The sequence below is a fragment of the Pelobates fuscus genome, chromosome 2, assembly GCF_036172605.1.
Source record: "Pelobates fuscus isolate aPelFus1 chromosome 2, aPelFus1.pri, whole genome shotgun sequence".
NCBI lineage: Eukaryota > Metazoa > Chordata > Amphibia > Anura > Pelobatidae > Pelobates > Pelobates fuscus.
In genome coordinates this window covers 113,835,868-114,412,583 of record NC_086318.1, presented here as the reverse complement: position 1 = coordinate 114,412,583, position 576,716 = coordinate 113,835,868, and the positions used below count along the sequence as shown (strand labels likewise).

At 41.6% G+C, this 576,716-nt stretch overlaps 1 protein-coding gene and 1 pseudogene across 7 annotated transcripts; both read right to left on the bottom strand.

Annotated features, from left to right (window-relative positions):
• Positions 1–140,380: 140,380 nt before the first annotated feature.
• On the bottom strand, positions 140,381–571,956 carry SCHIP1 (schwannomin interacting protein 1). 7 transcript variants are annotated; one of them, XM_063442583.1, is made up of 11 exons: positions 571,814–571,956; positions 481,236–481,300; positions 459,311–459,391; positions 444,520–444,670; positions 210,761–211,342; positions 154,219–154,337; positions 149,320–149,437; positions 146,813–147,010; positions 145,594–145,717; positions 144,077–144,170; positions 140,381–141,130 (listed from the first exon to the last, which is right to left on the bottom strand). In XM_063442583.1, the coding sequence occupies exons 1-11, from the start codon at positions 571,820–571,822 to the stop codon at positions 141,079–141,081; spliced, it is 1,593 nt and encodes a 530-aa protein (XP_063298653.1). In that variant the 5' UTR covers positions 571,823–571,956; the 3' UTR covers positions 140,381–141,078. The 7 variants fall into 7 exon arrangements, with proteins under 7 accessions (XP_063298653.1, XP_063298654.1, XP_063298656.1 ...); XM_063442584.1 differs by lacking the exons at positions 444,520–444,670; positions 459,311–459,391; positions 481,236–481,300; positions 571,814–571,956 and adding an exon at positions 251,390–251,754; XM_063442586.1 differs by lacking the exons at positions 444,520–444,670; positions 459,311–459,391; positions 481,236–481,300; positions 571,814–571,956 and adding an exon at positions 213,321–213,392.
• LOC134585590 (elongation factor 1-alpha, somatic form-like) lies at positions 465,791–467,481 on the bottom strand (annotated as a pseudogene).
• Positions 571,957–576,716: the final 4,760 nt, after the last annotated feature.

Sequence of the window (576,716 nt, the reverse complement as noted above, 5' to 3'; positions counted from 1 at the left end):
AACACTAAGTAGAGCTTTACCAGCAGAGGCAACCCTACCGGGTTGATCAAACATACGTTTGAATGCTGTCAAAAAATCTGTAAAGGACATAGGAGACATATTCTCCCACATGGGGTTTGCCCATGCTAAAGCTCTCCCGGACAGGTGGTTTATCAAAAAGGCCATTTTGGATCTGTCCGTGCATAGGAACGTGGATTCATCACCAAATGGATATCAATTTGGTTGAGGAAACCACGACACAAAGCTGGGTCACCACTGTAGCGCTGTGGCGGCGTCATATGAACTACGTGAGCAGGGACAGGTACTGGAGTGGGAATGGGTTCGGACACAGCAGCAGCAGCCTCCTGAACGGCAGGTTGCAAGTGTGCAGTACGAGCCAGTATGGTTTGCAAAGCTTGAGCAAACTGATCCATACGGTGGTCTAAACCATCCATTCTAGCCTCCTGATTAACTAGGAGCTGTGGAATGTCAGCAGGTTCCATTATGGCCCTGTTGTAATGTCATGATTCTGGGAACCAAACACGCTAACACACACACACAGAAAAGGTGCTGTACCGGACCTTAGAGTGGCCGGGCTAAGCACACAAAGAATAGTCAGGAGACAAGCCGAGTAAGGGGAACCAGAAGACAGAATAACGAGAAACAAGCCGAGGTCACAGGGTAGGAGAAAGTCACAAAGTCAGATTAACAAGCCAGAGAGTACGTAACCAGAAACACAAGTCAAGTAGCAATACTAGCAAGCAAAGACCACAACAGGGAAGGGAGGAACAGGAAAGGTAAGTATTTAAACCATAAGGTTAATTCTGATTGGATAATTTCCAATCAGAATTAACAATCACACGTGGGAGATATCTAGACCTCTCACTGTGATTGAGGCACTGTGTCTTTAACGCCGGGTCAGGTGGCTGACCCCGGCGTGTAATAAATTGGGCGGTCTCACAGCGTGCAGCGTCATGCATGCTGCCGCTGGAGGACGTGGAGGAAGACGCGGGCGGCATCCGTGGCTGGGAGGATGCCGCCCGCCGAGCGCATGGCAGGAAGGGGACCGTGGACGGCAGGAGGGTGAGTGCCGCGAGCGGACTGCAGCCTCCCCTCGCAGCCGCCCGCGGGATCCTGACAGGTGGGACTTAGACTTCTTACAATGGAAGGGTGCCCGGGTATGCTGTATTGTTTTTTGGTGCTTTGGATGTTTTTTTTTTTATGTAGTTCACTTATATATAGCACCAAAAGAACCAATTGTGACTTTATTCTACAGCAGTGATCAGTCATGCGTTAGCTTGTAATAGTGAGGAAAATTGGCATACTGCATAAATAGTCCATGTTTATACCTTAAATTTGTAATGAATTTAAATCACATTTGCCAAGTCAAGTGCAAACACTATGCACAAGTGGCTCAGATATTTACTCCTGAAGTGCGCATGTTCTGAGAGAACCAATTACAGTGTCCTGTGAAGTTGCTATGGCAACTTTTACTTGATGTATGTCCAAGTCACAAGAAACACAAATCCGTGTGCTGAAATCCTAATGGGGGGAATATGCAGGAGCTCCAGTATTCCAAATTAGTACCTCTACCCAGACCGCTCCAAGGTCGCTAACAGGGAACCTGGAATTGCATCATCCCCAGTCGCCGAATCTTGACTAGGGTCTCTCAGGGACTCGTAAGCCCAACCAGGTTGCAGCTCCCTTTTTCCAGGCAATTATCGTCCCCTCTGCATGTTCCTCTTTATGTCCTTTCCCAGGTGGGTAACCACACTCCTGCCTGTAATTTGATTAAATACTGCCTTTACAAAGGCACTTGTGGCTCTCAGGCCTAGCTCTCTTATTTGTCCCGGGCTACAAGGATCGTGCAGCCAACCAACAATTACAACATCTCTGTTATAGGTATCCCTGAACAAATCCAAACATGACACACAATTCCAAAAGGAACTAACATACACAGCTTTAGTTTTTCTCAGGACTAGCCCATATGCTTATTACATTTAGATTGCTGTGACAACTTCAATAAAATATAAATATTCAAATCATATCAGAAAACACACAGAAACTTCTAACAACATATTTATAAAGGGGTATAGAAGACAAAACAGCTCTCCTGCCTGCAGAATTCACAATATGTAAATCTACCTGAATATGGAAATTAACAAGTCTTGCTATTCAGGTAGTGCAGCTGTTTCAGGATCCTCATAACCAATAGGTGGTGTTGTACCGGCTCCACTAGTTAGTTTAGAGAATCAGCAGCACAGGAAAGCACAAAAAACATTTAACAATAAACAGCCTCATTTACACACCCTGCACCTACTACAGGCACAGGATTACCAAAACATGAGAACATATTTAAAATGCTGCTGCTCCCAGTGATGGTGACTACTGTCACAATGAGTATAGAAACAAATTCATTGTTGGCTCAAGAATAACTAAATATTAGTGGTTTTATTTTGCAATATTTTCACTTTGCATCAGTAACCGCAGAGCTATATATCTCTCGTGCTTAACAGACAAACAAAACCACAAACTTCTGCCCACATAAAAGTTTCTCCTGGCAACTGACATGTTAAAAGAAGGTTGTAGTAATGTAGGCATGGTTATCACTGGAAGATACCTCCAGTACAATTAACATGTTGCCCACAAAGAGAAGCTAAAATATTCCAGACATAACATGTATCTATTTCCTTATTACGTTTTTTATTGCTAGTTGTAAGTACCATTTTCTTCCACTTATAGTGGTGTTATGCTTTATGATATAATTATATCTGAAATAAGAATATTGTTTTGAAAAGTACCAGGAACAAATGGTAATCTGGCACACAAGAGGTATAGTGTCATTCAGAGGATATGTGTGCAGTCTCAAAATGCAGTGTTTTAGCATGTTAAAAAGACAGTAACAATGATTATACTTGGAATTAACAATGAGTAGCTAGAGAGCCTTGAAATAAAAAGTACAAATTAGGTTTGTAAAAACTATTTAAACCATTTTCTTTTTCTCGGAGTCTCGCTTCTCTATTTTGGTCACTTGGAGGGTGATTAATGACTTGCAAATATTCACCTGTGATCCCACGCTGAGGCCAAGTTCTTCCTCCAGCCCAATCCTTTTTTAATGATGTAATTCCCTCTCACTACAGGGGAAGGATTGAGGGAGGACGTGTGCAGCATGGAAGGGGCCTGCATTTGGTTGCCCATGTCCAGCATGCTATCCAAGCTTATGATGGACACCTTTCATGCACAGAATTGTAGCCCCATGGATCAAGCGCAACCAAAGTAAAATGTGGCCTTGACAGGACTTGGAGGCAGGCTTAGATGGATATGGGGGGGATTGGTAGGTTAGGGGCTGGCCAAGTATAAAAAGGTTGTCCTTTTTATTTCCGATATTTATGTTTATTTGTGTATATTTATGTGTCGATATATTGTTATAATAATGTTTACAATATGGGTCATTGCCTTTACTTATGACATATGGAATATGTATTGTTAATTTTTGGTTGGGGAGGCAATAACTTTACATGTTTCAGTTTATGTTTTGAAGTTGTTATTATTATTGTTATTAATAAAGCTGTGGACATATTCTGTCTGCGTTTGATTGGTAAAGGGGGTGGTTCTGGGGTTTTTGGGTACATCTCCACCTGCCCACATGGAAACAGTGCACCTGTCATGACCATGGGCGTTTTTGACAGTGTCATGAAAGGGAAGGAGCATAGTCATTTTCACATAAAGCCAGGGTGAATAGCTTTCTTACAACTATGATGTCAGGAATATATGATTGTATTCCTGACACTATAGTGTTCCTTTAATCAAATTAAAGGAACATTCTGGTCACCATAACAACTAAATGAAAATGCTATGATGCAAGGGGGGCCCTGGGTGCTCTATTTCCTTTAACCCCTTAAGGACACATGACATGTGTGACATGTCATTATTCCCTTTTATTCCAGAAGTTTGGTCCTTAAGGGGTTAAGGGGTGAAACCACTCTCAAATGGTTTACCCCCAAAGGCTTCCTCCAGCTCCAGATCTCCAGGTCGCTCTGTGGTATTCAGCTTCTTAAACGGAGTGTCAGGAAGTGCAGATTGACATCAGGCATGGGTGCAGCTGATTGGCTAGAATGGTCAGCTGGCGCTCTAAGCCAATCGCTAGTTCCCGATTCATAAACATTTTTAAGTTTTCATGAATGGGGAGCTACTGATTGGCTTAGAGTGCCAGCTGACCATCTAGCCAATCAGTGGCACCCCTACCCAGTGGCCCTCTGTGTTTCCTGACACTCAGTAAATTAAAGTGAACACATTAACACTGATTTTTTTTTTTACCTGGGGAGATGAGAAGGTCCAAAGTTTCCCTGCCAGGCCCAGGTACCAAAGCCTTATGATGTGCTGTCCAGAATGAAGTGCTCCAATCTCATTTTCTTCTCCTTCATTTGACACAGTCTTTTTCTTCTGATGCTCCTTCTGCAGAGGTGGCTCTAGACTTTATGAGGCCTTAGGCGAAACTCAAACATGAGGCCCAACTAACAAAAAAGTGAAAAAAATAGAGTTGCAATACATGCACACTGTCACATAAACACATTGATGCACAGTTTACCTGTGTATGTGCCTGAGAGTGTGTCTGACAGAGAGTATCCTTGTGTGTGTGTGTGTGTGTGTGTGTGTGAATGTATGTCTCTGTGAGCATGTTTGCGTTTTTGTCTGGTACCCTATGTGTATGGGGTAGCTGCTTGAAGTGTGTTGTGTGATGGTGAGAGGGAGAGGCGGGTGATGGTGGGGGAGGTGATGCTGAGGGGGGGAGTGAAGGTGAGGGGATGTAATGCTGAGGGAGGGGGTGATGTGACGGAGGGGTTAATGCTGCTGAGGGTGGGGGATGATGGGGGTAATGCTGAGGGTGGTGAGGGGGGTAATAGTGAGGGGGTAATGCTGAGGGTGGTGAGGGGGTGATAGTCAAGGGGGGGTAATGCGGAGGGTGGTGAGGGGGTGATAGTGAGAGGGTAATAGTGAGGGGGGTGATGCTGAGGGTGTGAGGGGGGTAATAGTGAGGGGGTGATGCTGAGTGAGGGGGTAATGCTGAGGGTGGTGAAGGGGTGATAGTGAAGGGGGTAATGCTGAGGGTCTGAGAGGGGGTGATAGTGAAGGGGGTAATGCTGAGGGTGTGAGGGGGTGATCCTGAGTGAGGGGGTAATGCTGAGGGTGTGAGGGGTGATAGTGAAGGGGGGGTAATAGTGAAGGGGGTGATGGTGAGGGGGGTAATAGTGCCCCCCATCCCTCACTTACCTGCTATGTAAGCTGCCTCTGTGCTGCTCCCCTGCGGTTTCAGTCATGAGCGAGAGGCCGGGATAAGCTGTAGCTTCCTGCCTTTCAACATTCACAGCGCCACCTACTGGCCGGCGCCAGTATTGCAGTGTATTCTCACACAAACCAATAATAGCAGCACAAGCTGAAAAATCCAGAGGGGGCAAGTGCCCCCTCTTGCCCCCCCCTGCGGACGCCCATGGTCATGACATTAGCAGCCCTGAACTCTCGTTCTGACAAGCTAACGATGCTGCAGGAACTGGCAGCAAAGTTCTATATCTCTTACTGAAACACTGCACATACAAACTCCAAGCTTCATGGCCACTTCAAATCAGCAATTTAGTTGTGGTGTTTGGGGTAAATCTTTACCAGCTATAAGCTCTCTTTTACTCTTATCACATATTCACATGGGTGTATTCATTTTGATCAGGTTCATTATGCTTTATCTTTGAATTTAATTATTTGCACTATTTAATATCTGTTTCTGTAATATAAGTTTATTTAGTTTTCTGGTGCAGGTTTTTATGTACACTAGAGTGGGAATTTTTATTGGTTTCAATTCCCTCCCTGCCTCCCTCCCATGAGGGTTACTACAAGGGTTACCTAAATGAAAACACTGTTCTTGGTTGAAGCATTCATTTAATGCAGGGGTTCTTAACCCGTTAGGTGCAAAGGTGTTAGTGGGGAGGTGTGACGTTCCTCATTAACATTTTTGTAATTGCTTTTTTTAGAATTTAGTTTAGATATAGTCGAGTCGGGATATCATGATTCAAAAAATGTCGAAGGCATCCAGATAATAAAAAAAATCGTATAATCGAAGTGTTCGGTAAAATGAAGACTGCTGGTATTGTGTGTGGTTGTGTTTAGAAAATGAAGACTAACTACCAAACCCTATGCCAGAAATGACTCACACAACACTTTCTTACAACAATAGCAAGAAGAGAAGAAGAGCAGTCTCACGATAACTCCGCACTCTGCTACCGTTATTGTTAGATTGCAATGCGCAGTCTGAATGACTGCAACAATGGATTTTTCCAAGACTTTTTCATTTGAATTATTGCTAGCTTAGTTAAAATAGGCCTCGACAAATTTGCTAAAAAAAAAAAAGTTAGGAGCCAGTTTTTTTCTAAACTATCAAAGCTTTATTTTCAACTAAAAAAATAATTTTTTTACACGATTGTCACCAAAACCACTACAGCAAAATGTTCTTTACTATTTCTGTGTATCTGAGGATGTTAAAATAAAACTTCCATGTCAATTACGCAATTTATACATTATTAATTGCTTTTTATAAAGGAGGGGAGGTGTAAATTTTAAATTTGCTTTCAGGGCAGGCGTGAGACTAAAAAGGTTAAGAACCCCTGATTTAATGAGATAATTTTAGTCCTACCAGAAGAGCTGCTACATTGCGCACAACTCTACATATGAAATATTTTAGAAATAAGCTTGCAACAGTATAATTTGCTAAGGTAGTTATGTATGTAACGCTCACTGCAGCATACAGGCCTTAGTGCCATAGCTCAATTATAGAAAATAATCAAAGGGGGTTGGAGATAATAAACATTCCCTTCATTCTGTCATATAGAATAGAAAGATACATTTTTGCTTGTATCCAGGTTTAGTTTTTGCATTTTGTTAGTTTGGGGGTTCAGTGTCATACTGGAGAGGGTAGTAAGATCTGTAATCATATTTTTTGCACGTTTGATAGAAATGTATAACGACAGTAAAACGTGTTCTAAATCGGGAATATCCAGGTTCTGGAGCCAGAACATTACATTCTGCAGTGTTAGTCAACACACGCAGAAAGCTTCCAAGAGAAGTTTTTAAAAAATGCAGATTTAGAGTAATAGGTCTCATCCAACTTCTTTTGGAGTACCAAATCCGTCCATTATTCTATTATTACTACATAATCAACTACAGTTGCTTAGATGATCTTTCGTAAGACTGTGAGGATTATAGCCTTTGTCATCTGCAATTTGTGTATTAAATCAACAACACTCCATGTAATTTAATTCAAGACTTGAAGACAATATTCTAAACTGGTTAATGTTTTACTTTAACCACTTGACTGTATTTCATAATGTGATCTACCTGAATAATAATACAACTTCTAAGCAAATACACTGCTGAGCATGCACTTTTGCTTATTAACAATTCTATTACCAGATGGCAAGCTTTTCCAGTATACCGGTTAAATTATACTGATTTGCATTTTAGCATTACAGAATTATATGGATATAGAAGATATATACAGTGGAACCTCGGAACTAGAATGGTCCCCTTTCCGAACAATTCGGTAGTTAAACAAAAATTTTGAGAAAAAAATGTCTCGGCACACGAACTATCCTCGGTACCCGAACAAATCATGCATCAAACATGTTCAGTAATAATAATTTGTGTCATTTTAGGGACATTTTAAACGCCAGAAGAATAGCTACCTATACCCATCCAAACAATATTATCTCTTCTCCTTTTTACTTTCACCATCAACTCTGATCATTACAAGTAAAGGGAATTTAAATTTTTATTTCATTTATTGTAGATTGTGTTTATTATTTTCCTTTTCTATATGATTTTGAAGGTATATGATATAAAGGTATTATTAAACTGTAAAATCTGTGTTAAAATGCTGTAATTTAGGGGGTCTGGAATGGATTAATCAAATTTACATTAATTCTTATGGGAAATGTTGATTGGGTTTTCTAGCAAATCTGAACTCAAACAGCCTTCTGGAACAGATTAAGTTCAAGTTCCGAGGTTCCACTGTATATATATATTTATCATTACGGTTCTTAACATAATATATTTACCAAAGATTTACAACCGGGACTGTCCCAAAGGCATCCAGACATTTCCACCTCTTCAGTTGGGACACAGTACTGTCACCATGTTACCGAGCTATGCTTATGAGTAACGCTGTTGTTCTTTTTATTTTTGAAAATTATTTTCATACAATTGTCCGGCATCAACTATTCGCCAAATTCGCTTTATTATGGACAGCTATTCAAAAAGTCAACTATTTCGATTTTGGAGGAACAGTTCCACTGATGAGTCTTAGCAGAAAATGAACTACTTTCTTAAAATAGCTCCCACTGACACCATGCTAATTATTGTTTGACGTGATAAAAGAAAAGAAAAAAAACACCTGTAAAATCTCAAAATACTTTTGTAAATATTAAAAGTATAACTTCTCATGAGTTTCCTCTTTTAAGTAAAAACACAATTTCTGAGGATATTTAGAAAGGTGAAATACATAACAGCGGGAACTGAATCATAGACTAAAAGGGTGCAAAAATTGTGTATATACATAATGTTATGCATACACTTTGCCATACACTGGTAGGAGCATATATAATGCCATTTCCTTCACAGGTCAAGTGTGAAAAAGTAACCAATAGATGTGAAAACAGAAGTTGCAGTAAAAAGAAAATCTATATTTATAGGCAGGTACTCCTCACTTACCGACTGGGTTCCGTTGTTACGACCTGGTCATAGATCAAATTGGTCGGTAAGTGAGGAGTTGAGGGATTCCCTGCTCTGGTGTGCTTGTCTATGTTTGGGGAAATTTCCTTGAACATAGACGAACGCGCCAGAGCAGGGAATCCCTTAAATCAGGGGTTCTCAACCCACTCCTCAGGAACACCTACCAGTCCAGGATTTGGGGATTACCTGGGTGTGTCTAAGGTGTTTAGAAAAAGGGGGGAAAAAACACCTTAGGTGTTTCTTTTTTCTTTTTCTAAACACCTTAGACACACCCAGGTAATCCCTAAACCCTGGACTGGTAGGGGGTCCTTGAGGACAAGGTTGAGAACCCCTGCCTTAAATCTCCATTCGGGGAAGAAGCAGGGAGGGGGAAATAAAATAAAGTGTGTTCAAAAGATGTAAATACCACCAAAACTGCTTCCTCCCCCCAAATGCAGCCTCTATTTTACACAATTATACACACTAAAACCACAACAGAAACACACACTGCACTCACCATACACACACTAAAACCACAACACAAACACATACTGGATTCACCATACACACACTAAAACCACAACACAAACACACACTGCATTCACCATACACACACTAAAACCACAACACAAACACACACTGCATTCACCATACACACACTAAAACCACAACACAAACACACACTGCATTCACCATAAACACACTAAAACCACAACACAAACACACACTGCATTCACCATACACACACTAAAACCACAACAAAAAAAACCACTGCATTCACCATACACACACTACATCCACAACACAAACACACACTGCATTCACCATACACACACTACATCCACAACACAAACACACACTGCATTCACCATACACACACTACATCCACAACACAAACACACACTACATTCACTATACACACACTAGATCGACTATACAAACACACACTGCATTCACCATACACACACTACATCCACAACACAAACACACACAGCATTCACCATACACACACTACATCCACAACACAAACACACAACACATTCACTATACACACACTAGATCCACTATACAAACACACACTGCATTCACCATACACACACTAAAACCACAACACAAACACCCTGCATTCACCATAAACACAATACATCCACCACACAAACACACACTGCATTCACTATACACACACTAGATCCACCACACAAACACACACTGCATTCACTATACACACACTCTATCCACCACATAAACATACACTGCATTTACCATAAATACAGTAAAACCACAACACAAACACACACTGCATTCACCATAAACACAATACATCCACTACACAAACACACACTGCATTCACCATAAACACAATACATCCATAACACAAACACACACGGCATTCACTATACACACACTAAAACCACAACACAAACACACACTGCATTCACTATACACACACTAAAACCACAACACAAACACACACTGCATTCACCATGCACACAATACATCCACAACACAAACGCACACTGCATTCACCATGCACACAATACATCCACTACACAAACGCACACTGCATTCACCATGCACACAATACATCCACTACACAAACACACACTCTGCATTCACTACACAAACACACACTGTATCTAAAACACACAAACACTATATCCATTATGCAAATTTGTAATCTGTATCCGCTATACACACCACATCCACTACACACACACAGGGCATCCTTGTGGGCAGACTCAGAATGGGCGCTGTGGGTGGACTCGGTAGCAGGCCCTGCTATTTCTGATAGCAGCCCTCATCACTTCATCACTTCATCAGTCCAAATTCGGATGAATTGCAGTTCGGACCAAAACATCTTCAAGTCTAGTCAAAAACAGGTTCTAGCTCAACGCACCGGTGAGCTCAGCAACACCAAAAGACCCGGAAGACCATGGAAAACAACTGTGGTGGATGACCGAATAATTATTTCCCTGGTGAAGAAAACACCCTTCACAACAGTTGGCCAGATCAAGAACACTCTCCAGGAGGTAGGTGTATGTGTGTCAAAGTCAACAATCAAGAGAAGACTTCACCAGAGTGAATACAGAGGGTTTACCACAAGATGTAAACCATTGTTGAGCCTCAAAAACAGGAAGGCCAGATTAGAGTTTGCCAAACAACATCTAAAAAAGCCTTCACAGTTCTGGAACAACATCCTATGGACAGACAAGACCAAGATCAACTTGTACCAGAGTGATGGGAAGAGAAGAGTATGGAGAAGGAAAGGAACTGCTCATGATCCAAAGCATACCACCTCATCAGTGAAGCATGGTGGTGGTAGTGTCATGGCGTGGGCATGTATGGCTGCCAATGGAACTGGTTCTCTTGTATTTATTGATGATGTGACTGCTGACAAAAGCAGCAGGATGAATTCTGAAGTGTTTCGGGCAATATTATCTGCTCATATTCAGCCAAATGCTTCAGAACTCATTGGACGGTGCTTCACAGTGCAGATGAACAATGACCCGTAGCATACTGCAAAAGCAACCAAAGAGTTTTTTAAGGGAAAGAAGTGGAATGTTATGCAATGGCCAAGTCAATCACCTGACCTGAATCTGATTGAGCATGCATTTCACTTTATGAAGACAAAACTGAAGGGAGAATGCCCCAAGAACAAGCAGAAACTGAAGACAGTTGCAGTAGAGGCCTGGCAGAGCATCACCAGGGATGAAACCCAGTGTCTGGTGATATCTATGCGTTCCAGATTTCAGGCTGTAATTGACTGCAAAGGATTTGCAACCAAGTATTAAAAGGTGAAAGTTTGATTTATGACTGTTAATATGTCCCATTACTTTTGGTCCCTTGAAATGTGGGGCACATATACAAACTGTTGTAATTCCTACACCGTTCACCTGATTTGGATGTAAATACCCTCAAATTAAAGCTGAAAGTCTGCAGTTAAAGCACATCTTTTGATTTCAAATCCATTGTGGTGGTACTTATGGACCTGACTGTATATCAATTCAAGATAAATCAGAAAAAATCTTAATTTTTATCACGCAAAATTGCACTCTCCCACACTAGACCCAGGCAACTGTTTCGCACAGTAGAAAGGCTCTGCAAACCAGCATGCATGCATATCCCCACCAACTTTTCTCAGGATAAATGTGAAGCATTTGCAATCTTCTTCAGAGACTAGACAAGCTGATTGGGTACAGCTCCCTAAGTATACTACAGGGAAAGGGGGTAACCCTTGGTAGAAATAGAAGAACCAGAAGGATGGGTAGTATACCAATGTAGGGGTACAGGGAGCGTATAGAAGGTATTATGGATTTAAATACCAATTTAAATCCATAATACCTTCTATACGCTCCCTGTACCCCTACATTGGTATACTACCCATCCTTCTGGTTCTTCTTCTTCAGAGACTAGATTTCCACAATCCGAGCCTATATCACAGCAGGCCAAACAGTTACATATCAGAACCACTACAATGGAATGCCAGATTACCCCAGTTTATGGTCCACTTTTACAAATGTGGATATAAAGGGAGTTAAAACCATGCAAAAGTTACACTCTACTACGTGTGACTTAGACTCTGTTCCAACTCAGCTCATATGGATGGAATGGAACACTCGCCCCAGCACTCACAAAAATAGTGCAGTGTTCACTAAAAACTTGAGACTTCCCAGATCCTCTAAAAGAGGCTGTGGTAAAACCACTCCTAAAGAACCCTTTATTAGACCCAGGCTGCATGACTAATTATAGACCATTATCCAACCTTACATTTCTGGGGAAAATAATTGAAAAATTAGTGGCAACTCAACTGGAGGCCCATCTATCATGCTTTAACATATTTGATCCTTTCCAGTCAGGTTTCAGATGCTGCCACAGCACTGAAACTGTTCTAGTCCGCGTGTTAAATGATCTCCTTATGGCGAAAGACAAAGGTGATTACTCCATCCTAATCCTCTTGGATCTCTCAGCTGCATGTTACACCATTGACCAAAGGATTTTAATAGAGCGTTTGCAGCATATCTGTGGTCTAGGAGGCACAGTCCTTAACTAGTTTAAATCTTTCCTTGCTGGTAGATCACAGAGTGTAACATCAGGATCAAGCTCATCAACACCAACAGAACTGACCTGCAGAGTTCCACAAGGATCCATCTTGTCTCCCATGCTATTCGCAATTTACTTGCTACCACTGGGGGACATCATTAGGCGACATGGCCTAAGGTATCATTGTTACGCTGATGACACACAACTCTCCTTCTCCTTTGCTCCAGATACCATAGACCCAACATGCCGCACCAACAGTTGCTTAGCAGACCTCATAGAATGGATGAATGCTAGTTGGCTTAAAGTAAACTCTTGGTGTGGGAACCCCGGGCAACAAAAATATATAATGATCACCCAACTGGCCTGTAGCTTGGATGGTCTGAAATCTTTAGTTCATCAAAGGTACAAAACCTCGGAGTGCTGATTGACTCTGGACTATGATTTAAAGAGCAGATTTCCTCCGTAATAAAATCTGCCTACTTTCATCTGAAAAACATAGCCAGGATGCAACACTTAATTCCACGGGATGATATGCCAATATTAATCCATGCATTTGTATCCTCTCGGCTAGATTACTGCAATGTACTTTACTTGGGCCTCCCAGATAAAGAACTCCATTGCCAAACTGCAGCAGCCACACTACTGACAATCAAACTTGCATTGGCTTCCAATTAAATGGGGAATATATTTCAAAATTGGCTTGATTACCCTCAAAGCCTTAAACAATAAAGGCCCACAGTAGCTGAAAGCGCTCCTGACACCCTACATTCCCTCCCGTTCACTTCGGTCAGCCAGCAAATCCCTCCTGTTAGTGCCAAGAATCAAGACAGACTCAGGTTCCAGGGCATTCAGCCACGCTGCCCTTACCTTCTGTAACTCTTTACTGTGCGCAATCAGAGAGGCTACGTCCTTACAGTCTTTTTTAAAAGAGCTAAAGACCCACCTCTTCCATCAGGCATTCAGTTCGCTCATCTGACCTTCAGAAACTCCTAACTTTTATGTCTTTATGTTTGTTTAATTGTAAAGTGCTTTTAGTCTCACAGGGAGAAAAGCGCATTCAAACAGCCCATATGAAAGCATTACTCAATGCTTTCCTATGGACGTCCAGAGTCTTCTCACTGTGATTTTCACAGTGAGAATCGCGGAAGCGCCTCTAGCGGCTGTCAGTGAGACAGTCACTAGAGGCTGGATTAACCCTCAATTTAAACATAGACGTTCCTGTAAAACTGCTATGTTTTCAGCTGCAGGGTTAAAACTAGAGAGGCCTGGCACGCAGACCACTTCATTGAGCTGAAATGGTCTGGGTGCCTATAGTGGTCCTTTAAGAAACTAAACATTGACACAAACCCAAAGAAGTTGCCATGATCATTTAAAAAAATATATTATTATTATTATTATTAACATACATTTTTTTATTCTATATACTGCCAGGAAGAACAGAAAACATATATATATATATGCAATAAGAGTTGGGGAAATTTGCCAGAATATGTTTTGAAATTCCTCTGTTAATCCTTCACAGGTAATCCTTCACACTGATATCTATATTTATTTCTGTACACAGTAGTGTCAGTGCAGTGTTCAACCTTTATATCTGTTGTTGCTGGTTGATAAGTATACTGTATTTTATTTTTTTTTAATTTGTTTTACTGTGTAAAGAGCTATTGCTTGAACCATGTCCTAATTTTCAAAAAAGTTCTGTTAAGTATGTAGCTGAATAATTACCTTCATAAATAAAGATTAAAATGGCATTGCTAGTGATGCAGGGGGTAAAATATTGTAAAATAATTGATTTACTAGAACACTAAAATTGCCTATTTTCTAGTATGCGCAATAAATCACAATCATTGAATGTTTTCGCTAAAAGCCTTTTTTATTGATGCCAAAAATACTCCTGAGATTTTGAATTATTAAAAAAAAAAAAAGCCATTTAAGGCAATTAATTTCTCCAATTAATCTAAAATTCATAGCAATTACTATCACGCCCATGGAATCCAACTTAAACCGAATTGCACGGAATTTCAATCAAACCAAAATTATCCTTACTGTGATTCAATTATTCATTGATTGTTTCTGCATAGTTTTGGAATCATTCAGGAATTAACTCTCCAATAATGCTTAAAAAAATAATTAGGCAGGCATTCATACCACAAGTCTCTCCATCTCACATCACCTACTGTGAAATGGAGGAATAAAACTGTAAATATAGAGATCCCTGCCTGGATCCCAAATATCAAGAAGGATTATATATTCCCTTAATGTATAGGGAGTGATAGGTTACTTATAAAGACTAGGGGCCTCCAACACTCACTAATGAAGAAGAAGGAGGTCCTGATTGTATATTATCCTCTCACCAAAAGAATAGGAGGGGAAGTAGAAATTTAACTGTCTCCCATATTGCTTTAAATCACACTATATCAGTGCATGTGAGAATTGCCCTGGACTGGCACGTATTGGGCTGGAGATACATAAATAGTTTTTATTTTTTCATCACTGCTTCAGGGATTTCTATTTATTGAGGCCAGTTTCCAAAGACAAAAGATGGGCAACAAGGGCTCCAGTGCCAATTACACATATGGAAAACATGATTATTTTTTTTTTATCAAAAGTTATAGAACCCTCTATACATTGGCGGATCCAGGGGGGGGGCAACGGGGCAATTGCCCCCCCCGAGATTCTCCCCTGCCGGCTAGTGCAGGGCTGACATTGCCCAAGTGCCAGCCCTGCATTGTGCCTGCAGACCGGGAGGGAGATCAGTGATCTCCCTCCCCGGTCCGCAGGCACATTACTGACAGCCGACCGGCAGGGGAGGGAGAGAGGACCCGGGAGCTGTTACCTGCAGCTCTTCCGGGTCCTCCTCTCGCGAGATTTGGAGCGTTGCCGCGGTTACCACGGCAACGCTCCAAATCTCGCGAGAGTGAACTCTAGCCCTGGAGCGCGGGCTAGAGTTCACTGGAACCACTGGACCACCAGGGATTCCCCACTGGGACCACCAGGGATCCAGAAATGTCCCCCCTCCTCCTCAATAAAGGTAAGAAGGGAGGGGGGACATAATATATTTTATTAAATACTTTTTTTTTTTTTTTTTTATTAAAAAGCCTCCCTTCCCTCCTCCCCTCCCCCATACACACTGCCCCCATACACACTGCCCAACATACACTGCCCCCATACACACACTGACCCCATACACACTGCCCCCATACACACACTACACACACTGACCCCATACACACACTGACCCCATACACACACTGACACCATACACACACTGACCCCATGCACACACTGACCCCATGCACACACTGACCCCATGCACACACTGACCCCATACACACACTGACCCCATACACACACTACACACACTGTCCCCATACACACACTGTCCCCATACACACACTGTCCCCATACACACACTGTCCCCATATACACACTGTCCCCATACACACACTGTCCCCATATAAACACTGACCCCATACACACACTACACACACTGACCCCATACACACACTACACACACTGACCCCATACACACACTGACCCCATACACACACCATACACACACACTACACACACTGACCCCATACACACACTGACCCCATACACACACTGACCCCATACACACACACACTGCCCCCATACACACAAACACTGCCCCCATACACACAAACACTGCCCCATACACACAAACACTGCCCCCATACACACACTGTCCCCATACACACAGTCCCCATACACACACTGTCCCTATATACACAATGTCCCCATATACACACTGTCCCCATACACACTACACACACTGACCCCATACACACACTGACCCCATACACACAAACACTGCCCCCATACACACAAACACTGCCCCCATACACACAAACACTGCCCCATACACACAAACACTGCCCCCATACACACACTGTCCCCATACACACAGTCCCCATACACACACTGTCCCTATATACACACTGTCCCCATATACACACTGTCCCCATACACACTACACACACTGACCCCATACACACACTGACCCCATACACACACTACACACATTGACCCCATACACACACTGACCCCATACACACACTGACCCCATACACACACTGACGCCATACACACACTGACCCCATACACACACTGACCCCATACACACACTACACACACTGACCCCACACACACTGCCCCCATACACACACACACACTGCCCCCATACACACAAACACTGCCCCCATACACACAAACACTGCCCCCATACACACAAACACTGCCCCACAAACACTGCCCCATACACACACTTCCCCCTTACACACACTGACCCCATACACACACTGACCCACAAACACTGCCCCACATACAAACACTACACACACTGACCCCATACACACACTGCCCCCACAAACACTGCCTCCATACACACACTGCCCCACAAACACTGCCTCCATACACACACTGCCCCACAAACACTGTCCCCATACAACACTGTCCCACAAACACTGTCCCCATACACACTGCCCCGCACACACTGCACACCTATACACACACAGTGCCCTACACACCCTGCTGCCCCCCCATACACACATTGCCCCAAACACACACACACGACCCCCCCATACACACAGTGCCCCCCATACACACACTGCCCCACACAGACATACAGTGCCCCCCCATACACACACTGCCCCACACAGACATACAGTGCCCCCATACACACACTGCCCCCTAACACACACACTGCCACCCTTACGCACTCACACTCACTTCACCGCTCACACACACACTGCACCTTTCACACACACTTCACCCCTAACACACACCACTTCTCCTATGCCCTATATCCCAGCAGACCCCAGGTAAGTTGTCAAACTGTTCTTAAACGGTATGACTACTTACTCCGGGGTGGGATCCTGGCACTACTGGCACCATAACTACTACACTGAGCTGTAGTGGTTATTGTGCTAGGATTATTTTTTTTAAATAATCTACAAGTGCCCCTCCCGAGATCAGGCTCTGGATCCGCCACTGCCTCTATATATAATGAGACAAGTGATTAGTACTGATCATTTATGTGTTCTTCATTGGAGTGGGTGGTCTGCACTACCTTAGCTGGTCACTTGGGTGAGGGGTAGATGTTTCTCTTAGGACCAGGTTAAAAGAGCACTAGGGAGAGGAGGAGAGCTCATTTTCCTAAATAGCCTCTTTGGGGGCCTACATTCACCTTTTTAGGGTGGGCCATTTCATTGTGCCTTCACAGTTACTACATCTTAGTGTCTTCTTTTCTGTTAGAACCTCTTCACCACATTCTGTCTCAGCTGGTGTCTCCCAAGGATCTTTCAGAAGGTTTCTCCCAAGGATCCCCCTTCTGTTTTATCTCTATATTGACTCTTTTGGCAAGCTAATTTTGCAGCAAAAATAGAGAATATGAGAACTCTGAGAATGGACAAAAGCTTAGAGGAACTCAATAGCATGCCCTTTGGTAAATCCCTGCTCAGGTCTCAAAATAGTTTTCGCTCACTTGTGCCATTACAGAGAGAACCAGTTATTATTATTGTTATTATTGCCATTTATATAGTGCCAACAGATTCCGTAGCGCTTTACAATATAGTTCCAAGGCATATCAGTGATCCCACCCATAAGGTCAGTCCAGAACCGAAATGCCATCAAGTTCTCTCTGCATGAGAAATACCGTAACCCCAGACGATCGTTTCGCCCTTCTTTGGGCCTTAGTTTGGATTCCTCTACCTGCTGCATCCTGACAACACTCAAATATCTCTCCTCCCCTGCTGATGATACCCTGATATAACTCTCCATACTGATGACACCCTGATATAACTCTCTCTCTTGTTGTTCTCTCTAGTGCAATCTCAGATTGGATTTCATTTATAAAACAATCTGTCTAAAATGGAGCATTTTATCTTTTCTCCTAATGCTCATCCTCTGCTTTCACTCCATGCTAGTTGTTGGTATGTTGATGTTATATTTGATTTTGGCCTTACCTTTGGACCTCATATCCAGTCTGTTGCCAAATTCCCTGTCAATTCCACTTTAAAAACATTGCCCCTTTCTTAGGTAGTATGCTAAGGAGATGGTTCATGCTTTTGAAATGTTTTGCATTGCCTACTGTAATTCATTCCTTATTGGAGAAATCACACTCCTGTAGCTCCTCTCTTACATCATGTATATGCCAATTGGTACATTGTGCTCATAGGATTCAATAAAAAATATGAACTCTTAAGTAAAAACTCTTAACAACTCTATCCATCGCTACATGTCCTCACTAATTCATAGGTACACTTCTTCTTGGTCACTCCACTCTGACCATCTCCTTTCCACTGTTCATAACCATACAACTAACTCAGCAGTACTCAACATCCTTCCTCTCCCAAAAGACTCTCCAATCCTTTAAGTAGTTCCTAAAAAAAATACCTCTTCAGAAAAGCCCAAGGACTCCCAGGATAACTATCGTTCTCAAACTTAATTAGTGAGTCCATTCTCTACTTCACTCCGATCTTCCAATTTTAATACATTCCCACCCTCTCACCTGGTTGATTTTCCCTATGTTGTCCTTCTTACTGTGTTTTTGTATCCCACCTACTCTAGATTGTAAGCTTGTTTGAGCAGGGTCCTCATCAGCCTCATCAGGGTCCATTTTTCCTCTCAAAATTTGTAATAGTATGTCCCATTTGCTGTTGAGTCCCCATTAATAATAATATTGCAAAGGACTGCAGAATACGTTGGTGCTATGTAAATGCCAATAATGATGCTATGTTGTATGTATTGGGCCTCTCACATATGTTTAATACAGCCATGAGTGACATCTTATTCAATTAAAAAAAATAAACATAGCCACTCATAGAAATGAGTAACAGTCATTCATTACAATTAAAGATGAGTAATATATGAGTGTGGTTTGGGGAATTTGCAAATATGCCATGTAGGGCTATACGTGGTTTAGTTGGCATCTGAAAAGAGTGGGCTTTATTTATCATACTACATTTTAGTTAATTTGCTTTGCTCTGGTACGGGAAGCACCTTAAATTAAGTGGAAGCGTTTTGCGTGGTCTCATTTATGAGCTTCTGCTCATCAAAATTCATAATTCTCAAAATCAGTTAACATTTTCCTTTCCCTACACATACCCTTGAGTCTGGTCTGGCCAAATAGACGGTTTAAAGATACAATACTTTTAGTACACTGTTATAGTCCTATAAAGCAGTAATTGTACTTGATGACATGAAAATGTCTATTTTTGATTTCTTTTGATGGAATTAAGTAAGCAGTAAGCATAAATATACAAGCTAAACATTTATTGCAGTGAGTTCTTCCGAGTGGGTCTACTTCTCCTTTTGTGGTTCACTACTCGTCTGTAAAGGAAAAAAATGATCAAACTAGTAAGCAGGAAACTACAAAAGTGAAACTAGTTTAGAGAACTGGACGGCTCATTCATAGACTGATGGCCAGCAGACTAGCACTAACTAGTGGGTTTGCTCATAATTGTTTATTACTGGATGGGTTAATGGACATACACCAGTGGGATTATCCTAATGGTTAGGTCACTGTGTAAGAAATGTGGACTTATTGTCTACATACTGGTCTGGTCCACGACTCATTCTAGCCCAGATTGCATAAAGAATTTGAGGGCAGTATGACACATCCTTCACTAACTGAACAGGATAACACCAAGCCAAGATGTTTGGAGGGATGGCCTGTTTGGCATACAATCAGGGAAAGAGACGGTGAAAGATTATTTTTACAAGTGGAGAAAATAAGAAGCTCAACTTTAGAAAGTCTGAGCTTTAAAAAAGCAAGAATATATCTATTGGAGAGGGCAGAGATACAGCTGGTGACTTGATCAAGAAAAGCAATGTTGAGATCAGTGGAGGAGAAGTGTATGTAGGTGTAACTGGCATGTAGGTGGTACCAGAATTCAAAGAAAAAGTTAACGTTTTGCCAAAGAAAGGTAGTACATAAATAAAACAGAAGTATGGAGCCTTGAAGGACTCCAACAGGTGAAGGGGAAGACATTTTACCAGAAAAGGATATGCTGAGAAGCACTGGGTGAAATAGAACAAGAACCAGGAAAGCACAATGATATGCCAAGGGTATGAGAAGGAGAGTGTGATCAATAATATCAACAGAAGAGAGGTTTATAGGAATTAATGTATTAGTGGCCTTTCGTCACTTTAGTTAGTGCCGTTTCTGTCTAATCCAGGGTATGAAGGTCAGTTAGGAGGAAATTTAGAGAGAGTTGTAGTTGAGAAAAAGAGTCAGCTGGATACAGACAAGTTATTCTAGAAGCGTCGAGGTAAGAACTTGACATTTAAAGTCCTGACAGTAGCATTTCTAAAGTGAAACTGTCACTTCTCTGGAATTCACTCCAAAGATAAAAAAAAAAAAGAATGAAAATCAACATTTATTTTTCCATGAGCTACTCTATTTTCTTTTAATCTTATGTTAAAGTTTTAGCAAATTACATCACAATCCATGTCAGGGCAGACATTGCAAACAAGGAAAAGTAACAGAAATGTATACAGTATCTCACAAAAGTGAGTACAACCCTCACATTTTTGTAAATATTGTATTATATCTTATCATGTGACAACACTGAAGATGACAATCTGCTACAATATAAAGTAGTAAGTGTACAGCCTGTACAACAGTGTAAATTTGTCCGGGGTGAGGTAGTATAGAATTGAGGGTGTAAGTGATTTATGAAACCAACATTTATTTATAGGATAGGCTTACACCAGAAGAGTGTTTTAGAAGCGTATTTGAAAACTGGAAGTATGATACATAATCGTGGGGTCACCCGTGAACCCTATTCCTAATATAATCCCGTCCAAGTGTAAGAGAAAAATTGCCCTGCAAACTGGTGTCTAATCCAAGAGTTTCCTATAGATGCAGATAAATAACCCGTGATCCATGAAAATGACTTGACTAACGCTGGTGAGAGCATAGAATATGCTATAAAATGTTAGTGAAGTAGTGTAGAAATTAGATTAACCCCTTAACCCCTTAAGGACCAAATTTCTCGAATAAAAGCTAATCATGACATGTCACACATGTCATGTGTCCTTAAGGGGTTAAGGACTGAGCCAAATGTACACGTTGTAATCAAAACAAAACGTAAACAAAAACTTGAATTATGTCTGTTATATATGTCTGTTCAGGTGTAATTCGCCTCTTACATATTATGTGCACCCACACTTATTATACATTATTTTATTTATGGGAAACAGGGCTTTCATTTAACATCAAATATTTATGTATGAAACATAATTTATTATGAATAAAATATAAAAAATGGGAGAAAATATGTGACACTAACTGTGAATGTCATAATACTGTTTGCTTTCACTGCAATAAAATACACATATTTGTATTCAGCGATGTCTCACGTGTAAAACAGTACCCACTATGTACAGGTTTTGTGGTGTTTTGGGAAGTTACAGGGTCAAATATAGCATGTTACATTTTTCAGTTTTTTCACATTGAAATTCACCAGATTTGTTACGTTGCCTTTGAGACCATATGGTCAGGGCCAGCGCGTCCATAAGGCGGCACAGGCGGCCGCCTTAGGGCGCACGGGCTCTGGGGGCGCAATATCAGATTTCGATGTTTAGAAATCTTAGTTAACTAAGAAATATGTATTAAACTTTCTATTCTGCAGTTAGAAAAGATTAATCATATATTTATGTGATTAATATCACATGTTAGCATATTGTGACATTTATCCAGCTGTATTGATTTGCTATAAAATAAGATTAAATATCTGTTTAGGCAAATTAAATTATCAGCTTGTAGAATTTGGTAGATTTTTTCTCATTGGATGGATCCAGGAAATGACTAATGACTGGTTTTAATGTTATTTTATTTAAAATTACATAAGAATAGATCTTTAATGCCTAGAAGAGGTCTAGCCAGCATTGAAAGGGTTATTCTAACTGTCAGCTAAAGTTTTTACGACCTCACGCTGCACTCTGTTCTCTGTGTGAAACTTTCACATTCTTTCTCTGTGAAGACAGTCGTAAATCTTGTCTTAGTCATTAGGGGATGTTTTTATATTACCATTTGTATTGCATACTCATGTTATACTGAATTTCCATTGATTATTATCACGCATGTTACTTATTATTATTATTTTAAAATGTCACAATAAATTGTCTATTTTTATAACAAATTGTGATTTTCTTTATATGGAATACATTCCACTTACATGATAACGATCTTTGGGATCTGAGAGTTGAATTAGTGGGCAATTCTCAACTGTTTACTATTATTATCCCATAAATATCCCCACAGCGTGTGTGTCTGTGAGTGACAGCATCTGTCTGTGAGTGACAGCGTCTGTCTGTGAGTGACTGAGTGTGTGTGTGAGTGAGTGATTGTATGAGTGTGTGTGTCTGTGAGTGATTGTATGAGTGTATGAGTGTGTCTGTCAGTGTATGATGAGTGTGTGTCTGTTAAATCAGTGAGAGTATGTTTGTCATTGAGTCTGTGTGTGACTATTAGTGTGTCTGTCAATGAGTGTCAATGAGTGTGGGTCTGTCAGTGTCAATGAATGAGTGTGTGTCAGATCAATGAGTCTGTGTCTGTCAGTGACGTCTGTGTGTTTGTCATTGAGTGTGTGACTGTCAGTGTGTACAGAGTGTAGCGGAGCGGAGCGCGGTACATGAGCTTCTGTTTCCTGTACCTAGCCAGACTGACTGAGGGAATGGGAGAGAAACACCAAGAGACAGGGAAAAGAGGGGGGAGGGGAGAAGAACACTAAGGGACAGGGAAGGGACCACTAATGGTCGGGGAGGGGAGAGGGTTAAGAGGCACATAGGTGAAGATTTTTTTTTGGGGGGGGGGGGCGGAAAAATGCATCTTGCCTATGTACCTAAAAATCCAAGCACCGGCCCTGCGTATGGTAGCCCAGGAATGAGAATTACCTCCATGATGACATACCATTTGCAATAGTAGACAACCCAAGGTATTGAAAATGGGGTATGTCCAGTCTTTTTAAGTAGCCACTTGGTCAAAGTTAACGTTAATATTTGTTTGTTTGTGAAAAATACAAACAAACTAATTTGAACACCAATTTTGGCCAGTGTTTGTGACTAAGTGGCTACTAAAAAAGACTGGACATACTCCATTTGCAATACTTGGGTTGTCTAGTATTGCAAATGGTATGCCATCATAGGGGGTAATTTTCATTCCTGGGCTACCATACTGTCTCAAAGGCAACAAATCCAACCTGGCAAATTTCATTGTGAAAAAACTGAAACGCAAGCCTTATATGTGACTCTGTAACTTTTGAAAACACCATAAAAACTGTACATACGGGGTACTGTTATACTCGAGAGACTTCGCTGGACACAAATATTAGAGTTTCAAAACAGTAAAACATATCACAACAATTATATCGTCCGTGTAAGTGCCATTTATGTGTGAAAAATTTAACTTTCACTGACGATATCATCATTGTAATGCATTTTACTGTTTTGAAACACTAATATTTGTGTTCAGCGAAGTCTACCGAGTAAAATAGTATGCCCCATGTACAGGTTGTATGGTGTCTTGGAAAGTTACAGGGTTAAATATAGTGCTAGAAAATTAAATTCCCTAGACTTTTGGCCTGAGTTGTCAGGCAGGTCCTGCAAATTGTAATTAATAAAATGACCTAATTATGTAAAATGATTACATAAATATATATGTAGAATTATTATATATATATATATATATATATATGTGTGTGTATAGATACGTGTGTATATTTGTATATAATTTTTTTTAATTATTTTTTTATATATATAGGTATATATATAGTGATATATTCGTATATACTTAGGTATATTGTGGGGATATTTATGGGATAATAATTGTTAACAGATGAGAAATTGCCCACTATTTCAATTCTCAGATCCCTAATCGTTATCGTGTTAAATGAAATTTATATCACATAATTAATATCACAAATTGTTATAAAAATATAATTTTTATTTTTAACAATTTAAATTAATACTGATGAGTAACATGCATGATAATAATCAATGGAATTTCAGCATAACATAATATGCAATACAATATGGTAATTTAATGAATATTCAGTATAAAACAATATATGCAATACAATAGGCCATTTACTTCCTGGTTAATATAAACGCCTCTACAGCACTTAGCTGTCAGGACAATTTATGATAGGCTTCACAGAGACAAAGAATGTGAAGTTTCAGCGTGCAGCATGAGATCGTAAAGAAACTTTCAGCTGGCAGTTTAGAAATAACCCTTTCAATGCTGGCTAGACCTCTTCTAGGGATTTAAGATCTACTCCTATGTGATTTTAAATAAAAATAATATTTAAATAGTCAGTAACCACTCCTTGATCCATCCAATGAGAAATCTATATGTTTAATAAGCTGATATTTAATTAATTTGTCTAACAGATATTTTATCTTATTTTAGAGCAAATCATACAGCTGGATAAATGGTCATGATATGCTAACGTGATATTAATCACACAAATACATTAATGGCTATATTAATCCCAGCTGCAGATGGGATGCTATAACCATATATATTCTTTAATAATTAAGATTTCTAAATATGAAATCTAATCATGATTTATCCAGTCATATATCATGCTATTAATTTTAATTAATTTAAATTAATTAATTAAATGCCTGTATATTTACCAGTTAAGTAGATATTTTCTCATCAGATGTTCTCAGGTAGCTAAATGTCATGGGTCTCTTTCTCTGCATGGAGTGTAAGAGTTTCTTGGTTACTCTGATCGCCCGATTCTGCCTGGATCTCTCTGAATCTCCCGAGAGTGTTGTAATGTCTCTCTCTTCAATCTTTGAATGTCCGACTCTTCCCTTGTCTTAACTTTTTAAAGGGGAAATTCCTCTAAGTGATAGCCAATCACAAATGTGGGGTGTGGTTGCCTTCTAGGTAACCATTCTCGTATTTGGACTCTAGATGGCAGTATTGTTCCACTACACATACCTATCCAGGAAAGAGTTAACTTTTCCTGGTGGCTATTTTTGACGTCATTTACGTTATCTATATGTGGCCTATAACTTATTTTATCTGTCAGATCAAGAGGATTTCTTCAGACTATGCGTCTCCATTTTCTGCTATAATTCCTAAAATTGATAGTTTGTGAACTAAGTTTCACCTTAAACTATAATGGGACGTTGTACAATATCGAAAGTAACATTTAATTATTTAATCCTCTGTCACCCAGGTCTGGGTTTTTAGAATTTATTCTTATTCCATTCGCAATTAGACAGTCTGTCCACCCCCATTCTCAATGTCTTATCTATTTGGTTTGTTTATATACACATTCCATTCAGCTTGGGCAAAGCAGTCAGTTTTAGAGAAAGGATATACATTTTGTGTCTCTTTGTTAACTTGAGAATAACAAAATGGAGTCTGGTCTGTTCAACAATGACTTCAGAATATACACTTTGTATTTCTATCATAGCACAAAATGTCTGCCGATATAAATACCCTGACAATATAGATATATATATTAATTCGTTTTACATGTATTTTGATATCTATATATATATATTAATTTTAAAATACAGTTAGAATGAATTTACACACATATATATATTTTATTTATTTATTTTTTATTTTATTTTTATTTTTTTAACATATTTACATATTTATTTATTTTATGATATATAAATATATATAATGAAAATCATATATATATATTTAAGCGATATCATTGTACGTATATTTTTGTACGTGTATTTGGATATTAATATATATATATATATATAATTATATATATGTGTATGTATGTATGGGTGTAGAAACAATCGCACTCCTGGGACTTGGTTGAAGTAGTAAAATTTAGCTTTTATTTATTCCATATAAAATATCAACGTTTCAGCTCCAACATGGAGCTTTCATCAGGACAGGTAACATGATGTTACCTGTCCTGATGAAAGCTCCATGTTGGAGCTGAAACGTTGATATTTTATATGGAATAAATAAAAGCTAAATTTTACTACTTCAACCAAGTCCCAGGAGTGCGATTGTTTCTACACCCATATCTACCTTTGCCACAACCAGCACCGGGCACTACAAAAGTCTTCTTGGAGTGCAAGCTACTACAATGTGTGTATGTATGTATATGTGTATATATATACTTAGATCATATATGTAATAAATATATACCGTATTTATCGGCGTATAACACGCACTTTTTTCCCCTGAAAATAGGGGGAAAATCGTGGGTGCGTGTTATACGCCGATATCCCATAATTACTTACCTGTCCTGAAGCGTGGGCCGGCTTCACAGCTTGCACCGCGGTACAGGAACTTTAATTTCATGTTCCGGTTTCCGGCGGGACTGAAAGGAAGTGTGCACAATAGTGTACACCCTTCCTTTCAGTCCCGCCGGAAACCGGAACATGAAATTAAAGTTCCTGTACCGCGGTGCAAGCTGTGAAGCCGGCCCACGCTTCAGGACAGGTAAGTAATTATGGGAGGGGAAGTACACTATGGGAGGGGAGGGGGGGGGAAGTACACTATGGGAGGGGAGGGGGGGGAGAATACTATGGGAGGGGAGAATGGGAGGGGAGGGGGAGAATACTATGGGAGGGGAGGGGAGAATGGGAGGGGAGGGGGAGAATACTATGGGAGGGGAGGGGGAGAATACTATGGGAGGGAAGGGGGAAAATACTATGGGAGGGGGAGAATACTATGGGAGGGGAGGGGGGAGAATACTATGGGAGGGGAGGGGGGGAGAATACTATGGGAGGGGAGGGGGGGGAGAATACTATGGGAGGGGAGGGGGGGGTGGAGAATACTATGGGAGGGGGGGGAGAATACTATGGGAGGGGAGGGGGGGGAGAATACTATGGGAGGGGAGGGGGGGAGAATACTATGGGAGGGGAAGGGGGGAATACTATGTCAGGGGAGGGGGGAGAATACTATGGGAGGGGAGGGAGGAGAATACTATGGGAGGGGAGGGGGGAGAATACTATGGGAGGGGAGGGGGGGGAGAATACTATGGGAGGGGAGGGGGGGGAGAATACTATGGGAGGGGAGGGGGGGGAGAATACTATGGGAGGGGAGGGGGGGAGAATACTATGGGAGGGCAGGGGGGGAGAATACTATGGGAGGGGAGGGGGGGGAGAATACTATGGGAGGGGAGGGGGAGAATACTATGGGAGGGGAGGGGGAGAATACTATGGGAGGGGAGGGGGAGAATACTATGGGAGGGGAGGGGGAGAATACTATGGGAGGGGAGGGGGGGAGAATACTATGGGAGGGGAGGGGGGGAGAATACTATGGGAGGGGAGGGGGAGAATACTATGGGAGGGGAGGGGGGGAGAATACTATGGGAGGGGGGGAATACTATGGAAAGGGGGGGACACTATGGGATGAGGGGGGGACACTATGGGATGAGGGGGGAATACTATGGGATGAGGGGGGGGGAATACTATGGGAGGGGGGGAAATTTCCTGGAATTTCTTTCTAAAAATGAGGTGCGTGTTATACGCCGGTGCGTGTTATACGCCAATAAATACGGTATATAATCTAAGTATATATTTTATTTTCAACTGTATCTTTAACATTTATTTTATCTTTTTCAGGCAGCAGGGGGAGTACCTGTCATTACAGGCACTCCCCCTGCTAGCACTGCCTTGGACGGCTATGCCGTCCGTGTGATCGTGAGGTCCTTGCAAGGACCTCACGTTCACATGGCCCAGGGGGGCTGAAGAGGAAGGAAGGGGACTCCCTGTGTTCCCAGGTAAGTCCCCATACCGTGATCACCGGTGTGGGATCGCCGGCAACCGGGTAAGTACATAGGACGGATTGGGCGTTCTATGCCGCCCACCGGCGTTTAGAGCCGGTCCCTAAGGACGGCATAGAATGCCCACCATCCTTACGGAGTTAAGGTGTTTCAAGAAACCAATATATGTATAGGAGAGATAAATGCTAGGCGTATTTTATTATAACCTTAATGCATATTACAATATTAACTTAAAGTACCCAAGAGGTATGATCAATATCTTAATCTACACCTAAATTGTTATATCGAGGACATGTGGGATTTAATTAATCAATTTAACCTAAATTCTAATAATGCATGGTTCAGATCTAACGATTGAGATGAATTTTACCTGTACGGTTGAATTATACGAATTATCGCACGAAAGGCTCCATTTGGCCATAGGGCTATTTGTGCTGATTGTTATACGAAAGGTGAAGCTTTCGTATGAATTTAAACAAACGTTTTGCCGAACCATATAATTTAGAAGAACACATGCGAACAGTCATTCGTAGGAATGGCTGCAACAAAGAAAATTGTAAAGTTTATGCGAACAGATAAGAAAACGGAATAGTTTGGTTGTTGAACCGACCCCAACAGGGACATGCAGTAATAAAGATGTATGATATAGATTTAACCAACATCGTTCAGGAGTTTAACCGAACAGCTAGAAACATGAAATGTTAAACGAAAGCAGTACACGAACTGTTAAGCACTTGAGATAGACCAAAACCGTGATGACGCTGTGGGAACGCTACTATGGCGCGGTTAGTATATTAAGGTTTTGGCGAGTGTCCGATTCACTTCCCCTGGAGCTGCAGGCCTGGAAGGCTGAAGGGTGGATAATCCTGTAAGCGGGGAGCCGTGGACCGGGAGCAAACAGCAAGTACAGGTGAACTACGTAGAGAAACAGGTAAGTTGCAAAATGGCAACCTGCATGTGACGTGAAGTAGTCACATGAAAATCGCTAGACCACGAACGGTATGGAGTAAGGTAAGGGTTCCCTTTAAGTAGGGAAAACACATGCCCCTCCCACAATTACAGGCCAAACGGCCTTAATATATATACAGTTGCAAGAAAAAGTATGTGAACCCTTTGGAATTATATGGATTTCTGCACAAATTGGTCATAAAATGTGATCTGATCATCATCTAAGTCACAACAATAGACAATCACAGTCTGCTTAAACTAATAACGTAAAAAGTATGTGAACCATTAATAACTGGTTGAACCTCCTTTGGGAGCAATAACTTTAACCAAACGTTTCCTGTAGTTGCAGATCAGAGGTGCACAACGGTCAGGAGTAATTCTTGACCATTCCTCTATACAGAACTGTTTCAGTTCAGCAATATTCTTGGGATGTCTGGTGTGAATCGCTTTCTTGAGGTCATGCCACAGCATCTCACACAGCATCGGTTTCAGGTCAGGACTCTGACTGGGCCACTTCAGAAGGCTTATTTTCTTCTGTTTAAGCCATTCTGTTGTTGATTTACTTCTATGCTTTGGGTCATTGTCCTGCGTCAACACCCATCTTCTGTTGAGCTTCAGCTGGTAGACAGATGGCCCTAAGTTCTCCTGCAAAATGTCTTGATAAACTTGGGAATTCATTTTTCGATGATAGCAATCCGTCCAGGCCCTGACGCAGCAAAGCAGCCCCAAACCATGATGCCCCCACCACCATACTTCACAGCTGGGATGAGGTTTTGATGTTGGTGTGCTGTGCCTCTTTTTCGCCACACATAGTGTTGTGTGTTTCTTCCAAACAACTCAACTTTGGTTTCATCTGTCCACAGAATATTTTGCCAGTACTGCTGTAAAACATCCAGGTGCTCTTGTGGAAACTGTAAAGGTGCAGCAATGTTTTGTTTGGACAGCAGTCGCTTCCTCTGTGGAATCCTCCCATGAAATCCATTCTTGTTTAGTGTTTTACGTATTGTAGATTCACTAACAGGGATGTTAGCATTTGCCAGTGACTTTTGTAAGTCTATAGCTGACACTCTAGGATTCTTCTTCACCTCATTGAGCAGTCTGCGCCGTGCTCTTGCAGTCATCTTTACAGGACGGCCACTCCTAGGGAGAGTAGCAGCAGTGCTGAACTTTCTCCATTTATAGACAATTTGTCTTACCATGGACTGATGAACAGCAAGGGTTTTGGAGATACTTTTATAACCCTTTCCGGCTTTATGCAAGTCAACAATTCTTAATTGTAGGTCTTCTGAGAGCTCTTTTGTGCGAGTCATCATTCACATCAGGCAATGCTTCTTGTGAAAAGCAAACCCAGAACTGGTGTGTGTTTTTTATAGGGCAGGGCAGCTCATCTCATCTCATTGATTGGACTCCAGTTGGCTGACATCTCACTCCAATTAGCTCTTGGAGATGTCATTAGTCTAGGAGTTCACATACTTTTTCCACCTGCACTGTGAATGTTTACATGGTGTGTTCAATAAAAACATGGCAACATTTCATTCTTTGTGTGTTATTAGTTTAAGCAGACTGTGATTGTCTATTGTTGTGACTTAGATGATGATCAGATCACATTTTATGACCAATTTGTGCAGAAATCCATATCATTCCAAAGGGTTCACATACTTTTTCTTGCAACTGTTTATACATAAAATAATAAATTAATTAATTGGGCGGAGCCAACACTCGAGCAGAGCGGACGCCAACTCACCGAGCTCCGCAAGAAACGCTCCAAAATCGCCCTAAAAACGAGCAATTTTAAACGAGCAAACGAAGGTACACGGTGCCAACAACACAGGGTTACTCACTACAGTGCCCAATGCCCTTTTTCCACACCCCACGGACAAAGGGACCGAAGCGCAGGTCTGCGGCCTACCACGCGCCCTCCATCCCCAGACTCGAGTACATCCTCGGCGGATATCAGGAACGCGACCTCCTCTGGCCGACCACACCACCACCACCCACCTCACAGGCGGAGAACACAACAATGGGACGCCGATCCCAGAGACCAGCACCGGCCACAGTGTCCGACACGAGAGATATCAGCACTCTCCTACAGCAACAACCGCCACACAAGATGGCGGCCGCAAAGAGCCAGGTCCCCTCTCCTGCACCCAGCCCTGCACCCAGCCCTGCAGAACCAGCAACATCAACACTGATACCCACAATGGGGGCAGAGCTCACAGAAAATGCAGCACCAGCACCTCTGCCCACGACTGGAGCAGAGCTTACAACACCTGCAGCATCCCTGACAGCCCAGGGGGGGCCTGAGCTAGCTACCAAGCAAGACATACAAGCCTTCATGCTGGAGATCCGAAAGTGGCATGAAACAGACAACGCAATCATAAAGGAGGAGGTACGGGCGGTGACAGACAGGGTCCGGGCCTCCGAGGAGGACATTCTGGATATACACAAGGGCATGTCAGCAATGCACGACACCATAAGGCAAGTCCAGACCTCCCAACAGGCCCTCAGCACACAATTAACAACCATGGAAGAGCGTTATAGACGACAACACATTAAGATCCGGGGAATACCTGACAGCATCCCCCTGGAAGAGCTACCACACTACCTAAGGCGGCTGCTGGCGACCATACTATCTCAGCAGCAGGCAAGGAAGATAACCCTTGATGGGGCATATCGCCTCCCGAAATCTCCCAATGCACCCCCCAATGTGACAAGGGACGTAGTGGTGCGCTGCTCCTCCCTACAAGACAAGGGACACATTATGTCGGCAATTCGTGACAAGACCCCCTACTCCTTCGAGAACTCACCGCTTACGTTTTACCACGACCTCACTAGATCCACGCTCCAGTGGCGCAGATCCCTCAAGCCAGTGACCAGCCACTTGAAAGACTCTGGTGTGACATACAACTGGGGCCCCCCAAGGTCCCTCATAGTGACTCACCAAGGAACTGTTCACCGGATCTCCAATATCACAGAGGCTCCCGCTTTCTTACAAGCCTTGGGGCTGCCGGCACTACCCACAGAGGCAACTCACACGACCCCAGCCTGGGACCCAAGCCATGTGGTTCCCTTTGTCCCACGAGACCGAAGGGAGGTTCACCCAGATACCTGACGCCAAGCAAGACCGAAAACGCCGTCGACATCCCAACTGTTAAACTGTTATAATGCGTACACATGAGTACAATAGCGTTCACCATGTATATTCTAAGTTACTAAGTTAATACTTCTATCTTTTACGATCAACACACACCACACTGTAGAATTTCCTCAGCCCACCAAGGGCACGCCATAAGTTGAGTTCCCTCTCATCGCCCCCCCTCCCCTGCGGGGGTAAATTAAACAAAAACAACAACACTGTACCCACATTGCCTATAACTCCCACTACCCAAAATCCAGGCCCACTAAGGCTCAGCATTCAGGCACTACCCACCCACGCAGGGTCAAGTCGCCTAAGCCTGTCACGCTACCTTAAAATACCCGGCACGACAATGTGAAGGAATGCCCGACCTGGCCAATACTATTAACGCATACACGACAATTGAACACTCACCAGTGAGGAGACACTAGGGTACAAATTAATTAATCGTGTACTTTACATCCTATAATGCCTGTAGATGATGTGATAATCTAACCTGTTACAGAACAAGACGTGTGACAATTGTGTTGCTCATACATAAATATAGTTAATCTCGCTTGACATACCTAACAACTCGACCGAACTCTATTTCTAAGCTACAAGTGAAATACAGATTTGCCTGTTCTATCCCTTTTTTTTTGTTTTTTGTTGTTTTTTTTTGTTTTTTAAACGTGCACAATAATTTTTATAAATACTATTAATCCCATTACTAATATACAAGCATGCATATGTAGACTAAATACGCTATCATAGTCCTATCCATGTAGTCCTAGTCTGTTAAATCTCATTAATATAAAAAATGTGCTGTATTACTCTGCTATGACAATGATTGCGATTGAAATGCCTGTACTAGCTGTCGTGGCGCTACAGGACCGTCTGTGATGTTTTCTTATGCACAAGAAAAATAAAGAATTAAAAAAAAAAAAAAAAAAATTAATTAATTCAATTTAAAAAAATTGAAATACAAACAATATCAAAACGGCAGTTTATTTGTGAAAAATGCAAAACAAGCACATGAACGCTAGTTTTGGCCAATGTTTGTGACTACTAAGTGGCTACTAAGAAAGACTCGAAAAAAAACATTTTACATACCCTGGGTTGTCTACTTTTCTAAATGGTATGCCAGGATGGGGGTAATTTTCATTCCTGTGCTGCCATACGATCTCAAAGGCAACATAATCAATCTGGCAAAATTCAATGTGTAAATACTGGAAAGCCCTATATTTGACCCTGTAACTTTCCAAAACCCCATAAAACCTGTACATGGGGGGTACTGTTGTATTTGTGAGACAATCGCTGATACAAACATGTGTATTTTATTGCTGTTTAAAACAGTATTACGACATTCACAGTTAAAATGTCAGACAGGACTAAGAAAATAACAACATATCTCAGACTTCTTTTTTTTTATTACTATAAAATTATGTTTCATATATAAATATTTGATGGGAAATGAAAGCCCTGTTTCTCCTAAACAAAATGGTATATAATAAGTGTGGGTGCACATAATATAAAGGGGTAAATTATGGTTGAACAGTAGTGATGTCGCGAACATAAAATTTTCGGTTCGCGAACGGCGAACGCGAACTTCCGCAAATGTTCGCGAATCGGGCTAACCGCCATAGACTTCAATGGGCAGGTGAATTTTAAAACCCACAGGGACTCTTTCTGGCCACAATAGTGATGGAAAAGTTGTTTCAAGGGGACTAACACCTGGACTGTGGCATGCCGGAAGGGGATCCATGGCAAAACTCCCATGGAAAATTACACAGTTGATGCAGAGTCTGGTTTTAATCCATAAAGGGCATAAATCACCTAACATTCCTAAATCACAATGGATATGGATTGACACCTGACATATGACATATTGACACCTTGACATATGGATTGACACCTGTCCTCAGAGACCCTGATACACACTGACACAGAGCAGAATAGGGACTGTTCCCCCTACATAGGGTCACTTGGCAGATATGTATTGACACCTGTCCTCAGAGACCCTGATACACACTGACACAGAGCAGAATAGGGACTGTTCCCCCTACATAGGGTCACTTGGCAGATATGGATTGACACCTGTCCTCAGGGACCCTGATACACACTGACACAGAGCAGAATAGGGAATATTCACTAAATGCCAAACATTGTTATACAGGGGAATATTCAGTAAATAAGGATAAGGGGGGGGACACCTACTGTCCTCCCCCCCTGGCCCCCACCCCTGCGCGGTGGGTGGGGGCCATAAATCACAATGGGGGGGACCTACTGTCCTCCCGCCCGCCCCTACCCTTGAGCGGTGGGTGGGGGCCATAAAAATAATGAGAGGGGACCTACTGTATGATGTTGTATCGATCAGGTAGTGTAAGTGTTACGCCCGCTTCACAGTGACAGACCAAACTCCCCGTTTAACGCACCGCAAACAACCGCAAACAGTCCATTTGCAGAACCGCAAACTCCCCATTTGCACAAGGTTGGATACCAAGCTTGCCATGTCCCGTTCCTTGTCCTCACTGATGTAATTGAAGGTCTCTTCCTCCACCCAGCCACGTACAACACCAAGGGTCCCCGAAAGGTGACAACAAGCCCCCTGAGACGCCTGCTGTGTTTGGTCTTCCACCTCCTCAAAGCCACCTTCCTCCTCTGACTCCTCTTCTTCAGACTCCTCTCTCTGCGTTGCCTCTCTCTGCGTTATTATAAGGTGTGTTAAGTAGTACTATTCTTATCAGTTTAATCCCTGTTACGAGTAGAGGACTATTTTCTTGTTTCGCCAAACCCCTTCAAAGATGGAAAAAGCGGGGGGAGGGGAGGGGGGGGGAGCTAATGGGCCATGGGCACACACCAGTCTGAAAATACGAGCACAACATCACCCATGCAATGGCGATTCCAGGCATACCTGATGGGACCCCCAAAGGCACCAAAGTCACCCGATCAAGGCCTGAGGCCTATGGGCATGAGTTCGGGTGAGGCGGCCGCTCACCCAGTTCTCTGGCCGGCGGTCTGCCACCCCCCCCTTCTGGGCCGGGGGGGTCATCCCGGTCCCCATGGACGACCACCACCGCACACGGCTACATCTCCACTCTGGCCGAGCGCTGTGGAACGGACAGCGCGTACCAAGATGGCCGACCAACAACTATACGGCATAACCACGAGCAGCGCACAAACAAGTATGGCTGTTACCTCGTGGCGGAGAACTGCCGCGGCTCCCTATCCAAGCCCACCTGGTGACATCTGTGCTAACGACGGAGGGGAATGCGGGGATAGAGGGAGAGCGGGGGAAGGACAGGACCTCTCTGGGCACTCCCTATCAGACAACGAGGCTGGCACACATAATGGGCCCACCTGGGCTGAAGACCGCCGGGGATGGAACCCCAGAGCACCGACCGCTTATGCTGACTAAGACACACAGCAGCCCCCCCATAGGGGAAGAACTCTGCCTCCCACGTGAGTTACCCGGTTCGCAGACCTGAGGTGCAGGCCTTCACGCAAGCCCGGAGCTATAGGGTGGACTTGGCCAGACCCTACCCCGCATACTCGCATTTTCCCACACACCCAAATCAGAGATGTGACATGGGCTGGGCTGGGACTTAACACCCCAAGAAGTATCTACACGAGGCACTGTAACCCGCCAAGACAGCAGTACCACACCAGACTGCACATATCACCTGAGGTACCAAGGAGACCCCCACCAGCGAAAGCCACCACCTGCCGACCCCTAGCAAGCTGGGGCAGCCTGCAGCACTCACCCTGGCAACGGGACTTTGTATATAGGATCCATGCAAGGGCGGTATGACTCTGAACCGAGGCATTGGCTGACCATGCCAAGAGCCTTCGAGTGAGGTACCCATGCCCCCATCGGGACTCACAGCCATACTCGGCTTGTCAGCGCCACAAGAGGCAAACATAAAAATCATATGAAGTTCCCTCTTGCATAAGCTATAACCTTAGCATGTAAATCTATATTGTGGCTCCCAACATTTAACCGTTATGCTAGTTAGTATGCCGGTAATCTATGATTTAAGTAGCCAGCTTACTGTCATAATCAACGTTTTACCAAGAGTCCAACGCTAATCCTCACAGCCTATAATCTAAGTATGTAAATGTATACTGTGGTTCCCAACTCTTACCCTTTGTGCCAGTTTGTATGCCGGGTATCTATGTTCTATGTAGCCAGCTTACTGTCATGATCAACGTTTAACCAAGAGTCAAACGCTAATCCTCACAGCCTATAATCTAAGCATGTAGCTGTGTGCTGTGGTTCCCAACTCTTACCCTGTGTGCCAGTTTGTGTGCCGGGCATTTATGTTTTATGTAGCCAGCTTGCTGTCATAATCCACATTTAACCAAGAGTCAACCGCCAATCAGCCTAGCCCATAATCTAAGCATGTAAATATATACTGTGGCCCACACTACTTACCCTTAAGGCCAGTGATACGCCAGTTATCTAGAATTTATGTTGCCAGCTTACTGACATACTCGATGTCTAGCCACAGGTCACGCATGAATAACCATAGCCTATGTTAATATACTCATAAAAATGTGCGTTTGTCTTGATTGCCATAATAATATGTATACACATCTTGAAACACCCACCGTGGCTAATCAGTCGCAAGCTATTAGCTAGCCCAGACCGCTGTCTCTTCATTCACTGACAAAAGTTTACTGTGTCTAGCCTAGATGTTTTGTGTCCTCTGTTTATTTCCTCTTTTTTAATGTAACCCACATTGTTAAACTTTGATAAATAACAAAAATGTGCCAGACTAACTAATGCCACACATTGTAAAGCAATTGTCTGCAAATTCACCCAGGTGTCGCTATTGTGGCGCGCCAAGGCTACCTGTTCACTTTGTGCACATCAAAAATAAAGTATTTAAAAAAAAAAAAGATGGAAAAAGCGGTATGAGTGGAAGAAACGAGGAAATGTGGTCAGGTGGTGGTGCCAGCCCCACCGAGGGCTTGTACCCAGGTATGCTAATAAACTGAAAAAAGAAAAACTCTCCCAAGAAGGAGATCTAAAACTGGCATAGGAAAAGGTTAGACAACTATAATAAAGTGATACCTACAAATCCTAGTGAGTATAGGGGTATAATAGAGGGAGAAAGGGAAAGCAGAGTAATGCTTCCTAATACCGTGGTTAGTACCCTTTGTTAAAGTAAATTGAGTAATGGACAAAAGTCTTTATTGTATCATTTATAAATAACAAAGGGATACTATACTCATTCCCCTATAGTGGCTAATTGTGTAATAATGGTAATACTATTACCTATTATATAATATTGCAAGGGGCAAGGAAATTCCCTCTAAATAGATGGGTATAGGCAGAGAGTATGGAGACCGGAGTGATGCTGTCATAAAAAGTGTCAATAAGGTGATTTAAAGTTAAATGTATCACAGACACACAGCCACCCTTTCTCTTAGCTAGTTTCCAGAAATGCTGGATAGGTCGAAGGGCTATAAAGACTCAGAGAGGTCTAAGAAGAATCCTCTAAACTAGCCCTACTCTCCTTAAACACCTTCAAGGGTGTTCTAAGCTAAAGCTCAATCTAAATGTTTAGATGACTGCCTGAATTCCCATCACAGATGCTGGCTAGGAATAACACTGTGCAAGACAAAGAGTGGGTCTAAGTGCCCATAGTCCCTAGTGAAGTGAAAAAGAGAATAACGGTGCTAAAAAAGACTATTTAACCCGCAAAGCCTCGTATATAGCAACCCAAATAGTCTCATCTGACTACTGAACGGAGACTACATCGACCTGGCAGTTTTTGAAGCACTCTGATGCCGTCTGGCAGACTGACTTGCGCCATGAGGCTTGACGACCGTAGAGCGGGAGAGGCGGCCGATCCCCCTGTCCGGTGTCATGAGAAGCTGACACAACGCAAGCAGGAACCCTGCTATCCCCCCCCCTGGACCGTCGGGGGTTATCGCGGTCCGCATCTGAGCAACAAAACGAGACCAGAACCGGAGAAGCGGGGGAATACACTGAAACATATACAACACGAAGCTGCACCTAACATGGCGGACGCCACGTGTTCCCCCGAGCCTACAGACCCACAACATGGGACCCGGCAAACTATAACGGCAATCTTTGAAAATTTCTGGCGCAAGCTGGAGGCTAAGCTAATCCAGACAGCCCCACCACAGAAGAGCAAGAGCCATACAAGCAATAAACATGGCGATGTTGCGAGAGCCGTCGAGCCTCGTCCAACACAGAGCGCCAAACCAGCATTTGAGGCCTCAGGCCGAGGACATGCGGCACACAGACTGCGCAAGCCAGTACTAAGCTGGACACAACAATCGACAAGAACGCCCAAACGACCACCTAAACCGGAGAGACAAGCAGGAGAAGCACATGAGACTCCCACTTACAAAAGGGGCAGAAAAAATCGTACCTCACGACCCGTACCACAAGCCCCTCACGCACGCAACAGCAGAGGGGTTCCATCCAAGCAACCAAGGACGGCACAACGCTCCCCAGTAAATGGGGCCCAAACTCCTCCACAGAAACACCACCGGGCATCCCCCAGAGTGACACTGACCTGCACACCACTCACTGAACATCGCTGTCATGGAACTATGGGCCCAATATCGGGAACCTCGGACTGGTGGATCCCCCACACGAAGCCAGCGGCCTACACGCACTCCCAAAAGACCCACAGAGCAGGTGTTGGATGACTGCGGACCGAGAACGGAGATCTGAGAGCCGCACCCGAGTATGGGGGAAAGTTTCCAGAGCTGTAACAAGAACTCTCAGTCTGTAACTAAATACTGTTTTGCTGTCTCCTTTTAACTATTCTCACATCCTCTCCATGTTTAAGACCAAATTGTTAGCAACTTTACTAATGTTAATGCTACTCCTAGCTTACCTTACCTAATAACAGCACAGCCTTAAGATGTCCCTCATAGTTCATAGTTTATTTTGTCATACAAATGGGGTACTAGGACCAGTTTTAGGGCACAGCGCTCCAGATAAACATCAAATCTGGCAGTTTTTTTTTTGTTTGTTTTTTATATCATGTACTTTGAGAAGCTGAATTTCTCTGCAAGGTTTAAACTATACCCTGCAATGTATATCCTGCGCATAATACCCACGAAGGGTACCTCTTACTATTACCTTAATTGCCAAACAACGCTAAACATCATAGGCACAGCATAGCCTTCGGCGGGCTTACAGAAGCACATAATGTACCCTTTGCAAGCGAGTGCCTAGACCACTACCCTACGTTTACCTATGCTTTCTTATTGTTTATGTTTTATGTTTCTTTTTTCCCCTACTGCACATATGAACTTTGGACACGTTCACTAAGTTGTAATAACCCACTCGCCTCATAAACGACTCTGTTATCTGGACAGTTAGTCCCCCATTCTCTAAGAGCAGGACACAACAGAATGATCTGCAACACTATTATAGTTAACATCTACTAAACTGTACAGTACTCAGATGGGTGCCTGGCTTGCTGACTCTCCCATAGTGCCAGACTGCGCTAAGTTAGCAAAACATCGTCTCATTCTTGAATGCACGCTATACCTTCTTAATAACGATGGTCCCCTAGACTGTTATTATTCATAGGTTACACTACTATCTATGCTGAAGCCTGTCTCTTAAACTTAAAAAAGTGCAATTGTCTATCTTGCCATGACACTGTATACAAATGTTTGACCACATTGAGCCTGTAGCTGCTGTTGTGGCGCTACTAGCCTGTATGTTATTTCTTTGTTGCACACCAAAATAAAGAATTTAAAAAAAAAGAAAAAGAGAATAACGAGCTGGCGCCCAAGAGAATATTGAGCTGGCGCCCTATCAGGGGACGTGTATATGGCATCGATTTTAGGAACCGGGAGATGGAAAAAGATGCTTGGTCGGTCCTCCTACTTCAAATTTGGGGCACTGCGCGTGCAATCTAATGTGCCACCAGATAGGAGTGGTGTGTTAAGTAGTACTATTCCTATCAGTTTAATCCCTGTTATGTGCCTTTTTTTGGTTTGGTTTTTGAAGCCATAGTGCAGCACCAGAGGGCCGAAAAATTAGGCATGTACACATGCCTGAAAAATTAGGTATTGTTGCAGCCGCTAAAAATTGATGTTTGTTTCCCAGGCAGAAAGTGCCCTAAAACATTGCGGCTTGAACCCTAGTTGGTGGCGGATAAGTCACGCAAGTCAACCGGCATTCAGAGCTAAAATACAGCAGCGTGTGGACCATTTTTAGCCCAAGGCAGCTCATCTCATCAGGCCTTTTTTAGTCGAATGTATCGCCCTCTGTCAGTCCCTTCGGGATCCATCCCTCATTGATCTTAATAAAGGTAATCTAGACTTTTTTGACCTAGGCGACTTCTCTTCTCAGTGACAATACCTCCTGCTGCACTGAAGGTCCTTTCTGACAGGACACTTGAAGCGGGGCAGACCAGAAGTTCTATCGCAAATTGGGATAGCTCAGGCCACAGGTCAAGCCTGCACACCCAGTAGTCAAGGGGTTCATCGCTCCTCAGAGTGTCGATATCTGCAGTTAAGGCGAGGTAGTCTGCTACCTGTCGGTCGAGTCGTTCTTTAAGGGTGGATCCCGAAGGGCTGTGGCGATGCGTAGGACTTAAAAAGCTCTGCATGTCTTCCATCAACAACACATCTGTAAAGCGTCCTGTCCTTGCCGGCGTGGTCGTGGGAGGAGGAGGATTACTTTCACCTCTTTCCCTGTTAGATTCCCATTGTGCTGTGACATCACCCTTATACGCTGTGTAAATCATACTTTTTAATTTATTTTGCAAATGCAATCCTTTCCGACTTGTTGTAATTTGGTAACATTTCAGACACTTTCTGCTTATACCGGGGGTCTAGTAGCCTTGACACCCAGTGCAGGTCGTTCTCCTTCAGCCTTTTTATACGAGGGTCCCTCAACAGGCACGACAGCATGAAAGACATTTGCACAAGGTTTGATGCTGAGCTACTCATTTTCCGTTCCTCCTCCTCAGTGATCTCAATGAAGGTATGTTCTTCCCCCCAGCCACGTACAACACCACGGGTACCAGATAGGTGACAACGAGCACCCTGGGATGCCTGTTGTGGTTGGTCTTCCTCCTCCTCCTCAAGCCACATTCCTCCTTTGACTCCTCTTCCTCACAATCCTCTTCCAGCATTGCCGCAGGTCCAGCAAGCGATGCTGATAAGGCTGTTTCTGGGGGTGATGGTGACCACAACTCTTCCTCTTCACGCTCATCTACAGCCTGATCCAGCACTCTTCGCAGGGCACGCTCCAGGAAGAAAACAAATGGTATGATGTCGCTGATGGTGCCTTCGGTGTGACTGACTAGGTTTGTCACCTCCTCAAAAGGACGCATGAGCCTACAGGCATTGCGCATGAGCGTCCAGTAACGTGGCAAAAAAATCCCAGCTCCCCAGAGGCTGTCCTAGCACCCCGGTCATACAAATATTCATTAACGGCTTTTTCTTGTTGGAGCAGGCAGTCGAATATTAGGAGTGTTGAATTCCAACGTGTCGGGCTGTCGCAAATCCAGCGCCTCACTGGCATGTTGTTTCGCTGCTGGATATCTGCAAAGTGCGCCATGGCCGTGTAGGAACGCCTGAAATGGCCACACACCTTCCTGGCCTGCTTCAGGACGTCCTGTAAGCCTGTGTACTTATGCACAAAGCGTTGTACAATCAGATTACACACATGTGCCATGCACGGCACATGTGTCAACTTGCCCAACTTCAATGCCGCCAACAAATTTGTTCCATTGTCACAAACCACTTTGCCGATCTCCAGTTGCTGCAGAGTCAGCCACTTTTCCACCTGTGCGTTCAGGGCGGACAGGAGTGCTTGTCCGGTGTGACTCTCTGCTTTCAAGCAAGTCAAACCCAAGACGGCGTGACACTGCCGTATCCGGGATGTGGAATAGTACCTGGGGAGCTGGGGGGGTGCCGTTGATGTGGAGCAAGATGCAGCAGCAGAAGAGGACTCAGCCGAGGAGGTTATGAAGAGGACGGAGTAGGAGGAGTAGAGGAGGTGGCATCAGGCCTGCCTGCAAGTTGTGGCGGTGTCACCAACTCCTCTGCAGAGCCACGCATTCCATGCTTGGCAGCCGTCAGCAGGTTTACCCAATGCGCAGTGTAGGTGATATACCTGCCCTGACCATGCTTTGCATACCAGGTATCAGTTGTCAGATGGACTCTTGCCCCAACACTGTGTGCCAGACATGCCATTACTTCTTTTTGCACAATCGAGTACAGGTTGGGGATTGCCTTTTGTGAAAAGAAATTTCTTCCGGGTACCTCCACTGCGGTGTCCCAATAGCTACAATTTTTTTGAACGCCTCAGACTCCACCAGCTTGTATGGTAAAAGCTGGCGGGCTAATAGTTCAGACAAGCCAGCTGTCAGACGCCGGGCAAGGGGGTGACTTTCTGACATTGGCTTCTTACGCTCAAACATGTCCTTGACAGACACCTGACTGTGGGCAGATGTGCGGGAACTGCTCAAGGCGAGAGACGGAGTGGCGGATGGTTGAGAGGGGGCAAGGAGGACAGCAGTGGTTGATGTGGCTGAAAATGCTGGACCAGGAGGAGGATGGCGGCTTTGAGTTTGTGTTCTGCTTGTACTCATGTGTTGATCCCATAGGCGTTTGTGATGTGCGATCATGTGCCTACGCAAAGCAGTTGTACCTAGGTGGGTGTTGGACTTCCCACGACTCAGTTTCTTTTGGCACAGGTTGCAAATGGCATCGCTGTTGTCAGAGGGAGACACACAAAAAAAATTCCACACTGCTGAGCTCTGCAATGACGGCATTCTGGTGGTGGACACAGCATGTGTTGATTGGCGTGCTGTCGGGCTGACCCCGGGTGCCGATGCATGCTGTCTGACTGTGCCACTAGCTCCTTGCAACGACCTCCCCCTGCTTCCAACTCGTCTCCTCCTCCTCTCGGTCTCCCCATCTGAACTTTCGCCCTGTTCTTCTTCTTGCCGAGCGGGCACCCACGTGACATCCATGGACGCATCGTCATCATCAACCGCTTCACTTTTATCTGACAACTCAGCAAAGGAAGCAGCAGCGGGTACATCATCATCATCATCACACCGTACGTCCATGTGTGTAATGCTGCCTCTAGCAATAATGGTTGCGCATCACTCATTTCTTCAAACGGATGTGTAAATAACTCCTCTGACAGATAAAGTGAAGCGGCTGTGGTGCTAGTGTTGGTGGTGGCGGCAGGCGGGTGAGTGGTATCTTGAGAGGTGCCCGAAGCTAAGCTGGAGGAGGATGGTGCATCAAGGTTCCGAGCGGAAGCTGTAGAAGATTGGGTGTCCTGTGTTAGCCAGTCAACTATGTCCTCAGAACTTTTCAAGTTCAGGGTACGTGGCCTCTGAAAACTGGGCATTATTCTAGGGCAAAAGGGAATCAAAGCACCACGACCACGATTCCCCTGCGGGGTGGCCTGGCTCTGCCTGTCATTATTTTTGGATTAGTGGTACTATGCGTGCAAGCTACTGTGAGACCAGATATGAGTGGCACTGTGCAGTGGCAGAGGTTGGCAGAGTACACGCTGTAGGCCTGACACACCCGCTTGAAGACAACTAACTGCTATTCAATCTATAACAGTGAAAACATTTTTTTTGTTTTTAAATGCACGGTATTGTGACACCAGATATGAGTAGCAACGTGCACTTTCAGAGGTTGGCAGAGTACACGCTGTAGGCCTGACACACCCGCTTAAAGACAACTAACTGCTATTCAATCTATAACAGTGAAAAAAATAATTGTTTTTAAATGGACGCTATTGTGACACCAGATATGAGTGGCAATGTGCTCTGGCAGAGGTTGGCAGAGTACACGCTGTAGTCCTGACACACCTGCTTGAAGACAACTAACTGCTATTCAATCTTTAACAGTGAAAAAAGTTTTTGGTTTTTAAATGCACGCTATTGTGACACCAGATATGAGTGGCACTGTGCACTGGCAGAGGTTGGCAGAGTACACGCTGTAGGCCTGACACACACTTATGAAGGACACTGACTGCTATTATATTACAGTCACAAACTTTTTTTGTTTTTAAATGCACGCTATTGTGACACCAGATATGAGTGGCACTGTGCACTGGCAGAGGTTGGCAGAGTACACGCTGTAGGCCTAACACACACTTTGAAGGACACTGACTGCTATTATATTACAGTCAAAAAACTGTTTTTTTTTAAATGCAAGCTATTGTGACACCAGATATGAGTGGCACTGTGCACTGGCAGAGGTTGGCAGAGTAGACGCTGTAGGCCTGACACACCCGCTTGAAGACAACTAACTGCTATTCAATCTTTTACAGTTAAAAAAAATGTTTGTTTTTAAATGCACGCTATTGTGACACCAGATATGAGTGGCACTGTGCACTGACAGAGGTTGGCAGAGTAGACGCTGTAGGCCTGACACACACGCTTGAAGACAACTAGCTGCTATTCAATCTATAACAGTGAAAAAACTTTTTTTGTTTTTAAATGCAAGCTATTGTGACACCAGATATGAGTGGCACTGTGCACTGGCAGAGGTTGGCAGAGTACACGCTGTAGGCCTGACACACAGACGCTTGCAGACAACTAACTGCTATTCAATCTATTACAGTGAAAAAATGTTTTTTGTTTTTAAATGCAAGCTTTTGTGACATCAGATATGAGTGGTGGCACTGGGCAAGTGGGCACAGTATCCACTGTGAGCCTGACACAGAAGCTGGCAGGCAGGCAACAGCAATTAGATTACACAGGAAAAAAAAGCAGACTGATGTTCTAGCCCTAAAAAGGGCTTTTTGGGGTGCTGTCCTTACAGCAGAGATCAGATGAGTCCTTCAGGACTGTAGTGGACACTGAATACACTAGCCTAGCTATCCATTTCCCTATCAAATCAGCAGCAGCTACACTTTCCCTCCTCTCACTAAGAATGAATCTAAAATGGATGCTGTACAGGAGGTGGGAGGGTCTGCTGACTGTGAGGCACAGGGTCAAAGTTTACTCAATGATGACGAATAGGGGCGGATCGAACCGCGCATATGTTCGCCCGCCGTGGCGAATGCGGACACGCTATGTTCGCCAGGAACTATTCGCCAGCGAAACGTTCGGTACGTCACTATTGTGTAAATTCTAGGGTTTGTTTTGATGAGAACATATACAATTGCCTCTGTCTTTAAGGGGTTAAGAAAAGCTCCCTTAGATAAATATAGCACGACATATGCTAAGTATGACTTAGTTGTAAAAGAGCTATGCAACTACCTCATTTCTGTTTACATAGTATTGAGAGAACAAACACAATGTATAATAGCTAGATCAGACGAAAGTAAATAATTCAAATGAACAACACTATGTGTTAGAACTGGATCAAGTAATATAAACCACTGGAGCAGTCTATTATATCAATAATATGAGAATATAACAAAATAGTATAAAATGACTTAATAGAACACAATAAAATAAAGATTCCCTTGCTAGTAGGACACAGCCCATAAACCACTGGGCGTTGATCTGATTCCCGATTAAGGAGCCTACCATGGGCTTTTTGTGGGCCAGTAGAATTGCCAGGGGTTGTCAGGGACACACTCCACAGGCATAGAAAGCCCCTGCTGCAGAGGGGGCTGTTGGTTTTGGCCCAATAGTGTCCTTGTACTGTACTCCTCCAGGCCCACATTCTTACAGGAACCGGCACATAACTTCCACTGACCTCTCTATGCCAGATGACCGAGTCAAAGTCCTCAGAGAATCCATAATGTGAACTGGATGGAACCCCATCTGGGTTCCTGGCCCAGATAGAGAGCATTGGGCCAAGACACTGCATGGATCCAACTCACTGGCACGCGTTGCCAAAACCACTCACATACAGCCTAAAAATGCTGATTAGAAGGCCCTGCCCCCATTTAATGTTATTTTTCACTCTTATACATACTCATTTGTTAAAGCATCATTGTGGTTTTTGTTCTCTCAGTTTTCCTTTATTTCTTTCTTTCATCATAATAATTATGCCCCCACATTGCCACATTATTTATATTTATCTTATTTTCCTTTTGCCAGATCTCTATAGATGGGCACCTCTATATTGTTCTCCTCTGTCTATGATGTCTGCAGTTTGCCCTTCTTTTGACTGGTGAATTGTGGGTAAATTAGCTTAGCAACTGATATGGAACTTTGCCTAAATCTGCACTTTCACCAAAAATAAACTTTAATCTACTTGTAATCTGTATGGCTCCCTGTGTCAGAAGTTATTTTTTTTTTCTGAAAATTCAAATTTTTATAAATTACATACACATGTATGGCAGTCAGGTTGACTAAAAAGGCCATCACTAACCCTCCCCTCCCCACCTCTAACCACAACATACAGCCACAAATTGTAGGCTCAGCACCTCCTGAAAACATAGAAGTGTAAAACTTTTAGATAGCAGTCCCACACACCTAAGGCTAGTCGGCGGTCACACCAGCGCCATAGGGGACATCCCAGACCAAGCCTGCACCCACAAGTCCATGACTACCCTCCCACTAACATAAGAGTCAGCCAGGCCCAGAGGAGGCGGGCTGAAAGCTAGCCGGATAGGAGGCATGTGTGGGTGTGGGTGTAAAATGGGTGTGGCATTTAGGTTAGGGGTTTGGGTGGGGTTGTATAAATAACGGACATTTTGTCCCCTTCACCTCAGCCATCTTAAAAATAACGGCAAGGTGACAATTTCTCCCCTGTTTCCTATCATTTATTGTTGCTTTTGCTTACCCCACGGCCAGGAGCATGGATATCGATGGAATCCTTGCTGCTCTTCGGGCTGAGGCCCTCCAGGACGGTGGCCGGCACCTGCAGGCCCAGCTGGTAAGGCTGCAGGGTGCCTCCTTGGTAGCTGCTCCCTCTGTCGGCAGCCAGGGTACTCCGCGCCGCCGGGCGCGTCCCCCTACCCGTTACAGCCCCTCGCGGGAGGGTCGGGTGAGGGGTAGGAGCAGGAGCCCCGTTGCCGGCCCGCGCGCCAGGTCCCCCGCGGCCGCGGGCGGCAGCGAGTCAGTGCAGTCTGTCGCCTCCTCCCCGAGGCGGTCTAGAGCTACCCGTGCGGCTGCCGCTTCTCGGGGAGGTGATGGCCGTCCCGCGCCGGTTCCTGCTCCTGTGATCTCGCGGGCCTCCAGGAGGTCGGCCGCGAGATCACTTTCCAGCACAACGTTGGCGGCGACCCGGGCACCTGACAGGCGCTCGGCTCATGGCGGATCTCAGGCGGAGCGCGAGCAAGTTAGGTCGGCGGCCGGCCCTTCTTCAGGAGTGGTGAGTAGGCCGCGAGGCGGCAGTGCAACCAGTAGGGGGTTGGGGGGTTCGGGGGGTCGGGGTATAGAGCCAGGTCCGGCTACTCGTGGGCACAGCCCCCCCCCTTCTCATCCTCCCCGCTCTGTCTCCCCTGGCCCGGCCACTACCACACTCCCATCAGCCTCATCCGTTCAGCAGGCACTCCCATCAGCCTCATCCGGCCAGCATGCACTCCCATCAACCTCATCCGGCCAGCATGCACTTCCATCAACATCATCCGTCCATCCTGCACTCTCATCAACCTCAGCCGCCCATCAAGCTCTCCCAACACTCTCTCCTGCCCATCCTACCCCCCTTGGACCCCTCCCTATGGGTCTGATGCCCTCTGCATCTGCCCCACCGTTAACTACGGCCCATGCTGCCCCCTCTGGGGCTCTTTCTGCCATGCCAGATTCACACACAGTTTTTACCACTTCTGCGGGTCCCCAATTACCTGGGATGGGTGGGCAGAGTTCTTTTTCACCTGTCCTGTCTTCACAGGTCACCCCTGGTCGGCTGACAAGTCGGTTCCCTGATGCTGTGACTGGTGCAGTGCTTCCTGCGGTCGCAGTTCCCTTGGGGCCGTTGCAGCCTGGTGGGCATGTTGAAGTCCCGCTGCTACCTTCCAATTCAGCTCCTGCAGGTGAGTACTCTGGTATAACGGGGTCGGGTTTGGGGGGCGCGGGCACAGGGGAAGTGCAAGAATGGGGTTCTGTACTCCAGGCTATGAAGCAGGTTTTGCTAACCCTTGAGCGGGGATATCGCCCCGGGGCCTCCCCCCCGGTGGCTTTAGATAACCAACTTCGGGCGGGTTGGGCAGGTTCCGCAGGGTCTGATCCTTCAGCAGTCGCGGCGTCAATGCCCGCTAATATGACACAGGCCCCCAGCCCCTCAACCTCGGCGTTACTGACGGTGACGCCGGAAACTGCAGGGGGCACGGCCGGGGACGCCGCTGCTCTCTCGGGTTTGGGGGTTGCTCCGGCCGCGCACGGTTCGGCGTACATGTGCTGGTCAGGTCCTCTGGGCCTCCATCTAACGCCGGAATTGCGCGCAAAAATAGACAAGGGGGAATTTGTTGAAATTTTTTCTCTCCTCCCTTCTTCCCCGGGTGGACGCTGACGCTAAAGAATCCGAAAAGGACAAAGAAAAGTTTCGGTATCGGAAGATTCCGAAAACTTTCGGAAACTGGATCCGAGCTTTTTCGATCTTAGCCAGCGTGATAGGTGAGAAGACTCCCGCCAAATGTTCTTCCCTATTCTGCTACCAGGACGTGATATGGAACGCTTGTCGGGTGTACGGCGGGTGGTGGCGGTATGATGAGCAGTTCCGCCAACGTTTAGCGGTTCGGCCTTCCATGGGCTGGGATCAAATGGACATTGGCTTGTGGTTAGCTATCATGACCCGCCCAGCCTCACATCAAGGGGGCCTGTCGTCCTTTCTTGGGGGGGCCGGCGCGGGTTCTTCAACCGCAGCGTCGGCCGGTCAACGTAAAACAGGCTGCTGTTGGCAATATAACGATGGCCAATGCAAATTCGGGTCTAGTTGTCGCTTCAAGCATGAATGTTCGGGGTGCGGCGGGTCCCACCCCGCTTCAAAATGCTTCAAACGAGCCAAAACTGGCGACAAAGGGGACTCCGTGGGCGCTAAGGGCGAAGACGCCGGTGGACGTCGACGCGATGCGCCCATGGCTAAATCGTTATAAGAATAAGAAGGCGGCTGCCTTATTACTGGAGGGATTTGGGCAGGGGTTTTGGATCCCTCACCGGCCTCGGCAGGTCTCCGGTTTTTGCAGAAACCTGAGATCTGTTTCTGAATATCCGGGGGTGGTCAGGGAAAAACTGGCGAAGGAAGTAGCGCTGGGCCGCATGGCGGGCCCATTTCGGGAATCGCCACTCCCCGATCTAAGGGTTTCACCGTTGGGCGTGGAGCTATCATGGGAAAACAATGGTGCGCAGAACCTTGGCCAAGATCGTGGTTCGACTCGGGCCTGACCAAGAACATGGCGTTCTTGGAGCTTTTTCCCATTGTGGTGGCTCTCCATCTTTGGGGGCCGGAGATCAAGGACAGGCGTGTCGTGTTCCACTGTGACAATTTGGGCGTTGTCCAGGCCATTAATCGGTTGACAGCCTCCTCTCCTCCGGTGGTCAGGCTCCTGCGGAGCTTGGTACTGCGTTGCCTGTCTTTGAACGTTACATGTCGCGCTGTGCATATTCCCGGTGTAGAGAATACCACGGCTGACGCCCTTTCTCATTTCCAATGGCAGGTGTTTCGTCTGATCGCGCCCGAAGCAGATACGAAGGGCCTTCCCTGTCCCAGAGAGCTATGGTCCCTTGGCCTGAGCGAATAAGGGAATGGATTCGGTCTTCAGTGTCGGATGCTACTTGGGCCCGGTACGGTAAGGCATGGGGGGACTGGGTCACTCTGGAGCAGGACCAAGGTGGGTTTTCTTCATCTGCGGAGAGGGTTCAAGGGGTTTTACGGTTGCTCTGGTTTTGGGAGGCTAGTGGTTGTTCCCCAGCCACGGTATCGGGGAAGCTGTCAGGTCTGAGCTTCTGGTTCAACCTGACTCGAGTGCCGGATGTGACCAAAGACTGCATGGTCCGGCTTGCAATGCGTGGCTGGCGTAGAGGTCCGCAGCCTCGGGATTCCAGGAGACCGGTTTCTGGCGCACTGCTACTTGGTATCGCGTCGGTCTTATCCAGGGTCTGTTTGTCCGATTTTGAAGCGCGTTTGTTTCGGGTGGCTTTCTCTTTCGCCTTCTTTGGTGCTCTGCGGATTGGGGAGCTTGTGAGCCCTAGCAAACGGATTCCAGGCGGCTTGTTGTTCAATGATGTGTCTGTCATGGAGGATACGGTGCGTTTTTTGGTGCGAAAGTCGAAAACTGACATTTTTGGTAGGGGGACATGGGTTTCCCTCCGCGCCATTCCCGGCTCGGCCGTCTGTCTCGTCGCAGCTTTTCAATCTTACCTTCCGTGTCGCCCGGGTGTTGTAGGCCCATTGTTAATTCATGGGGATGGGTCTTTTCTTTCTCGCTTCCAATTTCTCCGGGTTTTCCGTTTGGCACTCGAACAACTGGGTATTTCGAGCACAGACTTTGGGGGTCACTCTTTTCGGATTGGGGCTGCTACGGAAGCCTCTCGTTTAGGTTTCTCGGACCAGGCCATTCAAAGGATTGGTAGATGGGAATCGGGGAGGTTTCGGTCATATGTGCGGCCCACACGTCTGATCGGTATCCCCCTTGTGTTTTCTCCACAGGGCCCGGCCGACGGATCTGGATAATCGGTCATTCCTACATCTACTGGGCCCACCTGCGGGCTGGGGTTCGCCCGGGTGGGACAAGACTTGGAATACCTCGGGAACTGGCGGAGGTCCGGTGGTTCCGGTTCCGGGGCATGAAATGGGGTCAGCTGTTGCCTGAGGTCGTGCAGTTATACACTTTATTAGGAATCCCGGATGTTTTGGTGGTGCATCTGGGAGGGAACGATTTAGGTTCGCTGCCTGCGTGGGGCTTAGGGGAGCTGATCAGGCGAGACTTGGCGCGCTTGCGAGTACTTTTTCCGAAAATTTGCCTAATATGGTCAGGAAAGTTTCCAGGAACTATTGGAAGTGCGCACGCGATCAGGGAGCTATGGAGCGCTGTTGAGTAAAGATTAATAAGCGGGTTTCCAAATTTGTGCTAGGTGTCGGGGGCTTGGCAGTGCGACACCGTATTTTCGAGCGGGAGGCAGCAATCTTTTTTCGCCCGGATGGGGTCCATCTCACTGATGTCGGTTTGGACTTGTTTAACCTAGAGCTGCAGGATGCGTTGGAGCAGGCCATGGCGTTGCTTGGGGGTCGCGCCCGCTGATTTAGGCGTAAATGCAGCGGGGCTAGTGGCGGGTATGGTCCTTGCCGAACCAATTGGGAAGAGGAGTACAGGAAAAGAAGGATGCTGGGTCGGGCCCCCTCCCCTAACCTCGGGAAAGGTTTGGGTATTTGCGCGTGCCCTCTGTGCCAGGAATGGTGGCCAGGGGTTGGCATGTGGTATTGGAAGGCCAAGGTGAAGGCCAGGTATCCTGGACGAGGGGGGAGGGCTGATGCCTTGGTAGGGCGTGTACCCTAGAGGGTTGGTGGTACGGTTGGCAAGGACTAGTTCAAGTTAAATAATGCTTATACCTTGTTTTTATTTATGGTTGGTTTTATAAATATGTTTGTTAAATTATAAATAAAAGCTGTGGCCTTTTTATACCACACATATATGTTTCCTAGTTTTGATTGGGTTAAGGGTTTGAATGGGGGGGATGTATTGTGTCGCACCACACGATAACCGCTACCTACACACAAGGCCCAGAGGAGGCGGGCTGAAAGCTAGCCGGATAGGAGGCATGTGTGGGTGTGGTGGGTGTGGGTGTAAAATGGGTGTGGCATTTAGGTTAGGGGTTTGGGTGGGGTTGTATAAATAACGGACATTTTGTCCCCTTCACCTCAGCCATCTTAAAAATAACGGCAAGGTGACAATTTCCCTCCCTCCCCTTTTTTGCTGTTTTGTTTCCTTTCTCTGTAGGTGTTCAATATCTTGTCACAGCCGGCGGGTATGGTCCTTGCCGAACCAATTGGGAAGAGGAGTACAGGAAAAGAAGGATGCTGGGTCGGGCCCCCTCCCCTAACCTCGGGAAAGGTTTGGGTATTTGCGCGTGCCCTCTGTGCCAGGAATGGTGGCCAGGGGTTGGCATGTGGTATTGGAAGGCCAAGGTGAAGGCCAGGTATCCTGGACGAGGGGGGAGGGCTGATGCCTCGGTAGGGCGTGTACCCTAGAGGGTTGGTGGTACGGTTGGCAAGGACTAGTTCAAGTTAAATAATGCTTATACCTTGTTTTTATTTATGGTTGGTTTTATAAATATGTTTGTTAAATTATAAATAAAAGCTGTGGCCTTTTTATACCACACATATATGTTTCCTAGTTTTGATTGGGTTAAGGGTTTGAATGGGGGGGATGTATTGTGTCGCACCACACGATAACCGCTACCTACACACATGCAGCTGGTGAAGCTGCAAGCTAAAGTGAACATGCCACCACTGGATCACCAGGGCTTGCAGCATTAGGTCGCCCCTCCCTGGTTAAAGGTAAGAAGAAGGGAGAGGGAGACATTAAGATACATTTTCACATCTCACCCACCTAGACACAGCATAAACCCTGTGCACGCTTCATACACAAACAAACACCGCGCCCCTCACACACACAGACTGCCCCCTCACACACACTACAACGCCTAACACACACACACTACCGCCCTCACATACACTGCACCCCTCACACACTGTACACCTCACACACATACTACCCTACACTGCACCCATCACACACACTGCCCCCCCACACACTGCCCCCCCGCACACACACTCCCCCTTTCACACACACACAGCACCTTTCACACACACACAACACCTCTAACACACACACTGCACTCCTCACAAACACACACTGCACTCCTCACAAACACACATTGCCCCCTCACACACACACTGCCACCCTCACACATGCATTGCACCTCAGATACACACACTGCACCTCATACACACACACTGCCCCCTCACACACACACACACATACTGCCACCCCTTACACACACAGCACACTTCACACCTCACAAATGCACACACTTCCCCCCCACACACACACAGCATCTTACACACACACACACACACACACACAGCGCCCATCACATACATACAGCACCACTCACACACACTGCCCCCTCACACACACTACACCCTTCACACACAAACACACACAGCACCCTTCACACACTGCACCCCTCACACACACACTCCACCCCTCACACACACATACTACACCCTTCACACACAAACACACACACACACAGCACCCACACACAGCACCCTTCACACACACAGCACCTCACAGGCACACATAGGAAAAAAAGTAGAATAGAAAATTGAAAAAAAGGAAAAAAATAGATAAATGTAAGAACATATTTAAAAAAAAAACCCTTTCTAAAAAATTTTTTTTTTTTTTTAAACGCACTTACGCTATGAGATTAGTTACTGCGGCACTGGTGGGCAGTAAGGAAATTTTACCATCAACAAAGATACAAAAGTGGGCAGTAGGTATTAAAGGTTGACTAGGTTCAATTCAACTTTCACTGGGCACATTACACTTAGTTGACAATGGTTATTTAAACCAAGCTACTTTTAGTATGGTATATATTATTTAACACTTCAATTTCTATTTCTTCCATCTGTCTGTCCAGCAAGATTTAAAGGGAGAGAGGCTCTACGTTACTTTAACTTTTCTATCTCTGTTTACTCTAAAGCTCTCAAAATGTAAGTTGTAGATTCTGATACTTAAACTGGAGTATTTTAATACTTTCATCTGTGAGTAATTGTCTAAATCCACACTTAGTCTCCAATTTTAGAGATATCTTCATTTAGAGGTCAGGTTGCAAAAGAGAAGAATGACACGGAAAATTATTTCCTTAACCCCTTACCTACTAATAAGTTTTGCAAAAAAAAATCCCCTCCCAGAGCACAACATAATATTAAAAATACTTGAAAGTGACAGTTCCTCTTAAAGAGCAGTGTGGACAACACCAGAAAAAAAAGAAAGCAAAGGGAGAAACAGAGGTCAGGTTGAGAAAGAGAAGAATGAAGTGGGAAAAATGATTTACTTAACCCTTTAACTACAAATTGGTTTGTAAAAATAAAAATACCAGACGCCCGATTCTGAGTACTTTGGGTGTTCCGTACTTGTATTTTTGGTAGTATCTATAGATCCATAGTGCATTATTTGATGGAAAAAGGAACTGTTTGGGTGGATAGAAAATGAAGTTACAAATAAGAAAAATTTATTGTAAATAAATTATATTTCTGTACATACCATAGACTTTTTTTCCTCTCATAGTCTCTAACGGTGTTTACCTAAACAACAAAAGTCTTCTCCTGAATAGAAAAGTCAACAGTCTAATCTTAAGCTTCTGTTGCTGGTACTTGTCACCCTAAACAGCAGATGCCTTCTCAGGAACAGGAAGGTCAGCAGTGTTAACTTAGGAGACTCTTAACAGTGTGGTTACTACTTCAAACATTATATGTTCTATCATGTATATGAAGGATCTAGGCCAGCTCCACTTTCATTTCTTATCTTATCATCACTGCAACAGCACACATATCCATTGATATTAAGGGGTGCCACATATGATACACCCTGAGATGTCTGACATTGTCTATTGTGCCATATCCATACACCTTTCCCTGTCACTCTGCTTTGTCATCAACCTTCTCCTGTCCTCTTATTGCACCCACACTGCTAACTCTTGCCTGTAGGAAACCTCAAGGCAGAATCATTTCTACGGAGCAGCCTGCTTTCTTCATCAGACTTTACCCTGGTCTTCAATTTTTTAAGATGTCCCGTAAAAACAATCAGTTTAGGCAAAGCCATAGCCTCCCTATTCTTTAAAGGGTCTGCCCCTATCTCAATTGGCTACCTTTATCTTTCTAACTGATTTACCTGCTGATGTTATCCACACATTGCTCTTTTTCATGTGTTTTGATACCTCAACTCCATTATCAGCAAGTTTGAGCAGGTTCCTCAACGACTTTTTTGATCTTGTTTACCATTTTAATTACAGAAAACAAGTAAGAAAGAAACTATTGGAAGTGTGAAGAGTTTAGGAATATATTGGCATTATATAAAAAAGATAATAATAATAATAATAATATAGTCAGCAGAGTATAGCTTGGAAACGTAAAGAATGTATCCTACTATGTGTATTTTTTGTGTTTGTGTGTGAAATTGCTTCTGCTTTAACCTTTGATTGCCAGGCTTCTCTGACTGCTACCAGACTCATCAAGTCACAAAATGTTATTGTACTATACACAGGTTTCACGTAGTCCTGCTGATAACTTTACATAGCAGGTTATTTGTCCCATGGTAGTGGGAGAACTTGGACAGAAAATCTATTTAAAATATTATCCCTCATTACATAGACCTGCATGCTGACAAATAAGAGGTAGACAGAGCAGGAGTATCCTGCTATAGGTAGTTCTCCTGCTTTCTGGCTGTCAGGATCGGGACAGGGATCCAACACGCAGAGTACAAAGAGTGGAAAGGTACGTATACCGGGCCTTAGAATGGCCGGACTAACGTACCGAGAGTAAAGAATAGTCAGAGGCAAGCCGAGGTCGAGGGAACGAGAAGACAGATAAGCGAGAGACAAGCCGGGTCAAGGGATAACAGAGAAACAGGGTAGTACAACGAGCCGAGTCAAAACCAATAGAGCAAACTAGAATACCAGAGCACTGAGTGACTAGACAAGCTAGAACCACGACAGGGCAATGAGCTGAAGTAAGGAGTAACCTTAAATACCCTGGCTCTGAATGGAAATCACGCCTCTGACAAGTACCGATTGGATATCGGACACTTGAGTGACAGATTGCTCGTGCTAGCGTCATGACGTCACGTATTGAGCGTCCTGCTAGAAAAGGACGTGGATTCCTCGCGGCCGGTGTTTAAGTGACTGGATGAACCGCGAGGAACGGAGGAAACAGCTCGCCTGGACGGATACACCACCAAGTCTCCACCTCCCTTAGAGGTAGAGGCCTCAGGTACCCTGACAGTACCCCCCCTCTCAGATACGCCCACCGGGCGGAATGAACCGGGGCGAGATGGGAAGCGAAGGTGAAATGCTCTGCGAAGGCGAGAAGCATGGACGTCCTCCTGAGGTACCCAACTCCTCTCCTCAGGACCATAACCCTTCCAGTTGACCAGATATTGCAACTTTCCCCTTGAAATTCTGGAGTCAATGATGGAGTTGACCTCGTACTCCTCCCGACCCTCCACCTGAACAGGACGAGGCGAGGAGACTTTAGAGGAGAATTTGTTGCAAATGAGGGGTTTCAACAAGGAGACATGAAAAGAGTTAGGAATGCGTAAGGCAGGTGGCAGAGCAAGGCGATACGCAACCGGATTGATACGAGTGAGAACCCTGTAAGGACCTATGTAACGAGGAGCAAATTTCATGGACGGAACTTTTAGGCGAATATTCTTAGTACTCAACCATACCCTATCCCCAGGAACAAAAACAGGAGCCGCTCTTCTATGTTTGTCAGCGTGTTTCTTGAACAGCGAGGAACTATGTAATAGAATTTGTCGAGTCTGGTCCCATAATTTCTTCAGGTTGGCGACATGATCATCAACCGACGGTATCCCCTGAGAAGAGGAAACCGAAGGAAAAATCGAAGGATGAAAGCCATAGTTCATGAAGAAAGGGCTAGAGCGAGTTGAATCGCAAACAAGGTTATTGTGTGCGAACTCCGCCCAAGGAATCAGACCGACCCAATCGTCCTGGTGTTCGGAAACAAAGCAACGCAGATACTGTTCGATCTTTTGATTAGTACGTTCAGCAGCTCCGTTAGACTGAGGGTGATAGGCAGAGGAAAAGTTCAATTTGATGCCCATTTGAGAACAAAAGGATCTCCAGAAACGTGAGACAAATTGAGAACCTCTATCAGAAACAATCTCTGAAGGAATCCCATGTAGACGAAAAACTTCTCTCGCAAAAATCTCCGCCAATTCAGGAGAAGTCGGAAGTTTGGGTAGTGGCACGAAATGGGCCATCTTGGTAAATCTATCCACCACCGTGAGGATAACAGTCTGTCTTTTGGAAGCAGGCAAATCAACGATAAAGTCAATGGACAAACAGGACCAAGGTTTCTCAGGAATGTCCAAGGGGTGTAACAGGCCACATGGGGATGCATGAGATAGTTTAGTCTTGGCACAAGTCTCACAAGCTGCAACGAACTCCTCAATATCCTTACGAAGTGAAGGCCACCAGAAATCCTTGGATATCAGAGAGTACGTTTTGCGAATACCAGGATGACCAGCTATTTTACTCTCATGAAAACATTGTAAGAGCTCCAGTTGAAGTTCAGGGGGAACAAAGTTTCTTCCCTCAGGAGTGTTTCCGGGAGCTAGATGTTGTGATTTCAAGATCTGGTCAAGTAGCGGGGAATGAATTTTGAGACTGGTATTAGCAATAATATTGCATTTGGGTACAATGGAAGACAAAAGTGGTTCAACTGAAGCAGAGGGTTCATATTGGCGAGATAGCGCATCGGCTTTAGAATTCTTAGACCCAGGTCTGTAAGTCAGAACGTAATTGAAATGGGTAAGAAACAACGACCAACGAGCCTGCCTGGAGGACAGATGCTTGGCCTCTCCGATATAGGACAAGTTTTTGTGGTCTGTCAGGATGGTAACAGGATGTAATGTACCTTCCAATAAATGTCTCCATTCTTTCAAAGCCTTGATAACCGCTAGTAATTCTCTGTCACCAATGTCATACCTGCTTTCAGTACCGGTCAATTTTTTAGAGAAAAATCCACATGGATGTAATGGTTTATCAACACCCAACCTTTGAGATAGGACAGCACCTAAACCAGTCTCTGATGCGTCTACCTCGAGCAAAAATGGCAGAGAAGTATCAGGGTGAACTAAAATTGGAGCGGAAGCGAAAAGCTCCTTGAGAGTCTTGAACGCAAGAAGAGCTTCAGTAGTCCAATTCTTAGTGTCAGCCCCCTGTTTGGTCATGTTAGTGATGGGTGCAATAATGGAAGAATAGCCCTTAATAAAGCGCCTATAATAATTGGAAAAACCAATAAATCTCTGTATGGCTTTAAGACCTGTGGGTAAAGGCCACTCTAGAATGGATTGGAGCTTATCCGGATCCATCTTAAATCCCTCCCCAGAGATCACATAGCCGAGAAAGGTTACCTGGGTTTGATCAAAGCTACATTTCTCCAACTTGCAGTACAAGCCATGCTGGAGAAGCTTGTGCAAAACCCTCCTGACTTGTTTGTGATGAATCTCAATGTCACTAGAATGAATGAGTATATCATCTAGGTATACAATGACGCACTCTTGCTGAAATTCCCTAAGAACCTCATTAATCAGATCTTGGAATACTGCTGGCGCATTGCATAACCCAAAAGGCATGACAGTATATTCATAGTGGCCATATCGAGTATTGAATGCCGTCATCCACTCATGTCCCTGCTGGATTCTCACCAAGTTATATGCCCCTCTGAGGTCCAACTTGGTGAAAATTGTAGAGCCCTTCAAACGATCGAAGAGTTCGGTGATCAAGGGAATCGGGTAGGCATTTTTAATGGTTATCTTATTCAAGCCTCGATAATCAATACAAGGTCTCAAAGAACCATCTTTCTTTTTAACAAAAAAAAATCCAGCCCCGGCAGGAGAGGAGGACCTCCTGATGAATCCCTTGTCTAAATTTTCGTGAATATATTCCTCTAGGACTGAGTTCTCCTTTATAGATAATGGGTATACATGACCTCTGGGAGGCATGGTACCAGGAAGTAGGTTAATTTTGCAATCAAAGGACCTGTGTGGGGGTAAGGTATCGGCTTTCTTTTTGTCAAATACTGCCTTTAAATCTAAATACTGAGACGGAATTTGTGTCTCTGTAGGATTGTCAGAGGTATTCGATGTATTAGTTAATCCAAGAGGTAAGACCTTCCGCAAGCATTTTTCTTGACAATTCTCTCCCCACGAAACTATCTCCCCTGATTCCCAATTAATAATAGGGTTGTGTCTCCTCAGCCAGGAGTACCCCAGAACTATGGGAATAGACGGAGAAGAAATGAGCATCAAGGATATATCCTCTTTATGCAGGATGCCAACAGTCAAGTTAATCGGTATGGTTTCATGAAAAATAACAGGCTCAAGTAACGGTCTACCATCGATGGCCTCAACAGCCAGAGGTGTCTCTTTTAACTGGGAAGGAATAGCATGCTTGGCAGCAAAACCCTGATCTATAAAGCTCTCAGCAGCTCCAGAATCGATTAGTGCCATAGTCTTAACTACTCCCTTCTCCCACTTTAAAGAAACGGGTAACACAAGCCTGAGCTCCTTGTAGTTGTGAATAGAGGACAAAGTAGAAACACCCAAGGCCTGTCCTCTAGAGGAACTTAGGTGCGAGCGTTTCCCGAACGATTAGGACAATTTAGGCGTAAATGACCCCTGACTCCACAATACATACATAAACCCTCCCTTCTCCTGTACTGTCTCTCCCTTTCAGTGAGATGAGTACTGCCTATCTGCATAGGTTCAGGAATACGTAAGTCTTCGAACTCAGAGATTTGAAAGGTAGGCGCTAGTTTAAAGGAGGGTCTACGGGTCCTATCTCGAGTGTTCTGCCTCTCTCTTAAGCGTTCATCAATACGAGATATAAAAGAAATTAAATCCTCCAAATTTTCAGGGAGTTCTCTAGTAGCGACCTCGTCAAGAATTACATCTGATAACCCATTCAGAAACACATCTATATAAGCCTGTTCGTTCCACTTAACTTCTGCCGCCAAGGATCTGAACTCTAGTGCATAATCCACAAGTGTTCGATTGTCCTGTTTAAGGCGCAACATTAATCTAGCTGCATTGACCTTTCTGCCAGGAGGGTCAAAAGTTCTTCTAAACGCAGCTACAAAGGCATTATAATTATAGACGAGTGGATTATCATTCTCCCATAAAGGATTGGCCCATCTCAAAGCTTTTTCAATGAGCAGAGTAATAATAAATCCAACCTTTGCTCTATCTGTAGGATAAGAGCGGGGTTGTAATTCGAAATGGATGCTAATCTGGTTTAGAAAGCCACGACACTTCTCCGGTGACCCGCCATAACGTACTGGTGGGGTAATACGGGAAGAAGCACCTACAGTGGCTACCTCTAGACCTGAGACTGCAGGAGAGATAGAAGGAGTACGTGTCTCCTCAGGTGGATTACTAGCACGAGACAAAAGTGCCTGTAGTGCCAAAGCCATCTGATCCATCCTATGTTCCATGGCGTCAAACCTGGGATCCGAAGAACCAAGCTGACTGTTTGTACCTGCAGGATCCATTGGCCCTGTCGTAATGTCAGGATCGGGACAGGGATCCAACACGCAGAGTACAAAGAGTGGAAAGGTACGTATACCGGGCCTTAGAATGGCCGGACTAACGTACCGAGAGTAAAGAATAGTCAGAGGCAAGCCGAGGTCGAGGGAACGAGAAGACAGATAAGCGAGAGACAAGCCGGGTCAAGGGATAACAGAGAAACAGGGTAGTACAACGAGCCGAGTCAAAACCAATAGAGCAAACTAGAATACCAGAGCACTGAGTGACTAGACAAGCTAGAACCACGACAGGGCAATGAGCTGAAGTAAGGAGTAACCTTAAATACCCTGGCTCTGAATGGAAATCACGCCTCTGACAAGTACCGATTGGATATCGGACACTTGAGTGACAGATTGCTCGTGCTAGCGTCATGACGTCACGTATTGAGCGTCCTGCTAGAAAAGGACGTGGATTCCTCGCGGCCGGTGTTTAAGTGACTGGATGAACCGCGAGGAACGGAGGAAACAGCTCGCCTGGACGGATACACCACCAAGTCTCCACCTCCCTTAGAGGTAGAGGCCTCAGGTACCCTGACACTGGCACAGCAAATATGGTACATGTGCTGTAGCAGCTTGCAGTGAGTTGCTTTAGATGTATAGTAACAGATTAACAAATGTAATTATGTAGGAACAGTATGACTAATGTCAATCTGTTCTCATGCCGGTGAGCTGCCAGTAAAACCAGAAGAACTTGGGCACTAAGGAGGTATTCCAAACAGGGCCAGTCATGTGGTTGGGTGGAAGATGAATGACAACTAGAGTAGGTGTTACATTAGCGAAACAATCATGGACCCTGAATAAGGATGGTGCTGAACGAAAGGCATATTGTTGCTTTATAGCAAAATTATCAATTAAATACATCATTTATTTGTATGGTAAATTATATGTTCAAAGAAAAAAGGGCAGACGGTTGGCAGGAAGCTCTTTCTGAATGCTTTGTACCCCAGCACAAAGAAGAAGAAGGTAATGGTTCCTATGAAGAAATCCTGAATTCAATGCTTCTCGATGAGTAGCATTGCTGTGCATGCACCCTGTCTCCAAAGACAATGCAGCAATTTGTATGTAATGTGAAATACCTGTATTTATAATGTGAACCCATAGCTTGCAATGATTGGAGTGATATTCCAAGTAGTTCTTCAGTAACAGCCAGGTATTAGAATATGAGATCCACTAAGCAGCTCCCATAGTTGGATGTTTCTCAGTACGAATAATGGAATGGAGGTTTGCAGTAACAATAATTAGCAGACATCATCGACAATTTCATTAGTATTACTCAAAACTGTGGGAGAGACTTATCAAAGAGTTCTATTCCAAAAATTGATCTGAAGTACTATCAGTTGGGCAATCACCATGGGGAACCACTGGAACTATCCGGCACATTCCATTGGTGACACATCCCTTTTTACATTTTTCGCACTACCCAATATGGCATCTTTCACTCACAGGAACATACCTTCTCAGTAATACTCTTCACAAGTGAAATGTTTACTGGTTCTCTCTTCTAACTCTTCTTCTCTTACTCTTTCTTATAGGAATTCTCGAGTAGTGTATTTATTTTAATTGACCTAGCTTGTCCTATCAAACGTTCATGTAGCCTCTACAAAATTGAAAAAAAAAATCTTTTCATCACTCTCTGATTCACTGGATTCACTGTATTTAACCATTTGACTTCTTACAATTCCTGTGTTCCTGTATTCCTGTGCAATAAGCTATTAATTATTGAATGTAGACTTGGCAAACCCTCTTCCATTTGGGCGGCATTGTTTGTTACCTCTGCTACTTCCTTTACTTTTTAAGCTAATTTAAGCACAGACATTCTACTGTCTTGTTTCTGTTCATCTTACATTGTTTGACATAATTTGTTTATATGGTTTGTGTGCATGTAGAATCATGCACAAAGTTACAGGAAGCAAATACGTTTACTATTTGGTTTAACTTTTATTTCTGTCCTCTTGAGGTTCCTTTCAATTCTGCACAGAGCAAATATATATAAAACGGAAAGTGAGAAAAACTTATTTTATATGTGTGTGTGCGTGTGTGTATTTGAACACCTGTATGTTAATCAAAAGAGTTATAATAAAAATGGGTTAACAGTCTGCCATTCAACGAAAAATAATATGTATTGCTCACCCTTCAATATAATTAGAACCAATGAGCAGGAGATGGAAGCTGAATGGATTCATTGAAAGAAAGATTACACAATACCCTATCAAGTTGACCTTGTGAACTCCCAATAATATCTTTATTAACATACCTGGAGCAAACAATACAAGGAGGGGAAATGGTATAACAAGCTATCTTATGTGCTTCACACCCAAAGACATTTTATTTATATGTATTTATAGACATACAGGTATTTATACAAGCTCCATTGGAAAGTCTGTTTTGTGGCATATAATTTAAGGAATCTGGCTGTCAAGTAATTTACTAATATCCCTAAGGTAAATAGCCAATTGAGTCATGTGGATGAAACACAAGATGATTGGTAATGCGAATTGCAAACACTCTCAGGGTTATTCACTAAACACCAGATTTTGTTTGAATAGACAAAATCCTGTAAATATGGCCAACTTCCCACCGGAATGGAAGGCCAATTTTCATATACATTAAAGCTAACTTCCAGTCTCAATTTCAGCCATCCGGAAGCATTCAGTACAAGTGAAATCTGGACCATTTTCATGCTGACTAGGAGCCTTCTCTGCAAAATCTTGATGTTTTGCATCCCAAATGGCCCTTTACAGCAATGGTTGACTTTTACCCTATTTTGGAGAGGGCCATTTGAAGTTTAGTGAGTAACCTGGCCTGTCTGGATTGATTTATCTCAGAAAAAAATAAATGCTTCATCGAATAGACAAATAGAGGGGTGCAGTAGATCAGTTATTTGGCTGCAAATAGCTTGTCAACGAAGAGGAGCCAGATTCTCGAATAACAACTCTTGTGGCCTGCCCTGTCTCTGGATTTTCAGTGCAGCAACTTTGAGATTAGGTGAAATGGAAGACTTGCAACTTAAATGTGTGTTCAAAAACAGTTATTCTCTAAATACCGGATATTATCCTGATGGACAAAATATGGTGAAATGACTGAATTCAGACCGGAATGGCAATTCTCATATTTACTAAAGCTAATTCTGGACATAATTCAGTTGTTCCGACCGGATTTGCATCAATCACCCATAGTTTGGATATTTAAAAAAAAAAATAAAAATCCTGGATTTGGAGCATTTGGGTCCGGATTTCAGCTGTCTGGCAGTGTATGGTCAGGGTGAAATCCTGACTTTATTCAGGCCCATTCAAACTGTGATGTGATGCTACTTGGTCAGGAAAGACCAAAATCTATGAACAATGTTCTAGACATCTTTTAACTCAGAGAAGAATATATCTAGAAAATTATTGAATTGGAACAGATTTAAAGGAAAAATGACATCATTTTTATTATTACTGAAAATAAAAGATTGCAATTAATATAGACTAACTGGGCTAATGAGTATTTTTAGTACATCCTGTATCATGATGTCAGGATTCTTAAATACACACTAGTTCTTGATATCCTCAATGGTTTTTGGTCAGATAAGCTATGGTTTAGATCCAAGAGGACTTATAGATGAACCACCCCCATGGAGCAAGAATAAGCCAGGTCAGAAAAATTGTTATATATATATATATATATATATATATATACCCTGGCTAATCATGGCAGCATATACAAATGGGTTAGCTCCTCCCCTTACAGCTGATAGGACAGGAAAAAAACAAATTCCTTTAATTAGAGTTTTCCCAGCATAGGTCCCTCAGTCTTTTTCCTGTCCTACAGCCCTTAGGATGTAAGCATTTTTGCTCCTTTTACTTCTGGACATGTATGTTTTTTTGTCTTCATTACTTTATTTGTTTTTGCCATTTAGGGCCTTTATGCTGTAGTGCCTTTATTTTATGGTGCCTTTATACTGTGGTGTGTTTATACTATGGTACTTTTACCAAGTGTTTCTTTAAACTATGATGTCTTTACACTATGGTGCATTATGCAGCTGATGCCTTTTACACTGTGAGTCCTTTTTGTACTGAGGACTTTTTGTGAGTCCTTTAACTTTGCTGAGTTTTTGCACCTTGTTGCCTTTTAATCACCTTGCAGACACTTTTACTTTATTTCATATGCTTCCCCTCAGTCCCAGAAATTTATTCCCCGTTCTCTGGGTATTCAGGGACCATGTATGCTGCACACCGAGTTCTCTCCCCTGTCTCTAAACAGCTATTGCACTTGGAAGACGCCCGCGCATGTGCAGTTTGTACCTTAAGGGCCCAATACCGGTGACTTGCATTATGGGAATACTAGTTGCGGGAACTATCTTGGATATGGGCAATTGCCAGAAAGTACCTAAAATGGAGGGTAATTACTATGAACATCCCAAACTTATTTGGAAAGTATTTGCAGGTTCTCCAGACATGGGTAAGTGCTGTTTTCAGCCACTTTTAAATCTGTTTGACTATGTTCTTGGTAATAGAATTTGCTAGTTGATGTCTTCTACACCATGTTCTGATTGTGAAAGGAATGCACTGGTAGGAAAACCGTTGTGCATTGACTGTCTTCAGAAGGTAACCTCTAAAGCATCACCTATACCTGCGCAACCACAGTACATGTTGTCTTAGCTTACAAAGGAAGTTGCAAGGTATTTTCTGAATGTGCACCATGTTTTGGTTCTGATGGGAAAGCAGTGGAAGGAAAATAGTTATGTTCCATAAGGTAGCTGCTTCCGCTTCACATGTACCGGCGCAGCCGCATGACATGCGGGCATGACTTACAAGGAAGTTCCAAGGTACTTCAAAAGCCTTAGAGATAAGAAGAAGAGGTCAAACTTTACCCTGTGGAGGAAGTTACTTCCACACCCTGGATTCACCAATTTCCTGGGTAGCCTGTGGGACAATGCTTTGTTACGCAAGCCTATAGATCAAATGTGGACACAGATCTGTCCAAATTTATACGTCATCCAGCTATAGTTTTCACTGCTGTTTCTAGAACCATGTCAAGTGTGATTAAGGATTTAAATGCTACTGTGGATAGAGATATTAAGAACCAAGATTGAAGATTCAGTCTGGAGTCTACAGGTTACAAGTGACTTCTTCACAGAAGCTTCCCTAGATGTAACTAGGATATTCTCTCAAACAAATGGCTTTTTCTATAGCAGTTAGGAAATATTATGGTCTGCTTTTGGGAGGATGACTCATCCACCAAGTCTGCCCTCTACACCTTTCTATTTGAAGGGGAGCTGCTGTTTGGGAAAGCTTTCGATGAATCAACTAAAGAGACAGCTGAGGGTTGCAAGGTATTTGTATATCAGGACTGAAGATCCAAGAATCCTGACTCCTCATGGTCAGACAGGAGAACTCCCAGTGACCAGCATTTCTGAGATACATCCAATTATTGACCCTGCAGGGATTACTTCAGAGGTAACACGAAGCAGATGGTAAACCTGCCTTTCATGATTCTAATAGAGCTATGGATGAGTATGTGATTTCATAGGTCCCTTACCAAGTGCAGTTCCTGGGACAATATTTGCCTCTCTTCTGGTGCTAAGAGTAAAGGCACATGGAAGCCTATACTGGACCTAAGAAGGGCCAACAATAGGCTGAATGTCAGAGCCTTCGGGATAGAATCAATCAGATCCATATCCCCAGCAATTTGGTAGGACGATTTCCTTGTCTCTATATATCTCAAGGATGCTTACTGTCATAAGAAGAGAACTTCAAATTTAGTGCCCTACTATTTGGCCTCACTGCAACCCCATGAACCTTATATGCGCTTGTAGAGACTCTAAATCCCTAGGTTGAGTGAGATGAATCTGGAACCTCCAAAGGAAAGTCCAGTACATCCAGATCTATTATTACAAGGTCCATTGACACACCAAGATCCTTAAGCTCTGGTGTTGATGCAGGAGTCTCTAGAAGTATAGGCATTGAGACGTTAAAGCAATCAATGAGGTGCAATTTGGAAGTCAAGTCCTTAACTCAATTCAATCTTCTATCTACGTTGAATTGTTCTGATTATTTGATTGGCAGTAATTTATGTTTCTATCCCTCCCTGGTAAGCTTGGGTATTCCCGTTTGTATATGGTGCCATGATTAGCCAGGAAAGAGGAAAATGTATTCATACTTACCATCTTTTTCTTTTTCTGGCTATTATTATGGCAGCATATACTACCCATCCAGTGTTGGTTTTACTTCTTCTGTAGGAGCTTGTTACTGACTGAGGGACCTATGCAGGGATACGCCTTTTAAAGGAATTTGTTTTATTCCTGTCCTATCAGCTATAAGGACAAGGATGAATAATAGCCAGTAAAAGAAAATTACGGTAAGTATAAATACATATCCCTCTATATATTACAAAATAATATAAATTTGGGCTATAAATATATGAAATCTTTCTATTTAAATAAAAAAAAAATGTAAACAGATTTAACATATTTCAAAATTCTGGGGAACACACAATTTAAAATGTTTTGGAACATACCATATTAAAAGATATTGCAACCTGCATGTTATTTACTTGGGGTTCCCATAAAAAGTCAACAGTGATGCAAACCTTTTTTTTTTTTTTTGTAAATCTGTTTATTGAGAGATTCATAAGGGCAATAAATTCAAACGGTTAGGACGCGCAGGTCCAGCATTGCTGAGCATACTATATATGAGAGCGGTTTAACATTATTAACTGCTGGTTAACAGAGGATCAGCGGCGTTCAATACAGTAGTATACATACAGTGATAAGGAGAGGAAAAATACAAAGGGAGAAAGAAAAACAAACGTGGGCAGCCCCACGTAATAAACTCTTTATACATTGAATCCCGGTGCGTTATGCGGTCTTCAGGGATGGATGGTGTCCGGGAGGACCTACCCTTGTGTGCACTACTCAGTGTAGAATTCTACCCTACAGTGCGCTCGACTTTAGTATCCATTTGGAGAGTAAGGTATCCAAGATTTGCGAGCTAGCAGTGTTAATGCCAGAGCGAAACCCTGGTTATGGTAAGGATAGCTGCGGGTACTGAGGTGAAGACCCCAGATCTCAAGTTAACCTGGGAGTCGGGTCCTATGTCTAACAGTAGCTTCGTATTTGTCACCTCGACAAGCCCCATCATCCCAGCGTTGGGTTAGGCCTATAGGTCATCACTCGTCATTGTATCTGAGATATGGGGGGGGAACGTAAGGGATTTCCCTTTCTCGAGCTTCGTCAGAGGTGTGCTTTGTGGTGTGTGTTGTGGGTGCTATTGTTATATGAGGAGAGGTTGTATCGTGAGTGCATCACATCTGGGACCTATGTCTCGGTGGGTGTTATCTCGTCATAAGGCAGTTGGTTATCACATCTATTAACTAGATGTGTCAGCACCCCCCATAAGTGTTCGCTAACTTCTGGTAATTTCGTGTGTGTGTCTCAAGGCACCTCTTCGTGTTCAAGGAAATAAGTGTGTAGTCGTTATCTTACAGTAGGTGTCTAAGAGACTCCTCCGGGCCGACTCCGGAACCCCGGTCACCGACAAGAGGGGTAGAGGAGGGGAGTGATAGAGGATAGAGTGGATGAGATAGTTAGGGTATTGTCTCTTCTGCCTAGCTCGGGACGACGCGCGCCCCCGTCGGGCCCCCCGATATGCCCCCAGCGTCACAGTCTCGTGAGATATACATATACCACGGCGACCAAGCCTCCGCATGTTTTGTCTCCCTGCCGGTTAGGGCCGAGTAGGCTGCTTCGGCACCCTGTATCTCCTCTACTCTGCGAATCCATTCTGATTTGGAGGGTACATCAGATGTTTTCCAATGGGCTGGAATGTTGGCTTTAGCGGCATTGAGCAGGTGCCGCAACATCGACTTCTTGTACGAGGCGACTGAGGACGTTGTGATGTGTAGTAAGGCGAATTCTGCAGTCCAGTCTGGGATATCCCCCAGGATCAGTATGATTGTTTCCCTGATCATCTCCCAGTATGGGGTTATAGCCTTGCAGTCCCACCATATGTGCAGAACTGTTCCTCGCGTCTCTTGGCACCTCCAGCATACAGAGGGTATGGAGGGGAATATGCGATGCAATAAAGCCGGCGTCCTATACCAATGGGAAATGAGTTTATAATTCACCTCTTGGTAATAAGAACTCATGGAGCTCTTATGTTGCCATAATAATGCTGTATCCCACTGTTGTACCGTAAGAGCTTTTCCAAGTTGTTCCTCCCATTGTCTTTTGAATGTCTGAGGTGTTTCCGCGTGATTGGTCAGGACAGTGATGCAAACCTAACCCACTAACACATCCACAGCTCTAAACATCTCTTTGGCTTGCGAAATGTCTAGAAGAAGAAACAACACACACCCCTATAGCACAATATGTTGGAGCTAGTCCAACAGGCTTAGTCAGAGCAATATCAAGCTTTTGTCCTTGTCCATTATTCTTGACAGGAAGTCAGTAGTGTATAGAGATAAAGCCTTTATTATAGAAGGTTCCAAGCTCATCAGTTGAGCAATGACATTAACAAATTCCCCTCGTCAATGGAAAGTGTTTGTTCTAAAACCTACAGGAAGGGATTTCCCAAAAGTATTTTACAGGCAATATAATATGAATTCGGTGATAAATAGCCACCAGCATATTCATCAGGATACTGAAAGCAGAAAGGATGGAAAGTTGAATAGCTATAAAAAAAAAAACATAATTTAGAGAGACAGATTATTGCTCAGCAACAATCCACTCCAGAGACAATGTTCTTCTTTTTCAAAACGAAACAAAACCTCAAACCACCTTCATACAGTGACAGTGATGTCACGAGGGAAGTGAGAAGCTTCAGTGGAAATCCTTTGTTTATCGTGATATGTGATACTTTCATGGCAATGCCTGAAAACTCTAATTTCCCTGAAAGGCTACTAGAAGTGAAAATTTGACCTGTAGTTTCATAAGTTCAAATGTATTTTTTGCTGAACTTTCTTCAGTTTTAAGTACAATAGGATCTTGTCACCCCTAGCTGTTCATAGAAACCATTTCACTAGGTTTCGATGGTTTTGCTTGAGAGCAAATGATATAGCTTCAAGGTATGTGTTTCTGTATGTGTGCGAAACATTTTATGAGGCTGGGCAAAAAGCAATGTGTGATTGTGGTATCCCCTCAAAGCTGATATTTTAACCAGCTAAAATTATATTTAGACAGGTATAATGGATGTTACTAATCCTAACAACTGACTTTTAGGCTATCCTTTATTTTTTATTGTGAATTTAGTCGTGGTTACCTGATGGTTACCTTGTTTTTATGGGAAACTCTGCCTACACAACTTCTGTCAGGGTATTTTAGGAGGGAATGTTCTTCGCCCAGGGACATAATCCTCAGTCAAATTTACAGTAAAATGTACCTTTTTTGCTTGAATTTATTGCCGTGTTTTCTCAAAATTTATATTTTTCAATGAGTGGTGGGTTGAATTTGTCTAATCTGATTAAACTAACAGAACCTCCTTAAACTAAATCTAACAGTTTAATTGAGTTTTTCATGTTATTCTGTTCGCAAATACAGTTTACTTATTCATTTAACTAAAGCGTAAGTGTTATCATATCTAACTAGATTATGTTATGTTTTATTTCCAGGGCCTGAGTCCTGCAGAAACATGTAGGAGCAGCTTTCCTGTATTTCCTGAGAATGAGTTATGGCATGAGTCACCAGGGTTATAATACTGATAGCCAGGGGAGGGCAGGTTATTGTAAGGAGTCTGGATACTCTAGTACAAGCATGTCAAACGTGCCGCCCATGGGCCACATGAGTCCCACAATGAATATATTTGCAGCCCACCTGCCCTGCGGCCACTTTGTGCTGTGTGCAGAGGAGCATCTAGCCTACTTGAGCAGAGAAGAGAGGACGCATGTCTTATCTTAAGTTTGGGGAAGAGGGCCTTGGGGGACCTTCCTGTGTACTGTGTTGAATAGGGGATGGACGTGCAGTATATTAAATTGGGGGAGGGAGGGGGCAGTATATTAATTTGAAGGAGGGAGGGGGCAGTATATTAATTTGGAGAAGCGAGGGCAGTGTATTAATTTGGAGAAGCGAGGGCAGTGTATTGAATTAGAGTCAGGGGTGTATTTGCCGCGAGGCAAACAAGGCATTTGCCTTGGGCGGCATTTTCCAGGGGGCGGCAAAAAAAGCCGCCCCCAAACGCCCAGGGCAAATGCCTTGTTAGCCTTGCGGCTAACAGACATCCTGGGCTGGTGGCTGCTGGGCGGGCGGCTGGCGAGGGAGCACTTCCTCTGAGCTGTCTGCTCAGCTCCCTCGCGCGCCGCAGAGTGAGGCTGGGAGCCGGAATATGACGTCATATTCCGGCTCCGCCTCCCAGCCTCACTCTGCGGCGCGCGAGGGAGCTGAGCAGACAGCTCAGAGGAAGTGCTCCCTCGCCAGCCGCCCGCCCAGCACGCAGCCCAGCAGCCCGACCGGCAGCCCCACTAGACCCCAGGGAGAGGGAGAACCCCCCCAGCATTCCCAAAGGTAAGGAGGCTGGGGGGGGTAAATAAAAAAAAATGAGTTAATGTGAGTGAGTGTGTCTGTTAGTGTGTGTGTGTGTGTGTCTGTTAGTGTGTGTGAGTGTGTCTGACTGTGTGTGTCTGTTAGTGTGCGTGAGTGTGTCTGTTAGTGTGTGTGAGTGTGTCTGTTAGTGTGTGTGAGTGTGTCTGTTAGTGTGTGTGTGTGTGTCTGTTAGTGAGTGTGTGTGAGTGTGTCTGACTGTGTGTGTCTGTTAGTGTGTGTGAGTGTGTCTGTTAGTGTGTGTGAGTGTGTCTGTTAGTGTGTGTCTGTTAGTGAGTGTGAGTGTGTCTGTTTGTCTGTTAGAGTGTGTGTGTGTGAGAGTGTGTCTGTTAGAGTGTGTGTGTGTCTGACTGTGTGTGTCTGTTAGTGTGTGTATGTCAGTGTGTGTGAGTGTGTCTGTTAGTGAGTGTGTGAGTGTGTCTGTTAGCAGCTAACAGACACACTCACACACTCACTAACAGACACACTCACTAACAGACACACTCACACTCACTAACAGACACACTCACACACAGACACACTCATACACTCACACACACACACTGACAGATACGCATCCATTAGCTAACAGTTAGCTAATGGATGCGTATCTGTCAGTGTGTGTGTATTTAGAAGGCGGGGGAAGGGTTGGGTGGGGGTGGCGGGGGGGGAGGGGTGAGGGGGCGCCTGAGTTTTGTCCTGCCTAGGGCAGCACAAAACCAGGATACACCCCTGATTAGAGTCGTGGGGGAGGGGGCAGTGTATTAGATGGGGTAGGGGGCAGTGTATTAGAGTGGAGGGAGTGGGGGTAGTGTAATAGAGTGGGGGGAGGACAGTGTATTAAATTGGGGGAGGGAAGGCATTGTATTAAATTAGAGTGGTGGGAGTGGAGACAGTGTATTAGATTAAGTGGCTGTGTATTAGATTAAGCGAGGGGGCAGTGTATTAGAGTGGAGGGAGGGATGGGGGCAGTATAATAGAGTGTGGGGGGCCATGGGAGACTGTGTATTGTGGGGTAGTGTATTAGATTGGGGGAGGCTGTGTATACGTTGGGCGTCAGTGTATAAGTTATGGGGGGCAGTGTATAAGTTATGGGGGGCAGTGTATTAGATGGGAGGGCAGTGTATTAAAGTGGGGGACAGTTTATTAGAATGGGGGGTGGGAGGAGTGTATTAGATTAGGTCTGCATGGAGGCGCTTAACACTCCCCATGGAGATGCTGATTGGCTGCGCAGCATTTTGCCACACATGCACAATAGCCTCCCAATGCTTTCCAAGTTTGATGATATCAGCCAAAGTGAAGAACACAGTCATAGGACTTTAAAAAAACCAAATGACGTTATCTTGTTGATTTTGCAGCTGTGCGAAAGCATACATTCAGCAGTTCAGTCCCATTAAGTTTTCTGAATATGTAAAGGTAATTGAACTAAAACATTGGTTATATGCAAATGCATAAAATACATTGTCTCTTTTGTTTACTTCGAACCCCTATGTAAGGACATCCAATGTCAGTGGCGACTTTTTTATACTGTACTTTTCAAAATAAACCTAAGTTTCTATGAAAATGGAAGTTGTTTTTTTTTTTGCGTCCCACGTAAATTTAAACCTTGTTTATTTAGACTGTCTTAGGCTTTGAGTTTGACATGCTTGCTCTAATAGTATGTTAGAGCTGGCAATAACATTTCGACTATTTGAGTGTATCTGTGTTTGTGTCTGCATGTGTGCATGTGTCTGTGTATAACTATAAGTGTGTGTTTGTGTGTGTATCTGTGTGTCATTGTATTTGTGTGTGTGTGTGTGTATCTGTGACCATGTGTGTATATCTGTCTGTATATATATATATATATATATATATAAATGTATGTATGTGTATCTGTAAGTGTGTCTGTGTGTCATTGCATATGTGTGTGTGTATCTGTGAGGACTCTGTGTGTATCTGTGTGTATATGTCTGTATGTGTATTTGCATGTGTGCGTTTGTGTTATTGTATCTTTATGTCATTATGTCTGTATCTCTTTGATGGTTTCTGCATTTGTGTCAGAGCATGTACAGTATGTATTGATATGTGAGTGAATATACCCCTGCATTCATATGCCAAAACTACACAAATTATAGTAGTAACATCTAAGTAATATCATAACGATCACGGTTCATGCAATTCATGAACAATTCACTCTGTCTGTCTGCCTATCTATTACATCTGTCTGTCCTCTGTGAATTTGTACAGAACAGACAGAAAGCAAGCCATGTTTCTATGCATTGTATTTGATTCTTGAATCAAAAATACACTCCTATTTATTTAATGTATTTCTATGTAAGAAACATATTGCACTTCATTGCAGATTGCAAAATTTCAGTTTAAATAATCATTTTGTGGAAGCTTACTCAATTTAAACATGTGGAAAAAATCTTAATATATTTTAACATTAAACACAATCTATTGAGACAGGTTGGCAGTCATAGCCTCTCATAAGAAGTTCAACAGGAAGTCAGACCTTCTGCTAGGAAGTTTAACAGGAAGTCATACCCTCTCCTAGGAAGTGGAATAGGATGTCATATCCTAAAATAGGAAGTCATATCCTAGGAAGCCCAACTGGCGTCGCTAATTTGACATGTTCATCGTGTCACTTCCTCTCCTCATTTGGAAATGTTGTTTCCAATCCTTTCCGAGAATGGTATAATGCTGTCTCTTATGCGCATGATCGACATTCGTCTGCGGCTAAAATATACGTAATGAGTCCATGGGGAAACATAAGTACAAAATAAGTCGAAACATAGAAACATAGAATATTCCATGCATCCACTACTACCTTCTCAGTACAGTAATACTTCCTGATATTATTTTTAAACCTTTGTCCCTCTAATTTAAGACTATGTCCTCTTGTTGTGGTAGTTTTCTTCTTTTAAATATAGTCTCCCCCTTTACTGTGTTGATTCCCTTTATATATTTAAATGTTTATCATATCTAGTTTACCTAAATCATTTGCCATTTGGCTTATCCCTCCTGGAACATCAACCCTGTTACATATCTTAGTATCATCAGCAAAAAGACATACTTACCATCAAGACCTTCTGCAATATCACTAATAAAAATCTTAAAGAGAATGGGTCCAAGTACAGATCCCTGAGGTACCCCACTGGTGACAAGCCCAAGCTTCGAATATACTCCATTGACTACAACCATCTGTTGCCTGTCAATCAGCCACTGCCTGACCCATCCAACAATATTGGAATCCAAACTCAAAGATTGCAGTTTATTGATAAGCCTTCTATGTGCAACAGTGTTGAAAGCCTTACTGAAATCTAGGTAAGAAATGTCTACTGCACCACCCTGAGCTATTATTTTAGTTACCCAATCAAAAAAAATCAGAAAGATAAGTTTGGCATGATCTCCCTGAAGTAAACCCATGTTGTCTCTGATCTTGAAATCCATGTGATTTTAGATGTTCAACAATCCTATCCTTTAACATGGTCTCCATTACTTTCCCCACTACTGAAGTAAAGCTTACTGGACTATAGTTGCCCGACTCCTCCCTATTACCTTTCTTGTGAATGAGCACAACATTTGCTAACTTCCAACATTCTGGGACTACTCCTGTTAACAATGATTGGTTGAATAAATATGTTAATGGTTTTGCTAGTACACTACTAAGGTCTTTTAATAACTTTGGGTGTATTCCATCAGGTCCCATTGACTTATTTACAAAACACAAAACACAGCGAGGGAACCGGCTGGTAGTCTAAATAAAGAGAAATAAAGAGAAATATAGTATAATACAGTTTTTAAATATTAACACTGCGCAATATGAAATGCACTCACAGAGAGACCTACTGGATCCACAAGCTACAGACACTGGAGCCTGGTGGATTAAATGTGGATGTGGATCTAGTATGTTTCCTATAAATGTATGTCACTATCCGTAACAGTTAGTACAATTATTTGGAATTTATTAGAAAGTTATTAACAATTAAGCACTGAATTTCACAGGGTAAACTAGGTTAAATAATAATATAATATATAATGAAAAATACACTTTTGATTAGATTATAAGAAGGATAACTCATACAATGTAATTAACATGTTTATTACAAATTAGAGTTAACATGAGATATTTAAACAATATATCACAAAATTAGGAGATGAAAGATTAGTTAATATAAAATCCATATTACTGGATTATGAATATATATAATATGGAGGAAATCTTATGATTTGTTAAATATTGTGTAGATGGTGTAAAGTAAATATATGTATACACACTATGAATGGATTTGTGGTAAAGTTGTAAGACCATTTATATGTATTCTTGTGGCTAGATATTGCAGAATACAGGTGGAACGCCAAAAAACGAAGGTGGAACGCATGCCATTTCTGGATATACAAAACGTCTGGGTTTGCGAGTACAGATGGAATGCATAGCACTTCCGGTTTCCGGAACGCACGGATGTGCCGAAAATAACCGGAGAATCACAGAAATAATGGAGATCAACTGTGAACACTTGGGAATGTGATCTTCAACAGATGATATTCATCTACACAGGACCAATGAGGAAGGACAGAGAGGCACATGTGATCAATTACATTTAGGGATTAGCCCTATTTAAAGGACTTGGGGGTGGAGGGATGTTAGGCTGCTTTTTTGATTGTATTGCATTGATTGTTATTTTAATATTGTGGTCCCTGAGGAAGTCCCATACTGTACAGAAGGGACGAAACGCGTAGGACCTCTATTTGTATTTATTTTATACATATTTATCCAATTAAAGCCGCTTTTTTCATACCTTCACCCGGAGTCCTGCATTTTGAGTGGAAGTGTCCAGGGGATTTCCCCAGCCCCCCATACCATCAGGGGTGGCACCATATATGCCTGAACTGTCCAAGATCCTGTGAGTGCATTTCATATTGCGCAGTGTTAATATTTAAAAACTGTATTACACTATATTTCTCTTTATTTATCTTTATTTAGACTACCAGCCGGTTCCCTCGTTGTGTTTTGTATATTCTTGTGTTCAAATTGATTGCTAGCTGGGAGCGATCTGAAGGAAGCTGTATTCACCAACCACTGATAAGTATCCTTGTATATAAGTGTGTGTATAAGGTGCATTTCTTGGTTTTTTTTGGCCCATTGACTTATTTGTCTTTACTTTTGACAGTTGAAATGGAACCTCTTTCTCTGTAAACTCACATGTAACAAATGGCTCATTTGTCCTTTTTCCTAACTGAGGTCCCTTTCCTTTATTTTCATCTGCAAATACTGAACAAAAATATTAATTGAGGCAGTCAGCTAGACCTTTATCCTCTTCTACATACCTTCCTTCTTTTGTTTTTAATCTAACTAATCCTTGTTTTACTTTTCTTTTCTCATTTATGTATCTAAAAAAATGTGTTTTCCCCTTTTTTTTACTCACTGTGCTATTTTCTCTTTTGTGTGTAATTTGGAAGCTCTTACAACTTGCTTAGCCTCTTTCTGCCTAATCTTATAGATCATTCTGTCTTCCTCACTCTGTTTTTTTTTTTACAATTACTAAATCCTAACTTTTAGTTTTTTACTATTTTGGCCACATCTGCGGAGTACCACAGTGGATTCTTGAGTTTTTTTTATTTTACTGACAAGCCTAATGCAATTTTCTGTTGCAATCAGCAAGGCAATTTTTAAATAATCCCATTTCTCTTGGACTCCATTTAAATTGCTCCAGTCTGGTAATAACTCCTTTGCACATATTCTAAGTTTAGAAAAATCTGTTTTTCTAAAGTCTTAAACTTATATTGTTGTAGTCAAAAGATAGGTATTGGATCAGCGCTGAGTGATCTAATAGGACTGTGAACAAATCGAAAGCTGCAACCTATGGGTATGAGGTTCCCTCTAATAGCCTCAAAGGAAAAATGGCAAAAACACAATAATAGGTCGCGCTAGATACAAATGGATGTGTAATAACAATGTAAAATAAATAAATAAAAATATAAAATATAACCAGATCAGAAAGACAAAATGAGTAGGAATAAAATTATTAATATTAATATCACTTGCATACACTCTTACAGTAAGGAACGGAACAGTTATAATGAATAGTCCCAATACTTAATAGTCTGCTTGTATATTCCAATAAATAAGTGGAAGGCTTAGTATGTAGGAATTTCCAATGAAGAGAATGAGTCTTCTAATTCATGGGGTGTCTTGACTCCGTGGTATACATGGAAAGACAAAATAAAGAAAATCCAATAGTGCAAACTGAGGACCAATAAGAGCAGGATGAATATAGGGGAGGTATATTACTCACCTATTATTGAGCATAAACTAGCTCAAGTATAATAAGCATTCAGTGGCGTCTGCCCCCCACTGGTGGGATAAGGTGAAGGTAATTCCTCGGTATAAAAAAAGGGGAAAAAAAAAACAACCAAATATAGTGCTCACTGTAGATATGATAAAAATGAGTATAAATAGTAGAAATGCAGGTACTCACATTTGGATGAGCAGGATATACTGCTCAATCTATTCGTTTGGGTGGTATAGTCCCCACCTAGGATTCTTTAGCAGGTATCAGCTTCACAGTAGTATATGACCAGGTAAAATAAATAAATAAATAAAGGATATATGGCAAAGTAATTCTAGGTAAAACCAATATTCCTTTAATAAGATAATAAATATATAAAAACAGCCAAAACGCGTTTCGCCACACAGGGCTTTATCAACTGGCAATAGTAAAAATCAGCCTGGTACATAGATGCTTAAATAAGCTAAGAAAACAAATGCTTATTCAAATTTTAGCGCCAAAATGACGTCATCAATACACAGTATAAAATACAAAAACATATTAAAACAGAAAAAATACAAGTCTTTAATGTTGATAAAGCCCTGTGTGGCGAAACGCGTTTTGGCTGTTTTTATATATTTATTATCTTATTAAAGGAATATTGGTTTTACCTAGAATTACTTTGCCATATATCCTTTATTTATTTATTTATTTTACCTGGTCATATACTACTGTGAAGCTGATACCTGCTAAAGAATCCTAGGTGGGGACTATACCACCCAAACGAATAGATTGAGCAGTATATCCTGCTCATCCAAATGTGAGTACCTGCATTTCTACTATTTATACTCATTTTTATCATATCTACAGTGAGCACTATATTTGGTTGTTTTTTTTTTCCCCTTTTTTTATACCGAGGAATTACCTTCACCTTATCCCACCAGTGGGGGGCAGACGCCACTGAATGCTTATTATACTTGAGCTAGTTTATGCTCAATAATAGGTGAGTAATATACCTCCCCTATATTCATCCTGCTCTTATTGGTCCTCAGTTTGCACTATTGGATTTTCTTTATTTTGTCTTTCCATGTATACCACGGAGTCAAGACACCCCATAAATTAGAAGACTCATTCTCTTCATTGGAAATTCCTACATACTAAGCCTTCCACTTATTTATTGGAATATACAAGCAGACTATTAAGTATTGGGACTATTCATTATAACTGTTCCGTTCCTTACTGTAAGAGTGTATGCAAGTGATATTAATATTAATAATTTTATTCCTACTCATTTTGTCTTTCTGATCTGGTTATATTTTATATTTTTATTTATTTATTTTACATTGTTATTACACATCCATTTGTATCTAGCGCAACCTATTATTGTGTTTTTTTATATTGTTGTAGTGAATCTTTTTTTTTTTTTTTAATTCTTTATTTTTAATATGCAGGTAGTTACAACAGTGCCTGTATCGCCACAACGTCAGCAGGCTCGAGTTTTTTAGTCCTAGCGTAACATGGTGACATGTTAGGTTTGCATATATTTAGTTAGGAAGACATAACGATTCAAGATATAAACGTTTCATTAAATGTATGATTTGATAAACAGTTTGATACATATTAGGTTCCACTATTGCTTGAAAGTAGTTAGTATTTAGGCAATCTGTGTTTTTCATGAGAAAATATAAGAATCAAGTATATTTGCTATTCAACATGTAGGTTGATTGCAGGCTGGGCTAGTGTGTCTAAAGTGGTGGGTCCTGTTGAGGTCTGCTAGCTGTCAACCTTGCGCCTAAGTGACTGCTCAGGTGTGTAAATGTCAGCTTGTCTAAAAATGTAATGTGATAATGGCATGGTTGTTAGGTACTCTCGCATAGCCAATATGTTGTAGTGAATCCATTCAGGGAAAGTGGAAGTCTGAGTTAATTTGATTTTTTTTAATAGTGGAAAATATATATATTCATTAAAGGGACACTGTAGGCACCCAGACCACTTCAGCCCATTGAAGTGGTCTGGATGCCAACTCCCATCACCCCTAACCCTGCAAGTGTAATTATTACAGTTTTTATAAACTGCAATAATTACCTTGCAAGGTTAATTCCTCATCTAGTGGCTGCCTACTAGACAGTCACTAGAGAGACTTCCGGGTTCTTAGACAACTTTTGGTCTTCTAAACGATGCTGGATGTCCACATGCTATGCATGAGGACCTCCAGCATCGCCGGAATCCCCATAGGAAAGAATTTAATATTAGGTCTGAATATTAGGCGCATGTGCATTAGGTCTCCCCTCCAGCGCAACCTGACGCAGCGCCGAGGAACATCAGCGCTGGATTCAGGTAAACAGAGACGCGGGATGGGGGTCAGGAGGGAGGGGGCACGCCAGGATTCTATAATGCCAGGAAAACAGGTTTATTTACAAAAAAAAAACAAAAATATCTATATATTTATAAAAACTAAAAACACAAATAGCTTAAAATAAACATAACAAGATAAAAACTGATGTAATCATTTTTTTTAAATGTTACTCAGTCTACCTGCCTTCTCTGTATAACAATCTAAACATACCCCATTTCAATATAAATCAGGAAATATTCATTCAAATGAAGAAGTAAAAACCTTCCTGCAGTATTATAGAAAAGGGCAGTGGAATGTGGGGGTAATTGTGTGTATGGGTGGGCAGTGTGTGTGTGTATGGGGGTAGTGTGTGTATGTGGGGACAATTGTGTGTATGGGGGGACAGTGTGTGTATGGGGAGCAGTGTTTGTATGGGGGGCAGTGTGTGTGTATGTGGGTGCTGTGTGTGTGTGTGTGTGGTAGTGTGTGTGTATGGGGGTAGTGTGTGTATGGGGGTAATTGTGTGTATGGGGTCATTGTGTGTATGTGGGGGCAGTGTGGGAGTAGTGTGTGTATGGGGGTTGTGTGTGTATGGGGGCAGTGTATGTATGGGGGGCATACACAGTGTGTATATATGAGGGGCAATGTGTGTGTATGGGGGCAGTGTGTGTGTATAGGGGTAGTGTGTGTGTATGGGGGGCAAGTGTGTGTGTATGAGGGGTAGTGTGTGTGTATGGGGGGCAGTGTGTGTGTAAAGAGGTAGTGTGTGTGTATGGGGGGCAGTGTGTGTGTAAAGAGGTAGTGTGTGTGTATGGGGGATAGTGTGTGTATGGGTGGCAGTGTGTGTGTGTATGGGGGGGCAGTGCACTATTGGTGTGAGGTCTGTGGGGGTAGGAGGGCAAATTAATAAATATATATATATTTTTAATTAAAAATTGAAATGATGTTCACCCTCCCTGCTTATGTTTGCCTGGGAGGGGGGACATTTCCTGCAATCCCTGGTGGTCCTGGTGGGGAAGCCCTGGTGGTGACAGTGAACTCTAGCAGCCTCTCAGTTTGGGAACCGCTGGAAAAGGGTATACAGAGCTGAACACATAAAATCAATAAATTCAATAAAATATAAGATAAATACCTAAAACTTATCAAAAATAATATAACTCGAAATCACTATTAAGACCATAAGGTAAAAGATAATTTAAATTAAAAATCCATCTTATTTCTGATTTACCCATTGCACTGATTAAGTCCTCTCCTCTCCAATTAGTCTCAATTTTCTGTATGCCAATGAATTGACTTGGGTATTTGGCTTGGGTATTTATGTTTCGTTTTAAAAATGTTGTGCATACATTGTTCTTCAAATCCATTTTTAATATTACGTATGGGTTCCTGGTTCCACATAAATACACTGTTCAAAAAATTAAAGGGAACACTTTGTAAACAACACAATGTAACTCCAAGTCAATCACACTTCTGTGAAATCAAACTGTCCACTTAGCAAGCAACACTGAGTGACAATCAATTTCACATGCTGTTGTGCTAATGGGATAGACAACAGGTGGAAATTATAGGCAATTAGCAAGACACCCCCAATAAAGGAGTGGTTCTGCATGTGGTGACCACAGACCACTTCTCAGTTCCTATGCTTCCTGGCTGATGTTTTGGTCACTTTTGAATGCTAGCGGTGCTTTCACTCGAGTGGTAGCATGAGACGGAGTCTACAACCCACACCAGGTATGCAGCTCATCCAGGATGGCACATCAATGCGAGCTGTGGCAAGAAGGTTTGCTGTGTCTGTCAGCGTAGTGTCCAGAGCATGAAGGCGCTACCAGGAGACAGGCCAGTATATCAGGAGATGTGGAGGAGGCCATAGGAGGGCAACAACCAAGCAGCAGGACCGCTACCTCCGCCTTTGTGCAAGGAGGAACAGGAGGAGCACTGCCAGAGCCCTGCAAAATGACCTCCAGCAGGCCACAAATGTGCATGTGTCTGCTCAAACGGTCAGAAACAGACTCCATGAGGGTGGTATGAGGGCCCAACGTCCACAGGTGGGGGTTGTGCTTACAGCCCAACACTGTGCAGGACGTTTGGCATTTGCCAGAGAACACCAAGATTGGCAAACTCGCCACTGGCGCCCTGTGCTCTTCACCGATGAAATTAGGTTCACACTGAGCACATGTGACAGACGTGACAGAGTCTGGAGACACCGTGCAGAACGTTCTGCTGCCTGCAACATCCTCCAGCATGACCGGTTTGGCAGTGGGTCAGTAATGGTGTGGGGTGGCATTTCTTTGGGGGGCTGCACAGCCCTCCATGTGCTCTCCAGAGGTAGCCTGACTGCCATTAGGCACCGAGATGAGATCCTCAGACCCCTTGTAAGACCATATGCTGGTGCGGTTGGCCCTGGGTTCCTCCTAATACAAGACAATGCTAGACCTTATGTGGCTGGAGTGTGACGAAGGCATTGATGCTATGGACTGGCCCGCCCGCTCCCCAGACCTGAATCCAATTGAGCACATCTGGGACATCATGTCTCACTCCATCCACCAACGTCACGTTGCACCACAGACTGTCCAGGAGTTGGCAGATGCTTTAGTCCAGGTCTGGGAGGAGATCCCTCAGGAGACCATCAGCCACCTCATCAGGAGATTGCACATGCGTTGTAGGGAGGTCATACAGGCACGGGGAGGCCACACACACTACTGAGCCTCTTTTTAACTTGTTTTAAGGACATTACATCAAAGTTTGATCAGCCTGTAGTGTCTTTTTCCACTTTAATTTTGAGTGTGACTCCAAATCCAGACCTCCATGGGTTGAAAAATTTGATTTCCATTTTTACATTTTTGTGTGATTTTGTTGTCAGCACATTCAACTATGTAAAGAACAAAGTATTTCAGAAGAATATTTCATTCATTCAGATCTAAGATGTGTTATGTTTGTGTTCCCTTTATTTTTTTGAGCAGTGTAGTAGTCCGCAAGTTCATGTGATGATACTGATACCGGAGAAACTGACGGAAGCCAAGCACAGAGAGATGGACACAGGTTTCTTCAGGAAGGAAGAGATTCTTTATTGGATCACCGATCGGGACTCAGAGGGACTAATGTCACCAAAATACAGCAAGTTCTGAGCCCCGGACAATAGTGCAGGCTCCTTATATAGGCACATAACTCCTCCCATATTAAGCTCCACCCGCACATTCTCTTGACCAATCAATACAAATAAGAATTAACTTTCTGCTTGACCGCATGGCTTGTCCAGCACAATGGAGGAGGGGAATACTACATCCTGTATTCTTGCACATGCTCAGTACACTACTGATCGTATCTTGCCTCGTGCAACCAACTGATCGATACGTCAGCATATGCACGTACACATGCCACGTGGTAATCTCGGCCTACTAAATTTACTTTTACCGAGATTCCACCACATTCCCCCCTTTGATGCCTCTTGATATTTCACAATTACTTGAGGCATCACTTAACCTTAGTTTGCATACACCGCAAGTTAACTTGAACCAGACCAGACTTATCTATGATGTGAATCTTCAACACTCATCTTCCTGCATTGGTTCTCCCTGATCTAGAGCCTTATATTTATAAATTGCCATTATCTGTGCAGCAGCCTTCCTCTCTGCTATATTTTCTATCAGGCTTTGCACAGACCTAACTACTAAGGGTATAAGACACGGCAGGGGTAGACACAACATTAAAATCAGTAGGACTCCACCTACCATTGCCTTAAGTCCTCCAAACCACTCATACCAACTACCAAACCACTTACTTGGATTATACCCTTTCCATACCTGAGTAGGCACATGCACTAGTTTAACCATATGGCTAGTAAGCTCAGCTATTGCTTGCCCTTCGTCATCTATTTGAAGACAGCAATTGCTCAGGTTAAACTTCCCACATACACCTCCCTCTACTGCCCAAAGGTAATCCAAGGCTAATCTATTTTGGTATACTGCTGTCCTCATCCTGGTATTGTGCTTCGCTAGAAGATTGAGCGCTTGTGATGTCTCGTTAGTAATGATCTCAACCACTGCCTGTAATCTTATAATACGGTTGAGCATATAAATTGGGGTTCTATAACCAAAGGTACCATCCTCTGCCCACGTGGCTGGCCCATAGTAATCTATAATACGCTGGGGAGGCCATTCATTATCTTCCCAGGTGCCTATCTCTATGGGTCCTCTTTTCTTCCTATGATTCACATCATACACTTTAACACCTAAAGTCTCACCTGTTTCAATAGGTAACAAGAAGAAGGATGGTTTGAGCATACCCAACACACATGCCCCTTCCCAGTCCTGTGGCAACTCCGAATAGGCTTTCTTACCACAGATCCAGTACAAATTTGCTGGGGCTCTCCAGTTAGATGTGATGGATAGATCAAACCACACATCCTTTAAATTGGCGTATCTTGCAAACGGGTTAGATGGTTCTGAGACATTTGAAGCCGACCACCAAGTTGTATTCTTTGTATCATCATCATAAGCTTTTTGCCCTAGACAAGTTAATTCTCCTACAGAAGTATTATACATCATTCCTTTCCTTGCTATGCAAACATAACCTATGATGGAGGTCTTTAATCTCCACTCGGATTTACCTCTAACACTCATATGATAATCGGCTTGTGTAGATATTAATTGGTCAACTGTCTCAGAACCGGACATTACCTCCTTTGTTTCCCAAGGCCATTGGTCTCCCATGTTAGTACCTCCACACACATAGCAGTTGGTAACATTAAGACTACCGGCAATACTTTCGGCTAAATCAATGAACAGGTTTTTAGCATTATGGGGGATCTTATTATCTATGCTCATCTCTTCATAAAAGGAATGGTATACTTGATGAGTTTGGGAGGTTACCGTATCAGTCTCTATCCCTATAAACAATACTGTCCCAGGATCTAAACCCGTCCCATATATTTGAAACCCAAATAAATTACCATATTTATCTAAGAACTTGTCGGGGTTATTTATAAGTATATGGACTGGATTGCATTCCATAGACTTACAATATGGACTGGTAGGCAACTTAGTCACAATCATGTCCTTGTCTACTGTCTGTCCCCAAGTTGCCCACCCCACACAAGACCAATATGGGCAAAAGTTATAATCTCTATTTGGGCATCTAGGGCTCACATACTTATTTTTACTACTGGGACAAATATATTTATCGTTAGACCCATACGTTCTCTCCCATCTAAGATCCCCACATACATTCCACGGCTTTCTACCACTTGATATCGCTTTACACGCATCAAATAGCAGAACACCTGAAGAATATACGGATTCTAATACCGTTTTGTTAATTAGGGTCCCCTGAGGATCTCCATTCCTGAGAGTCAACCAAATTGTACGGGGTTGATACTCTGGACTGAAGCACTTAGGTTCTCCTACTCCTAAATGGCACACACTATATTCTATATTTAAGTATCTACATCTTGATACATCTCCTTTACACTCGTATTGCGAATGCCAAATTAGGGTCTGGGAAATATGGTTACCTGTTCTTGTAGTCTTAATGCATACCTCACAGCTAGGAGTGTCGGTACCTCTACCTTCCTGAATATAAAAATACACATATAAAAACATTATTAGAAACACATCTTTCGTCGTCATCCTCAGTCTTCGTCCGTGCGATGGCACCTCAGCTTCCAGGATGTAAGGGCTGCAGGGAATGGAGTTCTGCTCGTCTTCACAGGGGTCCCTTCGAGACTTTTCCTGACGTATACACTCGTTGGTGAGCGGACAGGCTTTATTATGGCCTTCTCACTCACTTACCAAATCTCTGAAACAATAAAATTTGTAATCCACAAGGTTCCTCGTCACTCCGACTGAGTCGTGCGCTTTAACCGGATCTTGCAGGGATTCTCTAGATCTGCTGTAGCTTGCCAAGAATCGACTGCTGCTGGTTTAACCCTGGAGTGATGTATCCACGGAGTCACTTCGGCTACTTTTATCGCTGTAGGGGTAGACAAAAGAACAACATAAGGACCTCTCCACTTGGGCCCTAACGGTACATTATTCCACTCTTTAATCCACACTTGGTCTCCTGGGTGGTAACTATGAACTGGGGGATAAATATTCACAGGTAATCTATCTTGTACCCATTTCTGTACCTCCTCCATAGTCTTACCCAACTCTACAACCTGCTGCCGGGTAATTCCTTCTCCCAACTGACTCAAATCCCCCCTTAAGTTACCAAGTGCGGGAGGTGGTCGCCCATACATGATTTCAAAAGGAGAGAGGCCCATCCTTCTGGTAGGTGTACTGCGGATTCGCAATAGAGCTATGGGCAAGAGAACGTTCCACTTAAGTTGGGTTTCCTGACACATTTTAGCCAACTGATTCTTAATAGTTCTATTCATTCTCTCTACCTTACCAGAACTCTGGGGTCTATATGCCGTATGAAGCCTCCACTTACTACCAAGCATATGAGTCAGTTGTTGTAGGCACTGATGAACAAAAGCTGGACCATTGTCCGATCCTATAGAGCAGGGTAGTCCATATCGGGGTATTATTTCTCGTAGCAGGAATCTCACAACTTCCCCTGCTTTCTCTGTACGAGTAGGACATGCTTCTACCCAGCCTGAATAGGTGCACACAACTACCAGTAGGTAGCGATGTCCACCAGATTTAGGCATCACTGTATAGTCAATTTGTAAATTGGACATGGGGAGTCCCCCCATAAACTGGACTCCTGGTGGCTTTACTGGTCCTTGCCTTGCATTATTTTTAGCACACGTTACACATCTTCGTACAATGGCCTGAGTCAAGTTGGACAATCTTGGTATATAGAAATATTTTCTGAGAGATTCTTCTGTGCTGTCTCTCCCAGAATGTGTCCCGTTGTGATAGTTTTGGACAATTTCTACCGCTAGTGATGCTGGAATGACTATTCTTCCATCTTCTAACTGATACCATTTGTTCTCCAAATACTTTCCAGGTTCAGTCTTTAACCACTCCTCTTCTTGAGCTGTATAAACTGGAGTCCATTGAGACAGTGGAGTTGGTATAAGAGCAGCTATATGCTCCACATATTCCTGTCTTCCTGATTCAGCGGCACGCTTAGCTGCACTATCTGCCATCCCATTTCCTTTGGTTACATCACCATCTCCTCTCAGATGCACTCGACAATGTATAATACCGACTTCTTTCGGCTCCCACACTGCTTCCAATAGTTGTAGGATTTCAGCTGCGTACTTGATTTCTTTGCCTTCTGAATTCAATAGTCCTCTTTCTTTATACAAAGCTCCGTGGGCATGAGTGGTTAAAAACGCATACTTGGAGTCCGTGTAGATGTTCACTCTTAAACCTTCAGCCAATTGTAACGCTTGTGTCAGTGCTATCAATTCTGCCTTTTGTGCTGATGTTCCTTTTGCCAGTGGTCGAGCTTCTATCACCTTGTCTATCGTTGTTACTGCATATCCTGCATAGCGGATCCCTTCTTTCACATAACTACTGCCGTTGGTGTAATATTGCACATCGGGGTTCTGGATGGGAAAATCACGAAGATCTGGTCTACTTGAAAATACTTCATCCATTACTTCCAAACAATCATGTTGACTCTCAGTAGGTTGTGGCAAAAGGGTAGCTGGATTTAAGGTATTTACAGTCTCTAAATGCACTCTTGGGTTTTCACACAACATTGCTTGATACTTGGTCATACGGCTGTTACTAAACCAATGATTTCCTTTGTAATCCAGCAACGTCTGTACTGCATGTGGGACACGTACATAAAGTTCTTGACCCAGAGTGAGTTTATCGGCTTCAGCTACTAGCAGGGCGGATGCAGCTACGGCTCTTAGACAAGGTGGAAGTCCGCTGGCCACTGCATCCAGTTGCTTAGACATGTAGGCAACAGGTCTTTGCCATGATCCCAAGTACTGTGTCAATACTCCCACAGCCATTCTTCTTTGCTCATGTACATACAGGTAGAATGGTCGTGTGTGATCAGGTAGACCTAATGCTGGGGCACTCATCAAAGCCTTCTTCACATCTTCAAATGCCGTTTGCTGTTCTTGAGTCCATAAGAAGGGGTCGTGCTCTGTACCTTTGATAGCTGCATACAGAGGTTTTGCCAGTATCGCGTAGCTGGGAATCCATATCCTACAGAAACCTGCTGCCCCCAAGAATTCTCGCACTTGTCTTCTATTCTTGGGTATCGGTATTTGGCACACAGCTTCTTTTCTCTCTGGCCCCATAATTCTTTGACCTTCAGAGATATGGAATCCCAGATATTTGACAGTTGGCAAACACAACTGAGCCTTCTTTCTAGACACCTTGTATCCTGCCTTCCAGAGAATGTGTAGTAGATCGTGCGTTGCTTGCTGACATATTTCCTTTGTAACTGCTGCTATCAACAAGTCATCTACATATTGTAACAATACACACTCTCCTGGGATGGACTCGAAATCCAATAAATCTTGACTTAGAGCTGAACCAAATAGGGTAGGTGAATTTTTAAACCCTTGGGGCAGTCTTGTCCAGGTCATTTGGCGTTTTGAGCCCGTTACAGCGTTTTCCCATTGGAAAGCGAAGATACATTGACTTTCTGCGGCAATTCGGAGGCAAAAGAAGGCATCTTTGAGGTCTAAGACTGTAAAATCAGTAGCCCCGCCCGGAATTAAAGCAAGCAGGTTATATGGATTGGGCACAACTGGATGTATACTAACAACCGCATCATTGACTGCTCTCAAGTCCTGCACAGGTCGATACTCATCTGTACCGGGCTTTTGAACAGGCAGCAATGGGGTGTTCCAGGGGGAAGTACAGAATTTTAGGATACCATACCGTATGAACTTATCCAGATAAGATTGGATGTTCTTCTTAGCCTTCTGCGGGATGTGATATTGTCTTAGGCTCACTGGATAAACCCCAAGTTTTAGTTCGATTTTAATAGGTGGAATATTGCGGGCCAGTCCTGGTGGGTTGTTCTCTGCCCAAACTCCTGGTATGTTGAATAAGGGTTCATCACTCCTAGGGTTTTGGCTAGTCAACGCTGTATAAAGTCGCCACTCTTCTTCCTTTGGTACAGATAATGTCATAATACCTGAAGGTCCATTAAACTTTAAGGATGTTGTTCCATTTGGTAGGAACGTAATCTGCGCTTGTAACTTGGATAGCATATCACGTCCCAGCAATTGGACTGGACATTCAGGCATGTAAAGGAATTGATGTTTTACTACGTGACCTCCCAATGTACAGAGTCGACTTTTAAGAACCGGTTTTGCAGCACTTCTTCCAGTTGCTCCTATTACAGTAATAGTTCTTCCAGATGGAGGAGCAACTAGGTTAGTCACCACCGAATGTTCAGCACCAGTGTCGATCATGAACGCACTCCTTTTCCCCCCTATTGATACATCGACCATAGGCTCCGCTCGACCAAGGGGGATGGAGCCCGGTCGGTATCAATAGTCCTCCATGACCGTGTCAGCCAATCCTACGAAGTCCCTACCTTCTCTATCGCGGGACCTTTGCGCTGCTGGATAGTACCTATCTTCCCTTACACTTCCTCTGTTCCCATTACTACCTCTATTACCATTGCTCCCTCCGGGGCCTCCTTTACCTCTCGCTCTGCCTCTAAAGTTTCCATAACCTGCCCTATGTCTGTCTCTCTCATACTGTTCCCTTCGAGGACACTCACTTCTCCAATGCCCTTCTTCCCTACAGTATGCGCACTGATTTCTACTCAGGGGTTCCTCATTCCACTTACTATCGCCTCTATCTGTTCCCCGTCTATCTACGCCTGCGATTGCTACCGCTAGCATATCTGCCTTTCTACGCATCTTGCGCTCTTCCTCTTTCTTTGTCTCTGTTTCCCTGTTCATGTACACCTTATTTGCTACCTCCATTAGTTGAGTGATAGACATTCCTGCAAACCCTTCTAACTTCTGTAGCTTGCGCTTAATATCTCCGTAAGCTTGGCTGACAAAGGCGGAGTTTACCATTCGGGAATTATCAGCGTCTTCCGGATTAAAGGGGGTATACAAGCGGTATGCCTCCAATAATCGGTCATAAAATACACTGGGCGCTTCATCACTTTTCTGAATCACCTCAACTGTCTTCGACATATTAATAGCTTTCTTCCCTCCGGCTTTCATGACAGCAATTATAGCGTCTCTATAGGCTTTTAGTTGAACCATATCTGCGCCATTAACATTCCAATCGGGATCGGTATTAGGGTAATGTGTTGCGGCCCATGCTGCCGGATTGGCTTGATTTAAAGCACGGGCTCTATCCTCTAGCGCTTTAATGGCCGCTTGGTTAATCCTTGTCCTTTCCTCATTATTAAACAATGTCATTAATAACTGCTGGCAATCAGCCCATGTCGGATTATGTGTCTGAACTATCGAGGTGAACAGATCGGTCATAGCTTGTGGTTTCTCAGTGTACGAGGAGTTGTGGGTCTTCCAATTCAAGAGATCGGTAGTCGTGAACGGGACATATACGAAGACTGGGTCAGCATATGCCATTTGACCTGCGGCATCGAGATAGGCTGACCCAGGATTCAGACGAAGGGGCATCTGGTAATGTTTGAGTTGTTGGGTACCGGTCAGTTGTATGGTTAGTATAGGGCTACGTGGAGGGGCGTCGGTTAGAGGTTCCAGTCGGGGGGTGGTAAGGCATGAGGATGTGGGAGCTTGATTTTGGGAAAAGTTGGTAAATAGAATACTCCCAGCCGAGCTAGAAGAAGCTTGACTGGAAGTTTGAAGTGGCGCCAAATCAGGATATTCAGATCTAACGGGGGCTGGTTCCGGAAGGGAAGGTTTAATACGAGGGGGGTGGATTCTGCACTGGAGGAGGAAGCGGAAGTGGATGAGGGCAATGAGGGAAGGGGTATAGAACTTCCTGCACTCGCGTCACCTCTTCTTGTAGGGAAGTAAGGGGGCGGCAAAGGGATCTCGGACTCAGGGGGCGTATCCAAAATGGGCCTAACCATAGTCCTAGTGGACAAACAAGTCCTGGCCACCATGAGGCGACATTGCTCCTCGTGGCATATCTGAATCCATTTTGGCGAATCGTTTACGGCCTGTCTCCAACAATCAATATATGGAAACTGTCCGTAAAGTTCAGGCCTACCTGATACAGCCACGTGTACACGCTGTACCAGAGTTGGATCCAAACTGCCACGTGGCGGCCATGCCGCAACCAAAGTAGGCCACTCCCTAGTGCACAAAGTGACCAAACGTACAGGAGACATTTTAACCCCAAAATCACATGTTTTAAATCCCTTTTTAAAATGCTTTACCATACAACCTAAGGGATCCAAAATCGTTGACTCCGACGCGCCCATACTTATCAATGAAACGTCGTTGACAACGAATACTATGCACACGTTCTATTCAACAGTCACACCCGTTTCCTTCGGCAACAGCACCACGTGGTACGGTTACCAAGTGAAACGTACACAATAACACAATAAACACTCAGGGAATTCCCGTACACACACAGCTGTTACACCAGTCACTAAATAATCAATATTATGCCCTTTGGCGAAACTATACAGTCACCCACGCTATAATTCTCTATATACGAATTACCCGTCTATAACACACCCCAGTAACATCGTCTTTTACAAATAGCGGTTACAGTACGGTTAGCATAGGTCAAAGCACAATTTAAGGTCACAATACAATTATTAGTGGTTATGGTGTTAAACATGCAATAGACGACAATGATTAGTACTTATATACAGTGTCAGTAAATATACAGGGTTATGGTACCGTGCACTATGATACAGCAACACACTATTAACACTCTCGCTAGACGGCTGAGCTCGCGCTATCTAACAAGATATACACTTTACTAACAATCTTTAACACATATACAATCCCAACTAAACTATTGGCCAGTACCTTGAATGGACTACCTAAAACTATGTACACCCGTTTTGGTTAGCCACACTGCCCAAGCACCACATATAGCGAACTAGAGGGCGGAATTTACAACAGAACCCTCTTAGTCTATTTACTCTATCAAAAATCTAGTGGGTTCCAAATTTACACGCCTTCCCACTTAGCCAAGATAGGTTGAGATCTAGCGGACCGAATTTACACAGACGCCGCTTAGTCTCCCGGTCCCTCCGACCTAACAAACAAAATATACACCCTAGAACGCTAGTCTAGACAAGACACCGGTGTCCGGCTAGGGCTATTTACACAGAACCCCGCCTGACTCAAAACCAAATCAAACGGTCTTACTAAAGAGCGTTCGATTGAGCGGTGCGCCTTCGCTCCTTCCCTCCGACAGAGGGGGCAGATTCCATACACAGATTTAAACCCCTTTTGGGCCTACCGCACAATCGGTATACCCCTAGTGGGTCCGCCGTCTAAAACAGCGGTCGTCTTACCTCCTCGTTCCTGAACCTGAGTTCACACTCATCGACGGGGACACCCCAGCACTTCTTACGTAGAGGCCGATGATCTCCTGGACAACAGACCAGTGGCGCCGAGACGAAGGGAGGTCCACGCAGAAGTTCAGGGGTGCAGCCGTAGAGAACGTGGGCAAAGATAGACCGTCTCATGCCTCTGCCTCTCAGCTACCGTTGAACGATGAGCTTCCCGGCCAATAGAAACATAGAAACATAGAATGCACCAAATGATACCGGAGAAACTGACGGAAGCCAAGCACAGAGAGATGGACACAGGTTTCTTCAGGAAGGAAGAGATTCTTTATTGGATCACCGATCGGGACTCAGAGGGACTAATGTCACCAAAATACAGCAAGTTCTGAGCCCCGGACAATAGTGCAGGCTCCTTATATAGGCACATAACTCCTCCCATATTAAGCTCCACCCGCACATTCTCTTGACCAATCAATACAAATAAGAATTAACTTCCTGCTTGACCGCATGGCTTGTCCAGCACAATGGAGGAGGGGAATACTACATCCTGTATTCTTGCACATGCTCAGTACACTACTGATCGTATCTTGCCTCGTGCAACCAACTGATCGATACGTCAGCATATGCACGTACACATGCCACGTGGTAATCTCGGCCTACTAAATTTACTTTTACCGAGATTTCACCACAATACAAATCCTTTTTTTTTGTGTAGCACGTGATTAGTTGTTTTATAGGGAAGGTCTCTTTTTCCTTCTGATGGTGCATGAATTCTTTCATATATATATTATTTATTTATATTTAGTGTCAGTACATGTACCGCATGTGCCACATCCGTAAAAGCCTGATTCCTCCCCAAAGAAACTCCTTTTCGTCTTAAGTGGCTGTACACTAACTTGTTCTTTAAATTAGGGGCACCTCTATAAATTATGCATGGTCTATCTGGGAGTATAGAATTTAAAATTTTATCCCTCTTTAAAACAGGCCAATATTTGTTAAAAATCTTCCTGATATTGAGACCTCAAACCACAAATAAAAGAAAACAATTGCTTTCTATCTTTTTAAATAGCTTCATAATATGCCTTCTGGAGTAGTGTGAAATCCTCAACTTTGTTGCATCAGATTCATTCATATTGAAATGTTGTATTGTCATCTTTACACATACCCAGGTATACATCTTAGGTGCGTGTAAGTGCAATATGCGTGTAAGTGCCCCTGCTCCCTGCTCCCTGCCCCCTGCCCCCTGCCCAATTAAAAAATATTTTACATTAATTTTCTGACACTTCTTTTATAATTTGGAGGATGTACAACAGAGCAAAAAATACATATCGCACATTCATCCTTAGCAAAACTAATAATATAATAAATAAATGCAATTAGAATAAAATATATTTCAAAATATACCTAAAAAGGAAAAAGTGCACATTTGCGCTTATGGTTGGCGCCCCTAGTAAGAAGGCACCTGTAGTCAGCTGCCTGTTGTAAACCTGTTTGATTTATACTAATACACTTGATAATATATACTAATAAAATTATATTCCAGTTAATTTGGAAGCCACATGATAGATAATAAATAATAGAAACTAAATAGCTGGAATTTCATTTCTGGCATATCATCTAAAATGATCCAATATTCAATTAAATGTCAGAAATGTCCTAGAATCAATTGTGGCACGGACAAAAGAAATTGAAAATGTATTTGTTAAATATTGTATACTATGACATGCTAGAAAAATCCCACTTCCCATTTTTCAATATTTAATATTTTTAAGATGTGTCACTTATATAAGAAAGGAATTTCTCTCTTTTTTTTCAATTTATCTACCCACAGACATAATAAGTAATTCCTAAACAAACATGCTTTTTAGTGAAAACTCATAGTTATCACACTCTGTAAGACTATCACTAGGGCCTTCCTGTTTCATTTCCTGTGAGTCAAAGCTTGCTAGTGCTTTGAATTATCTTACAAGTGTAATTATGAAGGTGACAATTCAATTGCCTTTTCCATCTTGTAACAAAACAGAAAGTTGCATTAGCTCTTTAGAGACAGTTTTTGAGATGAAAATTTCATTGTTGCAAATTTTTAGATTTCTGTCACTAGAATTTCCAGACGATAAATTTGAGGAAGTGTCAATCAGAACAGTAGGATAATGTGTTGTGACATCCAACAATTTGGGTCACAACAAAATGTGCTAATGAACTTACAGAAAATCCTTAGGGGAAATGAAATAAAACATTTGAATCTACTTGAGGCAAATGCAAGAGAATGCGATAAAGTGTGGATATAACTGCAGAAGGCAATGTGAGAGAGGTAGCAGGGGATCAGCTATATAAGTTTTCTATTTACACATTGACATGCTGATATGATATTGACTTCCGTATAATGGTCCTGCAAGATATTACCCTGTGTGAATACCTTGAGTTCTTGCCAATTCTGTAGAAAACAGGACAAAGTTAAAAAGATACTAATAAGATGCCCTCCTGTTTCCACTGATTTCCTCAGCGGGATTGGGCACCAGAGCTCATCACTGGCTGCCCTTTTTGAGTAACAGAACATACTGTACTTGTAAATGGCGTTCAGGGAGAGGGTGAGAGCATTGCCAATCTCCTAATGTTTTCCTTGTCTGCTCAGTGTGGAAGCCAAGTTTTGGATGAAGAAAGTGGATAGGCACGAACAGAGCACTATAGTCACCAGAAACACCACAATTTAATGTAGTGGTGCTGATGTCAATCCCTGCAGTCTTTTCAAAGTAAACACTGCCTTTTCAGATAAAAGACAGTGTTTGTATTGTTTCCTAGGGCACCTCTAGATCCCATCCCTCAGACAGCCACCAGAGCTCCCTCTGTATCTGAGTCCAGCAATCTTTGCAGGACATATGTTCAGTGTTTCCACAGTATGCATGGAGTCGTTGAACACTCCCCACATAGATGCATCGAATCAAGTCATCCCTATAAAGAGATGCCGATTGGCACAGCACAGTGTTGTGCGCACTAGCCTCTCAATGCTTCAACCCCCATTAAAATCAGGTTTATTGTCAAAATTCAAAGACTTTCAGCAAAACATGCACTCTGCATGGAAGTCATTCATAGTGGTGGACCGGTGCTTTCTGGGGACATACAAAGAGGTAAACAGCCATCAGCTCACTCAAAATCTTGGATGCCCAATGACTTAAAATATCAATTTTGTGCTCTTGCATCTCAACTTCCTTCCCAAGAACTTAAGAGCTGTCAGCTATGAGAAAGAGGAAAGATTTCAACGGCACAGGCCCGGATTGGCCATCGGGAAAACCGGGCAAATGCCTGGTGGGCCGCGATGGCCACGGGCCGAGGCCGGTCCATGCAGAGCTGGCCCCGCTGTGTTCCATGAAGTCAAACGCGGCCGTCCGGCGGGGAGAGACGGAAGGAGACAGCCATCAGAGAAGGGCCCGGCAGAGCTCTAACTTGCAGCTCCGCCGGGTTGCCATGGCAACGGTCCTGATCTCACGAGAGTGAACTCTAGCTCCACAGGCTAGAGTTCACTCACCACTGGACCACCAGGGATGGATGGCAGTAGCCCCCCCCCCCCCTTGAACAGGCTGGAGGTAAGAAGGGGGGGAGGGAGGGGATATAATGTCAGGGTTTTTTTGTTTGTTTTTTTTATAAAAAAAATAAATACATCAATATTGGCCTCCCCCAACACACAAACCTTACAAACACACACATCACCCTCACACAGCACCCTAACAGACATCACCCTAACATACAGCACCCTAACACACACACACAGCACCATAACACACACACACAGCACTCTAACATACAGCACCCTAACACACACACACAGCACCTTAACATACAGCACCCTAACACACACACACAGCACCCTAACACACACAGCACCCTAACATACAGCACCCTAACACACACACACACAGCACCCTAACACACACAGCACCCAAACACACACAGCACCCTAACATACAGCACCCTAACACACACACACAGCACCCTAACACACACAGCACCCTAACACACACACACACAGCACCCTAACATACAGCACCCTAACACACACACACAGCACCCTAACACACACACAGAGCACCCTAACATACAGCACCCTAACACACACACAGCACCCTAATACACACAGCACCCTAACATACAGCACCCTAACACACACACAGCACCCTAACACACACAGCACCCTAACCCACACACACAGCACCCTAACACACAGCACCCTAACACACACACACAGCACCCTAACACACACAGCACCCTAACACACAGCACCCTAACACACACAGCACCCTAACATACAGCACCCTAACACACACACAGCACTCTAACACACACACAGCACCCTAACAGACAGCACCCTAACACACGCACACAACACCCTAACACAAACAGCATCCTAACATACAGCACCCTAACACACAGCACCCTAACACACACATCACCTTAACACACACACACAGCACCCTAACACACACACACACACACAGCACCCTAACAAACAGCACCCTAACACACACAAACATCACCCTCACACAGAACCCTAACACACACATCACCCTCACACAGCACCCTAACACACACACACACACTATACTCACAAAAGCACACTACACCCCTTACAGATGCACACTACACCCTTCACACACACACTGCAGACCTCACACATCCACACAGCAGCCCCCAAACACGCTGCACCGCTCACACACACACAATACTTTCAAACATATATGTATATATACTACAAAACCCCTCACACACATACTGCACTCCTAAAAACATTAAATTCCAGACAAACACTAGATTCTTTACCCAACTCTGGATTATTAACCCGTTAGGACCGGACTGTTTTTGCGATGTTGTACATTTGCGACCAGGCCTCTTTTTACACTTTTGTGGTGTTTGTGTTTAGCTGTAATTTTCCGCTCTCTCGTTTACTGTTCCTATACAAATTATATATTGTTTTTTTCAGGACAAAAAAGGCTTTCTTTACATACCATTATTTATATAATCTCATGTAATTTTAATTTAAAAAAAAAAAAAAAATGATGATGAAAATGTTTACAAAAATACATGTTTTTTTTACTTTTACTTGAAAAATCTTTTACTCATCTACAAAAGTGAATAAAAAAAACTGCTAAATAGATTCAAAATTTTGTCCTGAGTTTTAAAATATCCAGTGTTTACATGCTTTTTTTTTGCAAGTTATAGGGTTATAGGTACAAGTAGGATATTGCGGTTTCAAAACATACATTTTTTCTAATTTATCAATAGTGACATTGTAACACTATTATTTGTCAAAAGTCTGTGAATAACACCCCACATGCACATTTTTTTTTATGTAGACAACCCAGGGTATTCAATATAGGGTATGTCCAGTCTTTTTTAGTAGCCACCTAGTCGCAAACACTGGCCAAAGTTAGCGTTCAGATTTGTTTTCTGTGTGAAAAAAGTAAAAAACTAAATTGAACGCTAATTTTGGCCAGTGTTTGTGACTAAGTGGCTACTAAAAAAGACTGGACATACCCCATTTGCAATACCTTGGGTTGTCTTCTTTTGCAAATGGTATGCCATCATGGGGGTAATTCTCATTCCTGGGCTACCATACGCTCTCAAAGGCAACGTACCTGGCCATTTTCAATGTAAAAATATTTGACTCATATATTTGACCCAGTAACTTTCAAAAACGCTATAAAATCTGTACATGGGGGGTACTGTTATACTTGGGAGACTTTTCTGAACACAAATATTAGTGTTTCAAAACAGGAAAACATATCACAACAATTATATCATCAGTAAAAGTGCTGTTTGTGTGTGTGAAAAATGCGAAAAAAGTCACTTTCACTGACAATATCATCGCTGTGATAGGTTTTACTGTTTTGAATCACTAATATTTGTGTTCAGCGAAGTCTCCAGAGTAAAATGGTACCCCCCATGTACAGGGTTTAGGGTGTCATAGAAAGTTGTAGGGTAAAATATAGTGCTAGCAAATTTAATTCTCTGGAATTTCGGCCTGGGTTGGCAGGCAGGTCCCTCAAATTGCAATTAATAAAATTACTTAATTATGTAAAAATATCACATAAATATGCACTTAGAATTTAAACATATATGCATATTTATATATTTGAAGTCTACGTGTATATTTATATAATTATTTATGTAATTTTGTATATGGACATATGTAGATTTCGTATTATTTTTATTTATTTATATATACATAGATAGATATACAATTTCATTCTAAGTGTATATATTTTAATATCAAAATACAGTTAGAATAAAATGTCATATAGATATGTAATTTAAAAAAAAATTATTATTATTTTTAATTTTTTTAATTTAATTTAATTTACTTGACTTATTATTCGTATTTTATAATAATATATATATACAATATATATAGTTATTATATATATTATATATATATACGTGTGTAATTTAATTATACGTGTATTTTATATTAATATATGTACATATTATTATAAAAATACACTTAGTATGACATTATATATGATATATAGACATATATTATATAATATAATATATGTCTATATATCATATATATATATATACACATATATAATAATTTTTATTTTTATTAACATGTACCTTTATTTATTTTTTCTGATTTTACACTAGCAGGGAGACTGCCTGTCAGCACAGACAGTCTCCCTGCAGGCAGACACATGGACACCTATTGTGGCCATGTGATCGCCCTGTTGAGCGATCACATGGCCCCAGGGGTCATAATCCGCCATGGGGAGACTGTCTGGGCTGCAGGCAGTCTCCCCACACCGGGAGCACCGCCGATCGCCACCGGGGGAACGACGGCGATCGGGTAAGTACATTGCACCGTTAGGACGGTTCAGGACCGTCATCGGTCGGCAATGCAAAAATGCCGATGACGGTCCTGAACCGTCCTAACGGTGCAATGTACTTACCCGATCGCCGTTGTTCCTCCGGTGGCGATCGGCGGTGCTCCCGGTGTGGGGAGACTGCCTGCAGCCCAAGGGGTTACATTTGCTTGCACTGTGCAGAACAAATACAGGGCCTTTTTCTCATGCCCTGGAAGAGCATTGAACCATCATGCTCACTTTGAGATGGGGCGTGTCTGTCATTGGGGGTGACAAAACACACCCTATCTGGCCCCGCCCCCTTTTCAGTAGGCCACTGCGAATAAAAAATGCCTGGCCCAAATTTTTTCCCCAGTCCGGCCCTGCACCGGCATATCAGGACCATGTAGAAGATATACATAAAATAAATGTGTTTTCAGTCAGTGTGGTATAATATAAGAACAGTGACTGAGTCACACCACACAAAAACAAAAGTTTTAGACTTTAAAAAAAACAGACTTTTCTAAAATTAGAATATGTGAAAAGGAGTCATTATCAGACTGGAGCAACTTAAATGGAGTCCAAGAGAGATAGAATTATTTAAAAGTTGCACTGCTGAAGGCAACAGAAAATTGCATTAGGCTTGTCAGTAAAAGCAAACCATTCAAGAAACTACTGGGGTACTCCACAGATGTGGCCAAAATAGTAAAAAACTAAAAGTTAGCATTTATTAATTGTAAAAAAAAAACAAGTGAGGAAGATAGACAGATAAGACTATAAGATTAGGCAGAAAGAGGCTAAGCAAGTTATAAGAGCTTCCCAATCACACACAGAAGAGAAAATAGCACAGTCAGTAAAAAAAGGGGGAAAACATTTTTTAAATACATAAATGAGAAAAGGAAAGTAAAACAAGGATTAGTTAGATTAAAAACAAAAGAAGGAAGGTATGTAGAAGAGGATAAAGGTCTAGCTGACTGCCTCAATTAATATTTTTGTTCAGTATTTACAGAGTAAAATGAAGGAAAGGGACCTCAGTTACGAAAAATGACAAATGAGTCATTTGTTACATGTGAGTAAAGACAAATAAGTCAATGGGACCTGATGGAATACACCCAGAGTTATTAAAAGAGCTTAGTGGTCCGAGCTGGCAAATCATAGAACAAATCAGCACAACAGCCAAACCAGCCAACAAACTCATATCCATAATTTACATATCAGACCACTTTAAACCCCAATGACACCCCCCTCCTTCATATCTGCATGGTAAAAAGACATCGGACACCAGATATCGGAAGCTCAATGGCAAACCATCTTCAAGGCACACAAACTAACCCTCTGCACAATTCACTTGGAGCAAACCCGTTAAATATTATACAGATGGTACCTGGTCCCCACACGCCTCAAACATAGCTTCCCCGCCACATCTGATCTCTGCTGGAGATATCAAAAAGACAGGGGCACCATGATGCATATATGGGAGTAGTCGGACAACTATGGGCCTAAAAGCCTTATTTCAGTAGTGGGGAAAGTAATGGAAACCATGTTAAAGGATAGGATTGTTGAACATCTAAAATCACATGGATTTCAAGATCAGAGACAACATGGGTTTACTTCAGGGAGATCATGCCAAACTAATCTTATTGATTTTTTTGATTGGGTTACTAAAATTATAGATCAGGGTGGTGCAGTAGACATTTCTTACCTATATTTCAGTAAGGCTTTTGACACTGTTACACATAGACGGCTTATCAATAAACTGCAATCTTTAGGTTTGGATTCCAATATTGTTGAATGGGTAAGGCAGTGGCTGAGTAACAGGGAACGTAGGGTTGTAGTCAATGGAGTATATTCGAAGCTTGGACTTGTCACCAGTGAGGTACCTCAGGGATCTGTACTTAGACCCATTCTCTTTAATATTTTTATTAGTGATATTGCAGAAGGTCTTGATGGTAAGGTGTGTCTTTTTGCGGATGATACTAAGATATGTAACAGGGATGATGTTCCAGGAGGGATAAGCCAAATGGCAAATGATTTAGGTAAACTAGAAAAATGGTCAGAGTTGTGGCAACTGACATTTAATGTGGATAAGTGCAAGATAATGCATCTTGGACGTAAAAACCCAAGGGCAAAGTACAGAATATTTGATAGAGTCCTAACCTCAACATCTGAGGAAAGGGATTTAGGGGTGATTATTTCTGATGACTTAAAGGTAGGAAGACAATGTAATAGAGCAGCAGGAAATGCTAGCAGAATGCTTGGTTGTATAGGGAGAGGTATTAGCAGTAGAAAGAGGGAAGTGCTCATGCCATTGTACAGAACACTGGTGGCATAAGGCTAATGAAAGTATTTAGAAAACTGGGCAGACTAGATGGGCTGAATGGTTCTTATCTGCCGTCACATTCTATGTTTCTATGTTTCTATGTTTCTAAGGTGGCTTTGAGGAGGTGGAAGACCAAACACAGCAGACGTCCCAGGGGGCTTGTTGTCACCTTTCGGGGACCCTTGGTGTTGTACGTGGTTGGGTGGAGGAAGCGTGACATCAATGACATCAGTGAGGACAAGGAACGGGACATGGCTAGCTTGGTATCCAACCTTGTGCAAATGGGGAGTTTGCGGTTGTGCAAATGGACTGTTTGCGGTGGTTTGCGGTGCGTTAAACGGGGAGTTTGGTCTGTCACTGTGAAGCGGGTGTAACCCTTACACTACCTGATCGATACAACATCATACCTGATGTTTTAAAGCACGTTATTCCAAACAATTTAGGAATGTTAGGTGATTTATGCCCTTTATGGATTAAAAACAGACTATGCATCAACTATGTAATTTTCCATGGAAGTTTTGCCATGGATTCCCCTCCGGCATGCCACAGTCAAGGTGTTAGTACCCTTGAAACAACTTTTCCATCACTATTGTGGCCAGAAAGAGTCCCTGTGGGTTTTAAAATTCGCCTGCCTATGAAGTCTATTTTATGTTCGCGACATCACTATGTGTCAGTATGGATCAATGTGTGTGTATGTCAGGGAGTAAGTATGCATTAGTGATTGTGTGCCAGTGTTTGTATGGGATGCAGCATTAGTTTGTTTGTGTGCCAGTGTCTGTTGATAAGTGACTACACACCAATGTGTGTGCCAGTGAGTATCCATTAGCTAAAAATTAATGTGTCTGTCTATATCTGTTTGTTTGTTTGTTTTTAAAATACAAAATAACAGATTGTACTAAAAAAATATATATATTGTTTTACTTTATCTATGTGATTTGTGGGAGTATTATGCATCTATATATTTGCACAAATATATATCAATTTATGTGTATTATATATATATATATACACACACACAAATATTACACAAACATAATCTTATAAATTATTATGTTTATAATATATATACACAAACATCAGTATGACACACATATGCTAATAGACATATATGCATACATAATGCACATTTGGAAATTACACACACCTATATAAATGTAACAAGGGTTTTACATTTGTCAAAGGGTTATTCACTAAATCTAAATTGCGTAATTTAGACCAAAATAGACGATTTGAAAAATCCAGCTTAGCTATAGTGATAGCATGACTATTGTAGCCCAATTTTTGGAATTTAGATTTTCAGTCACAAAAATTCTTAGTTTAGAGCAGCGTTTCCCAATTGGTGTTCCACGGAACCCGAGGGTTCACAAATGGGGTTCTGCCAAAAATTCGGGAAACAAGATGGCCGCAGCGATAACTGAGGCGGGCGGCGAGGGAGCTGAGCAGGGGAGAGTGTTCCCTCGCCGCTCGCCTCAATTATCGCGGTGGCCATTATCGCGGCATGCAGAGCAATGATGCCGGAGCCTGAACATGACTTTACTAAGAGGCGTGCGAGGGAGCTGAGTGGGAAACCACTCAGCCCGGCAGCGCCACTGGACCCCAGGGACTGCACGCCAGGCACTCAGCCCAGCAACTCCACTGGACCCCAGGGAAATAGAGACTCCATGCCAGCACTCCCAAAGGTAGGGAGGCTGAGTGGAGCGAAATGTAAAAAAAAAAAAATGTGTGTATGTGTCTAAGGAGTTTGTATGTGTGTTTGTTAGTGAGTCAGTGTGTGAGTGTGTGTGTTTGTCACTGAGAGTGTATGTGTGTTTGTCAGTGAATGTGTGTGTATGTGTGTTTGTCAGTGAGAGTGTATGTGTGCTTGTCAGTGAGTGTGTATGTGTTTGTCAGTAAGAATGTATGTGTGCTTGTCAGGGAGAGTGTATATGTGTTTGTATGTGTGTCTGTCATGTGTGTATGTGTCAATGTGTGTATCTGAGTGTGTGTATCTGTGGGTGAAAGTGTGTGTATATGTAATTGTGTGTATCTGAGTGTGTGTATATTTGTGAGTCAGATACATACACACACAGATACACACTGACACACAGATACACAAACACACAGATACACACACTGGCACATACAAACACAGATACACATACCTTGACACACACCGGCACATATAATCACAGATACACACACTTCGACACATAGATACACCCACCTTGACACACTAATACATGCACACACACAAGTTTTGTTAAACTTTTTTTTACCGGTGGGGGCCACGATGTTGCTACACTATGTCATAGGGTCCCACTGGGTTCCACAAAAAATAATTGGGAACCCCAGGTTTAGAGGATAAACCTGCCTTTCTCCAAGTCTTTCATACCCTGGTATCAAACTATATCCAACGCAAAGTACACTCATAGGATTGAGGACTAAACAAAATAAGATTAATTTAAATAAGACATGCAGCAGCAGCAATCAGTCAATGTTTCATTCCCATTACTGGACTATTTCAGTTATGGGGATGAAATGTTGGGTAAATCATTTTCAATATTTTGGGTTTTTCCAACTGTATATCTGTCACAGTTGGCACAATTAATGTTAGGGCTGGTGTAGAAAATTTCCAGGGCTGCTTTTTATTCCCAGTCCAGCCCTGGCTGAGCTGTACTGGTTGATTTGAGAAACACAGTAGGGCTTAAGTGGGCTCTTGGTGTTTGTAAGAGTCTAGGTTTTGCTATAGAGGTTAAAGGTGCCTGTTAGAGCCTAGGTGGTTCCATATAGGTTGAAGATACATGTTAAGGCCCAAGTGGTGCTGTGATGGTTGGAGATGCATTTTTAGGGGAGCATGTTAGAGTCTAGGTGGAACTACAGAGGTTGAATATGCATGTTAAAGCTGTCTTAGGGCTGTAAGGGTTTAAAGTATTCTAGGGCTTTGTAGGAGCTGTGATGATTAAAGGCACATCATAAAGGAACACTCTGGGCACCATAACAACCTCATCAGAATTAAGTTGCTATGGTGTCAGCTTACCTTTAGAAGTTAAACAGTTAAACGGTTAATAATTGGTTAAACTCCAGAGTGTTGAATCCAGTATCCAGGATGTTGCTGGTTGGCTAAAAGTGTCAGCTGATGATCTAAGTCAAATCAGTAGCTCTCTGTTCACAAAATTGCCTGAGAAACATATGGATTTTTCTTAAGCCTTTTTCAAATCAGTGGACTATAGTGGTTATAGTTCTTGGAAGGTTCCTATAAAAGTTAAATTTATCTCCTTTATGTGGTCACATTCCAGCTCTCCCACTAAAATCAGAGGGAGAATGAGACATTTCTAGATGGTAACAGACACTTCCTAATGTATGCATATATCACTGTATAACTATGGTAGTAAAATCCATCCCTAGTTCCTTCTGCTCCTCCCCCAAGATACAATTTTGTCCTGTTGAAAACACTTCTTCAGGCAAGTCGCACCATTCCTATTATGGCAATGACAATAGGTTGGATTTATTGCCTGGATTCAATGGCAGCAAACTGACTTCAGAATGGTGTGATATCTACCATTCCATTCCTATACTCCTTCATTGGATTGTCTCATGTAGAAATTTAGGAGGACCACCTGTATGGCTATGATGATTTAACACTAAAAATTGATTGACATTTAAATATGTTGGCAGTTTTGCTAGCACAATGTATAGATGATTTTAAAGCTATTTTTCTTGGAACATAACTTAGTGTACCCATGACAGGTACAATTTAATTACAATGCAAATTATAGGCTTTTACAAGTGACAGTTTCTTTTTGAGAAGAGTTTTTGTCTTGGGTTAGTAAATGACTTCTAACCTTCTTGTGTCAATGTACAGTTGATTTCTATTCTATTTCCAAGGGGGAAAAAAGATCAAAACACATGAATGTTACAATTAGATCAGTCACTATATTGGATATATTTAGGTGTCGATTGCACTTATACATGTGACGTTTGAGTGACACCAAGTGGTAAAAAAAATATTGTAGGAAATAAGGAAAGATATAAGTTAAAGGGTGAATAAAAGTGCAATAATAATTAATAAAATCAAATTGCTATTTATATATAATTGTTTAGGTATTTTGTAGTCTTAAGAGTTAATAAGTTATCCTCATTTTATCTTATAAAAGCATGTTGGGAAGTGGGTGTCCATTTGCAGGCCCGGACTGGTCTTCGGGCATACCGGGCAAATGCCCGGTGGGCTGCGATGGCCATGGGCCGAGGCCAGCAGGGGAGATCACAGGATCTCCCCAGCTGGTCCATGCAGGGCCAACACTATGCGAGTGGGGAGATCAAAGATGTGATGCGGCCACCGGCGGGGGAGATAGACTGGAGAGGACCCGGAGGAGCTCTATCTTGCAGCTCCGCCAGGTTCCTCTCGCGAGATCTAGAGCGTTTTGCCTGGCTACGGTTCACTCACCACTAGGACCACCAGGGATTGCAGCGTGGTGCCATCTCCCAGGCTAAAAATAGCAAACCCATTTTATACTATAAATATTTGAATATGGGACTCCGGATTACCTGACGTATTCTTTACTGGATGGAAGAGTAGCTTGCAATTTTTCAGTATTTTGTCCCCTATTTTGTTTTTATGCCGAGTTCATAGTCATTGCTCATTTTAAGAAGAACATGTTTATTACAATGCAGATGCAATACGAATGATGACAAATATGAATATACCTTTCTCTTAAGAGATTATTTTTTTAAATATCCTTGTTCTGTTGCAAATTAATCCTATGGTATTTACTCCTACAAGTGATATGTAAAATCGCATACATCTGCAAGACAGTTACAAAGCAGTCCATAAGTATTTGAACTTTGAACATGGGTGATGTTGTGGCTCTTTATAACATTAGAATTGAAATGAATTCATGGCTGAACTAGTAAAGTACAATCGGTCACTTCTAACCCCCTTACATACAATGGCATTGCCTGGGATAATTTATGTATTCAGTCATAAACTGTGTACTGTAATTAGAAATTAACTAAAAGCTTTAAGAAGAATCATGTAGTCAAAGACATATACACACACACTAAATCCATATATACACTCTGAATCCTCTACACACACACTCACTAGATCTCCTATACACATTCTGGGTCCTTCAAACACACACTAGATTCCCTACACACACACATACTGCACCACCTGCTGTCAGAACCATCGATCCTTCAGAGTCGTTTCAGGGCTTCGGTGTTCGAAACTCCTCCCACTTGTTGACGCAAGCTTTACCTCCTCTTATAGGGAAGCCGCTCCAAAAACAAAATGCTTAGTGATTTTGCCTCGTTAGAGAACCTTCAAACTAAGCTCCTACTTCACTGTGAATTTGTGTGCCGAACCGGACCTCCGACATCGACTCTGCTGATCTCTCCTCTCCTCGACCACTGCTTGGACTTATTACTTTGCTGCCTTCTCCTTCCCAATGACCTGGACTGTTTAACGGATTTCCCTGCTTCTCTGAAGACGCCAGGAGTAAAATAAGTATTCTGCCTCTGCTAATTGAACCCCTGCCTTGTTCCTACTTGCTACTAAATTGCTACAAGCTTTTGCTGCAATAACATTGTATCTATTGCCTTCTACTGCTGTTGCAAAATATACTACCAACAATCTAACCACGTTACATTCTGCTGCTCTACTTCTGCAAGACTTTATAATCTGTTTTCCAATTTACGTTATACTATTTTGGAATTTGGAAAGGCTATTAAAAGTCTCCAAATGTCTTCGTACTTCTCCCTCAGATTCCTTAAAGGTACAGTTCAACTTTTATTTCTGCAGTTGTGTTCCTCAAATTGTGTTCTTTATTTCTGAAACATTACACCTACACACACACACACACACACTACATTTCTGACATACACACTCTGGATTCCATATGCACACACTAGATTAGTTGTAAGCAAACACATACTGTATTCCCTAAACACACACTACAGCCCGTATGCACACACTCGCTACATCCTCTATACACACTATGCCCCTATACACACACTCTCTACAGCACCTAGACACACATACATTACATTACACCACAAACACAACATGACTGAAAACAACCTATTACTATAACATTGCTGTGTGGAGAGATCAATTACTCAATAACTAGGTGCCAATACTCCACAGCACTCCTTCAAATGCCCAGTAAATTCAAATATAATACAAACAGAGATTGCACACTAGATTACTCCTAAGTGACACACATACATGCTTTATTAATCCAAAATAGGTCATAACAAACACAAAGCAAATAATCAAATGGAACACCAAATCAAATTTGAAGTAACAATAATAAGGCAAATAAATTAAACAGTGGTACTGACCACAGCTTACTCAAGCCTATCCTGGCAAAAACACGAGCCCCTAATACCGTGTTATTTGCTTGCGCTGTCCAGAACAAATACAGGGCCTTTTTCTCATGCTAGAGCTCTTCAGTAGAGCTCTGTGCATGGTCTGCCCTGGAAAAGCATTGAACCAACATGTTCACTTTGAGATGGGGCGTGCTTGTCATTGGGGATGACAATATACACACCCCCTTTTCAGTGCCCGGGCTGAATTCTTTCCCCAGTCCGGCCCTTTCCATTTGGTAGTCTATTCATAATAAAATAAAATATTTTTAGCAGCCAATTTCAAATAGATTTAAAAAAAAAAAAAAAATTACCTCATTGAAAAAAAATGGATAATTCATACCGGTGCTGTAAGACTGACTGTGAAATTACAGTTTTAGCATCCAACAGAGAATAGTTCATTAAAAATCAAAGCATTCTCGTTGTTTTAGAGTCAACTAAACATTTAAATCTGTTTTACTGCTGCTTAATTGGGAATTTGGTGTGTGAATTCAAAGTATTGGTTTATGTTATTGCATGTTCAGGTTTTAATTAAACCTTAATTTATAAAAACGTAAAGGTAAATAACACACAAATGTTTGGAGAAGCTACATGCCAATCTGACAAATATTCCCAGACTGGCACAAACTGGTGTTATACACGTATTTCTTCTGAAAAAAAACAGAACAGTCAAGTTGAGCGCCAAAGTAAGAATTTAGTGAACTTTTTTTATAAGGCAAATAAAAGGGGGAGAAAAAAAATCAGGGGGTAAGTTTACGAAATTCTTACCTAGCCTCTCCACTTGACTGTTCTAGGGTTATTCTCTAGTCTAGGCGATAATTTCTTTTTAACTGTTTTAAGTTTGGTGTTGTGTTATTAGTTCTTCCACTAACTGAAACACCTGTTTCCACTTCTGGTCTCTATGACCTTTATTTCTTCTGATCTTAATTGATTATTTTGTGTTTTTAAACTATCTTGACACAATTGTTCACACATAACAGATGTCTAGGAAAGGCAAAACTGATGGGTTTTGAAATACTAGCAACCTTTTTCTGGAAAAAAAAACCTAAAAGTGAGGGTTATTTATCAAACTATTATGTTTTAAAAAGGGCTATGAAGTACAAAAAGTGGGGCAATCACCATGGAAACAAGTGCGGATCAGCAGGTACATTCCACCACCGACTCTTCTACTTTATATTTTTGTACCACTTTTTAAAACAGAACATTTTGATAAATCTATTAAAACAAAAGGGGGAGATTTATCAATGTGCAGGGGCGGACTGAGCACTCGGGCAAATCGGTCATGGACCGAGGGCCCGAGGCTCTAGGGGGCCCGCCCGCCTGCCTGCCATGCAGTAAAGTAATAGCTGGGCTAAAACAATCTCCCCAGCCAACCAGCATGCAGTCAGTCAGTCAGGGGCCCGCACGGCCCTCCGCGGGCCCCTGTTACAAAATACATTTCCCCCATGTTCGGGCAGGCACAGTGAGAGACAGCTAAAGGGCCCTCCTAAAGACCCACTATGCTGTCTCTCACTGTGCCTGACTGGTGAGCAGAGCAGGAGAGCTGTCTGTAGTGCTGATCAGGCAGCTCCGTGCGGCTCCTGATAGAGGAAATGACATCATGTGTCAAAAAGTCAGGGAGCCATGCGGAGCTGCCTGATCTGTGTTAGAGGCAGTACTTCAGGGAGAGGCAGCACTTCAGGGAGAGACAGCACGCTCCAGTGCTGCTGGGAGAAGGATTAACCCCTCTGGCCAAAGGTAAGGCTCCTCTTCATCCAGCAGCTCCTCTTCCTTCTACCACTACTGCCCCTACATCCACCACAGCCCCTACCCCTACAGCCCCTCTACCCTTTGCTGCCCCCTACTCCCTGCTGCCTCTCTACCCCCAGTAGACCCTCTGCTGTCCCCCTGCTGCTCCTCACCCCATACTGCCCCTCTACCCCCTGCTGCCCCCCACCCCTCTACCTCCTGCTGCCTCCCTCCTGCCCCTCTGCCCCCAGTAGACCCTCTGCTGTCCCCCTGCTGCCCTACTGCCCCCACCCCTCTACCTCCTGCTGCCCCCACCCCTCTACCTCCTGCTGCCTCCCTACTGCCCCTCTACCCCCAGTAGACCCTCTGCTGTCCCCCTGCTGCTCCTCACCCCATACTGCCCCTCTACCCTCTGCTGCCCCCACCCCTCTACCTCCTGCTGCCCCTCTACCCCCTGCTTCTCCTCTACCCCCAGCAGCCCTTCTATACCTACCACAGCCCCTACCCTTACAGCCCCTATACCCTCTACTGCCCATTTGCCCCATACTCCCTGCTGCCCCTCTAGCTCCTGCTGGCCCTCCTATCCCCTGCTGCCCCTCTACCCCCTGCTACTCATCTACCCAAGCAGCCCCTCTACCCTCTGCTGCCTCCTGCTGCCCCTCCACCTCATGCTGGCCCCCCTACTCCCTGTTGCCCCCTGCTGCCCCTCTACCTCATGCTGGCCCCCCTATTCCCTGCTACCCCTCGTCCCCCTGCTGCCCTGATGGCCCCCTACTCCCTGCAGGCCCCCTTACCCCCTGCTGGCTGCCCCCTACTCCCTGCTGCCCCTTACTCCCTGCTGCCCCCCTACTCCCTGCTGCCCCCCTACCCCCTGCTGGCACCCCCTACCCCCTGCTGGCACCCCCTTACAGATTTCCCATCAGCATCAAATTATTTCAATCACTATCAGTCCTAATAGATGCCTGTCCTTACGAACCAGGCATCAACTTTCGATGTAGGGTAATATCTGCTTGATCCAAGGATAAATCCAACTGCCATTCTGGGGTCAAGAAGGATTTTTTCCCCTAGCTTGTTGCAAAATTGGAAGTGCTTCAAAAACAGGGTTTTTTGCCTTCTTTTGGATCAACCGTAAAAACAAATGTGAGGAAGGCTGAACGCGTTGGTCGCAAGCCTCTTTTCAACTATGTAACTACATAACCTAGCAGTTAAGCCGCTATGCCTGCTTCCATGGTGTCCCATATATTTACCACAACCAACACATCCATCTTGCAGCATTGTCTCAGGTAGTCTCAACTATTCATGCACAGTATTGTTTACTTTCTCTACCCCACACTTAATCTACCCTAGATGGCCAACACGTTTAATAAACCTTACTTCCCCTCGCACAATTAAGAGTGCCGGTTAAAAATCCAGGCACCTATTTACTCTCTCTTTTCTAATCAAACCCCATAATCACAGATATCACTACTTGGGCCAGTCCTCACACTACGACATACTTACTATTCTTTGGTTCGTTGATCTTGAAATTAGATTTAATCAGTCCTACTATTCTGGTCACCTCTCTAGGATAGGGTGGCATCCATGACTTCAAACTAGTTCCCTTTGGTCCGTATATATTTACTCTCTAGGTCAATGGAAGTTCTCAGCATATTCCCCCATATGTACCACGTACCGCCAAGATTTTCGACAGGCATTTACCATATAGCTAGGCAATTAAGGTTTTCTTATCAGTTGCTGATTGTTCTACGTTTCTGGCATGTATCATTTTTGCCCTCTATTATTACAGGCCTACCGCGACGTCGGTTCCGGCACACCTCAACCGACTTTTTCCCCCTTTAATATGCTACTCTTTGTACGCTTCCTATACGGCCTTATTTGCCCCTCGCCATAGGCGTGCGCAGCCTATTGCATTAGGGTGTGCACCCTAAAGCACAAGCACACACGGCGTATATATATATATATATATATATATATATATATGTATGTATATATGTATATATACACATACAGGGAGTGCAGAATTATTAGGCAAGTTGTATTTTTGAGGATTAATTTTATTATTGAACAACAACCATGTTCTCAATGAACCCAAAAAAACTCATTAATATCAAAGCTGAATATTTTTGGAAGTAGTTTTTAGTTTGTTTTTAGTTATAGCTATTTTAGGGGGATATCTGTGTGTGCAGGTGACTATTACTGTGCATAATTATTAGGCAACTTAACAAAAAACAAATATATACCCATTTCAATTATTTATTTTTACCAGTGAAACCAATATAACATCTCAACATTCACAAATATACATTTCTGACTTTCAAAAACATAACAAAAACAAATCAGTAACCAATATAGCCACCTTTCTTTGCAAGGACACTCAAAAGCCTGCCATCCATGGATTCTGTCAGTGTTTTGATCTGTTCACCATCAACATTGCGTGCAGCAGCAACCACAGCCACCCAGACACTGTTCAGAGAGGTGTACTGTTTTCCCTCCTTGTAAATCTCACATTTGATGATGGACCACAGGTTCTCAATGGGGTTCAGATCAGGTGAACAAGGAGGCCATGTCATTAGATTTTCTTCTTTTATACCCTTTCTTGCCAGCCACGCTGTGGAGTACTTGGACGCCTGTGATGGAGCATTGTCCTGCATGAAAATCATGTTTTTCTTGAAGGATGCAGACTTCTTCCTGTACCACTGCTTGAAGAAGGTGTCTTCCAGAAACTGGGAGTTGAGCTTGACTCCATCCTCAACCCGAAAAGGCCCCACAAGCTCATCTTTGATGATACCAGCCCAAACCAGTACTCCACCTCCACCTTGCTGGCGTCTGAGTCGGACTGGAGCTCTCTGCCCTTTACCAATCCATCCATCTGGCCCATCAAGACTCACTCTCATTTCATCAGTCCATAAAACCTTAGAAAAATCAGCCTTGAGATATTTCTTGGCCCAGTCTTGACGTTTCAGCTTGTGTGTCTTGTTCAGTGGTGGTCGTCTTTCAGCCTTTCTTACCTTGGCCATGTCTCTGAGTATTGCACACCTTGTGCTTTCGGGCACTCAGTGATGTTGCAGCTCTGAAATATGGCCAAACTGGTGGCAAGTGGCATCTTGGCAGCTGCACGCTTGACTTTTCTCAGTATTTACCTATATTATCTTACTACCATCAAGTTTGGGGATTGATTCCACTTGATCTTTGATCAAGCACTTTTCCATGGAGGATTTTTTACTTAGGGCTGGGGCCCTAGTGGACACTGCCGAGATACTACAAATCTCAGAAGCGGAGGCAGAGAATATTTTGTGGCCGAAGGGCACTGATGAATTACAGCATGTGGATTCCATCAGGGATGTATATAATGAACTGATCAAGTTAAAAAGGCGAGAAGTAGATTTGGATCTGCACGGGATATTTATCTCTGATTACTATAGATCCAAAAGGATCCCTAGAGGATTTAGGGTACGTAATGCACCTACCATCGGCAGACAGAACCCTGAATTTTGTCGCAAATGGGCTGGTATAGCCAATAAGTGTGCTTTAGATTGGATGATTATCACTGTGGAGGAGGTGAAGAATGAATTGGTGGTAGTCAAAGAGTCGATTAACAAGGTGGAAACATCCAATACATCACTAATAACGGCTTCAGCTTCTGCACAACAGATGATTAAACTACAAGATGAGATTATGCGATATAGAAACGATTTGATTAAATTTAAGAAGCAAAAACTGGCAAAGGTTGATCACGACTACACGCATCATCAGGTATATCACTGGTTATGTGGGGGAGAGAGACGGAGACCGCAATTTCCACGGCAGAAAATGAGGATTAGGAAACCACAATTCATGTCCATTGATACTAGCTCTGCAGAATCAATGTCTGAAACTGAGGGCGCAGACTCAAGGCAACGAATGGGAACCCAAATGAGATATGATTCCTCCCAACATTTTTTAGGTGGGGGACAACACCCCAACGACCCACCATCATCAATATTGGCAGCAAGAGCAAACACAAACATAGACCTATCAGGAGGGGACAGAGGGGCAGGATCTATAAAACTCAGGTCCAAACCACCAATGAAGAAGAAATAAACCCCGTATTCAACCTATCAACTAAACAGTTAACAAGGGATCACATTAGCATACTGTCTAAGGGACTGACATTTGTACCATTTTCCAAATCAGATAAGTTCGCATTGGATGTTGAATTATTTAAGATGAACCGTACTCTCAATTTGAACATTACACGGGACCAATGGGGCAATAAAGAAAAACATCCATTTAAATTGAAGAACATATGGGAACCGAAAACCTCTCAGGCCTCAATTAAGACGTTTGGACAACTAATCCGACAAGATATAAACCAGACTCTTCTCCAGCATAAACCTATGGGAGAAAACATGACTGCTGGGGAGAAAGTGGCATTGCAGGATCTGAAGAAAGACCATACTATAACGATTCGACCAGCGGATAAAGGAGGTGCCATAGTCATCCAAAACTACTCGGATTATAGAGCTGAAATTCTCAACCAATTGAGTGACAATGTTACATACCAGATGATCACCTTTGATCCTACCACCTCTTTTTTGAAAAAACTTCGAACATTAGTGGACCAAGGTATGGCTTCAGGATGGATTGATGAATACACGGCGGCATACCTGATAAATGAACATCCGAAAATCCCGGTATTGTACACATTACCGAAGGTACACAAGAACCCCAATACACCTCCGGGCAGACCGATCGTTTCGGCAAGAGGGGGTCTATTAGAACCCTTGGCTAAATTTGTGGATTACCATTGTAAAACTAGCATTGAGACCATACCTACATCCCTGAAGGACACTCAGGATTTCCTGGGGAAGATCAAAGAGCTCACTTTACCCGATTCACCAGTAATATTTGCTACTATTGATGTGAAAAGTCTGTTTACGATTATCCCGCATGATGCAGGGATGGCAGCACTTCGTACTTGGTTATGCGAGAGCAACTGTTACCATGGCCCCCCCATAGAATTCTTGTTAGAATGTTTGGAGTTTCTATTGTTTCATAATTACTTCAGATTTGAAAAGAATTTCTATATACAACTTCGGGGAACTGCGATGGGATCGGCCATAGCTCCATCCTACGCCAACTGCTACATGTACATTTTTGAGCGTAACAAGATTATGGATATGTTTAGTGCCCACATTATTTCATACCACAGGTTTGTGGACGATATTTTTATCATTTGGTCTGGAGCAGTGGAAGAACTACAGTCCATGATTAATGTGATCAATAATGATGAATCCCCTGTGGAACTCACACTTCATTGGAGCACTGACAAGATACAATTCTTGGATGTAGAAGTATACAAATGTCACAACAAAATTGGCTACAGCCTATATAAGAAACCATCTGACCGGAATACGTTATTGCACTCCACGAGCTTTCACCCTCAGGCATTAAAAAAGTCTTTACCCATCTCCCAATTCCTCAGGGTACTGAGGAACAATTCCGACAGCACAAATTGTGAAACACAACTTGGGATGATGCAAAGAGCATTCTTGGAAAGGGGATACTATAAGGATACGCTTGAACAAGCCCTTAAACGGGCACGAGAGATCTATGTCAAAGGCACCACCCGATACAATGTCCCACAAATTACGATCCCGATGACATTTAATTCAGCCAGTGGGAACATCTCACGGAGTATTAAAAAACGTTGGGATATTCTATCTGCTGACAACTCTCTGAGTACCATTTTCTCCAATCCCCCTAGAATTGCCTATAGTAGGAATAAAAGTCTCAAGGATCTACTGATGAAAACAGATTTACCAAGAGAAAAGCTGACTTCTACTAAACCCACTAAGATGGGGTGCTTCAGGTGTACGGGATGTGTCACGTGTGGACATATGCTACCTGGTTCTACATTTGCACATCCACACTCGGGCACTAGATACAAGATTAATCATTATATCTCTTGCCTGACAGACCACGTGATATATCTCATCTCATGCCCATGTGGATTATGCTACGTGGGGAAGACGGATCTCACACTCCGAGACAGAATCAGGGGGCACCGATCATCAATTATGACAGCCTATAGAGATGGGAAAACAGACAAGCCGGTGGCCAAGCACTTCTTGGAATTTAACCATAGACTACCCACCTTGAAATTTATCGCCATCGATGTGATACCAACCCTCATGAGAGGTGGGGATCGATCCAAACTACTACTCCAGAAAGAGACCTTTTGGATCAAACGATTGGACACCCTACAACCCAGGGGACTTAATGAGTATATCTCATTTTCTTCATTTTTAGATACTCGTTAGATTATCTAGATTGGTTTTGTTCTCTTTTCCTTTGATTTGGATCTTCCGTTTTTCAAAAGCTGATCGCTATCATGTATTGGTTTGTAGTTTTTGTTTAGAGAAGTTTATCATCAGGGCCAGGCTGGCTCGAGACGGGCCATACGTCTATAATTAAGACGTTTGCTTTGGTATATATTCTTTTGTACTATTCTTCATCGGCTATGTCCTGTTATGTAGGGTTTTTATATTGTTTTCCTTCTTTCCTTAGATCTTGAGGTTAGGAGGGCAGTGAGGGTCTATTATGGAGATATTTGACAAGCTGTTCTAACCTTATGGGCTTTCTCCTATTCAAGAGATAGGGGGCCAGTATTATTCACATTTTTGTATATATGGACAGGCTTATAGTGAGGTCTACCAATTGGTTACAGCTATAGATTATTTAACCTGGGGATGCAGACTTGTTTATGTTGTTATGTGTTTTCATTGGGGTTCTTGTATTTGCTATGGGGACGGAGGTATCTTCATTGGCTCATTTCTTCACTTTTCTTCACTTCTTTTTGGTCTTTTTCTTTCTTTCTTTTTTCTTTGCTCTCACACATATTGGCTCACCTGCAGGGTAGGACTTATCCCTCCTTCTTATGGTTCACACATTCCAGATCTCACTTTCAGATTTATACACACACTGTTGTCAGATTTCTTACATTTCTTCCACACTTATACATGCACAGATATTCCATGTTGTCTCATGGGCACTTGCGTTATTGCATTTTCCTGGTTTAGATCCTATTATTTTAGGACTTACTTTCCCATATATTGGGTTTGATTCAGTACACATACTCACCTTATGTCCACACTTCCTTTGGGTTTGCTTACTTAGTGACCATTGTGGGTCTTAATTTATGGTATGGCTACACATGTCTATATATCTTCTTCCCTCTCTAGCTGTATATAGAATTCTTTTAATTCTTTTAATTTGTTCCTCCTTGGTATGGGTAGCTACACTGGGATTGTGTTGTTACCATGGTTATGAGGTATTTCTCTCGTGATGATGTCATCACGCGGGGGGGCACGTTTCCACGCACGCACGTCATCACGCACGCACGCACGTCATCGCGCACGCACGCATGAACGTCATGATGCGGACTTTCTCATTTTTCCACACACACTCCGCCCGGCTAATTGCACTTCCGGAATCACTTCACACAGGTGGGGTAAGTTAATCACTCACTTTTGTGTATATATTTGTATGCTATGTGCATTATCACTATCTTGATAAAGACCCTGAAGGGTCGAAACGTTGATGTTAAAGTTGTGATTAAACACTTGATCCACTGTTGAAAAATCCAAGCGAGTGCTCCTGATTCTTACTTTCTATATATATATATATATATATATATATATATGTATGTATATATGTATATATACACATACAGGGAGTGCAGAATTATTAGGCAAGTTGTATTTTTGAGGATTAATTTTATTATTGAACAACAACCATGTTCTCAATGAACCCAAAAAAACTCATTAATATCAAAGCTGAATATTTTTGGAAGTAGTTTTTAGTTTGTTTTTAGTTATAGCTATTTTAGGGGGATATCTGTGTGTGCAGGTGACTATTACTGTGCATAATTATTAGGCAACTTAACAAAAAACAAATATATACCCATTTCAATTATTTATTTTTACCAGTGAAACCAATATAACATCTCAACATTCACAAATATACATTTCTGACTTTCAAAAACATAACAAAAACAAATCAGTAACCAATATAGCCACCTTTCTTTGCAAGGACACTCAAAAGCCTGCCATCCATGGATTCTGTCAGTGTTTTGATCTGTTCACCATCAACATTGCGTGCAGCAGCAACCACAGCCACCCAGACACTGTTCAGAGAGGTGTACTGTTTTCCCTCCTTGTAAATCTCACATTTGATGATGGACCACAGGTTCTCAATGGGGTTCAGATCAGGTGAACAAGGAGGCCATGTCATTAGATTTTCTTCTTTTATACCCTTTCTTGCCAGCCACGCTGTGGAGTACTTGGACGCCTGTGATGGAGCATTGTCCTGCATGAAAATCATGTTTTTCTTGAAGGATGCAGACTTCTTCCTGTACCACTGCTTGAAGAAGGTGTCTTCCAGAAACTGGGAGTTGAGCTTGACTCCATCCTCAACCCGAAAAGGCCCCACAAGCTCATCTTTGATGATACCAGCCCAAACCAGTACTCCACCTCCACCTTGCTGGCGTCTGAGTCGGACTGGAGCTCTCTGCCCTTTACCAATCCATCCATCTGGCCCATCAAGACTCACTCTCATTTCATCAGTCCATAAAACCTTAGAAAAATCAGCCTTGAGATATTTCTTGGCCCAGTCTTGACGTTTCAGCTTGTGTGTCTTGTTCAGTGGTGGTCGTCTTTCAGCCTTTCTTACCTTGGCCATGTCTCTGAGTATTGCACACCTTGTGCTTTCGGGCACTCAGTGATGTTGCAGCTCTGAAATATGGCCAAACTGGTGGCAAGTGGCATCTTGGCAGCTGCACGCTTGACTTTTCTCAGTTCATGGGCAGTTATTTTGCGCCTTGGTTTCTCCACACGCTTCTTGCGACCCTGTTGACTATTTTGAATGAAACGCTTGATTGTTCGATGATCACGCTTCAGAAGCTTTGCAATTTTAAAGCGGCACTGTCATGCCGAATTCCGTTTTTTTTTTAACCCCCCTCCCGCCTCAACTACATCCAATCGACCCCCTAGTCATCCCCAAATGCCTCTATGCCCCCCACATTACCTATTTTTTATTCTTTATTTTCTGCCCCGATCTATATTCAGGGCGCCGCCATCTTTGTGTGGGTAGGTGAAGTCCCTGTGGGACACGTCATCTACCCACACTACACAGACTGTGAGATTCCCGCACATGCCCAGTGAAACATCTGGACATGCGAACGGGAATTTCACCTATTCATTCATTCATCAGACAGACGAATGAATGAATAGAAAAAATCAGACGAACAAACTAACACTGAGTATCAGTGTTCGTTTGTTTGTTCGGTTTATTACAAGGAGGGAGCTACCGGCGTGCAGCTCCCTCCTTGCAATATGTAAAGACAGAAGCGGCAGGGAGCAGTGGTGCTCCCCACCACTTCATTAGCCCCCCAGGTCCTCCCCTCACTCTATGGGGGTCAATATGACCCCCATAATAGCACAAGGGAGATTCAAATCTCCCCAATGCCCCTACTCGCTATATCGCGAGTAGGGGCATGTCCACTAAACAGTGAGCAGCCTGTGGCTGCTCACTGTAAAAAAAAAAAAAAGGGGTAATAAGGGGGGGACGGGGGACCTACTGTCCTCCCCCGCCGGCCCCCACCCCTGGACGGCGGGTGGGGGCCATAATGGGAATGAGGGGGGACCTACTGTCCTCCCCTCAGGCCCCCACCCCTGGGCGGCGGGTGGGGGCCATAATAGTAATAAGGGGGGGGGGGACCTACTGTCCTCCCCTCAGGCCCCCACCCCTGGGCGGCGGGTGGGGGCCATAATAGTAATAAGGGGGGGGGGACCTACTGTCCCCCCCCCCGGCCCCCACCCCTGGGCGGCGGGTGGGGGCCATAACAGTAATAAGGGGGGGGACCTACTGTCCTCCCCCCCCGGCCCCCACCCCTGGGTGGCGGGTGGGGGCCATAATAGTAATAAGGGGGGGGGGATCTACTGTCCTCCCCCCCCGGCCCCCACCCCTGGGCGGCGGGTGGGGGCCATAACGATAATGGGGGGGGACCTACTGTCCTCCCCCCGCCCCCACCCCTGGGCGGCGGGTGGGGGCACTAAGTAAATCCCCCCCCCCCATCAAGGTGACTAGGGGTGCCCAAGCCCCTAGTCACCCACCCCCCACCCAAATAAAAAATGCCCCTACCTACCCCCCTCACCCTAAAAAATAGTGAGGGGGGAATAAAATTGCTAACCTGTAAAGTAAAATTAAACTTACCATTCGACGTCTTCTTTTTTCTAAAATCTTCATTTTTCAGCCCCAAAAAAGGCCAAATAAAAAACCATCATAGCCGTCGAACTAAAAATAAAATAAAAAACCCGAGCGCAAAAAAAAAAACCCGACGAAAAAGAAAAAACCCGAGCGCACAAAAAAAATAATCCATCTTCACCCATGGAGGGCTCCGCGTAGACTGAGCTCCGCAGGGCGGGGCAAGGCTTATAAAGCCTTGCCCCGCCCTGCAATTAGCCTAAGAACACTCTGATTGGTGGGTTTAAGCCAATCAGAGTGCTCGTTGTCATTTTACAAGCGTGGGAAAGTTCTTTGGAATTTTCCCACGCTTGTAAAATGACACAGAGCACTGTGATTGGATGGCTTGAAATCCATCCAATCACAGTGCTCTGTGTCATTTTACAAGCGTGGGAAAGTTCTTTGGAACTTTCCCACGCTTGTAAAATGACACAGAGCACTGTGATTGGATGGATTTCAAGCCATCCAATCACAGTGCTCTGTGTCATTTTACAAGCGTGGGAAAGTTCCAAAGAATTTTCCCACGCTTGTAAAATGACACAGAGCACTGTGATTGGATGGATTTCAAGCCATCCAATCACAGTGCTCTGTGTCATTTTACAAGCGTGGGAAAATTCCAAAGAACTTTCCCACGCTTGTAAAATGACACAGAGCACTGTGATTGGATGGATTTCAAGCCATCCAATCACAGTGCTCTGTGTCATTTTACAAGCGTGGGAAAGTTCCAAAGAATTTTCCCACGCTTGTAAAATGACACAGAGCACTGTGATTGGATGGATTTCAAGCCATCCAATCACAGTGCTCTGTGTCATTTTACAAGCGTGGGAAAATTCTTTGGAACTTTCCCACGCTTGTAAAATGACACAGAGCACTGTGATTGGATGGATTTCAAGCCATCCAATCACAGTGCTCTGTGTCATTTTACAAGCGTGGGAAAGTTCCAAAGAATTTTCCCACGCTTGTAAAATGACACAGAGCACTGTGATTGGATGGATTTCAAGCCATCCAATCACAGTGCTCTGTGTCATTTTACAAGCGTGGGAAAATTCCAAAGAACTTTCCCACGCTTGTAAAATGACAAAGAGCACTCTGATTGGCTTAAACCCACCAATCAGAGTGTTCTTAGGCTAATTGCAGGGCGGGGCAAGGCTTTATAAGCCTTGCCCCGCCCTGCGGAGCTCAGTCTGCGCGGAGCCCTCCATGGGTGAAGATGGATTATTTTTTTGTGCGCTCGGGTTTTTTCTTTTTCGTCGGGTTTTTTTTTTTTGCGCTCGGGTTTTTTATTTTATTTTTAGTTCGACGGCTATGATGGTTTTTTATTTGGCCTTTTTTGGGGCTGAAAAATGAAGATTTTAGAAAAAAGAAGACGTCGAATGGTAAGTTTAATTTTACTTTACAGGTTAGCAATTTTATTCCCCCCTCACTATTTTTTAGGGTGAGGGGGGTAGGTAGGGGCATTTTTTATTTGGGTGGGGGGTGGGTGACTAGGGGCTTGGGCACCCCTAGTCACCTTGATGGGGGGGGGGGGATTTACTTAGTGCCCCCACCCGCCGCCCAGGGGTGGGGGCCGGGGGGGGGCAGTAGGTCCCCCCCCCCTTATTATATGATGGCCCCCACCCGCCGCCCAGGGGTGGGGGCCGGGGGGGGGAGGACAGTAGGTCCCCCCCCCTACTACTATTATGGCCCCCACCCGCCGCCCAGGGGTGGGGGCCTGGGGGGGGGGGAGGACAGTAGGTCCCCCCCCCCCTATTACTATTATGGCCCCCACCCGCCGGCCAGGGGTGGGGGCCGGGGGGGAGGACAGTAGGTCCCCCCCCCCTACTACTATTATGGCCCCCACCCGCCGCCCAGGGGTGGGGGCCGGGGGGGGGGGGAGGACAGTAGGTCCCCCCCCCTCTTATTACCATTATGGCCCCCACCCGCCGGCCAGGGGTGGGGGCCGGGGGGGAGGACAGTAGGTCCCCCCCCTACTACTATTATGGCCCCCACCCGCCGCCCAGGGGTGGGGGCCGGGGGGGAGGACAGTAGGTCCCCCCCCCTTTATTAACATTATGGCCCCCACCCGCCGCCCAGGGGTGGGGGCCGGGGGGGAGGACAGTAGGTCCCCCCCCCCTCATTATCTTTATGGCCCCCACCCACCGCTCAGGGGTGGGGGCCGGGGGGGGGGACAATAGGTCTCCCTCCCTTATTTTACTTAACGGCCCCCACCCGTCATTTAGGGGTGGGGGGCAATATTTTTTATTTTTTTTTCTACAGTGAGCAGCCACAGGCTGCTCACTGCTTACTAGACATGCCCCTACTCGCGGTATAGCGAGTAGGGGCATATTATTTACTAATACTAAGTCATTTTTACTTGGTGTTAGTAAATTTGGCTGAAAGACCAATTTAGGTCTTTCAGCCTTTTAGTAGATAGCTCCCTGATACCGTGGGAATTAGGGAGTTATCTACTAAGCGGCTGCAAGATGCAGCCACAGCAATGAATAGGATCGGAGTTTCATTCATTTGAATGAAATTCCGATCCGAACAAAGTACCGAATTGCATTCTAACACCAATGGAGAAACAGTGCTCATTCTGTTAGGATGCAATTCGGCAGTTTTGCCGGCGTTCTGTCTAAGTGACAGGACGTTCGGCAATACTGACAGGAAGCATTGTGGGAACAGGGAGGAAAGCTAGGGATCATGGGAAAATTGCTCTGACCAGCGGAAATGAAGCACACTTTGCTCCTCCGCTGGTCAGAGCTGGTCAAGCGGAGGAATCCTCCATAAGACAGAGTCCCTACTTTGTCTTATGATTTTAAAGAAAACTAAAGAAGAATGGAAGAAATGAATAACAGATCCCGAGAGAGGGTGAGAAGAGGAAGAGATTGAGGAAAGGTAAGTTCGGCATGACAGTGCCGCTTTAAGAGTGCTGCATCCCTCTGCAAGATATCTCACTATTTTTGACTTTTCTGAGCCTGTCAAGTCCTTCTTTTGACCCATTTTGCCAAAGGAAAGGAAGTTGCCTAATAATTATGCACACCTGATATAGGGTGTTGATGTCATTAGACCACACCCCTTCTCATTACAGAGATGCACATCACCTAATATGCTTAATTGGTAGTAGGCTTTCAAGCCTATACAGCTTGGAGTAAGACAACATGCATAAAGAGGATGATGTGGTCAAAATACTCATTTGCCTAATAATTCTGCACACAGTGTATATACACACACAGACACAAAGCTGTGTGTGTGCTGTGTGAGGGTGCTATTAGTGTGATGTGTGTGTGAGGGTGCTGGTAGTGTACTATGTGGGTGAGGGTGTTTGTGTGTGCGTGCTTGTGAGGGTGCTGTGAATGTACTGTGTGTCAGGGTGCTGTTTGTGTGTGTGTGTGTGCACTTGTTAGGGTGCTGTAAATGTACTGTGTGTGAGGGTGATGTTTGTGTGTGAGGGTACTGGTAGTGTGCTGTGTGTGTTTGTTAGGGTCCTGTTTGTGTTTGTGAGGGTACTGTTAGTGTGCTGTGAGAGTGCTGTTTGTGTAATGTGTGTGAGAGTGCTGTGTGTTTGTGAGGGTGCTGTGTGTGTGGGTGCTGTATGTGTGTGGGTGCTGTGAATGTGTGTGGGTGCTGTGCAGGTGGGTGGGTGCTGTGCATGTGGGTGGGTGCTGTGTATGTGTGTGGGTGCTGTGTATGTCTGTGGGGGCTGTGTATGTCTGTGGGGGCTGTGTATGTCTGTGGGGGCTGTGTATGTCTGTGGGTGCTGTGTATGTGTGTGGGTGCTGTGTATGTCTGTGGGTGCTGTGTATGTCTGTGGGTGCTGTGTATGTCTGTGGGTGCTGTGTATGTCTGTGGGTGCTGTGTATGTGTGTGGGTGCTGTGTATGTGTGTGGGTGCTGTGTATGTCTATGGGTGCTGTGTATGTCTATGGGTGCTGTGTATGTCTGTGGGTGCTGTGTATGTCTATGGGTGCTGTGTATGTCTGTGGGTGCTGTGTATGTCTGTGGGTGCTGTGTATGTCTGTGGGTGCTGTGTATGTGTGTGGGTGCTGTGTATGTGTGTGGGTGCTGTGTATGTGTGTGGGTGCTGTGTATGTCTGTGGGTGCTGTGTATGTCTGTGGGTGCTGTGTATGTGTGTGGGTGCTGTGTATGTCTGTGGGTGCTGTGTATGTCTGTGGGTGCTGTGTATGTGTGTGGGTGCTGTGTATGTGTGTGGGTGCTGTGTATGTCTGTGGGTGCTGTGTATGTCTGTGGGTGCTGTGTATGTCTATGGGTGCTGTGTATGTCTGTGGGTGCTGTGTATGTCTGTGGGTGCTGTGTATGTCTGTGGGTGCTGTGTATGTCTATGGGTGCTGTGTATGTCTATGGGTGCTGTATGTTTGTGGGTGCTGTATGTCTGTGGGTGCTGTGTATGTCTGTGGGTGCTGTGTATGTCTGTGGGTGCTGTGTATGTCTATGGGTGCTGTATGTCTGTGGGTGCTGTGTATGTCTATGGGTGCTGTGTATGTCTGTGGGTGCTGTGTATGTCTGTGGGTGCTGTGTATGTCTATGGGTGCTGTGTATGTCTATGGGTGCTGTGTATGTCTGTGGGTGCTGTGTATGTCTGTGGGTGCTGTGTATGTCTATGGGTGCTGTGCATGTCTATGGGTGCTGTGTATGTGTGTTGGTGCTGTGTATGTCTATGGGTGCTGTGTATGTGTGTGGGTGCTGTATGTGTGTTGGTGCTGTGTATATGTGTGTGTGGGTGATTGTGGGGGGTGGAGGTGGGGGTACATTACTCAATATCCCCCCTCCCTTCTTACTTTATGTAGGGAGGGGGGATCCTTCCCTGCTGCTTTCCCTGGTGGTCCAGTGGAGGTGGGGGCAGATCAGTTATCCCCCCTCCCTTCTTACCTTATGCCTGGGAGGGGGGATCCTGCTGCTGCTGCCATCCCTGGTGGTCCAGTGGAGAGTGAACTCTAGCCCCGCAGGGCTAGAGTTCACTCACGCGAGATCTGAGCGTTGCCGCGGCAACGATCAGATCTCGCGAGAGGAACCCGGCGGAGCTGCTGGCAATAGCTCCGCCGGTCCTCTCCTGCCTCCCTCACTGCCTGTGAGCAGGTGAGGGGAGGCTGAGAGCAGAGCCGGCGCTTGGATAGCGCCGGCTCTGCATGAGCCGGCAGGGGAGATCCTGAGATCTCCCCTGCCGGTCTCAATACATAGGCGTGCCGCAGGGATTAGGGTGTGCCCAGGCACACCCGGCACACCCCGTGCGCACGCCTATGCCCCTCACACAAATGCAAAGGCTTGGCCTGCAGTTGTGGGAGGGGCATGTTACCCTATTTAAACCCCCCTACTCACCTTCCTCAGTCCCGTACGTGTTTTTAGCGTTCTGCATGTCCCCACCCTCCACTCCCTCTATCTATACTTTCATTACACCTCATGGGTGGGCCCTCTTTTATTACAGGCCTACCGCGACGTCGGTTCCGGCACACCTCAACCAAATTTTTCCCCTTTTAATATGCTACTCTTCCTATACGGCCTTATTTGCCCCTCACACAAACACTGTTTTTCCAGCGATGTAACAGATTTATCAATCTTTCTAATATTTTTTTTTCAGACAGAAAGGTGTTACACTGTTACACTGTTAAACTTTTCATTTTTTTGCCACCCTAAATTTGACTATTGAAGTGGAAATTTCTACAAATACCACCAGAATGTACTAAGAACCATCACTTTTTAGAACACTTTGATAAATATCCCCTAGTTTATCTACATTAGATAATGTGCTCACCAATGTTTCAGGAAATGTATTACAAGACTCAACCTCTCCTTCTTTAACTGAGATGCAACTATATCCACCATTGGTAACACCACACAATACTTGTCTTGGCCACACATAACCATTTTTGGGCAGAACCAGTGACACAATTGCAGTCCCCCAACAGGCGTCCAGATTCACCAAGTGCCAATGTTGGTAGGTATGCTTTCTCTTCACCCCAGGCGGCACAGAGTGGATGGGCTCTTGGTGGCTCATTAAGCCTATAAAATGTTTTAACATTTAAAGGAACACTATAGTCACCCAGATTTCTTCATGTCAGTAAGTGGTCTGGGTGCACTATCCCTGGCCTTGTAACCCTGCAATGTAAAACACTGCCATTTTTGAGAAGCTGCAATGTTTAAATTACAGGGTTAAGTCCACTTCTTGTGGCTGTCAGTATGACCAAGGGCACCTGAATACAGCTAGGTAGAGGGACACTACAGAGTTAAGAATACAGATAATAATGTGTATTATGTTATGTGTGTGAATGAAGGCTGTGTATAGGGGCTGCTTGTGGCATTGTGCACTATATGTTGTATGGGTTGAGTACATATGTGGGGTTCTGCTTGGAGTATTGTTTATGTGGAGGATTGGGGTACAGTGTGTTAAGGGACTGCTCTTGGAGTTGTATGTGTGTATATATGGGTAGCCAGTGATGTGTTTGTAGGGCTGCTTTTGAAGAGTGTTTGAGGTTTGTAGTATTTTATGTATGTTTGTAGGTTTCTTTCTGTGCTCGTGTGTATATGACCTTGCACACTCTCAGACAAAAACATTTACAGACATTCATACACAAATACTAGGGATGTGCATGGGCAAAAAATTTGGTTTGGTACGGCATTCGGAAATTCGGCACTTCGGTTCGGTTTGGCACTTCTGAAATTCTGGACTTTGGGAATTCGGCACTTCGGGTAAGTGTAGGGTTAGGGTTAGGAATAGGGTTAGGGCTGGGTTAGGTGTAGGGTTATGGTTATAGTTGGGTTAGGAGTAGGGTTAGTGTTAGTGTTGGGTTAGGAGTAGGGCTGGGTTAGGAGTAGGGTTAGCGTTAGGATAGAGTTATCGTTAGGGGTAGGGTTATGGTAGGGTTAGGAGTAGGGTTAGGGGTAGGTTAAGGGCAGAGGTACCCTACTCCTAACCCTAACCCTACCCTAATCCTACTCCTAACCTAACCCTAACCCTACTCTTTACCCATCCATAATCCAAACCCAACCCCTAACCCTACTCTTAGCCCAACCCTAACCCTACTCCTAACCCAACCCTAACCCTACTCATAAACTAACCCTACCCTAACCGTAACCCTACTCCTAACACTACTCCTTTCCCTAACCATACACCAACCCCTATCCCTACCCCTACCTGTTTTGCCTCTTTTCAGAAGTCCAAAGCACTTTGGCAATTCGGCACTTTGGTTTGGTTCAGCACTTCGGAAATCCATCACTTCCAAAATTCGGCAATTCGGACATTCGGAAGCATCCAAATGTCCGAAATTCATCTGAATTTCCATTCGGACTGAACTGAATTGCACGTCTAACAAATACATTCCAGCAACACTCATGGGATATCCACAGGCACCAATATGCACAACCATACACATGTACATCTGAAAACACACAGCCAGGCACATGCATGCCCCAATACACACTGCCAAATACATTACCCCAATGCACATCACTATTGCCACACACAATGCTACACATGCACAATAACACTGCCAGGCACAAACCGCAAAACACACAATCACACTCCTAGCAGGAGGGTGGTTTCTCTGGGGTCCAGTGAAAATTGCCGCTGCTCCCCACTGTTCTCACAAGACTGAAACAGCAAAGATTGCTAGACCGTGATCTTATCATTTCAGCCTCGCTCAGTTGGTTGTGAGCATTGATACAGGAGGAAACCACTCATTCTTTCAGCCATTTGTATTACGTCAATCAGTATTGTACCCAATCTGGCTTCACACAGGAGAGAGATTATTTATTTTATTGTGCTACCCAAGATTAGTATCCAATGTGGCATCTGAGGAGAGTTTTTTAAATTTATTTTTATAGTCAGACTGTGCAAGTTTGTATAATATTTGTATATCATGCTTTTGCCCTAATTTACTTGTTTTTTTTTGTAAAGTGAATTAAAAATGATTAAGAAAAAACAATAAATAAATACATTCTTCTTCTCCTAAGTACTACAATGTGTTTAATATCTGTAGAAGTCAGTGTATATATCCCAAAAACAAAACAAACGGAAAAAGTAGCTTCTCCTCCAAAAGTCTGTTTACTTTGAAGTTATACGACATTTTGCATTTTGCTCAAATACTGACCCCAAAAACATGGGCACTTTACTTGCTTACTAAGAGCTGAGAACAAAACAGCATTGTTTCTATCCATGTACTATTTTTCAAAATCTTATCGATATTTCTTCCGACAATCGACTTGAACAGAAATGTAAAGACTTTTCTTTTATTGCTTTTTTGGGTAATTTACTCAAAGAATACCCAAGGTCCAGGCATAAGCAACCTTCGGCACTCCAGATGTTGTGGACTACTTCCCCCACTATGCTCTTACACCCATAATGCTGGCAAAGCATCATGGGAGGTGTAGTCCAAAACATCTGGAGTGCCAAAGGTTGCCTATGCCTGCGCCTAAGTTGTTGCAGCAGACAACCCAAGTACTGTTGCCTTTCGCCAGCACTTACTCAGTACTAAAATCTATTTATTTCAAGGTTAAAGAGAAGTGTTCTTTTTACTCCAAGACTGAAACAACCACCATGAATTTGGACATCTGGTTAAAGGAAAGGAACTTTCAAGATAAACATTATTACTACTTCTAATTGTTCGTTATTTATAGAAACTGAGAAAAAAGATACAAAAGAAAACAAGTCTGAAGTTGTTGAATCTACTGTTCTTCAAATAGCAGAGACAAGTGACAAGTTGAAAAAAAAAATAAAAGCACACGATGCTACCCAATCTTCTTCTCAAAAAAAGTTAAGAAAATATGATGACAGCTGCTGTCATTTGGATTCACAAGTACCAGAAATGAACATTGTCCTGAAGCACAATGCTTACATTGCAAGAAAATATTGCCAAACAGTTCATTAGCACCTGGTAAATAACGTCGTCATGTTGAACAAAACCACGCAGAGTACAAAGCTAAAGACTAATCCGTTTATGAACAAAAAATTTTTTTAAATGAAATAGCTACAGAGGCTTCTTACAGAGTGAGTTATCGCATAGCACTTGCTGGAGACTCAAACATAGTTGGGGATTCACTTATATAAACCATGTGCAAATGAAATAATGTTATGTATATATACTGGATTGTCGCTTTACTCTGCAACCAAAACAGAGTATTGAAACAGACTTGATGCAACTGTAGACATGCAAATACAATTGTTAACAATTAAAACAGATATAAGATGAATTTGCTAAAAGAAAGAAAACATAGCACTCTGCTCATTAAAAGGTGTGTTCTAAGGCTCAATATTATTTTGGGGAATCCACGATGTTGGTACACTACGTAAAACGTATCATGGGAAAAACTAATTTGGAACCACTGGCCTAATGCAAAGTGATAGGTGGATAGCACTAGGGCAGTGATGGCTAACCTTGACACCATAAATTGTTTCTGGACTATATTTTCCATGATGATCAGCTAGCTTTTAGACTCTAAAAGCTAGCTGAGCATCATGGAAAATGTGTTCCAGAAACAATTTATGGTGTCAAGGTTAGCTATCACTGCCCTAGGGCTATCCAGGGCCTAACCCAAAAATAGTTTACAAAACCAAAAAGTAATAGAATAGTTCGCAAAAGAAAATAATATCCTTAAATATTTTAATTGTGTTGATACAATTTGGCCAATTGTGCCGGACTCTAATTGATTTCAGTAGGCAACAATAGTTTTTTCGTTTGGAAATTCTCTTATTATGTATTGTACCTTAGAGTAAAACAAATTGTCACTATAAAATATGGAACTTTAGTAAAATAGCAGATGCTCCTTCTTTCATTCAGTGGAACCTTTGGAGATACTTCATTGTAGTGTATCTTCTTTTTCAAAACATGAAGTTCTGCCACATTTTCCTCTGTATGTTCTTAGTGACTCAGACATCTGTTGATGTTTAGAGTTACAGGAGCAGGTGCTTCACTCTCAGACAACACATCCGTTGTGTTTATGTTGCCGTCATGCTGGGTTAGAGTTATTTTCTATGGTTTTCTTTGTACACTTTTGAAGGTTGTTTCAAAATTCTGTATTCAAACTTTCACTTTGCTTACAGATATGTCGTTTTTGTTGAGTATTGAGTCTGTAATCAAATATATTAATTTGTCATCTTTAAAGTGAACCCTGTCATGACTTCATATAATGAGGCTAATCCCCCAATATTAAAGATACATGACATATTCATTGTAAAATGTTGAGCTATCGCACCATATCTCAGACCCAGTGCTGCCATTTTCTCGTCTTCATGGGTGTTATTCTATAGGTAACACCCATCTCCAGTTCACCCTCTTTCCTTTGATTTGCAGTTTTGCAACTGTTCCCCAAGCAGAGAAGACATCCTGTATATTGCCATCATATGAACAGAGTGACTTTAGTTATTCCATTACTATACAAAATATAGTGCTAGCAGTGTTCATTATAGAGTTTCCATAGGAACCGCTGTACTTCCTGCCTTGTAATTTGAATCGTTGTTAGAGTCTGTGCCATAGATTTTACTGAGAAGTGGGAGAAAGACCTATCTTTAAAAATGTTACTCTGACAAACCATATATTTGCTAGCACAATGTATAGGCAGATTTTCATGCTAAAAAAAAAAAAGAAAAAAAAAAAGGTAAATAATTTTATCTGTCGTGATAGGTACCCGTTATCTGATCTTATTAGACAACAAGAGGCTTAATTGTTTTTACATCCCAGTCATTTCGGTGCTGCACCCTAGATAATTTGTTTTGAACATGCAGTCTTAAGTTTGTCTATTTCCTTGGCAATGAGACTTACCGAGTTCTAGATTGAGAACCTCCAAATGGGCCACACGAAATAATGGTTTGCATGGCCCGAATGCCAGCATTAAGAATGCTGCTTGCATTCTGAGCACGTTCTTAAAGACATACAGGGTGACACGTAACTTCATTTCCGGCTCAGAATGGTCCATGTCTCTCCGTTATCCCTGTTCATGCACGTTCTGGAGTCGCAAGTATGACGTGGACCAAACAAATCTCAGATAACAGTATATAAACTCCTCTAGCCCCATTTACTGTGTCCTACCATAGTTTCTGCTCTCAGTACCCTTTAGTGCTTTTCTTGTTCCATTGTGATATTTCTGGTATTGATCTTGACATTGTTCCTGGCCCTGAGTTTCTCTGTTGACTTATTTATCTGTTCTAATATATATATATATATATATATATATATATATGGCTTACCTGACTTCAGTCCAATATATTATGGTTATCCTAGTCTGCATTTTGGGGTTATTCCTTGTGACAAGTTGTTTGTTTCATGGTTCCTTTCTTAATTCGAGCACAGCAATCTCCTCAGTCACTGGTTCTAAAACTGAATAGTAGGAGCAAAGGTACATGACTGTGTTATCTTCACCATATTTGTTTCCCCATTTACTAACTCCATCAAATATTTTCTCTTTATTTACTTATCTTTTTTTCCATTTTTGCCCACATCTTTTTTCACCCATATTTCTTTAGAGCAGGAATCTCAAACTGCGTCCGCGCAGACATTGCTTAACTACACCTTCCATATTTCTATGGCCAACAATTGCAAACAATTCATGATTGATTTAAATAGATTTGCCTAAATATTGGGAACTTGTGTTAATTTTGTATAGAATTTTTTTTTTCTTTATTTTAGTTGTGCATACGATTGTAACAGTCGCTTGTGAGGTACCCCAAAGGCAGTCCTCTAGCGCGTGGTAAACTGTTTAAACATAGGGGTAGACGGTGGATCTAGCACATTTTTTAAGTAAATAAGGTTATGAACAGTATAGATTTTCGTTGCTTAAGCATTTCAATATTTAACACGAAACAACATCGCTTGTAACTTTCTAGATAGTAGGTTTTCACGCTATGTCATAAGCTAGTCAAACATAAAATAATTACACTAAACATACATGAGTAGGGTAAAGTAACACTTTGCTTCTTTGGAGTTTGCACAATATATAATCCCTCTAGTACAGTGATGGCGAACCTTTTTGAGCCCGAGTGCCCAAACCGCAATATATGCCAACTTTTTTTTCCTCAAAGTGCCAACACTGCAATTAAACCTGAATACTGAGGTTTAAGTTTAGAAAAAACAACTTGTACAGTTGTCCGAACTAATTAACAACTTTTGTTTTAAAAGAAGAACACAACAGAGAGTTCAATGATACAGATTTTAAATAATGATATACATAGATACAATTTATATTTATTAGTATCTCCAACAAATGCAATACATACACACAGACTGCAGAACACATTCTCACACAGTCCGCTAAATACATACACACACCGTCCGCTAAATACATACACTGTGGGGGTAAGGGGTGGTATGGGTGCTGTGGTGGTAAGGGGTGGTATGGGTGCTGTGGGGGTAAGGGGTGCTGTGGGGGTAAGGGTGCTGTGGGGGTAAGGGGTGGTAGGGGTGCTGTGGGGGTAAGGGGTGCTGTGGGGGTAAGGGGTGGTAGAGGTGCTGTGGGGGTAAGGGGTGCTGTGGGGGTGAGGGGTGGTAGGGGTGCTGTGGGGGTAAGGGGTTGTAGGGGTGCTGTGGGGGTAAGGGGTTGTAGGGGTGCTGTGGGGGTAAGGGGTTGTAGGGGTGCTGTGGGGGTAAGGGGTGGTAGGGGTGCTGTGGGGGTAAGGGTGGTAGGGGTGCTGTGGGGGTAAGGGTGGTAGGGGTGCTGTGGGGGTAAGGGGTGGTAGGGGTGCTGTGGGGGTAAGGGGTGGTAGGGGTGCTGTGGGGGTAAGGGGTTGTAGGGGTGCTGTGGGGGTAAGGGGTTGTAGGGGTGCTGTGGGGGTAAGGGGTGCTGTGGGGGTAAGGGGTGCTGTGGGGGTAAGGGGTGCTGTGGGGGTAAGGGGTGGGGGGGGTGCTGTGGGGGTAAGGGGTGGTAGGGGTGCTGTGGGGGTAAGGGGTGCTGTGGGGGTAAGGGGTGGTAGGGGTGCTGTGGGGGTAAGGGGTTGTAGGGGTGCTGTGGGGGTAAGGGGTGCTGTGGGGGTAAGGGGTGGTAGGGGTGCTGTGGGGGTAAGGGGTGGTAGGGGTGATGTGGGGGTAAGGGGTGCTGTGGGGGTAAGGGGTTGTAGGGGTGCTGTGGGGGTAAGGGTGGTAGGGGTGGTAGGGGTAAAATACATAAACAAAAAAAAAAAAATATATATATATATATTAATGCTGTATTCCCCCGCCCCCCCCTCTTCCTTCCTCTTGCCTTTGGTGAAGGGGGGGACGGACGGACACACAGCTATCCCTGGTGGTCCGGTGGTAAGTTTATTTCTGGCCGCTAGCAAGCAGCTCTCCTGTCCTCCTGTGCGATGCTGTGTGGAGCGTTGCCATGGTAACGCGCGGCAACGCTCCACACAGCATCGCGCGGGAGGACAGGGGAGCTGCTTGCTAGAGCCCTCCCCCTGCCTCCCGACCCGGAAGCAGTGTAGGCGCCTGCCGTTTCGGGCAGGCAGGCGCCTACTCTGCAGACAGCCAGCGGCCCCCTCTCTCCTGGCGAACTATGGCCGCGTGCCAACAGAGTGGGCCCGGCGTGCCACCTGTGGCACGCGTGCCATAGGTTCGCCATCACTGCTCTAGTATATCCTGCCAGGCTAAGTGTGCGCTCAACACAACTAGTCATGTATAAGATTATGGGTGTATTGCAATTTTTTATAGTGTAGCACAGTAATTAATGATTAGGTGAACTGTGTTTGTCGTGAGAAAATATAGTAGAGGTATATCAAGGTGTGGGCTGATTGCAGGCTGAGCTAGTGTGTCTAAAGTGCTGGGTCCTGTTAGGGTCTATTAGCTAGCTACATTGCACATATGTGTCTGCTTAAGTGTGTAAATGTAGGTTTTGCTAGAGTGTCATATGGTAGAAATGTAGTTATAGGGTACTCTCACATAACCCCTAATAACTGAGCGTTGGACTTTGTGGTTATTAAGGCAATACGTATACCATAAGACTGCAACATTGAGGCAGAAAATAGGAAAAAAGCAGATCTAGAAATGGAGGAGGTGTGACGAGACCAACCTCGCCACATTGCATTGGAGGAGCCTGGTTGCCCGCCTGCTGCCTTTGGCTTATGGACCGGCAGCTAAAGGGTTAATTTTACTGTGCAGAAGGATTTATTTCTCCCTTTCTGCACAGCCGTTCGGTAGATTCTATCTACCAAACAAACAGCCTGTTTGCAACCTCCCCAGAGCCGTGGGAAGCCGGCCGGCGCTGTTAATTGGCCACCCAGAAACTGGAGTGTGCTGCCAATTTACCTCCCTGAAGCTGCGGTTAACCGCAGCTTAATTGCTTGTTACTGGGTGGCCGCTGTTACACTTAGCGGCCGCTAGGTGGCGGTGTTCTGGAGCTCCCCGGGCAGCCAGCGCTTTTCTGCCCGGCTTTCATGCACCAAAATCGGACACTTTTACGTGCAGGCAACGCTGAAACTCCAGCCCCTGGTTCTAATTCATATGGATTTGGTGAATGCATGGAAATTCGGTATTTTATGTTGGAAGAATGTTTTAACCCAGATAGCCATGCCATGGAGCATATTAGTGTAATTAAAGACTTTGGCTCCATGGCAATTAAACTGTATTCGTGTGGTCTGAGTGCCATTCACCTAATAATGGGGATATGTTACATGTCTGTGTTTTACGTATAAAATGTGTCTTTATGTATTTTAAAGTGATAGTCTGTCTTTGTGTCCCCACGTGTGTAATGGAGTTTTGCCTTTGTCCTGGGAGATAATTGAATTACTTCTCCAGGGCAGAGGGGAGGAAACCAGGATGCATTGTGGGGATGTTTTACTGCTGTATGTCCTGAAATGCTAAAGGTCTGTCCATTGTTACAGTCTTCCATCTGGTCCCCTAGGGGAGTGTCCACCAGGTGGGAGACCTGCATAAATACAGGGGCAGGTAGCCTTCAATAAACAGACCACTGCTTGACCCTCAACACGGAGCCTCGTCTCGTTCTTGGGGGGATTCACTGTATGCTGATAGGGACTGACTGCCAGGAGTGTAAGCCGCTTGGGAGCTTTTCCTGTTCGTCTGCTAGCAGCTATTCGTGAGGTTCCAGTTCGGGAGTTTGGAGTGCTACCTTATTCCCTTGTATGCAGTTCGGGAGTTTGGTGCATTCACTTATATCCAATTCGTGAGTTTTGGTGATTTTACAGTAGCTGTGCCTGTCTGTGAAAAGGGGATTATCGCCTAAATGGATTTTAACCCCTTGTCTGCTGAAACGGTCCGTTACAATTGGTGGCAGCGGTGGGATCGTTCCTACAGCCAGAAGGACAGCTACAGAACACCATTTCTTTGGATTTACAATTTGAGGGCAACGCATGTCTGAGTACAGCGACCCTGACAGCACCAGGATGGAACCAGCAGTGGAGTACGATGAGGGTGACATGGATGACCGGGATGCATTAAAAAAAGGCATCTGGTACCAGGCCCTGGATAATGTACAATACCAGCGGGGTGAGAGTCTCCCCAATGAAGAGCAGCGGTTGCAGAAGCAAGTGGCCCTACGGATGCCCTTCCTGGGAGAGCAGCCCCTGGAGGAATGGGTGAAGGAACTAGAGCACCGGGTATGGCAGGAGCTATGGCTGGAGGATGCCTACCAGGCGCTCTGGTGGTATATGGCACAGTATATACCCTGGACAGCCGAACATGACAAGCCAGAGGGAGAGGAGTTTGATAGTCCTGGCTTGTTATGGGAGTCCTTTGCAGAGCCTGGCTTCGGGAGCCCTGCGCAAACCAGACTTCAGGACATTTTCTATGAGAGGGAGGCTAGGCATGAGTGGGATGGCCCCCATGAGGTAGAGCAAGACCTGGCTCACCTAGCAAACCTGGAGTGGGAACTGGAGCAGGACTACCTAGATCTCTTCCACTCCATTGGGAAGGCTCAGCAGGACAGTAAGGTGACAGACCCAGTCTCCATTCCTCAGCGGCCGTGTGAATTATTAGGAATTGGAAGGTCAGTCTCCATTCCCCAGCGGCCGTGTGATTTATTGGGAATTGGGAGCCCAGTCTCCATTCCCCAGCGGCAGTGTGAATTGCAGGGAATTGGGAGCCCAGTCTCCATTCCCCAGCGGCAGGCTGAGTTACAGGGGGCAGAGGTAGTTGTTCCTGCCCCCCAGCAGCAGAGTGATATGCCGGGAAGGCAGTGTGAAATGCAGGGAGAGGAGAGCAGCGTCCTCCCTCCCAAGCGGCAGGCTGAGTTACAGGGGGCAGAGGTAGTTGTTCCTGCCCCCCCAGCAGCAGAGAGAGATGCCGGGAAGGCAGTGTGAAGTCCAGGAAGAGGAGAGCAGTGTCCTCCCTCCCCAGCAGCAGCGTGATTTTTCGGGAATTGGGAGCCCAGTCTCCATTCCCCAGCGGCAGTGTGATGTGCCGGGAATTGGGAGCCCAGTCTCCATTCCCCAGCGGCAGTGTGATGTGCCGGGAATTGGGAGCCCAGTCTCCATTCCCCAGCGGCAGTGTGATGTGCCGGGAATTGGGAGCCCAGTCTCCATTCCCCAGCGGCAGTGTGATGTGCCGGGAATTGGGAGCCCAGTCTCCATTCTCCAGCGGCAGTGTGATGTGCCGGGAATTGGGAGCCCTCCATTCTCCAGCGGCAGAATGATGTGCCGAGAATTGGGAGCCCAGTCTCCAGTCCCCAGTCCCCAGCGGCAGAGTATCCAGAAGGGAATAGAGAGCCCAGTCTCCTTTCCCCAACAGCAGGACTCTGTGTTGGGAGGAGAGACAGTCGGTCTCCCTCCGCAGAGACTGGAAGTATGTATGGGAGAGGAGCTTGTTACCACCTCTCCCCAGCGGCAGCTTAATGTACCCGGGGGAGACTGTAAGCCCCACAGCTGTGCATATGGGACCGTGGCCTCTGCACTTACCACACAGGGGGTAGGGACGGTCGGTCCTACCCCCCCACGACAGGGCTGTTTAGCCAAAGGGGAGACAGCCGGTCTCCCCCTCCGTCAGCAGAGCTGTGCACCTAAAGGGGAGACAGTCAGTCTCCAGCAACCAGGCTCCAACCAGACTACATTGCTCTAGTGGTAGTACTGGCACCAGGGCAGAGTACCGCTGGTCTCTGCCCACTCAGAAACCCACCAAGGCAGCCTACCAGTCCCCCACACAGCCGTGGTGAGGCACCTGGACATGGACAAAGTTCTCCTCTACCCAGGTGTAGTAACCATTTATTGTGGGTGGGCTGTACTGTTTTTTCTGCTTTGTGGGTGGGCTGCTGGACTAACAAGGGCACTGACCGGCAGGAGGTCAGGTACCCTGTTAGTCTGTTTGGAAAGGGGGAGAGATGTGACGAGACCAACCTCGCCACATTGCAGTGGAGGAGCCTGGTTGCCCGCCTGCTGCCTTTGGATTATGGACCGGCAGCTAAAGGGTTAATTTTACTGTGCAGAAGGATTTATTTCTCCCTTTCTGCACAGCCGTTCGGTAGATTCTATCTACCGAACAAACAGCCTGTTTGCAACCTCCCCAGAGCCGTGGGAAGCCGGCCGGCGCTGTTAATTGGCCACCCAGAAGCTGGAGTGTGCTGCCAATTTACCTCCCTGAAGCTGCGGTTAACCGCAGCTTAATTGCTTGTTACTGGGTGGCCGCTGTTACACTTAGCGGCCGCTAGGTGGCGGTGCTCTGGAGCTCTCCAGGCAGCCAGCGCTTTTCTGCCCGGCTTTCATGCACCAAAATCGGACACTTTTACGTGCAGGCACCGCTGAACCTCCAGCCCCTGGTTCTAATTCGTATGGATTTGGTGAATGCATGGAAATTCGGTATTTTATGTTGGAAGAATGTTTTAACCCAGATAGCCATGGCATGGAGCATATTAGTGTAATTAAAGACTTTGGCTCCATGGCAATTGAACTGTATTCGTGTGGTCTGAGTGCCATTCACCTAATAATGTGCACTCAGACCTGAGCTATCTGGGGATATGTTACATGTCTGTGTTTTACATATAAAATGTGTCTTTATGTATTTTAAAGTGATAGTCTGTCTTTGTGTCCCCACGTGTGTAATGGAGTTTTGCCTTTGGAGATAATTGAATTACTTCTTCAGGGCAGAGGGGAGGAAACCAGGATGCATTGTGGGGATGTTTTACTGCTCCGTTACAGGAGGAATGTAGTGAATGAGAACTGTGTTCATCAACAGTAAAGCAAGTCATCTTTACAACAGCTCCTCACCCGACACCTCTATTGTGCTGGAGCAAATAGTCCCTTCTTTGGCCCGATAGGTTGATCCTCGCGGGAGGGTACCACCTGATCCAGATGTACATGCTTTCCTGGGCCCTATTGATGTGGTAAGTGTCCTGTCCAGCCGCCGGGTCAGGGCTATAGTGCGTTTTGTAGTGCTGAGTGGGTGTCGTGTGACTCTGTCGGTGGTGTGCAGTGCGTTGGCCCCCTCCGGAGCTCCCTTTTGATAAGCAGCTGCGGGGTGGTTTAGAAGGGTTACGGAGGCGTTGTGTTGCCAGCGGCCGGCATGTGAACCTCTCCGGCGCTTGTGTCGCTGCAGACCGTTGGAGACTAGCTTTATGAGGCTGTGGGTCCCTCTGCTTTTTATGCATCCTTTGCAGGTTGTGCTTTGAAGGGTGAGCGGGCTGTGGACGACGTGATTGTATTCGCGTCACCTGCCTCTGCTTACCCTTCCCCGGCACTGCTTTGGGTTTCTCTGCAGGTCTTATCTTTAATTTGCCTCGCTGCGGCAGGTCATTGTTTCTTTGGCTCTGGTCTGTGAAGTGAGCCGGTGCCCTTAGTCTGTGGATCCCCCTTCTCCCATCGGCGAGATCGTTGTGGCTAATACGTGTGGATTTCTTGCTTGAAATGGTCGCTGGTGTGTTGCCCTGTTGCTCTCTATATGCTATTTTCGCCCAAAAGGCGTCCAAGATGGCATCCAGCCTTGTCTGGAGATCGGTCCCCTCTCTGCCGCCATTGTGGTCGCACGTGGCATCCGCCATTTTGTGAACCTGTGCGGCTAGGAGTTGCTTGTGGGGCTCCTTCGTCTGCGTCTGCTGTTGCCATGCTGCCTGACAGGGTTGGACCGGGATCACCCCTGCCGGTCCTAGGGGGGGGGAGGGGAGCAGGCGATCAGTGGCTTGGCGCCCCGGGCGTGGAGGCAAGGAGAGCGGCCGCCTTCCCCCTGCCCCTGCTACCGCAGGCCGCCGTGAACCGCTTCAGGTTTATGCCTGCGGGAGGATTTGCCAGGGTGCCCCCAGCTTGGGTAGCGTACCCCGGCATCTTTTCAGGCTTCAAATCAGCGAGTATTTCCACAAATTCCGCTTTAGTGTCGGGAAGTCCTCTGCCATGCGACCGTTCAGTATGCAGGTCAGGCCCTGCCCCCTGTATAGAATTTGAAACCTTTGTTTTCTCTGCGGTAACTGCAAGGTGCTAAATCGCACACAGTGAATAGCTTTGTATTTTATTTTCTTGAAAAACATGATAACTCTGCAAAATAAATTCTAAAAAAAAAATACCATCAATGCAAAAAAAGAAAATAAGATACAAAACAAAAAATAAATAATGAAAATAATAAATTCTTATAAATTATGTGATAAACCAAAATGCCAATTGATGGTATGAAGGGGCATACTGACCTAGCAGTAAAATAAAAACAGTAACAAATGTGAGAGAATTCTATTATGCACCTGAGCCATGCTATATACACACAGTATTCACACTTGAAAACCAACATTCACAGATTGAGCAAGCTGCAGTTGCCTAGGTTACATTGCAAAAGCAGAACTGATGATATCACTAACTTCCACTTTCGTTCCTGAACTCACACAAGAAGGTTGAAAAGTGAATAGCACTAATACATGTCAGCAGCTGCTACCAACCGCCTTTATTATAAGCCTTACAGTTTTAAGTAAAATGTTTACTTTAAATAATACTGCTTTTATTTTTGGATCCCTCACAGTATTTGCAGCAGTTCCATGTTCTTCGGGCCTGGTGTATGTGACCTGTGTGTCAACATTGGGTTCTATGGCGACAGGGGTTACCAGATAACCATCTTTTTATAAGCCTCGTGAATTCTGCATTCTTTTGGCCAGGACTTGGATATGCTGGATAACTGTACCCGGATTTCCCAATTTCCATGTCTAAAACGAAATATTTACAGTAAAATATCAAAAGAACCGTGAGCCCAATATTAAATCTCCACAGAGCAACACTGCAGAGGTCTATTAATGAGAAAATAAAGCATATCTAAAGGGGTATTTAACACATACTGTACATACATTTAAATGCACGTTTTATTTTTATTATTTAATGGTGATTCAGATATTTTGGGTTGGAGTATCCAATCTGTCATCCAAATACCATTTTTCATTAGAGCAGCAACGTTTAGCATTCAGTCACGTACAGAGGAAAACACAAACACTTACACACTAAATATATATAAATTCCGATGCGACTTGTCAGTGCTGGATCTCTCTAATGAAAGAAGTTACCCTGTGAAACCACAATTCGGACTCACAGGAACATTGCTCGCTCTAACATTTACACATTCACTTTGATATGCAACATGTATAGACATTCACATTTGATATGGTACATGTACCCACTACAGTTATGCCTTTTCGACAATTATTCCTAATCACTTGGTATGTACCTTTTTTTTTTTTTTCTTCAATAAAAGCTGTTATGGAAAATAACTACATTTTTTGTTTTTGTTTTGTTTTGTTTTTTATGCAGAACATGTCAACCAAAAGACGATAACATACGAAACAAATGTTTAAAGTTTATTTTACATATTTATACATAAAACTTTGAAGGTGACCTTTCTTTCCCCCCCCAATCCAATTGAATAATATAATAGCACATCTAAAAACTGAAGTCAGATTATCAACATTTACAAAATGTTGAGAACCGCCGAGAATAATACAAGATACGGAGAGCTACAATGTTACAATGAGGCAGGCATGTAGTTGTTGACTTGTTTAGCACCGTCAATAACATTTGTGTTTCAAAACTACAGTGAAGAATAAAAAGTAGTTATTGTATGTAAAATACTGATTAACTTAAAATTTATTTAAACAGAAAAATAAAAATAATATCTGTAACTATTATCTGTCTCTTAATCCATAGTCTTTAATGGCATAAGTACTGTACATATAACAATAGTATTTTAATAAAACGCCTAGCAATATTACCTCGCCAGGCACGAAACGCGTTGCCAAGCAGTGTTCTTCAACGCCTTCACTGACACTCAATGGGTTAAGTGGCACCGGTAAAAAGTTAAAATAAATTAGGAAGCAGAGGCCAAATCACGTAAAGACGTAAAGCTTCAGACATGGTCAAAGACTAACACTGATTTTCCTTGTGTGTATCATCTTTTAGCATCAGCATTTCAACAACCACAAAAGCAAAATAAAGTTTATCTCCCCACCCCCTCCCTGTGTTCAATGGCTTTCTTGATCTATTTTGTAGGCATTTTCTCTGCCATGTGCTTCTGCTGACTTTCAGCATGTCTGCAAAATAAGGGAAAAAAAGAATCATATTAGCCATGCACACAAAGACCTCCGGAGATTATCACTTCAATTCTGAGGATTGAGGAGAGAACGTGGAAAGCCATTTAATCCGTGTTGGACAAGTGCAGAAAAACTGCTGAACGCTTGCTGTCACCAAGAAGAATGGATCATACTTTTCAGCTTTTATGCCATTAAATCTCCTCTGTAACAGTACCAATCCGATTTAGTTTTTATTATCATTAATACCTTGCAGGACATGATCTATAAAACATGTTCTATTACAATAGAAACCTGTGCAGGAGTCACACACAAGAACTATCCTCTGTGCAGCACGAGCCAGACCCAGAATTGGAAAGACTGCTACTATATAAACCAAAGGTCTGTTCAAACAGTCTGCAATGAGTATTGTCAGAGAGAGTGGGGTGTTTTGCTTAATTAAGATGGTAATTGATTTAACATTGTAGTGTTATTCACTAATCTCTGAATTTTACTGAATTAAAATCTGAATTGTGAAATTAGAGGCTACAATAGTCAAGTAGTTACTGTAGCGCAGTTGAAGATTTTTTCAGATCAGCTATTCTTGCCTCAGTTTTACAATGTGAACTTTAAAGGAACGCTATAGGGTCAGGAACACAAACATGTATTCCTTACCCTATAGTGTTTAACCCACCATTTAGGTGGCTTGCCCCCTCTTACTCCCATTAAAATAAATTAAAACCCACCTTATTCCTGCGCCACCTGGGCTTGGCCCCCCTTACTCCCATTAAAATAAATTAAAACCCACCTTATTTCCTCTCCTGTCTGGGCTTGCCCCCCTTTACTCCCATTAAAAGGAATTAAAACCCACCTTATTTCCTGCGCCACCTGGGCTTGCCCTCCCTTTACTCCCATTAAAATAAATTAAAACCCACCTTATTTCCTGTCCTGCCTGGGCTTGCCCCCTCTTACTCCCATTAAAAAAAAATAAAACCCACCTTATTCCTGCGCCACCTGGGCTTGGCCTCCCTTACTCCCATTAAAATAAATTAAAACCCACCTTATTCCTGCGCCACCTGGGCTTGGCCTCCCTTACTCCCATTAAAAGAAATTAAAACCCACCTTATTCCTGCGCCACCTGGGCTTGGCCTCCCTTACTCCCATTAAAAGAAATTAAAACCCACCTTATTCCTGCGCCACCTGGGCTTGCGCCCCCCCCCCTCCCTTATTCTAATTAAAAGGAATTAAACCCCACCTTATTTCCTGCACCTCCTAGGTCTGCCAGTTCTGGCCCCACCCGATCCACCTCCTTGATGACATCAGGAGGCAGGGCCAAATACCGTTTTGGCAAATCGGCACCTCTTCATAGAGGTACGTTGAATCAAGGCATCTCTATAAGAAAAATTCAGCGTCCCCATGCAGAGCGTGGAGAAGCTGAATAGCAGTGCTCTCTATTGTGCAGCACTGCCCCAGGACGCATCTCCAGTGGTCATCTGAGGAGTGGCCACTTGGAGGTGTCCCTAGGGGCAATTGCATGAAAATGCCTGAAGGCAATGATTATACTTACCAGAACAACTACATTAAGCTGTAGTTGTTGTGGTGACTATAGTGTTCCTTTAATTCAGTACACTTTGGAGTTCAGCGAATGAAAGGATTTGGGACTAAATAGGAGAATCCTTGCACATATTTGTGATGTTACCCATGTGGGTATATATTTGTACTGTACAATTGCAGTCCAAGTCACTGGTGAATATACAGGTCTGTTAAAGGATCTCTTTAGGTTAATAAATCATTTTGTTTTTTTTAATGCATATGAATAATGAATTGTAGATCAAAAAAATATGCATGTATTTATTTTTCAATAAAGGGCTTTCCTAAGACCAGCATACTTGCGTTACATTAGCTGCATATAGACTTTCTTTAGTGCTACTTTTCTTTGCTGCCAAGCACAAACTTCCTCAGAGAGAAACATTGACTAGATTGTTATCAGCTGATCAACCAGACTAATGTATCTCATAGAAACTTCAACACAACGTGGTTATGGTGCTTGGAGTATCCCTTTAAGCTAATTAGTTTATTGCATGTACAGTGCATTTACAATTTGTAAAAGTATGCATTCTGTATTTAGTCATTGAACTAGAACAATAGGGGTTTGTGTGTGTGTGTGTGGCTGTTTGGTCAATCAAACTATATTTCTTCATAAATAAACTTGTTGACACTGGCAAAAAAAATTCACACTAAACATGAATTCCTTGTTTTTTTTCCCAACGGTCAGTAATCTTAAGAGAAGTTGTGAGGACGTTTTTATAAAATTGGATACCATTCTAACGTAGTTATACCAATTATATTTAGTTTGATTAACATTGAAATCAAAACGGATTTGTTTTTCAGATGAATATAGTATAATTCTTTTGGTATCACTCCCAATGAAATCTGGCTTCTATCACAAATGATATTAATTATTTATGGTTACGTCCAGACATGTTATTACATAGCAAATATGATGATGCCAAACTAACTGCTGTAGTGATTTTGGTGTCAAAAGTGCCTGGCCACCCTCCGAGGGTAAGTAGTCAAAACACTTGTGAATGGTGTGACAGCAGCTTATCTGGGGTCCACCAAGCACCAGTCACAGCCTCTTCAAGAGTTGGAAGCTTCGACCAGGAGCTTCCATTTGTTCCACTGAGCTAAGCTCTCCTGTGTAGAGCCGCTCATTGGCTAAGAGCATCAGTGGAGGACTCTCAGCAAATAAGCTAAGCCCTGCACCCCCGCACCTGTCCAATCATTTGCAAACATTGGTCTGTGGTTAAGCTGCTTGGAGTGTTCGTTTAAATTACTTTGACTTTTTATGAGAGCAGTTTTTATATCCCCAAGCTTTACAGAGATTGTGCCTGGAGAGAGGTTAAATATACTCATAGGGCATTACAATCATCCATAGAGAAGGTGTACAAACCCTGGCTTTGCTATTACCTAGTCAAGTCTTCAATGTCTACAAGCATAGCATCTTGTTCCATGTGCAATTCATCACGGATAAGGAGAAGCTGGACTAGTTCTTCATTCAAGCCTGGGGAACAAAAGATTTAATGTTTCAATACATAGACCAGCACATTAAAGATTTTAGACTAGTGTTTCAGCATTACCATCCAGAAATGTTAAGTATCAACTGTTTGCCTGCTTGCTTAGAGATCTGCAGAGGCCATAAAAAGACCAATAGATCACAAAAAGTGCTTATATAACTTCACCACATGCTTTAAGTAAAAAACAAATTCAATGTTCTTCCTTCCATTTGTCTATTCACCCACTCAACTCTACGACACCTCTAGCACATGGACCAGATACAAGTAAATGTTTCCTGAATGCAGACCTTAAGGATCTTAGGTGTGAGACTAGGGAGAACCAGACTTATCAAACCTAAATGACAACCAGCATATGCCACTACTCATTTTTAAAAACTTGATATGATTCTTTTAAATGATGTATATTGTGATTGAGAAAACGTTACTTTATTTGACCGAGTAGCCGTGTTAAGTCAGTTTCACTGCTGCTCAGCCTAACGCCTGCTGATACTGCAGGTTCACACAAGTTAGGTTTAGCAGCAGTTGGTCAGATAACAGTAGAATCTGACCCAACATGGCTGCCCACTTAGATAAAAAAGTGATTTTTGTTTCTCCCTCTAAATAAATAAATATACATCATCATGCAAAAATTGTCATTAAATGAGGGAAGCGTAGACAGTGGAAACCCAGGTACATTAGGTGGAATAGTTACAGTTGGTGACTTCATTTTATTTAGAGATAAAAAAGAAAAGAAAATGGATTTGCTCCAAATGCCCACTCCGTCCCTCCCTCCTAACCTGCATAATTGCCATTTGTGCTCCAATTGGACAGCTGTGCACGTCACCAAAAAGCAGAATAACTAAGCTACATCAATGGAGATCCCTACTTCACCAATAAAACTCTGCTTTCTCTTTAATTAAACAAATATAAATAAACTAGAACTTAGAAAAGGCAGAGATTACTAAAAAAAAAAGTGTTAAAAACACGAGAGAAAAGAAGTGCTAAAAACAGAAGAATAAGTAATCAGGCCCGAGAGTAGAGGGAGTAGAAGTACATAGAAAATCAATACACAGTAGATAAAACCACAATTATCAAATATCAAATGGATAGCTCTTGAACTGGAAGGAGGATCACCAATCCTCCCTAAGTAAATAAATGTAAGTCTCACTTATAAAAATAAGATGAAGGGGTTCCAGGAGCTAAAATCAATTGCACAAAAATGTATATCAAATAAAAACACAGATAAAAAGTTAATAAAATATATCTCATGTTCATATAAGCCCAGGTAAAAAATAGTTATGCCAACAGAAAGCGCTTGTATTAAATTTATGCAACATATAATCTCTTTCCTCCACAACTCAGACATTCATGTGCTCAAATTGGTTAACAGTAAAAAAGAAAAATGTAAAAAAAATCCAATAAATTGCTTACTTTCTATTTGAGAATGGAGATCGTTGACTATCACTTGTAGCTGTCCAATAGTCATATCTCTCAGATCAGTAGGTTTCAGGCTTCTCTTCATTAAGCTTTCACTAATGTGAGGCATGTGCGGCAACTAGGAAGAAAGGCAAACAATCGTTAGGCCAAAAACACATTTCCAAGGGAAAGTGACACAGATATTCCAGTAGATGGCGGCAGAGCTATAGGAATCCATTGCCAAGCCATTGAGGACAATATGTAAGTTGCTGAAGCTTCTGTAGATCAATTACCCATTCTTTTTTTAAGTTCTCATCAGATTGCTCTTATCTTATTGCCATGTTTTGAAAGATTTACTTGGTAAAAAAATCTAAGCCAATAATAATAATAATTATTATTATTATTATAATAACTCTTAGTTGAACTATATTTTTTAACATGCACACTAATCATTACTGTCAGAATGAAATATTTTTCTCCTTTAAAACACACCGATGTTTCACGTTTACATTAAGGAAACATGACATTTTGAGAATAATGCCAGTGCGGTTAGATGCTTCTCTTTGTAGATTTTCTCTAGCTAAGTATCCCTCTGTGGATTTTAAACAATTTGACCCACTGCAACCAAATACTCTTCTCTGAATCCTAAACAATTTGAGGCATTGTGTACATTTCCCACTTGAAATAAAGGCATTTACTCTTCTGGACTTTGCATTCCTGAAGAGTCCTGCTTTTATCCAGATCCTAGATAGATCTGACTTAAAGATTAGATCACAATGCATGGGCTGGAATTCCAAGATAATTATTGCATGTTCTGTAATCAGTGAATAACCCAGTCTATGTCCAGGACTCTAGGCAGGGGCCTGAGTTTGAAAAAAAACTTTGTGTCAGGACAAGCAGATTGTCATGATTGACAAATAGAAAACGATCTGTTCAACGGAATAAGGTGGTAGCCCAATCACCTCTGTGGGTATTGCAATATTTCTTGTATCTAAAAAATGAAGCAAGTTTATCCCAATTAAAATGTTTTTGTTTTCTTAGTAATACATTTTTTTTTTTTAAAACAATGTTAAAGGGGCATCTGATGCGCTGTTGTGTCCGGCATTGAGCAGTAGGTTAGCTCAGCACTCTTAGCGAGCCATTCACAAAACACAAAAATGGGTGGGGTGATGTGGAAGTTTATGTCACTGCTCAATGAGTCTTTCAACAAAAAACAAAAAGTTTGAAAACTTACAAGATCTGCAACAGGAGACTTCTTCCTGTTCTGCTTTTCTACTTCCACTTGCATTTTGGCCATTGGTTTCACCATAGCCAAAGCCATTTTAGCTTCTGCTTGCAGTTTCTTTTGTCTGGAGATAAAATCCATGTCTTCGAAGGATTCAGACTCCTCTTCAGTAGTATCTCTATCTGAATAGGAAGAGCTTTGTTTGCTCTACAACGAATGGACAAAAAAATAAAAATCACAGACATTATCACTGAGAGAAATGCTTTGAAATAACAAGAACAAACAGAAGATAAAAAAAGAAACCATTCAAAATGTTTTCATTATTCAGTATAACAGAACGACAATAAAATACATAAAAAATTCTTATCAGCTGTTTTGTTGTAAACTGTGGTATATCCTGGTCACTTCTTAACAATTTCCAGTTTGGTGAATAACTCGACAAAGCTAAAGTTAAAGATGTTGAGAACACAAGGATTGGGTCCAAGATTGTACAAAGGAGGTATGGCAAATTGGTATAGACATGGTTTGTGCCCATTTGACACCAAAACAATTGTGATGGTAAATATTTTTTTGTTGTTGTTTTTATTGAGGGGTGGGTGAAGAAGGGATTAAGCTTGTTTTAACCCTAGCGTGACCTTTATTAACTACTTTAGGAGCAGTCTACCCAAGTCTTCAGTAAATACGATTCTACTAACCTACTTTTGTAGGATTTTCCATAATATCTTTGGGAAATACTGAGTGTCCAAGGGTCACTGTAGGTCCTTCAAACTCCATTAAAAAAGAGCACAAAGAATGTTGAAAATCAAAAGCTAATTACTGTATTTTAGAACGGTTTATGAAAAGGTGCCTATGCCGAAACAAACCATTCCCTTTCACATTAGCTATGTTAATGAAAATTAGATTACCATTGCCTTCCCATCTATTTACATTAGTGGAAATGCTTCACAGCTGCTACAAAGGATAAGGCTGTGACATGGTGTTATTAATTCATTGTTGTTACAGTGGATTGAGGTTTAATGTTCCTGGTTAGAGAAACCCTGCAGCCATTGTTGTTCTCAAGTGATAATTAACACAACAAAAAAATATATTTTTGTAAATTTCATAATTAATATGGCTTTAGCATAGGACATATTGTTTGTACCAACTTACTGCATTTTAATATCTGCAGTAAGTTATGGTGATAATTCTGACATCTATTAAAAGCTGTTTAATTATTAAGAATGTGTGAACGATTTCGAAAGTAAAACAGTATGTCTGTTTGTCTGTATTCCTTTGGGCAGTTCAAAGCTCAGTGATGTATTTGTAGTATGCCAATATTGAATTAGCCCTGTTTTGATTAAACCCTGCTTACAAAATGTAAACATTAAAGCTACACTTTTGTATGAGAAACTATTTAAACTGCCTTTTAAATTGCCCAGGGACCACACGAGTCCTAAATAACAGTTAAGCTGAATACAAGCCCTGTATGTTCGTGGGAGGATCACAGCCTCCTGTGTCCTCCTCCTGCCTTGCAGTCTCCAAGGTTCTACCTCCCTCCCTCTTCCTTCACACAAACTGCAAGGAGACTAGTGACTATCTTTGATCCCCCCACCGGCCCAAGAAAGGCAGGCAGCAGGGCCGGCTCATCCCGGGTGAAAGCGTTAGCGGACTGGCGCCGGTCTGCAAGAATTTATTGCTGGTCCACGAAAGCTTTCAACTGGGGTGAGCCGGCCCTGCCGTCTGCCTTACTTGGGTTGAAGACCACGGTTCTAGACACATACTTTAGTTGCATCTAATCTTACTTGCACATAACACTCATTCTTGAAGGAACACAGATCAGGTTATGACAATCAATCTTTACAGGAAGATAGTGCCTCTAAGTCACTGTTTGCAAACCAAACCAGATGGCATGGCACAGCATCCTAACCCCTAAAGGACCATGACACAACAGACATATCATGGTGTATAGGTAATTTCCCAATACTCATGTGTTAAGGGGATAAGACACCCTAAATCAGAAAGGGAGATTTTTAATTCCTATACTACACTGTGTATGGAGTGAAGCAAGGAGGACCATACAGACTATTGTCGGTATTCAAACACTGGCTCACACAAGGTGTAGGTATAGGGCAGCAGGCTCCTGTCATACACTAAAGATAGGATGTGTTTTTCTCATTTCTATACATATGCTTCATTTAACAAATAATCAATTTATTTTTGAAAACTTGATGAAAGAATCATTAGAAGAATCATTCTAATAAAAGAATGTGTTGAGGTGACAGTTGTCCATTATGAGAACTGCCAAGGCATGAGACACAAGTGGTGATGACTGACAAATTGTAACTGTGTTTTTAATCTACTGAAATATCCTCAACTTCTTGGTTATGTAATGCACCCCAGTTAGTAAGAGATCCCTACTATTTGTAAGAGATAATAACCAATACATAACATGAGGCTACCATGCAATTAAAGACAAAACCGGAAAAGACAAAAAAAATTATAATTATATGACTATATTGCAGGGTCTTTAAACATACCATTGGAGATAATGGAGTGTCCAGGCTGGTTTCAGTCTTGCTGTCATCAGCATCGCTGTCCTTATCACTCCCACTGTCATTGACAAAGCAAATCTGCAAATTCATCCCACTTTGTAGTCTGGATAAAAAAAAAAAAAAAAGACGACATTAACATACATAGGCAAATAATATTGTACTATACATTCTACTGTCATTTTTTACATTTGCCATACAAATAGATCAGTAAACAGAAAGGCAGGCAACAGAGGTTGTGCAAATTCTTGAATTGAGATTAGTAGAGGATTGGACAGGATGGGGATGAAATCTGATCTATTAGCATATCAAAATGACACCCATTGTTATTGGAATTTCTAAAGGGGGAAGGGGTTTCATTTCACAAAGAAAATCAATATTATTTATCCCTTGTATTTAAAAAAAATATAATGCTTGCGATGTGTAAAAAATGAAATTAAATGTAGAAATCTACACCTCTTTATCCTTCAACCGGGCACCTCCCTGTCAATCATTGTTAGAAGCACTGCATCTGCATAGGAAATGCTTACACAGAAGAGGACAATGAAGCAATGTTTTTCTTTCTCCTCCTGTGTAATCTTTGACTTGGCTTTGCTTGTTTGAACAGGATAATGATGTAATTTGCTAAATCTTTGAAAGGATACTATAGACACCAAACAGCTTTACTTCAACAAAGCAGTTATGGTGTACATGTTATACCCCTACAGTCTCACTATTCGATTCTCTCCCGGTAAGGTAAGTGCTTAAGACACACACACACTCTCACGAACAGACGCATACACACCAGCTAACAGACACACACATTTACTGACAGACGCACACTCAGTGACAGACATACATACACACTCACTGACAGACAGACACACTCACTCACAAAACACACACTCACTGACGCACACAAACTAACACACTCCGTAACAGACACACACAGTAACACACTCACTGACACACTAACACTAACACACACACACTGTAACAGACACACACAGTAAGACACTCACTGACACACACTAACACACACTAACACACACACTCTAACACTAACACTCACACACACACACGTTTTTTTCAAAAAAAAAATGTAATCCCCCCAGCCTCCCTACCTTTGAGAGAGTTGATGGGATTCCCTGGGGTCCAGTGGTGTCACCGGGCGAGCAGGCAGGCTGGCGTGCGCGCGAGGGAGCACTCTCCCTTGAGTGCTCCCTGTTCAGCTCCCTCGCGCACCGCATATGGATGCCGGAGCCGGAATATGACGTCATCTTCCGGCTCCGGCATCAGTACGCGGCGCGCAAGGGAGCACTCAGGGGAGAATGCTGCCTCGCGCGCCCGCCAGCCTGCCTGCCTGCTCGCCCGGTAATACCAGGGCCAGCCTCGGGGGGCCCTGAGGTGGCCGGCTCCTGGGCCCCCCAGGAGAAGAGGCTGGCCACACTGGCATACATACCGGGTTGCAGGGCGGCCGGGCTGGGTTGCAGCCACGACCCCTGCGACCCCGGTATGTACGCCACTGTATACAGCTCTAGTCACACCTCCCTGCATAGCCACTTGCACAGCATTCATAAACACTTCCTGTATAGACAGAACTAATATTTAAATATTTTCTTGCACATTCTGTTTAAATTCAAACTGTATTATTTCCTGCTCTGTTAATAGAATAAAAACTTCTAAAGTAAGTTTCAAGGAACAGGTCACTGCCCATATGGGCAACAACAAAAAAAAAAAAAAAGAAAGAAAATCACTGTCTAGTAACTATAACCCCATACATGAATTTTTCAGTGGTGGTATATCTTATATAAAATTATACTATAACACTCACTCACAAAGAAACTTTGTGTGTAAGTGTTAACTGGAAAAATAAACAATCTACAATGTTAAAATAGACACTTAACCAAAAGTTAAAGGAAGGTCAGGTTTGAAAACCAAAGCCCAATAGGATAAGCAATATGAACTGCAACCCTAGCAAGCCTTCTCCCATTTTCCTGGAAGAGACTTTCAGGAGGCAGGCAGGCTGAAGTAGAGCGGGCCCACCATTTCCATTACCTCAGTGGAGTTAACGGAAGAAGGTAGCAAGCCTCCATGGCAGTTTGATTGAAAGGGTGTTCCCCTTTTAGTTTATTTGTAAATTTGCAGATTTCTCATAGAAACCGGTACTTTTATAAACTGGGGTTTAAAAGAAGAAGGAAACCAAAAAAAAACCAACAACTACAAAAACATCTCAAGAAAATCAAGTTATAAGTGATTTCAATGTTTTATTTAATGGTGGAAATTCCTGGGAAGTAGAAGTTCCCCTTTAAATTGTGGCCTTGATGCTCTGAATGGTCCTGCTTTCTGCAAAAGTAGAACTCAGAAGTGTGTTTCATAGATACATACATTGTGTTATAACTGCACATATGCCATAGGTCTACATAACATACCTCCTATAACTGGCTATAATTGGCTCCCAGCAGCACCCTATTTATGCATATTCAGGTGAGTGCAGCCAGCGCCCTGTTTTCTCATATACACGCACATACGGACAGTCATACTGCAGTAATTTGCATAAAATCCGGAGTGACTAAATAGATGACGCAGGGCAGTTTCCTCCCTAACAAGAGGACTTCAAAATATGTTGGCCTTGGATCATTCTTCTTATGACTGGGGTCTTTACATTTTATCTTGTGTGTTATTTTTCATCACCTCCAGTTCCCAGTGCCAATACTACAAAATAATAGGTTCTTTTTCTCGTACCCGGCCATCCACCTGGTCTAAAAGAGATCATGATTCATAATACCTGGAAACCTTCTTCCACTGCTCCAATGTACAGTTCTGATGCTCATGTCCTAAATTATAGGCACTTATGGCAGTGGACAGGGGTCATCATGGACACTCTGACCAGTCAGCAGCTACACAACAAACTGTGATGCTCTGTGTGTTCTATCAGTATTATGTTTTTCAGCAATTTGAGCTACAGTAGCTCTTCTGTGTAATTGAACCAGTGGGCTAGCCTTCGCTCAACCTCAACACGTACATCAATGAGAATTGGGCGCCCATGACCATGATGCTGTTACACTGGTTGTCCTTTCTTGTATCACTTCTGGTAGGTACTAACCACTGCATAACGGGAACATCTCACAAGACTTGCCATTTCAGACATACTGTGACTCAGTCAAAGTCACTCAGATCTTTTCGCTTGCCCATTTTTCCTACTTCCAAAAACATGAAATTCAATAACTGACTGATTCCTTGTTGCCTTATATATCCCACCCCTTGACAGATGTGACTGTATCAATATAATCAATGTTATTTACTTCACCAGTCAGTGGTTTTAATGTTGTAAGAGCATGGTAAATTCTGGCACCAGCATTTGTCATTCTGTAATATCATGTGTTTCACTTGTTCCAACAACCATATATTTTATATATTGTCACTTGTTCCAACTACCCCTTTAATTATGCTCACTCATCACCTCCAGCTTCTATTCATTGAGTGTGTGACTCCATTTTCAGCTTTAGGACTACAAACCTTCCCATGACCGTTAAGTCATAAGCAATGTATCTCCACAGAGTGTCTGAGTGATTGTGCACCTGCCAGAGCAGTAACAAAGGCTTGTGTTCCCTTAAGACATTTGGAGTCCTGCTGTTTTACCATGTTTGAACTTGCAGCTAGTTAATGTTTTCTCAGGTGACAGTCACAGACCAGTGAAATCATGCTTTGGATATGCAAAAATACATTTCTGTAAAGAAACCGGAGAAGTCCAGTAGCACTAGGGACGGATCTGATTCCACTTATAACACTGGATTTGGTTATGTACATGCATATGACTATTGCCGGTGCGATGCACATTAATAATATATACATATATACTTGGAAGTGGCAATAACCTTGTGCATTCCTGGGATTGGAATTTGAATTGTAAAAACTAGCCAAATATTTTTCATTACAGGCCAGTAATAAAGCAAGAAAATTGGGTAGACATTATATTATCTCTTTACATGTACATGCATCCAGTGTTATCAAACAGTGACCTACAGTCTGGAAAATATTAAAGCTTGATAGTGTGTGGCCTCTACTAGAAAAGGCAGAACTGAGGCAATTTTGTGTACAAGCTAAACACAAATAACTTGTCAGCATTTACTGAACTTAAAAGGACACTATAGTCACCAGAACCGCTACAGCTTAATACAGAGATTCTGGGGTCTATAACCTGTCCCTGCAATTTTAGCACCTCTAGTGGCAATCACTCAGACGGCCACTAGAGGTGTTTCCTAGAACAGTGTGCAGCACTGGCATTCAGCGACTTCACGTTTTGCATGTAGACGCTGAACGATCCCCATAGAGATGCACTGACTATGCATCTCTATGAGGAGATGCTGATTGGTGCAGCACAGCATTTTGCCTCCTCACAATGCATTCCTATGGGAAAACATTGGATTGGTTATGGCAAGACCAGCATGGCATGGGAGACAAGTTGAGCAAAATCGCCTTTAATCTCCGGAGAGAGGGGGGCCCAGGTACCTAAATGCTGCATTCCAGCACTAGAGTGTCAGTAATGCATGTTTGTATTTCTGACACCATACTGATCCTTTAAAGCAGTATAAGAAATCTAGTGAAAGACATAAATTACACCTAAAGATTAAAAAATAAAAAAACAAGTCAAAATGTTAAAACTTTTTTGCTACTGGCCTTTGTCTTGGTCTTTTTGCACACATTTCTTTTTTATTTGTGGCTGCAACACACCCTGCAAGCTACACACACACACACACACACACTTACATAGGCTGAGAAAATACTTGCGCCCATCAAGTTCAGTCTTTGTGTAGATTTATTTTACCACAGCAATAACAAACCTCACAATACTGTACTATGCTTGCCAAGTAACTAGAATTAATGCTATAGTGGGCGCACACTTACCTGGATGAAAGACTTGGCTTCCCACTTTTGCTACAACTGGTATATAGTCCAGGTCCATCATCAAAAAAACTTCCAAGTGCCAGCTTCTGTCGTATTGATTCCCTTTCATTCTTCTGAGCCTAATGCAAAGAACAAAGAAAAACAAAAGATTAGAGCAATAATATCATTGTGATCAGTGTGACATTGGTTGATAAAGGCTATGTGTGAAAGTTTATTTAAGCAAGATTACGACACTGTAGACTGTTTTTAATGAGCCAAGTTGGAAGGAGAAGTTATCGTTTTAATACATGCAGTCAAAATTAAAGTTTCTGTAGCTAAACTGAAAGCTATACATTTTGTAATCACAATTGGCCGCCATTTATTTTCACCCCGTCTGATGGCAACACTGCAAAACTACAGAACTGAATTTGTCAAATACCCCAGGAAACTAGCAATAATGTAAGATTTCCATTTCCTGGTTAAATAAAAACATTTACATTACATTGACTTTACCTATTAAAGATTAACTGCTTTAAGTCTGAATTTCCGTTAAAGGGACACTATAGGCACCCAGACCACTTCATCTCTTTGAAGTGTTTTGGGTGCACTACCCCTGTCCTTTTGGCCATTCAGCGGCAAACATTGCAGTTTCAGAGAGGGTTTAGCCAGCCTCTAGTGGCTCTCTTCCAGACAGTTAGTCGCTGCGCTTCCTTGCCTTTTATGGAGTTTAACTCCAGAAAACAAATGTGGATGTTCTCACGCTAGTCGTGAAGATATTCAACGTCTTCTAAAACCCCTTAGGGAAGCATCGAGTCATTGATTTTGCCACACATGCGCATTAGTTGCTCCCATCGTCAGAGGGGGAATGCAAGCCAGCGCCAAGAGACTTTGGTGCTGGAATTAGGTATGTTTAAAGGGCTTTTTAAAACTTATTTGCCACTGGATGGACAAAAAAAAATAAAAAATCTCTAATTGTAGATGACCATCCAACACAGTCCATGGGAGCTGATCTCACGGTAAGATGGCTAATTATTTTATTATGGTTTGACAACTTAACCTGGTTCTCACCTGCGGGCGTATGGTGTTTAGAGTGTTCCTATAATGCACTTGGGGTTCAGGGAAGGAGACTACAAGAAGAAACCCAACATATTGCCTGAGTTTCACCAACAACTATAAGCAGTATTCCGATCTTTTCAATTAACGATGGAATCAAATGTCTAATGACACAGTTTGGTGCAATATTCCCTGAAAATACATTTTCTGAATCGTGTCTTGATATGAGACCTGTAAGATCTGCACATTTGATATCGTCTTTATTTCTGGTGTTCAGAATTCAGCCCTAGCAAGTTTCAAAATGCAATATATATGTGTATACGTTTCCATTTTTTTAATGCAGTTTGTAATAATAATGTTCGTAATAATTATGTTAGTAATTCTTATGAGAATTCCCAGTTGAAAATGATTACAATATGGCAGCTACTCACACTCTATTTTACATGCATTCCATTTCAATCATCCATGTCTGACCTTGAACACTACGATGGCTGGGTTAACTAAGGTCACATAATTATTGAGTATGCCCTCTTAATTGATCACATGTTTATATAAGGGTTTTATTTTACAAAGAACTTACAACAGGTAGAAACAATGCTTGCTTTTCTGTAATCTCAATACATTATGAGTGCTTTTCTCACAAATGTTGAACCTATTTTGTACATGTATATTAAGAATATCTGTCTCACGTCACTGCATCAGGACCGGACCGGCAGAGACCCAGGTAAGGGTGCAAACCGTTGATAAACGGTTTGCCACATTACCAGAGTATTTAGCCAGGGATGTCATAGTTATGATTCTTAGAGCAACCCTTTAAGATCACTGCCGTTCATTAGAAAAAGAAAAAAAATTATGAAAAATAAACGTTAAAAAACTAAAATAATCAGATACTAGTACTTACAATTCCCACAATACTAATCCAGAGGTTGAATAAGGTATTCTGTGACATGCCAAATTAAGCGATATGGGGTTTCTGCACCTTGCCAAAGAGGTCTGGTCTGCAACTGCTCTAATGCTGAGCCTGGTGGGCATTTTATTATATATACCACCAGGGACCCGTTTCTGTGACCATCTGATGTGGAATGCAATACCATTAAGCGATCTATGTAATCAGATCGGTTTGATGGGCCCAAACTCACATTCATGAGAACACAGGAGCTGTGTTAACAGCTGCGTATTCTACGGTTATAGCTAGCCAGGATCACTGGTGTTATGGTTCATCAACTGTAGAAGTGCTACCGTGGGTTCTGTTTGTGTAGGCCTAATGTGCTCTTCTGCTGTTCACAGTGATGTTATTTGTTAAACTGTGAGTGGACCTTAAGTGTGATCATTCTCAGATGAAAACCTGAAAACTGCCACTTTGAGTATTTACTAAAATTAGCCTGAAATCCAAAGCTGACATTTTGATCACCACCAAGACCCTGCCAGGCTAAATGAAAACTGCACTTGAAGCCCCCCACCCAGCTTGTTAAGCCTAGGCTCTGAGATTGTTTAAGAAGTCACACCTAAATCAGTATCGTAACCCCTTATATTGATACTTACCAACTATCACACTGCTGCAACAACAATGATGATGGATAAGAATAAATCTTAATTAATAAAAGTAATTCACAAATTCTACACCATGCAACAAAAAACGAAAAAACACTCCTCCCTCCTTAAAGGAACACTATAGTCACCTAAATTACTTTAGCTAAATAAAGCAGTTTTAGTGCATAGATCATTCCCCTGCAATTTCACTGCTCAATTCACTGCCATTTAGGAGTTAAATCACTTTGTTTCTGTTTATGCAGCCCTAGCCACACCTCCCCTGACTATGATTGACAGAGCCTGCATGAAAAAAGAACTGGTTTCACTTTCAAACAGATGTAATTTACCTTAAATAATTGTATCTCAATCTCTAAATTGAACTTGTAATCACATACTGGAGTCTCTTGCAGGGTCTAGCAAGCTATTAACATAGCAGGGGATAAGAAAATCTTAATTAAACAGAACTTGCAATAAAGAAAGCCTAAATAGGGCTCTCTTTACAGGAAGTGTTTATGGAAGGCTGTACAAGTCACATGCAGGGAGGTGTGACTAGGGTTAATAAACAAAGGGATTTAACTCCTAAATGGCAGATGATTGAGCAGTGAGGCTACAGGGACATGTTCTATACACCAAAACTGCTTCATTAAGCTAAAGTTGTTCAGGTGACTATAGTTTCCCTTTAACATAATTTAAGATTGCTGTATGGGCATAAAAGTGGCAGAAATGTTGTCTTAAAAAGGTCATGCAGACAAAATACAGATATCTTTATATATTTATTCCGATAAAAACATGCACATTAATTTCCTTATGTTACTGATGATTTACTGACAGGAGATGTTTCTATTAATTCCATCTACAATTAATAATCCCAGGGCTAGCAGAAGGTGTTTTTATCTGGCAGTAAAATGTTAGCATATCTTCCAAGTGTCCCTATTTAGGAGGTACAGTCCTTATTTTAGACCCAAATACCCTTTTCCTTATTTTCCTTTTCCATTGTAATGTCCCTCTTTTTCAGGAGCTTCATATTGTCGGTGTATCTGAGTGCATAACAGAGTTACTCAACAATAATGCAGTAAAATGTCAACAATAAACAAATGTGTTTAGCAAACAGTCTGTGCAAATGGAATACATTATTTAGGATCTAAACTACATTTAGTTGCATAAAATATTAGTAAAATTTTGTTTTACTTCCTGGTTTTGTTAGCTCGGTGGAGCTAAACTCAAGAGGCAGCAATTGCTTAGAGCACCTACCTTGCAAAGACTTCTCATTGAGCTGCATTGGGAAGTCTGTGATTGGACAGACACAGAAAGTCTGGGCAGGGTTAGAAGAGGAGGGCTTGCAAAGGCAGCAGACAAGAGAACTGCATGTTTTTACAAACTGTTTTTAGTAATACCCCCAATGAAAATAATGCATAACTAAATGCATGCAAGTTTTAATTTGAGGTATGTCTACTAAACAGTGTTTTTTTTTTTTTTTTTTTTTACCTGAGCAGTGAAGTGAACCAAAACATGTATGTTTTCACATACAGAATGTCTGATGTACAATATTTAGAAGATTAAAGGGACTCATACACAGGAACTGGCTGTAGTGTGGTAAGTGCACTGCGAGGACTACCATTTTCAGATTTTATTTTTTCTGTAAAAAAGCTATTTACTGATTTACATTTTTCCCAACTCTCAAGAAATATCACTTTTGATCTTCTGTAAGTCTCCTAAATGCAATGGCCGTCTATGAACCCCTCTGCTAGGCAAAATGCTAACTGAAGTTCAAGCAAATGTGAAGAATAAATCAGATCTGTCACTTCTCTGGAAATGACCAAACCTTGCTTTCCCACTCCAGTAAATACTAATGAAGCATGTGCAGTGCAGTGTAGGCAAGTATATAACATATTTACGTCTGCAGCACTTCTATGTTCAAGGTGATGTAATTACCCCATGGGTTTGCAAGAGCACACATGCATGCACGGGCATCTGCAAAGACATATCCTGGCTGTTTGAGTGTAGCAAGTGTAAAAGTTAATTATTCTCCACTATAGTAGCTTATGGGTATGGCCCAAATTCAGGATGGTGTCAATAGTCACACTGTAATGCTTACTTAAGCACTGAGGATTCCTTGACATCTTCCTGAGATGCACTGTGAGCCGCGCTCCAAATATCTGTTTTTCAAGGTTATTTACTAAAGTAATAACTTTCAAGAATTCAGGGTGAATTCAAATTTAAAGTAAATACAGCCACATAGAGAAGAAAAAAACCCCCAAAAAACTCCAAATCAACTAGGCTTGAAGTTTGGATCCTCTGGTATTTGCAATTTAAGGCCAAACAATTCTCACTTTAGACCCTGCCTGTGATGAGACATACAATTGACATTAATGCAAGTGTAAAAAGAAACAGAGTTTTACTTAAAATAGAAGGCCAACTAACAGCACATACTAATGGCGAATACAATAAAACAAAGACGAGTGCTCTCTATCTGATATTAGCTGCAATTCACAAACAAGGCGTTCCCTCACCCTTGTGAAAAACAAATCAAAACAAATAAAGACAGTTATGTAAACAGCGCTTGAGATATAAATTACATACATAGAAGGAGAGCGCGAAATCCAAAGATCTATATCTCAAACTAAAAGGACACAATAATAGTGCAATATGTAATTACAATAGTGCAGATATTTGTATAGTGCCATAGGAACACTCACACTTTATAGAGCTATATAAGCTCTATTTCTTGAGCCTGGACGGAATAATCCCTGTCTAAGGATCTCTTTGTAGATATCAGCACTGCTTGACTCATCATATATAAAGAGAAGAAAATAAACCCAATAGTCTAGTATGTAGGGTAACAATAATGGAAAAACGATAAAACCTACTTACATCTCCTAGAGCAATGACCTGCTCTAGTGTGCAGAACTTTAGGATTGTTCCACCTAAAGTTCTACACAGTATCTGCACTATTGTAATTACATATTGCACTATTGTTGTGTCCTTTTTATTTTAAGATATACATCTTTGGATATCGCTCTCTCCTTCTACATATGTAATTCATATCTCTAGTGCTGTTCACCTAAAATTCTAATAGCGAACTGACTAAATATTAGTTATTGTCTTCAGCATGGCCGGCCCTCTTAACATGCATTAAAGCTCCCTCTGTGCCTCAAGTTCTCCTTTAGAAAGGAAACTGCAACTTTCCAAGAGGTTTATATATTTAATTATCTCCTATAAATTTAACAAATATATTTCTAAGGTGCGTTAAATGTACAAATCAACACAATGCTTGGTCTATCATTGTTATAAGCTCTGCCTTTTTCTCCCACTGAACATAGTAAACAGAAACAATGTTTATTTCTCCCCTGGTGCAATATGCGCTCCAGTGGATTGTGATGTCAATTACTAAATCTTTCATGAATACGTAAAAGTAAACAGATCATATGAAAAAAGTTAATGCACGTTTAGAATTTAATATTTTATTCAGTTTTTGTTTTCATAAAATTGATGGTTCCCCTTTAAAGAATCAGCGTTTACCATAATCAAAAGGCAGAGAAAAATATCCATATTTCTTCTTTACAAAATATTCAATAAAAAGTTAGATACCAACATAAGAAACATATCTAGGAGCTATAGGTTTGGGGTGTGAAGCCTTAACAAAAGATGGCAACAATTAGCAATTATTTGATTTTGGATAGTATATATTTTATTATTAAAGACAACAAATACGTATTTGGCCTTATTACTTTATTTAAAAAAAATAAAATAAATAAATAAATAAATAATCATCACTGCAGAACTTGTATCTTTCTACTGTCAAATGATTCTCTGTCTCCTAGGCAACAAAATGTAAACATATATTAACTAAGCAAAAATATGGCAAGGGCTCTTGAATATGTTAACTTTCAAACCTGACTTTGTGTTCATTTGGGGGATATCATTTTCTTTGTGACTTCATGCCCATTTATAAAAATCGGAAAAATTCACAGGATAAATAATTTGACAATTAAAGGGAAAATGGAATCTAATCTGGTGTAAGAAGATTAACTACAAGCAAGGACCATAATCCACGAATAGCATTTCCTCTCTCTTTTTTTAAATTTTTTTTATTAAGCTATATGCATCTCCGGTATAACACCGTGCGTGAACATGATATCGGAAAAGGAAATCTGCTTTGAAAAACAAAATAATTAAAATCTGAAACAAATAAATATTAGCATTAAGAATGTAGAAGGAAGGAGAAGACAAAACAAAACATTAATCCTCTTAGTTATCTTCCAACTGAGTGCGTGCTGTCTATTTTGAAGCAATTAATATAATCCTGCTGCAGGGAAAGCCGCAGCTGGATTACTTTCCAATCGCTAAAGGTTGTACATCTAAGCTTTAACTCATTGTAGTGCACTTAGCCATAACATATGTTTTAGGATTTCTTAGAATTGTATCATTTAAAATCTGACTCCTATATACAGCGGCATTGGTCTCTCCAGTACCTACCGAAGCATAGGTAGGTGGGAAATAATTCACAAGTGGTTTATTCACGTTGCATCGAATATAGCTATGTAAACAGAGCACTATTCTTCTCTGAGCTCAGTCTCCTACCTTTTTAGAGCTCTCCGCGAATTTCAATGCAGATATTTTCTGGATGATCACATCCTTTCTTTTACTGCTCAGATTCATTATTTAGCCGTCTGCAGACTTCAGAGATATTAAACTTCAAGAACTCTCAGGGGTCCCCTCCTTTTAGATTCACTAACCTACGCCAAAGAGATTGATTCACCATAATGGCAGGTCCACTCTGACACTGCCCAAGTGTTTGAGTTTTCTCCTCAAACAGGCCGTTGTCTGTTTGTTCTTCTCACATGCAAGTGAAGACATCTGTTCCTTTCTGCTTTTCAGATCTAACTCCTGCACACAGCACTTAGGCCTGTCAAAATAATGTTGGCCCCAACTCTTCTGAGGAATGCTAAGCCCATACAGATAAGATAGTTGGCTTTTCCAGAACAATTCAAATATAGCACCTGGATGCTTAGCATTCTATTTAGAATCCAAACCATGGAAAATGTCAGTAACACAGAGATCACATGTTGATAAAAGTTATTGATTAAAGGGGAACAGTCACTTCACAGTAATGTTAATATTATGTTTACTTATCCATATATTTATCAAAATTGTGTTTGTGAGGCATGAAAAAGGAATTGTAATGCATATATCTACTCTACAGCATTAGCTCTCTCCATCCATCGTGGTTCCCTGACAATATTCCCAGAGAATCAACAAAAATCCTAAATTCTAGTTTAAATGGTTTGCGGGCTCATATCATTTGCGGTCACCTAATATAAGAAGTAAATGGTAAAACTTCAGGCGGCTGACACTGAACAGATAAATATCGATTGTTGGAATTTTGTCAGAGCAAGAACAATTATATTCTCTAACAACTAATGGCTCTGAAACCGCAGTTTGCAGAGAACATAAGATGGAACCCTTTCCAGTGGGCTTTTTATTACAGCGTATTATGTGACATTTGAAGGTGGTTTGTTTTTTTCTAGGATAGTCCTCAAAAAGATCGTCTTTCTTGAGTGTGATTACATTTCATAGCACTGGATAATAAATGTAATGTGAACAGATTGATAATACATGCGTAATCCCACTGATGGGATCTCGTCATTTCTGTACTAGCATTTTGGATGATTTCACTATATTACATCATGTTAGTTACTCATACAGCATGTGTCATCCCCATTCCTCTTCTCTTTTATTATGCCAGTAAGTGCTTTAATATGTATGCAGTTTGACCTCAAACCCATCGGTAAATGGACAAATACAAGGTATGTAAACAATGGTGAGAGCATAAAACACACCTTCCTGTTAACGAGGATGTCCGCACTCTCTCAACAAACGACAAACAAAACAAAAAAGGGCTCATAACTATAATTGCAGTGTTGTATAAGACTCTTTATAATAAACAGCAGAAAGACACAGAATAATCCATGATATATAATATATAACAAGCTAAGACAAGGTGACAAATAAATGTACTAAAGAACAAGAAACTACAATAACTATTTATAGTAAAGGCTTTTAAATAAAAAATAATGTAAATCAGGGCATGAATAAATATTGATTTGGAAAACCAAAATGGGAGGGGAGGGGAGGGAATATATTTTTATTTCACCATAAAAAAATTGCTTATAAATTACCTTATTGATTATCACCTTTTAGTGATGACAAAGAGTACTCAGGGGAGCAACTCTCTTTCCTCCCTCTCGGCAAAATGCATAGGTGCAGGCGGAATAAGTATTATGGACAAAAGATTTTGGTTGCCATTGAATGAACCCTGTGAATTGTATTGACTATACAAGGCAAAGTGTCCATTAGACAAAGCACAGCCAACTGATTGGAGAAGCAAGAGCTACAACAGCAGATCTCAAATGCTGCCACCACCCTGTACGGTTTACAGAAAACAAAGCTTCTAAAGAACTGTGTTTTCTAGTGAGGCCCTCTAGAACTTTTACGTTTTCATTGATTAACCACAGAGTATCACACTAGATCCCAGACTTAGAACAAGAGAAAATCTAATTTGCATATTACGCTATATTTACCTACCATTCAGCTTCACCTCTTTATTTATTAATAAAATCATGTGTGAATGCCTAATCTAGACACGACCGCCGACTACAGGCATACCCTTAACCTTGTGTAATCTCCACTGCTTGGTCAAGTTGGAAGACAAAATGGCTGATAATGATCAGGCTGGATTAGGAAACTCAAAGATAGCACTATTATTCAGCTGTTTAATCCCCCTTTAGTTTTCTAAATGTATAAAACTTACCCTAACTAGCCATGATAAGTTCACATTTCATTCTGTATCCAATAAGCTTTGTCCTGGATAAACTGTACAGAATTAAAAAATATATATTTTTAAATAAAGAAAGCGGAAGAGTTCCGGAATGTTTGATATCTTAACTGGATTTTAATGGGTTACCATAATATGATTTTACAAGCAATTTCATACTTTATTGCCCCTTTCTTTGCTCTCAATGCATCGCAGAGAAAAAAAAAATATTCTGTAATTGTCCCTTTGTTGCGGCCAATGGGTCATGTTGGCAATATTCAGAATGCCCAGGGCTGTGGAGAACTTAAAGGTAAACGTATCTCCCAAAATAAGAGGGGTTTAATAATCTACAGACATGTAACATTCTAAATACAATGACACTCCGTGTACTGAATAATTATATCACAGAAGCCCATTATAGAGAGGTTATGGGAGAAGTGAAGAAAATCATGGAAAGTGATATCTGTCAGTTTTTACTTAAAAGTAATCCTTGAAATGTAGCCCATATATGGATATGGGTTTCAAAAACACAGAGTACATTTGATAAACCTGGAATTTTGGAAAAATGACAACAGACCTGAAAACAGTATTTCATATTAGCTCCATCAGGTCCCACTAAGCTAGTTTGGCCTGAAATTTGCATTCCTCTTCACAAATGTCAATTTAGCGAATAAACCAGAGTCTCGTGTCTTAATTTGACAGAGTACAAACATCAATATTTAAAATAATTATACTGGCATTCAAACAGGTAAGCCATGTTTTACAACGCCTATACATTTGTCAGCTTGTCACTACTCTAAGCTTAAAGGATCACTATAGTGTCAGGAAAACAAAGCGGTTTTCCTGACACTATAGTGCGCTGAGGGTGCCCCCACCCTCAGGGTCCCCCCCCCCCCCCCCCACCGTGGCGCTGAAGGTTAAAACCCCTTCAGCAGCTTACCTTATTCCAGCGCTGGGCTCCCTCGGCACTGGTGATCTCTCCTCCCCCGCCGATGCCAGCTCCCCCGTCCGACGGCAGCGGAGCTGAATGCGCATGCGCGGCAAGTGCCGCGCGCGCATTCAAAGTGTCCATAGGAAAGCATTTCTCAATGCTTTCCTATGGATGCTCTGCACGATGGAGGATGAAGGCATAATATGCCTCCAGCATCGCAGATGTGCCTCTAGTGGCTGTCCGGAAGACAGCCACTAGAGGCTGGCTTAACCCCAAATGTAAACATAGCAGTTTCTCTGAAACTGCTATGTTTGCATCTGAAGGGTTAAAACATGAGGGACCTGGCACCCAGACCACATAATTGAGCTGAAGTGGTCTGGGTGACTATAGTGTCCCTTTAAAGTGTAACTGTAACAAAATAAATCTCTGTTTAGTGTTACTTTACATGGCTGCAATATCTAGATGTATTACGCCACATACGATGAGGATGCAGAGCAAGCTATTTGGGTGTGTAGAAACCCTAAAATCAACTTAACTGATTAGATAATACAGGATTCATGTATAGTTTGCTAATGAAAAAGTAGGAGAAGGTTGGTGTTAATGGCAACATAATAGACTACGTATTTAGACATTTTCCCCACTTTTAACATTTTATTTACACTTCATATGGTGCTAGCTATACATATGCTATGTTAAAAGAAAGCCCGGCTTGTCTTCTAAAAAACAATAAATAATAATATATAAAAATATGCAAGGGGGGCACTTGAAAAGAATCCCTTAAGTGACTGTGGAACAAATACAAACAAAAAACCCCGCAAATTCTAGGTTTTGTTTTGGTTCAGAATTGCCTTTATCTTCAACAGTATGAGGCTCCTATAAAAGAGGGATATGGGCCTAAAATAAGAACTGTCCCTTCTAACCAAGGACAATTGGGAGGTATGTAACTATAGGTCTTTAAATGAACACTATAGTTTTAGGAATACACACTTCCTGACACTTTAAGTTTAAATAGCTGTTTAACTTCCGTCCCCCCTTTGTGCCCCTTTAAAAAAAAAAGTAATTTTACTCACCTTTTTCCAGTGCCGCAGCACGAGTTTCCTCACGGCTGGTCCAGTCTCCCCTCCTTGACTGAGATCAAAGTTGATGATCTCAGCTAAACCAACATTAAAATGTCTGCAGTGACATACTGTACACACCAGAACAACGACATTAACGGGATACTGTAGTGCCGGGAATACAAAGCCGTATTCCTGGCACTACCGATCCCTCTGCCTCCCCCATTCCTTGCACCACTCCCCTCCCCCCCCCCCGGTAAATAAAGTGTTAAAAATCCTCTACTTACTTACCTTATCTCAGCGCCGATGTCTAGATGCAAAAGAGACACAGAACCAAGACCACTTCAATGAGCTGAAGTGATCTGGGTGCCTACAGTGTCCCTTTAAGCTGCAGTTGTTCTGCTGACTATAGTGTCCCTTTAACTAATAGATACCCTGTAGTTCTTTTAATGTTATTCTGAAAACACACTTTCAGCATGCAGGCTGCAGGAATAAATACATGTTGGAACACTAGAGGATTAAGTGAATAATACAACAAAACCAGGGTTATTTACTTAAGGAAGAATTCAAAGTGAATTTTAGATGTAAAGGCAAAGCAGCCGAACTGAAAGTACAACCGACAGAGAATTTTTCCAGCTCTACTATTTTGAATGTAAACTTTAAATTCACTGTGCATTCTTCCTTTAGTGAATTACCCTGAAATATCCAAGTCAAAATTTATACGTTAGCCCGTTGGGGTGCAGCTCTTACAGCAGGTTATACTTTTAGCAAGGGCACAGATAAGTTGCTTTTGTGTGTTTGTTGTACAGATGAAGATCAATAAAAAAAGTTGATTTGCCATAGCCAGCTCAGGTCCCATCATACTGGTATAGTGTGATAGCCCAATAGGTGGGGACTCTCCTACCTGAGCAGTTCGCTTTTCTCACAAAGGTTCTTTGCCATTTCTATCCAATCCCAGCATGGACCATGCCTTTTGGACTACCGGTAATTACCAACAGAACACCAATGGTCCCTCCTTTATCACTTTTAAATTCTTCATAAAAATGTATCACTTTAATAAGGAGTTTAATAAATTGATCCTATAGACCCCTCATATCAGACATTTCTCCTTAACTAGCCACCAATTCGCTCGCCGACATTGCTGGTCTCCTGTACACACCCCTAGTTATACCTTCCCAGTCTCATTCTGCTCTAGATTGTAAACTTGCTTGCAGGATTCTCAAAAACAACTGTTTGAGTATGTCAGCCAAACCAAGTTAACCTGTACTCTGTATAAGTCATCATCCTATGGACTGTAAGCTCATTTGAGCAGGGTCCTCTTCAACCTATCGTTCATGCAAGTTTTCTTGTAATTTTCCTATTGATAGTTAAATCCCCCTCCCTCCCCCCCCCTTATAATATTGTAAAACGGAATCTGTTGGCGCTATATAAATGGCAATAATAATAATAATAATAATAATTTCTCCAAACCACTAAAGTGCCTCATGCTTGTTTTAAAGGTTGATCTTTTGAAACTCTCAACTGCAAAAAAATAAACCAGCTGACCCCTTTGGCAGGACAAAAGGTCACACAGACTATTATGGTTTTAAACAGACAGCTGTATATACTCATAAAACAGCCCCCATAATGTTTAACCAAATACAAATTACAGAAAATAAATGTGGCTGCCTCTTTGTGAGGTTTTGGTAATGGAAAGATGGTGTAGTATTCAGAAAATGGACGAAGGTGTAGAACATAAATACACTGATTTATCATTGTGATCAAGACTTTGAAAATTGACATTTAATGCCAAAACATGACAAATGCGTAAAATGGCCTCATTTACTGTGAGATCTTTCATAAACCGCATGGATAAAAATATCTAAAGAGAATGTCTAGGTTTTAAAAACAAAAATGCACATTTTTAATGCACTTCAATAAGGCAATTAAAATAAAAAAAAAATGATTTGCATTTATTAGGTTTTAAACAAAATTTAATTTTCCCTAAACTCACTGTGTGTAGCCTACCTTCCTGCAAATTAAGTGTGATATGCCACAGCAAGAAGAGCACTCCACATCTTAGAGCTAAAGTCTAACTGCTCCATGTTGTTCTAGCAGGGATTGTGTTACCATGTATACGTGGGAGTTAAGCTATGACATACTGGTCCAGGAAAGGGTATGCTGGGGTACCACTATAGTTTCCTTTTAACCGTGACTGCATACACATGGGAGGAAAGCCATGTGGCTTCTCAAGACTCCAAAACAGAGCCGAGTTGAATTAAAGGGAAAGTATAATCACCAGAACAACTACAGCATTTCCCTGTGGCCGTTTTAATGTAAACACTGCCTTTTCAGAAAAAAGTAGTGTGGCGTTTGCTGCGCATGCGCAATAGCCTCACAATTCTTTTCTATTGGAAAATGTGATTATCTCAGCCAACGAGGTCGTACAGGGCGGGGAGTGGCCAGTCCTGGTAAGACTGCCACTGTGCTGGAAAGAAGGACATTTTAAACACCATTTTAAAGACAGAAACAGGGAGAACTAGCTGAGGTACAACACTTCCTCACACTCCAGTAGTTGCACTAAAGGGGAGGACTCACCTGTTGCCAAAGACTAGAAAATGGAGGGACCATGAATGGAATGTGCTATACAATGCTGAGGGAGTGGTCAACCACCATGGGAATTAGAAGAAGAAGAATATGAGGCAGGAGGAGAATTTAGACAGTGACAAGCAGAGGGGAAGGTGCAAATACATTCCTGCATTCAAATCACTGATGTTCCACATTCAAACACAATGAGCAACCACATTTATTTACCATTACATTCACACACTGATCCAGTGAAAATGTATCCCAGGAACATAGCACAGCATTCATTTACACTTACATTCTCCTAAGCAAGTAAAAAAAATAATCTATATATTACATCTTAAATACAGAAAATTTCCATCACTTGGAGAGACAACCGGTCTTTGGTATCCAAATCTTGCACACTTTTTCTGGAGCTTAACACATTTACCGGGTTAATTACTAAAGAGAGAATTTCGGGGAATTCAAAGTGAATTCAAATGTTAAGCCAAAAAAAAAATCTCTACCAGTATTGCTTCAAGAGTTCTTGAATATGTGTTCTTAATAAATAAATCATTATTAGAAGGCTGTTAAGCCTTGCACTTATATTATAATGGCTGTGTAACATATTGGGGTGGTGGTGGTAGTGTGTGTGTGTGTGTCACCGTTCTGTAGGATTTCAGATCAGGTTGTCATTTTAAATGATGTCAGAGTAATGATTAATTTGTTTCAGCATCTCCAGCTGAAATCATGTTTCGGCTAAGAAAAAAAAAATGATATCTGAATTATTACTAATTGTATCTATTTCTAGATATCCATGTCCCTACATCTACAAATGTATTTTGTTTGTGAATAAAAATGTAACAATTGCAACACGCCTACCATAAAATCTAGGTAAGTTAATTTACATTTTAAGAGAACCAAGCCTTTTTAGATTTAGATTGAAATGGATGTCTTTCTTGATACATATTTTTCTTTTAACTCTGTGAATTAAAATGATAGTATAAAAACGACAAAGTACATATTTTCTATGTAGATTGAAAAAAAAACAACAACAAAAATATGTTGTTAATTTTTAATTCTTAAATCAGTATGTATATATTTTTTTTTATTACAAAATGAACTTGATTAAACGAAAGAAAAAGAAAACAAATGAAATGCACATTTAATCCAATCGTGCATTCGTCGAGACAAAATTGAAATATTTTGCAATTAAGTTGGCAATGAAAATTACAAACTAATGCAAAATGGATCTAAACACTGACATTTCTTATGTATAACAGACATTTTCAGAATGAAACACCAGCCTTGCAAGCCTTTAAAGCCCAGATAACACCTATTCCTAAGCAACCACACAGCCAAATCATGTCAATCTAAACACAATCACTAAGACAATGCCTCTAAATAAATCTGCATAAAATAAACGGAATTAAAAGGATTGATGTGGCATACTATTAGTGGTCATTACAATGTTCTAAGAACTGGAGAGCAATTCATCATTTTAACATTGATAAGTTACATCATAAACAAGAAAAATGTGCATGTGTTGAGAGGTATAGGAGCTGCATGTGATATATAGCAGACAGAAATACATGCCAGAAAAGGCAGATCTATATCACTGGGAACATGATCAGAGAGTCCATATTACATGGGGGGAAAATACACATTACAGCACACACAGCAGACCACAGACTGCTAGCAATGCAAAGGCCCTGTCTCTCTGGGAATGAATATTGCAAGATAAACCAGCATGCTTACCTGGTACGCACAATTCTCTTGGTGTACCATCTCAGTACATCATACAGCAAGATGAGGGCAAAAGCAGAAGATTACAAATGGTACAGGGCAGGAAGAAGTGACTGCAGAGGAGGAAGAGAATGGGGTGAGAAGAGAAATACGCCCTTACAGGGCGAAAGGCTTTCTGCAGATTAAAATGGATGCTGCTTCTTGCCGTTTCAACCTGCGCAAGAGCAATGCTCTCTCTCACTCTCTCTCCAGAAACCAAGCAGAGCTGTTCTCCTCAGGGAATGGGGCGATGAGGCTTAATAACAACATGTAGTTGGGACAGAGATGGGGGGAGGAGAAGGAGGGGGGGCTTGCTCATCACTAACACAATTGGCCAATTATGTGATGGGTACAAAAGAAAAAGGATCACTCAGAGGCTGGTGTGACCTTCCGAGGCTTATGAAAGCAGTGTATCGATGTGGAAAATGTATACTCATTAAAACAAAAAGTACCAGGAAAACAAAATAAAAATAAAAATAATGCAGGGCTCTGAATTAAATTAGCAGTGTAATGAAGTGGCTTAAAAAATAAAATCATATCAAACTATAGGACATTAAAATTATACTTATTGCATTTATGCATAAATACATACATACACACATACACTCTGCTTTAAAATGCAATATATATATATATATATATGTGTGTGGGTTGGAGTAAACATTTAATATTTTGTATGTGTTTTTAATTATTTTATTATTTAAACGGCAAGTAATTTTGGGAAGTTCTATATAAATTCCCCAGCATTGATCATCCCTGGTGTTCGTAAGGTTAATTTTCATATATATATATGTACATCAGGGAGGAGCATTGCTGGGGAATTTATATAAAAACTCCCCAAAATTACTTGCCGTTCAAATAATAAAATAATTAAAAACGCGTAAAAAAAACTAAAATCCAATGTTTACTCCAACCCATTTAAAAAAAAAAATAAAAAAAAAAAAATATATATATATATATATATATATATATAGAATGTCATTAGTAAATTTCCCTTCCCCCTTTCTATTTATAATTTCAATTATTTATATAGTGCCAACATATATCGCAGCGCTGTACTATAGGTAAACAAGAGAAACATTTATTTCTAACAAAACACTTCTGTTGATATACAGTAACAGTGTATGAAGAGGGCCCTGTCCAAATGAGCTTATATTTAAGAAAACCACGCTGGTTTCTACGCCCTGTCTTACATCACTACTTCCGTCGCGAGGTCCAATCAAATTTTTTTCACAGAGAAACATTTACCTGGAGTGCTCTCACTGGCTCAGAGCGCACACGTACACAGGAGTAAGGGGTGGATACAATAATAATAATAAAAATAAAAACTGACAAGCATTAATGGGAAACTATAGTCACCAGAACAACTAGAGCTTATTGCATTTGTTCTGGGGGAGTAGAATCATTACCTTCTGGCTTTTTGCTGTAAACACTGTCTTTTCAGAGAAGATGCAGTGTTTACATTACAGCCTAGTGATAACTTCACTGGCCACTCCTCAGATAGCTGTTAGAGCTGCTTCCTATCTCAGTCTTGCCTAGTATGCGTCACAACATATCAGTATCTCCTCCCTCTGCATGCAGACACTTAACTTTCCTCATAGAGATTCATTGATTCAATCCAATCCCTGATTGGCCAGGGCTGTGTTTGACTTGTGCTGGCTCTTCCTCTGATCTGCCTCCCTCACAGTCTCAGCCAATCCTATGGGGAAGCATTGTGATTGGCTCAGAATAACACTTCTGATGATGTCACCAGACAGCTTGCTATTCTGAGGCAGACAGGGGCAGAGCCAGCAGCTTCAGGCTTGAATACGAGTAAGGTTTTACTATATTTAGGGAGGCAAGAGAGGGCCAGTGGACCTAGATGGTGGTTTTAACACTATAGGGTTAGAAATATATGTTTGTGTTCCTGACCCTATAGTGCTCCTTTTAGTAAGGCAGAAAGGTGGGGTGGGCTGAAATGAGAAAGGGGGCATTGAAGCATCCCCTTGCAGGCGCACTCCTAGCAAGGGTAGACGCTGACGTTTGTCAACATGGAGCCCTTGATAAAGGTATTTTTGCTGAAATCGCGAGGGGTCTGGTGTTGTTATATAAAACTGCTCTATAATTTCAGGTTGCTTAGTATGTGTACCAGTTGTAAATTATCATGTTTTCTAGTATAGATTATATACATTGAAATATTTCAAATATTTATCTTAATTTATGTAACGATCGTATCTTATTAGTAATGGATTCTATATCTGTGTATTATTATATTTATTACTTTTAATATAGTGATTTATATTAATTGGATGTAATGAAGTGTTTATTTTGTATGCATTTTTTTGTCCTCCTATATGTATATTTTTATGAATGATTAACACACAGCATACAGCATATACAAATGTGCATGCACAGTCAATTTGCAATGAAACAAATGTTAATATTAGACAGTATGTTTTTGAGTCCTCACGAATATCTTACGAAATACTGAACATGATATTAAGAAATGACGGTTAAGAAAAACAGCAGTAAAGAAAAATATCACAGCCCTTGTATACAAACATTATCCTCAGCATCACATAGTAAGTAACCGCTAACACAGAAATGGCTTTCAAGCCCACAACTTGTGCAGCACACTAACAACTTTCAAGACCGAGACAAGGTAAGAGTGCAACTCTCACTGTGCACAACTTGCCAAACTTTGGCTGAGAATAATAAGAGTTGTAATCCACAGTTGCAAAGAGAAGAGAGGACATTGTCACAGAAATTAAATGCACAGTCCATAGTCTGTAAGAGCCACTAGCTAGATTATGTAATCAGACTGTGTCCATTCCCCTTCACTGTGCTACAGTTTACAGTGCTTTGTTCTAATTCTATGTAACATTTGCAGTTCCCGTTTCCTCTGACAGCACTGGCACTGGGCAGAATATACATACCGTACTTAAGAATAGTAGCATGCTGAAATGTGTAATGGAAATAAAAATATATATTTTTAAAAGGTTTAACATTTTTGTGTAATGTTTTAGGCTATATCAGGGCCCATTGAAAATCAGCTGGCACCATTCACTACGTATACAGATTTAATTAGCAATTCACTTGAGCCTTTCACACACAGCCCTGGCCCAGTAACTGCACACATTCCAATCAGCTATAATCTACATTGACTAGACAATCCTTTCAATAGCAGGGCTCTGTGACTGAGCCCCTTGCAGTACGGTTTGTCCATTGGTTCCACTGGCCTATTGTTAGCATTCAACAAACACAAAAGATGTTAAAACAAACCAGAGAGATTGTATACGGTTATAACAGGAATATGGTGGAATGCTAAGAGTGGGAAGAACTGAAAACTTGTCCAGACTTTTTTTTTTTACACTTTAGTTGCAGACTGTTTCTCCGTGTACTTTATGCACGGCTACAGATGCATGACATTTACTCAATCTCTTACATTTCCATTCAAGTGTACCTGCCATGGTACATACAACATTGTTTAAAAGGACACTGTAGGCACTCAGACAACTTCATCAAGTGGTATTGGTGCTAAACCTCTGTCTGCAAATTAAGCAGCAGTGTTCAAATTGCAGGGTTAATATGCCTCTGGTAGTGTCACTAGAGGCCCTTCCACTGAAATAGTCGATCAGATGGTCTCATATGGACCTTTTGTTGGCACAGCGTGGCATTTTTCCTGTCATGTGCACTAGCCTCCCCATGCTTTTCTATGGATTGACTGAGGTCAATGATCTCAGACAAGGAGGCAGAGCTGGCCACAAAGATAGCACCGCGGCAAGGGAATAAAGTTGTGGCTCCTGGAGGAGCCTGCTGGCTAGTCTCCTGCCGAAGGACTATGGGACATGTAACCATAAACTACTTGATTCATGTGTTTTCCCTTTTCTGTTCAGGAACCGAACAAACACACACATTGTGAACCACCTTTGGGCTTGTTAATCCCTATTAACCTCTCCTGATACCGCCATCATCTTTTGCACACTATCCTAAGTGTTCAGTTGGGTGGCCGCCGTTTGTATGCACAAACATGTGGGAACTGAGTTGGCAGCCATCTTGTCGCACGAACGCAGGCAGCAGTGTTTGGTCTTCGAGTGCATAAAACTAAAATCGGACAGACAAACTCGCGAACACAGCTGAACTTAGACGAAAGCCTGCTTCTTTTACATACATGTCAGGAGAGCGCTGTTTGGTGGGATTGTTCGCACGAACTATGCAAACAATCGCTACCCAAGAGCCAGAGGATCAGTTTCCTTATTCTATTCGGTTTTGGACTCCCGAAAGTGACCAACCGCTTCCACTTTTCTTATGGAACTATTTTGGGCAGAAATCACGTGTGCGGTAAATCAAACGTTCACCTTGATGGAAAATCCAAACCAGCGAACCAATCCGAGTGCTTTTTGGATATGATAGGCACTTAGATCAGGGCTATCCGGGGATGTGACTATTGAGGGGGCTCCATGTATTTTGGGGGTACTTTTGGGGTGTTTAATTTTTTTATACTTTTCTGTACCTTTGGAGTTCCTGACTCAATTATCTCTCAGGCACAGGGGAGGAGTTTACGGTGCGTATAAATTGAAAGTGCTAGCCCTTATTAAACAGAGCTACTCCCAGCATTTAGTCTCGACTAATTGGTTGAGTGGGGGGAATACTATAATCACTATACAGCTATACTCTCTGCAGGAGAGCTTTGATCGCTGGAAGCTGGATCCAAGACCCTGTTCCAGGGTGGGAAGCAATGGCAAGACCCTAGCCAAGCTGCTGATGGTGTCCTGGCAATAGCTGGAAGCATGCTTGGCAGAGGTACCCAGTCAGGGTATCAGGCGGTCCGCCACAAAAGGCAAGTAAACTTTTTTTTTTGTCTCTATTCAACCATTCTCTATTTCAACCATGGGGGGCGAATACCTAAACACCAAGCAGGCCACGATAGCATTATGAATACATGTTTGTAATCCTAACACTATAGTGTTCCTTTAAACGATAGAGGTTGTAATTTATTTTCTATGCATTGTGCTTGCAGAATGTGTAGCAAATTAAGACATATTGTAAAATTCTATTTAAAATACTTATTTTTACCATACACCTCCTGAGTTATATGGAACGGCATAAGAACTATCCTTCTTCCATGGTGAAGAGTAGGTGAGTCATGGGCATTGCTGGGGTGGCTTTAGACGCTGCAGCTGTGAATATGGTTCTGTGTAAAAATCAAACTCACTCAAGTGCTTTTCTCCTGGCATCACCTTATTCTCTCTCATGCACACAATAGTGTACCAGAGTGAAATACTGCACTGCTTCCTGATGAAGCACGGATTGCTGTTTTGAAAACAAAACCTTGCTTAGATGACTGCCCTCTGGTGTCTCCTCTCTGCAGGAATATGGCTTTTGTGTCCAACTGACTTAGAGTTGGGAGTGTAGAATCCTGTGCCCCCCCATGCCACCAAAAACACCATGCCCCTTCTGGACAGGAAATGGGCATAGAGGATAAGGCCTAGAAGGCTTGGAAAACATTAGTCTCCAAACATTTGCATTCATTCTCCCACCTGTGCACAGTAGCCAGCACAGGATTACAGGGAAAGGAATTGTGGCTCCCAGGACTGGTTAGTATGCATTGAGACACACACGTGTCAAATTGCAAGATGCAGATATGCAAAGCCAACAGACTTTCCTCAAAACATTCACAGTGATAACGGAGGCAAGTATTGACTTGAGGGTAAAAACGTATACAAGCAACACATTTCAGTGTTTTGTTTAACCCCTTAAGGACTGAGCCAAATGTACACGTTGTGAACAGAACAAAACGTAAACAAAACCTGGCATTTGCGCTATATGTCTGTCCAGCCGTAATTCACCTTTTTCATATTAAATGCACCCCCCTTATTATATATAATTTTATTCAGGGGAAACAGGGCTTTCATTTAATATCAAATATTTAGCTATGAAACATAATTTAACATGAAAAAAATGGGAGAAAATAAGAAATTTTATTTTTTTAGTTGTACATTACATTTTAACTGTGAATGTCATAATACTGTTTGCTTTTACTGCAATAAAATACACATTTGTATTCAGCAAAGTCTCCCGTGTAAAACAGTACCCCCTATGTACAGATTTTATGGTGTTTTGGGAAGTTACAGGGTCAAATATAGCTTGTTACATTTGAAATTGAAATTCGCCAGATTGGTTACGTTGCCTTTGAGACTGTATAGTAGCCCAGGAAATACATTTACACCCATAATGGCATACCATTTGCAATAGTAGACAACCCAAGGTATTGCAAATGGGGTATGTCCAATCTTTTTTAGTAGCCATTTGGTCACAAACACTGGCCAAAGTTAGCGTTAGTATTTGTTTGTGCGTGTGAAAAATGCAAAAAACACAAATTTTGGCCAGTGTTTGTGACTAAGTGGCTACTAAAAAAGACTGGACATACCCCATTTGCAATACCTTGGGTTGTCTACTATTGCAAATGGTATGCCATCATAGGGGTAATTTTCATTCTTGGGCTACCATAGGGTCACAAAGGCAACGTAAGCAATCTGGCGAATTTTAATGTGAAAAAAATGAAACACAAGCCTTATATTTGACGCTGTAACTTTTGAAAACACCATAAAACCTGTACATTAGGGGTACTGTTATACTCGGGAGACTTCGCTGAACACAAATATTTGTGTTTCAAAACAGTAAAAAGTATCACAGCAATAATATCGTCCGTGTAAGTGCTGTTTGTGCGTGAAAAATGCAAAAAACTTCACTTTTACTGGCGATATCATCGTTGTAATATATTTTACTGTTTTGAAACACTAATATTTGTGTTTAGCGAAGTCTCCCGATTAAAACAGTACCCCCCATGTACAGGTTTTATGGTGTCTTGGAAAGTTATAGGGTTAAATATAGTGCTAGCAAATTAAATTCCCTATACTTTCGGCATGGGTTGTCCGGCAGGTCCCGCTAATTGTAATTAATTAGGATACCTAATTATGTAAAAATATTACATAAATATATGTGTAGAATTAATATATGTATATATATACACGTGTGTATATATATATATATATATATATAATTTTGTAATATTTTTATTTATATATAAGTATATATATATATATATAGTGATATATACGGATATATTTATGTATATAGATATATATATTATTTTGTTCTACGTGTATTTTGATATAAATATATATATTAATATCACAATACAGTTAGAATGAAATAACACATCTATATATTTTTTAATTATTTATTTTTAATTATTTTTTTAATTTTATTTTTTTACGTATTTATATTTTTTTATATTATATATAAATATATATATAACAATAATTATATATATATTTAATCAGTATCAGTCTACGTGTAATTTAATATTAATAAATATATATAAAATTAGATATATATTAATAGTAAAATACACCTAGACAGTGTATGTGTGTGTGTATATGTGTGTGTGTATATATATAATATATATATATGATCTAAGTATATAATTAATTTTTTACACTTATTTTAATTATTTTTATTTTATTTCCAGCCAGCAGGGGGACTGTCATTACAGTTAGTCCCCCTGCTGGCAATGTCTGAGCCAGCTAACCCGGCCATGTGATTGTGAGGTCCTCGCAAGAACCTCACTCTCACATGGCCGAGGGGGCTTCAGGATGTCGGATGTGCCACGGGGGGCTCCCTGGGAGTTCCCCCAACCCGATTGCCGGCGTGGGATCGCCGGCGACCGGGCAAGTAAGAAAAAAACGGAGGGCGTACAATTACGACCGGCGGCGTTTGGAGCCGCTTAAAATAGGGCGTAATTGTACGCCCTCCGGTCTTAAGGGGTTAATTAGAAACAGGTGAATTTATTTTGTAATCATGCAACACAAAAAAAAAAAAAAGAAATAAATCGCTCTGTCATCATGATATCATATTACAATCTTTAATAAAGATAAAATGAAGGCCAGTTAGGTTTTGTCATGTATAAATAGGGGCATAAATTCTCGGGATGAAAATATAATTTTGCCTCTTTATAAATTGCTGGTAATACCACTCCCAACCGTTTAGCCTTCTACCTATGTAGCGTGGTCTTGCGGCGCAGACTCAGTGAGCACTTCCTGTCAGTCTGCCGGCGGCTGGGTCCAAGAAACAGAAATTCCTGTACCGCGGTCCGCGCCGCCCGGCCACGCTACATTGAGTGAACGGCAGGAGGGAGCGCTGTGCACTTCCCTCCTGCTGGTCACTGAAATCTGGCGCCACCCCAAGGCCAGTACACCCTAGGTGACTGCCTAAGTCGCCTATAGGACACGCCGGCCCTGCATGGAACCAGCAATGACCTATCAATGAATAGCCTCTTATTGGTGTATTACCAGCACAGACTTAAAGTCTGTACCGGGGCAAGAGGGGAGGGCTTGCAAAGGCTGCAGACAAGAGATTTAAAGCTTTTGCAAGTTGTTTTTAGACATACCGCTGATGAAAAAATGCACTAATAATAATAATTATAGTAAAATAACAATAACAAAGTATTTAACCAGGAAAGTATAATAAATAAATGCATTTTGTTCACTGGAGATATATATACTAAGAAGTGATCTTTTTTCAATAACCATTCTCTTATATAGGGCTACAATGAACCATTTGCGTGTTCATACCCAATAGGTTTGCAATAAAACATTTTAGTGGCCATTTACTAGACAGTGTGTTGTACCTAAATGACAGTGACAACTCAAAAAAAAAAAAATGTCAACTCCACTGGCCTAATTTCTGCAAGCTTGTTATTAATACAACACATCACTACTAATGATTGAAATTGAGCCATGATCTCTATCCTTTGAAATCGACGATGATGCGTTGATTATATGCCTCTTCAACACAATGTATGTATGTAAAACAACGATCCTTAACCCCATGATACTTAACGAACAACGAGATTCAACTATGCGATTTTCAATAGCTTCACATTAGTTGTAAGAGGAAAGCTAAGTTTGGAAGAGCTTCTCAAATTACACCAACACAACAAAAAAATGTGTCAGCGATTATTTGTGATTAATGTGACTTCTGCTGCTTACACATAGATACTGCAAGTGAAACAAACACCAACGAGTCAGGGATACAAACACGTATTCCTGACACTAGTTTTAAAAGCACTGTTTAGGCCGCTGGCCCAACTCTCCTTACTTTAAAAAGGTGATTTTACTTTTTTCTAGCGCCATGCCTGTCTTGACGCAGCTGGTCTTGCCATGCCTCGTCTCTATATCTGATATCATTAAATTCGATTTGATTCTTTCATCAATGACAATGCTTTCTCTGAAAGGCAGTGTTTACATTAAAAAGTCTGCGCAGATAGGCTGTAGGCACCAGAACAACTACTTTAAGCCCGTTACATTGGCGGAAATGTCCCAAAGCATAACACTTTAAAAATAAGAAACTTTGAGGTTTATACTAAAAAAGTGTTTCCAGATGAGAAACAAGCATCACAAAATGGTACTTTTGGATGGAACATTATTATACACTACTCTGTGGGCTGTAAAAGGGATTTGATTACTATGATTATCCAATTTAAATTTGCACTCGAAGCTCTGTAACCATTTCTGTTCATTGCATAGGTTATGGTGTAAGGAATTTGATATTCATCCTAAAATGTATTAAAGTCAGAATTATCGCAAAGTTCAAAGTCAGGGCTTGACTAATTTGCTTGGAATCTAAGAGCCAGCTAAAAAAGTTATGCACCTGTTTGTTTGTTTAACAAAGCTTAATTTTCAATGACAAAAATAAAATTCTTAAATAAACACTACAGTCACTAGAACCACTACAGCTTAATGTAGTGGCTCTGGTGTCTATATCCTGTCCCTGAAGGCTTTTTAATGTAAACATTACCTTTTCAGAGAAAGGCAATATTTACATTGCTGCCCAGTAATACTTTTAGTGACAGTCACTCAGACAACCACTATAGGTGATTCCTAGTATAGTGCTGCATAATGTGCAACACCTACATTCAGCATCTCCACACTCTGCATGTCACTGAATGTTCTGCATAGATTGATTCAATGCATCTCTATGAGGAGATGCTATTAGCACATGCACAATAGCCCCACAATGCTTTCCTACGGGAAAACATTGACCTGACTGAGATCATCAAGACTGATGATCTCAGCCATGGAGGCAGGGCCAGTCAAGGCAAGATCGGCAAGGTGTGGGGAAAAAAGGTGCCAGTATTGATGTCACAAGGAACCACGGCTAGCAATTGGGCTGTAATATGTTATTATACAGCATATGTACACATTATATATATCCTAAATAACTCCCACAAACACTTTTACAACTTTTTTTAGCCAGTTTGAGTGAGAACTGCTGTAAATATCTTTATTCCTAAAAAGAAAGTAGTGACACTATTACATTGCTACTAATAACAGTACGTTTTATTCATTATTTACTAATAACGTCAACAGTAAGTTTTATTCATTATTTACTATTCTGAAATCATTCGAAATCAGGAGTGTTGCACACTATACAGATTTCAAGAAGCGGACAACTGGACAAACCACAGCAATACCACCAAAACAACTGGAAGACATGAATTGGATAAATAATCTCAGACACTTTTCCATCTTGCAATCCATATATATTTACAGATACAAAAACTGCTTCATTAAGCAAAAGTTGCATTGTATCCCTTTAAGTTTAATGATTTCATTCTAATGCATTATCCCCAAAACGCATTAAAATAGGTTGGGCCATCTCCAGTCTCGAGTTCTCATGTAATCTTGAAGAGACACTACAGTCACCAGAAGGACTGCAGCTTAATGTAGTGGTTTTGGTGTATATAGCACATCTCTGCAGGCTTTTCAATGTATACACTGCCTTGACAATGGGGGAAGCTATAGTGTCACGAAAATGAGTTTGTTTTCCTAGCACTATAGTTTCCCCTTTAACATGTACTCCAGAACTATTGTGTTAGGAAAACATGTTTGTATCCTTTAAAAGAACATTCCATGCATCAAAAGCACTAAGCCCACTATAGTGTTTATGGTACTAGTAGTGCCCTTGCATGTCCTACGGTGCATGGTCTGACAACATACCCGGGTCATTCTGGGAGCCCTCCAGTAGGAGAAGGCAGATGTCTAAGGAGATGCAGGACCACTAACATTGGCTGAAAGCACTCAGCTGATGCCGTCTGCCAATATGTGCAATTTTCTTTTCCATAAAATCAGAACTATATCTTGGTTTGTAGTTCTATCATTCTAAATAATATTTATACAGATGGCAATGAATCCTTGGGAGGTGGGGAAATGCCAAAACAAAGTATTATATAGAAGTTGCAAATTAGACAATGTTGCAACAAGATATCAGTGCTTCAAGGTAAAAGGCATGTTTACAAACATAGAACCAAGTTACAACTGTAGGATACCTGACAATAACTGTTACAATAAATATGGACTATACCTGAAGTAACAGTAACATTGAAAGTAAGTAGCATTGGGGACTTACTGGACATGCCCAGTCATTTAGATGCTTCTCTTGAGAAGCACAGAATCCAATGTTTCTCTGTAGGAAGCATTCACCATGTTTGGAGGGATCATAGAGCGCATTAGGATTCAAAGTGAAGACATTAAATTATCCAAAGTCTTCATGAGGGGGTGCCACGAGGTCTGACAACCATTAGAGACATTCTGACTTACAAATGTAAACATTGCAGAGCTATCTGAAACACTGTGACAGTGGGTAGGGGGTGGGCTACAAACCGGTAATAGAACCAGGCATCTGGGTGCATTATCTATATTCTGTAATAGGGCATAAAGCAAAACGTTTAAAGCCCTCGATTCATATATACACTGAAATATTAAATTGCTGCCCGGACCAAGAGTTAATATCTGTTTATCCGCAATCATGCTACATCACATGCAACCAAAAACAATCTAAAAACAACAGAAGAGAATTACCATGGTTAAATAGGTGCTATTTTGGCAGAAAGTGCTCAGTTTGCAATAAATTATGTTGGCTTCCATATTGATTGCTCCATATGTAGCCTCTGCCCCTGAATAGCATCTGTTTTTGCCTTGTTAAATCTCCCCTATAATATTGTAAAAAAATCAATGACTGTAGCTATTACAATATTATCTACAGGAAACTAGGTTTGCCACGAGAGCAGAGATCAGTCTGATTAAATTATATTAGTAATTGGATCAACAACAGCAAAAAATTAAAAATTAAAAACCACCAGTTTGCACCAAAACATATTTAGCTAGGAGACTATAAAAATGAGTACTACTAGCAGCTAAAATATACAATATATAATAAATCCAAAATAATACACATATGCAATCCTGTATTGGTTGATTTTCCTACTTTCATTTGCTTCTCATTTTTGCTTTTATCTAGCATCATTTATGCTTCATCTGCAGTCTCAGTTATCCAATTATTTCTACTTACTTATTTATTATTTTGAATTAATAGTTTACAGAGAGTTACAGATACAGTAAATTAAATTTAGAAACAGCCCTCAATGCCCATATTTAAATGTTATAATCATGTCTTAAAGTCTGCATTGAGCTGGTATTATGTTTATTTTTTCCCGATAATTAAAAAAAAAAAAAAAAAAAATTATCAGTGTTAAAATTCAATGAAAGGAGGGGGCATGGCCGAACTGCCGAGGAAAGCAGTTGCAAAAACCTAGAGCTCCGAGCGCCAAACGGCGGAAAAGCCGATTAAATTAAACAAAATAACATTCACTGACCTCCAAACAACTGCAGAGACCCCCCTTAAGCATGGGGAAGAAAAATAAAAAAACGGGTCCAGACAAGTCTGCCTCTGGGCGGACGATCGGCGAAATGTGGAGGCAAGCACGAGGCACAGTGGAGCCTAATATGGCGGCCCTCCACGGCGGCTGTTCCGATTTCTCGGATGATCTCTCTGGAGACGCTGAGGACGACTACCTGACAGCCCCAGCCATAACATGGAAGGCCAAGCCCCAAACAACGGGAGCCGACGGTGAGTTGGTAACCACGGGGGTTATGAAAGCTCTACTGGCAGAGCTTCAAAAGAATATATTGACAGATGTAACTGCCCTCAGGGGAGAACTGCAGCGCCTGACAAGCCGCATCAGCACACTAGAGACAACATCACAAGGACACCAGCAGGACCTATTGTCCCTGCAACAGGCGGTACAGGACTTACAAAGGCAGAACCAGATACACGAACGCCGCTATGCGGCCCAAGAGGATAGCAGAAGAAGACAAAATGTAAAGGTCAGAAGGCTCACAGATGAGATACCTGAGGCCGACCTGCCGCACGTTATACGGCGCATGATAGCGGCCATATTGCCACACGGACAGACCAAAGTCATCACCCCTGTGGACCAATTTCGAATCCTTAAACCCCCCAGAGCACCACCTTCAGCCACAAGGGACACTATAATCACTTTCCGAAATGGGAAAGAGAAAGCAACGATTCTCACCTTGGAGCGGTGGCTGCTCCCCGCGACCAGTCAGAGGGACACAGCCACTTTCCGACAGCGGGAATAGGCTGAAAAGGTGACTCAACAAGATACCTCCTATGGATCCTTACACAAAGGTCGCAGCAGTGAGACCTCACATGTACCATGGTTTGCCTTGTGTATGACATATGTTTGCCATTTGATTACTTTCATTTGCCTTTTGCCTAATTTTTGTACAGTATTTTTTACCCTATCTTTCCCATGTGTAGGACTCAGAGTGTAAATCCCTTATATGCCTCATGAGCAACTCAACCGCACTTAGACACAGAGCACAGCATGTCTGACTGCACTCTGGGAACTACACACGCTGCACCAGTCGTAGTCATACATAATTACTACCAATGACCCACCACAAAGACACAACGGCTTTGGCACCCCACTCAACACATCGCTGTAAGACGTAGCGACACTGCATACCTCTCCCAGCCGCATGAAGCGGCTATTAAGCGACATATCCCTCTTCAATAACACAGTCCGTTGACAAACCTAATGACCACACTAACCTACACTCTGACTATCAACACTAGTATGTTCATCGTCTATCACTAAAACTATAAAAAATGTGCATTGTATATCATGCCTTAACACTGTTTTAATATGTCACTGAGGACGCTGACAATGGTTGTAGGGGCTCTGTGAGATATTGTACCGTAATATCTTTGCACCAACTCTTGGTTGTCTATCAAACTTGTTCTGTATTATTTTTCTTGTTTCAACGCACTAGGCACTAACATGAGGAAGCTAGGCACAAAGCCATTTGCCCTCGACTCAATTCTATGAAGAGATGTTTTAGCATAATCTTAACCCCTACCTTTTCCTAAGCCACGCTATCAATCGGTGGGCAAAGCGACTATTCCTTCTAGGTGGTTAGGAAGTATACGATGTAAACCTGTTTGTTTCTTCGCTTTAAAAAAAAAAAAGTGCAATGTCTCTGATGCCATGTGAACATATGTGAATGCCAATCGATCTGCACCAGCTATTGTGGCAGTGCAAATTGTATGTTTTATCTCTGCACGAACAAAATAAAGAATTAAAAAAAAATAAAAAATTCAATGAAAGATATTTTTATCTAACTTTCACAGTCAGAGTGAAAATTCAACATCATTGAATCCTCCCTGCAGAGTATACAGACCCAAAGCGAAAATGGATTCTAAATCACTAGGATTCAGAACCGGCACGTCCTATAGGTGATTCAGGCAGTCGCCTAGGACTCACCGGCCCGGGGGAACCAGATTTGGGAGACCCGGCAAGAGGGAAGCGCACAGAGCTCTCAATGTAGCGTGACCGGGTGGCGCAGACCGCGGTACAGGTGCTTCTGTTTCCTGTACCCGGCCGCACTGATAAGAAGTGCTTACTCAGTCCGGCCGGGTACAGGCTCTGAGGGACAGGTGGGGAGAGCACTAATGGACTGGAGGGGAGGGGATATCACTAATGGAAAGGAAGGAAAGGCAGAGCACTGAGGGACAGGAGGGGAAATTCACACAATGCATTCCTTACACACCCATAAACACACAATGCATTCCTTACACACAAACACACACTGCATCCCCTATACAAATTGATATCTCTATAAGAACACACACACATTAATTACATCCTCTACAATAACACATCCCCTACACACACACACACACACACACACTCCACTCCCTGTGAGCGAATTTATGGCTGGGCCATGTAGGTGGACTTATGGGTGGGCCTTGTAGGCATACTCACGGTCAGGCCCTGGGGGCCGAAATCTTGAATTGTGTAAGGTGCCCCATAAAATGGAGCTGCTTCCTGTTCATTGATTTTTGTAAGCACAAACAGTCTAGGATTCCAAAAGTTTAACAATTTATTGAGAAACTGCACAGATTAAGTATTCTAGTAGAATGTAATACGTCTATGGGTGCTGTCCCCTTACCTTCTGTCAAACAATTCAGATAGATTTGACATTACCAGGCTCTCCATAGCAACATTAACCTGCTCCAGAGTTTTGAACCTATCACCAGGCCCGGACTGGCCATCGGGCAAACCGGGCAAATGCCCGGTGGGCCGCGATGGCCATGGGCCGAGGCCGGCAGGAAAGATCAAGAGATCTCCCCTGCCGGCCCATGCGCAGCAGCACCGGCCCCAAGATGGAGTTCTATCCCATCATGGGCCGATGGGGAGATCGGGAAGGGAGCCGGTCTCCCTCCGCGCACGGCGAGCAGCTTCCGTTCTCTTCTTCACGCGAGCTCCGAGATTATCAGAGCGTTGCCATGGTAACCCGCGGCAACGCTCTGAAAAAACGGCGCTCGCGAGAGGGAGAGAGAGAGAGATGGTCTGTACCCTGCGGGGTACAGACTGAATTACCTGCCGCTGGACCGCCCGGGATGTGTGTGTGGCGTAGCCCCCCCTCACTGGACCACCAGGTATGTGAATGTTCCCTCCCCCACATAAAAGTTAAAAGGGGGAATAAATAGATTTTTTTTTTTTTTTTACTTTTTAATAATAATAATTTAAGGCCATATACACACACAAACACATTACACACATACAAACACACTACACACACTGCACCCCTGCACTAACACTCACTGCACCACTAACACACACACATTCTGCTCCCCTGCATTAACACACAAACACACACTGCACTAACACACAAACACACACTGCACTAACACTCACTGCACCACTAACACACACACATTCTGCTCCCCTGCATTAACACACAAACACACACTGCACTAACACTCACTGCACCACTAACACACACACATTCTGCTCCCCTGCATTAACACACAAACACACACTGCACTAACACTCACTGCACCACTAACACACACACATTCTGCTCCCCTGCATTAACACACACTGCACTAACACACACTGCACTAACGCTCACTGCACTAACGCTCACTGCACTAACGCTCACTGCAGTAACACACACACTGCAGTAAAACACAAACACACTCTGCAGTAACACTCACTGCACCACTAACACACACACACATTCTGCTCCCCTGCACTAACACACACTGCACTAACACGCACTGCAGTAACACACAAACACACACTGCACTAATACACACTGCAGTAACACACACTGCACTAACACGCACTGCAGTAACACACAAACACACACTGCAGTAACACACAAACACACACTGCAGTAACACACAAACACACACTGCACTAAAACACACTGCACTAACTCACAAACATACTGCTCCCCTGCACTAACACACACTGCACTAACACACAATGCAGTAACACACAAACACACACTGCACTAACACGCACTGCACTAACACACACTGCACTAACACACACTGCACTAACACACTAACACACAAACATACTGCTCCCCTGCACTAACACACTACACACACAGCACCCCCTGCACTAACACACTACACACACAGCACCCCCTGCACTAACACACAAACACACTACACCCCCTGCATTAACACACTGCATACACTCTATACCCCTACATACACACTACAGCCCCTGCATTAACACACAATACACACTCTATACCCCTATATCCACACTGCACCTCCTGCACTTACACACAAACACACTAAACACACTCTATACCCCATAAACCTACACTCCCTGCACTCTCATACGTTATACCCCTATAAACACACACATCACAGCCCCTGCATGCACCCACACTAATTTATATCCCCTATAAATACATATTCTGCACCCCTTGTACACACTACACCACCTATGCATACATTATCCCCCCTATACACATGTGCTCTACAGCTCCCATATGCATACACACACTAGAGCCCCTAGATACACTCACAAACACACAGTACAGCTCCTTACATGCACACACTCCACAGGCCCTATATAAATACACACACACAAACACACATACTTTACAACACACTACAGCCACTAGCCACATGTAGTACGCCACAAACAGACCTCTTCACACACACAATTGCTCTACACACATGCAACGTCCAAACATTTACAACAACACAAGGAACATCCCCACACATGCACAACACTCTTTAACAGTCCGGTTCCTGTTTTGATCTCTGGTATCCCACTATTGAGGACACCAGAGACAAATCGCCAGCAAACGCAGCACAAACTCAACCCCCCCCCCCCCTTCCCCCCCAAAAAAAATCCTGGCATTTATTTTAGCCAGGAGCACTGGATGCTCTGGAGCAGTCACATTAACATACTCATTTGGTGGGGGGGAAGGGGGTGTGCGTGTCAATGGTGGTGACATGACATGCCCCCTTTCTGGCCCCGCCCCTAATAGTGGGCTGCTCTGCCTTTAATTGCCCGGGCTGAATTTTTGTCCCAGTCCGGCCCTGCCTATCACTAATGCACAGTTTTGGATTGATAATATGAAAGTGTAATTATCTCATGATTCAGTAGCTTAAGAAAGACTTTGGGTGCCAGGAAGTGCACGTTTTTTTGTGGTTATTTTTTTCATCAAACCACTCAAATATGGTTTCTAAGATGATTTTGGGATGGTAAGATTGACAGCACCATTACCAATAAAACATATTGTAGTGGTTATGGTGCATAGAGTACCATTGAATATTGCATTGACAACAAAGCTATTTTTTTGTATTTTTTTTTAATTCTTTATTTTTCGCAGACAACTTGGTGATAGACATTGCGAATAACAATCTTCAAAGCAAAACATTTTGATTAACGATATACATGCATTTGTTAGGGTATCATTGTTGACTGCGGATTTTATTTTTAATAAAGTAGCTTGTTACCGCCATATACATGCCTCAAGTGTGTGCTTTAATAGCTGTAGATGCCTAAGGCATATTGTTAACAAGTAATTAAAGGTTCAATGGTGTGTATCGAGAGCGGACTGGGCGCTATATGAATACAGCTCCACAGAGTTGAGTGGATGTATGTTGGTACTAGCACAGAGCTGGGGGGGGGGGGGGGAGGGGTAGGTGGTATAGAAGGAGCTAGTGTACCCGGGGTTATCCTGGCTGTGGCCCGCTTAGGCCTTAAAAGGTGGTGCATAGCTTATTATATAACGTGGTACTTAAGTGGTGCATAAACAAAGGAAAATTCAGCATTAAACTGTAAACTTATGCTTAGTCAGATATGCATATGCAAAAGGCTGGCACCATGGGGAGCATGGGCCCTAAAATATAAAAAGGTTAAACTTACCGGTAAGTCAAAGTCATGTAATCGCCTGGCTGGATAAGTTGCGATTTGCCGGGGTGAATGTGACGATGTTAGCTGGGTCCCATGCTGTAGGTGCAGGCATTGCAGTGTGGTTCAGGCCTAGAGTAGTCTCGATCTCCGATGCCTCTGTCACCTTGAGCTCCGTGTTCTGATGTTGGATGAGGAGGAAGCGTGGCGGACCCAAGCGGTATTTGATACCCTTTGATGTCAGTATGGAAGTGAGGGGACGCAGTGTTTTCTGCCACTGTAAGGTCGGCGGAAGAGGTCAGAGTAAAAGGCAATGTCCATCTCCTAGAACCGAAACAGGGGTTTTCCACTAACTGCACTCATGATGGCAGCCTTGTCCTGGATATTTTGAAATTTGTTTAATAGGTCGCTGGTGTTGGAGGCCGCGGCTGATGGAGGCTTGGGGAGACGGAACATCCCATCCAACGGGATGCCCCTTGCTTGTTTGGCAGATAGAAGAGCTGCAAAAAGCCTGTGCAGAAAAAGTGGTAGTTCTGCCTGGGTGATGCTGTCTGCCGGACCCCTAATTTTTCAGGTGTTTCCACCGTCTTTTTATGGATATAGAGAAATATTTCTGCACATTTTGCCAATATATGTTTTTTTTCTTTTCTTCTAAAACCAGACACTGCCTCCCCTCTATTTAAAGAATGTAATGCCTTATAAATCGCAGTAATTAAGCAAATTACAGTAATGAGATTTTGTTTCCATTTAATTTCTATTTTACTTTTTTCCAGATTTTTTTTCAGAGTATCAGCCAGACACGTAAGCCTTGAATTATTTCAAACTAATCTACTGCTCGGGTGGTTAAAACAAGTCAACCATAAATACTCGCTCTATTATGTTTCAGTGTTTAATTAAGACATTAAATGATGCAATCAGAATAACTAATAGATTGCACAGTTCCATCCTCCACAATAAATCGTGCCCAAGACTTGATTTCAGTTACTTCTTAACACTATACAAAAAACTATGTAATTTTAATTTACTGCCATGCTTAGAAAATACAGTCCCCATAAAATGGGAAGTCACAATTTGCAACATATATTGATTTACAAATACATGCCAATCAAATTTCCTGAGGATACATAATTACTGACAAAAATGCAAGAAAAATTATATTCTAATGTTTTGCTTTCCTATATTATCTTTCTTCTATGTTCTTATGCATCATTCTTTATTTTACTATCAACCTTATAATTATAGTTCTCCCTGCAATCAAGTAAATCTGTTTTTGCAAAACCCAGCAGGTGATATAGAAGAATACAACATACTAATTGATTTAGACTGCAATGAAAGATTATGCACAGTTTGCACGGTTGTCAAATTGTAAATATATAACAGGGATTTTTAAATGAGTCAATCAACGCCGCAAAATAAAACAATACTTTATTCCACTTTTAAATGTATTCAAATTTGTGTTTAAAGAGTTTATTTTGAGAACTGACAAACAAATGAGAAATAAGAGATAATGGGAATAAGGCATTGTTTTGTTTATTTTTGTTAATTGCATTTTTATTGAGACATAAGAGAAGGTCCAATCAACTATGGACAAGTGTGCATCAGGTCAACATGTTAGTAAAATCAAAAGCATGCAGGTTAACAATGCCTAATGTTGTTATACACTATGTCGAGTAAGTGCCCCCTCCGCCCACCATACAGAGAGCTAGGAATAAAGAAATTAGGCCACTAACTTACCCTATATGTAGGAGGTGGAAAATACATAAATAAGTTGGTAAGCAGGTAGATATTCCAGCTCCGCCAGTTATGAGTACGATTAAATAAAGTAAGGCTGCAAAACTGAATTACGAAATTAACATAAGAAAAATAATCCACCCAAGAAGTCCCTAAAAATATCTATTGAAGATCGGCTTCCCATACAACTAATTCAAGGCAGATGCATGTAAAGTTCAACAAAGATAAAAAAGGAAACCAATAGAATATAAACAAGGCCAGTGCCTAGCTGTGACTCCTATTGAAGGCAAAGTGTTAAATTCCTAATTTTCAGTGATGGTCCCAGACAAAGAACCAGTATCAGCCTATATCAGGGACTCCCCAGAAGGCTGTGATAAATGAGGGGACGCTAAAGCCGACCTTCAGAACACCTCACTGTGTCCATGTTTGGTACTGTGGCCGAAGAATACCGTTCTACAGTGGGACTTTGTTCTGCTCATAGAGGGTATTTGTTCTGCTCATAGAGGCAGAACAAAGTCCCACTGTAGAACGGTATTCTTCGGCCACAGTACCAAACATGATGTAGTCTGCTCTTCAAGGAATAAATAATAAATCCTCAACTATGGCCACTCTTGTAATAAAATGTTAAAAAAATATTACATGTATTAGTTTCTTTGTGTTTATTTACATATATACATTCAACTCAATACCCCTTTCAATGCATCTTCTGTCTTGGTCATGTTCAATATACAGCACAGACCAGGCAAGCCAGGGCAAACAATGTATATGTAGAGGAGAAATATAAACAGTGTTTAAAGGGGACACTGCGGGCACTATTACGATTTTATCTAATTTATTTTGTTATTGTGTCTGGAGTTCCCTGGTGCGATCCCTACATTCAGTGCTAAACAATTTTCTAGCACTAATGACGGTCCCTTTCACTACCTGGCCCCTACTGGAGATATACAGAGATTACACATTTCTTTGTAGCCATAACAATTAACTCCAGCATTGGGAACTGTGATAGACTGAAAGCCTATCACAGCTGAGTCACTCAGCCAATCACAGCCATATAGTGCAGCCCAGGCTAACGCTTCTCAGACCAAGCAGCACAGAGTTGATGGTCTGCGGATGACTCATTAAGCATTAAAAACGGTTACACTCATACAAACTGAATGTTACTCCGTGGCTCCATAATACACTCAGACACCCTGCATATTAGTGCAGTCATCTAGAACAGTGTTTCCCAACCCAGTCCTCAAGGCACACCTACCAGTCCAGGATTTAAGGATTACCCAGTTTTGTCTAAGGTGTTTTTTCTTTTTTTTCTAAAAACACCTTAGACAAAACTGGGTAATCCTTAAATCCTGGACTGGTAGGTGTGCCTTGAGGACTGGGTTGGGAAACACTGCTCTAGAACACACTCATATAACCTGCATATTACTGTGAACCTATATAATACACTCATATAACCTGCATATTACTGAAGACAACGTTATCCAACCAATCATCCCTCTCCTTTGTCGTACTCCCCCACGTTTTTTTTTTTTGCACCTCTGTGTCAAGTATATCATCCGATATAAGTCACTATGCCCCTTGATAATTATCCCCTTCTCCCCAATATTGAAATCACAGCATTATCCAACAATCATCCAACATCAATTCGACATTCCTTATGTGTATCCATACAGACCAGTAGAAATTCCCTCTCCAAACTGGGTCCGTACATTGCGCTACAATTAGCCCATCTCTTCCAAAACTAGATTTCCACATTGCCCTACCTATTAGCCCTTTCTTTACCAAAACTCCATCCATCCCCCACTTCGTCCTGCAGTTCATCTTCCTCCCAAAGTGGTCTGGGTGCCTAGTGTTCTATTAAATATAGGGTTAAGTATGTGACAATAAAAATCCTGGTAAGTGGCAGATTCCCTGTTCTAGTCAGATATGTTAATTTCTCAACCCCCCTTTAACACGGATATGGTGGATGTGCATTAAATTGTTCCTGTAACACAGTGTTTCAACTAAGGGAGAATAATAGATTTTTACTAGGGAAACATAACATAAGACGTTTTCCCAGATATGTCTCACCCTGTGTGTCTTTATCTATATTCTTGTTCACCAGTCAATACAAATGAAACAAGCTTCTTTCAATACATTTTAACAAACCTCTAGCGACATACAAACAGATATGTGAAAAACAGGGAAAATAAATGTTGATTGACTTAAAGAAATTATTAAATGAAGTGCACTGTCATTACTAGATAATCGAAGAGTTAATATTTAATGATTGTGTTTTAACCCCTTAAGGACCAAACTTCTGGAATAAAAGGGAATCATGACATGCCACATGTCATGTGTCCTTAAGGGGTTAAAATAAATATTATAAGTATGATCTGCAATCCAGCAGACAGCTCATTCCACAACGGAACACAGAATGTGATAATTTGAATTTGCACATATATTAGCACCTTATTCCAACTGGAAGCTTATTTATAGTGTGTTAAATATATTCCACAAAGCTGACTATTATTACATATCATATATATATTTTCCCCTATAAAACCATGGCCTAGAAATATACTTATGGAAGTACAATGGTGAAAAATAAACTGTTATAAAAACCCATTTCACCAAAAAAAAAACATTAATTCCAAATACACTCACCCGTCTGCCATGAAGGAGAGCATTACAGCTCAAAGAATTCACGTTGATCATACCAGCTTTTACAAAGTCCAGGATTAAAACCCCACGCACAGTTTGAAGAACAAATTGTGTTTTTGATTTGCAGCGCGAGAAGCCCAATAAAGACATATCTTTATCTTTTAAGTTTTTTGCAACCTTTGCTCAATCTCCTCCCTGGCCAAAGTGCATTACAATTAGCCACGTGGATATGAAGACCGAATAAAAACATATCAACAAAAATAACCAATGAGTAATAGCTATAAAGGTTCAAGCCAACACCCGTAGAGAACTGCATTCAAAATATCCCCCTGTGTGACGTTTCCTATGGTTGGAGATGGGGAATATTTTTCAGTACCAGAACCCACCAATTACTACTTTACAATGCAGCTATCTTCAAGAGATAAGTCCGTAACCTCTCCAAATGAAATTATCTCTGCATGTGCTAAGTAGGGATAAGCTATTAATTGCAGCCACATCTCTGGGGTTTAGAATGACAAACAGATCAGCAGTGTGTGGATGAGCAGATTACATATTTCTGTGGTGTTACACAGATTGTAAACTATTCTCTTGTAAACGAACACTTCTCCTCTCACGCACATAAGTGAGCTATACTAAGCACTAATAAGCCCACTGTATAAATACTTTGCAGAAGGTTACAAGCGACTAGTGTAATGGGCAGAGGTGTGAGAATCAAAACCGAGTCCCCATACTCCTCAATCCCCCACAAATACTTAATGCATTCATCACAGCCTTGTAATAGGCAAGGCACTTGAGGGAAACTGTAAATGAAGGAGAGGCTTGGGATAATTGATAATAGTTATAAGTGAAACAAAAAAAACAAAAAAAGCCTTGATCTCACTTAAAAAACTCTTTCACACTTACCAATGTTGTAAATGAGATAAAGGTTTAGTTATATATCTGGAAATTGCCCCAAACCTTCTGAGAACTGTGGTTAAAAAAAAAAAATTGCAGCCACAATTGCTGTGTTTAGCGCCACAGAGTTAACAAAAGCAGGAAGTAAAAGGGTTAATTGTCTGCTTGAAAGCCAGGGGATGTAAGCAGGTAATTTTAAAAAGTGCAAATTGGTACTGAAATCTACACTTTTTATAGAATGAAAACAAGAAAATAAACAAAATCACATTCTTCACACAAAGTATTTCAGCAAGCTAAAGTGCTTTAGGTGTCCAGGCTGTCCCTTTAAGAATGCAATATTTAATGCACACAAAATTTAAGTACAAAATGAGTGCTGAAGAAATTTATTAATGTATAATTACATAGTATGTGATCATATACCGGTAATTATCGTTCCTTTTGAAAAGCAAACAAAATATATAGCTAGCCATATTACATTAACTTTCATATAAGATAAAAGACTAAATTGTGTGGTGTGGAAAAAAGTGTAGAATATAAAATAACTATTCCTCTTTTAGTGTTAAACTATCAATACAATCATTGCAGTGAGGAATATTAGAAACACTAAATGCGTACTTTTTTTGTGTTGATCTTCACAAACCAATAGTAGTCAAATTGAATATCACAAGTATTAACAGGTGATACAGCCGTGGATCTTCACAATCTGTAATCACTTTAAACATACAGGCAAACACAGTACAAAACCATAAAATACTTGAAAAAGAATTACAATAACTACACACTCCTGCTTCCCAAGCCTGCCATTATGTCATTGTCCATCATTTCAAATGCCTCCAATGGTGATTACCTTTTCTAAAAGACTAATATGGTTACTTTTATCAATCTGTTTTCACTTATAATTATGAGGCCTAGGATCCATATGTGGGACTGGTTGGCACTACTTGTATATTCAGAATAATTGTAGCAATGGTAATTTGTATTGTACCATGTCATTGTACTTTGAGGTGTATGTTATCAGACTGTTGCTGATGTATCCGACCTTATGCTTCAATAAATACGGATTGAAGAAAAAAAAAAAAAAATTAAACTACACACATACAAACATATAGTCACTAAAAGTTGCCAAAATGGCATACAGCAGCTCCCAAAGACCTAATTTCGGCAAGGTACTCACACAATATATATCCCTGGAAAGCTTGTCGCAGAGTTCCCTCACTGTCCAAATAGCTCCCTGATTGGAGAATCTGCCCCTGAGATGCATGGTGTTAAATATTGATCAAGTCATGGCTTTACTATGATCCCGTGAAGAGTTCAGGCGTGTGGCGGTTTAGTCCTGGTTTCACAAAAGGGGTTCCCAGACCACTGCTGAAGGGATCTTACTCAAGTACCAAGTATCCTCCAAAGCCTCCTTACCGCTCCAAATAGTGCTCTATTTGGAGTTCGGGGCCTGTGCAAAGATTCAAATATTGACTGGACCTGAGCACATTCCCGATCTGAAGAACATTCCAGAGTATTTCAAGGTATCTCCCGGTCAGGCAGTAGAGGTGTACAACGAGTCCAGGAGATCCCTACAGGTCCTTAAGTCGGGCCTGGAAACACAGTAAGCATTCAGGGCCCCTATACACCTCCCCACAGTGACAATAGCCCATTTTAAGGGATTTTGGGACCAGGCCCATAGTCCATGGGCAGGAGGCTTGCCTTCAAGCCTCTCCAAAAGTCTGTGACATGGGAGCTTCTATCACAGTCAGATTTTCTAGCTCACAAGGAAAAATGGAAAAGCACAAGATAAAAATTGCATAATATGTATGAACTCTAAAGTTTCACTGTCAGCATTACATTAGCAGTCCAGAGATTGATAGAGATTGCTAAAGCAGTTTTAAATACCTTAGAGTAAATATAGTTAAATCATATATTTATCAATGAACCATATATTTATCAATGTACTGTATGTGGGTATTATTCTCAAATGCAAAAATCCTTTTTTAATGTGTTGCCATTATTACTAAGCTGCACTGCTAGTAATGCATTCAGAGTCCTTTCAAGCACCCATAAGCAAAGTATTTCATTATTTTTATATTTTTTTTGTCTCATTTACTGTATGGAAGCAAAAGAACATTTTTACTTTTATACTAACATTTCAGATCCTGTAAGAAATATTGCAAGATAAAGGAAAGTCTATACGGTCTAGAGCTTTTCATTTCCAAATAGTTTTAGAGGCCAAGAATAAGTGAAACAATGTGTATTTGGAGGCCAATGCAACACCTTGAACAATTTTTGCAATGCGGCAGGGTGCATTATACTGCTGAAAAGGTAACTGCCATCAGAGAACACCATAGCCATGATGGGGTGTACATGGTCTGCAACAATCTCTAGGTAACATAGAAACATAGAATGTGACGGCAGATAAGAACCATTCGGCCCATCTAGTCTGCCCAATTTTCTGAATACTTTTATTAGTCCCTGGCCTTATCTTACAGTTAGGATAGCCTTATGCCTATCCCATGCATGCTTAAAGTCCTTTACTGTGTTAACCTCTACCACTTCAGCTGGAAGGCTATTCCATGCATCCACTACCCTAGTTGGTAGGAGTCCAAAAAACATCCACATGAATGCTAGGACCAAAGATTTCCCAACAGAACATTGCCCAGAGCATAACACTGCCGCTGCCAGCCTGCCATAGATTATCTTGCTGCCCTCTTTTCCCTTGCTAAGAAACGCACACATACGGCCAACCACCTGATCTAAAAGAAAAAAAAGATATATTAGACCATGCAACCTTCTTCCGTGGCTCTATGGTTTGGTTCTCACACTCGCGTCCCTTTTGAAGATGCTTTAGGTGGTGGACAACGGTCATCATGGGCACTCTGACCGGTCTGCGACTGCACAAGCCCATAGGCAACAAACTAAGATGCACTGTGTGTTCTGACACCTTTCCACCATGGCCAGGATTAAAGTTTTTCAATAATTTGAGCAACAGTAGCACTACTGTGTGATTGGACCAGAAGCTGCGCTCCCCACGTGCCTCAATGAGCCTTGGGAGCCCATGACCCTGATGTAGGTTCAACGGTTGTCCTTCCTTGCACCACCTTTGATAGGTACTACTGCATACCAGGAATATCCCACAAGACTTGTCGTTTTGAAGATGCTCTGACCCAGTCATCTAGCCATCACTATTTGGCCCTTGTCAAAGTCACTCAGATCTTTTTGCTTTTTCCTCCTTCCAACACATGGAATTCAATAACGGGCTATTCACTTGTTGCCCAATATAACCCACTCCTTTACAGGTGCCATTGTGACAATATAATCAATGTTATTCACGTCACCTGTGGTTTGAATTTTGTGATTGATCAGCATATCTAAATATAGCTGTAACCCCCTCCGGCCCTATATGTTTAGTTATTGCTAAGGAAAGAAACAAGTCATTTTATCTTATGATGCTTTTTTTTCTGAAGGATCACTTAGATTCAGTCTGCTTTTTTCTATAACAGTACTCATGTATACCATGCTTGCACTACACCGAGTGAAATGAGAAAAAAAATGGCACTTGAGATATAAATAAAATCTGTTTTTTTTTTTTAAATATATAGTTCAGTTAACCTTTGACCACCATGATTTGTGAAAATGAAAGTTCATAATTAGGGCTCAACAAATCCATGGCAACAAGTCACCATGGTGACAGCAAAAGTGGATTTGACAATGTGAATGTCTCCTTGCTGGTTTAGAGGAAATAAAAATATTGTCATTTATCAACACCCACAGGTTGCAAGGGAGCAGCATGTCTGAGTGTTCCAACAGCAGAGACTCTTGCAGCATCAGTTGGGTCCTGACTCACAGCACTGTGATAACGTGTGATGTGTAGAGTTGGAATCCAGACCAGATTCTTATTGCGCTGAGTAACCCACCCAGCTACTATAGGTGCCCCATTGGAGGTGACCACAGAAAACCATAAACTGAGGAGCAGACTAAGCTGTAAATATTGTAGTTAGCATGTTAATCTCCCATGTTAAAATTTGTGAATGACTCACTGATATCGGGGTACTGTGAAGCAGTGGTGGGCTTAACACAATATGGCCAAATGGTGGAACTGAATCCCCATATTTGATTGCGAAGATTGGTGATTTTAAGAAGCCTTGTAAAATTGAAAACTGTAATTTTTTTTGGTGTGCGTGCTGTTCTCTAATCTGCATATTGTACATGATTTGGTCTTACAGCAGCACCACTATTAAGAAATGCATGTTCCCGATGGGCCCCCAATTCCCCTTTTTTCTGTGTAGAAAAGTTATACAAGGTCACATACTCTCACCACTCTTGATGGACAGGATGCTGCTTGGAAGAGGAATAAAAGCACTGAAGCGGTCTCTGCCATTGAGAAATGCATAGTCAGCCTCTCCTGTCTTGCAGGGAAATAGGTTAAGTCCAGATATAGCTGCCTTTATATGCATGACACCTGGGTGAAGGACTCTGTAGAATTATACAGGTGATACTCGAAAAATTAGAATATCGTGCAAAAGTTCATTTATTTCAGTAATGCAAGGTAAAAGAGGAGACTATGAGATAGATGCATTACATGCAAAGCAAGACAGTTCAAGCCGTGATTTGTCATAAGTGCGATGATTAGGGCTTACAGCTCATGAAAACCCCAAGTCCACAATCTCAGTAAATTAGAATATTGTGAAAAGGTGCAATATTCTAGGCTCACAGAGTCCCACTCTAATCAGCTAAGTAAGCCATAACACCTGCAAAGGGTTTCTGAGCCTTTAAATGGTCTCTCAGTCTGGTCCAGTAGGAATCACAATCATGGGGAAGACTGCTGACCTGACAGTTGTGCAGAAAACCATCATTGACACCCTCCATAAGGAGGGGAAGCCTCAAAAGGTAATTGCGAAGGAAGTTGGATGTTCCCAAAGTGCTGTATCAAAGCACATTAATAGAAAGTTATGTGGAAGGGAAAAGTGTGGAAGAAAAAGGTGCACACGCAGCAGGGATGACCACAGCCTGGAGAGGATGGTCAGGAAAAGGCCATTCAAAAGTGTTGGGGACTTTCACAAGGAGTGGACTGAGGCTGGAGTCAGTGCATCAAGAGCCACCACACACAGACGGATCCTGGACATGGGCTTCAGATGTCGTATTCCTCTTGTCAAGCCGCTCCTGAACAACAAACAACGTCAGAAGTGTCTTACCTGGGCTAAAGAAAAACAGACCTGGTCTGTTGCTCAGTGGTCCAAAGTCCTCTTTTCTGATGAGAGCAGCTTTTGCATCTCATTTGGAAACCAAGGACCCAGAGTCTGGAGGAAGAATGGAGAGGCACACACTGCAAGATGCATGAAGTCCAGTGTGAAGTTTCCACAGTCTGTGTTGATTTGGGGAACCATGTAATCTGCTGGTGTTGGTCCACTGTGCTTCATTAAGTCCAGGGTCAAAGCAGCCGTCTACCAGGAGATTTTGGAGCACTTCATGCTTCCTTCTGCAGATGAGCTTTATGGGGATGCTGACTTCATTTTCCAGCAGGACTTGGCACCTGCCCACACTGCCAAAAGCACCAAAGCCTGGTTCAATGACCGTGGGATAACTGTGCTTGATTGGCCAGCAAACTCACCTGACCTGAACCCCATAGAGAAGCTGTGGGGCATTGCCATGAGAAAGATGAGAGACATGAGACCGAACAATGCAGAAGAGCTGAAGGCCGCTATTCAAGCATCCTAGTCTTCCATAACACCTCAGCAGTTCCACAGGCTGATAGCTTCCATGCCACGCCGCATTGAGGCAGTAATTGCTGCAAAAGGGGCCCAAACCAAGTACTAAGTCCATATGCATGCTTATACTTTTCAGAGGTCCGATATTGTTCTATGTACACTCCCTGTTTTATTGATTGCATGTAATATTCTAATTTACTGAGATTGTGGATTTGGGGTTTTCATGAGCTGTAAGGCATAATCATCGCACTTATGACAAATCACGGTTTGAACTATCTTGCTTTGCATGTAATGCGTCTCTCATAGATTAGTTTCCCCTTTTACGTTGCATTATTGAAATAAATGAACTTTTGTACAATATTCTAACTTTTCGAGTATCACCTGTGCAGATGTTCACTGTGGGTGAGTGACCCAGTCAATACAGCAAAAGGAGAGGAAGGTTGTGCCAATACAATTGTAATAAAAGATATTCCCAATGGGAGATACAAAAGAATAAAATTAAAATAAAAACAGGCTAAAAATAAGCAGTTTGCCACCAATTGGTCTAACTGTTTCCACTTGATAAAGCCATGTGTTGTTAAACGCGTTGTGGATTAATTTTAAAGCTATTTTAATAAAGTAATGCTGGCTACCTTTATACTGTGAGGGTGCAATTTTCCTTTTTTTTTTATATATTTTATTGCCTGGCATCCAGTCCAAGAATCTTAGGTGCGGATTATACCACTTACACCTTATCCATTGTGTGGTTTGTCTCCTCAATTAAATGTGAGTAAAAATGTCTTATTTATTATGCCTGGGTCAGCTTACAAAGACAGCACTATTTTTTCCTCCCAATTTGTTTCTGGGTGTTATGTTCCCCATACTGCCGTTATATCTGCTAACTACATCATTGCACATATCCTATAAATGTGGATTAAACCTTTGTACACCGTTCATAATAGAGCTGGCTCTAGAAAACTTGAGTAGGACTACTTAAGATCTATGAATTATTAGTATCATATATTGTCATGATATCCTATTGGTTTTCCTCAGGTTTTTTTTGTATATTGATATGGATCTCAAGTGTTTCAAGATCTGACACCTCCATTGAGAAGAGGCTTTCCTACAATATTTTGCTGTTCTCCTTGCAAGTTTGAGCATTTTATTGGTTATTTTTAGCTTTTTTTTTTTACTATTGTTTTTTTTATTATTCTGTATCTTTCTCTCATTGGGAATATAATTTTATTACAATTTTATTGGTGCAACCTTCCTCTTCTTTTCCTGTGTTGTCCTATCCTTTTCCTGTGTTGTCCTATCCTTCTCGAGCTTTGTAACGGGAAATCCATCCTTTAGTTGTGCTGCCTTTTCCTTATAATTTAGTTTAGTTGAATTGCACTGATTCTTTGTTACAGAACTGCTGGGTAAAGATCGCATTCTTTAATCTATGTAGTCTTTAGATACAAATAAACAAAAAGGAATAAAATACAGGTTGTCTTTAAGATGTCATTACTCCATTGTAGTTACAAACAATTTCATTACATTCAATAAAAAAAAAAAAAACTTCTCTGCATTGGACCAAGCGGAAACAGGAATCCACACCAAAAAGAGATAATATATTTTAACATTCTTTATCTGATGCTTTGCCCATCTCCTTCACCGACTCCTTTATCTGCAAATTAGATAATTACATCTATTTTGGGTGCTTCTCTATTAGCTGGAAACAGGCAAACCCAAGCTGTGAATAATTAGTTACGAACAAGGTTAAACAGCTTAGCTACAAGATAATTATAGAAAATGTCCATTTACATTATCAGAGAGTTTATAGCAGCAATTGCTAGTTGTTCCAGGTAATTCTTTATTAAAATAAATGTATTTTTTTTTTATATAAACAAACTTTTTTTTTTTATTATATATTTGCAATAATATGTAATGTATCCATAAATAAAAGTTTTACTACAATATGACTGAATCACCCACACATACTTGGAAAATTACAGTATAGTTCCTTTCTTGAAGATCTAAAATTATATATTCCTTTTTTATCTCCGGTAGAAAGAAACCGTGAATGTGGATGCCACCCAAACATCTTCATGTTTAAAAAATAAAATAAAAATAATAATAAAAGTTTTTTTCTTTTTTACAAGCTGTAATTTTCTCACCGCAGGCCATTTCCAAGTGATTTTAGGGAAAGTGGCAACTATAAATAACTTAACATCAAACACTTCCAACTAGAGTTAACATAAAAAAAACATAAAAAATGAAAATTATACTTTTCGAGACCTATAATATAAAAATTATCCTAGACATGAGTACACATGCAGTTATACCCCTATAGGGCAGTTATACTCTACACCACATGTATCACTTTCTTTAGTCTATAATACCATAAAATATGGTTTTAGGACAAGACTTCATACAGTTGAGAACACCGAGGGTCAGCTCCACGCTGATGTGATAGGAGAAGTCAAGTTTAATGGATGCTCTCGCTCCCTGCAATTTTTAAAACAGTTTGCTATATTTAACAAATATGTAATATTTCAGAGGTAAATTAAAATGTAAAAATCCACACCACTGAATTTACCTCTATCCACAGACACACAGGGTTATTTGATATACTGACAACTGCTGGAATTTTTTTTTACAACACATAGCGTTATAGTAACACCAATGGGGGGAAAAAAAAAAGAAAAATGATCCAGTGCATATTTTTTTTTTTATTATTATTATTATTTTTTTACTTTTTCAATTTGTGCCAGGTCACACAACAATTTGGCTCTTCTTGAAGCTGCTTAGACTTGACAAAGCCTCAAAGTAAATCCAAAATGTGCGAAGAGAAATCCTAATACAATGAAAATATGAATGCTGGCCGTTTTTAAATTAATGCCACTATGCGGGACCAGATTTGCAGTATGCTCAGCTGCTGGAAAGTCGTGATTAATTTATAGTGTAACAAGATCCCAATGGGCATGCATTAGGGACCGACTAACATTATTTTAGATGCACAGTGTAGGTGTGTGTAGTGGATGCAGTGTATGTGTGTAGTGGCTGCAGTCTCTGAGTGTAATTATATGGGGTAGGATTCTGTGGCTAATCCATTCTGTGGGCTAAAAGCATTTTTTTTTTTTAAATAATAATGCTTTTATATGATTATTACTATATTTAATAAATCATTAAAATTAAGATGGTGTGCACTGGGTCTCTGCCGCCGCCAGTAATATCATTATAAGCCAAAATCGATAATTGGCGATATGCAGAATATTGGCCGATTATATCGCCCAAACCGATTATTGTTCGAAACGTTTTCTGAAAGACAGATTTATTTCACATTTTTTTTTATTTTAAAGGAGACATTTGTTTTAATGAATACATACAATGGAACTTGTTGCCGGTATAACAAAACATGTACACTATGTTTTATGTGTAAATCAAGAATGACATTTATGGAGATTTCAAAAAGTACTTAAATTTAACAAGAAATGTTAATATTCTGAATACTTTTTACAGTTCTCTTTTTTGTAATCATTTTGACCTGCTGCTTCTGGAAAGGTGTAATCGCAAGTCCCCCTTGGAGTCTGACTCAATAGATCATCATATCCAAGCTGTGAATACAGCACCTGCCGTCAATCTTGCTGTAATTTTAATTAACACCTGCATTCACATACTCCCAAGTGACTTGCATCTTGCCTACGCAAGCTATTATATTGCTTTTGAAAGAACTGATTTTTCCCCAATTGAACATTAAGGCTAATCATTAAAAACACTTACCTTCTCTTCGACCTACATGTAGACCTCAAACACTAAAAACCTGTGTATATAGCTCCTAAAATATAACCATTCTATTTCAAGGGACACTCCAGACCCCTAAAGCACTTTAGCTTGCTGAAAAGCTTTGTGTGTGAAGAGTTTGTCCTCTTTTTTTCATTTTGTAAAAAAGTGCAGATTTTAATAGAAATTGGCACTTTTATAAATTAAAATTGTTATACCCCCCTTGGCTTTCAAGCAGACAGCCTGTCCTGTTACTTCCTGGTTTGGTTAGCTCAGTGGAGCTAAACTCAAGAGGCGGCCATTGCCCAGAGCACCTGCCTTGCAAAGACTTCTCAATGAGTTGCACTGGGAAAGCTGTGATTGGACAGACACAGAAAGTCTTGGCGGGGTTAGTAGGGGAGGGCTTGCAAAAGCAGCAGTCAAGACAACTTTGAAAGCTTGCTAATTGTTTTTTCTCGTTTTTTAAAAATACCCCAATAAAAATGTATTATTAAATTTGGGGTATAGCTACTAAACAGTGATTTTACTTAGTGTGAAGTGGAGTGTAGTAGTTTTTGATAAAAAGGTTTTAAAGGGAAAGCAGGACTGACTATAACCAGACACAAATATTGCAGTTACAACCAATGGCCTATTATGCATTATGAAAGGGGACCTGTCACGCCCAAAACTACTTTTGCTCATTTTAAAGAGCATACCATTTTATCTGTACATTGTGCTAACAGTTTTGCAAGAAAAATGTATAGATTAAGGAGAAAAACGACTTAAAAATATTCTTTTTTATTGTACCCGTTAACCAATTCGTCATTTGATAAATGAGAACAGAAGAGACCTCCTACAGGCAGCCATTCTGCTCTCCACCCAAAGCAACCACAGTGCATGGTAACAACAGTGCTGGCTAGGGAGTATAGGAATGGAGCGACTGGCGTTACTCAGTTTAGATGCCAGCATGTTTGCGTCATAGAGGAAGGTTGCCTTATTCTGACACAGGGCCATTCAGTGAAGAGAATGGGCAGAGCACAGACGGGCCACAGTGGGTGTTACAGACATGGAGTGGAAGGTCAGGTAAGTAGTGATAAGTTTCCTTTAGTGAGAAAATGAATCTATCATGTACATGTATTTTGGTGGTTTCTGACTTTTTACTAATAAATACTACAGTTATCATACTGATCATGGTGCATAAGGTCTTAGAGTGCTGTCTTCCCTAAATCTGTCTGAATGGTTTTGAAAGAAACAATGAGGGCTATCCTGGTACCCAAAGTCTGAACTAAGTACCCAAAGGGGCGATGAACGAAGTTAAAACCAATATTTGGTGAAACTTTCCTATTTACTGAATGCAGACTTACTCCCACACAAAAACATATCCCAAATAGGACAATGCTCAGAAATGGCAGAAAGTATTGATTTCCAAAAATCTGTCCTCAAAATACAATTACCAGCCAAGAGACTTTCCTACACAAAGAGAGGACTTCTCCGCACATTTAAGCACGTAACAGACGGGGTAACTCTAAAGCATACAAAAAAACAAATGGTTCTTAGTATGTCCTGTTCTGATCCATGATCAATTTAGGCATAAAACCAGAGATATATTTGTACAGCAGTAAGAGAATATTGTCAATTTATAGCTCACTAAAACAATTGTATTGTGCCGGCAACATAGTGAGGGAGGTTGTGGGAATGAAGCCAGCCAGAAAATGAGATTGAACACATCAGTTGTTTTCCAGAGAAGGAAGAGTGTATTTATTGCTAGCTGTTCTTTATATAGTCTATAAATCTAAAAAAATGTTGTCAGTCTTCTGCTGTATTTGTTTAAAAGCCTTACGATTAGTAATGTTGCATACGTTAAATGGAAACACCAGGTGTCAAATGTGCAAGAATATTTCAGACAAATAATTAGAGAAACAAACAAAAACAAATAATCAAGTATTTCTGGCCCTGTAGTGTTAAAAACACCATCTAGCCCAGTTGCCTCCTTACTTGTATTCAAACATGCTGCTGTTGGCTCTGCCCCGATCTGACGGCTTGGCTGACATCATCAGAAATGGTGGTCTGAGCCATTGCTTCCCCATAGGATTGGCTGAGACTGTCAAGGAGGCAGATCAGGGGCAGAGCCAGCACAAGTCAAACACAGACCTGGCCAATCAGCATCTCCTCATAGAGAATAATTGTATCTTTATGAGGAAAGTTCAGTGTCTCCATGCACAGGGTCTTCATGCACTTCTAGCAGCCATCTAAGGAATGGCCAGTGGAGTTATCACTTACACCGTAATGTAAACACTGCATTGTCAAGGAAATGATTCTACTCACCAGAATAAATTCAATAAGCTGTAGTTGTTCTGGTGACTATAGTGTCCCTTTAATGTTTATATTCACACACTATTGCACTAGTGTGTGTTTTCTTTGTTTCAAATATAGGACTACATTCCCTAAAGACTAAAAGCATTCAGAACTATATGTAAGATACTCCACCTTATTTATATTTGTTGGTGTTGGTTAGGGGAACCCCACCTAGGTGTTAGCGTTTCACATATTACCTATTGGACCCACTGGGACTTTGTATTTTGATTGCTTTTTTGTGTCTATAAAGACTCTTTAATGAAGCACTTGGTGTATATGCCATGCCACTTAATTATCACTGCTTAGTTCTCTGCCACTTAGGAGTTAAATCACGTTTGTTTCTGTCCGTGCAGCCTTTTTGTCCAGGGTTTCACTTCAGTTAAATGTTAACTTACTTTACAAGTGTTTTTCTCCTGCTTTGTAAATTGAACTTAATCACGCAAAGAAGGGCTATCAACAGAGCAGGAGATAAGACATTCTAAATTAAAAAGAATGTGCACTTTAGTAATGCATATACCATCTACCGTGTATTCATTAGTGAGGTTTATATCACTATACGCTGTTGTGAGTCGGCACTTGTACATTTTTGTTGTGTTTTCACCTATTGAGAAATACTGCACCATTTGTTCTTTTTTCTGCTTTTTACATGTACCCACGGGCCACGGATGAAGGATAAAGTTTTATAATAATTTTTTTGCACAAATATATTATCCACTTGTTATTAGGAGTTACCTGGTGTTTTTTGTTTTGTTTGTTTTTTATGTTCATTTTTGAGGTATGGATGGGGTTCCCCCTTTTTCAGTGTTTGCTACTGAGGGTAATCTAAAGTTTAAAGTTTTTCGGTTATCGGACCCTACAAATGGGAGAGATGTGCAACAAACATCCACAAACTAGGGTTGTTATATCACTGCTAATATGTGAATAAATGATTGTGTAAATATATTGAATATTTTATGTTGACCATTTTGTATTGCCACAAATGTGCTGTAGATTCTCTACGCTTCTCTATAGGAAGCATCTGATTGGACCATCAGGATCGATGAGGTCACCATAGGCAGATCAGTATGCAGAGAGAAGACTTTCTCTGCATTACAGGGGGACAATGACATATCCAGTACTCTATTCCTAGGAATGCTGCAAAGTTGCATTGGACATGCCTGATAGATATACATATGGCCACTAATCTATTTGAAAAAGGAACACCAAAACACTAATGCTAAAAATACATATTTATTTTTAACTCTTGATTGCTCCTTTAGCGTTAGGCTGGCGAGAAGATAATTTACACTGTGACTTGGGGCTGTAAAGTGCAGTATATTTTATACGTGTTCTGCAGGTGGGAGTTTCCTACGCCAGGTACTTATTTATTTATTTATTATTGCCATTTATATAGCGCCAACAGATTCCGTAGCGCTTTACAATATTATGAGAGGGGGATTTAACTATAAATAGGACAATTACAAATAAACTTACAGGAACAATAGGTTGAAGAGGACCCTGCTCAAACGAGCTTACATTCTATAGGAGGTGGGGTGTAAAACACATTAGGACAGGAATTTACAATCAAATAAGGTGGGCTGCCCTTTAGGAGAGGGCAAGAGACAGGTATGTGAGGTAAGGGTTAGTCTTGGAGGCCATAAGCTTTCCTAAAGAGATGGGTTTTAAGGCACTTCTTAAAAGATGCAAGACTAGGGGAGAGTCTGATGGCGGTAGGCAGGCTATTCCATAGGAAGGGAGCCGCCCGCGAGAAGTCCTGCAAGCGCGAGTTGGCCGTACGAGTGCGGACAACGGACAGGAGGTGGTCACGGGCAGAACGGAGAGACCGAGAAGGGACAGACCTATGGATCTGTGAGGAGATATAAGAGGGGCTAGAGTTGTTCAGTGCTTTATAGGTGTGAGTTAGTACCTTGAATTGACTCCTATAGCATACAGGAAGCCAATGTAAGGACTGGCAGAGGGGTGAGGTGTGAGAGAAACGACTAGAGAGGAAAATCAATCTAGCAGCAGCATTCATTACGGACTGTAAGGGTGCAGTACGGCTATTGGGGAGACCAATCAGGAGAGGGTTACAATAATCCATGCGGGAAATTACTAGAGCATGGACAAGCTCCTTGGTAGTATCTGGTGCAAGAAAGGGGCGGATGCGGGCTATGTTTTTAAGATGGAATCTACAGGATTTGGCAATATAGACTGTTTTATGACTGCAAACAAGCATTGCTATTAAAGAATTACTTCAACCCTGAATAATGCCCTAATGAGCATTATTATTTAGGTCACCCCAATCTAAAAGCTCAAATATGTAGATAAAGGTATTGCTTTCCTAAAATCCAGTGCCAAGTGAAGCTCCCAGCACTGCTTTCCATGATATCCCCTAACGGCACGCCAACCATGCAAAGTCCAAACAAAGGCTTATAGAGAAGCCTTTGATTGGACATTTTAACCAGCTTAGAGTGCATGTTCACACTGTGAGATGGCAAGGGGAAGGGGAGAGGAGGGAGGGAAGTAGAAAAATAAAGAATAACTTAAGCGGGGAGTGCTGCAATCAAGAAGGAAGGGAACATTCAGGTTTCCTCCTTACAGGCTCTACCTACAAGGGAGAAGCTCCATATGTCTGCTGCCACGTGACACATTTTTTGCACCAATTTGACATTTGGCAAATTTACATGTGTCGGTGGTGTAACTAGCCCCTAGGACAAAACTGCAATTATCCACTTCTACAAACAGAAGTGGTCATGATGGTTGGAGTAAACCTTTCATCATACTCACTTGAGTTTACAGCCTATCACTTTTGCATATCCTTAAGCCCATGGTTATTTGGCAAATGCTTGTCCCTCTCTGACCGTTTGTCCTATATACCAAGGGGAAGAACTATCAATGAAATGAAGAAGTTCCAACTCTCAGCAAAGTGCTAAATAAGGAGCAATCACTACGGAAACCAATCAAATGTCTCAGTATCTAGCACTTTATACCCAGACCCGCACCTTTGATGCTAGATAAACGCTCATGCTTTCACCAATTTAGTTTTTAATGTTATTACATGAGAGTGAGCACCTGAATTCTTGAGACAGTTAAGATAGATGTATAGATGTGTACACCCAGACCATCTGTGTTTACAGCCTGTTTTGGGAGAAGTATTAATACATTAACACAAACTTTTTGAGCACCAAACTGATTTTTCTCAGGAAGGATGTGGTGACTTAGTCACTAAAGCTAGGATTTCCCTTTGGAAGTGGTGATATCATTGTGTATTGACAGTAAATAGAAATTCCTATGCCTGGACTTTATAATGCAACATAAGATTCATAGTTTATAGAAAAGACACTCTCTGTTGGAGTAATTTACTAATCTAAGCTGAAACACACCACTACACAAATATATTTAAACATATTTAATCAAACAGGGTAATTCATTAAAGTGAGAACTGTTGGAAATTCAAAGTGAATTTAAAGGGACACGATAGTCACCAAAACAACTTTAGCTTAATGAAGCAGTGTTGGTGTATAGATCAGGCCTCTGAAGTCACTGTTCAATTCTCTGCCATTTACGAGTTAATTCCCTTTTGTTTCTGTTCATGCAGCCCTAGCCACACTTTTCCTGGCTGTGACTGACAGCCTACATAAAAAATGGTTTTGTTTTCAATCAGATATTAACATACTTTTAGAAGTCTGTATCACACACTGGAGGCTCCTGCAAAGTCTAGCAAACTATTAACAGTGCAGGTGATACGTTTAAATATTAGATCTTACTTTACAGGAAGTGTTTAGAAAGACTGTGTAAATCATATGCACGAAGTAATGACTAGGTCTGCATAAACAAAGTGATTTATCTCCTAAATGGCAGAGAATTAACCAGTAAGATGGCAAATGCAAAACTGCTCTATTAAGCTAAAGATATTTTAGTGACTAAAGTGTGCCTTTAAACATTTTTACATTTATAGTAGAAGCAGGAATATTAACCATTCAGTTTGGGATAAGAAACTTGTCATAATGTCACAATATGGCATTTGAAATTGGTATTTTTCAACTTCTAATGCGATTTTTAAAATTTTAATTTTGGTTTGTGTTTTTTTTCTGTGAATTTTTAAAAGCGTTTTCTAGAAAATTACAGAATACATTGGTAGGAAATAAGTTATTTGATGTTTGTTCACTTAACATGAAATTGTAGAGAAATGACAAGGGGGATGACGCTCTTTTAGTGGTCATTAAATTAAGGAAAGTTATACTTTTCTGTACTTACTATGCAATGGTACATACAAACTGTCAAAGTAATTCACCAAAGTGGGTCATGTCGGGAATACCAAATACATTTAAAGGCCAAAATAGCGGATAAGGACAAACAGCTATGTTTCCAGTTTGACTATTCTGGCCTTAAATTTAAAGGGACACTATGCCAGAACCACTACAGCTTAATGTAGTGGTTCTGATGTCTATATCATGTCCCTGCAGTGTCAGCACTGCAAACACTGCCTTTTCAGAGAACACCACTAGTGGCAATCACTCAGATGGCCACTACTAGAGGTGTTTCCTATTCCAGTGCTACATATACTGCAGCACTGGATGGGGACCTGCATGGGGACCCTGAATGTTCCCCATAAAGATGCATTGATTCAAAGCATCTCTTTGAGAAGATGCTAATTGGAGCAGCATGGTGTTTTGCGGTGAATGCGCAAAAGCCTGCCAGTGCTTTCCTTTAGGGAAACATTAGATTGGCTGAGATTTTCAAGATTGATAATCACAGCTATGGAGGCGGAGCCAGCCGTGGCAAGACTAGCGCGGCATGGGAGAACAGCAGAGTAAAATCAAATTTTTACTGCACAGAGACGGTTACTTAAACAGCCATTGTAGCCCTATAGTGTCAGAAATACAAGTTTCCATCTAAATTAGATGCATTTACTACAACTTGCAAAGGCTGATCTAACAGACTACCATATAGCAAAAATAAAAAATACTTAACTTACAACATTTGCAATAGGAATTATTAAATCGCAACATTAATAAAAAAATGAATTACCGCCTTCAAATAAAAATAAAAAAGTCCTTAATTGTATACTTTTTACATTATACCTTTAGAAGTGGGGCTTCAATCTTGGCGCACATTTAAAAATTAAATGATGCTTTATCACATCAGAACAAAAACACTTCAAAGATGGGTTGTACTACGTTCTTACTGTGGATTTTAAAGCATATCTAGCTGCAATGCATAAAATATTTGGGAATAATTAAAGGCACTTACCGAAGTGTAGTTGGACTTTGTCTGCCTCTGGTTCCGTAACTCCTGCTCCTGGAACTGTAGTCCAGCTAAGTGCTTCTCCAAAGCCTCCCAGTCCATCGTGGGCAGCTGAGGTTCCTCCCTCATGGGGGCTGCTGAACCCCCAATGGAGTTTAGTGACGTCCCCCTTATAGAGTTATTTTGGGGTTTCGGAGGACTAGATTTCCCTTTAATGCTTGTTTTCCCACTGAATAAATTCCCATTTAGCTTGTGCTGATGTGAAGGATTGCCATTAATTGCTGAAAGATGACCAACTTTAACATCCTCAAACTCCTCTGCCAAACTCCTGCCAGCCGCTATCCTCCCAAAGCAATTGTCTTTAGGAAATCCATCTTCTCCATCATTAACACTTTCTTCTTCTTCATCGTCTTCCCATTCATCACTCACCTTGTCCACAAAGTCCTCCTCATAATCCTCAAGGGCAGCCAGCTCCAGGCTGGGAGAAGACTTACACTCTGAGCAAGGAGTCACTTTGTTGGAGCTGGACTCGGAACTAGAACGACTGCAGGCATCACTTCCTAAATCCATGCCATCCTCTCGGTAATCCTGCATGGAGGGAGCAATGGAAATCACCATGGAAGGAGAGAGAGAAAGGGGAGGGAAGAAAAGAGAGATTAATGTATTTTGCATCAAAGCAAAAGCACCGTGTCTATGCTTGCTCTGTGGTAAAAGAGAGGAAAAAATAATACATGAAGCAACTGGAAACTGTCAGCAAGACTAACCATCCCCTGAGGCTGCACTGAGACAGACATTCCGGTCCTCCTCCCACTATCTGAGCTACACTTTGCCAGCATCTAGAATCATTACATCACCTTAAATATGCAACGGTGCATGTATGATAATACACTTCTGCTTCCCAGGTGACGGCAGCCCTTGTACAAATTGGGCTAAAACATACATCTAAGGATTGCTTAAAAGTGACAGCCAATGTTGACACCTCGGGTGTTCCTGAGCCCTAAGGCTCAATGAGCATCATGGGAAATTTACTTTAAAAATACCTGGGGTGGGGTGCCATGGTTAGATATCAGTGGTTTAAAATGGCCTGGCAGATTCCTAGGTTAGAAGCATTTTTGTATACTTTAAGGTTATCTAGATCTGTGCCACTCTGTAAACTCAATTAAAACAAAACAAAAACCATTAAATTTACTCAAGCTTTATCATTAGAAGGACAGACTATATATATATATATATATATATATATATTCAATATTCCACATTATAAGATAAATATAAAGTATAAATGTTGGATGGAGAAATAAAATGTGTTAGCTTTCAAATTGCTTTTGATGCACACAAATTGCACAGCAGTTCAACACAATATCTTACTAATAAGTGTATGCACAATTAACATGTATTCAGCAAGCGGAAAAGAAAAAAAATATGATTTATTTAAAATAGCTGTTATACCGAATGAATCCTAAATAACATATATGAAGGATCAAAATGTGTGTTCGTTTCACAAATTCTTTTCTCATCCACCACACATACAAGACTAAAATGTTACGCATAATGTTTTATTAATATCTGTCTCTAAAAGAGACTGATCAATGCTGTCTACGTTAATTAACGCAATATACTTTGTAACTAAACACCACGGTGTAGAACGCTGATAGGATTAAATCAATATAATAACAAAACAAACAATATGTAGAAAAAAAGAACAAAAACCTCAAACAGGCTCATACAGTTCCATAATACATACAATCTACACAGCCTTAACATTCCAACCTTCTGGTTTTCTATTCGATTGAAGGGAAAAGTAATATCCATTTCGTTTTCAAGCTGAACTTTTTCTTGCAAGTCAACCCTTGAGGTGACAAAGGTAATCAGTAGAATGTAGCTATACACTGTGTGGGAGATTAATTTGAAGGGTTCTCTCTCGCCATGGCCCATGTCACTAACATCAATAGAACCTAAACATGCCACCTATTAAAAAGGTGCCCTCAGGGATCTCCCAGGACCCAGCATTTCTACTGGAGCTCTGCAATGCCCTGCAGGCCCATCTGATGCAGACAGCACACAAGCTTGCAGAATACTAAGTATCTTCCCAGCTGCAAATAAAGCTACAGATTAAAGATTAAAGTCATCAAAAGATTAGCCACACTAGTACTGTATGTGATACAGGCATATTTATTCTGCAGCTATTAATATACTTCACAATAACTAGGACAGCGCAGCCAAAAATTATTTTATGTATATGTGTGTACATATATTAATATATATATATATATATATATATATATATATATACACACATAAATGCCCCCCACACACACACATTATGTCAGTATGTAACACCCACTAATGCCCTTCTTTAAATAGACATGCATGCCCACTGCTACATGTAACCTGCAGAATAGATACATTTGTTCTCCTGTCCCCTTCCTGCAGGGTCCCAGTGATCGCCCCCATACCTGCTGCAGCAAATCTGTGCCTTGTAACCCTTCATGTCGATATGACGCAGCAGCCCCCTCCCCTCTCTATTCACAGAGCTATCAGGGAGACCCTAGCCAGTCACATTTACCCCGGCGCCGCCCGGCACACACTCCAAGGCTCCGGAAACTCCCCGCTCCTAACACGTCACTGCGTAAAAACGCCGGGAATAGGAATTCCGGAGGCTGCGTAGCTCGGTGGGCTCGGGATGTTGGATGGAGTGAGGCTGCGTTTTTTGCGTAAGTTGGAAGTGCTTGGGGAGACCTCTAGTGGACAAGGTGCGGTAGCGCAGGGCGCGCCCTCCACATCCACAGATACAAACCTCCTGGTTGATAGGTAGAGGGAATGACCTGACCCTGGAGGGTTATTCCAGGTGTGACACAGGTTGTGCTGTGATACATGATTAGTCAATGTTACCAGACTAGGAAACGGCTCAGTGATGATTTGTTACGCATAACCGTACATTATGGATCATACCTGCTGCCAGCTATGTAAGGCAGCATGTGAAATGTTTACATATGAAGCTGTCACTAGGGTAACAAGGTCCACCATGTTCTCCACATATGACTGATTTTTGGGATTTATTATAAGTGCTGCCTTGTCATTTTAAATTTTTATATGGCAGGTAGGAGATTCGTTAACTAGCGGATTCCATTTGTTTCCTCTTTCATTAATGAATTTATTTTCTTCTTACAGCATAGTGACTCTACCCTTATGACATCCGGAATACATCCTGCATACCCTTATTACATCCTGCATACAGCTGAGCATCACTTTTCATGTGTAGAGCATCATCACACAGAAATGAAACATTGTGGATCTGGCAACAAGAAGGGCTTCTAAACTGGTTCATGGATTGCCAGGAAAGGTTAAAGGATCTTAGCATGTATAGCTTGGAGGAAAGACGAGACAGGGGGTTATGATAGAAACATTTAAATATATAAAGGGAATCAACACAGTAAAGGAGGAGACAATATTTAAAAGAAGAAAAACTACCACAACAAGAGGGGCAAAGGTTTAAAAATAATATCAGGAAGTATTACTTTACTGAGAGGGTAGTGGATGCATGGAATAGCCTTCCAGCTGAAGTGGTAGAGGTTAACACAGTGAGGGAGTTTAAGCATGCATGGGATAGGCATAAGGCTATCCTAGACTTAAGATAAGGCCAGGGACTAATGAAAGTATTTAGAAAATTTGGCAGACTAGATGGGCCGAATGGTTCTTATCTGCCGTCACATTCTATGTTTCTATGTCACCCAGGGCTGCCATTTGCACGGCGATAATGTAATATGTGTGGACAGAAATTTTCTGATTTAGTTTAGAGCAGCATGGTTATGTTTAAAGGACCACTCTAGGCACCCAGACGACTTCAGCTTAATGAAGTGGTCTGGGTGCCAGGTACCTCTAGGATTAACCCTTTTTTTTATAAACATAGCAGTTTCAGAGAAACTGCTATGTTTATAATGAGGGTTAATCCAGCCTCCAAATCCTCTAGTGGCTGTCTCATTGACAGCCGCTAGAGGCGCTTGCGTGCTTCTCACTGTGAAAATCACAGTGAGAGCACGCAAGCGTCCATAGGAAAGCATTGTAAATGCTTTCCTATGCGACCGGCTGAATGCGAGCGCGGCTCCTGCCGCGCATGCGCATTCAGCCGATGACGTCGCGATCAAGATGGAGAGGAGGAGGAAAGCTCCCCGCCCGGCGCTGGAAAAAGAGGTAAGTTTAACCCCTTCCTCTCTCCAGAGCCCAGCGGGAGGGGGTCCCTGAGGGTGGGGGCACCCTCAGGGTACTCTAGTGCCAGGAAAACGAGTATGTTTTCCTGGCACTAGAGTGGTCCTTTAATGATGCACTTGTGTATTCTTTGGATTTGTCCCCAGAAGCAGAACACCATGAAAGTAACTAGGAACTGTAGGCGGGGAATAATAAACTGGCCATTGAGAGGTGTGCTAATAAAGTTATCTAAAAGATTGTTCGTGAGTTTTGCAATATGCCAGTGCTTGACCTGCATTACTAGTTACAACTAAACTGCCCGAAAGACAGTAGCACATATTGTGCTACTTTTAATTTACTTTTCCTTCCAGAGGTTATTTTGTCTCTACAGTCCTTGGAATTACTAATTTCTCAGATAGACGGGTCTAAATATTACAAGGCATTTTAAAAAAAACTTCTTACATAGTATCGTTTTTCCTGTGCACATCAGCACCGTGAAAACCTGCTTAATTCTGTAAATCATTTTTTTTTAAAAATGGAGATGGTCCAGCATTCCTCCAAATTGACAATAACCATTGATTGGTTCAAACATTGCTATGTAAACAGTATGCTGGAGGACTGCTGAACTATCTGTGTTCTTTTTGCAATGTGTTCCCCTTTTAAGTGGGATTGGGGTCTCTGTACCTGCAAACATACAAAAAAGTTGTCCTCTTTGTCGTTTGTTGGGATTTCTGAATGTCCAACCATGTATCAAGTAGCAGACTATTGCTTAAACAATCTACAGAAATGTTTGTTTGCAATTTAGTCAGTTACAATGCGCCGTGTGCCAATTTGCATATTTACTTAGGTGTTTGTGTTCCAGGTTTTGTTTTGTTTTTTCATTTTTAAAAGGACACTATAAATTAAGTGGTCTTGGTGCAGTGTCCCTCCTGTTTTGCTCCTGCAATGTAAAACATTGCTGTTTCATAGTTAAAACAATGTCTACGAGAACCATTTAATTGGTGCATCGTGATAATTGATGCAAATGCACATTAAGTTCACAATGCTTTGCAAACTTCAAATACACTGTTGTGGTGCTTGTTGAAATCTTGTGATTATCTGCACTACTAAAATAAAGAATAAAAAAAAGAAATGTCATCAGACCTGACGATATCAGCAGAGGCGGATTGGGCTGCAGACCAGATGCTGTCTCTGCACGTGTTGCAGGTAAGTAACGGGTTCATTTCTAAATAATGTCTGGAGAAAAAAGGGGGCGCTGAAATCTAAAAGACATATTGGGATAAAAAGTAATCTTTGTTTATTTTACCCATTAGTGTTCCTTTAAATTCTCCTAATGATATGTAGATTATGCACAGTGGTATATTTGGCAATTTAAGGCATCCACCAGGGAAATCTGTCTTGATTATGATTTGAAATTGCTTCATTAAAAATTGGATGTGCTAGTGTGTAAGCTGTAGTAAAATTCAGAAGCTATGGGCATAATAATTCTAACAGATATTGTATGACTGGTGGAATCAAGCGATTAAAATAGCTAATGGTGATTTTTAACAAAACCTGGACTCATTTTAACAAAAACCTCCGACTGAACCAGAAAATAAATTGTGTGAATTTAGCATGTTTTGTAAAATGTTCCCTTTATTACATGACATCCTCTCCAACCAAGACAGTTCAACTGTTCATCATGCTTAACCAGCCATCGATTGACTGTTTGCAAAGTTAGCAATAATAACCAAGTGTTCTTACTCATCATGCTCTACACAAGTATAACATATTTTTGTTTTAAGTAGCTGATATATTCTTTTTAAAGGAGCACTCAATCACTATATTGGTTAGGGGTTTCAGAGGGCTCTTCCATGTTTTTTTTTATTTTTTATATATTTAAGTGTTCTTGCATAGCAAGACCACTTAATGTTATCTCACATATATATTATTATTATTATTATTATAGCCAAATTTGCCACCCTAACTCCTCCCACAGTTTTTACACTACATAGACAAAAATATACCAAAACGTGCAGATTGTTCCCGATCGGATTGCTATTACTTTGTGGAACGTTTCGGCGAATGGTTCTTGGAATATCGTCGTTCTTGAGGCAAAATTTTTCCATAGGAATGAATGGCAAAGCTAGAGTGGGAGCTGGCAAAAGCTGAAAAATCAGGACATGATTTCTAAACTGCCACCACTCCCTCATTTTCAGGCCCACCTACACAAATCTTATATCAAAACGTTCAGCTATCCCTGCTGCCACTAAAAATGTCCACAGCTGGGGGCGGAGCCAAGCAGGCAAGCAGCCCAGACGTGTCTGACCAGAGCTCCCACGTCTGGAGACGGATAATGGGGTATAACGCCGGAACACAACGGCCCACGACCAAGCCAATACGATACCTCTACTCAGGGGGGGCTACCGAATCGATTGGTGCCCCTCATGAACCCCTGCATTGCCAACCTGATGAAACGAGGCTTGCGGCCTACTTGGAACTGAGCCGCAGGGAGACGGCCGCTCCCTGGGGCATTGACGGTACCAGGGACCGCAGCGAAATACTTCCCCCCCCCCTACGACCGGCGGGGGTTATCCCGGTCCCGAGAAAGCAGCTTGACTCACCTATTTCTCCCCACTGCCGCAGCACACACGGACAAGCCACAAAAATCAAGATGGCGGCGGATGGCTGTGAGATAGTGACGGCAGAGCAGCAAAAAACACTGGAGCAGCGTCTGGACGACCTGCTCCAGAGATTTTGGCAAAAGCTAGAACTTAAAGCAGCCCAGCACAAGCAAGCACAACGGGGAAGCGCACCTTATGGGGACAGACCTCACCGCAGGGAACCCCATCGACTGCAAAGAGCACCAAGCGACACACACAAGGCTGGGCCCGCCATCACCATTATGCGCGCCCTGCCGAGGGGCCCCCAACACCCCCCGAGGGCGAACAAACTGGGCCAGCCACGGAAACCCAAACACCCTCGGAATAAGCAAAAAGCCTACCACCGACGAACACAGAGCACACTGCGAACTGTACTCCAGCGGCAAGATCAGCGGAGACCTGCAAGCCGCACACGCCAACATCATTACCTGAGGGTTTTACTGACCCGCACGCCCGGCACTTGTACTCAGCCACAAACCAAGACACACGCCGGCGAGTTGGGGCACAAGCCGCGGGGAGCAGGGAGGGTGTCCTCGGGCACAGCAACAGCACAGCCAAGTACCCCTACCCCAAATAGCCCGCCTGGGCTGAAGGCCACCAGGGCTAAAGCCCGAAAGCATCCCCCACAGCAGCTGCGGTCACAGCGATATAAATGGCAACGAAACGCCAGACCCCCCAGCACTCCCACAAGAGGAGGAAACTCGGACTCTAGAAGTCACCGGGTTTGTGGCACAGTGATGCCGGCCTACTCACCAGCCTGGGGCTGGAGGATCACCACTTCCTGTACCCACACAGCGGCGGCCCTGGACAGTCCGCCAGCGCGCACCAGCGTTATCCTACCTGGCCAAAGAATGGACTATCCGTTCCAGCATGTCAGTGGCATCGGGTGAAGGTTTGCAGCAGAGAGGACTATGATAACTGCAGCTGAGCTCAGATTACACTCATTACATTCACTTTCATTTATTGTTCTGTTTTCCCCTGTCGATATGCTTTTCCCCATTGCTGTCTCAATACTGCTTTTTTCCAGTATAAACCTTGCCAGCCTGTAGTCAGGGCACTGATTATTTGTCTTGTTGCTGCATCACTAAGTATTTGATATTGGTATTTATCTAATTTCATCCTGCAGGGCACTCACAAGCATACTGTATCGCTCTATAATGCCCTACTCACACTAACCGACAGGTTTCGTACCAGTACACGCATACAAAGGATAGGAGCAAAGCCACCTACCTAACCAGCAGACCACAAACATCTGCACACACTTACCGCACACACGGCAAGCCTATATGGGGACACCAGACCAGACCCACATCTCTCACTAGTGCACACCGCAGGGTGGGGGCCATGGCTCCCTAAGCCTGCCGCTAAGCAATGCGACCTAAGCACTTCTACCAAGCACCCAATTATGAGCATATCGTTCAAGCGCAATATGATGGCTGGTATACCTAGCCTAACATACTCATATCTACAGTTTACACGCATTGCCTGAATGTTTACTCTAATGATAAAATGATCACTCTAATGATAAAATGATAAAATCTATGTTTGTGTTGAAGCCTACCAGTGACACCTTTTGTATATGTGTTTGGAATGTGCAGTAATATCTAATGCCACCGAAAATGTATGTTACAGCAGTGTGATTAGTCCAATATGTTGTTAAAATGAGAGGCTTTTTGTAAAACTAATGACACTCCAATGCACTAACTAGGTGGCTTCTAACATGGCCTTCGCAAAGATCTAACGTTCATATACCTTCACTCTATGTTTAAATTTAATTGTTTACGCCTGATAACAATATAAAAAATGTGCTTGATATTCATGTACCCCACATGTTCCACGTGGAAAAGCCTGAGGACTGCTGTTGGGGCACCTCTCGCCTGCTTGTACTATGTATTTGCACGTCAAAAATAAAGAATTGAAAAAAAAAAAAAAAAAAAAATGTCCACAGCTAAGCCATAGTCCTTATAGTTTTCACAATATGACCATTTGTTTGCAACTCACGCAGTCCATTGACATTCATTGAAACTCCACTCTGCAAAGCTCACATTTGAAGGGCAATTTCTAAACTGCGACTGTGCCTTCAATATTTCAGAGACATACTATACAACAAAATGTAGCTCTGGGTCTTGTGATTCTCACAATATAAAGCTCTTCACTGTAGGATTTATAGTTTTTAAAATACGACCATTTGAAGATGGCAACCGCAAAAATACTCTGACCTGTGCCAGGCTGCAGCAGCAAGTGATGTCATAGACAGGGCCTTTTGCACCTGCTAATGTTTTTATAACTGTATGTTTTAATGTAACTGTGAAGCACTTTGGGCAACAACGTTGCAATTAAATGTGCTATATAAAAAAATAATAACAGTTACTCCGCCCACTCCAGTTGTAGACTACTGGTGGAGGCAAGAACACTTCACACAATTTCCCAGAAATTGTAGCTTTTCTAGTTTTATTTATGCTCTTATTAAAATCCAAACTTTTGGACTCAACAGCAAACAAGTTGTTGCGGGAGAGAGCTGAAAACAGGCCCCCCAGAAGTAGCTTTAAGGAAATGTTGTTGTTTTTTTGCTACAGATGCTACAAAATGCTCTAAAATGACAGGAAAAGCTCCCAAAGTCCCTTAAAGGTGTTCGTGTTAGCAGAATGTGAATGATCATTATTTTACTAAGTGTCTTGCACCAGAGTGCTTGTATTTATAATTATGTGTCTCAGATTCCATCAGCTATTACTCTCTTAGGGAAAACAGGATAATAAAAGTGATGTGTACTCTTAAGAAATAAAAGTAGAAAAAAAAAGATTACAAAAAGCAGACCGGTTCACATACCCACGGGGGTAACCCCTAGTCTTAATTCTGGTTGTTTTTAAAGGTTTCTCTATATGGTAACACCAACATGCTATGTTCGATACTGACCAACAATGACGCATCTTGGAAGGACCTGCGTGTCCCATAATTTGGACAACAACTGTTTAATTTAGGTACAACGAAAATGGTGACCTGAGAGCAACAAAGTATTGTTAGACGAAGGCAAAAATCCACAGTTAACAATGTAATCGAACAAATAATAAATCAGTTTGGGAAACAAAATATCTATATGCTGAAAGGGACCTGCGAGTCCATCGCTATTGTGGGCCTGTGTGCCCAAATGACGGTTCGTCTTCAAAATGCTTTTACGCACATGTTGTGCTTTGATTGTTATACCCCAAATGCCGATGGAAATCAATGTGATTTGCTTTCAACAACGCAAACCTAAATAAACATCATATTTACAAAAAAAAAAAGCAGACCGGTTATAAAGTGTAACCCAGCAAATAACATAACTGGCCTATCTTTATATATTTTTTTCTTAAATGTATCTAAAGCAGTTCTACCAGTGGAAGGCAAATACTCCATGTATTACCATGCTGCAGTAACCTATTCCAGAAACCCCATTTATTGTATTTATTTTAATTTCAAGCCTTGAGTTATTTAATTGGAAGTGGTGGAGTTAATATACAATTTTTATTTTGTGTTTTGTTGTTTACAACACATTTTTCTGATGTGGATATTAAAAATGCAAATATTATTTGTATTGAATTCTTTGATGTCAGAGATAAACACTGGGGTTTAGAAAATAATGATGTATTTGTGTTATGATCGCTCTATTGTTATCTTCTGATTTTTATAAAGATTAGAATGCCTTCTCTGTTTAATTGAGATGAATAACAAAGGTAACAAAGGCGTTATATCTCTTGTGTGTATTTGACGCTGAGGTTAATCCACATCAGTGCAAAGTGCAGAGCGTTTAAGAACAACCTGCACTGCCTGCTTCTCACAAACCTCATTCATCTCCCAGCTTCCCCTTCTTCATGCGCTGACCACTATTAGAACATAACCCTCCTGTCATTGTAGCTGTGTGCTTGTTCTTTGAATGAAACGCAAGGCAGTGCAGTCTAAATTACAGTGTAATGATGCATGAAGTTGTTTATCTTCTACCTATTTGTTAGTAGCATATTTACTGCAATTCCCACTTGAGGCACATATACTTATTCTGATATTTTATTCTATTAAATGTAATAACTAGTGAAGTAAATGTTTGTTGAAGCCTATTTTATTGTGTCATACTCTGCGAACATGCAGTAATGGTGTAAAGGAGTTATTCTTAACTTTTAAACTGTGTATGTATATATATATATATATATTATTTATTTATTTTCTGCAAAGCAGTTGACACAATAATAGATCTTTACTCCATTGATGGCTAACTTTTAGACCACTGATGTTAAAAACAAAATATCTAAATGCAGGCTCAATATTATAGCTAATGTAGTTCGCAAACATCCATCAGTGTCGGCGTAAGGTTTACCACTTTGCAAACTATTGAAATATAGCCAATGGAGATAAAGAAGTTGCATACAGTAGTTACATAGGCTGAAAAGAGACACATGTCCATTATATTCAGCCTTCCTCACATTTCTTTTTTGCTGTTGATCCATGTTAGTACATATTGTTAATTTCTCAATAGCATGCCTAAATTGGCAAATTTATTCCCCATTTATGTTACAATAGCTAAATTGGATGAAAATTTATTTGCACATTCAAACTCTTTGGGTGACTTAGAAGCTAAGCCGAATTGCTATAACTGTGGAGAATTGGCTATTTATCAATAATCACACTGTTCCTAAACCTTTCAATTTAGACTTATTCATTAATTCTACTGCAGAATTAAGGATTTCTGGACGTTAAACTCCAAAAATGAATGTCTGGAGCACCACCTTCTTGATCCAAAGAGATATCTCACTGATACTCAGGGATTGAGAATATTTTTCCCTAGTTTGTTACAAAATTGGAAAGGGCTTAAAATATATATATTTTTTTTTTTGCCTTCTTTTGGATCAAAGGCTTCACTTGATGGATGTAAGTCTTTTTTGTAGCTATGTAACTTCATGAGCTGTCAGCAGGCAAATAATGTAAATTAATATTAATTAATCAATTAATGCAAAAAAAACAAATAACCCAGTGAGAGCCAACATGCAAACATTTTTATGGCTCAATCTGAAGAGATCAAATGTCAGAACCTTAGGATTAAAACCATAATGCAGAAAGTGAGCAAGGTGTGCCTGTAGAGTGTTTAAGTTAATAGCCACCTTCATTCACAGGTCGAGCCCGTGGACTTTGGTAGCTGCTTGAACCTGATGACCCATACATCCACAAAATTTATCTAGACTAGACTGCTGCTGTGGAGGGTGGCAGACTAAGAAAGAAACACCAGACTGGAAGATGGAATTTGAGATTGTTTACTGATGGATTAATAAGATTTGAGGTTTTAGATTGACAGTACACTAAAACTCTACTTAAAGAACACAATAGTATTAGGAATATAAACCTGTATTCTTAGCACTATAGAGCTCTCATTTAGATTCAGCCCACATCCCCAATCAAATTGGGGAAATGGGGGAAAAAAAGTTTTCTTTTTTTCCAACCCCAAGATAAAGAATTCTGCAGCCACGCAATCCACCTCCCGGTACATCACGCTGAATCTTCATCTTGTTGTCCAATCCAAAGCATCTCATAAAGGAGTATTGGGGATGAGAAGCACATGTGCGGCTATGCTCCTCCAATCAAATGCCCTATATGAGAAGCAGAGATTAGCTGTGAGAGCCAAATCTGACTTGGTTCTCACAGCGGTAGTACCTTTTTGCTGTTAATTTGAAAGACACTAGAGATGTGTTTAGCCCACAATGGAAACCATGCCGTATCTACTAAACAACAATGTTTTACATTGCAGGACAAGGGTACAGGGGCACTGCACTCAGACCAATGAGATTTAGGAGGTTTTGTGTCTGCAGTGTCCATTTAATATGAAATACTTCAGCCAAGTAGACAAGCAGAAATTGGGCAGAATGTTCAGTAAATTTGACTTAACTTGGAACCGTGCTTAGATTTGGCAAAAATGCTGACTTACTTGGTACAGTGTATAGATTTTCGGAGATTTTTAACAGGTATAGCCAGGTAACCTGAGTAGTGATGTCACGAACATAACATTTTCGGAACGCGAACTTCCGCAAATGTTCGCGAACGGGCGAACCGGGCGAACCGCCATAGACTTTAATGGGCAGGCGATTTTTAAAACCCACAGGGACTCTTTCGGGCCACAATAGTGATGGAAAAGTTGTTTCAAGGGGACTAACACCTGGACTGTGGCATGCCGGAGGGGGATCCATGGCAAAACTCCCATGGAAAATTACATAGTTGATGCAGAGTCTGGTTTTAATCCATAAAGGGCATAAATCACCTAACATTCCTAAATTGTTTGGAATAACGTGCTTTAAAACATCAGGTATGATGTTGTATCGATCAGGTAGTGTAAGGGTTACGCCCGCTTCACAGTGACAGACCAAACTCCCCGTTTAACGCACCGCAAACAACCGCAAACAGTCCATTTGCACAACCGCAAACTCCCCATTTGCACATGTTTTAGTGCAAACTAATCTAACTACTAATATAGTTGAAACATGCTACTTTTATTCATGCCAGACAACCATGCAGGCCAGACTAACAAACATGCCAGGGCCAATCATAGTTAACCACCTCAGATAGTAACATGGCTCCCTCTATATACAGAGTAAACATGGCTCCCTCTATATACAGAGTAACATGGCTCCCTCTATATACAGTGTAACATGGCTCCCCTCTATATACAGAGTAACATGGCTCCCCTCTATATACAGTGTAAACATGGCTCCTCTCTATATACAGAGTAACATGGCTCCATCTATATACAGTGTAAACATGGCTCCTCTCTATATACAGAGTAACATGGCTTCCCTCTATATACCGTGTAAACATGGCTCCCTCTATATACAGAATAACATGGCTCTCTCTATATACAGAGTAACATGGCTCCCTCTATATACAGAGTAACATGGCTTCCCTCTATATACCGTGTAAGCATGGCTCCCTCTATATTCAGTGTAAACATGGCTCCTCTCTATATACAGAGTAACATGGCTTCCCTCTATATACCGTGTAAACATGGCTCCCTCTATATACAGAATAACATGGCTCCCTCTATATACAGAGTAACATGGCTTCCCTCTATATACAGTGTAAACATGGCTCCCTCTATATACAGAATAACATGGCTCCCTCTATATACAGAGTAACATGGCTCCCCTCTATATACAGTGTAAACATGGCTCCTCTCTATATACAGAGTAACATGGCTCCCTCTATATACAGTGTAAACATGGCTCCTCTCTATATACAGAGTAACATGGCTCCCCTCTATATATAGAGTAACATGGCTCCCCTCTATACAGGGGCGTACCTGGAGCATTTGGCACCCGGGGCGGATCCTTTATTTGGCACCCCCCTCCCCAACTTTGAAATGTAAAACACAACTGCATTTTTTTTAAATGTATGTGTATGCAGTGTGTGCATATTGTATGCAGTGTGTGTATAGTGTGTGTGTATAGTGTGTGCATAGTGTATGCAGTGTGTGTATAGTGTGTGTGTAGTGTGTATGCAGTGTGTGTAGTGCATGTAGTGTGTGCAGTGTGTATGCAGTGTGTGTAGTGTGTGTATATTGTGTGCAGTGTGTGTGTAGTGTGTGTAGTGTGTGTGTATAGTGTATGCAGTGTGTGCATAGTGTGTACAGTGTGTGTATAGTGTGTGCAGTGTGTGTGTATATTGTGTGTATAGTGTGTGTGTATAGTGTGTCTATAGTGTGTGTAGTGTGTGCAGTGTGTATTCAGTGTGTGTAGTGTGTGTGTATAGTGTGTGCATAGTGTATGCAGTGTGTGCATAGTATGTACAGTGTGTGTAGAGTGTATGCAGTGTCTGTAGAGTGTGCATAGTGTGTGTAGAGTGTATGAAGTGTGTGTATAGTGTGTGTAGTGTGTATGCAGTGTGTGTGCAGTGTATGCAGTGTGTGCAGTGTATGCAGTGTGTGCAGTGTTTGCAGTGTGTGTGCAGTGTATGCAGTGTCTGTAGAGTGTGTATAGTGTGTGTAGAGTGTGTATAGTGTGTGTAGAGTGTATGCAGTGTGTGTAGAGTGTATGCAGTGTGTGTATAGTGTGTGTAGTGTGTATGCAGCGTGTGTGCAGTGTATGCAGTGTGTGTAGTGTGTATGCAGTGTGTGTAGAGTGTATGCAGTGTGTGTAGAGTGTGTATGCAGTGTGTATGCAGTGTGTGTAGAGTGTGTGTAGAGTGTATGAAGATGCAGTGTGTATGTTGTGTGGAATAAGTGCTGCCACTTACCTGTCCCTCCCGTCCTCCTCAACTGGTGGTCCGGTGGCACAGAATCACTGGGCAGTTTAGAGGGGCCCAGTATTCTCCATGCTCGTTAATAAGACTATCTACCCGAGTCTACCATCCAGCAGCAGCAGCGTCCTCTGTTCTCGCGATCCGTGAGAGCGTTGCTATGGCAACCCACGGCAACGCTCTCGCAGATCGCGAGAACAGAGGACCCTGCTGCTGCTGGATGGGAAACTCGGGTAGATAGTCTTATTAGCGGCTGGTCCCTTTACACAAGACACAGGGCGGCATTTCGCCACCCCTGCGAAAGTTCGCCCCGGGCACTCCCATAGTGAGTGGTACCCGGGGCAAACCACCCCCGCCGCCCCCCCCTTAGTACGCCACTGCCTCTATATACAGAGTAACATGGCTCCCTCTATATACAGAGTAACATGGCTTCCCTCTATATACCGTGTAAACATGGCCCCCTCTAAATACAGAATAACATGGCTCCCTCTATATACAGTGTAACATGGCCCCCCTCTATATACAGTGTAACATGGCTCCCTCTATATACAGAGTAACATGGCTCCCTCTATGTAAAGAGTAACATGGCTCCCTTTATATACAGTGTAAACATGTCTCCTCTCTATATACAGAGTAACATGGCTCCCTCTAAATACAGTGTAAACATGGCTCCTCTCTATATACAGAGTAACATGGCTCCCCTCTATATACAGAGTAACATGGCTCCCTCTATATACAGTGTAAACATGGCTCCCTCTATATACAGAGTAACATGACTCCTGAACTGCGGGGGGGCCCTATAAAAGAATAATGGGGGGGGGAGACCTACTGTCCTCCCCCCCCGCCCCCACCCCTGAGCTGCGGGTGGGGGCCCTAAACAACAATAAGGGGGGGACCTACTGTCCCCCCCGGCCCCCACCCCTAAGCGGCGGGTGGGGGCCCTAAATGAAAATCCCCCTCCTCCCCCATCAAAGGTGACTAGGGGTCCCCAAGCCCCTAGTCACACACCCAAATAAAAAATCCCCTACCTACCCCCCTCACCCTAAAAAATAGTGAGGGGGGAATAAAATTACTACCCTGTAAAGTAAAATTCAACTTACTATTCAACGTCTTCTTTTTTCTAAAATCTTCATTTATCAGCCTCAAAAAAGGCCAAATAAAAAGCCATCATACCCTTCGAATTTAAAAATAAAATAAAAAACCCGAGCGCAAAAAAAAAATTAATCCATCTTCACTCATGGAGGGCTCCGCGCAGACTAGGGTATTAACATATACCCTATTGTTACAATTGTTACTTGAAAAGCATGAGGAATGCGTTGGGGTACCACATGCTCATTTGTTATACCTCCATGCACTACAAAAATAAAGAATTTTAAAAAATAAATAAATAAATTAAAAAATTTAAAAAATAATGAAAAAATAAATAAATAAAAAATGTATGCAGCTTCCAAATGAATCTAAAATGGATGCTGTCCAGGAGGTGGGAGGGTCTGCTAGGGAGGGTGTGCTGCTGATTGGCTGGAATGTGTCTGCTGACTGTGAGGTACAGGGTCAAAGTTTACTCAATGATGACGAATAGGGGGCGGATCGAACCGCGCATGTGTTCGCCCGCCGTGGCGAACGCGAACACGCCAGGAACTATTCGCCAGCGAACCGTTTGGTACATCACTAAACCTGAGTCATATGAAATGATATAATGCCCCTAGATGAGTACCAGGTTAAATACCAACAGAATGGTATGACTCTGAAGAACACACTAAGTCATATACAGTATAAGTAAGAACAGACAGACTAGGATGAGGCAAGGAACCTGCAAGAAATAATTCTGGTCACAATTAGGTTAACAAAACTTGATCAACTTGCCAAATTGGAGCCAATTCATGGCAGTGCCTGAAGCCTGTACATAAACAAATCAGGCGTCAACAAGCATCATTATACAATGTGTGATTTAGGTGGGCGTCATAAATGAAAATGGGGGAAATTATTACTAAACTGCCAACTGCAAAAAATGGCACAAATGATCTGTCCTCAATGTTTTAAATACTTCTGGCCCTTAAGGGGTTACATTTTAGAGTCATGCAACATTGGATACAGGGTATATATAAAATGTCCAAATAATCACTATGCTATAATTACCTACAACACATCCTGCAAATGATGAATATCTTGCCTAGTATTTTCCATTTCATTGTTATATCATGTGGAAAAGGAAAAGGTTTTTTTTTCTCAAAATTGCATAAGATGTCACAGAAAATACTAAGCAGAACATGATCACTATCAGGATGGTGTCTGAGCATATCTTAATAGAGCCTCTTTATCTTGCCCTATCCTTGGCTTTAATCGGAATCTGTGTCTATTCTTGCAATATCATGAATTTCTTTATCTTGTTTACCGGAACTGTATTTTAATAGTGTATTTTCTGCATTATTAGGATTCTCTGCTCCCAATTCACTGTATATATTGGAAAAGTATAAGCTGATTGTGGCAGTACACCATCTGCCGTAGTCTAGACATATTAAAGTTTTTTTCCCCCTTAAAACAATTCAAGATATTTTCTTATTTACTACCAAAGGCATCTCACAAATTAATAACTCCTACGATTAGCTTTTATCACCTTGAAAATATTAAGAGAAATAGTTATGTTTTGCTGTAAAATAATCCATTATTTCTGGTGTGGAGGTTATTTCTGAACAGATAAGAAATAAAAGGTTAAAAGAGAGATTTTGGAATGAGAGGAATTTAAGCTAGGCATGCAATGTACTCTCCTACAGAGCAGCTGGCTAATCCTCTAATTTATTCTAGAGGAATTAAAAAGAGAAGCAAGGAGGAAGCTGGCATATTGTTGTGTGTTTGTTTTGCTAGAGTAGATTCCTGGGTTCCACTTGATATATATTTACTCTTTCGATTTAATAAATCACAGCTCGCATTTGTCATCCATCCACATTACTCGTATCAGGTTTACCTGTAAATTCACATTTTTTTTTATTGTCATATATTGATAGTTCATATACTCCAGAGAATATGAGAAATGGGGGAAAATTGAGGTGTTTTAATATAACTCATAATTTAGGGTGAATGGTATTCAGGTAATATAGAATAAGCGTCTAAAACATTACGAACATCTCCCTGATATTGAGTGGGAACCCTTTTGACAATAAAACAGCCTTAGTTCCATGGGGCATGGAATTCACAAAATATCCAAGTGTTCCATATTGATTATGGCCCATACTTATCTATCTATCTATCTATCTATCTATCTATCTATCTGTCTTTCTTTAAATATCATGTAATCAGTGTAAGAAATCATGATAATCATACATGCATACTGAGTTACAGTGGGCTAGATGACTTATGTCAAGCCTGGGCTGTAGCATGCAATCTGGTCAACATGACCAACAGATAGCATACATGGATTTGGAAAGGACTAGGAATGAACCAGTTCATACAGTAGGCGCCCAGACCACTTCATTTCATTGTGGCCTGGGTGCCGTGCCCCTGTGTGTTTTACCCTGTAAAATATTGAAGTCTTTGAGAAACTGCAATGATCACATTGCAGTTTTATCTCCACCCGTCGTGGTTTTCTTCCGAACAGGAACTAAAGGTCCTTCCTGGTCCCTTGTTTTACTCCACTATCTGACATTGGATGTTCTCACGCTTTCTATGAGGACATCTAACATCTTCTATGTACCCATAGCATAGCATTGATTCAATGTTTTCCCATGTCAAAACTTAAATGCGCACATTCGCAGGTAGAGACCTAGCGAGCATCGAGGGAGCTTTATCACTGGAAAGAGGGAAGATTAAAAAAAGGTTTAACCCTTTAATTGTCAAACGGTGGGGGGGCACCCACAAATCTATGGACTCTACGGCATTAGGAATAAGGGTTTGTATTCTAAATGCTATAGTGCTCCTTTAAACTTTTTTTGACAAAGGCCCATATTGTACACACAACAGCTTGACAGCCTGTTCTTAAATTGCAAAATTAGCTCAGACACCTAGTCTGAAACTGTCCCGGCTTATACTGTAAATAATTTCTGCAACAGACCAGCATTAGACACTAGGCCTGCAGTGCACAAGGGAAGACAGTGTTACTACAGCAATAACGACAGCAATCTATGTCATAGATTCACCTGGGGCCCGATGAATATCTTGTATCTGTTCCAACCAATGGGGACCCACTGAATATAGCATTGAGAGCCAATTCTGGGTCCTAAACCCTGGCTTATGGCGATAGCAAAGCAATAAATCATTTATTTTTATTTTGTTTTTCTTTAAGGAATTGATGATTTTATTTTCATATAAATAATGCAATTACATATTTCTTAGCATGTGATGTGAAAAATAACATGTATTTATTTATATGACTTATCATTGTAACTTACACCTGCTATATCAGCTGTCAAATTAAAGGCTTGATGTTACACATATGCATTAACTTGCGACACTGTAGACCTGATAGTAGTTAGCAGCAATTTGTGTGAAAAACAAAGCCATTTTTAAATACTTTATGCAAAATTGCCGTGCTCATTAGTGTGTCAGTAACATTATGTTATTTCAACTCCAGCACTGCACAAGCTCTAGAACTGCAATCACCTGCAAGCATCATTCTATAGCATCAGTGACTGGATTTCAGAAATTCAATGCCACGTTCACTGACCTTAACCCCTTAAGGACAAACGACATGTGTGACATGTCATTATTCCCTTTTATTCCAGAAGTTTGGTCCTTAAGGGGTTAAGGCAAACAGTTGAGCCAAATAGAAAACCACTCGGGATACAGCAATCCTTGGAATCAAAAACAGTACCAGCTCCTAACTAATACAAATACAATACAAATTCTTATGTGTCTGCACAGGAAGTCTAAATTATTAACAAACAAACAAACAAAAAATACATGGAAAAATATATATTTCAGAGTGCACCCACTGGACTTTCTGACTTTTTTACTGTATGAAGTAATTTATTTATCCACAATTCCGAAAATTCATCCAACATTTCGGTTGGCCTCTTACAGACAGTTTTCATGACAATGAATACAAAACATGCTGGTATTTAAATAACCATGGATATTCCAAAAAGTGGGAAATAGGCTTAGTGAGAAAGCGAAAGAGACCGTGTAACACTGCAGAAACATACAAGGCTCGGAACGCTGGAACCCGGAATGCAAAGGGTTAACCCACAAACACAGAGTGAAAAACAAAGAGCCAAAAAGTGTTGTACAAAAAAACAAAGAGTGATCGTAAAAAGTAGCAATTACGCTAATAAACCATAAAGATCATTGCTGTGTGTGATAAAAAAATAGAGTACCGGAGAAAATAACAATAAAATCAATGCTGTCTGGCAGGCTATCTGGCAGACTATACAATGTATTAGTCAGAATCAAGAAGCAGTGCAACAGCAATACTAAACCATGCGATATAGCAACAAAGTATAATGTGTCTCAAGTTAAGATCAAATAGAGCATAATAATGACACCTCAATTTGCAGTATTCATTAAACACAGTGTAAATCATGTATTATGTTGCATTTGCACTCGATATTTAGAAATAAAGATGAGTGGACCTAATAGTCATCATCATATAACACCATGGTAAATATTAATAAGTAGACCTAACAGTGGGTAGTATAAGGCAAGAATCAAAATACAAAAAAAACCCTCTATAGGTAAACAAAGATATAACACGGGGAGAAGCCAAACCTCATTAAGGTAACTATATAAAACGTGAAAAATCTGCTAAATGATACACACAAAAAAGCAGTATGAACAAAAAAACAATATATTAATACAAAATGTAGTTAAAATAAGTAAACGGCTATCTTCTCAGTAAAAAAGTAAATAAAAAAATGAAGTGGATTTTTTTTCATTTAAACTTCGAGGGGATAAAGTATTTCAAGTGAAAATACAAAAAGGTTTCCTGCTAAGCAGCTCATTTTTTTGTATCCCCGCCTCTCCTCAGAGCGGAGGCACGATGAATCCCCATAAAGTTCAGGTGGTAACTGATGTCCTGCCTGAACAAAATGTCTAGCCACTGGTGATTCTTGGGCATTCTTGGGACAATAGAGGACTTGTGATTACGAAACCTCTTTCTCAGGTCATTTTTAGTCTCACCAGCCCAAATGGGCGTTGCATCTGGTAGACCGCATAATTTATGGTGCAAGTGATGTGATGGTGTATCTTATACTCTTTGCCCTAATGTGAGTGATGGATAGTTTTATCTGGAGTTATATGGTTGCAGATGATAGTGTTAATATTGACTTTAGGGATATTGCCTGAATTGATCCATATGGATAAAAAGGTCCCGTAAATTAATAACATATCAGAGGGGGTTGAGATAATTTTTTTTTGTCTTTGTGTAAATTCTGGTTGTTTTAATGGCTTTGGACATAAGGTTGAACCTGTTATTAAATATCTGGGGAAATACCAATTTTAAAAAATTGTGCCGTTACTAAATATGCCATTTTGTTGTTATACTTTATTGCCATTGAGCTTGTTATAGCTGTCGTGGCTATCCAAGCATGTTGTTAATGCGTGCACAACAAAAATAAAGAATTAAAAAAAAAAATATCTGGGGAAAGACAACCCTGGGAGCTTTTTTTTATCTGTAACTGAATCAATCTCTGCAAATGTATTCCTGGCTTGTGGGAGTGCCCTCTTTGAAATTGGGGTCTTATACTCCCTCTCTTTAAATCTGTCAAACATCATTTGGATCTGAGATCACAAGTATTGGTTTCAGTATTATTTCTCATAACACTGCGAAATTGAGAAATGGGAAGTGACTCTTTATGTCTCGTTGGATGACAACTAGTACCATATTACGGTCAACAATGGAAACTAGATGATAAAGAATATAAGAATTCTACTATAGGCGGTGGATATAATATTCTGCATGTTCTGTTCAAAATAATTGATTTAGGAATGCATCTTTCCATACATAGTCTATAGAACCACATTTAAGTACTAGGCCAAACATCTATGTTGGGAATATCGGTAAGATAAGGAATTATTCCAACACTACAATTTTTTTCCACCTAAATTATCAAGCTTGGTTTAGCGTTCACTACTATTTGCTGTTTTATGACTACTTTTACTGATGTGCTTCCCCTTTTGATATGTGTTTTATACAGGTGTAATTTTTCTGTTTTACACAGCTGGTCTGTAGAATTTGACGCATAATCATGCTCACCAAACAATGACTCAGTCAAGTGGGCTTTTTAGCCCAGATGACTCTATAACATTGAACCTTTTCCAGTTGAATAAAATAGTTTTTTAAAGTTCCCAATGACGTTAATAAATTAACTACTTTTAAAGGGACAGCCAGTAATTTGCTTTGGATCAATGATGATAACCACGTCTTGTTTCACTGTGTGGAGATTTGGAGTTATACTGCTACTTTACTACTCACCCTATAACTTCCTCCGATGTCTTCTGCTTCCTTAAAGGGTTACTCAATGCATTATAACCGCTACATACAATACAAATCTAAGAAAATAATGTTACTTGCGCTCTATCCCAAATCCCTATGCACATTTAAATAACTGGAGGTTTTTTTAGTATCACTCCAATGGCCATTTAAGTTTAAGGTCACCTGCCACATCAATGCAAAACATAGATTAATGTATCGAGGTGAATGTGTGTTATAGTCATTGCTGCTGCCCAGAAGTAAAGGAAGTTTGGGTGTGGGGCTTCAATTTGTATGTTTATAACCACAACAGCCCGCTGTAGGGGTTATAATGCCAGGACTACCCTGGCCTGACTCCACGTTAACGTTTTGCAATCTTACCTGGTTCCCTGCCAGGCTTTGGGCTGCTACCTGCAGGGTGATGCACTTCCAATGATGCCAATCCAGTCACCATTTATTGGCTGATCACATCAGCTGACCGATGTCAGGCAATGAATGGCATACTGTGCATGACCATTTGACCAGAATTGACAGAACTCTTGTTACACCTCTGGCTGCAAAGAGGTTAAACTCATATATGCAGTGTTTCATACTAAAACGCTACACAGAGGGACTCCAGGTACCATGACCACTTCAAACCAATAATGTGGTCATGGTGTTGGAGTAACTATTAAAAGTATGGGTGTTTAGCATGACATTTCTTAGCAAGATGATATGAGTACATGTGTTTACTCAATTGTATATGTAAGGACACATGCAGAATTGCAGTTATAATGAAATCTGTATATTGGTTTTCAAATTGAACCCACGCAGTTCCGTATGCAACAGCGTGGAACCTTATTAGATAGATTACCATGTCCACCGTGTAATAGAATGGAAGTGAGACCATATTGCATTTTTCTCAAAAGCACAATATAGAACCTTTGAAAACATTTCATCAGTCTAATCTGTATTTTGGTTCATGTAACCATTAAAAAAAACTGATTACTCCTTTCATGTATCACATTTTTTTAAATTGACTGTTCTTTTGCTAATGTCAGAAGTGGAACCATAAAATCATATCAAAATTACCTGTTTCAACATCATTTGAATCAAGCGGCGTTTGAAGGAAATGTATGCAACCCATTTTACTACTTTCATGCACGTTTTGGTGAATAAACCAAGCCATTTATATACAATTTCTGAAATTTACAGATAATTCGCTATATAAATAAACCCTATTTTTGGATGCTTCACATACAAACAAGCTATGCAGGTTTCCAATTAATTTGCATTTTAACATAACAGGTTATCATTACAGTCATGGAGCTTTCAGATTTCATTTCTTTCGAACAGATTGAATCCTGACATTAATTTGCCATGCTACGTTTTATGATTTACTTTATCTTTATAGTATTAATTGTATGTCCACTGTTTCAATGCTATTGTCAAGAGCTGGTAATTGTGTTTTCTGCCTTTGGCTAGTCATTAGTTAGTAAAGATAAAATTCTGATATCTATGCTCATACACATTCGAGATATCACACTGAAAAGGCTCATGTTTAAATGTATGCAAGGCATAGCTCCAAATACGCAAAATAATTATTCAACTTTGACCTCAAAGCAGAAATGGCTGGAACTTCTACGAGTCAATGATAATGTGTAACAGTAAGCCTAGCTGAGTAATCTAATATGGATGGTTACTATGACCTTTCTGCTGTGCTCTGTATCTTTAAGGCATCTTTAAATTCAATCTATATAAATGACTAACAGCATAGCATGTCACTTTTTGCCGGTTTTATTTCTTATAAGGTCATGACATCTATACAACCTCCAGCTTCAGTGTATTTTTCATTTATCGTGCAATACAGTTTTTCATTTCGAGTTTCACTGCAGTCACCAACTACCCGTGACAGCTAGAATTCTGAGCAAAACATTTCCATTCATAGGAGTATACATAGAATACAAATAATGATAACCATATTTTACACAAACCACCTTGTTGGTAGGTTTGGATAGCGGTATATCCTGATTATACCAACTTTGAAATAACGTTGGGTTCAGGAGACCATTGGCAACACAAATAATGCTAACATTTTTGAGGATTTGGGGCTAACTGGGAGTTTGTTCTTCCCTGTTTAATTTTAGAGTGCTTTCAAATTTTATTTTTTAATTCTTGCAGCATACCCAGATATCTATTTAAGGATTTATGTTTGTAGATCTTAAAAAAAAATGTGTTTGCTTTTTTTTTCATCTCCAGCTTTATCAAAATTAAAGGTGGTATTTAAAAAAAAAAGAAAAGAAACAAATTAAAAGAAGCAAAAACTTAAATATTTTACAGTATTAAACATTGATTATATATCTAAAGGTAGCACCATTTATAATGATATTTTATTTTATTGAGAAGGTAACGTTATATTTTTAAGTGTTAAGGCTTAGACATTTTCAAGCCATATAGGTTTGATTATTCTGAACGGTTGACCGCTTTACAAAAATATATTTTTTTTTATTTGTTCTAAGCAATATTATTGAGTTTTCTTATTTACAGTTTATGCTCTCCTCACATTATACGTATGGACAACTAATCAACTAAATATCATGGACAACTAGTCAAGTTTTCCATCAAATGCCATAGATTTCAATACATTGGAACCTCGGAACTCGAACCTTCCTGTTCACGAACAATTCGGTATTCAAACTAAAATTTTTAGTGAAAAATGTCTCGGTATGCGAACGATCCTCAGTACCCGTACACATCACGTGGTCACGCGGCATTCACCTCCATGGTAATCTCATTAGTAAACTCGTTGGTACCTCGTTAGTATGACGCATCGCCATTCCATTCTTTTAGCAGCACAGCTCCATTCTGCCTGCAAAAGCTCCATTCTTGCCGCAAACAGCTCCATTCAGTCAGCAGAGCTCAATTCAGTCATCAAATAAAGTTCAATTCAGTCTTCAAATAGAGTTCAATTCAGTTAGCAAACAGCTCCATTCAGTCTTCAAATAGCGCTCCATTCTGCCAGCAAAAGCTCCATTCAGTCAGCAGACCTCCATCCAGTCAGCAGAGCTCCATTCACTCTGCAGAGCCTTCACATAGAGCTCCATTCAGTCTCATCATGGGTCCCAAAGAGCTCCATTCACTCTGCAGAGCAGAGCTCCATTCACTCTGCAGAGCAGAGCTCCATTCACTCTGCAGAGCCTTCACATAGAGCTCCATTCAGTCTCCTTTCAGTCTCATCATGAGTTCCAAAGATATTAGCCAACCCAAGAGAAAAATTGTGAGAACGACAATAGAGTTAAAGAAAGAGATCATTTTAAAACATGAAAGCGGTGTCTGTGATATAGCAACATAGTTTGGTATGGCCAAATCTACAATTTGTACCGTATTAAAAAAATAAAGACACCAAAGGAGCCAGTGTTCCTAGAGGGGTGAATGCAATTACAAAACAAAGAATCCAGACACTAGAAGAAGTAGAAAAATTGTTATTGATATGGATAAATGAAAAACAGTTAGCCAGTTATAGTACATCAGAGGCAATAATTTGTGAAAAAGCAATTTGTGCATGCTGATCTTGTGAAAAACACCCCTGAAACGAGTGCTGATAGTGAGATTTTCAAGGCAAGTAGAGGGTGGTTTGAAACGTTTAAAAAGCGAAGTGGCATACATAGTGTTGTGAGTCATGGTGAAGCCTTCAGTGCTAACAAAGACTGGACTGAAAAAAATTGTTGTGGAATTTAAAGCCTATGTAGCGGCTGTGGAATTCGTTCCCCAACAAGTGTTTAAATGTGATAAGACAGGTCTGTTTTGGAAGGAATTCCAAAGAGGACCTACATAACAAAGGAGGAGAAATCATTGCCAGGACACAAGCCAATGAAGGACAGGCTAACCCTGTTGTTCTGTGGGAATGCAAGTGGTAGTCTACCACTCGGAGAACCCAAGGGTATTTAAGAAGAACCATGTCCTGAAAAGCAAATTGAAGGTGACCTGGAGGGCTAACAGCAAAGCTCGGGTAACCAGACAATTTTTTATTGAGTGGGTTCATGAGGTGTTTGGGCCAAGTGTTAAAAAATACCTACAAGAAAAAAACTCACCTGTCTGCTTCTTATGGATAATGCTCCTGCTCACCCTCCAGGATTGGAGGATGAATTGCTGGAGGAGTTCAGTTTTATTACTGTGAAGTTTTTTGCCCCCGATACAACTTCTCTTACCCAGCCCATAGACCAGCAAGTCATTTCAAACTTTAAGAAGCTTTACACCAAAGCACTGTTCCAAAAGTGCTTTGAAGTAACCTCAGACACAGAGCTAACCCTTAGAGAGTTCTGGAAAATCATTTTAATATCCTACATTGTTTACACCTCATAGATAAAGCATGGGGGGATATGTCTTATAGGACCATGAACTTAGCATGGAGGAAATTGTGGCCAGAGGCTGTCCCTGAATCAGTCTATGGGGGTAATGAACATGATGCTCCTGTTGGTGACGAAATTATATCTCTGGGGAAACTAATGGGCTTGGAGGTGAATGATGAAGATGTGGAGGAGTTAGTAGAGGATCACCAGAACAAACTCGCCACAGAAAAACTCCAAGACTTTCAGAGGGAGCAGCAAAAGAGGGCATCTTCAGAGGAGGAGGAGGGAAGGGAAAATCTGCCTAGTGCACTGATCAAAGAAATGTGTGTGAAGTGGGTTGAAGTGCAAATTTTGGGGGTCTGTAAAGGATTAATGAAAATTTACATTGATTCCTAAGGGGAAATGTTTATTCAGTTCTCGAACGAATCAGAACTCGAACAGCCTTCTGGAATGGATTAAGTTCAAGTTCCGAGGTTCCACTGTACACTATTGTGGATATTTGTTTATTATATGTAATCCTCTCTATGGTATTAATGTTTGATGATACGGGGATCATAGTGCCCTGCTTTCACTGGAATGAAAACATTAACTTCTATATATTTAGCTGTTTGTAAGCCCGGAGGAATGACTAGGCCAGGTGGACTCTAACTACACTATTAATAAGCTGTGCAGCCAAACACAGTCAGCTTTCAAAAACAGCTCCACGTAAATAATTTTGGCAGCACTGCAAGCAGATTAACAACTTGCTCTTGCACAGGTTATAATGCAAGGAGACCCCAGTCCCTTTTTCACTGCACATCATTTCTTGTACACTTAGTGATTTCTATAGTTCCTCATTTGGGTGCCCACATATTTTTATGGCTTGCACACTCATTATAAATCTTTACGTCTCTTAGCTCAGGTGATCGTGTCTGATTTTTCTGTTTGCAATATTGTGCATGGAGCACAGTGTGATGGACCCTGCATTGTGATTACGAGCAGTAGTGTGTTCACAAACAATATTTCTTCTTACCAAATTACCATATTACGTAAAAAAAAAAAAGATTTCTCATTTAATGAGTTTTTATCCCCCCCAAAAAAGAAAAATAATACTTATATCTTAATCTTGTTTAGTCAATAGAATTTGCCACAAGTGGACTCCAATCAAAAGTTTAGAAACGCAAAGAGGATCCAAAGGAATGGGATGCATTTAAGTTAAAAACATGTTTTCCTGCCAGGTACCCCTTTAATTAACTTAAGATAGCCTATTTTAAAGGTGAAGGACCATACTACCTACACCTAACACAGAGTGGTTCGGCTGCTCTATAAATTGTGAGTACAGTCCTAATGTAATTTTTGCTCATTCACCTAAGCAATTGAGCACTTTATTGTATTACTTTTGCTTCATGGTCCTAACTGTGCTGTTGAAGAGATTAAGAAGAATTTCTATCTTTAACCCCTTAAGGACCAAACTTCTGGAATAAAAGGGAATCATGATATGTCACACATGTCATGTGTCCTTAAGGGGTTAAGGTACCACCCTACACCTAAAATAGTGAGCTGATATGTAAGCTCCCCCTTCTGAGTGTATGATCAACTTACTAAATCACTCACTTCTTAAGTTACAATATCACACTATCATATTTTATTTTTTATATATATCCATCATTGAGTATCACCTGAAGTTACACACGAAATACACATATCCATAAGTGGAGTTTTATAGCACTAAACATATACACTACTAAATACTGGAGCTGGTTTAAAGCTCTGTTACATATGAGTGGACATTCACATATTCTGGGTTGTGTGTTTTCCACATATTAAGAAATACTTCACTGCATGTACCCAGAAACACCATTTAAAGTTTTGTAAGAAGCAAGACATCCTGGCAAAAAAGAGAAAAGTACATTTGGGAGTGTCTTTTTGAACTTTTTCCATGCTACAGTTTGAAAACAAATGAATTAGAATGGTGCAAATAGTTATTAAAATAAGTGTTGCCATAAAATATAAAAACTGAAGCAACGATATCAGTGCAGCAGCCTACATGGAACTATGATATTGTAGATCCCCAAAATAATAATAAAAAAAAAAAGTGTCAGTGCATGAAAAGTGTCAGGATATACCAAAGATATACAAATAGAAATCTATATGTGGGGTAACAATATTGGTAAAACCACACCTGTGAGATAACACACACATATTTGTGGTACAGAAGGTTAATATACTTGCACTCTCTTTGTATGATTTGCCACAAGGATCTAGAATACACAAGCGAAAAAATAGACCTACAATACAGTCACAATAAAATCAATAATGTGGTGCTCTGTAAGAAATACACTCACAATGGTGGAGTGGTTATAGTACCACTCCAGACTATCGGGCACCGGGAGGATCAATACCCTTGGGTGTGTTGGATCCTAACGTGGGTTGTACGAATTCACCACCAACCGAAAGTGTAACGATGAAAACTTTATTATAAACAGCAACAATCTTTGAAAGCTTTAAAACACATATAGGTTTCTATTTGTATATCTCTGGAAAAAGCTGACACTTGGTCACTTTTCATGCACTGACCCTTTATTTCTAATTGTTTGCGCACCTACATTTTTTGTTTTTTGTTTTTCATGCTACAGTTTGGACAAACTGATTTTTGTCTATGTGGCATTTTAACTCACTTAGGGATAAAAGATTTAGATAAAATAAAATGGTGTGAAAATGCACCTATTAGTCAACTGCAATGCAAAACCAGTTAAAGTATGTTTTACTGCTGCACTTTTCATTTGATCGGTGAAGAAAATCAACATTTAGTGGCCGTCCCCTAGTCTGCAATCCTATTTTTGTCATCAATCATCTTTTTCTCCCTTCTAATGATAAGACAGGAGATACAGTCCATATCATTGGGCAGACCTTGTGTCTATTATGGCAAACTAAACTACTTATTTGCACCCCTGCCCCTCCCCCCCCCCCCCCCCCCAAAAAAAAACAATAAAGAAATTGGCTACTTCTCAATAAAGAAGTCAATCTGCAACAATTAGAATATTCATATGAATGGATATTAGACAATTGTAACATTCTCACTATAATGCTAAAAGAGAAAAACGTCAGTGCCAGTGAAACTCTCAGAACACTTTGGTTTAAGTAACTTTTTAAATCTCAGTATAGATGAAATTGAGGAGACAGATCTAGGAAGAGTTTTATGACATATATTGTATTCATGTGCAATTCAGATGGTGAATGGGCAGCATAAAAGATTTAAGGGTCGGTGAATGGGTTACAGCAGCAGGTGTTTATACTGATTTGACCAACATTTACGTGCCTCTGACTCTTTCCTGCAAGTGAGCACATTAATGATAATCTGTGCCAGAAAAGGCATGTTTCTTTACAAATAAATATACAGATTATCTAGTATTAGTAAAAAAAAATATCAGAAAGTATGACATCGGAATTGCGTAAGCCTCATTATTTTACAAAAACAAACAAAACAAAATTTGTAAACAGGATTGAATTACTCTGTTGATCATTCTAACGTGTAAAAGACAAAATAAAAAGCAGCAGCATTGCCTGATATATATTTAACCCCTTAAGGACACATGACATGTGTGACATGTCATGATTCCCTTTTATTCCAGAAGTTTGGTCCTTAAGGGGTTAAAGGGAATAAAAAACGAAGCAGTTTTGGTGTATAGTTCATGCTCTTCTCACTGCTCAATTCTCTGCCATTTAGGGGTTAGAGGGACATTATAGTAACCAGAACAACTACAGCCTATTGTAGTTGTTCTGGTGTGTATAGAAGGTTACTGCAAGCATTTTTTTAATTTGCAAGTTTTTTATTGAGTTTATGTATGTAGGGGGAGGATACAGAAAGGAAGAAGGGAGAGGAAGGATGGGGGCAATAGTCAGCACGCTAGCACGCAAGTAAAATAAAGTACAATTCATTGTTTGTACAATCATACAATGCATATTTTCTGAATTGCAGAGACACAACAAAATTTGTACAATAATTTAGCGGGCACTCGATCTCCACGTGTCCCATAGGTTCCATGTATCTGAGAATAGTTTTGAGGGAGAGAGAAAAGCATTGCTGGTAGCAGCATTGTCTGTCAATTTCCGTAAGCAGGTGAGATCGTAGAGGTAACGTGGTGATTTTTCAAGCTCGTGCTATGAGCCTTTGAACTGTGAGAGCTATATGAAAGATCAATTTCATCTCTCGTCCAAGCAGCACATTTGGTAGGTCTAACAAAACCACTGCGTGGTAAGAAAAGTATTGGATGTCTCAATTTTTGGGCGAAATAAACTGGTGGACCTCTTTCCAAAAGGGTGGGAGGTTCGCACTGTGCCACCACACATGTAAAGTGAAGCCTTCCATCAGACCACAGCTCCAGCATGTAGGAGAGCTATGAGGAAAGAGCTTTTTCAGCTTGCTTAGTACCGTATACCAACGTTAAATTGTTTGTTTTATAGTTCTGTTCCGCAAGAGTTGATGATTTTAGTCGTTTTCTAGAAAAGCAGAAAATAAATTCCCATTGTTTATGGAATAATATACAATTCAACAGAACAGAATTCCGGAGCAAGTGCCTGCATTCATTCCAAATTTTTCTATAGTTTGCTGAATATAGATCAGCTACATTTTATGTGAACATAACACCTAATTATTTAATAATAGAAGCACACCACTCGAATGGGAAGGACTGTTGAACCAATGTTTAAAAAGGAGAGGGGAGGCCCACACATAAAGCTTGGGTCTTGCCAGCATTGAGAGAGCAATAGAAAACCTCCCCATAGGCACGTATGAGTTGCGTTATAACAGGCTGTATACCATGTATAGCAGAATATCATCTGCAAAGGCGCTAATTTTCAATTACATATCACTAATTTTTACTCTGGTGATATTGAGATGGGTCCTAATAGATTCTAGCAGCAGTTCCAGGGCCATCACGTACAGGAGCCGAGTGAGACTGCACCCATGTCTCATCCCATATGAAATGCCGAAGGGGGATGAGAGGAATCCCTGCAGGAATTTTAATGTAAACACTGACTTTTCACAGAAAAGGCAATGTTTACATTACTGCCTAGTAGCACTTCTAGTGTCAGTCACTCAGAAGGCCACTAGGGGTGCTTTCTCCCACAGTGTGCAGCACTGATGTTCAACGTTCCCATGTTCTGCATGGAGGCACTGAACATTCCCAATAGAAATGCATTCATTCAGTACATTTCTTTGAGGAGATGCTGATTGGTGCAGCACAACAGCCTCCCAATTCTTTCCTATGATAAAGCACTGGATTGGCTGAGATCATCAAAATTGATTATCTCAACCAAGGAGGCAGAGTGTGGGCAGGGCCAACCACGACGAGATCGGGGTGGTGTAGGAGAAAGTAAGTAAACCACCCTTTTTTCAGGAGATAAGGGGCAGGGGATGGCTAAACAGCTTTAACAACTGTAGTGTCAGGAATACGCTTTATGTTGTAATTAGCACCATAAATCAATAGGAGGAGCTTTCACCCATTTTCTGTGCCAGGATAGATAATGATGAGGAAGATGGGTCAAGGATATGACAGAGGCTTTTAAATTAAACACACAGTTACAAGTTATAAAAAACTAATATTGTCAGTGGATATTCCAGATATGTGTTTCCCATTAAAGAACTCCTCTATAATGTTCCACCATTGCCTATTTTTACTGTTTATGTGATATCATTTCCTAATACATTTCATAGTTGTGACAGCTTTTGCCGAAAAATGCATACTGTAATGCGTACATTATACAGTGAGTGAATAATAATCTTAGACAGTCATAAATAATTTTAATACTATTAGAATATTCTTGACTGCGTTTTCTGTACAATTAAATGATCTCTTTCAATTACTATTTTCAAGCTCAATGCTCTTCACTAATCATCACACTGTCATATATTAATTCCCACAAAATGAAATTAATTGCTTTTAATTCTGTGATTTATATGTTAAAGGGATAATCTAAGCAACAAAACCACTACATCTTAAAGCAGCACTGTCACTGTTTTTTACTGCTGAAATTGAAAAGTCCCCCGACGGTGACATCACCGCTGGTGGCCAGGGTATGGCAGGTAAAGGTAAGTTTCCTTACCCAAATCTGTACCTCGCGGGGGCCACCATCTTGGTCCGGCGTGGTCCTTCTTGGTGCTGACATCACTGCTGTACCTTTGCATATGCTGCAGGGATTGACACTTAGGCTCTGCCTTGTGTCAAGGAAGTCAGACGGAGGAGAAATATTATTATTATTATTATTAATAATGATATTTATATAGCGCCAGCTTATTCCGCAGCTCTTTAGAATAAGAGGAGGATTTACCAAATGAGACAATAACAAAATTTTTTTTTTTTTTTTTTTTTTTTTTACAGTATTTTTTTTTTTTTTATAAAATATTTTATTGTTTTCCAATATCATAAGGGATACAGAAAGGAAGAGGGAGGTATGAGCAATACATTTCATAAAAGGTATCATTTACATCAAAGGTACTATTTGCCTCAAAGGTACTATTTACATTGGAATCACCACATACAAGACAATGTCAGTACAGTAAGAAACTGTATGTCAACATCATATATCTATAGTCTCTTAGTTTAATAAATCCTGAGTTGTGTTTCTGAGAAGCTGTAGCATGTTGTCAACTTATGTTGCCTTTTACCACCTTGCAATCTTTCTCTTGATTATAATATGATAGAATGTTTGTAGGGTATTCTTAGGTGCAGTAATATTAGAAGATATAACTATAAATCTTTGAGTTGCGTGGTTATCGTGGTGTAGTCCCATCCAAAGGGATATAAATTGTACCATTAATTTAGTATTCCTACAATGGCTCTCTTTATGTTTATATTCCAACATCTTAGGTGTTGTCTGTCCTTTAGATGTTCTAATACTTGTTTGCCGGTTGTTCGATTTTAACCTCATTCCCTTCCCTCTCTAGCAATATTAAGGGGGTGGTAATTGGGGTGAACTGGGATGGATCAAACGAAGGGTGGGTACAATAACAAAATTTAACAGGAACAATAGGTAGTTGAGGACCCTGCTCAAAAGAGCTTACGGTCTAGAGGACATGGGGGAAAAAAAAAACACAATAGGAAGGGTATCGAGGGAGACAACAAATAGACGTGGTGTGAAAGGAGCAGAACTGGAGGTGAGAGTGGAGTGTGACCCTATAGGAGAGAGGAAGAGGAAGGTTTGAGAGGTAGAAGTTACTCCTGGAGGCCATAAGCATTCCTGAAAATATGGGTTTTGAGGGACTTCGTAAAGGATTGAAGACTAGGTGAGAGTCTGACAGGGGTAGGCAGGTTGTTCCAAAGGAAAGGAGCCACCCGTGAGAAGTCATGCAGGCATGAATTTGCAGTAAGGGTGCGTGCAGCAGACAGGAGAAGGTCACCAGTAGAGCAGAGAGACCGAGAGGGGGCATACCTATTAATCAGTGAAGAAATCTAAGAGGGGCTAGAGTTGGATAGAGCTTTATAGGTAAGGGTTAGTATTTAAAATTGACACATGTAGGAGACAGGAAGTCAGTGTAAGGATTGACAGAGGGGTGAGGTATGAGAGGAGCGACAGGAGAGAAAAATCAGCCTGGCAGCAGCATTCATCACAGATTGTGACTCAACAAATACCATGCAAAACATCAAAAGTTACAAAATCACTTATTTAAAGGCTGAACAAAGTGCACTAAAGTTGAATATGGAACAGCAGATTATTTTCCTATTTTCAGTAGTGACACATACGAAGGTAAGACACTTAACACTCAGAGCTACAGGTTAGTCAGAAGTGATTCTAGAAAACATATCAAACAGAATAGCAGCATACTTTTGGTCCTTGGGGGTTCATAGCCAGAAATGTGAAAATAACCAGTGAGCAGATAAACAAGATTCAAAGGACAGACTGAGGTCAAAGGATACCATAGGGATGACAAAATGACAAAACAAGTCTAAAGATCAAGGGATTACAGGAGCAGAATAGTAAGTAACAAGTCAAATCAAATCCATAATAACACAGTATAATACACTCTCCGGTACAGAAGACCACAACAGAGCATGGGACTGCAGGATAAGTGTTATACACAAGGAAATGGTGCCAGAATGTGCATGAGTATTGTTGCCAAATCGTCACATGTATTTCCATTTCAATATTTTGTTGTAAACTCTCAGAATTATGTAAGGATATGTGACAGCGCCCAGTGTCAGAATTGTTACCAGAAACATGGAAGTAGCGAGTCTCAATGTACCAGGATGGAAGGAAAATCGCAGGAAAATTGCATTGCGTCACACCGTGAAAAGTCATGCATCATAACACACACTACAAAAAAAGGTTTGTTATAATCATGTCAGTGTAGATCATGGTTCGTCAACACTAGTGGGCGTTTCAGGATTCCAGGTGGGCGGTAGGGATTTCCAGGTTGATCGGGCGGACGGGTGCGAGCCGGCGGTACCCGTGCGACTGGGTACCGCCGTGACCATTTGCGGCTCCGACCCGCGCGGTAAACCGCCGGGGCTGCCTTCCAAAGTGTCCATCGGGTGGCCCATGCTGTCAGGGCCACCCGATGTATGCGGGTGCATGGGCGCTGGGCGCTTTAACAGCGCGACCGGGCCCCCTGTGATGACATCTGAGCTGGGAGGAAGTGATTCCCCGGTCACTCCTCCCAGCTTAAACTGAGAGCCGCGCGGGAGGAAGACCAGGGAGTCAGAGTGGGAACTCTGACTCCCATCCACCTGAGCCACCACTGCACCTTAAAGGTAGGAAACAGGAGGGTGACTTAAATATAATGTGTGTGTATGTCTTGTGTGTGTGTGTGTGTGTCTGTCTGTCTGTGTGTGTGTGTGTCTGTCTGTATGTGTCTTTGTATGTATGTCTTGTGTGTATGTATGTGTCTGTGTATATATGTGTGTGTGTGTGTGTCTGTATGTATGTGTGTGTCATTGTATGTGTGTCTTGTGTGTCTGCATGTGTGTGTCTATGTATGTCTTATGTGTGTGCATGTCTGTTTGTGTGTATGTGTCGTGTGTGTATGTGTGTCCTGTGTGTATGTGGCACACATGTGCACACATACACAAAGACACAGACAGGCGCACACATACACACACGACACATACATACAAACAGACAGGCACGCATACAAACAGACAGGCACGCATACAAACAGACAGGCACACACACATAAGACATACATAGACACACATACAATGACACATACATACAAAGACAAGACAGACAGACACACACATATATATATATATATATATATATATATATATAGACAGACAGACAGACAGACAGACAGGCACACATACAGACAGACACAGACAGGCACACATACAGACACACAAGACATACATACAGACACAGACAGGCAAACATACAGACACACAAGACATACATACAGACACATACAGGCACACATACACATACATACAAACAGACAGGCACACATACACAGACATGCACACACACATGCAGACACACACATAAGACATACATAGACACACACACGTGTGTGTGTCTGTGTGTGTGTGTGTGTCTTGTGTCGTGTGTGTGTGTGTCTGTCTGTTATAGTGGACTATAGTAAGTATACCTAGCTCAGCCTTCCTACTGGGCATTGCTATAAGGACGGTTAAAAAATAGAAAAAAGGGGGGAAAAGGTGGGGAGGGGAATTGAGGAGGGAGAGGAGGTGAGCTGACGCACAAATGAGAAATCATATTATGCGCAAACAGAGAAGTCGTCTGAATATCACTGAAAGAGACCTTAGTTTGTTCCTTATGAAAATCGAACCAGATATCAAATATTTAGTCTCGCAGCATCAACCTCAAGGATCTCATTAATCACTAGTAAAGGTAATTTCAATGTACTTTGTTTTCTCATTAAACTTTATAAAGTTAAAAACCTTATAAACCTGCATTAAGTAGAAATAAAAAGATAAATGTACGTACATTTTTTTTTTTTTTTAAAAACACCCTCCTTTCTTAAAAATATTCTGCATTTGCGCGAAAACTGGTGGGCGGTAAGGAATTTTTTTCAACCAAAAAGATGCATTAGTGGGCGGTAGGTAGAAAAAGGTTGACTACCACTGGTGTAGATGAAGAGTCAACTGCAGACCAAGAGACCAAGGTACAACCCCTGGTCAAACTGTGACTGACCCACTTAAGAGAGCAATGAGAGGTAACAAAGGTGTTTGTCAAACATAAATGTTTCTCTTCTGTAAGGGCTCCATTCCAAGAGCTATGCTTTCAGTAATTCTAAATTTGTAGATGCCCCACAGTTAGAAAGGCATGGTATACAGAAACTCTGTTTTTTTTCCAGTTATAATCTCTGTTAAATATATTAGGATTAAAGGGATACACTAAGCATTGAAACAACTTCATCTTGATAAAGCATATTTGGTGTATAGGTCATGCCCATGCAGTCTCACTAATCAATTCTCTTCCATTTATGAGTTGTCACTTTTGTTTCTGTCTATGCAGCCCTTGCCAGTCTGGCTTTGACTGACACAGCCTACATAAAAAATTAGTTTTAATTTTCAATCAGATGTGACAGCACAGTGTGTTTGCTTTAGATGTTGTTTAGATGTTGCCTGCTCTGTTTATTGAACTTTAATCACATAAAGGGAGACTCTTGCAGGTTATAGCAGGAGATAAGAAATTACACAGGAAACAAAATGTGCAATAAAAGCAGTTTAAACATTAGTGGGGTAATTCAATGTGAATGTCGTCAGAAAGCTCAAATGTCTTAAAATGAATAGTTAATAGTTTTTACATTTAACAGTTAATAAAACGTCGGCACAGCAAGGATTAATTACGTTGGCCAGCCACCACATTAAAAAAAGTACAAAAATGATAAAATAAATACATTTAAAAAAAGGGGGTCAATATTTACTGCAAGGGAGGTTTTACATGTCTTCTAATCCTTTAAAACTTCAGTAAAGGAAAAGATTGTACAGCAAATGCTGATGCCAGTCATTGATTATGGGGATGTAGTATATGCATCTGCATCGCAATCCCACATTAATAAACTCAACACATTGTATAACTCGTTCTGCCGATTTGTGCTACAATGTAATTACAGGACCCACCATTGTGACATGCTAAAAGAACTAAACTGGCTGTCGCTGGAATCCAGACGCACCCTTCATCTTTCTAGCCTTGTGTTTAAGAGCTTTTCTGGGAAACTCCCACCCTACCTGAACGCAATGCTTTCCCCGGCTGTTCCCACTTCCTACAACCTCCGATCCAGTACCAACACTTTACTTAGTCTACCTCAATATAAAAAGAAAGCAGCCCGATCCTCCTTCTCCTACAGAGCACCGCATTTGTGGAACGACCTCCCGCACAAATTAAAATCTTCCCTAAGTTTAAAGTCCTTTAAGAGATCCTTCTCTACATACCTCAAAACAGAATGTACCTGTCATGGTTGATTATATTTTTCCTACCTGTTCTATGTTAAATGTTGTATATATTGTATATTAATTTTGTATTTTATTGTACACTAACTGTAACAATGCAATGAGTTGTGGACCCAGGACATACTTGAAAACGAGAGAAATCTCAATGTATCTTTCCTGGTAAAATATTTTATAAATAAATAAATAAATAAATAAAAACTGCTCAGTCGCTAGGAAAAGCCCATGGCGATGGCAGTCTGTGAAATAACGTGGAGGGGACATAATTCTCCCTCCTCTTACACCAACTCTTGGCCGTCAGGTGGAGGAACATTTCAATAACTAATGGGGGTGTGGACAGATTATTTTACACCCCTTCTGTCCCAATTGGTAGAGAGCGGGTGGGGATATGTCATAAAATAAAGGGGGCGACATCCTTGTCTCTTTATCATGACTGCAAGTGAATGATAATTTGAGAACGTGCATCCTGCTTGATGCCTTAGCTCCCGAATTGTATTAAAAGCGGTACTTTGTTAACCTTTATTTAACTTTAAAATGGAAGAGAATTGAGCAGTGAGGCTGCAAGGGCATGACATATACTCTATACACCAAAGCCACTTCATTAGGCTAAAGTTGTTTTGGAGCTTATAGTGTCCCTGTAAGTATGTATATGAGTGTGTATATATTTGTATATGCTTTTTTTTTTTTTTTATTCATTCACTAAAGTACTAATATCATTAAATAGCATAACACTTATATTCTTTATTGGACTTTAATATGACTTAGTCAAATAGATCAATAGACTGATTAATATCAATGTTCTATCTCTATAATAACATCTTTGTTCTTTAGAATTGATAGTAAATATGCCCCAATGAACGCAGTACATGAGAGAAATCCTGACGAAAATATTCATCATGAATGTACAAATTCCTGCTATTAATTTACAGCTGGTTTCCTAGCCCTCAAGGTGTGCATTTCTGGAGGACTGTCTCTGGTTAAATTTAGCTGTTTCCCGTTCCCGCCCTGTGTCATACTATTCCGAGCACACACATCAGAATTGCTGTAGCAGTACAGACTTGAGAAATGAAAAAGACACATCACAAATAAATCATGTCCTGCTGCAGAGTGTGCAATTTAGTCTCCCAGGTCTTAACACGGAGACTAAAATGTTGAGTTCTGTAATTTTCACCACCAGTATTTTGACCCCATGCTGAATAAAAAGACAGGCTAACAGGATATCATGTAATTTTACTCTGAATGTCCACCGTACTTCTTTTAACTCCTTCGTAGACCAACAGCGCATCTCATCTGGCACAGAAAAAAAAAAAACGCATTTTTTTTGCACTAAACCCCAAAGTCTAGCAACGTGAAAAGTGAACTGAAAAAAACTTGTCGGTTTAAAAAAAATCTCCAACTCAGTTATAGTAATACGGGTTATTTACTAAAGTGATAATTCACTGTAAATTCAACATGAATTTCAAGTGGAAGCTTTTCGATTCACTACAAAGTAATAATGTATTGTGTATAAACCCAAACGAGAGATTTGCTATACCTTGGTTCTGCAAGGGTTAATCCTGTGTTTTTACTTATTCTCTCTGCAGTGACTGGGGATCCCCAGGACGAGATGCGTTACTGGGCATACACAAGTCTAATTTAATGAACCAGGCTGGCATTATGTCACATATGAGGTGGTTTTCTTCCTCTCTGCAAAGTTCCCGTTCAGCAGCCATGTGCCACGTTCCAGGGTTGTTCTATCGTCACCCTAATCGCATCAATACCTGTTATTATTCATAATCTGTCTACCCATTAAATTACATTTTACCGCACTCCCCTGCCAATACCACTTAACTATAGTTTTGTCAGTGAAGGAATGAAAGTATGTTTTAAATGTGCATGTCAGTGAGCCATGAACTCCTGTGTGCATGTTTGATTTATGTAGACAGGAGCATACTTCTTCTGTAAATAATATACTAGAGAACATTGCGACCTTTGCTGAGGTCTAACCGAGGATGAACATGATATCTGTACTGTAGCTCAAACACAATATTCTGCCTCTCTCTCTCTCTTTCTCTCTAACTGGGTGGGGATGTCACATTACATAAAGAAAACTAGAATTATACATTTCCTTTCTGTAGTTCAAATGTTTCTCAATATTCTACATGAAGATGTAGCCAGTTCTTCTACAATATTTGAAGGTTCTTCCTATTCAGACTCGCTGCCCCTTTGCAATGCCTTTGATGAGGAATAATGGTTGAAATATCCCTTTATATGCCTTTATATCCTTTTGACACGAAAGCAAACAGTGGACCGTGTCTGCATGTTTCATCAAACATCAATCTAACACAGTGCTTGTCTGAGATCTTAAACACAGCAATGTAAGCTCTTAGTTCTAAGTTCTAAAGCTAACCAATGCAGCATGCATCTGTAATCTGAAAAGCAACATTGCCGAAAGATCTGTCGTTACTTACAGTCATCTTCAGCGAGTTCCTCTTCTCTGTCTTTCAAGTCATTTTACAGGAAAATTTCAAACATTGCCAGATGCCAGCATATGGAAAGCCGGTGTGCTGTACCAAACGTCAGTAGTACTGGTCATTGCTCTGCTGTCTCTTCAGAGACCATTCCTCCTGGACTTGAATGCTCAGTTCAAAAATAGATTTTAATTCACTTGGCATCGAACATTTGAGCTTAACTCTTTCCAGCAGCTGTCAGACTCTCACTGAGCTAAATGTGGTGGCAACAGATTTTAACGTAATTCTCTAGTCAAAAATGACTAGACGGTGCCCGGGGTCCCCTGAACTACTGTTAACCCTCCAATTTCATGAGGATCTCTGAATGAGTGCTGGGAGAACACGGGCTGATTACTTCCAAAAGCTTTCCCTATTTCATTCATCAACCTTGCAGGGGAAAATGTGTTTCTCATTTGAATTATTCATGAGATCAGTTCAGCTAGACCCGGGACATGTCTTAAATCATTAATAGGCTGTGACTTCCTTTCTTAAAAACGGCATTACATTTTTCAAATATTTTTTTTTATTTTTTTTTTTTTTATTCTCCCAATTATTTTACTTTGCAACTGCCTCTTGTAGGAATAAAAACATGCTTTCCTACGGCAAACACTCTTGTTTAAAGCTTCATTTTAAATTAACAAAATGTTTCTTTATTATTAAAGAAGAATGCTATTAAACATGATGCACATCATTATAAATATTGATGCTGTGCATAGTTTGTTTCTATTTTATATAAGTTAAGATAAATAATACAATTTATTTTTCTCTTATTCTAATTTCTTAACTCCTATTTTGTTAATCTATTTCTAAAAAAATAGTAATTAAAACATGTACAGCACTAGATTAAATAAACTGACTGTACTATTTAAATATTTGATCATCTACTTGATAAAGACAAATGCACCTGATGTCCAGTTTATAAGTGAAGGAGAATAAAACTCATCGCCATAGCAACAACATTTAATTCCAGTAACACCATCCCCCATACTTTTCCCCCTCATCTCAGAATAGAATAGAATGGGTAGTTAATGAAAAGCTCAGAATCCCTTTGTCCCTTAATTCTTACTGTAGTATTAAGCTTGAATTATTCTAAAGTTAAAAAAAACCTGTCCCAAAAATACCCACCAATGAAAATGAGAACCCTTTCGTTTGATGCATTTCTTGGCTTTTGTAAATAGGAATCTCTGTAGACGGTGAAATATTGCAAACAACCAGTGTTCGCTACACTGCTGTCTGGAGTTTTATTCTGAATGTATCACCGATTGCTTTTATCTCTGTAATGGACAATATATATACATATGCTAGGAAAGGCTTTTTTATTTTTATTTTCACCAAAAATCCTGTAGATTGCTAATCGTGGCCATGAATTATCCAGACTAGAGGATACTGGCATTGTTTTATACTGTCAGTCCAATGCATAGTCCATGGTCCATTGGTACACTTGTAGCAGTCTTAATTTTGGCTGTAAATTTCAATTTGGTTTTAGTCATAGTCTTTTGACCTAAATGCCATTTTAGTTTTAGTCATATTTTAGTCATCTGAATTGTTTTCGTTTTAGTCTAGTTTTAGTCGACTAAATCTCCAGTAGATTTTAGTCGACACAACTAAAATCTAATGGGTGTTAATTAAAACCTCTATCTGTCTCTTTTGCCCCTCCAGCCTCCATGTGTCTCATTGCCTCAGTCACCATATGTCTAATTTCTTCTTTTCCCTCCCCATGTGTCTTACCCGCCCCTGTTAAATTTTGCGGCAAATTTCAATTTAGTTTTTCAGCTATTTTTTGACTAAAAGGCCATTTTAGTTTTAGTCGTATTATAGTCATCTGAGTTGTTTTAGTTTTAGTCTAGTTTTAGTCGACTAAATCTCAAAAATTGTAGTCGACTAAAATCTGACTAAGATGGTTAGTAGAAACAATTAACACTGTCTTGTACTATATGTCTCCCTAGATACATATATTCTATGGGGGATAAATGAAGAAGTATAAACATAATGCATTTTTCTATGAATGGGTTATCCTGGCAACCATTTGATAGTGTGAGGTAAAATGGCGATGTTCACCAATTGCTTTTGCGTTATAATGAGGGAACGATGGAACACCTAGAAATTACAGCAGAGAAGCCAGCAATATTATATACATAGAAAACTATGTATTTACTATTTCAGGTGCCATAACACTGGGAGAATCATGGGCAACTGGGGCCCAATGGGGCTTAAACACGGGAGATTATTACGTTTTACAAATCCCTCATTTTCCTGCCTGCTCTTGACACCGACACTCTCTCTCTAAATAATTTCTAATGATATCATGTGTTCATCTGTAAATTACAATAAATAAAAATAGATAGCTGCGCCAAACCTATAACATTTCATGTGATATTTTATTATCAACATTTAAAAGACATTATAAAAATTGCAGTAAAAATAATAATAGACTTTCTTTATAATCTAGTGGAACTATATACAGCTGGATATCCAGCTACATTACCAGCTGGACCGACCTTGAGCCACAATGTTAAAATGAAGAACACCAGCACATGTATTCTTCATAATTATAAATGTGTACTCTCCATGTACTATTTTAATTCCATTACTATTTTATTTGACAGGACGTCTTGATGGGCACACACAGATATTCGACAGCCAATTCTCTTGTGCAAAGAGAAATACATGAAACGATTTATAATCATATACAGTTCTTAATTTCTTAAAACTTACTTGCCAATTTATACCAATGATCGTATTATGCTACCACTCTCCGCCTGAAGTGAAACATCTAGAAAAAACTTATTTTGTATTCAATGCTGACAAAACCAGATTAAAGAATACTGGAGACATCATAGAGCACTGGGTTGTACCTTATGACCACGAACACCTCCTTGTAGGAGACCTACCCACTCTGTTCCCCTGTATATTTTAAAACCAATCTATCTCTTCATTGGGGCCCTTATGGTTTTCAGAATCTGGGTCCATCTTCCTTGGAAACCTTTTACCTCTCTCCTGGTGGTCAAAGCTGGGAGGTATCTGATCTCTGCCCATTACAGAAACTACTGGGACAAATTGAGTTTCAACATTAAATACAGTTGGTGACTACCGCAGAAGTTATTTGTGATGGGCAAGCTGCCGTGAAAGTGTGTTGGAGATGCAAAATCATTTTTCGTGGGGTAACGATTGTGTTTGTCATACTTTACAAAAGTTGGAGCTGTTCCGTTGTGGTTATATCTGTACTCTGTATATATCTATGGTTAACTGACTCTCTGGTTCCAATAGATCATTTTCTTCTGTTACTCTGATCTAATACCTATTTTTCTTTCACCAGTAACCTGCCTAGAGCCTCTTAGATCTTAATTCTTCTCTGTTGCTGCCCGGAAACTCTTGTGTTTCATCTCCAACCCTGGCTTATTATAAATGTAAACCCACAAATCCAATTTGTTATGCTTATAGAACACTACATGATCACTGGGGTCTAGTTACTTGGTGGGACTACTTGTTCTCTACATGTTAATAAAACTGCAGATGAAAATTAGATTTTCAGGTTCTGGAATTAGGTACCAAATACCAATACACCTTTATCTGCACGGCTGATATTCGTGGCTTTGAAATTGTAAAGCACTTTGATCTCAAATGGGAAACATAATCTATCTATATAACAATATTTAAGATGGCTGCTAGCACCGAGTTGTGTAAAACAGTAACAGAGGAGCATACCACTTGTTCACCAATACCATGATAAACAATCGGTCATGTTTATGTGTGCCCAATGTGACTAGGTGCTTATCAACTGTTTGCAACACTGGAGCTCATTCAGGAAGTTTTGTTCCTGAAACAGATTCTCCGCAAGAATTTAATTGCTCCGTGTTCTGGCATACGTCTGCTTCACTGGGATTTTGTTACTGATACAAGTGCACAACATGATCCTGCTAAGAAGCATATGAGACATTGTAACAGAATCTCAAATATTAAAGGAACACTATAGTCACCTAAATTACTTTAGCTAAATAAAGCAGTTTTAGTGTATAGATCATTCCCCTGCAATTTCACTGCTCAATTCACTGCCATTTAGGAGTTAAATCACTTTGTTTCTGTTTATGCAGCCCTAGCCACACCTCCCCTGGCTATGATTGACAGAGCCTGCATGAAAAAAAAACTGGTTTCACTTTCAAACAGATGTAATTTACCTTAAATAATTGTATCTCAATCTCTAAATTGAACTTTAATAACATACAGGAGGCTCTTGCAGGGTCTAGCAAGCTAGTAACATAGCAGGGGATAAGAAAATCTTAATTAAACAGAACGTGCAATAAAGAAAGCCTAAATAGGGCTCTCTTTACAGGAAGTGTTTATGGAAGGCTGTGCAAGTCACATGCAGGGAGGTGTGACTAGGGTTCATAAACAAAGGGATTTAACTCCTAAATGGCAGAGGATTGAGCAGTGAGGCTGCAGGGGCATGTTCTTTACACCAAAACAGCTTCATTAAGCTAAAGTTGTTCAGGTGACTATAGTGTCCCTTTAAACAACAATGTCCAGCCAAATGCTTTCAATGTGAGATAGGATTGAATAAAAACTTAACTAATTATGGTACAATATTCTAATGATGAAACAATTAACGGAAACATACCATTGGTTTCCATGTTGACTGCTCAACTATTCAATTTATTTCTCCAGAATAAGCTTTTGCAAGTAGTCTAATGCAGTATATTGTGGTATTATCAAGAGCCTGTTTTGTATATCCAGTCAATAAAACCAATGTATTATAAAACCATGACAACATCTATTGACTGATATCTGAATGCGTGAAATTTGGAAGAATCCCTAATATATCTACATCTATAGTAGTTAGTATAATATTCACATCCATTATATATATGTGTGGTTTTTTTTCACTTTATTCATTGTGTCAGAAGAGTTCTCTTTTTAGTGTTTATCTTTTATCCAATTAAATATAACACACATTGCCTTTTTATGAGCTTTCTGCAGCCAAGATTTCATTGTTCCCCAAGTGTTAAAACTAATATCAAAGCCATCATAAAATGCAGTACGTTTCAGAAACACAATGCCTTACAGAAATAGATGAATGGGCAGTTCTGTAAGTCAAATCCATTTCCAATATATCCGAACTACCACCTAAAATCCAGTTAATGGACTAGTTTTATTACAGCAACTTGAGAAGATAACAGCACTTCAAATTGTGGGTCTTAAAGTGACAAAAGTTTTAAAGTAACACAAGTTGATTGTTTTTAAACCCTCATCATATAAGTTCTTTGCACATAAAAAGTCAAAATCTGATATCTGTTGATAAAGTTAGATGATTTTAAATGGTACATTCAAATAGGTTGTTATGAAGCATTCCAGGAAAGTCAACTATTTCTCCATCGTAATTTATCTTGAGACAAATTTATGATTACTGTATCACATGAACAATTGGTGTTAATCATTTGACAGGTAGAGTTAATTTAAAATGAAAACACAATACAATATATTTTTATGGAAAAAGTTGTAGCCACGATCTTGATCTAATTTTCTCCAGAATTAACTTTTGCACATAGTCTTTGACACTTAACAATAGATTACTCTTACAACCCCCTGTCCTCGGGTGAGGTGAGGGCCAAAAAAAAAGATAATCACCTAATGGATCAACTATCAGCGACCCTGCATAACCCACAAAATCTGGGAACCCTGGCACAAGTCTAAGGAAAGGCTGTAGATTTCACAACACTCAGAAAATATAGCACTCCTGGGTACTGGAGAGGTGGCCCTGGCATTCAGCATAGGGGATTGGGTACTCATATGGGTGGAGGATCGGAGGGGCATGGGAGGCGGAAGCCGGGAGAGGGGAGATTCCTCTTAACCCGGTAAACAGAATCCCGAGTCCCGCCCCCGGTATAAAACCCATTGGGTTTTGGTGGGTCCCCCAGCTGGAGGTTGCGCAATAGGGCCCCACGCAAGATGTTTCCACATGTTCCTGCTGGGTTTCACTAGACGGCATTATTACCCTCCTCCTCCCCCCCACCCCTTCACTTTTCCCCCTCTCCTCCTTTCCCCCTCCACTCAACTCCCTTTTTTTTCTTCTGTTCGCATAAGATTTCTATGTACTAAGCAGATGCCAGATAACGGAAATAGGATTCTCTCTTAGAAGGCAACTTCAACATAGATAAAGAGGTCAGCTCAGATACCCATCGCGCAACAGTGTCGGGAGGAATCACAAGCTTGGTTCACTGCTCTTGCTATCCTTTTATACTTCTTTCACTTATTACTTAGTTCTCTATTATACTTTACAAAAATATCAAATATTGCTGTGGACATGCATAGTGCTTGCAATGACATTCTGTGGCTTTCTTGTTGATTGCTGTGGTCCTATATATGCTTATAAACCTTTTGTAGGAAGTATTTCATTACCATGTTGTAAAAGCACCATTTTTACTTGGATTGTGATCATTGTCTATTGGCATGCAAAAATAAAGAATTATATACAATAAAATAAAACAATAGATTACTCTGGTCTAGAAGTAAGTGATTTAATTGGAGATTTATTGTATGCCTATGTGCAGATGGGAGCAGGTACAAAACACCAGAAATGAATACATCACACTAAAATCAAATAGTACACTGACCACAGTCTGTTCTTTCAAATGTCTAGGTATGTTGCTAGACCCCAATATATCTTTTTGCCTCCACATTAAAAATCTTTCATCAAAACTTTATCCAAAACTAGGTGCCCTGTAAAGAAACAAATCCTGCCTAAGCCCTACAGTAAGGAAGCAGATTGCACAACAAATGTTAATGCTGGTCATTAAATATGGGGATGTAGTATATGCACTGCAAACCCACCTTGAGAAACTTACTACATTGTATAACACGTTCTGCCACTTTGTGCTACAATGTGATTACATGACCCACCATTGTGACATGCTAAAAGAGCTAAACTGGTTATCGCCGGAATCTTGACGCACCCTTCACCTTTCCAGCCTTGTGTTTAAGAGCCTTGTTTTCTGAGAAGCTCCCACCTTACCTGAGCAGAATGCTCTCCCCACCTGTTCCTGCCTTCTATACTTTCAGCCAGCACTTTATTTAATATACCACAATACAAAAAAAATTAAGTGGTTCAATCCTCATTTTCCTACAAAGCACTGCAATTGTGGAATAAGCTCACAGACAAATCTTCCTCCAGTCTAAAATCCTTTTAAGAGACCCTCTCTACATATCTCAATACATAATGCACCTGTAATCATGGTTGGTTATATTTCTTACCTGTTCTGTGTTAAATACATTTTAATATTACTTTGTATTTTTAATATTATATTGTACCCTATAGTAATGATGCAGTGTTTGTAGGTACAGGACATGCTTGAAAATAAGAGAAATCTCAATGTATCCTTCCTGGTAAAATATTTTATAAATCAATCAGTACTGAACAATTTTGAAATTTATTTGATAGGCATTGTATGGTAGCTATTTATATGGATACTCAACATAATTTTTTGTTTTACCTTTCTATTAATGATAATTTAAAATGTAAATATTAGGAAAGCAATAGGTTTACTGTGTTTCAGAATGCCATGTTTATATTCAGATAGACATCGGGAGTTAACACATTTTCCCAGTTCTGTTGAAAGTAGAAATTCTGAAAATGAATGATTATTGTGTTAAAGGTTACACTGTGAATCCTGTGACATTCATCTTACAGTAGTGACATTCAGTTAGAAAAAGTGGGTCATTTTTAGTCTCGGCTGTACATAGATTTCATAGGAATAATGGTAAATGTTATTAGTATAGAATCACAGATGACATAAAGGACAGAATTTCACTTTCACTACCATAGATCAACACTAACATAATGTTGACTAGAACAGTGGCTGCACCTCATTCCATCTTAAAGAATCTGTGATGTTTCAATTCAACCTGTATAGAAAAGTACATTTTAAAGTATATGTTTACAAACATTAACGAACATTATTTATATTGTTTCAAGAGGTCTGAATTGTAAAACTGCTGTTCATTTTTTTTTTTTTTATCTTTTTCTTGTCACTGACCATGGTTTGAATTCTTTAGATGTTCTACATATATAAAAGTATATATAAATGTATTTTTTCTTTTCTTCCGTTTAATTAGTATATTAGTATAATAATAACTGGAGTGGTTAAATACTCTAAGAACATTGGATACTCTCACAAACATATCTCTTCAAACCTGGACCCCACACATCCCCACACATGCGCGGGATAGACATAAGGCTATCTAGATATAAGAGACTAATGAAAGTCTAAGGCAAAGCAAAGGTTTTTTACTGTAAGAATAATAAGGATGTGGAATTATCTGCCTGAAGAAGTGGTTTTATCAGAGTCTGTACAGATTTTTAAACAGCAACTAAATGCATTCTTGCAAAAACAAAATATTTAATGATATAATTTTTTAACTGCTGGGTGATAGCTTTTTGATCCACTGATAAATCTGGCTGCCATTCTGGGGTCAAGAAGGATTTCTTTTCCTAGTTTGTTACAAAATTGGAAGTGCTTCAAACAACAGTGAATTACCAGGAAAAAAACAGATGTGAGGAATGCTGACCTTGATGGACACGTCTCTTTTTAGCCTATGTAACTATGTAGAACATTGGCAGACTAGATGGGCCGAATGGTTCTCATCTGCCATCACATTCTATGTTTCTATCCTCTCACCATGTATCCAAACACAAAAGCGCATCATAAAAACACTTTATGGTATATGGTAGAATCCTCCTCAACGGACCACCACTACCTTAACTTCTTCATACTATGTAGTGGCCATTCTTAGTAGTAATATTTTGTACCCATCCACCTCATCTTTTCTTCGCAACTAACCTTTACCTTCCCCTATTTTAACTTTATTTTCTCTTTTTAAGTTAATGTTCTGTTTATTCATTACTATTTACTCTTTTGAAAAATTGTTATGTTGATATTCAGACCATCTATCATGCGGCGTCTTACTCTATTTATTGTATGACAATTTTCAGTGGATATGTTTCTTTAAAAGAAAACAAATGTAATATAATATGCACATTGACATTCATACCGGTGCACTATAGAATGGTGTACTTAAAATTAAATCTAGTGACATAAAATCTTGCAACTTTTAATATATTGGACTGTCTCTGAATCGAATGTTTCCAGAAAAGGAATCCATACACAATTTTATAGCATGACAGGAGGCTTCATATTTGCTTAAGTCTCTCTTTACTTGAACTCCACAGCAGCACATTAACATAGAGAGATAAACACCAAAGACAAAAACATCAAGTATCTATATAAGGCTCCTCCTAATCCACCATTCCCTCTTTCTTTGCTGCTCCGCGGACAGCACAGGTCAGAGTACCACTGCCTCCTGTGTTATATGGGTGGCTGTGGATTTATTATTTATTATTTATACTTGTGACTTATGCCCTCTGCCTTGGGCTTGTTATATTGCTGCGTTTTATTTCTGTGCTCTGTTCTGGGCTTGGGTTCTTTTTCTTCCCTTTGCCCTGTTGCTTTACTGTTTCTATTTTTCCCCTTTTCACTTTTCGTTTTCCCCTTTCCTTTTCCTGGTTTTCCCAGTGTGTTTCTCTTTTGCGGTCGCCGGCAAGCGGTCTTCCGACCGCTTTTCCGTGCCGACCGTCGGGACCGCGGAGAAAGACTCCAGCGGTCCCACGTGTCACTTATGTTGATTCCCGCCCGCCGGCTTCCTCCGCCGAGCGGGAATCCTCTCTCTGCCTCCCTACCCTGCTCCCGTCCCCGCTCGAGCGATTTGCTCCCCGAGCTGTGTGGGGACGGAGCTGGGCGTCGGGCTTGCTCCCCGCGGGTGCCTCCGTTTCTGAGCACCCCTCCTCCCCCGTGACCGCGTGGCCGACCACGGGGGTGCGCGGCTTTACGGCCGAGTCCCGGTTGCACATTCTGGCCGCCCCTTAAGGGCACAGTACACTATTGTGTCTTTTTCCCTGTATCTTTGCTTTGAACAAATTTTACCACATGCGCGACGGGGTCCACGGGAGGGCCGTGGTCGGACAAGGAATCGGATTTCCACATCAATTGCTTGGAATTGATTGCGGGGTCGTTTGCGATTCGGAGCCTGGCGAACCACCTGTCGGACTGCTGCGTCCTCCTTCGGATGGACAATATCTCGGCGGTGCAATACATCAACCGCTTGGGAGGCGCTCGATCTCGAGCATTGTCGGAGGTGACGAAGGAGATTTACAGCTTCTGCTTCCAGCGCAACATCACCCTACAAGCGGAGTATCTCCCGGGGGAGTCGAACCTGACGGCGGACTGGTTCTCCAGACATTGGCGGGATGCCAGCGACTGGAAACTCCTGCGATCCGTCTTCCTCGAACTCGAGATGCAGAGGGGCCCGTTCATTTTGGACCTATTCGCCTCCAGGACGAATCGCCAGACCCAGAGGTACTTCAGTTGGCTTCCGGATCCGGCGTGCACAGCGGTGGACGCATTTCTCCAGGAATGGCCTTCGCAGGGAGCGTATGCGTTTCCTCCGTTCGCTATGATTCCCAGGGTGTTGCTACAAGTGCGACGTCAACGTGTGTCCTTGGTGTTGCTGGCCCCGCTGTGGCAGAGTCAGGCCTGGTTTCCGGAGCTCCTGGATCTCTCCTGTCAGGACCCTCTCCTGTTGCCTTCCTCTCGACTGCTCCTCTCGGACCCCCGGGGCAATCCCCACCCGCTGGTGGGAGACGGCCACCTACTCTTAGTAGCTTGGACTCTTTCAGGGGTACCTGGAATGTCGAGGAGTTATCGCAATCGGCTAGAGACCTTCTCTGGGACTCCTGGGCTCCCGGGACGAGGAGGTGTTATCTCTCAGCATGGGGTTCCTGGTGTCGCTGGTGTTTGGAACGGGATACCGATCCCTTTACGGGTCCTGTATCTAGCGTATTGAATTTTCTGTCCCATCTCTTTGAACTGGGTCGGTCATACCGCTCGGTTAACGTGGCCAGGTCAGCTATCTCGGCGGCACATGTTCCGCTTCGAGGTTCTCCCATTGGCCAGGATCCGCTAGTCTGCAGACTCCTGCGTGGAATGAGACTGGCGCGCCCTCCGGCGCCCAAGTATTCTTCCCTCTGGGACGTACGTTCGGTTTTGACGTTCCTTCAAGATTGGCCTGATAACCAGGACCTCTCTTTTCGCCAACTTTCGGCGAAATTTGCCCTTTTGTTGTGTCTGGTCTCGTTCAGGCGTGTTTCGGATGTCAGGGCCTTCGATGTCAACGCTTTCTCGTTTTCTCCGGAGTGGGTTTCCTTTAAGGTGGTTAGACGTACCAAGTCGGATTCGACGGTTGTATCATACCCTTACTTCAAGGACTTGCCTAAGCTTTGTGTAGCGAGGGCACTGGCTCGTTATGTTGCGGTTACCGCTCCTTTGCGATCTTCTCATTCGGGCAGTTGTTGATTTCGTATGTCAGGCCCCATAAACCGGTCTCGTCCCCTACACTGGCTCGTTGGATCAGATGGCTTTTGACTCTGGCGGGCGTGAATGCGACCTTCGGAGCACATTCGGTTAGGGGCGCCGCTGCTTCCGGAGCGTTTTTGGCGGGTGCTGCCCTTCAGGACATTTTGCGTTCGGCGGACTGGTCACGAGAAGAGACGTTTCGCCAATTCTATTTTAGACCGTCGAACCATGCTTCTTTTGCTTTGCTGTCGGAGCGTTAAAACAGCAAATATGAAGCCTCCTGTCATGCTATAAAATTGTAGATTATACTAGCTTTAGTGTAACTATAATCTTAATTTTATTAATGACAGGAGGCGAATATTTCCCACCCAGTTTTTTGGTTTCTCCCCCCCCCCTTATATGGATGGATTGCTATTATTGTATTTCTGTTGAATTGTTTGGTTCCTGGGCTAGGTCTGGTAGTCTGGGGATGTTTGGGGATAGGGGGGAGTCTCAGTTTTATTGTATTTATGATGGTTAGTGATGGCTTTCAGGTTTTTTATCCTATCAGTACTGGATCGTGGGATTTATGTTTTTTTCAGTACATTTCGTTCACTAATCAGTGTTTTTCGACTCTGTTTATTTCGTTTCAGTTTAATGGTTCGACTTCAGTTCGTTTCATCAACCGTTTGACAGGATAAAGATCAAGAACATCCGTTATCCGAAGTACTGCCGGATGGTGTTCTTTGTTACGCTATATTGTTCTTTTTATGGTTATTGTCTTTGTTGTATACGTTTACTTTTGTCGCAGCATGAAAGAGGAAATGGTGGATTAGGAGGAGCCTTATATAGATACTTGATGTTTTTGTCTTTGGTGTTTATCTCTCTATGTTAATGTGCTGCTGTGGAGTTCAAGTAAAGAGAGACTTAAGCAAATATTCGCCTCCTGTCATTAATAAAATTAAGATTATAGTTACACTAAAGCTAGTATAATCTACAATTAGCAAAGAGAAAGTCATAAGTTAAAATACCAGGTGAATTAAGGTAGATCTAGAGTATTTATCTAAGCAGTCTGGGGTAGACAAAATCCCCAGAGATTTAAAATGAAAAATTGAAGCCTGTGAGCAGTTTATCTCAGTTCTGTGCTCACATAGACAGTAGTGAGATTTTGGTCTATTTGTCAGTCTGTGTCAGGTCACAGTTGAATTTGCTGAATCGGCTTTGCTTTCTGTGTAACTCATCTTGTATGCTTAAAGAATATGCACTCTGTCTTGGCAAATATCTGATCGTTCTGAACTGTATCCTTAAAAAACAGCTGCAGACCAATGTAAATTGTGATTTATTACTTAAAATGAACACTTACCATTTCAGAGCCTAAACAGTGCTGTATTTCGCCAATGTAAAGGCCTTATTCTGCTCCGAGAGATAGGTTTACCATAAAATTCTCCCATATATATTAGAAAAGACAATTAGTTTCCATAGCTAGGTTTATCACATGTACTAGAACAGGGGTGCCCAAAAGGTAGATCCCAGATGTTGTAGAATTACATCTCCCATGATGCTTTGCATGCCTTTGCATGCCTTTAGAATGACAAAGTATCATGGAAGCTGTAGTTTTAAAATATCTGGAGATTTTCCTTTTGGGCACCCCTGTTCTAGAATCAAGCATTAAAAAAGAAATTCACTGATATTTAAATTATTGGTAAAAGTCAGTTTAAAGTGAATCTGTCCAACCACCACCCAACCCCGAGGACCCAACTGACACGGTGACACAGGGGGCCAAACATGGCCACAACAACACGGAATCGAACTAAACCAGTGTTGAAACTAAATATATATGTTATTCAAGTATAAAACAACATACTGTATGGATCCTCTAACCCCCCTTTTTCTCTCATTCTGTATCCCCCCCTAAATACTTGAAAATTCTACAAATAAATCTTTTTTTTTTTTTTTTTTTTTAAAGGGAATCTGTCAAGGTTCAAAAACATCATTAATTTAGGTAAAAATTTAATCTATGCATTGTGCTAACAGAAGTGTCAACACATATTTACATTTTACACATTGCATAGATTATTTTTTAAATGTTACATAGAACAATTGTCTTCTCAAAAGTCAATTATTTTATGACAAGTATCAGGCAACAGAGGACAGCCTTACTCCAAGTAGTTTGTCTGGTTTCCATCACAACAACTACAAAGCATACTCTGTAGTTGCTGTGATTACTCCTCTATCGAGTGCATCTCACACTAGGCAAGAGGAACATACTGTATAAACAGAGTGACATATTTCACTCCATTTAGATGCTCATGTACTGGCACTGAAAGCACCACATTAATATTGTGGTGCTAGCAAAGTCTATGTAAGCCCTGCTAGTTAGTACAATGAAATTTGTAGGATAATTTTCTGTTTTTCATCTAGAATGTAAATTTACCATTACAACCCAGTGAATGCGGCACCTAATGACACACATTTTCCTGAAAGTTCCGTGCTAATTTGCCATGTGACCAGCGAATTAAAATGATGTTCAATTAATTCACAATGTTCACACCAACTATTGTCAGCAGGCCTCCCACTTAATTATTATACAGATAAACTACTTATTGTTATGACAAGTGCAACAAATCAAATTTGCTAAAGTGCTAGCAGGTCCATTATGGACACATCTGCTATCATTGTCAAAAAGCTTTCAATTTTGCTACAGCTGCCAAAGGACAATACTACATTGATAGATTATGCAATTTGAGTTAAAGCAGCGGGTTCAAAAACAACACACTTATCAGCTGATAAAGTGAGCATTGTTGAAATATATTCATTAGGCATACAATGATTACTGTTATTATATAGCCGTCAATGTGGCTATTAAATATGTGTTGCAGAATTTAGAAGGCTAAAATAATGAGAAAAAAAATCAGATTAAGTCAACAGTACCTGAAAAATTTATAGAAATGCAGTATTCTAGTAACGGCAGAGTTTATAAGGAGCTAATCCTTTTTTTTCCCATTTTATCTATTTTTGTATTCTAAAAATGATCATTCTGTTGAACAGTTGTATCTCTTCTAATTCCTATATAGGCTAACATTATTAAGTCAAAGAATTAGCTTATCCCCATGAAAGCTAGTAGTATTAGGAAAAGGTTTATCCACCCCAATAGAAAGAAATTAAACTGCTTGAAAACTTAGTGTGGGTAATCACCAAGGATCACTGAGGGTTAATAATATAGATTTATTTGCCATCCTTGTGAATCCACTCAGAATTTTAATACCTTTTCATGATTATAGAAAAAATATGATGAGTATTTATTGGAATTTGGAACGTTAGTGTTAAATGGGAAAAAATAGTGTAAAGCAATTTTTTTTTTCATTTGTTCTCATTATTGTAGTGGAGTTAAATGCCAAAAAACAAAACAAAAAAAAAGTCATAAAGGGATCGTTTGTTGATAGAAAGAACTGGCCATGTTTCGTTGCAAATATTTTGGGAACTTGGCATTTGATAATGTAGATTATTGGATTCTAAACCATGTATCTCGAAAGAATTTATGTGGGTTGTTGTGGTATGGACTCAGATCATTTTCTTTCTCTCACCGGATAACAACCGGCCATCTGTCTTCAGTTTGTTGGGTTGTTTTTTTTTTCCTTTTCTCTGCACCAGTGCCCCTGGCATATAAAATGCCCCAGAGCTATGGCATCAATAAGCAACATTATCAACCGATGTGGCACAGGCTGTTTCTGCTATGGCATTGCATACGACATCCATGCCTTAATATATTTCAAACTGGACAAATGCCAAGTGGCTGCATACTAAAAAGACAGACAAGCTGTCAGCAGATGCCATTTGTACCTCTTTCTATCAAATGCCCTTGAACTTAGGAGTCCCCAATTCGGTATGATTTATGACTTGACATTTGTTAGCCACAACAGAATTCATGAACAAAATATCCAGAACTGAAACAAATAGTTTCCCTGAGAATCAGCTTTATTTAATTCCTTTGTGACATCACAAAATGTAACATGCACAATTCTATTTAAAAACAGGAATCACGGGGGCGTGGCCTGGACGCAGAGCCGAGCGGACGCAGGACAAAGCTGCTCCGGCTCTCAACTACGAATCTGCCCGGTTAAAAGCCGAAATAACTCTCAAAACCCGACAAATGGGCCACATACAGACGGCTGCTGAAGAGGGCTACGCATTGGTACCACACAACAGGTACCGACTGCAGAATACCCGGCGAAGCGACCCGAGGCCTTCAAGCATGGCCGGCGGGGAGGAGGCGGCCGCTCCTCCGTCGTCGGCGACGGCTTCCAGACAGAGCCTGAACACACGTTCCCCCCCCTATGGACCGGTGGGGGTTATCCCGGTCCCAGCTCACCACTACTTGCTGCCAAACGACGACGGGGCAACCCGAAAACGACAGCCACGCTATGCAACTGCTGCCAAGATGGCGGACTCCACAGGGATCCTCACCACATGGGACCTAATGGAGCCGCTAGAGGTTCGCATCGACAAGCTGTTCACAGCCTTCTGGGCGAAGCTTGAGAATAAACCACGAAAAGTGCAACCATCACCAGACACACCGCACTCGTACTCTGTCCACCACGCACCAAACCTGTTCTCCCGGACAGCTCCAGAGTCACACATTGACAAGTGGCAGAGAAGACAGGTGAAGCCAATCACGCACTCTAAACCACCTCACCACGGTGGTAGAGTTTCTACCAGGCCCAAAGATGTGCCTCAGGGCCCAAAGCTCGACCAACGACAGAAACGCAGCCCTGTAGGCCGCCCACGACGCCTTCCCAGGCTGAAGACCACCTGGAGTTACACTCCAAATCACCGACCACACCGTCGGAGGCCCACCCGCCGCTGGCGGCGGCAGCACACCGGAGCCCCACATGACGCCCGCAGAAGGGATGACACGGCCTCCTTGAGTACCCGCGTCAGTGGACCACAGGTGAGGGCCTTCACAGAGGCCTGGGGCCGGCAGTCGGTTACCAACGGCCTACACCGAGCCGCACTCCCATGGATCTTACAAGCCGAAGGGGCCATCTTTCCCACTCCTCAGAAGTGTGCGGCTGCACTACCCAGCAGAGGAATAGGTTGAACTAACCTCCCCAGCAGACAGTCTCACTACCACCACACCTGGCTATGAACTGTTGGGTCATTACCTGCTTGGACACACGACCTCTCTTTGCTGGACTCTTCTTTGCAACATCACCTCCAAGTTAAAATGCCCCTTTCATTTGTTACTTGTCATTCATTTCTGCATATGCCTCAATACCTGGACACAGGTGCCTTATAATCTTTAGGATAGCTAGTACTAAGTTGCTCAGTATTATAATGTGTAAGTTTTAACTTTGAACAGCATACAGCCTGTACTATCATTGCCTACCTGGGTAGGAACGTAAATCTATGTGACGCACTGCAGTTTAAAAATGTACAGCACAGTTCATGATCACAAGCTACCACATTAAGGATGCTCATACATTGCTAATCATTTTGTTTTAATATGTACTGTATGCTACACTTAGATGGCGACCCTCCTGAAAGCTTCATATTATCGTTTGTTACGCTAGGCTGATGTCTTTACCTACTCCTGGCTTAATCTACCGATAATCCGCATGTGTTTATGTCCCCTATGCTATTGTAACTCGGAGTACAAATAGCCTGAATCGTGCTATACTTAATGCCTGCATGTATAGGAAATTTTAATGTATATTGCTATGCATAGCTCATTGTTACCCCAGTCTGGCAACCTAGACATCGAAACTAATTACTACACGCTTATATTGACATGATTTACAAATATATAAAAAATGAAGCATCCTCTACTCAGGAAATGTAATTTCTCAAGCTACTGATGTACTTACCCTCTAATGTAACCCGTTTTTGCATTTCCCACTCTTTGTTTCTGTACCCCATCTAATATGCTTCAATAAAAAAAGAGATTGACAAAAAAAAAAAAAAAAAAAAAACAGGAATCACAGCCCTGGTGAACACTGGACAATTATTATCATTTCCTAACAAACCACCAAAAAATAAACAGAGATGGATATATTTAAGTGTGTGAATATGTGTTTATTACTTAATCACAATGGCTATTTTCTACTACAAATAGATTTAGTTTTCTTTTGGATTGTTAAATTTTACTTTGCCACTGCAGTCTAACTGACCAATTCATTGCCATTTAGGAGTTCAATCACTTTGTTTATTGGCAGCGCTAGCCACACCTCCACTGTCTGTGACCTACAAAGTCTCCCTCCACATTTCCTGTAAAGAGAGATCAAATGTTTAAACATCCTTTATTGCACAGTCTGTTTCATTTATCATTTTGTATTTCATGCTTAATAGCCTGCTAGAATCTGCAGAAACCTCATGTGGGTGATTAAAGTTCAACTAAAAGAGCAGTAGATAAGAACTTCTAAACTAAACACACTCTGCTGATTGAAAATGAAAACTTTTTTGATGTAGGCTGTGTAAGTCATAGCCAGGGTAGGTTATGACAAAAAAAGTGATTCAACTCCTATAAGACAGAGAATTTCAGTTTGCTTAAAGCATCTCTCTTTTTTAAAAAAATATTATTATTATTATTATTATTGCCATTTATTTAGCGCCAACAGATTCTGTAGCGCTTTACAATATTATGAGAGGGGGGATGTAACTATAAATAGGACAATTACAAGAAAACTTACAGGAACAATAGGTTGAAGAGGACCCTGCTCAAACGAGCTTACAGTCTGTAGGAGGTAGGGTATAAGACACGTTAGGACAGGAAAAATCAATCAAGTAGGGTGGGAGTAAAGGAGAGAGTAAAGCACTGCCCTATAGGAGAGAGCAAGAGACAGGTATGTAAAGTAGAGGTAACTCTGGGAGGCCATAAGATTTCCTAAAGAGATGGGTTTAAGGCACTTCTTAAAGGATTGAAGACTAGGGGAGAGTCTTTAAATACATATATATATATATATATATATATATTTAAAAGAGAACCTATGGGGGCGGCACCTGACTTCTGGCGCGAATGGCGGCTTTCTGAGAGAGCTCCGTCCACAAAGGCACAGAACCGGCTAATATCAGCACCCGCAACCGACATATTTACCTCCACTCGGTCACGCCAAATACTACCCACGGTACTCACCCGAGCTGTAATGGGAGGCGGGCGGAAATCAAAGCAGGGCACGGTGGTGGCACCGATATTTCGGAGCCGCAAAGATGGCGGCGCCACACGTGCTGAAGATGGCCGCGAATATGACTCGGACTCAGCAGCCAGCGACATGAGCCGAGCGACTACATCCACCCCCCTTACAAAAGAGGACCTCCAACATCTGCTATGTGAGATAAAGGCAAATATGACGGCAGAGTTTGACAAGCATCTCACACCCATCAAAGAAGGTCTGATTGATCTAACACACAGGACTTCAGCTATAGAGGAACAACTAGACCGGACAGCTAAGCGCACAACGGCAAACGAAAACGCTATAGCCTCCCTACAAGACCAACTCCGTCAACTGGAGGAGGCCCAGGAGGACCTTAATAATCGGTCCCGCCGAAATAACATTAGGATACGTGGGGTACCAGAAACGGTCGAAATGGATGCACTGGGCCCAACACTGCGAGAGCTCTTTTGCGGCCTACTCCCAGAGGCCTCACCGGCGGAACTCCTACTGGACAGAGCACACAGGGCTCTGCAAACACCCCTACCTAAGGCAACTCAACCCAGGGACGTCATTATAAGAGTGCACTACTTTCACATTAAGGAGGCACTCATGCAAGTGGCACGAAACACCCCACTGCAAATAGAAGGACACCAAATCTCCTTCTATCAGGATCTGGCCCCGAGCACCTTACGAAAGAGAAGGGAGCTGCGGCCCCTCACCCAGGAACTCGCAAGACAACACATCCGCTACTCATGGGGGCATCCATTTAAGCTGCAAGTCCGGAAGAACAACCGCACTTACACCCTACACAAAAATGTCCGACTTCGCAGAGAGCCTCGGCCTGGACCCTACGACCCTCACCGCAGACCCAAATCCCAGAAGAAACTAAAGGGGCCCTCCATCCAGAAACGCACCACCACCTGCCCTGATACGCCAGATGCCCAACAGTCCACGCCCCAGGGCCGAAAACTGAGCGGAACAAAAATCACTTACCACCCTACACACCAATAAAAGACCAACAAAAGAAACAACACAGACTATTCACAAGAGGACTCTGGCCACCCACACTGTAACTCACTGCACACCCAGACACATGGATCCAATTGATACCGGCACCGAAGAACACCGGCCTTTCCACATCCTAATGCTGGACTTGATACCGACAGAACCGTCGATGACCCCATGCTCCAGATAAGATATGACCAACAAACTTTCTCCTTGTTTTATACGTTATGTTTTATGTTTTATGCTTAGAAGTTTAGCATTAATAGTTAGAAATTATGGACTCCATAATGCCTGCAGCAAGCACCAGTACACTTCTCTGTATCAGCTAAGGTATATATAGGATGGTGCAATCTCCAGTGCAAAACAAAATGAACACCTTGAACTTGAACATCACACATGCATTCTAGCTATCGCAGTACATAAAACATGGCCATGTTTAAGCTATACCAGTAAGGGCCCCCCACGGGCATCAGAGGCTAAGGCCTCAGACACTAGCAGATACATCTGACCCACTCGGCTTCATATGGGAAGACTGGACGGGTCACGATGGGGGCGGGTAGGATAAACACTAAGGAACACGCCCGACCGAGAGAGTGTCGACCAAACACACCTAAGTGGTTCCTTATAGCTTAGATAAAGCAAGACACAGCCGCAAGCCACTGAATAGACGGGCAAGGGATGGCAACAGGCCTAATGCCCTACTGACACAAGAACGCACCGAATCGTACTGACACCTAGGGACAGGGACACCCAGGGAAAGATGGGTTAGTCGATACGTCTCCCCGGCCCCCGACAATAATTATGGCACTCATCCAACAACAGACACTGCCCAGGGGTAAAACCAAGACTACCTGGGGCCCCCCTGAGCACATGCGATTACCCATATGACCCAACAGTAAGGCACCTAGGCCCACGCAATGCTCCTGAGCCATTCGCACCAGGGCCGAGGGGACGAGTAGACGCCCCTCGCATAGAGGATAGGTGACAACACTAATGGCATTGGAGAGACTGAGTACAAACAGCACACCCTGGGAACTGAAAGGATTCTGACAGGCATAACCCCGAGCACATACACCCCCTAGGGAACAATGCAGGCAGGGACAAAACAGGCAACATCAGCAGGCCTGCTCAGGGAAGGGAACACCTTAACACATACAAACAGAAGGGCTGGGCCCGCAAGGAAACGGGGGACTGTGGAAACACAGAAACAAACCGTCCCCCCTCCCTCCTCCCTCCGGCTCTTTGCCCAAGGAACCACTCAAAATCCCACAGAGAGACACCACAGGGGGAGGCCCACGAACCAATAAGTTTAACCTTAAGGCACTAAAGTTGAAGGAGTATGTATGACCAGGTCAATGTTGAAGTTAAACTGTTGTGATACAATGTAAAAATGTTGATATTTGGTTTTCAGCCATACGACGCACCCTGCCCCACACGCTAATGGATGCCGCATACAGCAGACGGCATCACACCGACAACATAAGACTGGACGATGACAGGGCCCCCTTGCCACCAAACCGAAATTGGACCCACTAGAAAGCCAGACTGACATCTCACGGGACCACAAGGTATGACCTCGCAACCACACGACACGACACGCAACCACACGACACGACACGACACGCAGACACCCACAGAAGTACCGGCACTAAGACGATGACTAACCATAGAATATACGGAACCACGGACAACTACCGAAAACTGCCGATTGACGGCTCTGACCGGACGGTCGCCAACCCCTGACATAAACCTAACCAAACTCTCGGGGAAACCCACGGAGCGATTGGACGCTTCGCCCCACAACCTACTGGCCCTTGGATAAGCCCAGTAGCCTACTTTACCCCTTAACCCCCCTACTACCTTTCCTCTGACTAGCATCCACACTCCCCCTACCCCCCCCCCCCCTTCTCCCCCTTGCGGCCCACGGCCACCCGGACGCGCTACCCCGGTTAACCCATCACCGCGAACCCTAAGGGAACGCCACACTACCACAGACGCCATGCCAACACCAATACGCTGCATCTCCATCAATGCCAAAGGACTGAACTCCCCCAACAAGAGGCACGGCATTCTCCGCTGGGCACATAAACAGCAAGCTGACATACTCCTCATACAAGATACCCACTTCACAACCCACCGCATGTTCCCCCTCACTAATAGATACTACACACAAAGCTTCCACGCCCCTTCTCCAGACACCAAAACCAAAGGCGTAGCAATCCTCTTGAGAGCAAACAGCCCCCTCACAGACATTATCTGTTCTAAAGACCCGCAGGGTAGATACATCACATTAAGGGGAAAAATTGGAACAACACAGTACGCCTTCTCATCGATTTACGCACCCACAACACCAGATACATCATTCTGGCAACAGCTAGCAACCCACCTTAATACTTACTCAACCACACGACTTATAGTAGGCGGAGATTGCAACGCAGTGCACACACCTGCCATCGATAGGACATCACTCACCAACACAGGAACCCGCCCATACCAAAACGACGCCCTCTTCGCCCAATTTCTGGCCTCACGAAAACTGATAGACATCTGGAGGGCACAACATCCAACCACCAAAGACTACACCTTCTACTCCCACCCACACGGATCCTACTCGCGCATTGACCATTTCCTCGTCTCACCAAACTTACTACCTCAAATCACCAAATCAGAGATCTGACCAATTTCCTGGTCCGACCTGAGATAGCAATCACCCTAAACCTACCAACCATCCACACACACTGGTCATGGCGACTGAACCCAATACTCCTTGACGATAAACTGATCAGAGACAAGATAGCCACAGCAATCAAAGACTACTTTGAACTAAGCTCACCCACAGCACCCTCACCTATGACCCTATGGGCTGCTCATAAAGCAGTAATCAGAGGCACATTCATCAACCTAGCTACCCACAAAAAAATACAGGCACAGTGACAGATACTCGAAACAATGACGGAACTCTGCCGCCTAGAGACTGAGCACAAAAAGAACCCTAATCAGACCACCCTGACCAAACTCACAGCGGCCAGAAACCTCCTTAAAACCCTCACACAAGTGGACACAGCCAAAGCCCTGATGTGGCTCAAACAAAAATACTATGAAAAGGGCAACAAAGCAGATACCATGCTTGCTCGCAGACTTAAAAAACGAACCGAAGCTAATCGAATCACATCGATATGCGCGAACAACGGCACCCTTACTGAATGCCCAACTAGCATAGGCAAAATCTTTCAAGACTATTACACGGACCTCTATAACAATGATCACCGACCCCAAGACACCAGGCCACCACTGTCCGCACACATAGAAACATTCCTGTAGGACATAACATTACCTACCCTGACCCAAGTGGCCCAAGCTGTACTGAGCCAAGAGGTCACGATAGAAGAAATGACATTGGCAGTGGGACCCCTTAAACCAAATAAAAGTCCAGGGCCAGATGGCTACACAGACCTATACTATAAAGAGTTCGGCCCATTACTCCTCACACACTTATGCGCGGTCTTTAACGCAGCGCTCAAGGGGGAGAATCTTCCATCAGAAATGACCGGGGAAACATCTGCCTCCTTCCCAAACCGAAAAAAAGATTATTCGGAACCCGCACACTACAGGCCAATTTCCCTCCTCAATGTGGATCTCAAAATCATGAACAAAATCATGGCCAACCGCTTAAACCCATATCTAAGATCCCTCATACACCCAGACCAAGTGGGATTCATCCCACACAGACAAGCAGCGGACAATACCCGGAGAGCCATAGACCTCATATGGCTGGCTAATCACAGACGGATTCCAACAGCGATCAACTCACTGGACGCAGAAAAAGCGTTTGATCGCTTGCTCTGGCCGTTCCTCCACCACACGCTAACACACATAGGGATGCCACCTGAATTTACCTCATTCCTACGCGCTACCACTCTCCCCAAGGCACACTCTTGCTACCCAGTATCCCCCCACCACGATTCCCCATTTCAAATGGCACGAGACAGGGGTGCCTTTTATCCCCCCTGCTATTCGCCATATCACTAGAACCTTTGCTACAGGCGGTGCGTGCCAGCCGAGAAGTAGAGGGGCTAACGATCAGGGGAGAAACCTTTAAAATATCAGCTTATGCAGATGACATCTTGTTAACACTGACAAACCCAGAAAGATCCATAGACTCTCTCCTAACTATTATCCAAGAATACTCTGACTTGTCGGGGTACAAGATCAACCTGAATAAATCGGAGCGCCTCCCGATACAAATAGACCCTCCAAGCCTAGCCACAATCAAACAAATATGCCCAATGAGGATCTGCCACACAACGATGACATATCTCGGGATCCAACTCCCAACGGACATCACTACCCTTTATAAAACAAACTGCACTCCCCTGCTACGAAAAGCCCAAGCAGACCTCGTCAAATGGAAACCCCTAGGGCTGTCCTGGCTGGGACGCATCGCCACAATCAAAATGAATCTCCTCCCCAGATTCCTATACCTCTATCAAACCCTCCCTATACCGATCCATAAACAAGACTTCAAGGCACTACAATCAGCCATAGACACATTCATCTGGAATGGACACAAACCCAGAGTACGCCAAAACACACTATACATACCCAAGAAACATGGGGGACTAGGGCTCCCGCACTTCACACACTACCACACAGCAGCACACTTTACGCAGATACAACAATGGCATGTCCCGCCAGGGGAAAAAAGATGGGTGGATTTGGAACACATTATCTTCGGTCGGGACCACCCGTCCCTGTACATGTGGATACCCAAACAACATAGACCCCTACCCCTCCCAATTGCACCCTCAATCACCCATGCGCTCGATACATGGGACAAAATGAGGGACAAATTCGAATTATCGTCGTTCCTTTCTCCCATGACCCCCATCTGGAAGAACAAGCTTTTCCCACCGGGACTCACCCCCAAACACTTTGCCCAATTCGAACACAGAGACATTTCCCGACTAGGGCATTTATACCAAAACTACGACATCATACAATTCACAGATATCAAAGACTCATCCTCACTCACAACATTCGATTACTTTTGCTACATACAACTGCGCAGTTTCGCAGCGACCCCAATCATAAAACAAGCCGTCACGGCTCAGCTCAACTGCTTTGAAAGAGACTGCGCAATGCACCCCAACAGACAAGGACAAATCTCTGACATATACGCAACCATAGCTACCCACCATACACAACTATCTCTCCCATACATAGCGGCATGGGAAGCAGACCTCGGGCCCCCAGACGAAGCGACAGACTGGTCGGACATATGGGAGGCAACGGCCTCCATATCCATCTGCGTTACACACACAGAGCAAGCCTACAAAATGCTATTTCGATGGTATCTCACTCCCCAACGCTTGGCCATTATGCACCAAATACCATCCAACACCTGCTGGAAACAATGCGGAGAGACGGGGACGTTCCTCCACTGTTGGCATGATACCAACGACTGATCTCTAAACTCATAAACAAACCCTGGCCCCCAGACCCCTGGATGCTCCTACTTTCTAAACCAATAGACTGTCACGACTAGTAATGTGGTCCAGCACGCAGAAACTATGTAAACATATACATAAGTCAGAAAAGGAAAAATAACAGGACAGAGCGTAAACCGGACCTTAGAATGGGCGGACTAATACGCTAGAGACAGAGAATGGTCAAAGGGAAAGCCGAGGTCAAGGAAGCCAGAAAATACTCAATACCGATAAGACAAGCCAAGTCAGGGAAACCAGAGATCAGAATAACCAGGGAAACGCCAAGGATCAGGATACCAGGAAATCAGAAACACGAAACTAGCACTTTCAGGAAACCAGGAAACTGAAACCACGACATGGCAAAGTACTAGGGTGAATTAGGGGTTTAAATACCCCTCTCTAAGCTATGATTGGTCAGAGGGCGACCTCTGACCCCAGAACGTGCGTGTGCGTTGACGTTGTGACGTCACGCACACGTTAGTATAATTCTCGGGGGCAGGGCTATCCATAGACGCGACCACGTGGTCGGCGCCATATTGGATTCGGGCGTGATGCCCGGAAGAACTACATGCGCGGTTCCCGGCTCGCCGACGAGCAGGTAAGCTCGTGTAGTCGGAGCGGTCGTGCCGGTCGGGCACGACCGTGAGGCTCGGCGGGCCGGTGACCGCAACAGTACCCCCCACTCGAAGACCGCGCACCGGGAGGGAAGGACCCGGCTTAAAAGGAAAGCGGTTGTGAAATGACCGGATAAGACGGGGCGCATGGACCCGGTCAGCAGGAACCCAACAACGTTCCTCGGGACCATAACCCTTCCAGTCAACGAGATAGGACAAGACACCTCTGGATAATTTGGAGTCCATGATAGAATGGACTTCGTATTCTTCTTGATCACCCACTACCAAGGGCGGAGGAGGAGTGGATACCCTGGTGTAGCGATTGCAAGTAAGGGGCTTGAGCAGAGACACATGGAAAGTATTCGCTATTCTCATATGAGCCGGTAGTGCCAAAGTATAGGTCACTGGATTAATACGTTGGGTAACTCGAAAGGGCCCAATGTATCGAGGGGCAAATTTCATGGACGGGACCTTAAGCTTGATATGTCTTGTGGAGAGCCACACCCTGTCACCTGGAAGATAGACAGGATTAGCGCCCCGTTTCTTGTCAGCTTGGACCTTTGCCCGTAATGAGGCTTTTTGCAGAGCTGAATGGACGGAATCCCAGGTATCATGAATCGATTCTAAACGAGTGTTCAAAGCGGGGATTTCTGTGTCTGAGAATGCAGAAGGAAAAACAGTGGGGTGATAACCCTGATTAACAAAGAACGGACTGTGATTAGAAGATTCATGAGTGGCGTTGTTTCTGGCGAACTCAGCCATGGGTAAGAGCTCGTACCAGTTAGATTGATTGGCATTTATAAAGCAACGTAAATAGGCTTCTAAAGACTGATTCGCCCTCTCTGCTGCTCCATTTGTTTGAGGGTGATATGCTGACGAAAAGGAGAGTTCGACGCCCAATTGTTTGCAAAAGGAACGCCAAAACCTAGAAACAAACTGGGTACCTCTGTCAGATACTATACTTTTAGGTACACCGTGCAACCGAAAGATCTCTCTCAAGAATATTTGAACTAGATCTTGAGCAGATGGTAATTTTTTAAGCGGGACGAAATGTGCCATCTTCGTGAATCTATCAATAACCATAAGGACTGTATTAAACCCGTTTGAACTGGGTAGATCCACAATGAAATCCATGGCCAAGTGGGTCCATGGAGCACTAGGTATGGGCAGTGGTTGTAACAGTCCAGGAGGTGACCTAGGAGGAACTTTAGAAACGGCACATATTTGACATGCCCCAACATAATCTTTGATATCGTTTCTAAGAGCAGGCCACCAAAATCTCCTGGAGATGGCAGAGAGAGTTTTATGGACTCCAGGATGGCCCGCTGTGAGGCTGTCATGGAACAAATCTAGTACCTTCTTTCGAAACTGAGGTGACACATACAGTTTGTCCGGAGGTTTTCCCACAGGTGCCTGAGTTTGATCTGCTATTATGGCACAGAAGAGTGGAGAAGACACTTCGGAAACTGTAGTGGCAATGAGGCATTCAGGAGGTACAATAGGATAGATCACCTGTTCCGGAACTTCATCTGTCTCAAACTGCCGAGAAAGTGCATCTGCTTTGGTGTTTTTAGTACCAGGTCTGTATGTAATTACTAAATTGAATCGGGAGAGGAACAATGACCACCTAGCCTGACGAGAGGACAGTCTCTTAGCGTCCCCAATATAAGCCAAATTCTTATGATCAGTAAAGATCAAAAGTGGCTCTTTGGAACCTTCCAAGAGATGCCTCCATTCCTTAAGGGCAAGTACAATGGCCAAAAGTTCCCTATTCCCTATGTCGTAATTCCTCTCTGCAGGTGTGAGTTTGCGAGAGTAAAATCCACAGGGATGTAAAGGCGTATCAGGACTTTCTCTTTGAGACAGAATGGCTCCAACTCCTGTCTCTGATGCATCCACCTCTAGGATAAATGGTTTGGATGGATCAGGATGGGTCAGGACAGGTGCTGAGGAAAATAAAGATTTTAATCGTTCAAATGCCTCTCTTGCTTCTTTGGGCCAAGATATACAATTTGCTCCTTTCTTTGTTAAATTGGTTATAGGGGAAATCACGGAGGAAAATCCCCTTATGAATTTGCGATAGTAATTTGCAAAACCTATAAAGCGTTGAGTAGCTTTAAGGCCCTTGGGTAATGGCCACTGTAAGACTGCCTCCAGTTTGCGAGGATCCATCTGGAAACCAGACGGAGATATAACGTATCCAAGGAATTGTATCTCCGTTTGGTCAAACTGGCATTTCTCCAGTTTACAGTAAAGGCCGTTCTGTAACAGGGTTTTTAGTACAATTCTCACATGTTCGTGATGTGTCTCTAGGTCTGGGGAATAGATGAGAATGTCGTCCAAATACACTAGAACGAACATGTGAAGGTACTCTCTTAGGACATCGTTAATAAAATCCTGGAATACCGCTGGAGCGTTACATAATCCAAACGGCATAACCAGGTATTCGTAATGTCCCATTCTGGTGTTAAATGCGGTCTTCCATTCGTGACCGTCCTTAATCCTGACTAGATTGTATGCACTTCGGAGATCGAGCTTGGTAAAGACTCGAGCTCCCTTCAATCTGTCAAACAGCTCTGATATAAGGGGAATAGGGTAGGCATTTTTTATGGTAATCCTATTCAAACCCCTATAATCAATACAAGGGCGTAGGTCTCCTTCTTTTTTAGAGACAAAGAAGAATCCAGCCCCGGCTGGTGAGGAGGACCTACGGATATGACCCTTTCTGAGAGCATCCTTAATATATTCCTCCAAACAAAGATTTTCCTGGGGGGACAAGTCATAGACTCCTCCCTTGGGAGGCATAGTCCCTGGTAATAAGTTTATAGTACAGTCATAAGGTCTATGAGGAGGTAACCCTTCTGACTGGACCTTGTTAAATACCTCTTTCAAATCCATATACTGCTGTGGAATTTGTGTGGTCAAGGGAGGTGTAACAGGAACATTAATGGTGCCAATAGGTTGTGGGATTTGCTTAAAGCAAACACCTTTGCATCTCTCACCCCAACTCACAATCTCTCCTTCGATCCAATCCAAACGTGGATTGTGTTTCAGGAGCCAAGGGAAACCGAGTATTATCTGAACTGTAGGTGAAGATATTGAAAGGTCATTTCTTCAGAGTGGAGAATACCCACTGAAACAGTGATTGGCAGAGTTTCGTGTGTGATGAAAGGCTGGGTAAGAGGCCTTCCATCAATGGCCTCGACTGCTATAGGTTTCTCTTTATGTCTTAAGGGCAGGAGATGTTTTGCAGAGAATTCTTTGTCTAGGAAATTCTCCGCTGCCCCAGAGTCAATCATAGCCTCACACTGAACAGTAGTGTTCTCGAAAGATAAGGTTACTTTGACAAGGAAACGGTTCTTAGTCAATTTAGGGGACATATACATCACACCTAAGGTCGGTCCCCGTACGTGCCTTAGGTGTGCAAGTTTTCCGGCCGAACCGGGCATGAAGATCTTAGATGTCCCTTCTTGCCACAATACATACATAACCCCTCGTTACGTCTGTGTTGTCTCTCTGCCTCAGTGAGTTTAGCACTACCCAATTGCATGGGTTCAGGTTCAGGAAGAGGCGTTTGGCTACTCACCACTGGGTTAGAGAAACGAGGAGCTATGGACAAATTAGAACGTCTGTTACGTAGTTTGTTTTTCTCTCTCTCTCTCTGAGCCGGTTATCAATGTCTATCATGTAGGCAATAAACTCATTAAGATTAACCGGAAGGTCTCTAGCTGCAGTCTCATCTTGTATATTCTCAGCTAAACCTTCAGAGAAAGCAGCCACCAGACCGCTATTGGTCCAATCAACCTCAGACGCTAATGTCCTGAACTCTATTGCATAATCGGCTACAGAACGACTGCCTTGCTTGATTCTCATAAGGGCTTTGGCAGCGTTCTTCTCCCTGCCTTTAGGTTCAAATGTAGCCTTAAAGGCCGTAAGAAAGGTACTGTAATCACGGGCTATTGCGTCACCACTTTCCCATAAGGGGTTAGCCCAAGTCAAGGCTTTTCCAGTTAATTGGTTCATCAGATAGCCTATTTTAGATCTATCTGTTGGGAATGAACCTGGGGAGGCCTCAAAGTGGTATTCTATTTGGTTTAAAAAACCTCTAAATTCCTTAGAATCACCTCCATAACGAGGGGGCGGTGACAAGGTTATGGACGGTGGTTTATGTGGTACGGGAACCACTACAGGTGGCGGAACCACAGGTGGTACAGGAGGGACCTCTAAATAGGCAGTCCGCTGGAGCAAGGTCTGAAATGCCTGGGCAAATTGGTCTAACCTGTGGTCCATATGCTCCACCCTATTTTCACAGGCGATCATATGTTTCCTTAGTTCTGCAGGATCCATGGCCATGTCGTAATGTCACGACTAGTAATGTGGTCCAGCACGCAGAAACTATGTAAACATATACATAAGTCAGAAAAGGAAAAATAACAGGACAGAGCGTAAACCGGACCTTAGAATGGGCTAGAGACAGAGAATGGTCAAAGGGAAAGCCGAGGTCAAGGAAGCCAGAAAATACTCAATACCGATAAGACAAGCCAAGTCAGGGAAACCAGAGATCAGAATAACCAGGGAAACGCCAAGGATCAGGATACCAGGAAATCAGAAACACGAAACTAGCACTTTCAGGAAACCAGGAAACTGAAACCACGACATGGCAAAGTACTAGGGTGAATTAGGGGTTTAAATACCCCTCTCTAAGCTATGATTGGTCAGAGGGCGACCTCTGACCCCAGAACGTGTGTGTGCGTTGACGTCGTGACGTCACGCACACGTTAGTATAATTCTCGGGGGCGGGGCTATCCATAGACGCGACCACGTGGTCGGCGCCATATTGGATTCGGGCGTGATGCCCGGAAGAACTACATGCGCGGTTCCCGGCTCGCCGACGAGCAGGTAAGCTCGTGTAGTCGGAGCGGTCGTGCCGGTCGGGCACGACCGTGAGGCTCGGCGGGCCGGTGACCGCAACATAGACCAGTACACAAGAGCAGAAAATAAGCTTTCCGCCCGCATAGCCCTAGCAACATGACGAGCTATAGCAGAAGTCTGGTCAACAAACTGCATACCAACACAAGAAATAATTACCAAGAAGATAATAGATAGCATGCAGATGGATAAGCTCATGGCACAACTACATGACTCACCCAAAAGGTTCCATAAAATATGGGACACATGGCTGGAGGGAGACACAACCATCCCGTAGTAGCACGACAGGGCATAAACCGCACTCCCCGTCTACAGATTCCTAAAGACGATAACACATACACCTTCAAACAAGAACACGTCTAACCCAATTACCCTCAATGCAAATACCAACCTATGACCCCCAAGAGGGGCTTGCGCGCGGGGTGGCTCGCGGGCCACGACACCTACCCCCATACCGACACTACCCTGTTCTACAACCTACACCATAACCCACGCTCGGATTTAGACAGTCACACACCTACGCATAGACAGACAGGACACACAAGGACTCGAGGAGCGACAAAGCCCACCAATTGGGAACACAAGAACAGCAGGAAATTTAAGCAATTGTCTCATGAGGTTACAACATCGATACAAATGTACGCTACCTCAAATGTGAAACAGTACCCTGCGTCGGTACCAAAACTTACCTTAACATACTGTTATGTCTTGACCCACACCCATCCACCTCCCTTTTTTTCTGTACCCCACTCCCCCTCCTTCTGATTTCAGGCGAAAACCTACAAATAAAGAATAAAAAAAAAAAAAAGAGAACCTATGCTATGCAGTCGGTTTTTATGTTTTATATCTTCAGCCAAATTATGAGCCACAAAAATTAACATGGACATATAGGAATGGACAAAGATTATATATCACACTTACATAAGGAACACTTTAAAGAAACACTGTACTCACTTTACCTTTCTAATTGAAGTTGTGCCTACAGTAGTTCCCCCTTCTTTATTTTAATTGCTAAAAGGCTTGGAAGTGCTTCAGATCATGCCTCCAAGCCCTCTGGATTGAAGACTTGGCACTGTTACTTCCTGGCTCTTATCCCCAGGCATACCATGATGTCACACATGCATGCGCAGTGCTGTCACAGTCTACCATAGAGTATCATTGCCAGTCATATGCCTATGGTTCCCAATGTTCCTCTATGGACGTTCAGATTGGACTGACATCCTAGAGGCACACCTCTAGAATTACATCACACGAGGAGTTGCAAGGCCAGGGGAGACTCTGGTCTGGAAAAAAAGGAAAGTAAATGTACTTTTATTTTTTTGCTGTGCACATGTGTAACGGCCTGGAAATAGATAGGGACAGTGATACTATAGAGTTAGGATTTAGGTTCGTATTCCTAATGCTATAATATATTAATTATAATATAATGTCCCTTTAAGTAAATGTTGTCAAAATAGATTCAGTATGACGAAAACAGTCCACAGCTAGCAAACATAAAATAAAAGGGACAGTGAAACATGAGGTTCATATAAAGATTAAAGAGGAGATATCTTTTTTTGTAAATGTTTATTTAGAAGAGTTTTTAGCTTTACAAAAATGGAAAAAAAGAAAACGAGAAGTAGAAAAATCAGACACAACATAAATCGTAATTGATAACATAAGAAAAATACATTCAAACAAATGAAACAAACAATTTTCCAGACAAGATTAAAGGGACAATATAGTAAGAGTGTGCATGTGTGGGTGAGTACATATAGAAAGCAGGAAGAATCACAGGTGAACTCAAAGAACATGCCAGATGTAATTTGTTATTACTGCCCCCAGTTTAAGATCCTACCCACCTATGTTAATTTTGTTGGCGCATGATCTGGCTTAAGAACAGCTAAGGAAACAATTCTCCCCTCCTTGCCTTTCTCTTTCTCAACCACACATAAATCATGCTTTCCCTACCCTTCAGACTTTCTCCCCAGCTACTGAACAAGAGGTGGCTGCACTTCTCCATTCCTCTCGCCCCACCACTTGCCCACTTGATCCTGTCCCATCTCACCTCATCAGATCTCTCTCCCCTTGTCTTGTGCCTATCCTAACACACATCTTTAACTGCTCTCTCTCTTCTGGCACTGTTCCTGCTGACCTTAAACATGCCACTGTAATACCTATCCTGAAAAAACCATCTCTTGACCCGTCCTCCCCCTCTAACTATCGTCCCATATCCCTGCTCCCTTACTCATCAAAGCTTTTGGAAAGACTTGTCTTTACCCGTGTGTCTCACTTCCTTAATTCCAACTCTCTCCTTGACCCTCTTCAGTCTGGCTTCCGCCCTCTCCACTCTACTGAGACCGCTCTTATCAAAGTGACTAATGACCTAATCTCCGCTAAATCCAAAGGTCACTACTCCATATTAATTCTCCTTGACCTCTCTGCTGCCTTTGACACAGTTGATCATGCTCTCCTCCTTCAAACTCTTCAATCACTCGGTCTCTGTGACTCTGTCCTCTCTTGGTTTTCCTCCTATCTCTCCCAACGCTCATTTAGTGTCTCCTTTTCCAAGGATACCTCCTCCCCTCGCCCTGTCTCGGTTGGAGTTCCCCAAGGCTCTGTCCTTGGTCCCCTTCTATTTTCTCTTTATACTGCCTCTCTTGGAAAACTTATTGCCTCTTTTGGATTCAACTACCACCTGTACGCTGATGACACTCAGATATACCTCTCCTCACCGGACCTCTCCCCGGCCGTCCTGCAACGTGTCACTGCTTGCCTCTCTTCCATCTCTGACTGGATGTCGTCACGCTTTCTCAAACTTAACCTCTCAAAAACTGAACTCCTTGTCTTTCCTCCTCCTAATACTGATCCTCCTCTCTCACTCTCCCTTCAAGTCAGTGATATCCACATAAGTCCATCCCTACAAGCGCGCTGTCTTGGCGTCATACTTGACTCTGGTCTCACCTTTGAGTCTCACATCCAGTTTGTTGCCAAGTCCTGTAGGTTCCAACTCAAAAACATAGCCCGCATCCGCCCCTTTCTTACGCAAGATGCTACCAAGGAGCTTGTCCATGCTCTAGTAATTTCCCGCATGGATTACTGTAACCCTCTCCTGATTGGTCTCCCCAAAAGCCGTACTGCCCCGCTACAGTCTGTAATGAATGCTGCAGCTAGACTGATTTTCCTATCCAGTCGGTCCTCTCACACCTCGCCCCTCTGCCAGTCCTTACATTGGCTCCCTGTATCCTATAGGAGTCAATTCAAAGTGCTAACCCATACATTTAAAGCACTGAACAATTCCAGCCCCTCTTATATCTCTTCACTGATCCAGAGGTATGCCCCCCCTCGTACCCTCCGCTCTGCCCGCGACCACCTCCTGACCGCTGCTCGCACCCGTACGGCCAACTCACGCTTGCAGGACCTCTCACGGGCGGCTCCTCTCCTATGGAATAACTTGCCTACTGCCATCAGACTCTCCCCTAGTCTTCAATCATTTAAGAAGGGCCTTAAAACCCATCTCTTCAGGAAAGCGTATGGCCTCCCAGAGTAATCTCTCCCTTACATACCTGTCGCTTGCTCTCCTATGGGATAGTGCTTTGCTCTCTCCTCCAGCTCTGCTTCACTCCTACTTGATATTTCCTATCCTAATGTTTCTAATACCCCACCTCCTATAGACTGTAAGCTCATTTGAGCAGGGTCCTCTTCAACCTATCATTCCTGTAGGTTTTCTTGTAATTGTCTTATTTATTGTTACATCCCCCCCTCTCAAAATATTGTAAAGCGCTACGGAATCTGTTGCCGCTATATAAATGGCAATAATAATAATAATAATAATAATAAAGATAAAAAGCATAACAATTGAATGCTTACCAGTAAACTCTTGATCTCTCGATATACAATGCTATTTAGGCCAAATTTTAAGAATTTTACTGAAGCTGCAACTTAAATATGTATTTAAAGAGACACTATTGGCACCCAGACCACTTCATCTCATTGACGTGGTCTGGGTGCCATGTCAGTCTTGTTTAAGCCCTGTAACCTTAATAAGATTGATGATCTCAGCCAAGGAGGTAAGGCCGGCCATGAACAAAGCAGTGTGGTGTGGGATACCTTTTTAACCCATGCGGGGGGGTATAAACAATATACCAGCTAGTGGAGCGCTATAATGAATATTAATATAAATAATGAGGGGGTATACTCACCCCTCCAACATAGTGATACAATGTGTCCAAATGTACATACAAAGTAAAACAACAAAAAGAGAGAATATAGTGCAGATGGTTTACAAAAATAAAAAATGAATAATAGTAGCAATTGGTTGAAACCACTCACGTGGGTTGGAGCCTATAAGCTATTGGCTCCGTAAGTGACTCCTTTTTGCTCTTGAGGCAGCAACACACCCCTTTATCCCAAACGATGTTCTCCCGAAGATATGGAACAAGCAGAGAGAGAGAACCTCATAGGGGGTATTGTACAGATAGTGTATACAGAATAGTGAGATAGTAATGGTTATGCTCACCTTAGACAGAGCCTTGAATTCCTGGCTCTGAGGTTTGTTGGCAATATGCTAATTTATTGGGATAGCATTCCCCACATAGTGTTCCTGGAGGCTAGAAAGGACTATATGGACTAATATAAAAAATAACGATTTATTGTAGAGATAAAAAATAATAATAAAAACAATATTTAGACTTCTCAAAAACATATAAGCTAAATCTATTATTTAGCTTATATGCTTTTGAGAAGTCTAAATATTGTTTTTATTATTATTTTTTATCTCTACAATAAATCGTTACTTGGCTATTCAATCAGATAGTCATTTTTTTTTATTTTTTTTTTACGCAGCGTGGTGTTTTGCTGTACATTCACACTAGTTTAGTGGGAAACATTGGATTGGCTGATATCATCTACACTGATGTCCTCAACCAAAGAGGCCAATTACAATCAAGGAGATTGGCACATCAAGGGTGGAAAGGTAAGTAATGTTCACCTTTCAAATCCTGACACGGGGGACCTAAATAGGTGTCAGGACACTATTGCATTAGGAATACATGTTTGTGTTTGAATACATGTTTGACATGCATTCTGCATACATAATAAAGTATTTGTAACACATATATTAGAAGTGTTTTCAGACTTTCAAGTGGTGAATCTTTTTTAATAATTCAATAAAAAAATTTAAGAAAAACCCAGCCTCATTAAATCCATTTGAATTACAGCTTAAAATAAAATGTGTAAATAGCTCTCATTATTCATTTGACTCATTCCACATTTCCTGTGTTTGGGATATAATTTAGCAGGAATGCTTTCTCATTTTGCATATAGAAGGAAGGGTTTTGTTATTCACAATTATTACAGATTCTAGTGTGTTTCTGGATAAAATATCCCTTTAAGAACATGCAACAAGTACTCTGGCCAAACATTTTATAGTACAACTAACATGGCAACACAAAGTAGAGAACATTTTTAGAATAGAATGGTCAGCAATGAAGAGGACATAGTGCACATTCCAATATCCTCAACAGAACATTCACATTTAAGAAGATGTGGGAATCAGAGTTTCTGGCAAAATTTGCTCTCAATTAATAGTGTACTCATTTTAAGTGTGGGGGAACTGACTATGTTGTGGCTGATGAGCCATCTGGAGTTCCCAGGCAGTATTATATCAAAGCATGTGTCAAATCCATTTTGTTAGCGCTCTTTAGTTGACACATTAGTTTTAGTTATAAAAGAAAACTATATATTTCATTTGACAGGTAATGTGAAGACTATCAGTAATAGGAGACAGAACAGAAACAGCTGGAGCCACGTTAATTATGCATAGTTGGTTGCATTGTTAACTTAAAGCTTCTGTATATTTTGATAAACTCATAATAAGCCTAGGGAAATTAAAAAGAAATTAAAATGTAAATGTGTATACGGCAACACTTCAAAGTGACTTAAAGTGAAGTGATCATTCATAAACTAATGTATTTTTTTTTCTTTTTTCATTTTATATTTTCTATTGTAAATATATATTGTATGGGGAAAATAAAACGTTACACTTGCCGTGACATGAGACACACACATATACATGTCTTGATGAAAGTTCTAATGTGTGGATGGAAACATTGCTCTGTCAGTTCACTGGCTTAAAAGTTTACTGCATTGCTTTTAACACCTGTGACTGCGCTCGTACTTCTGTTCTCTCTGTTGTGTTGGTATGTGTGAGTATACATGTAGATGGGTGGGTGGATGAATGGATGGATGGGTGGATAGACATATAGAAGGCGTATGCCTGAAGTTGTGGGAGGGATTTTATGCCTATTTAAACCCAGCAAACCCCCTTACTCACCTGTCTTCGACGATTTCGGAAATTCCCGCCTTCATTTCCACTTTGCAGACCTCTGACGTCAGTCTGCCGCGACGCTTGTACACAGCCCGCCGGTTTCGTGAGTATTTTCACTCGAACGGTAGCCTCCCGACAGTTTTTCGTCCTAACTGTAAGTACATTCAATATTCTTCGCTATGAGTATTCGTTTTCTGCACATCATTCAGCGGTATGGTTCATTTGCCGTAATAGGGGAAATACCTCTCGCAATGGTTCATCATTCGTCAGTTCTCACAGACTCGGCCGCCAATCTGTTTCCAGGTTAAACTCTGCAAGTTGACGTTTTTTTTTTTTTTGCAACTAAATTCGTACTCCCTGGAGAACGTTGTGCGAGCCCATTCTACTCTCTGTGCCGCATTTGAATTAATTCCTGGCCGTATTCTGCATGTAACCTAGCAAGCTGTGTACGTTGAAGTTCGTAGCGGTATACATTTTATCACGCGAGCTGGGCATTGGTAACAGTTACTGATAACGGATCCAGAGGCTGCTCTGAATGCACGTTTGGGTCAGTAGTCTGTGTCCCAAGTGCAGCGGAAGATGAGTGTGGGTCACTGGGCTCCCAGGGGAGCCTGTGTATGAGAGCTGCCTAGTCTGGGTCCCTGACACGACTTCATATGCAACTCATCTAACCTAATCCTGCAGCAGTTAGCGGGAATGTCCGAGCGCGTACTGCTGCTCTGACTTCACTCCTGCGGTTGTTCTGCTGCTAGGGGTATTTGTGTAGGGTTTGAGGTGGCCGTTTTTTTTTTTTTTTTAATTTAAGACAGTCATTCAGTAGCCCGTTTTGCTGCAATGTCTCTCCCTCACTGTTTTTGATACATCCCATGTCTCTCTCTCACTGTTTTCGACCCCCCCCCCCCCCCCCCCCCCCCCCCCCCCCCCCCAATTCATCATCTATTAGGCTTTTAATTATCCAACAGCTGGATATGTTACTGCATTCATTTAACTTGAGCAGTTGTACAGCGCTCTTCTAATTAGCAGAGTTTTTACGAAAATGTGTTTTATTTCTGGTTATCACAGATATATACATATGATTCTTACAATTCACAGCAGCTCTAATCCACTTTCAGACCCGAGACCAGCCTAATGTTGCTCTGAGCACATCACTAGTTCTGGATTTACGGTGGAAAATATTTGTAACTCAACTGCAGGAAAGAATATCAGCAGTACAGGTAGCAGAAATGAATGTGAGGCCTCAAGAGAAATAAGTTGCAAAGTTATGATGGTGCGTAGGATGAGCCTTCAAGGTCATTAAACCGCATTACCTAGCCAACAGGGCTGCAGGTAATTTGTCAAATTCAGTTTATCAACCCATTTACTGTCATTTCACAGGAAATGTATTAACCCTTACAGTGCTGGTAATATTTCTAAAATAATTTACAATCAAGTTGAAATGATTAATCCTGTCAAGCATTATACATTTTAGATAAGGAATAAGTCACCATGCTCTCAAGGTCCAAATACGTTTGGAGAATATTAAAAGTGAATTTGAGTAGGTATGAAAGTCAGATGTCTTAAAATTAAATGGGTAGGGCACTCTCTAGGTCATCATTGTTATTGGTCGTCCTCAGTATAATCGCAGATGCTCTGACTGTTATGCACACCTTACATTCATCGGCACGCACTTGTAGACACACAGCTTTGCATACTCGTCAATTATGCCGCGCATTACATTACTTACCTATTTAATGATCCTAACATATTCAGCGTTGCATTAAGTCCTATCATTGTCTGATTACCTCGCCTTGTACACCTGCGCAGGCAGGCACATGTGTTACTAGTCGAGTGCATTTAGGTTGATACTGCAGTTCTGGTGAACAAGCCTCAGCACAGGCAGGTACGCGTTTTAACGGTACCATGAACGTGATCCGCAAAAAAAAAAAAAAAAAAAAAAAAAAAAAAATATATATATATATAGATGAATGAACTCGTGTTACATTGCACAACAAGGCCACGATATGGCACCACGGGCCCCGAGGGCCATGCTTACGATTCATACACACATTCTAGTTCATACCCCACCATCTGGACCCCGACATGCTCACGGGGCGCCCCAGTTTCGGTCAAGCTGTATGATCCTAACTCATTACCACCCACGTTTCGTTCCGTGGCATGTCCTCTTTCACTAACTGACCTTCCCTCTTAGTTAGCAACGGCTGGCTGTCAGGTTCCTAGGTGTCCACTAGTTATTATTCCCCCTGGCTTCTTTGCCTTAGGTTAGTGGTCCCGCGAGGCCAACACCCATCCTCATACTTGGAGGTACTACGCCCCTCGGGCCAAATCATAGCTAGCCGCCTCGCATTGTGGCATAGACAGGGCCTCATCTGTCACTCCCATTCTATCTTATGTTTAACTGTCACCGAGAGGCCAACACCCCGCCACAACGTTCAGTGGCCACGCTACCCCCTCGCGCCAACGCATAGATAGAGCCTCTCAAGCCGCTTGGCAAATAGCAGGGCCTCACCTGTCACCAACCTAGAGTAATCGTTTCGCCGCATTGCGGCACTAGCTAGTCAGCCAGCACGCACTCACACACACTCACTCTTGCACTCCTAGTAAGCTGGGGGAGGGGCGGCATACTACAGACCCGTCGCACATAATCACTATGTTTTAGTTCCAATAACCAAATCAGGTATCCTAGCGCTTTTATTTCCCGCTTTAGTTTCGTTTGCGAGTTAATTACTCTTACAGTTATACAAACAGTATGGCAGACCTATCATACAAGGCTAATCCTAAGCGTTCAATACGTCGTCACTTACGGGCTAGGGGTCTGCTTGGTACTTAGATATAGCAGTACAAGATACCCAAATATGTGTGTGTATATATATATTACCCCAACTTGTCACTCGCTGGTGATCCTGTCATACCACATACACTACGTACCCAGGTCAAGCTAGTGGTAGCCGAGGCCTGCGGTTCCTCCCACAATTTGTTTCAGGCATTTTGTCTTACACATTTTCAGTTTAATACGTATGTTGGGGCTCGCGTTACCTTTACGTTTCGTGTTGTACAGGTTAGGCCTTGTATTGGACCATCGTCAGGTCCGCGAGACGCTTACGTACATACCGTGACTGCTTCCGGATTCATGCATTACAGATATACTGTTCATTACATTGCAACCCATTGGGGGACGTTTAGTACGTGGAGTTCTAAATTACCATATGTTGACTCATACTATCACTTATTATCACGTCGACGTCAGTCATACTAGCAATGCAGGATAAGCGTTCACAATCTAATAAGTCTGTGTAAACAGAGTTCCCACTGGTTTCATATCAAACATCGTGGCATCACTCTGCCTTCATTACGACCGTACGAATTCCATTAAAATCCTTAAACAACTAATAGGGACTTGTCTACACACTTGACATTCACAGGGTCCTCCATGCGCATTCGATTCATTCATCATGCATTTAACGTTGCACTTGTTTCACTTTGTTTAAGTTCAAGAAGTCCTTCAGGACTTACTTTCGGTCATACTACATGTTTCGGTTTAAGAAGTAACACCATTAGTATCATATAATACAAACTTTTACGATCCCAAGCCTACCAAGTAATTATTATAGGGTACTTACTATTCGATCACATATCATCTTTAAATTTAAACTCCGATCAAAGCTCCTTTTCAGGTTCCTCTCTTGGGCTCACATTTCCCTACGGTGACTCACGGCTTTGCATTTTTTTTATTCGGTCCGCATCACAACAATTTCATTCGGTGCCTGTTACAGTCCTTTTTCGCTGTGGTTCATGGCAGTTAGTCACAAGTGTAGGGTTAACGTTCATCCACAAGAGGTTATCACCCTGCTGCGCGTAGTTAGTACAAATCCACATGGCCCAATTCATAGGTGGGCCTCTCTCAAACACAGGGCTAATGGCACGGCCTCAACTCTCATGGGATAGTCCTTATCTTCGCCTCTTAGTTCCCGTTGGCTAGCAGCTCTACCACACGAGATATTCAATGGGCATATGAGTTTGCATAATTAATACATATTACGTTTCCTCCCTCCTCACAGCGTGCTACAAGAAATTGCTCCGGGTAACGTACTATCTTTATTTAACACTAACCCTGTCATCTCAAGTCTCCTGCAGTACCCCCCGCCTTGGCCACTTCCGGAGTCCTGAAGTCGGACCTTGCTTAAACGTAACGGTTAAGCTAAAGGAACATGCAGTCCAGAAATCCTCTACAGGTCAATAAAGGTTTAAATCATGCCTTAAGTATGAGGTTTCCGCAGGTAAGATTTGTCTACTAATACTATGCAAACGTACTCTATAGCTTACGATACGGGTAAGTATTGTATATGATTCATGAGAATATGTGCGTTCCAATGTAAATGGTTGCTTGTACAATTTTTTGCCACATCTCTCAAACTATTCATGCTATACATTCGCTCCTTGTTAAGTAGTCTTGGCCTCAATCCAATTTCCTTCTCGGGACATTCATTCCGTATTGGGGCCGCCACTGCAGCCTCAAGTTGTCATGTTCCAACTCATGTTAGGGAGAGGATGGGACGCTGGAAATCCTAGGCATGCAACCGGTACTTTCCAAATCCAGAGAAGGAAATCAGGCTAATTTTTCTGTAATATGTCTAAATAATGTTGTTATGATAAATAAATGTTACATACTTTTTGGCCCTCTTTTGCAGGCCTAACCTCGCGTCGGTTTCGGCACACCTCAACCGACTCTTATTTATAATAAACTACACACACTTTAATGTGCGCCCCTTCCATAATCCCGTACACAAATAGAAGGCGTATGCCTGAAGTTGTGGGAGGGATTTTATGCCTATTTAAACCCAGCAAACCCCCTTACTCACCTGTCTTCGACGATTTCGGAAATTCCCTCCCACCACACCCTCTTTATATATCATTATATCTGGGTGGGCCCTCTTTTGCAGGCCTAACCTCGCGTCGGTTTCGGCACACCTCAACCGACTCTTATTTATAATAAACTACACACACTTTAATGTGCGCCCCTTCCATAATCCCGTACACAAATATAATTTAGCGTGCATGGGAAACAATCTCTACATAATAATAAAGAAAAATGCCGTAAAAATGTCAATAATGTTTGATCTATTTCTCCTGATTTGGGGTTTGGAACATTTACAGTGGATTACTAAACTAAACATTTTCAAAATGTGCTATGCTGGAACTGTACGTTTAATACAGAGCTCCAAATCCCATGTGAAAAAATATATAGTTTTATAAAGTATATAACAAAGGATGTTTACCTACAGCAGAGCTAGGCAATCTTTGGCACTTTGTTTTGGACTACATTTAACATCTGCTTTTACAGCCATAATGCTAGAAAAGCATCAAGGGCAGGGCCCACCGGGATACCGGGAAGTTTCCCGGTGGGCCGCGGCACCTGGGGGGCTGGAGAGAGAGAGGGAGCCCTGCCCCCTATATTTTAATAATATCGCGGCCGCCGGCCGCATGTCGGTGCCGCCGGGTGGCCGGTCCGGCAGCACACTCTGAGGTGATTACTCACCTTGCGGCCGGCGGCCCCATCTTCTGTGCTGACAGCTATGCTGCAGTCAGTATCATTGAGTGTGCCGGGCGGCCGCCTAAGCGATCCAGCAGCACACTCACTGATACTGACAGCAGCATAGCTGTCAGCACAGGAGGACTGAGGGAGGGGGCGGAGCTAACTACCATGCTCACTCGCGGTTCCCATAATTCCCAGCATCTACACATCATAGAGTAGGGATTACTCTATGATGTGTAGATGCTGGGAATTATGGGAACCACAAGGAAGCATGGTAGTTAGCTCCGCCCCCGCCCTCAGTCCTCCTGTAACAGCAGGTACACAGAAAAATAGGGGAAGGGGAAGGGGACAAAAAGAGGGGAAGGGGGGACAAAAAGAGGGGAAGGGGGGACAAATAGAGGGGAAGGTGACAAAAAGAGGGGAAGGGGACAAAAAGAGGGGAAGGGGGACAAATATAGGGGATGGGGACAAAAAGAGGGGAAGGGGACAAAAAGAGGGGAATGGGGGACAAATAGAGGGGAAGGGGACAAAAAGAGGGGAATGGGGGACAAATAGAGGGGTAATAGAAACACAGGGGAAGGGGGGACACAGAGACTGAGGGGTATTAGAGAGACAGGGGATGGGGGGACAAAGAGAGGGGTAATAGAAAGACACCAGGGAAGGGGGGGACAAAGAGACAGAGGGGTAATAGAGAGACAGGGGATGGGGGGATAAAGAGAGGGGTAATAGAGAGACACCAGGGAAGGGGGGGGGGACAAAGAGACAGAGGGGTAATAGAGAGACATAGGGGTTGGGGGGACAAAGAGATGGGTAATAGAGAGACACCAGGGAAGGGGGGACAAAGAGACAGAGCGGTAATAGAGAGACACAGGGGATGGGGGTACAAAGAGACAGAGGGGTAAGAGAGAGACACAGGGAGGAGATGGGGATGAGAGACACAGGGAGGAGAGGGGGAAGAGAGACAGGGAGGAGAGGGGAGAAAGAGACACAGAAGGTTTGTTGGCTGTGGCTAAGAACAACACAAAAGGGGCTAGGGGAAAGAGAAATACAGAGGCTGGAGAAGGGTAAAAAGAAACACACAGGGACTGGGATGAAGTAAAAGATGCACAAGGGTCGCTGTAAGAGAAAAAAAGGAGACAATTGGAGAGAAGATACACTAAACGAGGTAAAGTTAATAGACGTAAATTGATGTGATCCTGACAGTAATACACACACACACACATATATATATATATATATATATATATATATATATATATTGATGTGTGTATTAGTAACATATAATTATGCCTATAATATTTACACATATAGTAATATACATTTATATATGCATTATATATATATATATATATAATGAGCACGTATTGGCCCAGTCTTGTTGCTAGTTGCATACTCATGCACCATAACATATTCAAAGTGAAGAGCGCACCCATAGAACTTCAAAATAAACAAGCTAACTTCATTTTTGTTTAGTTGTGCAACTGCAGACTTTCAGCATTTCCGTACCATTACTAAAATGTCCTTAATAGGCCAAAGTAGTTGAACTGAAACATTGATTACATGCAAATGTACGTCTACTTAAAATAAAGGCACTCTTTTGTTTATTTTGAAGCCCTATATGCGTTCTTTCGTTGGAGTAAGAGTTTTCAATTTCAAGTTTTTTTTTCACCCTCTATATCAGCATACTATGCTGGCGCAACGCATTATTGGGAGGGTATAGAATTTTTTTCCAGGGCTGCTTTTAGTTCCCAGTCCGGCCCTGATCAAGGGAGATGTAGTCCAAAACATCTGAAGTGCCAAAGGTTGTCTACTCCAGACCTAGAGGCATTTCACATCTTTTATGCAGCTATTCAATTTTCAGACTCTGTTCTTAGGTCACTTAGGACACTTTTCCACTATGTTTGAGAGCAACATTTATAAAGATGAATAAAAGGAGCCAAGATGGAGGCACCCAATTCCAGTGAAGAAGTAAATAGAGCTGTGAGGATTTTAAAATTGTATTTTATTATTCACACAGGGCCGGTCTTAGGGGTGTGCGAGCTGTGCGGCCGCACAGGGCGCCATGGGAGCAGGGGGCGCCATGCGGCTGACACAGCTCACACATGGCCAGCCAGGATTATATGTAGAAAACAAAACAATATTGTGGCGGTGGCGGAGCTTACCGTGCACCAGGGACGGAGCTAAAAGTGCCGGGTAACTGTTGCAGGGGAAGCAGGAAGGAGTCCCTGCTTCTACAATAACCAGTCTCCAGGAGCTGCACTGCCTCCACTCCTCCATAATAAACAGAGGTATCTATGTGTGATTGTCTGCCTGTGTGTGTGTGGCTGTCTGCCTCTGTGTGCGTGACTGCCTGCCTCTGTGTGTGTGGATGTCTTCCTGTGTGTGTGTGTGTGTGTGTGTGTGCGTATGGCTGTCTGCCTGTGTGTGTGTGTGTGTGTATGTGGCTGTTTGCCTGTGTGTGTTTTTGTGACTGCCTGTGTATGTGTGTGTGTGTGTGTGTGTGTGCCTGTGTGTGTGTGTGTGCATGTGTGGCTGTCTGCCTGTGTGTGACTGTCTGCATGTAAGTATGTGTGTGTGACTGTCTGCATGTAAGAATGTGTGTGTAAGGCTGTATGTGTGGCTGTGTGTGTGGTGCTGTCTCCCTTTGTGTGTGTGTGTGGCTGTCTGACTGTAATTTTGTGTGAGTGTGTTAACCTGCCCGTAACTGTGTATGTGTGTTACTGCCTGTACCTTTGTGTTTCTTTCTGATCCTGTGTATGTGACTATCTGTCTACGACTGTGTGCTTGTGGTGGATTTGACAGTGTATATGTATAACTGTGTGCATCTGATTGTGGGACTGTGTGCACATAACTCTGCAAAAATATACACCTGCATTCACACCAGGGGCGTACCTAGAGCATTTGGCACCCGGGGCGGACCCTGAGTGTGGCACCCCCCCCCCCCCCATAATAAAAATTTAAGAAAACACCCACATTTTTTTCAATGTTTTCAATAATATTTATTGCACACATTTGTAAACTGCTTGTAAAATTTGTAAAATGCGCCAGTTTTGTAGAAGGGGGAAGACCAGTGCTTTTGTAGAAAGGGGCTGGTGAGAACCTTATAGAAAACTCCTGCCCTGCCCCTTTCTACAAAGCCCCTTGTCTCACCCTTCATATAAAAACGCTGCACCCCGATCACATAAATGTCATACACTCCCTACCAGGGCCGGATTAACATAGGGGCTGATGGAGCTGCAGCTCCAGGCCCAGGCCCATGGAATAGGCCCATTGGTTTAAAAAAAAAAAAAAAAAAAATTTTTTTTTTTTACATTTTTTTTTTTTTTTTTACACACTACTCTTAGGGTTGCCAGATATTTCTCATGTATTTCTTAGGGTTTCCAGGTATTTCTCAGAAGTATTTCTCAGGTATTTGAGGCTGCCTAGCTGGTGCCGGTATTGCAGTAATACCGGCAACACAAATGTCTGTCTCAGTATAAACATAGATTATTCTGCAATACCAGCGCCGGCCAGTAGGGGTCGCTGTTTGTGTGGAGAGAGGCAGTGATAAGAAGTTACGGCATCTCCCTCCCTGCCTCTCTCTACTCACTGATCCGCGGGGGAGCAGCTCTGCACAGAGTGTCCAGACAGCAGCTCCGAGACATGGGGATGCTGATACATTGGGACACTGGGGAACATGGGGACCCTGAGCATGGACGTCCGCAGGAATTTTTCCGTGGGGGGGGGGGGGGGGCATAATTGTAATGACATCCATGCTTGGCCCCTTTTTGACAGTGTCATGAAAGGGAAGGAGCATAGTCATTTTCACATAAAGCAAGGATGAATAGCGTTTTCACAACTATGGTGTCAGGAATATATGTTTGTATTCCTGACACTATAGTGTTCCTTTCATCAAATTACAGGAACATTCTGGTCACCATAACAACTTTATCTAAATGAAAATGCTGTGATGCAAAGAGGCCCCTGCGTGCTCTTTCTTTGAAGGGGTGAAACTGCTCTCAAATGGTTTACCCCCAAAGGCTTCCTTCAGCTCCAGATCTCCAGGTCGCTCAGTGGTATTCGACTTCTGAAACAGAGTGTCAGGAAGTGCAGATTGACGTTGGGCATGGGTGCCGCTGATTGGCTAGAGTGGTCAGCTGACACTCTAAGCCAATCGCTAGTTCCCGATTCATAAAAATGTTTTAGCCAACAATGTTTTAGCCAATCAGCGGCACCCCTGCCCAGCGGCCCTCTGTGTTTCCTGACACTCAGTAAATAAAAGTGAACACATTAACACTGATATTGTTTCCTGTTCCCTCTTCCTACTCCTTGCTGCCTCTTCCTACTCCTTGCTGCCCCTTCCTACTCCTTGCTGCCCCTTCCTGCTCCATACTGCCTCTTCCTACTCCTTGCTGCCTCTTCCTGCTCCTTGCAGACTGTCCCTACCCCTTCCTGCATCCCCTTCCTATTCCTTGCTGACCCCTCCTGCCTCTTGCAGACCCTTTCTACTCCTTGCTGACCCCTCCTGCTCCTTGCTGACCCCTCCTGCTCCTTGCTGCTCCTTCTACTTTACCCTCCTGCTCCATGAAAACCTTTCGACCCCTTATTGCTTCTTGCTGCCCCTTTCTATTCCTTGCTGACCCCTCCTGCCCCTTGCAGAACCTTTCTGCTCCTTCTACTTTACCTTCCTCTATGCGGTCTCCCCCACCCCCCCATCCCTCACTTACCTGCTCTGTAGGCTGCCTTTGTGCTGCTCCCCTGCGGTTTCAGTCATGAGAGAGAGGCAGGGATTAGCTGTAGCTTTTTGCCTTTCTCAATTCACAGCGCCACCTACTGGCCAGCGCTGGTATTGCACTGTATTCTCACACTAAAATGAAAAATAGCAGCACAAGCTGAAAAATCAGGGGGGGGGGGGGGGGAAATTACCCCCCTTTACCCCCCCCATTCGGACGCCCATGACCCTGAGACACTAGGGACACAGTGACCCCATGTCTCCCAGTGGCCCCTAGTCTGTGTCCCCATGTCTCCCAGCCACTGTCCCTAGTGGCTCAGTGGCCCCATGTCTCCCAGTGTCCCCATGTCTCTAAGTGTCCCCTAGTGTCCTAGTGACATCAGGACACTGGGAGACATGAGGACACATACTCTAAGGGACACTGGGAGACATGGGGATACAAACACTAGGGGACACTGGGCGACATGGGGACACTGAAAGGCATGGAGACACAGGGAGACATGGGGACACTGGGCGACTTTGAGACATAGGAGACATGGCAGTGTCCCCATGTCTCCCAGCCAGTGTCCCTAGTATCTCAGTATCCCCATGTGTCCCTGGTGTCTCTCAGTGTCTGTAGTGTGCCAGTGTCCCTAGTGTCTCAGTGTTCCCTAGACTCCCAAAGTCCCCTAATCTCCCAATGTCTCTGTGTCCCCATGTCTCCTAGTGTCTCAGTGTCCCCTAGTATAAAAGAAAAAATCTCAGGCACTCACTGTGATAGATTTAGGCAGGTTTATTGGACACCACAACGTTTCGACCTGTACCCAGGTCTTTATCAAGTCTCCAATGTCCCCTATGTATCAGTGTCCCCTATGTCAGTGTCTCAGTGCCCCATGTCTCTATGTGCCCGTAGTGTCTCTGTGCCCGTAGTGTCTCTGTGCCCATAGTGTCTCTGTGCCCGTAGTGTCTCTGTGCCCGTAGTGTCTGTGTCCCCTAGTATAAAAGAAAAAAATCTCAGGCACTCACTGTGATAGCTTTAAGCAGGTTTATTGGACACCGCAACATTTTGACCTGTACCCAGGTTTTTATCAAGTCTCCAGTGTCCCCTATATATCACAGTGGCTCAGTGCCCCATGTCTCCCCGTGTCCCCTCGTGTCTGTCACCCAGTGTCCCCAAGAGTCTCAGATTTCCCAGGTCCCCCAGTGTTCCCTAGTATCTGTGTCCCCATGTCTCCCAGTGTCCCAATGTCTCTCAATGTCCCCTAGTGACATAGGGACACTGGGAGACATGAGGACACAAACACTAAGGGACTGGGAGACATAGGGACACAGACATTCCCCCTTTTTGTGTATGTTCGCCCTTTCAGCCGTTCTGGTTAGGTGATTTGTGTCAGTAGCCCACCATTTTACCGCATCCATAGACTTCCTGCTTTACTGGACACTGCTGTTAGGGGGTATGGGTTTACTTGAAAGATGAAAGCATGAGATTAGCAAAGGGTATGTGTTTTCTCATAGTTGCATCCTATGAGTTTCCCTACAGCATCTTCTCCATCAGATACATGACGCTTAGGAGGTAGGACTGTTTTAGTGTTTTTGGTCAATAAGATTTTGTAATTAGGCCCATCATAATTATCAGCACCAGGCCCACTGGGCTCTTAATCCGGCCCTGCTCCCTACACATAAAAACCCTGCACCCCAATCACATAAATTTCATTCACTCCCTACACATAAAAATCCTGCACACCCCCTTAATAAAAAACCCTGCACACCCCCTTAATAAAAAACAAAAACGTGCACAACCCCTCTTAATAACAAAAAACCTGCACACCCCCCTTATAAAAACCCTGCACACCCCCTTAACAAAAAACAAAAATCTGCAGTGCACATCCTCCCTTAATAAATAGAATACTGCAGCCCCCTTAATCAAAAAAAACCTGCACCCCCATTATTTAAACCTCCCCCTTTAATTCTTTAATCCACAGCCCCCTTTAATTAATCCACACCCCCCTTAATTAATACACCCCCCTTAATTAATCCACACACCCCTTAATACACCCCCGTTAATTAATACACCCACCTTAATTAATCCACACCCCCTTAATTAATACACCCCCCTCAATTAATACACACACCCCTTGATTAATCCTCACTGCCCCTTAATTAATACACCCCCCTTAATTAATACACCCCCCTTAATTAATACACCCCATTAATTAATACACCCCTTTAATTAATCCTCACTTTCCCTTAATTAATACACTCCCCTTAATTAATACACTCCCCTTAATTGATACACCCCCCTTAATTAATCCACACCCCCCCTTAATTAATACACCCCCTTAATTAATCCTCACTGCCCCTTAATTAATCCACCCCCTTAATTAATCCTCACTCCCCCTTAATTAATACACCCCCTTTAATTAATCCACACCCCCCTTAATTAATACACCCCCTTAATTAATCCTCACACCCCCTTAATTAATCCACAACCCCTTAATACACCCCCTTAATTAATACTCACCCCCATTAATTAATACACCCCCCTTAATTAATACACCCCCTTAATTAATCCTCACTCCCCTTAATTAATACACCCCCCTAAATTAATACACATCCCTTAATTAATCCTCACTCCCCCCTTAATTAATACAGCCCCCTTAATTAATCCACACCCCCCTTAATTAATACACCCCCTTAATTAATCCTCACACCCCCTTAACTTAATTAATCTACACCCCCTTAATTAATACCCCCATTAATTAATACACCCCCTTAATTAATCCTCACTCCCCCCTTAATTAATACACCCCCTTAATTAATCCACACACCCCCTTAATTAATACACCCCCTTAATTAATCCTCACACCCCCCTTAATTAATCCACACCCCCTTAATACACCCCCTTAATTAATACTCACCCCCATCAATTAATACACCCCCTTAATTAATCCTCACTCCCCCCTTAATTAATACAGCCCCCTTAATTAATACAGCCCCCTTAATTAATCCACACCCCCCTTAATTAATACACCCCCTTAATTAATCCTCACACCCCCCTTAATTAATCCTCACACCCCCCTTAATTAATCCACACACCCTTAATTAATACTCACCCCAATTAATACACCCCCCTTAATTAATTAATACACCCCCCTTAATTAATCCACACCCCCTTAATTAATACACCCCCCTTAACCCCTTAAGGACCAAACTTCTGGAATAAAAGGGAATCATGACGTGTCAGACATGTCATGTGTCCTTAAGGGGTTAATTAATCCACACCCCCTTAATTAATACACCCCCCTTAATTAATCTACACCCCCTTAATTAATCCTCACACCCCCCTTAATTAATACTCACCCCGTTAATTAATACACCCCCCCCTTAATTAATACACCCCCCTTAATTAATCCTCACCCCTTTAATTAAACCTCCCTCCCCTTCTTTAATTAATCCATTATCCACCCCCCCCTTTAATTAATTTAGCCCCATCACATAAAATGACTACTCACATTTTGATGATGCCTTGACCGCCTGAATATCCGTGAAGGCGGGCTGACGGCGCTGCGCACGACGTCATCATGTTGCGCGACGTCGCGGCCCGCAACACTCCTCCCCCTTCTCCTTGAATTAAGTCCCGCCGGGCGCAAAGGTGCTGCGGCTGTGCGCAGCCGCCGCAGCGTAATAATGGGGGGTGACACATGACACTGGACGTCATGGCACCCCCCTAGTCAGTGGCACCCGGGGCGGGCCGCCCCCCCCGCCCCCCCCGCCCCCCCCTTAGTACGCCACTGATTCACACATAGGCCTAAATGCGTATTTTTAGCTGAATTAAATACCCATCACACACAGCCAATAAACCCAGCACAAAAATCACACACAGCCAACACATAGCATACATATCACACACAGTCATCACACCTATCACATACACAGAAAACACAAACATTACATCATATTATAGTGAGATGTATTACAGTGGAGCTCTGGTATATAAAATGCACATTACTCTGTGTTTTATAGTTAGGGAGCTCGGTGATACACTAATAGACACATTACTTAGAGTTGTATTGTTGTGTACTGTATGATCTTGTCACATAGCTCCACATTACCGGGGGTTTTATTATTGTGGAGCTCTCTGATAAATGGAGAAGTAGCGCATTACTATAAATTTTTATTCCAAAGAGGTCAAGGTAAATAAGCTCCAAAGCAAAACCACTCACAGTATTATGTGACATATTTAGTCTGCTCCTCGGTAATGTAGGGGACGCAGTCTGGCACTTCTGGCCTGTACTTCTGTTGGCTGCAGACCATAAGTAGCTGTCTTCCTAGCTCAGGATAATCAGTGCCCTGACGCAGGTTAACACAGGACACTGCAAGTCCCTGAGTTTGCGAGACAGTTACGCATGGTCTGTACCCAGTGGAGGGGAAGACCAGATTCAGATCAGCATGCCCCTCTCCCAACTAGCTAACAACAGGAAAGGAGGAATGAATATGTGTTTTTAAATCATTATTGTCTGTCATTGTTATAAGCTCTGTCCTTTGCACCTAAACCCTGTAGGCATCTAGAGGAAAGGAGAATTAAAACATCGGGGTTATCGATAAAACGTATCTGTTCTGAAAAGTGGTGCAAACATAGAACAGGGGCAGAGATAACAATATAATGTGCCTGCTGGTTCCACTGGTTTCCACTTTTAGTACTTTAGACCATGAGATTCTAGAATCTAGAACATTATCCCCAATGTTTCTATTTGTTAATTTGCACCGTGTGCCCTGGTTTGCCATGTCTGATGTTGATTATAATGTAATTTACTAAATCTGTAATATAAAATGAAAAGAAAACAAAGCATCACAGATGGAAAAAAAGGTTAACACAAGTTAAAAGTGATATTCAACGTTTTATTCATGTAATCTACAGAAATGTGACAATTCCCCTTTAATTGGTTCAGGAAAAAAAATGAATTCTGAGAAAATGTAGGTGTCAAAGAGACTGGAAAGTATATGTTTAAATTAATTCAGCATCATCTTTGACAAACTGAGAAATTACACAGATTTTAAACCAGTCCTTTATTCTCACCTAACTCAGTTACCATGACAACTACTGTGATGTTCACTATATCCATCACATTCATTTTTTATTTTTTTGCCCCCATAATGATAGATTATAGATTATAATTTGCAGTTCAATGTGTTGTTAATTTCTGTGTGACTATGCAGTGAAATTGAACTGCTTAATATATTTTGAAGTTTAATAGAAGGTTAAGATGTAGGATAATAGTGTGTAATTAGGACTTATGTCATGTGTAACAGTAAATAAATACTTTTCTGAGTTGTGTGCTACTTATTCAGATAGCTTTCCTTATTTCATTCATTTGTTTTGTGCAATGTGCACCATTTGATTAAGGCCTTGCTTTGCTGCCTTTTATTGTAATTAACACAAGTACGCCTATAAATATCTGTCTGAATAGTCAAGTGGTTAACACATCTGTTGTGAGGTTCGTTCTGTATATTACTCAAGTGTCAGAATGTATGGCTCTTTGTGCCAACTTTGGAATAGGGTAATATTTTACGCAGAGGAGAAGACCAGCATAGTATACAATAATATAAAGGCATATGATAGTTACTAAGATAGGGAGCTTGATGTCACATCATCTTATAGATAACTTTACAGCTTCCTGTTGATGATACCTCTTGACTGCTGTCTAGATGAGTGTACCACCCACCCGGTGCCCCCCTTTCCCAATGACACACAGAGATCGTATAAAGTTGGGTAAGGGCATCGGCCACAGCTTTATTTAATTTTTCCATGCCAGCAACATAAATACTGTCAGCTGTTGGGGTGATTGCCCAACAGACAGGTCTATCCCCACAAACCATGAGTCCATGAGCAGCCTGCCTCCGCCATCAGCTCCCAACAGGCTGCGACTCCCCAAGCCTCCTCGGCAACTCCATCACTTCTGCCTGCGCTGGCCAGGACTCCCGCCACCGCGATGATGACTTCCCCTCATGCCGTCATCGCGCCCCCCGCCGACAGCGCAGCCTCAATCCCACTCTGCAAACCCGTGTTAAGGATGTCCAACCCTATCTCATTTAAGTGGACCCCATCCCTCCTCATTAAGTTCTGGTTCTCTCCTTCCAGCTCCACGTGTCGGACGACCACCCCACCTAGCCGCCGGACAAATTTCCCCACTGCAATATTCAGCTTGCGCCGGCTCTTCTCCAAACCGCGAGAGTGCGGCAGCGCGTGCCAGAACGGCCTGGAAACCACCTCCGACCAAACCAAGGTCATGTCCGGAAACAGCGCCATGCACCTCGCCAAGTCGTGCCGAATCGCGTGGAGAAGGTCCACCGTCCTGGACACCCCCAAGTCGTTTCCGCCCTCATGGACCAGCACCACCACCGGCCCTGACACAAACTTAAGGAGCTCCACGAACTCTGGATATACTTGCTGCCATCGGAGGCCCCTAATGCCCTTCCACCTGACTCGGGCCAAGTCCACTGAGAACCCCAAATTTCATCCGTAGGCCCGGTCTTCAGCTCGCCTAGCTGCCCAGTACACATAGGAATGCCCTAGTATCCACACGTACCGGGGCCGCCCACCTACAACGAGAAGAGGGTTACATCATATGAGGTCGGACATAAGACTTAAAACGCCCCGACTCCCACCTTCCAATGCGTTGAATGCCCGCAGCCGAGTAACCCAAAACACTTGCCTGGGTAGCCGCCCCAATCCGAAAGGAATGGGCCGAAAACCCTTGACCTTCCATACCACCCGCGGCCAATGCTCTCTTCAGCATTGCCGAGAACTGATAGCGTGTTAGGGGAGAACCATCCGCGTGAGCCAACAAAGGGTCTCCCCGCTCCGGGCGCACCTCCAGAAAATCGCGAAAAGCCCCGACAGGACAGACGTCACCCCTCGTGGCCCCTAAACGAACCCAGGCACCCCGGGCCGCCTGGTCCGTCTTAGAGCGCCGCACAAAAATGTCAACGAAGGAAGTAGACCACCGCACATCCGACAATGCCAAAGGCGAGGCCTTCCCCTTGCTCGGGGCTACCAACTCGCCGATGCGAAAGGCTTCAAAAAAGCAGACCGAGAAGGCTAAGCGAAACAACTTCGATACATAATCCGAGCCACCGAGCCACCGAAATCGGACGACGACGATCCGGGCGACGCTGCAGTCGCCACCCCTTCACCACCCTCTGGATCCCAAATTCCTTAGTAACATCCTGCCAGCCCATAAATCGAAACAAGAAAGACAGGGCAGCCAGCGCCTTCTCCGCTACTGCGCAAGACCTACCTCTCCTGACCAAGTCATCCAGCAACACAAGGTTCGCCTCCGTACGTCCCGTTTCCGTGGATACATCCCCGTCCCGTGCTGCCGACAGCCACTGTTTCCACACTGCCCGGTATGCCTTCCAGGAAGCCTCCGCCAAGGAGTCCGATACCAAGCCCATCAGGCCTCGAAATCGAGCTTCCACAAGGAGTCCGGACACTGCAGACCGGTCCGCCGCGCCTCCGGCGCTGCCTCGCGAAACCGATCCCACTGCAAGCGAGACAATGCATCAGCCACCACATTTTGCACACCCGGGACATGTTGCGCCCGCACCCAAACATTAAACTGAAGACTAAGGAGCACGAGGTGACGGAGAAGAGCCAAAACTGGTGGGGACGAGGAGGACGATCGGGCAATCACATGAACCACACTCATGTTGTCCGTGTGAAAGACCACCGTGTGATTTCTCAGCTCCTCACCCCACAGTTCCAGCACGACCACTATCGGAAACAGTTCCAAAAAGGTCAAATTCCTTCGAAATAGGGAAGACTGACATTCCTCCGGCCACTCCCCCGCGCACCACTGACCCCGAAAATACGCTCCAAAACCAACGGACCCTGAGGCATCGGTAAAAAGATCCAATGCAGCATAGGTGGTGGCCTCCCTCGACCAGCAAGAGTGCCCGTTGTAACGTCTGAGGAAGGAGCTCCACACTGCCAGATCCGCCCGAAGGCGCCTCGTGATCCGAATGTAATGGAAGGGTTCCCTCACCCCCACCGTGGACAAGGACAATCTGCAACAAAATGCCCGACCCATCGGTAACACCCGACATGCAAAAACCAAGTGCCCCAAAAGGCCCTGCATCTGTCGCAACTGAACCTTCTTGGCTTTGACCAAGTCCACCAGCCGCAGCAACCCCTCCAACTTCTCTTCCGGAAGCCGGAAAACCATGCTCTCGGTATCAATTTCGATACCCAAGAAGGAAAGGACCAACACCGGGCCAACCGTTTTTTGTTCAGACACAGGAACTCCGAACTCTGACGCCACCCGCCGGAATGCCTGAAGCAACGCTGTACAATCCTGGGAACCCGACGGACCAACAAACAAAAAATCATCCAGGTAATGTGTCAAGGAACACAAACCCGCAACTCTGGACGTGACCCACTCCAAAAAAGAAGAAAACAGTTCGAAATGATAACAAGAGATAGCGCAGCCCATGGGCATACACATATCATAATAGAAGCAACCGTTAGCGAAACACCCCAACAAGTGAAAGCAATCCTGATGAACCGGCAACAAACGAAAGGCCGATTCAATGTCCGATTTTGCTAATAACGCCCCACGACCGGCCCGCCGCAGGAGGAGCAATGCCGAGTCGAAGGACGCATAACGTACCCTGCACGCATCCCTGTCGATGTCATCGTTGACCGATGCCCCCGAAGGGTACGAGAGATGGTGAATCAACCGAAAAGCTCCCGGATCCTTTTTGGGTACCAGACCCAACGGAGACACCCTCAGGTTGTGGAATGGGGGGGAATCAAAGGGGCCGGCCATGCGGCCCCGTTGAATCTCCGCCTCCAACTTTTCCTGTAACAAACCCTCTTTTCCCCGCGTGGACCGAAGATTTTCCGCGAACTGGCCCTCGTCCGACAGCACAAAGGGAATCCAGAAACCCGTTGTGAAACCGTCGAACAAAAGGCTAGCAACGTCCCTCTTAGGATACTGGACGAGCCATGGACGCATCTTTTCCACACTCACTGGAGTCCTCTCTGCGAGGAACGTCGTCCCTACCAGAGCCCTTGGAGGCAGATGGTCTGCCCTTCTTGAAACAACGGAGAGCCGGGTGGGCTCCCCCACAGTGGGCACACTCGTGCCGGAATCTGCAGGAGCTAAACCACTTACAGTGGCTCTCGTTGAAGAGCCAACAGACTCCCTTCCTCTGACCTGCCGACGTACCCGTGGGGACGCCGGCAGCCCCCGAAAAGGGAGAGGGTCTACACGGGGTCATAGGTAGCAGCCACAGGCTGCCGTCCTGCACCCCAAAACCCATACCCGGACACGCCGCCATCTTTTGGCGGAATTGCTGGTCGTATTTGAACCAGCATTGCCCTCCATAAACCTTGTAGGCGCCCCAAATTAAGTCCAAATAACCAAATAACGAGGGGGCCCTCTCAGGGAAACGATGCACTAGCACGCTGGCAATGATATTAAATCCTTGCAGCCAATTACCGAACGTACGCGGGATAGCCTTACCCTTTTCGCCATCCAATTGTTCGCCACGTCGCGGTCTGTCCACGGACTCCTTGTCAGGCGGAACGAGAGAAAGGAGATCCACATACTCACCACGAATAATCTTCTCTTGCACCTCCGCTGGCACATGTAAACCTAGGGGAGCCAGGTCACACCCTGGGAGAAAGGAACCAACCCCAACCCCATGACCCCTCAAACTATCCGCGCTACCTGGATCCTGAGCCCCTAGACCAGTACCCCTGGCTTGCCCCTCCACTAACATCCTCAGCAGGCGCAACACCTCGCTATCCTGACCTGAACCCCCTGCAGCACCCCAGGCGCCTGCGCATGCTGACTCACCAAATGAGGGGAGGCGCAGGGGCCGTCCTCCATCGCCTTCTCGCTCCTCCTCAGACTCCTCCTCCTCACCAGAATCCCCCTGGAGCCTCCCAGCTCCCAGAGGGGCTGCAGCCGACACGGCCTTCCCGACCGCCGGCATCCTGGCAGTACTGCAACCTTGGGGCTGCCGCCTGATCCGCGGCACCCCATGAACCGGCCGGTCCTGGGGACTCCCATCTCCTTGGGGCTGCTGTCCGGCTCACAGCACCCCTATTGCAGCCTTCTTCCGCCGGCGCTTGTGGTCTCCGGGCGCCCGGCATCCTATTTCCGGCGCGGGCACCCACTTCCGGGTTTTGCCCGTCGCCGGCTGCTGACGTCATATCCGGCGCGCCGGCCGTGCGCGACCGGCGTCGTGATGTCACTTCCGGCCATGCCCGAAGAGAAGGTGGAGGGCTCCTGGATCTTCCCGCCGAATCGCCATCTTGGAAATGGCTGCCAGACGCAGCCGCAGCCCTCACCTGGGACCGGATCGCTCGGGGGGATGACACCAGGCTCGGCTCCACATTACCAGCCACTCCAGCTCGCCGGCTTCTTCGGCCTTCATGACCTCCTCTCACCGGACTGGGAGACAGTCGCGACGGCGGCCTTGAACGCCTGGCCCGCCGCCCACCATCCACTGGTCGTGCCTCTTCACCGGGGACGCCCTCCATGCCGGCCAACACCTCTGCTAACGAGCCTGCACCATGTGCAGCCCGGTAAGCCTGCAACAGGGCCACCAACGATTCCTGGGAAACGTCCATCACTCTCAAAAATTCAGGAACAGGTAAGTAGAAAATTCTGAAGAATAATATCTCTTTTTTTTTTTTTTTTTTTTTTTTTTTGGGTCAGCAAAGAAAGACAGATGAAAGTCTGAAAGTCTGAAAGTCAGGATCCCTGCACTTCCAAGAGCTGACTGGTAAGTCCCCTCCCCTAACTGTCCTTATAACTGTCTTCCATCTTAGCAACTATGTATCCATATATCCCCCTCCCATCTCCTCTTCCTTTAAGACTCCTTATCCTAGCCGCAGTCATGTCCCCCCTTCCTTGTCAGTCCAGGGAGGTGTCTTTCTGTATGATTTTGGTTTTCACTCTAGCTTTTGTCTACCTGTCTCCAAATAAGAGTGCAAACGAAAAAGGGTAGTACTAGCGCTAATATTAGAAGTGCAAAAAACCATCTTAAAAATGAATCTAGTGGTAAAGTGCTGGTGCAGCGCTATATAATTTTAAACAGTCGTGAATATGTATAAAATAAATACACAATACCTTCTAGGTATATACAGAGTGTCCTAAGTTGATATTCAATACCTTGAAAATAAACAGAATATACCAAACATAGTGTAAACTGTGACAATAAAAGTTTAGTATAAATAAGGGAGAAAAATTCCCACTCACACTTTAGAGAGCTAATAGTGTATAGCTCAATTCAGTAGCCCGTGGGGTCCGTGAAGGCGACCCTATCCCTTCTTTTATACTGGGTATTCTTTCCTTTGACTCCTGAAATGTCGAAAAGCATATATGGTGCAATACCTTATGGTTCCAATAGGGTTTAAAAAGAAAAAGTTTGTACTTACAAACACAGAGCCATCCACATCGGCTCTGATCTAGGGTATATGTGGTTAAGGCCCACACGCCTTCTTTAACCCCTTAAGGACACATGACATGTGTGACATGTCATGATTCCCTTTTATTCCAGAAGTTTGGTCCTTAAGGGGTTAAAAGAGCAGGAACAATGCCAGCAGTGTTGTAAAAATATAAATATACTTTATTTACATTAAACTATATATAACAATATAAAACACTGACTAGGCATATAAAAAGTCCAAATAAATAAAGACCGATCTTCTCCAGATTCCAGTGTTGAGCTATACACTATTAGCTCTCTAAAGTGTGAGTGGGAATTGTTCTCCCTTATTTATACTAAACTTTTATTGTCACAGTTTACACTATGTTTGGTATATTCTGTTTATTTTCAAGGTATTGAATATCAACTTAGGACACTCTGTATATACCTAGAAGGTATTGTGTATTTATTTTATACGTATTCACGACTGTTTAAAATTATATAGCGCTGCACCAGCACTTTACCACTGTCTCCAAATAAGTTGACTAGCTGCTCTTGTCACAGCCGTATTTTCCTACATGACCATTTTCTTAGTTTTTAGTCTATTTCTAAGACTGATTATAGTTACCGTTTTGGCTTGATACTGACTGTGTTTCATAATTACATAGGCTAAAAAGAGACATGTGTCCATCAAGTTCAGCCTGTCTCATTCTGGGGTCCTTCTTGACCCAAGAATGGCAATCAGATTTATCCTTGGATCAAGAAGCTATTACCCCACAACTTAAAAATTATATTCTTTAATATTAGGTTTCTTGTTGCTTTTTAACCCCTTAAGGACCAAACTTCTGGAATAAAAGGGAATCATGACACCCCTTAAGGTGTTAAACATATGTACAGACTCTGATAAAACAACTTTTTCAGGCAGAGAATTCCACATCCTCAAAACAACACTTTCTTTTGCCTTAGACTAAATCTCCTTTCTTCCAGTCTAAACGTGTGACCTCATCTTCTATGCATAGTCCTGTTTGTGAATACATTTCCAGACAATGGGTTGTATTGACCCAGCATATATTTGTATAATGCTATCATATCCCCTGTGAGGTGCTGTTTTTCTAAACTAAAGAGGCTTAAATTTGTTAACCTTTCTTCATAACTAAAATGCTCCATTTCTTTTATTAATTTTGTAACCCACCTCTGCACTTTTTCGAGTGCCATAAAACCCTTCTTTATAATAGGTGCCCAAAATTGCACACCATATTCAAGTGATTTATAAAGAGGTAAAATTATATTCTCATCCTGAGAATTAATGCCCCTTGAACCTTCATATGCCTTGAACCCTCAACGCCTTGTGTTGAACCCTCATATGCTGAAAATTACTCCTGTCTCTGTATTCATTTGCCACAGGGTCACTTAAATCACTTGTTTTGTGTCTGATATCCAATAGCTGATTAAGACATATAATGGTACCCATTTCTGCCAAGCCACAGTCTTGCTCCTACCAAACCTGTTCCTATTAAGTCATGGTTGTTTTGTTCCTATAAAGTTGCAATCATGTTCCTGGCTTTTTTTTATTACTGTTACCTTTCTTATTCCCCCCATAAGAAAAAAAAGAAAAAACCTTACCTATAATCCTGCAGCCCAATATTCCTCCAGTAACGTCACTCACCCTTGCTGGAAGAGAAGGGATGTTAGGAAAGACAGGCTGTGGGGATCACTTGGGTGGCACGGAGGAGGGATGGGCATGCTGCTATTGGTTACCTATCACCAGTGTGCTCTGGGTGCCGAGGACAGACATCTAATCTACATGGAATTTACTTTAGTGAGCCTGGAACTTTGACATTCTACTGTCGCTGTGAGAGATGGAATTTTACCTTCACCAGGACAAGGATATATCTCTGTATGGACATGCTGCACATACAAATTCCAAGCACCATGACCACTTTAAGTTCACCTCAACATACGTATGCATTCACACTGATGCAAGCATAAATTATACATAGGTGTTTTCACACATATCTTACCTATCTATTAATTGGCATACACATTAAATTAGATATACACATAACCAAATATCAAATAACCTGTGAATGTCTTAAAAAATATCTTTGATTTTAGCTGACACAGTTACACACGGCCGTATCCACGGTCTGTGCAGAACCCAGAGAAGTGAGAATATTGGAAAATGACTCTCAGGCTTGGAGGCTTATCTGGAAGACAAAGCTTGAGCTCTGCTGCCATTTAAACCTTCATGTTCTCATAAAGTTACTGGTGCATGCATCCATTCCAGACTCGACTTGTTCATTTCAGAGATGGCAATTCTTCTGTGAGCTTTATCCTAATATACGCTAGGAAAAAAAAAGCCATAATATGCTTGTAATGTAGAGAATTCCTCCACTCCCACATCATTTTACTTGTAAAGGGCTGGTGAGAAATATACCAAACACATTCCATACCTTGGCTGACATTGTGCTCAGCAAATTGAGAGGGCAGCTGTGCGGTAACTTGTAAAGAGAGAGATGTAATGGATAGATGTTAAGGGTTCTGGATATGACAATGACATATGGGCTTCAGGTCTTTTGATTAGAGAGAGAAATCTAGCTTGCAGACCATTTAATTATTTAATAAACAAAAAGTAGATACCAAAAGGGTTTATTTGCTAAACTGCAAATTGTGGTTTAATTACAGACAACTACAAAACCTACATTTACGGAATAAACCCTAACATTAACAAACATATGGCAAACAAAATGGGTTTATTATTTGCTATTGTTATTATTATTATTATGATATTTATAGAGCGCCGTCAAATTCTGGAGCTATAGTTTATATATATATATATATGTATCTGGTCTATGCATACAAAAAATATATATCTTTCTGTATAAATAAAAAAAGCTATTTTGGTTAAAAAAATTCAACAGAATTTAACTATTTATGGGATTAGTGAATGTAATATTTATATTTGAAGAAGCCTCTCTCAAAACTACAAACTTGGGGAAGGTAATAAACTGATGACAGTATAACACATTTTTAAAGTTTTGGATGGCACAACGGTTCACTTTTTGATCATTCAATTATAGGTAAAAATGTTTAGAGGAGACTTCATTGTAGTCTTAAATGTCATGGAATAAACTGGTAGAGAAGGAAAAAACAGATCTCCGGGCCTGTTCAAAGATACACGTCGTTCAATGATATTTGGTCCTGTTAATAAGAAATTATTTTGATTATGATAGCTTAACACAGTTCATAGTTATTTGACTGTACACCTTTGATATCTCCTTAGTCTGACATGTTTCCAATTTCTGTCATTCCTTTTCATCTGAGTCTGTAGATGCATCCTTCTCCCAGAACACCAGGCTTTAAAGCCTTTGTCAAAGCTGTTCTTCTGCATTCCACGATAACCGTTCCGTGTGCATAGGCTGAGTAATGCATTCGCTTTTATACTGCCTGGGTCTTCGCTGTAAATGCCAGATGTAGCTGAGCAGCAGACAAAATGTATGTGCATTTCTTTTTTTGAGGTTGTAATATGAATGATGCCTTAACCTTTATTACTCTACCGGCACTGCGCACCAGATGTTGAATGCAATATGTGCCAAAGGAGTAGCAGTTGTACCCACCCCTCTGGCATTTAGTGGCCTTTGTTGTTTTAATCATTTTATCTTTATTGCTCTTTGGTTACAAATTCCTCCCCGTTTCCAGAAGACATCAGAGTCCAATTTTATTTATCTAGGGCAAAATTGCATTAGTGAAAAAAACATGATGAGCTTCACTGTCAAAATCTTTGCAACTTTTCTCTATTGCGTAGAACTCCACGAATGAATGATAATCGTCAGTGAGGAAAGCAGAGTTGGATGTTTATTAGCCATGCTCCCCACACATCCCCAATTAAGACCACTTGTAGTATTTAACATACAAGTCACATTATGGGTACCTATGGCCCAGACGCTATTCAAATAGGCTTGAAGTCAAAATCAGCCAAAGGGTGGGAACCAGGGCTTATAGAAAATAAGCAATGGCACGTTATTGCTCAGAAATGCCATTTAATTGAGTACAACAGAATTTGAATAGTATTTATTACATTTTATTTAAATTGACACTGTAGGCACTGTAACTGCTTCATCTCATTGAAGTGGCTACAGTGTCTGGACCTTGCTGCTTGGGTTTGTTGGGAAGCGATCAGCTGACCACTTTCAGCTTATCACAGTGCCCATTCAAGTATGAATTGGATGGCTAGAATGGAGTATGTGGTCTCTACCTTAGCCATACCTCCAGGGATCCTCATTCAGTGTTAAACTGCTCAAAAATGGTTTACCACTGAATGGAGGGACAGTGTCAGGGGACTACAAACACTATAACCAATGCAATGGGAGGAAGTGGTTACAGTGTCTACAGTGTCCCTTTAAAAAATATTCACTGTTTCTTCAATATGCAACAGATTAATTTTGCCTTACATTATCTATACTTTCTCAAAGTATAATTTAAAATAGTGAAAAGGGATGAAATGTAAGCCCAATCAGTCTATTTACATTGGGATTAAAATACTTTATAATTTACTACATTTTCCTAATGTGTGCCATCAACCAAACCATTTTGAACTAACTGAATAAATTGGTGTATCTTTAGGGTGACTGGTTCAATTTCTCTATTCTCAAGTAATCAAGACGCATAGGCTCTTACAGAGAATGTTTTCATCTAGTGTTAATGACAAAGCTTCTTTTAAATTAATGGCACTTAAAACATCAATGACACGAAGTAAAAAATATTCACAGCATGTTATACAGTTGGCCTAGAAAACAAATTTGGTTTTCAGATCAAGAATGCATATCTTTTTTGTACTGACAACTTCACCAGTGTTGGGAGGTATGTAGTATTTGCATTACTTTGTTACAACAGATACACAATGTGGGTTATATTAAAAAAGGACAATGTTTCAAACAGAAGCCAGAATATTCCACTGGATTCCATAGAACTTTGGCTCACAATTACACTTTTTAAAGTCCCCCAAAAAAACCTTTCAGAAATCCCAAATTTGGCTTTCTATGAATCACTGTGCTGGTGGGGTGGGGGGGGAGGCTAGTGATATGATTGCATTACTGGTCCCGCCCCAAAGAGGGTGGATGTGCCTAGAAAAGGATTGGCAGGTCAGCCTCATATAGAATACAAAAATCAGAAGTTAGGTGCTCACTATAAAAGGGGCCAGACAGCAGTAACAAAAAACAAGGATTCCCTAACCTTGCAAAAAAATGTGGTTAACTAATTAAGATTGAGATTCCTGTGACTGATTAAAATAATTCCTGTATTCACGTACGTGCTTCAATTTTCTGTATATTTCTGAATATTTGCATTTAAAGAATGTTATATTCTATTCACATTATCCACTTTAATTGGTATACTTGGCGTGGTTACCATAATTTTTATTAGGTCATCCTGATGCCTGTCCATCATTCAGTTTGGCCCAATGAGGGCAGTGCCTGCAATGTTTCAGAGCTGTCTGCAGGGTCTTATTACCCTGACATATTATGCCATAGTGCTATGCTTGTTGGGAACAGTTCCCTAGTGTCAATAAAATTAATTGGGAACAAAGTCAGGACGGCAGGACAGAACCCAATAATTGGGACAATTGCAGACCTGCCCTCTACTTCCAGGTTTTATTTTAACCCTTTCAGGACCGCTGACGGTTCAGGACCGTCAGTGGTAAAACGTGCGTTTGGACCGCTGACGGTCCTGAACCGTCATAACGGTTTTGGGCAACTTACCTGATCGCCGTCGGTCCCACGGCGGCGATCAGTGCTCCACCCGGTCCAGGGGGGTTGCCTGTCTGCCCGGGCAGTCCCCCCTCGGCAGATCAGGACCCCACGGCCATGTGATCACTCGATCACATGACCGCAATAGGTGTCTGTGTATCTGCCTGCAGGGGGACTGTCTGTGCTGACAGGCAGTCTCCCTGCAAGTGAAAAATCAAAAAAATAAAGTAAAAAAAAAACAGTGTAAAATCAGTGTAAAAAAAAAATAATATGTGTGTATATATATATATATATATGATATATATATATACATGTATTATATCTATATATAATATATGTATATGTATCATATATAATGTCATATTAAGTGTATTTTTATATTTATATATACGTATATTAATATAAAAATACACTTATATTTAAATTACACACGAATATATACAATATATATAATTGCTATATATATGGTAAATATATATTATTATAAAATACAAATATGTTAATAAAAATAAATAACAAAAATAAAAATAATTTTTAATAATTATAAAAAAATATTTATATATGCAATTTTATTCTAACAGTATTTTGATATATATATATATATTTATATCAAAATATACTTAGAATGTAATGATATATATATCTATGTATAAATAAATAAATAAAAACAATACGAAATATACATATGTCCATATACATAATTACATAAATAATTTCATAAATATACACGTAGACGTCAAATATATAAATATGTATATATATTAAAATTCTACATGTGTATTTATGTAATATTTTTACCTAATTAAGTAATTTTAATGATTGCAATTTGAGGGACCTGCCTGCCAACCCAGGCCGAAAGTCCAGATAATTTAATTTGCTAGCACTGTGTTTAACCCTGTAACTTTCTATGACACCCTAAAACCTGTACATGGGGGTACTGTTTTACTCGGGAGACTTCGCTGAACACAAATATTAGTGTTTCAAAACAGTAAAACATATCACAGCGATGATATTGTCAGTGAAAGTGAATTTTTTTGCATTTTTCACACACAAACAGCACTTTCACTGAGGATATTATTGCTGTGATACATTTTACTGTTCTGATACACTAATATTTGTGTTCAGCGAAGTCTCCTGAGTATAACAGTACCCCACATGTAGAGGTTTTATAGTGTTTGTGAAAGTTACAGGGTCAAATATAAGGCTTGATTTTACTTTTTTTCTTATTGAAATTTGTCGGATTGGTTAGGTTGCCTTTGAGAGCGTATGGTAGCCAAGGAATGAGAATTAGCCCCATGATGGCATACCATTTGCAAAAGAAGACAACCCAAGGTATTGCAAATGGGGTATGTTCAGCCTTTTTTAGTAGCCACTTAGTCACAAACACCGGCCAAAGTTAGCGTTTCTTGCATTTTTAACACACAAACAAATATAAATGCTAACTTTGGCCAGTGTTTGTGACTAAGTGGCTACTAAAAAAAACTGGACATACCCAATTTTGAATACCCTGGGTTGTCTACTTTAAAAAAATATGTACATGTTAGGTGTGTTTCTGGGATTTATGACAGATAACGGTGTTACAAGGTCACTATTGATACATTTAAAATATATATATATTGAAACAGCAATTTCCTACTTGTATTTATAGGCCTATAACTTGCAAAAAAAAGCAATAAAGCATGTAAACACTGGGTGTTTTTAAACTCGGGACAAAATTTTGAATCTATTTAGCAGTTTTTTTCATTAGCTTTTGTAGATAAGTAAAAGATTTTTCAAGTAAAAGTCCAAAAACATGTTTTTTTTTTTAATTTTTCACCATATTTTATTATTTTTTTTAAATACAATATTGGACATAATACAAATAATGGTATGTAAAGAAAGCCCCTTTTGTCCTGAAAAAAACAATATATAACTTGTATGGGAACCGTAAATGAGAGAGCGGAAAATTACAGCTAAACACAAACACCACAAAAGTGTTAAAACTGCTCTGGTCCTTAACGTACAAACATCGCAAAAACAGGCCGGTCCTGAAGGGGTTAATAACATTGTTGATATGAACAAAACAGAATTCAGTTTAGCCATTCTAGGTTTCCTGTTAATTATGTTTTTTTTAGGAAGTAATTAGCTGACTGAAGTCAGTTCCCTTTGCTTGCTACAAAGACATCTCTTAAAAACATATTACTTGGGTTTTCTACATATAAAAGGGTGATATTTTGGAACCCTTGAACCTAGTTTTAATCTCTTATAAAATAAATAGTGCTTTAAATTTAAAGGGACACTTCAAAGTGAGTGACCTAGACTTCTTACACTTTTAAGAATGTATAGCATAATGTACACCGTGTTAAAACTGTATCATTTCTTTTCTTCCTTCAAACGAATTAGAAGTTGTTAAAACTGTATTTTTTAATGTTCGTTGGCTAACATTTGCAAAAAAGCCTTATTCAGTTTTGCAACACTGAAACAGTAAGCACCTAGGTGTTCATAGGCAGCTGCAGGGGGTTTAGGGGCTGCAAAGTAGCAGGGGGGTATGGGCTGCAAAGGGGGTAGGGGGGTAGGAGCTGCAGAGGGAGCAAGGGGTTAGGTACTGCAGGAGGTAGATCGGCCGCCTCTCCCGCCCGGTGAGCACCAGGCCACACTTGCCACGCGGAGGTAAGTAAGACTCTGTCGAGTTGCTGACCGCTATTAAGCATGTCGGGTCGGTCAGGTAGGAGCAACATTGCTGGGTCATCCCCTTCTGGGGTGAAATTCACTTGTTGATAGCTGCTTAAAGTGAGATATTGAAGGAGCTCACATGAAGTGCGTCTTTCCTCCATGACAGCTAGGCCCCGGCCCCCGGAAGCTGCATTCTTAGTGAGAGGAGGGACAGTGTAGCTGCTGCTGATTTAATAGGGAAATCGATAGCTAGGCTAGTGTATTCAGTGTCCACTACAGTCCTGAAGGACTCATCTGATCTCTGCTGTAAGGACAGCACCCCAAAAAGCCCTTTTTAGGGCTAGAACATCAGTCTGCTTTTTTTTTTTTTCCTGTGTAATCTAATTGCAGTTGCCTGCCTGCCAGCGTGTGTGTCAGGCTCACAGCGTATACTGTGCCCACTTGCCCAGTGCCATCACTCATATCTGGTGCAACAATAGCTTGCATTTAAAAAAAAAATACAACTTTTTTGACTGTAATATAATAGCAGTCAGTTTCCTTCACACGTGTGCGTTTCAGGGCCTGCCAGGGCACAGTGTCACACCAGTGCAACTCATATCTGGTGTAACAGTAGTGTACATTTAAAAAAAAATACAGGGGGCTTGTTGTCACCTTTCGGGGACCCTTGGTGTTGTACGTGGCTGGGTGGAGAAAGAGACCTTCAATGACATCAGTGAGGACAAGGAATGGGACATGGCTAGCTTGGTATCCAACCTTGTGCAAATGGGGAGTTTGCGGTTGTGCAAATGGACTGTTTGCGGTTGTTTGCGGTGCGTTAAACGGGGAGTTTGGTCTGTCACTGTGAAGCGGGCGTAACCCTTACACTACCTGATCGATACAACATCATACCTGATGTTTTAAAGCACGCTATTCCAAACAATTTAGGAATATTAGGTGGATTCCACCCCCATAGTGCCCTGTAGTGCATACATTTTGATATATTTTTTAACAATGAATATATTTTGCACTTACACTTGGAGTCTCATCTACCTGAATCACCTGGATCGCTAGCAAGTATTTGGCACCCCTGAGCCTGATTTACAGAGCCTGGTACGGCTCAGAGAATGTGAGTGAGAGTCATATATTCATCTATTATTCATCAATCATTATACAGTTTGCACTATGCTGTTTTTTTTATTTTTTTCTTGTTTTAGTCTATATTCCAATCAAGCTCTACGCTGTTTGTATTACAATCAAGTTTCATATTGGTAATATTACCCATTTTTGCTGTGATCACATTGGGGAGGTGTATATACTGGTATATGTCTCTTTAATTTGGTGCTTTTGCTGGTCAATTTTCGGGAGCTCCTGCATCCAAAATACGGGGACCAGCTGAGTTTACCGGGACCCACAAAGTCCTCATGCCGAAATTAGTTTGATAGCGTGGGGACCATTGGTGGATTTGTTCATTCGAACGGCCACAAGGGAATAAGCGTTCGGTTCCATTAGAATGAAGGGAAAGTGCCAAACCAGGGGCACGAGGGAAAGCTGCTAATGGCGACTGGGAAGCTTAACTCCCGACCAGGGTCTCCAACCTTGTTTTATAGTAGGTGGACAGGAGACCAGCTCCCACACTCCTCCAGGAGTTTGTGGCAAATGTTCGTGGGAAGGAGCATTTGTCAAAAATCCTATACTCTATTTGCAGTTTTTTAAAAATACTAAAGACCTTTAGTATCTCACTGTTGAAGACTTGATTCCTGGCCAAAGGCATGTTGAATAAAATGAGTACCACAAAGTTGGGTAATAAAACAAAGACTCCTAAGACATACATACATTAACATTATTTGGATAAAAAGATGTTAGAAGAGGATAAACAAACCAAAACTAAATGGCAAGTAACATTAAATTCATACATTTGCTAGCAATTTGGATAGTACAGATAGAAAGAATGTTGTTCAATATACTGTTGCATTGTATTTTTTGTTGGATGAGGGGTGAATAGTTTCCACTGATTGCCAAATGTCCCACAGTACCATTTGTTTCAGAAAACACTGCAATGCTCTCTACTTGCAGTCATAGATATAGAAATGCAGAGTGTGTAATATCTATGGTAAATACATATTTTGCTTACACTGACTTGTCACCCTGTTCCATAGATTTTGCTAAACAGCTGGAGTTCTTACTCAAGCATAAAGTGAATCTAGAAAGCCTCTAGGTAGGACTCAGGAGATAGCACAGCAGGCCACAGGGATGACAATCAGTTCTGTGCTCTGCTTCATGCGCTTTTGATGTTGAAGTTTCTATTCTGCAGTTGATCAAGGATGTATCATTAAACAGATGAAGGAGGCTTTGCAGGATATAAAAACAAGTCTGCTGCCGAACTGCCTGACATAGGTTTACAGCAACATTCTTAAAGTCAGAAATCTGAATCTCTGTTCCTTCCTATAGAACTGAAACCACAGAGCTCTTGATCTGGTTTTAGTATTATTGTAATACTATTTATTTTATATATTTATTTTTCCCACAAAAATATGGATTTTATTAAAGGACACGGAGGCTCCTATTATGCTTATTCTCTTTCTTTATTCCTCAGCAGCAAAAGAGAGGATATTGTAGATATTCAACGAAAAATGTAAATAACATCATTAACCCCAAAGGGTTAACCACATCTAACATATTAACCAATGAGAGTGTTCTTAGCACAATAATGTCCCATGTAACCTTAAGCCACTCCTCTTTCTTTTGCTGCTGCCTCCTCAGCTAAGTTCAATTTTTCTTCTCTGTCATAGTTTGGGAAATTGTATGTGTATTTTTCTGTGTTTTGGGTTAATTACCAGTTTTGCATTTTAGTTGATCCATATTTTACTCAATTTTATTTTATTTGGTTTTATTTACTTTATTTGTGTTTGGGAAACTGTTTCTGCCTTTGTACTTTCCAGACCATAGCATCCAAGGGTGCAATTTCCGCAGTTCACCCTCTCACACCAGGTTTCTTAAGAAACCTCTTCCTGGTCCCTAAAAAAGGCGGAGGCGCTTGTCCAGTCATCAACCTCCGACCTCTAAACATGTTTGACATATACCATCACTTCAAGATGGAAGGTATACACTCTCTCCGAGACCTCCTGCTTGCAGAGGACTGGATGGTCAAGCTCGATTTGAAGGACGCGTACCTCATGGTTCCAATGGCCGAAGACTGTAAAAAATTCCTACAATTCCAATGGAAGGAGACCATATGGCGATCCACCGTTCGGCCTCTCTTCGGCACCCTGGTGCTTCACAAAGCTCATGAAACCAGTGGTCGCCCTCCTACGCAGCAGAGGAGTTCGACTCATAATACACTTGGACGATATCCTCATAATGGCGCAGGACCCTCATCTGCTCCACAAACATTTTTCTTGGACGAGAACTCTACTAGAAAACCTGGGTTTTCTAATCAGTTGGGAGAAGTCGGTCACCAAACCCTCTCAATCAATAGAATTCCTAGGATTCACCATAGATGCTGTGAACGGAGCACTCCTACTCCCAACAGCCAAAGTCAAATCCATCAAAAAGGAAATCAGATGGACGTTAGCACGTCCTGTTCTTACCTTGAGACAACTGGCCAGGATTGTCGGCCTTCTCTCAGCATCAATCCAGGCCATACTCCCCTGCCCTCTGCACTACTGTCACGATTCGGGTAACCAAACATGCTAACACACACACACACACATAGAAAAGGTGCCGTACCAGACCTTAGAGTGGCCGGGCTAAGCACACAAAGAATATACAGGAGACAAGCCGAATAAGGGGAACCAGAAGACAGAATAACGAGAAACAAGCCGAGGTCAAAGGGTAGGAGAAAGTCACAAAGTCAGATTAACAAGCCAGAGAGTACGTAACCAGAAACACAAGTACAGAAGCAATACTAGCAAGCAAAGACCACAACAGGGCAGGGAGGAACAGGAAAGGTAAGTATTTAAACCCTAAGGTTAATTCTGATTGGATAATTTCCAATCAGAATTAACAATCACACGTGGGAGATATCTAAACCTGCCACTGTGATTGAGGCACTGTGCCTTTAACGCAGGGTCAGGTGACTGACCCCGGCGTGTAATATATTGGGCGGTCTCCCAGCGTGCAGCGTCATGCATGCTGCCGCTGGGGGACGTGGAGGAAGACGCGGGCGGCATCCGAGGCTAGAAGGATGCCGCTCGCCAAACCCACGAGGAGGAGGGTACCGCGAGGAGGGGACCGCGGACGGCTGGAGGGTGAGTACTGCGAGCGGAGTGCAGCCTCCCCTCGCAGCCGCCCGTGGGATCCCGACATTACCTCCCCCTCGAAGACCACCCGGAGGGCGGGAAGTAGAAGGCTTCAAAGGAAAATGGGCATGAAAGGAGCGGACCAAAGAAGGAGCGTGCAGATCAGAGCTCGAAACCCAAGACCGCTCCTCAGGGCCGTACCCCTTCCAATCCACCAGATATTGCAGCCAACCCCTAGAAACACGAGAGTCGAGAAGGGCAGCCACCTCGTACACGTCACTAGGGACAGTGCAAGGGGAAACGGGCCGCCTGAGGGGACAAGAGAACCAGTTACACAGCAAAGGCTTCAAAAGCGAGACGTGAAACGTGTTCGGAATACGCATGGAAGGAGGCAGGTCAAGGGAGTAGGAAACGGGGTTAACCCTACGTAACACCTTGTAGGGACCAAGAAATCTGGGAGCAAATTTCATCGAGGGAACCTCGACGGAGGTTCTTGGAGGACAACCATACCCTATCACCTGGAACATAAGAAGGGGCCGCAACCCTACGGCGATCAGCAAACTTCTTCTGAGCAGCTGCTGAACGAGACAGCGCAACATGGACCTGATCCCACATCTTCCGCAAAGAGGCGAGGTGCTGGTCCAAGGCGGGCATTCCCTTGTCGGAGAACGCACCAGGAAGGACAGAAGGCCGAAACCCATAAGCAACCTCAAAAGGACTTAAGCCGGGAAGATAGTGGGCCAAACTTACACATTCGCCAACATCTACGCCCCCAACCAGAGACACTATAGGTTTTTATCTCACACAATACGCAAACTCCAGAAATTTGCAGAGGGGATACTCATCCTGGGGGGCGATTTCAACATAGCAATGGACCCAAGATGGGACACCTCCTCGGGAACAACTCACGTCCCGACCCAACACCTGACTGCACTTAAAACTCTCCTGTCTAAACATAAGCTAGTTGACTGCTGGAGGGCCCACCACCCCGACGAGAGGGATTATACCTTCTTCTCCCACCCACACAACACCTACACCAGGATCGACTATTTCTTCATGACACACTTTCACCTCCCGTTAGTCGAGCAAGCGGAGCTCGGCACAGTGACGTGGTCGGACCACGCACCAATCTCCATCACGATAGCATCCCCCCTGCACAGGCCAAAGGTGGCTAAATGGCGCCTAAATGAACAATTATTAACACAACCCGACATTAAAGCGGACATTACCACCGTACTAAAAGAATACTTCACCATAAACACAACAGAACATACGACACCGACAATACTATGGGAGGCACACAAGAGTGTAGCAAGGGGTCACTTCCTCCAAAAAGGAGCCATGCTGAAAAAGCGGAGGGAAGCGGAGATGTCCGCACTACTCACCGAAATCCAGGAGATAGACAAACAAAACAAGGGCACCCAATCGCACACACTACAAGACAAACTCCTTGCACTCCGCAGGGAACTGACCCGACTCCTACTGAGGAGACATCACAGGGACGCATTGAGACATAAAGCGTTTTTTGCACTACACGGCGACAAAAGCGGCAAACTACTCGCTAGGATGTTAGCTAAACGCAGACAGCAGACATATATAGAGCGCATTAGAGACGAAAAAGGCACACTACACCGACTACCCACGAAGATCCAGGACATAATTAAAACATACTATGCTAACCTGTACAACCTGCCCCATCCACCGACACAGGCGGCGGACGACCGCCTGACGGGCAAAATAAATGACTATCTCACTACACAAGACCTACCCAAACTAGACAAGAGCACTGCTGACCTCCTGGAAGAGGAGATCACGCTAGAAGAACTGGCCCTCGCAATTAAACAGACAAAACCGGGCAAAAGCCCAGGCCCTGACGGCTTACCACGGAGCTACTACAAAACATTTGCGGACATACTTTACACCCCCCTAGTAGACACATACAACGCCATCAGGGCGGGCCACCACTTCCCCAAACAATCACTCGCGGCCCACATCACTATCCTCCCAAAAGAGGGCAGAGACGGGGAACACTGTGGAAGCTACCGGCCCATCTCCCTCATCAACTGTGACCTTAAATTTCTGGCCAAAATACTGGCCAACAGACTACAGCCCCACGTGCCCTGCCTGGTACACCCGGACCAGGTGGGGTTCGTGTCGGGAAGGGAGGCACGGGACAACACTATGCGCACCCTCACCCTGATACACGGCCAGAAGCACACCCGCGAGGGCCTCCTCCTGCTGTCCACGTACGCGGAGGAGGCCTTCAACAGAGTCAGATGGTCATACATGTTCAGAACTCTGGCACACACCGGCTTGGGCCCCAGAATCAGAGGGTGGATAGAGGCCCTATACACACAACCATCCGCACAGGTAGTGGTGAACGGGGCATTGACAACAGCATTCGAAATCCGGAATGGCACCCGTCAGGGCTGCCCCCTATCCCCATTGCTTTTCGTCCTCGCACTAGAACCACTCCTACAGGCCATAAGGGTAAACCTAGACATCACAGGGGTGACGGTAGGGAAAACACAACACAAAATCGCGGCATACGCAGACGACATGTTATTTTACGTGTCGAACCCAGAGATCTCCCTCCCCAACATCTTAAAGGCACTACATGACTTCGGGACCATATCTAATCTGAAGATTAACAACTCAAAATCATTTATACTCAACATCAGTGTGCCAGAAAACAGGACGACACACATGCGACAAAACTACACTTTTCGGTGGGCAGCACACAAAATCCGCTATCTGGGCGTCTGGCTAACTAGACGGGCGGGGGACATGTACGGGGAGAACTTTACTCCGATGCACACACAGCTTCACGCAGACATGAGGGAATGGGCGTATCCACACATATCCTGGCTGGGCAGAATACAGGTGGTCAAGATGAACTTCTTGCCGCGCCTGCTGTATCTGTTCCAGACCATCCCCATAACAATTCCTCGCTCATTCTTCACCACACTGTGCTCCGCACTAGGCAGATACGTATGGGACGGGAAAAGACCCAGGATAAGTCACAACACACTGACACTCCCAAAAAACAGGGGCGGCTTAGCCCTTCCGGACTTCCACCTGTATTACAGGGCATGCCACCTCCTGCGAATAGTGGAATGGTCCAAGGAGGGGGTACACAAGCTCTGGAAGCAGGCAGAGGAGGGGGAGGCGGGGATGCCAACGGCAATAATACCATGGATACCACCAGGATCAGGGAACAAGACACAAACACTCTCACAATACATGAGAGCCACCATACAGGAGTGGCAGAGGGCGCAGGGTAAGCACAATCTGTCGACACACCCCTCACCCATGCTACCTCTGACATACAACCCTGAGTTCCCACCAGGTCAGGACCCGAAAGCTTTCAGGGCCATAATTCCAGACCCCATACCCAGGCTCAGACACATCTCTAGACCTGAAGGCATTAAAACCCTGAGGGATCTTCAGGGGGAAGCCCCTAACACATTTCTGACACAGCTCAGATACAGACAGATACGTCATTACATCGCCACACTCCCCCAAGGTACACCACTCACGAGAGCCCCCACGGCATTCAAAAAGGAATGTTTAGAACCCCAACCACTGGCACACGGAGTCTCTTTTCTATATAACATGCTATTGACCCACACACCAACGGCCACACCGGGCTTCATGGGAAAATGGGAAGAGGCACTAGGGCACACACTTAACGAAGCTGAATGGGAAAAAATCTGCTACCTCACGCACCACTGCGCTAGCTATAGCAAGACTCAGGACACCGCATACAAAATCATGACGCAATGGTACCGCACACCATCGACATTGCACGCAATCTCCCCGACGCATTCTCCGCAATGCTGGAGATGCGGAGCGGAGAGGGGCACGCACTTGCACATTTGGTGGGAATGTAGTGGAATCATCCCGTTCTGGCGGGGGATCTACAAGATGCTACAACTTTTCTCAGATGACCCACCTCCCTTTAAGCCCGCAGAAATGCTCCTGCATCATACCAAGGTATCGCGATCCGCATACAAAAAATCGCTGTCCATACGAATACTGAACACGGCCAAATCTATCATCCCAAAATATTGGAAGCAAACCACAACCCCACCGCTGACCACTTGGTTCGCCCACATGGAGGACCTCCGATCTCTAGAGGAATTCCAACACACAGCAGCAAACACACAACAGACATACTTTAACACGTGGACACATTGGATACTACAGACCTCCAAGCCCGACTTTACAGACCGCTTGAGACTGATAGACAGGAACGATTCACAAGAGACCACTGACATACCCAACCCCCCCATTACCCCCCGACCCTAACCCTCAATCCTCAACTTATCCTACACGCCCCGACCAGGAAGGACCAGGTCCACGACCAAGAAACGCTGGACGGGTCTGACAAGAGAAACAGACCGAACTAGAAGTTAGCACAGGCCAAAGTTGACGCAGGCAAACCGGCACTAACGACACCCCTGTGAAGCAAAGTGTGGCTGAACATGACATGAGCTGACAACAGAATGACTGAGAAAATTCAGTCATATGCACCCCGATAAAGAAATAAAACACCAGGCCACAGGTAGCCGACAGGCACAAACCCCATATACACTCAGCCCACATCACACCTGTCGGGGCAATAAAACCAGGCAACCAGGCACGAACATCAGGCTCCGATAGACAACATCCATGCTCAAGCCTAAGCACAGGGTGAAGCCCTCGCAACACCCATAGACCGTAAGGCCAGCTTATCGGGTCTCCTACTGACCAAGGAGAGTCAGTGCTGCCAACGTAAGCATATAGAGGCAGGGTGCCTACCACGCCACAAGACGCACAAGTCTTATCATATACCACTGCCCCAGAAACGTGCTTATCTTGATATGTTGATTGTAATGTAATTTAGCCGAGACCGGTTTGTTTCTTCATACTGTACTTTTTAAGATCATTTGAGGCCTGCGAGCCAAGAACGACCTCATGAATAACGGGCCTGCGCGCCCACAAGAATATGAGTATGCTAGAGACCTGCGAGTCTCCATGTTGAGTCTATGTGTTTGAAATTACCTATTCCAAAAATAATAAAAAAAATATATTTACAAAAAAAAAAGGACTTAAGCCAGTAGACGAATGAGACACCGTATTCCTGGCAAATTCAGCCCACGGAAGGAGGCGAGACCAGTCGTCCTGGTGCGCATTAGTGAAGCAGCGCAAATACAATTCCACAGACTGATTAGCACGTTCGGCCGCACCGTTAGATTGCGGGTGATAGGAGGAAGTGAACGACAAGGAGACCCCCATCTCAGCACAGAACCCCCTTAAAACCGAGAGACAAATTGAGGACCCCTGTCAGATACGATATCCTGAGGTACCCCATGCAAGCGGAACACTTCTTTGGCAAACACCTGAGCTAGCTGAACCGCAGAAGGCAGTTTCTTAAGCGGAATAAAGTGCACCATTTTAGAGAACCTATCCGTCACAGTCAATATCACTGTCTGACCATCAGAAAGAGGAAGGTCTACAATGAAATCCATGGATAAGTGGGTCCATGGTTTCTTGGGTATAGATAGAGGCATCAGTAAACCCTGGGGTCTCACATTAGGGGACTTACACTGCGTACAGACCCGACAAGCCTGTACAAAATTCACTACATCTCGCTTAAGTGAAGGCCACCAGAACTGTTGAAGGAGGCCCTTATAGGTTTTGGTAACCCCTGGATGACTAGCAGTTTTGGCGGTGTGAAATAAAGTTAACAACTTTTTTCTGTCATTTGCTTTAACGTATAGTTTACCAACTAGCGTCTCAGGGGGTGCTTGGGTTTGGTATGTCTTAATACTATCAAGGAAAGGACACGAAACAACCAAACGGGTAGCAGCTATTATCTGAGATGCAGGTACAATAGGTACAGGAGTCGGGTTAACAAATTCTAACGGTTCATGTTGTCGAGAGATAGCGTCAGCTTTGGCATTACGGCAACCAGGTCTATAGGTAATGACGTATTGGAAGCGTGAAAGGAATAGAGACCATCTAGCCTGCCAGGCAGATAACCTTCTAGCAACAGCTATATAGGAGAGGTTCTTATGATCTGTTATAACCATGATTTTGTGTCTAGAACCCTCTAATAAGTACCTCAATTCCTTAAAAGCTAACACAATAGCTAATAGTTCCCTGTTCCCAACATTGCAATTCTTTTCTGGATCAGGCAACCTTTTTGAAAAATAACAACAGGGATGGAGGGGTTCGTCATACGATAACCTCTGTGACAGTACTGCTCCCACACCTGATTCAGAAGCGTCTACTTCCATAACAAAGGGAAGAGAAGGATCAGGGTGGTGTAGCACTGGAGTAGAGGCAAATGCCTTCTTGAGAGTTTCGAAGGCCTTAAGGGCTTCAGGAGTCCAAACCCTAGGGTGTAGACCTTTTTTAGTCAGCTTTGTTATAGGGGAGATAAGTGGTGAAAAGTTTTTTATAAATTTCCTATAATAGTTAGCAAATCCTATAAAACGCTGGATAGCCTTAAGTCCTTGGGGAAGTGGCCAGGACAGTATGGCCTCCAATTTAGCAGGATCCATACTGAAACCCTGTTCAGAAATTATATATCCCAGGAATTGTACAGAGGTCTGATGGAACAAACATTTTTCTAATTTACAATAAAGTCCGTTCTGTAATAACTTTTTTTTTTTAATTTGACAATTTTTATTGGTTTTCAAGAATTAGTTCACAGTGGTCATATTTCCATCGGATCATACAATTGCAGTTCATACAGTCTTTTGTACAGTATTCAATACATTTGGTGTTATGCCTCAGGTATACAATAGGTTACAAATCCTTTAACATCTGTGCAACTTATGGAGTATATGGTATCCTTGGCACATTGCCTGTACCTGTACTCTGGCTCATGTGTGCATCAGTCGTCTGAACTGATTGGCGTTGGATATGTGAACAAACAGATTAACATATTAACTATATACATTGTGGTTTGCCTTGTGGGATCTTTTTGTGCATGCGAGCACCTGATTTTGTAGGCCTGAAGACTCGTGTGTCGGTGTGATGTTACAGGTGTAAACGTGATCCAGTCTTGCGTGCGTTCACCTCCCCCCATGTTCCCACCTCTCTTCCCTGTACCTGGGATTTAGGCAGGTAGTGTAGCTTTTTTGTCACCTGTGCGTGGTGTAACATAGGTGTCCCATTGTGCTCTGGCCTCAGCGTGGACTGGCCGTGCCCGTGATTGGAGCATGGTCATTGTCACACACACATAGAAAAGGTGCCGTACCGGACCTTAGAGTGGCCGGGCTAAGCACACAAAGAATATACAGGAGACAAGCTGAGTAAGGGGAACCAGAAGACAGAATAACGAGAAACAAGCCGAGGTCAAAGGGTAAGAGAAAGTCACAAAGTCAGATTAGCAAGCCAGAGAGTACGTAACCAGAAACACAAGTACAGAAGCAAAGACCACAACAGGGCAGGGAGGAACAGGAAATGTAAGTATTTAAACCCTAAGGTTAATTCTGATTGGATAATTTCCAATCAGAATTAACAATCACACGTGGGAGATATCTAAACCTTCCACTGTGATTGAGGCACTGTGCCTTTAATGCCAGGTCAGGTGACTGACCCCGGCGTGTAATATATTGGGCGGTCTCCCAGCGTGCAGCGTCATGCATGCTGCCGCTGGGGGACGTGGAGGAAGACGCGGGCGGCATCCGAGGCTGGAAGGATGCCGCTCGCCGAACCCACGAGGAGGAGGGGACCGCGGACGGCTGGAGGGTGAGTACTGCGAGCGGAGTGCAGCCTCCCCTCGCAGCCGCCCGCGGGATCCCGACAACTACAGAGCACTTCAACGACTGAAGGCCAAATACCTTCATTTGGGGCACTCATACTCAGACTCTGTTCCTCTCGATTGCACCACCAAAGAAGAAACTCAGGTGGGGGCTACAACACATGGAAGCATGGAACAGTCGAGCGATCTTCGGAACCACTCCAGACATCATAATGGAATCAGATGCAAGTATGCTCGGCTGGGGTGCGCGCTGCGGGTCTACCTCCACCGGAGGAAAATGGTCCCTAGAGGAACAGGGACTACATATCAACTGCCTCGAACTGCTAGCACGATCGTTTGCCCTACGGAGCCTTTTAAGTATATCGACCAACTGCTCCATTCTGTTACGCATGGACAATATATCAGCGGTCCGCTATATCAACCACCTCGGGGGCACAAAGTCAACAGTACAAGCGGAACTAGCGAAAGATTTCTGGAAATTCTGTCTGGACTGCAACATTTCGATACAAGCAGAGTACATTCCGGGGATGTCTAACGTAGTGGAGGATTGGAATTCCAGACATCTACGAGATGCCAGCGACTAGCGACTGAACCCTGCCATCTTCAGCCATTTACAGTCACTTTGGGGCCCCTTGGACATCGACCTCTTTGCATCACACTTGAACACACATTTGCCAAAGTTTTTCAGCTGGAGGCCAGATCCGGAAGCTCTGGCGACGGACGCTTTCCTCCAACCGTGGCCGAAGACCCGCCACTACGCCTTCCCTCCTTTCTCTCTCATCGCACGGACTCTGCTACACCTCAGACATCACCGAACATCCTTGGTTCCCTACGCTCATGGAAATGTCCATAGATCTCCCGGAATTACTGCCGGTGACCACCGACCTCGTACTGGACCCCGACGGGAACTCACATCCCCTTCTACTTCAGGGACATCTCAAGCTCTTTGCATGGCTCCTCTCAGGGGACCCTGCTACATCCAAAATGTTCTACAAGCAACTCTGGACCTCCTGGCAGGGGCTTGTGCCCCAGGAACAAGGAGGTCATACCTAAATGCCTGGAACGCATGGAGTAGTTGGTGCATGGAACAACACATGGATCCCATATCTGCAAATGTGAGTCAGGTTCTAAGTTTCCTTACTTCACTTTTCGACCATGGCCTGGCATATCGTACAATCAACTTATATAGATCAACTATTTCGGCAGGCCACCAAGTCTGGAATGGACTTCAAGCAGGAAAACACCCAGTGGTATGTCGACTTCTACGTAGCATCAAGTTTGCACGCCCACCAAGACCAGCTATGCAGCCTTGTGGGATGTTAGCCTCGTTCTCCGACTTTTTGAAAATTGGCCAAAGAATGAGGACCTCTCGATCAAGCAGCTCACCGCTAAACTGGTTACACTGTTGTGTATAATCTCCTGTAAACGTGTCTCAGATGTTCGAGCACTGGACCTCGTGGCACGTTCATTTACACCAGAAGGTGTCTCCTTCGACATATTGAGACGTACGAAGACATCCATTACATCAGTCTTCTACCCAGATTTCCACATAACGTTAATCTGTGTCCAGTAATCTGTGTCTGCCTCAAGGAATATGAAGCAAGGACAGCTTTGAATCATGATCCCCGGTATCCAGATCTGAATCTGGCACTCCGACAACCACACCATCCGATTTCTACAGTTACCATATCTTGTTGGGCTAAATGGATCATGGACTTGGCTGGCATTGATACCTCCATGTACGGAGCACACTCAGTGAAGGGTGCTATGGCATCAAAAGCCTTTTCTCTAGGTTGTAGGCTGGAAGACCTTCTCCGTGCAGCTGATTGGTCCAGCGAATCTACGTTTCGGGAATTTTATTTTCGTCCAGTTTGTCATTTTTCCACTTCAGTGATCACACAGCTTTGAACTAGCATAATAGGAGCCTCCGTGTCCTTTACTAAAATGACCAGATTTTACTAATTTCATGACGTAAAGTCATGATTTTATAACGGACACGGAGGCGAGTATTATCCCACCAAATCCAGGTAAGTTGCGCCCTCCCTGTGAATATACTGTCACGTAATGGGGCACGAGCCGTGTGATAATGTGATTTGTTTTTTTCACTTGATTAACTAGTAATGGATTGACATATTGTTTTTTGTAACTAAGGTTGTAATATGGATATGGAAATACTATCCAAGAACGTATTTTACCATTTACTTTCTCTGTCTTACAGCCAGTTTTGGAATCACAGTTCTGCACATTAATTGATTACATCGTATCTGTTTGAAGAAGTGTTCAACGACAACATCAAAAGAAAGAGGAGTGGCTTAAGGTCACATGGGATATTATTGTGCTAAGAACACTCTCATTGGTTAATATGTTAGATGTGGTTAACCCTTTATGGTAAATGATGTTATTATTTAACTTTTTCGTTGAATATCTACAATATCCTCTATTTTGCTGCTGAGGAATAAAGAATAAGCATAATACTCGCCTCCATGTCCTTTATAAAATCATGACTTTACGTCATGAGATTAGTAAAATCTGGTAATTTTCATATATTTAGCAAACACTAAAAATTATTCTTTAGAGGTCAAGACAGCACAAGTAAGCTACAACAGACTATTTTCATATACTGTATAGGTCATGAGTGGATTAATAGTATAATGTATAATTTGCACAGTAGGTGTCTATGTATTGGTATGAATTCATAAAACTAGTTTGAGTTAACTTAGCTTAAAATTGAGGTTCTTAGGGAGCAATTTACAAATTGCGTAGATCCTACCAAAGTATACATTTCATAAAAGTGGACCCCTATATCATACCAAGTTGATTACATATCAGAGTTTAGGATCAAATGATATTTCCTTGGACATTTTAAGCTATGTATAATAAAGTATTGGTTGTTTCTAGGAGAACATGTGCATACAACTTATTTTGTCAGCTTCTAAGCTGCAAATAGGGGATTCTCTATGTGTCTATAGTTTAAACTTCGTTTAGTGTCAGATCTGCAGTTGTAGGTTGGTAGGTGCGTACAGCCCGCATGGAACTACCACTGCGGGCAGCACGATAAGGGGGTCCACCGGTTGGCCCATGCTCTATGGGTCACTTGATGGCAATGTATTTTCAGGGGCCCAGTCAGCACTGTGGCATTTTAAGAGCGGGACCGGACTACCCTGTGATGATGTCAGAATGGTGGGAGGAAGTGACAGCCGGTCACTTCCTCCCAGCATTCCCTGAGCACCGCGCATGTGGAGAAGAAGAGGAGATAGTCAGAGCCAGCCACCGGACCCCAGGGAAGTCACCCTCCTGCACTTAAAGGTAGGAAACAGGTGACTAAAAAATTGAAAGTTTGCATGTATGTGTGTGTGTATCTGTGTCTGTTTGTGTATCAGTTTGTATGTGTGTGTGTATCTGTTGTCTGTATGTGATCCTGTGTATCTGTGTGTATCTGTATGTGTTTCCGAGTGTTCCCTATGTGTATCTGTATCTATATGTGTATCCGTATGCCTATCTATGTGTCTGTATGTGTATCTGTGTCTGTATTTGTATCCGTGTCTGTATGTGTATCTGTGTGTCTGCATGCATATCTGTGTGTCTGTATGCCTGTGTAGCTATATTTGCATCTGTGTTTCTCTATATCGGTGTGTCTGTCTGTATATCTGTTTTCCTGTATGTGTATCTGTGTGTCTGTATGTGTATCTGTTTGTACATGATTGCCTGTGTGTGTGTGTGTGTGTGTGTGTGTTTGTGTGTGCATGTGTGTATATGTTTGTGTGTCTGTATGTCTACCTGCATGTGTGTCACTGTTTGTATCTGTGTGAGTGTCATTATGTGTATCTGAATGTAAATCATTCTGTGTGTCTGTGTATCAGTGCATCTGTATATGTATGCGTGTTAGTGTGTGTCTGTGTATCTGCATATGGGTCCATGTATGTATCTGTATGTTATTGTGTGTATCTGCATGTATGTCAGTGTGTTTGTCTGTTAATCTGTATGTGTGTTAGTGTGTCTGTTTATCTGCATGTTTGGCAGTGAGTGTATCTGTGCAACTGTGTATCTGGATGTGTGTCAGTGTGTATCTGCATGTGTGTCTGTGTATGCACTTGTGTGTCTGTGTATCTGTTTTTGTTTGTCTGTGCATGTGTGTATCTCTATGTATGTCAGTGTTTGCATCTGTATGTGTATCAGTTTGTGTATTTTCTCTTAGTGAAAAATTAGTGCGGCTAAGTGTGTGTGTTTCTTTTTTGTGTTTTTTTGTTTTGTGCGTGGACGTGGAGGGTGTGATTTCATGCTAGTAGGTGGGAGGGCTAGGTCCAGAGGCTCAAGTAAATGCCTGCTCATGACCCAATCAGTATTAAAGATGGCCCTGCATTTTGTACAGACTTTAAAACATTCTAATGAATCAAAAGAGCAGTTACTGGAAAATGTTTATTGAAGTTTTGAGAAAATATACTGTTATTATTATTAGGAACACTATAGGGTCATGAACACAAACGTGTATTCCTGACCCTATGGTTTTAAAACCTCCATCTAGCCTCCCCCGACCCTCCATTGCCTCTCTAATATTGTAAAATATTACTTGTCTGCAAGTCTGCAGCTGCTATCTCTGTCCCTGACCTGCCTGCTTTGCTGACATGATCAGAAATGATTATGTGAGCCTATCCCAATGCTTTCCCATAGGATTGGCTGAGACTGTCAAGAAGGCAGATCAGGGGCAGAGCCAGCAAAAGTCAAACACATCCCTGGCCATTCAGCATCTCCTCGTAGAGATGAATTGAATCAATGCATCACTATGAGGTAAAGTTCTGTATGCATGCAGAGGGTGGAGACACTGAATGGCAGTACTGCACACTAAGCAGCACTGCCCCAGGAAGCACCTCTAGTAGCCATCTGAGGAGTGGCCAGTGGAGTTATCACTAGGCTGTAATGTAAACACTGCATTTTCTCTGAAAAGACCGTGTTTACAGCAAAAAGCCTGAAGGTAATGATTCTACTCACCAGAACAAATTCAATAAGCTGTAGTTGTTCTGGTGACTATAATGTTCCTTTAAGATACATTACATTGTCTCACCAAACTACTATAGTAGTACCAACAAAGATCATCTCTTGATATTGGGAGTGAAACAGTGAACGTTTCTCCCTAGAATAATGAGATGTAAAAAATAAATATAATAATAGAAAATACATAGTAAATTATAAATAAGTACCCCATATTTTCCAATTTTGTTGCAAATACCCAAGGACTGTAGTTCTTTCAGCCACATCAAGACCTCCCGTTGTTTTCAATGTATTGTGTGTATCCCGAAACAGTGTACTGTGTGTATCCCTTAAACCCTTTTTAAAACCCTGCCAAGCATAGGTTTATGGAATATATGATTCAGTGCTTTAATTACTTTTATTAATGAAAATTCATGAATCAAACTAGTTGGCAAGATAATATTACAGACTCTGCAATGCTTCACTGAAGTTTCTATGAATAAAACTACTTCCAGTTGTATGTATGCATGGCTGCTATTAACGTTATCTTGTAAAAAGACAATACAAAGGTGATCTTGAATGGGTCTCAGAGAAGTTATGCTTTACCTATTATGTCGCCACTCGCCAAGTTTACCAGAATTAATACAGATTTAACTATTTAAGAGTCAATGATGGTTTAAGCCATCATCTCAATCTTTTCTTAGTGGATTCAAAAATTGAATGACCCAGTCACTTAATGAGTGGGTCAATGCTGCATAGAAGTGCCAAACTCTCAGTTAGAAGCAATTCAATCATAAACAACATTTTACAAGACCAGATTTCGATGACTTCATTATGTAATATGCCTCCTTACAGAATTAAGGGAAAGGTTGAAAAGAAACACGGTGCACCATAGACAGTATAAGAGACATAAGTAGCTTGATGTGTCATTTTAATGAAAAAACAACTAATATATTAAAACCCTTACAATAATAAAAAAATTATAATAATACTGAATACGCATTTACTACTGGAGACAGTGTTAGGCATCCTCTGTTATGTAAAACGTCTTTGTATGAAATTACGAAATACTCATATACTATATAACTAGCAACAGTATTAGTGATATAAATAGAATTAAATACTGCTTTCTTAACAGGAAACCTTTAAATTGTAAGCAAACAATGTAATGAAATCACATTCAATTTTTTTTCTTAAAAAAATATGCAATGAGAGAAAGTAGTTTTGCTTCCCTATTTTGTAACAGTTACAGCAGTGGAATAAATGGTACCATGAAATCATATTACAGATAATGGGTAATGTATGAAGACTGAAAAATTCTAATCCTAAAATCGCACTTGCCTCTGGCGTAATATAATGTTATAGAAGCCAAGTAATAATAGTATGTAACCCCTCTGGTATACACGTATAAAAGATTATTAAATGCATTTTTCGGCAATACTTAATATCTGTGTTATCACATATTTGTAAATGATTATATAAACATATTTAGGTCAAAACATCGACTCAATTTTAAATGACTTCTTTTACGTTATACAGAGCTCAATGAAAAATTGATGTCCCGATAGTAAGCATGATAAATGTTAAGACTTTCTGGGAATAGCTTAAAGAGTTTATGTTTTAACACTTATGCATTTAAATGGTCCCATTACAAGCCACATGTCCATATCTTTTAACAACATATTCCAAAGTTTTAAGAGAGCATATGTTAAGGGATTTGTCTCATCTTTGCCCCACATCCTTTTTAGAACTAATGAGTTAACCTTAGATCCTCAAAGAGAAATGCAGTCCAATAGTTTTCTCCTGCACTAGAATAAATTAAGGATGATAGGAGTTTGTGTGTGGGTGTGTATATGAACAGGTTGTGTCAACATTAATTTATGAACAAGGCATCCTTTGAAAAAAAAATGCTTGTAGAGCCATACAGTATAAACATTTGCAATGCTAACACATCATGGGTTGTGATGGATGGATTCTTCAATTCATGACTATGTCAATTATTGAACACCACATCTTGCAGCCTTCTTGGCAGATATGACAAGGTTGAACCATTAGATTTTTGTTGATGTAATACCACACAGATCCATCAATAAACAAACTAAAGCCACAATTTCTTGTCATTACAGGATTGTTTATTTTAAACTGATCACTAATGGACATTGATGGACATTGATGAAAATAAACCAACGATACAACAAAACTACAAAAAAATATGAATAATGCGCTCACCACTATCCATTAAATCACACAGAATAGTCAACAAAGTATAAACCTTGGTTATCACAGTCAGCAACAGTCAACCACTGATAATGTAGAAATAATTCATAGGAAAAACAACACGGCTAGCAGATACATCTCATCAAACCCCATTTACGATTTATTGAATCAGTCAAATTCCATTTTTTACCAGGCAATCCACAGAAATAAAACAGGAATATCCTCTCCTGTCCTGACCCATACCTGGTCTGCTTCACTCTTAGACAAATTTACTGGACTTTCAGCTAATGGATCTGATTGTCTTTTGGTTCCTTTACTTGTGGCAGGTTAAATGATCTACCAAAAGTTTTATTCCACCATTTGAAACCTTAAAGTTACATTCCGACACCCATGCACTGAAATGAAAGACTTTTCTACCAAGATCATCTGTTCATGTTCAGGGGAATTGACTAGAGTACATTTATAGGCCGTGGGTTGCAAATAATGGGGACTAGCAGATCAATACACATCTTTCATGGACTATCTAGCAGCAGAGTGTAGAAAGCTTTCCTGTTATTTCAATAATGCCCCAAATCAGTTACTGAAGGTTCCTGCAGCTACTCATACTGAGGTGGCATTCAACAGAGAAGTGACCTTCACTATAAAACATATATTTACTTTATAGAGCCTCTTTTGACGATTTCTGTATCTAAGAACATACTTTAGTTTGATCTTCTGGGAAAAGAAATATTGAGTGCCTGTAAGTCCCTACAGAACCAGTTCTCACTTATATATAAGCAGAAAATCCTGCCAAAGATATCTCGGAAATACAAATGTGCTACAAAGGTAATGAGATTTGTAAGATCAAAATAGACATCACACCAGCATCTAAAAGGTAATGACAAACCATATCAGATCTAGATAGCAGTATCGTTAACTTACCTTATCAGAGCTTCAGAAATATCTAACTTAGGATGTATTTAAAGGCCCGATCAGGGTGCTTGGAAATATACATAAATATCAGCTTCCAAACTACGGTACATTATGGTATTGAAATATACAGTCACACAAACAAACACACACACACAAATATACCACACACATAACAATGTACATTGAGTATGCTCATAAGTATTTGTATATTTTGTTTTAGTGATGTGTCACTTTGTTACTGGTTGTTAAGTATAATTTATTTGTCGACTATTTGTTTTGGTAGTTTCTTCAGATGGAAATCTTTATGTAATAATATATGTTTTGCATCATTCAGCAAACTGAACCGGCACACATAGCAGTTAGAAACTAATTGATGATTAGCTATTTCATCCAACGAGGGTAACCAATAAATGGAATTGATTAAAAATGCATTATTCATGTCTGTCAATTAAGGGGTCAGTTAATATTTTTATGTAGTTCATATATGAAATTACGTTTATCTTTTTTTTTTTTAAAGGTATATAGCTCAGGGAAACTAATTTTAGATTAAAAATAAAAATAGCATAGAATTCCTTTTGTTATAGTTATTATACTGTTTGGATTCTATATATCAAATGGATTCAAGTTTCTCTCCCTGTAGAACATGGACACTGAGAGGCGCAAAGGAATCAGAGGCTTCTCTTACCATGTTGGATGTACTGCCATTGTTAAGTTTGGTTAATTACTCATATGATCTCCCTGTACAAGTTGCATACTACAGATTATCCTTTTTGAAACATAAAAAAGTGCATCCCTAAAGGACAACTATAGTCACCAGAACAACTATAGCTTATTATAAATGTTCTGGTGAGTAAAACATGCCCCTGCAGGCTTGTTGCTGTAAACGCTGTCTTTTTAGAGAAAGAGCAGTTTTTACATTGCTGCCTAGGGACACCTCAAGTGGCAGTCTCTCAGATAGCTACTAGATGTGCTTCCTGGGGCAGTGCCATTCAGTGTCTCCACGCTCTGCATGGAGGTGCTGAACGTTTCCAATAGAGATGCACTGATTCAATGCATCCCTATGAGGAAATCCTGATTGGCCAGTGCAGCGTTTGGCTCTGCCCCTGCCCTGCCTCCTTGGCTATGATCTTCAAAATTGACAATCTCAGCCAATCCAATGCTTTCTAATGGAACAGCAGGTGCTGGAATAAAGGTGAGATTTCTACTTATCTAAGGGGGACAAGGGGAGGCCCGGGGGCTAAATAGTCTTTTTAACACTATAGGTGCCGGAATATATGTTTGTGTTCCTGACCCTATAATGTCATTTTAATATACATGTGGCTCTATTGAGACTATACAATATTATATAGCATCTAAAATAAAATAAAAACATTTACAGGGTTACTCACTAAAGTCCTTCAGTTCAAATTAGCAAAAATAATCTGGGACTGTCCAAGGGCACTCTGAATGGAACATTTTAAAAAAGATTTATCAATGTCTCCATTTAGGATATCAGTCTCCAAACGGACATGAATGCAGTCTGGATTTCATCCTTTCTGGGTGCAAATGAGTGGATAAAATATGAAACCAAATTATGGAAATATGCAGCCAAATGCTCAGACTTAACAGTATTTCTCACTATTTTCACAATTTTGTTGAACCAAATTTGGAGACCGGTAGTGGCCAGTTCTAAGACAAACTACTAATCTGTTATTATCACCATTAATAACTTATTCCCAGGTAGTAAGGGTTAACTACAAAGAGGGATACATTATGACCAAATAATTTAAATAGTATTTGATACATACATTTTAAATAGGATTTGCATGTGAGAATTAGGGTATTTAAAAGCCCACTCCCTGGATACTACAGAGCAAGAAGTATTAATTTGTTTGAAACTATTTAATTTTGTTTGGTCAGATTGGTCTTTAGTATATTGGATAACTAAATATTCAGTAGAAATTGTTTTATTTGGAATGAATATTACCAGAAGAATATCACCAAAGATGCTGAGTTTAGAAAAAAATGGCTTCCAGGATAAAATAAGTAAATAATAAAATCTGGGTGACCTAATGGTTGTAAAGACTGGGCTCCCTTGATGCTTTGCCAGTCTTAAGGCTGTGGTCTATCATTCTGACACCTTGTATTTAGGAAGAAAAAAACTGAAAAAAAAAGACAAAACAAAACATCAATAGCTTTTTCTGGCTAGTGATGTTTTGAAATGAAGTCTGACAGGATAGCTTCATCCTATACATTCCTGGGGTCTTGGCGGCAAGCTGGTTACAATGTGTGTGCGTTCAATGATACACCTCTCTCAGGCATAGCCACGTCGCAGTTATTTTTCTATTCATTGCTCTCAATGACTGAGGGCACCAGGCTGGAAAATTACAGAGAAGGAATTGGAACAGAAGATATCTGTACTATCATAGCCAGATACACATGTCTCCGTCCTACAGAGAAAGAGAGAGCAAGAGAGAGAGAGAGAGAGAGAGAGACAGACAGAGGAAAGGGGTGCTAGCATGTAAGCTATATATATCACATCCTGTGGACCTTTGTATTGCATATAATGCATATAATTTACATATTGATAGCCAGACTCTTCTGTTCTAACTGGCGTATATTATAAAGTGCACTTTGATTCCCATAGATTATGGTTATACTGGTTGAGCTGTGTGATCGAGGCCAGTCTGATTGAATTTGGCATGGTACCTGTACCCCCATGTTAAGCCCAAGGCTTTGCAGTGCCCTATGCCGTTATTATTATTTCTTAAAATCCTGGGAACTAGAAGCAGGAGACAGGTAATGTACAGGGCACCTCAAAAGACCCCAGTTTTATTCTAGGAAATGTCATCTTTAGAGAGAACTGGGTGTGGGAATATGAGCATGTGAGAAATCCAGGACATTATTATTATAATTATTATTATGGTATTTATATAGCGCCATCAATTTCCACAGCACTTTACAATGGGTGGACGAACAGACATGTAGTTGTAACCAGAAAAGTTAGACACACATGAACAGAGGGGTCAGGGCCCTGCTCAATGAGCTTACATGCTAGAGGGCGTGGGGTAAAATGACACAAAAAGGTAAGGATAGTATTAGACTAGTGACAGTTGCAGAAGAGGAATCAGTCAGGAGCTATTAACAGTTTAATTGATACGCTTTTATGAACAAGTGGGTTTTTAATGATTTTTTTGAAGGACTGGAGACTGGGTGAGCATCTAACGGAGGAGGGAACGGTTCAGCCCTTGAGAAATCTTGAGGGCGAGCGTCAGAGGTGGGAGTTCAACATGCTGGCGGGAGACTTATAAAAGTGTCAGAAAGAAAAAAGTGGGACAAAATTCAAACATTGAAACACTCATCATGGAAACTCAATTTGTTAGAAAAAAGTGGAACAAAATTCAAACATCGAAACACTAATCATGGAAACTCACTGTGTTAATAAAATTAAGAATCTATAAGTTTCCATAGTGACTGATCAACTTTAGATCTTTGCCCCACTTATACAATTCTACACTTTTTCAAAAACAACTCCTTCTTTTCACCAGATTGCATAACTACTAAGGTTAAGTGTACCAGCTCTTCGAATTTCCTGCTGATGCCATAAGTGATTATGAGTACATTTGTGACACTGCGTGGCTGAATGAACACCTAGTGTACAGTATATAATCTCCCTACAGATCACTCAGAGCACTGCACGCAGGGCAGGTGCAAGGATTTTTCCGCCCTAGGCAAACATCCATTTTGCCGCCCCTTCGTGTCACTCACTCACTGAGAGACACACACGCTGACACACATACACTCACTGACAGACATACACTCAATCACTGGCAGACACACACACACTCACTGACAGACATACACTCACTTACTGACACACACACACTCACTGACAGACATTCACTCACTGACACACACTCACACAGACACTCACTGACAGACATACACTCACACAGGCACTCACTCACTGACATACACGCTAACACTCACCTCCCTGGGGTCCAGTGTGGAGCAGCCTCTCACTCCTCCAGCGCGCCGTTTAGTATGCCGAAGCCGGAATGACGTCATATTCCAACTCCTGGCATCACAGAGGGCGCGTGAGGGAGGAGTAAGAGGCTGCAAGAACAGCCTCCCTCGCCGCCTGCATTCTCTTCCCGCCACCGGCATTTGATAGCAGAGCAGGCACCTGTCATCAAGGTAAGAAGGTGCCTGCTCTGCCATACTGTGACAGGACTCCTCTGGGCGCCATCACCTTCGGACCCAGACAGGGGGAGCCCACCAGGAAATATCCCGGTGGGCGCACCCAGCAGGCCGGCGCCCTAGGCGAACGCCTAGTTTGCCTAATGATGGAGCCGGCCCTGACTGCAAGGCATAGGTCAGGAGGGTTAACCTAGGCTAGGAATGAACTTGTTGCTCTCTGTCGGCAGTAGTGGAGATCGGGAGTGTTGCCAAGCGGACCCCAGGAGAGAAGGTAAACTATTCTAAGTTTTACTTTCTCAGTTTGACTACTTACAATGGGGGAGCACCCAGGGCATTATTACCATCATTGCCACTACAGCATGTTGTAGTGCTATAGTGTTTGCAAGATTGTTTGAGTAGGATCTTCTTCAACTCTTTTTTCTCTGTTATATTCTGTATGTAAATTACTTGTCAAAATTTTATAACTGTACAGAGATGCAGAATATGTTGACGCTATGTAAATGATAAGAGTATTCCGTTTCACATATCTCTAAATTATGATTCATTCATTTTGGAGTTACTTAATAATTAATTTCCAAACAATTCCTGAATTCATTTTCTTTTTTTAATTCAATCAGGCTACTGCCCTAGTTTGTTGTTTGTGGCTGACTTACCTGCCTAATTTGCATATTCAAAGCTGATGTCCTTATATGTGTCAAAATTGCAAAACCAAGTAAAATGCGAATATTATTTCCACTTTTTAAAATGATATGCGCATTCAGTGCTAGCTTCTCAAATATCCCCAAATGGATAAATGCTGAAAGCTGGGTGCTAAGATTTAACAATTGCTTGCATAATGACATGATTAAAGGGAGATTTATCAAAGTGCTGTGATCTGAAAAGTAGTGCCGTGTTTTTAAAAGAGGGCTGTCACCACAGGAACTCATTTAGTTACCAGGTACATTCCAGTGGTGATTAATCCACTTTCACATTATACTTTGTTGCATCCTGACTGCCAGGGTATGTAAGGTCACTTTTCAAGCAATGAAATGGTTACTTTAGGGAAACACTGAACTGTGCCAGTTTATTGTGTATTCAGCAGTTGTAAGTGGTTTCTTTGTTAAATATTTAATTGGTAAATAGTGCAATGCTGAGCTCTGGACCCATGGATTGGCTATACTGCTATCTCTGGGGATGCATGGCTTAAATATTAAGAGTAATGATAGAGAATTCTATTTCAAGCTCTCTATAGGGTATTAAAAGTAAAACAGAATTTTTGGGACATTCTGTATTCCAGAACAGACAGTCCGACACAATACAAATTTGTATGTATTTAATTAATTAGTTTTTTACTTCATAGAGAGACAATGGACTCTGTTAAGGTGAAGAGGTTCATAGTCTCTCTCTAACTATATGCTGGGGTGTCAGAGACTCCAGCACGTATTATTTATATATTATACTTTCTCTTAAACTGTGCTACAGCTCTAAAAAGGGACACTATAGTCACCTGAACAACTTTAGCTTAATGAAGCAGTTTTGGTGTATAGAACATGCCCCTGCAGCCTCACTGCTCAATCCTCTGCCATTTAGGAGTTAAATCCCTTTGTTTATGAACCCTAGTCACACCTCCCAGCATGTGACTTGCACAGCCTTCCATAAACACTTCCTGTAAAGAAAGCCCTATTTAGGCGTTCTTTATTGCAAGTTCTGTTTAATTAAGATTTTCTTATCCCCTGCTATGTTAATAGCTTGCCAGACCCTGCAAGAGCCTCCTGTATGTGATTAAAGTTCAATTTAGAGATTGAGATACAACTATTTAAGGTAAATTACATCTGTTTGAAAGTGAAACCAGTTTTTTTTTCATGCAGGCTCTGTCAATCATAGCCAGGGGAGGTGTGGCTAGGGCTGCATAAACAGAAACAAAGTGATTTAACTCCTAAATGACAGTGAATTGAGCAGTGAAATTGCAGGGGAATGATCTATACACTAAAACTGCTTTATTTAGCTAAAGTGATTTAGGTGACTATAGTGTTCCTGTACTGTAAATCAACATGTTTTAATTTTGGGGATACCATATCACTGATAGTTCTAGAACACCTAGTTGGAATTACAATCTGTGATGAATGATACCATGCTCTCCCTGGCTCCATGTCTCTCCACACAAGAAAACAAAAAGGATGAAGAATGTATCAACGGACATCAATCACCCATTAGAGCTGGATCGTGTATGGGCATACTATGTATGCATTTTATATACCAGGCATGGTACTGGTGCACTCTCTTTCTGAATATCTATTTTGTTCCCCATACATAATGCAGTACTCCATAAAATCGAAAATAGAGCTAGATTATATAAAATGATTTCACATACGGAACATAGATATAACCTAAGAGAGAATTACTAAGCAGGTACTGGCTTGCATACATCATGTATAAAGTTCCTTATTACATTCTGATCAATTGCTACCACATTATAAATCTTATTAGCTATACGAAGGAGAGATACCAAGAACTAGACATAATGTGAAACTTACAAAAACAACTCTGTGCCTAGCAGATCATCGTAGCAAAATACGATTATTCTTGGGGTTCACTGCTATTTTCCTATGCTGTTTGGCAGGCTAGCGCAAACGTGATTCTATGAAATGTGTGAGTAATATTTTATTACATTTAGATGCTATGCACTTATCTAAACACATGGGAGACAAATAATGCATTTTCCTTTTCCATTTCTAAATGATCGTTCCAAATATGTTACTTTCCCCTGGGATCTGAGAGGTTAAATAGCTACTCTGCTGTGCCGCTGATTTAAAAATGCATTAGGAAAGAAAGCAGAAATTATGAAGGAACTCCGTTTGCAGGAGAGACATAACCTTGTTTTTATAATGCATTGCTGCATAATTTAACAGAAAGGCATTAGCTAAAATAGGCCGGAGAAAAAAGTTATATTTTAACCCACCAGAAATGTTCTCCAGGATACAAATGCTCTATTGCAGTTACCAATTACATACAGTCATGTAGTTATTTTTTTAAATGTATATGTCATTGTGTATCCTTTACACTCATTATAATGCCTGAATAATTAACCACTTCACTTCCAGAATCAAGTATATGTTTTTTATATCCATGTATTTTGAAAAATGAAATTAAGTCCATAAAGCCTCAGTCATCCTCATGTATTCTCTAGGAATGAGTGTTAGTCTGCAGAGAAATCTATGTTTCTGCCATAAGTTACTGATCACTGATTTAATGCCAGCAAGAGTGCTAATAATGTCTGCTCATCCCCTGCTTCCAAACAGTAAAGAACATTTCAATGGGTTTTACCATTCCTACTGTTAGAGAGTGAGAGGAGTGATTGGACCATTTCCCTGTTATTGTTACATTAGCATTCAAGAGATTGATAAAGATTGCGTTAACAATTTTAATGTCGAAATTTATGATTTTTTAGAAATATATGATTTAACTGTATTTATGGTATGCAGGCTTTCTTTTCATATTATGTTGCCATTTTTAGTAAGCTGTACTGCTAGTAATGCCTTCAATACCTGTAAGCAAGATATTTGACTATTTTTATGAATCTGTTTTTTCCATGCTTGCACGTTTGCTTTTATGCTAACACTTCAGACCCGGAAATATTGCACGATAAAGGACACTGTATACTGTCTACAGCTTTCATTTCCCAAATATACAAAACAAATAAGTAATTTGCATAATTTAGATTTTTAAGTTTGCTTGCAAAGCAAACTATACACAAAATTGCTGTGTTATTATATGTTTTTATGCTAGCTATGCAACCCTGGGTTCAAATAAATGTTATGCTAATGTTTTTTTCAATTACAAAGAGCTCAGTAGTAAAGGGGTTAAAGGTACAAAATATAATGTTGGTAATGCAGCCATTGAACTAGGGGAGGGCTGACATCTTTGGCCTGTGGGGCAAGGATGAACTACTGGCCTATTATTTTACACACAAATTCATGCATTTCTGTGTCTGAATGTGTTTTAATAGATGGAAGCAGCTGGAGTCACGATGCGTGACATCCTATATTCCACTAGCCTCCATCAGTAGGACGTGGGTAGCATGACAGACCCTTCACAGAAATCTGTGCATACATAAGTGTTCTCTGTTTCTTATGACTTAATTGATACTAATATCTCATATCATCTTGCAGTCACTCCACTTTATGCATACTGATTATAGTCAGCCCCAGATACTGCAATCTCAGGGAAATAGCCCAGCAGCACTGTCATCCCCCTTTCCACGAAAATTTAGAATTTCATAATTAAAATCTTTCTATGAAATTCCAACCCAGTGAAGAGATATACTGATACAAAGTAGGGACTACTTGTCCCTGTACTTTTCCTCCGTCTGACTTTCTTAGACACAGGGCGGTTCTACAGTGTCAATCCCCACGACGGCTGCAGGGACTTGCCTCTGTCTATGTAGGTTCCTGCGGTCTTGCGAAATCCTCCATGGACCTTAATGCTGTACTGTCATGCATGCACGAGTGTTCAGCAGTGACGTCGGCTCCTGGAGCTGGAAAGGACCCGCCGGGATTGTGGCGGAACCTACCGCCAATTTAATCTGTTTTGCCCCATTTCACATGTTTTGCCCTTTTCTGTTCATGAGTTATTGTATACGAACCTCCTCCATTCGTCTCCTGAACAAGGACCACCCCTGTACCCTATTAGAACGTTCACACCAGCAGCTTAAGTGCGAAACCGCAAGGGAAGTAATTAATGAATGCTTCTTCTGGGTGGCCGGCATTTCATACAACCGAATGCACATGGTCGACAAAAGAATGGCGGCCATTTTGTCTCCCAAACGTGGGCAGCAGTACTTGGTCGTCGAGTGCCTGGAACTCTTTTCGGCTAGGCACTCGCACGAACCCCGGTAAAGATTAGACTGCTGCCCGTTTTACTTCCCGACCAACTATGCGAACAACATTCGGGAGATATGAACTACCGAATAGGGGGAGCATTCGTACCCTGAAATTAAGACAATACCTTGCATGGAGTTCACACAGGAACCCCCGAACAGAGACTGGCCGGTGCAAATATTCCCCTGGAACTAGTTTGGGCTAGCGCCTCATCTCAAAACTTTACCTCAATGGCATTCCAGTTTCACTAAACCGATCTGAGTGATATTTGGATATGTTATACACTCAGATCGGGGCTATCTGGGAATATAACCTTCGTGGGGTTCCTAGTTATGGTGAGGGCACTTTTGGGGTACTGTATATTTTGTGTAGATTTTCTGTACTTGAGAGATAATTGAATTATAGGTTTTTCTCATGCAATTATCTCTCAGGCACAAAGGATCCTGGGAATGAAAACCGTGCATTATTGTGTTGGAGACCCCATGTAGGGGTCTGTGCATAAAAGCTGTGCATGGCCTAAAATAAATCAGTTGACTCCCAGAACTATGTTTCGTCTGGTTTCTGGGGGAATGGATGTCTGCTTGTTTTAATGGTTTCAGTCTGGCTAAGCTAAGGAATTAGCAGAGGTAACCAGTCGGGCTACCCGTGGTCCGCTACAGGGATAATATGCCGGTGCCCGTGGGGGACTGGTTCAGGTAAGTAACTCTCACCTATACCTGCCCAGCGGCAATGTCACCGTCAGGAATCTTTGTGGATTTTGCAAAGTCCCCAAATGGGACAGTGCGGCTTTAAGGATGACAACTCTACACTTTTATTTTACAGCCTTTGTAAAAACATTTTGTTTGTTTAACAAATGTGAAGCATGGAAGCTACCCCAATTACCAACAGTAACTAAATGCAACCTGTATTGAGTGTGTTGTTTTTTTTAGAATTGATAGAGGGAACACTAGATCCCTGGTACTGATTTCATGACAATAATAAGTGTTCCACAGCGGTAGCAGTAGAAAACATCACTGCGTACGTGCTGATTCACTGACAGCTGCCACTGATTAGCTGGGACAAGTGCTGATGCTGTCAGTGGCCATCCCCAACTAATCAACTGTTTGATGGCAGTGAATCAGAAAAAAAGTGTTTATCTGCTAACATACATATTGCTTATGTACCACAAAAGTAGAAACAAGAATTAAACTACTGTTGCAGTCAAAGAAGTAAAAGGAAAAAAATATAGGTCTGTCCAAAAAGGTCTGATTTTTCAAATCAAAAAAATAGTATGTGGTAAATTCAAGGCTTCTGCTTGAAGTTAACCTCTCGTCGTATTATCCACAAAGAACTTGGTGTAAGAAAAAAATACTTCAACTGATGAAGCCATCTTGAGCGACATTTAAAGCCCTCTTGATGCTGATTAGCTGTGAAGTATTGCTCCTTGACAGTCGACATGAAAAAGTTGTCTTTCAAAGAGCAGCAAATCAGCACCAACAGTACTCTAAGGAGAAAAAAGTCCAGCTGGGAGCACTGGGCTGGCAGTGGGTAAACAGTTAAAAAAAATAAAAAATGACGAGTACCGTGCATTGGAAAAAGGGGTAACTTGTCCTTGGCTTGGGATCCAGACATTTTCCACTATGTAGTTTGGTCTTTCTCCTCTGCTTCCATGGACAATCTCTCTCAAAGATGATGGAGCTCAATCTTAACTAGATGTAACCAGAGCTCTCTCTTATTTTTATCTTGGTGACTTTGGTTGTCACATGTTAAACCACCTCAAAGATGGAGTTAGGAATACAGAGTACTGGATGTTCCCTCACTAAATGTAAAATCTCACTCTCCATCCTGGACAATGTCCCTTGACCTATGTTTACCATTTACCGTTCTGTGCTCCATAGACCTTGTCCTGAGAGAAAGGATATCCCACTCAGGGTAGGATTTCCAATTAGACAAAGTAGGCACCTGCCTACAGGACTGCCTTCTCTGCCTGTTAACAGTCTTCTTCTTAGCTGCCCAGTGTCTGTTGTTTACTTGGATTGCAGTACTCAGGGAGCCTGACTGAACAAAGGAGAAGACTAGGCCCAGAGTAGCCAACTCAAAAATGAAAGTTACACACACTCAAAAACACATTTTGCTACCCACACTGTAGATACACACAATGCTACACATACTGGTGTACTATTAAAGGGCTTCTCCAAGCAGCATAACTACTACAGAATTCCGTATTGGGGATATGATACCAGGAATGCCTTGGCCCAGTTTCCTAGTAAATGGGGCAAATACTAAGATCGCTAAGTTCGTTTTCCCTTGTGTTTATATCCAATAATGATTAAAGCTCCTTGTCGCTGTCGTATCGCTGGCTAACTTAAACACTTGCTGAGACTTAGTGAAGAGTGAAGAAGAACTGGTTAATTATCACACTGTCACTCTTTTATACCTGGGGCCTCAACAGGAGGTCCCCAGGGAGAGCAAAATGATTGAGACATACCCAGTTCTTTGGTGTCTGTACCTAGGCAGATAATTTATCTAGCGGCCAGACACCTTGCCACCAGGTTAACAAAAACATACAAAACTTGGGGTTCCCATGCCTAAACCCCCCACAATAGTGGCATCCCCGAAAAGCTCACTTCTAAACACCCATTCTGCCACAAAAGTGCTCAGATCAGAGGTGGCTGGCTGGAGTTAGGTAGCAGGTGAAATTTTCAGCAGACCGCTGCCATCCTCTGATCCGCTCAGAGTTCAACAGCGCTGGGTAGAAATCGTGTCACCTTAAATGATTGCGATTTTGGTTGGTAAATGAAGCTCCCTCAAGTCCTTGATGTCGTTCGATGCCTCACCACCCCATTTGTCATCACTCCAAAAAGCGCCTTGCTAGGTGGTTCTGAGACCAAGAGCATCCCCTCCTCAAAGTTTTACCGAACTGTGGCAACTCTGGATTTGCTAGTTGCTCCTGTTTAGGTGCACTGTGCCTCAGCAGGATTCCTGGCCAGCATATGAGTGCTCCTGGTACGCGGGAAAGGGCGCTATACTGGGAGACATGGTCTGGAGGGGTAAATAACAGTGATATATCTCTTTTCGGAGGAAGCTGGGAGACATGTACCAGTCCTAGGTGACCAGGCGGTCTGTCACAACTTTAACAACAGTTTGCTCCCTAATATGGCCCCTGCCAGGATATGATCTAGCTTGCACTGCTGGCTTCTGCAGAGTTGCAGAAGGTGGAAGCTGCAGCGGTTGACATTGTTTGATTAGTTGATCAGACTTGACATTAGCCAGCCCTGAAATCTAGCTCCCGGCTGGCTGATGACACGCCTATGAGGCTGCTGGAGGTGGAGTTACACCCTGGTTACTAAGTGGTTCATCTCTGTATGTGCAGTGTCTCCTCAGGTAGTCAAGAAACAGAAGCAGCGCAGTGAAATACAAAGGGAGAGCAAGGAAGGAAGTGACTTTTCCTTCAACCAAGATCATCTTTTTTTATTGCATGTATTTATGCCTGTCTGTGCTTTTCTTTGCATGCCTGTATGTACATTTATGTGCATGTGTGTACCTGTCCTTGCCTGCCTGTGACTTTGTGTATCTGTCTATGTTTTTCTGTGTTTACTTATCTGTGACTGTGTGTGTCTGAATGTGTGTGTACCTGTTGGTACCTATCTGTGCCTGTGTATGTATGTGTATGTATGTGAAGCCTGTGTGTTTGTATATTTGTGGACTTGTTCATGTCTGTTTCTGCTGATCTGTATCTATGTTTATCTGTGTGTGTATGTCTTTAAGTATTTGTGAATGTGCCAAGAGGCTTTAAGCAGTGGTTTGCGAAGGCCTGGGGTGGGGCTATGTGAAAGTGTCACCAAAATATTTTTGGGCTCAGCCCTGGGTGTTTTTGACCATAGCAATTAAAACCACTACAGACTGGCAGGCGCATCCAGGATAACTGAGGAAGTTGTCAAATCATATTATGAGTCTTGGAGTGTTTAGAGGTGGTTATGGTTTCAGGAATGCCCTGGAGCCCTCCAGCCCATTGTAAGTAGACAAACCATTTTAGAACAGTTTGACTTCTTCCTGTTTCCTCCAGATACCGCTACCCATCTCCACTAATAATGAGCAAGAGCCAAAAGCCCAGCAGGGATTGGTTCAGGAGAGCTAATGGAAGCTCCTACCTAGTTGTTAGTAGTGGATGCAGTGAATAGTACCTGGAGGACCCCAGATAAGACTTTAAACCATTCTAAAAGTTTGCAAGGGCACTCCTGCTACCATAACCATTACATCAAACTGTAGTGGTTATGGTGCATGGAATGTTCCTTTAATAAGAGGTCTATGTATTCTATGTATTATTTTGTCATTAATTGTCCTGGCGTCTGGAGATGTTTAGAGTGACATAATCTTCTCTTCCTGACCTGTAAATGTCAATTTACAAAGAAGACTTGGCTGGTTTTACCATCTGTACAATTTCTTGGCAAACAACTTATATTCAGTCTACATGCAGATTATATTCACTACCATATATGATTTCACACAGAGCAGTCCATAACATTTCCAATTTCGATAAGCTCCTAATTAGCTGTGCCGTGCCTTTCAAAAACTCCTAATTGACTTTACATGTTTCTGATATATAAGTGAGTGTATGTGTTAAATAACTTATCATTTTCTCTATTCTGACTCAATTTTCATTAAAATCAAGTTTATTCAAGCATTTTATTCTGGTGGGATGTGAGCAGCCAGAATAGAGAAAGATTGTTTCTATTTGCATGATAAGAGCTTTCTAAGTAAGTGTCTTTCATGATGCGATTTGACAGCCAAAGCCGAGAGCTGAAGCAAAATATAATATTAATCTGTGGCAAAGACAAAAGCCCTAATATACATACATTTATTAAAAATAATAAAGCTTTTATGTGTTACATTCGCATACGAGGCCTCGGCGTTCTGTTTTCCAGACAATAAGTAATCTAATATCTTTGTTTTTTTTTTTAAATGAAATTATCTTTAATGAATGTGAAAAGCCATTTGATGATTTTATTTAGATGTGCTGGTAAGCACAAGTACAGCAGTAATAATAAAAGTGTTTGTTTTTCCAAATGAAACAATTAGGCTGTTGTTTTAAATAGTGTGCAGAGATTATCTAATGAATTTGGTTTACGGCGGTGTCCCATTAATTCTTGTGGAATAGAATCCTCATCAATATTAGCCAAAAAGATACCTTAAGGTTATGGGAGGTAAAGCCAAATAAAATAAACCTTGGTGGTTGTGAACGCTATTTTTTTTTTTTTTTATATATACTTCTTTATTTTAGCAATGACAGAGGATATGACATAATAACTGTATAGAGGCTTGTGCAAAAGCCCGTACATGGTTCAAATGTGTGCCATTGGTACAGAAAATGTCAATATACATGGTATGACGCTATGCATTTGTATGTGATACCAAACCATGCTCCTGATATTGGTACATCTATTTTGTGTATTTATATAGTAGTGATTAACCCCTTAAGGACCAAACTGCTGGAATAAAAGGGAATCATGACATGTCACACATGTCATGTGTCCTTAACCCCTTAAGGACACATGACATGTGTGACATGTCATGATTCCTTTTTATTCCAGAAGTTTGGTCCTTAAGGGGTTAAGGGGTTAAAGAGACACTATGGTCACCAACACAATGTTAGCTTAATAAAGCAGTTTTGGTGTATAGATCATGCCTCTGAAGTTCCACTGCTCAATTCACTGCCATTTAGGAGTTAAATTATTTTTATTTCGGTTTATGCAGCCCTAGCCACACCTCCCCTGACTGTGACTGACAGCCTGCATGCAAGAAAATGGTTTAATTTTCAATCAGATGTAACTTATTTTAAAATATTTAACTTCTTCTCTGTTAATTGAACTTACATACAGGAGGCTCCTGCAGGGTATAGCAAGCTACTAATAGAGCAGGATATAAGAAATTCTAAATTAAACAGAACTTACAATAAAGGAAGTGTAAACATTAGATGCCTCTGTATAGGAAGTGTTTAGGAAGGCTGTGTAAGTCACATGCAGGGAGGTGTGACTAGGGTTGCATAAACAACATGATAAACAATGTGTTATATGATCTGGTTAGATCAGCTCACTAACATTGCTGTACATATCACATTCACATACAAATGTTGCTATTCTTGCACCAAACTCAAGAAATTCTCTCTTTTCTATTTGAAAACAGTTCACCAGTTCACAGATGTACTGTATGCTTTACTCGAAACACTTTTGCAGTGTTTCTGTGGTACATGCCAGTATGTTTGTTGACAGTAAATATATTTATATTTTATTTTTGCCTACACAGAGATTTTTTTTTATTGGCATTGGGAGCTTGGTATTTTTCTATTACTTGCAAGTTTTACAGGGCAGTGCAATGTTAGTCATAAATCAGTCTTGTAACGGCAGACTGACAGTAAGTCATTGGATATGACAGGATGTCACGGCATGGAGGGCACCGGAAAATACATCTAATAAAGTCTCCAGTATAAAAAGGGCATTCACGATCTAATTAAATTATAAATAAGGATGAAGTGAGTCACAGCACATTATACATATAGTGAACCGAGCCACTTTATACCCAGTCCCAAAAGCACACATTTAAGACTTGTTTCAATTCTGTTTGGGGAGTTAAACATCTGTGGTTCAACTTTTTAAATAATGATTGTAGCTAGGTTTTGGATTTTGGATTGGGTGTAGGTTTTGGATTTATCCGCTATAATGATAACAATGTCACTTAAAGTGAACTATAAATTTCCAGGATTTTTAGTAATATGTTCAATTTTCCCCTATATTAAAAAAATCTGTATTTATGAGGTGTGACAAAATGAAATATAGAAAGCAACACCTTTTAATCCAACAACTGGGCGCCTCCATCTTATCTCCCTGTCAATCATTGTTAGGAGCTTTGACCTTTTCACCTGGCAGTCAGCTTGGAGAAACTTTCTCACATTGTGCAGCACTGACCCAGGAAGCACCTCTAGTGGCCGTTTGAGTGACTGTCACTAGAGGTGTTCCTAGGCAGCAATGTAAACACTAGATAGGCAATATTATAGGGTACTGACACAAGAAGACCCCACTGCTCAATTTACTAAAGAATTGGGTGTACTCATTGAGAACATGCTTAAGAGAGGGACCATAGAGAAAAAAGAGAAGGGTTACCTTCTTTCAACCCAGGAGACATTCTATTATATTTTATTATCTCCCAAAGATCCATAAGAATCTAGATAACCCTTCAGGGTGACCTATTATCTCCTCTATTTGTTCCCTCATGGCACCACTTTCTAAATGGGTTAACATTCACCTACAAAGATTTGTGGTGAATCTTCCTTCCTATATTCGTGATACCAGCAATGTACTTTCTCTTACGCAGAGTGTTAGTTGAAGGATCTAGTTGGCTAACTATAGATGTAACAGCGCTATACACCAACATTAGCCATTTTTGGGGCATACAAGCACTAAACCATTTTTTTGTTCTCAAACCATCTTCTTCCACCATCCCAGGGAGAGTCTATTATCGAAGGTGCTCTATTTCAGATTAACGCATAATTATTTTAATTTTGATAAAGTGTTTTATCTTCAAACAGAAGGGAAAGCTATAGGAGCTAGTTTTGCACCCTCATATGCAAACCTATTCATAGGCCTATGGGAGTTTTCACATATCCTAGAGAAATTGAAAAGTATTTCTAGTTTCTAGAGTGGATTTTAAGTTTGAATAAAGTTTTGGAAACATGGTTATTGGCTGGTGGATTCCACGCACACTAGGGGCTGACCCCATAGAGTATTTTAGTTTGGGGTGGTACTATAACCACTCCATGTTTGTGAGTTGCATTTTTTTAAACTCTTTTATTATCTTTTAGTGAATGACAATATTGCAATATTGTTCTTTGTACTTTTATCTTTTGCAGATTTATGAAAGAACAATATATTTTGTTTGTGCAAGTATATCTATAGGTTTTATTTGCTAATTGTGGCTGAAGGGGTTTTAAGTCCTTCAGCCCAGCAGGAGGGGGGCCCTGAGGGTGGGGGTACCTAAGGACTATATAGTACCAGGAAAACAAGTTTGTTTTCCTGGCACTATAGTGGTCCTTTAAGGAACAAGCTCATAACAGAGCTCATGACAGGGACCTAAGATGGAGGCTCCCAGTTGCAGGATAGAGGTGTGGATTTCTACATTTAATATTATTTTTCAGAATTCACAAACACACATTTTCTAAACATAGCTTTAGGCAAACATAATATTAAAAAACCAGAGGAGTGACAATTCCTTTTCAATGATTCACGTATTTGATTATGCTCTGTTATAAGATGTATAAATAACAACAAGTAGAACTGAAGTATCAGCCCTTCATTTTGAGGCTTTCATAACTGGCGTCGTGTTTTTCACTAAATTTATAAATTGACAGAAAAATTGTCAATCAAGCTGTGCAAGCAGAACATAACAAGTATAGAAGGTTTCATTGGTTTCTAATTCCAAACAAAGACTGGATCCTTACCACTACAAGGGATGTTTGGTTAATGGAATCTCAAGGGAGACACATAATGGGTGATTGTTTGTGCGCTGTTAAAACTGGTGCTATCTCTTCTTCATCACTGCCGTGTTCATTCTTGCCTGATTTTCATGCCCCACTGCCTACCTTCACCACATAAATGATAAATAAAAGAAATAAATGAAGTAAACAGGAATCCCTTGTTATCAGAAGTACAGTGTGCAGAAAAATGGAATGAATAAAATCAAGCAGGACCCATTCTTACAAGGGTAGTCTCATCGGTGGCATTCTACTTTCCTGAAATTGTGTTTACTTGGGAAATCAATATACCAGATAAAAGCTACACTATTCCCTTTCCTCTAGCTAAGAGATGGGGTAATATACACGGATGGAACAGGGATATCCCAAGCCATGGGCCAAGGCATGGGGCAAAACAAACTCTCATTCAAGCATCCATCAAGGTTGCCATGCAAGCTGCGCCTCATTATTGTTTTTACTGTGTTTCAATATTGCAATTATTGTTTATTTTTGGTTTTTAAAAAACACTTTTTAAAATGTCCAAATCTGTTGCTTTACTTTAAAAATAGTTCCAATAATCAACAGCTAGTTCACCCCTGTCTATTAGCTCAAAGCCAGGACACATCTAGTCTTATCCTATTGCATTAAAGATTTTTATCATTGCATGGTCAGTGCTACCTATTGCAATTTTATTATTATTATAATTATTATTATTGCAAACTTTTGTTTTTATATACACTGGGACATTTTATTTTTGTGGGAATAAATACCTAAACCTGATTTTTGCTATGAGCAGCAAAACAGTGCCTTTTAACCCTTGCAGGCTTGGAAGGATCTAATCATGCCGAGTGTGGTGATACCAGACTCAGCAGAAATACATCAGTTTAAGGTAACATCAATAATGCAACCAAATTGTTCTCAAAAATTATTCTACAGTTTATGTAATCTGAAATATATTTTATTTGTATTTTCATATGATTTAATCAAAACGACTGACAGAATTTAAAAATAAAGTCTCTTATTTTAATGAGAAAATCTAAATATCTGAGCTGTCCGTCATACAATTATTCTACATCCTCTTCGTTATAAAGTATTTATTACATTTCCTTATAATTTCTAGCTGCCTGGTAGTGAATAAGATACTCCTGGAAATGAAATTTGGCACCTACAGCCATCATTAAAGTCTGAAACATTTTTCTGATTCACTGTTTTCTGTATTAGAATAACTTAACGTCACAGTCTCCTATGGGAAATATATTAAATTCTTTATATTTCAAAAAGCATTATATACCCATGTATGTATGTATGTGGGTATTGTGTGCTATCCCTTTAAATGCTTACAACATGCATTTAAATGTATGTATGGTGGATCCTGTAGTAATATATTGACCCACAAAATACTAGATAAAAAGACTGAGCCAATCCATTTAATTAAACTTTAAAAACCAGATGTGGCTGAGGTGATGCAGCTTCATTCTATGCGGTGGGATTCTGTAAAGAACTGTAGATGAATGCTCAATCATCCTTTCTTGAATGATTAAAAGTACAGTTTTTAATAGGTTTAGTTTTTTTATATCTTTGTCTTCTCCCTTTGGACATGTCTGTAACACACGGACATGCTGAAAATGATCGGCGCGGAATATGCTTGACACATTCATTATCTGACTAGTGTGCCTTCCAGTCTCAACTCATTAGGGCAAAGCTACATATATTATTAGAAGAATTCACTGAGACAATTGCCACAGCTCAATGCAGTCGGCAAATGTGCTTTGCATTTAATGAAGAGATCATTTAATTGTCAATGGGCAGCTGCTATACTTAGTTTCAAATTACACTGACATTACATATAACACAACCTGCTGAATCACATCCTTTTAAACTATCATTCCATGTTACATTCCTTAAATATTACTTCTTTTTGGAAATACACCTGTGGTCATTTGTGGTACTCTTAAAATGTTTTGATGGGTACATGATTAACATGTAGAGGGTTTATTGTTATATACTCATTGCTCTAATCAAAGATGAAAGCCACGTCAAACCGGTATTTAATAATTCACTTGGGATTTTCAACTCAGATCACGCGAGAGGAACCTGGTGGAGCTGCTGGCTGAGCTCCCCGGGTCATCTCCTGCCTCCCTCCATGCTGCAGTGGGGAGGGAGGCTGAGAGCAGAGCCGGCGCTCGGATTGCGCTAGCTCTGCATGAGCCGACAGAGGAGATCCTGAGATCTTCCCTGCCGGTCTCACTCCATAGGCGTGCCCGGCACACCCCGTGCGCATGCCTATGCTAGGAGTACCTTGGTCTGGTTCCCCTTGGGGCAAACCATTTAGTAACAGTTTGACCTCTTACTTGAGTCCCTGTTGGTCTCCAAGGCTATCGCACCTCCAGGTGATACTTTTTCAGGCTTCTGCAGAGATGCAGAAGCCAGAAGTCGATCCAGTCACCATTCATTGGCTGCGAGTGGCCAAAAAATTGTGACTGGACCGGCTTCTGGCTTTCTTAGCTGCTGTGCATAAAAAAAATGGCCAAGGAGTCAAACTTGGTATGTGCAGCATATCCCAGCAAAATACTACACATATGGACTTCAGGTACCTTGACCACTTCAAATTAGAGAAGTGGTCATGGTGCGTGGAATAACCCTTTAAAGTTAATGGAATGGTTATATTCATTAAGTAATTTGCCGGTCATGCCAAGCCCAATTCAAATACTTGGTTTCATTCTTTTGCCACTTTCAATATATATTTTATTAGTGAATTGGAATAAATCAGTAATGTATTACTATAAACAAAACAAAAAATGATTTGATGAAAAGACCCCACAGAGAGGAATAGTAATTGTTTACTGACCGGCAGTATAATAATAATTGCTCCCTGAAATTTACAGTCTTAGATCATTAATATCTTTGTAAATTGTAAAACAATAGCAATCATAACACTGCAAACAGCACAGATTTTAACAATGTGGAGCCATCATGGCCAAGAAAGGGTTAAGGTCTCTCTCTAGATATATACAAAATTTTGACAAACAATGTCAAATAACATTTCAAAAAAACGATTAAAATGATCTCATGATAATTTAAAACTTTGCTTCTTTCTCTGTTTACACTGGCTTTTTATATAATGAAAACAAAATAAAAACAAATGTTAAATTAGCTTTCATAAAAAAACATATTTGATATGCTTGCTGGGGTTCCTGTAAGCCAGGGGTGTCCAGTAGATAGATCCCCAGATGTTTTAAGACTACAACTTCCATGATGCTTTGTCATTCTAAAAGCATGCTAAAGGCATGCAAAGCATCTTGGGAGTTAAAGTTCTACAACATTCGGAATCTACCTTTTGGACATCCCTGCTGTAAGGAATGGGCTTTCTAAAAGCAGGCAGACTGAAGGAAGCAGAGTATTGATAACAACAAAGTGATAATAACGAATACAGGCTGTGTAGCAACTGTGTTAAATCCAGGCATTAGTTCGGTTAAATGGACACTTCTGTATATTTCAGTAAATAAAAACTAAATGTGGCGCAATATACATATTAGGACATTATTATATTTTTGCAAGCAATGTTTGAAAGTCACACTCCCTACTAATGTGAAGGTTTGCTTTTATAACCTGTGAGCATTCAATTTGTTTAATTTCATATATTTAATGCTGTAGCTTTATAAAGTGAAATTTGTCCTTTATAATAAAATTTATTGGAACACAGTCGAGTTTCTGATTATTTATCCCCTTACGCTATTTCTGCTACTGATGTGCGTGTGTGCAGGTGTGTGTGTGTGTTTATGTTTAACATGTTTTCTTTATTTTATGTCAGAGATTTACTGAACTCGTGAACAAACAAAAAATGAACAAGAAATACAAAGTGGCAGTGGGAATGGGCCAAGCACATTTCATTTCAACAGGATGACTATCATATAGTAAGTATAGTTGACTTGAAGGCTAGAAACATCATGTTTATGAAAATAAAAAAAGAAAACATGGGAGAACAAGACCAGACTTACACATGGTTATTTACTAAAGTGAAAATATAAATTAAAGGCCAGGGTAGCCAATCTGAAAGCATAGCTGACTTAATGAATATTTTCCAGGTCGGCTATTTTGACCTTAATTTTTTTTTTAAATGTTTTTATTCTTTATTTTGTTAGTGCATGGATATATCAAAGACTACTTCTGCACGGATGAGATATCGACAATTATGCATGTCATCCACATTAAATGCAGTTGTATAGCAGCACATTTTTTGTTTATGAGCATTTCTGAAATTCCATTTGAAGAATATGTATTAACTAGAGATAAAAGATAGTTGTAATAGGCTACCGAGTTAAGTAGAGGGTCCTGTGATGGCCCACAGAGTGAGGTAGAGGGCTCAAATAGTAGTTTTGGTCTTAGTGGTGGGATGATTACCCTTGTTCCCAACGGGTGGGGGGGGGGAGGAGCTGTTGCGGTTCCCCGGGTAAGAGTCTGTTGGGATCCAGTGATACAACAGTATAAGGGGAAACCATTCCGGATACTGGGGGGGGAGGGGGGGGGGGGGTCTATGGACCTTGGCTGGGTACGGTAGTAAGGTCAATTACCTTAAATTTTAAATTCCCTTTGAATTCCCCTAGAAGTCTCACCTTAGTAAATAACCCTGAAAGTATTCAAAGGAAAAATAAAGTGGAAAAGGCAAAAGGACAATGGAAAAGTTTGAGATGTAAAGACTATGTTAAGGGAGACAGGAGGATATGATAGGTTTTATCAGATAAGGTACTGCTTGTTGCTATGTGACTAAGTGACAGAAGCAGGGCTCATTAGCAGTCTTCGAATACCTGCATTAGGCCACAAGCTGAGTCCTCACCTGTGAGTGTGACCTTGCAACAAACCTCCACAATTAAAGGTTTAAAATGATCCCTCATGTCCTTTATGATGTACAAGCTTCAAATATAATATTTTTACAGTCATATAGCAGAGCTCAGAGAAAATGTGACTGCTTTGTCCATCCAGATTTAAAAACATTTTGTCTCTCACCAATAATCTTCAAATAAATATTGTATTTCTTATTTGGCACTATATATGGTATATTTAAAATAAATATTACACTGTATTTTCCATGATACCAATAAAATGGATTCCTGTTTTCTTTTTTGCAAAGAATATTGTGAGTATTTAAAAATACATCATGTGTTCTGGTGTGAATGAATTCATGCCTGGTCAGTTTATTAACCAAACACAGAATTGTGACAAAATGAAAAATCGAAGTCTAGAATAGCAGAGCTGTTAGAATTCTCTTCAATACACTAGATATGGCAATGGTTTTGGTGCTTAACAGACATTTAACAAATTATATGTTTACAAGAGGACATCTGAAACAGTCAAGATATAAAGTTTTAGTGGAAGTGGCCAAATCATCAACATGGTTAGCTATATTTAAACAAAACTATAGTCCTAAAAATAATATTGTATACATTCTCTGCCATTACAGTGACATCGGTCCAGCCCATTTTCTTTTGAAAAATGCAAGGGTACAAGATATATCATACTAATCTTGTATCCAACACAGTTGTTACAGCCACCCTCTACGCCTTCTCTTTGGTCAATAATCATGCTGATGTCTTTCAACTTCTCATCCAAACCAATGCTTCTTATAGAAACGCATTGTGGATGGGAAGGGCATGTGTGGCAAGTGCCGCTCTCCTCCAATCAAATTCTCTCTTTGAAAACCATCAGAGAAGGTTACATAACAAAACAGGGGAAGCACCATCTACGGCGGTCAGGAAGACAGCCACTTTGTGTTTGATGTGTTTAGCCCTGCTTTGAAAACATTGCCACATCTCCAAAATGATATGGCCACTGCGCCCAGACCACGTCAATGCACATCAGCTAAAAATTTAACAAATTGCAGAATCCTTTAATGATGAGCTATATAGAATGGCAGCATTGATTCCCATACATTGTTGTGGAGGTCAGTAGATATTCTGCCACAAAAAAAGAAAGACTATGCATTTCAGTTATATATTGTTTTATTTTAGTGACAGCCATGCGCGAGACATGGAAATATATCATATCTGCTAGAAGAACAAAAAGTGTCCTCCTCCCCTTCCCATCGTGAAGGAGACTGTACATTTTACAACTTGTGTCCGCAGAGAATCATTTACATCTCATTCATGCAACAAAGGAAAGGTAACATATTATGCTAGAATAACATGATGTGACAATCAAACTGTTACGTCTCGGCCTCTCAGGAGCGGTGTTATTATTCATACAGTAGCAGCCGAAAAAATGAGAACTTCAATCATGTTTATTGTGGCGTGACATTCCTTACATCATTGCTACAATGTCAAGCCTTTGTGGGAACGTATGTTCTCTGGATACTTAATTTCCATTGAGTACAAACAGCTTTGTACCATGCTATTAAATATTATTGATCTAAAGATCATTTATCACAAAAACATACTTTATGCCATTAAATGCATGATAGTGTCATGGTGTTTAAATGTAGTCCAGCTTAGATAATTGGCCTTTTTAACTTTATGATAATGATATTAACATTTTATTATTCATACAATATACTGAATACTTGCAGGGGTTCATTTTAACATAAAGGGGGAGATTTATGAGTTTGATTTATCAATACAAGACGGTTTTGTGTTAAATGTTGAGAGACATTCTATTGATTCCCATGGTGACTGGACTTTATGTAGCACTTTATCCCATAATAGCACCTATTTTTGCCTTGATAAATTGCCTCTTTCAATAAAATAGGTGTTATTTTGGGTGTAAGTGGTAACTTTTGAGCAAACACAATGTTTCTTAACACCTCCCAGAATAACACCTGTTTTGCCATGATACATATTCTGATGTGTGTTAAAGTAACACTATAATGTTAGGAATACAAACGTATGGTGTCCCTGTCCCATGAAATTAATACAATAAAGGTGCCATCAGTGCTGTTTGCTTTTCCACCTTACACAACGTCATGAAGGAGGCATGGCCTTCTCCGGCGATGGTCCAATCTAAGGCTCGTCGTAGAGGAGCATTGGAGAGCTGATGTCCATGTGTGGTGAATGCCACATGCTCATTCAATGCAATTAATACTAATCACTGAATTCAATGCTTTCCTATGAGTCGTATGAGATCAGTGCAGCGGACACGCCTGTAGTGGCTGTCTGGAAAAGATATTTTACATCGCACTGTTAAAATGACAGGGCCACCGCATCCAGACCACTTCATTGAGATGAAGTGATTTGGGTGACTTTAGGGGTCCTTTAAGTTCTGCACAACACAAAGAGACATTTTTGTTGATGTGGAATGTAGAACACAGGTTGCTGGGTCACTGTCCTGAAGTCAGGAGGTAACCGACCCATCTTTTTTTTTATTAATTTTGGGTTATATATATTTTTTTATATCTGTGTTTTTTCCTTTGGTTTTTGTGTTTGTTTTTTAGTGCAGTAACTCAACAGCATAGTTTGTTTTCTAGAAGGTTTAAATAAACATTTATTTATTAAGAAATTATTTTTACCAGGATAGATACATTGATATTTCTCTAATTTTTAAGTATGTCCTGGGTCCACATACTCCTAAACATGCCACATCAATTTATTGTAATAGTAATAGTGACCAGGGCCGGACTGGGAAAAAACTTAGGCCCAGGCATTTTTCCATCAGAGCGGCCCCCTAAGACGGGGGCGGGGCCAGATAGGGTGTGTTTTGTCATCAATAATGACTAACACGCCCCCTCTCAAAGTGAGCATGTTGGTTCTATGCGCGGTGCCCCGCTGAAGAGCTCTGGCATTATAAAAAGGCCCTGAATTTGTTCTGCGCAGCGCAAGCAAATTTAATAACATGCTTGCGCTGTGTTTACTTTTAAATGGTCTCTGGTGTCTCCATAAGTAGGATACCAGAGGGCAAAAGGGCCAGGAAAGTGTATGGTGCATGTGTTGGGAGCCTGCTTGTGGGATTGCGTGTGTGTATAGTGTGGTGTGGTATTGTGTAAATAGGTCAATTTCATTTGTGTTTGTGGTGTAATATGTGTGGCCAAGTGCTGTAGAGAGTGTGTGTATGGGGGCATAGTGTTATAGGGGATGTAGCGAGTGTGTGCATACGGGCTGTAGTGTGTGTGTGTGTGTATAGGTGACATAGTGTGTGTAGGGGTTGTAGAGAGGGTGTGTTTAGAGAATGTTGTATGTGTTTGCTGACAAGGAATGTAGTGTGTGTGTAGGTGGTGCAGTGTGTGTGTGTGTAGGAGATCTAGTGTGTAAAGGACCCAGAGTGTGTATAGGAGATTGTGTGTGTGTGTGTAGAGGATTAAGAGTGCATATAGGGTAAGGGATCTAGCGTGTATCTGGAGCATAATGTGTGTAGTGGTGCGGTGTGAGGGGTGTTGTAGTGTGTGTGTATATATATATTTGGACGTATTGTATGTGTGAGGGGCGCAGTGTGTGTGTGTGTATGTAAGAGGGGTGCTGTGTGTGAGGGTGTTTTTTAACTGCCATCACATTCTAGGTTTCTAATTTTCTTTGTCTGTTAACTCACTGAGGGTTATTTTATATATATATATATATATGTGTGTGTGTGTGTGCTGTATATGTGTGGGAGGGTGTTGTCTGTCTGAGGGTGCTGCGTGTGAGTGAGGGTGCTGTGTGTGATTGAGGGTGCTGTGTGTGAGTGAGGGTGCTGTGTGTGTCTGAAGGTGCTGTGTGTGTGGGGGTGCTGTGTGTGAGGGTGCTGTGTGTGTCTGAGGGTGCTGTGTGTGTCTGAGGGTGCTGTGTGTGTCTGGGGGTACTGTGTGTGTCTGGGGGTGCTATGTGTGTGAGGGGGCTGTTAGTGTGAGTGTGAATGTATTTTTTATTTAAATGTAAATATATATATTTTAGTAATGATAAATAAAAAGTTATATCCCCCCTCCCTTCTTACCTTTAGCCTGGGAGGGGGGGAGCCGTGCTGCCATGGATTCGGGAGCCATGCTGCCTTCCCTGGTGGTCCTAGTGGTGAGAGTGAACTCTAGCCTGTAGGCTAGAGTTCACTCTCGCGAGATCTGACCATTGCCACGGTAACCGTGGCAACGCTCAGAATCCCACGAGAGGACCCGGCGGAGCTGCTGGCTAGAACTCCCCGGGTCCTCTTCTGCCTTCCTCACTCCCCAGCTGGCGGCCGCTTATAATTGCCTGTGGGCCGGTGAGGGGGATCTAAGATCTCCCCACCGGCCCATGAAGGCACACAGCAGGGCCGGCGCTCAGGTAGCGCTGGCCCTGCAGGGGCTTGCAGAGGAAATTCTGTGATCTCCCCTGCTGGCCTCAGCCCCACGGCCATCGTGGCCCACCGGGCATTTGCCCGGTGTGCCCGATGACCAGTCCGGGCCTGATAGTGACACAAGCTAGGAACATACTACAGTCCAAGATACATGAATTGCTTACAACAGTAGTTCTTCTTAATGCTGATTTCTAATGGTTTTTAGTAGGTTACCAAAAGTTAGGGTTAGTTAAGTAATAGAAGACACAGGAAAACTTTTTAAGGCTATGTGCTAAAGTATTCTGGAGGACAGGGCTTGACAAGTCCCCAAGGGAAGGGGATCATTGTTCTAAAATATATTGCTAGTATCTACGTTTTAGTATTTTAAATAATATCTCAAATCTTTTCTGGTGTATCTAAAAATTACATTTACATATAAATGTAGTGCTGCCGACTACTAAAAAGACATGACTCACTAGCAGGCATCCCAGTTGACCTGCATCTGATGAGATTGTACCGATTTTTGGCTCCTGTCTTTTGTACACTTTTGTGGGCACAAGTGAAGTGTCCCCAGAATTATGCTCAGACCTTAATGGGGCCAGCTAGTGTGACAGGCAGTCAGCCAGTATGCATTCTTGCCAGGCTAACATGCTACTTCTTCCGAGCTTTCCAAACAGCTAAAGTACACTTCAATCAAGATTGAAAATCCATGGTGTTTTGTGCATTTGTAGCTAATTACCATAAAATATTACTATTAGCATATATCGTGTATGTATTTAATGTATTTGTATTTGCATTATAAATTTGTAGGAATATAGAATTTGATAAAATGTTTTTACTCTACCACCAAATGCTACACAATTACATAACTTTCTCCAGCCCACCCACTGCTCTCCCCGCCTCTCTACAAAATAAGCCTGTTTGTTTGCTTGCTTGCAAAAATTCCTTCCATCTACAGATCAGCCCTACACCCTGGCTTTCCTCTGCATCAAGCCAATGTTTGTTACTATCACTAACCACCCTATTGAGGTCCACTTTCTTTTATAACATGATCCTTTAGCTGTCTCTAATCTTAACTATTTAATTTCAAGATAAGCTACTCTCTGTTTACATATATTCCTGATCTCTGGCAATTATTTAAAATATCCTCTGCAATCCTTTTGTAGCATCTCTCCAATATTACCTTTAGATTGTAAGCTCATAAGGTAAGCTAAATGTAAGCACTTTGTAGAGAGTACTGTATTTGCTAGATTGTAGGCTCACGGGCAGGGTCCTCTGTTCCTTTTTTTTTAGTATATGTTTTTTTGACTGTATTCTCTATATTGTAAAGCACTGTGGAATATGTTGACATTATATGAATACCAAATTAGAATAAGAATAAAAATCCATTTGGACTTTGTCAGCGATGCACGTCACATCACTAGCCTTCCCTCTTTAGGCCCACCCACCCCAGTCTCAATTTACATTTCTATGTTGGGAGGTATGCACTGGGGAAGACTTGTATATCAAATTTGTATCTATTACATTTTAATTCCAAGTGACGTTGCTTGGTGTAAATCTCCATTGGTCAAATGTCAATTAAAAGCCCAGCAGATCCAGTTAAGAGAAGAAGCCTATGTGACATGCTTCACACAGTGAGGTTTAAATATCTCAAAAAAAAAAAAACATCTTCACAGGAATTAAGAAATGCCTAACTAGTGCAGAAGAAGTATTACCTGAAATGTTCAGGTAAGAATGCAGTGTAGGACCCAAAGTATGAGTCTACAGATGTTCTAAACCGTCTTTAGAAGACACAGAGCCATACAATTAATATGAGTTATATTCAATTACAGCCGATAATTAACCTTGCTTTTTTTATTGCATTATAGATAAAAAAAAAATATATATTTTCAACAGCCCAAAATTATGTTGAGAAGCTCCGGCATGAGATTCAAGCTGTGTGAAGAGTAGTACAGCATAGAAAACATGATTATGCTGATACTATTGTACTAGATTAATTCCTAGCCCTGATATGATCACCATACTTAGATTCTTTCTGATTGCATCTATAAATACACACACAAGGTTGTGTTTAAACAAAGAATATATTTTAGGGGGAAAAATAGATTGTTCAGCTTTTAATATAAATTTTATAAAAAGTACTGTTGGCTGAGTTCCTTTAATCATAAACTAAATAGCTTTAAACAAAGATCCTTGATGTACGTTAATTATAATACAATTATACATTTGCTGTAAGGCTGTCTAAGAACATTTGTAAAATAGTAAAATATGCATATTTTGATGGAATGTTAACATATTGTGCATATGATATTAATGTAGCATAACTGGTGGCATTGTAAGTCAAGACACAAAACAAAAGAAGAGAATTGTACAGCTAGCTTTCCAAATTCATCTTGACTTCTAAATGATCCATTTACTGAAAGGGGTTACGAGATAATATGCTAATTAATGTGACAAACAGCCTTTACATAAACCATGAATCAGTGATTAATGTATACTGTGTGTGTCCAGTAATAAGGGTCTCAAGGGGAACTCGATTTTTCATCGGACGAGCATCAGTCATTTTATTTTGCCACACAAAATCTAAAATGCTTAATGCAACTGATATAATTATTATTTAAAGCAACTTAACAAATTGTGACACATTTACAAGAGACATTATCTTCAGCAGTTATTTCCTAAATATTTTGCTTAGAGGGATCAGCAATATATTTTCCAGAGTGAAGTGCACTAGTTTTTATAATATAATTATATTTTAAACTATATTTGTATTATTTACTATTCTCCTTGTTCCTTTATCCACTGCCACTCTCTGCCTTCCCGTATCTATTGGTTTCTATCATGTGTCCTCAATCTTGCAAAGTTGACTCTCTGCAGACCCTTGTCTGACCCTAAGTCTCTCAGCCACGACCTATGTTGAACAAAAGTATTCTGTGGACTCTCCTGACAAATTGGATAAATATTTGTTATTCAATATCAACAAAGTCAGTGTATCCCGTACATCTTGGTCGTCACTAGGTCAGAACAAATAAACCAAAAAATTAAAGGTAAATAACAAGCCTATGCTGTATAAAAGAAATATATTTTATCATATTACTTTGAAGTCACCGACAGAGAGTTAGGAGATTAAAGCCAAAAATTAGCTTGCATATTAAGACAGATTTGGTTAGGAAGATGGAGCCAAGATGTAGACTACAGATGGATTAACAGATTTATAGGTGGACAGACTGATGGATGTATATAATTTTACAGATTAAATATAGACTCATATGGACGTTACCTTGTGAGATAATTATAAAAGAAATAAAGTTGCAAGTTCATCTCCTTTTCTCTTTCTCCCTTCCCCATATCCAACTCTCAATGTGGAGTGCATAGTGTAAAAAGAGTCACCTTCATTGACCAATTATAAAAGGTCTAGGAGTAACCGGGAAAAATGTAACATGCCAGGGCTGTCTCTACATCTCAAGGTCAAATTTACAGGTCAAGATCGAAATCTTCCGAAACATCCAACAGAATCCACTCATAGAGCACCATCAAAGACTGGTGCTCTGCATTGAGACTAGACATCCTTATAATCTACTATACAATCCAAATGACAGTGGTAAAGCCTCAGGTATATCTGTGAGAAAAAAGAATGTTCAAGCAGCTGTAGCAGCAGTTACTTCTATAACCTCAGAGTATGACATCACTCATTATGATTTTACTAATAGGAATCACTCCTCCAAAAGTTGAGGGGCAGTAGATGATTATTATTATGAAAATGATCATCATCATTTTGTCAGGATCGTGACAGGGATCCAACACGCAGAATGCAAACAGGAGTAGGTACATATACTGGACCTTAGAATGGCCGGACTAACGTAAGGAGTAGACAAAGAATGGTCAGAGACAAGCCGTGGTCGAGGGAACGAGAGAACAGGTAAGCGAAAGATAAGCCGAGTCAAAAGGATAATAGAAGTAAGCAGGGTCGAAAATACAAAGCCGAATCAATAACCAGATACACAAGAGAAGTAAGAGCACTGAGTGACCAGACTAGCTAGAACCACGACAGGGCAATGAATCATTGCAAATACATCTCTTTTATACCTTGGTTCTTTAATTGTTGGCCACGCCCCCAAAATGTCCTGATTTGCGGTTTCTGGCGGGTTGTGACGTGATTGACGTCATGACGTCGGCTAATGAGCGCCGCGTCATAAAAGGAGGCGGGGCTATCGCAGCCGGCGTGTAAACTCCTGCCGCACGTGCGCATTCAGCCGACGGGGCGGAGAGGAGGAGGAGAGCTCCCCGCCCAGCGCTGGAAAAAGGTAAGTTTTACCCCTTTTCCCCTTTCCAGAGCCGGGCGGGAGGGGGACCCTGAGGGTGAGGGCACCCTCAGGGCACTCTAGTGCCAGGAAAACAAGTATTTCTCTAACAACGTTTAACCCGGCCATTCCAAAGACAGGTAAATGTTACCAATCTATTGTCGTATTATTACTGCGTATGGGGTCACTAGGTATCGTGGCAATGGCTAAAATGGAAAATCTCTATAGCTTTTCACTGCTTGTGTTCAACTCAACGATTTCGGCCTAAAAGTCCTGGACATTTCTTTTACCAGTAAGCGTAGAGTTTATTCACAAAACAGTTGCTTGTAGTGAGTTGAAAACAGGATCATAAAATTCAAGCTAAAGCAGCCAAACTCTAAATATAGCAGATTTATTTCCATAACAGCTGCTTTAGCTTCAATGATGCAATTCCATTTTCAATTCACTACTTAACTACTTCAGTTTGTTTTTAATTAGTTAAATGGACACTATAGTCACCAGAACAACTACAGTTTATTGAATTTGTTCTGGTGAGTAGGATCATTACCTTCAGGCTTTTTGCTGTAAACACTGTCTTTTCAGAGAAAATGCAGTGTTTACATTACAGCCTAGTGATAACTTCACTGGCCACTCCTCAGATAGCTGTTAGAGATCCTTCCTGGGTCATGGCTGCCTAAAATGCATCCAAACATTCAGTATCCCCTCCCTCTGCATACAGACACTGAACTTTCCTCATAGAGATTCATTGATTCAATTCACCTCTATGAGGAGATGCTGATTGGCCAGGGCTGTGTTTGAATCATGCAGGCTCTGCCCCTGATCTGCCTCCTTGTCAGTCTCAGCCAATCCTATGGGGAAGCACTGTGATTGGATCAGGCTACCACTTCTGATGATATCAGCAGACAGCTTGTTTTTTCCTGAGGCAAACAGCATGCAGAGTTACAGCTTCAGGCTTGAATACAGTAAGATGTTGCTATATTTATTGAGGCATGAGGGGCCCAGGGGGGCTAGATGGTGGTTTTAGCACTATAGGGTCAGGAATGCATGTTTGTGTTCCTGACCCTATAGTGATCCTTTAATTTAGTTGCACCCATACATATCTGTGCCAGTGTAAATTTCACACCTAACTTTGCCCTGGTGCCTAGATTATTGTTCCAGGGGGGAGAGAGAGAGGGATTGATGGATGGATGGGTGTGGCCATGCTAAATACAATGTGCTCGGGTTGACCTTCCAAAGATCACAGTAAGATTTAAGTTTGTCATGCTCCAAGTCTTCAGACACATCTAATTGAGGACTAGAACTCTATGTCATAGAGATGGTTATAAGAACTATGGATAAGTGTCAAAGCTCTGTCAAAGCCCCCAATGTATCTGTGAGGAAATACAATGTTCAAACGGATACAGCAGCTGTTACTATTATGACATAACAGCATGTGTTAACTCATTACATGCACTGATAGAGGTTACTGCCCAGGGGGTAAAATATTAGAGTTATTATTAGCTTGGAAAGTACTGTGATAAAAATGTACAGGGGGTGTTCACTACTGCTATACATTATGATCATTATATATACTATGTATGAATCTAAGGAGAAATTTGGCATCTCCATTTCTCACCTGTTTGTTTTTATTAATGCATCCCATGTATCATTCTCTTTATTTCCAATCCATTACCATTGATAACAACTGTTAACATTTTTCATTTCAATGCATTTTCCTATATCTCCACTTAAATTCTATTATCCAGTATGTGATGTTTTTTTCGCCCTCATACAAGAATTTCAATTTGTCTCCCATTATACTTCTCCTGACATTATTTCTCAAAGAGGTACATTCAGAAGAGATTGGATTTATGGAAAATAGCAGCTGAATTGCAATATTTAAAAGGACCAGCTTCGGAACTACCAGCGGTGCAGCAGTGCGACTGCACCAGGGCCTGCATGCTGAGGGGGCCATTCGCTTAGGGTAACCATGTGTTATCAGGGACCCAGTTATGCGCTATGACACTTTCACAGCACGACTGGGCCTCTCTCATATCACAGTGCTGGGAGGAAATGAGAGCCTGTCACTTTCTTCTATCAATTAGACCGAGCCACATTGGAGGGAAAGTAGGGGGCCAGATCAGACGAGACAGACTCTTGACTCCCAGCCAGCAGACTGGACCCCAGGGAAACCACCCTCTTGCACCCAAAAGGTTGGAAACAGGTAGGTGGCTAAAAATGTGTAACTTTTGGCCAGCATGTTTGTCTGTATATGTATCAGCATGTATATGTCTGTGTATCTGCATGTGTATCAGTGTATGTAGCTCTGAGTCAGTATCTTTATGTGTCAGGGTGTGTTTCTGTACATCTGTATGTGTGTCAGTGTCTGTATCTATGTATCTCTATGTGTGTCAGTGTGTATTGTGGACACAACAGGACACAACAGGACACAACAGGACACAACAGGACACAACAGGACACAACAGGACACAACAGGACACAACAGGACACAACAGGACACAACAGGACACAACAGGACACAACAGGACACAACAGGACACAACAGGACACAACGAGCAGCAAACCTTCTTTCTCCTCAAAACACTTGCCTCACCTCACCCTGCTTTAACTGCAGTTATAAAGCTGCTCACAGCCCTTACAGGTGAGGCTAAGGACCTCGTTAGGTAGTGAGCCAGAACTCCTTAGAAAACCTGGTCTGGACTCATGCACAGCCACTCTGACAGTGGGTGGAGAATCGTACCACACTGCTCTTCCGAATACTCCACCCCAGGGACCCAAATAACAACAGAGAAAAAAAAATACATTTAACCTTAACTTTCTCTGGGGCTGCATGTGTTAACCACATGTCAGGATAGTGGCTGCGCAAAAGTCTGGGTGCCAGATATACACCCTTGACCACCATCCCCAACACTCTGTCACACTGTGTATCTGTGTGTGTGTCAGTGTGTGTATCTGTGTATCTGCATGTGTGTGTGTCAATGTCGGTGTCTGCGTGTGCATGTGTATCAGTGTGTGCGGCAGTGTGTGTATGTATGTATGTATGTGCATACATCTCAGCATTCAAATGCAAGCATTGCACACAAATAAACATACATACACTCCCCTGCATTCAAACGTCAACACTACATACAAACACACCTTTGTATAAAAACACCAACATTATATATAAACACACCCCTTCATTCAAAAACCAATATTACACACAAATGTATGCCAGCATTCAAACACCAAAAGTTCATATAAACAGACTCCGACATTCCCTTCCCCCACACATACTCCATACAAAAACATGCTTACATGTAAACACTCTCAAATACTCAATGGTGCAAGGATGGGCAAATGGAAGATACCCAGCTGGCAAAGCATTGTGTTGTACAAAAGATCTCTCAAATCTACTGTTTAGTCACTCTTGCGATAGGGGAGGACTTAAAAAAAAAAATTCTTGCACCAGGGCCCTCTCTATGTTAGTTCTGCCACCGAAAGGGATAATCCACTGCTCAAATCCAAAATAACTATAAATCATTGTTTGTTAGATATACCCCAATGAAAACAAATATATATTTATTTATGCATTTTTAATTGGAGTAAATCTAAAAACAATTTGCAAAACCTTCAATTCTCTAGTGTGCTGCCTTTGCAATTCTCCACCCTTCTAACCCAGTCCACACTTTCTGTAGCTGTCCAATCACAGAATTCCTAATGCAGCTTGATGAGAAGTCTTTGCAAGGCAGGTGCTCTGAGCTGAGTTTAGGTCCATTGACGTAACCAAGTCAGGAAGTAACAGGGCCTGTTGTCTGAATGTCAGCCAGGAGGTGTAGCCAGGTTAATGTACAAAAGTGCCAATTTATATTGAAATCTGCACTTTTTGTAAAATGAAAAAAGAGGACACACTCATCACACATAAAGCATGTCAGCAAGCTTAAGTGCTTCACGGGCCTAAGGGGGGTTCCTTTAACCCTTTAAGGATACATGACATGTGTGACATGTCATGATTCCCTTTTATTCCTGAAGTTTGGTCCTTAAGGGGTTAAGTAGAAAAAGCCAAGTAAAAACATATCTTTAAGCTAGGTTTTCACTCTGCTCTTTTGGTTTTGAATGTGGCTCTATTGTCTGTTAAAGTGTTACTCCAAGCATCATGACCACTTCAGTGATCTGAAGTGGTCTTCTTGTCTTGAATCTGTATGTGTAGTGTTTGCCATGGGGGTATTATTAGCCAGTCCTGAACAAGAATTCCAGGCTAGCTAATGCCAATTTTGTGATTATTCCTATGGAGAAAATTGCAATGAATTGTTGGAGTGATCAACTTTTGGTTTTCCATCTCAATGGCTGCTGGAGGTCCCTTGGCAACCTTCTCCATCACCAGGAAACAGAGCAGAGTTACTCCTGGCCTCATAACAACTAGAGTGGATTATAGTGGTTATATTCTCCTAATTTGATAAAACATAAAACATACATGGATTGTCGAACAAGACAAAACAGAGAGAAAAGATAGGAGGATATAATATAGCTTATGGATATATATTAGTGGAAATAAATGTATCTATATCCGTTCGGTATCCTACTAGTTAAAACGTTACTTTTACTAAATACAGGATATAAATTCAACAGATAATCATGGACCATGCAGTGCTACCAACAAACAGACAGAAAAAAAAACAAAAAATAGTAAATAAATAAATATTAGGGAATGCCTACTAAATGGTGGCAATATGGTAGCTAAATTGGCACCTACAAAAATATGTGGTAGACAGTCTAATCAAAAAACAAACAAACATATAGAGAAAACTTTGCCTCTATTAGATCAAATAACTCGCTAGGTACAACAGGCAAAATGTTGCTACAGGTGAGTAGTTGCTGGCATAGTATAAAAGGATATTGTTGCCAATATATTGTGCAACAATCTATCCAATAAAATGTTTGGTATCCATATTGAATAACTCTGGTAGACAGGGGAGGGAAACGAGGGGAGAGTATATAGTTCCATATAACTATATGTCAATTAAAGCATAGATCTCCATGCCTTTGAGATCGCACACGGACAGAGGATGCCTTGAGAAGCTCTGTCAGAGCCTCAAATATGTCTAAAAAGATATAGAATGTTCAAGCTGTTGTAGCAACTGTTACCTTTATGACATCACTCTTTTTGATATCACTGCTAAGGACAGCTCCAGAGGTAATTATAAAACGAAAAGAGAATATGATAAAAATATAAAAGACATCCTGTATTTTACATGCATTTTACATAATTGTTTCTCCAGTATATTTATACACCTTGTTTGTATTATTATATGCCCATTTACTTCTCTCATTATTTCCTAATGAGCATCATCTGCGTCACTCATTTTCCTGTCGTATCTCTACCTTTGCACATTCCTGTATCTTCTCTCTCCACATCTCCTTCAAATATAATTTTCACATGCCTTCCATTGTATCCCTCCTGCCATCAAATGGTAATATTCAGTAAACATACAAAGAGCCAAAATTCTATATAAAATATCTAAGATGGAAAACACATCTTATTTCCACGTTGCTCTTTTAGTCTAACATCTGGAACTCAGGCTCAGCTGTGAATGAACTGCAATTCACTACTCAATAAATTTATCCTATACAGCTTTTTTCCTAACTGTTTCTCACTTTCTTTCTTCAGAATGGGTCTCATAAGGGTGCAGAGACATTTGTCTGGCTCAGTGTTTTGGGAACTGCAAATCACACAAGGAAATAAATATGTTTCCCACTGCTGTTCTAGATATAAAACAGGGGAAAACATTAATTTATCTTTATGTTTGGAACATATATTCTACCCTAATTGTATCTATGTGTTATATCTGTTTTTGCCCAGTTATATGGCCTTTAGCCATGTCCAAAATAGTTTATGCTTATGAAGCGTGCAAAGTGACTTTCCTGCTTTTATTTTAATATTCTCTGGATTATAAAAAAAAAAACACTAAAAAGATCGGCTGAGTTTTGCTGCCATTTAAAAAAACACACCCAAATAGTTCTGGTCAGTTGTCTCTTTAAGAATGAGCAGATCCAAGATAGGGAATGCCTACTCGTGGCTAAAACATTTCAGGCAATGTAACTAGATCACCTGTTTAACTTTGGACAACAGCAATTTTGCATTTTTCTCATTTATTGCACCAACACATAATATATACTGGTTTTATTTAAAGGACAAAAAGGGCTTAAATCTGTTCTGACAGATACATATATAAATTCTCATTAAAAAAATATACAAACCACCCACCCCCAAAATTCACAGTTTTGACAATAACAACAATTTATGAATAATAAGTGCAGCTTAAAGGGATAGTGTAGTCACCAGAATAACTACAGCGTATTGTGTTTATTCTGGCAATATCATCATTGCCTTCAGGCTTTTTGCAGTAAACACTTCTTTTTTTTCCAGAGAAAAGTAAGTACAGCCTAGGGATACCTCCACTGGCCATTCCTCAGATGGCTGCTGGAGGTGCTTCCTGGGGCAGTGCTGCATACTGTGCAGCACTGACAGTCAGTGTCTCCAACCTCTGCATGGAGACATTGAACTTTCCTCATAGAAATGCATTGATTAAATGCATCTCTATGAGGAGATGCTGATTGGCCAGGGCTGTATTTGACTTGTGCTGGCTCTGCCCCTGATCTGCCTCCTTGACAGTGTTAGCCACTTCAATGGAAAAGCATTGTGATTGGCTGAGAGAATCACTTCTGTTGATGTCAGCCAAGCAGGAAGATCAGAGGCGGGGCCAGCAGCAGTAAACTGGAATACAGTTAAAATTTGTTCTATATTAAGGGGGTCAAGGGGAGAGCAGGGGGACTTTATGGTAATTTTAATACTATAGGGTCAGGAATAAATGTTTGTTTTCCTGACCCTATAGTGTTATCATAAACAGCATTTAGATACAGTATCTCCTTTTTTGGTCATTGGATATATCGTTTACTGTGTGCCCCTGTCGATTTGCTATACCAACTTAAGATACAGTGTTTGCTCTCTTGTCAGAATGTTTTTTATTATGTATTATAGTAATGTATTACTTGATTTATATTATATATATATATAATTTTTTCTATGTACTATAGACAGTATTATCTACAATTATTGTTTATTTTACGGTTTCTACGGTTAGAATTTTAGGGAGTTGATATGCCTATGTCTCATTTTGGGGCATTATAGCAGTTTGACTGTTCAAATAAGCTCACAGATGCCCATTTGAGAAAGTAAACTCTCCAGTGTATCTTATATCGTGTATATTATGCCTTAACTTGCTGCCATTTTGTCACAAATTTATTTGACAGTTTGTGGCGAAATTTTTTTTTTTTTTTATGTAAATGTTGCATTTTTGCTGGTCATTTTGTACATTTGATATGTTTCACTGTGATAAAAATTCCACAAATTATGCTGTTAGATCCTCTGAGTAAAACTATGCCTAATGTATGACCTATACACTGTTGCACTGAAGTTACAATGCTGTATAAGAGCTGTGACAATTTCAGGTAAAGTATGAAGTTTCAAAGATGGTGTTGATGGGTCTGTGTTCCATATTGGAGCTTTTTAGCAAGTTGCTAATTCAAACAACACCACAAAGGCCTACCATTTCTTAAAGAAAACACCCAAAGGTATTTCAAAATGTAAATTTTTTTAACCTTAGCGGGGGATCTTTTTTGCTAGTTTGTACCATGTGTAGTGCCAATAAGCAATATTTCTGCCTTACTGTATATTTTGCAATCCTTATTGTCCTTAGTGTCCTTCGGCAATATTATACTTCATATGTTGCTCAGCTATGTCATCTGAGTACAGCAATACCACTCCCGTGTATCTTGGCCAGTCAGGTATATAAGGATGTTGAAGGGGAAAATTTGAGACACAGCCATTTCAATCTGTTTCAAACTTTGAACTTTGTAGCTGGGTCCAAGTAGCATTTTGGAACATTTAAGCAGGTTGCTAATTCAAACTAGCCCATAAAGGCCTACCACGTCTTAAAGAAGACACTCCCGGGTTTTTCAAAAGACATATTTTGATCTTAGCATGGGATAATTTTTCGCTAATTTGAACCAAATGTAGTTGTAATTATTGGTAAGGGACCAGCTACCTTTTTGTGATACTGCAGGGCGTAATGTTTGTCTGGGTCACAACCTTCCCTAATAGAGTTGAGCGGACACCTGGATGTTCGGGTCCAGCGGGTTCGGCAGAACTTTGAAAAAAAAAATGGTTTGGGCTCGAACTTGACCCCGAACCCGAACTCCATTGAAGTCAATGGGGACTCGAACTTTTGGGCACAAACATGCCTCTAAAAAGTCCTGGAAATGGCTAGAGGGCTGCAAAAGGAAGTAAAATTTGGGTAAGAGTAGGACATGTGCCCTGCAAACAAGTGTGGATAAGGAAATCACTTAAAATAACATCAAATACATCAAATAAGCAGCCGCTTAGTAGATAACTCCCTATTTCCCACGGTATTAGGGAGCTATCTACCAAAAGGCTGAAAGACCTAAACTGGTCTTTCAGCCAAATTTACTAATACTAAGTAAAGATTACTTAGTATTAGTAAATTCAGCCCCTACTCGATATACCGCGAGTAGGGGCATGTCTAGTAAACAGTGAGCAGCCAGTGGGCAGCCTGTTCAGGAGGAGGGAACAGGCTGCTCACTGTTTAATAGACATGCCCCTACTCATGGTATAGCGAGTAGGGGCATAATTTAATAATACTAAGTAACCAGTTTATATAGAGGCTGGGCCACATGCTGCACTGGCCAATCACAGCCATGCCATTAGTAGGCATGGCTGTGATGGCTTCTAAGGGCAAACGAGTCAAATGCTTGTTGATTCAAAATGCGTCATTAAATCTCTGAACACCGAACTCCAACCCGAACATACAGTGATATGTCCGTGTTCAGGTCCGGGGTCCAAAAAACCTAATGTTCGGTACGAACCCGAACTTTACAGTCCGGGTTCGCTCAACTCTATTCCCTAAGATATCATTATTATAAATTATTTATAAATCGCCAACAAATTCCACACCGCTGTACAATGAGTGGACTAACAGATATGTATTTGTTACCAGACCACGCCCCATGAATAGTTACATAAAATCCAGTGAGCAATAGTGAGACAAGTAAGCCTAAATTTCAGGAGTGACAGTGAACTCAGGGATGTCAGATGTGAAATAATTAGGGGTACCCAGCCCTCAGCACCATCAGCAGTACCAGGGAAATAAGCACTTTCTACCGAGGGCCCTGCAGTATCTGCCAAAGAGTTGTCAACAGCGTCACTCTCTGAGGCAGTGTCTCTTTCCTTTGAGACAGCCATTTAAATTCTATAGTCCTTCTTAACACTGAACTTCCTAAGCATGGTGTACAAATAAACTTTAACTTTAACTAAACCTTTTCTTTTTTTTTATATAACCTTTTTTTCTTTTTTACTTTTTTATAATTTTTTAACCCTTCTTGTTTAAAATCTATGGACCATTGTTGCAGGGACTTCGAGTCAACAAGGGGTTTATATTCTATTATAAATTTGTAACTCATAGAGACAGGTTTACATGAATAGGGTAAAACACCATTTATACATATCTTTTCCCAGAGTGTTAAATTATTTGTAGTGCAAGTGTTTCTCCGTACCATAAAAGATTTTAGTTGGATATAAGAGTATTGTGAAGCCGTAGGGAGATCAGATAGAGTTCTCAATGTATTAAAGTCTAAGAGTGATTTATTAGAGTATATTTGATGTAAAACCGTAAGTCCACTATCGGACCATGGTTTGGAATTAAATATGGGAATACAGAAATGAAAAGCCCTCAAAGGGGTTACATAGTTACATAGTTGGACAATCCATTAGATGTACCAAGTTTATCTCTATACATTTCCCATGTACGGACAGCTAATTCTATTTGTGCCGAGGTTATCTTGGCTCCAGACCGAAGTCGCTTAGGGTGCCACAACAGACTAGGAAGAGTGTTTGGTTCCAATGTTTTCCTTTCGAGGAGTACCAATTGTGGTGGGGACTTATTCAGAAAGTGAGGGAGGGTTGAAGTTAAAATTGATGCATGATAGTATTTCTTAACATCAGGGACTGCCAAGCCTCCCTCATGTAGTGAGCTAGTAATATTTTCAGTGCCACTCTAGGGTTCCTCCCAGCCCAAATACATTTCAATAGATTTGTTTGTATTGTTGTAAAAAATGACCTAGGAAATGTAAGTGGTATGGTACGAAACAAATATTGTAGCCTCGGGAGTATGGACATTTTGAAGATTACTATCCGTTCTGTCCGAGTAAGAAATAAGAGGCTCAATTTATGCAATAGTTGTTGGCACTCATTCCAGGTTTTAACATAATTTATTAAGAAAAGACCTTTAATTTGTTTTGTAAATATATCACCTAGGTATTTAAAGTTGTCTCCTTTCAAAATAATATGTGGTACATAAGCTGGTGAGAACAGATTTTTCTATCCCTATACTGAAAGCCTGTGTTTTGGAAATATTAAGAGAATAATAAGAGTGTTGCCCATATTCTCGTATGACGTCCAGGAGCGGTGGTAAGAAATTCAAGGGATCAGTAATATATAATAATATGTCGTCCGCAAATGCATTGATTTTAATTTCTCTATTGCACATTTATATTCCTTTAATATTAGAATGTGTTCTAATTCTGTGCAATAAGGGTTCTAGGGCCAAAACGTACAATAATGGAGACAGTGGGCATCCCTGGCGAGTTCCATTAGTAATTGTAAAAACAGAGGAAAGGAAACACGCTTAAAATACCTGAGCTTGTGGGTCACTGTAATACGTGAAAACCTGAGTTAAAAACTGGGAGGGGAATCCATATGAAATCATTATCTGTTTGAGGAACAACCATCCGAGGCAGTCAAATGCTTTTTCTGCGTCTTATGCTAAAAATAGACCGCCCCATCTGGTGCCCCTCAGATGTTCCATAGTTAGCAATAGCTTCCTAGTGTTATCAAGTCCATGTCGTCCTGTCACAAACACTGTTTGATCATCCCCTATCAAAGTTGGCAGTATGGGGCTCAGGCAATTAGCTAAAAATTTTGCAAAAAGTTTTGCATCTGTATTTAATAAAGAAATTGGCCTAGGGGGCTTATCCGGTTTAGGTATTGTGACAATAGTGGCCATAAGCATCTCTGATGGAAGAGATCCCCGAACCAGGGCCTGATCATATACTCGTAAAAGGTGTGGAGCTAATATTTCAGCATACTTTTTATAGTAAGCGTTAGAGAATCCATCAGCTCCAGGGGACTTTCCATTAGGTAATGTTAGAATGGCATCTATTATTTCTATAAGGGTAATAGGTTGAAGTAACTGTTGTTTTTGAGCATCTGTTATTTTCGGTAGAGGGATGTTCATCAAATAACTCTCTATTGAGGACTCTTCTGGAGTATGAATATTAGGGTCTGCCTTCAAATATACAGCTTCAGTTAGAAGCTCGCAAACTCGTGACTGATGTCTATTGGGCTGATTTGCCTGGCACCACCTTTCCCCATTATATATGAGATTTTTGCAGAAGCGTATTTATTTCGCAACCGGGTAGCTAATATCTTGGTAGCTTTCCAGTCTGATGGTATACTTTAGCTCTCAACTTATATAGCATTCGAATAGTTTTAGCATCATGTAATTTTGTTAATTGAAGGTATAAAGAATCTAGTTTTGAGGCCAACTCTTGGGACGGATTTGCTTAATTTAAAGAAAAAACAAGTGCTATTTGTTTTTAGCTTTCTACCAGACTTATTTGACCCTGTTTTTTAAGATAAGAAGAGCGCAGTAGAAAAATTCCTCTCATGGCAGCTTTATGTGCCAGCCATAACATTTTAATATTTGTATGGTCTGTATCATTTAAGCTGAAGTACTCCTGACGTTCTTGGCGAATGGTGGTAGCAAAAGTTTCATCTGTCAATAGAGATTAATTTAGTCGCCACATCCCTCTACCTTTAAACTGTTATATTCATAAAGTTCCATAAATATTGGACTGTGATGAGACCATGTAATATCCCCAATACTACATTTAATAAGTTGGGCAAGAGTTGGTCTATCTGTGAGATAGACGTCAATTCTGGTGTAGATATTATGTTGTTACGGGCCAGGAACCAGACAGGGACAGAACGTAAATGCAAAACACCTTTATTATAAATAGCAAATAATAACAAACCAAAAGCAAAGTCCAGGAGGCAAGCAGGAGTCAGGCACCAAAGCGGGTAGTCAAACGAGCCAGGATCAGGAGAACAGAGAGCAGCGGAGTCAGGAACAAGGCCAGAAGTCAGTCTTCTGGGAAACAGGAAACCACGCGAGGGCAAGGAGGTACTAGGACTTGCTGCTTAAATAGGCTGCACTGAATAGCAGCAGGGCTGGTTACTACAATCAGGTAAGTAACCATGGCAACATTAATGAAGGAGCTGATTGTTAAAATCAGCTGAAAGCTCAGACACAGAGAAAGAAAGGGTTGCTGTTTAAAACAGCAAAGAAACCCTGACATATGTACCCTAACAAAAAGTATAATTCCTTTCAGTAGGCTGAAGTGTTCGCTATGCATCATAAAAATTATATTTATGTAGCATTTGTGTAATCACCTTACATCTTGCTATGGAACCTTTGAGGGTCTTCCCAGTTAATTTAGCGGTAGTGTCCAAAGAGGGGGATTGAGTAAAGTTCAAATCTCCACATAATATCACATAACCCTGTTATTCATTGTCTATTCTGTGTGACACAGATTGAAGAAAAAAAAAATTGATTTACGTTAGGGAAATATACAGAAACAATAGTATATTGGATATCATTAAACAGCTCTGTAATAAAGATGTATCTACCATTTGGATCTATTAATTTCTTCTGCTCCATAAAGGCTAAATTTTTATGTATGAAAATAGATACCCCTTTTGACCTTGTCGGAAACTGCATGGTATTGGGTCGGGAACTGTTTAGTAAAAATAGCGGGCTCTCTACCACGTTTAAAATGTGTTTTTTTTATACACGCAACATCAATACGTTGTTTAGTTATATCCCTAAGGAGGAGTCTTCTTTTTACCCAGGGAATTCAAACCCCTTACACTGAAGAATACAATTTTACCCCAAAAAACTGGGAAAACGTATTGACTCGAGTATAAGACTAGGGTGGGAACTGCACCAGCTACTGGTAAATTTCTAAATAAAATTAGATCCTAAAAAAAATGATATTCATTGAATATTTATTTACAATGTGTGTATATAATGAATGCAGTGTGTGTGTATGAGTGCAGTGTGTGTATGAGAATGCAGTGTGTGTATGAGTACAGTGTGTGTGTATGAGTGCAGTGTGTGTGTGAGTGCAGTGTGTGTGCAGTGTGTGTGTGTGTATGAGTGCAGTGTGTGTATGAGTGCAGTGTGTGTATGAATGCAGTGTGTGTATGAGTGCAGTGTGTGTATGAATGCAGTGTGTGTATGAATGCAGTGTGTGTATGAGTGCAGTGGGTGTGTGTATGAGTGCAGTGTGTGTATGAATGCAGTGTGTGTGTATGAGTGCAGTGTGTGTATGAATGCAGTGTGTGTATGAATGCAGTGTGTGTGTATGAGTGCAGTGTGTGTATGAATGCAGTGTGTGTATGAATGCAGTGTGTGTGTAAGAGTGCAGTGTGTGTGTAAGAGTGCAGTGTGTGTGTATGAGTGCAGTGTGTGTGTATGAATGTAGTGTGTGTGTATGAGTGCAGTGTGTGTGATGTAAAGTGTGATGCAGAGCCTTGGTGGGGGGTGGGTTATTATAATTTTTATTTGTTTCCGTCCCCCCTCCCTGCTTGATACATGGCAGGGAGGGGAGCTCTCACTCCCTGGTGGTCCAGTGGATGGGCACTGAGTAGGAGGGGGGCTGGCAGAACTCTTACTTACCTCTCCTGCAGCTCCTGTCAGCTCCCTTCTCCTCCGCGCCGGTCCGTGCAGCTCCTCTGTCAGCTCACACTGTAAGTCTCGCGAGAGCCGCACTATGACCCCGCGGCTCTCGCGAGATTTACACTGGGAGCTGACAGAGGTGCTGAACCAACCAGCGCGGAGGAGAAGGGAGCTGACAGGAGCTGACAGGAGCTGCAGGAGAGGTAAGCGCTCGCTGCCAGCCCCCAGTCTGTATTATGGCAATGTAAATTCCCATAATACAGACACTGACTCGAGTATAAGCCGAGTTGGGGGTTTTCAGCACAAATAATGTGCTGAAGAACTCGGCTTATACTCGAGTATATACGGTACATAGGAAAACTGCTTTCCTGGTGGCTTTCATTATTTTCTCCTTGGCATGAAAAAAATGTATTTGTGTGTTGACATCTCTAACTGTTGTTAATAGTAAATGTTTAGGCCTGCAGAGCCGATGAGCTCTATCTACTAAAAGCATGTTGGGGTGCAGACCGGGGGTTAACGCCTGGAAAAGTTAACCTAGGTAGTTTTCTAATTCTGCAGCCGTCACTCATTCTAGTATTCATCGTATACAGAGATTATTTTGCCACGATCTGTCCTCTATGTCGGCAAGCTTTAGCTATACAGATTCCAGTTGAGCCTCTTGTTCTTGTAGCCTATCCGCTACTGAGTGATGTGCCCCAGCATATTCATCCATCTTTTTTCTATTTGATCTGTCCGTTGACCATTTTCATAAATTTCCCTACTTAAATCTGCAGCTGTAGCCTGCATCTGACCTCTAATTGTAGCTTGAATAATTTCCGATAACTCGGCCATAAGTGTCCTCATTGTAACCATTGTGAGGGGTCTACCATCTGAAGGCAAACCGAGAGACACTGGAGGAGAAGGAGAGCTATTGCGGACCTCTTTTTCTTCACTCTCTTGGGAAGTAGTCAAGTCCTCTCGGGTCTCACGGGCATATAGTGTTGAAGTTCTTGCCAGGAAGAAAGATGCTTTATCAGCTTTATCGGCTTTTGACGATTATTCTTCTTTCTGTGGGACATCTTGAGTTTATCCACCTTCAAATTGTATAATTTGGATGCTCTTTAGACCAAATATTATTAATTATTGATAATTATTGATGCTCCTTGGCTCTCTCCCTTCAGTAGGTTCACAGGTTCACAGTTCGCCTCTTTGCTACTTGTAACCCCAAGTTAATAAATTGGTAATAGTAAATAATAGTAAATAATATACAGGCTTTTCCTAGAAGTTTGAAACTTTAAGTTTGCCTTATTAATATTTACTAATAGTAGTGCTTACTAATACGACTAAAGCCAAAAATATCTGTACTGTCCAGTCTAACAGGCGTTATTTCCTTGGGTCTGCTCAAGCCTATCACTCACAGGCAGCAAGGCCTTCCTGGCCAAAAGCTCACCAAATGCTGAAGTCTTTGGCTTTGTCAAAGCTCTTGCTGTTTCTTCCTGTCGTTAAAAAAGTAAACATCGTTACTTTTTTAAAAAAGAAATGGGTAAAGGGGGTTCTAATGCTTTATTAAAAATGTTTACTTTTCAGGGAGAAACAAACCCAAGATCGCTGCAACTGTGTTGCTCTGGAGTTAATTTTATTACATGACGGAAATGTTCCGTCATGCGTAATTAAGGGAAAGAATCACAGGACGTTAAATTTCCATCCTGAGTTGCAAAGGGAATAGCTGCTGGTTGTTGAAGTGTTTGAGGCAATGTAATCGGACCACCTATTTAGTAAGAATACATCTATTATTGAGTATTATATATAATGTATAGTATTGAGAGGTCAGAAATTCTTGAATAAAGGATCCTTGTACTCTGGTGCTTGGAGTTCACTTCAGTATTCTACAGAAATTAATTTTAAAATGATCCACATGTACTTCTAATTCATTTGTCCCCTTTGGACTCTCTGATTGTTAGAAGATGTTGCACAATGAATGAGATCACACATTTTCATCCATCCCACATACTCGCTTTTCCTGGAATAATAATTTTTTAATTCCACACCCTATGTTAACCTCTTTCTGAGACTATATTTACAGAGTCGGTGAACAGCTCTTAACCATGTGAGTGGATCCAGCATTCAGTCAAGTGGTTTAATAAAATCTTTATAGACTGTGAAGCTAGTTTGATGTTGTGTGCTGTGTTTTTTATGTTTAATTAATTGGTTCCGGCAGCTCCATAATAATGCAAAAGTATATATATAAAACATTTAAACTTGAATTGTATGTATTACTTCATTGTTCGTAACGGCATTGTTATTTAAAACGCATGCTGTTAATTCCTTCTATTAACACAGCTTTGTTCTTAAAATCAGCAAGAAGCATGCTTTTCTTTATAATCGTGTTTATATAAAGCACTTGCCAATCAGTAAGACTGACTAAAGATAATTACAGTTTATATGAAGTCATACAAGGATTGGCACATCTTGTCACCCAAGATGCCTTGAGCTCCCATAATTCCCTGCTTGTCTTGGCCACTAAAAATAAACTTCCAACCTCAAATATCCTAAAAAAGATCTAACAAATAACCAAAATACCCATTAAAAATTAATAATGTTTTACATGCCAATGATTCTCCACATTTGTATGACAATACGTTGCCTGTATCGAGTAACCAACTGTGTAAAGACACATTCACATTATTTTATCATATTACTGGGAGGAATATGTTATGTGTATGTCTTTTCCATACCAATAACTGTGGTACAATTGCATGAATCTGGTAAATCCATATTAAAAGTCAATTACTTGGGGGGGGGGGGGGGGGGAGGGAGCCAGCAACCATACTGAGAAAACCGGAGGAAAACCTACCATAACAACACCCTTTGAAGCAGTTTGCTCTCCAGACGGCATGGGGCGACGGAATTAAAAACTGAAGCCGGATAGACACCCTACAACTGCGGATATCTGAGTTCTCCTGCGGAGGCCCCAAAACTCCCAAAGGCCTGCAATGGTGTCTCAGATAGCCTATACAACTCATCTAGCGAGGCTTCTGTGTCTGAAGAGGGTGACTATGGCACTCGAGCTATGAGCAGACCGACCCACTCACTTGCAAAACCTCCAATCACGGATGAGAAGCTGAGGGACATGCTTGGTGAGCTGCGGGCAATATTGCAGCTGACATCGGCGCGTTCTGCGAAGAGATCAGTGGAGTATCGGCCCGCCTGAAAAACACAGAGACCCAACTTGTGTCATTAGAGCAGCAACTTTTAGTCCTGCAAAAGGCCCAAAGACAACACCAAGACAGCATGGCAGCGCTTGAAGATAAAAGGCGTTGGAAGAACGTCAAAGTCCGCGGCCTGCCTGATGCGGTGGAGACCGCTGAGCTACCGCACCTACTCCGCAGGATGCTTAGCACGCTCTTCCCGACCAAACAGGCCAAAGGGATGCCACTAGATAGTTGGTATCAGATCTCCAGACCGCAGACAGGTACCTCAGAGGGAGAGATGTAATTGTGCCCTTCCAGCAAGGCCGAGATCGCATGGCTTTCATGGCGGCCATGCGCAATAAATCCCCCCTACACTTTGAAAGTAAAATCCCTGACCTTTTAGAATGATCTATCCAAAACCACCATGGACTGGAGACGGTCCCTGCGACCCTTAACTAAAGAGCTCCTTGCACACAATATACCTTACTGTTGGAGCACACCCAGAAGCCTGCTCATACCCAGGGACACTGGTAACATCAAAGTACACAAAGCAGCCGAGATCCCAGCCATACTACAGAAACTCGAATTAGAGGGGCAGGCACCTGTGCAAGCTGAATCTAACACACCGACGACAACCACTGCCTGGAATCCCACTAGAGTCTGCCCATTCATACCGGCAGCCCAATGAGGAAAAACAGCATCCACTTTGGTGCCCCTAACTTTCTTGTAATTGATTAATAATGCCGCCTGCTGATATGTCTTGTGCAAATTTTTTTAATCCTCCACGAGCATCGTTAAAATTTTATTTTTTGTCTAATACCTATGGCATACCTGCTATATCTCTTAGAAAATTCCCCACACACTGCTCTGGTTTTCCTTATCCCCACCCCTCACCATAGGAAATACTGAATTTGCCAACCCACGAGTATACAAAGGGGGCACAGGCCTCAGTCCATTGGACTCTGTCCAACTCCTCGGTAAAAGAGGCATCTAATCCACCCTGCCCCACGCTTATACATCGAATACTTGTCTTGCGCCACTAAGGCAGGAATAGTATGTTAACTACCTAAATGTTTTTACGGTTATTAGTTATAGTACTGCAATATATATATTACTATGTTATCAATGCTGACAATTGACTACCCTTGTTGACCGAAAAACTTGCACCAGCTGTTGTGGCAGTGCAAGCCTGTATGAACGGTTTATGCACTTTGAAAATAAAGAATTAAAAAAAGGTCAGTTACTCTACCCATATCCTTGTCTGGGGATAGTATTTCCCAAAATATGGGAGGAAAATTCTGATATCAAATTTTCGAAGCCTTCTTTTATATTTGTCTGCTGCTCTGGAACATTTTTTTTTTTTTTTAAATCACACATTTTTGTGGATTATATATACTACACATAACATGTACATAACAAGGCATCTCAGATAACCAGGGAAAGGTTTTGTAAGGCAATACACTTAAAGTAGTACCCAATCTCCAGCTACAAGTTTTCTGGGATGAGCCTTTTTTTCTCTTCCTCAGCCTTTTGTGCTTAGTCTTGCTTGTCTTCCTTTCTTATTTGTCTGCTAGTACTTGTCTTCTCTCCCGAAAATGACATTACATTGTCTGGGAGCATTTACCATAATTTTTCTATTTTGTTGCATTTGTACTGCATTTTTGGACTAAAAAGTTAATAAAGGTTTTAGATATAGTTAAAAGCAATACCCAGTCCCCACAGATCTCAACCACTAAAGTGAATCACATATAACAAAAAATTGCTAAAGCGAATGTCCAGATAGTTAAAAGCACAGCCACATTTCTGTATGAGTTGTCACTTTTAACAATCCAACTGTTTACTGAAAACGGTGCATATAGTATGCTGCTTACGGCCTATAGAAAAGTGAAAACAGGTTGGAATGGACTATTTAATAACAAAATAATATAAATAATGAAAAAGGAGTATAAGTTGAATGGGGAAGGAGAAATGGTGAAAGGACAAAAAAGCTAGGGAAGGATGAGGAAAGCAATTTAAATCACCCAAATACCTGGATGTGTGGGTATGTCCTTCAAATATGGGAGCAAGTTCCCTCCACATGTGCTAGAGCACAATTCCTACGGAGTATAATAAATATAGTGAAGTCGCACGGCGTGATTGTAACATAGTAATTGCCGTGCCTATTTTGCATTGTTCAGCTATTTGCAAAACAATTTACAAAAGATGAGTATCTTCTTAATAAAAAAAACCTAAATTAAAAAAAAATAATAATCTCTAATTACTTAGTAGCTACTCCTAAAAATGTATCTGCCATATAACCATTTTGGCACCAATGAGTTGAGCGATGTACCCCATACGATGATGCTGGCAATATTGAAAAAGGTCAGTAAATCATCACCTTTTCATAAACCACTCAATCGTCCTACTTAAACATTTGCTGATCTGCCATTAAGGTAAGTTCCTTTCCAAACACTAAGAGACCTTATTATCTCTCCTGCGCGGTCAGCGGAAATTTCAATGTTTAATCTATTTTTAACAACAGTATTTGTAATTACAGTTTAATTGTTTTTATGTATTATGAGATCTGCTATGTTCCTGCTGTTCTTTGGATGATGGTAATTAGTTCTTTCAGTAGAAAGGTTCCTTTCATCATTATTAAAGAAATAATAGTTAGGATAATGTTACGGCTAAACTGCATTATAATGAAATGGAGCAATGATGGGACATTAAGAATCCTTGGTACTGCTTTGTAGAATTACCTCATTATGTGTAGAGCTCTACCTCATTCAATATGCAATTTTATAAAAAAGCAACTGTTCCCTCACCCTATGACCATCCAATTTAGCTTTCTTTGCCCAGAGGCAACACCCACATTTTCCATGCAGGCTCATCATGTATGGCTGTGAATCTAAATGTGTACTTTTAATTTATTTTCTTTTTTTTTTTTTTGCATCTTAAAGTGACAGCATATTTGCTTTCTATTAATAGTCATCTCCTCTGAAAGCAAAGTAATTTCTGTCTGCAGTTAATGTACTTTCATAGACATATAGTCTTAACTGCTGCTATCATTGGCACTAGTCAAATCGCTTGAGAATTTTAAAACAAACATATTACCTTCCTTACATAGTTACATAGGCTGAAAAGAGACATGAGTCCATCGAGTTCAGCCTTTCTCACATCTGTTTTAGCTGTTGGCAAAAAAACACAGCTTTCCAATTTTAAATCGCTTCACAATTTTGCAACAAACTAGGAAAAAATCCTGCTTGACGCCAGAATGGCAGCAAGATTTTTCCTTGGATCAAGAAGCCATTACCCCACAAATTAAAAATGATAACCCTGAATATTCAGTTTTTGCAAGTATTCATCCAGTTGCTGTTTATACATCTTTACAGACTCTGATAATACCACCTCTTCAGGACGAGAATTTCACATCCTTGTTGTTCTTACTGTAAAAACCCTTTCTTTTGACCTAGACTAAATCTCCTTTCTTCCAGTCTAAATGTGTGACCTTGTGTCCTATGTATAGACCTCTCTAACTTTGTTATTTTAAGAGAACAATACTGATTTAAGCAAAACGTTGGCTTCAGACATTTGCATTTGCAATTAAAAATATAGATTGTCAATTGTCTCTCATTGCTTATGCTGAGCATATACCCAGGGGCGTATTAGCCGCGAGGCAAACAAGGCATTTGCCTTGGGCGGCATTTTCCAGGGGGCGGCAAAAAAAGCCGCCCCCAAACACCCAGGGCAAATGTCTTGTTAGCCTTGCGGCTAACAGACATGCCGGTCGGGCTGGCTGTTAGGCGCGGGCGGCACTGGCGAGGGAGCACTTTCCCCTGAGCTCTCTGCTCAGCTCCCTCGCGCGCCGCCCGCAGAGTGAGGCTGGAAGCCGGAATATGATGTCATATTCTGGCTCCGCCTCCCAGCCTCACTCTGTGGGCGGCGTGCGAGGGAGCTGAGCAGACAGCTCAGGGGAAAGTGCTCCCTCGCCAGTGCCGCCCGCGCCTAGCAGCCAGCCCAGCAACCCGACCGACAGCCCCAGGAAGAGGGAGAACCCCCCAGCATTCCTAAAGGTAAGGAGGCGGGGGGGTGTTAAATAAATAAAATAAAAAAAGTGAGTGTTAATGTGAGTGAGTGTGTGTCTGCTAGTGTGTGTCTCTTAGTGTGTGTGTCTGTCTGTTAGTCTGTCTCTTAGTGTGTCTGTCTCTTAGTGTTAGTGTGCATCTCTTAGTGTCTGTATGTTAGTGTTAGTGTGCGTCTCTTAGTGTCTGTATGTTAGTGTTAGTGTGCGTCTCTTAGTGTGCGTCTCTTAGTGTCTGTATGTTAGTGTTAGTGTGCGTCTTTTAGTGTGCGTCTCTTAGTGTGCGTCTCTTAGTGTGCGTCTCTTAGTGTGCATCTCTTAGTGTGCGTCTCTTAGTGTGCGTCTCTTAGTGTGCGTCTCTTAGTGTGCGTCTGTTAGTTTCTGTCTGTTAGTGTCTGTCTGTTAGTGTCTGTCTGTTAGTGTCTGTCTGTTAGTGTCTGTCTGTTAGTGTGTGTGTCTGTTAGTGTGTGTGTCTGTTAGTGTGTGTGTGTGTCTGTTAGTGTGTGTGTCTGTCTGTCAGTGTGTGTGTCTGTCTGTCAGTGTGTGTGTCTGTCTGTCAGTGTGTGTGTCTGTCTGTCTGTCAGTGTGTGTGTGTCTGTCTGTCTGTCAGTGTGTGTGTCTGTCTGTCTGTCTGTCAGTGTGTGTGTCTGTCTGTCAGTGTGTGTCTGTTAGTGAGTGTGAGTGTGTTTGCCTGTTAGTGAGTATGTGTTTCTGTCAGTGAATGTGAGTGTGTTTGCCTGTTAGTGAGTATGTGTTTCTGTCAGTGAATGTGTGTGTGTGTATTTAGAATGCGGGGCAGGGTGGAAGGGTTGGGTGGGGGTGGCGCGTGGAAGGGTTGGGTGGGGATGGCGGGGGGGGGGGGCGCCAGGATACACCACTGCATATACCTCTATTGGTCATATGCCTGTCATGGCTCAAAGCTACACTGCTCTCATATCTGGAGAATTTTCTATTGCTGCCGGTTAGTGATTTCCAGGTTGAATTGTAATGATAAAATTTTCTGCTTGCTCTTATATAAGTGGTTTGTGTATATATAGCTTTGGCCAAACTGTGCAAGAGCCCCTTCTGCACACCTGCATGGTAACTCTAGGAGAATGTGATGTCTGATCACTCCCTTCCAGGACTGGTGATGGCAAGCCATACAGGAGTGACAAACAAAGCCTACAGCCCTGTAACAATCCAATCCACAAAAGAGAAGCCACCATCCTTTAAAATGGCAGGCAAAAAGGAGCGTGGCTAATACAACACAGATTTCAATATTTGTGTGTGTTTGGTTGTGCATGACAGTGTATTTCTATATTTATGTATTTGACAGTAATGTATTGGTGTGTTTGTGTGTGTTCTTGATATTTCGTATTGGTCTGTGTGTGTTAATGTGTTTGTGAGACAGTATGTTTCGCTATATATGTACCTGGCAGTATGTATTAATGTGTGGGATTGCCGTTGTGTAACTTTGGAAGTGTTTGCTAGAGATTATTCTTGTGTGTGTATGTGTGTCTCACAGTATAGATCTTGGTGTGTGCGTCTGGCAATGTGTACGTTGGGTACTCATGTGTGTATGTCTGTGATTTCATATCTGTGTGCGTGTATGTGTGAGTGTGTCGGAATCTATATCAGTGTTTAAGAATGTGAGTGACTGGTAGTTTGTGTCAGGAGACTCGGCCAGTGGTTTTTTTTTAAGGGGCTTCTAAAATCCCGGTGGCAGTCCTGACTGTCTAAGACGTAATACTCTGATTTACTGCTGTTATGCTTAGCACAGACTTTGCCACTTAACATTAGAGGGGCAAGAAAACACTTTAATATTCTAGAAACAGAGCCTGATGAACACGGGCTATTTACCATCCTGCTTCAGCAATCTGACAAAAATCTCTTTCTTTTTATTTTTTCCCACCAAATATACATTTATCACTGTGTCATATACAAGTAGTTCATACTGGGCTGCAAACAGAATAAATTCAATTATTCTGAACAAGATTAAGTGCTCACTAGGTTATAAAACTACCTTATCATAGAATAAAAAGATAATTGTAGATTCTGTTATCTTTCCCTTAAGGTACTTTTCAGTGAGTTGATAATTATCTGCAGGTGATAATGTGTTTCAAATGGCAGTTTTACTAAACAGTATTTTTGATCCTGGCATTGTGAATATATTCAAACTATCAATTTTAAAGGCAACAGGAATTAAAGCTCCCTTATATCAAACCTACGGGCATTAACTATAACATTATCCGCAATACATTTGCACAGAGGGAGTGATAAAAATGACTGATTTAAATATTATCTAATGAAACTAAAACTGTCTTGAGAATTGAGTACAACTGCAGAACTGCTATATTTTGATACCCAAACTCTTATTAATGGTATATGCAATGCTACATTTTTTATTGGACTAACATAATACTTAACCCCTTAAGAACTGAGGCAGTTGTACAAGTTCAGATCAAAACAAAACGTAAACAAAGCCTTGAATTTGCACTATATATCTGTTCAACTGCAATTCACCTCTTTCATATTAAATGCACCCACACTTATTTTATATCATTTTGTTCAGGAGAAACAGGACTTCCGTGTCACAGCAAATATTTATATATTAAACATAATTTAATGTGAATAAAATATAAAAAAATTGAGAAATTAAGAAATTTTATTTTTTTAGTTCTGCATGGAATTTTAACTGTGAATGTCATAATACTGTTAGCTGTTACTGCAATAAAGAACACATATTTTGTATTCAGCGGTGTACAGGTTTTATAGTGTTTTGTAAAGTTACAGGGTCAAATAAAACACAAATTACATTTTTCAGTTTATACACATTGAAGTTTGCCAGATTGGTTATGTTACCTTTGAGGCCATATCGTAGCCCAGGAATGAACATTACCCCATGGATATCATACCATTTACAAACGTAGACAACCCAAGGTATTACAAATGGGGTATGTCCAGGCTTTTTTAGTAGCCACTTGGTCACAAACACTGGCCAAAGTTAGTGTTCATATTTGTTTGTGTGTGCAAAATGCAAAAAACTAATCTGAATGCTAAATTTGGCCAGTGTTTGTGACTAAATGGCTACTAAAAAAGACTGGACATACCCCATTTGCAATACCTTGGGTTGTCTACTTTTGCAAATGGTATGCCATCATGAGGGTAATTTTCAATCCTAGGCTACCATACGGTCTCAAAGGCAACATAACCAATCTTGCAAATTTCAATGTGAAAAAAGTGTCAGTTAGGCAACTTTTTTTCTACTGTACCTTTCGAAATACACCTATGTTTCTATGAAAACTGAAGTTTTTTGCGGCCCACATAAACTTAAAACTTGTTTACTTGGCCCGTGTTAGCCTTTGAATTTGACATCCTTGCAGTAAAACATAACAATGATTATATTGTCTGTGAAAGTGCAAGTTTTTGCATTTTTCACACACAAACGACACTTTCACTGACAATATAATTGTTGTGATACATTTTACTGTTTTGAAACACTAATATTTGTGTCTCCCAAGTAAAGCAGTACCCCGCATGTACAAGTTTTATGGTGTCTTGGAAAGTTACAGGGTTCAATATAGGGCTTGCGAACCAAATTCTCTGGACTTTCTGCCTTGGTTGTCAGGCAGGTCCCTCAAATTGTAATTAATGAAATTACTTAATTATGTAAAAATATTATATATATTTTATATGTATAGATACATATATGCATTTATAACGTCATTCTAAGTGTATTTTTTATATACACTTTAATTAATGATGTTTGTGCATATAAAAATAGATGGATAGATCTATCTCTAAGTACTTTTTATTTAATTTATTATTTTATTAACTTTAACACATTTTTTACATGCATGAGGGGCACAGCCTGAAAGTTTACATTGCCAGGTAGGGCTGGACGTTTTATGCTGCCCCAATAAGGACGGCATAGAACGCTCGCCATCCTTAAGAGGTTAAAGGTACACTGCACTACCCAAATTCAACATAACTTTAAAAAAATCACAGTCTGGTAGATATACCCCCAATGAAAACTTCAAATGCATTTCATTATGCATTTTCCCATTGGTGATATATCTAAAAATAGCTTGCAAAACCTGCAGTTCTCTTGTCTGCTGCCTTTGCAAGGTCTCCCCTTCTAACCAGACTTTCTACAAATGTGTATTCCTAACACTATAGTGTCCTAGTCACTGATTAGGTGAATGGACCCCGCAGCCAGTGTTAAAAAGGTGGTTTTTCTTACCTCTTCTCCCTCGCAGCACCGATCTCCTCGATGATCTCAGCCAGAAACGTACTAAGTGTGGCTGTAGGCACCTGGGATTTCATTATCCTCTACTCAGATCTAATATCAAGCTGCCTCATACAGGCAATGCCACCGGAACCCGCTGCCTGTTAGCTACACATCCTGTGGGATGAAAAAAGGGTTCCCTGCTTCATATCCCCTAGACACCACAGACTGCTCTATCTGCGGCCTTCTCTCCTCACCCCAGTGTCGATAAAGGTCGTTTGGTGTGTTGGACTGTGTGCAAGTGGCTGTATTTCTGACTGTACGTGACAGTCTGCATCTAACAGTATCTTTGTATGTGACACTGTATGTGTGTGACTGTGTGCACTGAACAGTGTGAATGTAAGTATGCGACTGTGTGTGTCTGACTTTGTGCCTATGTACCGTGTGTGTGTGTGTGGCTATACATGTGTTTATGTATATGTGACTGTGATTCTGTGCATATTCACATGTGAGTGCATGTATGATTGCCTGTCTATATATGTATGCATGTCACTGTGTTTATATGTGCAGGAACAAAAATGGGCAAGAGGGTTCAGAATCAGAGAAAAGGTAAGGGGAGTTAAGAAATACATAGGAAGTAATGTGGATTAAGAGACACATAACAGGGTGAGAAGATTTAAGACTCACAATACGTTAACCAGTTTTAAAGGGGAATAAGGAGAAACACACAAAGAGATGAGTATGTGTGGCGTAACACACAGAAGTTTAAAACCCGGGAGGCAATTCCCAGCATACATATTTGCCCCAGTTGCCAAGTGACCTAATGACTCATTCACCAATCAGGAAAAGTGCCTCTAGAGGCAGGTAAACACTGCAATAGAAACAAGCCTTTCCTGCAGAATAGCAAGGTTTACCACTGCAGGGTTAAGAAGCGGGGGAGATGCACTAAGATCTCTTCATCTCAATGAATTGGTCTGGGTACCTGTAGAGTTCCTAAAAATGTGTTATGTTTTTAGTTTCTCTATCAGTGTCAGTGTATGGACACCATTATGAGTGTTTGTCTGTGTATGAGTGTTAATGTGAGTTTAGTTGAGTGTCAGTGTGTGCTCGTACACGTCTTTGAGTATCTATGTCAGTCTGTGTCTGTGTAGGCATGTCAGTGTGCCTGTGTATGTTCGTCAATTTGGCTATGATTTCATGATAAGGTGTCTGTTACTGTGTATTGGTGTGTATTAAATTATGCATGCTAATATGGGTCTATGAATGCATGTTTGTATTTGCCTCTGTGTATGACAATTTTACAAAGTAGGTTGGTGTATTTGACATGTATCTGCGCAAGTGAAATGGTGTGTGTGTGTAAAACTGCCTGCCCTAAATGGTGAGGATGACCTTAACAAAACAAAATGTAGAATCATATTTAATGCACCTTTTGTGAATGTAACTACAACATTAACACTTAATAAAACTTGTTTAATTAAAAGCAAAACACTATACATAAAGGGTGAATCGATTTTCTTTAAACATCTGTCTAAAAACAATAATGATGACCTGGCCCATTGTGTAGGTATGAGGATTAAACACCAAATAAAGTTAATTACCAGAAATCTGTAATTTCACATAATGAGAACTAATTAGGAAATTATTTGTGGAAAACAAGCTAGCAAAACCGGAAAGAAAAAGAATAGGAATACGCAACAACAGCAGATAACACACATGCTGTAACTGGGTAAACTCAGGGGGTAGATTTAACATCTAGTGTAAAAAAAGTCTGCTATATCTTTTCAGAACTATCAGAAATTAATTGGTCAGTTTTTCCCAAGACCTCTAGAAGAAAACCGCCATCATTATTGAAATGAAAAGATTGCATATAATATGCAATGTTATTGTGAATAGTTTGGTAATATACACTTTTCCTAGCTTACAATTGCTGTGTGAAGGCAGCCATCGTAAGCTCTTTTTGGTTAGTTAGAAGCACTATTTATCTTCAGAATGTGAAGGTTTGAATCCTTCCCAGAGAGCATTTTTAAGATTCCCTGAGCGTGTTCATGATATCAGGATTCATGAACTGTCCATTCCTCTTGATTACCTACAAGGCGTTTGGTTGCATGTTTTTGGTCAGAAAAACTGCACTTTTGAATGAAGAGAACACATTGGACATGTATACTTATATGTAAATATTACAAAATAACACATACAGGATTTATTACATATAATCTTTTATATTTAGTAATTAAATAAAAAATGACAATTACCTTTTTAGCATTCTGAGTAACAGCATTGTTATCAACATTTCCTGCCCACCTGCCAGGATAAAGGTAGACAGGGTAGGGAGCAGGGGTCCAAGTGGCTTGCTGGAGGTCAAAATGGGTGAGCCCATCTGCAAAAGGTGGCAGAAAGGAGGTGGGCCCAACTACCAGATGGGCATGGCCACCCAGCAAATTAGACTTGCCCAGTCCCCTCCTACATTTGTAAATCAGCTGGGAAATTTCACAATGCAGGACATGTTTCCCAGGTCTAGATTTGCTGGGAGAGTATCACAAAATGTGAGATTGTCCAGGAAAATTTGGGACCCTTGGCACCTACAAGTGCACAGTAAAAGTTACTATACAGTAACTTCCTTTTGTACTGACCATCAGGCAAATGGGGAAAAATAGACACTTTTCCTTGTCACAAGGATAGGTGCTACCTGGAGTTATCAAAATATTCTATGTTGTGTGGTATGTAGCAGACTCATACATAAATCGGACTGGAGCGCATCTCCATCAGAATAAATCAAATACCAAAATAATATTAAAGGATCAGTATAGTGTCAGGAAAACAAAGCAGTCAGTCCACTCTCACGGCCCCCCTCCCGTGGCGCTGAAGGGGTTAAAACCCCTTCAGCAGCTTACCTTATTCCAGCGTCGGGCTCCCTCGGCGCTGGTGACCTCTCCTCCCCAGCCGACGTCAGCTCCCCCGTCCGACTTTAGCGGAAGCCGAATGCGCATGTGTGGCAAGTGCCACGCGCGCATTCAAAGTGTCCATAGTAAAGCATTTCTCAATGCTTTCCTATGGACGCTCTGCGTGATGGAGGCGAAATGTGCCTCCAGCGTCGCATATAGCCTCTAGTGGCTGTCCGGAAGACAGCCACTAGAGGTTGGATTAACCCCAAATGTAAACATAGCAGTTTCTCTGAAACTGCTATGTTTGCATCTGAAGAGTTAAAACCTGAGGCACCTGGCACCCAGACCACTTCATTGAGCTGAAGTGGTCTGGGTGACTATAGTGTCCCTTTAATTACTGTGAGACTGACGAAGGTGCACACAAGTCTGCACTGAATGTGTGTCAGGTTTCTCTGCCTTTTAACTTATTTTGGTATGGGCACGTTAGTTATCAGTTTGTCTTTCACAAGTTTAAACATTATTGAAATCATTCTCTTATCTCTTACCTCCTTAACCAATCTAGCTAGATAAATAGTGAGAGAGGCTTCTTTTCTATTACCTATCCTATTCCTATCCCTTTATAATGAATCTCGGAACACATTAAGTATGATGGAACTGTCTGCATAATCTATTTATGTGATTCCATAACCCCATTGAGGGCAAATTGATACTTTTAATCTCAATCAGGAATTAGGATAGAAACATTGTAACACTTAATTTATAGAGATCTGTTTAGCCCTCTCACTGTTCAGAGAATACTAGACTTTTTCAGTAATATATATTTGGGAGTATATCAACAGTATTGATATGTCGAAAATATTGCTAAAAATCGGCTTAGTAAAAAAAATACCTTTTGCAATTTTAAGCACAGAGCTGATTATCTTATATACTTCCTAAATGGTTAAATTGGTTAGGTTTAGAAATAGCCTTACAAGGCTAGTCTGACAGTAATTAATATTATTTTGGTATTTGATTTATTCTGATATCCTCTCAAGTCCGATATTATATTAGTCTTTGCCACGTTCCACACAGCTTAGGATACTTTCAATAATTCCAGGTTGCACCTATGCTTGTGACAAGGAAAAGTGCCTATTTTTTCAAATTTTATAATTAGGGTCAGGCCCTGTAGTGTTTAACTGGTGTAAAGTTTCTGGGTAATTTGTTGATCCCGGTCCCTGCATTAGTGTGTTTGTGTTTTTAAGTCGGGGAAATGCCCTATGGGACGAGGCTGACAGGTGCGTTCAAAGCGCCGGCCTTGCTGTGTGCCTTCTTGGGGTGAGTGGGGTGATCAAAGAGCTCCCTTATTGGCCAACTGGTACTTCACATCAGTAGCAGAGGAGATGTAAGGAGGACCCAAGGTTCTGAGTTTTCCTCTTGTGAGATCGGGGTGTTGCCGTGGTTAACACATCAATGCTCCAAAAGTGTCTAGGTTCTCTCATGAGGAGTGAACTCTAGCCGGAGGAGCTACAGGCTAGAGTTAATTTAGTACCACTGGATCACCAGGTTTCATAATGTCCCTCTCCCTGGCCAAAGGTAAGAAGGGAAGGGGGATATAACATTTATTTGTTTATGCAATAAAAATAAAATATATGAAATCATATAGGGTTTTACCCATTAACACCTTACACACATTGCATCCCTCTCACACACACTGCATCCTTAACATCTACACTGCACCCCTCACACACTGCATCCCCTTTAGATACTAATACCTTGTACACACACCGAGTTCCAGGCACATACTACATTCCCTGTAGACACAATCAATTATTTTCCTAATCCGGCCCTCTTGACCATGGTTATGCCAGTCAATAAATAGAAACAAGATCAAATAAAAAATAAAAAAAACACCAACTATCACTGTTTCCTTGCAGTTAAGCAGGTAAGAATAACTCTTTAATGCAGCACTGAAATTGTAAATGTGATGCCTGGGGTTATCTAACGCGTGGTTTCCAAACTAGGCCTCAATGTGCTCAGGCATTTTACCATTTCTGTTCTAATGGTGCTTCAGGGAAAACCTAGATCAGGGGTAGGCAACCTTCAGCACTCCACATGTTTTGGACTATATCTCCCCTGATGCTTTGCCAGCAGTATGAGTAATGTAGTCCAAAACATCTGGAGGGCCGAAGGTTGCCAACCAATGACCTAGATTATTGATGTGCCTTGAGGACAGGGTTTGGAACCACTGATCTAAACTCTTGACCGATGTATTTTTCGCTCATGAAGACTAAGGAAGTATAAGAGTTGAGAGACTAATTTTTTGCTTTATCCTGGATGTTGAACTGAATCTACTTTTCACTTCCCCACAGAGTTTTATGGGAGAAAAAAAATAACAGGTGTCAGCAGTGTTTAACCACAGCTGCTCTAGACGCTGTAGTGGTTGTCACGAAATTGTGAGAATTAATTCCATTGTCAGGGGTGGGTTCTGCCAGGGTAGGTGTCTAAATGGCTAGAACCCGAATTCTTCCAGCATATGTTCTCAAAGTGGTCACTAGCAGAACCAGGAAGATGATTAGAAATGAAATGATAAAAAAGAACTTAATGGGTGCATATAGAGTGCACTCATACTGTTGACAAAAATCCAAATATTATTGGAAGAGGTTAATGCATTTCCAGTCATCAGTATGCGGTAGATGAAGGTTCAACTAGTTTCATTCATGGAAAATCTAAATAGCTTCCATTTAACAAGCATATGTAGATTTGTTCATGGTTTTTGATAAATTAAACTACAAATAGCTATTTCTGCCAAACATAAAAACTACTGTACAGTGCTCTCATAGCAGTTTAGAAATAATACTAACTGTACAGGTATATATATATATTTTCTTGTGAATGTGAAAGAGCTCTTATTGTTAGTAGTGGCAGCAGATAAAATTCAAACAAAAGCAAATTCTATATTTTTTACTTTCTGAATTTCTATTATCCTATTTGCATCGTGGAGAAGTTACATATATATATGTTTTTTTGTTGTTGATGTCCATTTAGTGCCGACTGAGTGACTGCCACTGGAGGTGCCTGCAGGGACTGACTATAAACACCAGAACAGCTACATTAACCTGTATTGTTCTGGTGATTATAGTGTCCCTTTAATTCATAGCAGAGATTAAAAACTGCAGCCTACTTTATAGCCTTCTAAACTGAAAGTGACTATTGGTTACAGCTTTAATACTGCTACAATACATATTCTCTATGGAGCATGCGAGAGTGCACAGTATCAGTTGTATTGTTACATTGTATATATTTTCCCTGGTGCAACATTTCATTTAATATTCTGATATATTTTCCATTGGAAACCTCCCCAGTTCCTGTTGGAAGTGGGATAGAAAATGATGGAAGAAGATACAAGGTTCAGGATGATGGACACTTTTCTAGATGCACTTTAATATTTTACAACATGGCAGAATATGTTAATTTGATGCATTATTGCAGCTCAGATTCCTTTACTTTCCCTTTAATACCTGAAAAAGAAACTATTTGTTCAAAAATCCATAATTTATTCATGAATTTATTGTAAAAATGCATTCACAAAAATGTACAAAAAAATGTTCTTATTCCTAAAAATAAACAAAAAACATTTTGTTAGCTGCAGAAGTTGACTCTTGCACCTGGGAAGGAAGAAGGTCAAAAACAAGAATGGACTTAATTGTTTTCTTTATCAGGGAATAAAATAGTCTAATTGGCAGCAGGAAGTACTGGTAACTCAACCATCTCTGAGCAGCATGGAATTACAGCCTGCATGTAAATGGAGAGATACCTCACAAGGGAGTCTGGTAGCAGATGCAATCCATGACAATTTAAAAGGGTTCCCTGTGCTCTGCACTTCAACTGGGGAGATTAATTAGGTAGCCTGCGAAAAGGGAAAATATTTGCACTCTGCCATAGTTTCATTAATCTATTTATGCTGCCACTGTTAGCACCGTGCTACGGCTGGCTGTGTGACAGCCATAGGGGAAAAACTGGACAGCCTGTCTCCAATGTCTGGGAATAGGATGCATTGCACACTGATTCCAGAGAAATAAAAACTGCACAAAACTGATATTGCCTCTGAAAAGAGTCTACCTGCTGGCTGATAGCACAGGGAGACAACACTGCTCATAAAAAAGAGACAGGGTAATTTGGTACAGAGTACTTGCAGGGCAAAGATGGATTGATTTATTCTTTCCATCACTGTTTTACATTTTTCTGCCATATAATGGATTTTAATTTGGCCTTTTTGGAAGTTAAGATTTCTGAAGAAAGAAGACTTCAGATGGTAAGTATAACTCGTTATTTACAGGTATTAGTTTAATGTCCTCCCCACTATTATTAGAATGGGGGTGGCTAGGGTTTATTTAACTTAAAGTGGCACTGTCACGCCGAACCATCCTTTCTCCTATTTCATCTTTGTTAAGACCTGCAGTGGTTATGGTACTGCAGTCTTCTATTCCTTTCCCAATAGCTGAGCATAAGTGATTATAGCTGCAGCAGGGAGTAGAGGAATAGTGTAGATGAATGCAGCTTCCAAGACGATTCTCCCCAGCAAATAGAATATTCCCCAAACATGAGTCTAGACTTCATGAAGGGTGTAACAGGAATGAAGTTTATTGAAAACACATTGGCTTTTATGAGAAATCCTCCTGCAAGAGGACCTCCCACAGCAAACAAAGACATTAACCAATCATCATACAGTTTTACAGTAATACACGCCTTCCCTCTGCCTGGGAGATATTGAGATACATTAAGGAATAAATCAATTATCTCCAGGCAGAGGGCACACAATTTCCCCAAAAGTTGGAACACCCCTTTCCCCACAAGGTATCCCCACAAATTACATATCCCCTTATAACCCCGATCTGGGGGACAAACATATCCAGGGGTTCTCAAAAAGTATGGAAGTCATATGTTACCGACCACACACGAGGCTCCTGCCCAAAACAGTTCCACGAATTCAGCGTGTGCTGTCGGTCAATTCAGAAAACGGTAAAAAATGAACAAAGTACCGAATGGATCCTCCTGGCTGTAACGAGTATATACCCCTACACGCAGGATCCAGCCTAACAGAAGACAGTACAGAGGAGAGATGCGTCTACCGGACCTTAGAGTGGCCGGACTCGACGTAATAGGATAAGACAGAGTCAGGAACGATCCGAGGTCAAGGGCACAAAGAGACAGCGTAAACGAAAACTAGCCGGGGACTGGTACACAGGAATCAGCAAGCCGGCAAACAGTACAGAATAGGATAAAGCGAAAACGAAGTCAGAATACAAAGCCAAGGTCAAATACGGAGAAACACAACTGAACACAACAAGCACTAAAGGGAACTGTAGCAGAAACCACGATAGGGCAAGGAACTAAGGGAAAAGGGTAAGTATAAGTAGCCTTCAAACTAATGTGATTGGCTCCTGTCACTTCCACTCCCCCAACAGGTAAGTGTATGGGGTGATTGGCATGACAGGAGCCAATGGGAGCCTTTTTGCAATTTAGGCTCCCACTGTCTCTTTAAGAGCGCGCCCGAGATTCGCGGCGCGCTCTTAGCTGCAGGCGGGACACGTGACCGCTTCTCGCGGTCACTGCCCGCCTTCCTGTCTGAACAGTCGGACGAGCCGCGCGCGGCTCGTGCAGCCGCAGGACCGCGCGCGGCTTGAAGAGAGGACCGCGTCCGGCCCCCGGATAAGGTAAGTACCGCTACAGTACCCCCCCCTGAGGACACGCCCTCCGGGCGGGCAGGACCAGGCCTGGCAGGAAAACGCGAATGGAAAGAACGTACAAGGCGGGGAGCATGAACAGCATCCGCAGAAATCCAACTGCGCTCCTCAGGCCCATAACCCTTCCAATGTACCAAGTACTGAAGCCGACCCCTGAGAAAACGAGAGTCAATAACAGCAGATACTTCGAACTCCTCATGACCCTCCACAGAGACAGGAGGGGGAGGGGGAGTATGCCGGGTATAGCGGTTGCGTACGTAAGGCTTCAACAAAGAGGTGTGAAATACATTGGGTATACGCAGATTCTTAGGCAGACCCAAGGCATAAGAAACGGGATTAACCTTATGTATAATGCGATAAGGACCAATGAAGCGGGGAGCCAATTTCATAGAAGGCACCCGGAGGCGAATATTCCGTGTGGAAAGCAAAACCCTGTCCCCCACAACATAGGAAGGAGCCGCTCTGCGATGCTTGTCAGCCTGAGCCTTCTGGCGGGCAGCAGAGTCCACCAAAGAACGCTGAACCTGCTCCCAAGTATTACGCAAACCAGCCAAATGCTCATCCAGAACTGGCATGCCCTGTGAGGAGAATGCAGCCGGAAGAACAACGGGATGCTGGCCATAGACAACGTAAAAAGGGCTTTTGCCGGAAGAATCATGAGTGGCATTATTCCGAGCAAATTCAGCCCAAGGAAGCAGGTCAGACCAATTGTCCTGATGGTGAGACACAAAACAACGGAGGTACTGCTCAAGAGACTGGTTGGCACGTTCAGCAGCTCCATTAGACTGGGGATGGTAAGCGGAAGAAAATGAGAGGGAAATACCCATCTCCGAACAAAAGGCTTTCCAGAACCTGGAAACAAATTGGCTACCCCTATCGGATACAATAGATAAGGGAATACCATGTAATCGAAACACTTCCCTAGCGAAGATAAGAGCCAATTCCTTGGAAGTGGGCAACTTGCGAAGAGACACAAAGTGAGCCATTTTGGAAAACCGATCTACTATCATTAGGATGACTGTGTTACCATTCGAAGGGGGTAATTCAACAATAAAATCCATTGATAGATTAGACCAAGGTCTCTCGGGAACGGGCAACGGGTGCAACAGCCCACAAGGAACTCTACGAGAAGTTTTCATACATGCACAAGTAGTACAAGCACTTATATAGTCAGTAACATCCTTACGTAAGGTATCCCACCAGAAATACCGAGAAACGGCTGACACTGTTTTGGAAATACCAGGATGTCCAGCAGTCTTAGTATCGTGATAAAGTGACAGAATATCCCGTCTCTCGGGAATGTCAACGAACAATTTATCATTAGGCCTCTCGCTGGGTGCCATGCCTTGTTTCGCTTGTATGGCCTGCAAGAGGGACGAGGAAATAGACAATATAGTAGTTGCTATTATCCTGTCTGGGGGAATGACAGGAGTGACATCAATCTCCTGTTTGTCAATAGTCTCGAATTGTCTGGACAGAGCGTCCGCTTTGGTGTTCCGGTCACCTGGCCTATAGGTGATTATATAATTAAAATGAGACAAGAACAGTGACCACCTAGCCTGCCTTGAAGACAATCTTTTAGCTTCGCTAAGGTAGGATAGGTTCTTATGATCTGTAAATATGAGAATAGGATCCTTAGTTCCTTCTAGCAAATGTCTCCATTCTTTGAGTGCTAAAATGATAGCAAGGAGTTCGCGATTACCCACATCATAATTCCTCTCTGCCTTGGACATTTGTTTAGAAAAGAAGCCACAAGGATGCAATGGCTTGTCAGGAGACTCTCTTTGGGATAAGACAGCACCTACCCCTATATCGGAAGCATCAACCTCAAGTATATATGGCAATGAGGGGACAGGATGCTGTAAAATAGGGGCAGAGGCGAACGTAGTTTTAAGAAAGTCAAAAGCCTGAAGTGCCTCAGTAGACCAGACACGTGTATTGCCATCCTTTTTAGTCATACGAGTAATAGGCGCTACTATAGACGAAAAACCTTTGATAAAACGTCTATAATAATTAGAGAAACCCAGAAAACGCTGGATGGCTTTCAGACCTTGCGGCAGAGGCCATTCTATGACTGCAGCGAGCTTCTGGGGATCCATCCGAAAACCCTCGGCGGAAATCAAATACCCTAGAAACTGGACCTCGGACTGGTCGAATAGACATTTTTCTAATTTGCAATAAAGACCATTAGCAAGAAGGGTCTTCAGAACTGTCGTAACATGTCTGTGATGAGTGTGAATGTCTGTAGAATATATTAAAATGTCATCCAAGTACACAATAACAAATGAATGAATAAAGTCCCTTAAGACATCATTAATAAATTCTTGGAACACTGCTGGGGCATTGCAAAGCCCAAATGGCATGACGGTATACTCATAATGACCTGACCGAGTGTTAAAGGCTGTCTTCCATTCGTGGTCCTTTTTAATACGTATCAAATTGTATGCTCCCCTAAGATCCAATTTGGTGAATACCGTAGCATGTTTGAGCCTGTCAAACAATTCTGTTATTAGAGGTATAGGGTAAGCATTTTTGATGGTGATCTTGTTAAGACCTCTATAATCAATGCAAGGTCTTAAATCACCTTCTTTCTTTGATACAAAGAAGAACCCCGCTCCAGCCGGAGAAGAGGATCTTCTAATAAATCCCTTGTCTAATGACTCTTTAATGTATTCCTCCATGACACGGTTTTCTTGAACCGATAGGGGGTACACCCTGCCCTTAGGAGGTATAGTACCAGGCAACAAATCAATAGCACAATCGTAGGGTCTGTGAGGCGGTAATTTGTCAGCTTCTCTTTTATCAAAGACAGTCTTTAAAGTTAAATACTGAGAGGGTATTGTCGTAGATAAAGGAGGAACAGTAGGAACGTTAATAGAATTCACAGGCGTGACTTCAATAGTACATGACTCATGGCAGGCTTCACTCCATGATTTTATCTGCCCTGTCTCCCAGTCAAAAATGGGATTGTGGGCACGTAACCATGGATACCCTAACACCAACTGTGAAGAGGGAGAGGTGATGACCTGGAACCGAATGGTTTCATAGTGTAGAACCCCTGTGTACATGTGTAGCGGTGCAGTCTCGTGAGTAACAACAGGAGATATCAATGGTCTACCATCTATGGCCTCAACGGCCAAGGGTATCTCCTTCTCTCTGATGGGAATATTGTTTCTCTTTACAAAACCAGAGTCTATAAAGTTCTCGGCTGCCCCAGAATCAACCAGGGCGTCTATGTTTTCAACTATACAACTCTCTCCCATATGTAAAGAAACAGGGAGAAGCAATCGGTTAGGAGGCAATGTAGGAGACTTAGAAATCACACCCAAGGCCAGTCCCCTATAAGGTCTTAGGTGCGAGAGTTTTCCGGGAGCAGAGGACACTCCTTTACCATATGGTCTCTCTTACCACAATATAGGCAGAGTCCCTCCCTTCTCCTATGTAATTTCTCAGTATCTGAGAGTTTGGCAACCCCTAATTGCATAGGTTCCTCTTCAGGTACTTTAACACTCTCCGGTATATTAACTCTGGGTTGAATAGGTGTAACAAAACGTCTATTCCTGTTCTTAGTATAGAGCCTGTCACGAATCCTATTATCTATATCGATGAGGTAGTCAATAAGGTCCTCTAAGGCAATAGGAAGCTCCTTAGCTGCTACCTCATCCAATATAGAGTCTGATAAACCTTCCATGAAGGCCGTAGTTAACCCATTATTGGTCCAATCGACCTGTGAGGCAAGGGTACGAAACTGTATAGCGTAATCAGCCACAGACCTAGAACCCTGTTTAACCCTCATTAATGCTCTAGCGGCATTCTTAGACCTTTTCATAGTATCAAAAGTTCTGCGAAAAGCTGTTAGGAAACTGTGAAAGTTATGCACCATAGGTCCATTAGCCTCCCAAATAGGGTTTGCCCATTCAAGTGCTTTGTCGGTAAGTTGGTGCATAAAGAATCCAACTTTAGACCTCTCTGTGGGAAATGAACGTGGATACATTTCAAAATGAAACTCTATTTGGTTAATGAACCCTCTGCATGTCTTAGAATCCCCTCCGTACCTAGGAGGAGGCGTTAAATGTGCTGTAGCGTTAGGCATAGTCGATACTTCAGGAAGCAGGGGTGCAGGAGGGTTAGGTGCGGTTGCTGGAATGGTTCTAGTTAAGAGCGTCTGGAGAGCCTGAGCTATTTGATCCATACGGTGATCCTGCTCTACAAATCTAGCCTCATGGGTCGCCATCTGTTGAGCTAAATCTGCGGGGTCCGTTGCCCTATCGTAATGTAACGAGTATATACCCCTACACGCAGGATCCAGCCTAACAGAAGACAGTACAGAGGAGAGATGCGTCTACCGGACCTTAGAGTGGCCGGACTCGACGTAATAGGATAAGACAGAGTCAGGAACGATCCGAGGTCAAGGGCACAAAGAGACAGCGTAAACGAAAACTAGCCGGGGACTGGTACACAGGAATCAGCAAGCCGGCAAACAGTACAGAATAGGATAAAGCGAAAACGAAGTCAGAATACAAAGCCAAGGTCAAATACGGAGAAACACAACTGAACACAACAAGCACTAAAGGGAACTGTAGCAGAAACCACGATAGGGCAAGGAACTAAGGGAAAAGGGTAAGTATAAGTAGCCTTCAAACTAATGTGATTGGCTCCTGTCACTTCCACTCCCCCAACAGGTAAGTGTATGGGGTGATTGGCATGACAGGAGCCAATGGGAGCCTTTTTGCAATTTAGGCTCCCACTGTCTCTTTAAGAGCGCGCCCGAGATTCGCGGCGCGCTCTTAGCTGCAGGCGGGACACGTGACCGCTTCTCGCGGTCACTGCCCGCCTTCCTGTCTGAACAGTCGGACGAGCCGCGCGCGGCTCGTGCAGCCGCAGGACCGCGCGCGGCTTGAAGAGAGGACCGCGTCCGGCCCCCGGATAAGGTAAGTACCGCTACACTGGCTCATAGGAGCGATTGTCCCTTGTCCGTACGAACAAAACTACCGAATGGCACTCTCCTGGCTGTTCGGTAACTGAAGGAAGCAGGCGTTCGGTAGTTTCGTGAGGTTGAGTGTCTGATTTTTAGTTCCAGACACTCGACGACCAAGTCCCGCTGACTCCCCTCGTGCGAACAAGATGGCCGCCGTTTTCTATTCCACGTGGCGTTCGGCTATATGAACAGCGGCCGCCTAGGGAGCACTTAATAGTCGGTTCTTTTGAAGTTAATGAGCCAGGAGGGTGGTCGGTGTTCGGTAGTTTCAAACTACCGAACCAATATTCAATATTCATGCAATAAATGGAGGAAAAAGCCCGAATAAAGAAGAAAATATTAATTAAGTCTATTTTCTTCACAATCTTCTTCTCATTCCTCTCTCAGAATCTGTTCTTCTATTCTTACTTTCTGCTTTAGTTTTCTTTAAAACCTAAGACAAAGTAGGGACTTCTTTGTGTTATGTATTTTTCCTATGCTTGACCTTCTTTGATCAAAGGAGTAGCTTAAGTCAGCTCCATTTCTCCGTGATCTTGTGATGCTTCATTCACTATTTGCAAACATCATGTCATATAGACAGGGCTCCGGCAAAAACACTGTATTTCATGCTAACCGAATGCCCCCAGTTTGTCCATTCGTGTTGGAAACTGAATTGCCAAATCCAAACATTGTTAAATAGTGTGAACAATGCCTGTAATTTGCAGTCTGAATGACCCTGTACACAGTCAGATGCCCTCTTTTTCCCCATCTGGTACAGGCCATTTGGACTTTAGTGGGTAGCCCTGTCAGCTGAGTGAGGACCAGAGGTGGAGAAGAGGAGAATATAAGTGGGTGTAATGATATATATATTTATATATATTTTTTAAGTAAAGTAGTCCATTATTGCTCCTTTCCTGCACATAGTTCTCTAAATATTTGTGACAGTGTCAGAGGTGTGGTTGCAGAAGGAAGATATTTAGGTTCCAGAATCCAACAGTCAGTATCCACTTCAGGGAGTAAGGAAAAACTACATTTCCCAACAAGCAACACTGCAGATGCTCACTAAGGGACCTCAACTAACGGTAATTAAAGTAAAAATGGTCTTTCAAAGGTCAGAGCAAGAGACTCAGGGCCTTCATTTCTTTGCTGGTTCTAGAGAGAATACAGACCTGCATTGAAGTAAAAGTGGTGTATTTACATGCTGTGTTCTATTAAGGCTGGTAAATGGAGTAAGCCATCCAGCAATAGTAAGGGCGAGACTGTGTTATAGTTAGTGCTCTGGTGAGAGCTAGGTTTTATTTTCTGTTATTTTGTTTTTGGAATTGCTGGAAAAATATCCATATTGGGTTGTACAATAAATTGTGTTTTAAACGATGACCAGATTCTGTTGTGTACAACCCTAGAAGACTGTGCTAAGATTCCTAACACTGTGAGGGTTAACTCACAATTCTATTAAAATTAAGTCGCCCTGGAGTTTCATATTTAATATTTTAGGTTGATTTTTTTTTTGCATAAGGAATATGTTCTTTTAAAATGCAACTATCACAGAAACAAAAACCTTTTTATACTACTACCCCCTTAATAAAAAAAAAAAAAAAAAAACCTTACAATAATAAACAGGAAAAATAAAACTCATGCATTCCTAGCCTTCTTCCAGACTGTGAAATATCATTTAATGAATGTCTCCTGATCACAGGATCACACTTTAGCATTCTCAGACTCGTGCAATCTCAGGGCTCATTTTCCGAGAGGTACTAAAAAGCCTATTGCAATAATTTAGCTGGGAGGAAATGGTTATATCCACCATTATAGTCCTATTTGCCATGATCAGAATCTCCCAGGCCTGGTGAGTAATGTGGAAATGGCTACATACTCCAATAAAAAATGTCCTTTAGACTGCGTTTTAGAAAAGATGCATCCCTAGTTACACATCACCGGTACCTATTAAGCTTTAAATCCTGTCTGTGAAAGTTTTGTGGCTCTCTCCCTGAACAAAACCGTTCCAAATCCCAAAGCAATTCTATTGCAGTAGTACACAGTATACAAGGACATTTCTTTCATACACTGCAAACACATTTCTTCTCCTATCTGCAAAATTACATCCTCTCTCCATAAAGCAACGATTAATCCTCTGAATGCCAATGTAGTTTCACACCCCGTTGGAATTCTGAGCATTAAATATATTAGAAGTGCTGATTATTTCACATATAGTTAATGGGAGGGTTGGCAAAGGGACCGTGAGTTGCAGCCGCATACGATTTTTTTTCTTCCTGAAAATGAAAATAGCGACAGGTGGGATGCACAGATCTGCAGGAGAGAGGCAACAGATAGGAATTGTGCCGGACCTTTGCTAGCACGGCACTGTGTGGGTTTGTGCCTGTGCTGACAATGTGATGTTTCCTGATGGATTGCAGTATCTGAGAATGACCTGGCTCCTAAAACTACAATGAGTATGTATGATGATTACTACTGCAGGGTGACACAACATTCATAACACACGCCAGTTACACTGGTGGCAATGGAGACGGCAAGAAACAGTCTGTATCTCTTTAGTATTCACAGATCTCTGAATACTAAGTCATACTCTACAGGCCATACGGACAGAGATTGCAGGGACATGATGGCACATATTGCAACTCCGGCTGCCTCTATCTATTAAATATGCTCCACATGAGTAGGACCATCCGCAAGAGATGTGTGAGCTCCATGTGCAAAAAAAGGCCATTCATTTGTACTTGCTTCCCAAGAAAAAGAGGCTAACCCTCCCTGAGCACAAACTAATATCACATTCATTTTAAATTATCAACACAACACAGGCACATGTGCATAACTAGCAACTTATAGACATTTTAATTTGACATACAGAATTGTATATTCATAACAATATACATCCACATAAGTAATCACTTCCACATCCAAGCCTAACAAGCAACATGCTCATGCAAACACACATAGATCCAAAAAAGCATACATAATGAAATGTAGACCTAAACACGTAATAACATAGGCACTGACACACATTAACACTCATACGTACACACACTTACGTGTGTGTGTGTGTGTGTGTATATAGACACACACACACAATCACTGACACACTGGCATGCATACATGCATTGACACATAGTAATACATATGATACTTATACTAGCACACTTTGTAAAACACACAGTAACACACACATTCACAAACATTTATAGTAACACAAATAACATTGTAATATCCCATCCTTGTATATATGGAATTCTTTGGATCCCCAGAATCCATAACCCCCTCACCACCTGGGTTAAAGGTTGCGGAATACCAATGGCAAAGAAGAAAAACTACCACAACAAGAGGACATAGTCTTAAATTAGAGGGACAAAGGTTTAAATATAATATCAGGAAGTATTACTTTACTGAGAGGGTAGTGGATGCATGGAATAGCCTTCCAGCTGAAGTGGTAGAGGTTAACACAGTGAAGGAGTTTAAGCATGCGTGGGATAGGCATTAGGCTATCCTAACTATAAGATAAGGCCAGGGACTAATGAAAGTATTTAGAAAATTGGGCAGACTAGATGGGCCGAATGGTTCTTATCTGCCGTCACATTCTATGTTTCTATGTTTCTATATCCCATATCCCACCAAAATCCCAGCTTAAAGAATCACCTACCACACAGCTCTATCCTTCACTAACGCTGCAGACAGACGAGGTAAGAAAGCAGAACAATATTTAAAGGCACACATGCTTTTTCTTCACACCACAGGGAACTCAGGGCTTTTTCCCCACCATAAACCGCTGTCCTGACATACATACATTTGTTGGGATTTACAGCTAGTCACACTCACTTTCTTATACCTATATTGCCTTGTGCTCAGTGCTTACCCATTCTAAACATGTAGGGTTAATTACAACATGGCTGGATTGTAAAGGATTTTACACTTGGCAGGTAGCATTTTCTTAATACTGGCTTCTACTACCGACAGCTTATAAAACTCTGAGGGCGTTATCAATTTGGAAGAAATTATAAAATGGTTTACGCGCCATAATTTTATTTTATTGCTGAAACATTTATGCAAATTCAGAGAGCAGAAAAGGCTGCCAGATGGAAATTCAACAGTTCTGGATTTCTTCCTGGCATTTTTTTTTTCTTGACGGAACATATAATGCCGAATGAGAGTTTGCTAAGCCCTTTCAATAAGAAACATATTTAAATGATTTTATGAAATGCAAATGAACAAGACTGAATTTGTCAAATGCAACCACAATCACAGAAAACAGAAAGTTGCAAATGTAGATTATCATGGAAAGTACCATACGGTGCCAATACAGCTCAGATCATATCTAAGGTAAATATTTTTACTTAGCCCGTAGGGAGCCTTGACAGATATCTACCCATTGTTGTGCAATCAATTACGCAGAAAACAAAACCTAATTTAAATCAAAGATTATCACCAAATCTGTACCTTTTGCACAACACAAATGAGAGATGCCCTTGCACTCATTACTGTACTGATTATATAGTTAGATCACTTCTGCACAATAGCAGTGGCAAACTTGATACATGACACAAGTGGGACATATATATGCATAGAAAGTATATTTGAACAGTAGGGAAACTCTACCCATGCAGGCATAATTATTTTTTTTTGACAAAATAATATAATATTGTATGTCATGCTCTGAGTCTATCAGGATTTCAACAGCCTCTCAATTCAGATTGGTCCACATATCCCCAGTGCTGGTTTCTTCTTAGTTTGCATATCTTGTTTGTAGGGTGAAGTACCTAAATAGATGACATTTGGTATGGAGAGGTTTGGTGAGTTCTGTCTGTCCTGTATTCTATGATTCAAGGTAACTTTACTTAAAATAATGTGTTATTAATGCATTTAACTTTATGTGATGCTCTGGTTTCTTTTTAATTTGCATGAAAGATTTAGCAAACTACATCATACAGAATCACCTTTGTTTCTTTTTATGCAGCTCTAGCCACACTTCCCCTGGCTATGACTGACAACAATATGGTTTCATTTTCAATCAGATGCAACTTACTTTGAAAATGTGTATCTCTTGCTTTGATTACATAAAGGAGGACCTTCAAGATCTAGCAAACCAATAACGGAGCAGGAGATAAGAAATTTTAAATTAAACTGAATTTGCAATAAAGAGGTGTAAAAATAAGATGACTATTTACAGGAAGTGTTTAGGAAGTCTGTATAAGTCACATGCAGGGAGGCGTGACCTGGGCTGCATAAACAAAGGGATTTAACTCCTAAATGACAGAGAATAGAGCAGTGAAACTGCAGAGGCATGATCTATGCACCATAACTGCTTCATTAAACTAAAGTTGTTTTGGTGAGTATAGGGTCCCTTTAATTTCTCTACTTGTCCTTATGCTGTTTGCCAGGTGCAAAGAATAGAGTTTATTATAACGACTGACAAGGAGCTAAGATGAAGGAGGCCATAAGTAGGATAAAGAGGTGTGGATTTCTATATTTAATTTCATTTTCACACCTCACAAACACATATATGCTAAATGTAGGCATGAGTAAACATAAAATGAAACATTTGTGGGAAATTACAGCTACCCTTTAACTGTATACTGTATTACCTAGCATCTACCTTATTTTGTCAGAGATCTTGCAGATAGACATGTGCAATTCGTTTCGGTCCGAATATGAATTCGGACGAATTTCGGGCAATTCGGACATTCAGGTACTTCCGAATGTCTGAATTGCTGAAGTTCCGAAGTGCTGAAGTGCCGAAGTTCCGAAGTGTCAAAGTGCCGAAGTTCCGAAGCATAGTATTGCCTAAGTACTAATATACTTACCCAGTGAAAAAAATAAAAAGGTTACATTGTATACAATTTTTAAATAAAAAGTATACAAACATAGCCAGGATTCAGCTGTAAGCATTTGCAACACTTACAGCAATCAAGTAACATACATTCATATAAAATGTAAGTTACTTGGCCAGTCAATGTAATGACAGGAATGAATAAGTAGATAACTCCCTAATTCCCACGGTATTAGGGAGCTATCTACTAAAAGGCTGAAAGACCTAAATTGGTCTTTCAGCCAAATTTACTAATGCTAAGTAAAAATTACTTAGTATTAGTAAATTATGCTATACCGCGAGTAGGAGCATGTCTATTAAACAGTGAGCAGCCTGTGGCTGCTCACTGTTAAAAAAATTAAAAAAAAGCTGTGTAATTTGACTCATAACTCTGATTGGTTACTTAATCCACCAATCAGAGAGCTATGAGTCAAATTACACAGCGTGGGAAAATTCCAAAGAACTTTCCCAATCTGTGTAAAATGACACAGAGCACTCTGATTGGTGGATTTCAAACCAAACAATCAGAGTGCTGTGACAGGTAAATGTAGAGACTTACCTGTCAGTCTCTTCATTTACCTGTCAGAGCACTCTAATTGGATGGCTTAAACCCACCAATCAGAGTGCTCTGAGCCTAATTGCAGGGCGGGGCAAGGCTTTATAAGCCTTCCCCCGCCCTGCAGAGCTCAGTCTGCGCGGAGCCCTCCATGGGTGACGAAGGAATATTTTTTGGGCGCTCGTTTTTTGTTTTTTTTTATTGCGTCGGTTATTATGGTTTTTTATTTGGCATTTTTTGGGGCTAAAAAAAAGATTTTAGAAGAAAGAAAACATTGAATAGTAAGTTTTTTTTTTTTTTTTTTTTTTACAGGTTCTTAGTTAAATGTCCCCCCCTCATTATTTTTAGGGTGAGGGGGGTAGGTAGGGGATAATATTTTTTTTGGGGGGAGGGGGTGACTAGGGGTTTGGGGACCCCTAGTCACATGGGGGCCCCCACCCGCCTCTCAGGGGTGGGGTCAGGGGAGGAGGACAGTAGGTCCCCCCTATTGGTATTTAGGGCCCCCACCCGCCGCTCAGGGGTGGAGGCCAGGGAGAGGACATTAGGTCCCCCTTTATTAGTATTTAGGGCCCCCACCCACTGCTCAGGGGTGGGGGCCAGGGGGGAGGACATTAGGTCCCCCCCTTTATTAGTATTGAGGGCCCCCACCTGCCGCTCTGGGGTTTGGGCCAGGGGGGAGGACCTTAGGTCCTCCCCCCTTTTTAGGATTTAGGGCCCCCACCTGCTGCTCAGGGGTGGGGGCCAGGGGGGAGGACATTAGGTCCCCCCCTTATTTTACTGTAGGGCCCCCACCCACTGCTCAGGGGTGGGGGCCAGGGGGAGCACATTATTTCCCCCCTATTACTATTTAGGGCCCCCACCTGCCGCTCAGGGATGGGGGCCATGGGGGAGGACATTAGGTCCCCCCCCTTATACCAATTTAGGGCCCCCAGCCAACGCTCAGGGGTGGGGGCCAGGGGGGAGGACAATAGGTCCCCCCCCATCGTTTTACTTTAGGGCCCGCTCCCGCTGGGGGGGGGGCTATTTTTTATTTTTATTTTTTAAACAGTGAGCAGCCACAGGCTGCTCACTGTTTACTAGACATACCCCTACTCGCGGTATAGCGAGTAGGGGCAACATTTACTAATACTAAGTCATTTTTACTTATTATTAGTAAATTTAGGTCTTTCAGCCTTTTGGTAGATAACTCCCTAATACCGTGGGAATTAGGGAGTTATCTACTAAGGGGCTGCAATAGAAGTGCCAAAGTCCCGAAATGCAGAAGTTCCGAAATGCAGAAGTTCCGAAGTGCTGAAGTGCTGAAGTGCTGAAGTGCTGAAGTGCCGAAGTGCCGAAGTGCCGAAGTTCCGAAGTGCCGAAGTGCCGAAGTGCCGAAGTGTTAAATTGCCGAAGTCCCGAATTGCGAAAATTCCGAATTTCGGAATGCCGAATCGAACCGAAAATTTTCCCCATGCACATGCCTACTTGCAGATGCCAGCAGATGCAGTGAATCCCAGCAGGATGTGTTATTCATGGTTGCCTCACGTCTAAAACATCAGTCCCAGAATTAATGTGTCATTACCAAAATGGCATTATGCCCACACGAGCTGAGAAATATCAATACTAATTTACTCAAAAGATAATGTTAAAAGGTTCACTTTCTTATAAAAGAGAAAATAACAGGAGTATACTTGCACTGTAATTCCCCAAATACCGCAATGACAAAATACCCTATTGTAGTGTTTGTAAAAAGACAAATAAAATGAACTAGATCAAAATCAATGTAAACTTTAGATTCAGATCTGTTTTAGGTAGTGATGATAGGATAGACAATCAGGCACATACCTGGTATGGGCCCCACAGGCAAAGGCAGGTTGAGGACTCAGGCAAATTGGTCATGGACTGAAGGACTGCTGTTATTGGGGGGCCTGCTTGTGTTTAATCATTCATGAATCAAATATACATCTACATTCTCACACACACTCCAAAGCTACACAAATACACACACATTCACACACTGCCATGCTACACCAATACACACATACATCCACATACTGCTATTCTACAGAAAAACACACCTAAAATCACACACACTGTCATGCTACAGAAATACACACCTACATTCACATACTGCTATTCTACAGAAATACACACCTAAAATCACACACACTGTCATGCTACAGAAATACACACCTACATTTTCAATTCACATACTGCTATGCTACACAAATGCACAATACACACACACACTTGTAGCACAAAAATATCACTATATGTTCAACCCTTAAATCGTATATATTATATATTATATTCAAAACTGAAATTCTGGTCTTTCCTCCCTCAATTTGTGCTACTCCTGTGTCTGTCTCCCAAGTCAGCTCCACAAAGCAGGCTTGCTGTCTCTCTTTGTTCTCTTTGACGCCGACCTCTCCTTCACGCCTTATGTTCAGTCTATCGCCAAATCCTGCCGCTTCCTTCCCAAAAATATTGCACACATCCGACCCTACGTAATGCCAGATGCGACTAAGGTCCATTCCACTGTCCTTTCTCGCCTTGACTACTGTAATCCGCTTCTCAGTGTGGTCTTACGTGTTCCCAACTTGCGCCGTTACAGTCCATAATGAATGCAGCAGCGAGGCTCATCTTCCTGTCCGCCCGCACCCCCCATGTCTCACCCTTCTGTCAGTCCCTACATTGGTTTCCTATAAAATATAGAGCTCAATTTAAAATTCTGGTTCTTGCTTTCAAATCTCTGCAAAATGCTGCTCCCACCTATCTATCCTGTTCCTGTGAAACTCACTTCCCTCCTCTGTTAGATGCTCACCCAGTCTCCACTCCTTCAAAAAAAATCATTAAAAACCAACTTCTTTATAAAAGCGTATCAATTAAACTGTTAATAGCTCCCGACTGATTCCTGTCTTGCAACTGTCCTTAGTCTAATACTATCCTTACCTTTTGTGTCACTTTACCCCACTCCCTCTAGCATCTAAGCTCATTGAGCAGGGCCCTCAACCCCTCTGTTCCTGTGTGTCCAACTTGTCTGGTAACCACTACATGTTTGTTCATCCACCCACTGTACAGCGCTGCAGAATTTGTTGGTGCTACATAAATAATAACATAATAACCATCTCTTGACCCGTCCTCCCCCTCTAACTATCGTCCCATATCCCTGCTCCCTTACTCATCAAAGCTTTTGGAAAGACTTGTCTTTACCCGTGTGTCTCACTTCCTTAATTCCAACTCTCTCCTTGACCCTCTTCAGTCTGGCTTCCGCCCTCTCCACTCTACTGAGACCGCTCTTATCAAAGTGACTAATGACCTAATCTCCGCTAAATCCAAAGGTCACTACTCCATATTAATTCTCCTTGACCTCTCTGCTGCCTTTGACACAGTTGATCATGCTCTCCTCCTTCAAACTCTTCAATCACTCGGTCTCTGTGACTCTGTCCTCTCTTGGTTTTCCTCCTATCTCTCCCAACGCTCATTTAGTGTCTCCTTTTCCAAGGATACCTCCTCCCCTCGCCCTGTCTCGGTTGGAGTTCCCCAAGGCTCTGTCCTTGGTCCCCTTCTATTTTCTCTTTATACTGCCTCTCTTGGAAAACTTATTGCCTCTTTTGGATTCAACTACCACCTGTACGCTGATGACACTCAGATATACCTCTCCTCACCAGACCTCTCCCCGGCCGTCCTGCAACGTGTCACTGCTTGCCTCTCTTCCATCTCTGACTGGATGTCGTCACGCTTTCTCAAACTTAACCTCTCTAAAACTGAACTCCTTGTCTTTCCTCCTCCTAATACTGATCCTCCTCTCTCACTCTCCCTTCAAGTCAGTGATATCCACATAAGTCCATCCCTACAAGCGCGCTGTCTTGGCGTCATACTTGACTCTGGTCTCACCTTTGAGTCTCACATCCAGTTTGTTGCCAAGTCCTGTAGGTTCCAACTCAAAAACATAGCCCGCATCCGCCCCTTTCTTACGCAAGATGCTACCAAGGAGCTTGTCCATGCTCTAGTAATTTCCCGCATGGATTACTGTAACCCTCTCCTGATTGGTCTCCCCAAAAGCCGTACTGTCCCACTACAGTCTGTAATGAATGCTGCAGCTAGACTGATTTTCCTATCCAGTCGGTCCTCTTACACCTCGCCCCTCTGCCAGTCCTTACATTGGCTCCCTGTATCCTGTAGGAGTCAATTCAAAGTGCTAACCCACACATTTAAAGCACTGAACAATTCCAGCCCCTCTTATATCTCTTCACTGATCCAGAGGTATGCCCCTCCTCGTACCCTCCGCTCTGCCCGCGACCACCTCCTGACCGCTGCTCGCACCCGTACGGCCAACTCACGCTTGCAGGACCTCTCACGGGCGGCTCCTCTCCTATGGAATAACTTGCCTACTGCCATCAGACTCTCCCCTAGTCTTCAATCATTTAAGAAGGGCCTTAAAACCCATCTCTTCAGGAAAGCGTATGGCCTCCCAGAGTAATCTCTCCCTTACATACCTGTCTCTTGCTCTCCTATGGGATAGTGCTTTGCTCTCTCCTCCAGCTCTGCTTCACTCCTACTTGATATTTCCTATCCTAATGTTTCTAATACCCCACCTCCTATAGACTGTAAGCTCATTTGAGCAGGGTCCTCTTCAACCTATTATTCCTGTAAGTTTTCTTGTAATTGTCTTATTTATTGTTACATCCCTACCCCTCTCAAAATATTGTAAAGCGCTACGGAATCTGTTGGCGCTATATAAATGGCAATAATAATAATAATAATAATAATAACTCAATTTACATATTTAATATTAAACAATGACAGGCATATTCAGGCTTAGTTACAGACACATCCATACTGTTTTTAAGAAATGTCATAAGCACACTCTTACAGACACTCGCATACTTCCAATTACACTTTTTGATACACTCACAAATACTCTTACAAACACAAAAGCTTACAGATACACTTCTAATAGGTTTTGACAGTCATAGATAGACACTTTCACAATTGCTCTCACACAAACAGACACTCTCAGGCACACTTATACACTGAGAAAGACAAAACACACAAAGGTTCAGTCGAAGGATCTTAAGTGCTTTTTTAATTATATTTCATTTTGTCTGTGGTGGCGTTAAGGGGACGTGAGAATTTTGTGCCTATAGGCGCTCATGCTAAATCCGGTCTTGGTAACAGAGGGGGAGTTGTAACAATATTTTGTTATTTATTTTTTTTTGTTTAATTATATTTTAATAATTTCTTTCAGGAGATACATGCAAATACAGATGACATTTTATTATTTTGCTTTTAAAATGAAATATGTTGGTGGTTTGACTGATTTTAGTTAGGAAATGTGTGCTAGTATTCATGCATGTATTTGTGTATATGCACAAACTGAGTCAAATGTCAGATGGGGAATCTGTGGCTCCACTTGGAAACTGGACCCTTGGTGGGAGCCAAGCACACCAGCCCAGATACTGCCAGCGTGACACTTCAGCTTGCTAATGATTACTGATTTATCTCAAAGCCAACCCTGTCACATTATCTCAGTGATTTACCTTTGCCAGGCTGCCAGGGGCGTGCTAAGCCTAGATGCATTTTCAAATAGCCCATAAGATAAATCTAGCTATGGTTACAGCACTTCGCTTGTCTGATTGTCAGAACACAGACACAGTTCTTTCCTTTTCAATTTTATAATTTGAGGTCTTCATAATTTGCTTAATAAAATACACAAGAGGCAAACAAACATTAAATCAAGACAATGCAAAACCAATTAAACAATAATACAAGACTTGAACAAAACTGAACTATGCAATATCTATCTCTGTCAGTCTAAAGCAGACATTTTACGCGAAGAAACAATCTAGAAGTCCCAACTCACCCCATACAAACATAATATGAGGTAATTCACATTTATTTACTTACTCAACAAACCGTTGCCAGGAACGTTTTTCTTTTGTCACATAAGAGATTGATTTTTGTTTTGTATTATTGGTTCTTTTTTTGTACTTTTGTGATTAATTGTATGTGACCGCTGTGAATCAAATCAAATATTTATTGAAGTACATTTTGGAGTGCATCTCTCTAGAACAGCTAAATAAATATTGACACGTGAGTTCTGTACAACAAAAGGATTCTAAATGGAAGATAGTTGATTTTGCACACTATTAATTTTATATGGCATATCAGTTCATCTGTGAGCTAATACCTACTCTTCTGTGATCAATGTACCAATAAAACTCAGTCTCACTAATTGATTATACAAATAGTTATTTCTACTCGAACTATTGCTGAAACAGATCCTGTATATGGAATTCCTATAAGAACACTGCCAGTCCATAACAACCTGTCCTTCAAACTAGCATTCTGGGACGTATTAGAGTGCATGTCAGGCGACCTTTTCTGTGGCAACTGATTAATGCCTGATTCAGTGTGTTTAAATTTTACATTGTGCCAAAATAATTATATGCAAGCACTTTGGCTTGGAGACCATATAGGTTCAATTATCTGCCAATTAAAATAAGACTGCCATGGTATGCATGACAATGTCCCTTAAAGGTAAATTGTATTCATTTTTTATTACAGAAAACAAAGTATTGCATGTAATATAATCCCTGAGTGCATTATTTTTTTATTTAAAATATATAGTGTAATCACTTTTTTTAGGGACTTTCCTGAATTACCCTTATTCTGTGGGGGCAGGCATCTTTAGGAAGCGCCTCTGGTGGCTTTCACTCTAACAGCCACTAGATGCTTAGGTATGGTAAAATTTAAACAATACCATTTTTTCAGAGACAACCTTTTTTACATTGCCTTAAACAAGGGACCTCATTTGGTGTCCGTTTAAACACTATTCTAAAACGAAAACCCTTAATATCTAAACAATTAAAAAGAAAAGTAATTGCTACTGGAAAATAATCACACAGATACTCTGAAATCCATGTATGATATATCTGTGTTAAAGAGAACGTGCTGTGCTGAGCCCCTGACTAGGTGTTCTGAGATTGGGACATTTATTTTGATATAAATTAATGCAGTCTGACAATTAAACTCCCATGAGACGTATGCTCTAGCCATGAAAAATAAGCCACTGTCTGTGAATTACAGAAAAAAGGATGAATTTTAAGAACAAAAAAAAGAAAAAGCAGCAATCTTGACTTGATTTTATCATATCGTCATCTCTACAAATAATTGATTGAACGTGGCAGAACCAATGAGCAGGACTATGTTACAAAACGTAAATGTAGGTTCGAAGGCCATAAATTGACTGTGAAATTATATTCGCTTGCTAAGCGGTATTCATCTTTCTACAGTGAAATAGATGAAATATTTTAAGATGTGAAAATAAATCAATTCTACAGCAAGTATAACTTCAACTTGCCCCCCCTCCAGCAAACTGTCAATTAAACAAATCCTACAAGACAAATATTTCCTGAAAGTCAGTGTGACTTAACACCTAGGTTTCTGAGTAATTAACCTTTTACGTAGTATATTAGTGTTTGGTGACCACATGTTCCTCTTGAGTCCTTAAGAGTTCCTGAGTCACTTAACATAGTTATCTGTCTGCAGTTAGTTTTTTCATTAGGTTCTGCCACGTTCAATCAATTATTTGTAGAAATGACAATATAAAAAACAGAGATAAAGGATGGCGCTAACAGTTAATTATAATGTATTAAAATATCATATATAAAAAACCAGTGCAGCACACATAAAAAAACCACCCAAGTGTATAGTCACTGTATAACACTTACATACAAAGATAAAAAGAAGAGAGGGCGGTGGTTGCGCACACAGTAAATGATATCCTTAGTCTTAAGTGCAGACCCTTAGGTTCTGTGAATATAAAAAACCATCATAGGGCAATACATCTTAGACACAATAAAAGTATAAAAACTTGGAAAACTCACAATATTTAGAGCCTTTCTGAGTTGGCTCTAAACTTTTAAAGCAGTATGATCAATCTGGTGCTGGTAATGCAGTATTGGTCCCTTGGGAAAAACGCCAACCGCCTCCTTTGTATAGAAATCAGGAACCAGGATCACCAAGTAAGTAAAAGGTAAATACTTTAATTTAATACATAATATATATATATAAAGCACAACGCGTTTCGACATAGTCAAATAGGTCTTCCTCAGGTGCATAACAAAAATGGACTGACAACTTTCTTATATACCATGCATAATACATACAATTACTGATAAATATTGGCAGCTGTGAAGTCCATCCTTAAAATCCATATAAGGAGTGTTTACGGCGAAGATTATAGTACTTATGCCTCCTCCAAGATGGCCGCCGTCTGTTGATGTCTATAGGAGTGCGTGCGACCTTCCCAAGATGGCCGCGCGTCATTACCAAGAGGATATGTGTGTTCCTTTCCGTTTCGCTTTACTCCGGTCACGTGATGCAGCTTCCAGCCACGTGACGCCGGAGAGGGGCGTGGATAAGTGATTACACATACGGCCAAATCATAAATAAGGAGGATAGAAAACCCTATCACTCCAAGTCCGTATTTTAAGTCCATATCACATAGAAATTAAGAAAGAGAGAGAGTAATATCAGGTAGAGGTATCATATAACAGTGTTATTAAAAGGAATGAGTGTAATACATCATCATGATTGAAATAAATATAATAAGAGCATTTAAATAAGTAAAATTAATATAGTAAAAGCCTACATATCGAATTTGATTATAATAGATTAGTAATATCACACACAAAAGCGGAAATTTATAAAATTGAGCTTATTCCAAAATCAATATTTAAGCCCTTTGGGCATAATGTTTGGAGCTCAAATATCCAGTTTGATTCTTTTCTATTTAAGTTCATAGCACTATTGCCACCTCTCCAATGATTTTCTATTTTATGGATTGCTGTAAATTGCAAATCATTAGGATTAGAGTTATGTCTTTCTAAAAAGTGACTAGATACACTATGATTTAAAAACCCAATTTTTATATTCCGGATGTGTTCATAAATCCTAGTTTTTAGTGGTCTTGAGGTTTTTCCTACATACTGTAGGCCGCATGTACATTGCAGCAAATAAATGACGTTGGTAGACTCACATGAAATAAAAGAATTAATGTTAAAAGTTTTTCTAGTTATATTAGAGATAAAATCAACTTTATTTTTATTGGTTATATGAGTATTTCTGCAGGCATAACAGTTACCGCAGTGGTAAAAACCTTTTTGCGTTTCTGACCACTTAGTTAAAAAGTTAGAATTCTTATTTTCTTTATCTACATAGTTAGAGGTTAAGATTTGCTTAAAATTTCTTGCCCCCCTAAAAATGAACTTGGGTTTGTCCCCTAAAAATTCTCGCATTTCATGTTCCTGTTGTAGAATGTGCCAATTTTTGTTTACAATCCTTTTTAAAGTGCCCACGTTGCTGCAATAATTAAAGATAAGAGGGATTTGTTTATTCAATTCTTTTTTATCTTTGTTCTTATAATTCAATAGCTGTGGTCTATTTAAATCACCAATATTGTTAATATCCTGTTGGAGATCTTTTTCACAATATCCTTTTTGTACAAATTGTTTTTTTAAAACTAAAGATTGAGAATTAAAATCCTTTTTGTCTGTGCAATTTCTTCTCATACGTAGGAACAACGTAGGTACAAATCTCGCCTAAACCAAGAAGAGAGGCCCAGAGGTTTAGGACAAGACATAATGATGATAGATCTTTCCAAATCCCCTTAAAAAACAGATTTGAGCGATTAAGGAGTGACAAAGGAGAGGAGGTTTTTTTAGAACCAAGATGGATGAGGAGAGAAGAGTTTCATGGAACTCCCACAAAAAGATATAAAGAGATAAATCAAGAGAGGAAAAAAGTGACGATAATGAAATAAGAATTTTTAATTTATCTAATACACTTTTATCACCAACAAAAGAGAAAGTTTTAAGAAAGGGTTTTAAATATGCCCCAAGTTGTTCCGTAAACAAATTTGAAGCATTTATTGATGTTAATAGATTCACCAGAAAACTGTGTTTAAAAAATTTTTTTAATAAAGAAAAAATTGATACTCCCCAAAACGAAGAAGTAGAAAGTGTAAATACAGAATTAGTAGAAAACAATATTAAACACACTAATTTTAAGAAAAAATCTTCTTTTAATCCACAATACCTGAAATCACATAGTATGAAAGTATTTAAAAGGGCTTGCTTAGATGAAATATATAATATTAAACCTCTATCTAAGTATGAACAAAACCTATCACTTAAAGAAAAGTTAACCCTCAAAGACTTAAAACAAAATTCCACTATTGTAATCAAACCCGCTGATAAAGGGGGAGGGGTGGTTATTTTGGAAAAAAATGCATACCTTGATGAGATCAAACGGCAACTCCTAGATGATACTACCTATACAAAATTGGAGAAAAACCCGACAACTGACATTAAAATAAAATATGAGAGTTTTCTTAAAACTGGGATGGAAAATAATGTACTAGACAAAAATTAACTTTCGTTCCTCCAAGTACAACATCCCAAAATACCGGTCCTTTACATACTGCCCAAAATACATAAAGACTTGGTAAACCCCCCAGGAAGACCCATAGTTTCGGGGATAGATTCTCTTCTGTCGCCACTATCCCAATTTATCGACTATTACCTACAACCGCTAGTAAAAAGGTGCCCCTCACATCTACAAGATTCAATGAATCTTTTAAAGATTTTAGATGAATTAAAATGGGAAGAAAATTACCTATTAATCACGTGTGATGTTACGAGTCTATACACTATTATTGAGCACTCTAAAGGTATTGAGGCAACTACTTTCTTTTTAGAACAATCCAAGGAATTTTTAAGTACCCAAATCGATTTTATTACTAAAGGTATTCAGATGATTTTAGAAAATAATTTTTTTTGGTTTGATGGTGACTTTTACCTTCAGATTAAGGGTACTGCTATGGGGACCAAGTTTGCCCCCAGCTATGCCAACCTGTTTATGTCTTATTGGGAACATTTATTTATTTTTCAGGAGCATGGCTGGGGGGCAAACTTGGCCCTATACAGACGCTATATTGATGACATTTTTATTATTTGGAAAGGCACTGAGGCAGATTTTAATTCTTTTTTTAAATATCTTAATTCGAACACTTGGGGAATAAAATTGACCAAAAATGTTAGCCCCTACACTATCGATTTTTTAGATTTGAACATTTTTATCTCTGATGAAAAATCTAAAACATGCACCTTCTTCAAACAAGTGGATGTAAACAGTTTTATTGAAACAAGTAGTTGTCATTATGATCCATGGATTAAAAATATTCCAAAAGGCCAGTTCCTACGTATGAGAAGAAATTGCACAGACAAAAAGGATTTTAATTCTCAATCTTTATTTTTAAAAAAACAATTTGTACAAAAAGGATATTGTGAAAAAGATCTCCAACAGGATATTAACAATATTGGTGATTTAAATAGACCACAGCTATTGAATTATAAGAACAAAGATAAAAAAGAATTGAATAAACAAATCCCTCTTATCTTCAATTATTGCAGCAACGTGGGCACTTTAAAAAGGATTGTAAACAAAAATTGGCACATTCTACAACAGGAACATGAAATGCGAGAATTTTTAGGGGACAAACCCAAGTTCATTTTTAGGGGGGCAAGAAATTTTAAGCAAATCTTAACCTCTAACTATGTAGATAAAGAAAATAAGAATTGTAACTTTGTAACTAAGTGGTCAGAAACGCAAAAAGGTTTTTACCCCCGCCCTCTCTTCTTTTTAGAAATGACAATATGATAGAATCAAGATCACTGCTTTTCTTTTTTTGTTCTTAAAATTCCTACTTGTCCCCAGGAAGTATTGAGAAAGTGCGCTCATTTCAAGTTTGTTCAAGAGAGAGAATGTAATCGAACTGACTTTGCATGATAAAAACTACCTCTTCTTTAATGAGCCCTGTCTATTAATTAGTGTGGAGTAACAATGAGAGATGGTCTTTTCTTGATTAGCACGAGACAGCAGTTCTGTGGCATTAATCTGCTACCTGCACTAACCTGGTACCTTACTCTGGTTTTAATGAAATAGGATTGTTTTGGTTATGCCGCCTGTAATCTGTTGAAGCCACTCTCCCAATGTGGGGGTTACAACCGTGAGTGCCCCTCTCACAACTGGGGCTACTACTGTTTTCACTTTCCACATCCTATCTAGCTCCTCTTTCAGCCCTTAATATTTGTCCACCTTCTCATGTTCCATATTCTTGATATTATGATCACTGGATATTGCAACATCCACCACTGCAGTCTTCCGTTCCTTATGTACTACCATAATGTCGGGTTCCACTATTCATTATTCACCTGCTGCTGATGGTACTTCCCATGGAGTGGTTTGTCTTGCCATGAAACCTCCTCTTTTTTTGCATCCTCTATCTGCTGTTGTCTCAGGCTCTTTGGGAGCCATCTTTGTGATGAACTTGTGGGTGCTCTGTGTTTCATCCTGAACCTTAACAATAATCAAGCCTGACCTTCTACCTTCCAGCTGGTGTACAGTGTCTTGGTGTTGGCTTTCGAGTTGAACCCCCTATTCATAGTGAATAGTTTCTGGGTCTTTATGTCCACGGTGTCCTGCTCTTATCTGGGCCAGGTAATTATTCCAGCTGGATACCGGATGGCTGGAACGGCGAATTTGCTAATGGCATAGTTCTTGTTCTTTGCACTGAGGTTGGACTTAAAGACCTTTCTAACTCTCTGGAGGTACTTAGGTGTTGCAGTCCTCCTTGCTTCTTTCTCAGGGTTGCCATTGTCAGACATATCCACAAACACCATGTGTTTGTGGTATCACCTGGTACTTGTAGGCCTATTTGGCCTTTTAGCACCTCAACTCCTTCAGTGATCATCTTCCTACTTTTTGCTATTATGTGTACACACTTATCTAGTCTGAACAACATTTTAATGCTCTTGCTGTATATCCTACTGAGGTGTATCAGTGAGTCAACATCCCACTTAAGCTTGGCATACAGCTTGATGTCAAATATATATATATATTTGTATGTATATGTGTATATATATATATATAGAGAGATCTGTCTGGAAAAAGTCCAGCCATTGTTAATAACGAGAATGGTTTGTGCGACATAGATATAACCTGGCAGTCAAGGAGAGTGGACTGGAATGCGCATGCGTGACCAATGACAACTTCTCTGTACTAGTCAATTTGGGCATGTGTACTGTGTGGCCTTTGAATTCAAATTGACTGAGCGAGTAGAGCAAAATCACCTGAAAGGGAAGAGATTTCAGACCGTCGATGAGATTCAGGTAAATACGACAAGGCAGCTGATGTAGATTCCAACAAAGAATTTTGCAGAGTGTTTTGAACAGTGGAATAAATGCTGGGAGAACTGTGTGAGGTCTTAAAGTGCCCACGTTGAAGGGAACTAAGGAGTCATTGTCCCATGTACAATGTTTCTTGTATTTTGTACCTTCTTCAATAATTATCTCTATTTTTCATATTACATGGATGGATACTTTCCAGACAGACTATCTATCTATCTATCTATCTATCTATCTCTCTCTCTCTCTCTCTCTCTCTCTCTCTCTCTATATATATATATATATATATATATATATATATATCAGTTGGTGCTATATAATATAATGAAACAGAGGGAGAGTGAGAGAGGAAGAGAGAGTGATTTTAAAGACCATAAAGAAACTGGGATAATAAGATTCTTTTACATTATTGTACTACTTATTGGTATAGCTACACCCTTATCCAATTAGCATGTTCAGGTTAGTGCAAACTCTCATATATGACGTAGGGACCTAAAATTTATAACAGCTGATCTCAAAAAGATTATTTTTGAAAATTAGCTGTAATAAATTTTGGGTGCCTGACGATGGTGTATGCTTGAACAGAAACACGTTCATTGGCTGAGAGTGTCAGATAAGTACTTTCAGCCAATAAATGAGAGCTTGTATACAGAAAATGCACAAAATGAACATTAGCAAGCTTGGAACTCTTGTCCCACTGAAGTGGTCAATGTTCTTGCAGTAACCCTTTAATAATATGCTCAGATTCTTGTCATGAGGGTAGATATAGATGCCTAGTTATTAGTTATTAGTTCTTTTGTAATCACGGGCAAATCAGAATTAAGAATTCACAGTAAACAATGTGCATAAACAATGTGCTCACAGCTATATATTTCACAGCAATGTTTTTTTCCACCATTTATTTTAGGCAATAAATGATGCTTGTCCCATTTATTTTTTACTTTCCCGATCAGTCATTTTAGCCATTTGAGAACACTCTCGATGCAATCAAGCTTCACTCCTAACCAAGACCAATTTACAAAATAAATGAATGTGCATCACAAGCTGTTAGCAATGCCATTATCCTGTGTTGTTACCTGTAAGTATGTGTAATTTATAGCCAAGTTTATCTGAGTTTTATTCAGCTTCGCTTCCAATTCTAGCAAGATTGTGACAAAGGAAATATTAAATGCTCACCGGGGTCCATTATTTCAGTCAAGGAAAATCTTCCATGAACCAGGAATTATGTGCCAATTTGTTTTTAATGTAGCTGGCTCACAACCATTTCTGTTTGCCAGAAAAGCAGCATGCCAGCGTTAATCCAGTGCTCTGCTAAGGTTCCTTCCTGGGCTCTCGGCTGAGCTTTCAGCCTTTATTTCCATGCCTTTCTATATTGCATTGTATTACAGAAGGCAATGCTGTGCCTGTGGGAAGTAGTTGCTGAGATTTAGACTAAATTAACCTTTTGTTAATCTATTACATGGAAGTAATACCTAACTAAGTTCTTTTTATTGTCAGAAAATTCAAAAACGAAAGTCCAGTAAACCAGAGTAGTAAAAAAAAAAAAAAACAACACAAATTTTATTGACATGCCATAGCAAGCAATGTGTTAACTTAAGACAAAAAAACTCAAAATTAATTGAAAATGAACTTAAAATTTACACGCCTACAACTGTCCCAATTTCGGTAGGGCAGTCCCAATTTTTGGGTCCTGTCCCGCTGTCTCAACTTTGTTCCCTGGTGCCTCACCTTTGGGGACACCAAGGAATTGTCCCCATAAAATGGAGTGTGAGTGCATCATCAGATGTGCTTGCACTACGATAAGAGCATTAAGACCCTGCAGAAAGCACTGAGACATGGGTTCCTGCATGTCCTGTCCTGAGAGGGCTGGTGAGTTTGATTGATATGCAGCTTGGAATGCATTCAACTGTCAATTCTTCAGGAGGACTGACCCCCTTTTGTTGTGCCTAATCACCAAATTTGTCTTGTGATCATCAGTACCTAATAAGGTCTGTAGCGATACTGATGGGCACACTTCCCTATTCGTGATGAGGAGGTTGAGTAATATGCAAATTAAATCACTAAAAAAACAAGTAGTATGTAAAATTAACATCATGCTTTAATGAATACACTGTAATCACAAATCACAAATCACCAAATCACTAATTTTATGATGCATCTATTGGTTATTAATTGTGCATGCATTCAGCTTAATGGTCAATCAGCTTACTATATCGATATCAGCTTAAGTATCAGCTTAAAATACATCACAATAGGAGTAGTTCCATGTTTAGGCTGGGGGCAGTTTTAAGCCAAGTCGGATAAGATGGAGCAGAGCACCCTGTCATGTACCTCAGTAGGTGAGCTACGCGGCAGTAGAGAAGGAGTGTCTAGCCTTGGAGTGGGCCTTGAAGAAACTGACCCCTTACTTATACGGACGGGAATTTACACTGATTACTGACCACAACCCGTTGGTGTGGCTTAACCGGGTTGCAGGTGACAATGGCCGACTGTTGCGGTGGAGCTTGGCACTTCAGCCCTACAATTTAACCATCCCCTACCGGCCTGGTAAGCAGAATGGCAACGCCAACGGGCTTTCTCGACAAACAGAACTCAGCACTTAGCAGTAGTCCGGACATCCCCAAGTTGACCCTAAAAAGGACAAGCTGGGTCTATCAGAGTGTTCCACATGGGGGGAGCACTGTGACAGATGACCCTGTCCCTGAATTATTGTTTTATATTGAATGGTCCAGTATACGAACATCACCAAACAAATTACCCCATTTGGTTAGTATACCGAACAAAGTACCAAATGGACAGACCACCCACAACAGTTGTGTGCCGCTCATTGACCTACGTGACCTCATTCACACCTTCACAAACCACAATTACCTGAACATTCTAAGTGGTTGGGTGGGTGGCCACCGTTCATATGGACGAACACGAGGTGGCAGCCATCTTGTTCTCGCGAATGCTTACAGCGGTATTTGGTCGTTGAGTGTATGGAACTATTATTGGGCACTCAATGGCACGAACACCGCTGGAACTTCCACCCCCACAGGTCTAAGAAGAGCGGCGTCTGCTGGGAGCAAACTCCCGATTCAGGGGCACACGGCCAATGTATGCAGGATCAGTTATCTTTGTTATTTTATTATTTTGTACTCCCGAAAGGGGCAGACCGTTCCGCCTAAATTCTTGGAACTCTTTTGGGCAAGCGTCTTGTGTGTGTGGTCGGTCTAAACTATAACCCGGTGGCGTTTCGGCTGCGTTCATGACATCTAAGCACTTTTCGGATATGTTGGGCACTCAGATCCAGGCTATCCAGAGATATAGGACTTAGGGGCGTACCTAATTCTATATTTTGAGGTGTTTGTGTTATGTATGTCCTGGACCTGAGAGTTAATGTATTTACAATGTGTACTTTGTTACAGTCCCCTCTCAGGTCCAGTGGGGAATGCCCCTGGAATATGTAATATGCAACCTTGAATGGGGACTTGCATATAAGATCAGTTGTGGCTGCCATTAACAGTTTAACTTCATCCTCAACACATAGCCTTGTCCCGTGATTGTAGGGAACAGCTATACCTGCTTTATTACCGCTTGGATTACTGCTTGGGAATACTACGGCATCACTCATACTAGGGAGAAAGGACATCTCTAGTGGCGGAAACCCCTCTTCTCTCAGGGTGGCTACCACATTGACTATCAGGGAGAGCAGGAGAGATCTCCTACAGGTGGACCTCAGAACATGCGCTGTGGATGCTACGGTTACTCCCTAGCTGAGAATTCTAGCACTGACTAGGGAGTATAGGAACAGAGACATCACTCCATTCAGATGCTGGCACATGATACTGACAATAATGCCAACATGTCAGCATCTTGTTGAAGGTCTGCCCAGCCTGGGGAAGTGTCCTTAGGAGAGCCATAGAGAGTAATAATCATATATAGAAAAGTTACATGGAATACCTTATCTCTTTGATAAATGATGTTTCACTTAAGGGTAACATGTCATGACATAGGTAAACTATTTAAAAAATGTTAAAAATGTTAATTAATATGATCATGTAACAGTATTCATCTGTTCACCATGTACCAGTATGCTACACCTATTTGCACAATGTAAGTGTGATGGTGCTATAACTAGATCAAAGAATACAAAATGTTTCCAAAGTATTAATTCTAAAAGTACAAAGTGTTTACGATATGGGCTCATCAGATACTCGTGTAGAAGAGAAGGCTTGCTCTGTGCTTTCTGGAACTTGAAAAGCAGGATCATCACCTCATATCCAGGACTATTAGGAGGGTATGGATTACCTGTTGAGGACCTCCTGTATTTATAAAGAGTGGAACTGGGTGGAATGCAGAGTACTTACTAAATAAGTGTCATTATCTCCTGGTCAGCAGTTTTTATAACAGAGATATGTTTTTCAGAATGCTGAATGCTGGTGCTCTGAACATATTGTCCTCCCATGGGATGGAACTGAATTTGGTAAAATTCCTTGTCACTTTCATTTATGCCAAATCTTGGCAGAGCTGTATGGTACAACTAAATTCATTAGAATCTCTAAACTACTAAATTTGCTGCCAAGATCAGCTGAACATCTCAGTCTCATTGAACTCAATAAAGACATGATTCAAGCTATATTTGGTGATGGTTCTTCCCAAGTTTTAAATTAAACTTGAGAGGTAAAGCACTTATGACCAACATACTTATAACCAACTGGAAAAATGCAACAGATTGAAAGAATTGAAACAACTTTATTAACCAGTTTATCTCCATGTAAATGATTTTACAGCCAAACCACAGACGATAAGTTGGTCTTGAATTGGGACCTGTGCACAATTATCTTGCAGATGTGGGATACCAGAGAGACAATCTAAAATAAGGGGATCATGGAATGGACAAGAACATCTAAGGATGTTTCCACACAGCTCATTCTCCAGCCCCTCTATTTTGGAGGCTCCCAGTGTTGGGAGGTATCAAATTATTAGTCACAACATTTGTTTTCAGAGTCCCTTTCATGTTTCTCGATAGATAATTTACCGCGCACAGTGATGTTGTTTTTGCCCAGAGAATTTTATAGTCTGAGATTTAGTGATGCTTGACACAATAATAGTCAGAGTGGCAGATTTATTTGTTACTCCTGTGTGTTTGAGCATATGAAGAACATTGAGTGGAAATCCCATGGGTGAAATAGAATAAACAAAGTAAGATATGTATCTTAGGATTGACAAAGCCAATGTATCATTAGGACAGTGCTGCAGCAATAACGGAGTTAACGAGGTTCCCTGCTTTACCACCTTGAGACATTATAGAATTCATCAGGCATCGTGAGGCCCTGCGACATGATGGAGTATTAAACAGAAAATCCCTTGAACCTGAAAATAAAATCCTGTTAAGACCCAAAAGATAATAACGGATTTTGCCTTTTATCTTCACCATATTTTTTTTGCTGCGGCTATAACTACTAGATACCAGATATCAGCAGTTACCATAGCAACATACGTTATCTTAATAAATGCACAGTCAGATTGCCTTACAATGTGTCCCCAGAGCTTTGCACATTGAAAAAAAAGTCACAGTATAAGTTCAGTTTTGTTTCCTTTTAAACTTGGATGACAAAATCAGGGGTAAAACCTCCACTGTGGTTCTGTATTTTTTTATGATTATTGTTATATTTAATGTGATTCAGGAGGAAAGCATGGGGGAATCAAGGCAGCATTCCCAACTCTTTCTGACTCTACTTATTGAATTTGGGGTAGGTAGGAAAGGTATTTGTTCTGGTTGATGAGCAGTGTGTGAGAACATCACTATTCGCCTGGGGACTGAGCATCTATTTGGTTTTTGGGGATTAGCACCCTGTGCTAGCACTATTTATTCTGGGAACCTGTGCAACCTCTGGGCCTCTAATCATTGGGCTTAGGACCGCCTAGCCTGCCATTATTCATTATCCTCCACCTCACAGGCAAGTAGGTAGAGCAAGAGGTCAAGGCAATTTGTTGGCCTCTTGCGATCTGCTTTTGAAACTCTAACCTACCTCACAAAGGGGCGGAAAGGAAGCACTGAAAGAGTTACATTTATTATATGTTGGGTTGTTGTGCATGCATATCAAGGGTTTTGGGGCTGTGAAAATTGAGGCTACCACAGTCTAAATAGTTTTTTTTTTTTTTTTAAATTGCCAATTCTTTTCACCTGTTGCCCAGTGCACGTAAAAAGCCATAGAAACATAGCGAGCCCTAGAAACATAGAGCTGGTTTTGAATAAAAATATTAATCTACCAGATTTCTGACATATTTAAGAGTGTCCTATATCGTCATTCATCTATTCCACAGAATTCGGTGTCCAGAACTGCATTACACCTGTTATACTGATATATCTATAAATAGCATTCAGAGCATATAGAAATACGAGATGGCTTAAGACTTCTCTTAGTCTGTCATTTAGTTTAGTTTTGGTTTAAAACCTAAATAAAAACTGATAATTATCGAGAAGAATTGTATGCTCTCTCTAGCATCTTTTCCTACAACAGATGCATAAGTATAAGGAACTAATTAAAACCTGAGAGTTACTTACCCAATCATCCACTAGAGAGTTTTAGGACTAGGTTAGTCACCCACTCAGCCATTAGAGAAGAGAAATATAGATGAATACACTCTAACTTTAGGACTACATGTTTGCTATTCCTAATACATATAACCAAATATTTCTAAGCCGCTGGCCCAGTCTGAACAATGTATCAGGAAGATGTAACTTTCTAAATGATCTATTTATATATAAGTATCCACTTACTTTGAAGACTCACACGCTTAGTCAAATCCCTGGTGCTGGTATTTCTATTCCTGAAATCCGTCAAATAGGAGATATAAAGTATGTACAACACTCTTAAGTAGATGTATTAAAAAATAAAAGAAGAATTCTAAGCTGTGCAAGTTTAATAGGAATAGCTTAATGCAAAGATAACAAACTTTCCAATACTTAAAATATGTACGCATAGGATAGAAGGGGAGGGGGCGAGGAAAAAAAGATCCTAGAGTGATCCTAAACGCATTTCACATCTATATAGACACTTTATCTGCATCATGACAAAGTGTCCATATAGATGGGAAACGCGTTCCCGATCACTCTAGGATCTTAGGGTCCTCTCCCCTTCTATTCTATGCGAAGATATTTTTAGTCTTCACATTTTTCTTTTTCCTTTGCATTATACTCTAGTGAATGTATGTTGTATCTGCATTATTCCTATTAAACCGGCACAGCAAAGAATTTCTGTTATTTCTTAATGCATGTACTTTAGTTATTCCTATTATTAGAGTGTTCCTTGAAGGATCATACATTTTAATCTATAAATTGCATATTGACATATTGCTAGCAAACATGTAATTACATTTTTTTTTTTAGCAATTTATATAATTTGACTCTCATTACCTGATATAGTTGTAGTTATGTTGTTACTATGACATTAGTACGACAATAAAGATTAAATGTAAGGATGTTGTGGCGTCGCTAATATGGTAACATCGCATCACACAACATGCATCTACAAACGAGGAATTGTGAGATGTGGCTCATATTTATAGTTCTTGGTGAATGATGGGTTCACTTTCAGTGGTTTTAGTAAGATTTTCTTTAGCAGCCTGCGTGTTCATTACTAACCAGTTCTTGAGAAGTGATTGCTCATCTCATTTAATACATCATTCTAAGCGAGCATACAAGCACACTTCTGTAATGTAAGTAGGTACTTAAAGGACAACATTCAAATACAAAACAGTGCATAAATAAGATATATTCCCATATGTATAGGCAATCGTGATGGCCCATTCGTTGTTTATCTTCACAGAGATAAACACTTTCAATGTAAGGCTTGGCTTATCATAGTACTCAAGATTCAATAAAGCATGCACATGTTTTTCCCTGAAGTGTGAATTGTTGGTGATTCAAAGTGAATAGAAATGTTTTGGTCAATATAACTGATTGGAAGAATTATGCAAGTTAGCTATATTATCAGCTCAGATGAAATGCAAAATTCACTTTGAAATTCCTGGCTTTTCACATTTTCGTGAATAACACCTGGCAGTGCCCACAAGGTAAAGAAACACAAGGTTCAGACAGATCATCTCATGAGAGCATGATGTTACTCAAACTAGGCAAACCCAAACTTTATTTTAAAAAATCTTATAAAGATACTAAATAGTGAAATTACACATACTCTATGTATCACACAAATAACATAGAACATGGAGCAACTTAATACTAAATTAAAGGAACACTTCAAGCACTATAATGACTGCAGGCCACTAGGAGTGCCCTTGCAACTTGACAACTTAAATGTGGTCTGCCCTGTGCTGAGTACCTACTCTTCTGCAGCCCAGAAACTCCCCCTTTGGGCAAGCTCGGTAGTGCATGCTCACTGACTAAGGGAGCTAAGCTAGCACTGTCAGTCAATGAGCTGACTCTACACAGTACAGGTTAGCTCAGGTAGCTAGTAGAATCTCCTTGCATCAGTTTCCTGGCTAAGAAGAGGAAGAGACAAATGCCTGGCAGACCCCAGTTAAGTTCTCAAACCATTCTGAAGCAGTTTAACTGATTATACTGCAAGGGAACCAGGGCAATCCAGGCACCATATTCACTACAGCAGGATGTAGTAGCTATGGTGTACAGCAAGCATGTCAAACTTGCGGGCCGCAGGTGGCCCACAAGGACCATCACGAGCTGCGAGTACATGCTTGATGTTATAGCAGAGTAGGCACTTGCTTTCCCCACATTGCAGGTGCCTACTCTGCTTACACTTACCCGGCCGGGGGGGATGGCCAGCGAAGGAGCTCAGTATTCCAGCTCCTCACTGCTCCCTCGCGCGCCGACTGAAGTAAAGCCGGGCGCTGAAATATGACGTCATATTCCGGCACCCGACATCACTAAACCGCGTGCAGGGGAGCTGTAAGGAGCAGGAAGGACCCCAGGGAGATGCCCCCCATCGACTCCATAAGGTAAAAAGCAATACTGAAGAGTATGTGTGTCTAAGTGTGTGTGTGTGTGTGTCTGTCAGTGAGTATATGTGTGTGTCTGTCAGTGAGTATGTGTGTGTCTGTGTCAGTGTGTGTCAGTGTGTGTGTGTGTGTCTGTCAGTGAGTATATGTGTGTGTCTGTCAGTGAGTATGTGTGTGTCTGTGTCAGCGTCTGTCAGTGAGTATATGTGTGTGTCTGTCAGTGAGTATATGTGTGTGTCTGTGTCAGTGTGTGTGTGTCTGTCAGTGAGTATATGTGTGTGTCTGTCAGTGAGTATGTGTGTGTCTGTGTCAGTCGTGTCAGTGTGTGTGTGTGTGTGTCAGTGAGTATATGTGTGTGTCTGTCAGTGAGTATATGTGTGTGTCTGTCAGAGAGTATGTGTGTCTGTGTCAGTGTGTGTGTGTGTCTGTCAGTGAGTATATGTGTCTGTCTGTCTGTGAGTATGTGTGTGTGTCTGTTTGTGTGTCTGTCTGTGAGTATGTGTGTGTGTCTGTCTGTGAGTATGTGTGTGTGTCTGTCAGTGAGTATGTGTGTGTGTGTCTGTGTCAGTGTGTGTGTGTCTGTCAGTGAGTATATGTGTGTGTCTGTCAGTGAGTATGTGTGTGTCTGCATTTACACGCATTCACCAAATCCATCCGAATTAGAACCAGGGGCTGGAGGTTCAGCGGTGCCTGCACGTAACAGTGTCCAGGTTTGGTGCATGAAAGCCGGGCAGACAAGCGCTGGCTGCCCGGGGAGCTCCAGAACAGCGCCATCGTGTGGCGGCTAAGTCTAACCGCGACCACCCAGTAACAATCAATTAAGCTGCGGTTAACCGCAGCTTCAGGGAGGTAAATGGAGGGCACACTCCAGCTTCTGAGTGGCCAATTAACAGCGCCGGCCGGCTTCCCACGGCTCTGGGGAAGCTGATAAACGGCTGTTTGTTCAGTAGATAGAATCTACCGAATGGCTGTGCAGAGAGGGAGAAATAAATCCTCCTGCACAGCAAAATTAACCCTTTAGCTGCCGGTCCATAATCTAAAGGCAGCAGGCGGGCAACCAGGCTCCTCCAGTTCACAGTGGCGAGGTTGGCTTTGCCACACTTCTCCCCTTTACCAATTAGACTAACAGGGTACCTGACCTCCTGCCGGTCAGTGCCCTGGTTAGTCCAGCAACCCACCCACAAAGCAGAAACAGCAGTACAGCCCACCCACAATAAATGGTTACTACACCTGGGTAGAGGAGAACTTTGTCCAGGTCCAGATGTCTCACCACGGCTGTGTGGGGGACTGGTAGTCTGCCTTGGTGGGTTGCTGAGTGGGCAGAGACCAGCGGTACTCTGCCCTGGTGCCAGTACTACCGCGGAAGTAGCCTGGTTGGAGCCTGGTTGTGGGAGGGAGAGACCGACTGTCTCCCCTCTGGATACACCGCTTTGTGGCTGGGGAACAGGACCGACCGTCCCTACCCCTTGTGCTTTAAGCGCAGAGACTACGGTTCCATCTGCACCGTTGTGGGGCTTAACATCTCCCCTTGGTGGGTTAGGCTGTCGCTGGAGAGAGGGTGTAACAGGCTCCTCTATCTGGACGGTAGACTGCCGCTGGATAGAGGGGTTAACAGGCTCCCCTCCTTGACACTCTCTCTGCTGGTGGAGAGGGGGACCAGCTGCCTCCCCTTTCATTATCTTGTCCTGCTGCTGGGGTGCGAGACTGATGGTCTCTGCTCCCTGCAGGACACTCTGCCGCTGGGGAGGAAGAACGACACCTTCAGCTCCCTGGGGTACACACTGCCGCTGGGGAGGAAGGACGGCACCTTCAGCTCCCTGGGATACACACTGCCGCTGGGGAGGAAGGATTGCACCTTCCGCTCCCTGGGGTACACACTGCCGCTGGGGAGGAAGGACGGCGCCTTCAGCTCCCTGGGATACACACTGCCGCTGGGGAGGAAGGATTGCACCTTCCGCTCCCTGGGGTACACACTGCCGCTGGGGAGGAAGGACGGCACCTTCAGCTCCCTGGGATACACACTGCTGCTGGGGAGGAAGGACGGCACCTTCTGCTCCCTGGGACACACACTGCCGCTGGGGAGGACGGGCGACACCTTCAGCTCCCTGGGATACACACTGCTACTGGGGAGGAAGGACGGCACCTTCAGCTCCCTGGGGTACACACTGCCGCTGGGAGGGAGGACGGCACCTTCTGCTCCCTGGGACACACACTGCCGCTGGGGAGGGAGGACGACACCTTCAGCTCCCTGGGGTACACACTGCCGCTGGGGAGGAAGGACGACACCTTCAGCTCCCTGGGGTACACACTGCCGCTGGGGAGGAAGGATTGCACCTTCCGCTCCCTGGGGTACACACTGCCGCTGGGGAGGAAGGACGGCACCTTCAGCTCCCTGGGATACACACTGCCACTGGGGAGGAAGGATTGCACCTTCAGCTCCCTGGGGTACACACTGCCGCTGGGGAGGAAGGACGACACCTTCAGCTCCCTGGGGTACACACTGCCACTGGGGAGGAAGGACGGCACCTTCAGCTCCCTGGGATACACACTGCCGCTGGGGAGGAAGGATTGCACCTTCAGCTCCCTGGGATACACACTGCCACTGGGGAGGAAGGACGGCACCTTCAGCTCCCTGGGGTACACACTGCTGCTGGGGAGGAAGGACGACACCTTCAGCTCCCTCGGGTACACACTGCCGCTGGGGAGGAAGGACGACACCTTCAGCTCCCTGGGGTACACACTGCCGCTGGGGAGGAAGGATTGCACCTTCCGCTCCCTGGGGTACACACTGCCGCTGGGGAGGAAGGACGGCACCTTCAGCTCCCTGGGATACACACTGCCGCTGGGGAGGAAGGATTGCACCTTCAGCTCCCTGGGGTACACACTGCTGCTGGGGAGGAAGGATTGCACCTTCAGCTCCCTGGGATACACACTGCCGCTGGGGAGGAAGGACGACACCTTCAGCTCCCTGGGGTACACACTGCCGCTGGGGAGGAAGGACGGCACCTTCAGATCCCTGGGATACACACTGCCGCTGGGGAGGAAGGATTGCACCTTCAGCTCCCTGGGATACACACTGCCGCTGGGGAGGAAGGACGGCACCTTCAGCTCCCTGGGGTACACACTGCCGCTGGGGAGGAAGGACGACACCTTCAGCTCCCTGGGGTACACACTGCCGCTGGGGAGGAAGGACGACACCTTCAGCTCCCTGGGATTCATACTGCCGCTGGGGAGGAAGGATTGCACCTTCAGCTCCCTGGGATACACACTGCCGCTGGGGAGGAAGGACGGCACCTTCAGCTCCCTGGGGTACACACTGCCGCTGGGGAGGAAGGACGACACCTTCAGCTCCCTGGGGTACACACTGCCGCTGGGGAGGAAGGACGACACCTTCAGCTCCCTGGGATTCATACTGCCACTGGGGAGGAAGGATTGCACCTTCAGCTCCCTGTGATACAATCTGCCGCTGGGGCGGAAGGACGGCGCCTTCAGCTCCCTGGGATACAATCTGCCGCTGGGGAGGAAGGACGGCACCTTTAGCTCCCTGGGACTTACTCTGCCACTGGGGAGGAAGGACGGCGCCTTCAGCTCCCTGGGGTACACACTGCCGCTGGGGAGGAAGGACGGTACCTTTGGCTCCCTGTAACTCACTCTGCTGCTGGGGATCTGGGCCTGCTGCCCACCATCCCGTTAGGCCCGGTGGAGAGACCTCGGTCCCATCTCCACCTGCCTGTTGTGGTTCCTCACAGGACCAATCTATGAGGACCCCTACTTCGGGTTCTTCCTGCCCCCTCAGGGGGAGACGGCTAACCTCCTTGGATGCAGCCTCTACTCTGCTGCTGTAACACTCTTTCCACTGAGCATACTCTCCGTCCATCCTTGAGTTTCGCTCAGCCATGACCTGGTTCCAGATCACCTGGAGTATCTCCATGGATACATAACCCCCATACTGGGCCACTCGCTGCCTCACCTCGGCCAGCCCATCATCTTCAGCGTCAGAGCCTTCCATACTTATCTGCTCCAAGTCGCTGGATACCTCTGCTGCCAGGGGCGCTGCACGAGTGCTAACGTTGCCCTCAATTTGTAACTCCAAGTAATTGGTGTTCTGTAGCTGTCCTTCTGGCTGTAGGAACGATCCCGCCACTTGCCACCAATTGTAACCGACCATTTTGCTCAAAAGAGGATAAAAATCGTTTAGGCGATAATCCCCTTTTTCCTAGACCAGCAGCTACTGCAAGCACCAATCTCCCGAACTGCAAACTGTATGAATTCTGGAAACTCCCGAACTGGAAACACACGAACCCTGGAATCAGCCGAACAGGAAAAGCATACAATCCGCTTACACTCCTGGCAGTCAGCATACAATCCAATTCTCCCAAAAACGAGACGACACATCGGTTTGAGGGTCAAGCAGAATCTGTTTTACTGAGGGCTACCTGCCCAGTATTTATGCAGGTCTCCCACTTGGTGGACACTCCCCTAAGGGACCAAATAGGAGACTGAAACAGCAGACAGACATGTATCACTTTAGTACATACAGCCACAATACTTTCCCACAATGCATCCTGGCTTCCTCCTCTCTGTCCTGGAGATAATTGGAGAAGTAATTCAATTATCTCCCAGGACAAAGGCAAAACTCCATTACACACGTGGGGACACAAAACAGACTATCACTTTAAAATACATAAAGACACATTTTATACATAAAACACAGACATGTAACATATCCCCAGATAGCTCAGGTCTGAGTGCACATTATTAGGTGAATGGCACTCAGACCACCCGAATACAGTTTAATTGCCATGGAGCTAAAGTCTTTAATTATACGAAAAGGCTCCATGGTTGTGCTATCTGGGTTAAAACATTCACATAAAACAAACTACCGAATTTACATGCATTCACCAAATCCATATGAATTAGAACCAGGGGCTGGAGGTTCAGCGGCGCCTGCACGTAACAGTGTCCGGGTTTGGTGCATGAAAGCCGGGCAGACAAGCGCTGGCTGCCCGGGGAGCTCCAGAACAGCGCCATCGTGTGGCGGATAAGTGTAACCGCGACCACCCAGTAACAATCAATTAAGCTGCGGTTAACCGCAGCTTCAGGAAGGTAAATGGAGGGCACACTCCAGCTTCTGGGTGGCCAATTAGCAGCGCCGGACGGCTTCCCACGCCTCTGGGGAAGCTGATAAACGGCTGTTTGTTTGGTAGAAAGAATCTACCGAACGGCTGTGCAGAGAGGGAGAAATAAATCCTCCTGCACAGCAAAATTAACCCTTTAGCTGCCGGTCCATAATCTAAAGGCAGCAGGCGGGCAACCAGGCTCCTCCAGTTCACAGTGGCGAGGTTGGCTTCGCCACAGTGTGTGTGTGTGTGTGTGCAGCCCACATAAACGTAAACCTTGTTTATGTGGCTTGTGCCACACTTTGAGTTTGACATGCTTGGTGTACAGGGTGAACATTTTTATCTTATTATAGATGAAAATGTAACTCAATCACAGTGTAACAATCTGAAAAAACACTCCCAAATGCTAGCACAACAAATTGCAAATATGGATGGATTAATCGCAGATACTACTCAGTGCCACAGTAATACAACTGTAATTGTCTTAAAATATCAAATATTGTCATAATGATGAAGGAGGATATACAGTGGTACCTCGGTTTGCGAATTTATTGTGTTCTCCGGGACGTTTCTTATTGCGAAACATTTGTAAATCGAAATGTGGTTTCCCATAGGAATGCATTGAAAACCAATTAATCCGTTCTGGAGGTCAGAAAAAAAGTCAAATTGAGCTGGCATGGAAACCAACCCACAATGCAGAACACACAATAAAAGGCATGCAACCGACGAGGCTCAGCTCCCTTCTTTTCCACAGCTTGAGAAATGCACCAAAAAGTCCCAAAACAACTGCAAACAATTTCCAGAATGGCTCCAAAACTCAATGCAAAAGCCACTCCAACACCTCCGCACTCTACACCATGTGCTACCCACAGGTTCTAGCACGCAGTTCTATAAACCTCCCAGGGGCAATGCATCCTGGGGAAACTTGCTTTGTATTGCAAAAAAAAAAATTGTAAACTGAGGCTTCATTTTCAATGGATTTTCATTTCTTAACCGAAAATTGTTAACCGAGGAGTTTGTAAACCGAGGTCCCACTGTATAAAAGTAACTGCAAAGGGTGATTTAGGTGTCAATTTAAATTACACTCAAAGGGCCACTCTCAGCACCAAAACCACTACGGCTTATTGCAGTGATTATGGTGCCAGGACACTGTTGGTGAAGTCCCTACAATTTATGTTAATTATAAGTGTTTTTTTTTTCTTCTTTTTTCTTCAAACCAGGGCTTTATTGGAATCCAAACCGTGGTACCTCAGCAGGCCAATCCACTTCTGGCAATCCAAATTTGTACACATTGAGCACAGTAAATGTTTGCATTATCTCAGAGGTGGCAGAGGGGTCAGGATTTGCAAGCTGCTTGAAAATTGTTTGGCAAAAAACAGAGGGACGGCACCAAAAGATAACTCACATCATAGCCACTACAATCACTTGTAGTGGCTATGGTGCAAAAAGAGTGGCTTTATCAAGCATACTTTATTATGGAACAGAACCCTGGAAATCAACACAATTAGTATATTACTATATTACTTTGCAAAGTTGGAATTTGATAATAACACATTCCTTTTACGGAATAAAAACATACAGAAGCAATCCAATTTCGAAAACATAGCTTAAAGTGGAACTGTTCGATCAGTTTTGTGTACGTAAGAAACATAATTATTATTTTATTATTATTTTATTATTTATATAGCACCATCAGATTCCGTAGCGCTGTACAATGGTGCTTTGTGTTAAAGCAACTGTTATTAATCTCTCAATTTAATTAATGGGTCCACTCTCAATTTCACTCCCACCTCACCTCCCAATTCTACTACTTTCCCACCCTTTCACTTTAATGATACACTGCCCTTCTTATTGTATTTTAATACCTCACCATCTCTAGATTGTAAGCTCATTTGAACCTCATCAATCTAGTGTTCCTGTCGAAATTGTAATAGTTGTCTCATTTATTGTTGAATTCTCCTTAAAATTGTAAAGCACTATGGAATAGGTTGGTGCTATATAAATGTCAATAATAATAATGACATCTGCAGCCAAAAAAAGGCCAAAAGTTACCCTTAACTCGATATTGCATTTGCCTCTTTCAAGATGATTATGGTAGTGGAGGCATCAGATGTGAATACAAGAACTGTAACAGTTTATTCTATATATAATCAGAAATAAAAACAAAATTCTATCACTTGCTTTAGATTTCTACTTAGCACATTATGAAAAGGAGCCCCCTAGTGGCATATTTTGCCCATTTCATATTACAAGAGACTAAACAGAAATCCCAACAAACATTTATTAGGTTTATTTACATCAATAAACCATAAAAGGACAACACAGGGACAATGTAAGAGCTTTGCATGGATCTTGTTCATTTCTATTGGACTTTTTATTGCAGTAAATAAAGCAGTTACCTCGCCCTAGATCTGTCCTGATATATATAGAAATTCCTTTTACAATGTCATGTCACAAGCAATACCACACTGCAGCAATGGGATCTGGGAAGTCTTACTGAATCACCACTTATAAAAATGTAACCGTCGTACTTACGGGTGTGCTGCCATCAGATACGGTATTCATACTGATTGAGCTGCTCATCTTGTCGGAGTAGAAAGAAGATGGTGACGGACTGCGTTTCTCCATCAGGTTTGTGTGTAAGGAATTCTGGCGCAGAAGGTAATCCCTCCATGCTCTCTGAATGCTAAAATGCACAATATAAAAGACTTTGAGTATGACACATTAAAAAAAAAAAAAATTTAAAGAAAAAAAAAACTTTCAAACCTCTTAAATCCCTTTTGTAACACGGTTATTTTTGTTTTTAAAAAAATAGCATATTATTTACCGTAATTGAAATATGGGATACAGAACGAGCACATAGACAAAGGGCCAAAAACTGCAAATTTGTATTTAGGCAACTGTTCAGGGATACCTAAAGAGATGTCAATTTACACAATTTGATATATTCCTAGGAGATGCAATGTTTTAGTCGTATCTTATTGTTTAAATTTCACACAAGATCTGAAATGTTATTAGAAAAACAGAAATATAATTTTGTCGCATACAGTAGACACAACACAAATGGATACATTGCAAATGGTGAAATAACCTGTTTATAAATATGTATAAGGAATCCAAGTGCATTTCTTGGAAAACAGCTTCCTAAAATTACACAATGTAAAAATGTCTATGAATATAATTCCCACATACAGTAAGTTCAGTTACACCAAGCATCAGTGCTATACAGAGCAATGTCGCTGTAAAGATGTCCTGTTGTGTACGTCATGTGAGAACTCTCCCCACCTCTCCAGGTTACCCTAATGCAGCCATGAACATAGGTATGTGCAAGGGATGCGGATTTTGGGGTCTCCTTACGTTTACATGGTAACTTTCTCTGGGTGCACACCCCAATGTAAGGGGCTGTGCACACTTATGGCTATGGACTTTTTCTAAATAGAAAAGTTGCTTCAGAGTGTGGTTGGAAGGGGGAAGGCCTGCACGCTACACTACTCCTACAGATCAACAGAGTGGAATCCTGATATAGAAATGTTTCCACTTCAGGGTGACAAACGGTTCTAGAGCAAAAGGAAAGGTAAGACATAGTATACATTTGCTTGTTATTGCTTTTAATTGAAAAATTAATATTTGCTCATGTATACACATTGCAAAGGAATGAAGGGGTTGATAAAAAAAAAAACAGGCCGATATATATATATATATATACATATATATATATATATATATATATATATATATATATATATATATATATGTTTTTTTGAGGTGACCCCATGGCACAATGGATGTTTTTATAGCTTTCTTCCAGAAAAAAAAAAGTTTGTAATTTTATTTTACAAATTGCTTAGAATGGCACTGACTGAGCATGTTCGGAGTTGCCATAGTACAGGAGAGAAAAGCTATGTATGACACTACTAGTAGTGTGGCTTTAATTGCCACTATTATAAATATTTTCTACAGCATGCCTTATGTGTTATTTTTGTTTTTGCTCTGACCTCTGCTCCTATGCTGAGGATAAAAAAAAAATAGAAGGTAGAAGAATGTTCTCATACATCTAGGACAATTTCAATCTATATGTTCTCTTTCCCCTTACAGTATTGCAGCCTTGTCATTTGCAAACAAGCCAACAAACCAAAATTATGAAAAGACTAGGAATGGGCAAGTATTCCGTCGCTTGCCCTTCGGTTAGTTCCTGTTCAAAATCAAATCTTATATATGTTTAACTCACTCATTCTATATCAAGATCATATTTTAGATTCCTCCCACCTAGAAAGACAGTCTGGATCTGAAATGCCAGCAAGCCCCCTATGCCGAATAGATATACTACAGACGATAATTTTAGCTTTCATTAAATATGATCAATGAGGTGTAGTTGGTCCCTGAAAAGCATAGTAGTCAATGGAATCATGCCAATATTGCTCTTTGACTTAGGAAGACCCTAGTCACTTCCAAATAAGTGAAGAAACAAATTATGAAAACCATGAAAATGGATAAAAACTCAATAGCATGTCTGGCTTTTTATCTTCAGTGGTATAGGGGATGGCGCACTTCCTTGGTCCCCAAGGTGTGACCGTACCTGAGGTAGACCAAACCCCACTCCGTAGTTTAGGAAATAGACCATGGTCCAGTCACTCAAGGTGTAACCAAAAAATACGTTTTTGGTTACACATTGAGTGCCTGGACCATTGTCCACTTCCTAAACTACAGAGTGGGTTTTTATCTTGTCTTGCTACATTGGCACAGGTGTAGGTTGTTGTCATTAGCTTGGCTAATATAGATTGGTTGCTTCGCCTAAGTGTTGCTTCTAAGTGTGGTTGGAGATATTCTGGAGATAAACTGGAGGTAATCTGAGGTATTCAGGAGGATAAATAAAAATAAGGCAAACCCAACCACTAAAAAAACGCTGGAAACAGCAAACCTACTAAACAGTGTGCCCTCTATAAACACCAATACAATAATATAAAACATAAAACATATAAAATTTAAAAGGTTTCTACAGTTGCGGAAAATGTTCCACTTGTAAATTTCAAAAAAGAACAACACACGATTTTATAGGTACTTATACAAATAAAAAGTATGAGATCAAGAAGTTTATTCAGTGTTCCACCACGTTTGCCATCTACCTTCTACAATGTGGTTGTGGTGCACAATATATAGGAAGAACTACACGAAAATTGCATACTAGATTAGCTGAACATTTTTATAATATCCGCACCAATAAAACTGAACACAGTGTTCCAAAACACTGTAACACATGTCCGGCCTTTTCATGGGAGAATTTTATAGCAATCGGGATAGATAAAGCCGAGAAAAATTGGAGGGGAGGAAATAGATCCATATTATTAAATAAAAAAGAAGCACAATGGATTTATAATTTAGGTACCCTTAAAAAAGGCCTGAATATGGATATAGACCTCACAGGATTAATCTGATTTTTCGGGGTTCTCTCCTTTTTCCTTTGCTGGATTTTTTCCTTTCTCCCCCCCCCTTTTTTATCGGCCTTTTTTTGGTCTCTGTTCACTATAAACCTTTTCTTCTTTATATATTACTTGTATATTTTTATGTATAAGTTGTATATTATTGTCAATATACCATATGTTTATGCTCCTTGTGATTTCTAATTCTTGTCTCTTAAGTCCACAGAAGTCTTTTTGGGAGTAACAATAATCTCATTGGAGTGTTATTAATTATTATTTTTTATACTGTCTTTTTTATATTGTCTTGCTTTATAATAAAATGTATTCATGATATACAGATGGAAAAAGTGTCCCAATATTACTGGATATATATATATACATTTAGATTTCCATTAGATCTAGATTTTTAGATTTTTATTTTTATTTTTAATTTCATTTACATTTATTTATAGTTATATTTATGTGTTGAAGTATGTACCCTTTCATTTTGGGTCACTTTAAATTTACTATGTAGTAGTCTGTTGTCCGAGGGGTTCTTTTTCTCGCTTATGCGTTCCAGTATGAAACGCATAAGCTTTTTCTTGATCGCTAAACCGGAACCGGAAGTGACGCCGGATACACTCAGTGCGTTCCAAGCTGAAACGCACATGAAGACGGAAACACACAGGTGCATCACATTTCGGCAATTCCGGCGGCAGTTTTAAATGGCGACCCCTGGAACGGAACAACCACAATCCCTGAGGAAGTCACCTAGACGAAACGCGTCGGATTACACCACTTGGGGACTTACTTTGATGCTGTTGATACCACCTTAGTGTGGATTTTATGCTGTTTTACTTGGATCCTTTTGTAAGTGCATTTGTACATTAAATTTTTTCGATATAATTTTCTGTCTGCACTATCATTTGGTTTCTTTTATTCCAAGTTCATAGAAAAAGTCTGCTATTCCATACATGCTGAAAATCCTGCCTGACTAAGGATGATGGGCCTGTTTTACATTGAAATCTTGTGAGTTCCATACAATCATCTTGCGTGTCACAATATTTTGGTTCTGTAATGCACTATATGCGATTTATTTATTTTATACAGATATCGCTTACTTCATCATTATAAGGTTGTATATATATTTTTATATCTGCACCTTAGAAGTGTTCATTTTACACTTTGCATCCCTACTTCCTTTTTGTTTTATATTATTGGATAAATAAAAAGTTAAGATTTGTTTGATTTAAATTATTCACCTCATTGGAATGGCAGACTTAGTTCAATGTAATAGTTGCTATGCATTTGTTTCATGTTCCACTTTTTGGAGGTTTGGTTGTTGTCTAATCTGTAGACAGTTCTCTATCTTGCGGCAGGAGATTGTATTTTTGAAGACTGAGATTTGTTAATTATCTGGTTTCTATGTTTCTATGTGATGGTGTCAAGCATACAACAAAATCCTTAATACTTTAAATGGACTTTCTCATAACTCTATTACAGAAATTGAACATTGTTACACTCCTGTTTAGAAATAATACATTTTATAATAAAAAAAGCCTTATTTTTTTAAAGAATGAACTGATGTAGCCCAGGGCTGTCACAAACTGTGCTGAATTTATTTTCTTGTCACCCGCTCAAATACAAGTATCTCAAAGCCCTGCTGTAAAGGATTAGAATATATACACACACACAGTGTTCTAAAATAAATAATTGCATGACCCGGCTTGGCTGAGACTTTTTTTTCAAACAGAAGCTAAAGATCATGGAATTTTAAAATTTTACGTTAACACAACTAAGCTGGAAAATGTTTCCATCTTTGGCTATTCTGTGTAAGGTGTGCAATTTCCTTGTCAACGCTCCATAATTTCCCGTTTAGTAAATGATCCCTACAGAAAACAGGTAGGGTACAAAAATAGCTTCAGAGTGTCTATAATAATGAATGCACTAAATAAGCAATAAGTAATGCAGTATGTAGTAAGAACTTCAATGGATTGTTAAGGATTATGACTTTGAGACCCTCTCACGTGCCCTAATGGGAATACTACCCACTGTGATGCTCATTAGAGGCTGTAATTCTGTAGTTGCTGAAGCAGCGTTCCTTATTAATAAGCTGTTTAGATATAGAGATTGTGCTAATACTAGTCACTGAAGGCATATTTGTGTTATCTTGTACGGGAATCATTTTCATTTCAATCTCTGCTTGTTTTTACACAGAACAAGCACATTAGTTTAAAAAAATTAATTTGGTAGAAATCATGGACAGCAAAGGGGACTCTTACATTAATGTAAACTATAATTAAAGGACCACTCTAGTGCCAGGAAAGCATACTCGTTTTCCTGGCACTAGAGTGCCCGGAGGGTGCCCCCACCCTCAGGGACCCCCTCCCGCCCGGATCTGGAAAGGGGAAAGGGGTTAAATCTTACCTTTTTCCAGCGCTGGGCGGAGAGCTCTCCTCCTGCTCTCCTCCTCCGATCCGCCTCTTCTCCTCCCCGTCGGCTGAATGCGCACGCGCGGCAAGAGCTGCGCGCGCATTCAGCCGGTCACATAGGAAAGCATTCATAATGCTTTCCTATGGACGCTTGCGTGCTCTCACTGTGATTTTCACAGTGAGAATCACGCAAGCGCCTCTAGTGGCTGTCAGTGAGACAGCCACTAGAGGAAAAAGGGGAAGGCTTAACTAATTGATAAACATAGCAGTTTCTCTGAAACTGCTATGTTTATAAAACAATTAGTTAACCCTAGCTGGACCTGGCACCCAGACCACTTCATTAAGCTGAAGTGGTCTGGGTGCCTAGAGTGGTCCTTTAACCCCTTAAGGACCAAACTTCTGAAATAAAAGGGAATCATGACGTGTCTCACACGTCATGTGTCCTTAAGGGGTTAAGGCAAACCTTGTGTTGAAATAACACAGCAGTTGAATTCTAAAATCTCACTTATAACTTCAGCGTAATAATATGGATAAGAACAATAGATGCATGCAAAACCAAACCTACTAAAGATTAGTATTAAGACACTATAATTTCAAGATTTTCCTTTTATTTAACCCCTTAAGGACCAAACTTCTGGAATAAAAGGGAATCCTGACATGTCACACATGTCATGTGTCCTTAACGGGTTAAAAGGACAAGTAAGTAGTTTTAATCCTGCGTGATCATCAACAAGACAACCACTGTTATTCCTAAATGTGTGACTTTCTAGGAATTTTAAGTGAATTCAAATTTTAGGCCAATTAAGCTGAATTGTAGAACTACTCCGACCCAGATATGTTTTGAGCTATTTATTTTGACCTACAATTTGAAATTGTATTTGAATTCATTTTAAATTCCTGACAATTCACACTTAAATGGACACTATAGTCACCAGAACAACTGCAGCTTAATGTAGTTGTTCTGGTGAGTATAATAGCTCCCTTCAGGCATTTTCATGTGCCTTAGATGGCCACTGGAGGGGCTTCCTGGCTCAGGGCTGCACAGTAAGCAGCCCTGCTGTTCAGCATCCCAACACTCTGCATGGAGAATCTGAATTTTCTTCATAGAGATGCATTGATTCAATGCATCTCTATGAGGAGATCCTAATTGGCCTGATTGTTGGCCTGATCGGCCATTTCGATGATCGGCCATTTCGATGATGTCACAAAGGGGGCGGAAAGTGCATTTTGTTGATCCGTTTGTTCATACATGGCAGTATGCCCTAACCCTACCTCTTTAAGATGAATACGCAGTTTTACTGGCAGACACACAGTGACACACCCACTCAGTGACAGGCACACACTCTCAGATACATACATTCACTGACAGACACACACTGGCAGACACACACATTCACTGACAGATGTACATTCACTGACAGACACATTCACTCACTCAGAGACATACAGTAACAGACACAAACATGCACTTACAAACACACACATTCACTCACACACACACACACATTCACTTTCACTCACAGTCAGACACACACACAATCCCTCACAGACACTCACAGTCACTCACAGACACACACTGACACACACATTCACTCACAGACACACAGTGACAGACACACACACATCCACTCACAGACACACTGACAGACACACACTCACAGACACACTGACAGACACACACTGACAGACACAGACACACTGACAGACATACATATATTCACTGACAGACACTCACTCACAGACACCATGATACTGACACACTCACACACATTGTCTCACACACTTACAAATTAAATATATATTTTTTAAATTTTGATTTGAATTGCCTCGCTATTAAGAAAACACTCATTACTTTTAGGTTTTATTTCCATTTAATGGAAATTAATCTTTTAAATTTTTATAATATCACACAATGAGTATTGTGTCTAAGAACAGCTGAACAGTAACATTTAAGAATGTAAGCACGATATTCACAAAGAGAAAATTCCCATAAATAAAGAGGCATCTTGTTTTTATATGAGAATGCATTATACTGTACATGTAAAAAACAACAACCAAACAACACCATTTTTAAAATATGTCTTCAAACAAAACATAAAGGGACCAAGAACTACTCCCTTCTCTAAATTCACCTAATACACTGACATATTGAAAGTTTAATAACTGTCCCTCCTAATGTAGAACAACCTCCTCTTAGACAACCAATGGAAAATTGAAGCATTTAAAATAAACAGAGGGCAAGTTAGTGCTTATTATCCTTGCAGTTAAATGCTTCTACTGCAGTTATATTTTAGAAGGATGGCAAATCATTTGGACGGCTATAGTAAAAGAACGAGGAACAAGAAATCAAGACACTGGCATAGTTCCGTCCCTTTGCCCACGAACATGATAATAAAAATCCCTGATTATCTTATTCAGATTTCTAATTATTAAAAACAAAATTATCTTTAACCATACCTCTAATGTTTAGTATTAGTGGACATCTCCTGGTCCTTTAATTTTCAATGTGTATGGTACTGAGCATCTGTGGTTATCACACTTTTAATGTGTGGATTTAACAGGTATCCACGAGCCATGGTCATTTTAAAGATTGAGGGTACTGGCCATCCCTCGATCCTTGTACTTTTATTGTGTGCTTAAATAAATATCAAGGGACTAAGGGGAGCTTGAGTGAAGATTAGAGTAGACGTACAGGTACAGACAGAAAGGGCAGAGTATTTTTGTCCCCTTATTGAGTTGTTACAGAAAGATAAAGCATTTTTTTTAAATTAATAGTGAATTATGTTGGCTAAATTGCATATTTCCTTTTATTGTTCCTATAGACTGATTTCACGCAAAGGTCAGTCCGTAGCTGGAAAAATTAAATAGCATCCAGCCTTGCATTACCTCTTTATTGAGGGTTTTACTGCGGAATAATAATCTTATACAGTACGGGTAAATGGTTTCATCTCAGACATTCGAAAGTAATAACGGATTTGCATTTCACTCTGACATGACTGTGATAACTTAATCTTAATTCACAATTTATGTAATTTACTTTGACTGTCTGCGTATATCAGTATGTAAATGAGTTCTCACAGCTCTGATTGTATAAACAACCCAGAGAATAACCGTAAGGAGTTTTGAAAGCTCTACTTTGAATAAAATTCAGTTATCATTTTAAACAAATGTCCAATTGCACACAGTGCCGTTCCTAACTTTGTAGCATAGCTTTGTATTCCGAATTTCATATGCAGTAAATCTGATCACTTTGCAGCAGAGGGCAGCCTTGACTAGTTGAAACAGTAGACTGAAAACAATGAAGATTTAACTCATCTCCGTAGAGTTACTTTTCATAGATGTATGCATGTAAGGAATACAATTTTTATTATTCAATAAAAAATAAAAAATAACATTAACAGATTCTGGCCAACAGCAGCAGTGTAAGAGGCATCTCACAATTTTACCATGAAGGATTGAGCACACAAAATAACACAGTATGCTTTGTATGGTGGCATCATGAATGCAGATAGTACATGCACCCCTACTCCCTAATTGTAAAATCGTTTGTCAACCCTGGTGGTCAGGTAGAGCAAGCGTTCTTTGATTGTAGAGGGATGAGGTCTGGGAGATTAATCATGTTTCTCTGGATACATACCTACTTTAAGATTCATGTGAAATACATAACCTCTTCTGGCTAAATATGAAATATATAACTTCTTCAAGGCTACTCTGTAACATTCGTATGCTATACTGCTGTTATCAAGTCAATAATCTAATTGCACCTTTAGGATCTTCTTCTTAATAAGTTGATTGATTTCGCTCCTACAGCATATGAATTCTCAAAATCAGCTATTTTAAAATGGCACTGCTCTCATTTTTTTTTATTCTATTGTAAGAATGAAAAAAATGTTATTTGCAAAAATATCCAAACCCTGTTTTGTGTAAGAACCCATATAAAAGGGATTTCCCTAAGGATGACACTATCACCCTTCGAATGGCATTGGTATGCAATCTATAAAGTTGCTCATATGTACAATATTAGATTGCAAACTTGTCTGAGAAGGATCCTCATCTACCTAATGTTCCTATAAAATGTTGTAATTGTCTCATTTATTGTTAAATTTCCTCCTTTATAATATTGTAAAGCACTACGGAATACGTTGGCGTTATATATAATAATAGGGAAAAACATCACACTATTTGTCAGTCTGTGGATTTGACAATGGAGACCAAAGAACAGTCTACAGATGTAAGAAATAAAGTCAAATACATTGAGAATTGGTACACAAAAATATTCATATCAATAAAGGGAAAATAATGCTACATCAGGCCACTTATGCACTTCCAAGAAAAGGCAGCCTCAAAAACTGAATGTTCAAACAAAAAGACAGCATATGATGAGAGAAAAGGAGAGCTGGGCCGGCACGTCCATATGGCGGCACAGGCGGCCACCTTTGGGCGCACCAGCTCTGGGGGCGCAACATTTAAGTGACCAGCAGGAAGGAAGCGCACAGCGCTCCCTCCTGCCAGTCACTTTTTGTAGCATGGCCGTTCGGTGCAAACCACAGTACAGGAACTTCAGTTTCCTATATCCGGCTGGACTGACAGGAAGTGCTCATTGAGAGAGAACTACCTGTCAGACTGGGTACAGGAAACAGAAGCTCCTGTACCATGGTCAGCTCCACTCTGCCATACTACAAAGATAAGGAGACACATGAGGGAAGGGAGGGGAGAGGAACACTTAGTGGGCACTAAGGGACCGGGAGGGGCTAGGAGAGAAACACTAAGGAACAGAGAAGGGAGGGGAGGGGAGAGCAGAGGAGAAAAACACTAAGGGAAAGGGAAGGGTGTGGGGAGGAACGCTAAGGGACAGAAGAGGGGGAACCACGAGGGGGGAGAGGTGTGGAGATCACTAAGGGACAGGGAGAGAAGGGGAGACCACTAAGGGGAAGGGAGCAGAGACCACTAAGGGACAAGGGGGGAGAGGGGAGACCACTATGGGAAAGTAGGGAGAGAGGAACACCAAGGGACAGGAAAGGGACAGGGAGAGGATCACTAAGGGACAGGGAGAGGAGCCCACTAATGAACAGGGGGTCCACTAAGGGACTTGGGGAAAGGAGACTACTAAGGAACGGTTAGGGGAGAGGAGACCACTAAGGGACAGGGAGGGGAGACCACTAAGGGACAAGGGCAGAATGGAAGAGATCACACAGAAATAGGGGATCGGTTGAAAGAGACACACAAAGGGGCTGGTGGGTGGAAAAAAGGCTCACAGAGGGGCCTGAGTGTGGAGAAAGACATACTGATGGGCTAGGGATGAAATAGACACAGAGAAGGGCCTAGTGGGAGAAGACACAGAGGAACTGGGGGGCACACAGATGGGATGGATATGAAAGAGACACACAGAGGGGCTGGAGAAGGGGTAAAAGAGACACACAGAGGGCCGGGGGGACAACAGGTGGGCTGGGGGTGAAAGAGACACACACATAGAAACTGGGAAAGGTAAAAGACACAACAGGCTGGGAGAGAAGGAGACACACAAAGGGGCTGGGGGGAGTAAGATACACTCAATGTGGGAGGATGTAAGAGTCATATAAAGAGGGGGATAAGAGACACAAGGGGTGTTGTAAGAGATAAACAAGGGAAAAAATAGGGAATAGGATACACTAAAGGGGGTAAGACATTTAAAAGAGAGGATAAGAAACAGAAAAGGCGGTTTAAGAGGCACACTGGTGAAGATGCTTTTTTTGAGGGGGGGGCAGCAAAATGCATCTTCGCCGGTGTACCCAAAAATCCTTGCACCGGCCCTGATGGAGAAACCAACTAAAAGTTTGGAGGAGCTGCGGAGATAAGCTGCCCTGTGTTCACCCGACATTAGACAATCACAAGTAGAGTTCTGCATAGCACAATGACCTGTATTAGATAGTAGTAAGAAAGAATCAATTTTTCAAGAATTATCATTTCGAAACATGCCTGGTGTTTGCCAATATGTAAATGGAATCCCACCTGAGGCAATTGAAGGAGATTGATGAAATGTAGGAATTTTGCCCATTTTGAAAGCTTAGTTGGAGACAGGCCCAGATGGTCCTTTCCAAAATGGAATGGGTATTTAAACAGAAAATTTGAAAGACTGAAAACAAATCACATTTATTGGCACTGAAATGTTTTTTAATGGAATATTTAATTGGGTTTCCTTTATAATCTTTTAATAAACTATTATTTGTGAACTTTTACATCACAGAAGTAAATATCTTATGGAGACATATTACAATGTATGTGTGAAGTGTCTGTGAATAAAATGCACATATTTTGAGCATTTGAAGAAAAAACCTAATCGTATATACAGAGAGTTGAGCATAGTTAATTTATTTTACACAATACACAGAATAGGATATTGTGTTGCGCTTCGTTCTTGTAGAATCACTGCTGTTACAAAAAATATTATTTTTGTAGTTCACCCTTTTTTCTCTTATATAATTTTTTTCAGTTTATTCATTGGTATGTAATCCATTTTTTTTCTTTTTTTTTTCTTATATATATATATATATATATATATATATATATATATATATATATATCAAGTTGTGTAGCGTGTTAGACTTTGGATTAGGGGTCTTTAAGGTATGGTTGGATATAATTTATATGGCTATTTTCTAGATTTCTAGATTTTTTGTGTGTATCACTTTGTGTTCTATTGCATCTATTTTGTATGTATTTATTTATGTCTTTTAGTATGTATGCAATAAAGATTTATTTTTTATAGAGTGTGTTCCTCCTTGTTTCTATATGGACAAATGTATAACAAAGCTTCACAGCAATAAATGTGTCTTCAAACTACAATAAATGTGTTTAGAAATCAGTCTGTGTAAACAAGATACATTGTTCTTGTTCTAAATTACATTTTAGTTGTAAAAATTGTTATTAGTAAGGCACTAGAAATTTTTTAAAACAGACACATTCCGGATCACACCTCCAGTCACACACATACCGCTATAAGTGCTCTGGAGAATTTGAGTGTATTAATCCTTTCTTGTTTACATTTACATATTATAAGTATAATACACTACAATTTTTATTTAAGATTTAAAGACTTAACGGGTTACTCCAAGCATCATAAGCCTTACAGCCCATTGTAGTGGTTAAGATGCCAAGCAATTTGTCCTCGTACCTGGGACCTGGTTGATCTTGAGTCTCCTAGCTCCTCTGGTGATGTACAAAGCTGCAGAAACTGGAAGCCAATACAGTCGCCATTCACTGGCTGAGTGCGTCAACTGACTGCGTTCAGCTAATGAATTGCACACTGCGCAAAAACATTGATTGCACTGAATTAATATTAGCTAGCCCAGAAATGTTATTCCCGGCTGGCTAATAACACCCCCATGATGCTGCCAGAGATTAAGTAACACCTCCAGGAGGCAAGGTGTTAAACTCTGTACTTGCAGTGAATCAAATGGAAAAAAAACTAAAAATCCATGTGACTTATAAACAAGCACTATGGGTTGGCATTTTAGAATAACATGCTCCCATAGGCCTATTACATAAACAACCATTAATTATGTGAGGCTTCGTATTAAATTATTTACTAGTGATATTGAAAAGGGGCAAGGCAACGTTCATTTGCTATGGCTAATGATTATTCCAAGATTTTGCACAGCACACTATGTAATCAGCTTTTTTTGATGATAAGTAAGTCTGTGGTCTCCCTTTAACTGCTATCAGTTCTAGGCAAGTCACAGATTAATTCTGACATCTAGGAAATTCTCTTAATTGTGATTTTTATCAATGTGTCAATTTGTGTGACAGAGTTCTAAGTACACAGCATAATAAATTATTATATCATTATCACAATTCTCCAACTTGCTTTGTGCTTACAGAAGAGCATGACCACAGATCATAATACATCTATTAGATCGTAAGCTCCTCAGAGCCCAGTTTAACGTGAATTGGTATTATTTTATCTGTGCATTCAATGTATCTCTCCTTGATATATAAATTTGGAAAATAAGAGCAATTCATGCATAAATGTTCTTTAACATTAGTTACTCACAGGATTATTTACTAACGTGAGAATTAAAGGTGAATTTAAAGTGAATTTCATATTTAAGTCCAGGGTAGAAATGAATGCATAGCTGACTTAGTGAATGTTTCCATTTCGGCAGGTTTTTACCTTAAATTTGAAATGAGCTTTGAAACCATAAAACCTTAAATTCTTATTTTAGTAAACATCCCTGTTAGTTGTAGATGGGTCAGAAATGTAATGAAATAGCATTGGTAAGAATTGGTAGCATAGAATGCATCAGAAACTCTTTCACCCACAAAATGAAACAGATGGTATGTTTTAAACTGTGTTAATTTAAGCTGAGAATGTGATTTCCCTATTAAGTTAGATCAGGACATTTTCCATAACCTCTAGTCTTCAATGTGTATTCTAAGGGTAGTGCAGTGCAACATATGACCATTAGGTGGCACTGAAGACCATTTCGATCTTTAGCTTTTCCTTTTTTTTTATCATATTTATTATTACATGGAAAAAAAAATAGCAATAAAAGTGCAGTGGTGATTCAAATTATTATAAAAGGTGGATCACATATGCTACTCTGTTGGTGAGTCTGTTAGTGTTCCACAATGGATTAGTATTAAAGTGGAGTTGCAGACAGCTAGCAGTAAATTAAAATAGAATAAAGGATTAACAGAAACAAAATAGTTGTGATTGGGCACAACGGTCACTAAACTGGAAAAAGAAAGAAAACACCAAATTAGGGTAGGGAGATGAGGACAGATGCAATTAAGGAAGGGGAGAAGGAAAGGACAGACACATAACTGGTGCTTGAGAGATTGGATCAGAATTTCCAAGTCTACTGTGTTTCCCTGGACTATTAGTCACTTACTTAGTCAGTTAACAGGCAGGACATGAAAAGTGTTGCCCTGCAATGTGTAGAATTTATAGACGTCCCTTTATAGATTAATATTTATATTAAAGGAAATGATTATCCTTATCAATTGGCTTTCTCACAGAGAATAACCCTGTCTGAATGAATTTGGGATTTTCATGGTTTCCGGGTCAGTATCAGATACTCAGAATAGATGTCGGAGGCTTATTTTAATGAATTATAATATAATGCATAACAAAAAAAGAAGAATTGCAAACCAAAATGGGAAAACTTAAATTTCAACTGTTTTGACCTAACATTTGTAGTGCCCTTGTCAATTCTCCAAAATAGCCAGCTTATAAATAAACAGCATTTTACCGTAATGCAATAAGCAAGCAATGAAATTAATGTGGCACATTGTGTTGCCGTTTCAGATACAATCACGCCGTGGTATTGTACAGATCCCAGACACCATGTATGTTGAGTATTCTCTGCGCAGATGTCAGGTTCACGTTACATAACTAGCTGCCAAGAAAGGCAAGAAAGTGTGATTTTCCACTCCAGACTTGCAAGATACATTGCAGTCTGGTTTCCTTTTACAGATAAAGAACATATTGAGTTTCATGTGCAATAAAGCATCACTTACATTTTTACTTTGGTATCCAGTGACTGCAAGCAGGTATGATGTTTTTCAGGGTTATTATCAACATCCGCGCTATGCTGGTGGCTGTGGAAAAAAAAAAACATAACAGAGTTCACGCCACAATCTTTATAAAATCATTATTTTTATTATTATCAGTTTCATGTTTTCACCGTTTAAAGCAAGAATCTCAAACTCTGGCATCCAGAGTCTCTCTCCAACGCCCATGATTCTCTTGCCATCTTCTTCATTCAACATTCCAAGAATTGGAGTTGTAGGCTATTAGCATCCGGAGGTCCATAGTGAGAGATTATTGGTTTAAAGACACATTTGAATGCTACACAATGAAAAATATACATTTGCACCTCAAACACTGAAAAGGTTTATAATAATACTTGAAAAAAAGTGACACAAGTTAGACAAGTCCCCTTTATTTGGGTGCATGTCCTACTTGGGAGCTTCATAGTTTTCATTAGAGCTCTAATACTGTTTCCTGTTTATTTTTCTTCTCATCCACCTTGAGCTCTCACTTGGATTATCTGTAATAATGTTATTGATTTTTTGTTTCTGCCCTTTTCCTGATTTTGTTACCATTGAATTATATTGGATGTGGATAAACCACATCAAAAGCCATGTATTTAGATAAATTGAGTTATTATTATTAACTTATATATATATTAAATATCTACCCTATTAATCCTGCCTGTGTTTCAGCTGTCCCTTGCTGTTCCTGTGTTTGAAAGGATTTTTGTCTGAATCGATTGTTTGCCTTGTTTTATCTACTGTACAACCCTGCAAAATATGTCGGAGCTATATAAATAAATGTCATTCCCAGGAAGTTATTACTTCATGGTTCTTTAAACACTGTTTGTTTGTTTGTTTATTTCTTTTTTTCATTTATCTCTCTCCTCACTATGTATAAGCCTGAATAGTCTAGAGAGGCAAGGCTTGGTGTCTTCTGGTTTGGAGTCCTGTTCCTCTTTCTCTCAAATGTCACTGTGCATGTGTAACAGCACAATAAAGATGTGGGATTTTGTATGCACAAGGTGTCCATGGTGATTTTGCTACATTTATATCAGAATCTGGTAATTGTTATCAAAAAATTACAGTCCCTTAAAAAAAAAAACACACATAGGATATCTGTTTAAAAAATATTTGTTTTGCTACATTTGTGCCAAACCAGAGAGGAGTGCACAAATATGTTGGGAACTACATCTTACGCCAAACGAGGTATATATCCTGGCTCCTTTTTAGAGCTGTTCTAGTGGATTACGTGATGTATCCTGTGTGCGTTATATAGTTGAAAGTCAAAGCTATTTAAAAGATACTGGCTAGGGATCTTTTGAAAGATATTGAAAAGCCATTATGTTGCATGCTGGGATATTTTTTCTGTCCCCAAGGACTGTAATACGACATCAGAAGTGTGACAATTATCCCAAGCTACAGCTTTGAACGGTCTGCTATAAGTGATTGTTGCTGCCTCTTCCTCAATACTATATACACAGCACTACTCATTTTTTTACCCTAATGACGGCTCTCTGTAGAAGAATGTATATAACATCTCACATTTATTTTCCAGTAAGTGCAGATCATTGTTTGTATTAATGAAAGTTTATTCTGCGAGCCAGGCATTCAAAGGAGAGTGAAAAAAGATAATTCTCAAATGTTTTCTGCCAAATCTATTATAATCACACACATTTTGTAGTTGTACCATGTTGAATCTAAACAAGTCCTTTTCTTTATACATCAAGTATCGATAAGTATTTTCCACTGTTTTGGCTTTAATAAGAAACATTGTATGGTGGAAACAACCCTCAACGCTAACAGAAGAAACTCATGTATACCCTCAGGTGGTAGGTTGAGACTTGTTGATGTTTCAGGACCTGGTTGGATAGACATGTTTGACACTATGGTAAATTCAGCAACTGCAATGTATCAGGAAAGTGTAGAGGACAAAGTTGGGTTTCTCTGTCTATTGAAACTTTGCCTTTTTTCTGTCAATATTTGGAATCCAGACCAGATTCCTATTTGGTTGAGCAACCCCACCATCCACTATAGGTGACCACAGGAAACCATACATCGAGGAGCATCTCTGGAAGCATCTTAAGCAGTAAGTATTGCAGTAGGTCTCACCAATATTGGGGTACTGTAGCGCAGTGGTGGGGTTACACAATATGGTCATATGGTAGAAATCAATATGTGATAGGTGATTTTAAGTAGCCTTGTAACAGTGAAAACTGTATTTTCCCCTATATTCCTTGATCTCTATTTAGAATCTGTGTCTAGCCACAGATTATCAGATATTTACAAACAAATGACTTTGAAGGAAGCACATCTGCCTTAATGGATGGCATATATATGGAAGCCAAAAGGCACAAAGTCAAAGAACATATTTAAGCCCCATATGAGAAACACAGTAAAATGCCTGAAATTATATGAAAAAGCATTATGTTTGTCTTTTATTTATTTATGAGCATATATTGTTTCCTTAGGACAATCTATATATATGATTATATTTCATTGTGTACGTTTTTGTCAGTTGGTTTGAAAGCAATATTTTTCACAAATCGAGAAATGTAGGTTGTATACAGTTTCTGAACAACAATAACACAACCATCACAGTCCTACATAATTATTTTTAATAAAATTGAGGCAGGAATTTCTTACGGATTGAATTTTTAAGAAGTCATAAGAAGGACAATACTTTTAATACTGGTCTCAGGAGAGAAAACTGTGTTTGTTAAGGCCTAAGATGGATTTTGTCTACTAGAAAATGTCTCAAGAGGGGTAGCTAATGGAGGTCTCAGCAAAAGTAACATTCTCATTGCAGCTCTCAGCATGAAAATCTCTGTTATTGCTCTACGGAAGGGTACTTAATTCTCTAAGTGGTTTCTTTATAGAGTAGTGGCTCATATAGAATTAAGACCAGGGACTTTCATGTATTCCTTTTTTCTTTTTCTATTAAATTATAATGATACAGAAAGAGAAAAAAAAGGACAAGAATGAAATATATGAAAAACTGTTGCATAATCTTAATAAAGACTTACTGACTTAATAAAGTCATACAACAAGTTCACACATATTCGCACACATATATATGGTTTGGGTAATTGACAGTTATATAGATTTATTTACTCATTTTATCCAACCAAAATCTTTGTGTATCATAAATGTCCAGATTTATTTTATTGTTTATATAATAACCTCTTCCATTAACGCTTGTAAATCAGCTTGTTTTAAGAAATCTTCCCATTTCGGAGCGCCTTCCAACTTCTACTTTCTAACTATTAAAAGTTTAGCTGCTGTATATGAATGGCCATATATGAATGCGTGCCATATATCATTGGCATACTTTAAAGGACCACTCTAGGCACCCAGACCACTTCAGCTTAATGAAGTGGTCTGGGTGCCAGGTCCTTCTAGGGTTAACCCATTTTTTCATAAACATAGCAGTTTCAGAGAAACTGCTATGTTTGTGAATGGGTTAAGCCTTCCCCTATTTCCTCTAGTGGCTGTCTCATTGACAGCCGCTAGAGGCGCTTGCGTGACTCTCACTGTGAAAATCACAGTGAGAACACGCAAGCGTCCATAGGAAAGCATTATGAATGCTTTCCTATGTGACCGGCTGAATGCGCGCGCAGCTTGTGCCGCGCGTGCGCATTCATCCGACGGGGAGGAGAAGAGGAGGATCGGAGGAGGAGAGCTCTCCGCCCACCGCTGGAAAAAGGTAAGTTTTAAACACTTTCCCCTTTCCAGAGCCTGGCGGGAGTGGGTCCCTGAGGGTGGGGGCACCCTCAGGGCACTCTAGTGCCAGGAAAACAAGTATGTTTTCCTGGCACTAGAGTGGTCCTTTAAGTCCAGAGAGATCAAGGTGGAACCGTACAGATACAAGCATTAAATAGTTGTATCCATTATTTATTTTAGAATGTTAGAGATTCTATCCCAGAAGATACTTATCCCTCTGCATTCTCACCATATATGCTTGTATGATCCATCGTGCTCTCAGTGTAACTTATCACCTAGGTTTTGAGTAATTAACCTTTCAATAGTAGATTAGTGTTTAGTGACAACATTATCCTCTTGAGTCCTGATGGGTTCCTGAGTCACTTAATATAGTTACCTGTCTACAGTTAGCATTTTTCACAAGTACATCTGATGGAAGTATTGCGAAAGTGCACTCACGTCACATGCTTGTTCAAGAGAGAGAGTGTAATCGAACAGACTTTGCATGATTAGAAACTTCCTCTTCTTTAATAAGCCCTGTCTAATAATCAGTGTGGAGTAACAATGATGGTCTTTTCATGAGTAGCATGAGACAGCAGTTCAGTGGGCACTAACCTGCTAAATGCACTAACCTGGTACCTTACTCTTGTTTGATTGAAATAAGATTTTTCAGGTTGTGCCATCTGGAATCTGCTGAAGCCACTCTCCCAACTTGGGGGTTACCGTTCTGAGTGTTCCTATCACAACTGGGACTACTAATGTCTTTACTTTTCACATCCCTTATAGCTCTTGGTATGTGTCCACCATCTCATGTTCTTTTTTCTTGATGTTATGGTCACTGGATTGTGCCACATCCACCACTGCAGTCTTCCGTTCCTTGTCTACCACCACAAAGTCGGGTTACACTATCCTTTATCCACCTGCTGCTGACGGAACCCATGGAGTGGTTTGTCTACATCCTCTATTGCTGTTGTCTCTGGCTCTTTGGGAGCCATCTTGGTGATGAATTTGTGAATGCTTTGTGTTGCATCCTGAACCTACTTCTAGCTGGTGTATAGTGTCTTGGTGTTTGATTTTTGGTAGAATCCGCAATAGTTTCTGGGTCTTTATGTACATGGTGTCCAGCTCTTATCTTGGCCAGATAATTGTTCCAGCTGGATATATGATGGCTGGTAGGGCCAATGTGCTGATGGCATGGATCTTGTTCTTGTCACTGACCTGGTTCTTCAGGACCTGTCTGACTCTTTGGAAGTACTTAGATGTTGCTGTCCTCATTGTCTCTTTCTCTTGGCTGCCAATGTCAGACATATCCTTACACCATGTGTTTGTAGTATCCCCAGGTACTTGTAGGTGTTCTCTACATCTCCTATTTGGAGATCTCCTATTTGGAGATGTAGAGAACAACTACATCTTCCCATTTTACAATGACAGATAATTAAATAAACAGTGAGTGGGTAGAGAACATCAAGAATTCCATGATTTTTTTCAGTAAAGTATTTAAGTCTTAAATAATGAAATATTTCCTAAAGGTACATCTTATGATTCTGCTTCAGCATATCAAAGATATCACTATTTTATCTTTCAGTAATTAATATACCGAAAAAACATTATCTCTTCATACATCTAATGACATTTACAGATCGCAGTTACCTAGTTCCCATAATTTCTTCTTGATCTTGATCTATCTTCTACTCAGATGCCCTTTTATTGAGTTTTCCAGACTCTGGAACCTCCCACTGTTCAAAAAAACTAAATTCAGTTCCTTATCTTTACAATTGTCTGGTTCCAGAGTTAGCCAGGTTTGTTCAAATCTGTGTAGAGAGTATATCATGTCTAACTCTTGGTCGATTACTAGCCTAAATAAATGAAAATCCTCAGAAATTCTTCCAAGATATAATTATTAACTAAAAAATGTCTTGATCTAAAAGCAATCTTGGGAGTATATAGTAATTAATTACACCAATTCTATCTATCCAAGATAAATATAAATGTTTCCAGGAGTTGAGTTTGCTAGCTAGTTCTTTCTGTAAGGGCAGGTAATTATTTTTAATTATATCAGATGACGAAGTTATTATTTTTAATTATATCATTTGATGAAGTTAGTAGACCACTAAAAACTATATATTTTTTTAAGACTGATAGATCCACCCCACTTAAGTTCAAACAAAAGACATGTCATTTTTCTATGTTAAGTTTATATTATGATATCAAGGAATACTCGTCAATGCAGGCTAAAAGGTATGGTAAAGTATCTATTTTCTATTCTGGATGAGTAAAGGTCATAATAATATTATCAGCAAATTTAATTCATCATAACCCAGCTTTAATTCTTCAATATTATGATCCTAGTGTGTTTTTGAGCCAGTGGTTCAAGATATAGGGCATAAACCAGGGGACTAATGGGCTCCCCTGCCTTGTTCCATTACTTATGTCAAAACTATTTGACAATAGACCTGAGACAACTACAATTACAACATTTCTCAAAGTCTCTCTTAGGAAAGTCCAGCTGACCCTGTCAAATACCATCTCTGCATTTAAAGATAGGGCCAGTTAAGTTTAATTGCCTTAAACATAACATCTAGAGTTTTCCTTATATTGTCTGAAGAATTTCTAGCAGAAATTAACCCCACTGATTGGGATGTATCAGTTATGAGATTAATCTTTCTGCCAACATCGATGAATAAATCTTAATATAAAGTCAATCAATAAAATTGGTCTATAGTTCTTAATATCTGTTTTATTGTTATCAGTTTTTTTTTTGTTTAATGGTCTCAAATTTGGTGATAGATTTTGGTCAAGTTGTTTACATTTAAAAGTTACTGATTTAAAACACTAATAACTTAAAAACTGCCACAAACAAAATGGTCCACAAACATTCCTTTCCTTCTTAAGCTTTTACGATGCATTGTTATCATTAACCAGTCTCTTACTATTAAACTTAAATGGCCAATTGGTACAAACCGTTCAGAGACCAATATTCCACCACTGGTTAAGACTGAGGTGGTTTGTGATTTGTGCACGATTCATTTGGTTTTCTGTGCTTTCTGGGCTGATTTTGTGACTTTGCCAGATCCAGCTGCTTTCTTCTCAACGGCCTTGATGACACCAGCAGCAAAAGTTTGTCTCATGTTACGTACTGCAAAATGACCAAGTGGAGGATAGTCAGAGAAGCTCTCAACGCACATGGGTTTGCCTGGAACCATTTCAACGATGGCTGCATCACCAGACTTGAGGAACTTGGGTAAGTCTTCCAGTTTCTTACCAGAACGACGATCAATCTTTTCCTTCAACTCAGTGAACTTGCAGGCAATGTGGGCTGTGTGACAATCCAACACAGGGGCCAGTCCAGCACCAATTTGACCTGGGTGGTTAAGGATGATTACCTGTGCAGTAAATCCACCAGCTTCAAGAGGAGGGTAATTTTTTCTGTCACCAGCAACATTGCCACGGCGCTTGTCCTTGATGGAGACGTTCTTTACGTTGAAACCAATGTTGTCACCGGGAAAAGCCTCAGTCAGAGCCTCATGATGCATTTCCACAGACTTCACTTCAGTTGTTACATTGACTGGGGCAAAAGGTTTAAGAACTCCAGTTTCCACACGACCAACAGGTACTGTGCCAATACCACCTATCTTGTACACATCCTGAAGTGGAAGACGGAGGGGTTTGTCTGTGGGACGGCTTGGTGGCAAAATGCAATCAAGAGCTTCAAGCAGAGTAGTTCCACTGGCATTTCCTTCCTTCCTTCCCTTGAACCAAGGCATATTGGAGCTGGGCTCAAGCATATTGTCACCATTCCTGCCAGAAATGGGTACAAAGGCAACGGTGTCTGGGTTGTAACTAATCTTCTTGATGTATGTGCTGACTTCCTTGCAAATTTCTTCGTATCTCTTTTGGCTGTATGGTGGCTCAGTGGAATCCATTTTGTTGACACCAACAATGAGCTGCTTTACAGTGTACACCAAGAGTTTAAGCCAATAGAGCATGCTCACGGGTTTGTCCATTCTTTGAGATACCAGCTTCAAACTCTCCTACACCAGCAGCAACGATCAAGACTGCACAGTCAGCCTGAGAGGTATCAGTGATCATGTTTTTGATTAAATCTCTGTGACCAGGAGCATCAATGATAGTAACATAGTATTTGCTGGTCTCGAATTTCCACAGGGAAATGTCAATGGTAATACCACGCTCACTCTCAGCCTTCAGCTTATCCAGAACTCAGGCATACTTGAAGGAACCTTTTCCCATCTCAGCAGCTTCCTTCTCTAATTTCTCAATGGTTCTCTTATCGTTACCACCACATTTGTAGATAAGATGTCCAGTTGTTGTGGATTTTTCCAGAATCTACGTGTCCAATGACAACGATGTTGATATGAGTCTTTTCCTTTCCCATTGTGGATTAGTAGATGTTTAACGATGGGACACCTTGGAAATCGGTTGCAGACCCGGTGAGGAAGAGCTTTATTGTTATCTGTTTTTAAGATTGTGCTTATGATGGCTTTTTGCATTTTAATAGACATTTTTGAAGTAATTTTATTTTATTAAGTTTGTCTACTAACAATGGGTCTAGGTTTTAAAGGGGGCACCCAACACCTCAAAGTCAGAGGGATCTAGTTTAGGCGAGCTAGTTTTCTCCTGAAATAGGTTCAATTCGTCTCTTTTATCCCTTTTCCCTGTCTCTGGTATATTATCTAAGCTATATAATTGCTGGTAGAATTTCCTACATTTATTTGAGCTGGGTTCTGTATTATTTCTCAATTTACTGTGATCTTGTTAATAATGTTTTTAGCTTTTTGCTTTTTTAGTCTATTTGAAAGAAATGTTTATGCTTTATTATCTTGAGTATACAAGTTTTGCTTTAAATATAGTAGATTTGCGTTAGTTTTTTTCAATTGATTTCTCTTTGATTTTCCTTTTGATCTCTTATTTCTCTGCCCTTATGATACTCTGAGGAATTGTTTTATTGGCCTCTTCAGATTTCATTAGCTGAATATTTAGTTGTTTGGGAATTTAACCTTCTTTTTCTTTTCTCTATAGAACCTATTTTTTTCAATTGTTCCCTTATCACTGCTTCTAGGGCACACCACACAGTAGGGGTAGAGATACCATCTGCCGGGTTTTCTTTGATATAATTTTTTATAAAGTTTTGCATTTCTTTCTTAGTTTTTCCATTTTTTATTTTTAATCTGACTATGTAGCTGATAATATTTTACAATTTACCTTATGGAAAAATAAATCTGAACTGAATCTAAAATAAGTTTATTCTTGAGTATGATTGATGAAAATTTAAGTAAAAAGACAAATCCCCTTAGTCAGGGTTCAAAACTTTCCAAACATCTTATAAATTGCATTTTTCGAAACATTACACATTTCCTTGAATTCTGTATATGTTTAATATTAATTTGCTTCTCCAATTGTACCTTTCTATATATGTTAGGATCCAATGTGCCATTATAATCGATTTGCGGGGGCGTGGCCTGGACGAGCATGGTGCAGGACGCTTAGTAAAAAAGCTCCGCACCCCTGGCCGAGAAAAAGCAATTTACAGCCCTAAAAAGAGAGGTGATGGTCCGAAATAAGAAGCAGGCAGTCACAGGGACGTCGGCAGTCAACTCCCCGAAGCGGCACACGGGTCCGATGGACGACTATGTCGCTACACCGGCAGATTTGCGGGGCCCTACCCCGGCGGACAAAATGGCGCCAGCCTCTCCGAGAACGGAGAGTTTAGGGGAATCCCTACCGAGCAGCGAACAAGCTGAGGCCCTCACGCTGATTCGTGCGGAGCTCACGAGAATATCTGCAAGAATGCTGACCAAAGATGACACGGGGACCCTGGTGAGAGAGATGCGGGCGGCCGTGCGGGAAGAACTGGCAGGCCTCCGACAAGACCTGAGCGCGCTAGAACAAAGGGTGGAGGAAGTAGAAGTGGCGGCCCACGACAGTGAACGACAACATAGAGCGGCGGAGGTGGCTGCAACCAGACAGGGGAATATGTTACTCACCATCCGTATGTCAGGATCGGGTCAGGGATCCAACACGCAGAGTACAAAGAGTAGCAGATACGTATACCGGTCCTTAGAATGGCCGGACTTAACGTAAAACTACGTATAGAATGGTCAGAGACAAGCCGAGGTCGAGGGAACGAGAAGACAGGTAAGCGAGAGACAAGCCGGGTCAAGGATAACAGAAAGACAGGAGAGTAAATACCAAAGCCGGGTCAGAACCAAAAGACAAGAGAATAACAGAGCACTGTGTGACTAGGCAGACTAGAACCACGACAGGGCAATGAGTAAATGAGAGAGCCACTGTTAAGTATCCTGGTTAGGGAGAGAAGACACGCCTCCGGCGAGTCCTGATTCGTCTCCACAGATTTGAGTGACAGGGCGTTCCGGGTTGGCGTCATGACGTCTGCCTCCGGGCCTCCTGCTATAAAAGGAAGTGACTCCCTCGCGGCCGGCGTTTGCAAGAACGGGTGAACCGCGAGGAACCGAGGAGACATGCCGTCCGGACGGATAAACTTCTAAGTCTCTACCTCTCTCAGAGGTAGAGGCTTCAGGTACCCTGACACCGTAGACAAGTTGAAGATCTCGAAAACAGAAGCCGCCGCAACAACATCCGTATTCGTGGGCTGCCTGAAATGGAGGCTGAGCCGCTCCAGGTCACACTGGCCGCGCTTTTCGGGCAGATACTGGGTGATGAGGCACCCGAAGACATTCCGATGGAACGCGCACACAGAACGCTGGGGCCGATGCGGCAGGATGGAGGCCCAAGGGATGTGGTATGCTGCCTACGTCTCTGCAGCCTAAAGGAGAAGATTATGGCTGCCGCCAGGGGAATGCCCACCATCCGGTTCCGTGGCTCAGAAGTATCCCTCTTCCAGGACCTCTCCAGCCTGACTCTGGACGCCAGGCGCGCACTACGCCCAGTCACCAGCGCACTAAGAGATAAACGGATCCCATACCGCTGGGGATTTCCGTTTAGCCTACAAGTCAAGCACGGCCACACATGGCTATCAGCGCGCTGGCCTGAAGAGGTACCCGGTCTCATGAGAACCCTCAACCTACCACAGCCACGTATCCGCAACTGGATCCTGGAGGAGGCGACTGCGACAAGGAGAGACCCACTGGCCCCCCTCCGAAACCTGAATGCTCCTGCCACCGAGAGGGCTCCACCGAGGAGATGGGGAGGGCCAGACGGCCCTGAAGAATAGACTGATCTCAGCCGCGACGGAGTGAGGGGAGCCTGGTGAGTCCACTTATGCATATGGGAACACTGGGACTTACCGACTCACCTGGGTGGTTACGGGCACGCCTGGACACTTTGGGTGGGATGTGGGAAGATGGACACTGACTAATGGGCAAGGAGATAACACATAAACCCACACAGGGGCCCCTTCTTGCCGCTCCTGATGTTGGCCGCGGCCCTCTTCCCTCCCCCTCCCTCTCCTCCCTGCCTTCTCCCCCCCCCCCCTTTTTTTTTTTTTCTGCCTCCTGACCCCCCTTTTGCCTTCTCCCCCCCCCTGTTTCCCTCCTGCGCCCTCCTCCGGCACTGCTCACATGGGGAGTCCGATACAAGGGCCACAACGGAAGGGACCCCTCCACACTTGAACGGTTCTCATGAGGTGGGGACAATGTGCCATACTGGGGAGGGATGCTGGGTCTCTGGGGGGTGGAGACATTGGTCGGATGGACAGCTGTCTGGGGGGTGCCCCCCCCTGCGGGGAACGGGGATCACGAGCAGCGGACAGGCAACAGAGACTGAAGACTACAATGTTTGCATTGTCTATTCTGACCTGTCTGGGACTGCTGGGTTCTGCTGGGGGGGTGGGGGGTGGTCGAGGGGTGGTGGGATGCGGTCACCTCCGGAGATAAGTGGCCCATAGGCACTCATGCGGGCTATCCGCTAAGCAGGGAATCAGGGGGCCCACGAGGGGAGAGAGACACCTGAGGGAACCCTGCCAGCCGCAGAGAGATAGACACAGCAACTGAAAGTGGGGAAAGGCGGCTAAGGGCACAATGGGCAGCACAGCCTTTAGATAGCCGATATAGTAGGACCCAAACTTCGTAAGCACAATACACACTAGATGACCACTCACACCCACGGGTCACCCCGCAAAGTAGACCCTGACCCCAGCAGCCCCTACGCCCTTGAACTCGGACCCACGCTCACCCAGCCCATGCTGACTACCCCAGGGGAATAGAGGGTCCCCAACCAGGGTGACTCAGGGAGGTTCACAGGAATGACCATAGAACCCACACTAAAGACTCCCAGCCCCCCACTCCGCTGGCGCACCACATAGGAACACTGACGACCCATAATGATGCTTGGCTGCCGGACACCTTTTGCCTCCTACGCCATAACCGTTTCTCGGTCGGGGGGGCGAGATGCTCAACCACACCTCCCACACGAAAACAGTAGACTTCCTCTCACTGAGGACACATCTCACACCTACTATACAACAGACAACCAAATATCCACAGCACACAATAGCTCCTGCGCAGGTGCAGTCTGGGTCAGGCACCCACTGATGGACACCCACCTCACATTGGTAGAGAGAGTGCGGACTAGCCCCTAGACGGGACTCCGCACGACATCCTGCCACAGGTGTCAAGTCTAAGTAGAACCGCCCACGGGTCTACACCTACAGGCCACAACCAAGTCCAAACTCCCCCTGCTCACATTGCCCTGACCTCCCCCCCCCACCCCCCAGCCCCCCCCCACATGGTGCTCGCTACGGGGACGGGGTTCGCCCCGGTGCCGCTACGATTATGGTCCAACAACGTCCGGGGTCTAAACGCCCCCGAAAGGCGATCGCACTTACTACGCTCCCTGTGGACGGAACGGATATCCATCGCGTTCCTCCAGGAAACCCACTTCCGGGGGACAGAGATCCGACTCTAAGGGACAACAGATACACGCAGGGCTTCTACGCGAATCACCCTACAGCTAAAAAGGCTGGAGTTGCCATATTGATGTCAAACACCGTGCCGTTCAAGTGCACGGGAACTTTGACAGACCCCATGGGCCGCTTCCTTTTCACTAAAGGCACTATAGCCGAAAACATGTACACCTTCGCGAGCATCTACGCTCCTAATACCAAACAACACAGGTTCATCAAGAACACAATGTCTAAGCTCGACAGATTTCGCGAGGGCCTCCTGGTGGCAGCGGGAGACCTGAACGTGGCACTCGAGCCCAACATCGACACCTCCAGGGGTGTCAGTTCCTACCCACCGCACGGACTTAGAGACATCAGAGACACGCTCCGCAGAACTGGCCTGGTGGACTGCTGGAGAGCCCTACATCCGGAGGATAGGGATTACACCTACTACTCTCCGGTACACAAGAGGTATAGTAGACTGGACTATACCCTCATGGCACAAGAGCTCCTACACCTGCTCGTTTCGGCCGAAACTCGCCCGCTTTGCTGGTCCGACCACAACCCAGTCCTGACTTGCATCAAGTCACCGCTGTTCCGACCCGGAACCAGGCAATGGAGAATGAATGAATGCATCCTGACGGACGCTACCATCGCTACTGAACTCCGTACCACGCTGACTACATTCTTTGAGGACAACGAATCCCCAGACATGCCAGCCCTTACCACCTGGGAACCGAGGAACGCTAATCAACATATGCTCCCACAGGAAGAAGGAACAGCGGAAACACACAGAGGCACTGTGTAAGCAAATTTCCGAGTTAGAAGAGGCACACAAGGCCACGCAGTCAGACCGGGACTATAGGGCCCTCCTGGCCGCCAGGAGAGCGCTACGCGCTATCCTACAGCGGAAATTGCAGCATACCATCCGACGGTCTCACCGCTTTTTCTATGAATACTCTAATAAATGCGGCCGGCTCCTGGCCAGAATGCTCCAAAGGAAGAGGCGCATGAGTCACATCACCAAAATCAGAACTAAGGAACAGACAATGACCCAGATGCCGGATAAAATCGTGGATTCCTTCCGGGATTTCTACGAGACCTTGTACAATTTGCCCGCCTCGGACACATCTGAGTCGATTCAGCGGAAGGACCTGCGGATATCAGAGTACCTACGGGAACATGTCTCCAAGACGCTGACCCTGGAAGCAGCGGAGGAACTGGAAGCACCCATCTCGCTCGAGGAACTACAGGCAGCGCTGAAAGGATCGAAGCTCAATAAAGCCCCAGGCCCGGACGGACTGCCGGTCAGGTACCTAAAGGAATTCGGGGATGTGCTAATGCCCAAATTCCTGACGGGCATTAACTCACTATTAGAAGGAGGGACGCTCCCACGAGACTCCCTAGCAGCGACGATAGCTATCATTCCGAAGGACGGCAAAGATCCAGCTAGCTGCTCCAGCTATAGGCCGATTTCCCTTCTGAACGCGGACCTAAAGCTCTTCACAAAGATACTGGCCACCCGCATCAGTAATGCGCTCCCGGAACTAGTGGACCCTGACCAAGTCGGCTTCATCCCGGGCCGACAGGCCAGGGACAACACCATAAGGGCATTAAACATCATGCACGCGGCCGGACGCTCCGCGCACAAACTTGTACTCCTTTCCACGGACGCTGAGAAGGCCTTTGATCGAGTGGACTGGAGATACATGGAGGCCACGTTACGGGCCATGGCATTTGGGACGCATCTGATGACCTGGATACTATCCCTATACACGACCCCAACCGCAAGGGTGCGAGTCAATGGCGCCTTATCCGCCCCTGTGTCGATTCGGAACGGGACGAGGCAGGGATGCCCGCTCTCCCCCCTTCTGTTTGCCCTCTCCCTGGAACCATTCCTGGGGGCGGTCAGACGGGACGAGGGAATAGGGGGGTATACCCTAAAGGGCACGGTGCACAAAGTAGCAGCATATGCAGATGGCATGCTGTTCTTTCTCAGCAACCCCTTGGTCTCCATCCCGAACCTCCTGCGAGCCTTCAAGGAGTACGGGCTCATATCCAACATGAAATTGAACGCGGATAAGTCGGAGGCCTTGCCCATCTCGTTGACTGATCCGGAAGTCGCCCACCTCCAATCCCAATTTAGATTCACGTGGTGCAAAACGAAACTTAAATACCTGGGGATCTGGCTCACTGCGAACCTTGCCCAAATCTACACGCATAACTTTGCCCCAATCCTACTCACGCTGAAACAAGACCTTACGAGATGGGCCGGCCTATGTGTATCGTGGTTTGGCTGAATGAATGCCATTAAAATGAACCTCCTGCCGCGTCTGCTGTTCCTATTCCAGACACTTCCTATACGAATCCCGATGCAGTTCTTTCGCACAATAGATATGGCCATTTCCAGATTCGTCTGGCAAGCTAAACCCCCCAGACTGAGGAGGACTCAACTGCAGCGGACGAAAGCGCAGGGTGGAGTCGGGCTCCCCTCAATCTTAACCTACTACAGGGCAACGCACCTACATCGCATAGTGGACTGGCATGCGCTGAAAACGGACAAAAAATGGACCCACATGGAGAGGGCGCTGGCAGAGGGAACACTCTTGGCAGCTGTATGGCTGGCTGAACACGAGAGGAGCGAACAGACGCGGACCCACCCTCTTATCGGAGCGACCCTGCAGACCTGGTACTCCATACGAACCAGACTCTCGCTCACCACGACCCCAGGACCGCTGACCCCAATCACCCACAATCCCAATGTGGCTGGGGGCCTCAAACCACAAGAAATCAGGTCATTTGGAGCTACGGACTTCACGTACATGCAACAATGGTGTGCGGCAGACACCCTCAAACAACTCCCAGACCTCATACCAGAAAGACCTCCAACGAGTCTGGAAAGATTCTGCTATTTTCAAATAAAAACATGATACACCTCGCATAGGGGAAGACGCCTGTTCCACAAGAGCCTGACGGAGTTTGAAGTACTCTGCAGGGCACGCACGCACCTGAGCAAGGGGGTCTCCACACTTTACGCTCTACTCCAGACGGCGGCCCGCCCAGAACCTGCGAGATATATGGCACGCTGGGAGGAAGCCACGGGAGTCGTGCTCACGGAACAACAGTGGACGAAAATCCATATACTCACGCACCAAAGCTCTGTGTGTTCCAAACAACAGGAGACCAACTACAAATTGTTGACTAACTGGTATAGAACCCCTAAGCGGTTACACAGGATGCACCACGATGCCACGGACCTATGTTGGAGGTGTGGAGAATCAGTTGGGTCGGATCTACACATTTGGTGGTCCTGTAGGAAAATAACTCAGTACTGGACCCAGATCCATACGCAGATCACAGTAATCATAGACACTGACCTCCAACTACAACCGCTTCAGATGCTCCTCCATCATACGGAGATGCCCATTTTGAGATATAAAAGGTCACTCACGAAACACCTACTGAACGCAGCTAAATTACTCATCCCGGCCAGATGGCGCACCCTGCAGATCCCCGACCTCCAACAATGGATGGATAAGGTGGAAGAGATCCACGGAATGGAAACACTCACAGCGACCCTGAAGGGGACCACCGAACGATGCCTCCAGACATGGGCACCGTGGATTGACTACATCTCCAGAAGCGGGAACTAGAGATGAGACCTTAGGCACTAGATGCACGGATCACAGGGAGACCAACCCACCATCGGGCCCTGAAGTGGATGAAAGAGGCAAGTGACGTGCTGAGAAACAGAAAGTCGTGGGCGGTGCATGGAGGCGGGCTCCTTGACCTGGGTGAGCACCAAGGGGGGGAATTACACCTCATCCCATGTACACCTATTGGCCGCAGCACCTTGCTTAACCCCTACCCATTCGTCCGATCCCGGCGCAGGCCTTAGTACACAGACACAACCAATTCGCCCCCTGCCCAGACACTAACCCTAAATCGTTCGGAGCGGAATCCAGCCTCTGCCAGCTGCACCTGCGTAGATGAGGGAATTCTGGGGCCATGGATAGGCCTGAACTAAGGGATGACTCCCTAATAGAAGACAACAAGGCACAAAGGGGGATCACAGAGGACACACAACCGGAGCTCAGACGGAGATGTAGGAGGCACAATGAGTCCCGTTGCATGCTCGGCCGATACTCGACCGACAAATGACTTGGACATGGCATTCCGCAACTAGGGGGGGAGGACACGAGGGCGACAGACGAGTTTTCTCGACCACGTTGACACACAATATGAGATCACAAAACCCGACAGCTAACGGAGAGTTGTCCACTACGGGCCTCCAGAGAAATAGCACCCCACAGGGGAGCGGATAATCGCTCCTAGACCTACCGGACTGGACACTGGGACATCACTGACCCCTGAACACATGCCATTAATACTTACCTGGTCACCGAACAGCTAGGGGAGATCACTCAAAGCGCAATGAGAATAACAGCCTTTCGAACTCTAGCGAAAAAATTAACCTTTCGGTAACATGGGTGATAAAGCAAGATCAGATATTGACGTTAGGCGCTAAGGTCAAGTAGCATGCCTAGTTGAGGGAGAAAGTGAAACGGCAAATGTGGCACAGTTTATATTGTTATATAATACGTTGTTAATGCACTATCCTTGCATCTAAGGACTTAGAGGTTCAGAAGATAAAACTATACTGTCCTGTAACAAAGTGCTGTTCAATTGAAAAATAAAGATTGTCTCAAAAAAAAAAAAAAAGAGGTACAAATGTTAAGGAAATGTTAGATACCATTGTTAGTAAATCCTATACTGTATCCTAAATGCACATTTCCCTCTTTCTATTCTGTATCCCATCTAATATACCTCAATAAAATACAGATTGACAAAAAAAAAAAAAAATCGATTTGCATTAATTATATTCATTTGCAATTTTTTCAATAAGTGTCATTGTTTTTTTCCAGAAATTTTGCCAGAGTATCATTCAGTGCATAGATATTAATTAAACTGTATAAAGATTTATCGATCTTACAACTCAATATCAAATACTTCCCACCTGTGTCAGAGATTTTGTGAACTAATTTAAATGAAATAGAATCTTTTATCATGATCAAAACACCTCTTCTCTTTGTGTCCTAATTAGATGAAAATATATGTGGAAAATGTTTGTCAAAAAAAAAAAATCTCCTTCTTGCTGAGAAACAACTTTTTACTTATTTTATCTGTTCTTCTAAACTCATGTTGATCTCATGTAGAAATTATTATTATTATTTTTTTCATGTGACCAACAGGGTAGCTAGATGCCTCTACATATGTTTAATGTTTTCCATCATCAGCACTTCAGTTATGTTCCTTAATTTTGTTCTTAGAAATCTTGTATGTTAGGGTAAGTCCAGCATTTATTCTTAGATTTAAAAATGTATTTGATTGTTTTTCAACATTATTTGTAGACTTCCAGATTTGTCTTTCCTTGTAGCTGTAATTATGGAACTGAATTAAAACATCTCTTGGTATATGAATAGGAATTATGGAGAAGTCATATGATTCCTCTCAAACAAACTATCTTTAGATCCAGTTTCACATGCTAGTTCCTGAAAGAATTCAAAGAGATATGACTTTAACTCCTCTTGTGCAATGTCCTTTGGAACTCCTCGCATTCACAGATTTCAGCTTCTCGCCCTGTCTTCCATGCCAGCCAGTTCCTCTTGTATTTTCAGGAATTTTTAATTGAGGGATTTATAGGAATCCTTAAGAGCAAGTCTCTCAAATTGGAGAGATTGTAATTTCTATTTGTCATCTTTTAGTTGTATCTCCCTATTTTTTTTATTTTTTTATTTCATCAAACCTTTGTGCCACATCAAGCTTTATTTTATCTCTGTGCTCTTCTAATATGTTTTTCAAACAATCCTGTGATATTGTTTCCTGGGGCAACACACTTCCTGGAGATGGAGACACATTTTAATTCCTGTTCTTCTTTATCTCTAATTTTTTACTATTTTGATCACATGAAAATGAGTCGCTCTTGTTCTTGGATCTTACATCCAGATAAGATGAGAATAAAAAGTGATACATTATTTATTTTTCTTAATCTCTTTGTCTTGTTTCCCTTTTGTTTGGTTCCTCTCCACTTTTAGATGCCCCTTTCTCTACTTACTTAGTGGAAAAAAATGAAATGCACTTTCCTTCATCTTCTAATAAGATGGATATATAAGAAGACTCTTCTCTGGGCTTTACGAATACAAGGAAATTGTTTTACAATTCAGAATAACCTTAGATACAGCTACATTTACTTCTTCTTGAGAATGACATGGCTTATTAGGTTTAGCAAACTGGCCGCTGAAATCTCAGATATTCAAATCACCAGACTAAATTCCACTTTTAATATAAATAGATGGACTTTTATCCAGTGACCGTAGGATTGTTATTAACAAAAAAAAAAAATTATCTTTCTTAGCTACAGCCAATGTTCATATGCCATAGCAGATACTAGGGAAGAAAGGTTTGAGGATTAAGGATTAAGGATTAAGGAAGCAAGATATATTTCCCTTGCATGAGAATATTCCCAATGTACTGGCAGAAAGTCACAGCTTAAATGGGGCTTCAAAAGACCACTGATCAGTTGAGGACCCCGCATTGAGCCAAATATTTAAGAGCCAATATTGTTCTTTGTTAAATGGTCTCTAACTAATATAGTCTTTATTTACATATTTTCCAATAATACCCTGGCTGGCCTGTTCACTATTCAGTAGTATACAGCTATGTAAGAGAGTCTATCTTCTACTGCTGACATGTAACAGTAGAAAAAGTCTCATGGTGGTTATGAATATCTATATATCTATATATTGGGAAAGGCTGTGCAAAAAAAAAAAATGCCTCCATCCCCCCACAGTATTTACACTTATTCCTATTCCATTTTAAGATTTATTTATTTTTTTACATCTACCATTTTATGTAAATGTGATGCAAAATGACAAGTCAATTAATGGTCATTTATCTATAGTTTTTGCTGAAACTGAGGAGTCAATTTTGTATTTATTGTATATTTTATTAACCGCCAACACATATACAAATAGACTTTATCGTATTCTAAATAGCAGACACTTCTCCTATTGCAGGTCCTCACACATACTCAGAAGACTACGCATGGCAAACAAAATGTTTAAGGGAAAGAAGATTGCTTGATAATTCGATCTGTTCAAAGGCCGCCTGTGTTTCATTGTTTTTGTATATACACTGTACAGTGATAATAAAGTTGAATCTGAGTCAGAAATCAGAGTAAAAGATATATTCCAGTACAAAATCTTTTTCCTGATACATATCTGATATGATCTTTGTCATTAATATGGGGTTTATTCACTAAACAACAAATTGTAGTAAAATTGAGATTGTAAGCTTGTATGCACAGGGCCGTCCACATACTGGTCCTGTATGTTAAATGTGTTTTGACATGTTTGTCTTTTGTACATGACTGCGGAACATGCTGGCGCTATATAAATAATTGTAGTTGTATTCAGGGGCGTATTAGCCGCGAGGCAAACAAGGCATTTGCCTTGGGCGGCATTTTCCAGGGGGCGGCAAAAAAAGCCGCCCCCAAATGCCCAAGGCAAATGTCTTGTTAGCCTTGCGGCTAACAGACATGCCGGCGGGCTGCTGGGCGATCGGGCGGCGCTGCCTGGCGGGCGGCCGGCCGGCCGGCGAGGGAGCACTTCCCCTGAGCTGTCTGCTCAGCTCCCTCGCCAGCCGCAGAGTGAGGCTAGGAGCCGGAGCCGGAATATGACGTCATATTCCGGCTCCCAGCCTCACTCTGCGGCTGGCGAGGGAGCTGAGCAGACAGCTCAGGGGAAGTGCTCCCTCGCCGGCCGGCCGGCCGCCCGCCAGGCAGTGCCCCCCGATCGCCCAGCAGCCACTGGACCACCAGGGAGGAAGAGACCACCCCTCCCCAGCATTCCCAAAGGTAAGGAGGCTGGGGGGGTGTTAAATAAATAAAAACATTTGTTAAAAATAAATAAATAAAAAATGTCTTAAAAATAAATAAAAAAAAAAATGTCTTAAAAAAAAATAAAAAAAAATGTCTTAAAAATAAATTTTAAAAAAATGTGTTAATGTGGGTGGGCGAGTGTGTGTCTGTGTCTGTTAGTGTGTGTGTCTGTTAGTGTGTGCGTGTGTCAGTGTGTGTGTCTGTTAGTGTTTCTGTCTGTGTCTGTTAGTGTTTCTGTCTGTGTCTGTTAGTGTGTCTGTGTTTGTGTCTGTTAGTGTGTGTGTCTGTGTCTGTTAGTGTGTGTGTCTGTTAGTGTGTGTCCGTGTCTGTTAGTGTGTGTGTCTGTTAGTGTGTGTGTCTGTTAGTGTGTGTGTCTGTTAGTGTGTGTGTGTGTGTGTCTGTTAGTGTGTGTGTCTGTTAGTGTGTGTGTGTGTCTGTTAGTGTGTGTGTGTGTTAGTGTGTGTTTGCCTGTGTGTGTGTATGTTAGTGAGTGTGTGTGTCTGCTAGTTTGTGTCTGTTAGTGTGTGTCTGTTAGTGAGTGTGTTTGTCTGTTACTGAGTGTGAGTGTGTCTGTTAGTGTGTGTGTGTTTCTGTTAGCGAGTGTGTATTTCTGTTAGCGAGTGTGTATTTCTGTTAGCTAGTGTATGCGTATCTGTCAGTGAATGTGTGTGTGTGTATTTAGAATGCGGGGCGGGGGGAAAGGTTGGGTGGGGGTGGCGCGGGGGGAGGGGGGCCGCCTGAGTTTTGTCCTGCCTAGGGCAGCACAAAACCAGGATACACCACTGGTTGTATTATTACTGAATTGCAAAGTTTTGATTAATTATTACTATAGCTTTACCTTGGTTTTGCAACTCACTTTTTAATTCACTATAATGAGTGTTAAGTGAAAATTCTCCTTGAGTTTACTAACACCAACACATATAAAAATAGTCTTTATCGTATTCTAAATAGAAGACACTTCACCTATTGCAGGTCCTCACACATACTCAGAAAACTACGTGCGGCAAACAAAATGTTTAAGGGAGAGAAGATAGCTTGATTCACTGACATAGAAAGGAGGGGGTGACAACGTGTGACAATTGTTCAATTACAGAACCCTTTCTTCTAAAAATACAGTCAGTAAAAACCAATTAAGGTTCCACCAAATGATTTCATGTTAACATGTATTATGTGAAAGATAAAGTTTGCAAACTAATTAAACACCGGTTTGTTCCTGTTTCCTATCACACTGGAAACATTAGACAGAAAATAAATGTCACATAAGCCCATTGTGTGTAAATGGTACAAGGCTGGTGTCTAGTTTTCTGAGTGTTCAGAGGTGCGTGTGTTAAAATGCTCTGTCAGTCCATTGATGAGCGTTATTATTTGAAATGATGCCTGTGAACATTTACCTTTCAAGCAGGAAAGACCCATCATTGCGTTTTCCTAACGCACGCTGAAGCCTCCCGACTTCTTCCTGTATTTAAAGAGAAACATTTGTTGCAGAATTATGCTTTCCAGTTATAAATCAAAATCGCATTATCATTTTTATTTTCATTTTGAATTTACAAATAAATACATGTAGGATATAAAATGTACAATATGATAAAAAATAAAAAAATAAAACATAGTTACATAAAAATGCATTATATACTGTTCGATAATGAATAATACATATCTGTAAGCTTACAGAAAAGTTTGAAGCCTTGGGGTCTATTCACTAAACAGGGAATTCTGGTGACCTTGAAAATCAACTATCAAAAACTGGGACAAAATAGATGAGTAGAAAAGTCACTTTTTCACATACCACAACTGACTACTTGGTGAATAGACCCCTAACATTACAATTTAGTTTCTTCTAAATTAAAGGGACACTCCAGGCACCAAAATAACTTCAGCTAAATTAAGTTGTTATGGTTCCAGGAGGCCCCTGGAGGTTCTCTTACCCGTACCTCGTACCTTTTGCAAGCCAGTTTAGTGAATGGGGATTGCCCGCTCTGCAACACTCTTCGCTTCCTGAATGTGAAAATTCAGAAGCCGGAAGCAGATAGTGGAAGTGGAGACCGGCGCTGGTGGAAATTTACGGGTAAAACCGTTTGAGAACGGTTTAACACCTTCAGGTAAGAGGGCCTCCAGAGCCCTCCTGGCACCATAACAACTTCATCTAGATGAAATTATTTTGGTGCCTGGAGCATCCCTTTAAGTCTTGTAATACCTTTTACTAACTACATCTAACACTGGCATTTGTTTTGTGATATAGAAATAAGTTTCCTTAACTGCGATCATGCAATCCCTGGCATTAGAGAACATGTACTCAGTAACATCATTTTTATTATAATTACTCATTAATTTAATTATATCCATAATTCTTCTTAAAAGGCTTATCTAGTCCCTCATGTGCTTTAATCAAGAACTTGGAGAGAATTCTGACAAAAAATAATAATAAAACAGCAGCAGCACAATTGTTTGATATGTGGATTTTTCTTTTTTTCTTTGACCCATTCAATTGATTCTTTTCATATTAAAATGTCTGTATATATCAGGACACCCTCGGCTCCTCCGGGATATTGGTGCGACAAAGAATATGACTGACAGCTAGTAAAAGATAAATGCTCCCTCTCAAATAATAAATGCCTACAGCATGAAATGGTGTGCGTATTAATTAAATAAATCAGAAATAAAATATTGCTTTCAACACTCTATAATGCCGCCTTAATAGGAATCATATTTCTTTTCAAACATTCCGTTGAAGCCTTTGCCATGTATAAATGGGATTTTATATGGTTTTATAAGTGGTAACAATGTTTAAAGTGGATCTGTGACATACACAAGTTCAGGATCATTTAATATTTCTCTCAGAAATACTTATAGTGAAGAACTTTTGTTCTTCAGTCAGTGTAATTGTTTTAAACATATTTGCATTATAGGTTAGAGACTATTATCCATCTACAAAGCTAAGTTCGGTGCCACACAGGACAAAACCTGCATAACTAATGATTTCCATGTCCTGAATTCACCTCCATCCTCCTCACTGTTCTTCTAATGCAGCCTGGCATATCAGCTTTCACCAAACATCAATGAATATGCAATCTCTGTCTCAGCTAGTTCAGATAAAATATATAGATAAGCAGTGTGCCATCTCACATCACCTTAAGAAGGGAGCAAAAGACCACAGGACCCACAATCCAGTAATGTACGGAGAAAAATAATAAAAATGGTTTCGCACTCTTTCAAAACCATATTATTATTATTATTATTATTATTTATAAAGCGCCAACAATTCCACAGAGCTTTACAGTGGGTGGACGAACAAACAACATGTAAACACTTTCTATGTCTTTATAAAATGCTGATAAAGAAGTGGTTTAAAAGTCTTGGAGATCCAAGATGACATAATATATCTTGGATGGGGCATGTTCTGTTTAGACCTGGCACTAACCATGCAAGATTCGGTTACAGCACCAAACCATAGAGTTTGTCAGTGTTACCAAAACCCCATTGTACTGAGGTGACTGAACCCCGTACATAAATGTGGGCATAAGGAATGCCGAAAATGGGCAAAACAAATAATCACAATTATTTTCTTGATGGTGAATATACCACCTACGCTGTGTGGGATTGAGCAAAACCTATATTTTTCCTCTCCTTATGTGAGTATACCTCTTTTTATTTATTTTTATCCCACTGAAACAGCACTATATTCTGTTTTATTTTCATTTTATATACCGGTGAACTCCCATTACTTCAATATTGAAAATTGAATGAAAATACTGGTAAACGCTGGGCATCACAAATCATCTTTTGGTCTGGAACACCCTTCTACAAGGAACCATCTCTGCAATATATCCAACGGGGATCATACCGCCCAGGCGCACATATCATGGAGCTGATCATGAGCATCAGAAAATTGTAAGTAATATTTTTCTTGATTTAATTCACCAGTTATTTAAAATACTACACTATATTATGTTTCTGTCCTGCTACCTTTCATATTGGTTCATCACCACACAGATATGAGGACACTCTGAAAGAGCTGCTTCTCTGCACCCATTCTTAATTTTTATATTTGTGCCCATTAATTATCTTATTTGCTGGCAGTGACCAGTCATGATAGTGACCATTTGGCAGTGACCAGTCATTTCAGTAATCACAAGGAAGTGACCATTCATGCTGCTGTCCGGTAGTTGCATAGCACGTAAAAGCCACATGACAAACACTTTGAACTTTGGAATCCAGAATTACATTAGTATGTCTGTTAATAAATCCAATGACCCATTCATCCTGGTTTCATTGTTGGGTAATATTATTATTATTATTATTTTTATTGTTAGTTTAGGCATTTATATAGCGCCAACCTATTCCAAAGCAGTTAGTATGGAATTGATCTTTTATAAAAGTGAAATGTTTTGTTTTTTTCTGATTTAGCATCAAACTTCAAAAAATAGAATCCTACTGCTCAAGTTTACCTTTATTTCAGATGGCTTCATTTCCAAACAGCACGTTATGGATCAATATTTCAATTTCCAGCAGATAAAAAATAATCGAATGGAAGAAAACAGATTAAGTCTCTCACCTCTTTCCATCTACTGTACCCCACTACTATATCTCCTGTTGAGAACTATTTTCCAAAACTGAATCTAATCTGAATGAGTTATTACTGTCAAAAAGAATCTGTTTCCTGTTGTGGATATTCAAGTGTTTTTCCATGTTTTACCGTCTACTAAATAAACAGCAAATAAAAATGGATTTGCTTCACCACCCCTTTTAAATTGATTCACAATGCTTGTCTTAATCTTATTTACTAAATACCATAAAATATGCGTATTGGTATTACATACATACAATGTTATTAATACAAGTTTTATTTTCTCTATTTGTATCTGAAATGAAATGTTGTTGTTCTACTGAATACAGCTGTGTGAACTTCCTTAGTTAGACTGATTCAAGTGTGTAGACCAAATGACAACAACATTTTAAGCCAGATTGCACTATATGCACATTATAATATGAAGTGTTCCGTTAACCATTTGATGACTGTATCAAAAGTTTTCCCAACGATTGTCAGCTTACAAAGCATACACAATGGCCCACACTATAGATTGGAATTGAGGCAGATTGATGGCACTCCAGGTGCCAAGACAGGTAAAACAGGCTATAAAGAGATGGTAACCATAAGGACCACAAGCCTGATACAAACATCCAATTCCTCACTCTCCTTGCCAACAGCTCACCAGTCTCAGGGAGAAAGAGGGGTTCTGAAGTCCTGATTTCCCTGTGTCAGGATCGGGACAGGGATCCAACACGCAGAGTACAAACAGTAGCCAGATACGTATACCGGACCTTAGAATGGCCGGACTAACGTAAGTAGTACAGTATAGAATGGTCAAAGACAAGCCGAGGTCGAGGGTAACAGAAGACAGGTAAGCGAGAGACAAGCCGAATCAAGGGTAACAGAGATAAGCAGAGTAAGGTAAACAAGCCGGGTCAAAACCAAAAGGGATAATAGAATACACAAGCACTGAGTGACTAGAACAAGCTAGAACCACGACAGGGCAATGAGCTAATGAAAGAAGCTCTGTTAAATACCCTGTTCAGAGCAGTAACCACGCCCCCAAGGCGTCCTGATTGGTCCTGCAGCCATTGACTGACAGGTTGTTCCGGGGGAGTGTCCTGATGACTACTTCCTGCCTAGATGCTGTAAAAGGCAGTCACTCCCTCGCGGCCGGCCTAGCATGACCGGATAGACCGCGGGGAAGGGAGCCATCAGACCGTCTGGATGGAGGAACAGCTAAGTCTCTACCTCTTTCGGAGGTAGAGACCACAGGTACCCTGACAGTACCCCCCCTCTCAGATACGCCCACCGGGCGGAATGAACCGGGACGAGATGGGAAGCGAGAGTGATACGCCCTGCGGAGACGGGGAGCATGAACATCCTCCTGAGGTACCCAACTCCTCTCCTCAGGACCATATCCCTTCCAATCAACCAGATATTGTACTCTCCCCCGGGAGATTCGAGAATCAATAATAGAGTTAACCTCATACTCCTCCTGACCCTCCACCTGAACGGGGCGAGGAGGGGCTATTGTGGAGGAAAATCTGTTACATATGAGTGGTTTCAGCAATGAAACGTGAAACGAGTTCGGGATGCGTAAGGTATTAGGAAGAGCTAAACGATACGCAACTGGATTGATACGGGTCAGCACCCTGTAGGGTCCAATATAACGAGGAGCGAACTTCATGGAGGGCACTTTTAAACGGATGTTCCTCGTGCTCAGCCATACCCTATCACCTGGAACAAAGACCGGAGCCGCCCTTCTACGTTTATCAGCGTGTTTCTTGACCAACATAGAGTTGTGCACAAGGATTTGTCGAGTTTGATCCCACAACTTCCTCAAATTGTCAACATGAACATCAACCGACGGCACCCCCTGGGAAGGGGAATCCGAAGGAAGAATAGACGGATGAAAACCATAATTCATGAAGAAGGGGCTTGAATGAGTAGAATCGCAAACGAGATTGTTGTGTGCAAACTCCGCCCAAGGAATCAAACCGACCCAATCATCCTGGTGTTCAGAAACAAAGCATCGTAAATATTGTTCAATTTTCTGGTTGGTACGTTCAGCAGCTCCGTTAGACTGAGGATGATAGGCAGAAGAAAAGTTTATTTTAATACCAAGTTGAGAGCAGAAGGACCTCCAAAAGCGGGAAACAAATTGGGAGCCTCTGTCCGATACAATTTGAGAGGGTATCCCATGTAGGCGAAAAATCTCCTTAGCGAATATCTCTGCCAATTCGGGAGAAGACGGGAGTTTAGGCAGGGGAATGAAGTGTGCCATCTTAGTAAACCTGTCAACCACGGTGAGGATAACAGTCTGTCTTTTAGAGATAGGTAGATCGACAATAAAGTCCATGGCCAAACAGGACCATGGTTTTTCTGGAACCTCCAAGGGTTGCAGGAATCCACATGGAAGCGTATGGGGTTGTTTGGTTTTAGTACAAACTTCACATGCAGCGATGAACTCCTCAATGTCCCTCCGTAAAGCAGGCCACCAGAAGTCCTTTGAGATCAACGCGTAAGTTTTGCGAATACCAGGATGTCCCGCCATCTTGCTATTATGTAAACACTGTAAAAGTTCCAGTTGAAGAGCAGGAGGAACGAAATGACGGCCCGCAGGAGTCTGTTTAGGTGCTAGATGTTGCAACTTAATGATCTCGGCCAGTAATGGAGAATGAATCCTGAGATTCGTATTAGCAATGATATTGCATTTCGGAACTATAGAAGAAAGAACTGGTTCAGGTACAGTAGAAGGTTCATATTGGCGAGATAATGCATCGGCTTTAGAGTTTTTAGAACCAGGTCTGTAAGTCAGTACATAATTGAAGTGAGTCAGGAATAAGGACCAACGAGCTTGTCTAGAGGATAAGCGCTTAGCCTCCCCAATATAGGACAAGTTTTTGTGGTCCGTCAAAATCGTAATAGGGTGTAGGGTCCCCTCCAACAAATGTCTCCACTCCTTTAAGGCTTTAATGACTGCTAACAGTTCCCTTTCCCCGATGTCATATCTGCTCTCAGGCCCAGAAAATTTCTTAGAGAAGAAACCACAAGGGTGTAACGGTTTATCCACCCCTAACCTTTGAGACAGAACAGCCCCAACTGCTGTCTCAGAGGCATCGACCTCGAGCAAGAAAGGCAGAGTCGTATCAGGATGGACTAGAATGGGAGCCGAGGCAAAAAGTTCCTTGAGAGTCTTGAAAGCACCCAGAGCTTCCTTAGACCAGAACTTAGTATCAGCCCCTTGTTTGGTCATATTGGTAATAGGCGCAATGATAGAGGAGTATCCTTTAATGAAGCGCCTATAGTAGTTGGAAAAACCAATAAACCTTTGGATAGCCTTGAGTCCTTTGGGCAAGGGCCAGTCTAAAATAGATTGAAGTTTTACAGGATCCATTTTAAAACCCTCCCCAGAAATCACGTATCCAAGAAAGTCTACCTGAGACTGATCAAAACTGCACTTCTCCAATTTGCAATATAGACCATGTTGCAGCAGCTTGTGTAATACCTTTCTGACCTGTCTATGGTGAGTCTCAATCTCCTTAGAGTGTATTAGTATGTCGTCCAGGTAAACAATAACACAATCATGCTGAAACTCCCTAAGTACCTCATTAATCAAATCTTGAAATACTGCAGGAGCATTGCATAGTCCAAATGGCATAACAGTGTATTCGTAATGGCCATACCGGGTATTGAATGCCGTCATCCACTCGTGACCTTGCTGGATTCTCACCAAATTGTAAGCCCCTCTGAGATCTAACTTGGTGAAGATTTTGGAGCCCTTAAGACGATCAAATAACTCGGTAATCAGTGGGATAGGATAGGCATTTCTGACAGTTATTTTATTCAAGCCTCGGTAATCGATACAAGGTCTCAGCGTGCCATCCTTCTTCTTAATGAAAAAGAACCCAGCCCCGGCCGGAGAAGAAGACCTCCTGATGAATCCCTTTTCTAAATTCTCCCGAATATACTCTTCTAGAACCGAGTTTTCCTGAACAGACAAAGGATATACATGGCCCCTCGGAGGCATAGTGCCGGGTAGAAGCTTAATCTTACAGTCAAATGACCTGTGTGGAGGCAAAGAATCGGCATTCTTCTTGTCAAACACTGCCCTTAAGTCTAGGTAAAGGTCTGGTATTTGTCTTTCTGTGGACTGAGTAGGATTCTCCGGTATGTTAATATTAGCTAATGGAGAAACCTTGCACAAACACCTATCCTGGCAGCCCTGGCCCCACGAGAGTATCTCTCCTAACTCCCAATCGATAATAGGGTTATGTTTTTTCAACCATGGGTACCCCAGAACTATGGGAACGGAAGGAGACGAAATGAGCAGAAGAGATAAATTCTCCACGTGTAGGATACCCACATTTAAATTAATGGGTATGGTCTCACGGAAGATAACAGGGTCTAGTAGTGGTCTACCATCTATGGCCTCAACGGCCAAAGGTGTCTCCCTTAGCTGGGATGGGAAATTGTTCTTACTAGCAAAGGCTTGGTCGATAAAATTCTCAGCAGCACCGGAATCTATCAATGCCATAGCCCTTACTACTTCCTTCCCCCAAGTTAAGGAAACTGGTAGCAGAAGCCTGTGATCTTTATAATCAGGAGTAGAGGACAAAATAGAAACACCCAAGGCCTGTCCTCTAGAGAGACTTAGGTGTGAGCGTTTCCCGGGTGGTTAGAACAGTTCGAGAGTAAATGACCCTTGGCTCCACAATACATACACAAACCCTCTCTTCTCCTGTGCTGTCTTTCCTCCTCAGAGAGGCGGGTATACCCTATCTGCATAGGTTCAGTAAGCAAGGATATCGTGGAGTCAGGACTTGGAACAGCGGGAGCTAACCTAAAAGAAGGTCTCTGGTTCCCCTCTCGAGTGTTCTGTCTCTCTCTTAGACGTTCATCTATACGAGAGATGAACGAAATTAAATCCTCTAAATTCTCAGGGAGTTCTCTGGTAGCAACCTTGTAACGGATCACCTGGCACCCCGACTTGGTACCTCCGTTAATGGATGCTCCTAGTGCTTCCTGAGGACTCCAAGCACTCTGGCAGACACCACAATCACCGAACCGATGCAGCATATGAACCTTCTCAAGCATAGGAATGCTGTAGACCATTGAATAGGAACCATACGAATAGGCTTGTACTCCTAGCAGTCAACTGGAACAGCATGCCATAAATCCTTCCCCCCAATAATGAGACGACACATCACTTTGAGGGTAAAACAGGAGCTCTGGACTGGCACATCCAGCCTGGCTTTTATTTCCATCTTACACATTTAAGCCTGCCCACAGGGGAGGTGTAAAATATCCAATAGCATAGATGTTACCTCCCACACATCTCCTCCCCTTAGATTAACACTTAACCCAATTACACATACAGTTAAAACATACTTTCTACCCAACTTTCATAACTCTAAAACCATACATCACATTCACATAAAAATACATATCCACAATCAATCCATTCAGGGGAACAACATATTAAAAAATGGCATGAATCAGACCAGGGGTTCAAAAGTTAGTAAAGTATCTTTTAAAACCCCTGTTAGCATGACTTTCCAGCTCAGACCGGTTACCTCCCACAATGCCTCACAATCCCTCCCCTCTGGCCTGGAGATAATTGAGGAAGGAATCTAATTATCTCCAAGGACTGAGGCAAAACTCCATTACCCACATGGCAGACAATAAGACATTAAAAGACATAAAATACTTTAAAATACAGAAAGTTACTTTTTATCCATAACACACAGACATTTCACATATCCCCAGATAGCTGGGATCTGCGCGCACAAAACTACCGAATAGCGCGCAGATCCTACTCACACAGTTCACTCGCCACGGAGCCGAAGTCTTTAACTACACGAATGGGCTCCATGGCATAACTATCTGGGTTAACACATTCACATAAGGTCTGGTCCATAGTCCAAAGGCAAGAGGCGGGCAAGCAGCCCCCTCCAAGGACATGTGGCGAGTTCGGTTTCGCCACACTTCTCCCCTTTACCCCCCAGACTAACAGGGTATCTGACCTCCTGCCGGTCAGTGCCCTGGTTAGTCCAGCAACCCACCCATGAAGCACAAACAGCAGTACCTCCCACCTACAATAACTGGTTACTACACCTGGGTAGAGGAGAACTTTGTCCAGGTCCAGGTGCCTCACCACGGCTGTGTGGGGGACTGGTAGTCTGCCTTGGTGGGTTGCTGAGTGCGCAGAGACCAGCGGTACTCTGCCCTGGTGCCAGTGCTACCACTGAAGTAGCCTGATTGGAGCCTGGTTGTGGGAGGGGGAGACCGACCGTCTCCCCTCTGGGTACACAGCTCTGCTGCTGGAGACAGACTGTCTCCCCTTTGGCTAAACAGCCCTGTCGTGGGGGGGCAGGACCGACCGTCCCTACCCCCTGTGCTGGAAGTGCAGAGACCACTGTCCCATCTGCACAGGTGTGGGGCTTACAGTCTCCCCCTGGTACATTAAGCTGCCGCTGGGGAGAGGTGGTAACCAGCTCCTCTCCCATTAGAACACTCTGCCGCTGGGGAATGGAGACTGGGCTCTCTATTCCCTGTACATTAATGATCCGCCACTGGGGAGAGGTGGTAACAATCTCCTCTCCCATACATACTTCCCGTCTCTGCGGAGGGAGACCGACTGTCTCTCCTCCCAGCACAGAGTCCTGCTGAGGGGGAAAGGGGGCTGGGCTCTCCATTCCCTGCTGGATACTCTGCCGCTGGGGAATGGAGACTGGGCTCCCAATTCCCAACAAATCACACTGCCGCTGGGGAGGGAGGACGGCCCCTTCAGCTCCCTGTAACTTGGGCGCAGAGACCACGGTCCCATCTGCGCTGGTGTGGGGCTTACTGTCTCCCCTTGGTGTGCTAAGCTGCCGCTGGGGAGAGGGGGTAACAAACTCCTCTCCCTTACACACTTTCAGCCGCTGGGGAGCAGGGCTGACCCTCTGTACTCCCTGTAGGCAGGGCGCAGAGACCACGGTCCCATCTGCGCTGGTGAGGGGCTTACTGTCTCCCCTTGGTGAGCCGTGCTGCCGCTGGGGAGAGGGAATAACAAACTCCTCTCCCTTACACACCTTCAACCGCTGGGGAGAGGGGATAACAGGCTCCTCTCCCTGCACCGTAGACTGCCGCTGGGGAGCAAGAACGGCACTTTCAGCTCCCTGTAACGCACACTGCCGCTGGGGATCTGGGCCGACTGCCCAGCATCCCTGTAGGGCCGGTAGAGAGACCGCAGTCCCATCTCCACCTGCCATCTGTGGGTCTTCCCAGGACCAATCCGTGAGGCCCCTCAACATTTGTGAGTAAGGGCCACCTGCTTCCCCACCTGGCAACTCTGGCTGCTGCTGGGGATCTGGGCCGGCTGCCCAGCATCCCGGTGGAGAGACCTTGGTCCCATCTCTACCTGCCTGTTGTGGTTCCTCACAGGACCAGTCTATGAGGACCCCCACTTCGGGTTCCTCCCGCCGCCTCAGGGAAGGACGGCTAACCTCCTCGGATGCAGCCTCTACTCGGCTGCTGTAACGCTCCTGCTGCTGAGCATACTTCCTCTCTTTCGCCAACCGGAATTCTCGGTCCAGCCTTGTGTTTCGCTCGGCCATGACCTGGTTCCAGATCACCCGGCGTGTCTCCATGGGTATATCATCCCCATACTCGGCCACTCGCTGCCTCACCTCGGCCAGCCAATCATCTCCAGAGCTAGAACCTTCCATATTAGTCTGCTCCCAGGGGCGCTGCACGAGTGCTAGCGTTGCCCTCAATTTGTAAATCCAAACAGTGTCTCTGAGCTGCTTTACCTCGCACTAGGACGCCATCCCACCGCTTGCCACCAATGTAACGGATCACCTGGCACCCCGACTTGGTACCTCCGTTAATGGATGCTCCTAGTGCTTCCTGAGGACTCCAAGCACTCTGGCAGACACCACAATCACCGAACCGATGCAGCATATGAACCTTCTCAAGCATAGGAATGCTGTAGACCATTGAATAGGAACCATACGAATAGGCTTGTACTCCTAGCAGTCAACTGGAACAGCATGCCATAAATCCTTCCCCCCAATAATGAGACGACACATCACTTTGAGGGTAAAACAGGAGCTCTGGACTGGCACATCCAGCCTGGCTTTTATTTCCATCTTACACATTTAAGCCTGCCCACAGGGGAGGTGTAAAATATCCAATAGCATAGATGTTACCTCCCACACATCTCCTCCCCTTAGATTAACACTTAACCCAATTACACATACAGTTAAAACATACTTTCTACCCAACTTTCATAACTCTAAAACCATACATCACATTCACATAAAAATACATATCCACAATCAATCCATTCAGGGGAACAACATATTAAAAAATGGCATGAATCAGACCAGGGGTTCAAAAGTTAGTAAAGTATCTTTTAAAACCCCTGTTAGCATGACTTTCCAGCTCAGACCGGTTACCTCCCACAATGCCTCACAATCCCTCCCCTCTGGCCTGGAGATAATTGAGGAAGGAATCTAATTATCTCCAAGGACTGAGGCAAAACTCCATTACCCACATGGCAGACAAAAAGACAGTAAAAGACGTAAAATACTTTAAAATACAGAAAGTTACTTTTTATCCATAACACACAGACATTTCACATATCCCCAGATAGCTGGGATCTGCGCGCACAAAACTACCGAATAGCGCGCAGATCCTACTCACACAGTTCACTCGCCACGGAGCCGAAGTCTTTAACTACACGAATGGGCTCCATGGCATAACTATCTGGGTTAACACATTCACATAAGGTCTGGTCCATAGTCCAAAGGCAAGAGGCGGGCAAGCAGCCCCCTCCAAGGACATGTGGCGAGTTCGGTTTCGCCACAAACCTCATCAAGGATTACATCAGATAGGCCATTCAAAAATACATCCATATACGCCTGCTCATTCCACTTGATTTCTGCCGCCAGAGACCTGAACTCTAGTGCATAATCCACCAGTGTTTGGTTCTCCTGTCTCAGGCGCAACAGTAATCTGGCTGCATTAACCTTTCTACCTGGAGGGTCAAATGTTCTTCGAAAAGCAGCTACAAATGCGTTATAGTTATAAACTAATGGATTATCGTTCTCCCATAGTGGGTTGGCCCATCTCAGAGCTTTCTCAATGAGTAGGGTGATAATAAATCCTACTTTTGCCCTATCTGTAGGATAAGAGCGAGGTTGCAATTCAAAGTGGATACTAATTTGGTTTAAAAAACCACAACACTTCTCAGGAGCCCCACCATAGCGTACTGGGGGGGTAATGTGAGAAGAAGCACCCACTGTGGCTACCTCTAGACCTGAACCGACAGGAGAAACAGGGGTATTACGTATCTCCTCTGGTGGGTTATTGGCACAAGCTAATAGAGCCTGTAGCGCAAGCGCCATCTGATCCATTCTGTGATCCATGGCTTCAAACCTAGGATCAGGAGCAGCCAGCTGACCGTTTGTACTTGCAGGATCCATTGGCCCTGTCGTAATGTCAGGATCGGGACAGGGATCCAACACGCAGAGTACAAACAGTAGCCAGATACGTATACCGGACCTTAGAATGGCCGGACTAACGTAAGTAGTACAGTATAGAATGGTCAAAGACAAGCCGAGGTCGAGGGTAACAGAAGACAGGTAAGCGAGAGACAAGCCGAATCAAGGGTAACAGAGATAAGCAGAGTAAGGTAAACAAGCCGGGTCAAAACCAAAAGGGATAATAGAATACACAAGCACTGAGTGACTAGAACAAGCTAGAACCACGACAGGGCAATGAGCTAATGAAAGAAGCTCTGTTAAATACCCTGTTCAGAGCAGTAACCACGCCCCCAAGGCGTCCTGATTGGTCCTGCAGCCATTGACTGACAGGTTGTTCCGGGGGAGTGTCCTGATGACTACTTCCTGCCTAGATGCTGTAAAAGGCAGTCACTCCCTCGCGGCCGGCCTAGCATGACCGGATAGACCGCGGGGAAGGGAGCCATCAGACCGTCTGGATGGAGGAACAGCTAAGTCTCTACCTCTTTCGGAGGTAGAGACCACAGGTACCCTGACACCCTGGGTGTAAACCTGAGGGAGCAAGAGAGAGGTGCATAGCCTTCCTTTCTGCACCCTCTTGCCAATTTGAATATAAATCATCACCTGAACCTGCTATCCATCTCAGTGTCAATATGCTGAGACGCCTGCACTGCAGTCTAAGGGCTATGTACAAACTGTTATCCACTGGTGATGGTAGTCACAGCTGCAGAGAAATTTTTAATGCAAGCTGGAGGGGGACCTATATATCTTAATAAAGACCCAGGAGGGTCAAAATGTTGATGTAATCGTTTGAAGAAAGGAGCACTCTCTCGGTTTTCAGATGTGTATTGAAACAATACATTTTGTGTATGTATATATATAAATATATAGAAAAACCTGGAAGAGGGAATACAAACTTGTATTCCTAATCCTAATAACCAGCAGATAAAGAGTATCTGAAATTAAACAGCTTCTGCTATTTGCCCTGGTGACATCATCCGGTTAAACATCGAGCCATTACTTATAGGATCTGTAATAGGAAAACTAGCATAACTTCAAGTAAATGTTTGAATAATTTAAACAAGCTACAGTCAGAAAATCTATACTAATTTCAGTTTTGCACCATAGAACATGAAGTATTGATTATCGGTCAATTGCAGCTAAACTGATGAATCTAGTTATGTCAGAGCATACACATAAGCAGATTGTGATGTGTTTGTGGGGCACTAAGTGCTCCATAAATGACAGCTCACACTGACAGCTGAATTGCTGCAGTTTCAGTTCTGAATCTTGGGAGACACATTTCAACGTTTACTCCAAAAGTGAGCCAGCTGTAACATTATTTTGAGAAGATTAAATTGGAATGTATCCAAGCTCCTTTTGTAACACCGTGGGAACAGTAATGCATCCTTACACCTTGATGTAACGCAAATGGACTGTAAAATTCACTACTCTCTCTCTGCTGAAAACCTTTGAACCACTCTGTTAAAAAAACAGGCTTGCAAATCTCTTTACAGAAAACAGAAAAGTTAAGACCAAAGCTTAATTAAGCAAAAAAATAAATAGAAAAAATCATGCACAATTTTAAATGGCAATCTAGTGATTCTCCCCCTTTGATGTTGAGTTCGTATCGCTAATGGTACATTATTATAAAAATAAAAGAAACAGAAAATGAAAAAATGGAATATAATTGTGCTTGCTGGCCTGTGACTCAAGAGAGAAGTTTGAATGTCACCAGCTGTTATTAAAAATCCTGTCATTCTCAGCCAGCCACACATAAGATGCCATTGCAATGGTAATTGATGTTTGAAGTAAAAACGTCAATGTCAAAATAATTCAAACTTATTTTGTGAATAAATTGTTTATAATTACTAGAATACAGCTAAAATTGATAATGTTCACTTTTTTTGTAAAGATTTGTATTACATAGTTACATAGTTGCATAGCTGAAAAGAGACTTGCGTCCATCAAGTTCAGCCTTCCTCACATTTGATTTTTGCTGTTGATCCAAAGGAAGACACAAAAAAACAGTGGAATCGCTTCCAATTTTGCAACAAATTAGCAAAAAATCCTTTTTGACCCCAAAATAAAAGTTAGATATCTCCTTGGATCAAGCAGCTATTACCCCACTAATTAGAAATTATATCCCTGTATGTTATGTTTTTGCAAGTATTTATCCAATTGCTGTTTAAACATCTGTATTCGTTTACTAAAATGTAAACGAAAGCCCTACATACGAAAAATAAACTAATCGAAAGGGCAAATTCCGAATGCATTACCTTTTCGTTTCATTCGTTTAATAGACTCCGTGCTGCAGGGCAATTAACCCCCACAGCACAGAGAAAATAACACTGTGCATGCATGGGGAAAAAAGCAAGGAGGGAGCCACCATCACTAACAGCTCCCTCCTTGTAATAAATATTAATTCAAACACCCCACCCCACCCCGGCATGAAAACCTTTGCGGGTCACTATGACCCCCATATTAAGAAAAGGTAGGTTAAATTTGCCATTTAAAAACTACATTTAAAACTACTAGTGCAATAAGGGGGGACTTGGCACAGGTCCCCTCCGTTTCCCCATGGTGGGGAACACAAATAACTAAAAATGGGGGGGACATAGTGCCCACCCATGCCCCCACCCATGACCCACTGGTGGGAGCTATTAATATTAACAGGGGGACCTGGTGTCCCTCCCAGACCCCACCCATGACCGGCGAGTGGGGACCTTAATTAAATAAATAATGGGGGGACCCACTGGCGGAATTAACATCATTCCAGGTGGCCCGACCACCCTGTCGACCACCATGTCGACCACCATGCTCTTGGGCCACCCGATAGCAATGGATTTCCTGGGGCCAAGTCAGCGCGACCAGGCCCCAGTGATGACGTCAGAGCTGGGAGCAAGCCGTCACTTTCTCCCAGCCAACAGAGCACCATGCAGGAGGAAAGGAGGGAGTCAGAGTTGCTCTGGGGGCTCTGACTCCCATCAGCATGGGAGTCAGAGCCTCCCATCAGCATGAGGCAGCCACAGGACCCCAGGTAAGTCACTCAAGTTTTTTAACAGTTTGTGAATGTGAGTGATATCAGTATATCTCTGTGTGTGTGTGTGTGTGTGTGTGTGTCTGTATGCCTGTGTGTGTGTGTGTCTGTATGTATGGGTCTCTGTGTGTATGTGTGTGTGTTTATATTTATGTGTCTGTGTGTATGTGTGTCTGTCTGTATGTGTGTGTTTGTGTGTATGTATGTGTGTCTGTGTGTATGTGTGTGTTTACATGTATGTGTGTCTGTGTGTGTGTCTGCATGTGTATCTGTTTGTCTGCATGTGTGTGGGGGTGGGGAGGGAGGGCGGGGATGTATGGGTTGGGGGGTAGATGTATGGGAGGGCCCCAGGGCAATTTTTGCACCGGTGTCCGGTGGTTTCTAGTTACGCCACTGGGGGGACCTGATGTCCTAATTAAATAAATAATGGGGGAGACCTGATGCCCCCCCATGTTCCCACCCATGAGCGGCGGGTGGGGATCCTAATTAATTAAAGGGGGGACCTAATGTCACTCCTGGTCACCACCCATGAGCAGCGGGTGGACACCTTAATTAAAAAAATAATAGGGGGCACCTAATGTCTCCTCCAGGTCCTTACCCACGAGCGGCGGGTGGGAACCCTAATTAACTAAAGGGGGGCCCAGTCACTAGTAGTTTTAAATTTGTTATTGCATGCTGCAAGTAGGGGCATGCGGGAGGATTTAACCTTTAGGTTTTAATGCGGGGGGGGGAGAGGTAGGAATGGTTTCTATGCCGGCTCCCTCCTTGATTTTTTTTGGGGCGCATGCGCAGTACTATTTTAGTCCGAATGGTTTACGGACGAAATTCGTGAATTGACGAATGAAATTTTTATTTACTACGAAATCATTTGTACGAAACAAACATTTCACTGGTGCACAATCAGATTGAAATCTAGGAAATGTGGAGGCCAAAGCAACACCTTGAACTCTTTGTCTTGTTCCTCAAACCATTCCTGAACATTTTTTGCAGTGTGGCAGGGTGCATTATCCTGCAGAAAGAGGTCACTGCCATTAGTGATCAGATGTGCTCACCAAGTGCATCAATAAGCCTTGGGCATCAATAACCCTGATGCTGGTTCACTGGTTGTCCTTCCTTGCAACACGTTTGGTAGGTACCAACCACTGCATGCTAGGAACACTGACAAGACTAGCCGTTTTGGATATGCTCTGAAGCAGTTATCACTATTTGACCCTTGTCAAAGTCACTCAGATCTTTTTGCTTCCTGCTTCCAACACATGACATTCAAGAACTAAAAATTCACTTGCTGCCTAATATGTCTCACCTCTTGACAGGTGCAATTGTAACAATATAATCAATGTTATTCACTTCACCTGCCAGTGGTTTTAATGTTGTGGCTGTGTATGATGGCATAAGAAATATGTGGGGTACATTTTGTGATTGTATGGAACTCTGTAAAGAAAAATGACCATGGTAAGAGTAAAAGTAGCTGTTAAATTGCGCAACAAATTTAGAACCCACGTCAAGAAAATAAGCTTGTGGCTATTTACCAGAGTATCTGAAGACACTTGCGCTAAAAAGTTTGAGTTACTGCAGCACTGGTGGGCGGTAAGTAAATTTTACCATCAAGAAAGATGCATTAGTGGGCGGTAGGTATAAAAAGGTTGACTACTCCTGGTCTAAATGATCAAACGTTTATTTTTTCAGCAATATCACATTAAGGAAATGAAGCATTGGAACATTGTTTCCATTTTAGCAAAAACTGAATACAGTACCTGAGGCTGTCATCCTGTTGACAAATTGCTGTGGTTATGGCTGGCATCTGGTTCAAAGTAAAGAGCACATTTAATAAATCTAATCACCTTTACATCATTTTTTTATACTGATCACCTATATCATCTTTTGTGCCACATGAGTAACTGTGCATTTCCAAAATTTATATTTAATGTACGCATTAAAGTTGAAAGTAAGTATAGTGGTTTAATTTCTTTAATTTGGTATGTATTAATTCAATACAAGTGCTCGATGCATTTGTCAAAAAGAACATGAGCCTCTCACACCAAAGTATGTAATAAAAAATATATCTAATGAAGAGTATATGCATTTTTAATGCTGTTACTATGTGATATTATATTATTATATGTACCGTAATTATTATTTTTGCATTGTTTAGCTACATGGCTTTTATTGTAATTAATGGTCATTTTTTTTTAGTTTTGATAAAAGAATAATGCTCAATGGAGAGGAGATGCTATGAAAATAATAAATAAATAATGCCAAAAAAATAATACTTGGATAATGGGTACAGGATAGAAAAGGGAACAAGATACTAGTTAAGAGATATGCCAAATGATGTTTAACACTATGCAACAAAAATGATATGACACATATACACTATTTAAATGTCCATGTGTTGTATTTTCCAAATTGTCAAATATCATAGCATTCAATATTATTTATGTGGCACCAACATATTCTGTAGCACTTTATTACCTACAAAAGGGTAGGCAAGTATGGTTTTACCTGCTAAGTTTAATTTTGTATTTTACTTATCTTCCACGTATATTTGGGGTGTAGAGAAAAAAAGTTGATGAATACTGTTAGGATTATTTATTATCAAAAACATTGTTAGGAATTCACTGTGTATTTTCAAATTTAATTTACGTGGAGACTTTTCCAATGTGTCTCTTTTGTCCTAAAACGTACCGTACCCTGGTGAACTGGAGTGCACATCACACTAGCTGTATTCTTCGTGTACTTTGGTGATAAGAATGTCATATTTACCACAAATCTCAAAGTCTAACATTTTAAAGTAAGGGAAAACAACACATTTTAAAACAATGCTCCCCTTGTCCCACGGTATCTAAAAACATATAAAGTGTTCAATGGGCTCATTTGCATTATAAAATAGTTATGTGTCATATACAAGTCAACATTCACTAGCCTTCCACCAAGAACAGTTAGTCAAAGATACAAATTTTGTGAATACAAAGTATATTTCGGACCGACTACACTACTGCACTGCTTGAAGGAGACAAACTCACAAGACCTTTATAGTACGAACAATATATTAGCTCCAACCAAAACTCATTGCCTAATAAGAAACAATTAATAATTCACAATATATTAAAGTTCATTATGACCAATAGAAAATAATAAACTACCTTGAAGATCAATCTTCTTATATGTACCATTGTAACGCAATGCGTATGATAAAATGACATGGACACAACGCGTTCAGTATAGATCTAGAAGAATGTGTTGGAGTGGAAATAAAGTTCTTTTGCCATCAATCTGGTACTGGCACAATAATGGAGTGGCTACTGTGGACCCATAGAAAGATGGAATTACCCATTAGTGTAGTTGATACAGTGAACTGGGTCCAACAGTAAAGAAAATGCCACAAATATAAAATGGTTATTGCTAATTTTTTCCAACGCGACTGACAAAAATGTGAGAACCGTGTCTCATACAGAAAGCCTTAAACAGCATCAAGCAGAACTCCTAGTGGGCGTGAAGGAGCACATCACCATTAATGACTACGTGTCTCACGTACCACTAGCCAATCAAACTTCTTTCTTCATTTGACACACGGTTTAAAATTGCCTCTTTAATTACTACATGTGATTCCATAATTCACTTGAATGGCTTTATTTAATTAACACCGTTCTTAACCCATTAAAGCGAAAGAATGTGTATAATGAATCACCGGCAGGGATAATACACAAATCTTCAATACGGCTCCCATTTGAAGTTCCAACCATACTTTAGCTTTAAATTTTCTTGCAGTAGTACATGCAGCCCTTAGTGACAGTCTAGTCTATGGATTCTTATTTACATCTTAACATATTTATGGACTCGGCTGAATATTTATAAAGAATTATCATACTATCCTCATAAGAGTGATTTAAAAAAAAAAGTCTCTAAATTCATAAATATTCATAAGCTTTAAATATGAGGTTCTGTCATCCTAAACCTGTGTTCGTTTGCTAATGAAAAACAGTTGCGGGTTTCATTGTGTTGCTGATGATGGGGATACTATGCTTTAAAATGATTTTGTTTCATCCGAGGCAGTATTAAAGCTCTGTAAGGCAGGGAAATTACACCCGCAGCTTACAATTACAATATATTATCATTAAGAGAACAACATGTATTTTCTCATCCAGGTCTCCAAAGGTCTGATGTCATCTTATAATGAGTACAACTGCTAAATATTTAATAACCAGTATAGCAATGCAGATCATTAAGACTTTGCAGCCTTAACTGTGTAATTTATTGAATAAAATACTAATACCCTTGCAGGTTTAGATGTCACATTCAACTCGCTTTCATTAAACTTTTACTATAACATTCTGATCTCTTTGTAATATAATGGCCGATGCTAGAGAGCAGGTATACATATGTCTTTAGATGCAATGTCATTTAACATTTTAAAGGAAATTTTGGGATACAAAGAATTACCATACTGCCTTTAACAACAACAAAAAAGTACATACACTGGTTTTAATGGTACTTACCCTCTGTAACATTCAAATCTTTTAACACTTTTAAAAGGAAATTCAAAGTAACAAAGATGCAAAATTGCTTTTGATATAGTATCAGGAAAGTCAACATTGTTATTATTATTGCCATTTATATAGCGCCAACTGATTCCGTAGCGCTTTACAATATTATGAGAGGGGGAATTTAACTATAAATAGGACAATTACAAAAAACTTACAGGAACGATAGGTTGGAGAGGAACCTGCTCAAACAAGCTTACAGTCTATAGGAGGTGGGGTTTAAAACACAATAGCCTCCCCCCCTCCCGGACAATGCTGGGGGGGACAACTTTAGTTTTCTGCAGCCCCGGATCTCTATAAGTAATAGAGAGGGCCGGATCATATTAGTGTTTTTTTTTTTTTTGTTTTTTTTTTATTTCACTCAAAGTAGCCACCTTATATAAAAAGAAAGAACTCAGCAAGACTACAAATGGGGAGTGAGTGGTGGGAGGGGTGCTGGGGAACAGAACTTTGCTGAGCACAACATCTGGAATGCCAAAGGCTTCCTACCCCTGGTGTAGGGGTTATCAAGTTTTGCTTTGGGCTGAATCCCTAGGTTTTTCTGGAACTTAGCAATGTTCCGGCATACATATTTGTTTTTGTGCATAATGAAAGAAATTTATATTTTGCAGAAGCTGACAAAACCACTCCATATTAACGTACCATCTGCTTTCACCCTCTACCAGTTGACACAGACAAAACTAACTAGCAAATGTGTAAATTTCAGAAACCCTTTAGGAAAGTGTTCATGCCCAGACTAACAAACAAAATACTTTTTATCCATTTATTAAAGCACCTTTCATTTGTGAGAACAAACCAGTAGGTTGGTGAATGTGTACATAAATATATATATACAGATTCTTACAGATTTAAAACAACAGTCTGTCCATTTTTCACAGTAAAATTTCTAGTATAAGGCCATTATAAGGTTTAATAAATTATTAAAGCATCAGAATACTAAGTAAGGCCTTGGTCACAATATATTTATCAAGAAATAAATGCCTGATGCTGAGCTGTTAAAGAGGCACTCCGCTGCTCAAACAAAAATAAGGCATTTTTTTTCATTAGGGTTTATCTAAAAACATCTCTTGTCTGCAGCCTTGCACGCCCTTCCTTTTTTACCCACTCCAGACATTCTGTGGCTGTTCTATCACCGATTTCCCAATGCAGCTCAACAAGAAATCTTTGCCAGGCTAGTATTCTGAAAAATTGCTGCCTCTTGGGTTTAAAAACCAGGAAGTAACAGCACCAGTTGCCCGACTGGCAGCCAGGGAGGGGTTTAACAAGGTTAATTCATACAAGAGCAATTTCTGTTGAATTCTGCACTTTTTGCACTTAAAAAAACAGAAACACTCTTCACACATAATGCTTTTCGGTATTTTCAAGTGCTTGACCCAATCACAATTCTGATACTTTTCAAGAGCAGTTTTATCACTATCAGTTCCCTGAGAAGAGCTTCTACACCATATGTTAAACTTTCAAGGTTAAGTGATCACAGGCATTCTAAAAAAGACCTAAAGTGAAAATTGAAGGTGAACTTCAAATTTAAGGTCAAAATTGCCAAATTTGACAAATTCTGTAAGTCAGCTGTGCTTTTGGGTTGGCTACTCTAACCCTATATTTGAAATTAACTTTGAATTCTCACTTTAGTTAATAACCCTGTTACTGAAACATTAAATGAACCATCAGACACATATCAAATTCAGCATGAAAATGGATTTGATTAACCACTGAAAACACTTTTCGAATAATTAACCAATACCCCAAAAAATGCAGACCAAACTCTTGAGTTGATGACTTATGAAAGCAACATCACATTTCTGACAATTACTCATTAATCAATTAAAAAAATTAAGGGACAAAGTACCATTGTTACAGTCAAGTAACTTAATAATACAGTCAAATCAATAACATAACAAATTAAAAATGTCAATTATATCTGAAATGCATAATATGACAAACAAGCACATTTCAATGTTCATTTTGAACATGACAGGTTATGGCATACATAATCTATTATTATAAAGTGATTTATTAAAGGGGTAAAGTGGGCACACTAGAACGAACATGGAGCCATTGCAGTATAGGGCACCACAGCATCATGAAGTTGTGGTGCAAGAAGACCCAGTCAGAGTATGAGGGGGCTTGCCAGGTATGAGATTTTGTCATTCATGAGCTCTTCCTAGTTATGGAGTTGACTTTCCAACCGAAATGTGACTCTGAACTACCGATGCTCACTTGTGCATATTAAAGCGGCAACTGTTCAATCGAAATGGCAATATGGAGTAAAAAATTGGACCTAGGTTGAGATATTTTAAAATCAGCTATTTAAGATTCCATTTTCCATTTTGGATTTAATTCGCTATTAACCTTTGTAGAATTTTAGATAATACAGCTAAACACACAGCATTCTTGGAACGCGCAGATATGTACACATCCCCTAACAGTGACATAGCTGCAGCTTATACATTGCCATTACTAGAGATAATTGCAGAAGGGATAACACTGAAGGCTATAGATTAATTAGACATGTCCGACAGTCATCAAATTGTTGCGCCGAGAGCTATTTATTATGTTTGGTGGTCAATAGGTTGGAAAGTTCTGCTGACAGAGTGGGAGGTCAGAGACTTACCGTGAGCGAGGGATTGTGATATTTATGATCTTTCCATTGGTATACATTTGTTTTGCAGTTCAAATATATCCACCGCAGGATCAGTATTCAGAGACCCCACCAGTTCCTGCCTCACACTGGGCTTATACGACGGACGTGAAAGAGGTCATTCTGAGAACCAGCTGGCCTGATGGGGAGCATTTCTGAGTAAAAATGGTTCAGAAGAAGTGCATGCATGTGAAAAGTACATCGTCTTCACCCACAGTGTCAGCAATCAATGCCTTGCAGCATGAGGTATTTGCAAGCAGGTGCAATAAAAAACAAACAGAGGCAGCACGGCATGTCCTCATAATGAATAATGGATTTGTCAGAGGGAAGTTACTGCCTGATAATTAATAGCCAGCAGAATGTTTGCAGAAACTACTGTAAGTCTTTTCTCATCTAAATACAATTTACTACACCATAAAAACGTAACCTTTTTCAGGTCTGAAGACCATGTTATCATGTAATTCAGCTATTTGCTCACTGTGAGTTTGGCTGTAAGTCAAGATGTACTTATTTTTTATAATATACGACTCATTTGGAGCCAAGTCAAGGAAGCCATATGATGCTAAAGAGGAGGCTTAAATTGCAGGGACACTATAGTCACCCAGACCACTTCAGTTCAATCAAGTGGTCTGGGTGCCAGGTCCCTCAGGTTTTAACCCTGCCTGCTGTAAACATAGCAGTTTCAGAGGAACTGCTATGTTTACATTTGGGGTTAAGCCAGCCTCTAGTGGCTGTCTTCCGGACAGCCACTAGAGGCGCATCTGCGACGCTGGAGACATATTATGCCTCCATCACGCAGAGCGTCCATAGGAAAGCATTGAGAAATGCTTTCCTATGGACACTTTGAATGCGTGCGCCACTGATGTCGGCAGAGGGAGCTGACGTTGGCGGGGGAGGAGAGGTCACCAGCGCCGAGGGAGCCCGGTGCTGGATTAAGGTAAGTAACTGAAGGGGTTTTAACCCCTTCAGTACCACGGGAGAGGGACCCTGAGGTTGGGGGCACCCTCGGGGCACAATAGTTTCGGGAAAACCACTTTGTTTTCCTGACACGACTATAGGGATCCTTTAAGACTTTAAATGCTTCCAACAAATAATACATACCATGTCTTCACTAGGAAGCAAATATATAAATGCCATTCCAGATGGGTATCCTTTGGCACAGTCCCTGATATGGACTTCATTCCCCAATCCCCATGTTGTGGACTAAATACCCCATGACTTGCAGTCAGCCCAGCTGGGTGGCATTTCGCAAGACTGCTGTGGATGGCTAGCTGAGAAATGTGTGTACTCCACTACAACCAAGAGAAAGAAATATATATATTTCTCATTCCACCTGTGTCGTAATCAAGTATATCAGAATATCCTTAGTGTTATTTAATAATATTACATACAATATAAAATCCTAAATAGTGCAATGCAAGTGGCAGACAAAATAAAATACAGTTACCCAATGAGGGGTTCTATCTGATGACTTAGAGGTAAGAATTACAGTGTTCCACCCAGATATGCATCTGTGAGGCTAATTATTAAACTGGATGAGTAGACTGTAAATTGGCTTTTATCTACCTTCAAAGTCCATGTTGTTACATTTGTATTAACGTCTCAAAATGGATTTCATGAACTGGGAGCTGGTGACTATCATGATCACTGTTTGTGATTCTAAATTAGTATTTATGAAAAACTTTTGAAAAGATCAGTAGAGCCAATTTAAATCATTATTGATCTTTAATTTTAAGTTCTGCTTTTTTGTCAGATACAAAAGTCAAAATTATGTTGATGCCTTAGTTCTGTATAATATCTGAATTTCATTCGATACACAGTATATTTTTCCAATTACTACAGCTCATACTAAAGCACTGAGACTTCCCGATCACTACTAAATAGCATCAAGTAATTTTTAGTTCATCCTCACACAAAATTTGTCTTTAATTGTTGATGGGTTCAAAAGCGTTTAGCGGCTCTTTAAGTGTTATGATTTAATGAATGCTTGTCATGACAAGCATAGCCTGGTGTCACTTTATTGGGGACTGAAGTAATCTATAACTTGTACTAGACAAATCAAATGCACACACTACACACTGCTTCCACTACACACATGCTAGATCTTGTGAGTGGACTCAGGAGTATGTCCCTGCCCCCACCTCACACTGCAACGCCACCGTGCAGGAAGCAAGGGAGCAGAGCAATTGGGTGCACAATAGCATGGTTATTTTATTGGCTTGTAATAAAAAAAAAAAAAAATCGGTTTACGTTTACAGCCAAGTGCATCCTGAATTTTCGGTTTTGGTCAAGAATTTTAATTTCGGTGCATCACTACTAGTTGATAGGCTTGGAACTTGGAAGGATGGGTTGAATGGAAATCTAATTGTACCCAAAGTTTATACATACATTTAAGGAAAATGACAATGAAAAATCAATTTTTGTTTTTATTACAGAACATATTAATATTACTCAAATTATTGCAGACATATTCTATCACCCCGCATGGAGTACATGAATCAAAGAGGCCAAGCAGATCCCAGCAAAGGAAAGCAAAACACTTGCTGGATCCGTGCTTCAGTATGTCAAAAGAACAGATCATGGCCAGGGTTCATCAAAAGACACTGCTTGTCAGTCTCCAACTGGTAAAGCTGACTCTTCTGATGCTATTGCTAGCATTCTTCAGAAGAGCAAGAAATGGAAATGGCAGAATCTAAATCAGAAGAGCAAGAAGTGGAAATGGTGGAATCTGAAGAAGAAGAGAGTGCTGAAAGTGACTCCAGCCATAGTCAGAATACTGAAAAAGAGATGAGTGTCATATTTGCTATTTTTTTCTGATGTTTCTTTCTGGGAGGAGTTACCAGTTCCTGATTATATTCGGATCGAAATCATCAAAAGGGGAAGTGCTTCTTTTCAGAACAAAGATGGGCCTTTCTGTATTGTGAAAAGGCAAGACGCAAAAGCTGCAGCAAAGGGAGATGTCCGACAACTTTCAAAAGAGTGGTTTTACAAGGTGATGCCAAATGGCGAGAAAATTCTGTGGTCATGGATGGTTTATTCACCAGTCAGCGAGAATTTATACAGTTTCTGCTGCCAACTGTTTGTCATTAGTGCTACAGATACGACATCCAAATTTGTGACTGGTTTTTAGAAGTGGTGGAAACTGAGCCCAAAAGTATATAATCATGAGACATCCGAAGAGCACCTACGTTGCCTTGAAAAGTGGAAAACTTTGGCAGTAGGAGTAAGGCTGCACAAAACCATTGACGCCTAAACTATTACTTTGATGGAAACAGAGAAGAAAAAGTGGAGGGACATCTTGCACAGATTGCTTCTTGCCAAACAGAACCTGCCATTTTGTGGCCACAAGGAAGATGAATCTTCATTCAATAAAGGGAACTTTCTTGAGATGGTTGAGATGCTTACAAAATGTTATTTAGTACTGAAAGAGCACCTTATTAGATTAAAGCAGAGCACATGTAAATTTAAAGTATCGTTCTCATATCTTGCACCAAAAACACAGAATGAATTTATAAGTGCCTCGGGTGATCATGTGAAGGAGATGCTGGTCATGGACATAAAGTCTGCAAAGTACTTTGGGATCATGTTTGACCGCACATCTGACATATCACATACTGACCAAATGTCTGAAGTGATCAGCTATGTAAAAATCTGCAAAGGAAAGTTGAAGTAAAATAAGTATTTTTAGGATTTTTCACTTTAACCCCTTAAGGACACATGACGTGTGTGACATGTCACGATTCCCTTTTATTCCAGAAGTTTGGTCCTTAAGGGGTTAAAGGGAAAAAAAGCTGCTGACCTCAGCTCTGACATTCTTACAAAACTGGAAAGTGATGGACTGGACATAATGTGCAGCGCTCAGGTTTACGATAATGTTGCTACTATGGCTGGAATCCATGGAGGTGTACAATCCATTCTTAAGGGGAAGAATAAGAAAGCTATTTTTAATGGATGTGTGGACCATTCGCTTAACTTGTGGGTCAGCGGAAAATGCATTATGTGTGACATTTTTTGGAACTCTTCAGACTATGATTTCTTTCTTTAGTTTGGGGCGGCGATTGAAGCTCTTTGTGATCCACGTGAAAATTTGGACAAAAGAGGAGCAGCACAAGGTCTTTTGCCTGCTGTCTGTGATTTCACTTTTTTGTGCTACCTGTACTTCTGGTGTGATGTACTTCAGGAAGTTAATCTTACACAGCAGTACCTGTAGACTAAGGGATTGAGCCTTGACAAGGTGGTTACAAAGCTAGAGACACTAAGACTATTTCTGTACGAGGAGCGCAGTCACCTAGTGGAACTTGCAATTAAACAGGCATTTTTAAATCTGACAAATATGGAATTGCAGTAGAGAGAAAAGCCAGGTTCAAAAAGAGGATGGCAGGGGAGCAGGCAAGGGATGCTGGAGTCACGAGTCTGCAAGAAGAAAATGAGACGGCGATGCTTGAGTGCATTAATCGCTTTCATTCTGAACTCGAGATCAGATCAAGAGCCATCATGGAAGTAGCAGGCATGTTTGAGGCTGTTCAAGCCAAGTGTCTCATATCTTCCACTAAAGAAGAGTTAAAGATGTCCATTCCAAAACTGACCACTTTCTATGATGAGGTATCTGAGAGTGAGCTTTTAATAGAAATACCAAGGCTGAGAAGGCACCTGAAAGCAGCAAAAATTGATCTGGAAGAAGTCAAAGATTGGGCAACATTAGAAGTTTTGACATTCATAGCAGAATGGGACTTCATAGAATCTCTCCAAACCCTCTCACTAAGCCTAAATCTATTTCTGACTTTCTGTGTGTCTGTGAGAGGAGCTGTCTTCATGTGAGAGGAGCTTCTCAAAGCTGAAACTTATTAAGAACTATTTGCGATCTACCATGTGACAGTCAAGACTTTCTGATCTTGCAATATTACCAAATGAAAGTGAGTTAGCAAAAAGCATTGATTTCGATGAAGTGATTCACAATTTCGCAGCTTTGAAGGCAAGGAAAGCAAAGTTCTGATTTAGTTGAGATGTTCACTAAATGTTTGTGTATTTGTTCCTGTTTATTTTAATGGTATTTTTTTTTTAAATAATGTTAAATAATGTTATGTTATGTTATGTTAAAACAAACATAACTGTGTAAAAATTTTAATTTTGAATTCTATTATTTTCATATGATATTGTAATGTAAAGGTCATTTTAATTTTCCTAGTTGTTAATGTCACTATTGCCATTACATTTAGTGTTATATGGGAGTTATGATTTACAAGTTACATTAGTGAAAAAAAGCTCAAAAAAACACATTATTAAGGGAGGTGGGGTGACACAGTGAGTTACCACACCTGGTGACACCGACCCTAGTGATGCCACTGATCAAATGTATTATTTTGTATAAAATCAGGTTATCTAGGCAATACTATAAATGTTAGTCAATGCACCTAGAAGTGACAAGATAAAGTATTAAGAGCACGATATTACAATATTTTTGTATCATCATTTTATCCTTTGTTATGTGGTTTTTTTTTTTATAAGCCTTTGTTTTTCATTATTGCTGTTGTTTTTTTTTGTATTGTGTTTTGTTTCTCTGTCTACTGGCGTCTGCAGATAAAGTATTTTTATTTCAATACTGATTGCCCTTAACATTTTTAATTAGATATTATTTCCATATTTGTTTACTCATTATAATTATTATGATGCAGTAACATCCCACCTTCATGCTACAAATTGTGGGGTACCATGAACATCATTGTGAAGTAAAGATGCTGTCTTCAGTACTGTGGGCTTCCTTTCACATCTTTAAGAAAGATATATATTTCTGGGTTTACATGAATTGAGATGCTTTCTCCAAAGTCCATGCAATATTAGAGATACTTTGTCCAAAGTCCATCCCATCTATATTGTAGAATATTAGCTAAACAAGTCATTTAATTCCTTCTTGATCAATAACACTGCCAAGGTCATTTAATTTATTGATATAATCGGCTTAGCATCCCAAAATACAATCAAATTCCCAAGCTCATTATCGCTTAGTAGATTTTTTTAATCACCAGGAAAACAATTAAATTACAACAAAGCATAATAAATATTATTGCTTTTGTAGATGTTAGATATAGTGGAACGTATTTTTGCACAGGTTCTATTAATCTAAAGCTTATAATGCTGATAAACTCTGTTGAAAATCTAACATGCTATTAAGTCAATTACATTATGTGTGTACTTTGTTCCGAGCATCATGGCTACAAACACAGCAGTGCTGTTGTAAAAGATGTAATTAATTTTAGAAACTGGACCTGATTAACTCAAGGTGACCTTGATTCTAGTTTTCTCTTTTACGCTAAATGTATATAAATATATATTGTCTTCTTAAGAGTGAAAACTAAAATCCACAAGATTTATAAAGCTTTGCATAGGCCAACATTACCTACATATTATATTTAATTGTCTTAAACCTGCATTTGACAGTTATACCTTTTTTTTTGGAATAGAAAATTATCAAACATAATAATATAGCAAAATGAAAAAGAAAAATATAGATATACGTTATGGTGAGGGTAAAGTATGGAGAATGTTGAGATAGAAAGAGAAGCTGAGAATGGGATAAGGATTAAAACCTCCATTTAATATTGACGGATAAACTTTTCAAGTGATTTCATATATTTTTTCATAAACTTTTCAAATGAATTACTAGTATGAAAAATATTTTCATTTTGAAATGTTATGATTTTTTTTTATGTATGATATATTCTTTTTACTTAAATACATTGAAAAAATAATTTGAAAAGCTTATCCAAAAATATCAAATCAATGCGTAAGTAAGGAATTAAACATTCTGATTGAAGCTAAAATAGCCAAATATTGTGTGAAGTATCATGAAAACGAATCTGAGTTTATCCATTTTGTGTTTCCTGAAATCCAGCACTCTGGTTGTCTCTCTTCCATCTCTGATTGGATGTTCTCCCGCTTTCTAAAACTCAATCTGTCTAAAACTGAGCTGCTTATTTTCCCTCTTCATAGTACTAATCCTCCTCTGTTACGCTATCTGCAAGTTGATGGTACGTGCATCCGCCTTTCCTTGCAAACTCGCTGCCTTGGTGCTGTCTTTGAGTCTGGCCTTTCCTTTACACCTCATAACCAGTCTGCCTCCAAATCCTGCCAATTCCACCTTAAAACCATTGCCTGTATCTTTCGCTTTCTTACACAACATGCTACTAAGGAGTTGGTTCGTGCTCTTGTAATTTCTTGCATTGACTAATGCAATTCTATTTTAATTGGCCTCTGATGATACCGTATTCCTGCCACTCCTCTCATACATCCCTCCTCTGTCAATTACATTGGCGTGTGTGTGTTCAATAGGATTCAATTCAAAATATTAACTTTTACTTACAAAGCTCTCAACAATTCTACCTCCCAATACATTTCTGAACAAATTCGTAGGTACATCCCTTCTCGCCAGATCCACTCTGCCGGTGATTTTCTCCTTTCTGCTACTTGTACTCGAACTGCTAACTCATGCTTGCAGGCTCCATTTCTAAGGAACAGTCTGCCTTCCCCCATCTGACTCTCCCCTACTCTTCAATCCTTTAAAATAGTGCATGAACTCCCAGGGTAACTGCCAATACTCTCTCAACTTAATTAGTGGTACCATTCTCCACTCCCTCTCCCTCTACAATTCTGCTACTTTCCCACCCTGTCACTTGGTCGTTATCAATCATGCTGCCCTTTCTTTTGTATTTTTATACCCCAATTCTTCTAGATTGTAAGCTTGTTTAACCAGGGTCCTCATCAACCTATTAGTCCTGTCACAATTTGTCTTATTTGTTAACATCCCTATAATTATATATTGTAAAGCACTGCATACTTTGTTGGTACTGTATAAATACCAATGCTTATAATAATAATAATAGTGCAGACAATGCATGCTAGTGGCTTTCATATAGGAGCCAGAGTCAGATGGATACTACCTAGTTTTGATTAAGATATTAACTTAACAAAACTATTTAGAATTTTGTGCATCAAACCAAAGGTACTCTAGACAAAAGCAAAAGAAAGAAAATAAATGTTTTGCTCCTTGTCATAAAACATCTATTACGGAAGAACTTTTGTTGTTTGTAACATTCCACTTACGAAGGCAGCCAGAGAGAGCTTTTTGCAATCCACATACGAAGTCAGCCAGAGAAAGCTTTTTGGTATATTTTCACATTTGGAGATTAATTGTGCTTTTTTGCAATGACAGCAAAGGTAACTGTCGACGTGTATGATGGCGTTTGGGGGAAAGAAGAAAAAATGCACCTAAAGGGCTCAATCCTTGCACTGCCATCATCCTGGAAGCAGGAAAAATGGGCAAGTGAAAAAATCTGAGTGACTTAGACAAGGGCTAAATAGCGATGGCTAGATGACTAGGTCAGAGCATCTCCAAAATTGCAGGTGTTGTGGGATGTTACTGGTGTGCAGTGTTTAGTACCTACCAAAAGTGGTGCAAGGAAAGACAACCAGTGAACCGGCATCAGGGTTATGGGCACCAGAGGCTCATTGATGCACGTGGGGAGTGAAAGCTAGTTCATCTGGTCCAATCACATAGAAGAGCTAATAGAAACATAGAAACATAGAAACATAGAATGTGACGGCAGATAAGAACCATTCGGCCCATCTAGTCTGCCCAGTTTTCTAAATACTTTCATTAGTCCCTGGCCTTATCTTATAGTTAGGATAGCCTTATGCCTATCCCACGCATGCTTAAACTCCTTTACTGTGTTAACCTCTACCACTTCAGCTGGAAGGCTATTCCATGCATCCACTACCCTCTCAGTAAAGTAATACTTCCTGGTATTATTTTTAAACCTTTGTCCCTCTAATTTAAGACTATGTCCTCTTGTTGTGGTAGTTTTTCTTCTTTTAAATATAGTCTCCTCCTTTACTGTGTTGATTCCCTTTATGTATTTAAATGTTTCTATCATATCCCCCCTGTCTCGTCTTTCCTCCAAGCTATACATGTTAAGATCCTTCAACCTCTCCTGGTAAGTTTTATCCTGCAATCCATGAACCAGTTTAGTAGCCCTTCTTTGAACTCTCTCTAAGGTATCAATATCCTTCTGAAGATAGGGTCTCCAGTACTGTGTACAGTACTCCAAGTGAGGTCTCACCAGTGTTCTGTACAATGGCATGAGCACTTCCCTCTTTCTACTGCTAATACCTCTCCCTATACAACCAAGCATTCTGCTAGCATTTCCTGCTGCTCTATTACATTGTCTGCCTACCTTTAAGTCATCAGAAATAATCACCCCTAAATCCCTTTCCTCAGATGTTGAGGTTAGGACTCTATCAAATATTTTGTACTCTACCCTTGGGTTTTTACGTCCAAGATGCATTATCTTGCACTTATCCACATTAAATGTCAGTTGCCACAACTCTGACCATTTTTCTAGTTTACCTAAATCATTTTCCATTTGGCTTATCCCTCCTGGAACATCAACCCTGTTACATATCTTAGTATCATCCGCAAAAAGCTAATCTAGCTCAAGTTGCTGAAAAACATAATCCCATCACAGCTTGCTGTGTATGGTGCTGCATAGGGGATGTAAGGGTCAGCACTGGACGATGGAACAATGGAATAAGGTTGCCTGGTCTGATGAATCAAGTTTTCTTTTAGATCAGGTGGATGGCCAGGTACTTGTGTGTCATTTACCTTGGGACGGTAGGTTGGATTAATAAATATTTACTAATCCAAAACAGGAAACAAATGAAAATCAAGAAATACTCAAAAAGTCCCATAAAAAGAATCCGTGATGACGTAGCTTGCAACCCGGCGTCGAAGCCCGGAAGTGGAAAAACCGCGGCTATGAAGAAAAGGCACCAAATAGACATTTTAAAAGGATGCATGCCACGGACAAAGACATCACCTCTGACAAGGGAAATTTGCTGAAACACGTTAGGTGTTTGGATTCTTTTTAAGAAACTTATTTGAGTATTTCTTGATTTTAATTTGTTTCCTGTTTTGGATTAATAAATATTTATGTAACCCTCTACAATGCGTCCTGGAGGTACATGATACAAGAATACCAAGAGTTGCCCAGCTGGAATCCTATACTTGTCCAAGGCATGCAGTTTGAGCCAGCCTTTTAAGTGGCTCCCTATATGTGAGTGAGACCAACTCATATTTTCTTATTTGAAGTTTTAACTATATTACCCTATGTCTCTCTTGTGCTCTCACCCTTTTCTGTTTTTTACCTTATGGAAATACTTTAATTACAAATGGAAGCACTGCACTTTTTATAATTGGGATAATATATAACTGAATTTTCTCATATAATTTACTATTTATATATCTCTGTTTAGGTTGTATTGAGTCCATGAGTAGTACTATTTCGAAAGTGTTTAGTGATTTATGGATGACTACTGATGCTGGCCTTTTGGTAGCCCTTTTTTTGCAGTGAGTTGGTTATAAGAGCAATGACATTGGGTAGGTAAGTATAGAGTTCAGAGGAAAAGCAGGCGTCCAAAATAATTCTAGCAGGCCAGGATTCTTCACACTATTTGCAATTCTTCATGGGGATTAATAGTATGGACACTTATGGAGATGCAGGTAAGTACCCAGTGGCACCATGTGGCCATGAATTATAACAGATATTATCAATTTTTATGAAAAAGTTGATACTTAGTAAACAGACTCAGAGAAGGGTTGACTTTATAATTGACATGACAGACACCACAGTCCAAAAGTCCTCTATCTCATTGCATGTGATAACGTTCCCTTCACATAGTACTAAAGAATTACTGGCATCCTCAATGTTTTTATGTAAGAGTAGCCCAAAAATTGCTACCATTTGGCTTTCTCCTTATGTGCATGCATAAAAGACCCAGGAACAGCAGAGGATTAATGGCTGCCAGCCAGGACATGGTGTTACAATGAAATGACCCTGTAGCTATATGAAGTGTGTATGTGTAATGAATAAACATGACTAGATGCTGATAATGTTTAACAGAGTATTCAACACAAATAAAGCAGATGTACGTGGCTGTCATTCTGGAAGCATGTGATTTCAATTAAGAAACCTCACTAAAATGTCACATTACTAATTATACTTTTGTCTAACTGCTAGTCCTTTGCATAATCAAAGTTTACAAAAATATCTGGCCCCTGCTAATCAGTGTCAAGACTAACTGCGCTGAAAATAAACACATGTATTTCGTTTCCAAAACACACTTCAAATCCTGCTATGATTTATTTATAAGTACCCTTGTATTTTTGACATAAATGGAATATCTGTCACTCCACATAACTAGGAGTACTAAAAGTTGACTTTTATTACTGAAGCCCATGGAACAACGCAGTAGGAGGAGTGGGCCTTGACAGAGCCAGGAAGTGGGCAGGTGCTAGTGTTTGGGGGTTGGCTTATTTTAATGGAGCTTGGGGGCGGAGACAGGGAGTATATAGAGCAGCCATTTTAGAATAGGGGCCATTTTAACCAGAGCCTTTCTTACCTGTAAATTGTGTCAGGTCGGCGAGGTTCTTTTTCTTTGCCGTTTCTGCAGGATTATGGCGTCGCTAGATGAGATCCTGGATGGTGTTCGGGCAGCGGTGAAGGACAGAGGACTGGATTGGCTTCATCAGCAGTTGGGGACTGCCGGGCCTGCTCCTGCGGTACCGGCCCGTCGACCGGCGAGGAGGACGAGACCACCTCAGCGTTTGAGCCCGGGCGCTGGGCCTGCAGCGCGGCGGAGGAGGAGCCCTTCGGCGGGAAGTGTGGTGACCGACGGTCCGAATGAGCCCCGGTCAACAGAGCCAGGCAGGCGCACGGCTCGCTCCGGTGGGCGCGGCAGCGGCCTGGCGAGGACGGCCGCACAGCGCATGGTGGCGGATGGATCTAAGCCACGCGGTTCCGCGGCTGGCAGGAGGAACGGTCCGGGCGGATCTCGGAAGACGGCCGGGACGGAGGCCAGGCCGGCTGGGAGTCATGTGAGCGGCGGCACGAAGCGGACACGTCCCGGTGAGTCAGCCACTAGTGCGAATGCTGGAGGGCAGGGGTGTGATGGTGATGGCGGATGTATGACGGCCCCTCAAGCCGTGGGGGGAGGCCAGGACAGCGGTGTGAGGGCAGGGACGTCTCAGGCTGAGGCAGGTCAGGGAGACAGATGCAGGGACAAGGGGACCTCACAAGAAGCGAGTGGGTCTGGGCACACGGCAGGCTGCCAGGATAGCGGAGATGAATCTGACATGGGGCAGACGGCCGAGGAGAGGCCAGGCTCGGCACTGACAGTTGAGGGACAGGGTGCTCAAACTGTTAAGCTGGTTCGGGATGTCAGCGGTAGGCGGGAGGGCCCATCTGGCCGCTCCCAGGGTCAGCTTCATGACAGGGAGGCCGCAGGGAGTGAGTGGGGAGCAGAGCAACGCTCCTCTGGCGTCAGGCGCACTGTTTCGAGGAGCAGAGCAAGGAGTTCGGGGAGCAGGGAAAGATCACCTGCGCGGAGCGGGTGCAGCATAGCAGGCTCCTGTTGCAGGAGGCGTGATTCCAGGGATAGCAGGAGGAGGAGTCAGCGGAGAAGATCGGGTTCGCCGGGAGAGAGGCTCAGTGATCGGTGGAGGGGTTCATCTCGTGAGGGCAGTCGCCCTGCGAGACGCAGCGTTGCTGAGGAGGATTGGGAGGAACGTAGGGAGGAAAGGCGGGTGAGGAAGGTTCAGGACAGACTACCCAGATTTCCTTCTCCCTACAGGTCTCGGAGCAATACCCCTACGGTCTCGAGGCGAGTCCAGGCGGATGGGAGTCGGCGACAACGGGATTCTCCGGTGCCTGAAAAGGTGGACGGAAGGACGGCACCTCTGCAGCCAGCTACGGCCAGAGGTTCGAGTGGTGAGTTCCTACACACACGACACCCAGGACAGTTGTTAAATGATTTAAGAACATTTTTAGATTCTTGGTCTGGGAAAGAGGGGTCGCCTGCGCAATTCGGGAAGGTGTGGGCGCGAGAGAGTAATCGGGACATAGCTACAGGGCTGATGACATCGACACGGCTCTTAGCTCCGTCTCTTATACGTCATTTGACAAGGCAGTCGAGTTGGTTCGGAGGCTGGGGCATGGTGCGCTGATGGCAAAGGTAGATGTGGAAGCAGCATTTCGACTGCTCCCGATACACCCGGACTGCCATCATCTGCTCGGTTGCTGTTTTGAAGGGGAATATTTTGTTGATCTGTGCCTGCCTATGGGGTGTTCGATCTCGTGCGCCTATTTCGAGAAGTTTAGTACCTTCTTGGAGTGGGTTGTGCGGACGGAATCGGCAGAGGGTGCGGTGGTGCATTACCTCGATGATTTTCTTTGCGTGGGCCCGCGGGATTCGGACCGCTGTAAACAGATATTGGACGTGTTTCAGTGGGTGGCGCATAAAGTAGGGGTTCCCCTGGCGGAGGACAAGACGGTAGGGCCTACGACGTGCCTTAGTTTTTTGGGCTTAGAAATTGACTCCTGTAAATGGGAATGCAGGTTACCGGGGGACAAATTATCACGGCTGCGGGAGCTGGTGGCCACGGTAGGGAGGGCCAAGAAGCCAGGAAGTGGGCAGGTGCTAGTGTTTGGGGGTTGGCTTATTTTAATGGAGCTTGGGGGCGGAGACAGGGAGTATATAGAGCAGCCATTTTAGAATAGGGGCCATTTTAACCAGAGCCTTTCTTACCTGTAAATTGTCCCACCCACCCTCCCTCGGTTTAGCAGTTCCGTTTCAGTCACAGCGGCGGAACAGGGCATAGTAGAAATTGGAATTTGGCGTAGAGTTTGGACTGGACAGGCCGAGGTGTAGGCCTGATGGAATTAAGGACTGGTTGGTTCTAGCTCTTCGGTGGCGACGAACCTGTGGGTGTAGGGGTGTCTGAGGTACACCCCTACAGTTAACAATATGATGTGGGGCCTCTTTGGTAGGCCGTGTTTCAAGTGAATTGTTATTTGTTATATATTGTTCAATTGGTAGGGTCATTGTCAGGGGTACTGTGTGGGGGGTATAGTAATTTAATGTATAGTTGGACAATGACCCTAAATTATGTTAATTATGTTAATTTATGATAATTTAATTAATAATTTAATTAATAAAAGCTGTGGACTTTATACTCCAACAGAATTAACTGTGTCCGTGTCTTATTTAGTTTAAGGTTATAGTGCATGACGAATATCGTCTGTACAAAGGTTTATATAAAAGTTTTAGCACATGCCGAATAACGTCTGTGCAAATGTCATGCTTATTTCCACTGAGGAAAAAGTACTGCGGTACTATAGAGGATGAGGATGCTAGGCAATAATTTTAGTAAACCAAAATAACTGTATAATTGTAGATGTAATACTATTCACTGTAACTAATAGAAAATGCTGTATAAACAAATTCATGTAATGATGGGGAGGAAAGAAGCTGGACTTGGACTAAACCTACCTGGAAACTCTAAGCAGACAGTCCAAAAACCCCACGTAAGGAACAGAAGTCCAGACTAGTTATAGTGGAGCTATAGTACACCCATTACATTACAAGGCGTGTGTAAATGCCATGTAATATTGAAGAAGAGTTTTGGTTTTTAATTGTATAGTAAGTGTCAAGAAGATCACTGAACGGCAGATAAACTGGGTTATCTGGTAAGAACTAATTCATGTGCCTCCAAAAAGCAGACCTGTGAGTAAAGGGTTCACCTACCCCAGAAACAATAGCTTTCTTATGGTCATAAAAAGCTTTCTAGTGTTTTTTTTTATAAAGAGCATCATAGGAACAGAAGCATGACCTTTGCATTGACACAACCTGGTGGCAGGTTGTCAGCAGCAAAACCGTCTGTGCACCGTACAAGTCGCAGGGTACAACAGTTATAGGTTATAGTAACAATTTTGTTTGAGTTCTGAATCATGCTTGTCCAGACACTCTATGTACACTACATGGCAAGACAGAGCACAACCCTCTTCTATCATTATTAGACATGTGCAATTCGTTTCGGTCCGAATTAAAATTCGGCCGAATTTCGGGTAATTCGGACATTCGGGTGCTTCCGAATGTCCGAATAGCTGAATTGCCGAAGTCCCAAAGTCCCGAAGCACAGTATTGCCTAAGTAATGATATACTTACCCAGTGAAAGAAGAAGAATGTTACACTGTATACAATTTCAATTAAAAAGTATACAAACATAGCCAGGATTCAGCTGTAAGCATTTACAACACTTACAACAATCAAGTAACATACATTCATATAAAATGTAAGTTACTTAGCCAGTCATGTAATGACAGGAATGAATAAGTAGATAACTCCCTAATTTCCACGGTATTAGGGAGCTATCTACTAAAAGGCTGAAAGACATAAATTGGTCTTTCAGACAAATTTACTAATACTAAGTAAAGATTACTTAGTATTAGTAAATTATGCCCCTACTCGCTATATCGCGAGTAGGGGCATGTCTATTAAACAGTGAGCAGCCTAATGTCCCCCCCTTATTCTTGTTTAGGGCCCCCACCCACCGCTCAGGGATGGGGCCAGGGGGGAGGACATTAGGTTCCCCCCAATTTGTATTTAGGGCCCTCACCCACCGCTCAGGGGTGGGGGCCAGGGGGGAGGACATAAGGTCCCCCCCCTTTTTCTTGTATAGGGCCCCCACCCACCGCTCAAGGGTGGGGGCCAGGGGGAAGGACAATAGGTGCCCCCCAATTTGTATTTAGGGCCCCCACCCACCGCTCAGGGGTGGGGGCCAGGAGGGATGAAATTAGGTCCCCCCCTTATTCTTGTTAAGGGCCCCCACCCACCGCTCAGGGGTGGTGGCCAGGGGGGAGGACATTAGGTCCCGCCCCAATTTTTATTTAGGGCCCCCACCCGCCGTTCAGGGGTGGGGCAGGTGGGAGGACAATAGGTCCTCCCCCCTTTTTTTTACTTTAGGGCCCCCACCCGCCGCTCTGGGAGGGGGGACCCTTTTTTTTTTTTGACAGTGAGCAGCCATAGGCTGCTCACTGTTTAATAGACATGCCGCGAGTAGGGGCAAAATTTAGTAAGAGTAAGTAATTTTTACTTAGTATTAGTAAATTTGGCTGAAAGACCAATTTAGGTCTTTCAGCCTTTTGGTAGATAACTCCCTAATACCGTGGGAATTAGGGAATTATCTACCAAGTGGCTGCAAGAAAAGTCCCGAAATGCCGGAGTTCCGAAGTGGCAAAGTGCCAAAGTGTTGAAGTGCCGAAGTTGCTGAAGTTCCGAAGTGTTGAAGTGCCGAATTGACGAAGTCCCGAATTTCGGAATGCCGAACCGAGCCGAATATTTTCCCCATGCACATGCCTAATCATTATGTATATTTATAGACTGCACTAAGTACTACAGTCGCACAGTGCTGTTGGAGTACTGCACTCAAATAACTATTGATATAATGTAAAAACCACTATAATAGGCCCTTCTAGCTGAGTGATGGACAGTCAATTGACAGTTTTATAAAAGATGCATTCATATTGTAATGGATAAAATTCACGTTATGTGACTGTAAGAGCTATCGTTGATGGCTGATTCCCTTATAGTTTCTCCACATTCACTGAGTCACAGCCACCATCTAGAACCTTTATTCATGTTCTTTGGGGAACTCTCAAAATCTGTCATTGCTAATCAGTAGGAGTAAGACCCAACCAAAGCGGCTGTTATAGCTACACACAGGTGGCTTTCACGTATGCACCTACAATTTCTTATGCTCCTCTATGAGGAGCATTGTATTGGACCGTAATCCTTGAGGCACACCTCCAGAATGATATCAGCCAAGGAGGAGGCTGCAGCAGCACCACGAGAGACTCAATGCTGGAGAAAAGTTCAGTAAAATATTTTATTTCATTTTTTGTTAACAATTAGTCACATCAAGACTATAGTGTTAGAAATACAGATATGTATTCCTCACGTTACAGAGTTCCTTTACATTCTTTATTCAAGGTCAAACTGCAAACAACTCAAAATTAAACAAAATGTGATAACCCCAAAAAAGGGGGACATACGTTATAGACTGAATGTATAAAATGTTTATAAATGTTTATAAGCGTTACAGCTATTTCTTAGTTATAACTCCGTAAACTCCTGAATACAATTTTAGCCTTATAAATGTAACCAAAAATGTTTAAATTGCCAATTGTATATTATATGTATCCAGCTTGCATCTCCTCAAGTCCTAATAAGCGTCCCTTAGAGACCAGTTATAAAGGGCTAATTAGATGAACAACCATTGAGAGATCTCGAGAAAAGAGGAAAGTGGGATAAGTATGAGAAAACTGGAATAATCGGTATGGTAAGAATCTGCTCTCCTACCCACCTGCTGAAGGTCAGAAGATAATTGTTTCATGTAGCACACAGAAATTAACGAACCTCAAGGAAAGACCATAGAGGTTAAAATACATGTACACAAAACAGCAGTGTTTAGTCGAATAATAACAATTCAGGCAGGAGGTGCAGTAGAGCGCAGAGTCAAAGTAAGTGGATAGGTTGCGTTAAATTACTAGCGCGGTCTGCAGCACAAGCCATAAATCTAAGATACTTCACCCATTCCATGGAAAAATGTAACAGAACTAAAATAATACACTGAGAGAAAAGCAAAATGCAAATATAAACTCTCTGGCGATGGATATTTGTTCTTTAACCCCTTAAGGACTGAGCCAAATGTACAAGTTGTGAACAAAACAAAACGTAAACAAAACCTGGCATTTGCGCTATATGTCTGTCCAACCGTAATTCACCTCTTTCATATTAAATGCACCCCCCCTTATTATATATCATTTTATTCAGGGGAAACAGGGCATTCATTTAATATCAAATATTTAGCTATGAAACATAATTTAATATGAAAAAAAATGGGGAGAAAATAAGAAATGTTGTTATTTTTTAGTTCTACATGACATTTTAACTGTCAATGTCATAATACTGTTTGCTTTTACTGCAATAAAATACACATATTTGTATTCAGCAAAGTCTCCCGTGTAAAACAGTACCCCTTATGTACAGGTTTTATGGTGTTTTGGGAAGTTACAGGGTCAAATATAGCACATTACATTTGAAATTTAAATTTGCCAGATCGGTTACGTTGTCTTTGAGACAGTATAGTAGCCCAGGAATAAAATTTACACCCATAATGGCATACCATTTGCAATAGTAGACAACCCAAGGTATTGCAAATGGGGTATGTCCAGTCTTTTTTCGTAGCCATTTGGTCACAAACACTGGCCAAAGTTAGCGTTAGTATTTGTTTGTGTGTGAAAAATGCAAAAAACTCCAATTTTGGCCAGTGTTTGTGACTAAGTGGCTACTAAAAAAGACTGGACATACCCCGTTTGCAATACATTGGGTTGTCTACTATTGCAAATGTTATGCCATTATAGGGGTAATTTTCATTCTTGGGCTACCATAGGGTCTCAAAGGCAACGTAACCAATCTGGCGAATTTTAATGTGAAAAAAATGAAACACAAGCCTTATATTTGACGCTGTAACTTTTGAAAACACCATAAAACCTGTACATGAGGGGTACTGTTGTACTTGGGAGACTTCGCTGAACACAAATATTTGTGTTTCAAAACAGTAAAAAGTATTGCAGCAATAATACCGTCCGTGCAAGTGCTGTTTGTGTGTGAAAAATGCAAAAAACTTCACTTTTACTGGCGATATCATCGTTGTAATACATTTTACTGTTTTGAAACACTAATATTTGTGTTCAGCGAAGTCTCCCGAGTAGAACAGTACCCACCATGTACAGGTTTTATGGTGTCTTGGAAAGTTATAGGGTTAAATATAGTACTAGCAAATTAAATTCCCTTTACTTTCGGCATGCGTTGTCAGGCAGGTCCCGCTAATTGTAATTAATTAAGATACCTAATTATGTACAAATATTACATAAATATATGTGTAGAATTAATACATGGCCCGGGGGGGGGGGGGGCTGAAGGAGGATGGACGTGCTGCGGGGGGCTCCCTGGGAGTCCCCCCAACCGATATCGCTGGCGTGGGATCGCCGGCGACCAGGTAAGTAACAAAAGACCGGAGGGCGTACTATTACACCCGGTGGCGTTTAGAGCCGCTTAAAATAGGGCGTAATAGTACGCCCTCCGGTCTTAAAGGGTTAATAAATCCATATTCTACACATACAGCATCTCAATATACTGCAGCCATTCTGGTTACTTTCTGACTTCAAGGTCTACATAAAGCTTATCACAGTTGAAACATAAAGGATCATATATTAAACTGTTATCTACTGAACTACTGAGATTCTCTGCTAGACAATGTAACGTTTCAAAAGAATTCTCTGTTATATAGTAATTATCATAGGATGAGTTTTCATAAATTCCAATTAGCGAAAAAACGGTTCCTGTTCGCTGAAGATATTGACAGTAAGTTCTCCAGCTTTTGAGGACTCCTACACATAATATGGAAATGTTCCAACAGAACTATTCAGATTTATTCTTTGAAAGCAAAGAGCTACTTTTTATGAATTATTCAAAACCAGTTGAAGATAAATGCTTCGACTTGCACATGTAAATGAAAAAAAGGAACCCGGGAGCCTTCAGCCATTTTTTTTTCTTTAATAGTCTGTTTTACATTGAACTGTTTTCTCTGGGGTTATTTCTTTTTTAAATGGATGATCAGCAAGAGCATATGCAAAGTGTGCCAGTTACATAAAAAGCTAAATGAAAAATAATTTCATTGTGTATTCGTTTAAAACGCTCCATTATTTATTTACATAGATCAAATCATTCAGTGAAATTTCTAAATAAACAATTTAGCCTTCATTTACATTAACTAATCATTTGTTCGTTAGCTAAAGTAGTGTTTGGGAGACTAGAACCTACAGTACCGGCTATTGCTGGCCAACAGATCCCATCATAAGCTTTATAATGATTTCCTGAATCTAGCGTTAAAGTGTAAAATAGAGCAGTGGTTTATGTACTAATATCCATGCATACCTCAACTGTTCATTGCCTAAAGGAGAACTCCAAGCACCATAACCACTACATGAGTGACATGAGTGCCATCCCAGGGTAAGTATGTGTGAAAAATATGATGTCCACCAGGAGCTGATTGCGTCCTCCTCTGGAACCCTGCAGGAACTTTTGTTATCTTTTCTAAACTAAGCCCTGCCATGCAGGCCTGACTCAATGGCATCAGCTTAGTGCTTTTAGCCAGTGAGCTGAGCCCTGCTCCGGGTTACACAGGAATAGTGACCACAGGCCCTGGGTAAACTTTCAAAACATTTGCAAATGGTTTGACTATGTACTTTGTAGAGCACCACGGCACTACTGGCATAATAAGTGGTTATGGTCCGAAAATTATTCCTGTTGGAGGAGCATGAGAGGTGGTTAGGAAAACGCTGATAAGGGAACAAAGGTCTGCGAATATATGTTTTTAAATCTTAAAGGATTCTAAAGGAGTTAAGTATAAACATTGTTGAGACAAAAAGAGACTTTAACATGTGTCACATGCCACGAGATGCAGAGCCTCCCCCATGCTGAGATATCTACCTGGCAGTTGCTGTTTGAAAATAAAGGTTGTTGCTGTTTGTACCAAGATAGAAGCCGGTTGTCACTTTCCTTGCTGTAACTTTCCAAGATCTGCTTTAATGTGAATGCTGGTGGATAAAGGGACTCCAAGCCCAGGTTATAGCACTTAGTATAGTGATCAGTTGTGTAAGTTAGTGGAAGTACCCAAGGACGATATTCATCCATATCTTCACAATTGTCATATTTGCTTTCACATTTCAGCAAGATTTGTCTGAAAGACCCATTCTTCTGAGTATAGAACTGCTATCCCTACAGTGGTGTATTTTAGTTTAGCGCTCCCCTAGGCGTGACTAAACCTGGACACCCTCTAATCTAAATTTGCCCCACCTTCCTGTCAAGGCCACACCTCTTCATCTTTAAACTACACCTTTTCCTACTACTTTTAACCCCTTAAGGACCAAACTTCTGAAATAAAAGGGAATCATGACATGTCACACATGTCATGTGTCCTTAAGGGGTTAAAGAGATACTATAGTGCCAGGGAAACAAAGCGGTTTTCTGGGCACTATAGCTCCCTATTGTGCCCCCCCTCAGCACTGAAGGGGTTAAAACCCCTTTGGTCATTTACCTGAATCCAGCGCTGATGTCCCTTGGCGCTGGGTTAAGCTCCTCCTCTGCGCTTTCATTAGGCTTCACCATAGGAAAGTATTGTATCATTTCTTTCCTATATGGATTTAGCAGATGCCTGATGTCCTAATGCACAGCGTGAGGACGTCCAGCATCAGTTAGGCGACTTTTGGTCGCCTAACCACCCTGAAGTCCCTCTAGTGGCTGTCTGGTAGACAGTCACTAGAAGTGGAGTTAACCTTTCAGGGTAATTATCAGGGTTAAAGAGATTGGAATACTGCACCCAGACCACTTCACTGACCTGAAGTGGTCTGGGATTCTATAGTGTCCCTTTAAGCACACACTCTGACACACACATTCACTGACAGACACACACTGGCAGATACACACTGACAGTCACACACACAATGACAGACACACAGATGTCACTGACAGTCAAAAAACACTGATTTGACACATATTTATTGACAGACACAAATTGGCAGATACACACAGTCACACACATACACTACATGACCAACACAGACTCACTGATTTGACACACACACATTCACTGACACACTCATTCATTCATTGATAGACACACACTGACACTTATTATCAGACACACTAATAGTCACACAATCAGAGACTCTCACCGATTTGACACACACACAAGCACACATGCATTAACAGACACATGCATGCACTAACAGACACTCACAGACATACACACTCACAGGCACACACACAGACATATACACTCATATTTACACTCAAAGACGTAAACACACACTCACATTACAGACACACACACTCACAGACACACACAAACACACACACACACACTCACATACACATACACATACTCACAGACACATACAGACACATACACTCACAAGCATACACACACACACTCACAGACATACACACACACTCACAGACACACACATATACTCACAGACATACACACACACGCACTCACATACACTCACAGACATACACACACTCACAACTTAATAATGTAATAAAAAAAATTCCACCCAGCCTCCCTACCTGGAGAGCTGGCGTGGATCCGTCCCTGGGGTCCAGTGGGGCTGCTGTGATGTGAGTGGCTTCCCATCCAAGGCAGCGAGGGAGCTGTGATCTCTCTGCTCTGCTCCCTTGCAGGCTGTCTACTGATGCTAGGAGCCGGAATATGACGTCCTATTCCGGCTCCCACGGCATCAGTAAACGGTGTGCGAGGGAGCAGAGCAGAGAGATCACAGCTCCCTCGCTGCGTCGGATTGGAAGCCGCCCGCCGGAGGGAGGGTGGGTGGGAGGGAGAGGGATGGGTCTCTATTAGCTGGCCAGCAGGTCAGCTCTTGCCCCTGCCCCCCGCGACAGGGGAATCACCTGGGACCCCTCAGTGGGCGCTTGGGGGCGGCATTTTTTTCCACCCCTTAAATAGTGCACCCAACGCAAATGCCTTGTTTGCCTAGGGCTAAATATACTCCTGTATCCCACCCTTATACATAGGTGTATTTTGTTTTGTTTACCATAGGTGTATTTTGTTTGAAAAAGCACCCCAAAAAAAGTAAAAACAAAGATGAACATGAATTTTTTTTATACATAACCTATTTGTCTAGTTTTGTTTTTTTGTAGTATGTTTATATGCCCTATTTAATTTTATCAGTAATATCTGCTCAGGTATTATTTTTAAGGTATCTCGGCTAATATAACTTTGGTGTGATCGATAAAGAAACTCCAAATGATTCTTAAAACTTTTGCAGGTTCTGTGACATGTTGTTTCACCCACAGAATTTGAAAGAGTGATTTAATTTGTTTTATGTATATGGTTAGTGTTAGTAAAATATCATATATCTAGAAAATGTAATGCTGAAATTAATTCCAAAAATGCACACAGCGCTCACTGACTCTGCAAATGTAAAAAAAAAAAAAATTAACAAAAGCCCCCTTTTTGACATTTACCGCATGTGCTTTTCCACATTTACATTTAAGGAATTATCAATAAATATTCCACTTTTTCTATTTCCCTTAACACTTTCACTTGATATAGTGAGTAACCTAATGTATTAACAATATACGCCTGTAGCGATCCATTAGACTAGTTGCTTGGTAACAATTGATTGTTAAGGTAGCTTAGATAGTGAAAGATAAATTCTAACACAACAATCTAGAAACAAGCTGGCTAACTTAAAGCCCTATGACTTTCTGTGGACTTCAAACTCCCATCACATTCAGTTTTATGATGTTTGAACTATGTGATCTATTGCAATCATGCCACTTTAATTGATCAACTTTAAAAAAATAAAAAGATGAGAAGAGTGTAGTAGCATGCTCTTCTCATCTTTCCACTTACATACTACGTATATAATTTATCTCCAGGTTACAAGCTTAATAAATACTATATAAAAGTCAGCCCAGGCTATCATATGTTATAGTAACATAACAAAAGCCTGATTATAGTCTAGACTTGTTTCCACCATGATGGTAATTAAACTGTCATGTCCAACTCATAGATTTTCTTAAAAACTTTCACTCTTTCTAGGAGGAATTTGGCTTTCGAAATGCAGAGTAAGCTAGCACCATAACCTCTACAAAGGGCCTCATGGTCTTATTAAAAAAAAAAATTACTGGGGCAAGGAAATGTTCATGCTAAGTTAAGGACACAGTTACGGTTAACAGAGGGAAGGAATCCCCTGGGTCTCTACTGATTTTCCTTTTGGATTTCATCACTAACAGTTATCATTCAATATAATTATACCTACCATCTATTATTTTATAAAGGGAAGTCACTGGTTTCGCTCATATCTTTTTAGCTTATTGGTTTTAGTTCGGTCGTCGGGCCGTCCCCGATCTCGGTGGTCACTTTAGCCAGCACTTTAAGTTTTAGTTGGTATCAATGATCTATTAGGAACAGCCAATATTTAGTGGAGGTGGGTGGTATCTCGGGGTGCCCTCCAAGACACTTATAGGGAGTTCAGAAGTTTTTCCCTTCTGTTGTAGCTAACGATTTACCCCTTCTTACAGTCATATCCGTTCATTTTTCACTCTAGAAAGAGAGATATTTCCCACCCTATTGCTGTGCTTTAAGACCAGACTGTGCGCTCCAGTCTGAACCTTTGGTGAGAGTGATTACCACATTTGTTTCGCTACATGATTTGCTTTTATTTGTAACTTTTGTTATTTATTTTTTCGTTACAATAGTTCCGATTCACTGTCTCTACCTTGGACATAGTTGATTGTTTTCACAATCCGGGCAATATCTGTAGTAACCCAGTTATTTGTTCATTCTTAGAAAAATGCACGGTATATACTTGCACACTTCGATTTTTTCTTATTTTGCACTAATAATAGTTACGTTTTAATAGCTATTGCTAGGGTATGTCGGTCTCTGTAATGTTGTGTCGTATTCACTCTAGTTGTGCAATTAACTAATTGTTTCCTTTTTAACACCTTTGTTTCTTATATTATGGAAAAAACGAATACTGATGGTTAGGGGTAGACACTAAATGTTGGTTATATTCACAGATCAACTGAGATGAGAGCAATAAAAGGGGAAAAATTAGGAGCAATAAAAAAAATCTATTTTTATATATAATATATACATTATAAATATATAATATATGTTTTCTTTTACTGCTCCTCCTTTCTTTCCCTCTATTGGTTACTACTTCTCAATTGATCTTTAAGCCAAATATCAGGAAAATGTAATTATCAGTGTGCTGCAAATCATATTTTTGTGCCATTTTGGTTCTTTCATATTGTTGCATTGGTGGAATTACACCATTACATCATATCCCTGCTCCCTGTGTACCACACAGCGTGGCTGGTGCCCAGTGATAGTGCTTGGCTGCAGAATGGGATTCCACAGAGCCAGACAGCATGAACCCCTGGGAACTGATTGTACAGATGTAAGTATGTAATTGTGACTGCCTGTGAATGTATGTATGTATGTATGTAAGTATCTATGTTTATGTATGTCTCTGGATTTATGTATATCTCTGTATGCATGTATTTCTCTTCATGTATGTATGCCACTGTATGTATGTATGTATGTCTCTGTATGCCTGTATGTCTCTGTATGTCAGTATGTCTCTGCATGTAAGTATGTCTCTGTATGTATGTATGTATGTATGTACCTATATGTCTTTGTGTGATTGTGTCTGTATGTCCGTGTAACTGTATGTCTCTGTGTGACTGTGTATGTATGTCTCTGTATGCCTCTGTCTTTGTCTCTGTATGACTGTGTCTATGTCTCTGTATGATTGTATATCTGTATGTCTCTGTATGACTATGCCTGTGTTTATATGACAGTGTACCTGTATGACTATCTTTGATTATGTGTCTTTTTTGATTGTGTGTCTTTTATGATTGTATATCTGTATATTTTTGTGATTGTGTGCCTGGAAAGCTATGCTAAAGGCACACAGGCATAGCTTTCCAGGCACACACATGTGTGTGTCTTTGTAAATGAATGCGTTTTGCCTGCATATCTATGTCTACATGGCTTGGGAGGACAGACTCAGAAAGGGACCTGGAGGGGAGGGACACACAAAACAGACTGGTATACTGGTGTAGAGGCAATACACTGCTGTGAAAAAGGGGGAGGTTAGGGTTAGGGTTAGGGTTAAGAATACATTTGATTTGGGGGAAGCTGTAACATCAGAGATTATTAAGGTTATCATTAGGATTAGAGTGTGTTTTTATTTAGAGGGGCTTAGTGTTAAATAAGAGATGGTTGGGGGTACATCTCTTAAAGCCATGCCTCCACCTATCCCTAAGTATCAAATAACTCTAAAGACCCATAATCCTCCTTAACCTTAACCTAAACCTGCATCACAGCTGCTGTACCCGTCATAAGAACTAGCTGACTGTCTTTGCTTTAAATCCGTCAAAGTTTGTAAGTAATATAAAAATAAAAATACAAGAGAACTTGTTTTGTTCTAAATGCTAATGCAAATCCCAAAGGAAAATGTCCAAATTTTAATGCATTTTCTTACAAAGTTTCTGAAAGCTTATTTGATATTATCTGCAAGCATATTTCATTAGAATAAATCAAATTTCGAGCATGAAGATTATTATCTGGCTCTAAAAAGGAGGCAGTGGATATATGACAAAATGTCACACATATTAACGAACCTTAGCATTGGAATTATTTAGCAGGTGTTAAAAATGGAAATGATTTTATGATTGGACTCACCTGGCACTGAATGTGCATGATTATTTAGTGAGATATATATAATGCAAAGAAGCAATACAATTAAAATATTGAAATATTAACACGGTCTGCCTTCCAGTGCTTAATTAATCTAATGAAACTTGCGGGGGAGGGGAGTGTTCAATAAAAAAGCATATTTATTATGTTAATGTTAAAAAATTAGTGTTTGGTAGGCACAAAGGTTTAGACTACTGTAAAAATCTCGACTTTTATTTTAAAGTTTATTGATGAATTTATGTTCATTAAATGCCATAAGAAAGAAGTTAAATGGAATATTTGGATGCGGAGGGTGACACACTAAAACAAAAAGTAGCATAAAAAGTATAATTCTCACTAAAATGTATTCATATGTTTTTACAGATGTTTAAACTGAAATTGGATAAATACTTGCAAAAACATAACATACAGGGATATAATGTCTAATTAGTTGGGTAATAGCTGCTTGATCCAAGGAGCTATCTGACTGCTATTTTGGGGTCAAGAAGGAATTTTTTCCTAGTTTGTTGCAAAATTGGAAGCGCTTCAGACTGGGTTTTTGCCTTCTTTTGGATCAACAGCAAAAACAAATGTGAGGAAGGCTGAACTTGATGGACGCAAGTCTCTTTTCAGCTATGTAACTATGTAACTATGTAACAAAAAGTAAAGTTGGAGAAAATCTGAAACTCTCCCCAATTGGAGATTTTCTTTTCCATCTGGGCTAATGTCCTCAGTTTTGTATATAATTTGTCAAGTGATCGTGATTCACTGTTTACTGAATAAAGTGTGGATCTTTAATTCATAAAGCACAGAATTGGCTTGCTATTCACACAGTAGCATTTAGGAAGAGAACTGCAGCATGCAGTTTCTCGCAAAATTAAAGTCGGAATGAGTAGAATTATTCATTTATCCTTTAATCTTGTAGCCTGTTAGAGATCTTGTAAGCGGGTTAGGTTTCTGTTCCAACTGAATATTTCCCAAAGATTTTTTTATTTTTTTTGCAAGAAATACTGTATATAGTTGTATATTTATATTTTGCGTTGGAACATATTATGTTGACTCTTGTCTTTGGAAACATCAAAAATGGAGGTGGCTGTGCTAAGTTGACCCATTTGTCTAACACAGTATACATTAAATATGGATGTCAATCAGATTGTTGACAGTGAGCAGCAGTGTCTCAACTAAAACCCCCAAAATTGGATCCAGGACAGAAACCAGGCATGTCAGTGATGCAGGCATCATTACTGCACAAGAAGTTAATATTTTCACTGATCACCAGCTTTAAACACCTGCAATGCGTTTGTTTAACATGCTATCCGTTGAGACTGGTATTTATTAAATATTTCATTCTCAAAATGTTAACACTGTGTTCCTTTATAGTGTTTCTTAACCCCTTAAGGACCAAACTTCTGGAATAAAAGGGAATCATGACATGTCACACATGTCATGTGTCCTTAAGGGGTTAAAGGGATCCTATTGTGCCAGGAAAACAAATCCGTTTTCCTGGCACTATAGGCTCCTGCAGTGCCCCTCACATACCTTTTAAATGTTTTCAAGTATATTTAAACTCCTGCACCCACCCTTCACAAAAACCCTGCACCCCCTTCCATAAAAATCATTCACCTCTCCTTCACAAAATCCCTGCATCCCCCTTCCATAAAATTAATGCACCTGCCCTTTACAAAATTCATGCACCCCCATTCCATAAAATGAATCCCCTTCACAAAAACCCTGCACCTCACCTTCACAAAAACCCTGCACCCCTTTCACAAACAAAACCTTGCACCCTGTTACATAAAATTTATACACCCCCCTTTCACATAAAAACCCTGTACCCCCCTTACATAAAATTCATACACCACCCCCTTCACATAAAAACCCTGCACCCCCTTACATAAAATTCATACATTACGCCCCTTCACATAAAAACCCTGCACCTCCTTCCATAAATAATACACTCTCCCTTCACATAAAAACCCTGCACCCTGAATGTCCGAATAGCCAAAGTGGCAAATTTCGGATTGGCTGAACCGAACTGCCGAAGTCCCGAAGTGCCGAATGTCCGAATGTCCGAATAGCGAAGTGCCGAATTTCAGATTTGCCGAATAGCCGAATTGCCGAAGCATAGAATTGCCAAAGTACTAATATACGCAGTGGAAGAATGAAGAATGTTACACTGTATACCAGTTTAAATAAAAAGTATACACACATAGCCAGGAGCATTTGCAAAACTTACAACAATCAAGTAACACGTTCATATAAACTGTAAGTTACTTAGCCAGTCAATGGATGGGAATGAGTAAGTAGATAACTCCCTGTGGAGCTCAGTCTGCGCGGTGCCCTCCATCGGTGAAGATGGATTACTTTTTCAGCTTCTGTTTTCTTTTTCTTCATCTGTTTTTTTTTGCGCTCAGGTTTTTTTTTTTTTTTCAAAGTGCCACGGGTATTATGGTTTTTTTATTTGGCCTTTTTTGGGGCTGAAAAAAGAAAATTTTAGAAAAAATAATACATCAAATGGTAAGTTTTATTTATTTTTTTACAGGTACTTAGTTATTGTTCCCCACTCACAATTTTTAAGTTGAGGGGGGTAGGTAGGGGTTTATTAATTTTTTGGGGAGGGGGGTGACTAGGGGACAATAGGTTCCCCCCCTTATTCTAATTTAGGGCCCCCACCCGCCGCTCAAAGGTGAGGGCTGGGGGGGAGGACAATAGGCAGGGCCTGACTGGGCATTAAAAGCAGCCCTGGAAAAAAATTTTTACCAGCCCCATAATGCGTCGCGCCAGCATAGTGTGCAGATACAGAGTTAGAAAAGAGAACTTAAAATTAAAAATTATTACTCCAATGTAAAAAAAAGCACTCATATGCTTCAAAATAAACAAAAGTGATGATTTATTTTAAGAAGACGTGCCTTTGCATGTAATCAATGTTTCAGTCCAACTACCATGACATATTAAGGAAAGCTTGGTAATGGAACTGAAATGGTGAATGTATGTTGGGCACAACTGTAAAAAATGTACGTTATCTTGTTTACTTTGAAGTCCTGTGGGTGCGCTCTTCACTTTATTTTATTTTTTTTAAATTCTTTATTTTTGTAGTGCATATACGTTGTACAGGCAGTCCTGAGGTGCCCCAACAGCAGTCCTCAAACATTATCGTCGCTTTACATGAGGGACATACGAGTAACATGCACAATTTTTTGTATAGGTAGGTTTAGGTAGTGGTAACAGTAGAGTTCACAGTGTACAAAATATCAGGCAAATAGTTAAGTCAGGCAGTAAATAGCTTACACAGCAACATAAACAACATAAAACATGCTTGTTAAGCCTAGGGTATTCAATAACTTGTAGTCTGCGTAAAAGTGTATACTAGTTTTATCAACGTTACGTTAAGTAGGGTATGAGGCTTTACATGTAGAGTACTCTCTCTTAGTGTGAATACATATAGGTGTGAACGGTATATAATGCAACAGAGAGAGGGGATGCTTGAACACAATGGTGGTAGTTTAAACGAGTGTGCTACGAGTGAGACCCCCTGGGATCCCCTGCATGTGCAAACCTAAGGACATAAAAACAAGATAAAAAGAGAGTAGGTGTCCACAAATAGTATACTTGTTCAATTGAGGCATATAAAAACGGGTGGCATTGGGCACCTTGCCTGATAGCGTGTTACAGTCACTATGGGATCATCCGATGCCCTGTTGTGGCTGAGTGTTGTCTCTCAGTGTTGTTCGCCGTATCACTTGCCTTTTCTCCGGTGTGTGGGAGCTCCAAACCGCTGTCTCTTGCGGAGGTGTGTTTGTCGGCAGGCTTGTTGGTGGGTATGTTGCCCCCTTAACTGGGTGCTGCACGGCATTCTCCTGTGTTTGGCAGGGGCAGCGCTGTTTGCGCCATCTTATTGTGGTCGCCTGTTTGGGTCTTTCACCTCTCAGGGTCGCCCGTCTGGTGGAGATTATCTTTCTTTTCTGTGGCTTAGGTCTCCTATGAGGGTGCCGTTGGGGATTCTGTTTCGGTATCTCCTGGGCCCCAGGTCCTGGTTTACCGCTCTTCACCCTGTGTCGCGGGTGTAGTCTCGGGAGGGTGCCCTGCTGGAGCTCCACTTTCGTGGGTGTAATTTTTGGAGGAGCTCTTGCGTTCCGCTTCTGGATGCCTTGTGGTGAGTTGTTTGGCCTGTCGGCTTTTGGAGATGTGTGCACCGGGCACTGTAAGTGAGCCTTCAACCGCTGCCAAAAGGCGGTGAATATTGAATATAAGTGAATATAAGTCGGCGTTCCGTGTCTAGCCAGGCAGGTTGTGGACATGTTGTGTGTGTGGCGTCCGCCATTTTAAGGAGCTTTGTGGTAGCACAGTCCGGGCTCGTTGTGATGGTCTCTGGCCCATCGTTTTGCAGGGGTATCTTGTGGGGGTAGACCGGGATGACCCCCACCGGTCCAGAGGGGGGGGGGACAGGGGCTCAAGGCTTGAAGCTTGGTTGGTCGTGGCAATGGGAGAGCAGCCGTCTCTCCTGTGCCCGCCGTCATCCTCATGTCAGGTGAATGGGGTTGGTTTGTCGCTTATTTAGTGTCGTCGTGTACACCCCAACATCACCTCGCTCCAGGTAGCCTTTCTGGCCTGATTAATTGCTGTTTTTGGCTTGATAAGTCAGATTTTTAGTCGATATTTGCAGGAGCTGCTGTAATCAGCGTCTTCCCTGCTCCATGGTCAGGCCCCGCCCCCGCTCATCACTTTAAATATGTTATTGTGCTGGAGTATGCACCTACCTAGCAACAAGACTGGGCCAATATCTGCTCATTACATATGGTCCATATTAATGAAATTTCTCTGTGTATTATGCATATATAAATGTACATTAATATATGTGTAAATATAATAGACATAATTGTATATATATATATATATATATATATATATATATATATATATATATAACTAATACACACATTAATATACATGTCATATACCAGTGGAGGATCCAGAGCCTGATCCCGGGAGGGGCACTTGTAGATTATTTAAAGAAAAAATCCATGCACAATAACCACTACTGCTCTGTGTAGTGGTTATGGTGCAATGAGTGCCGGGACCCCCTCACAGAGTAAGTAGTCAAACCGTTTAAGAACAGTTTGACAACTTACCTGGGGTTTGCTGGGATATGGGGCTGTAGTAGGGTATAGGAGCAGTGGTACAATGTGTGAGGGGTGCAGTGTGTGTGTGAAAGGTTCAGTGTATGTGTGTGTGGGGGTGTAGTGTGTGAATGCGTAGCGTGTGTGGGGAAATGTGTGTATGTGGGGGCTGTGAATGTGTGTGTGTGTGTGTGTGTGTGTATGGGGGCAATGTGTGCATGGGGGCAGTGTGTATGGTGTGTGTGGAGGCAGTGTGTGTGTGTGTATGAGGCAATGTGTGAATGTGTATGGTGTGTGTGTGGGGGCAGTATGTGTATGGGGGGCAGTGTGTGAATGTGTATGGTGTGTGTGTTAGGGCACTGTGTGTAGGGGCAGTGTGTGTATGGGGGGCAGTGTGTGAATGTGTATGGTGTGTGTGTGGGGGCAGTGTTCACTCTCAACACTGCGACCACCAGGAATTCGTGGTGAGAGTGAACTCTAGCCCATAGCTCCAGGGCTGGAGTTCACGCTCGTGAGAGCTGGAGCATTGCCGTGGTAACCGCGGCAACGCTTTGTGCTCGTGCGAGAAGGACGCAGAGGAGCTGCAGGCTGACCTCCTGGGTCCTCTCTTTCCCCTCTGTTTCTCTCTTCCCCTCTCCTTGTGTGTCTCTCTCCTTTCTCCCTCTGTCTCTCTCTTCCCCTCTGTCTCTTTCTCCACCCTTTCCCTTTGTCCATCAGCAGCACCCCCCCCCCCCCTTGGTACGCCACTAAATCTAGTACTTATGTACGCATTCGGTCAATAGGAAAAGCATAACATGTCTCCACAATTATTCTTGGATCGTACAATTCCGTATTATCTTAATAACAAGCTATAAAAAGTAATCTCCAGAAGTTATATCATACTTCAGAGCAAAAAGAAAAACATGTCAACACTGGCAGAAGCCTACTCCAAATCGCCTTCCAGACTTGGTCCCAAAACTGGTGCAAGAACATTATGTTTCACATTCTCTCTTTCCTATTTGGTAGATTTTACAGCTAACTTGATAAAATCACATTCCATTTTTTATCTTTCTAAATGAAAACTTTGAAAAATAAAATCAATGACACCTCGAAATACTCATTTTACATTTTAAAATGTAGTAAAAAAAATAATCATACAGAGGTTTCAGTGTGTACCATGAGTAATTCAACCTCAATACGTTTGCAAGGGCACCACTGACAGTACTGGGAAGAATAAAAAAGATATTTTAAATAATAAGTGAAGGAGGCCAAGGGGGAGCTGTTTAAAATGTTAATGATGATACATGTCCCTCTGTATTCACAGTCAGTTTTTAATTGGATAATTGTGGCAGTATAATTTATATTCTGCGGCTACTATGGTCTATGGATATTTGCCTTGCAACCATTCCCAAATATCACAGCCTATCAATTGGATCTAATGCTGGTTTAATAGCATCAGGGGCCATTAATAAGCTCTTGAGGTATGTAGGTCTTCACTTACATAGAAACATAGAATGTGATGGCAGATAAGAACTATTCGGCTCGGCTCATCTAGTCTGCCCAATTTGCTTAATACTTGCATTAGTCTCTTATATCTAGGGTGTGCTTATGCTTATCCCATGTATGCTTAAACTCCTTCACTGTGTTAGCCTCTACCAGGTCAGCTGGAAGGCAATTCCATGCATCCACTACCCTCTCAGTAAAGTAATACTGATATTATTCTTAAATCTTTGCCCCTCTACTTTAAGACTATGTCCTCTTGTTGTGGTTGTTTTCCTTCTTTTAAATATAGTCTCCTCCTTTACTATGTTGATTGACTTTATATATTTAAATGTTTCTGTCATATCCCCCGTCTCGTCTTTCCTCCAAACTATACTTATGCCTGAAAATTAGGTGCTGGACTTAGAATACAATGAATTGTGAATTGTGCCAGTAATTCCCACTTTGGACATCATTTTGTTGATTGATAATATCTACAGTTACACTCCAACTTTGGTATTCTATCAACCTTTTCTGCATATCTGCAGAACCTACCAATGTTAGACAGAACACAGTGCAGAGGCACAAGGCAACATCACACTGTCTTTGAACAAGCTGACCTGCTGGGCACAATGTGTCACAAAGTTTAGATGCGAATGTGGTTTTACATTCAGTAGCAACTCTGGTAAACTGAAAATCCCATTACGCAAACAAAATATATATATTTTTTTTTATTCATTCGATTTTTTAGACTTGGCTTTATATTGCACTGTATAAGACTACAATAACCCAGTTATACCAGTTCTACGGTTATATAATAATAGAGAAACTGGCTCATGAAGACAAGTTCTGTTCATGCACATCTGAGTCCCGGGAAAATACTCTGAAATCTATTTGAAAAAACAAACAAACAGAAAAACGCAATATTTGTTAATTAAAAATATATTCATAGGGGTTCAATTGATGAAATCTGTCACAAAAAGTGTCTGGTAAAATTGCTTTTTTTTCTTTCTTTCTTGAATATGTTCTGTGATGAGATGATAAATTTGCAGTCTGTCGAAAGTACAAGGAAAAATTGCAGTGACTTTTCATTATGCCGGAGAAATGGGGCACATCTATCATCTGCTTCCCTCTGCTTTAGATTTAATTACAACGCTTCATTCACGAATGTGAATTCAAGTCATAAACCTCAGAAGAAAGTAGATTTTAATTTGTTGAACAGCAGTTAAATTCTTGGCTTCGATGCAGTTGATTTGCAATAAAGGTGGCATGTTTTTATATCATAAATAACCCCCAAAATCAGGTGCCCGGGATGTTTACGTACCAACTCCAGATTATCTTCATTTCTTGGGATTATTACTATATGGAGGTATTTAGCTAGGCGAGAGGTGCTTGAAATTATCCAACTACTTTTTTTTTCCTAATTGTTTTTTTAACTTTGTATTTACAGTTTAAGTAATCTGCGCCTGGAGCAAATCTTATATAAATCAATGAGGTCACATATTACAACCAACATACTTAACTTCTGGAAGTCTCAGAAATAAACAACATAATACATTATATAACCCTATATTATATTTTATATTGTATTGTATTGTAAGCATTGCTGTGTTACACTAGCTTGAATAAATGCTGCACTCTATCTGTACTATACCCTAATCAAGATCAACTTCATGACTGTAGTTTTTTTTTTCATGTGCCATTAACACATTATAATACGGTATGCACACTTTATTTATTATTTATTTTATTGTAATTTATTTTGATTGATTGATTTAAAAAAAAAGACTTTCATGATAAAAGGGAGGCAGCACACATCTATGTGTAGTGTTAAACCACAAAGTACTTTAAAGCATTCAATGTATACTACATCCATAATTTATAATATATTAAGTTGGAAGAAGAATATAATAATAACTCAGTGAATTCTAGATCCATATTTTATAATGCATCAGACGTCAAGCATTGAATAGAGATCTGTGAAAGTGACATGTGTAATGGATCATAAGTAGTATAAGTGCAAAGGGTGTAGGGATTCCTCCATAGTGTAAACCTGTAAATGTAATGACAAGTGATGAATGATTTAAGAGGTACTCATAACCATAAGTGCCTAAAATGCACTTAAAGCAGTGTCCACAAATAACCAATAATTATGTTACCAGATGCTTGTTCGTCTACCTGAAATCGAATGTCACTTTTTACTGTTTCTAGCCAAATTGTGGGTCATAGGTCCCTTCATCAAGCTTGTAAGGAAAACCAAAGCAAAAAAATCCCTCCATTTGTTTAAATATACATAGGGATTTAGGAGAGAGCGCAGGTAACTTTTTCTTTGTTTTTTACTGTATGTATTGGGGTTGATGTGTACTGTGGTCGTTGCTGCCGCCCAGGAGTGATGGGAGTGAGCGCAGGACTTATCTTTTTGTATTTGTATTCAATATTTGTATCACACAGCCTTGTTACAATGCTGCCGCCCAACCCATGTGTTCCTATTAAGGGTTAATAAGTATATAGGGGTGTATATAAAAAATACCCCTCTCTATCTCATTAGAGATATCTTTGTCAGAAGCTCAAGGAAGCAAGGTGAAAGGTCAGTGTAGGACCCGATTAGGGGGGTCTGCCTTGGCGTTGGCAGGCAGGCATTCCCTCCAATGGCCATTGGAGTAACTAAATGACCTCCATTTGTTTAAATATACATAGGGATGAAAGAGAGCACAGGTAACTTTTTCTTTGGTTTTTACTGTATGTATTGGGGCTGATGTGTACTGCAGTCGTTGCTGCCACCCAGGAGTGATGGGAGTGAGCGCAGAACTTATCTTTTTGTATTTCTGTTCAAAAAACTTGAAACTGAGGAAACTAGAATTAACAGGAAGATATCTTCACCATAACAACCACTTTTCACAAGAACTTGGGATCTGTGGCCTCCTTTTTCAATACAGTTGAGTATATCATTAAAACAGGTTGCCAAAATAGGAGCAAATTGTAACATTTGCAAACAATTCAAACCTGCACCACACAGTTTACCAGACTTATCCCTCTTTTAGGCTACGGGTACTGTTATTTTCCTTGCTTGTAAATTTCAATTCTTATTTTTTTTACACTTTACGTTTCTAATTTAAACGTGGTAGTTATCAATTTCATCCAACCTAGAAGACAGCAATTGTCGGAGCATGTCGAGGGTGGGTTTAATCAGGCACATGGAATTAGGAAATGTTTTTGCAATTTTGTAAATAGTTGAATAATTAAAGATAGTCTAATGACCTTATGTTAGTTTTATATTAATTTTCATATTGCATTTGTGAAATATAGAATATACCCAAATGAGCACGCAAGAAAGAGATTAATGCAATAAGCAGGACCAGAGAAGAACAAAATAGCACCCAAGTGATGTCAGAGTAAACTCCTTGTTCTGAAAATAACTGAGATTTTTTAGCTTTGAATATGCCTAGCTCCTATTAATTAGTTGTCTATATTAGAATACTGATAGGCATCTGTATTGTGTCTAGACTAGAGCTGCATGCACAGCCAGTCTGGGAAGTAATACCAGATGCTATACATGCTGCGTGCCTTATCCATCAAACATCAATCCCGCATCCATGAAAGTCTACAAGTGCAAAAGATGGCTATGAAGTTTTAGACTGGAGCAGCGGGGAGAGCAGGTATATGTGACAATAGATATATTTTAAAGGGACACACTGGTTTCAAATACAAGTTTAAAGCATTTGATTTTTGTATTTTAATTGATGATCTGATTTAATTGAGTGACACAGTGGTTGCATTGGAGTACAGGATGGTTAAAGGGACACTCCCAGCACCAGTACAACATTATTGCATTTGATAGGTGTAAGCCTCATGAAAATGCTATCTTAGATTGCATACTCAAATCTTAACAGGGTTTTTTCACAAAAATAAAATGTTTTGCAGAATGCTGCACGCTAAGTCTGCCTCCTTATTCACACCCCCTCATGCCAGAAAGAGTTTTTTTTTTTAATCATAGTTTTTTTATGCATAGCTCACCCCGAACAGTACTAAGTGAGCTGCTTTTAATTCACAGCTGCTGTATACAGTCAGAGAAACTATAAACAGGTAGAAATATCCTTACTATAGGTCTCCCTGGGTGTCCTCTACTTCTAATGCAGATTGTTTTGTTTTTCAGTTACTTCAGTACTATCAGTGGCTGATCTATGTGAACACATTTCACAAGGCGAGCAAAAAAAAATGGGTCGCAAGAGAATACTGAGAACGAGCAGCAGCTGAAATAGCCTGCCCTTCGGTGGGTCCCCGCTCAGTTCTAAAGCTGGGTTTTGCTCATCTTTTGCCATTACAGAGAGAACATTTCACAAGGCAGTCTTTTTTTCTGGAGTGAGGAGGTGTGGCTGAAGAGTAGTGATGTACCGAACTGTTCGCTGGCGCCACGGTGGGCGAACACATGCGCGGTTCGATCCGCCCCCTATGCGTCATCATTGAGTAAACTTTGACCCTGTGCCTCACGGTCAGCAGACACATGCCAGCAAATTAGCAGCAGACCCTCCCTTCCAGACCCTCCCACCTCCTGTACAGCATCCATTTTAGATTTATTCTGAAGCTGCATTCTTAGATAGAGGAGGGAAAGTATAGCTGCTGCTCATTTGGTAGGGAAATTGATAGCTAGGCTAGTGTATTCAGTGTCCACTACAGTCCTGAAGGACTCATCTGATCTCTGCTGTAAGGACAGCACCCCAAAAAGCCCTTTCTAGGGCTAGAACATCAGTTTGCTTTTTTTTTTTTTTTTTTTTGTGTAATGTAATTGCAGTTGCCTGCCTGCCAGCTTCTGTCTCAGGCTCACAGTGGATACTGTGCCCACTTGCCCAGTGCCACCACTCATATCTGGTGTCACAATAGCTTAAGCTTGCATTTAAAAACAAAAAAATTTTTTCACTGTAATAGATTGAATAGCAGTTAGTTGTCTGCAAGCGTCTGGGTGTCAGGCCTTCAGCGTGTACTCTGCCAACCTCTGCCAGTGTACTTTGCCACTCATATCTGGTGTCACAATAGCGTGCCTTTAAAAAGAAAAAAGTTTTTCACTGTAAGCTAATAGCAGTTAGTTGTCTGCAAGCGTCTGGGTGTCAGGCCTTCAGCGTGTACTCTGCCAACCTCTGCCAGTGTACTTTGCCACTCATATCTGGTGTCAAAATAGCGTGCCTTTAAAAAGAAAAACGTTTTTCACTGTAAGCTAAGAGCAGTCAGTGTCCTTAAAGCGGGTGTCAGGCCTTCAGCGTGTACTCTGCCAACCTCTGCAAGTGCACTTTGCCACTCATATCTGGTGTCACAATAGCGTGCCTTTAAAAAGAAAAAAAGTTTTTCACTGTAAGCTAATAGCAGTCAGTGTCCTTCAAGCGGGTGTCAGGCCTTCAGCGTGTACTCTGCCAACCTCTGCAAGTGCACATTGCCACTCATATCTGGTGTCACTATAACGTGCATTTAAAACCCAAAAACTTTTTCCACTGTTAAAGATTGAATAGCATTTAGTTGTCTTCAAGCGGGTGTCAGGCCTACGGCGTGTACTCTCCCAAGTTCTGCCAGTGCACATTGCCACTCATATCTGGTCTCACAGTAGCTTGCACGCATAGTACCACTAATCCAAAAAAAATGACAGGCAGAGGCAGGCCACCCTGCAGGGGCCATCATGGTCGTGGTGCTGTGATTCCCTTTTGCCCTAGAATAATGCCCAGTTTTCAGAGGCCACGTACCCTGAACTTGAAAAGTTCTGAAGACATAGTTTACTGGCTAACACAGGACACCCAATCTTCTACAGCTTCCGCTCGGACCCTTGACGCACCATCCTCCTCCAGCTTAGCTTCGGGCACCTCTCAAGATACCACTCACCTGCCTGCCGCCACCACCAACACTAGCACCACAGCCGCTTCACTTGGTATGTCAGAGGAGTTATTTACACATCCGTTTGAAGAAATGAGTGATGCGCAACCATTATTGCCAGAGGATGTAGATAACAGGGATATGTCTCAGGCAGGCAGCATTACACACATGGACGTACGGTGTGATGATGATGTTGTACCCGCTGCTGCTTCCTTTGCTGAGTTGTCAGATACAAGTGAAGTGGTTGATGATGACGATGCGTCCATGGATGTCACGTGGGTGCCCGCTGGGCAAGAAGAAGAACAGGGCGAAAGTTCAGATGGGGAGACAGAGAGGAGGAGGAAGAGACGAGTTGGAAGCAGGGGGAGGTCGTTGCAAGGAGCTAGTGGCACAGTCAGACAGCATGCATCGGCACCCGGGGTCAGCCGACAGCACGCCAATCAACGCATGCTGTGTCCACCACCAGAATGCCGTCATTGCAGTGCTCAGCAGTGTGGCTTTTTTTTGTGTGTCTGCCTCTGACAACAGCGATGCCATTTGCAACCTGTGCCAAAAGAAACTGAGTCGTAGGAAGTCCAACACCCACCTAGGTACAACTGCTTTGCGTAGGCACATGATCGCACATCACAAACGCCTATGGGATCAACACATGAGTACAAGCAGCACACAAACTCAAAGCCGCCATCCTCCTCCTGGTCCAGCATCTTCATCCACATCAACCACTGCTGTCCTCCTTGCCCCCTCTCAACCATCCGCCACTCCGTCTCTCGCCTTGAGCAGTTCCCGCTCATCTGCCCACAGTCAGGTGTCTGTCAAGGACATGTTTGAGCGTAAGAAGCCAATGTCAGAAAGTCATCCCCTTGCCCAGCATCTGACAGCTGGCTTGTCTGAACTATTTGCCCGCCAGCTTTTACCATACAAGCTGGTGGAGTCTGAGGCGTTCAAAAATGTGTGGCTATTGGGATACCGCAGTGGAAGGTACCCGGACTAAATTTATTTGCACAAAAGGCAATCCCCAACCTGTACTCGATTGTGCAAAAGGAAGTAATGAAATGTCTGGCACACAGTGTTGGGAAAAGGGTCCATCTGACCACTGATACCTGGTCTGCAAAGCATGGTCAGGGCAGGTATATTACCTACAGTGCACATTGGGTAAATCTGCTGACGGCTGCCAAGCATGGAATGCGTGGCTCTGCAGAGGAGTTGGTGACACCGCCACGACTTGCAGGCAGGCCTGCTGCCACTTCCTCTACTCCTCCTACTCCATCCTCTTCCATAATCTCCTCGGCTGAGTCCTCTTCTGCTGCTGCGTCTTGCTTCACATCAACGGCACCCCCCCGGCTCCCCAGGTTTGACTTGCTTGAAAGCAGAGAGTCACACCAGACAAGCACTCCTGTCCGCCCTGAACGCACAGGTGGAAAAGTGGCTGACTCTGGATATCGGTTTGTGACAACGGAACAAATTTGTTGGCGGCATTGAAATTGGGCAAGTTGACACATGTGCCGTGCATGGCACATGTGTGTAATCTGATCGTACAACGCTTTGTGCATAAGTACACAGGCTTACAGGACGTCCTGAAGCAGGCCAGGAAGGTGTGTGGCCATTTCAGGCGTTTCTACACGGCCATGGCGCACTATGCAGATATCCAGCGGCGAAACAACATGCCAGTGAGGTGCTTGATTTGCGACAGCCCGACACGTTGGAATTCAACACTCCTAATGTTCGACCGCCTGCTCCAACAAGAAAAAGCCGTTAATGAATATTTGTAGGACAGCCTCTGGGGAGCTGGGAATTTTTTTGCCACGTTACTGGTCGCTCATGCGCAAGGCCTGTAGGCTCATGCGTCCTTTTGAGGAGGTGACAAACCTAGTCAGTCGCACCGAAGGCACCATCAGCAACATTATACCATTTGTTTTCTTCCTGGAGTGTGCCCTGCGAAGAGTGCTGGATCAGGCCATAGATGAGCGTGAAGAGGAAGAGGAAGAGTTGTGGTCACCATCACTACCAGAAACAGCCTTATCAGCATCGCTTGCTGGACCTGCGGCAACGCTGGAAGAGGATTGTGAGGAAGAGGAGTCAGGGGAGGAATGTGGCTTTGAGGAGGAGGAGGAAGACCAACCACAACAGGCATCCCAGGGTGCTCGTTGTCACCTATCTGGTACCCGTGGTGTTGTACGTGGCTGGGGCGAAGAACATACCTTCATTGAGATCACTGAGGAGGAGGAACGGGAAATGAGTAGCTCGGCATCCAACCTTGTGCAAATGGGGTCTTTCATGCTCTTGTGCCTGTTGAGGGACCCTCGTATAAAAAGGCTGAAGGAGAACGACCTGTAATGGGTGTCCATGCTACTAGACCCCCGGTATAAGCAGAAAGTGGCGGAAATGTTACCAAATTACAACAAGTCGGAAAGGATGCAGCATTTGCAAAATAAATTAAAAAGTATGCTTTACACAGTGTATAAGGGTGATGTCACAGCACAACGGGAATCTAACAGGGGAAGAGGTGAAAGTCATCCTCCTCCTCCCACAACCACGCCGGCAAGGACAGGACGCTTTAAAGACATGTTGTTGATGGAGGACATGCGGAGCTTTTTAAGTCCTGCGCATCACCACAGCCCTTCGGGATCCACCCTCAGAGAACGACTCGACCGACAGGTAGCAGACTACCTCGCCTTAACTGCAGATATCGACACTCTGAGGAGCGATGAACCCCTTGACTACTGGGTGTGCAGGCTTGACCTGTGGCCTGAGCTATCCCAATTTGCGATAGAACTTCTGGCCTGCCCCGCTTCTAATGTGTCCTGTCAGAAAGGACCTTCAGTGCAGCAGGAGGTATTGTCACTGAGAAGAGAAGTCGCCTAGGTCAAAAAAGTCTAGATAACCTCACCTTTATTAAGATGAATAAGGGATGGATCCCGAAGGGACTGACAGTGGGCGATACATACGACTAAAAAAGGCCTGATGAGATGAGCTGCCTTGGGCTAAAAAATGGTGACCCTATGTAGGAGGAACAGTCCCTATTCTGCTCTGTGTCAGTGTGTATCAGGGATCATTAGGATAGGTGTCAATCCATATCTGCCAAGTGACCCTATGTAGGAGGAACAGTCCCTATTCTGCTCTGTGTCAGTGTGTATCAGGGTCCCTGAGGACAGGTGTCAATCCATATCTGCCAAGTGACCCTATGTAGGGGGAACAGTCCCTATTCTGCTCTGTGTCAGTGTGTATCAGGGATCATTAGGATAGGTGTCAATCCATATCTGCCAAGTGACCCTATGTAGGAGGAACAGTCCCTATTCTGCTCTGTGTCAGTGTGTATCAGGGTCCCTGAGGACAGATATCAATCCATATCTGCCAAGTGACCCTATGTAGGGGGAACAGTCCCTATTCTGCTCTGTGTCAGTGTGTATCAGGGTCTCTGAGGACAGGTGTCAATCCATATGTCAAGGTGTCAATATGTCATATGTCAGGTGTCAATCCATATCCATATCATATATCATATACCGTTTGCGGACGTTCGAGTCCGCCGTTCGCGAACCGAAAATTTTGTGTTCGCGACATCACTACTGAAGAGGAAGGCTTATGGTGCAGCTTCATTCAAAACATTAATTTTTTTTGTGCAAAAACTATAAAGATTTAAGCAAGCAAGGTCAAAACCGTTTTGGTGCTCAGAGTGTCCCTTTAAGCATCCCGTGTTCAAATACAGCCACTGTGTTACCTTGGCAGATCATGAATGAAAAGACAAAAACTTTATTAACAACATCACATTTCCAACAAGCAATTACTTAGACAGAATACACAGAGCTTGATAAAAAATAAACTATATTAAAAAGCATTTCTTGTAAACCATTGAATCAAAATGTACGTCAGGAATATAATTGTACAATGTGTTCTACAAAAATGTGTAAATTCTAGAGACATGACTGTAATTGGCCTTTGATGACTTTAAGAACTAAATAAAAAGTCAACTATTGTACTAAAATACATTTTGTTAGATTCTTTATTTAGATTACATAGTTACATAGTTAAAAAGAGACTTGCGTCCATCAAGTTCAGCCTTCCTCACATATGTTTTTGCTGTTAATCCAAAAGAAGGCAAAAAACCTAGTCTGACGTGTTTTCAATTTTGCAACAAACTAGAAAACAATTCCTTCTTGACCCCAAAATGGCAATCAGATGTTTCCTTGGATCAAGCAGCTATTTCCCCACTAATTGGAAATTATATCCCTGTATGTTATGTTTTTGCAAGTATTTATCCAATTGCTGCTTAAACATCTGTATGGACTCTGATAAAATCACCTCTTCAGGCAGAGAATTCCATATCCTTATTGATCTTACTATAAAAAAAAACTTTTCTTTGCCTTAGAGGAAGTCTCCTTTCTTCCAGCGTAAATGTGTGACCTTGTGTCCTATGTATAGCCCTGTTTATGAATAGATTTCCAGATAATGGTTTGTACTGGCCCCGAATATATTTGTATAAAGTTATCAAATCCCCTCTGAGGCGCCGTTTTTCCAAACTAAACAGATTTACATTTACTAACCTTTCTTCGTAACTAAAATGCTCCATTCCTTTTATCAATTTTGTAGCTCGTCTGTGCACTTTTTTAGTGCCATGATATCCTTTTTGTGTATTTGTGTATTCCCCATTGTGTTATTTCCACATTTTCTTCCCCAGTCTTTATTTTCCTCTCTTTTTTTTTGTCAGCTGCAGATTTGATTTCTTCTTGTCTTTTATAGGTTTTTTCAAGTTTTTTTACAGAGCAAAGTTAAATGTTATAGTTGTAAACTTTGTAGTTGTAGACATAGATATTGAATAAACGAGAGGAGGAAAAATAGTAATCTGAATACATTTATATTTGAAACAAGATCTCAGAGTTAGCATGACGCTAAAGATTTTATTGAATACTGGTAAATTCTGACTACCATTTAATATTACAAACTATTAATATTTTCCAAGGACATTGTACTTTAGTTGTCTCTAAGTATAGCACTGAATAAAAAGTGGACATTGCTGAAATGAAGCAAAGTTGCTTTAGCACAGCAGCAGCCGCATGTAACAGTAAGAGCAAGGCACACATATGAAGGTAATAACAATAACTAATAATCCATAGTCGGTGGTTTACTTAAAAAGTAACAGATTCATTTAATAAAACAAGAAACAAACTTACATTACATCTCAAAGGCAAAACTGCTGCATAGTAAAATAAGACAGGAAGTGAGGCAAGACAAGACGTTTACGTAGTTCCTCTACGGTACCATTGAGACTATAGAGGACTGAATATTAAATGTGACCAGCAACAGTAAGTACTCCAACTGAATCCTAAGAACAGGTACAACAGGTAAACATGGTAATTGCAGTTTGAGAGACAAGAAACCTGATACAATTGGTTTGGAAGCCCTAGCCCAAACCTTACAAGCTGAGACTGAATGGAGAGTTAAGACAAAACAATTGTCCAATGCATGTAATTGACAAAAAATATATAGAAATGTGTTACATTTAGATAGAATTCATTAAGTTTTGTGTATTTATAACTGTAGAATGATTGATAAGAATGTTTAACAAAATAGTTTTAAGGTCGTATTTGACATTTGTGAGCGAGGGGGAAAGTTAAAGGTCATGTTGTAGAGAAGTCCATATATGATGGGAAGCTTGGGAAAAGTTGTGTGTCAGCAGGAGAGAGAATATTAAAAAGAGGCAGACGGCCCACAGCCATAAGATAAATGAAGGTGCATGATGGGTACTACTTAATAATGAGAGAAATGTAAGAAATGGCAAAGTAAATCCAGTTAATTTAAATTGCATTCAAGAGATTAGAAGGGAAGTCAGTGGATGACCTGCACAGTGACTCAGAAGAAGAATAAGAAGAAGCAGAATAATAAATGTGTGTAATATGACCAGACCCACAGCATTTTGCTTAGTGGAATTGAGTTAAACTTTGTCAGCTATTCCAATAAGGGTGAGGTTGCAGTAGCAAAAAAAAAAGTTGAGAATTAATTGGAATTTCTTTGGTATCTTGAGTTGGAAAAATAAATAGTAAAGCAATATTTCTAAGACAGAACTGAGAGGACTGGCATATATGACCTTGTGGACCTGTGTTTTGCTTAATTGAAAATATAGTTATGTTATCAACTAGTAAATGGGAGTATAGGTAATGGTGACGCCGGTTAGGGGTGGAGTATGAGGTTACATTTAAGGTAGCTGTAGGATATCCATGGATAGATTTTAGAAAGACAGCTGGTAGTGTTCGATATAAAAGAGTGTGAAAGGCCAGGAGAGGAGAGGGAGATCTGAGTAGTATCTGCATATAGGTGGTGGTACTTGGAGAAAGATGGAGAGCAGACAGACATGGTGAGTTATCAGGAAAGGAGGCAGAGGTAAAAAGACTGGAAAGGTATGACGTGAACCAGAAAAAAGCTGTAACACAATACTTATGACAAATCAAGAAGGAGTAGGCAATCAATGGTATCCAAGGCAGCATGATAAACAGTATGGAATAGTCACCATTAGATTTATCAGAGTTCAGATCACTGAAATCCTTAAACCAGCTCTTTCACCTTTTGTGGTATTTGCGTATTTTGCGAAGACCCTCAATGGTGACATAGACACTTGCCGTGCTGTGGCCAGGTCGGAGGTACAGTTCAGGTGTGTTATACTTACCTAATGCTGTCATCCGCGAGTGCTGTCATCTTCAGTCTTTAGCTCTTGGTACTTCATCCGCCAAGATCCCACAACATGTGCTAGAGTACAACACTAATGGCTAGCTAGTGACGGCTGAGGGAAATTACAAAACACGACAGTGGTGTCTCTGCCTTTTGTCAAGTTTTGTCAAACAAAAGATTTACCAGTAGTCCCTACTTTGTCTTCTAATAACTTTTGACTGCATTGTTATTTCAATGGAATTCCAACACAGTCTTTAAGAGCATTTCAGATTGTACCTTTTGTGAAATACGCACATTTTTTCAGAGGGTTGTCAGTGCAGCTTTAATAATTCCAGTTGAATAAAGACAATGAAACACAGATTGAAGATTGTCAAAAAGGCAAACAGAGCCAAGGAATAAAAAAAAAAATTGTATGCATAATTCTCTCATAATATTCAGCAAACAAACCAGTTATATAATACATGCTGTTGGAAGACAAGCATATATTATGGGACATTGCAATTTTGCTCAGTAATATTATCTTTAATTTTCATTCTTTGCATTTGTCCAAATTACATCATTTCTAGGTACCCAAAAGCATTGCACTGGATAAAAACCAAGCCCATAACTGCAATATAAAAAGCCAATTCTACTTTGGCAAAACCAAAATGACACAAAGAAAAATAAACACCTTTGCAAAAGCAGGCGTTTAATTGGAGACTTAAATTCAGATAATTAACAATTTATAGATGCTCAATGGCATTGTAAATTATGGCATAATAACAAAATACCTACTATAGATACAGAAAACTTCAACATCAGCAGATGTTCAGATTATTTACGCACAGCACGGCCACATACGGTAAGATCGCACAGTTGCACACACAATGCATAAATAATTACACATACGCACTACACATGAAAAATTGGATCTGCTCACCAATTTTAGGGCCAAACAGCACATAAAACCAGTGACATGTAATGTTTAATGTTTTCTCTGCATAAAAAACGGTTCTATAAATGATTGCTTTTGTCACAAATTAGCATATACATAATTTAGCCATTTATGTGCTATTGACCAGAGATGTGAATAGGCTGCCATTAGTGTAATACCGCCAATAATGCAGTACGGGTGCAGTATGTTTTAATCTCTCCCATTTATTTAATAGATTTTTGTAGTTACATTTTTATTCAAATAGAATAATTTTGTATTCAGGATTATATGACATAACCTTTTTTGTGCAACTCTGAGATTGCATTTTACGTTGCAACATGTTTCCACTAACAAAAGCAAATGGAATTATTAACGTATCCCAATAATATACAGAGTGGTAATGTAAAAATATTAAGAAAAGTCAACTAATCCTTTAGGTTAATAACAGTCACACATTAGGGCGGATATGTATAAAATAATGAAGTGACCTGTATTACTGTTTTCATTCACACAATGTCATCAATGTGAAGGTCAGGCTAACCTTTCGTGAAATTGTTGTAACAAAAATGCATTTTGTTGGCTTTCACGATGAAAGCCCCTCATCTTATTCATTAGTCAGATTTTCTGTTTTTTGTTTTTTGTTTACCTGCTCCTGGACCTCTGTTTTGGTCTACCGATCAATCCCGGGAGTGGAGTATTACACAGAGAGTAGAAAATCAAAGAAGCATCTGCCATGTATGCTTGCCTTGACTTTTGCATTATTCAAATTTCAGACTTTGCTTTCCCATTACGCACACAATGGTTGGTTATAACTCTTCTTGTGTATCAGATATGATAGAACAAAGATACAAACACGTTGTGTCTGCCAATCATTTCTATGTATTTCTTTGTGGGGTTTTTCTTTATTTGTTTTTTTACACATCAGTATATATCCTAGACTTAGAGTGTCTCTTACTTACACTATTATATCTATTTTCCTTTTGCCGTTACGTTATATGCCAACAGGTGAACTGAATCTATCATTTGTAGTCTTTTTTTTGTTCGTCCACTTTTCCTCGCAGTGATAGTCATCATTGTGACTGTTCTTGTTAAGTTTCCTGAAGACCTTTACACTATCAGCTATATTTTACAGACACAATCCATTCACAATCACCATGTATGAATATTCCTGTCAGGGAGAATCCCCAACTTTGGAACAACATTATATTTATCAGCATCTATGAATTGCATGAGATTTTGAAGTCTCGTCGTGCCAGGTTTTTCCACATTCATATATATCTTAAAAGGGAAAGGCCGCTAAGCACTTTAGCTTGATGAAAAGCTTTATATGTGAAAAATGTGTCCTCTTTTTCAGTTTGCAAAAAGTGTAGTTTTGAATAGAAATTGACACTTTTATGTATTAACCTGGTTACACACCCTGGTAGGCAAACAGACAACAGGTCATGTTACTTCCTGGTTGTTTACCTCAGTTGAGCTAATATCAAGTGGCAGCAATTACTCAGAGTACCTGCCTTGCAAAAACTTCTCATCGAGCTGCATTAGGAAGTTTGTGATTGGCCAGCCACAGAACGTATGGGCGGAATTAGAAGGGGAGGATTTGCAAAGTCAGCAGACAAGACAACTGCAGGTTTTGCAAGCTGTTTTTATATATACCACCCATGAAAAAAATGCATAACTAAGGGCATGCACGTTTTCATTTGGGGTATAACTGCTGAACAGTGATTTTTATTTATTCGATATTTGGGCAGTGGAGTGTCAATTTACGTTAACTCTCTCTAAAATACAATGTGGAGGAGGGTACCTATGTATATAAACTTACAGCATTCATTGCATAATTAATGACAATAGGCAACCATTGTCACACACACACACACACGATAAAAGTTTCTCTAAGCCAGCCAACATCTGGTTGAATCTAATAGGATTTACTAAAGTGGGAATTCAAAGTGAATGCAAAGTGAATTTCAAATTTAAGGTGAAAGTAGCTGAATTGGAAGACTAAATGAGGTAGACAAATTTTCCAATTCTGCTTTTTTGACTTTAAATTTAAATTTTAAAATTTTGAATTCTCACTTTATTTAATAACCCTGTTACTGCAAATACGCTAGTGTAAGAATCACCCATTAGTTCACATTTTTTTTAAAATAAAACAATCAGGTCAACATCCCATCAATGAAAACACAAAAACTACAAATACGCAGGGAATAATAAAAACGGAGATACTTCAAATTTGCATAAATGTATTGATCGTTCACCATGGACTCGTTCTACATTCAATATATATTTACATTTAAAACCTTCATGTCAATTCTGGAATGCATACGTAAGTATGTCTGCTGCAACACCATTACTTGTTTTCTCAAAAAATATAATTATACTAAGACACTAATCGATACTTGGAAGAATCCGTGCTTTCTCCAAGCAAAACAGAAATACAGTACTTCCAATTTTTACATAGCTCTTCTATATTGCTGCCAAAGGAAAAACAACAAAGAATCGTCAATGCTTGAGAAAGACTCACAGTAGATGGAAACATTGCCCTTTTGCATTGGTTAAATAAAGGAGCACTATGTATATGGAGTTGTGATATATTTTTGCTTTTTTTCGGTACAGTTTTCAGCCCGCAGTAAACAAAACTATGGCCATTCTTGTTATATACGCTATATTGTTTGCTATGTGCCAATCACCTATTCTGTTTTCCACAGAGCTAAATTTAACAAAAAAAAGAAAAGATTTCAGACTAAGAAAATAGAAATACTCTACTTAAAGAATGCATAATATAATTAGAAGAAAATATCCTCAGGTGGTACAGAAATCCATCAAACAAAATAAGACGTAAAAATTATCATATAAAATGGCACTTACTTGCTTTTTTTCCTGAACATGAAATGGATTTTTTTAACGCTAACTTTGCTTTCCTTCCCTGTCATAGAAATTTCTTTCATCTCACTAGACCTTTTTCAGATTGAATCTGCCCTGATCTGTCTTTGAATATGCAAGTTTACCGTAGCGTTTTGTTTGTTTTTGTTTGTTTTTAATCACTTTATGCTAATGTGCAGCTTGGCCACCTTTCAGATTATATTTTATGGTATATTCAAAAAGGCTGATGCTCTTTCATTCAGTCGTACAGTCTAGTCTGCTCTAGTTCCATGTTGTATTGATAAACATTCAGATCGGAACATTCCATGCTTCAAACATCCAGAATCTAAATACGTATTTGATAGCTAAGATACTTCTGAACCAAAACTCCAACAGCTTTATGGAAGATCTATACGAAATGGTTTGAGATTACTTTCATTGTGCAGGTGACAGGTCTGTTCTGTAAAAATACTTGATATTTTATTAGTTTTATGGCATCCACTATGTATTATTATAATAATAATAATAATTATTATTATTATTATTATTATTATTTTGGAGTATTTTCAATAGGTGAAAGATGTGTTGTTGAGAGATGAGGCAAAGCTTGGTATTCTATTATTGTGAAGTCTAATAAAGGAAGAAATTATAAATATTAAATGGAGGTCCATTCGCAGTCAGACTGAAAGTTCACACATCCCGTTGCTTTCTTCATGTAAAGTTCTGGTTACAGAAACAGTGCTATGCATCATCCAATAACCTATGTACAGCATTTTTTTTAACTAAGGCAAAAAAACATAACTACAAGTTAAAACTCTACCTGCATTAGAACATAAATGTGAGGAAAAATAGAGGAAAGAAAAACAAAAGGAACTCGAAAGTCACTTTAAAACACAAATCTTCTCAGAACCTCAGGAGATCAGTCAGATACATTGAACCTACACCTTCTACATACGTCAACTTGACATTAGTAAGAATTTAGAAAGAGCTTCTTGAGGGGTCCACGAGAGTCTTTAAACCATTTTTATTTCTTTAAAGGACCACTGTAGTCACCCAGACCACTTCAGCTCAATGAAGGACTCTGGGTGCCAGGTCCCCCAGGTTTTAACCCTGCAGCTGTAATGTTTACATTGCAGGGTCAATCCAGCCTCTAGTGGCTGTCTTCCTGACAGCCGCTAAAGGTGCTTCCACGACGTTCAATGGGAAAATCGCATTGAGCACGCAGAACATCCATAGGAAAGCATTGAGTAATGCTTTCCTATGAGCGGTTTGAATGCGCGCACGGCTCTGTCCACGCATGCGCATTCGGCTCCACTCGGGAGCTGACGTCGGAAGGGGAGAAGAGGTCACCAGCACAGAGGGAACTCAGTGCTGGATTAAGGTAAGTGGCTGAAGGGGTTGTAACCTCTTTAGCCCAGCGGGAGGGTGGCCCTGAGGGTGGGGGAGACCTAAGGACTATATAGTGCCAGGAAAACAAGTTTGTTTTCCTGGCACTATAGTGGTCAGGGCCGGACTGGGAAAAAATTTAGGCCCGGGCATTTTTCAATCAGAGCGGCCCCCTAAGAAGGGGGCGGGGCCAGAGAGGGTGTGTTTTGTCATCACTAATGACAAGCACAGCCCCTCTCAAAGTGAGCATGTTAGTTCAATGCGCAGAGCCCCGCTGAAGAGCTCTGGCATTAGAAAAAGGCCCTGAATTTGTTCTGCGCAGCGCAAGCAAATTTAATAACATGCTTGCGCTGAGTTTGCTTTTAAATTGTCTCTGGTGTCTCCACAAGTGGGATACCAGAGGACAAAATGGCCAGAAAAGTGTATGGTGCATGTGTATGGAGCCTGCTTGTGGGATTGCGTGTGTGTAGAGTGTGGTGTGGTATTGTGTAAATAGGTCAATTTCATTTGTGTTTGTGGTGTAATATGTGTGGCTAGGGGCTGTAGAGAGTGTGTGTATAGGGAGCATAGTGTTATAGGGGATGTGGCGAGTGTGTGCATATGGGTTGAAGTGTGTGTGTATAGGTGACGTAGTGTGTGTAGGGGTTGCAGAGAGGGTGTGTTTAGAGAATGTTGTATGTGTTTGCTGACAAGGAATGTAGTGTGTGTGTAGGAGATCTACTGTGTAAAGGACCCAGAGTGTGTATGTGTGTGTGTGTAGAGGATTAAGAGTGCATATAAGGTAAGGGATCTAGCGTGTATCTGGAGGGTAATGTGTGTAGTGGTGCAGTGTGAGGGGTGCTTTAGTGTGTGTGTATATATATATATATATATATATATATATATATATATATTTGGACATATTGTATGCGTGAGGGGCGCAGTGTGTGTGTATGTAAGAGGGGTGCTGTGTGTGAGGGTGTTTTTATGTGCCGTCACATTCTAGGTTTCTAATTTTCTGTCTGTTAACTCACTGAGGGTTATTTTATTTATATATATATATATATATATATATATACATATATATATATATATATGTGTGTGTGTGTGTGTGTGTGTGGGAGTGTGCTGTATATGTGTGAGCGAGGGTGCTGTGTGTGTCTGAGGGTGCTGTGTGTGTTTGGGTGCTGTGTGTGTGTGTTTGGGTGCTGTGTGTGTCTGAGGGTGCTGTGTGTGTCTGAGGGTGCTGTGTGTGTGTGGGTGCTGTGTGTGTCTGAGGGTGCTGTGTGTGTCTGAGGGTGCTGTGTGTGTGTGAGGGTGCTGTGTGTGTCTGGGGGTGCTGTGTGTGTCTGGGGGTGCTGTGTGTGTCTAGGGGTGCTATGTGTGTGTGTCTGAGGGTGCTGTGTGTGTGTGTCTGAGGGTGCTGTGTGTGTGTCTGAGGGTGCTGTGTGTGTGTCTGAGGGTGATGTGTGTGTGTCTGGGGGTGCTGTGTGTGTGTCTGGGGGTGCTGTGTGTGTGTCTGGGGGTGCTGTGTTTGTGCCTGGGGGTGCTGTGTGTGTCTGAGGGTGCTGTGTGTGTCTGGGGGTGCTGTGTGTGTCTGGGGGTGCTGTGTGTGTCTGGGGGTGCTGGTGCTGTGTGTGTGCCTGGGGGTGCTGTGTGTGTCTGGGGGTGCTGTGTGTGTCTGGGGGTGCTGTGTTTGTGTCTGAGGGTGCTGTGTTTGTGTCTGGGGGTGCTGTGTGTGTGCCTGGGGGTGCTGTGTGTGTGTCTGGGGGTGCTGTGTGTGTGTCTGGGGGTGCTGTGTGTGTCTGGGTGCTGTGTGTGTCTGAGGGTGCTGTGTGTGTTTGAGGGTGCTGTGTGTGTTTGAGGGTGCTGTGTGTGTCTGTGTGCTGTGTGTGTGAGTGTGAATGTATATTTTATTTACATTTAAATATATATTTTTTATTAATAAAAAAAAAAAAAAAAAGTTATATCCCCCCCTCCTCCCTTCTTACCTTTTAGCCTGGAAGGAGGGGGGGAGCTGTTCTGCCTGTGGGGAGAGGGGGATCCGTTCTGCCTGGGGCTGGGGGTGGGGGGGGGTGCTGTGCAGCTTCCTTCCCTGGTGGTCCAGTGGTGAGAGTGAACTTTAGCCTGAAGGCTATAGTTCACTCTCGCGAGATCTGAGCGTTGCCGCGGTAACCGCGGCAACGCTCAGACCTCGCGAGAGGACCCGGCGGAGCTGCTGGCTAGAGCTCCGCCGGTCCTCTCGCCTGCCTCCCTCCCGCACTCCCTCTCCTGCCAGCGGCCGCCTGTCAGTGTCTCTGGGCCGGTGAGGGAGATCTTTGATCTCCCCACCGGCCCATGGAAGCACACAGCAGGGCCGGCGCTCGGGTAGCGCTGGCCCTGCAGATACTGGCAGGGGAGATCCTGTGATCTCCCCTGCCGGCCTCGGCCCCACGGCCATCGCGGCCCACCGGGCATTTGCCCGGTATGCCCGATGGCCAGTCCGGGCCTGATAGTGGTCCTTTAAGTTGCAACTTATCTTGGGAATTGAAGTATTTGTACATAAGTTAGCAATTTGTTAAGAAATGATGAGAGCAGCCAGTGGTCAGTATCTAAATTCTATCGCGCATAAATGTAAAAGCTCTGTAAACCCCCCATTGCAAGCAGAAATGCAATATTTGTACAGCAAGTGCCTGAAACACATTGCTTTTTAAGACAACACAAATGCTATGAGGATTTCACTGCAGGCTGTCTTAGATATGCATCTTTGTCTGGGACTCAAATCTCAGAACGCCTGTATTATTGCGTAGAAAAATATATTGATGCTTCATGAATAAACAGTAATGAGAACAGTACAAAAAAACAGCATAAAATATTGTGTTTACAACTTTCTATGATTGTCTTGTCGGATCATTATTTTTCAGTGCTATCCACACAGTGGAGGAACATTATAAAAATGATCCCTCCAGCTCGCTGTTATTAAGTGAGCTGATAAATAAAAAAACAGAAGTAAAAAGCTGTTTGGTGGTAATACAATACATCCAAAACTGCCCGTATAAGAAAGACAACATATATAAGGCGAGATCCTGAGGAAGAGAGAGGTGGGGGTATACCCAGGATATGCACAATGGTAGCTCAAATTGATTAATTCATATTTATTCAGGGATTTCCCTCATTTATATAGGGTATTTAAGGGCTAAAATGAGGATACTATCAGCCAGACCAAACATTGTCTACATGTCAATCTCCTTGGATATAATTATTCCATTTTGTCCATCCATGTTTGGTTATAGGCAAGAACTCAATCTCCATCTCCAGTTGATAGGAAATTAGATTTTTTTACATTTCCCGAGTTGGGATCTCACTCGTCTCCAGAATCTTACAATACCTTTTTTTGCTGCCAAAACATTTGTTATTATATAGCTATCTTTAAATCCCATTTTGGGCAACCCTAAATGTAAAAGTGCTACCAGAGGAGAGAAAACCAAGGATAGGCCCATGACTCCCTCTAGGTTTGTATATGTTAGTTTCCCAAAAACGTATATTTTCTGGCATGTCCATATATAGACATAAGAACCATAAATATGGTAACAACACCTGCAAATATAGAAGAGGCATTGAACATCCTATTAGGGATGTTCATGGGCAAAAAAAAATTGTTTGGAAATTCGGGTAAGTAAAAAAATGTGTCTGCTTCGGACCAATGGCATTCGGTTCGGCACTTTGGAACTGTAGAATGGCATTTGGTTTGGATATTCGAGAATGCAGCATTCAGGCATTCATTTCGGGCATTCGGCAGTTTGGCATGTCATTCGTTTTAGGCATTCAAAAAAAAGAAACAAAAAGGAGAAGGGAAAAAAAGGCAAAACTCACTCTCTCTCTCTCCCTGGAACACTTAAAAGCAATGTGTCTCTCCACGTTTGCAACAAGTAAAGTACAATAAATGTAATGTAATTTATGTCTCTCAGTCTTTTGTGCTATCACAACTAGTCTGGTCACATGAATGCAAGTCAAGCCCTGACAGTGTGTTTTATATACTATTCCACCTCAATGACTCTGTGTGCCTTTATTGGTCAAGTGTTAGTGACAAAATCACCATTAATTGGCTGTCCTCTAACATCAATCAACTTGTCACTAAATAATATATATATTTTTTATAAACTTTTTTTATAATATAAATATAGGAACTGCCTCAAATGTATTGTTTAATAGGTGTGGTTTGGTGGAAATAGGGTTTAATATAAAAAAAAGTTTATAAAAAATATATATATTATTGAGTGATAACTTGTCACTCCATAATATATATATTTTTTATAAACTTTTTTTTATATTAAACCCTATTTCCACCATACCACGCCTATTAAATAATACATTTTAGGCAGTCCCTATATTTACATTATTTTTTTCTCTGGATTGTTTTAACCCTTCACACTGCTCCACTACAAACATATTTTATTTTTACAAATTCATAATATCATCCTTCTTGTCTGGCATATATTTCTATAAGCACCCATTCACTCTAATCCATTAGCTATATTACTAGTATACATTCACTTAACATGCATTAGCTAGATAAATAGTATGTATATAATATACACATGATTTAAATATATTGATATTAATTGTGTATAGTTATTTTTCTTTATATTTCCCCATTTTTTATATTTATTTTTCTGTTGTTTATAGTTTTCTGCCCCTTTCCTTATACACACTATATTTGCCCATACCATTTCCTTACACTAATATGGTGTCTTATTCCCCGAGTTGCTTTGGAGGGAGGGGAGGGTCTAACGACGGGGTTGTGTATCCAGGGGACGGGACAAATCAGTGCTCACATGCACTGTCTTCCCCTCTGTCTGGACCTCCCCGCCGGACAGGACCCCTCCAGGGTACATGCATGTGCACTACATTAGGGACACTGCGGATGAGTTTGGAGCTACCTAGAGATGGAGGCCAGGTGAAGTTCGCGGAGGTCCGTGACGTCACTTCCGCAAACCATCTCGGTCGGCCCGATCACTTCGGCCAACCAACACTGTTCACCAATTATATAGTAAAGAAAAAATAGTGCTGAAATTCGGCCAATAACACATCACACTCCCCATATGTATACCATTAAGGTTATTAATAGAGACCTTTGAAGCACTGTCATTGGACATATACCAATCAAGATAATTAAAGGGGAAGGACTACAAGTGATTTAAAAATTTAAGATTCTGAGGACCACAATTACAGCTGGCTGAAGAAGCTCTTTGAGAGTGAAACGCGTATTGGCTATCTATCTAAGGCCTTTTTAAATTATTGTATCATATCATTGTATACATTCAAATACATATTTTACTTTAATTTTATTTTATCAAAGTAATTTTATCCACGTCCTTTTGGAGCCTCCAGGAATCTTTTGGAGCCTCCAGCCATCCCCACTGTCACGGTAATATACCCCAACACGCAGGAATAGTCCAGATAGTCAAGAGACAAGAAAACAGGATTCGTCTTACCGGACCTTAGAATGGCCGGACTTAGACGAGTACAAGAAAAGACAGAGTCCAGAACAAGCCGAGGTCAAGGGAACGGAGAGACAGCGTACAGTAGAACAAGCCAGGGACTGGTACACAGGAGAGCAAACCGGCGGATAGACAAGCAAGGATAAAGAGAGAACGGAGTCAGGAACAAAGCCAAGGTCAAGCACCAAAAAACCAACTGAACGATCCAAGCACTAAAGGGAACTGAACAGAAACTACGATAGGGCAAGGTACAAAGGAAACAGGTGAGTATAAATACCCTAGTGTTCACTTTGATTGGCCCCTGTCATATCCATGCCCCCAAAACGTGAGTGTATGGGGAACGTGGCATGACAGGGGCCAATGGGAGACTGATTCTAATTTTGTCTCCCACTGTCCCTTTAAGAGCGCGCCCGAGACTCGCGGCGCGCTCTTAGTGTCAGGCGGGACACGTGACCGCTTCTCGCGGTCACTGCCCACCTTCCTGATCTCGTCGTCGGATGAGCCGTGTGCGGCTCGTGCAGGAGCAGGACCGCGCGCGGCGAAAAGAGAGACCCCGGCCGGCCCCTGGAGAGGGTAAGTACTGCTACACCCACTAAAATTGGCACAGTACCTGCACACCTCAGAGTCAGGATTACTAGACTCAGAACAAGGTGAGCACCCCATTTGTTTCTTGTTTACATTCTCACCTCCAGTCTCAACAGACTACACATCGGTTTGTTTCTTTTATGTTTTCTTTATGAGAACCACTCCACAACGAATCGGAGGTGTGGTGCTGCCATAAAAGCACACCAGCTTGATTACGGAGCCAGTATTCACACACAGGCTCCTTTAAATGTGAGTGTCCTGACTGCAATATTATATACTGTGTTCTTTTCTAAGTACCATCTGCACTATATTGTATCTTTTGTCTTTCATTCCTTTACTTTTAATCAAGTTACCTGTGGTAAGTTTATTCCACATATACAAAATTTGTTTAGCGCTCCACTTGTAGGTGTAGGTTTTTTACTTAGACCGGTTTATAAGTCTTTTAATAGTGGAGTATTATGTCTGTTAAAGTGGCTTTGTTAACTTTGGGGGCCTTTGCATATTTTGCAACAACCCCCATAGAAAACATGCCAGCTTGTTTTGCCACAGTCAGTAGAAAACATGCAAGTAGAAACTTATCAGAAGCTCTCCGTTGTAGCTACTGCCATATTTATTGCAGGAAACGTTGTCATCTACTGATGCTTTATCTGCCAGAAGCAATGTCAATAGCACACATTCTCACATCCAAACTCCAGCTTTTTTCTAGTTTTATCAACTTGGGTTTCATAAGACACAGTTGTCCCTACTTTTTCTTATATCTTTTTTTTTTGTTTATTTTGTTTTTATTTAAATCTTTGTTGTTGTCATTTTCGGTATCATACAGGTATACATTTAAACATCCAAATATATAATAGTACATATGCTGATGTTGCAAGAAAATCTGACAGTCAATACATTGTTCATATTGGTTACATATAATTATACAATTGTACTACCCTAAATACAATAATGACATGCAACGAGCTATCATTGTAAGAGTAACGTGGAGTGTGAAGTACGGGATGGTTATAGAATCCAAAGGCTATGAATGTTACTTCTCAGTATATCATGTATCTGATCAATCTTAGTAGGGACTTAGGCCCATCCAAATGGTTATAGCAAAAAAAGAAGAAAATAAGTGTAAAAATATGTGTAACCAAGTCGAATAAAACTAAGGAAATAAAAAAAGAAACTTGTCATCTGATTTGAAGGAGTGGTGGTTGCCAGGTGGACAGGACTCCCCCTGCCCTCCATGGACTGTGCAGGGGAGGCAAGAGAAACCCAAACCCACGGGCAACATCCCTGTAATTTAAAGAGCATCTACCTTGAGATCATGAGTTGCAGTATTTTAACCATGGTTTTAGAATTGTGTTGAGAGTGTGTTTTCCCTATTGTCAAATATCTGGGTGTGCATGTGTACCCATAGGTGCACCCCATAAATGTTCATCAGACCCTTGTGCTCATGTCAGTCTGGAGGTTCAACCATGGTGTCCATATTTGTATGTAGTGTGTTGTCATGGTGCAACCCAAACCCTGCAGACTGATTTCCTGGACTCTGACCTCTGCTTGCTATACCGACTACTTTACTCAGCTGCCAGCCCTGACTTCTGCCTCTCGTCTGACCCTGCCTTTTGGTTTCCCCTTAATCTGCACTGTGCTTTTGGTTTTTGCCTCCTCCCTGTGCCATCTCCTGCAACTGGGCTCCAACTCCTGTTAAACTGTTTCATAATGACCAGATCTCTACCATGGAGCCCGTGGAGATGTTGAATGTCCTGAGGACCCTCACACAGCAAGTGACCCTCCTGTCTCAAACCGTAAGTGAATTGCAGCGTGGCTATGCTGATTTAAAGGGGAACACACACCATGTTCCTGAACCTGATATTGCATTGCCTGAAAGATTCACTTGTTGCAGGGCTGTCACGTATTCCGCACATAAAAATGTGATTAATGGCATTTAGTGTTCTGACAGGAAAAGTTGTGCCGAGCAAAATTACTGCCCTGAAAGAAAAGTTGTGCCTAGCAGCAATCAATCCACAGGAGGGTTTGTGCTGAGCAGCAATCATGCAAATAGAAACCTGGTAACTGCCTTGCATGCGACTGTACCGAAAAGCCAGGTCGTTGGCTAACCCAGCTCTGGCTAACCCTGCTCCTGTTCCAGAGCCTCAAAAGGAGGCTGCTGTGGCTACCTTCCAATCCTCAGCCTCTGTCTCCCCTAACGTTTCCTGCTCCAACACAGATGATATGTCCCCAGACTGTGTAATTGCCTCCAATGGAACCGTGGAGAGCGGGCTGTTAAGGCCAGAGCTGCATCACCTCAGGTGGTTGATGCTTCTTGCCTCCTTGCCTTCACTGCCTTCTTGAAGAATAACAACCTGCAAAATGTTCCAATACTCTCGGATTCTGATGATTCTGTTGTCTATACAGACCTGGATTTCCTGTCTGAACTAGTTGAAGCCATGTCTGCTGGCGCCCAGAGGTCGCCCCTTCTGGGGGGGCTCTGTCACGGTGCAACCCAAACCCTGCAGACAGCAAGGCGTGGCCGCCCCTTTAAGAGACCTGGTTGAAACTTATGATCTGGTCATTTTGCCTGTTTGTTTTTTCCTGCTGGATCTTTGATACTCCTGCTGACTGATTTCCTGGACTGTGACCTCTGCCTGCTATACCGACTATGTTACTCCACTGCCAGCCCTGACATCTACCTCTTGTCTGACTCTGCCTGTGGATTTCCCCTTAATCTGTACTGTGCTTTTGGTTTTTGCCTCCTCCCTGTGCCATTTCCTGCAACTGGGCTCCAACTCCTGTTAAACTGTTACACGTGTGTTATGACCTGATAAGAAGTATTGGAGTTCTTCCATGGATCGAATTCAGTCCACTCTAGGGAACCACTCCTGAAGTGTTGGAGGGGTGGGTTGTTTCCAGTATTTGGGCCCCAGAGTTTTAGCTGCATTTAGTAACCAGTATTGAAGAGAATTAGTGTATTTTTTGAGGGGGTTTGGGGGATAGGTGTAGGCAGCTTTCAACAAATTTTCTAAGTTTAGCGATGTTGGCAATTTGGTCGATAAGCAGAAGAACCTCCCTCCAATACCCTTGGATGATAGGACAATCCCACCATCTCCAGCATTTCTCTGGTACCTGGGGGGAAATCGTAGGGACATCCATACTATTTCTATGAGTGTAGTGAAGCATTTTATCCCAGTCTGTGGAAGTGAGGGGGAGGCCTAATTCCATCTCCCATATCGTTGTAGAATTGGGAAGTGTGGTGTTTGTATTTTCTTGTAAGTGGGAATAAACCCTTGAAAATGGGGGTGTATGGGTATGAGGTTGAGAACACAAGTCTGAGATCTTAGTTTGTGGGGATTTGTCTAGAATGTTTATCATTAGGGTGATATCTTCTTTAGAGGGAAGTTTGCCAATCAGTTCCCTAATATCCGGCACCGTGGAAAGATCTTGTGATGCCGTCAGGGGTGGCGTGCGTGAAGCCATGCTGGATCTAGAGGCCTCTGAGTCTACCTCGGATTTCTACAGAAAATATTTGCTCAGCGGCTGAAATCTTGAGCCCGTTGGGTTCTTGGATTCTTTAACTGCTGCGGGGTCTCTTTTCTTGTTTCCCATGTTACGGGATGTCCCGCTGGTGTGCAGATTATGATTTCCCTCGGACGGAATTAGTCTCATGCGTCCACTCTAATGGCCTTTCGGACACGCCCCCCCCCCCTTTTAATATCTTATGATTGAGTTGAATGTCACAGAAACTCCAATGCTGTCTGTATGAGTATTTTCCAAAGATTGCATTTTTATGAAATACTCAAAACTGAAAAGATGTCCTCTTTATGTTTCAGAGGACTTCCCTTCATGTTTTGGTTTGGCAGATCAGTTATCTTATTGCCAGTGTGATATTTTTCTGCAATTTTTGTGCCATATAAACTTGTAAAATGGTGTTATTATCATACCTTGAAATTCAAGAAGTATGTGAACATAATTTATATTGTCTGAATGAAAGTTTTTAATGTAAACTATAATTATACTTGATTCCCTAACATTTTCTAATAGTGTGGTAATGCATTTTAAGGGATTGTAGTCGAGACATAGATATAGATATATATATATATATATATATATAATTTTTTTAACAGTATTTGTTAGTGAACATGAAAATAGGATGGAAACATATTTCAAATCAATGTATATACATTATAATTATATAAATAAATTATTCATATGATATATTATACATATGAAAAATTAATGTAAAATACAATATAATTAATATATGTTTACTTCTTCATATATGTTAAGACTAATTAATAAACAATGTCCATCAAATCAATATTATCTCTATCCTCAGTTAAACCACTCTGAGAACAAAGCATGTCCTCCTATTGAATATGGTATATAACATGACTTTAATAAGACGAAATATGCACACATCAAATTGATCCTAATTTATATCCATGGCAAACAAATCACATTTGACAGTAACATTAGTGCATATTTCAGCACTGCCAATCACATAACATTTGACATTCGTCAATTTTACATTTGCGCAGTAAGCATTTTTATGTCGAAAAGTGCAAAAGAAGCAACTTTTTTGAATAATGAGTTAATAGCAGCTGTTTTACCAGTCTTCAGTAAATGAACACAATTGTGGGACAACTTTTTTTCTTTCTGTCACAGTCTATGTATCAGCATTTCAGTATGTTTTTATTTTATTTTTTAACACGATAATATAGAAAAAACTGCACAACTTTGAATTTCACTTCACGGGAATATTTTTGTTTTTTTTGTCCCTCCATCGATTTACTGCCTCCTCTATAAGTTTAGCACACCATTCTGCTTTATAGGAGTAATTTAATGCAGTTGCATATATTTCATTTGATCCAGAATAATGAAGTCTGAATCTACAAGTGGACTACTACAATCTCAGTGATGGGAGAAAACCAAACAGTTATTTGTCTTCACTGGGTGCTCATAAGGTGATCTTTAATTGTTCTTTATTTATATTCTCTGTGTTTTCATATGTTTTATAGAAGTTTTGCAGACAATAAAAATAATAAGGGGATACAAAAGGCAATAAGACATATTTAATGGGCAAAATAATGTTATTCCCCACTTTATATACAAAACATAAATATTAAAAAGCAGCATGGGGCACCACTAAAAAGGGGAATAAATACCGTATTTAAAAGGGAAGATGGATCAATTTAACAAAGAAAGAAAAACATGATGGGCTTGGGCACGGTAGGCAACCTTGAGACACTTCAACTACTGTGAACTAAATCTCCCTGATGCTTTGCCAGAATTATGACTGTAAAAACATGGTAGATCTGGAGTTGCCTACACCGGACTTAAAGAAATCGCAACATTCTTTAGTGATGAGCTATACTGAATGCAATCTCTGTTTCCCATATGTTGTTGTGGGGGTCACAAAAAAAAGAAAAAAAGATTATTCTGCACTTAAACAGTATGTAAAAGAGAAAACAACATTATAATGAGAACAAATGGGGAAAAAAGAGATGGACAGGGAGATAGACAATAAGAATGGGATGACTACTGTTTCAGAAATGTTGAATTTGGTTCAAGCCATAGAGTCAAGTAAATAAAAGTCACTTCACCACATCCGAGCTGTGTTTGGGCATGGCAGGTGATCAATAGAATCAATTCCCTCATCCAGTTTCTCAAAGCAGATGGGATTTAAACAGTTCTCAAACAGTTTGTACAAGAAAATAATCTGTTGGAGGGGGCTAGAAGAAGTTACAGGAGAGGAAAGAAATGTGCTGTCAGACACATTAAGTATGCCATCCCTATAGAATCTTTACTTAATCTTTACTCCATTGGTACCACCAGTCTTCCATTCTCTGTCTAGATAATTTTTACCTTACTGCTTAATGATGACCTGCGCACCACAATGATACACCTGGAGATACCTCAATGTTTCTCTTACCACAAACAATAGCATTTGTCCCCAAAGGATACATTCCATAAGTCAGGACTGCAAGGCCAATTCAAAAACCAGTTTGAATGACTGACTGGACTGTTCCAGCTGATCACTTTGTTCCATTAATTTTCCTTTGATGTTTTATTCTAGTTTAGAGTCTGACCTGGAAGGACCTCACATCCACACAAGGCAGAGGGAGAGATCAAAAAAGATCCTGTCTTCTTCATAAATTCAGGGCTTCTGGAGACTATTCTTTTAGCACTGTTATTATTTAATGTGTTGCCGGTTGACAGCTAACGCAGCCAGTGGGCCTGTTTATATATTTATTGGGTGTCAGTTCAAGAATTAATTCCTAAATAAATCCTGAGCATTTCGGCACCATTGATTTGACATTATTTTATTCCCAAATTCAGTGTAACTCAGATTGCTACTTCAATTCAGTTGAATTTCTTTCTTTTTTTTTTTATTCTCTTTATTAGTGTTTTGTATATAAAACATAAAAAAAAACAAGACAATTACATTTACAAAGTTGTTTGCCTTGAATACATAATCAGTTGCATCATTCTTATTAGTATTGTATAAGTTATCTTTGTCATGAAGCTAAATATGCGATCCATCTCTGATTTATAGTTTGATAATTAAGGTAAGCATATCATAAGGCAGAAATCAAGTTATAAACCATCTCACAGGACACAAATAAACATAAATTACAAAACAAATACCATGTTCTTGATTAGAGGGATACAGGAGGAGAGAGGTTTTTCATTTTCTTAGACTTCCCTTGATTTTATATATTTCCTTACAGCATATTGATTTTTTTTTGTTTGTCCCAAAAACCACTATATCTATATATTTTTTTATTCAGTTGAATTTCAACCAACGAGAAAAGAAACAAACCACAAATCTGCAATGGCCTTCCTGGTCAAAAAAGGATGCATTTTGAAATATGAAATATTTTTTTTTTAGAAAGCCATTTCAGAGACCTTATTTCATAGATCATATTGAAGAGTAAACTTGTAAACATATAACTAATAATGTATAGACTTAGCAATAATATTTATATTCATAAAAATGTAATTGTTTGCACACAGAGTGCAGAGTATTGTATAATGGAAAAAACTGCGCACAAATACTATTTTTTTTTCAGGGTAGTATTACACGAATATCTACATATTTCCTATCAAATTAGTTCATTCATATATTTAAATAATGATATCCCCATTTATCTTTTCTCACTTTTACACTAAACCATTTCCCTACACGTGTACTGCAAACAGGATAAGTAGAGGCCTCCACATTTTCCTTAGTGGTCCATCAATGTGAGTTTAGATATGGACAGTCCATCAATGTGAGTTTAGAGGTGGGCAGTCTACCAGTGTACTGTGGATATGAACAGTCCATCAATGTGAGTGTAGATATGTGTAGTCCACCAATGTGAGTATAGATATGGACAGTCCATCAATGTGAGTGTAGATATGGGCAGTCCATCAATGTGAGTGTAGATTTGGACAGTCCATCAATGTGAGTATAGATATGGACAGTCCATCAATGTGAGTGTAGATATGGACAGTCCATCAATGTGAGTGTAGATTTGGACAGTCCATCAATGTGAGTGTAGAGATGTGCAGTCCATCAATGTGAGTATAGATATGGACAGTCCATCAATGTGAGTATAGATATGGACAGTCCATCAATGTGAGTATAGATATGGACAGTCCATCAATGTGAGTGTAGATATGGACAGTCCATCAATGTGAGTGTAGATATGGACAGTCCATCAATGTGAGTGTAGATTTGGACAGTCCATCAATGTGAGTGTAGAGATGTGCAGTCCATCAATGTGAGTATAGATATGGACAGTCCATCAATGTGAGTATAGATATGGACAGTCCATCAATGTGAGTATAGATATGGACAGTCCATCAATGTGAGTGTAGATATGGACAGTCTATCAGTGTAGTGTGGATATGGACAGTCCACCAATGTGAGTGTAGATATGTGCAGTCCACCAATGTGAGTATAGATATGGACAGTCCATCAATGTGAGTGTAGAGATGTGCAGTCAATCAATTTGAGTATAGATATGGACAGCCCACCAATGTGAGTGTAGATATGTGCAGTCCACCAATGTGAGTATAGATATGGACAGTCCATCAATGTGAGTGTAGATATGTGTAGTCCACCAATGTGAGTATAGATATGGACAGTGCATCAATGTGAGTGTAGAGATGTGCAGTCAATCAATGTGAGTATAGATATGGACAGTCCATCAATGTGATTGTAGATATGTGCAGTCCATCAATGTGAGTGTAGATATCAATGTGAGTGTAGATATGTGCAGTCCATCAATGTAAGTGTAGATATGGGCCTCAATTTACTATTGTTAGATGAGTTTCCAAATAATTTAATATTTTTGGATAACCTTTTCTTTTAAGAATATTTTCTATTATGAAAAATATTTTAATTCTGTAAATGTTTTGATAATTCTTGATATGTTGATATATTTGTTATATGTGATATATTTTGTTATATTTGAATGTGGAAAAAAATAATTTTAAAGCTTTTCCAAAAATATTAACTCACTTGGAAAGCTTATACAAACATATTAAATTGAGGCAATGATGTCATATGGTATCCAAATCCCTTTTCACATACAGTATGGTTGGACCACACTGATTGTAGCCACACTACACCAACAGGGTAAAAGGAGATAAAGTTACAGACTAACAAGTGGATGGAGAGTTTGGGAAAACAATTGGAGGGTGAAGAATAGAGGCATAAACATTGAGAAATGAAGACAGCAGAAGAAGGAAATAAGGGAGACACATGAAGAGTGTGTTCAAATAGAGACACACAGAGTGGTGAGAGGGGTAATGGCAGAGGGGATTGGAGAACCACAAAGAACAATAGGGGGCTGAAAGACATGGGAGTTAACCCAAACAGACAGAGAATGTGTGGTCCTAAACTATACTGCTGAGTTCACAATGGGACTCTACACAGGTAACCTAGTAAGATATCAATATATCCTTCAGCAGCGCTAGTTTGTTCTACTACAAAACCTGGCTCTAACAAACCTAAATTAGCTGCAGGTTATTGTTTTTACTCTATGTTATTGGCCAAAAGATACAGCAATTGCCAGGGGTACCTGAAGTTGCCATTTAGAAGCACACTAAGTCTGTACCTCTACAGGTTCTAGGTAAAAACACTGCACCCGCTATATTTATTAGCACATAGTATCAAACATTTAATGTCACCCAGCAAAATGTTCCTGGGAGGTTTTCTAGGGCAAGGTTTAACTCAGGAGCCATTTACAAGTATAGTTAATGGGTCTGCTGCGGTCTCATTTGTAAAATTATTTTAATTAAAAATCTATTGATGTATTTATTTCCTGATTAGTTTGACCTATTATATCAGTTCCTCTATTTATTTATCCAGAACTACACACAACACACGTTTATCAATCTCTACATTTAAAACATTAATCCATTTGTTTCCTAATAAATTTATTGAAATCTGTAGCAGATGAAAAAAAAAAACCCTCTTACTTTCATCCAACTTGCTCTTATAATGTAAAATCACAGTCTATGGCACTGGTCACATTTGTGAAACAAATCTTAACAATAGCTGTCAATCCGTCTCATAAATAACTATATTTACCTTTGTCGAAGGCTAGAATTTCCATTTTAATTGAACTGACCGTGTTAGTCTAGAGTTGTAAAAATCATGTTTGCTTAAGATCTGATAAAAGCGACATGTTCCCAGAAAAGCTCTTTTCAATCCCACATAATAGAGAAATAAATACAACGCCTGAAAAAAGGAGACTTAGAGAGAGCAATGTCAATCAATCACTGCACACCATATTACATCGATGAAGTGCCTCTTGTCAAACCATTAAAATATGTCACAACCTATGACATATCTGCACCTCTCCTCAGCCATCTCAGTTGTAAGCCTCAAGATTAAATATTAATATCTCCCTGCAGACAGAAGGATTTCTGACACTCTTTCATTTATATTTTTTTTAATATTCCCATCAGGTGATTAGAATGACATGGTACCATTTTGGCATTCTGGTCAGCTTTCTCTTATCCTGTCTTTCTATAATTCAGAATTTTAAAAAAATGAAGAGTTATTGGAAGTCCATTTACTTCTCTGTATAATTCAACTCTTATAATCTAAAGTTAGAATATGCCATAAAATTTTAACACATCCTATATTGTTTCTGCAGAACAATATGCTGGAAATGTAAAATGCAATTCTGATTTTGTGCCTGTGAGTTACGTACCCGAATGTAACACACGATACCGTCTGGCAAATGAAGATGTTCACATTTTTTTTTTTTTTTTTAACAAACTAGTGCGTTTTGAGCATTGTAATCACCTATTCATAATACAACTAATTAACACATAATGCATGATATGCCATGTATCATTAGGTGCATACATGTTTATTATAATTATTTTGGTTATACATAGGTATATCTTAATATGCGGCAACAAAACCAGTAACTGTTCACTGCTTGAAACAAAATTTTATTAATTACTAGACGGAGACATATATAATGAATGGTTTCTCTGTATGTGTAGTTTTTAGATATTGGAAATATATATATATATACACACACACACACACACACACCCTCTCACAGACACACAAACTCAAAGACATACACACACTCTCTCGTCAATTTAAATAAATGCATACAATACCTATATGTGTACAAGTAATGGATTCACTGAAAGTCACATTCTAGCTAGCAGCTTTGGAATAGACAGCACTGTTTCTCATCCACCATGCATATTTAATATATTTTCACACTTGCTTGCTATTGAAAGCAACTAGGCAGAAGACAAACTGCTTCACTTATGGCAGTGATTCATGGTCTACCTGAAATCAACTGAACTCCAAATCCTCCAAGCAACATGGTGCTTTGAAGCAAATTAACAGCAGGATACCTGGAAGGCTTTTTATCCTGAAAGAGCCCCCTCTAGAATATGGATTTTTACCTGCAATGTTCTGTTTCTCTGACACTGGCTCTCACACACAAGGACAGCTCAGCCATAGATAACAGTGAACTCTAAAACAATGCCTTAGCATGATAGCATCAGGACTACTCTTACACCTATATATATAATATAAAATACATCATACATGTATGTCTTCTACTGGCAAGTAAAGCAAACAGCATGCAGGTGCCAGGAGACATGCCATGACATTTTATTTGTAATTTACATGCATTGCAAGGAAATCACTAAAGTGTCTTTTTAGAGGAAGGGATACATTACCAGGAGCATGCTGAGATGTCTGGGTCACCTGCAGGGCTACTGGGAGACCTTGTGACTGCTCTTCCTCTGGACCAGGCGAGATGGAATGATTGCAGCCCAGTACAAGGAGAGGATGATATTTGACTAAAGCTCATTCATGGGAGGAGAGAGACACAGAGACCCTTAGACAGCCAAATAGCAAGACACTCCTGACTGAGTCTCCTGACTGAGTACTGTGCTGCTGAGTCTGAGATGAGGGTAGTGATGTAAGGGAACCTGGGTATTCATAGTGCTGAGACTGTATTCTAGCAGCCCTGCAGCTTACGGTTCGACTTAACCTCTTCACTGCCTGACTGCTGCCTAACTTTGCTGCCAATCAGGAGCAGACAGGCAACACTGGTGATGTGGTGTATCCTCATTAATGGTGATGGGAGTTGCAGCACACAGGAGCTAGAATGCCAACAGAGGATTAGCTTTCCTTAGTAAATACATTGCTAATATGTCCTGATTTGCAGGGAGAATAAAGTCAGTCCATGAGACAATAGAATGCTGACTCTTTTAACCTTTCCGCTGCGAATGATGTCAATGCAGGTGATTAGATTGCTAGCTTATTTGGTGGTGTAATAATAATTATGAAATCATTATTATTATTACTAGAGGAATATGTTTAATTATCAGTGCATTGTTTATGTTTCCCTTTTTTTTTTTTTAACTGAGTGACAATCTGGCAGTGAAGTGGTTACATGCTTAGCAGGTGCAGTGTAATGCATATGTTAGGTAGTGAGGCAGGGGCTAATATTTGGTTTAAAGAAAGTACATTGTGTTCTAGAGAGGCAAATCAGCCCACGGAATAGTTATGAGCAGTTGAGCCCCCAGTTGTCTGGTAGGTGCAGTAAAACACATAAGGAATTGTAATTTAGTGAGCTTTTAATGTACTCACATTTTGCAATGCAATGCAATGCCAGATTTTGGAGAAAGTGTTTGTGATGCTGGTGTGAATGTTATATACATGTAGGGATGATGAATTACACATATACTGATATTCAACCGGTTTAATAAATCATTGGAAGCTGGATACTTTTTACAATTCAGCTTTTGTGACCCACATTTTGCAATTTAATTTTCAGTTGATCACCTCACCATCCACTCACAGTTATTCACCAAACATCTAATGTTCTCTCACTGAACAAAAATCCTATTGAAATACAATCTGCAATTCTTATATTTACTATAAACAGATTCAGTTAAACGTGACCTGAATGAGCACATCTCACTAGGTACCTGACTGGTGACCAACCCATCCTGTTGCCCAATAACACGCATGAGACCTATATTGTTTGGTATGGGCAACAGCCACAGCTTTATTTTAACATAAAACACAAAATGCCAGCAAACATATCATCCTGTCAGCTGTTGGGGTGCTTCCCTAACAGACACCATGAAATAATGCAAGAGTCCGGAGCAGCCTGCCCCCGCCATCAGCTCTCAGCAGGCTGCGACTCCCCAAGCCGCCTCGGCATCTTCTTCAACTGTACTGCGCTGACCAGGACTCCCGCAAGCTGTGACAAAACAAGAAGCAAAACAAGACACCAACACCACAAACAACCAACAACTGAAAACAAAGGGAGGGTGGGCGGGAAAGCTAGGATCCCAAAACTTTTCTTGATGAACTGGTAAGTCTCCTCCCCTCTCACCCCGTTTTATCCCTTCTGCCAATTAGCAACAATGTATACATTCTAGTCCCAACCCCTTAACTCAGGTATCAGTCAGGTCCTCCCTTCCTTGTCAGTCCAGGGAGGTAAAATTCAGTGTCTCATTTCAAGGAGCACACCAAGCAGTAAACTGTAGTGTTTATAGTGAAAGGAGTGACCTAGCACCCACCCAGGGTAAGGGTGGCGCTCCCTGCCTCCACTACTAACAATGGAGATACAGAAGTTCATAAGCAGGATTTTAATTAGCTATCATCAACTGAGCCCAGCTCTTAACTCATTGGCTGAGACAATAGCTTAGCTCCTTGCACCTGCCACCATAACTACTACAGTGAGTAGATTTTGGTGTGTGTATGTGTGTGTGTGTGTGTATATATATATATATATATATATATATATATATATATATATATATATATATATATACATAGTTTTTTATTATTATTTATTTGGGGGGGTTAACAGAGTGCCACCTCTTTCTTACCTTATAAAAGTGATGATTTCTAGAGAATCCAGTACTTTTATAAAGCTCCGAACTCGTACCATCTCCGTTGTATGTGTTGCATACACGTACATCTATAATGACACTGACTCACATTATGCACATAACAAACACGCACAGCAGACACACATCAACTAAAATTATGCACACAGACAGACATTTCATATACACACACTCTGACATACATTGTAGTGTATTATTAAATGATAATGTAAAATGAATGGTTTTGATTCAGTGTTGATAAGGATGCCACAAACATGCCTTGCTCTGAGCCCTACAAACATGATGTGTAGTTGATGTGCGCCTGGAACCCCATAATTAATTAATTACACCAGAAGCATATAAATTCAGCATCCTGCAGGGCAGAGCTTTCAAAGACTTGCTCAACAGAATGCTTAATTAATAAGTGTCCTGCACATATGGGATGATCTGTTGATCTTATGAAATAATAGAATGGAAAAGCAAAATAAAACTGAAAGGTGGGGAGATGATTAAATGTGTGCAGACCAATTGGGAAATGACTGGAGCATAGAATAATGTACAATGAAAAAAATAAGGAAAAGTTCTATAAACATGGGTGTAGATAGATACACAAAACTGCAGAACATTGGATAAAAAAAGTAGCAGATAAGATGAAGATGAATGAGAATGAAAACCAAATACAAAACACTATATGACATTTATTCTAAAATCCGACTATAATTGCAATGTGCTTTCATAGCGACAAACTGCTTATTAAGTATAAGCACCTGTTCAACATATAAGAGTTGAACTTGTTTTAATTTATTACAAGATCAAAGTATGAACATAAGCATCCAAACAGGTAGTTATTTGGGGTAGATGTACATTAAAAGACCACTATAGTCACCCAGACCACTTCAGCTCGAATTAAGTGGTCTGGGTGCCAGGTCCCCCAGGTTCTAACCCTTCAGATGTAAACATAGCAGTTTCAGAGAAACTGCTATGTTTACCTGTACATTGCAGGGTTAATCACGCCTGACAGTCGGTAGAGGGGCTTCCGCCACACTCAATGCGAAAATCGCATTGAGCACGCAGAACGTCCATAGGAAAGCATTAAGAAATGCTTTCCGATGGGCGTTTTTAATGCGCACTCGGCTCCACTCGGTAGCTGACGTCAGAGGGGGAAGAAAGGTCACCAGCGCTGAGGGAGCCCGGCGCTGGATAAAGGTAAGTGGCTGAAGGGGTTTTAACCCGTTCAGCCCTGCCGGAGGGTGGCTCTGAGGGTGGGGGGGACCTAAGGATTAAATAGTGCCAGGGAAACGAGTTTGTGTTCCTGACACTATAGTGATTCTTTAATCTGTGCCCCCAAATCAGCTCAGGAGACCAGGGAATACAGTCCTCAATCTTCAGGTTGTCCTTCCAATTAGTTAAACTGGGAGTGCAACTACGGACATTGAGGAGATCATAGGGACAATAATCAAATATTATAGCCCTCAGGATTTCATTAATCCAAGATAGCAAATATACACTCAGTGACTGAAATAAACTCACATAATTTATACAACAGCCCCACTTTGTACAGTAAATCATTGACCCCCAACCACTGCCACTACTCTGCACGAACAATTATTCTTGGGTGCACAAATAAGCAAAACCCCTATCACATTAAAGGAATTCTACCACCGCCATGACAAATTCAGTTTATTAAAGTTGTTATTGAGTCAGGAGTGTGCAGAGCACAGAGAGTTGGAAAGTTAATGGAATTTTTTTTAAGTTGGAAAAGCATGGAAAGCGGAGTATATCAGCTGTCAGTCTATGTATATTCATCTTTAATATTTTTATGAATGAACTGAAAGTGGACATAAAAGTCACGTGTTAGTGACCCAAACGTGTGACACAAAACCAGGTATAGCAAAAACTACTTCTCTTCAGAAGTATTTGAAAAAAATTGGAGGCAAAGCAGTAGATATATTAAAGGGCCAAAATGTATTTTGGTTTGTTTAATTTTAATTAATTCATTTACAAATTTCAGGTTGTTTGAAATTCAGAAAATTAACAAATCAGAACAAACTGAAATTCTGAAACATTTCAGAACTGAAACAAAAGGCAGACGCTATTATTCCATTTATTCCAAAGGATACTAAATTAGGCAGCTGTGTGGCAGATAGATCCCTAATTTGGCATCCTTAAAGTTAGTAATCCAACATAAGCATACCAACTTAGATCTGAGAGCAGCTTTTCTAAATATTCTTAACTTAGTTAACCTTGCTGACCATCTCTTTCAGATAGTTGCAGAAATCCAATGCTGAAGAACTCAAAACGTTAGATAGTTGTGTGACCAGAATTGCTGGGTGAAGTGCCTTAGAGGTGTAAGGAATAATAAACGTAAGGGAACACCCTGTAAAATTCTCTCCATGAAGATACCGTCTCAGTTTCAGTGTTGTTTTTTTTATGGTAGTTTAAGGGAATTTGAAAAATACACATTTTCTCCTGTCGTTAATATACCAGCCATGTTTAATGCAACAGGATTTAATTTATCAACTGTATTTCACACAGCGGTATCTCAGTGACCTGAACTGCTGGGTTAGTTTATTCTCATTCCTCAGACATTGATTAAATCCTGCATTTTAACATCAATTTCAGAGAGGGGTTAATGGAAAAAATCCTATTACACAAACCAACGTGGTTATGGAACCCAGAATAAACTGACATACTATCTAACCACGAACTGTAAAAATGAGGACTATGAATT

Bases quoted from the DNA above. Each gene is read 5' to 3' on its own strand.
- SCHIP1 (XM_063442583.1), bottom strand. The intron at 211,343-444,519 runs GTAAGTACGACG...CCCTCCATGCAG, and splicing joins TATCTGATGGCAGCACACCC to GATTACCGAGAGGATGGCAT. The intron at 144,171-145,593 runs GTAAGCAATTTA...TTTGTTCCCCAG, and splicing joins TCTCCATTCTCAAATAGAAA to GCTTGAATGAAGAACTAGTC.